The 473,970-nt window shown below is 40.9% G+C and overlaps 3 protein-coding genes and 1 long non-coding RNA gene across 12 annotated transcripts in view; 1 reads left to right on the top strand and 3 right to left on the bottom strand.

The window, feature by feature from the left end:
- The first annotated feature begins 4,192 nt into the window (after positions 1–4,192).
- On the top strand, positions 4,193–13,222 carry COX6C (cytochrome c oxidase subunit 6C). Of its 2 annotated transcripts, none has more exons than XM_088675739.1 (4): positions 4,193–4,261; positions 11,833–11,957; positions 12,076–12,201; positions 13,104–13,222. In XM_088675739.1, exons 2-3 carry the CDS (start codon positions 11,844–11,846, stop codon positions 12,193–12,195), a joined length of 234 nt encoding a protein of 77 aa, XP_088531865.1. In that variant the 5' UTR covers positions 4,193–4,261; positions 11,833–11,843; the 3' UTR covers positions 12,196–12,201; positions 13,104–13,222. The 2 variants fall into 2 exon arrangements, with proteins under 2 accessions (XP_088531865.1, XP_034982019.1); XM_035126128.3 differs by having other exon boundaries at positions 11,830–11,957.
- A 2,400-nt stretch (positions 13,223–15,622) lies between these two features.
- VPS13B (vacuolar protein sorting 13 homolog B) lies at positions 15,623–399,640 on the bottom strand. 5 transcript variants are annotated; one of them, XM_035126124.3, is made up of 62 exons: positions 399,369–399,640; positions 397,678–397,844; positions 387,804–387,947; positions 362,845–362,962; positions 362,455–362,622; positions 361,860–362,041; positions 359,233–359,407; positions 356,217–356,470; positions 353,805–353,900; positions 352,821–352,943; positions 352,267–352,404; positions 348,907–348,994; positions 345,539–345,736; positions 343,801–343,970; positions 343,336–343,530; positions 341,770–341,894; positions 329,820–330,001; positions 286,727–286,861; positions 281,374–281,547; positions 247,024–247,133; positions 234,882–235,026; positions 225,128–225,258; positions 215,063–215,297; positions 209,244–209,464; positions 201,551–201,757; positions 195,888–196,059; positions 194,691–194,805; positions 192,557–192,623; positions 189,438–189,846; positions 185,676–185,787; positions 166,999–167,202; positions 162,205–162,331; positions 159,867–160,010; positions 141,073–141,775; positions 133,552–133,689; positions 126,857–127,261; positions 110,693–110,895; positions 106,870–107,077; positions 106,383–106,567; positions 94,197–94,393; positions 89,322–89,503; positions 86,957–87,306; positions 75,114–75,275; positions 66,354–66,509; positions 64,442–64,705; positions 63,725–63,808; positions 63,386–63,561; positions 62,352–62,522; positions 61,522–61,723; positions 59,897–60,085; positions 59,006–59,152; positions 51,260–51,543; positions 47,785–47,912; positions 47,273–47,472; positions 36,037–36,152; positions 34,111–34,934; positions 29,832–30,008; positions 28,893–29,063; positions 22,606–22,782; positions 19,036–19,138; positions 18,222–18,471; positions 15,623–18,129 (listed from the first exon to the last, which is right to left on the bottom strand). In XM_035126124.3, exons 2-62 carry the CDS (start codon positions 397,822–397,824, stop codon positions 17,881–17,883), a joined length of 12,012 nt encoding a protein of 4,003 aa, XP_034982015.3. In that variant the 5' UTR covers positions 397,825–397,844; positions 399,369–399,640; the 3' UTR covers positions 15,623–17,880. The 5 variants fall into 5 exon arrangements, with proteins under 5 accessions (XP_034982015.3, XP_034982012.3, XP_034982014.3 ...); XM_035126121.3 differs by lacking the exon at positions 192,557–192,623 and adding an exon at positions 191,884–192,025; XM_035126123.3 differs by lacking the exon at positions 192,557–192,623 and adding an exon at positions 191,884–192,025 and having other exon boundaries at positions 61,522–61,720.
- A 58,987-nt stretch (positions 399,641–458,627) lies between these two features.
- LOC148684883 (uncharacterized) lies at positions 458,628–459,583 on the bottom strand. The gene is made up of 2 exons (XR_015951556.1): positions 459,454–459,583; positions 458,628–459,168 (listed from the first exon to the last, which is right to left on the bottom strand). It is a non-coding gene; the product is annotated as an uncharacterized LOC148684883 (long non-coding RNA).
- A 3,202-nt stretch (positions 459,584–462,785) lies between these two features.
- The window catches only part of OSR2 (odd-skipped related transciption factor 2), an 11,484-nt gene continuing 299 nt past the window's right edge, over positions 462,786–473,970 (bottom strand). Inside the window, exons 1-4 of one of the 4 annotated variants that reach the window (XM_035125416.3) lie at positions 473,856–473,970; positions 466,597–467,375; positions 464,972–465,071; positions 462,786–463,269 (exon numbers count right to left, since the gene is read on the bottom strand). The exon at positions 473,856–473,970 is cut by the window's right edge and continues 299 nt beyond it. In XM_035125416.3, the coding sequence (XP_034981307.1) occupies positions 463,195–463,269; positions 464,972–465,071; positions 466,597–467,297 (876 nt within the window). In that variant the 5' untranslated portion in view covers positions 467,298–467,375; positions 473,856–473,970 and the 3' untranslated portion in view covers positions 462,786–463,194. Of the gene's footprint in view, positions 463,352–464,971; positions 465,072–466,596; positions 467,376–467,785; positions 469,587–473,855 lie in introns of those variants that run through there. The other 3 variants (XM_060277691.2, XM_088675737.1, XM_088675735.1) reach the window with 3 other exon arrangements.

Raw genomic sequence — 473,970 nt, 5'->3', positions numbered from 1 at the left:
GTTGTTTGGTGTTTACACTGTTTATTAGAACAAATTCTTTTTTCATATCTGGTACTTTCAAACATGGTGGGAGAGGGAGACCCTTCCTCCCATGACTGCCTCTTGAGGTAGCTCAGTCATATCCAAAGCTCTTTAGGCTGCTATGACACCTCCTTGGGACCCTCTGCCCCCAGACAGGAGTGGGTTTTGGGTGTCCAAGGTAAATTATTAACAGGGAAGCCAAGATGGCATCCAGCTAAGAGTTTAGTGCATGATCAGGGAGAAATAAGGATTCTAACCGCATGCTGTTTACACAAAGTGCAACAATGTCATCTTCAAGTAATACGATATATTGGGGTGTGGGAATAAGCATTGCTCTTTATCCCTTTGTTAAAAAGAACTGGGTAGAAATTCAGAAATGTTTTTTAAAATTCATGCTTTGTTCTTATCATTTCACTGTTAAACTCCACCATTCATTCATTCTTCGCTATGCCTGGTAGGGTTGCAGAAGAACACAAAGCTTCTTCTATCACATGTGGGCTTGTGAGGTAATCTTTAAATTCTTGGATTAGACATATCAAGCAATCAACAAAACAACAGGCCAAACCATTTGCCCAGTTCCTAGGCCATCTCAACTGGGCATCTTCCCAGAAGAGCTAAAATATCTGCTTCATACAGATCTTTATCACATTGGCTCATCCTTGCTGCACATTTGGAAATTTCTGAGGCATTGGAAAGGCATGGTACTTTCACTTTACATTTATACTATCAACGCTATCTAGGAGTCACCCCTTTAAATGGAAAAACTGACTCACAAAGTACACTCATCCAGAGATTTGGCCAACCCAGATCCTTTTTAAATGCAAAATGGCACCCTTTCATTTATTCTGTAAACTGAGAACCTCCTGTTAGGCAGGCCTAAATCATTCTAGTCTGATCCGATGTAAAAACATACCACAGTAGTATGCTTTGAAGCTTACACACCTGGCAAACCTTGTATTTTCTAACCCTATAAACACTTTTTAAAGCTGTTCTCATTCTCTCTCCTTTTATAATGTTGTTAAAATGGGGAGCGGGGAGGGACACCCACTATTAATAAAAACATATATTTGGGAAAAACTGGGATAGATCAGGGAGCACACGGCCCTCAAATAATGAAACCAAGTGAAAGTAAAACTTCATTAAGCAATCGGCTGTTGCTGCCAGAGCAGGATGCAGAGGTTGAGAAGGAGGCTGGAGAGTGCTTTCTACGTGGAAAAAGAAGGGGTGTGTGTGGACTAGACAAGACTGACCCATACTGGATCAGTATAGCCTAAGAGTGCTGAGCCTCTGAGGCAGGGATGGTAGACCGGGGGCCCTCCAGATGTTGGACTCCTCTAGCATGTTGGCCATGTTAGCTGGGGCCAAAAGTTTACCATCTTTGCTCTAAAAGCCGTGCTGGCTGGAGCTGATGGGAGTTGTAGCTCAAAACATCTGGTGGGCATCAGGTTGGCACTGGCTAATCTAAGAAGATGAACAGCATTTTTTAAAAAAACAAAAAACAAAACAAAAGATTTTCTTCCGGGAGGGGGATAGCCTTGACTCTTGTTTTTCTGGTGCCCTGTGTAAAAGTAAAAAACACATCATGCCAAGCCACTCTCCCACTCCCAGTTGACCAAATTTGGAGGTGGTTGGGAAGAGTTGTTACACCCACAGCTCAGTGGGGCTCAGTGAGTGGTCATAGGGACACCAGGTGATATAGCATTTAATAGTAACAGCAGCAACAACAATGATCCCCCTAATTTCTATGATTGTTAAGTTGTTTAAAACTGTTTTTAATACAGTATTGTGTTTCACTTGATGCAACCCGCCCCTTCACCTTAGGGTGAAGCTTGGGGGGGGGAAATGATAATAATAATAATCAGTGCTTTTTTCCGGGGGTACTGAAGGGTACACAGTACCAGCACCTTCCCCAAAAAATGTTAAAAATGTGGCACTTACTGTAACAATTTCATGGTGAGTACCAGCACCTTTTTTCTTAAAAAAGCAATAATAATAATAGTAATAATAATACTAATAATAATAATTTTGTTTTTAAACCATATAAACATAACCCGAAAGAGTATGACCTAAAATAATGATGGCAAGCAACTTATATGTTTCTTGAGCACTCATCATTAATTTATTGCCATGGTAAATTAACCCCAAACAGGTCCATTAAGTTGAACAAGTCAATGTAAACATCGGATATGAAGAAATACAGGCTTCTTATTGTTTGCCAAACTACTAAGATCATCTCTTCCTCTAGGTTCTTAAGAACTGTGGTGCTTTACCCCCATTTTAAAAAGTGCTGGCGCTGGAAATTTGTGCTCGCGCCACCTTTACAAATCTTTTTCAAGCCAGTGATTAAAAATCCAGCTTAACAATGACTAATGCTTTCAATGGCTGTGGCAATTGTTGGTAACCTTCAACACATTGATTTGTCTCCAGTTGGCCCAAAAGTTACAAAAGCTGTTCCTGCATTTCTTGTTTGTATCTATCGTCATACGATTACCCCCAAATTAAAGCATGCAGTACTTGAAACAACTTCAAAGGCTAAGCTTGCCCTTCTACTAGCTCAGCCTTTTTATTGGTTCATGTTTTCCATTTGGCTTCAACATCTTGTTCTTGCTGATGCCTTTCTAGAATTTCATTTATATATATTACAGCTCGGGTTGGTGAGACAAGCTAATTAATACTGGGATGGGAGGCTATGAATTGTAGCAATTGCATACCTTCTGCTTGGGCCGCCACAGTTTTTTTCCATTATGTATACATAGCGTACCATGCTGAACATGGCCAAATGTGCTTTGCGAAAATGTGCACCAAATTCATTTAATCAAAATACGTTTAAGTGGGATTGTTTACGCTGCTATCTATTGCCAGTTCTGTTAATCACTAAGCTCAAACATGTCAACGCAGAAGAAACATGAGATCCCCTATTTCTTAATTAGATTCTTTTCTAACAAAACAATAAAGTAGAAACAGGCCATTTTGCAATGAAAATACTGATGCCAAGTATAGTCTAAGCTTTAAAAAGCTTGATTCACTGGAGGTTTGTAAATTGGAACCTTGTCTAGATTTAGATAAGAGTTATCTAAATCTTAAAACCGAACCATGGCACCAGGGGTGCTTTCAGACTCTCTCACTTTTGCACATCCAGGTACATGCTGTATGCACAATAAGAGTGCATCTTCATAATCTACCACAAATAAAGTGGGCAGCCTGCAATAAATAGGAACAGCTAAATAGTGCTTTTGTGCAACTGCTTCCAAGAAAAAAGGGGGGGGGGAGGAAGAAAATGAACTTTATGCAATTAAAAAATAAGAGGATAGCAACCATGTGATGACCATATCGTATAACCTCTGCACAAATGTTGTGTAAACAAATCAGGAGGTTTGCACAATATACTATTAGTCTAGAAGTGACCCAAGAATATTGTTGTGGATATAGCACACAAGTTTAGTAATGGAAACAATTAACTGATATCACTGGAAAATAAGAGGAATCACACAAATGTGTGATGACAGATTTGTAGTGTGCTATTACTGGAATTGTATTATTGCATAATACTTGTGGTGTCGAATCAACAAATCTTAACAGATATGTCTCTAACTTTGATACAATTTTGATAATTTTATTTAACTGCCACTTTAATATCCCAGATTCATAATGGTGGTATACTGTCTTGGGCCTGACGTCTGTTACACTAAGGCAAGAATTGGCCTCAGAGAGTAAGAAGAAGAAATCTGATTTTGATTGTGACACATTCACAGCTAGATTTATTTTTCAACTTAAAATGAAGCAGTGGCTATTCTAACAAACATGGTGGAAGAGTTGCTAACACAAGCCTTTCTGGGTCAGTGTGTGTGGCTATTATCCAGAAGATTGTTGGTTGGGGGTTGGAATAGATGAACCTGGGGGATCCCAACGCCGCAATTCTACGGTTCTGTGATTATTATTATTCATTTCATTTCTGTGCCTTAAAAAAAATCTCAACTTGGTTTACAACACATTAAAACATCAAATAAAACAACCCAGAACAAAACATTACTGAAGGAAGTCAAAATATAAACACGGAATCAGACCGCAGGAGGAGACGTCCGCGCCCTATTAAATTTGACCCGAGCTCCTTCCCGTAGCCGTCGGTCGCAACGCGCGTGCGCAGGCGGGAGCTGTGGTTCGGAAGGTGAACGAGGAAGGACAGCGCAGGATAGTTGCGTGTGCGAGGAGGACGTTGCGGTTCCAGCGTTTTCTGTGAGACGTGAGTGCTTTGCAAGGGGTGGGTGGTTGGTTGGTGGGCCCGCCCGTGCCTGTTCCCTCAGCCCTCCCCCTCCTCCTCCTGCGCGTTTCTGGTGTGACCGTTGGGACGTTAGGAGGTTGAGCGGGGTGGAGGACTCTGAGGAGGGGAAAGGACGAAGAAGCGCCGGAGGGGGAGGCCTGGGCCTTGGTCCTTGGCTACCCTGCGGCCAGGCCCGTCTCCTCTCTCCTCGGCCTTGTTGCCCTGGGAGTGGCCCGTCCCGTCGCAATGGCGCTAGCGGGAGGTGCTTGTGAGGGCACCTACGCTCACCCCGCTCGCCCGCCACCGGGCAAGGAAGCTGCCCCCTGACAGGAGTGGTTCGCTGCCCTCCCCCTTCCTTGGAAAGGACGTGCTGGAGTCGCGTCAGTGGTGGAGTAAACTGCTCGAAATTAGTGGAGTAAACTGCTCCTCACGTGCACGGAAGTCGAGCTGCTTGGCTACCAGACGCCCAGGCGCGGCGGAGCCTCTTAAGGCCTTCGGGGACTTTTAATAATTTCTCGCGTGAACAGTCCAAGGGGGCCCAAGGCGAGAAAACGGCTCCTTGTAACTTTCGTTCCACTCTCCTTACATTTGTGCGGCGTGTGTGCATGGAGAGACAATGTTACCTTTTTAAAAACGCAGAGGAGGCTGCAGGCCTTCATGGGTTCTATGTGTGTGTGTGTGTGTGTGTGTGTGTGTGTGTGTGTGTGTGTATATATATATATATATATATATGTGTGTGTGTGTGTGTGTGTGTATGTGTATGTATGTATGTATCACACACTTACAATTCTATAGCCTAGGAAAATGCTAAAAGCTGTAGGAGTAAATTCTTAGTCATCTTCTGCTGGAACATGGGTACTTGTGGTCACAAATCCCTTTAACAAAATTGTGAATGGAAAAGAATTGTGTTGAGCTGTGCTGGTTCTCAAAAGCATGAAACTAAACTTTGAGTACCTAACTGGTAGTTTGTTGGGGCCCTCCGTTTTTTTAGGCTTGTGTAAAACTGAGTGTATATATAAATTGTCCATACGATGTGGTAGATAGCATTGGGAGACTTGACTTTAGTTCAGGGGTCGGCAGGGTTTACCGGCCATGGGCTGGATCACTCCCATGGAGATCATCTGTGGGCCGGACTGGGCCGCATCTACGCTTGCCCAGACGCTGAAAATCGCGCCTGCGCAGAAGAGATTTTCGACATCTGGGCATGCACAGACGTGGTTTCCAGTATCTGCGGGTGTGCAGCTGCGATTTTCGGCGCCGCTCGGCAAGCCCGTGCCGTGCTGCGCTAGTTCAGGGGCAGCTCGTGGGCCAGTAAAACACACCTGGCCCATGGGCCGCATGTTGCCGACCCCTGCTTTAGTTCCACCCTGAGCCACAAAGTTTAATGGGTGATCTCTGGGGCCAGTCTTTTAAAGTTAGCCTAACATTTTCTAGGGACACGGGTGGCGCTGTGGGTTAAACCACAGAGCCTAGGGCTTGCCGATCAGAAGGTCGGTGGTTAGAATCCCTGCGATGGGGTGAGCTCTCGTTGCCCAGTCCCAGCTCCTGCCAACCTACCAGTAGCAGTTCAAACGCATGCCAAAGTGCAAGTAGATAAATAGGTACCGCTACAGTGGGAAGGTAAACAGCGTTTCCGTGTGCTGCTCTGGTTCGCCAGAAGCGGCTTAGTCATGCTGGCCACATGACCTGGAAGCTGTACACCGGCTCCCTTGGCCAATAACGCGAGATGAGCATCGCAACCCCAGAGTCAGTCACGACTGGACCTAATGGTCAGGGGTCCCTTTAACATTTCCTAGGGTGAATATTGAGAATAAAAGGGAATGGGACCATGTACACCACATTGAATGAAACAGGAAGAGCAGGTGTTTTATGATGGGCGTAAAGCCGAATAAACATTCTGACTGTCTGAAGAGCAGGTTAAAATTGTACTTAAGAGCCTGCTGGATCAGGCCACTGGCCTATTTCAGTATCCCATTCTCAGTGTGACCAACATGATGCCTATGGGAAGCACTCTCCTGCAGTTTCCTGAGAGCCCTTACCTCTATGAACTTCCCTAATCCTCATTTAAATCCATCCAAGTTGATGGCCATCACTACCTCCTGTGGGAGCTAATTCCACAATTTTACTTTGTGCTGTGTGAAGAACTTCCCTTTATCTGCCCTGAATCCTCCATTCAGCCTCATTGAATATCCGTGAATTTTTTGTGTTGTGAGAGAAACCTTTCTCTATCCACTGTTTTCATCAGTCATACCACCTCTCGTGCTCAATTTCTCTAAACTAAAAAGCCACCAAGGCTGCAACTGCTGCTCACCTTTGAGAGCTCTCAGGTTGATGCTATCCAGGCCTGGTTATTAGTCAGTTTTTCTATTATTATTAGGCCTAGAACTTCACCCCTCATCACTACTCTATGCCTCAGTTCCTCATACTTCCTTCCTGCAAAAGTTACTTGAGGAACAGGGATCTGCCCTATATCTTCTGCTGTGAAGACTTTCCACTTCTCTGCAATCTCATCCTCCTTTAGCATACCTTGGCTCAATTGTCATCCAGGGTACTAACTACCTCTCTAGCCACCCTTCTGCTACAATCATATTTAAGTAATTGTAACTTTCAAGCATGTTGAAGTGGTTTGACCTTGATTCTGCCTTTCAACTTCCTTTTTACCACATGTCTCATTTTTTGGAAGTTTCCTCTGCTGAAGTCTAATGTGGCCATGTTGGATTTTCTTGGCCATATCCATGTATATTTAATCCTATATAATAAAGTCCAAGTGTCTCTGCGTCCAGTCCCTGTGTCCCTGGGTTTGCGCTACTGCGCATGTGCCCCATGGGCAGCCGTTGGGACTTGGAGCGCAGAGACACGAGGCATTCGGCTCCCTCCCTCCCTCAGTTCAGCCAATCAGTCCGTCAGAGCTTGAGAGTCGTGTGTTGTTCATTGGCGGTGGTGGTGGAGCAGGATGGGACGGTCTGCTCTGGCCGGTTGGTTGGGCTGAGGGGGAGCTGGAGGAGCGAAAATAAGTGGGGGTGGTGAGGGGGAGGAGACTGAGCCCAGCTTAAGCCTGTGCGCGTTTACTCAGGAGTAAGTCCCTGTGTTCTGTGGGGTCTACTCCCCGGTAAGAGCGCTCCAGACGGCCCACCTGACGGACTTGGAACGCAGAGGCACAGAGAGCCCGGGAGAAAAAGTGAACAGCCCCAGAAGTCCTTGAAGGGGAGCTTTGTGCTGTGCTTTCCCGGCTGCTCGGGGCGCTGCGCTGAGAGGGAGCCGGAGGAGCAAAAATAAGGGGGGGTGAGAGGGAGGAGACTGAGCCCGGCTTAAGCCTGCACGCATTTACTCAGGAGTAAGTCCCTGTGTTCTGTGGGGTCTACTCCCTGGTAAGAGCGCTCCAGACGGCCCACCTGATGGGGGGTGTTTGGCAGAGGGGAACGGCAAACCCTGCGACGGCAAGCAAGCTGAGCATTATCGAAGGGAAATGGCTCATAATTAGCAGCAACGTGGCAGCTTTTCATTTCCTTGCTGAGAGGGGGAAGGACGCCGTGGGGGTGTTTTGTTTCGTTTGTTTAAGCGGTGGTGGGGCAGCTTCCACCCCCCAAAATCAAGCAAATAAATGATAATAATACTCATCTGACCAATTGCATTGCAGGTAACTCGGTTCTGCCTGCTCCAAACCTAAAGCCTGCCCCCCCCAATAAATCCTGGTTTCGCCCGTGTGTTTTAAACAACGGGCGGCGGGCGAGCATTGTTAAGCGAGAGCCACTAGGTCAGCTCGGCGCATGTCCCCAAAGTTGCTCCATATGTTCTAGCACCCGTTAATTTAACGGGCTTCATGATACTAGTTTAATGATACTATGGCCACTGCTCCCAATTGGTTAGACAACACTTAAATCTTGCACAAGTTCCTGGGTGCCACTTAAGATGAAGTCAAGGAATGGTCAGTTCCATGACCAACTCTTCTAGGGCACAATTGTGTAATGTAATTATATGATCATGTGATAGTTAGGATGCAGTTATGTGTGAGGGCGTCAGATACATCAGATCTATTCCTCTGATGTCAGAAGTTGGAGTTTGCCTCCCAGCCACCTTTGGCTCTTCCAAAGTCCTGGCCCAACTATTGTCAGAGGTGTGACATCAGAAGAGCTAAAAAATGGGGCATTCTAGCAAGTGGCTTCAATCTGCAGGATCCTAAGCCATCCTGGTTCCCTGACAGACACCCAACCCAGTGAGAAACTTAGAGATGCTTTTGAGCGTGACTAAATCTCTCCCTCTGCTTTCCCTACCACTGTTTTTAATGGGAGTGGAATCTTAAGCGTAAAAGGAAAAAAAGTTAAAACCGAAAATGGACCATTCTCCCACCCTGCCACCATAAGCCTGGCAGGGCATAGGGTAAAGGTTTTCAATGGTTTTTCCATTGAAAAATGTTTTATTGGCACCATTGTTATCAAATGCAAAGACCTGCAGATGATACAGCTTGACATCTCTGGCATGGAGGAGTCTTTAAACGTAGCTAGCTTCATTGAGGTAAGCTGATCTGTAGTAGCTGAAAGAACTTGGCAAAAACCTGATTGTGTTTTACATGGGCTCTTGTTGGAGGCTGGGTTGGTGCTCAGTTCCCAAAGACCAATGGGGCATGTCTAGGTTCTTTCAACCATTGAGAATCTTATTTATTGGGCAAAGATATGTGTATAAAAATAAGTAAACATGTGAATTGGAAGTGTTGGAAGAGGTTTTGTTTGCTTACTTAAATGTAGAGCTCATCAGGTTCCATATCTACGTATATAGCCCACCAGATAGTTTTGTATCTGATTGGCTGAAGCCAAACTCACCTGAAGTCTGTCATTGGCTAAGCTGCTGTGATGCTATGAAATGGTTGCAAACCTTCCTTTCACCTATTCAGAGGAACGCTATCATCAGTGGAATATTGATCCATTGTGAACTATCAGTGAATCAAGTAGAAAAGTCAGACTGGCGAAAGAAACTTGCATGAGCCCCAAAAGCAGTGTTTCTCAACCTTTTTTGGGCCAAGGCACACTTGTTCCATGAAAAAAATCATGAGGCACACCACCATTAAAAAAGTTAAAAAATTTAACTCTGCCGCCCTATATTTACTATATAATTATGACTGTAAGAAACACTTGCCAATTGCTGTGTTGGTTGCAATCTCCTGTAATAAGGCTTCACAAGCCGCTGATTTCTCTGCCAGCACAATCCTTTGCTCAGCAAGTTTCAGGTTGAGCTCATCCAGCCAGCTTTAAGTTTGTCTAAAACCACCCTCCCGTGGTGGTGGCTATTGAGAGCTGTGCTCGCTCCGCGTCGTGACCCGGCCGGCTTCCTTTCCGGTGGGTCACTGTTGTAAATTGGCGGCCGCCAGGCACGTGACAATGCAAATCGCCCTTCTCGTCGCCGCACGTCGCGGCACACCAGCCAGCGTCTCGCAGCACACTAGTGTGCCGCGGAACAGCGGTTGAGAAACGCTGCCCAAAAGTAGGAGAGGAAAGAGATATTTGTTGGCATCCAAGACATAAGCTTTACATTATTCAGAGTGGGCAGCTTTGAGGTGTGACTGCATTTTCTATGTACCTCCTCCTTGTGTTGGCGCACCACTCCTAGGCAGTGTTAGAAACTGCTTGTGGAACCTGGGTTACAGGTACAAAAACAAAGGCTAGTCGCCTTTCCCCCCAATACAATAGCACTTTCTATTTATTTTTTCATAGAGAAATTATTTTGGGTTTTTTTTTGGGGGGGGGTGTAATTTGTGGTATTTGGAGGGTTATAACCAGCCATAGCAAAACAAGTCATACAGAGATTAACAGTGAGACTTACGGTAAGTTTAGACATGTATAGGACAGTAACACATAGTGTCCTACAGACAATCTACTACAGTACACTGGCTCTCACTGGGTTGAACCTCTGTCTTTCAGTTTGCAAAGCCACAGTTTCTGTGATAGATGGAGCTACCAGTGAGGGACATTGTCTCTATTCATGCTCATGTATTATGATTATTTTCAAAGTTCTAATGTTTTTATTTCTGTAAAGGAAAGCACTTCCCTGTAAATGGTATAGGAGCACTCATGCAAATCTTTAAAACAGGCACCCCCAAACTGCGGCCCTCCAGATGTTTTGGCCTACAACTCCCATGATCCCTAGCTAACAGGACCAGTGGTTGGGAAAGATGGGAATTGTAGTCCAAAACATCTGGAGGGCTGAAGTTTGGGGATGCCTGCTTTTAAAAGTAGGGTGATACTCCACTATTTCAAGACCATTCGTTTCTTTGTAGGTTTGCCCCCATTCCAAATTACCATTGCAGTTACAGTGTATGAACTTAATTGAGTGTGGATGAGAGGAAGTCTGTGGGAAATGTTTGCATTTAAAAGGGAAAAAAGAGATACCGTTCCATATTGATAACTAGGATTTACTGGCATCGCTTGCACTTAAAAGTTCATACAAATCAACTCCACTTCTGTTTCTAAAAGATTCTAATTTATAGAATCTGCACCAATTTATCTGTTTTTCTGTGACCAGAGGCAAAACAGCTGGATCTCTCCTGCTGCTCCCCCCCCCAATTGCTTATCTGTTTGCAAACCACATTTTTTAGCACATCAAAAGGCTTCCTGGGGATCAGGCAGAAAGGGAAAACTGATGCTGTGGTTCTCCCGCACAGCCAGTCACAAACTATGTGACTGGAAATCTAAACTTGGTCACTAGGTCGTGCTCCTGTGTCACAACAGCTGGCGAGTGGTTAATTACGACCGCTGCTCTCAGGTGTTATGTTTCCATATGACACATAGCATGTACAATATTGTAAGAAAATGTGTCCAGAATTAGGATACTGAAGGTACCTTTAGCATAAAATACAGTCATACCTTGGAAGTAAAACGGAATCCGTTCCGGAAGTCTGTTCGACTTCCAAAATGTTTGGAAACCAAAGTGTGGCTTCTGATTGACTCCAGGAAGCTCCTACAGCCAATTGGAAGCTACTGAAGCTCCATCAGACGTTCAGCTTCCAAAAATAGTTCACAAACCGGATCAGTCACTTCCGGATTTGCAGCGTTTGGGAGCCAAAACATTCAAGAACTAAGCTGTTCAAAAACCAAGGTGCATGTAGTGTCTTTGGGGGTGGAACCAGATGCAAAATGATGGTTAAACAGGGCAGACATGGCAACTTTTTGTCCTATGAACCATACACTGGGATAGCTTGTATATAGCCAGCTCCTTAAGGCCTCCTCCCTCAACCCTCATTTGGAAGCAGCCATTCTAATAGTGGGAGAGATGGGAAGCAGAGCACTCCCATCAGCTCTGCTGTGATTGGCCAGCCCTGTTAGGCTGCCTCTCTCAACTGTCACTTACGTGGGAAGGCACTCCATCAGACTGCCTCTGTGGGAGAGATAGGAAGCACAGTTTGTTCCATCAGTTTGGTCAAAAGCTTAGCTCCATCAGCTGCATAGGGTTTAGAGATTCAAATAACCGCATCTTTGTTGCTGATGCTTTTCACTTTTGGTCACAGAGATGCTTTTGTGACAGCAAGGCCTTGCTTAATTTTCTTTGATTTGCTTTTTTAGGAGAAAACATCACCATGTCTGCTGCTTTGTTGCCCAAACCCCAGATGAGAGGCCTCCTGGCCAGTCGTCTGAGAAAACATATTGTCGTGGCTTTCCTTTTTTCGATGTCATGTGCAGCTGGATACAAGGTCAGACTGTGGTGCATTAAGAAGTCAGTTTGTGAGATAGTTCTTTTATTAAGACTGTCTTAGTGAGAGGATGCAACTTTTCCAGTAATAACTTGCAGTCTTATCTCTTTCTCTTTAGTTTGGTGTGGCTGAACCAAGGAAAAGAGCATATGCTGAGTTCTATAAAAACTATGATGCCATGAAGGAGTTTGAGGCCATGAGAAAAACTGGGGTGTTTGAAAGTGCACCACTCAAATGATCATGAGTAGGTATCTGAAAACTTTCCGTTGTCTAACCTTGGCAGGAGAATATTACTTAGGTATGATGGATGTTTTGCTGTGAGGTCTGCTATATCCCTGGGGCTTATGGTGGGTGATGGCTTATAATAGTATGATCCTGCAGCTGTGTATGTAATGTCCTGCTGATACATATCATAATATATTTCATGCTGTATACATGGAAAGCAATTCTTAAGTGAGAAAAGGAAGTTGGATGAGGACAATGGCAAATGTCCTGGCCCTAGAAAGTGAGAAAACCAACAAGAAGTTGTCCTGTAAAACTATTTTAAACTGTGTAACATTTTGTCTTAGCTCTGTATCCACCAGACCCATCTTATGTACATTATCAATTGATAGCCCTGCAATGTTCTACATTTTAGCTTTTGTGTTTGATTGCATCTCTTCTAAAGACTTACTCATCTGAACCTATTTATTTTTAGAAACATTTATATATTGTCTTTTCAGTCCCCATGAGGGGGCCTGCTATCTTTCCCTGCCCCTAGTATCTTTTCGTTAATAATCTTGGCCTAGCCCCCTTGATTTTTTTTAATATTTGAGCTCTTTTTCTGGAATACCTATGCTGTATTGCTGCTTTTGCCTTCCTACCCACTTTTCAAAACCTGTTTTATTCAAAGCCCCCTAGTGGTATTACTATGCCTGCAGTGAGGTGTTTATCTGCATATGTGTATTACGTATTTGTCTCTGTTCACATTGGTTTGTCCAACTTGGTCTGTAAACTCCTATATCTATTACACAATACTGGTTTTCATGGGGCATAAATATATAGGTGAAAGCATCCTGTTGCTCATTTTAGACAAAAACCTTTGCATAAGTGGCCTTGAGATTAAGAACTGATTCGTTTTATAACTTGTTGTTTCTTCCTTTTCAGACCCTCCTCTCTGGATACCTGACAACTGAACATCACTGTTTCAGTGAACTATTCCTTGTGATCCACTTTGGTGTTGATCATGCTGTAACGTTGATCATTAAATTAAGTACTTCAGTTAAGCGATGTTTGGACTTTTTTCAAACTGGATAGCGAGGAGGTAGTAATTTCTGTTCCAGAATGCTTATGTACTATTATCCCCCCCTTTATGTATTATTGTTGAGGTACTAGCTGCCAGTCATCATTTCAAGTTTTCTTAGAAAGCTTTTGGAGAATGATTGATGAATGAGAGAGGAAAAATCTGCTGGATTCTATGTTTGATTGATTACATCTTCCTTTCATTGAAACTGGGTAGGGAGATTGAGAGCAAAAGCCTTCTATCTGGTTTACCCTGGTCTTTTGTTTATTAACACTTGTCTCTAAGGTGTACGGAGTATGCGGCCTTCCAGATGTTGGACTTCAGCCACCATGGTTGATAGGAAGATAGGAGCTGTAGTTCTGCAACTTTATAGGGCTGCAGGTCATTGTTGCTCTAAAGCAGTGGTGGCCAAACTTGGTCCTCCAGCTGTTTGGGGACTACAATTCCCATCATCCCTGACCACTGGTCCTGTTAGCTAGGGATGATGGGAGTTGTAGTCCAAAAACAGCTGACGTGCCAAGTTTGGCCACCACTGCTCTAAAGGAACCCGGCAGGAAAAGAGGTCTAGGCTGGGCTGTGTTGGATGATTGCTAGGTCCATAATGGGCACAGCTGCCTCTAAAAAGCTGTTTAAATACCTAATGGGTACTAGAACATGCTTCAGCAAAGATCAGTTAACAATTTGCCTTATGATAAGGGAGGATATATGTAGTTGTCTGACTGTGGATATTTGCAGACATAGCAGTATCTGTATTGTGCAGGCTTGACATCTGTTTTCACAGGCATGCCAGCCTTTATGTTCCCCCTAGTATCTGTCTAGTTTGTACAACTAGCAGCCAACGTCTGTGATTGTATTTTCAGATATTCCCAGTAAGTCCTTAAAACATCTCATCGTGACTGGCTTAATGATCATTTAGCTTTCCTTAGGCTTTACATTCTTGCTCGTTGCACACTCTTGAACTTTATCTGCTAGTATCCTATAGTGTTGCTTCCAGTGGTACACAGCTCTCCAGCTGATGTTTAATGGAACAGTGTGTGAGTGAGTTTGTCCATTAGAGGTCTTCCAAATACTGATGTAAAAATGCCAATAAAAATGTATTCCCTAATTTAAGGCAAGAGTCTAGTGCCTGGAAAGTCTGAAAGTCCCTTGTTACTCCAACTTTGTGTTTTGAATCAACGAAGAAGTTACTAAGTAGCTTACTAGAGTGAATGGTTTTGGAGAATGTGTATATATACAAAGTGTTGATGTTAATGGTCCATTTGAAGTAGATGTTTTGCTATCGGGATTTGAATTTACAAACTTGAAAATACAATACAGATGGCTTAATTGGCATCCTGCTTTATGTGAAGATTTTATAGTCAGCTCAAAAGATCACAAGCAGCAGCCTTTTGATGGGTGATTGTGTTATTCATATAGATAAACTGCAGGACTAGGTTGAAACCATTAAAACTAATGAAACTATTCTGAAAGTAGTTTTGCCATCAGTGAGAGCATTTGAGGTGCTACTTTAAATTGGTCTACAGAGGATGGACCAAAATGCTTGCAAAAGTATGGGGATTAATTTGTCGCTTCACTGAACACTTGGGCAGCGTAGATAGATTTTGGAAAATTCCTTTAAGAGTTGTGTTTTGCTTCAGGGTTGTGCAGGGACCATGGAAAAGCACTATTCATTTAAAGCAGCTTCTTGATATAAGTAGTGTAGCTGCAGCAAAATTATGCTGTCATCGTAAGCAAGGCTGTCCCAAATGCAAGGACTGGGTGTGTCAGTGAGCCAGCTAGCAGTAAGTCACTGTGAAATTAACTCTCTATTAGAAGAAATAAGGCCTGCTCAGGAGCACCAGGCCTAATGAGCACAGCAACTCTTCTCAGTAGGTCTTGCCTCTATGAGGCAGTTGAAGAGACTGAAAGTCCCACCTTTCCACAGCTGACTTAAGTCTCCTCCTCTCCCAGGTTTCTGGTCCTGGGAGCCCAGTGGGGAGGGGAGCTTGTTGCAGCAGGAGGGGGAGACAGTATGACTTCTTCACCAGGCTGACTCATCTCTGCCTCTTGGCCTTTCTCCTGATTCACAGCCTCTGCCTGCCCACTAAACCCTGTTACCTCTTCAGCTTCTGATACTGCCTCCCAGTCTTTTCCCCTTGAGAGGTTGCCCTGTTGGTGCCTCCCAGCATTCCTTTGTGTCTGCAGGAATTGGGCGACAGCAGGGAAGGTGTTTTTGGAGGAAGGTGCTAAAATGATATTTGAATAGTTCAGTTCACTCAATGTGATGGCAATGTGGTGGCTTGCCTGCCTGGCTCAGCTATCTGTGTGGGTCACAAAAATATAGAACTAAAATATGTTTTCCTTGAATAAATTTGTTCTAATATATGCAGTCAGCATGCAACACTGGCAATATAACTCTTTATTTCCCATAAAAGATTCAAGAATAAAATGTATACATTTTCAAAGGTAAACAATGACCAGTTTGACAAGTCAACATATGACATGTTAACAATGGCTGTGTTCACTTCACACTCATCGTGATCAATAAATAAGAAAAAAATGGCTTCCAGAAGTAACTCTTAGCAAAGTGGGTTACAAGAGAAGCATTTAAACCAAAATGTTCTTGTAGTTTGTACCAAGAATGCAAAGGAGATGTCAACAACAACAAAAATAGATCATTATTATGGTAGTGACTTGGTTTCATTTCAGTTCCTGTCTTGGGCATAGTTTTGAAGTATAGGAAGAATCTCCACAGAATAATGTTGAGTTCTTGCCCTGAGTGGTTGAGCCAGGAGTATCATTTGGAACAAAAGTTTTGAAGCAGAAACAGATAATAGCTAAGAACCCACATTAAATAGATTTTCCCAAACCTAAGACTGCTGATCCCATTGCAATCTGCTAATAGTTCTTATGGCAACAGTGATTTTTTTAAAATAAAAGAGGAAAACAGAATTTGAATTGCCTATAACAAAACTCATTCAAAACACTAGAATCCTAAATGTGCAAGGAGCACTCCAGAGACAATCAAATGGGAGCTCCTTTAGGGGTGTGAGAAGCCATCAAATCAGGCTGATAACATCCTGTAATGGATGTTGTAAATGTGATGTGACTCATAGCCCCAATATGGGATTGAGTCCCATCAGTCATACTTTTAATTGTTCTTTATGCAGTGGTTTAGATAAGGCTTCAAGTACTCAGTAACATATTTGTCTTTGTATTGGAAGAGGTGGGAAATGTGACTTCTCAAACACAACAGGAACAGCATTAGGAGCAGAACCCCAAACTACTGGAATTTAGTTTTATGGTTTAACAAATCCTTCCCAATTAAAGTGAGTTTTTCAGTGTAGAAAGTGGAGACAAAGATGATGAAAGGAATGATCTATTTGCTTCCAGATTGTTCAGTTCCTAGATCGTTTTAGTACAATATTAATCTATCTTCATTAAATTGTATCCACAGAGATATAGTAAAACTAACATTTGTTAGTTTTAAATCTCTATTTCTTAACCTTTAAATATTGGATTGGTAAGTTTGAGACCAAGAACAAAATAGTCAAATTACATAAACTATTTGAAGAGCACAGATATAGGCCTCAAGATTAGTAAAATGCATACAATTAGCATTTATGTTGAAATGTGTAACAAGACTGACAGAACAACTATAAACAGTATCCTTGGCAGTAAATCATACTACTTACAGTGGGACTGACCTCTGAGTAATGCAGCTTGGATTGGAGACTGAGTTTTGTCTAGTTTTTGTTTTTGTTTTGTTTTGGTACACTTGACTGAACACCACTCCTAAAATTGATACGATGCATATTACTGGTCCCACAATAATAGATGATGTACCTTGCATAATTATGTATTGCCCAACAATCCACAACATCATATACATTCAAAAGTCTTAAGAAAAATCTGCTGGGGAATAAGATTACTACAGACAGGAAGTTTCAAAAATAAATTAATGCCGTAGTTACCATTTTGCTCTCCAAACTACACAAAGGCACTAGTTTATATTAAGGACTAAAGTCCTGCAGAATTTCAGTCAAATAAAGAAGGCTATTATAAGGTTAGAGCAGTGCTAAAACCCAGCTGTCACTAGTAACTTAAAACAGCCACTTCAATGCTTTCAGTTGGAGTGGGAGGAAATGTTTTGCTATTGGATGGAAAACTTAGGGTAAAAGTTTCAGCCCTGAGCTAGTTTTTACAGCTGAGTTATAAACTCTGCTTATAATAGAAACTGGCAGACCCTAAAATAGGACACAGAGAACACGGATATTCTTTCTGGGACAAGAACACTGCAACATGCAGAGTTTTGCTTATCCTTGCCTGTCTGATTTCCAGTTAAAAAGAATAGACAATGTGTTCACTGTCATTCTATAGGGCTGCTACATTTCCCTTTACTAGAAAAGCTTAGCTTATTACAAGGTTTGCATCACTAATATTTCCTGAATTTTTGCCTCATGCACAGAAATCGAGAATCAACACATTTCATGTAGGCTGGGCAAAAAAATAAGACTATTGTGGGGTTGTTCGTTTTTAAGTGCTACTTTACTAAACCAGCCCACACACGTATTTGACACAATGTGAAATTAAAAGTTCACATTAGGCAACTGCATAGATGTTACTTTAAAAATTGAAAACAAGTCTTGCCACTGGGTGTTCTCAATTAAACCCCTTTCTCAAGGCTTTATTTTTTACCATAGTAAATTTACTGATGAATACTTGGGCAAAAACAGGATCAACAAGGTACTGGTAAGTCTTAACTGTTGTAGGAATGGGTTCAGCAGCTACCACCTGTGCTGTGGTTTGTGTAGATAAAGTGCTGGGAACAAAGTGATAGGATGATTTTGTGATGTAGTCCAAAAGTCTGTTGTACTGCTGTTCAGACAATCTCTCTCTTACTCCATCTGCCTAAAATGAGACAACACAGATTTATTGAAATGTACAGCATTCATGTGGCAAATTTAAATAAAGGCTACAAATCGGTGTTTAGGAAGCTTTACCTCCAAATCAGAAGGGACTCTTTGCTGCTTGAGTTGCACCTTCAGCAAGTTGCTTTGTTCACTGTCTTGTAGACATTCAATTTCTGTCACTGGAAATGCCTGTTGCTGTGTGTCTTCACTGACACTAACCACAAACAGCACCTCTGAGGTAAGCAGCAAACATCCTTCATATTCTTGGCCTGATCCACTCACAATTACCACATCCAAGGCCATGTGGGCCTCTGGTCTCCCTAGAGACTGAAGCATTTTCCTGTTAAAAGAATAATTCAAGATTAGGAACCTGTGCTCAAAGGATACGGTCAATTGCATCGTTTCTCAGTGAAGCTGCCATTAAAAAATATATATAAAGAATCACAGCAAGCTGGAAGGATACTAAGCACCACAGTTTTTGCAAATCCCATTTCAGTTTTAAATCAAAAGGATGTCATGCTTATTTTGTAACATTATAAAAACTCCTTAATCATCTGCAGCAAAGCTGACCTAATCGATGCTCATAATTGCATTCTCTTTTTCCAACTCATTTCTTTTCCCTGTGGAGAATCCACCCCAAGAAGCTGGAACCAAACACAGAGCAGAAACCAGCAGCTATTTCTGGAAATGTGCAGAACTTGGGTCCACTGCAAAGGCAACTAAGTAAAAGCTTAGATAAACAAACACAGAGTAGCATCGGAGTTACAAAGCTCAAATGAGATCATCCGCTTATCATTTGCAAAATGGGCCTCTGTGCAGTAACTCTGCTTAGCCTGTTAACAGGCCAAAATCTATTAATCAACAATGTGGACAGAAAAATGAGCAAGTGTCTCAATAATTTTACCAGACGTATTTGACGTGGCTGTTTGGTGCCTGCTCAGCATGTTGATCGCTTGGAGGATAACGCTGTTTGGGATGCTGAGAAAGTCCAGCTCCATGCAAAATACCTGTGGTAAGAGAAGTTAAGATTTTTACTAGTTGTTTTTTCAGAAAACAGGAACATGCTGTAGTGATGTCATCTTCTTAGAGTAGTCCATAAAACAGTGCAGATCCAAAGTGATGTCACATCTTTGGACACTCTAGCGGAGATAATTCATTCAACATTAGAATACAATAATCATGCACTTAACCCTGGTGGATTTTAGCATTAGCTAGAAATAAACAAAAGACAGAATGTCAGTCACATACGAGCAATTAGGGGAAACATAATGCTCTTGAGAGCCATCAGTCCAGAATGGGACTGAAAACGTCATTTAACAATGTATGCATAAAAAGTCAAGGCCACTGTTAACTTTCTTGCTTCATATTCAGATTCTTCCATGTATATGTCATGATTAGTAAACATTAGAAGGCAAGCTTGCCATAGATACCGCATTTCAATAGAGGTTACTTAATCCAGCTGTTAAACATGGATCCCAAACGTTTATGGGCTCTCCTGGGGCATCCAAAATATGAGGAGTGTTTCATTGTGCCAAGGTAGAGCTCTGCGGAGCAGCTTCTTTTCCTGTTTGTTCTGAGCAGAACTGCCAGAGCTAAGGGGTGACCTGGCATGTGCGGTTTCTGATGGCTTGTAAATTTTTATAAATGAAGGCATGGTCATTAGATGGAGAATTAGCGGGGTGTAAAAACTTCACAGATATAATAAAAGTTTTACAAGACTGATCGAAGCTAGGCTAAGCCTGGTGCAGCAATGAACTGAGCGCTAAGATGTAAGCATTTGGGGAGGAGAGGCAGGGATGACTTGGACAAGTCAAGTAACTCCATGGCAAAGCAGAGATTTTTGCACTGGGGTCTAAGCAACTCAAGAGTCCATTTAATAAAGCTAATAACTAATGCCCAGATTAAGTAATGCACTGGTTATGCTGGGCGAGGGGGATGGTATAGCTTAATATTTAACTGCTTATGGCAATGCTTAAAAGAGGCATTCCAGTTGTAACAATTAGCTGATTGAGGTTTTACAGTGTTATGCGAATGAAAATGTCATTTGCAGTGGAGAAAGAAAGAACATGTGTTGACTTCTGTGTGGTCTCCCATCCTCTCATTCTCTTTATTGGGCATAATCCCATTTCCAGTCTAGATGGGATCAGGGTACTCAACCATGCAGTACCATCTATTATGATCTGGAGCCACTTGTGTATCCTCTCCTAGCACTATTGTTCAATGGATATAGAAAGTAAAATATGTTACAGACACTGGCTAGCATCTCCCCCAATAAAGGAACTCACTCTGCATTTGTGCTTTCTGGACAGCAGCCACCGTGTGTGTGTGTGTGTGTGTGTGTGGCCACTCTGCAAAAGCAGGGAAGGGTGAATCCTACCTCCCTTAAAGTAACTCTCTGGATCCAAGCCACTGTTTGCATCTTTTTTGCATCTTATTTTGGGTTGTTTACCATTTGCTAACATTTTAAAAATAATACATGGGAAGCCTATTACGCACAGCATCTCCCAGCTTTGTACTGCTTCCTTGTGGGTGTCAAAAGAATTGAACTTACCTATATTTTTATTTTCTATGCCACCCCCCCCCCCCATCCCACAAAGGCTTAGTTTTCACTAAAATCAAGCTATCCCAAGCTTATATCGTCATGATAATTGCCCAGCAGTCTAAAGACAAGTACAAATACACAGAGGCAATAGTTGCATCCAAATCACACCCAAGCCTTTCCTGATGGTCTCCCATCCTCGAGGAGATGCTTTTATTGGGGGGGGGGTGTCACAGGAGGGTGGTGGTTGGGTCCAGAACGTCCCATTCCACAGGCATAACTGCTGGACACAAACACAAATTTATTTTTTGCAAATAAATGGAGCCCATGAGCCTTTCATTTTAGGTCTTTTACAGGCATGGTTGTTACCTCAAAATGTTTGAAAGAGCATTGGAGAGCCTAACAGAGAGACTTTGCGGTCAGACTTTCGACAACCTTTTGGGCGAAAAATGATGTCCACAGATTTAGTTAATGGAAATCTAAAAGCTTCAGTGGGGCTTTCCCAGTGTAAGTGGTCAGTGACTCATCTTTTATGAAGGGAAACCTTGAGCCCATTAAAGAAAAAAGGGACTTTCACATTATATGAGTAAAAAGTAAAGTGTTTGCAAGTCCTTAGATTTTTTTGATTTAACAATTAATGGAACAACTGTACCTGTGGAGTTGTGCTGGAGTAAGTGGTTAACATGCTACAGCAGGACTCACGTTATCTTTGGCAGTTATTCTCCACTCTCCCCTCTTGATCAGAAACAGCAGGAAGCATCCTCGCTCAGTTTGGTAAATGGAAGCTTTGCACAATGCAGGAGAGCAGATCTAACTGCCAGCATAAGAATTGCCAGGCAGAGTCTGAGCAATGTAGCCATACTTACCTTGAATCATAGAATTTTAGAGTTGGAAGGACCCCGAGGACCATCTAATCCAACTCCCTGCAATGCAGGAATATGCAGCTATCCCATACAAGGATTGAACCTGCAACCTCGGCATTGTCAGCACCATGAACTAACCAACTGAGCTATCCAGAAATGTGTGTGTGTGTGTAGGGGTTGTCCTCCCGTTAGCTCACAGCATATAATATCACACTATTCTGCCTTGGCGAGACCACACCTGGAATACTGTGTCCAATTCGGGGCACCACAATTTAAGAAAGAGATTGACAAGCTGGAACGTGCAAAGGAGGGCAACCAAGATCACAAAGGGTCTGGAAACAATCCCATGAGGATTACAGTTGAGGGATTTGGGTATGTTTAGTCTGGTAAAGAGACAGAGAGGAGATATGATAGCCATCTTTGAATATTTCAAGGGCTGTTACACATGGAGGATGGAGCAAGCTTGTTTTCTCCTCTGAAATGTAGGACCCAAACCCTTAGCTTCAAGTGACAAGAAACCAGAGTCTGACTTAAAATCGAGAAGAACTTTTTGAAAGTAAGAGCTGTTTGATAGTGGAACAGACTCCCAAGAGAGGTAGTGGACTCTCCTTCCTTGGAGGTTGGATGGCCATCTGTCCCGCATTGTAGGGGATAGGACTAGATGACTGTGTCTTCTCCAAATCTATGATTCTATGAAAACATACTGTTTTAAATCTGCAGGAACACAATATGCTACAATTAAAACAAAATTTGAAAACTGACAATGACCTTGTGATTTAGGGTGTTGCCAGCTTCCTTGGCTAGAATGATTCATAGGACCCGTTTCAAAATAGCCCCCTGGACATTAAACTTTATACATATATTTATCCTCAATTGATCAAAAAGGCAATTATGCGGCTATACAACCCATTATCACTATAATATAAGGATGATGACATGGGGACTTGGGGGTTTGTTGTAATCTCTTCTCTTTTGTGTGTATTTATTATACCAATAAAAACCTATTATGGGGGGGGGGGAACTGGCAATGAATAAAGAACACAAATAGTTTCACAGATTCATTGAAACCTACCATAGCCGGTCTGTGATACTAGCTCAGCTGCTCCCCCAATGGGTTTAGCGAGAACTCCCATGATTCCCTTCCCCACACCAGAGATAACACCTTTGGCCTTGAGTCCAGCTGAACCCTGGGCCTCTGACGTTTTTTGGAAGTTCTGCATTGGCTGGTCTACAATACCGGCAATCGCACCTGTAACGAGAGTATGACAGAAGGATAAACTCCTAGAACAAGAATAAATATTAACAGAGAATACTGGACTGAGAATCTGAGTATCGCCTGCTTAATACAGCAATAAGGAATACCAATTAACCTGAGGAATACACTGAATTCAGTTCTCCTCCGCTTGTCCCTTCTTGTGTTTCTCTTTTTCATATAAACATTTACATTGGCCTGGTTCATACTTCATGCGAAGCCAAACCCTGGCGCAACATAAATGTGTGGGCTTCCAGAGAGGAGCTTACACAATTTGCTCCTTCCCAGCCCTTTCTCCCTGCTACGCTGTGCGGAGCTGAGCCAAGGTTTGGCTGAGCATGTTGTCCAGACCTGGGCTCCTGGTTAAGCTCTTTCCAACTAACCATGCGCTATAACTAAGAAGAAACTCCTGGAAGCTAGTATGTTCTCACTAAGCTGAGGTTTGTGCAAACCAGGCCACTTGGTGGCTTCATAATGCATTTATTCTTGGTGTTTTCTTTCCAAGTGCATTTGTTGACTGGAAAGGATTTAGGATACTGTTTATATATATGTATTTTAGATTGGAATAAATGTCTGCTAACATTCAAGAGTTTTTTAGCTGCTATGGAAATGAGATTTTCACCTAAGCCTAAGATGGACTTCATAAGAAAAAAAGACCTGCATTCCATATATCATTTTAATATCCCCTTCTATTGCCAGCAATGCTCATAAACTAATGCAACCTCTGATATATTACCAAGCTTAGTAGAATTAGGCTTTGAGACTTTTTGTTACTATCTTTGTGAACACAACCATATTTTACTTTAATGTACATGGGTCAAACTTTTACAAGTGCCTTAATGACCCCTCCGGCTTTTAGTATCAACAGAGGACTGCAGTTTAAATCTTCTTAAATGTAAACAGGTACGTAAGGTGGGATCTCTCTTTGATCTCGAGTTTACTCAAGCCACTTACCACAGAGATGTCTCTAGTTGTTGTAACTTTGATGGATAAGCTATTTGGAACTCACTAAAAGGACAATGATTGAACAAAGTGACAAGGTGTTACGTGACAACAATTTGAAGCTTAGCTGCCTGAGCAATAGGCCACGGTTGTTCAGCACAGAGGAAATCACTGGGTAAAGTCTTTAGACCTCTTTGTACAAACAGAGAGATCAAACAGCTGCCCTGGAAGGGACATCTATTTGGTTCCATGTGGACAACAAAAATGGGCACCTTGATCAATTGCAGTTCACTATGTGCACATGAAATCAAACGTAACTGTTCAGCAATTTTGGCTGCCCCCCAAAACACAGAATGGTGAAGGTGGGTGAAGTTCCCTGATGTGTACGGGAGTACAGCAGGGGCCATCAGTGTTTCACGACATGCAGCCATCATGCAACGTGTAGTTTGTCCCTCGTTGCTTTCCATTTTTTTGAGGAAAGAATCTTGCTTTTCAGTTAATCCAGTCTCATTAAAATGTTGTTGTTCCTGATGGCCACTAGCTTGGATGGCTTTAAAAGAGGATTAGACAAATTCGTGGAGGAGGAGAGGGCTCTTGATGGCTACTAGTCAATATGGTTTATGTTCTGCAATGCTTCTTAATATTTCTCATTGTGGTGCTTTGCATTCAAATTATAGCTGTACTGGGACTTTTTGAGACCCTTTAGGAAAACCTGTTTATGACATCGGATAAGCCAGTGGAAGCTAGAAGAGTCATGACATATCACAACCTACCACCCTATCAAGAGACAGAGCAGAGATTGCAAGAATGACACTAATGGCCTGGTGTGCTGATGGGCCCATTGAACTATACAAGCATGCTGGATTGCATAGCAAACTATGAAATTTGATGCTCCGTGAACAACTGTGGCCTGCTAATCTCTCACTTGTAAGATACAATCTGGGCACTTGCTTGTTCACATTACAATGCACGTGCATATATTTATTTGGGTGGTTAATTTCTTCTGTGACTAAGAACAGTGGGCATTATTTCAGCAATAAAGAATTTGTAAACAGAATCAGAGAGACGGGTTAAGTTCCTCGTTCTGTGTAAGTAAAACAGTACAGGCAACTGCAGTCTAAGCCAAATTATAAACTAAAGTTTGCCGTCCATATCTTGAGTAAAGGCAGCAACAAAGAAAAAGAAGCAGTCTGGTATTCTTAAATATAACAGCAATAACTTCAGATTTCCAGCACAATGTCTAACCTTGGAAAAACAGGGGTTCTACTGTTCCAATTCAACTCAATTACTGGCTGAGGTTGCCTTTAGAACTCGTATAACCCCTGTTTAAAAACAGCTGCACTGGCTGCTAGTCCCTTACTGGGCCAAAATTCAAGGAGCAGACACTAGTGTTTAAAGTCCTAAACAATTTAGGTCCCAAATATCTGGGAGACCACCTGCTACCCTAAAGACCCTCTTGGATATTAAGATCAGCTGAGGGGCTCTTTTGTTAGTTCCACTGCCCTAAGAAGTTTTGGGTGGTCATGGCCCAGGAGAGGGCATTCTTTGTGGCAGCTCCTAAATTGTGCAACTCTTTTGTCAAAGCCTGGTACAGTATCTTCACCATAAAGCTTTTGGCAAATGCTGAAGATGTACCAGTTTATCCTGGCCTTTGACACCTGAGATGTGTTTTCAGGGCTCACCCTGTGACTGTGTTTTAATTGAAATTAAAAAATAAATAAAGAAATTGTCCAGTAGCACCTTATAGACCAACTAAGTTTGTTCTGGCATAAGCTTTCGTGTGCAGTTTTTAAGAAGCACTGAAGAAGTGTGCATGCACACGAAAGCTTATACCAGAACAAACTTAGTTGGTTTATAAGGTGCTACTGGACAATTTTTAAAATATTTTTTAAATTCCAACTGCATCAGACCAACATTGCTACCTACCTGTGTTTTAATTGTTTTTAATATTGACTCTTAAATTTTAGCAACCCACCCTAAGACTTGCTGGTGTAGGGTTAATAATAGCAATAGCAATAGCAGCAGCAGCAGCAGCAGCAGCAACAACAACAACAACTGTCACTTCCACAACCCAAGTCAAGAGTGGAAACCTTTAGAGAAAGATAAATTAAGTAGGTCTTATATATGCTTAAGCTAAGAGCAATTTGCTGATGCCATGACTTCTAACACACTGTGGACTTTACTATCTTCCAAAAAAATTAGAATAACTGCTGAGGAACATTTCTGCAGAGTTATATGGTGGTGTAGATTCCAGTAGCCCGAGTAAGTGGTAGACACTCCAGATGTGTATTAAGAACACTCCACAATTTGTCTATTGCAGTTTCCTTCCTATCATAGCTAAAACATAAAACGATGCTTCTTAAAAACTGACACCCTTAAAATAAACTGTTGTGAGGACAACTTAGCAGGACAATGTGACAGATCTTAAATTGCTTCAGTTCATTTTAGTGGAGATCTTTGTTGATTCTGCTCTTCAGTATTTCAGATCCTAACTACTGTAGGTATACTTCTTTTATATCTGCATTCCCCACTCTTAGGAAATCTGCTTTCTACTGCATGGACATTTTTATTAATAGACTGATATTTTCCACCTGAAGGAAATGGCACTCACCTGCTGTTAGGAGGGATTTTTTTAAAAGTCTTGTTGCATCATCCTGCATTTTTCAAAGCCCTTGTTATGTCATGCTATGAAATAATTTCCAGCAGCCCTAACCTAATTTCCAACATTTCACCAATTCCTTGGCAATACATTAAAAGAAATATGAATCTACCACTGAAGCCGGCAGCTCTGTGTTGAATCTCTCTCTCTATAATAGCTACTTAAACTTACTTTGTGTCCAGATGCTACCCATTTGCCTTGAAACATGATACTGTAGTCTAATCTTCTCCAACCTGGTGCCCTCTGGATAGTCTGGACTACAATTCCCAGCAGAGCCAATGGCCAGGGAACATGGGACTTGGCTACAATAACACCAAAAGGTACCAGGCTGGGGCAGGCTAATGATTTCTTCAATTGTTTTTATGCAAGCTGCTTTGAGGGCTTTCCCTAAAAGGTACCCTAGAAGTAAATAAATATTGTTGGTGTGGACAGTGAAATACACGGCACAACAATGTCAGAAAGGAGCTAAATTGTAGTACAGGTTACTGGAAAGAAGCACTGAGAGCTTGAGATGGTGCAGCTGTTCTTTATGACAGCCTGATGGTTTCTTATGTAAAGTTCTGCTGTATAGCAACTGAAAATTTTAAAAGAGAGTATTTTTTAAGCTAGCCTCTAAATTACTAAGCCTGCTGATTTCCAAGCATTTTGATCTTTTAGGGTGATACATACTCCCAAGTATGCACAAAACCATTTTACCAAGCAATATAAATTGTGTTCTTTTGCTAGTTTAAGAAATGGATGCATGCATGCTCTGCAACGCACATGCTTCTAAACAGTTCAGTTTTAAATCCTACTTTCATTTCACAAATTACTATGAAGTGGTTAATTTTTAAACTTGCAAGTAATAGTTTAAAACACCCATGGTGATCTTCTCCCCTAGCTAAGCCTTTTGGCCGGAGTTTTCATATTATTATACAACGTTGATGTGATGTAACTGTTTCTGCTGCAGAAATATTTTTCGTCAACATTTACTTGACATTTGAACTATACCCAAATGTTTTTCAAACAAAAACAAGCATCTAAGTTATCTATGATGCAAAGGAAATAACCAGTCTGAAAGGTTTTCCTGTAGCTCATTAAAAGGAAACACTGGAATGATCATGTCTTTGTATCTATATTGTTTACGTGATGACATTCATTCCCCCAGCATCTTTTGCCACATCTAAATTAAAGGATAACTGTACTTCTAAATACCCACAATTACCATTAACAATAAAAATGTATTCCCTTTCAGCCACTATTTTAAATGCAGCTGGCTTTTGCTTGTTTTTTAAATGTGCATTAAACTCCCTTCTCATGTAACAGGGTCATCAGAAAATGTTTTGTAACCTGTCTAGCTGCAATGGAACAGAACACTGAATCTAATATTTAATGCTGGATTAAAGAGCAGGATAACCTGTTCAGTCGGGAACTCGAGACTGCAGCAGTTCCTCATCAGGATATATATGGCCAGGGATTTATCCCCAAGCTGTATACACTGGCTAACCACAGGTGGGGAGCTAGAACATACCAATCTGAATTCGCAAGACAATGAATTTGCAACACTGATAGCAAAGGCAGGCCTTGTTGCAAAACCTCACTTCCACAGAAGGTTCCAGGTCAGACTTTATCTGAACCACTGTTTCTCATGAAATTGCTTACTTCTTCTGAATTTAATCTACCCTGTGATGCTCAGCCTCCAACTATCTGTTCCACAGGTAAGACAACTTTCATATGCAACAGATTACAGACTGCTGCTTTATGTGAAACACTAACTCAACACTGGCATAACAAGAGGACCGGAACAGGGAACCCTGGTCTCCTCCTGTAAGTAAAGCTGCACACAAATAAACAAAGCAGCTCATATCCCTGAGCTTCCTTTCTGTTTGAGGATATAGGCCAGTGAGAGCTTTTTGCTGAAGACAATCTACCTACCTACCCCCTGATTAGGAGGAAGGCTCCATCTTCTTCAGAATTATAACTTTCACTGAGACATCACAAGCACCAGCAGCAGCTACCCCACAGTTTGAGAACTCAGCTTGTTGCTACCCCATAATAGATGGACCTTCTGCCTTTGCCTTGTCAGCATTGCCTGGATTTCTTCCCTAGACCCCATGCCCTTCACTTGACAGTTGGCTGGATCTGACATAAGCCTTCATTTCAACAGTCTTTGGTCTGCATGAATGTGGAGAACAAAACCTAAGAACATACCAGTCAGTTTCTGCTAAGGGAAAAAAGCAGCAAAGCTAACTGCAGCTGAGGAAGTGTGCTTTGCTCAGTGCAGTCTGCTCTCTTCCTACCCTCGCCTCCAACAGCTACGCACCTATTGCCCCATGAGACCAAATATACTGTAAAAGCCTGTCTCTTGTCTTTCAACCCACAATAATTTGGTGGTGGGGGAGGTGGGAGGGGGACACTATCCCCAAATGAACATCCTAAAAATGAGGAAAATATTTTTTGTAACTATTTTTGGAGCCCAACCTCCCAAAGACTGGGTATAGTGATCATGAAATCATACAACCATTACCTAGAAGGCTGATGCCCAACCGAGAGAGGCCTTGTCTCAGTCCTTCTCCCAGATTCTCAGGGAGTTGCCTTCTCCATTCTTCTTGCCGGTTGTAATGCTCCTCATCCAGGGACAGCCGATCCATATTCCGAGCAAGGCTTGTTGCCAGGTTTGTAATTGATGTCAGTGTGCCTAAGTGCAAACAGATTAGAAAGTCAAATCAACAAATTGCTGAAACAATGGCATTTTGTCCATTCAATCAAGGAACAAAATCTATACAGTATTTCTGTTAAAGATCAATAATGCATTTTATTGGTGTACGGTGCAGGTTTTACCACAGCCCCTTCAGTCTTCCTTCTTATGAGGTCTGGCATAACTGTAACCCACCAAGCTTTCTAGCAATAATTGCTCAGCTAATCTAATGCCACACAGATACAGAAAAATGAGTCCACATAGGGACCTTTTATACTGTTCTGCAATGCTGGAAGAGCAACAGTTCTTGCTCTGAATCCTCTGCATTTTGCAGCTGGGTTTTGAAGCCACAAGATGGCACTATGTCTGTGTCCAAGCCCAGGAAAATCCAGATGTACGCTTGCTCCAAAAACATGTTCAGAAATACTTCGCGATGGTGCCTACCTTTCTTCTTAAAAAGGCTACATATGATGAGGCAATGTGGTGTAGGATTTCCAAGGTACGGCAAAAGTACTGAACTTCTTTAACATCTCCGTTCAGTTGCTGCATGACAAAGTGGCCATGCGGGAAAGCTTAAACCGCGAGTGTTTCTAGGATAATGTTAAAGGGAACTGCTTGCTTTAAAAACACAGAGGGTTGGTGAGGTTTGTTACCCTCCCAGCATTTTGCTGAAACCCAACAAGCTAGAACTAAGATGAGGACGGTAAATCTGAGAGCTTCAGCGCTGTCTTTGAAAACCCTTAGGAAAAAAAGCAGCAGGGTATCTACCTTTGGAAATGTGTTTTACAAATGATGATGTTCCTCTGGATACTCCGCTAACAAAGGCTCCAGGACCACGGGTTAGCCCTTCGTATGGGAGCCTGAAGAAATCGGCGATTCCATTCCCTATGCTTCTTACCAAGCTGGCTGGGCTGCCAAGAATCTCCAGAGATCCAACAACCCATCCTACATAAGGAAAAAGGAGAGAGAGAGAGAAGGGGGGGGGGGAAGAGAGTTGATGCTCACTAAAACCACAGAAAAAGCAGTTTAACCAAAAAGGAAGGGAGGGGAACCCCCTCTACTCTCCCTCCCTCCCTCCCACTTTTACACAAAAATTTATCACATCACGAACTTCCTTTGAGAAAAACACGGGAAATAGCTCATCCACTACGGATTCAGCAATGGCAATCTTTCATGCTTTCTAAATCAAAGAAATCCCTTTGGCAAAAACACAAATAGCTTTAAAATGACTTCCTTCCATGAGCCTCCCGTATTTCTGCTAAAACTGCGTGTGGAGAGATGGATGCTGCATTCAAATAGCTCGAAGTAATAGGAGCAGAGGCTTATTTTGCTTAGAAGGCTTTACATCTTGTAAAGCAACTTTGTTATTTCACGTCCTCACAGTGAAAGAATCATGACAGCTAGTTTACAGTGATGCAGTGTACAGCCTTGGGGGAGTGTGAAGGTCAAACTGCTTGATGGGGTGTTGGGAAAGGGGATGCAGATTTTTGACAAGTGCACAAGGAATTATTTTAAACCACCCCAACAGCTCTGTGCTGATCACTTTCTTGCAGAGTCTAGTTATAGCCAGATAAATGGCTTTTTGCTCAGTGCAGTTGTGTAAACAGCAATGACATTTGCATGCTGATTATGTTACTCAGAAGAAGGATCCCTTATGAGTTCCCCACAAGGGGATGAGTATGGAGGATTCCTAGGATTTGGTTTCCTCCATAAAATTACAGTTGCTGGCAGGTAGCCTGAGGTCCAAGCACATTGTCCTTTGTTTGCTACAAGCTGTGCTGCTATGCTGCCTTGGAAGCCAGAAAGGAACTGTCAAAAGGGATTGTAAGGTCACACAACTGCTGGGTGTTTGCAGCACCCAACAGCATGGCCCCATGAGGCTACCTGGAAAGAGCCTGTGACATCAGAATATTACAGGAGTGGTCTCTGCCTGCAGGTTTGGTTATGCATTGGCTGTACAAGTAAAACAAAGACATTTAATCATGCTTCTAATGATCAACTGAGCTGCCAATTATAGTAGGTACTGGCAGAACAGACAGACAATTCCCCTTCCCACATCTGTACTTTTTGGTCAATGGTATGCCTCAGTAACGTACTTCTGTAACAAATCATAATGTGAGAGGGATTTATATCTATTAACTCATGAGCCAAACAAGGTTATGTGGAAAATCCAGGAGTAACTTGGTACGCTGCCTGATTCGTAAGCAGGTGGGCAAAATTTATTTCTATTGATGATGTTCATCACAAGGAGTTCTTTGAATTAAATTTTGCAAGAACAACAAGAGAGGCTTGTGGCACCTTAAAAACTAATAAGTATATTGTTAAGCATGCACTTACATGAATCAGAGCCCTCAATAGCATAAACTTTGATTCTGCATATACTGAAACTTAAAGTCTCCTTTTGACTTCTCCTTTTTCAGAGTCTCCTATACTAAGAGCTATGCCTTTTCACTGACTCTACAGTGAGTCTGAATAGCTAATTCACAAGCAGGCCACCAAACACTGCCCCCCCCCCCAAAATCTGCTCCTCTCCTTCGTCCTGGCACCCTAAGGCCTAAGCTGGCTTCTATCTGAGGGCAAAATCCGTTCCTATGTGCTGTGCAGTTTGTTCAGAGCCCTAAAACGGAGGGATCCAAGAGATGGTCCTCTTTAGAAAAACGGTCAATGCAATGGAGTTTGGTTTCAGTGGTTTAAGTAGCATAGCTCAAGTTTGTATACTCCAGAGCAGTGTTTCCCAACCAGTGTGCCTCCAGATGTTTTGGGACTACAACTCCCATCATCCCTAGCTAGCAAGACCAGTGATCAGGAATGATGGGAGTTGTAGTCCCAAAACATCTGGAGGCACACTGGTTGGGAAACACTGCTCCAGAGTTTAGGGCGAGGAAACAGCTGGGAGATTGCTTGAATGCAAGTGGAGGAAAGATTCAAATGAATGCAACCAAACACTAGTAAGGGCTACAGGTACTATATAGGGTGGTATATCAATTCAAATTATCACCATCACCATCACCATCATCACAAACCTGTCTATTACATACTAGGAATTTATAATGGATTTACATTAAAAAATATGTGTGGGTACATTCCACAGGGACTTGCTGACTGGCTGCTGCTTCCTCCAACATGTGCATATATAGCAAGACTTGTGCCTTTGGGGTTTATCTGATTCTGCTGCAAATATGTGAAACTACAAAAACCACTTGAAGAGTTTTTTCCCACTCTTGGCACTCAGCCAAATGGCAGTGTCTCATCAGGCACCATCCCAAATAGCTGCATATGCACACCAGGATGCAAATGTTGAAGAAGATCCTTCAGTGCAATACACAAATCACATTAATAGCAAGTTTTGCGCCCTAACATCCCCTGTAACATTGTAAGGCAGGTGTAGTTTACCTGTGGCCCTCTGGTTGTTATGAGACTCCAGCTCTCATTAGCCCCAGCCAGTATGGCCAATGATCAGGGATGATGGGAATCATAGTCCAACAGAGGGTGGGTCACAGGTGAATCATCCCTGCCGTAAGGGATTCTGAGGCTCACCTTTCAGATTGCATACCACTTCATTGTTATCCTAATAAGTCTGGTCTGTTAGACTGTTTAAATTTACCCTGTATCGAATTTGCACAACCAAGTGAAGGGACTGTCATGAGGAAAGCCATCATTATTGACTATACAACTTGAATGAATGAATGAATGAATGAATGACAAATGAACATATAAGAACACTGCTTTATACCAAGTCAGCCTATTCGTCCTATATGCTATTGTAGCCCAGTATTTTCAACTCTGACTGGTGGTAGCTTTCCATGGTCTCAGGCATAGGTCTTTCTTAGAGCTCTGGGAGATGCCAGGAACTCAAGCCAGAATTTTCTTTATGCCTGTCACTTGTGTGTCAGTCCATGTAGACCAGGGTTTCCCAAACTTGGGTCTCCAGCTGTTTTTGGACTACAACTCCCATCATCCCTAGCTAGCAGGACTAGTGGTCAAGGATGATGGAAATTGTAGTCCAAAAACAGCTGGAGACCCAAGTTTAGGAAACCCAGGTGTAGATGAATGTGCTCCTGCATAGGCTTGCACTATAAGAGAATCAGATATGATCAAAGAGCACTCCAAGTTCCTACAAGTAGCCTATCTGGCTATGATGTTATAATAAGTAGGACTTTTTAATTGCACATAACACACAATAAAAGTGGTTCACAGACTGTTACGCTGTTGAATGGTACAGGGCCCAACAGCAATTGGCATGGAGAAAGATAATGATCATGTTTCAGCCAAAGCAATAGTGCATTGGCTGTGGGTGATCAAAGGCTAGTCTCCTTTTCCACTGCAACGTACATGTTCTTATATAGCAAAGGTACTGCAGAGATTGAGTCACTTTATGAATGCACATGTATGGAAGTGAGACAAGGTATCCATTAATCTAATAGACTGTTTGCTCACTATTGATCTTGTATGGGAAAGAATCAGTAAAACAAACACACTCTTCAGATCAAAGGACAATAAACATCTGTGTGCCAGTCTAGCATGAGGATTCTGTGAAGAAAGACAGATTGCTAATCATAAACGGCAGCCAAAAGGAGATTGAACAAGAAAACAGTGTTCAATGGCATAATTTGCCTCAAATGTATCGAGACAGATTGAATAATTTCATGAAAGAAATTCCTTTTGTTGAGTTCATGTTAGGAATTAGTTGCTATGAATTCTGAGTTGTGCAGGCTGGCTAGGACAAAAGAAAGAAAATCAGAATACGGCGCTATTCCCCTATTTCTCACAGGCTTTGCAAATAGCCTGCAAGAGAATGTTGATCTCTACTATTTCACATTCATATCATTTTTAGATCTATCATTTTACTCAATGTAATGTCCAAGCCTTGGTCATCTTTGACTTCCCCAACAAAAACCAACAGGCAGCCTGATCATAGTTGTGTGGATTTAAGCTTGTTGATCATCATCGGTGTCTAATCAAGTGTACCCTGAATTGTCACTTAGTCACATGCTGCAAACATTGGGCTATGTCAAAAAGGTACAAATATGTTATGGAACAAACATACCTGCTCTGAATAATGCTCCTGCAGCATAATGCATGGCCAACGCATGAATGAGCTGCCTGGCAGTTGTAAAAATGGGTCCTCGTTCGAACACAGAGAAGGAGAGAGGAGTGTGATCTGAAGCAATATAGAGCTTCAGGGAAGCATGGACGCTGACCAAGAGGCTCACTGGCTGGATTGCTAACTTCCTTAATTTCACTGGATTGGCTAAAGCATTCGCATGCTGCCTTACTGGTTCAGGAAGTATCCGGCTAATAGCTGAGGCTTCTGCAGAGTGGCAAATGCCTTTGCTGTCTGGCAGGTAGGTCTCAAATAAAGTTTTAATGTAATAAACAAATGTGTCTTCTACATATAACCTGGCTGGTTTCATTTCAAAGCTGAGGTCATTCACATGAAACCGCAAATTCTGCTCTTCCGACAGAGTGAGGCAGAGTTTGATGAAGGAATTTTCATTATATTCTTCCAGATCTTTGTTGGATACCATGAGGTTGTGCACTTTGGTCCATTGTGTGGTTTCGTTTTTCTCTCCCTGGCACAGCAAGACAGGAAAATGGAAATTGGATTTGCTGTAAAGCTGATTGTCCAGCTGCAAGTCTCCACAATAGATATGGAGTGTATAAAACTGCTGAAGGCCACTGGTGGCCTCTCCGTGAAATTCATGAGAGAGAGGCCTAAGGTAGCTGGCAACTGGAACCATATGAAGGTAAATGTGGTCGACTGTGAACCGCAAAAGTTCAGACGATGTTTTTGGGCTTGTGATGTCATCATATACAGTGAGGCTCAGCTGGCTGATGAACGTTTTAAGAAGGAGGCTCTGCTCTTGAGTTCTGTGGGGGGGGGGAGAGAAAACAGCAACTAGTTTCCTCCAATTTCAAATGAAATTAGCCAAGGGAAAAAATGATAATCGGGTACGTCAATGTGCAAATGTTATAAATAGGAACCAGATTTAGAGATCAAAATACCTACAGCCAAAGCATACAAAGAGGTATTATTGCTTGTCTATGCCAAGTTACATCCGTCCTACCCATTTAACATAAAGATATATTTGACCTTTGCTATAACGTTTTATGCACAGTAGTTCTTGGTCGTACTTGCAATGTAGCATGAAGCTAAAGCAGACAACGTAAAATATCTTCACACGTTGTCACATGTTACGATTTTGGCTCTTTTGCAGCAGACAAAACAGAGCGTTTCTAATACGGATCATTAACTTCACATTATGGAAGCAATATATTCCCTTATTAAATCACTGTAACTATTTTAAACTGATGATGGGTTGCTTGCTTTATAGCGTTAACTACTCTTGGCAAAACTTAACTAATAAGTGGGCTACTAAGCATGGAGAATCACTAATTTCATGGGTATTAATACTTCATTATAGGGCATATAAGCAAAATCCACAAAAACGCACCCTGCTCTTTCTGTGATGCACCTCTGGAAGCCAAGAACTTCAACTGTTATAAAAAGGTGATGTTATAATTCAAGCTGAGTGTGGCTTGCAACAAAGGTTTTGTAACTTTGGGGCATAAGGAGCTGTAATAAAGATGATTGACTACATAGTTTGCCTAGGACCATTCTTCTGCCCTGCATCATGAGTGAGAACTCCCACAGATCTCAATGGGAGTTCTATGCAAGTAAGGACTGCCAATCTGGCCAAATAAACTTTAAACTTGTGTGTCCTCTCTTAGCCTTGTTTATTGTACCAGGCATTTCGTGTTTATCCTAGGGTGACATGACCTCAGATGTTAGATTGTCATGTTTTACTGTGATATACAAAATGTTAACATGTGGTCTAAACATACGCAACACATACGCAGCAACACTAGACAAAACAAACAGTTGTGCTAGATTTAATAAGTCACTTCACACCTAAAGGACTGAACACGGGAAAATTCTCTTTTATGATCTTCTAAAACAGTTTTAACATACCTGTTCAAACTGATCTGTTGTCCTGGTCTTCCTTCAGGTGCTAAAGTGACAATTATTGTTCCACACTGATGAGCAATATCCACATAAACGTAGCCAAAGCCAGTTAAGAACACAATCTAGAAGCGGAGAAAACGCTTACTTAGAAATTTATGAAATATAGCTACACCTTGAGCCAATTAATGTTAATACTCTTTGGACTAAAAGCACTTTCTCCAATATAGTTCTATAGACATCTGTACAAATATAGTGACACAACTTGTTTGGAAATTGCAGCTTTTAGTTTTAACTTTCTGTTTCAAGTGAAATAATAAGAACATATTTCCTACGGCATCAGACACAAAGATACAACAATTCAAACATCTGGTTTCTTTAAAAGCCACCAGAACTGGACATGGCACAAGACATTTTTTCTTTACCTCACTCTTGCCATTTGTTTTGCTTGCTTGTGCACACTGCCACATGTTGTATGCCACACAGTCCTGCAATCATTTCTGTGAGGCAGAAACTCAAAAAAGGCTTGTAGTATGTATACTGCACAAGCAACGCAGCATATAAACACACATTACCACACTCCTCAAAACAGCAGAATTTCCTATTAGCAGTAGTGGAGAGAGGGGAGAAAGAAAAGGCTAATGACAGAGTTCTACATAATCTGACTAACTTTTATTTGAAACTGGCCTAAAGTATCTTGTGGAGATGTACTTTGACCACTGATATCCATTTGCAGGCTGCTATTTGAAGTATCAGCCTGATACTGAAGGCTGATCGCCGAAGAATTGATGCTTTTGAATTATGGTGCTGGAGGAGACTCTTGAGAGTCCCATGGACTGCAAGAAGATCAAACCTATCCATTCTGAAGGAAATCAGCCCTGAGTGCTCACTGGAAGGACAGACCCTGAAGCTGAGGCTCCAATACTTTGGCCACTTCATGAGAAGAGAAGACTCCCTGGAAAAGACCCTGATGTTGGGAAAGATGGAGGGCACAAGGAGAAGGGGACGACAGAGGACGAGATGGTTGGACAGTGTTCTCGAAGCTACGAATATGAGTCTGACCAAACTGCGGGAGGTAGTGGAAGACAGGAGTGCCTGGCGTGCTCTGGTCCATGGGGTCACGAAGAGTCGGACATGACTAAACAACAACAACAAATTTGAAGTATCATTCACTTCATCATGCCACCAAGACGTTCATAATCTCAGTACTACTATGGCCTGGTAGCGTGGAGAAGTGTTTAAAAGTCATCAGTGTAAAAATGCTCCCATTGCATGGAAAAGGGAAGTGTTCTCTTCAACCTGACTCGTTTTTTATGTTCCATATTTAACTTTTCATAACTATTTCACATTTCACATAAAAGTGGCGCAAAGACGGGAATACCTCAGAAGTTAGCACAATATTGGATTAAGTTACACAGGCACTCCCGTCTGGCAACTCTTCCAATTTTGGCATGCTTGTTATGGACATTTTAGCACTGTGTCTACTTCACAGCCAAACTGGTCAACCCCCTCTTCCGCTTGATCGCGGAGCTGGTCGGACGGGAGTTTCCCAGCTGCGGGAACCTCCGGCACTCTGGGGGCAAGGAAACCGCGGCAACGGCGATGCGGGTTTCCATACAAGCCTCATATTGAGCGTTACGAGGGCAGGATTCGGCAGGTGTCTGGACGTCTCCCTTACTCCCCGGTAGACCCTAGTAAGGGTCGCTGAGAGCGGGCGAGGTTGAAGACTAGGGCGCCATCGAAGCACTTTCGCTATCCCCGGAGCGCGTAGCCGCAAGTCCGACAGATCTTCAAGCGATCAAGTTCTCCAACCAAAACAAGGCTGAATGGATTAATTTGTACTCCGTGAGTAAATTCAATTAGAGCCTGGATAATTTGGACAATTATTCGATTTGCGGGGAGGAGTTAAAATGGAGGTCGCTCCCCCCTTCTTGCTGCGCTAATAACGGAAGCAAGTAAGAATTGCTGCAATAACCAAGCTCTTTGGACTTTTTAATAGCAAAATCCCACCCTCGGGTCCCCCTCCCGCAATAGGGCAGTGGGGGGGGGAGATAGAGACTAATTTTGCCCGGTAAAGTCAGTAAAAGAGAAGCCGCATCCCACCCTGGGAGGGAGAGACCGGATCAGATCGTCAGATGCTTTGAACGACGTAAGGAAATGGAGTAAAACACAGTATTGGTAACAGTGTTTCTAACGGGAGATAAAGTGACTCTGCAACAGCCTGGGCTCTTGAGAAAAGATACTTTAGACTTTTAAGTATAAAGACAATTGGCAACGCTTTTTGATTTCTTGTGGTCTGTGAAGGTAACTGCTTTCTTCTTGCCTGTGGACTATATCTTAAGTTGTTTTGGCAGTACGAAAGTTTCCATTACTGGGGATTGGTGGAATTGGTGTGTTTCGCAGCTGCAGCCGGCTGAGACAGTGAGAAAGCGGTGACCTTGAAATTCCAAGCTTGCAAGCAAGTAAGCAAAACGACTCTTCAACTGTGGGAAGCCGCTGTATAGGAGAGAAAGCCTGATTAACTCTTTAGTGACCGTATAGCTGCAGGCTGGTATGGCAGGCGAGGGGCCGGGTCCAGGTCCAGGAGGCAGACCAAGGAGGAAAACATCGATTTCGCCAACCTTTGAAGATGAGGTGCTTAAATTGCTAGGTTCCCTCAAGGAGGGGCAGGATAAATTACAAGAGACACAAGATAAACATACAGAGGAATTTAAGGAATTAAAAGAGAAGATTGGCACTTTGAAACAAGACGTTCAACAGGTAAAGACGGAAGTGGCAGGAGTGGAAACTAGAGTGGCACATTTGGAAAACATAAGAGTGCAAGATTTGGAAAGCCAGCAATACCAAACGCAGGTGCAAATTGCGTTTTTACAGTTAAGGGAGAGACAGATGAACCTGAGGATAAGGAATTTTCCGGAGATAGAAAAAGAAGATTTAAAAGCTACTCTAATTCAGGAATTCACGACGGCCTGGAATTTAACAAGAGAGGAATTAGAACCAACAATTGTAAAGGCATACAGATTTGGAGCAAAATCTAAGAAGAAAGATTCCCAATTCACTAGTGACTGTATGGTGGTTTTCCAGACAAAGGAGCAGAGAGACAAAATTTTGGGTCTACATTACCAGAGAAAGTTAAAGGTGAAAGGAAAACAGGTCATCCTTTTTAAGGATATCCCGAAATTCTTCCTGTCGCTCAGGGAGAGATACACGGATTTAACGAACCTTTTGACAAAGAAAGGCATTCTTTTTCGCTGGGAATTTCCGGAGGGAATTTTCTTTAAATTTCAACAGAAGAAAGTGTGGATTAAATCAGTGGAAGACAAGTTAAGATTTCTAGAGCAAAACGCAACAGACTTTGAGAGAGAAAAAGAGTCAGATACAGACCCACAGGTGAAACCACCACCCCTTTTCGACCCGAATCTGCTGGGAGGAGCGGGACCAGGAGCAGCACCATTTTCATTATTTCCAAACTAAGCAGTCATGATGGCATTGAGAATACTTACATGGAATGTCCACGGTTTTAATTCTAAGGTGAAAAGAAATCAAATCTACCACGTGTTAAGAAAACAGAATTTAGATGTGATATGTCTACAGGAAACGCATGTGACAAGATCTCATAGAAAAATTTTGCAAAATAAAAACCTGGGAAATGACTTTATATCATCGGACAGAGTTAAGAAAAGAGGTGTAGTGATTTATGTCAAGGACAAATTGGAAGCCAAGTTGTTATTTAAAGATGATGAAGGAAGATATGTTGCGGTGGAAATAAAAGCGCAAGGCGAAAAATTTTTGGTTGTTGGAATTTATGCCCCGAATGATGCTAAATCTGATTTCTTCCAAAAGTTGCATGAAAGACTGCTGGACTATTTGGATTACAAAATAATCTTGATGGGAGATTTTAATGGGGTTGTATCTACGTTGATGGATAGGTCACAAAGACAAAGAATAACAAATGAAGGCAGACTCCCCAAGACTTTTTTTGAGTTGGTAGACAATTTTGATATGATAGACACATGGAGGTTGAAAAACCTCTCAGATGTGCATCAAACAGGTTCCAGATTGGACCATATTTGGACCACAAGGGATTTATCTCCCAAAATAATAAAGGTGGAAATCTGCCCAAAGACATTTTCTGATCATAATGCAGTTTTAATGGAACTGAAATTATTTCTGCAGGGTTCGTTTAGATGGAGAATGAATGATGCTCTATTAAGGAATGAACAGATAGTGCAAAAAGCTCAGAAAACCCTTAAAGACTATTTTGAACTAAATTTAAATAATGAAACGGACATAAGGGTTACATGGGATGCCAGCAAGGCGGTGATGAGAGGTTTTTTAATTCAACAAAATACATTAAAAAGGAAAACCCAAGAGGCAAAGAAAGAGAGTATATTAAACAGATTAAAAGAAGAAGAGAAGAAATTAAGAGCTAAGCCAAAAAATCTACAGATACAAAAAGAGATAAAGGCGTTACAGACACAGTACTCTCAATTAATAAATCTGGAAATTGAGTGGAAGGTAAAGATGATGAGGCAAAGAACCTTTAATCAGCAAATAAGTGTGGAAGATTGTTGGCATGGCAAATGAAAAAGAGACTAAAGCAAAGCACAATAAGCAAGATAATACAGGAGGAAAAGATAATAGAGAAACCTGCAGAAATTAGGAAATGTTTTCAGAAATATTATAAAGAATTATATAAGAAAGATAAAGTAGATTTGGGAGAATTGGATCAATTTGTGATAAAATATGGATTACAAAAAATCTCACCTCAAAATAAAATCATACTTAACAGCAGGATAACAAGGAATGAAATCGAAACAGCAATCAACCAAATGCAACTGGGTAAAGCACCAGGACCAGACGGACTTACTGCAAAATACTATAAGACTTTAAAGGACTGGCTAATACAGCCTTTGATGGAAGTATGCAACAAAATATTGGAAGGGGATCGGGCACCAGAGTCGTGGAAAGACGCCTTCATCACATTGTTGCCAAAGGAAGGGGCGGACAGAATTCAAGTTAAGAATTACCGTCCCATTTCCTTATTAAATGTGGATTACAAAATTTTTGCGAACATTATGGCATCGAGATTGAAAAGAATCCTTAAGGACTTGATACACCATGATCAAGCGGGTTTTTTACCAACAAGGCATATGAAGGATAATATACGGAACATTGTAGATATATTAGAGTTTCTGCAGACTAAAAAGAATACACATGCGATCTTGATGTTTATAGATGCAGAGAAGGCCTTCGATAATATTTCATGGGATTTTATGAAGAAAAATATGGAAGGTATGGGTGTGGGTTCAGGTTTTATGAATGGCCTGAATGCATTATATTATGAGCAAAAAGCGAAAATTATAGTCAACAATGTGGTGGCGGAGGAAATTAGAATTGAAAAAGGAACTAGACAAGGGTGCCCGCTCTCCCCACTGCTATTCATAACGGTCCTGGAGGTGCTGCTGAACATGATTAGAAGGGAAGAAGAGATTAGAGGAGTAGTGGTGGGGTCAAAGCAATACAAATTAAAAGCCTTTGCGGATGATTTAGTGCTTACTTTAGAGGACCCAGAAACCAGCGTAGTTAAAGCGCTGGAAATAATTCAGGAGTTTGGACATGTTGCGGGGTTTAAATTGAACAAGGCTAAAACGAAGGTTTTAGAAAAAAATCTGACGTTAGAGGAAAGAAATAAGATACAAGAGGCCACTGGCTTGAACTTTGTAAAAAAGGTGAAGTACCTGGGGGTAAACATGACAGCAAAGAATTTGAATTTGTATAAAGATAATTATGAGAAGATGTGGAATGAGATAAAAAGGGATCTTGAAACATGGTCTAGTTTAAAACTGTCATTGTTAGGTAGAATCTCAGTTATTAAGATGAATGTATTGCCAAGGATGTTGTTTTTATTCCAAGTCTTACCTATAATTGATAATGTGAAATGCTTCAAGGAATGGCAGAAGATGTTATCGAAATTTATCTGGCAGGGGAAAAAACCCAGAATTAAGTTTAAGATTTTAACAGACACTAAAGAAAGGGGGGGCTTCTCTTTGCCAGATTTGAAATTATACTTTGAAGCTGCGGCTTTATGTTGGATGAAGGAATGGTTTTTGCTAGAAAACACGGATGTATTAGACCTGGAAGGCTTTGATAATGTGTATGGATGGCATGCATATTTATGGTATGACAAAGCAAAGGTGTATAAAGGTTTCAAGACCCATATAATCAGGAAATCATTGTTAAATGTTTGGTTGAGGTATAAGGATTTATTAGAGAGTAAAACACCCAGGTGGGTTTCACCACTGGAGGCTAAAGCCTTTAAAAGGCGTAATATGGAAGCCAGATGGCCAAGATATAAGGATATTTTAGTACAGGAAGGCGAACAATACAAACTTAAACCATATGACCAGTTGAAAGATGTACTATCTGATTGGTTACAGTATCATCAAATCAATGAAGTGTTTAAAATGGACCAAAAAGTAGGTTTTCAAAAAGAAGAATCCAAGTTGGAAACATTGTTGTTAAACTCGAAAACTAAAAATCTATCTAAGATGTATAATTTACTGCTGGAGTGGCAAACGAAGGACGAACAAACAAAGTCAGTAATGATAGAGTGGGCCAAAGATGTTGGACATAATATAATGATACAGGACTGGGAAAAAATGTGGAAAAAATCTATAAAATTCACAGCATGTAATGCTTTGAAAGAAAATATGTTGAAGATGATGTACAGATGGTATCTGACCCCAGTTAAGTTAGCAAAGATGTACCACACACATGATAATAAGTGTTGGAAATGTAAAGAAAGAGAAGGGACGTTTTATCATATGTGGTGGACTTGCCCCAAGGTAAAAGACTTCTGGGATAAGATTTATAACGAATTAAAGAAAATGTTTAAAAATACGTTCATTAAGAAACCAGAGGCCTTTTTGTTGGGGATTTTGGGGGGGGGAGATACCAAAGAAAGAGGTTACGGTTTTTTTGTATGCCACAACAGCAGCGAGAATGCTGATAGCACAGAAGTGGAAGACACAGGAGATACCTTCAGTGGAAGAATGGCAAATGAAAATGTTGGACTATATGGAACTGGCTGATCTGACCGGAAGACTCCGTGACCAGGGGGAGAAAGCGACAGAAGAAGAATGGTCAAGTTTTAAGAGTTATTTGAAGAAATATAGTATTGTAATTGATTAAGAAGATAGGGATTTTTGAATGTTACTAGGAATTGCAGCGTAGTATGAAAGTAAAGTGAAGAAAAATAGAGGACGAATATATTTACAGAATATTAGAAAAGAGGAGTGAGATATAGTAACCTTAGAAATGGATAATGAGCTAGAATTGCTATATGTGATTAATAGTGAATCGCAGCGAGTAGGGAGCAGAGGAAGTCGTAGTAAGAAGATTAGAATAAAGATTTAGAATTGTGATATTTTTCTTTTCTTTTTTCTTTTTTCTGTTTTGTATTTGTGTGTATATGTATTCTTCTACTTGTTTTTGTTATTGTATTGTTACTTTATTAATGTTAAAAAGAATAAAAAAATTTGAAAAAAACAAACAAACTGGTCAACCCTATACACATGACTGAGTGCACAGCACTGGGGCCCATGGAAAAATAACTTTCAGTGGCAGATCAACGTCTGTGAAAGGTTCTCCCCAGTGAGGTGCACCTAGCCATGTGGCCTACTATAGGAGAGCCATATGCATCGTTCTGCCACCCACTTTTGTCTCTGACCCCTGCCCATCAGTAGCATGTGGCTCCTGAAAAGTTGCCTATGGAGGAATGTGGCCTCTTGGGCTGAAAAAGATTCTCTACCTCTTATCTATGGCTTTACAGTGGAGCAGGTCCCCTGGCCTACCAAAATAAACACTCAGGTGGGGCAGACATTCAAATTTAGGCTGTGAGGTCTAAATGGGTGGTGAAGCAAGAAGGGAGTAATCCTTTAAAAAAGGAGTCTAAAGAAATGTCCCAGCAGAACATCTTATGTTAAAGAACATTCTGAGGAATCACTTAAAAAAATTAAATAGGAGAAACAATTGTCCCCGAGGAAGGTAGTTTTTTTTGGGGGGGGGAATGGGGCAGTGTATTTGAGGCAGTAACTTCTCTTTCAGGCTCTTGCTGAAGGTTCACCTCTCTTTTTCCTTCTCTGGCAATTTTCAGTGTGGCCCTCCTTTCTTGTTGTCTCAATACCAAAGCAAACAGATCAGGATTGTATTAAAAAATTTTTTTCCAGAACACCGAGATTTCTTTCTATCGTTTGCTATGGTGAAGGTAACACCACCTCTTAATTTCAGGTGAAAATAAAAGCAGAGAAGACAGCACAGTTTGGGCAGTAGCATATTTGTTCATGAAGCAATAATCTGCCCTAGGGAATTTTATTGCTGTTGATGCCGCTTTGGAAAGGAAGAACTCAGCATGATTCCAAACACCTCAAGTATGGGGTTGTGGGATTAACACTTAGAAAAGCTTATTTCTCAGGAAATTACATAGAGGCAACATTAAATATAGAACGATTTTCATTCCCCCCTCCATGCTATTTTTGAGAAATCAAAGGCGCCAATCAAAGGGGAGTGTAGAATCTGTATCAGCAGGAACAGTATGTAACATGCAGTGGTTTGCAAGACATACAGTTTTGGGGGTAGCTCTCTTGGTTTAAACAGCTCTGACAACTTGGGAATGTTGTTATAGCTGTAGCCTGATCTACTTTTTCCATAGTCAAGAGTGCAACGCTTGCTTCTTCTTTTTTTATGGAAGAAGAAACCAAACAGCAGCATGCAGAGTGGATTTTATGGAGCTACACCAAGGCAGGTTGAACACACAAGCCAAGAAGGCTCTATTGATGAAATAGAAAATATCTAAAGGAAAGCCAAGAGCTAAATGGTGCAAAAGCAATAAAATGCAAGTCTCCATTGAGAATGCAGAAAATCAATGCCAACTTTCATATGCACTGCCTATGGAGAAAATGTTTACAGTATGCCATGGCAAGATTGAGCAGCTAGCAGAATGCAACTGAACACATAAGAGGAATGGCACTAGCCCCTCTTAGAAATAAGCTATGCCCAACAGATGAACAGCCACAATGGTTATGAATGCATTATCTGGGAAACATACATTTTTCCAGGTGCAAAATATTATGGCCCCAATCCAGCCCACCAAGGACACAGCACCCGCATGTGGAGGTATCTTCTTATGACAGAGTGTGGCTTTCCAGATGCTGTTGGACTACAACTCCCATTATCTTTGACCACTGACCAAGATGGATGGAGCTGATGGGAGTTGGAATCCAACAACATCTGGAGGGACTTAATGCCCGACATGTGGCATTACAAAGCCTGGCAACCAAGCAAGTTCTCTTCTTCAAGAGGATTATGTAATAATAGTCTCAGAAAATGAAATCATTATGGAGATATGGAAAATGTAAGGCCTGAGCACATCTCCTATTCCTGTCCAGTCTTCCCTCCTTCACCTGAATCAAAGAATGTGGGCAAAGAACAAGTGGTGGGGGCTAGACAGGGAAATGAGAGGCAAACATTTGCTCCCGGGCTGTGTGCATTTGTGTGTCTATAGTGGGGTCAGATGCCTTGATGGAAAAGCAGTTATGATTTCCACTCTAGTAGCAGCACAAGTAGTCACGCAGCACTCTTAGTACCATGTGAATGTAGACTGGGACTCTTAGCATAGTTAAAAATGCAGTTGTAAAGCCATCCAATCTGCTTCTGCTAAATGAGAATAAGAGAAGGGTAGAGATGATCTGGTGAGAGAGAACCACCTTGCATGGAATAGGACGGGGCAGGAAAAAACTGACTGCGCAATGGGGGAAAAAACACCAGCTGCCACCCACAGTAACAAACACCAGCAAAAATATGGTGCTCCTACTGAGGTGGTTTATTGGCGAGACTTGACAAAGGCACCTCTCCAGCACTGATAAAGCCAAAGCTGCAGAAGAAATGGGGAGAACGGACAATCTCACTAATAAGTACCGTAATAATCTGAATCCCCAACTGATTAAGGCAGAAGCAAAAGTGGGCAGTCTAGTTGGCTTTGGAAGCTGAAGAATCTACACATTCCACCAAAGGAATGTGCATTTCTTAAAGAAAAATTACAGCAGTCAGATCCACTTTCTATTTCCTAGGTTTATTGATAGTAGAAACATTGCTACGGTATATCTAAATTAAAAACCACGGATGCTGTATCTTAATAATTAAATGGTCCAGAATTCATTTACTATTAACTGCATCATAATGCCATTGTCTGGAGCCATCCCTCCCAGTGACCTGTGTTCATTTGCTTTTGAGTCAGGTGAATAACCCCGGAATGCACTAACTTAACAGCGGAGAGTAAGGACCCATTCCAAAACCAACCATGTTATTAAAAGCTAGATAAATTAGTTTTTGTTTCCGTACTACCCTTATCTGGGCTTACAAATGTTATGAGCGGCCACAGCACTGCTCTGATATATGAAATAACATCTTGCTAAATTATTTCTTTGAAGATTTCCTGACGGCAATTAATTCCACAGGTCAAATAAACACAGCGGAGGAAGTATTTCTATTTCTTTTCTTTACATTTAGAGACATTCTTTCCACCAAGTATCCTTTTAATCTCGCATTGTGGAAAGTGCTCCCCCACCCCTTGCAACTCTTGCCTGTTTCTGAACACTTCAATCAAATAACTTTGGAATCTGAGCCAGAACTGCCTCTGATCGTGGATGGCAGATGTGAATTTCAGTAAATACATATATAGCTTTCTTACTAGACAAAGAAAGAACACTTAGCCTAAATTGGAGGTTTTCAACTTTTTTGAGTCCATAGCTCTCTTAACCAACTACATTCTTTCTGCGGCACCCCTGTGGAGCCCAGTTATGTCACCCCTTGCCTGCAGGGCTGGCAGCCTCTCACCTTTTTTTTTAACACCCTCCCTTGTGGACTGTTCTCCGAGTCTCCTCTCCCCTCCCTCCTCCTTGGGAGTCCTCTGTGCAGCTACAGCTGCCAGCCCTTGTCTCTGAGCTGCACCTCCCCCCCCCCGCCCCAAAGAGAGTTGCCTGCCAGAGGCACCATTCGTCTGGGGAGCTTGCAGCCAGGGCTGCTGCAACAACCAGCTGTGCAAGCCTTTGGGAGGCAGAGATGCGAGAGGGCATTAGAGGAGGGAGGGCAGGAAAGAGGGGCAGAGGTCAGTGTTGCCCATGGCACCCCTGACCATCATTCAAGGCGCCCCAGCACACTGGTTGAAACCGCTGACTTAAACTACCTGTGTGCCTTGGTTATTCATATCCACAAAATCACTCCATTCATTTGTTAATTCCTCTGATGATACAACTTTCAAAAGGATGCTGGGCACCAGGTCTTTGGTTTTGCAATCTGGATAGCCGGAAAGTTGATGATAAAGTTCATGGTGTACTGAGCTTTCAGCTGGAACATGCTTGCAGTAAATATCAAACTTCGGTGTGTCTGGAATTTGATAAAAGATCCAGAAAGTTATTTAAGGAAATATGTTTGTATTTATGGCACAGTTTCATCTGATTTCATTGCACACACACAAGCTAGAGTGTAACAAACTGCCCAAGAAATTATCAGGAAATACAATTATTGCTTTTTGCTTATTTTTCAGACCCCCCTTTCATATCCCCTTCGTACACAAACTGCTTCTTGAATTAAATATGTTAATTCTGAGCACACTTCTTAAATTAAGAATTTAAGAGGAAAGCAAGCCAATTAATTCAAAGGCTTAAACATTATGTCGAAGCAGGATAAATTACATACCTTTGATGTTCTCTTTCACAAGCAATGAGACAGGACACCTGTTGTGGATAATTATGCGAGGACTAGGATCTTCTGATAGAGTTAAGTACGTCACCCCAAGATGTTCCTGATAAGTCAGCGCAATTGCTCTAAAGCGAACAAGATTGTAACATTAGACATCTGAAAGTCAACTTAATTTACTGTTACAAATTTCATACCAACCTAGTAATGTATGAAAGAACAACCAATTATGGGAAATTTCTCTACTCTTAAAACCAAGATCTCATGAATACTTGCCCACTTTTTAAAAAAAGTGGCTGTGTGTCCAGCAAAAACGAAGTTCAAAAGAAAGAAAGAGAAGGGAAACAACGTCAACAAAGGATCAAACTTCCTATGAACATATTTAAGGTCACATACAAAAGTTTGCACGATGGTGGCCTCGGTTTTCATGGATTTTAAAAGAAACTTTATTTTCTAAGTAACTTTTGATGGTAATTCTATTAAATAGCCTTCTTGCATAGAAAACCAGCATACACTGTAAAGCAACTCGCACGCTGCTGGTACGAAAGAAACGCAAAAAAAGGCACTAAAAATCCAATGAAGCAGAAAGATACCTCCCACCAATAGGTCTCTTCTGGATGCGGGACTACAACTTGCAAGATCCCTGAACCTGGTTGGGGTTGATGGGCTCCGCATCATGCATCATGCCCATTGACAGTGATGCCTACATCACTGGGCTCACAGACAAATTCCTGTTCGCACATATTCTTTTTAAAGCTGCCTGGTTCACCTTTATTCTATTAGAGTGATTTCCCCCCCAAGAATATGTGAAGATAAAAATGTGTCAGTTTGGAAGAGGGAACAGTTTCCTCTTTCTCATAATCCTGGTTTTGACTCCTGCTCCCGCCTGTTAGGATCACTGTATTTTGTCAGCATCCTTTCTTCTAAGGCCCATATTGGAATCTCTTTGAGTCCAGCCACATCATTCATAAATCACCCAGAAGAGTCACTGCTGAGTAATTGAATTGATATAGGTATTCCCTCCTCAATGCTCAAGAGATTGAAGCACACATTGTCTTCAAAGCATCTCCCACACAGCTCACAGCAAGGGCAATACCATATGGCTGATTCTGATCTTACGTGGCTCTATATAGCTCTTTATTTAGATCTGCATCATACAGTAAGAACAACATCAGTTTTGGGGGCAGGAAACGGAAAATATGTCTTCTATGAAGCAGTGGAATTTTTACTATACAGTGGCTTATTTTCAAAAGGGGGTGCAATTTTAGATATAGGCAGCCTTTTAGACTTGGAAAGTTTTCTACATTTCCTACTGTCTTCTCAGTATTGTTCCTATTCAAGTTTCCCCGCCCCCCTCTTCTTTTAACATATAATGTGCCATTTTAAATAGCTAAACTGCTGTAGAAGACAGAGACACATACAATTGGATTATTAAAAGTATAATTGTTCACAAGCTGTCTGAGAGCACATTTCTTTCTCAAGCTATCAAGATGTTACGAAAGTAGATGAACAGAGAACAAAATCATTTTTCATATCAAAAATGGCAAAGCTTAAGCAATTAAAAGCAGAACATACATTTTTTATGCAAGAAATACATGATTTCTATATGCCATGCAAGACAAATGACAATATTTCAGCCCTCCACTCCTGCTGTTATTATTTCTGGGTGCTATGTGGAATGTGGTGGTGCATATATTGTAGACTCTAAGATGAAGCATGAATCAGCATGAATTTCCAGCAGATGCCCTTCCAATCTACTTCCCACTTGTCCATACCAAAGAGCTTCATAGTGCTTTCTTATGATGCTCAAGTGTTGACCTGGGTAAATCTCCAAAGCAAGTTGATTTCATAATTGAATAGAAACTATCAAGAATGCCTCCCTAGTTGCGTCTGTTGTCTGAATGCAACATATGAAACAATCAAGATATTTACCCTCTTGTTTTCAGGAATGATATGCTAACTTCTCCATTGTGGGCACCTTTTATCATATGTGGTGGAAATGTAAGGTAGTAAAATAATTTTGGGAAATGATATATAATGGGTTGAAAAAAATGTTTGAAATGTTTTTTCCCCTAAAAAACCCCTGAAGCATTTCTTTTTGGAATTCTAGATGCCGAAATCCCAATAGAGCAGAAAAGACTATTTATGTATGTGACCACGGCTGTGTGGATGTTGTTGGCCCAGAGATGGAAAGAAGATAAAGTCCCTACCAGAGAAGAAGGCAGATCAAGTTGATGGGTTAAGCCGAAATGGCTAAAATGACCGGGAGAATCAGAAATCAGGAAGACCAAAATTTTAATAAGGAATGGGGGGAAATTATAATTTATCTTAAAAACCATTGTAAACAGTTAAAATTGTTAGTAGAATTGGAATAACACTTGTAGTTTACTGGTGAATTTTGGACACAATGGAGAAGTAAAATATTTGAATTATCATAAAAGATGCAGGAGGAAATGATTAACGATAGGACACACAAAGGGGAAGAGGGAAGTCCAGGAGATTCTCTGGAATCTTGTTTTTATGTTGTATGTTGGATATGCGATTGTAAAATTGTAATCTGATTTTTTTTTGGGGGGGGGAGATAACTTCTCCCTTGTCCCTTCTAGCCCACACAAATATGCCAGAAAGAGGGCACAGGAACATTATGCAACACACTTTTCATTTTATTTTTGTTGGAAACATGCCGTTTACCCATAATGTAGGAAAGCTATATTCAAAATGAATTTCTTGCACACTATCAAAGTATTTGTACAGTGGTACCTTGGTTTTCGAATGCCTCAAAAGCTGAACATGCCACGCAGCTTCCGCTGAGTGCAAGGCTTAGGTGTTGCCTATTGAGGTTTCAGTTTTCAAACATTTCAGAACTCAAATGGCCTTCCAGAATGGATTACGTTCGAAAACCAAGGTACCACTGTATTTGTATTTAAGAGTCTATAGCATTACTGAGAGCTGGACCATAAAGAAGGCTGATCGCCGAAGAATTGATACTTTTGAATTATGGTGCTGGAGGAGACTCTTGAGAGTCCCATGGACTGCAAGAAGATCAAACCTATCCATTCTGAAGGAAATCAGCCCTGAGTGCTCACTGGAAGGACAGATCCTGAAGCTGAGGCTTCAATACTTTGGCCACCTCATGAGAAGGGAAGACTCCCTGGAAAAGACCCTGATGTTGGGAAAGATGGAGGGCACAAGGAGAAGGGGACGACAGAGGACGAGATGGTTGGACAGTGTTCTCGAAGCTACGAACATGAGTTTGACCAAACTGCGGGAGGCAGTGCAAGACAGGAGTGCCTGGCGTGCTCTGGTCCATGGGGTCACGAAGAGTCAGACACGACTAAATGACTAAACAACAACAACAGCATTACTGAGGACCAGCCTCACTATTTTAACTTTTAAATCAACCCCTTGCATTTTTTAAGACTGGCATTGTCCTCTGCCTGTCAATATAAAGCTCCTTCACACGCATTCTACATACCTGGTGCAGAATCCATTTTCAGTTCTACCTCCAATGGGTACAGCTATACTCTGCCTTGGGAATTCCTGCCGGATGACAGCTGGTGGACTCCAACATGAAATGGCACGGCAATTAATGCTATGTTTGAAGCTTAGCAACATGTACTTTTGAAGAGGGAGCATATCAAAATCTGGCTGGGTAATATCAGGCATCAAGTCCCAAAAAACAACAGAACTTGCTTTGGCAGTGTCTGTCTCTGTAGCTGAGCAGATGCTGAATGTACTGCTGTCTGGAACTTGTAAGTACTAGGAAGAAAACAAGAAAGAAAGGGAGTACATAGCTATTTAATGCAAGTCTTCAGTTTCTGCAGAATTTGTAAGGGGCACAATTCAGAATATATTCATGTTAAGGTTACATTAAATCTCCAAACATCTTGCCTGCGTCCACTTCTCTTTGGTATGGTACAATGCTTTTTTTCTTTAAAAAATGTTTAGGGCTACTCTCGTTTTCCTACTGTACTCATATTGAAATACTGCCCCTCAATGAGGCCAAACTTAGATTCACAAAATGTTTAGGGGTATCCGTCACCCCAGAAAAAAACACTGGTATAGCAGGATATCCTTATAGACAGGCACTGAGTGGCAATGCCAGAAACTTGTAGGAGAAGCTGTGTAAAACAGTAGTTTCATGAATCCAACAAAGGAAGTAATGTGAACTTTTATAACGTACATTTTAAATCAGCTTGCATTGATTTTTAAAAAATAAAGGCAAAGCACTCCTTTGTATCCAGAACAGTCTGCCTGTCATTTAATGCACTAATGAAAGATGTATTTCCCAGATAATCCAGGGCAATAGTACTCAAAGAACTGTGAAGCATCTCTAAAGAGATGCGAACAATTGCAATAGAGGATGTGCATTTTTCTCCCTGATAAGACGTATGCAGGGCTGCGCTAAGATATTCTGCTACCTAAAGTGGATCAGCAATGCTGCCTCTTGCTCCCATTCTCCTCCCTGCTGCCAGTGGACTGTCCTACTAGCTTCACACACATGGCTGCTGCTTCTGGTTTTTATACTCAGGATGCAAACCACCATGAACTTCACATTATTTGTTTTTTTAACATTTCTGAAATTACATCATTTTACAATTGCAATTGTACCCAGGTGGGTACATTAGGGACCCAGGTGGCGCTGTGGTTAAACCACTGAGCCTAGGGCTTGCTGATCAGAAGGTCGGCGGTTCGAATCCCTGTGATGGGGTGAGCTCCCGTTGCTTGGTCCCAGCTCCTGCCAACCTAGCAGTTCGAAAGCATGTCAAAATGCAAGTAGATAAATAGGAACCGCTACAGCGGGAAGGTAAACGGCGTTTCCATGTGCTGCTCTGGTTTACCAGAAGCGGCTTTGTCATGCTGGCCACATGACCTGGAAGCTATACGCCGGCTCCCTCGGCCAATAATGCGAGATGAGCGCACAACCCCAGAGTCGGTCACGACTGGACCTAATGGTCAGGGGTCCCTTTACCTTTTACAATTGCAATGGCATCTGTTCGTGAATATCATCTTGTTAGTTTATTTTATACAGGCATTTCTTGTATGTATACATGAAACACCCCTAATCTCTTATACACCTGCCCAGACTCCTCATGGTGCCTCGGCTCTCTGTGATATGGCCTGCGGCAACTTGTGAGAGGGCATACTCAATAGCGGCATCACTTTCAGGTGCAATTCACAACAATGTGAATGGAGTTTCACTGTCAGGCAAAAACGTAGCTACTCACCCGAGCATTTGGTTAAAGTGGTGCCCCTCTCTATGTTGTAGTATAAAAAGTTAACAACAACTACATCTTAGAGTTTTTAAGTGTCAGGTGTGACTGCAGCCTGAACACAGCAGAGTTTGCGCAGGTTTTTCCGGAAGCTTCTGGCGGTAACTGAAATGACTAGACGTCTGGACGCAGAATAAACTATTTACAGGATTTATTAAAATAAAATAAAACAGAGTTTCTATATACAAAGCAAAATAAATCCTCTCCTCTCTGTCTCTCTCTCAACCTATACAGCAATTTCTCTCCTACACTCACCACACACACACTGAACTGGCTTTCACAGATAACAAGTCTCAGTGTTGAACCTCAACCAATAGAAACGCTGTTGCTAAGGTAGAAGCAGACCTTGGCTTTCTGCCAAATGTTATTAGTTTGACCTAGATTAGTTTGACCTAGATTCGATTGAGTGAAGAAGCAATCTGATGGTGTTTTATGCTACTGACTCAGCAAAAACCCGAACACCCCCTCTCAGATTCTTCTGAACCAATTAACTCTTCACTTGCTTTTTCTAGCAAACCTAAACCTTTACACATTTGTTTGTTCTTGATCTTTGACAACGGTTTAGTTAACACATCAGCAATATTTTCCTCACTAGATACATAAGTACATTTAATCACATCATTCTGTACACAGCAACGTACGTTTTGGTATTTCACTGCAATGTGTTTCGAACGTGATTTCAAACCTTCTGTATTACTCAAAGTTATGCATGCTTGGTTATCCACATAAACTTGTACAGGTTGTTCACAATTTACATTTATATCTGTTAACAACTGCTTGAAATAAATCACTTCGTTGCATAATTCATTAATTGCAGCAAATTCCGATTCAGTAGACGATCCACTTACTACGTTCTGCTTCCTGGACCGCCAAGTAATTAACGCCCCACCAAACATAATGACTAAACCAGTAACAGATTTTCGATCTGGCAGATTTCCCCAGTCACTATCACAGTAACAATACAGTACTTCATCTCCTTCTGAATTTAATTGTAAAACATAGCCAATTGTTTGCTTAAGGTACCTTAGTACTTGTTTCACTGCTTTCCAGGCATTAAGCGTAGGTTTTGAAACCAGTCTGCTTAATATGCCAACTGCGTAACTAATATCTGGTCTGGACCACTGTGCCAGATATAACAAACTCCCAATAACTGAATGATATAGTTCAGGGTGTTCAAACAATGAGCTCTCATCTGTGTGAAGTGATTTTATAAATCCAGGCTCCATAGGTACTGCAGTTCCTTTGCAGTCTTGCATCCTATAGTTAATTAAAAGCTGCTTGATTTTACTCTGCTGATTTATCAAACAACTACCATCCTTGGCCCAGCACACTTCCAAGCCTAAATATGATCGAACTGGACCTAGGTCCTTTACTTTGAATTTGCTAGACAGTTGTTTTGCAAACCTTTTTGTCTGTTTGTCTGACCTGCAACCATATAAGACATCATCAACATATATTAGACACAACTCTTGTTCACTTCCAGTTCCACGTACATAGACACAATTGTCTGCTACACTCTGTTTGAAATTTAAAGATACCAATGCTTCATGGAGACATTTATTCCAGGATCTAGCAGCCTGCTTAAGCCCATAGAGAGCTTTATTTAACTTTAACACTCTATTGCACCCTGTCTCAAAACCAGGTGGCTCAGTAAGGTAAAGTTCTTCAGTTAAAGATGCATGTAAGTATGCAGCTTGTATATCAAAATGATTGAGTTTCAGCTTTCTTTTAGCTCCTATTGTCAGAAGTAACCTTACACTTTCAGGCCTGACAGTCGGGGCAAAAGTCTCGTCAAAGTCCAGTCCAGGTCTTTGAGTATACCCCTGTGCTACTAAGCGAGCCTTGTGTTTGTACCCTCCTGTTACTAGAGCCTTAAGCTTATACACCCATCTGCAGCCCACAATTTTAGCCCCCTCAGGCTTTGCTACTGGTGTAAAAACTTTATGCTCATTTAGAGAAGACATCTCTTCCTGCATAGCCTGTAACCACATGTTAGCCTGCTCTTCTGGCAAACTCAGCACTTCCTGATAGCTTTGTGGCTCCACTAAAACATTAAACACGTTAGCCATATCAGGAGAATAACGTTCTGGTGGTACACCTTTGTTTTTCCTCTGAGATCGCCTGGGAGAAAAAGTTTCTGCAGTCTCACTTTCCCCCTCAGAACTTCGCCCCCCTTTCGGTTCCTTAGCAACGGGTGAAGTCTGACTAGTTTCTTGCTGTGAGGATCTCTTATCTGTACTTTTCTCCCCCTCATTCTCAGACTCTCCACTCTCAGGCTCTTTTTTACTATCACTGCGTCCTTGGGAAGATTGAAACCAAATTTCTGTGTTAGCATGTAATTTCTCCCAACCACTATGCTCACAAAAAGTGGCATTTCTGGAAATTACAATTCCATTTGCTCCTTCTGCGAACCTATATCCTTTCCCAAGCTCTTGATAACCCACAAAAATTAGCTGCTTGGTTTTAGGCTCTCCTTTCTTGCGTACCTGTTTGGGAATAAGTACCCATGCTTTTGACCCAAACACATGCAAATGGTCTACTTTAGGTTTCTTTCCAAACAATTTGAAATAAGGAGTTGTACCAATGGTTTGATGGAATAGTCTGTTCTGAAGATAGCAAGATGTAACCATGCTTTCCGCCCAAAAGGACATTGGTAACCCAGCATCTTCAATCATAGAAAACATCATAGTTTGTAAAGATCTATTTTTTCTCTCCGCAACTCCATTTTCTTCAGGAGAAAAAGTGTTTGTTTTTCTATGCCCTATGCCCCGTTTATGCAACCAATCACAGAAAGCATTTGACAAAAATTCTCCACCTTTATCCGTCTGAATCCTTTTCAGTTTGAGAGAAAAAAAACCTCTCCACAGACGCCACCCAGCCTTTGAACTTGGTAAACACGTCTCCCTTGCTTTTCATGGGATAAACCCAGGAATAACGCGTTGCGTCATCCACAATAGTCAAAGAAAAACGCGCTCCACCTCTGCTAACAGCAAATGGACCAATTACATCCATATGAACAAGCTGTAGCGGTGTATCGCTCACTCTATCACTTCTGGGAAATGATACTCTCTGGGTTTTAACTTTTTTGCAAACATTGCAATCCAAAAATTTATTACAATTCTTCAGTTTGCACCCATCAGCTAGCATAGGCATTTTTAAAATACTTTTCCAACCAGCATGTCCCATTTTTCTATGTAATAAATGCACACAGTTGTCATGCACAGCTTTGTTACCCAACACAGGCTGAGATTCACTGACTACTGCTGAAATTGGAGAACCTGCTTTAAGCATAAACAAACCTCCCTCTGACTTAGCAGTTCCCAGAATCTCACCATTCTTTTTGATAACACAGCTGTTTTCTTCAAAATGTACTTTGAAACCAGCTTTTAGCAAACAATCTACTGACATTAAGTTGCTTCTTAGTGAGGTTGGTAGCCGTGTTGGTCTGGATCGAAGTAAAATAAAAAAATTCCTTCAGTAGCACCTTAAAGACCAACTAAGTTTTTATTTTGGTATGAGCTTTCGTGTGCATGCACACTTCTTCAGAGTGCATGAAGAAGTGTGCATGCACACGAAAGCTCATACCAAAATAAAAACTTAGTTGGTCTTTAAGGTGCTACTGAAGGAATTTTTTTATTTTTCTTAGTGAGGGCACACATAACACATTCTCCAGGCACTCACGCAGACAAGGAACAAACACTGAACCCCCCGAATGTACCTCAGAAGTTCTCCCGTCAGCGAGAGCAATTTGGCTACGTTGTGCCACGCTCTTTGAAACAAACAACTCGTCAGAATTTACAATGTGACGAGTGGCACCTGAGTCAACCACCCAGACAGTTTGTTTCTCATTAGCAACCTTGACCACGGCTGTCACAAGATGAGCCGACTGTTTACGCTTGAAGAATTTCTTCTGCCGCTGTTGCTGCTGCTGTTGCTGCTGCTGATCTTGTCGCTGATACTTCGTCACCTCTGGGCACCCGCGTTTTAGATGTTTTGTTGATCCACACCGAAAACACCGTCGCACAGCATACGCTGACTCTTCACAGGAACGTGGTGGTTGCTGCTTCCCTTCTGGAACGGCATTCACATTCTTTCCAAGCCGACCGCTTGTCGATGCCTCTGCAGCCAACAACCTGTCTTCCCGTTTCTGCCATTCTTCCAGTAAACGCCCAGTAACATAACTAACAGTTAAATCATCTTCTTTCATTGCCTCAAAAGTCATTACTAAATTGTCCCAGCTTTCAGGGAGAGAGCTCAAAATGATAGACACTTTCTCCTCCTGGGCTAATGTACAGTCTCTTTCCTGAAGTTCTACAAACTTCATCTGTAAACTGTGCAGATGATCATGCATTGTCACTCCAGGCTGTAACATCACCTTGTATAATGACTTACGAATAGATAACTTGGAAACAGCAGTTTCACGCACATGTAGGTCTTTTAACGCTTTCCACACACCTTTGGCTGTTTTAATCCCCCGTACATGCGGTAACTGGGAATTCTCAAGCCCCAAGATAATGGTGGCCCTTGCTCTTTGGTCATTATCCAGGTCTTCATCATCTGGCTTTGCAGGTGGCTTATTTACAGCCTGCCAGAGATGTTCCCTTTGCAGCACTGCCTGCATGCGTTCAGACCATAGCAAGTAATTGCTGTCATTCAGACGCTCAAACGCCATCTGAAATGGTTGTGACGCCATCTGAGAGCAATGTTCCCTGGAACCTGGAACCAGCTACTCACGGCCTCCGAGAGAGAACAGGAAACACAGCATCCAGCACTTCCACGCTGCAGCTGTTGTCCAAACGATTCCACACGTCCACGGCTTCACCAGCTCACTGATGCCAACACGCCAGCCAGGAACCAGCCAGTGTCCTTCCCATAACCTCTTAGAGTTTTTAAGTGTCAGGTGTGACTGCAGCCTGAACACAGCAGAGTTTGCGCAGGTTTTTCCGGAAGCTTCTGGCGGTAACTGAAATGACTAGACGTCTGGACGCAGAATAAACTATTTACAGGATTTATTAAAATAAAATAAAACAGAGTTTCTATATACAAAGCAAAATAAATCCTCTCCTCTCTGTCTCTCTCTCAACCTATACAGCAATTTCTCTCCTACACTCACCACACACACACTGAACTGGCTTTCACAGATAACAAGTCTCAGTGTTGAACCTCAACCAATAGAAACGCTGTTGCTAAGGTAGAAGCAGACCTTGGCTTTCTGCCAAATGTTATTAGTTTGACCTAGATTAGTTTGACCTAGATTCGATTGAGTGAAGAAGCAATCTGATGGTGTTTTATGCTACTGACTCAGCAAAAACCCGAACACTACAACAGCAACAACAACAACAACAACAACAACAACATATTTTGATGTTACATTCTGTATTTAAATGAAATATTTCCTTACTGAATTTTTACATTGTTCCTGGTTCTGGGATTGTGTGAACAATGAAGACTGGATTATAAAATAATTTAAATAAATATAGCTATTATTCATTTTTGCTATTATCATCAAGCACAGTTGATTTAAGTCCCTGACAATACACTGCCTACTCAGAAGTAAGACCCAGTGAATTCAATGAAGCTTATTTCCCAGTGCTTATAAACCAGATACAACTTTTTCATATGGGAATTCTTAGAACTGTTTCAATAGCTATGATGGATTATGCTGCCTCTGTTTCAACAGCAGCCTTCAGCTTCAGAACATATGGGGACCAAGCAGAACTAATTCTACAGAGTATCAAGATCCGCAACTATGCAGAGATCACAAGTTAATTACCATGGTCAACTGTATTGTGGCATCTATGTTCTCAATTAAAACCATCGAAAATGAGTGACTTTTATTAAGTCCTGATCCAGTGTTTTCCTTTCAATAAGAAGTTTAGCCTTTATATAAATAGTAATTTATACCCACTGTAGAAGCTAAAACAAAAAACACAGTGTTAATATTTTACCTCTTCTCTTAGTTGAGACTTCATAATAGATAGCTGCGGCTTATAGTATATTTGGTATGGAGTGTTATTGATGATGATGCTCTTGTCTTCAATCTGCAGGATCTGAATACCACGTTGAACAATAGAAGAAATGCAGAACTGACACAGCTGCAGGATAATATCAGGAGCAGAAGATTAGCAGGTAAAGGACATATATTTTCCAACAATGTAAGAACTGCTAAATAAATATTTCATTTTGATGCTCAAAAATAGAGGAACCCTATTATACACACCACCTTAAGCACTATTTCAAGGAAGAAAATCTATTAGCAAATCACTGCTTGCTGCCACTTTATCCCTCAGATAAAGGATTTAAACCATGCATTAGGAAGATCTTCACGATGGTACGAGCTGAGTGGAACAAACTATCCTGGAAGGTGGCGGCTCCCCTTGTTAGAGGTTCTGCAGCAGAGACTGGGTGTTTACCTTTCAGGCATGCGGTAAGAGTGGATTTTTGTCATTGGCAGGCAGCTGAACTACATCACCAATGGGTTGGGATCCACTAGTGGGTTGCAACAAGAGCACTACTGTACTACCATGCATATATAGGGTAAAGGGTTCAGAAATGGGTCCCCAAATGTTAAAAGTGGGTCCTGGGTCTGAAAAGACACCTGAATGACATGATTTTGATGTTCCTTTTGCAACCACTCTGCCCAGGGGAAGGCAGCTAATGTTATTCTACCTTTTTAAACAAATCCATATGAACAGACCATTCCCAATTACGGTTTTCTTCTGGGTATGCTTGATCAGTTCATCTTGTAAATGTTCTCCTTAGTTTGCCATATTTCTGAATGACGTAATATTTTTTTTCTCCTTTCAACATTAGGAAATAATACCTTAAAAATTTCTAACCTTTTGGTGTCCTGGAAAGGCTCCAAGTCTTATCTCAGCTTCAACAAATCCTTCCTCATCCAGTGTCACCACCTCCTCGTTGTCTCCATCCTTCCACTTGGGTGATGTCATATTGTGGACCAGCTTGACTGCTGCTGACTTGTGCACAGTGTTAGTGTTTGCCCAGTATATGCCAATTTGAAAAGCTTCCTAAAACAAAACAGGAAAAATTCGGGGCTATGTTCAGTACTTCCTGTTTTCAATACTTCAACTCAATATAAGACAAGAGGAGATTGCAAACATAAATCTGATCCCATTTAAATTCTATATATTTTTTTCCAGCCACTTACTATTTGCTTGTGCGATATCAAGCAGTGTTGCCAAATGTGTATGCTGAACTGCATTTCACCACAAGATTTCATGGTCCTATTCCATATTCCATATCCCTATTCCACATCCCTAAGCCACAGTCTGTCTATATATTCAGTGGGTGGCGCAGCAGTAATGTGCTAGAACAATTGTGTTACCCAAGAACCCAGTCCAGCTGGCGCCCTAAGCATGACCTTTAACTCCTTTAGGTTCACTCTATAGGTGACTGCACAGAGGATGCACTCTTGCATGCACAACAGAGAAAGCAAACCCTGACATACATTTGGTACGCTCATTCACAGAAGATAAACTTTGCAAGCACTTCTGATGTTTGCAAATGACCTACTCTGCACCTGAACTAGTTTTCTACGGCTATCACAAACAAGCACTTATATTTGGCCATTAATTAGCCCTGGTCAGAACAAAAGCAATTAACACTGTCCCTACTAATAAATAGCTATCTGCATAACTTCAGTTTTTGCTTGCAGAACTCTCCTGGCACCCTGCAGGTTTGGACTTGTACTCAAGGCTAAGAACAGTCTGGATGCAAGCATTCTATTCACCCTAAAAAAAAACACAGGGGGAGGCCCAAACTTGGGCTCAGTGCATTTGGTTATCAGGTCCTAGTTGACACCGGAGGCTGTTTGTAGGAGAGAGGGACTTAAGGTAGCCTCCATCATGCTACCTTAGTGCCGAACTGGCTAAATGTATAAGCCAAGGCTGAGATTACTTTTCGTATACTCAAGGTAGTACAATATAGAATTTAATCTTGAGGCCCTGTGGTCAAATGGTTCATAGAAAAAAAAATTAAGACACTGAAATAATCCACAGTAGATGGCTGCCATTTATTGTTATAAACTGGGAAATGGGTAAGCTGCTTCAAAGGGCCTTGGTGCAGTTTATTTAGGGGTTCCAAATGCATGACCGTTTCCTGATTAAATACTCCCTTTACAATTTTACATAGCTTAAAAAGTGGTAGCTACTCTCATTTCTCACAGCAATGATGTGTTGGCTATGATGCAAGGAGGAATCTGCAATATTCACTGCTTGCCCCACATTAGGAACAAAACAACTGACCAGATGCACCCAGACTCCATGTGGGGAAGAAGCCTGCCACTGTTTGCATGTTTGTCTATGTTTGCACGTACTGACAAATAAAAAAACATGTTGTGCAGGATGTGTTGCGGGCCTTGCAACCTTTGATCTGTCCCTGCACACAAATGAAAAGAGAATGGTTAAAACAAAACAAGGCATATTGTTTTGAATAGTATGCCTGCCTGAAAGTTTGGAGGTATCATTGTTTTCCCAGAAGGTATCTGCAGGAGAATCTTCTCGCCTTCAAACAGCCAAAGATCCCACTTGGAGTGATTGATCAGCAGAGCCCATGGCAGGAGCTCTATCAGCAGCGTTTTCACACATGGCTTCCACACTGACAGTTTCACTCGCATTGGGCTATCCCACTGAGTGAGCTGTTCGCTGCTTTCCCAAGTAACGTATCAAAGGAGAGATAAAAGAAAGTGGTTAATTCATTGGTAAGATTTGCAGTTCATCATCCTAGCCATTCATAAAGCTTTTGTTACACTGCAGTGCCTCCTGATAACAGATATGATTCTGAAATACGTACAAAGAGATTCTGCCAGGGCAAATCTGTCCCTGATTTAGGCTGGTTTTCTTCTTTGATTGAAATAGGCTTTTATTCAAGGATCAAACAGCAAGTCACATTTTGAAATAATTGAATTAAAAGCAGTCTCAGGACAACACCTGGCATTCAGTCTCCTTGGCAGTTTCTTAGTCCTACAAATATGACAGCAAATGATTCCCTGAAAATATGATTCCGATTTTTAAAAATATTTTCAATATGTTGCAATATCAAAAGCCACTCTCTGCTTTGGAATTTGCTTAGGATAAGGAGCTAAAAAAATAAGATGTGTCTTTTCTATCCAGGAGGCAGGTGGAGCTGATATACCTAGAAAAGTTATTGATAAATGCTGAAAATACGATGCTCTTCCCATGAAATAAAAGTTGTTTTAGGCTCCCACTATTTGCAAATGTATTTATTTCATTGCAAGTAATGCAACTCCAAAGGAAAATAGTAAGACACCAGTACCTGACAAAATCCTTCTTAGTATAAGGCCACACAGACTGGGGGGAGCTGCAGCACCCATAGAAATCGGAAAGTATTTCATTTGCAGTGCCTCCTGCATTTGATTTGGTGGCAATCTGCTTAATGAGGGCTGTCGAGATGGGGACTGCACATTCAGAAGGATCATCTTCTTCCCTGCCATGAGAATAAAGCAGGGGTGTTAATTCATTGCATGGGTTAATCAGAGAAACTGAGTGTGTGCTCTGCACCAGACTTCAGGCTTGTGGGATTATTTTTTCTTAAAATAGACATGTGGACCCACCATCAGAAGCCAGCTACAGACAGTGGCAGAGGTGGTGGTAGACACAACTGGAATTTATTTAGCCTACTTGCTTAAAGGTAAAGGTAAAGGGACCCCTGACCATTAGGTCCAGTCGTGACCGACTCTGGGGTTGCGGCGCTCCTCTCACTCTATTGGCCAAGGGAGCAGGCGTACAGCTTCCAGGTCATGTGGCCAGCATGACAAAGCCGCTTTTGGCAAACCAGAGCAGCGCACGGAAACACCGTTTACCTTCCCGCTGTAGTGGTACCTATTTATCTACTTGCACTTTGACGTGCTTTCGAACTGCTAGGTGGGCAGGAGCTGGGACCGAGCAACGGGAGCTCACCCCGTCACAGGGATTCGAACCGCCAACCTTCTGATCAGCAAGCCCTAGGCTCTGTGGTTTAACCAACAGCGCCACCCCGTCCCAGCTTATTTGCTTACTAATCTTTATATGCCACTTAATAAAAAAAGGCTCTCTAAGTGGTATACATAAAATAATATTTGTAAGAAAAATTCAGGAAAGGAGCACACCTGAGCACATGCTCAGCCTAAGAACTGGCTTTCAGCACCAGGTTGGTGCTCACAGTCCATTCACACACAAAAATCAGTCTTGAGTCTACACTGCACAGTGGCATTTCCATTACCCACCAGAGAAACAGGTGGTTTTAGTAAACTTTTGTTCTGACACTAAACTCATTCTGCAGCCCAGCATGCTTAGGTATAGATACTATACCTGGCTTGGAAGGTGAGGTGATGGGTTAAATCAGGTTCTATATTTTGCAATGGTTTTTCTTGCCCTTTCCCAGGAATAATTTGCATTTCATTTAGTCCCAGGCTCCTTTTTTCCAGATGTATGATGATGGGATCCGGAAGATGGCTCCTCATGATAAAAAGAGGGCTGAAAACAATCTACAAAATCAAAGCAGTAGAACCGTTTCAGCTTTTTAACTGTGGATCCAGCATTCCAGCTGTAACAGACTGTCACTAAATCTCTGCTGTGGGTCAGTTTGACCTTAATTCGTTTCAGAACATGTGAGGTCATATTAATTTGGACAATGGGGAATGTACTCACAATTCGTTGTTGTACTTGAGAATTGGCCTCTAATGTCAAGACTATGCACCATACATAAATAATGGAATTGTTTGATGATGGGACCTGCAGACAAGAAAAAAAGATAGGTATCGCCTGAGGTTACGGTAGCCTTGCAGAGCTAAATATTTTGTATCATCTGATATATCAACACATTGCAAGTCAAAAAGAAGACCAGCTTTCAAAGAAAAACAATCTCTCTTTTTTGCACATTATTTTAGATAGGGCTAAACTACGCATGAAACCATTCGCACACTTAGCAATATCACATTTTTATTTAAATAAACGGGTAGGTGCCCAAGTTTGGATCAGGACCTAGATGGCAGTTATAAGGGGGGCTTTTACCCTATGGCTTCAACTATGGTTCCCTTCTGGATCAGGGGCTCTACACCCACCTATTGACATCGGGAATAAAGTTCTTATTGGCATCAATGAGAGTTTCCCCCAATGCAAATTCCCAGTGGGTGGGTGGTTAGGTCCAATATGGACTGTAGCAGGAGACAAAGGGCTAATCCTACTCCACCCACTTGATCCTGAAAACAAGCACTTTCTAGCAGATGGGTTTGAGGCTGATTAGTATCCTTGCACTCATCCAAAATCCACATTCATAATAAGAGAATCGTTATCTTGGAAAACACATTCAGTTTTTTTTAATAGAAAATTACAAACTTCTGATTTGCAAACAATTTGTTTGTGTACCTGGATGACTGTGCTATATTCAGTGTCTTTAGACTCAAGAGAGACATCTCTTGACCAGTCTTCATCTCCTTTAGCCTTCACACTCAGCTCTGTTAGTTCATGGTTTTCTAGGACATACGATGGCAGCTTCTGCTTGGGTGCAAGGCAGTCAAAATGTTCCTTTACAATGGCTTGTCCATCCTGCCCAGTGTAATGCTGAACAACTTTGATTTCAATGCTTTCAGAGAGGTAACTACACACAATCTGTCTTCCAGAAATAATTATCTAAATCAGGAACAATGAGACACAAACACAAATAAATATTTTATATGAATTGATTTTTACAATAAAGTTTAAGTTGAAAAATGTCTATTTTATGGATGTTCACATGGAGATAAAGAAACATAATAATAGTTCAGCTATAACGATCTGAGTTATATAAGTATCATCAGTAAAATATTATTTTGACCAGATACCAATAATTTAATATTCAACTAAATTTGTTGTTGTTGTTTAGTCGTTTAGTCGTGTCCGACTCTTTGTGACCCCATGGACCATAGCACGCCAGGCACTCCTGTCTTCCACTGCCTCCCGCAGTTTGGTCAAACTCATGTTCGTAGCTTTGAGAACACCGTCCAACCATCTCATCCTCTGTCGTCCCCTTCTCCTAGTGCCCTCATCCCAACATCAGGGTCTTTTCCAGGGAGTCTTCTCTTCTCATGAGGTGGGCAAAGTACTGGAGCCTCAGCTTCAGGTGAGCACTCAGGGCTGATTTCCTTCAGAATGGATAGGTTTGATCTTCTTGCAGTCCATGGGACTCTCAAGAGTCTCCTCCAGCAGCATAATTCAAAAGCATCAATTCTTCGGCGATGAGCCGAAGAATTCAACTAAATACTAAATTTAATTGCATCGTCACAGTGAATGCTTTCAATTTAAGCAATTTCAATTTTGGAGATACAAGAAGTTAGCTGCTCACCAAAATCAATTAAGACTCTATGTGAAGTTAAGTGCCCTAAGAACTCTGATGGAACTTTACAAGGCTGAGTCTCGCTGCTGAGTCCACCAGTTGTTTAATGTCCTGCAGGACAATCCCATACTCAGAAGTAAGCCCAACCAAGTGAAATGGGGGCTGCTTCCAGGAAAGTGTGTATAGGATTTTAGCCTTAGGAATCAGCCATCAGCACTGATTTTGCATTGTAGCCAAATAAACACAATTTATTTTTATCTTTATGCCATTATCAGTATAAAGTTCAACCCTGACAAATGTTTATATTAAATATCTGAATCAGCCTCTCTATGGCCCGCTCTAGATGGAATGGTGGTTCCCCAAACAAAATAGTTTCCATGTGAAGAGCCAGACTTGTAAAAAGCATCCCATCTCCTTCTTCTCCCCTCAGTGTTAAACATGGTTTCTTGTTCCATGTTAAATCCATGGTTCTCTAATAAATCAGTTGCTGTAACCACGGTTTAGAGTGAGTTTGCTAACCATTGTTACAGGGGAGCCTGGTTTGCATTAATTACTGTTTGCACTGGTGCACATGCATCATGAAACCAGGCGTAATGTGGGGAAGGAATGGGGGGGGAGCACTAAGGCTAACTGCCAGCTAGAAAATGAAGACTTCCAAGACACAGCATTATGTCTGCACTGGCCTAAAATATTGACAAAATGAACTTGCCACTAACTGAAAGGATTCCTAATATCTAGCATAGCCATTACTTTTATTTGGCTCATTCTGAGCCGATAACTGATCCAGAAGCAAGTTTGTGCTCCCCAGGCTCTGCTCTCTGTACCCAGAAACCCAAGCCTGAACCCAGATCAGAATGGATCTAAGAAATACTTAATTACTTCAAGTTAGTGGCATCCTCTTGGACAACTTAATGTTTGTTGGAAAAAGAATTCCTGAGCAAAATGTACATGCATAAGGACACTCACTTGTTTTTGTACTCCATTGAGCTGCTGGACCTTGATAATAAGCGATGCAGTCCTGCCCTTGTACTGAATAGTCCTGATAAATGTTCCTGCATTATCTACACTGAATGGCTCAGACCACCGCCAGTTTCCCCAACCTTCAATACAGATATGTAGCAGCTGAAAAAGATAAAAAACAATAATAACGAACCCAAAGCAAACAAGCAGCACATTAATTGATGACCTGTACTAATCAGCTAACCTTCCAGCAAAACCCAAGTCCCATCGCTGCAAAAATTCTCATTATAAGATTTGAACATGTTTAATACCTTTCTTTAAAAACAAACAAAGCCGTATTGACCCTTGTAACCCAGTGTACCAAAGCAACGTAGGTCTTGATAATCATGTGCTTTGTATTTAATAAACTAAATAAATAAACTTCCAGTCTTTAAAGGTGAATTTCTAAGTACATTTCTCTATTTTAATAGAGGCCAAGTGAAGCCGGTTTATCATATAGTTATTCAGTATGAAACCACTGCCAAGGGAAAAAGAAAGAAAAAGTCACAAATTTTCTGATTTATGAATATAGTACTAAAAAAAAAGTTACATCAAGGTCTAGAAAAAGGAGATAATGAAGCCCCCCACACATCAAGGGCAATGAATCAAGGCTAATGGACTGAAATTATGTTTTTTCCAGTGAAGTTTGACTTTGACCTTTAAGAAGGAGCCACAATAACAAACGCTAAGATGTTACAAGTCAGTAGCCTGCTGGCAATTTTTGGTCCCCTCAGCACAAAACTGCTTGTAAAACAAACACATTCAATACAGTGGGTGGCTTTTGAATTACAAAAGTTAGGCCTTGACTACTAACACAAATATACAAGATAATAAGTATACCCTGAGGGGAAAATGTACTCTGGGACATAAAAGCTCCTAATGGCTTTGATATTTAAATCTTAGTCACAGAATAAAGAGAAACAACTGCTGTGGCTAAAACCAAGTTGCTCACAGCCTCCATGTGTGTGTGTGTGTGTGTGTGTGTGTGTGTGTGTGTGTGTGTGTGTGTTAGGTATGGAGGAGAAGCCGTATACCCAAACTGATAGAAATGAGAAGGCTGCTGGCTGTTGAGAGAGAATGATAGTGGGGAAAACAAACAAACAAACAAACAAACAAACAAACAAACAAACAAACAAACAAAGGCATGCTATACAAAAGCAGGCCCTATGTGCTCAAAAATTATTGAAAACAAATGCTCTGTGATAGATAATGATGAGTCTGAACACAGAACTTCCCTTGTGGAGCATCTCCTCCCACCTCATATCACCCAGGAATATGCCACCAGTTTACATCAAAAGCTTTACAAACATTGACCGATTATTTTCTAACCATGCACCACGGAGATTGATGTGCATTTCACGTTAAATGTATGAAAAGGCTAGGAAAACAGTACCCTTGGGAGCGAGTATCTGATGACATTGTAAGCTCTGTACTACGGAAAGAATTCCTATTTATATCTCGCTGTTTTGTGAGAGCTTCACGGCGCATAAGCAAACATCATACTCAGCCAATTAAGTTAAACCACTGCTTTAGGGGACACCTTTGCTGCCTTTTAGGTTTCCCCACACACATTTTGAGAACTGTTGGGAATTTAGCTCACGTGGGTCACACCTGACTTGTGTGGGAGTGCAGACCTGGAAGAAGGCATGCCAGATTTGGGCTGCGTTGTGTTGGAAGGTATGAAACAGAACAAGGTGGCCAAGCTGGTGAAAGGCACTTGCTAAGATGCCTTGGCTGCTTGTGCCTCCAGCAACAATGATGGGTGATGGAGCATCCCCAGACTACGTACCTGTTCATCTAGTGGGTGTGCAACCCAATTCAGAACCGCCCACCTAATTTACAGATTTAGGAACCACAAGGCCTTCATGGAAATGTTTAAATTGGCTTATAAGAGTGAGAGACAACAAGGAACAGGGAACATTTAAGACTCACATGTCATTTTTGGCCTTGGTTACAGAGTCCACTGCAATTTGTTCTCCTTCAATATTTAATTTGAATTGCCTGCATGGTTTTCTATTTTAAGCTACTAAATTTAGTTTTGAGCCAAACTGTTTATTCGCTGCCATTCAGAATCATGAAGTCATCAATGCTGTAAGCCAATCATCAGAAGTGGGAAAGTTTGTGAGTTCTAGCAAGGCTGGCACAGACAAAGAATTCATGATGCTGCAACAAAGGAGGCTGGCTAAGGAACCAGGCATGAATGCCACGAGGTGCTGCTAAATTAAAACCTCTGGTTGCAGAGTGATAAAACAAAGCAGGAAAAGGGAAAGACAGTCTGGGATATGTGGACTGGTGATAACAGACAGGAGAGGATTTAAGTGAAAAGCGATTTGACCACTATTGTATTTTACATCAAGAAGTCATAAATAGTATAAAGCAGGCATGTCCAACAGGTAGATTGTGAACTACCAGTAGATAACTTGATGTCTGTGGTAGATCACTGGCTCCCCTCAAAGAAGCTCAACAACTTAGGCTCCCCCCCAAAAAGCTCAACAACTTCAACTGAACCCCCCAAAAGGGGGTAGATCACTGCCAGTTTTTAACTCTGTGAGTAGATAGAAGTCTCTTGACAGTTGGCCACTCCTGGTATAAAGAACAGGGATCAGATCTTCCCTATATACAATGGATCTTCTGTAGAGTTGCTTTACAAAAATTACTGGACTATTAAGAAACATAACAGGTGACAAAGAGAACTCGGGGTTTGAGGGAAGATGCTGTCTGTCAGTGGTATAACACAGCTACGGGATCTCTGGACACAGGGTTAGGAACATCAGGAAAATCCTGCTAGATCAGACCAAAAGTCAGCATCCTGTTCTCAAAGTGGCCAATGAGATGCCCAAAAGCAGTTCATGAGCACAACAGTACAAAGATCCTAGTTTGAAACAGAAGACCTCTTACTTTTCTAAACTTTAATGTTAGATTTTCATGAGACCATTAGTTGCATTTCCCTTAACAAGAAGCCAAGAACCTTTAATAAACCATAGTGTGTAAAAGCTGCCAGCTAGTGCATGCAGTTTGATCACTACCTCTTTGTCCCTCTCTTGACATGAGCAGCTAAACAAAGCAGCCTAGCATAACATTCCAATTCTGGGATTATGGCTTTTTTCTCTAATAAACAGAGATCTCTGGCAAGATTTAACCCAAGGTTTGTTGCTGGCTTACAAATATTGGCCTATGAGTAAGAAGCAAACCACAATCCTGGGTTCGGTTGTTATGCTTAACTATTTGTTTACCTACTTGTGCCAGAGGAGGAGGGAAGTGGAAGCAATTGGGCTGTGTGTATATTATGGGTTACTAAACCAAGGTTATTGGCTTATTGTTGCATGCAAATACTGCCACTAAGTTACCAGTATTGTTGAAAGCAAAGACATTTCACTAGTTTCCTACATAAAAAGTTGTGCAGAACCTTATCAGAAACACATTGAACCCAACGCAAGGTCAAGAACTTTAGAGCAAATGCAAGATTCAAATATATATATATATATATATATATATATATATAGATAGATAGATAGATAGATCGATCCAGTGTCTCCCAATGAAGTAAAATCTTAACTAAATGTAATGATAAATTTTAAAAAATGAAATTTTATGGAGCTGGAAGAATGCAGGGGAGTGGATAATCTTGAGAAATTCCAGGTTAAAAAAAGAGAAGTCCCTCATACTCACTGGGATTTGCAGAGGTTTTTCAAAATATGAGAAAATAAAATAGAACATGTACAGTATATTGCCTGTGCATAGTGACTATGAAATTAATTGTTTACTTTAAATCCAATGATTCAATTATTTATATGCATTTACTTCTGAAGCAAATGTGTTTTGAGATTTTAGCTTTGTACCGCCACAGCAAAACCAAAGGAATCTTAAAACTCCTTTCATTTATTTATATTATCTATTCTAAACAGTCAATTACAACACCTCTCCTCAACTTTAATCAGTGAAAGAAAAATTAATACTTTAAATGATACGAATTTTAATGAAACCCAATCCTTTGAAAACTATTTATTTTCATTTAACTGAGCTGCCTTGCCATACTAAAAAAAACATTTTTGCAAAGGTTAAATAAAGTATTTTATGGCAACCGCTGCTGCTTAGTGCCTGTGTAACAAGAAACATGAGCTGTCCAAAGTTGTGCAAGTGGATTTTCTTTCCCAGTAAGGGAATGTGGTATCTGAGACCTTGTCCTAACTCATTTTTATCCCCAAGTGTAAGTCAAGAAAGTCAAGTATGAACTAATGCCTAGAGGAAAGTCCCTGACTCCAAAAAGTATGGATTATTTCATATTTCACATTTATCTCACAATCTGCTCTCAGAGTTCTTAAAATTCACTAACTTGGCAAGATGAGAATTATCATGAGGAATGAAATAACTTCAAAACTATGAAGGAATCTAGCATTCCATTAATCTGACACTCGAGTGGCTTGTCCATGCTTGGGCACCGTTCTGACCTCTGGATAATGAGTTCCTCAAGAACGTCTCCAGCCATAAAGAAATTTGGAATGTGCCACAATAAAATATGCACCACTATCTGAAGTCCTAATTAAGTTGCATTAATTTTGTAGACTTACACACCCCACTTTGAAAAAATTAGGACACGGTGTTAAAAATAAAACTTTGCTTATCCGAGATGACAGGGTATCAAGATCTCCAGAGTTCTTTCCAGAGAACATAGCATCGTGAGTTCTTGTTTAAAATTCACAATACAAACTACACCCAGATCTGGGTGTGGGGATTTTGCAGCATTTAACGAATGGAATCAACTTATGCACGAAAAGCGCCCCATGCTCCTGGTATGTTCAATTGCCCAAATGGTTCATTTCTAAGATCTCAACATTCTGGTGACATGGGAGAGGCGATAAAGTGTCAGCAGAACAATAATAACACAGAAAATATTACAAGGCTTGGGGGCCATTCAACAGAGTTACTCATTTAGTTCAGTTCTTGCCAGAAAACGTCCCAATAATCTAACTTTTTAGAGAATCAAGAACTGCTCTCCAGCCAGTGGTAGTAGAAGCTGCTCCACGGCTGACCTGCTTTCCTTGTCTCTCCCCTGCTCTGCTTCACACTGTATGCCCATTTGTTCTGGCACATCATTCATTCCTCATATATCAAGAGCCAATGTAGTCAGCTGACTTGTTCTGTCCCCTTCCAAAGAACAGCACAGTAACCTGAATTTCACAGACCTGATAACTAACAATACAAGAAAAAACAAACTCAAACATAAATTGCTTAGACCACTAATCACGTGTATTTCATTTTTATTCTTTTTTTCTGAGCTATCACTTGTAACTTCAGAGCAGCCCTGTTAGGCAGGAGGACACATAAACAAGTCTAGAACAGAAATTGGACTTCAGGGCTCCTAGATACTAGTCCCTGATATACAGGATAATACTGACTGTTATCCAGATATTGTAGCTGCATCTCATAGGCAACCATGTGATTAGAAGTAGAAGAATTCGCATCTTAGCATGAAGCAAAACTGGTACTCCTTCAGATAAATGACTAGAGAAGAGTCTACTTATACATTCATGTGGCCTAAGAAAATCTTGGATCAAAGTATATGCCCACTGAGTACATCATCCTGCTTCCCAGCATCATTATTGACAAATTTATATATGTAACTGTCTTGCAGTAAGGATAGGATTGTGTAAATAATCTGTATATTTAATGTATTTAATAAATAATCTGTATATTTAATGTAAATAATCTGTATATTTAAAAGACTATTTTGAAATCTCAATTTGCTTACACATAAACATTTTATGTTTATGTGTAAGCAAACCGAGTAAAAAAAAAAAGTCCTATAATATATCGTTCCTGACTTAGAATCATAGAGTTGGAAGAGCCCACAAGGGCCATCCAGTCCAACCCCCTGCCAAGCAGGAAACACCATCAAAGCATTCCTGACATATGGCTGTCAAGCCTCTGCTTAAAGACCTCCAAAGAAGGAGACTCCACCACGCTCCTTGGCAGCAAATTCCACTGTCAAACAGCTCTTACTGTCAGGAAGTTCTTCTTAATGTTTAGGTGGAATCTTCTTTCTTGTAGTTTGAATCCATTGCTCCGTGTCCGCTTCTCTAGAGCAGCAGAAAACAACCTTTCTCCCTCCTCTATATGACATCCTTTTATATATTTGAACATGGCTATCATATCTCCCCTTAACCTTCTCTTCTCCAGGCTAAACATACCCAGCTCTCTAGGCCGTTCCTCATAAGGCATGGTTTCCAGGCCTTTGACCATTTTTGGTTGCCCTCCTCTGGACACGTTCCAGCTTGTCAGTATCCTTCTTGAACTGTGGTGCCCAGAACTGGACACAGTACTCCAGGTGAGGTCTGACCAGAGCAGAATACAGTGGTACTATTACTTCCCTTGATCTAGATGCTATACTCCTATTGATGCAGCCCAGAATTGCATTGGCTTTTTTAGCTGCTGCATCACACTGTTGACTCATGTCAAGTTTGTGGTCTACCAGGACTCCTAGATCCTTTTCACATGTACTGCTCTCAAGCCAGGTGTCACCCATCCTGTATTTGTGCCTTTCATTTTTTTTTGCCCAAGTGTAGTACTTTACATTTCTCCTTGTTAAAATTCATCTTGTTTGCTTTGGCCCAGTTGTCTAATCTGTTAAGGTCATTTTGAAGTGTGATCCTGTTCTCTGGGGTATTAGCCACCCCTCCCAATTTGGTGTCATCTGCAAACTTGATCAGGATGCCCTCAATTGTTGTTTCCCAGATGTCTCTTACAACCACCTATAAACTAGTAGCCATCACTCTTATGGCAGTATAAATTACATTAGTTATGGAACAAGTATTCCACTTTCAGTTCCCACAAAAAGCCCTGGCTATGTTTTTAGGTGCCATGATGTGTGTGTGTGTGTGTGTGTGTGTGTGTGTGTGTGTGTGTGTGTGTGAAATCAGATAACTGTCTTCATGAATATTCACAAATGAATTATCATATGCTACAGTACTGTGGGCTGATATTCACATCATCATGTACCAGAGCAGGTCACAATACATATACAGAACAAGTATGTGCATTGTATAACGGATATAAATGCTGGGCTACAGTCTGCCATCATGCTTACACTGAAATTACTCAGGTACAAAAATTACAAGCAGGCTACCTGCTTGCTATATTCACCAAAGAAATATATTTTGTGTAGGATTTTGTCACGTTTAATGCAGCCATTCATAACTGAATGTTCCTCATTCTGATTCAATTGCTTGTAAATGCTTGCAAAATTTACAGCTGGGAGACAAATGGCAAATGAAGCAGGCTTCCATAGCATTTCACTGCCTCTCTATTTGGCTTTACCAGAGGTAAAGCATAGTAAAAAGGTGAAGTAAGGAGCCCTCCCTTCTTAGATGCAACTTCCATTTAAAACTAATTCTGATGTAGCAGTTTTCCTTAATGGAAGAATATGGTTTTGTATCTTCACAATGATTTTCATGTACATTTCTCATGAGCATTCCACTGCCAAATAAAAGTTGAAAAATATAAAAAGCATGCACCTGTTGCCAAAGGAATAAAGGGTAATTAAAATGCAGCATTTTAAAGGCATGTTGAATAACTTCAAGCATTTAAATAAGTTGCCTGCAAGCTGATTTTGCCTAAGCATAAGTGAAAGCTGCAATCCTTCCTCATTAGGGGCTGCAGCTTATTCTGGGAAAGCAGCAGCAGCAATACAATATGAGACTGAGGGACTGGTAACCATTAAAACATAAGATAAATCAGAGAAAATTCCTATCATGTTCAGCATTCTCTTCTCTCAGTGGCCAACCAGATACCTATGAAAAACCCAAAAGCAGAACATGAATATGATAGTGCTCTCTTGCAGTTGTTCCGCAGCAACTGAAGCATACTGTCTCTAGTACTGTAGGTAGCATATAAAAAGGTATAGCCTTATCCTCCATCAATTTGTGGCCTTCTAAAGCCATCCAAGCTGGTGGCCATCACATCAGTTTAGCTATATACTGTGTGAAGAACTTCCTTTTGTCTCTCCTGAATCTCCCAGCACCCAGTTGCATTGAATGACCCCTGATACTATTAAAGTTAGGAAGAAAAACCTCTCTCTATCCATTTTAACACCATGCATAATTTTACACACCTCTACCCTGTCTTTCTTACCATTTTTCTAAACTAAAAGGCCAGAAGTGTTATAAATTTTCCCCACATGGGAATTGCTCCAGCCCCTTGATCATTTTAATGTCCCTTTTCTGCTCCTTTGGACGTGCAGAGACCAGAACCGCACACAGTATGTATTCCAAATGTGGTCAACACCATAGATTTGCATGAAGGCATTATGGCAGCGGCAATTTTATTTTCAATGGGAGCTTTGTGTCCACACTGTTAGGATTAAAATTCCAAAACCTGAAGACTAAATTCTCTCTCTTAAACCTGACAAATTACTGCTGTACTTTGGGTTCAGAAGCTTGCAGTTCTCTCTCTCTCTCTCTCTCTCTCTCTCTCTCTCTCTCTCTCCTCTCTCATTTCATTTGGAAAGGGTGTGGGTGTTCAGTTCCAAACTTGAATGAAATCTAAACACTTCTGGGTTTCCTCATCCGTTTTGTTTATCTCTTGTGTCTCTTGCAGCTAAAGCGTGTGACTCCAGCTGGAATCTGGAAAGCTAAAGATTTCTGAATGCTTGAATAAAAACCCAGAATCAATGATTGAAACACCACCCAATTTTAACAATCACTGCACTTGTAATGCTTTTTTCTTTCATACCTGCGGGGACTTGTGAGAGCGCCAGCTGTACTGGTGACTGTGGAGGCTAGCCAGCAAAACATTTTCATCAGTATCCACCTGGCCAAACCGCAGTGTCTCCTGTGTGTCATTACAGATTACAAAATGGCTGAAGACCAACTCTTCTGCCTCAGGGCACTGGTTCTGAAAGGAAAAGAATATGAAAGCCAAACAAGGGTCAGATTAATTGCAATATGTTTGGCAGCTGCCTGCCCAGTGGTGAATGTTTCTATACACACAAAAAAACCCTTCCTTGTCACAAGCTTTTCCTACAGAACTTTTTTTCTATATCATAAAATCACAAAGCAATTTATGGGTACCCTGAAATATATTTTTATGGGTACCCCCCCAAATATATTTATATTCCTTGAACTGTACACCACAAGCAAAAAAGACAATGAAATAACAACTTTTAAAAGATTATCTGAGCCAAATTAACATCAGAGATTAATGCAGAGTAGTGTACAGAACAGCCTGAGGAGATTCTACCTAATAATACAAAACCTACTCATGAGCCATTATGCCTGGGGTTCCCACTGTACTGCCCGTGGGCAACCCGGTGCCCTCAGACACCCCCCACAGTGCTTGCTAAGACCCCCCTGCCTGTTCCCGCTTTCTTTATTTCTTTATAATTAAGGGATTCTTTTGTGCTTTTGAGATGGTTGTTTGGTTGGCATGGAGTTGCTTGTTTTGTGGGGAGAGGTGTTACCTGATTTCCCCCCATTTAGTTTTGGGGACTGTAGTGTTTTGTATTTGCAGGGGTGGAGTGTTTCTGCACTGCCTTTCTTTCTTTTGTGAAATGCATATCCTGTGGGACCCATTACAGTTTCCTTGGATTTCCAAATGACCCTCTGCATCCACACATATTAGAGATTTTGACAATAAAACCACTTGTTCAAAGACATCTGAACTGATATTTAGGATTTAGTGTGAGCTTTCTGAAAAATAAAATGTACTTTTAATACTTTTTGGAGCAAAAAGTAAAATAGCCTCAAAGAGAATTCCTACAAATGCTGTGTTACGTTGACTTAAGCAAATACAATTTACTCAAGTTCACTTTGTGCAAAGGTTCTGTGTAGTAAAAGAGTAATTTGATGCCATGTCAACTCACAAGTGTCCTGAAATGCTTCAGTATTCACTCTGAAATGTTTCAGTATTCTAGAGCAAGGTTCCTGTATCAATATGTATATATAGCAGTACAGGTGTGGACATGAAACCTGGACCACAGCATGGCAAATCCACTTGGATTTTTTTAAAAAATGCACACAGAAAAGCTTTGATGCTCTTTGATGCTCTGAGTGATCAGACTTGAGCTACGAGCAAACTGGGCATTTTCCGCTGGTAATATTGTATGAATGATAGGCTTACTTGATGGTTTATATAAATTACCAATGTCTCAGGGGTTCATTAATCACTGCAATTCACTGCATTATGGGAATGATTTGATGCCAGCCGAAGATGGCAATATTTCTGTAAGTCCTTCAAGGAGATTTGTATCATTGGCTTAAAATATTCCTATCCAGTCCTTCCATCAGCTTGAAACTACCTTCCAATTCACAGCAGCCTCTTTTCCAACAATGTAATACTGTATACCACATTATGAAGAACTCTACTTTGGTTTCACACATTCCGTTTGAGTCAATATAATCCAAGCAATGTTTCCTTTCCCTTTTTGTTGCCTTTCCCCTCAACCATTTTGACTTTCCCTAACCATTCCTTCACCATCGCCCCACCCCTGGTTGGCTTGGCAGCTTCAAGATGGCCTTCAGTCTGTTAGAGAGCTGGATTTCCCATTGTCCTTTTCTTCCATAGTAGCATCTTCTCCTGGCACCAGTACCAGCACAGGCTCTTCCCTTGCTGATTACAGCTGCTTCAAGATTCTGTCAGCAAAATGCCAGAGAATGCGTAGAAGCATATAAAAACAAGGAAGATAGCCAGGCCTCTCTAGCCAGCCAACTCCTTTTTGGCCACTAGTTTTTCACAGAGCTCAGTCTGGTAGCTGCTGTTGTCAACACCTCATTTTGACCAAAAGAAAAAAGAAAAAGAAATGTTGAGTTCTTGGGTGTACAAAATTTCCACACATTAAATGAACACCCCCATCATCACACACAAAGCAGAACTGGGTTTCTATGGTGACCAGATATTCAAATGTGTATACAGTACTTCATTTTCCATTATGAGTAACTATGTTCTTACTGCATTCCTGCGTTTCAAAAACATCTCCCCTTGGCTTTAATGCTTTCTTTTCTAGAGGCGGAATAAAATATTGGAGGAATGGCAGGAGTCATGTTAAGACATATTTCTTGCATCCTTCCCACATAAGTCTACGGTGACAAGGCATCCTATTTTACAGACAACAGTACTCTATGTGAAGGGCTGTCCATTTAAAAGTGCTGTTCAAAATTCAAGAATTGTAAGAAAGAAATTGCCCATCAACAGATAGCAGTGCCTAGAAAAGGGAATGAGAAAGCATATGGGTCACCTGTTTACAATCTTTCCTGCTATAGTGAGATGCATTGTGTATCTATTTAAATTATAGTATTTCTACATACGCATCTATGCATATGCAAATTTTATTCAAATCCATATTCTCATTTTGGGTGATACACTTCCTCTTTTGAGCCTTGTGTAAGTGCTCACTCTATATAGGCTGCTTATATACCCACCTTTTACTTTCTCCAAAATCTATCTGTAGATGGACATCCATCCCCACACGTATTGATTAACACATGCTGACATGAAGCAAAAGATAACAAAAATATTATCCAATTCTGAAGAATATGGGGGTGCTGGTTTAAATGCTGTCACACAAGGTGGCAGGCGAAAGAGGTGGAACCAGTTAAGTATGGCAAAAAAAATGGGTGAATGCAGGGAAGGGTACCAGAGGTAGCTAGGATAGAACTAGATTTAAGGGGATTTTCCTTTGGGAGTTCCAAAGCTATGGGCTCCATGCTACAGTATAAATCTCGGTGTTTAATTTGGCCCTGTTCTCATCAACATATTCTATACAGAAAAGGTCAGTAGAACAGCCAAAGACTCACATTTTGTAAGCAGGGAAGACTACTACAGAGCATCTGGATGTACAGTTTATCTGAGGAAAGTAAGGCTGACATTCCTGGTGCCACTTCAGAGCACACAGTTTGTTTTGGCACTCTATAATGGCGGATCTATTACTTTATATTGTCAAGCTGCCATACCCACATGCTCAGAAATCTACCCACAAACATGGATTTCCTTGTTACAGATTTATGAAATATTCTTCTTTAAAGGAAGGATTTAAACTCTAAAGAACTGAGTATGTTGCTATCAAGTACATATAGGAATATATAAAGCATTTCCCCCTCAAGGAAGTATCTACTGGATTTTCTTGTTAAAGCTGTACCCAGAAAGACTGAAAGCTTAGCATTGCAACATGTTTAAAATTCATCTTAGTGGAATAAGTTAATTTGAAGTTTTATTGTCAGTTTACTGAAGTGAATATTTTTGCATGGTTATGGGCTTAAGCCTATGAGCAGAAACCCATGTAGAGAACAGATGAATAATATTAAACTCCTTATACTATTTGAAAGAATTTTTCTTTTCCTTATGCATGGAATTGTCAGTGACATCTTACCATACTCGGATGTAAAACCTCATGGGGTTAGAGGTAACAGGTTTGGCTTGCACTCTACCAATCAGCCCAGATTTACAGGACAATCATATGCATGCATTCTTCAAATTAAGTTCCACTGAGCTGAATGGGATTTACCCCCAAATAGATATGTGTAGGCTTGTAGCTTTTGTTAATGAATTTGCTTGTTATTGGAAATCTATGCACTCAGTTACAGTATTACCTTCAGTGAAGACCAAGATAAACAATCATACTTTAAAAACCTGTGCAGTTGATAGAAATGTTTATGCATTCTATTTGTACAGTATCAATATGTATGTAATACATAAATGTAGGGACACAGGTGGCGCTGTGGTCTAAACCACAAAGCCTAGGGCTTGCCGATCAGAAGGTCGGCGGTTCGAATCCCCGCGACGGGGTGAGGTCCCGTTGCTCGGTCCCAGCTCCTGCCAACCTAGCAGTTCGAAAGCATGTCAAAGTGCAAGTAGATAAATAGGTACTGCTCCAGCGGGAAGGTAAACACCATTTCCGTGCGCTGCTCTGGTTCACCAGAAGCGGCTTAGTCATGCTGGCCACATGACGCTGTACACTGTATGCTGGCTCCCTTGGCCAGTAAAGCGAGATGAGCGCCACAACCCCAGAGTCGTCCACGACTGGACCTAACGGTCAGGGGTCCCTTTACCTTTAATACATAAATGTACACATTTATATGTATGGTAATACTATGCCTCAGTCCATTGGTTGCATTTCTGCAAAGCCCTTACTGCTAGATGGTGCCAAATGGTATATGGAGCCTGGCCACTTATGAGGGAGTCAGCACGTAAAGCATAATACACTTCTGGCCCAGGACCAGAAAAGAGTGGTTCCAGATATACAGCAGTTGGCCATCCCTAATCTAAAGGAAACAGGATGGTCTCCAAGAAGCTAAGCATCTGTTTGGGAGGCTGCAACAGATTGGATCATCACTGTGCAAATCAAAGTTCTAGTCTACACTGTAATGTCAGTATATTTATTTTCTAGTTACTAGCATAGGGTTACCCAGGTGGCGCTGTGGTTAAACCACTGAGCCTAGGGCTTGCTTATCAGAAGGTCGGCGGTTCGAATCCCTGTGACGGGGTGAGCTCCCGTTGCTTGGTCCCAGCTCCTGCCAACCTAGCAGTTCGAAAGCATGTCAAAATGCAAGTAGATAAATAGGAACCGCTACAGCGGGAAGGTAAACAGTGTTTCCATGTGCTGCTCTGGTTTGCCAGAAGCGGCTTTGTCATGCTGGCCACATGACCTGGAAGCTATACGCTGGCTCCCTCGGCCAATAATGCGAGATGAGCGTGCAACCCCAGAGTCGGTCACGACTGGACCTAATGGTCAGGGGTCCCTTTACCTTTAGCATAGATACAGCAGCCCAGAATAAGCTCCATAGATTTAGAAACTGCATTTGAAGCGATTAAATATCACTTTATGCACTATAAAGTCATATACATTTTTGTCCCATTGAGACTTAGGATACATAATGTAATATTCAAATAGGACCAGCTGAAATACAGCTACTTTTTAATACAATAATTCTTGCATTTTACTGGTTATATTAACTGAAGGAATGAAGGGTCATTCCATATCAAGTGATCCATTTTTTACCTCATGTCATTCAATTTTCTTAATGTTTTGTACACTTGTGGAATGATCAGAACCAAGTTTAAATTTTATTTTATTTTATCTTATCCCATTTTAGAGTTACGATGGTTTGAAATTTCAAAAAATTGATACTTTTGGCCTTGCCCGATTACACAAAAACCTTAAAAGCTCAGCCCAGAATTAAGACGTTTCAAAACTAAAAATAACAATTTCTTCAGAACTTCATGGATCTTAATATGATATATGTCAAATGATATGTCCAAAATTGTAGTGATTATTTAATATTTCTAAGAGCTACCTGCAAAATTTCAACTTGGGATCTCAACGGGATCACATTAAACAAAAATATTTTGTACATACATGTCTGCCTTATTGGGTTATATTTAGGAGTAATGGGTCTTCTTGGAGTAAAATAGATATAAATGCAAAGTTATTCAATTAAAAGATATCTGAAAAGCTAGTCAGGCTTTTCTTTTAAAAATGGGTTCCAAAACAGTGATAGCTTGCTGTTGAATGATATAATTAATGCTTTGAAATAATTGTTGTTAGTACTTCATTTCATGAACATTATAACAAAATACATATCAAAGAAAATTATGACACTGCTGGAACTTTTTAACTGGTGCCACGATAACATCCTTTCTATCTAGTTATTATTTTCAACAAATGAGGAGTATAGAAAAGAAGAAATGTTCCTAAAATGACACGTTGAAAGAGTGAAAGCAATCAAGGGAACACAAGGATTTCACTGCTTTGTTCCATCTACATCCAGTCCAAGAAAAATTGTGATCAAGGTGTATTCCTTTAGCAATGAGAGTGAGACATTTGACATTGAAGGAAGTGGGGCAGGCTAAGCCTGATATATTCTCAGCATGTATTTCTGAGCTCTTGGAAAAGAGAAGTATGAAAAGTCTTTTGGTGTTCACAGTCCATAAGACATGCACTGAAATTCCTAGGCATGGTGATGGTCACTAGAAATCCCAGCATCCCATGATTTTAACACAACAACTTAGGCTGATTGAGTCTGATGTATTTAATTAGGCATCACTGGATTGCAATTAAAAACAAAACAAAGGGGAAAAGATAGGTATGGGAACACGTTTAGTACGGCCACAGTAAGGTAGCTGCAGGTATACACTGAATCTCAGTCAGGAGTGCGTGCAAAGAAGCTAAACTTAAACAAACTGGGCCAAGTGGTTGGATGCACAAGAAGTAAACAGGAGTCTGAAATAAACATTTATAGAATAAGACATTGGGGGAGGGGAGCTTTAAAAAGCAAAAGATTCAACAGCACTTCAACACTCCAAGCTGACTATGGGCAGATCACTTTAAATAGAAAAAGCACCAATGCCCTCTAGACTAGATTCCCAGACCTCTATTGCTCCTCTGCAATGTATCCATTGTGTTAACTTTCTCTTCCTGCTTCCTTCTTTCTCTGAGCCCAGAGAGAAAACAGCATCTCTTTTCATAGCACCTGCTTCCTTTCTTGCTTATGAACACCCACTCACTGCTTGTGTAAAAACTCTGTATGTGTAGTTGAGGCTGCACTTTTTCTGATCTAATTTTAAGGCAGGGCTGATTAAGTACAGTGGTACCTCGACTTAGGAAAGACTCGACAACCGAATTTTTTGACTTACGAATGGGGCAAATGGCCACACGCTTATGAATTTCTCGACATCCGAACGGAAACTGCGGCGGTTTTAGATAGGGTTTTTTCGACTTACGAATTTTTAGATGGGGTTGCTTCGACTTACAAATTTTTCCGTTTCCAATGCATTCCTATGGGAAATCGCGTTTCCAATGGCGCTTTTCAACTTACGAATTTTTCGACTTACGAAGGTGCCCTCGGAACGGATTAAATTCGTAAGTCGAGGCACCACTGTAGCTATATTTTGGAACTTCCTACAAGATAGGAAATGTCCTGATGGCCACATGTACAGTGGTACCTCGGTTTACGAACTTAATCCGTTCCAGAACTCCGTTTTTAAACCGAAACCGTTCTAAAACCGAGGCTCGCTTTCCCTAACGAGGCCTCCCGCCACCGGTGCCCTTCCACCATTCGGATTCTGTTTTTAGACCGAGGTAAAGTTCACAAACCGGGACACTACTTCTGGTTTTGCAGAGTTTGTAAACCGAACTGTTCGTAAATAGGACTGTTCTTAAACCGAGGTACCACTCTATATCATTGTAGGATTTGTCTGCTGGTTCAAGAGGTTGCAGAGCATGGTAAAATATACCACTCACCACAATCCCATCAGTGTCTTATATTGCACACGCAATAAGCTCATTGGCTGAGTCTTCCCAAGCACTGTCTTCCAGGATAGGTACAGGGTCGGTTCCATTAAAGCTATACATGTAGTTTTAAAGTCAAATCTTGTTTAGGTAGTAAAAAAAAGAAAACCATCAAATGAAACTTGTTCGGATTTAAACAAATGGATTACTCATATTTAAAAAGTGGCCTGTAATAAATTCTGTGGCACTTTAGAAATTATTTTAACAAGAATGTGTCTGGTGGGATGGTTTACATTTCCCTAATGAAATGTCCGCGGCTTTCTTACTTAACTGACCCATTCACTACAGAATTCATTATCCCTATATATGTAGCCCTTTGCAATAATGAAATACTATGGAATATGTGGAGCTTCTCCACTATATTTCATTTCAAAGAACAATTTTTAAAGCAATAAAGAATTATGCAATTGAAGCAAATAATACATTTTCACATATTTTCATTTTACTTATACAATCTTGCTGAATTAAAAACAACCTATATGCTCTATAAATTGGTTATTTTTAAATGAAATCTTACTACAGTTCAAACACAAATCTGATGAGGCGATAGATTTTATTGGGCCAATCTTTCAAGACTTCTAGAACTGCTTTCAACAACAAACGACTCAAGTCTGGCATTTAAATGTACCTATTAACAATCAGTTGATCAATCAGCTGACTGAAGTTAAAAAACATTTCTGTTCCCTTAATTTCAATGAGAGAGTTAAGCAGGTGCTTAAAATTAAGCTAAATCGTTTTGGCTAAATTGTGCTCCTGGTGTTTTAGAAGGCATTTCCCACTGTAAGACATTAGACTCTTAAGACTGTTACGTACAAAAGAGAATCAGTGCCTTGGGGGGAAAAGGGGAAAGATTCATCATCTTGGGATTTGAACATGTGACCTAGAATTACAAGCAAAGAGGCTGATGATGTTTTTAAAGCCTAATTCTACTTCTAAAACTACCATCATTATTTAGGGGAAAAAATTAGTCCGCATATTGGTAGAAACAAATACTGACAGAGGCTTCTGTTAATCTTGAACTCTTGACCTAAAGGTGCAAGGCCAAATTGCTTTATGCTTCATATGTCAGCTCCCATCTACAATGTGTACAAAATTACTTGTCTCTAATAATTCAGCTAGAAAATGTGGAAAACTCAACTAACGGTGGTGCTCTTGACTTTGTCCAGCAGAATAATGTGTTGATTGTGAGCACTGCACACCAAACAGCACTTAGTGGGAAGCTAATTTTCGGTATGTGGAAGAGGAGAAGCCACATAAGGAACATGTTGTTAACAATTAACGTTAATAAGCAGCTCTGGGTCCACTTCTGCGTCTGATGTCCCTTAATTTAAAAGTAGGCTGAGTTTTTAATCAAGTGCACCCTGGGCTAGAGACCCACCCACCACATCAGAAGATGGTGGCAAGAACCCTTGACATGAGAGGAAATGAGAAAATTACAACAACAATTACAGAAGCATATCCTCCTGTGGGTCATTTGAACATTGCCACCCCCGTGTATAAATCAGACCCAACTATTCATAGAATGTACCTGTCAGGAGTATGCTGCTATGCAACATATGGCTCTACTTAATCAAATATACAATTCTGTTATTTTCAACTCAAGAGTATTCCTGTAAGGCATACTCCTGTAGTCCAAGTCAGTCATTCACACTCTGATGTGGTCTCAGACATTTAAATATTTATACACTGCATTTTATTTATATGTATACAATGTCTGATACTTCTTAACAGCACAAAGCAACTGACCTTTCTGAAGGCCATTTTGCAGTAGTTGCTGCCCTGCCAGCCCATGCGTAACGGGCCTCATCCAAAACTCTGTTTGCTTGTTTTCTGTTAAGCACATTGCTCAAAATATGACAAAAAGCAGAAATTGGAGCTACAAAGACTCTTTTTTCACAGTGATATTTGAACCAGCTGTAAAGATTTAAATCACACTAGCTCTTGTTTTATGAACGTCCTTTTACAATAAGAAAACCATGGAATGGCTTGAAAAAAAGAAACTCTTGATACGAAACAGATGTTTTTATCTTTTCTAGCTTTGCTATTGTAGTTCTGCGATGGGTAATTAATGCACAGTGCTTCGTTTTGGTATTTAGATTGGTAAAGAAAATTATTTTCTTGCAGGCCTGGATAACTTAGGACAACTCAAGGCATTTTGAACAATTGCAGGGAAAAATAATCTACATATATATTTGGATTGCCTTGCACCATTATTTTTGTATGAACAGAATAGGATGCAAGATGTAGTGAATGCTTTCAATAATATAATGAGGGGGAAATAGCTAGAGATACCTGACAGAGGGCTTTATCCAACTAAGTTTTACTCCAAGTCAATAAGCCATGTACAATAATTTCAATAAATTCACTCTGAGTAGGCTAAACACTGAAAACAATCCAGAAGATCTGTGACCACATCTCCACCTTACATGGAGTTTGGTCCTCATAGTTGCTTATCCCGACATTCACTGACTTTATAAAACATATGCAATGAAATGCTACATATTACAATTCACCAGGTCAGATCCTGATCTCACCGGCATAGACTTAAACCCACCCAAAATGGCCCATGGAGCTTTAATTTCCTTTGAAAACATGTTTTATGTGATAATAAAAAGACTTCTACTATAAAGTGTGGGGAAATCTGACAATAAAGTGTCAGGCTAGATTTCTCAAAGCTTTTGCCAAACATTTTACCTTCTCCCTGAAAAAACTCAACAACTTTGACCCGAACCCCCCAAAAACGGGCCTGCCTCCTTCCTAAAAAGCTCAACAACTAACTTTGACGTGAACCCCAAAAAGGGGGTAGATCACTGCCAGTTTTTTTATTCTGTGAGTAGATTTGCCAAACCTTCAGAAGTTCACACTTGCCCTGCCCAGTTAGCTCTCTGCTGACTGAAGAGATAGAAACCCACTATCACAGCCCCTGCCCATTCTGACATGGCTCAACTCAGATGTAAGATCCTCCAAACCAGTGCTTTCCGCCCACAGTACCGGCACCTTTTTTTTCCTAGAAGAAAAGTACTGGTTAAAAGTATGGCACTTGCTGTAACAACCATGGTGAGTAATTGCACATTTTTTTCAAGAGGAAAGGGACTGCTCCAAACCACTGAATTGCATCCAGGGAGATGCGTGTGGATTTCTGCTCATCCAATGGGGCTTCTGCCCCAAACCAATGAAAGCTCCTCCACCACAGAAAATGGTATTTTGGAGGGTCAGTGCCCCCTCTAAAATGGCTTAAGATGGGCATGAGGGGCTGCAGTGGAAGCAGGGAATTGGTGGAATTTAGGGGACCACTTTGTGAGAGTGGAAGTGCGATTTAGTCATGCATGGCAGCTTTGAATTATCCCAATGGTTTGGAAGATCAGGAACTAGCTGTGGGCCCATAAGGTCCCTTTGCTTTGCTTTTCATATACCGAGGATCAGTTAGTTGCTTCCTGTTTGCAGCTTCTTCTTCTTTGGCGATCACTCGTAGCTGAGTAAGAAAGTCTTCCATAAACACAGTTTTAACAATGAGTCCGTAATTGACTGTGGAGGCCAATTCTGGAACCACACGTCCTTCCACAGTGGGGACATTGGTTTCTGGGCGGGAGTTGATCATGGTGTGGATTTGCCAACCTGCCTTCCTCTTAGCATGTTTCTCCCTTGCATCTTGAGTTTGAGTGTCTTCAAAGGCCATGACACCTTTGGTAAAGGCTGTTCTTCAACTGGAGCACTCACAGGCCAGTGTTTCCCAGTTGTCGGTGTTTATTTTTTTAGATTTGCAGCAAACCATACTTGGGCGTTACACCAAACCAGCAAATTATGGCTTGTCAGAATGCAAACCACCATTAAACCATAGCTTGCACTGCTGATGCAAACAGCAGGTGCGAACCATTGCTTGCCAATTTGGTTATAATGGCAAAGTATGGGTTCTGCTAAAAAGGAAGTAACAATTGAATCTGACTGTGCGGAGGAGGAAAGTGCACATGAGTCTGATGCTTACAAATGTATTTTATCCATTTTTAGAAGTGTTTATGTTCTGCCAACTCATGTAAAATATACTGAAACTTGGTTTGGCATTATATGTGAACTGGTTCTATGTGTTTATGATGTTGTACGCTATCACTTTGCCTATTAATTTCATTTACTTTCAATCAAGTTTCTGGTTCTGCAAAAAGGGCAGGTAACAGTGTGCCCTATCTTCCCTCTCCCTTCACCCTACTAGCCTATTGGTAACCCCCATTTTTAGAAATCCAGAATAAGGGTACTGTATCCAGATTAACATTTTCATTTAATGTTTAGCTGTTGGCCTTACCTGTTCCCAAGCTTGGATGGTTTTATGCAGGGAGTGAATAGCATGTTGCCCAAAGCTTATAAATATGGGATCCACCATCACATTTCCATCCAGTATCTTTTCCGCTAAATTGCCAGAAATAGCAATCTGTCCAAGGACACCAAAGGGCTTCACAACAGCTTGCATTGTTACATTTCTGTATTCCAACAGTTTGCAGTCAATCCTAGTAGAAAACTGGATCTCCTTGAAGATGGATCCATCACTCCATTGCCTTAGATAGATGTGTGGTTCTTTGAAAGAAATGATCAAATATTCTAGTTCGGATGGCACATTTTTATCAGAGATAAATGGATGAAGGAACTTTGGTGGCACTGTGAAATAAAGGGGGGGAATTAATAGTACAATGTTACAAATGCAGACTGGGAATGAGTGCGTTCAGTAGATCAATATATGCAGAACACTTTACAAGAAAAAAAATCTATGTATTTGTTCAGCTCAGTTAAGTAGCCACTATTATATGGAAATCCCGTCTTATTTGAAACCAGAATAAACACACGGGAAATGAAAATGAAACTGTAAATTTAAATACTGACAAATAATAAAGATTTTTTTTGTTATTCAAAGACTCAGTGCTGTCAGGAACTGTATCTTATTTACTTTCTTCTAAATCAAAACAGTTAAGTATGTACATGTACATTTACCTGAATGGATTGGGTCTGAGCTGAGCCATATTTATTTTTTTCAAAAGCTTGTGGTTTCTGCTCTGTATGTGCATATTTAAGCATAGGCTTGAAACATGGTCTAAAGGAACATGATAGAATTCTTGCAGGAGCTAACCAAATCTGAGTCTGGCCAGTGCTTGAATGGGAAACAGCCTGGGAATCCCACATACAACTCCTTTGAGTTCCACAATGGAAAAAGGTGGGATATGAATGTAATACAATGAAGTCTTTTTTTGTGTTGGGCAAAATTTGGTACACTAAGGCCCCACACTAAGTAGAAACACTAGTTATCCCTGACTACCATTGCAATTACGATGACAACAAAAACAGAATCAGCAGAAATAATTCCCCTACACAACCAATAGAGCTAATCAAGAATTAGCCCAATAGTAGTAGAAATATGTACTACGGATCAGAGCCAACGAAAGATGTTGGAAAGTTAAAAACTGGAGACCAAATTAGGATTGAGAGATGAATGCAGATAAACTCATATGATTATCTGTTTAGATATAGCGCTGATGTGCACTTTGAAGGGAAAAAATGCAATTATTAACAGGAATGGCCTCAACATCTGGTAAACACATAAGGGAAACAGAAAAGTAAAACTGATTAAAATATCTACAATTAGCAAAGTAGAAAGGAAACAGAACTATCCTATGTATAAATGAAATCATACAGTATTTTAAAAATGTAGATGCTATTTTAAGTAAATGGATGTCATCATTCCAGAACAATAGGATTTTAACTTGCAGAAAGTCAACATCCTAGAAATTATCGGCTCTATAGCAAGTCTGAAGTAACCACAGCTTTGGATATTTAATTGTCCTACTATGAATAAACAAGCAGAGAATACGATAATACCGTAGCTGCCTAAGGAAAGTTCTTTCTGAAAAAGGAAAATTTATATACTGCTAGGAACTGTATTTGGTTCAATCAGCTTTTGCCTTTTTATTATTTATCATTTGAAAAGTGAAAAATATGGAAGTGTGTGCATAGATTCAGGGGAAGAAGGAATACACTACTATATTCAAGACTGTACATATTAACGTTAGCAAAACTTGTTTTTGCCAATATTTAGTTGTTAGGTTGTGTTTTTCTTTTTAAAGGCTCAACAACTTCAGTAAGAAACCCTATTTTTGAAGTGTGCTTAGTTATTTGCTCATCTTTCCTGGAAAGCATTATTTGATATCAGACAATCTAACAAAATTTCTTGGAATAAATTTGACATTAACACAGCAGCACATAGTTACTGAACAAAAACAGATGGGACTCCCCTTCCCCTTCTTTTTAGAGTAACAAATGAGCTTCCAATGCTTGGAGTTCGCTTCATAATTTCTTTGATAAAGGAGGATGTAAAAACTTCCAGCATCAGGGCAAGTATGCTGGCAAGTGGCTGAATTTGTTCTATCAGATGGCCGAAAGAAAAGTGAAGGGGGCGCTTGTGACCATTAGCCAGGGCTTAGAAAAGGCTGCAGCACCTTCTGCAGATACTGGATCCCAAACACTCTTTCCTACACATTCTTGCTTCCGATAAATGGTTGCAAGTTATCTGAGCATATGGTTCCAGGAACCAAGAAACTGCAAATCTAAAGCAGGTGGGGTGATGATGAGGAAATGTAAAAACAACAGTTACAGTTTTCTTCTTCTGAGTGTACTATACGTACCTGTGCCCAACTGATCCAGATGGTGGCAAAGGTGAAGTTCCAAATGAGCAAACTGAATTGAAACGCCAAGGGCAGGCACAAACCAGGGGGTAAAACAGGAGTCCACCCTGGTACAGGCTGCTAGGGCAGTAGGAGTTACAAGCTGATCACAAGCACTTTGTGAGCCCGATTCGCTTTCAGAGCTGTGGCAAAAACAAAACAAAACATGAAGAGTATTATTTCAATATATCCTGGTGCTTATTATGGGATTTGACCATTTGCAATGCTGTGTTTGGGGCACAAACACTGAGCAGACCGTGATTATTTTGGATAACTGTGGCAACACAACTGGTGCACGCATCAGGGAAGAGTTTGCAAAGTTTTCTAAAATGCTAGCATATCTGAACAAGGAAAGTACTCTTGGGGGAGAAAAGGGTGAGGGAAACAACCTTTCAGCAATTATTAAACACTTTTTCATAAATGTCTGAACATTTATTTCAACACCACAATACAGGAGTTTTAAAAACGTAACCAGAGCCTATCACTTAAGTACAAACGCACTGCACACTTCTCAAGCAATATTGCTCTCCTTCCTATTTGCACTTAAATTGTCCTCTAAAAATGACTTCCCCAAATGTGGAAAGACCTAGATTTTAAGATAGAAATCTAAAGCTGTAATTTTACCATTAACATACTATCCCATTACATTGCCTCTCAGTAACCATTTGCAGTGCCATGAAATGCTTCCAAAAATTATTCAGCAATCATTTTCAAACATCCACAAATCCCCTCAATGGGGCTTATTTCTAAGTAGTCAGGTATAGGATTCCACTGTAAATGTTATATAGCAGGGGTAGCTAACCTGTGGCTCTCCAGATGTTTTTGGACTACAAATCCTATCATTGCTCACGATTAGCAATGCTGGTTGAGGCTGATGGGAGCTGGAGTTCAACAACACCATCTGTTATATTGTTACATAGGTTAACATTATGGTGTGACACACACACACACACACACACACACACACACACACACACTAATTCATTCTAATTGGTAGCAATCATCCCTGTTTCTTTTGTTTGGAGATTTAAATTTGTGACTTAATAAAAGCATGGATAATGTAAAGGTAAAGGAACCCCTGGACAGTTAGGTCCAGTCAAAGGTGACTATGGGGTGCGGCGCTCATCTTGCTTCAGACCAAGGGAGCTGGCGTTTGTCCACAGACAGCTTTCTGGGTCATGTGGCCAACATGTGCATTTCTGGCACAAAGGGACACCGTGATGAGTGTTAGAGCGCATGAAAATGCTGTTTACCTCCCCCCCCCCACAGCACTACCTATTTATCTACTTGCACTGGTATGCTTTCAGACTGCTAGGTTGGCAGAAACTGGGACAGAGCAACGGAAGCTCACCCCGTTGCGTGGATTAGAACCGCTGACCTTCCGATCGGCAAGCCCAAGAGGCTCAGTGTTTTAGACCACAGTGCCTTAGGACTGCCGAGGATGTGCACAACTGAAACACCATTACAATATCCAATAAAGAAGAGCAATGTCATACAAGGGCATTTAGGCATAAGGACAGACAGAGGTAGAGTTATTGATGCGCTATGTAGCATCTCAGAAACCTTTTGGCTTTGGGGGCAAAATGAAAAGAAGTCTGGTAAACCCTGGGTCACATTGACACCATAAACTTAAAGCACTCATACTACCCACAAATTTGGGTTTTGTGGGTTCTTTGGAGGGTGCCATGACTATGAAAGTAGCAAACAAATGCTCTAAATGGTGTGAATGCTACCTTAACCAACCCTTTCCTTTCAACTGCAGAGAGTAGGAGAGGATGAACTTTCACACTGCAAAGCCCAGTAGCTCAGCTTCACTTGGAGCCAGTTTACTTTTGACAGTAGAAAGAAAACCCAGAGGAATAGCATTAGCGGTTGACTACCAGCAGGGGTAAAAGGGACCCAGGTGGCGCTGTGGTTAAACCACTGAGCCTAGGGCTTGCTGATCAGAAGGTCGGCGGTTCGAATCCCTGTGATGGGGTGAGCTCCCGTTGCTTGGTCCCAGCTCCTGCCAACCTAGCAGTTCGAAAGCACGTCAAAATGCAAGTAGATAAATAGGAACCGCTACAGCGGGAAGGTAAACAGCGTTTCCATGTGCTGCTCTGGTTTGCCAGAAGCGGCTTTGTCATGCTGGCCACATGACCTGGAAGCTGTATGCCGGCTCCCTCGGCCAATAATGCGAGATGAGCGCGCAACCCCAGAGTCGGTCACGACTGGACCTAATGGTCAGGGGTCCCTTTACTTTTACCTTACCAGCAGGGGTGGCGTCTAAACAGTAGACCCAGTATCTAATTATCTTTGTCTTAGGGCATCCATATTTAGTTTTTTACTTGCGCTAGGTCAGGGATGGGGAGTCTGCGGCTCTCCAGATGCTGTTACAATTCAACTCTCATTAACATGGCCAATGCTCAGTGAAGACTGAAGTTGCAGTTCCATAACATATGGAGGACTACAGTACTGGGGAACTTCAAAATATATCAAAGTATATATGGAGAGGCAAGAGGATTTTTTTGACACTTTGAGAAGGCATAAAAGGATACCTGTAACTGGCTTCCCAATTCCTAGGCCTGCAAGTATAATACAGCTAACCTGATAAATTGATATGCTGCATTTCCTCTTTCCAATTTTAAGTTAGGAAAACCACCTGCATCTCTCTTTTTGTAGTTCTAAGCAAGTCAACAATCTATGATTCTAACTTGAAATCCCTCTCCCGAAAGCTACAACGAAATCCCCCCTCCCCCTCATGCAGAGGCTACCCTTGGTCCCCTCGCTGCCCCCCTCCCTTACTATTTATTAGCCTGTCTTCTTGCTGGTTAAATCACACTAGCTTTCTTACATTACAAACACCGTTATTGCTGTTTAGGGACTAAAATTATAGTCACGCTTCAGAGCCCTATACTTACCCAGCACCATCTCCTAATGCCTTGAAGGTACCTTCTGAGTCATATTATTCTTTTGTCAATGGAAGTAAGCACTTCTACTTTTATTTTACAATTTAGGGAACAATGAATATTTCCCACATCATAATATCCCACATAGAAATAAGAAATTATAGCAGGGCTATCATTGTCAAAACCCCTTTCAGATAACACTTTTTAATGAAATCTCAGGCACAGTGATAAATCCCAAATGAACATATAACAAGAATTGTGACAGCTATTCTAACTGCTTTGATAAGGGCAAGGGGTTGGGGGGGGGGCACTACTGAATTCCACAAGCTTTTTGCTCAATTCTCACAGAGTTCACATTTCTGTGGTACTAAGCTGACCACGAAGGTAATTTTGCGAAGGTCCCACATTCAGAGGAATTAACCTTGTCTGAAACACTTAACTTCTCAGTGATGAAAATGCATTCCTTCACAATTAACATCAAGAAATCATTTCAACCTAGTATGATCAATGGAAACCAGATGTTTAATACTTTTTATTGATTTGTTATCCGTTTTCGTCCCTGAATTATTCACACACACACACACACAATGACAAAAAATATGCAAACTCCACTCTCCTAATTAAGCTGCTTTGTTATTGTTGTGTGTGAGAATGTGTGGGTGGATGGACAGCTAGATAGATATGTATGTATATTTATATTCCCCTTCCACACACCATTCAAGAAGGCTTACACTTAGAAACAGTTAGAAAATACAATATTTTATAGAAGTAAAAATATGACACACCTACACAGAGAGAGATTCAGCAAATAAAACAAAGACATAGAACAGGAAATTATCTACTACGGTAGTAAAACAAGGGTGTGCTGCTCTGGTTCGCCGAAAGCAGCTTTGTCATGCTGGCCACATGACCTGGGAGCTGTACGTTGGCTCTCTTGGCCAATAATGCGAGATGAGCGCGCAACCCCAGAGTCGGTCACGACTGGACCTAATGGTCAGGGGTCCCTTTACCTTTACCTAAAACAAGGGTATGCTGGAATTAAAAAGTGTTCACCATTTCACAAAACAACAGCATAAGAGGGGACCAATCAAGCCTTGTGGAGCAAAGAATAATATGATTTCAGTGCAACCACTGAAAAGACCTTTGTTGCCATAGTCAGGACGCAGAAAAGGACACAGGTAGGCTGGTACAGGAGGTGGCAGCCCCTAATGTATTCTGTGCCCGATACATTTAGGACTTTAAAGGTAAATATATGTATTCATGACACTTCAGTTGGAGAAATTAATAAAAAATACTGAAAACTTCTGTGTTTCTGTGTCCATTCTAAGATCCAATGCGCTGTAGTGGTTAAAATGTCAGACAAGCGTGGGGAGACCTGGGTTTAAATCCTCCTTAGGGCAAGTAGGATGACCCTGTGCTTTCAGACTAAACAAGTTGTTTGGGGGATAAAAACAGGAGGGGGGGGGAGAACCCTGAAGTCACTGGAAAAAAACAAGATTAAAATATAACAAGCAAGCAAACAAATAAGTACCAGAAACACAGTAATTAGGTTGGACAGGTATTTATCAGGGGTGTTTTCTGTGTGGCTGCTCTGTTGTGAGGTTCAGTCTCTGTTTGGGACACTTGCATATTCCTGCATTGCAGGGGTTTGGACTAGATGATCCTAAGGGTTGCTTCCAACTCTACAATTCTATGTCTAAATTGGTATTTTGGAATAACTTTGCCCAGTTACGCGTTTTGACCACGCAGATTTTAGCATTCTTCTAGTCTTGCAAACCGGCATACTGAAGTGTTTGGTGTATTAGTCGACTGTCAGGATAGCAAACCTTCTTGCCACAACTAATATATTGTGGGAAGAGTCAATGGCATTCTTTGCTTTGGTGACCTACTTCTGTGACCTGATACCATAAGTTATGCATTTCCATTAAACAACTGCAGTTTTGATTACCTTTGGTCATCCCCTGAATTCTGGCTGCTGTTCAGGACAATCCTCCAAAGATCTGCGGCTACAAGCTCTTTTTGGTCAACCATTAAGTTGATATTAGGCAGTGGCAGCTCACAAACTTTGCTTTCTGATAGGCTGAATTCTCTGAAAGCAACAAATGACTTCTGGAGCTCATCCCAGTATTCCAAACTGCAGGGAATCTGTAAAGTTAGCAAACAAATCTTAGTTGCTTGACATTTCTTGACAAATATAAAAACATGCATTTGTAGCTATACTACTGGTTTATTTTAATGTTAAATAGCCAATATATTTTCTTTGCTGCCATCTCTTCAGTCATATCCTTAACAGATTTTTTTAATAAGTTTCATGTTAATATAGCTGGCATTGATATAGGTTTTTATTCAATTCAACGGGGTTAGGATACATCTCCGGTTACTACCAGACAATTTGTACAAACACCCCAGGATCACACAAAAATACATTATGAACAGATATTAAACACTCTAAAACACAACTGAATTGTGAATTCCACCATGCATCAAGAATATATTTTCTTAAGACATTGATTAAGTGACTTAAATTTTCTGTATAGTATAAATACAGTTGGAGACAGAAAGTATTATTTCCCAATGTACATATGTTAGTGATCAGAACTTATTACAGTAAGCAGCTAATTATCCACTTGGGCCCTTTTCAGAAAGGGTGTGATCCATCCAAGAAAGGATATTCCACCTCTCTTAAGCCACAGTGGAAACCAACCATCAAAAGTTTGTTCTTATCTAGATACAGTATCAGCTTGTTAACTGCTGTACAGCCCCCTACTGTATCTAAGCACCAGTTTAGAAATGTCACAGCTACTACCAATTCAGATTATGAAAAGTAGAACATATCGACAACACTAAACTCCAGAACTCCACCAATTTCAAATTGCTATTAAGCAAGGAAAGCGGCAAAACACAGTCCTGTTAAGCTCTACATATTCAATCCTATGGAGAGGGCAAATATCACCCACCAAATATTTCACCAAGTGATCCAATATTGTTATAGATTTGTGGGGGATCTCCCCCTAAACACCATAAATTAATAAATTGTAGAATTTTGATTACTTGACTGGAAGATTGGAGGCCAGTGAAAAAGTACAGACTAAGCTTCCTACCAAGCCAGGGCCTCACCAGGGATAGAGGCATTAACATGGCAAAAGGTGCTGATGGCCCATCTGAGAGGAATTCTTGGGCCTGGGGAACAGAAGTTGCATGGTGATGCGATGTGTGTTTGAGGTATTAGGGAAAGAGAGTCTTTAGAGCAAGGTGTGCTGGGAAGAAGAAGGGAGAAAAAAAAGACTGGTATCCATCTTGGGCAGGTTGGCTGAAGGCTGGCTAGGAGAGATGCCTTTGACTCCAGTGCTGCATCGCTTTGGGGAACAAGCCCTGCTTGAGATGACCATGCTGTAAGATTTGGACTCCCTCTATGTAGAGTGAAGGTGTAAATAGGTGAATAAACCATATTTCTTAAAGCTATGACAGTCTCCACATGGTCTCAATTCTCCAAAGGAACACAGACCCTGCATAAGTGCCTGCAACCCTCTGCAATCATGCTACGGCTTAGCAGAGAGTGGGCACCCAACTTTTGTAACAATATATAGTACTCAAATCACTAGAGCACACTGTTCTGAATTACCACTATGCTCTGCAGATTTTCCAGAAGAAATTACTGATCGCATATGCTAACATAACAGGCTGAGGCAAGCATTAGGTTTCTATACAAATATATACACGAATACAAGTGTCCTGCAGTACACTTGAAGTACACTTAAAATCCCCACACAGTGGCCAGAGCTGGTATAGGACTAGTTTCACTTTCATTTCATTTTTAATTTGTATACCACCTTTCTATATTACTATACACAAGGCGGTTGCCAGCAACAAAATATACAACAAAGAACGCACACTTTATAATTATCGGATCCAATACAAAAAGTCATAATAAAACATAACTTTAAAATGTTGGGAATACAGTGGAACCTCGGTTTATGAACACCTCGGTTTACGAATTTTCGGTTTACCAATGCCGAGGACCCATCTGGAACGGATTAATTCACTTTCCATTACTTTCAATGGTAAAGTTCGCTTCAGTTTATGAACAGACTTCCGGAACCAATTACACCCATGCTTCGGGTTAAGTACGCTTCAGGTTGAGTACTCCGCGGATCCGGATTAATCCACTTTCCATTACTTTCAATGGCAAAGTTCGCTTCAGTTTATGAACGCTTCAGTTTATGAACACACTTCCGGAACCAATTGTGTTCATAAACCGAGGTACCACTGTAGTGCATCATCATGTTTGTTGGGGTGGGATCTTGACTACATTCCCCCTCCTGGTCTGCTCCTCTTCTTCCCATGTGCATATTCCCCTAGTTTGATAGAGCAGTAAGTTATATAACTGTTCTTTTTTAATTTTTTTTATTGATTTTCTTTTTTCTCATTACAAATATACTTATAACATACAATTTACATAACATCTCCCCCCCCCTTTGGACTTCCCTCAACTTCCATTTCCGATTTATTATCCTCATTATTATATTCTGCTATTTTCACAAACATCATATCTTTCCTTTTATTGCATTATTTTTTCTCTATCCATAAGGTTGCGAATGTTTATTTAAATCCTACCATCAGGTCAATATTCCTTCCTTGTTTCTGCAAATATAATATAAAAGGTTCCCACTGCTTTTCAAAATCCCTATTGTCCTTTTCCCGAAGTTCTTTTTAGGCAGTGGCATTACCTAGAACACAACCTTCCTCTCTCAAGGTCATGTGATTACACACACGAGGAATCAGTCAAATAACAATTGGGCAGACTGCTACTGCACTCATGCTCTGCTTTTGGGCTTCCCATAAGCATCTAGTTAGCCACTGTGAAAACCAAAGGGCGATTGGAGGACCGATGTCACACGCATGATGTCAGGACGTTGGGAGGAGCTGGGTTGGAGCCAAACGCTGCATCTGCATAGCTTCAATGGCTGGTGGCTCCTCATCCTAATGTTGCCACTAGCTGGAGGCTGCTGCTTCGACCCTCATTCCCCTCCACGGCTGTAACGTGGTTGGCTCTGTTATTTGCCTCTGCACTTTTGGGATGGAGGGGGTGTCAGCCCCAACTCTGAAAATATAGGGGGGTGCAAAAGGGCTTGGTCTTCTGGATCTGGCACCCCTGCTGACAACAGAATCCTGAACTAGATGGGACTTTGGTCTGTTCCAGAAGAGCGCTTCTAATGTATTTATGGAAGGTTAACTAGAAGAAGGCCTTTAAAAAAACCACCAACCCAAACACACAGCTATTAAAAAAGCAAAGCAAAGATTTATTTTCACATAATCTTTCATTTTAATTAGTGTGAAACATTAAAGCCCTCATATGTTTACAAATATACAAGATACAGTGAAAATGTAATATGCTGTAAAATAAAAACTGCACATTCATATTTTAGTGATCCCCTTTAGGAATGCTAGTTAGATTCTGGGAGTCAGAAGAATATCAAACTTTGCAGTGTGAAATATTTAAGAATGATTTATAGCCTGACACCCAAAGGCCTAGCAAGGAGGAAAGTCCCACTGAAATGCATGGGGTTTACAGTGGCTCAGAGCTTTGGAAACTGGATTTGGCAATTTAAACTGATTTAAACTCTACATTTCTAAGCATATCACATTATTTGTCTTTGTGGGTGGATGGGGGTTATTAGTAATGGCCCGGCTTGGTAAATATAAAGGAAGATGACTGCTTTGTGCAGTAGCAGCTGCCAAAAATAATAGTTTGAAACTTGGATATCAAGTATATCCCACAAAATGACTCATGGGCGAGGGAAGTGAGGATATTAGTTGCACTAGAAAGTGTCCCATAAGAAAAATAAAATTGTATTCCTTTTGTCTTCAAAATGATTAATACTCTACCTACATTTCAAATAATGCTCACCTCCTGGGATGTTGCTCCTACCATTTCCACAATAAAAGCAAGGAAAGTACACTGGCAAAGTGCCATTAACACACACACACACACACACAGCCAGAACAGAGCAGCTCTCTGGATTTTGCACACCTCAAGTTCTCCATGTGTTGCATGGGACCCAAGTTTATGAATGAAGCTGAGCAGAAGCAGTCAAAGGCAGCGCAGGGCAATGACGACAATGACTTGGGCTCCTACTACAAAGGTGGGCCAAGCAGCTGCTACTGAAGCTTACATGCTCTTCATGAGGGGACAGTGACTGCTAAAGTCTAAGTAAACTGGGTGGCCTGAGAGTCCTGACTGTATGTAGCTCCCTAGAATGATAAATGGGCCTTTTGTGTGGATGAGCCCTCAGTGCCTGAGTTTGGCACCAAAACAGCTCTGGTCATCCTGATGGAGGTTAGGAGAGTAGGAGGTCTGAGACCCTTTTTATTTTGCTGGATCTCTTCACAGCTTTGGATATCATCAGCCAAAGTATATTCCCAGTTGTCACCTGCACCGCAAAGGAAAGCTCTGGCCTACAGCTGCTGGCTGGCTTCACTTCCCCCATCATGCCTCTTGGACTGACGGCTGAATTTAGGGGTTTGGGCCCCCCCCCCCCAAAGAAAATTATTCTTAATTATTGTTTCTAACTTGTTTTTGTTACTTTGCATTTTGTAAGGATGTTTTTAATAAGTTGGGAGCCACCTTGAGCTCCAACTTGGGAGGTTGGCAGGATGTAAATAAATAAAATAAATAAATTTGAAGATGGACTAAGATCAGGCATCCCCAAACTGCGGCCCTCCAGATGTTTTGGCCTACAACTCCCATGATCCTTAGCTAACAGGACCAGTGGTCAGGGATGATGGGGATTGTAGTCCAAAACATCTGGAGGGCCAAAGTTTGGGGATGCCTGACTAAGATGGACCCTGGAGAGCAGGTATCAATCAGAGCAGACAATAATGGAGAGGTGGACAAATAGCCCGATTTTGTAAGGCAGCTTCCTATCTTTCTATGCTCCTGGGTTTTATTAAAGAGTGGTTGTTTGGTATTCAAGTTGCCGCTATGCTGCAAGTTAAAGGCAGTCGTTTGAAGGATATTAATCATCAGCATCTATATCCATTGACTTCAGTTGGAGTTGTTCACATATAATCAAGAACAGGACCACTGCCTTGAATAAACACTAATGTTAAAAATGTTCTCCTCTAACGTTAAAAATTAAAATAAAACAACAACCACCACCTGCATTTTGCTTCCAAGTCATGACCATTACATGCATCAAGCAGCTAGTATATACTCTATACGCATTCCACTACACTTGAGTATATATTATGTTCTATAAAACAAACCATAGACACTCAGTTATATAGCTGAAATGCCAGAGAAGTCATGTTTGCATGGGGAAAAAATATAGTTCTCTTTTTACATTATCTCCCCGCCTTTTAGATGACTTTAGAAAGAGGCTTCTATACATCTTCAACTAATAGAAGCCATAAAACCCCCTTTGTAATATTGGAACCAGTTGAGAAACCACAAGTATTCAAATGCAGGAAATCATGATTTTATAACATTTTAATGTGATATACTCTTGGGAAACAAAGTTAACCAAGCCCTATTTCTGTTCAGGAAATATTCCACTGTACAGTTGTAATACATTGTGGTACAGGGTACAGCTGCTCGCTTTTCACCTGTAATGCCCCACTGGTATTGTGGCTTTGCTGCATTGCATCAAGATTGCCTTCCTGTCCGGAAAGCCCTCTAAGTACAAACAAGACTCTAAGCTGAGGTTTTATTTTCCCTTGGTATCAGAATATGGTAATTCAAGAGCCCTGAGAAATACTTTTTTAACCTTTACGAAGAAATATGCGGCATTCCTTTATTTTTAGGGAAAGCATGTGGCCAGCTTATCTTATCAATTCATCAAGCTACTAGGTTTTAGAGCAAATGCAGGTGTGCTGTGGACTGCAATGTGCTACAAAGACTGGATTTATTCCCATTAAAAAGGAAACAAACAAATATTTAAAATATTGGTTTCATGAAAACACAGATGCATGAAACATGCATGAAACATGTGCATGTGCACACACACAATATATATATCTGATAATATGCTGATAAGACTCAAACCAATTTCATATGAGGAATGCCTCCCCTGTCTTTTGTTGTACAAATACCCTTGGAGGTGACTTAAAAGTTTGACTGCAAAGACGGACAGAAAGGCGTTGTACAAATATTCTGCTCTTAATATGTACTGCTTGGCTTTGCAACTGATGGGAGCAGAGCTATGTATCATACAGAGCTATGGATGCACATCTCATACTGAACTGCTTTCATAGGTACTCTACATATCACCTTGAAATGTAGAGATTCAACATGCTAGGCATTTGCTTGTTTATTTAGCTCTCAACTAACTTTGAGGAAGAGAACATCACATGCTGTGCAAACAAATAAGAAAGGCACTTTAAGAAAGACAAATTGATACATAATGGATTGAGGTCAGACAGCCGTAGTGCTTTGTGGACTCCCTGTGTGGATATTTTATATCTCTAGCTCTAGCTCTATAAATTGCTCTATAGCAAATCAGTCCGTTGCTCCATCTAGCCTAGTACTCTGACAGGCATCAGTTCTCCAGCGTATCAGGCAAGAGTTTCCTCTTTCCCAGCCCTGCTACCAGAGATCCTTTAACTAGTGGTTCTGGGATTGCACCCAGCAATAACAGGGCTGCTAAATTATAATTTTAGCACTTTGAGGCTAAAATGATAGCATTCAAGATATAACCACAGGGGCTTCAAGCACATAGCTCTAATTATCATTGGCAGATACTCCGATTCGGCAGTTGCTTGCAAGCTTGAGAGCTCCCACAGATATACAAATACTGCCTGCATTCCATCTCCATGTATGGAAAAATCACAAATTCATCTAAGAAAACATCTTGATGTTTGGACATCAGAGATTGGGAACCTTGCAGCAGACAGAATTTAGGCTGCAGTCCTAAGGTGGTAATGTTGGTGGGAAATGAAGGCAGTTTTAACATCCATATCCTAAGCTCTGTTGGGCTTGGAGGTCACTCTGACCACCCTCACCCCCACTGGGAATGATAGGAGGGAAATGACTGTCTGACTGTATTGGGGGACCGAGAAGGTTTTGGATCCAAGGAATTCTCACTCTTCCCAGAGTACCCCCTTCAGGAGCCAGTGACATTGGAGATCTGACAGCAGTTGTGCTGGGGTGTTAGGAGGTTTTTAAGGTGGTAGGGAAGGGAATGTGGTACCACAGCTCTTTCTTGGATGCTGAAGAGGGAGACCTGATATATTCTATGGTCCCTGAGATGCCCTCCCAAAGGCCATGGGATTGCACACTTAAGATCGAAAAAGCTGTGTTCATTTTATTTACCTATAAGAAGCTGTGGTCATTTTATTTACCAATTAAAATGCCAAGAGAAAGAGATTACATATTCAAAAAAATATCTGTTCAACCAGTTTGCTATAACTAGCATTTAGAACAGGCCAGTGTTACTCTTTGCTGTCGATAATTGTGCCAGAACTTTTGTATCTTCCCTTGCTAATGCTATGAACTTAACTCACTACCTTGTCATGCCCAAATTATTTGGATTTCCCAAATACTTGCTTCTGAAATTTGAGAAATGAGTCAGACATCAGTAAAAATTGTGGTTTTTCCAAAAAGTCCTTTCCCCAGCCTCTCAAATGCCAGCTCAACCTTGCAGTCTCAATGGGGAATGCAAATCAAAAAGGAAACAGAATCAGCCAAATATGAGGTATTCTCTGTTAAAAGGAAAAATTAATGCCTTTGACGTTGATCATAATTAGTTTCCTGTTGACTGCCATGTCAAATATTTCCTGAAGTTATGACTTATAGTAAATCTCAAGCCAATTGCTCTAAAGCCCATACTTCCTTTAGCCACTGTTTTAAGCAGCAACTAAGTATTTAAAAAGCAGTCTATTTATAGGGTAACATAGTGTTGAAAATACCGAACTCATAAACTCTTAGTGCAGGAATACTTTAGGCAAGCCCAGGCTTATTGATGCACTTAGACAATAAATCTGCCCTAAATGTGATCCATTCATTTAAACCTAAAATTTCCAGTGATACATATAATGAAATATAGCACATATTTGGTTGGACCTGAAGATCCAGTGGGGCTTTCCATTCTACACCGCCTCCCTCAAACCACTTGAGATCAGGTAACCTTTCAAAACAGCATGGATTTATACTGTGGGAGGGTGGGAAATGGTAGGTCATTTTCTGCTCATGCAAAACCACATTGGGTTTTTATAGCTATTTTATAGCTCTGACACAGTTAACTTTTGTTTACAAAGTTTCCTTTCCCCTCCCCTTCCCCTAGATCCCCCTGTGTTGAATGTTAGACTGTAAGCTCTTCAAGGTAAGGAACTACCGTACTGTACTTTATTATACATATTGCTGGAATCAAATATAAAAAAGAAAACAAATCTTGCAGGATTCTTGCATTTACTTCCAAAGTTTGGGCTGATTAACTAGGTTTTCCCTCTACTGAGTCTCAGCAAAACTCTTATGCTCTTCTGATAACCATATAATGTTTTGCTTCCTCCTCCTCCTCCTCCTCCTCCTCCTCCTCCTCCTCCTCCTCCTCCTCCTCCTCCTCCTCCTCCTCCTCCTCCTCCTTCTTCTTCCTCCTAACAGACTCTTTTTCGAATCGATGAAATCTGGCTAAATCAAAGAGTTCCTGACATTTGTTAAAATGAACATTCCCACATAAAGGGAGAAAAAGTTCAAGCCATTTCAAATATAAAAACTCAAGATAGTCTAGCTGGAGAGAACTGACTTGGGACCAACAAAAGCAATTTACATGTCATGTGACTAAGTTGCAGCCTAAGCTTGCAACTTTAATGTTAAACCTACATTGGATAAAAATAGCAAATTAAATTTTTAAATGGTTTCTGGTTTTTATATTTCATTTGTAACATTCTGAACAGGACCCCCCCCCCCAAAAAAAACTGGCTCCAGCCATGTCATACATGGAGTTGCCTGTGTGAGAACAAATAAAAACTGATGTTTTCCATAGCAGTTCCTTGCTTCTTGCTAAGACAGCCCACCTAATACTGGAGGAGCCTGGGCTTCTTTATCCTTGCTGAAATGGGGACAACCCTGGACCTCTCAGAAAAGGCTACTATTGTGATTCCTATTTCAATTTATTAGTTGTTTGATGCTCTAAGTGACTTACAATAAGTCTCTAAGTGACTTTCAAAATTGTAAGAAAATAAAGCATAACATAAAAGGAAAAAAACAACACAATAAAAGCCATACAAGAACTTTGTTGTCTGGGCAGCCCAAGACCGCCTATACACACAGCTAGGGTTGCCAGACTCAATAGAGGACAGGACTTCTGTGCCTTTAATTGCCCTGCTCTCTTTTGAGTCTGGAAACCTTAAAGAGAAACCAGCAGACCCTTTGTTTAATTTCCAAGCAAAGGGTCTTCTGGTTTCTCTTTAAGGTTTCCAGACTCAAAAGAGAGCAGGGCAATTAAAGGCACAGAAGTCCTGTCCTCTATTGAGTCTGGCAACCCTACACATACACACAGCCCAGGCTTGCCCCGGGGAGGTAACTTCAGTGCTGCTAACACAGCAGTTTGACCACACCCCCAGAGGCGCACTCCATTGTCTCTGAAGACAGACAGATGCCAACTCACAGAACAGACACATTAGAACAGCAGCAAAGACATAGTAATCCATCAAATGCCTGGGAGAAGAGATATATTTCCACCTGGTGTCGAAAGGATGTTAATGATAGTGCTAAGTGAACCTCACTGGGAAGAGCTTCCCACAACTGACAAAGCCCTTGTCATCCGCTGAATCTTCCTTGGAGGTGGGCCTCAGACAAAGATCAAAGGGTCCAAGTAGGCTCATGAGGTGAGAGGCTCCAAAAGATGCTGGGCTCCAATATCTTAGGGCTTTGAATTGGGTTCCAAAGCTTAGGGCTTTGACTTGGTTTGGAAACATGGAAGTAGCCAGTGAAGCTGTGGCAGAATTGATGTTATATGGTTAGCTTGCTTCAAGTCTGCAACAATCAGCAGCTGCATTCTGCATTAGCTGCAATTTCCAAACAGTCTTGCACTAACCCATTCATGAGATTTCCAGAGCATATATTACTGCAGCCAGGTTTTTCCTGTCTAGATAGGCTGATGGCCCCAAAAGACCCTAAACAGAGTGACAATGGTGGATCTACCGTGTTTCTCCTAAAATAAGACGGTCCTCAAAAATAAGCCATGTCAGGCTTTTCATTGGTAGAATAAATATAAGACATCCCCCGATAATAAGCCGGGGGTGGGAGCCGCTTCGGGGAGCGCAGCGCAGCGCGAAGAGCCTGGTGAGAGGCAGCTGCGGCTGCAGGTGAAGCCCGGGATCTGCGTGGGCGACTGGGGACGAGCGCCCTGAGCGCTGCTGCGGTGGCGAAGAGGCGCCCGATCAGCTGAGAAGCGGGCTGATCGGGCGCCTCTTCACTACCGCCACAGCGCTCAGGGCGCTCGTCCCCAGTCGCCCACGCAGATCCCGGGCTTCACCTGCAGCCGCAGCTGCCTCTCACCAGCCTCTTTGCGCTGCGCTGTGCTCCCCGAAGCGGCAAGAGGCGGCTGCACGCTTGAGAGGCGATCAGCCCGCTTGAGCAGGCGAAGCAGGGCGTAAGAGGGCCGGCCACACCTCGGCGCGTTTTTCTCCTCGACGCCTCAGCGAGAGGTGACCATGCATGCGCACATCAGCGCCGCCGACCGGAGCAGCCCCACCGCCGTGCGCTCGCCCCATTGCCACCTGCTTTGTGGCGCTCGCCTCCTCCACTCACTCTGTCGCGCTGCTTCTCCCCTTTCGCTTCGCCCGGCGCTCATGCGGCAGGCAGCGGCGGCGGCGGTGCCTGAGGGAGAAGCGCCGCCGCCTGCTGTGTGAGCGCCAGGCGAAGCGAAAGGGGAGAAGCAGCGCGGCGGGGTGAGTGGAGGAGGCGAGCGCCACAAAGCAGGCGGCAATGGGGCGAGCGCACGGCGGTGGGGTTGCTCCGGTCAGCGGCGCTGGTGCGTGCACGCACGGTCACCTCTCGCTGAGGCGTCGAGGAGAAAAACACGCCGAGGTGTGGCCGGCCCTCTCACGCCCTGCTTTGCCTGCTCAAGTGGTCCCTGCGCCGCTCCCTCGATCTAGCCCAACCTTAATCGGGCACAACCACTTTCCTTCTTCTTGTGCCCTAAATTGGTTCGTGAATGCCTTTCTGTGGACATGGTCGACTCTGGACATGCTGCTGCGAGGCAGGTCCTGCGCCTGATGAGAGGCTCACGCTCTCTGAAAGGAACCGGAGCCGCCGCGGGAGCCTGTGGCCCCCGCCTTCCCCTCGGCATGCCTGTTCCGCTCTCACTCTGCCTGGTTCCCAAGCTCTGGCCTCCGGAATGTGACAGAGGGCGAAGCGTCCCGGGTCAGGGCAGCAGGGTCAGACAAGCTCAGGGCTTCCAGGCACCGGCAGCAGGGCAGGTCCATGGGAAAAGGTGGAGCGAACTGCTTCCACCCTCACCCTGTCAGTATGGCAGCTGGAGGGAAGGTCGCTGCTGAGGCTGGGCCGGCCTTTCCTTGGGCCGAGTCAAGAGTTGTCTTCAGCAGACACCGTAGCTGCGCCCCAAAAAGCAGCTTGCTTGCTGTGCAAAATAAGACATCCCCTGAAAATAAGCCGTGGTGTGTTTTTTTGGAGGAAAAATGAATATAAGACGTGTCTTATTTTAGGAGAAACACGGTATGTGGACCCCCCAAACTCCATGGAAATATTTCATATGTATGAACAGATGAAATAAATATACTAATATTTGTTAGCAAGCACCCCTTTGGAACTCAGGCTTTAATCCAGGATTCTGCACAGGTGTTTAGGATTATCTCTAGGTTAATTTTAAGCAGGCTGAATAACAAATCTGGTCCAGGCCATGGGCCAGTATGTGATCCTATAGCCTAGTATTGATGCTTTTCGTTCCCTGTAACATTATGTCTGTAGAGAGCTAGAGTTTTTCTTATTCTTTTCTCAAGTCTATTCAAATCAAAAGCTTAAAGCAAACTTTAAGCAATCGAGAACCAACAGTTTCACTCATCCTAAGTCCCTTCTACCCTTATAAACCAGCGATGTGTTAAAATATATATAATAAATGACCTCCCACCAGCACTGTGAAAATATACTTTCCAAAATAACAAAAACCCTACCCACCTGAAGAACATCTCCCAGGTCTGCAGTACTGATATCAGGATCTTCAGTGGTGTTAAAGGGAACAGGAGTGATTCTCACAAGTGTGAGCACTCTGGGTTCTGGGTATCTCCATAACATCATTCCTGGGTTATCCTCCGTTTCATTGTAAAACACAACTTCATAGGCACTGGGTAGTTTCTGTGCATCTATCAAATTAGGAGAGGGAAAGCCGTAATTGGTTATATAATTTCTAAAAAGGGAGCATGCTGGTTTACGAGACCAAAACAGTTAAAAACAAATCTCTTAGGATCAAACAGAGGGAAAATAAAAAAGCAGTTTCCCTAAGTTTTAAAAGGTCATAGTAAAATGGAAAGACATAAAAAAGGTAGTTTTGTACCAGATGCTTCTTTAATTACCAAAAAAATGCTGTTAAAGGAAAGTGATCCTTAATAGCCTACTACTGAAATTATTTTGTTATTGATGTGCGTTTTCAAAATGCTATTTGTACCTGTATCTTGTATGTATTGAAAGAGGCCTGTTCGCAGATCGTCTGACGTATGCTCTGTTTTAGAACCCTGGCTCCTGTCTGTAGGACTCTGCACCAAATGTGCTTGATCGGTGCTCTGCCAGTGCATCTTGCCTTCTTGGACAAGGTAACTTTGCAGAAGTTCATGCAGAAGAAGTAAGCAGTTCAAATGCTCTTGTCCCCAAAAAACCTTATAAAAAGAAAAGCTAAATTTAGCAACATTTAAGCACTTTGTGTTCAGCCATTCATGAAGCCAGCTTAATTGCTAGCAAGTTTATTCTAGGAATTCTCCAGACATATCAGATAAACAGGCTTGAGCATCTTGAAGGGTTTAGAAATTTAGACCCTGGCCCTGAAATATTTTTAAAAAAGCAGAAGCTATTTATAGTGGGAAAGATTTTGAGTGCAAGGAACTAGCAGCAGGGTTTCTTATGACAGCTCACAGTGAACTTCCTTAAATCAAAGAAAAATAAAACTTACACCCTCCTGTAGTAGCAAGCAGAAAAGACAGGACTCTTGGCTCTGCCCCTCTGAAAGCAGAGGTCAAGTAAAAAGAGACAGAGGTCTAGGATGGGATGTAATACCCTTTAAAATTAATCAGAGAACCCCCAGAGAAGAAGAAAAATAAAACAGGAATAGCCTTTTGTCAATCAGTTTAATGGAATACAGATACTAAGAAGACACTAGGATCTTCCTTATGATATATGTTTGGGGAAGGTGAGCAGTGGCAAGCTGATCCTCTGCTATGGAAAAAGAAGAAGAAGATGGGATGCTGTGGAATTCGGGAAAACCATAGTAGTAATACCTCTGCTGTTTTGTGAAATTATCATCACTTTCTTTTTTTGAGCCATGGATTATTGCTCTAACAGTTCTTATTAAAAGACGCCTAGATCTAATATGGTTTCCACAAGACAACTAGATGCAGCAAATATTATCTATCAATAAAATTTCAGTTCAAAAAATGTCCCCAGAGAATGTAACGATACTCAAACTGTTTGCTTGGCTTGTTATTTGCTCTGCAAGCAACTTTCAGCAATACGGTCATACCTTGGCTCTCGAACGGAATCTGTTCCGAAAGTCCATTCGACTTCCAAAAACATTCAAAAACCAAGACGCGGCTTCCGAAGCTGTGGAAGCCGTGTCAGACGTTCGGCTTCCAAAAAACGCTCACAAACCGGAACAGTCACTTCTGGGTTTGCGGCGTTCGAGAGCCAAAACAACTGAGAACGAAGCTGTTCAAAAACCAAGGTACAACTGTATACATACTCTGCACCATAGGAGCCAACTCCTAGGGGCTGAGGTCTCCCGCTAAAGTATTTGAGGAGACCTCCCCCTCCAAGTTGATGGGCATTGCCATTCAAATGGTTTGTGTGCATGGCATCATGTGATTGGTTATGCGTGGTGTGGCTTACCTGCTCCCCCAATATATTATTCAAGTAGGCACCCCTGCTCTGTACTCTGTGGCTTAGATTGCACAGGTAAATCTACAGGAGGATAGTGGGGTCTGGTTGTTGTCATTGGCCACTTCATTTTTAGAAATGGTGGGTAAGAAAAGGAAATTGAAAGGATTAAGATTAAGAATTTAAGAAGAGACTGCTGGTCCAGCATCCTGTTCTCACAGTGGCCTCTCAGATGCCTGTGAGAATTAGGGTGGTGTAATAAGAAAACCTGCTGTAAATGTGGCTTCCATGTGAGACAGAACATGCCCAATTTATCAAGGTCATATACAGTTGCTAAAACTAGCACCTGCAATTTCCTTCAAGGCCTCCAAAGATGATGAGGAAGAGGAGAGAAGGCATTACAGAAATGTAATGACTTTTCTAGTGCTCAAAGCTCATCACGTAAATTCTTTCTGTAATCCTTACATCAGTTGTACTGTGTATAATAATCCCAGTAAATCATATATGCTTCTTCTGTTTTACTCTGCATCCCATGGCTACATGCCATGATGACTATATGCTGCCTCCAGGTTCATGGGGAGCAGGCCTCTGAAAATCAGCTACTGGGGATCAACAGAGGGAGAGGTTTATTGCCCTCTGTTTATTTCTCTTGTGTCTATTTTTAGACTGTAAACTCATTGGCACATGGATTTGCTTTCTCATTCTTCGTAAAGCACCATCTACAAGAGATGGCACTATATAAAGAAACAAACAACCCACACACCAACAATCTTGTAAAGGAAGTCACTTTTACCCCCAATATAGCAAAGGAAAGGGGCAGCAGAGCCAGTGTGGTGTAGTGGTTAAGAGCGGTAGACTCGTAATCTGGTGAACCAGGTTCACATCCCTGCTCCTCCACATGCAGCTGCTGGGTGACCTTGGGCTAGTCACACTTCTATGAAGTCTCTCAGCCCCACGAATCTCATAGAGTGTTTGTTGTGGGGGAGGAAGGGAAAGGAGAATGTTAGCCGCTTTGACACTACTTTGGGTAGTGCTAAAGCGGGATGTTGTTGTTGTTGTTTAGTCGTGTCTGACTCTTCGTGACTGCATGGACCATAGCACGCCAGGCACTCCTGTCTTGCACTGCCTCCCGCAGTTTGGTCAAACTCATGTTCGTAGCTTCGAGAAAGCGGGATATCAAAGCCAAATTCTTCCTCCTCCTCCTCCTCCTCCTCCTCCTCCTCCTCCTCCTCCTCCTCCTCCTCCTCCTCCTCCTCCTCCTCCTCCTCCTCCTCCTCCTCCTCCTCCTCCTCCTCCTCCTCCTCCTCCTTCTTCTTCTTCTTCTTCTTCTTCTTCTTCTTCTTCTTCTTCTTCTTCTTCTTCTTCTTCTTCTTCTTCTTCTTCAGAATACATGGCTGAGGTAAGAATTGAACAGCAGACTTCCAGGCTCAGAGTCTTAGCTGCCACAGTACACCAATTCTACCCCATGCTTTTCTCCCCCACAGCAGTGACATTCAAACTGAGGCTCGTGGCAAAACTCTCTCTTCACTTGGCTGCATCTTGTGGTTAGTGGCGTTGAGAGCATAAGCACAAGTCCCAACTTGGCAGCAGTTGAAAGGACCAGTGAAGAGCAAGGCAGGAGGCAGCATACTTGCACAGTGCTGCTAAGCCAAGGTTTGCTTGAGCATGTGGCAGAAACAAGGCCGCTGTCTAGCAACTGATAGTCTTCATGTTCCTCCTCCTCTCTCCCAAAATAGGCCACTGACCTAAGGTTGCAGAAAGAGTTTGAGCAAATAGGTCATGTAATCTCCCCAAAGGGCTGCTTCTGTGGGTTGATGTCTTTACCAACACCCAGCCTCTGCCCCTTCTGCCCCCTTTCTCTGGAGATGGATCTGCGGTTCAGGTTCTATCAAATGCCAGATACCAGGAGGCTCTTAAGATCAATGGAACGTCTGCTTCTGGTGGTTGGCACTTTTTAACAACAAACAGACACCAACTAGGCTCTGGAACATCTGCCAATCTGCCACGTTTAGTCACTAAACGTTGGATTCTTTTCAAGTTTAGGGGAGGTTTTGTAAAATGAATATGAAAAACCTGTCACAATCAACACTACGAAGTGATTCCTGTGAATGTTTCCAATATTGCTATACGACTGATGTTTACTTATTAGAGCTGCAAACCAGGATCGTGCTTGCATAGCACAGAGTGCTGAAGAGGGTTTTGCTAGCAATCAGATACTTCCTAAGGGGCACTCAAAGCTGAATGTCAGTTTTCACACACACACATATATATATATTTGCGGGCGGGGGGTTACATATGGTTTAAAATGTTCTGTAATCTAGTGGGTTTTTTTTCTTATGCTCCTCAATTTAACACTGTCCACAGTTAAACAAATAAGAATTACTCAACATAATCCATATACAAACCTGCATCAGTCCACCTCTCACATCAACATAGACTTTTGGAACTGACAGCTCTGGGCCAGGATTACCACTGTGTTTACACCATTTGGCTTCTACAGCCACAGAGCAGCAAACAGGTCCAACCAGAGTTCTGCTTTTTTCTTGGACACTTGTCTTAATTAGGATATCACTGATGTCAAGCATAAATGACGATCCATTAATGATTCCTAATGTTCAAATGGACAAAAAATAAAATAAAAATGCCATTACAGTTGTGTGTACAAACCCATTCTTAAATGCATTGGTATCATTTTCCTTCATAGAAAGGAAGGTCAATATACAGTGGTACCTCGGTTTAAGAACAGTCCTGTTTACGAACGATTTGGTTTCCCAACTCCGCGAAACCTGAAGTAGTATTTGAGAACTTTACCTCGGTCTAAGAACAGAATCTGAACGGTGGAAGGGCACCGGCGGTGGGAAGCCTCATTAGGGAAAGAGCGCCTCGGTTTAAGAACGGTTTCGCTTTAAGAACGGACTTCCGGAACGGATTAAATTCATAAACCGAGGTACCACTGTAGGTCCATCCATAGCTGTGCATAAAACAGTAATTTTTACCATTCGATTTATTCCATGAGCAACTAATTTCATATTATATGAAAACACAAGGCAACTTACAAAGAGAACTTCTCATTCTGTATATTTAAAAACACAAGTGTAATATTTTTGAAAATATTACTTGACTGGAGAAAAAACTAGGCATCAAATGCAAACGATTCCGCAGCAAAACCACTTACTTATCTTGCAAGGTTTTTCAGGCACTTACATACTCAAAGTCATCTACTGTATGTCCTTGAACTGTGACTAAAAAGAGCTAAGGATTCAGCCTTTCCAGCTGAGAGGGAGCTTAAGAAATGTGATTTTGTCTGCCTAGTTGTTAATACAATGCATAACGCTACAGGTTGAAAGACAGAGGCCAGTTCACATGTAACTACACTAAGCCAAAACCATGGTTAAACATGAAAGCAGGAGAGTGTGGGTACTCAAGAGTAAATTCTCAGCCACTTAGCTGCTCCCCTGCCCTACTGTTGCTGCAACTACCATGCAAAGCTGCAAAGCCATGGTTTGACTTTATCTTATATCTGAAGCCAGGCTTGCAGTTTGTTTCACTCTAGACAAACCACAAGCTGTACAAAGCTTTGTTCTTGGATCCCACTGGATCCCAAGCCAACCCCACGGCTGTCATTTGATGGCATTGGGCCCAAACTAGGCTGCCTGCCCCATATCTTCTTTCTGGGCTACAGATGTGATGGCGGCTCTGCTGCTCCCTCACACATTGCTGGGCAGCAGCTGTGATGTGGATTGTTCTGCAAATTATTACTCGGTGATTAAAGTACCTTAGAACAATAATATGAATTCAAGTTCTTATTCCTCTTCCAGAAACATGAACAAGCAAGAAGGTAAGGAGGAGGCTCAAACGCTCCTTGCTCTCTGCCTCCAGTGCAGCAACTTCCGGTTTTAAAACAAACTGGAGCAAACTCAGCTTCATTTTTAAATCATGTATTTACTAACTTCAGTAACAACCAGGATCACAAACAACAGCACGATCCTGGCTTCTTTCAACAAACCATATCTTGAAATTCTTAACCAGAGTTCCTCCCAATTTCTACATAGCTATAGACATTGACTAGTTTAAAGCAGAAAACGGATGCTTTCATTACCTAGGCACTTTCGCATTGCCAAGAAAGAAAGAAGGAAAGAAAGAAAGAAAGAAAGAAAGAAAGAAAGAAAGAAAGAAAGAAAGAAAGAAAGAAAGAAAGAAAGACGAAGGAGAACGTACAGTTGCATACAATTTACATAAGCTAATAGACCATTCTCTACCTTCTCTTCACTGAATATATTTTGCCACTTTTGCTATTTCTACTATCAAAACATAGCTGCCAAGTTTTCCCTTTTCTCACGAGGAAGCCTATTCAGCATAAGGGAATTTCCCTTAAAAAAAGGGATAACTTGGCAGCTATGCTATCAAAATAAATTGATATATGTAAAAAAGCAACATAACTATTTGCAGTTAATGTTTATAACACCTTGAAGTGATTACACTGCTAGATATAATGTCCCAAAAATATTTTATTTGAGCAAAAGATTGCCTATAATTCCATACACTTCTATTGTAGTTTGAAGTCCCGCACCTATTTCCCATCCATCCATCCACACTTTAGGACATTAAATTGTGTAACAGTGGACTTAAGGATCAGGGAGTCTTCCCCTCCACTACCAACTTTGCTATTCATATTTTGAATTATCGTTGTGAATATTAAATTACGGCATACTTAATTTGTAATGCTTAAGGCTTATTTTTCTAACGTAATTTAATATTTATAAAAGATGAAAGATTAAGAAAACACCTAGGGCCTACAACAGACAGCTGTTTTAGAGAATGGGATTTTCAAATGTCTGCTAAAAAAATGAACTCTAATAAGTCAAAACTCTATCCCATGTATAATGTAGACACACCTGTGTCAAATATGTGCTGGGGGAGGAAGAAGCAGAGGGATTTGCTTATGAATCTTTTTTAGAAATTAGGAAAAATGGGTCTGCTTCCTTAATGTAAATTTCCAAATGAAACTATCATGCCAAGAATAATTTCATAAATGTATTGAGTTATTGCTCCTTAAAAATAAGGTTTATGTTACAGAACAATAATGTGCATGAGCCATTTTTTTTATTTTTTGGCAATGAATATTTGCACAAAGCTTTGATTGAATCTGATAGCAACAATGGAAAAATCTCAGGCCCCAAACCAAGTGTTGCTCAGGTGCCTCTGTCAAAGAACATCTGCACACGGATTACAAAATGGCGCACATGCCAAAGCAAAGCCACACAGGCACCAGATTCACACTCCTCACAGAGACGGTGCAATCCTAATAGGGGACTTCTCTTAAACCCAGAGTGAGGTTAAGAGACCCAGAGTGGACCAAAGGTTCACATAACACAAGAAGCTGCCCTATACTCTAACTGACCATTGGCCAGTCCGATCATCTCTTCATTGTACAGGTGTGAGTGCCAATTCTTGTGTAGGGAAAACAGCATCATTTAGGTGATGTAAATAAAAATAGTAGGAAATGCAACGGAAGCTACCTTCCTCTACCCACAGCTAAAACACAATTGTGCACAGGTGCAGTACATGCCTGACTCACTCAGGTCCTCTGTCATAAAAAAAAGATTTGAAATCAGGCTCTTGACTATGCATGTTCAGGGAAGAAAGCAGGCAGGAGGTGAGAAGTCTATTATGCCAACCTATTGCTGCCTATTCACTCTCACCTGAATGGATTTCTCCGCACACTGGGCTAGTGGTAAATTTTTGAAGTGCAGGAGCTCATGGTGACCACTGAGGGACTAAAAAATGCTACTTTCTAAAAGTAAAGAACCAATAAACCTTTAGGTCTTTTAAAATAGAGCGGAAGAGGCTTTTGCCAGGTAAATGAATGAAGTTTTCAGCACTGGCAACTAGTGCTCCTGCAAGTGACAAAATCACTCCTGCAATGAAAAAAGTACTGGAGCGATGCTTCCTCATTTTTCTGCTCTTCCTGCCCTCTTAAAATCATGTCACAAAGGGATACATATATCCTTTGTGTCTAATAAAGTTTCCTCCCTCAATACTTCCCCCTTTAAGATCTCATTAGGACTCTAATGAGGTATCTAAAGAAAGAGAAACGAGAGAGGGAAATTACCCCCATTTCCTTCCCTATGTGCAGTACTCATTGCAACAAAATTGCTACCAGGTCGTTCTGCAGTTGCCCATGAACATTCAACCCTTTAATATCAAGCTGCAATCTGCACGAGTCTTTAGCTAATTATTGATAGCAGAAAGCTACAGTACTAAGATAGAGCAATGCAATGTCCCAGAAATAAGGACCTTCCTTTTGCTCTACATCAGGGTCCCCAAACTAAGGCCCGGGGGCCGGATGCGGCCCAATTGCCTTCTAAATCCGGCCCACGAATGGTCCGGGAATCAGCATGTTTTTACATGAGTAGAATGTGTCCTTTTATTTAAAATGCATCTCTGGGTTATTTGTGGGGCATAGGAATTCGTTCATATTTTTTTCTTCAAAATATAGTCCGGCCCCCCACAAGGTCTGAGGGACAGTGGACCGGCCCCCTGCTGAAAAAGTTTGCTGACCCCTGCGTCTACATCTACTTCTGAAAGGTTTATTTCTGAGGGCCAGCAGGCATTTTTTGCAATGCAATGCAGAATTATGTAATTCACTGAGCTAACATCTCCAAAGTTAGTTGCACTGCTTGTAATAAATGCAGCTATGGCTATCCAGGGATCCTGGTTAACCAAGTCCTACCATCACTAAACATAAATGGGAGCGGGCCATAAAAGCTGAGGCCTATTTACCTGTTATTTAAATCACTGTTGAGCCACAGAACCACCCCCAAACTTTTCTACTGCCCTAAACATCAACATGTGTGACCAGATGGGTGTGTCCCAAACTGTTCTCTAATGTTGAAAGGGATCCCGGGGCGCATTCTGCTTCCTTGGCATAGCTGAAATTGTCACTTGGCTTGCTTGGCCCTGTAAAAATATTATGCCACAAAGCCTGACCCAAGAAAGGCCTTGTATACTTTGCACCAAAGGGCATATCTAGAAGCCTACAACAGCATCAGTGCTGGAATATACTGTATTTTCAATTAGGTGGGATAGTGATAGAGAGACATTCCAAGTGGTATGAATTTCATTCAAGCCCCAATGATCTATAAAAGAAAAAGGCTCTATGAATTTCAACCGATGATGATTTACATTGTGCAAAAGAACTGGACTGGGATGCAGGACAATTTTGAAATGTATTCTTTTATTTTAATCTTACTAAGAGCCAGAATTTTCCTCAAGGACATTATAACTTTCTTCTTCAGCTGTTCTGTTCCGTCTTTGAGGTGAAATAAATCTTGCTATATAAATCACAGCGCACCTAATGAAGGGGAATATTCAGTCAGAAGTCACACAAAGTGCAATCATGAGAGGGTTAACAGAGTAAGTACTTTAAAAAACAGCTGAAGACAGACAGCTATGAACATACAACAAGAATAATGGTGAGTGAAATAAGGCATGGGCTTTAGTAAAGCTTCTTTCAGTGGAGCATCACATTCAGAGAAATCTCAACAGGCTGCCATGTGTGGACAAACGGAATTTGCATCCTAAAGGAAAGAAGCGCAGAAGCACCAATGGAACATATATCAGTGTGCCCAGAATCTTATTTTAGGATTTCTAAGCACCTGGTTGAATTACAAAGTATGAGCTGAACTTATAAGGTTACTTTCCTATGACTGAATAGCTCCACTTGAAAAGATGAAATGAAGTGAAATTCCCCTTCACACTCACCCAAAGGACTTTATACAGCTTCCTCCGGCCTCCCTCAAAAACCTACCGAAGAATTTATTCTTCCCTTTAAACAGATTAAATCACAGCAACAATTTCAACTCAACCTGATGTGGCAGCTCACTGAATCAACGTATCTTCGCAAACGACTGTTGTGATATCCAGAGGTTAACACGCTCAGCTTGCACAGCCGCTTGCTGTGCCCTCGCATACTTTTCAGGGAGCGCAATAATTTAGGACAAGGAGCAAGCAGTTTCACGACTTTTAAAAATAGCCCTTCAGGAGACTAATAAAAATGAAGCACTTGGTTTGGATGATGTTTACAAAATGCTGCCAGCCTTACATTGTCAGGCTCTGCTTTGATCTATAATAGCACTCGGATGTACCACCGTGCTGACGGAGCAAGAGACAACCGGGCTTCTTTACAACGAGGCTTCTGTATGTCATTATAAAGATTAGTCTGGGATGACATATGTTAGCAAAGAATATCCAGGTATTCTTTATACAGCTGGAAATGATTTAGGACCACTTGACAAATCCACAAGTCTGTGGTTGGATACTATCCAGAAGCTGATTTGCATGACAATTACATCAAGACTGAATTATTAAAATCCTATAAAACCAAAGGCTGCCCTCCACCATTTGACTTATTTATCTTTGTTGAAAATGAGATATTAAAACATGTTGCACAGTGATAGTTGACAGGAGCAAATAAGTAAGGGCAAGGGCCTTCTATTCGCAAATAGCAAAATTCCAGTGGTTCATGTATTTTGTATTTTCCCCAGGGTATTTGAGTATACATACATAATTATATTTGTATGTTATACTGTAAGGAGGAGGAAATCTTCGAGCACCCTTCACCTTTCCATTTCGTTCCCTTGCAACTCTTCCACATAATCTATAATGCCTTCAAGCTACATCCTGCTCGTTTTTGGTCCACAAGCAAGACAAAAAGTAAGCTTGCTTCATCCCCATTAATAGCCAATACTAGCTGCCACTGCCTGTGAATTCCAGTTGCTGGGAACCATATGGGGAGATTGCTGTTGTGTTCGATTCCTGCTTGCAGGCTTTCCATAGTTGGCTACTATAAGAACAGGGTGCTGGACTACATTGGCCATTGGCCTGATCCACCAGGACATACGGTATCTAATGGGCTTATGCTCTTAAAACTAATGAGACGTACTCTGCAGTTATTTACTCCCTGAAAGGGTCTCGGGTCACTGCAAGTGCTCAAAGGAAGCGCTGCCCCCATATAGATGTGTTCTTTCTCAGATCCTCCCACTGTCCAATTTAAAATGGTCAATGGGGTTTCAAAAGATTATGCAGAGACTCACACACTTGAATATTAAAAGTTGAAAGAACAGAGCTGTTGAGCAGGTACACCAGTTAACAGAAATCGTGTGCTAAATGGAATGACCAGACCAACACCATCAGCAAAGAAACAGAAGACATCAAGTTAAGTGAAAATGCTAGCAATGATCGAGTACAATGAATTAGACTACTGGATTTCTCATTAGTGTGAAACAGAGTCTTGTGATGGTTCATTCTCCCCAAGAGTACTATATTTCTGCATTACCAATTAACCATTCTTCACTGAGAGAGTTTTTCAGCATTGTATATGGCCACATGTGGGCTCTGTAAAAACACAAGATGTGTTACCAATGGTAAACAGAAATTAATGACCTTGAACAGACCAAATCCTTGAATTCATCATTAATGTATGTCCCTCCTGCATTACAGCAGCTCTGGCAGCTTGAGCATGTATTTTCTTCAAGTACTTCAAACACAAAGAATTCAGGAACATCTATTACTTTAATCCATTGCAGGCAGTGCTTGATTTAACTTTATTGGCTGTGCTGGCGGTAGTGGGATATATATTGAGGGGCAGACAGCAATGCTCTCTTACGCATCTTTTCAAAAGGGCTTAATTATATTTTATAGCCTGGGCCAGGAGTCCTGCTTGTTTTGTGTCTAACAAGGTTCAAGTGGAGTTCAGGCCAGTGATGAATCAGAAGCAAAGTCAAAGATGCTTATCTTTATGAAATGAGCTCATCTCCATTTAAGAAAGGCTAAGCAGGTACATCATGTTCAATACTGAATGCTAAACAGCATGGAAATCACAAGATAGCCAGTGATTTGATAATTTTTGATTTATTTATTGTTTCAGCAACTTGGTTCACAGAAAACACTACCCTAATTCTGGACACTTTTTCACTTTCAGTCAACTACTATTTTATGCATAAAATGATCTGCTAAATAAATGACGACAAAAATGCAGTTCAAAACAATTAAGCCTTGTGCTTGAAAATAGTATAGTACCGTAGTTTATTACTACCCAACTGGGAAGTAAGGAAATGACAGTATGGGAGTGGCTGTTAAAATAAATTCAGTTCAGACAGAACATTTTAAAGTAGCAATACTCCCAAGTACACTTTCCATTTTTCTGTAGGGCAAGCCCCTCTTAAAGCATGTGCAGAAAAAGTTTCTGGAAGATTGTGTCCCTAATCTCGGGAGTCTCCCTTCCATCTTATATTTACTAGATCCCAGCTGTTCCAGCAAAGTATAACTTTACAGCTAACAATATTCTGATAGTAGTTTTATAATAGTAAAATATAATGTGTCAGGTCCAGGACTCCAACGTACCGATGTCATGCACAGCACATACATCAATTTAATAAACAAAATGTTCCTTTCTCAGAGGATATGCGATTACATCCATTATGAATGTAACAGTAAGGGGGAAAACGTTTTGAAAGGAACAAAACAGTTTAAGATCAGTCCATCTGAATGTCATCCCTGCTTTGCACTTTCCTAAGTGAACTGGCAGGTGGAACTACAGTTTTAATGGGCATATATCTTTTGAGAGTTTTCTTTCCCAAAATCAGCAAGCTCAAATTAATTTGTAATTTTTTTAGGGGGGGGGAATAGGACATGCCAGTTCATCAGTAGCAACTCTGAACTCTATTATAAAGTAACAGTAGGGAACCTGACCAGGATTAATAGTGGTACTCAGTCCTGGGATTAGGTGGTGTCTGATTTCATGGATTTTGGGCCATCTGTTCTTCCCTCCTACATTTAGTTCTGCAGAACTATAAACGCACCTCTACCTCAGGGACTATAGAAAGGAATTAGAATTGTTCTGCTTTTCATTATCACAAGATTCAGTAACTCATTTCATTGTCAGGATAATCCCCTTTTACTCTTTCTTTTGCGCTTGTAGGGTATGCCAAAATGACAAATAAAATCCCAGATGTTAGAGACCTGATGAGGTCTCCACCTTTCCTTGAGTGTTGTGTTTAAGCTACTTGGGACACAGTGTCAAAACTGACAGGACCCTGATGCCTACACCCAATATTCATTACAGTTCGTTAGTGATTTGTATAGCTGTCTACAGGCTGAACTTCCACTTCAATCCTCGGTGGCCATTAAAATGTTTAGTTTGTCCTCTGGCTTTTACTGACAAAGAATTCATTTCCTATTGTTCAAGTGTTGGAAAGAGTTTACAGTTCTTTCTAAAAGTAACAAAGGTCTTCTGGGTGCCGTAAATGGATTGTTACTCTAGCATATTATTTTAGGTAGTCAAAATTAATTTGATGTTTTATTTCTCCTTAGGCTAACTTTCAGATCTGAAGCATCCAAGGGCCATTGCAACATCTTAGTAGAGTTCTCTCATGAGAACCAGTTAATTCTCAATTGGGGAAGAATGTTTTCTGCTCAATACTCATCATTAACCGCTCTGATTTCTAATATTTCACAAATATTTCCACTGCACTACATTTTGAAGAATTTTGAAGAAATTCAGACTATTTTTTTTGTTCGTGTTGCTGAATATTTAAAGATAAAACATCACACACAATAAAAACCACAACAGATGTTATTCTGAAGTGCAGCTATACAGTTCACTGCATTTCCTTCTCTAGCCCAAGGCACTGAAGTCCTTTCTGGCTAAAGAGGTTTGTTGTTTTAAATGGATCTCCTCCTTTCACTTTGCAGAATGCATATATCACTACGCTTTCCTTCCACCTCAGGACCATTTAAGTTAACTGTTTGCAAAATGTATTTATAGCTTTGCTTGCATTATTGTGAGGTGCAATAAAGGAAACTTAAGAAAAAAGTTCCAAACTGCTACAACCTTTCCTCATAGTGGAAGTGGCCTAGGACCCACCAGTGGGCTATGGGCTTCAGTGTCACAACCTGTCATGACCCTCTTCTTCACTTGCCCCATCTCCTAGCTGTGACATGGTCTTTTTGGTTAGACCAATGCCAGAACCAGCTACTGCTTGCATGCTGAGTAAAGCTGGTTGGAATACAGAGTTTTTGGGTCAGTAGGTGGGGGGTCCTGAGGGGAAAGGATAAGAGGAGTTTTTGAAGAAAAATAGAAAATGAGAGAATACTAATGCATTGTAAGTTAGAGCCATACAATACACACATCTATCTGACATGTTCCCTTGTTCGCATTAAAAAGTTAAATGATACCTTTAAACAGAATATACATTTTTAAAAGCTTGGTATAGAACTCAAGACCCAATTCCATTTAATAACTCCAATCTTATTTAATATCTGTATGAGGTCTCCGGGGGAGATCTTAAGGAGATTTGGGGTGAGGTGTTTACTTTGGCCACCTCATGAGAAGAGAAGAATCCTTGGAAAAGACCCTGATGTTGGGAAAGATTGAGGGCACTAGGAGAAGGGGACGACAGAGGACAAGATGGTTGGACAGTGTTCTCGAAGCTACGAACATGAGTTTGACCAAACTGCGGGAGGCAGTGCAAGACAGGAGTGCCTGGCGTGCTATGGTCCATGGGGTCACGAAGAGTCGGACACGACTAAACGACTAAACAACAACAGTTACCAGCATACTGATGATTCCAACTCTTTTGCTCAGTAACATCTGGATCAGAAGAGGCTGAGCAGGTGCTAAACTGCGGCCTGGATGCAGTCATGGGCTGAATCTAGAGAATGCAAATATCCTATGGGTGGGTAATTAGTTCCCAGGTCCAGGAATGGATTGTGCACCGGTTCTGAATGGTGTTGCATTTCCTCTACAGGTGTGTAGTCTGTAGCCAGTCATCTAGGGACTCAGGTGACCTCAGTGGTTCAGAGTGCACAACACCAACTATGACTGTTCCTGGACAGGGACTGTCTTGCCATGGTGGCCCATGCACTGATAGCATTATGATTAGATTACTTAAATGTGCTGTCTGTGGAGCTTCACTTGCACCTAGCTTGGAAGTCACAGCCTGTGCAAAATGCTAGCGTACTTAGCGGGGCACCTTCTAAAACTTTGTTTTTTGTTTTCTGCATTGCTCAGTTTGCAATATATACCGTTCTGTTGTTTTTAATCTTATTTTCATCTAGCTTTTAGGAATGTTATTGTTTTTATGTAAACCACTTATTTTTTTAGTATTACATTAAGCATTATAAACATTTCACACATAAATATGAAACATGATTAGCTCCAAGCGGAAGAACAGACTACCTAACCACACGGCATGCATAACCACTGTGTCTGTTTAAACATGTGGAATTCTGCTAGCTTGAGTTTCTGCACACAGAAGACTCAAGCAGTAGCGCTGCAAGCAGGATCCTTCAGAGCATGTTCTGTGGGTGGAACTTCACTACATGGATCGAGGTGTTGTTGTTGTTTTTAAAGAAAAAATATGTAAGTTGCAACTAATAAAAGGAAACCACATTTTTCAGAATTACGAAAGTACAAAGTAGGACAAAAACCTAGCTATTAAAATTCCTGATTAAAAGGTCCTAATTAGTAATATCTGGGGGAAAATATTTTAATGCAAGGTTATCAGTTAATCGAAACTCTTTTAAAGTCATTAGCCGAGGTCATAAGCTCTTGTTTTTGCCAACACGAAGGAGGAAACATGCCTACAACACATTCCCAAGTGAGGGTTTTAAAAATGGTTCTCGGCACATAAGATTCCTCTTACATTACAAACCAACTTCCATCTCTTACACAAAGACTCATCTGGAAAAGAGGCCTTTTACACTGTTTATAAAATACTGTCAAATAAAATTTGTAAAAAAACATATTTCACTAAAAATAGCTTGCGTAAGTAAGGGATTAGAGTAGTTTCTGCTGCTATAATTGTTCCTTTGTAGTTTTTTCCATGATGTTTTCTGAACAGCGCCTTTTGACTATGTTTATTAAAGTCAGCACATCAAAAAGGATCAAAGCCAATGCTAGTGAGAACTAAAATAAAAAACCAAGTGTGTTGTGTTGTCTCATGGGAGAATTATGCAGATTCAAGTAAACAAGTGCAAATTGTTGAGGTTTTAATGAACATTTTCTAAAATTATTGAATCTGAAGTCATTCCTTATTATAACATCTGTACAGCAGATGGCCATTCTGTATAAAAGGCAAGCAAAGCTATATTGTCTGTTTTAACAGTCCATCTGAGATGACTACTTTTTGTCATTGTACGCCATTTGCTTCAGCAAATAATTCGTAAAATGCAGCTGCTGCAGATGGTCACCATAGTTATGCGATTGTAAAAACCCGAAACACAGTGAAGTATTTGTGTATTAGTTTCATATGCCAACATCAGCTCTATTCAGCTCAAAAGGTATATCCATAAAACTTGGAAAATAAAAAGGGGCCGACTGACATATTTTTAATATTATACTCTCTCTCTTTTTAGATGTAGCTACTGCAATTTTATGTTCAGGCAAACTACGCTTACCTGTGGAACTATATATTTCCACAGTAAAACTTTAATAAATATATATATTCTGTGGCAGTCCTATCTGAATTTTTTACCAGCTAATGTATAACATTAGCATTTATCCTATTGTTCCTATGAGTATTTTCTATTTTTAAAATTACACGAAATGCCTGAGATTAAAACACATGAAACATGCTTTGCTACTGATTAAAAACAAGAATGTATTCATTTCATTAATTATTACAGCCAGATCAAGAAACTGCCGGGAGGTTTTTTGGGTTTATTTGTTTTTTATCAAATTCATTATTGCTACAGTAAGAGAAATATGAAATCACTTTGTCTTTCCCTTTGTATAATCTGGTTAGTGATGTTCTTCCCCTTCAGTGATGAATTTTCATTTTAATTAGGTCTGACACTGCTATGACTTTATTACGCGTTCTTACTGAATTAAAAACATTCTCGAAATTTTAAATTCACAGTCTTGCTCATACCATGTATGTGTATGAGCATAACTGACTGCAGAAGAATGTGCTAGTTCTCATTGAAATGTTCAACCTGCATTTGAGCTGCGCCACTTCAGACTGCAGGTGGGTGTTCACTCACATGATGGGTTCCTCCCACCAGGACCCTTCCCCATCTGCAAATAAAAATTGCCTAGCATGTCAGGGAGAAGGGCTGATTATAATGCTTCTCCCTCGCATATCAGAAAACTATTTGGAGGAGATTTCTAGAATGGAGGAATATGCCACCATCAATGGGAATCAATGGTCTGTAAGCTACTGTGAAGTCCCACTATGGCCACACTGCATAGCACCACCACCACCACTTCACATTTCAAATCCAGGCAGGGGCAGAAGGCAGATGGTGGCAGCAGCTCCTACTTGCCATTGATCTTCTTTTGCCTGCCCAAAGAAATGAAACGGTGAGTGGCAACATGTGTTAGGAGCATCCACCACAACTCATGAGGAAAGGGGCAGTGTCTGTTTGCTTTCCCAAGCAAGCCACTGGGCAAGTGGTAATGGTGGCTAGGAAAAGAAGCCACCTCATGCTCATCTCTCCGATTCTCTGGGTCACGCCTCTTGCTCTTGGTCACCGCTGCTACCTGTCACCGCTGCCACCTGCCAACTTGGGTGAGTGGGCACGTGAGTGAGGGTGACTGTCAAGCTGCAGTCACTTGTGCTTAAGTCTTGCAGATGAGCATGTGCCTTCAAGACCCGGAATCAACCAACCCACCTACTAGGATTATGTTGCTGAAACAGATGGATGAAGTTCAAGAAACAGTGGTACCTACTGCTCAGCCTGCCAAATTGCTCTTTACAGGCTCATATATAACAGGAAGGACCCTGGGCTTGGAGATATAGGGAATTCTTGTAGAAATTGAAACATACCAGACAAGCAATAACGCAAGAGAAGATGAGGGAAAGCTTTTGAAAAGGACGATCGGAACTGACAAGATGGGCTCATAAGTACGTAAATATGTTAAGAAATGCCGTGTATTCTTTCCTGCCGGTGGTCTTTCATGCTGCAATTGAGACACAACTGGAAAAGGGTGGGAATGCCTTAGCTTGTCTTGTCTGTACAGCATTTTTTTAATGGATAAAAATTATTTTGGCCTCTAGCACTTCCACAGTCTTTCATGTTCTATGAACCTTAAATTTTTCATTTTTTAACTTTTAAAACAATAAAAAGTGCTAAGATTTATTGGCCCGAGAAGGAAGATTCCTGATGAAAAAGCTATAAATCACCTCGCTTGGCCTGGAACTTATATTTCTCAGCTACAAATCGCTATCTTTATCTCTTAAGCTACTTATGCCAACTCACTAAAACCTGGCCAATATCCAGTGAGGAAAATGTACAATTTAAATGACTTTTATTATGAGATTCCCCAACACAGCATTAAAAACAGCATAAATCCAAACACGGAATGATAAACCATTTATGATCCATGCTTTTCAGTTAAGCTTTGTGTTCTTCCAATAATTAATGGAATTAGTGGGGAAAATTTGGAACTTAATATCCTAATTTCATAATGGATTTTCCCTCCACTTCAAACCAAAGGATGGTTAAATTATCATTTTTTAAAAAAAATAAATAAATCTGTGGCATATTGATTTAGTATATGCTAAGCAGTATTTCATCTCCAGTTTAGTATGCTTCCAGTATTTCTATAAAACACCAAATGTTCTACAGTTGTTCAGACTTAATAGCTATGGTTTATTATTATGGGAATGACCCTTGATGAGTCTCCATCTCATGTGACACCCCCCCCCCCTCTGAGTATATTTGCAAAGGAACTGGAAGTTTTTGCTTCTGCTTTTGACCAACTGCAATTTGTTGTTTTGTCGAAATCAAGACAAACTGCAATTTGTCTTATCTGTGTTTTATATAAACAAGTCAACACCGAACCTTTGCTTACGCAGCCAGCTTGCCTTAATAAACTATAGTTAAGGTTAACCATAGTTTGTCCTGGTTTGGACAAAATGACAAGCTGCTATTAGTCAAAATTGGAAGCCAAAGCTCTCTGGTCTTCTCTTTGCGGCTGAGCCACAATAGGAGAAGTGGCAGCGGAGTGTATGAGCTCAAGGTTTGTCTAGAGTTGTTCCCATAATGGCAATCATAGTCCATTATTTTATTGAACAAAAGGGACAGTTGTCTCAAATTCTGTTGGGTGATATTCACAAGCCACCCACTAGGGTCCAGGAAAACCAGGTCACAGGAAAAAGGGAAAGACCACAGAATTGTGCACACTCCTCAAAGCACTCCGCACTCACTCTTATATATTTGACATCAGCGAACCAGATTAGAATGAAACCTAGTACACTCATAAGCCCAATTCATGTGTAATCGTGTAACGCTAGAATGAAGGAAGTGGGGCTTTCCAGATTAAAACTATCATCAAATCTGATGATTGGCAATACTGGTTAAGACTGTTGAGAGATGGAGTCTAACAACTTCTGGGGGGACACAGATTCCCCAGCCCTCATGGCTCAACATTATGAGAACACCCTGCAGTGAGCCTCAGGCATACATATTCATCTCTTCATTCTTCTCTTTATGCATCAAGGGGAGCAACTGAAAGCTTCCAGTTTTAGTTTTGAATTAACCAAGGTTTAATTTAAGTTTGAATCTGGGGGAACACATGTTTATTTTAGCTGTGGTTAGTCTTAATAATCAGGATCTGAAACTACAGCTAGAGGATTTTAACTAGTTTGTTTAAATAACCACAGGTAGAATAGATTGTGGTTTCCTGTGTCTGGGGATCACAAGAAACAGATTTATTCAACATTGAAAGTGGAAGCTTTCAAATGCTCCTATTCTTGAAATGCTAAACCATGGTTTCACATTTTGTCTTAACTGATCCAGAAACTCACTTAAATTATCTGGTTAATTTTTGCACTGGGTTAGTACTAACCACTAATGCCAAACCTAGGTAGAAAGGTGGTGGTGGCAACAATTAATATGTGCAAGAGGCATAAGATCACATGGACCAATCTTTTGAGTTCTAAACCTTGGTTTATCTGAACTGGGCCTATGATGGCGAATTGTACTGATCCTCTGAGCACATACCATAGTAGATACCACAAAGTTTCTTAGAACACAGTCATGGGTGCAATTCATACACATATAATGCAGGAGCATATTCAATAAATCATTTTGTACTTTTATATGCTATTGCATCTTATGGAGCCAATGCTTTACCCAGGTTGATAGCTTGCAAATTAATCAATATAAACAAATTGTATTCTAGTTCAGAGTCCAAAGCATATTATAAGTGTTGCATTATTTCCGTTTCAAGCACATATATTATTTTAACTTAAATTATATTAGCAGTTTCCTCAATTTAACTAAACCATACACATATTCTGAGATGCAAATTCAATAATAAGCAGAATTGAAGTTCTGTTTTCAGGGATCAAATCTAAGCAAAATTACATAAACCACAGGTGAGCCATGGAATAAAATTGTTTCTAGAGATCTCTTACATTTAAGTACTGGAAACGAGCGCAACAGACAGGCCTGTCAATCCACTGGTACTACCAGTGCCTTGTGTCTAATTCAAGTTGCTTCTATCTCAACGTTCTCATGATACCACTGTGATAAACAAGTAGGACTTAAAATGTTCTTACCTTTGCCCTTTGAGCTAGCTTTGACATTCAAATTTCCACTGAGATTCGATAAAGATGTTAATAGGCAGGGTTTCCTAGGATCTGGACGAGTTTCCATAGAAATGACAATCTGAGTGGTGTGGATAGAAACCTTCTGACAAAATGAAATGTCCATCCATAAGTTTTCCTGGGATGCCTTTTGTCCTCCATCACCATGGTCTTCAGAGTCAGAAATCGGACTTTTGTAACACTGGGATGTTAATGTGTCATCCTTCTTTGGAAGGCTATCAGCTGCTGAAGCATTTTCCTCCTGAGTCTCATCATCACTTTTGCTTTTGATCTTTTTCAGAAATTGTTTCATTTGATCCAACTTGGCAAAGCTCAAATTTGCTTTCAGAGGCTTTGATATATCCACATTTATCTCAGCTGTGGGACAAATAGGAAAGTAGGGGTGGAGAGAGAAATTTGTCTTAACCATTTCCCCCCCTATAAAAATTATGCATCCTCAAACGATTAATTTACTGTAAAATGAAGTTCAACCCAACTGCTTTTCAAAGAAGGTAATAACCTGGCTTCCTACTTCAAAGTTAATTAATTAGTGGACTTAACTTCGTCATGTTTATTAATTTCAATGGACCTACTCTGAGTAAAACATAGTTGAATACAACCCAAATTCTTCAGCAATCTGTTCTTGGCTAATTGTATTTATAATTTCATAAATATTCAAAGTGCAGCCCTTCCAGCAAATGTTTTAACAAAACACATCATGAGAAGAGCATTGTTTTACACAAGAGGGTGGGGAGGAATTATGTAGTAAAAGTGTTGGGAATCCTTAAAGTAAAACTATGCAAAGGAAAAATTGTGGTTATGCTGCTTCTCCTCCAGTCCTGCTACAGTCCTGCTACCCAGAGGTAAGCCATGGTTTGGCTTAGCATTACATCTAAACCTGAGATCATGGTTTGTTTCACTTTGGACCAAGTGAGGAAAAGCTTTGGCCCTCCAGATGGTGATGAACAACAACTCTTGTCATTCCTGGTCACTGGACATGCTTGCTGGGGCTGATTGGAGTTGTAGTTCAGCTACATTTGCAGAGCCAAGGGTTCCCCACACCTGCTGCAAACAACCCATGAGCTGTAGCCAAAGTTGGTTCTTGATGTACCGCTTGTGGTGGGGAAGAGGAACCATGAACCTGAGCTCAGCCGTAATGCTAAACCAAACTATGCCTTAGCCCCAGGTAACATGGCAACAACAGGACCAGAGAAGCATCACAGTCACAAGTTTTTCCTAGTACTATCCACACGCTCCCATAGTCACACTTAGCCATGGTTTAGTTTAACTTTATGTGTGAATTGGACCATAGTCTGGAACAAAGGTCTCCTTTCTGGCAGTTCACATTACTAAACTGCCAAACAACTTTTTAAGCTTTCCTGGGGGACTGCTGAAAGTCTTCAGTGTGCTCATGCTCCTTACTGGATTGTAGACATTGTTCTCATTTAACTATTGAATTCAAAATCTCAGTTCTTCATAATGTTTTTGCCAAATTGGAACAGGAACATGCATACTTGGAAGTTTATCTGATGCCAACTGAACTTGCTTCCAATGTAGTGTCTGTAGAGAGGTCGTTCTAGTTGTTCACCTGATGCTATCTGAGAGGCACGTTCCTTAACGATATCTTTAAAAGTGTGTAATGTGAAAAGCTTGTCTATTTTCTCATTTCAACAACCTCATATCAACAGCCTCAGATATGCAGATGACACAACCTTGATGGCAGAAAGTGAGGAGGAATTAAAGAACCTTTTAATGAGGGTGAAAGAGGAGAGCACAAAATATGGTCTGAAGCTCAACATCAAAAAAACCAAGATCATGGTCACTGGTCCCATCACCTCCTGACAAAAAGAGAAAAGCAATGACAAACCTAGACAGCATCTTAAAAAGCAGAGACATCACCTTGCCTACAAAGGTCCGTATAGTTAAAGCTATGGTTTTCCCAGTAGTGATGTATGGAAGTGAGAGCTGGACCATAAAGAAGGCTGATCATCGAAGAATTGATGCTTTTAAATTATGGTGCTGGAGGAGACTCTTGAGAGTCCCATGGACTGCAAGAAGATCAAACCTCTCCATTCTGAAGGAAATCAGCCCTGAGTGCTCACTGGAAGGACAGATCGTGAAGCTGAGGCTCCAATACTTTGGCCACCTCATGAGAAGAGAAGAATCCTTGGAAAAGACCCTGATGTTGGGAAAGATTGAGGGCACTAGGAGAAGGGGACGACAGAGGACGAGATGGTTGGACAGTGTTCTTGAAGCTACGAACATGAGTTTGACCAAACTGCGGGAGGCAGTGCAAGACAGGAGTGCCTGGCGTGCTATGGTCCATGGCGTCACGAAGAGTCGGACACGACTAAATGACTAAACAACAACAATTTTCTCATTTTCTTCTTGATCCAAATGTTAAAGCTAACAATCTTGCCCAGCAAGATTGCTTGTACATGATGCCGGAATAATGATACAATGAACAAACAACCTATCCTATACTTTTATTTATTTTATTTTCTTGGCCATTATTCTTCTCCAAGCCCTGAATCTCCACTTTAATTGTTCAGCTCTTGATGCTCCCATTCATTAAAATATTTTTTCTGTTCATTTTAGTTCAGCTTCCTCCATTGTTCAAGTCATAAGTCAGTATTTCTCATATATTTATCAAATATGTCAGTATTTCTCAAACTTAGGTCCCCAGCTATTGTTGGACTACAGCTCCCATCATCCCTGACCACTGTCCTGCTAGCTAGGAATGATGGGAGTTGTAGTCCAACAACAGCTGGGGACCCAAGTTTGAGAAACACTGCACTAAGCCAAACCATTGCTTAGCATGATGCAGGCTCAGGGAAAGGAGATTGAGATCTTTTTGCAGCTGTGCTGCACTGAGTTAATCCAGTTTCACTTAAAAGTCCCCCAGACCAGGGTTTAACTCTCCCAGACCAACCTCAAGCCATAACTGTAGGACAAACCTTGGTTACAGCATGTGCTTAATCTGGAGAGAGCTAAACCACAAGCCTAGGCTTTGATGACATGCTAAGCCAAGCCAAGCAGTGCTCAGCATGGTGCAGCAGCAAAATTACCAGGGGAGAGTGAAGCAGCATCTAACTCCTCTTCAGGAAGCTGTTTACTCATGTGTTCATTTATTTATTTATTGAATATAACTTATATACCACTTTACACCAGAGATTCATTATTCGCCATGATTTAGTTTAGCATATCCAGGTCACTGTGAAATCAATCAGAATGGCAGAGGAGGAAGGGAAAAGAAGAGGACAGAAACTCGGTGTTTTTTTTGCTTCCCACTGTTGCTATTTTCACTATCCTACTTAGCAAGTACATATGGAAAAAGCAGTATGTACCATTTCCATCACAATCCTGATCCATTACAATCATGATTTGCTCCTTCTTAGATAGATATTCTGGGGGCTAAGGTAGCTGCAGCGGTGGAGTATGAATTGGTGAAAATTATCTCCCTTTCCCTGTCAGCTGAGTCATCCACTGGATCAAAAGTCCTCCTGTTCACAGACTGAAACACCCGAGGTATACAATTAAGACCCTCATCCATAATTCAGCAACAATTAATCTATCATAAATTAAGACATACAGTATAGTGAAAACCTAAAAGCTCAAGGGCTTTTAGGGTGTGAAGAGAGATAATTGATGAAAACAAAAGCAAGACTATGAAGATTATGATAGCTCATATGGATGGAGAAGGTACAATTTCTTGCTCTTTGAAGCATTTCCTAGAACTATGCTTTGCAACAGCTAAAACCATACCTGTGTTAATGAATATTTACTATCTGGCAGTTTTCTTCATTCTATTAAGAAATGCAGCTATCCAATTACGTCACTATTTCAAAAACCTATTTGTAACAAAGCAATGGAAAAAAACCCTACCGGAGTGTTTGAGTGTTTTTTTGCAAATGACCCTAAGTTAATTAGAAAAGTCTGCACCCCGGTCAGTTCCCCTTCTCACATGTCAGCTCTCATTAAATCAAAAAATTCTCATTTCAAAGTTAACCAACACCATGGTTAACAAAACTGTTAAACTGGGATCAAGTGGGCACATTCCTAGGTTTATATATGATGTCATGCTAAGCAGCCCACAGCTGAACTCGCAAAAATATGAATGATTTTTCAATATAGTAAGTATCTGATCTAATGCTAATTCTCTCTCTATAGGCTAACTGTGCTGGGAACAGGTGGCCCTGCTTTCAATTATGGAGGGCTAACATGCCAGTGTGAGGCCTGGATTAGTTCACCTTCTCACAGGGAATTTGCCTCGGTCGGGAATGGATTTATTATGGCTTCACACATGGAATGGAGCTCATGTCAACTGAGGGCAGTGACACATCATACGATTCAAATTAACCTGCTGTGGACTGTTCCGCAGGGCTGAGGCTGTGTATTAAAATGACGACATTTTAAAACAGCTTGAAAGAAACCAGGATTGTCGAAGTGCAATGGTTCCAATTTGTTCCAACTAATCTATCACCTGCTGGAGATATTATTGTAGTGGGTTTCTGGTAGCTGCTATTTTCCAGGTTTCTCCAAACCACTGACCTTGCTAATGGGTACAATTGTTGCCTTTGGAGGTAAAGGGGGAGGGAACCCTACAAAGTGCTTTTTTATGTATGGCGAGAGGTATGTTATTCATCACAAACATGTGACCAACGGAAGTGGGGGAGGGGAAAACCTAGACAAACAAACCTCCTGCAGCCTCTTTGCTGAAAGATAAAACAGAGTCTACCATATTCCTTAATTTGACTGGACAAAATGTTGTACATAAAAATAACTCATACAGCTAAAATATGATAAACTTAATAATTTCATACATACAGGTCATTCCAAGAAAATGACAAGGGTGTGCATTTTGGCACAAGAAAGCTTGCATTTTCCTTATTAATCAATGGATGGTTTATGAGGTTTGAGAAATGGAAAGGATTACGGATTAAGGATCAAGGATCTGGTGGTGGAATTGAGGGAATTGTTACCCAGGGGAGGGAGGGAAAGATCTAAGAGGATTTGTAAATATATATGAAGATGGAGGATTTGGGGAAAATGATATATATTTTTAGGGAGAAATTAAAGGCTAAAGGATATACTTAGATGAAGTTAAGATGATGTCTAAAAGTGAGTAAGACATACGATTGAGTGAAGAATAAGAATCATAATTGTTGAGTTATTTTGTAAGCATTGTGAAAGCTGCATAATGGGATATAAAATAGATTCGGGAAGGGAGGGACGGGGAAGTCGAGGATAAGACATTAATAAGATTCTGATATTTGGTTTTGTTGTTTTTCTTTTTCTCTCTTTTTATTTCTTTGGTTTTTATTTTGTATTTTTTATATTTTTATATTGTAAATTTTTCAATAAATATATTATATATATATAAAAAAGAAAGCTTGCATTTTCCTTAGACTTGTAATTAGTAACTTTTAGGTATATTAAACTTTATGAATTGCTGACAGTTTTTGTAATATTTTTTCACAAAGACTGGGATAAAGTATGTCGGGAAGCCAAAACATTCCCATATTTGATGTTTTTATCTTTGAAAAATATTAAGTTATCAATTAGAAAGAACAGTGAGGTCATAAAACAATATGATAATCTCCATCATGGCCAGCTGACCAACAAGGACTTAATATAACTTTGCATCTTTTCAAATGCAGTTCACCACTATTAGTCTCCCTCTCCCTCTCTCTCTCTCTCTCTCATTACAAACAGGTAATGTAAATTTAAGGAGGCAAATCTTTCGTACACACATTTGCATTTATTAGTATAAAATATCACATAAAATGAGTTACATGTTAGGCTGCAGTATAAAAACTGAAATCTTGAATAATTTTCTCCTATGTATTTTACAAATGAATGGAAAGGGCTAGTTTAAAAACACAGTACTGTATAGCTTGACATTTATTCACTCTATAAATTTTGAGATAATTGGAATTTATTTTGCTAGCATTTGTAAGAGTTGAAATAAAATTGCTGTAAAACGATTTTAGTTTAGTTGTCCCTACGGTAATCAATAACGAATGTATACACCTTGGAATATTTACAGTTGCAATATAATTTTAAGTAATCATTTAACATAAACCATCAGCCCACATATTTATAGAATGGCACACAACTTAAATACCAGCATCTGTAGGGATGTGTTTACTCTCTTTATCGACTATTTATATGGTCCTGTTGCTCTATGTGTGGAGTGCCACCTAGATTATTTTGTTTAGGTCACTTGAAACTTGTTCCATGCATGTGGGTTTTCAAACAGCCCAGATCAACTCCTGGCTGAGGGTCCCATACCTGTTTACTGTGAATTACTACTGATGCCATTTCTTCAAAAACTACACTAAGGGCTTATCAAGACTTCCTTTTGCAATCTGCTTTCCAAGCACAGGTCTGTGATGTCCATGTCCATGTCCGAGCAGGGCTTTTTCTCTCTCCTCCTGACGCTTTCTCTGGGAAAACTCGCTGTTTACTGCAGAATTGGAACAAACAGCAATCCTTGGGGAAACTGATGGACAAAAAGCCCACAATCGGACACGGGACTCGGAAGCACGGGCTTGGTTACCCAGTGAACGCCAATGGTTAAGAGAAAGAGGCGGACTTTGAACCTTGCCTAACTGTTGCTTGTGCCTCTTGCTTTGCAAGAGTAATAATAACAACGGTATGCTTACCTGGTCCATTGAGGAAGTCTTTAATCTGCAATGAGATGAGAGGAGGTGGGATGCCGCTTTTAGCATCAATTTCCCCTGCCACTGTCTGTAACCATGTCTTGCAATAGTCCAGAGTTTCTGGGAGAGTTTTTCCAGGGTCTACCACAGTGAGAAGAGTCTGGTTAGGACATGTTGTTAATACAACAGCTAACAATGTAATAAAGTAGTGAAGGGAAGTAATGTGCATTCATAGCTTTTAAATAGCTATGGCTGGTTCATATACCATCAAGTTTATATAGATAAAGTCCTGGTTCATGTGACACAGTAAGGAAAATTGCAGGCTGATGGGAAAGTGAGAAGTGGTGGCCTCCTGGAAAGGAACTCACAGCTGCTTTTCTCCTCTCTGGGCCTTTCTGCTCCTGTGCAACACTAAGTGTCCAAACCAGGCTTGTGATTATGGTATCTACTCACTAACCACAAATTGTAGTCAAGAATAAACCTTTACAACAGCTCATGGTTAGGGAGGAGAGAACCAAACCAGAAGTATGGGGTCTGTCCAGGAGCCCACACATTCACCTAGCCCTGGTAAACCATGGTTTGGCTTACTTTGTCTTGCAAACCAGGCCACAGTATACACGTATATCTCATATAAATACTATAATATGATAATTATAGAAATGACTGCAAATCATCAGATACTACCATCAAATGTTTAAAGGTGCCACGTATAAACAGTTAAGTTCAGTGTAACTAATAGGTGCCTATTAACCGGGCATTCAAAATAGGTCTATGATCTAATTTCTAACCCTATTAGCAATGCATTCAAAATTTCGTAGCATTCTTTTCAAACGATAAGCACAAAAGTAAAAGCAAGCAAACAAGAAAAGGAATAAAGTATAAACAAGCCCTAGAGATCAGAAAACCACATGTTTGGAAATGCAGTAGAGTGGTTCTACTTATGGGTTATTTGATACAGTTTGCAGTTTCACTGACATTGCAATCCCCTTTTACTACTAGGCTTTTGAAGTTAACTTCAGTAGCTTTTCCTCTTGGCCCTCTTTAATGAAACCCCTTTGCTCAATCCTTAATATTCCCAATTGTGACTAAAAGTTCACATTTGGTACTTTTCAGTTCTCTGTCTTTCTTCATGTCCTGGACAATGTATATGAGAAATCAGCACTGCGTAAAACTTTTTAAAATCTACGGCAACCCACAGTCTTTGTTATAATATTTCAATTGGGTGTTTTGTTTTCTGTTCTTAAGTAGCTGCAGTGCTTAAGCATTAAAAAGAACCGCTTTAAGAATTTTATCCACAAAATTGTTTCATTCTGGCTTAATCCCACACTGCATTACCACCATGACCCTTAATCCTCTTTTGTTCTATAGTGATGCTTGAGAGAATACTGCTTCCTGATAGTCAGATAATTTAAATATGTTACCAATAGCTTTATTCACAAGTAGGATGTGGTGCTTTCTCTTGAAGTACTGTACGGTAGTTTCATATCTTTGCTTATAGTCAACATATGGCGGTGTGGTATGGACTTATGTTTTGGAATGCATTTCTTGACTTAATCACAGGATTGCTATATAACCTGGCAGGTATTAAACCTCGTGTAATTTCAAATAACATACTGAAACCAAGTAATTGTGACTTTAGTTCTACATGGGAAGTCAAAGGTTAAACTAAAAGTTAGCACATTCCTCTGTTGGTTTTTCAATATCATTATTTGATCAATATTCAGGTCTTGATTTTACAGCACTGTGCAAGCTTGTACTATACAGTGGTACCTCTACTTACAAATAACTCTACTTACGAATGTTTCTACTTACGAACGGAGCTCCGTCCGCCATCTTGGATGCGGTTTAGATAGGATTTTTTTCTACTTATGAATTTTTAGGTAGGGTTGCTTCGACTTATGAATTTTTTTCTCCCAATGCATTCCTATGGGATTCGATTTACTTTTTTTATTTTACTTACGAATGTGTGTTTGGAACGCATTAAATTCGTAAGTAGAGGTACCACTGTATATTTTACAATAAGCTCTTCCTTTTCTTTCACTTAAAATTACTGCCTGCTCCAATGGTAATTACAAAAGAATACAATACTGGATAGCTCAAATGCATTTTCTGCTTAGAATACCCTTCAGCACCAAGATTGGGTTTTGTTTTGTTTTGTTTGTAAAATCAACCCTTCAAGTTCATTTTATTTATTTCCAATATGTGTATTCAATTCTCATCAGAATAGATCACAAAGCAAAGAAAAAGCAAAAATGCATATGTAAAACAGCACTGTATTGAAAACTTAAAAATCCAGAAATAATATATAAAACATCCAACTACTTTTGCCTTTTTAAAGGTGTCAATGAGATTAGAATTGATCATCGGATACTATAGATAGTCCGAGAGAAGATTCTCACGCACTAAAATTAAATTTGTCATACTGCAATCCATTTATGCTAGGTTACTTTTTATGAGTCCTTAAATTCAAATTTTCATTTTCTCTGTGTGTGTGCCTATAAAACCAAGTGCATCAGTTTAACTGACAACTTAAAAAATAACAACACATTAATATTCACCTGAGAGTTCTTAAATAACTCAAACTGAAACTATTGATTTTTCAACAAAATGGATAATTAACAAACTATGTCTTAAGGAGAAATTGCATACACTTCACATTATTGTAAATTTAGATAAAGAAAAAGATTACTGGGAGGGCCACATAATTTGAACAACTTGATGATTTGTTTTATAAAAAACCCACCATCCTAATAAATCATAGATAAACTGGTGAAAAACTAGAATTACAGAACATGTCAACGTGCTGTGATTTCAGCACAGGGAAGTCTTGCCTCACCAACCACTTAGAATTGTTGTATCAAAAAATTCAAATTGTAATATAGAGGAGGAATGACATCTTAGTGGTACAGCTCATGTTCTGGATACAGAAGATCCCAGATTCAATCCCTGACACACCTAAGTTAACAGGATCAGGTAGCAGGTTTCATGAAAGTTCACCACTGGGAGAGATCCACTGACAGTCAGAGTAGACAAAATTGGGATAGATGGGAGAAGTCCAACCCGATATAAGGCAGCTTTCTATGCAGCTGGTGAAGTCTATAAATAAGTAGGTATTCTATACCTAAACTTTCAAAAAGCTTTTGACAAAAGTCATTCAGATTCTTAAAGGGGGGGGGGGAATATAGCGGTCATAAAGGTAAGAAGACACGGCTGGTGCATTATTACTACAACAGAATTAAGAAGCAGAGATTAGGAATAAATTGACAGTGGAGAAAAGTAGCATTTTCGTATCATATTAGCAGAGAGAAAGAAATAGTAACTTCCTCCTCCAGTGTCCCAACCTATCACCAGATCAGGAACAGGCTGCAATGGCTTCTTTATAGAACATCTGCGGTGTATGTATTGTATTATCACACTTCCATATGAGGAACTTCCTTGTGTCTTCCGCTTCAGGGCAGCTCTGCCCACAAGCTAGAGATGTGCGCGCACACACACTAATTTTCTTCTTTCAGAACCCTACATTTTCTTTGGAAGATACCACTTTCCCCCACAAAGTACTAACAGATGATCTATCAGACCCAAGCTGCAGGAATTGGCTTGAATATTAATGCTACTAACCAAATTAAATGGTTTAAACAACGTCATGCACAGTTCCCAATGACATATTTTCTGGTAATAAATGATACATGCCAAATATCCCTGAGATGTGTGTGTGGCAAATCTAATTTATTTTTATTTTTTAAACCGCCAAACGATGACGCTGACACGATAGGATGACCACATTCCTCACGAGTGATGGAATAGTGAGTTTTGACCACAAATCCTGACAATTATGAGACAATTGAAACTTCATGGAGCCACATCATTGCTTTGTTTGGTCAAAGTAAAGCCTCATTTATTTTTCTTAGTAGTCTGTGCTTTAAGGGTTGAAGTTTGGAAAATAAGCCAATGAAATGCTGCTAAATAAGCCACCACAACAGCGGCTTTGATGCGATACTGGTTACTTGATAGAATACCTTAATTTATTTAAATCTGATTGTTTATAGGTTTAAATAGTTAAGAAGCACCACAGACATGAGCACAAAGAGGAGAGAGATGGCAATGGGCAGATGGACTCTCTAAAGCTGACACCAATCGAGCAAGTGGCCAAACAGTAGCACGATAAGTAAAAGTCTGTGTCTGGTTGCTAAAACTACCAGTAGCCCTCTTTACAGTGGAACTCAGAATTCAGAATCTTTCGTGGACAGAAAGTATTCCAAAATGGAATAGTTCATGGCTGAAGCATTCAATTTATTCATTAATCTAGATTCTAGATGCTAGCAAAGTTCTGCAAACAGAGAAAATGACCTACCTGATGACCACACACTAGACCCATCTAAGGAGCACATGTTATTACATATACTAGTGATGCTGCTTTAAAATGCTCCTGTTACATCTCAGAACAGAGAAAGAGGAGTGTGTATGGTCCCCATTGTTGTCATCACCATTTATTCCTTATAAAAGTATTTAAAAGATACTTTGTACTATACACTAATACAGCACACAGGCCCTGCTCACATGTTCGAAATCTAAACTACACAAAAAGAGAGGGGATTTTAGAGGCAAAGTGGAAACTTTGCACTTGCTGGGTATGCCTAAAGTAGCTCTTTGGATCCCAGCCAAGGTATCAGTTCAGTTTCTTCAGTATTTTATTCTACAGACAGCTTTAGTACAGATGGCATTTATTCTCACTATGGCTTCCAATATGATTTTACTCTCCTTTTTGCTCAAAGCATTTAACAAACTTGTTAATACCTTTAGGCAGAAATTTGGAGAATAAAAATGTGGTGTACTACATCTAAATCTAACAATGTATTTCTTTTCTGAAAATGAAATGGATTGCCCAAAGTTTGGCAAGAGGAGAAAGATTGCTGCTGTTAATCTTAAAGCCATCACATGCTGAAGAAGTTAAAGTAAATCTAGGCCAACAATTTCAAATATGAATATAAATATTTTGGAGTGATTGAGAAACAGTATCTCGGATCAAAATTCTGCCATTTGTCAGTTTTGTCAGCGAGAAGATTGGTATTTTCTTTCCTATTTAATGCTTGTTACTGGCAATGGAATAAAGTAGAAAATCATTCTATTTCATTTCATCCTTTTCTGCAAATGATGCACATACATACCAATATGCTAGCCCTTACTTCTGTACACGATCATCCACAATAAGCTAGGAAGCTAGCTAGTCCATCTAGCCCAGTATTGTCTATGCTGACTGTAAGGGGGGAGGCTTATAGGGAACACCCCCCCCCTCATCAGGTCGAGTTCCTCCCCAAGCAGCAAGTCAAGCACAGGATCAGATGAGAAGAGCCAGGAAACAGAAAGGGAGAGCCAAGGCTCTGACAGCATCAGACAGCCCTTGCTCCAAGGGGAGGGAGAGAGGGAAGGGGAAGAAGGGACCGGCAGACAGTCAGTCGGAAGGCCATTCCCCCCCCCCCCACGCCGGAATTGAGGCGAACGGCTCCCTGTCGGAGCAGGGGGAGGCGCTTCACAGTTCCCAGGCTGTTATGTTGGGCGCGAAACAGAAAGCAAACATTGCGAGATTCTGACTCAGACTGAGGCAGACATGTTTTATGGACACTTTGCACTGTAAATAATATGCACCAATAAAAACATCTGAAAGACAAGCAGATGTGGAGGGTTGTTACTCAAGAGTAGCCACAACAACCCTTGACACTGGCTGACTCTCCAGTGTATTAGGCAGGAGTGTTTCCCTACTCTACTTGGAGAGGTTGGGGGTGGAACCTGGGATCTTTTGTTCTTGACTATTTAAGGGCCACCAAAAAGCCCCCCAAAGTGGCTCAGAAAGGAAACCACACAAATACAAAATTCTAATACATTTCGGAAACCAATAACATTCAAATGCACTCAGGTTTCTGCCAAAAAGGCAAGGGATCTCCCCACCACCACCCGATCTCAGACAGCAGGAGAAACTCCTTAGGTAGCAGCTCCTTCTAATAGTCCCACGGGTGGTTGATAGTTCCTGCACAGTCCTTCCCTTCTGTGCAAAGGTCCTCTTAGTTGTGGCCACTTCCCCACAAATGTCTGTGCAGTATTCACATCACCCTTTGAAATCAAAACCCTGATGTTACCAAGTGGACAAGCGGCTGGCATGACATTTTCAGGAGTGAAAATGGGGTTGAGGTAGCAGCATGGAACAGACCCTTCAAAACAACACTGACATGCAATCATATCTTTTTAAAATCATTGGGGAACCCCAGGCAAATGTGCATTGATCAAGTAGAGCCCCCAGAGAAAAACCAGCAGATCCAGATTCCCTTTAATACTTGGATCTGATAAGCCTACTAGAAGGCTTTTCATGGGCCCAAAGGTTGTTAAAGCAGTACTTACAAAGGCAGTAACTCTTAAGGCAGTACAGTACTTCTTAAAAGAAAGATGTCATAGGAACAACAGTACTGCTCCACAGCAAGCACTCCATTTTATATGGAGCAATTTAGATGTTTTAAAGGTTAATAATGACATTCATGTACTGGTTTGTACGTGAAAAGGGGAAAACACTTCTAACTGAAACGTTTAGCTATACAGTACTGCTTTCTTAAGATTAAAAAAAAATGTTTCTGAACTTGAGCAGAGTCCAGATTATGTGGTCATGAAGGAAAGTTGTCCACAGTAATAATGATAATTTATTATTTACACCCCGCCCATCTGGCCGGGCTCCCCCAGCCACTCTGGGCGGCTTCCAACAAAACATTAAAATACAGAAATCCATCAAACATTAAAAGCTTCCCTAAACAGGGCTGCCTTAAGATGCCTTCTAAAGGTCTGGTAATTGTCATTTTCTTTGACCTCTGGTGGGAGGGCATTCCACAGGGTGGGTGCCACTACCGAGAAGGCCCTCTGCCTGGTTCCCTGTAACTTGGCTTCTCGTAGCGAGGGAACCGCCAGAAGGCCCTCGGCGCTAGATCTCAGTGTCCGGGCAGAATGATGGGGGAGGAGACGCTCCTTCAGGTATACTGGACCGAGGCCGTTTAGGGCTTTAAAGGTCAGCACCAACACTTTGAATTGTGCTCGGAAACGTACTGGGAGCCAATGAAGGTCTTTCAGGACCGGTGTTATGTGGTCTCGGCGGCCACTCCCAGTCACCAGTCTAGCTGCCGCATTCTGGATTAACTGCAGTTTCCGGGTCACCTTCAAAGGTAGCCCCACGTAGAGCACATTACAGTAGTCCAAGCGGGAGATAACTAGAGCATGCACAACTCTGGTGATACAGTCCGCGGGCAGGTAGGGTCTCAGCCTGCGTACCAGATGGAGCTGATAAACAGCTGCCCTGGACACAGAATTGACCTGCGCCTCCATGGACAGCTGTGAGTCCAAAATGACTCCCAGGCTGCGCACCTGGTCCTTCAGGGGCACAGTTACCCCATTCAGGACCAGGGAGTCCTCCACGCCTGCCCGCCTACCAGTACATCAAGGTAATCTCTGAACAAAAGAATTATTATTCTGCCAGGCATTAAATGGTCTTACCTGTGCACTTGTAGTCTGAAGCTACACCTTTAAGGACAGCATCAAACACAGAGATTTCCACTCTCTGCTTTCTATGGTGACAGCTTAAGATCAAAGAAGGTTGGGATACAACAAGGTGCAAAAATGGTTCTAACTGCAAGTCACTAGTTCCTCTGCGACCAGGCTGTCGAACGATAGTTATGCCCAAGGCTTGCCTAGCAGATGATCTTGTAGAAGCATGAAGACTTTCAAGAGATAGAAGACCTGGTTTTTTCCCAGAAGGTAGTGAACTGCTGGCATTCAATAGATCATCTGCTGTTACAGATGAAATGCCTGCTCCGCTGGGCTTCTTGAAATCGTGCTCAACTCTCAAGTTCGCTTCAGGAAGGTTCAATGAAGTTTTGGCTGCTTTCTCTCCATCTTTCTGATCTTCCAGCGATTTTGACTTAGGTAAGGTGGCACATGAGTAAGTCATAAAGGATATTCGGCTTGCTGTAATAAAAATATCAAAGGGAATGAAGTTCAGGTTCTTCACGATAGAAGATTGCCGAGAAGGACGGGCAATGCGGTGGTGGCTGGTACCACTGTGTTGTTCTATTTGGACTATTCTGATTTTAACACTGTCGCTGCCAATGCCACTGTCTTGGGCTCCACTGTAACGTGAAGATGTTTCAGTCATGCCTCCATCAGATGTATCCATTTTTTTCTGTTCCTGTTTGGAAACCTGGGAAGAAAAATATCATATTAACTTAAAACAGCCATATCCTAAGTATTTCCATTTCACAACATAAAACAATTGCTATATAAACATGAGGTCAAGAGAGAGAGAATTCTATTTAAAAAAAAGAAATTTGCCAAGTTAACTTTTAAAATAGGAATCACTCATGAAAACTCAGCAGGTGTCTGTTCCAGAGAAATGGTGGCTCATATTTAATGACATGCTAGTGAAAGATGTGGCAGGAGGAATACATGTTTCCTACATTCAAACTAATTTGTTTTTCAGACCATTTAGGAATTCAAAAGATAGTGTGTCATCCAATTAAAGATGTTTTAACTGATCAGCCGCCTTTTAAGTAATTAATTATATTTAAATAACAGACCTGGGTGAAGGTATTGAGGAGATGCTCATCAAATTTGCAGAGGACATCAAACTGGGAGGGGGTAGTTATTGCCACAGAAGACAGAATCAGGATTCATGATGATTTTAACAGATTGGAAAACTGGGCCCAAACTAATAGAATGAATTTTAATAGGGACAAAGGTAAGGTTCTACATTTAGGCAGGAAGAACCAGCTGTACAAATATAAGATTTGGGGGGGGGGCACCTGGATTGCCAGTAGAATATGGTACAGTATTTAAAACTGCTGGCTGGTTTACTGATCAGCTGCTGTGACACCATAATGACCCACAAAATTCTTCCTTAAAAATAATAATAACGACTTCTATAACTCAATTGTTGATATAGGTCCCTGTTGTGATGCCAAAAGATTTTTTTGTCATCCCCCAAAGCTTCCAAATTTGTCAATTTGTCAATTATTATCAAAATAAATAAAAATAAAACAATATTTGTTACTGACTGCTCCATAGCGCCCCCCCCTTGCCGGGATTCTGTGGAGCCAAAAGACTTTTCTGAGCCCCACCCCTGAAAACTCATTCTTAACAAAATTTAACACTGGCTGTTCTGCTAGCACATTTGCAAGGTTATGCAGGGTCCAGTATGGTTTCAAAGTAGATTGGAGGGGACCACATGTTCAAGATTCCTGCATTGCAGTTTGGACTAGATGACCTTCAAGGTTCCTTCCAACACCACCATTCTATGATTCTATGCCCACTTATACACTTCTGCCACACCCAGTTTGGCCCCAGGAGGAGAGAATTGAGCATGGGCCAGTATGGTCCTCAGCCTGAAGTTTAGTCACCCCTGCTGTAGAGAAAATATGACCAGTTCCTTCAGCAAGCCACTTGTTTGCCTTTCACATCTTTAAACCATCTTGGTCGCTAACAGGATGTTGTGTGTTGAAGTCATGACGACAAACAAGTCCTGCTGACTTTGTTCCCACTCAATGCATTGCTGTGTACCACAAGAACTGTTGAGTGGTTAAGCAAAGATTTGGGACTAAAGCCACTCTCTTCCCAATAGGCCTGTTGCTAAAGAAAAGGCAATATGGTCTACTTAGAAGATGTTCAGCATAAAAATAGAAGAAAAAATTCCCACTGAAATGTGTCCACAAAGTGACTTTTTATGAGTCAAAGGAAACAACTATTTCCTTAGACCTATCAATTTTTGTACTGAAGCATAGCTACTGCAAAGAGAAACATTAATACTATAAATTTTTGTTTTTTAGTTACAGATTTTCCAACTTGAATCCAATACCTATTTCTTAAACTTCTGCACTGACTACTGTAACCTTGACAAACCCATGATATTTAAATATCCCGGAATGGCTTTTGAAGCAGGCTGCAAAAGTCTCTATATTAATCACTGGCTGAACTGAGTAGGAGTGGTGAGTCCTGTACTGATATTGCACAGTATGCGGCAGGCACTATCAATTAATGACAGAGAAGCATGATTCATCACCCTGCTTTTTAATGCCCAAATCCCTGGTTCTATCTCAAACAAGCATTTTCTATTAACGCATTGTCGCATGGTTTTTGCTTCTACAAAAAGTATTGTACAAAACAGAAGAGCAGCCTTATTTTTCAAAATATTATGCAAAATAGAACACTGGTTTGAATATGTGTCTCACTAATAAATTAGTAAGAATTGTATTGAAGCATTGTATACTATTTTTTTTTTATCATGCGGATCCAGAAGTGCAAGCTGTTGCATGAAAAAAGTAGAATATAGAAAACCAAACCATAAAATCCACCCCCTCAAAAAAAAACCAATAAGGCAATATATAAGAAAAGCTGGATAAAGTCATCAGTCACTACACCACAAGCCAGTACTGTCTCTAGAAAGCAGCCAGACTTGGAATTAAACAGGCTTCTGAGGGGAGGGAGTTGCATAGCTAGAAAGTACACCAGCATTATCACCTTTTGATGTTCTGACTTGGCACACAGGCAATGCCTCCAGGAAACTATATCCAGCAGACTGTAAGGGCTATGGCAAGACACAGAGATCTGCTAGGGATGATCTCTGGGAGGATATATATCGTTATATGTCACTTAGCCAGTTACTGAGTTGGGATTTGCAGCTATTAACTTTAAAAGGCAAGCTTGGCAATAAATCTGGGCATCAAATGGAATATCCTTTTATACTGGTGAGCAATTCCAAATGCAAGAACTCTAAAAACGTTCCATGCTTTGTTATGGAAGAAATGGGCCAATATTTTAAAGATGCCAAAAGCACCAATATCGGCTTCCTGATAGCAAATGTAATGGCAACATTTATCGTTGAGCTGCATTTATATCAGTTCACTTACTCTTTACATAACCCATTTAAAACGAACAATAAAAGTTTTCTTTAATTAGCTACTGGTGTGCATTAACATGATCATGATTAAACCATAAAAACCAACTGTACATTACTCAGGTCCCCTATCACATGTGTTTTAAATTATTTTAGTTGAAAATGTACTTTGAGTCCCTTTTAAAAGTTCGACCTTCTGCTTTCAGAGAATTAAATGCATATTACTGCAGTGGAGAAGATAATGTTTCAGACCTCCAGGCATATATTAAACACACTGGCAGCACATTAGACAAAATGCTTTACTTATTAGATACTTCCTATTCTAAACAGTGTCATCAAAGGCTAAAAACAAAATCCATATAAAAGCTGCACAATGCTTCCACACAGAACCTGTGCCAAAATCCCTGTACTTTCCAACTAATGAGGAAAGGATGTGCACTCTTAACATATGAATGTAAGATTTTCCAAGCATTTACTTTAGGAAACAGCACTATTGATTCCATATGGCTTATGTTAAATGAAACTGTATTGGTAAAATAACCTTTAAGATATCTGGCATGATAACCGTAATTAAACAGTATTCAAAGGAATAAAACAAAGGGGAATTTGGTTTCACAATGGCTAATTAAAATAAAATGAAAAAACACAGCATGTCATCTATCAAGATAAATTGTTATTGTTTTAAAAACTATTTAAAATACTGTTAAAATATACTTTTTAGATAAAATCTAAAAGTACTGGGAAAATATTTGTGGCTTAAAAATGGATAGTTTGGCGAAGAAAAGTAGTATACAACTTGGATTTTTTTTTTATGTTGATAGAATAGCTTTAAAACTTTGAGCATAACCAGATGGGCCTTAAATCAGAGGGATTCTACAGTTTCTCTGTCTGAATGAATTGCTACGTGAAAAAGTTTTCAATCGCTGAAAAATGTCAAGTTGATAGTTTACTTATTAGATTGCTTCAGTGCATTTTCTCCATCCTTTCACTTCATGGCAGTCTCTATAGAGGAGGTGATGAAAGCTATGGTAGTAGCTAGGGAACTGTGGCAAATTCTTCCTTGTCATGTGTTGAGATAAGTGACTTTACTAGCTTAACCCCTTGAATTCAAAAGCATTTAGGGAAGATAGAGAGATAAGGCTTAACTATAGCTGCTACAGTACACACGCTGCTATTGCTGGGCATCCTCAAGCATTGTTGTAAATATGCTCAGGTGCTTTTTATTACTAAAGCCATGATATGTCATGAAACTTCCTCTTTAAGCAGCCGTATTACCTTAATAGTTGGAAGGACTGTCACTCCAATGTATTAATATGAAAACTAAAATCTCCAAGGAAATCAAGGAAATGAAAAGCCAGCCTCAAAATCATTTTATGCCAGACGGGATTTGGGACAATTACAGTGACCCCATTAAGGTTAGACCTGTCTTACTAACAGAAGCTCCCCGTGTTGCACGTTAAACTCTTCTTCTTTTTATAATGGAGGAGTGTTTCAAAACCATTTTGTAGTATGGCATGGTACTAGTTATTCAAGTTTAGAAATCATAGTAGGCTAACACTAGCCCCATGACACGATTCTAAGATGTTCTTTTGATCATGGACTATTTTCTGTAAAACCTCATGGTTCAAGCTGTTCAAGTGAGAGGTGGGTGGCTTGCAATTACAGTTTGTTAACACTGCAGTGGGTTGCTTCCTTTATAGTATATAGATTAAAAGTCAGTTGGCAACTTTGAAATGATGACTGAAACAGACCTGATTTCTTTACAATCACAAATAGGTTTGGTATAAAATTATTCGGCTATCCTTTCCTGCTTTAACCGAATAACTTTCTTAAACACATAGCCTGGAAGAAAATCCAGTTCTCTTGCATATCATTTCTTGCTTTATGAACACACACACACACACACACACACACAAAATTGTAGTATGCTTATTTGTGGTCCCAGACTAGGATTCCTTAGAGGCAACATCTTCCAACAACTGCAATTTTAAGTAAGAGATTGATCCATGCCTTTGCCCATCCCCTGTGGGTTTGTTGGCACTGGAAACCACCTCCACAACACTGAACCCATAGTTGCAAACTTCACTATCTTGAATGAGCCAAAAGCTCATTTAACCAGCACTTTAACTAGCCACGATGCAACTCTCTGGAGATGGGGCCACTAATCCATGACTACATACTCCTGTTACACAATTCAACTATTTGCTCCAGTATTTTACTAAGACAACTTATCTGTTTTGCCTCAGCCGCAGGAGTGGTATCCAGGGTCTTAGACCCACACCCTGGTCTCCTAACCAGGTGCTGACTTTTGCCTTGCTCATCTGCTCTGCAAAGGGAACCACGAACCACTGACCTCCCCCTTGCTTGAGCCATCATCTCTCCTTGATGGTCAAAAAGATTGCTCCAAAAGTGAACAACTTAAAACAAAAACTTTTTAGAACTAAAACATCCACCTGATGAAGTTAAACAAAAGATCAACAGAGCCAGACGGATACCTAGAGAGAACCTGCTGCAAGACAGACCCCAAAAAAGAAAATAACAGAACACCACTAGTTATCACATACAGCTCCCAAGTTAAAACAGTACAACACATCATCAGAGATCTACAACCTCTCCTGGACAATGACAGCTCTCTTTCTCAAGCTCTGGGAGGAAGACCTTTCATTGCCTACAGACAGCCACCCAATCTTAAACAACTCCTCACCCACAATAATACAACCACCAGACTTAACATGGACACTGGTACCAGAGCCTGCAATAAACCCAGATGCCAACTTTGCTGCCACATACACCCGGACAACACCATTACTGGCCCCAACAACATCCAACATACCATCTCAGGACTATTTAATTGCTCATCCTCCAACATTGTGTGTGTCATCAAATGCCAACTGTGCCCTTCAGCTCTCTGTATTGGACAAACAGGCCAAACCCTACGCCAAAGGATAAATGGACATAAATCTGACATCAGGAATTACAAGACAGAGAAACCAGTAGGAGAACACTTCAATCTCCCAGGACATTCTATACAAGATCTCAAAGTAGCTGTCTTACTACAAAAGAATTTCAGAAATAGACAGGAAAGAGAAGTTGCTGAATTGCAACTTATCACCAAGCTTAAAACCATGGAGAGACCTGGTATGAACAGAGATGTTGGATTCTTATCTCATTATACATGATAAAGCGATCTTCAGCCATCTCACCCCTTGCTTTTTCATGCAAGACCATTTGCAGTAGTTTACAGTCAACTACAGCTATCAGTCAGTCAAACACCCATTTCCACCACCCTTCTGAGTGATACCCCTCCCCCACCCTTTCTCTAAATATAAGTGTCTGGGGACTTCTATTTCAGTGTATCTGAAGAAGTGTGCATGCACACGAAAGCTCATACCAAAATAAAAAACTTAGTTGGTCTTTAAGGTGCTGCTGGATGGATTTTTTTAAAAAAAACAAAGAGTGCATTTCCTGCCACCAGTAGTTTAATTTATCATTTAACCAACTGGAAACACTGAATTAATATGAAGCTTGTTTTAATGTTTGAAATGCTTGATTAAATTGTGGGAAAATATATATGTATGTAGTGGTGGCAAAAATATATTTCAGGGATTTACTGGCTCTGGTACTATATTTTAACAACAGAGAAAACTCCTCAGGTCACATAGTCAAGACAGAATATACTTCTGAAGTGGGTGTGTTGAATGAAGAATGTTACACATCTGCATGAAGCAATTCCATTTTATTTTAGTTATAATTATGTAACAGGACTATTTAAGTCCTCTTTCCAACTTGCATCATAGTCATTTTCAAACTCTCATCTAAACATCTTTAGCCAATCATGAGCTCATTTTTCACATCACATAAAATATGGAACAAATTGCAAGCGTGAAACCACAGAGTAAACGTGCCAATCATATCTTCTTCTTCATTATGACGTCTGACCCAATTTTGTGCTCCAGCTAAAAGTTAAATGTTTTTGTGGGCAAAGAATATCCTGACTAGCGCATGAACATTAATTCTGATTTCTTCTATCAGAATTTTAGAAAGGGGGTTCATTTTTTCTATTCCTATGGAAATCCTTTCGAGTCCACATCAGCTCAAAATATGAAAAAAAACCCACCCATAAATAATTACAGTGTGGGGATTATGGAGCCAGTGTTGTGATTAAGTGTGTTGGAATAGGACCGATGAGACCGAGATTTAAATTCTTATTCAGCCATTAAGAGCAACTCTCAGTCTAACCTAACTCACAGTGGTGGTGGTGGTGGTGGTGTTCCTGGCATTGAGCAATCAAGTCAGATTAGGAATTCTGCTGGTTTACTGCCTGCCTCGCTGCCCAGCAGTTTCCCTGCCTAAGCTGACAGAACTGGTCTCGTAGGCAGTGCCAAGGATTCCCAGACTCCTGGTTTTGGAAGCCTTCAACATCCTACCAAAGTGACTGGTTCTGGGGTGGCTCAAGACTTCATGGCTGCCATGACAACCATGGGGCTGTCCCAACATGTCACTGGCCCAATGTGTGTGGCAGTCCACACTCTGGACTTCGTTTTCTCAACAGGGCAGGAAGAGGGTGATAAGAAAGTAGGAGATACTGGCATCAGTCCTTTGTCATGGTTAGATCATTTTCCGTTGGGATTGAGGCTTTCAGAAACTTTCCCCCTCTTCAGAGGCAGGGGACCAATTAGGATGATCTGCCCTCAGAGGTTTCCTGACAGCTCTGGGGGATTTTTTTAGCTGCCATGACTGGCACTCCTGTTGAAGCCCTGGCCAAACTCTTGAACATCCAAATGGCTTGGGCTGCTAACACGATTGCCCAGAGCTTAGGGCGAGAGAACAAGCTGGGAGACAGCTTGAACATAAGTGGAGGAAAACTGTGGTCTCACTTCATTTTATCCTCCTACTAACCCTAAGAGATAGAATAGGTTGAGACGGGGAGGGGGTGACTGGCATGAAGAAATTAACGATAAAAAATGGTATCTGAAGAAGTGTCCATGCACATGAAAGCTCATACCAATGACAAACTTTAGTTGGTCTCTGTGGTGCTACTGGAAGGAATTTTTTTATTTTGTTTCACGATAAGAAAGTGAGTTTCATGGCTAAGTGGGGATTTGTGCCAAGAGCCCCGAAGTCCTAATCCAACACTCTTAACATACTGTGATTTAATGTGAAAGCCAGTTTGGTGTAACACTTTAAAACAAATTTCTTAAGGTGACAGCATTCTATTTAGATAAGGAGAAGCTTTTAAAAACATATTTGGAATAAATAGCTAAGATGTAGTATTTGTGTGCTTTGCAATATAAAACAGGAGAATACTTAGCTGTTCGAGGTCTAAATAACTATTTAAAATTTAAACAGTTAAAACAAAACACAACCCATTTGCTACCAAGCTAGGTTTGTGAAGTTTTAGTAAAATTTATTTAAGCTATACATGAGACATAAAAAAAGGTCTGACACATTTTATCCAAATTTTTTTATAGACCTTGAAAGGGACTAGCTAGAACATTCATCTCTTTTAGACCACTAAACTTAGGAAAGACAAAGAAAAAAGAAATATAATCCCAATAACAAAGAGGTCTGTTTCAGATAACCAAATAACATAGACCTTAAAATCTGGACTGAACCCTATCTTGCACTTAACACTCAGGTTAAACTGCTTGATCCATATGGGTTAGTTCTCAAACACATTGAAAAATAAATAAAAATAATTCAGATTAACTTTTTTTAAAAAAACGAGGGCAGAAATCTATTTTGGTTCAAGTACATGATTTATCTTTTATGTTTTTGATTGCACGATTTTTTCATGATTTTTCTTGGGGAAAATCAACTTATTGGGGGCCATTATCATCTTGGTAATGGGCCAGCATGCTCAATTTTATGATGGTGGGGAAGTAAATGTTAAGTCTTTATCAACAGAGGATTACATAATCCATTGCAACAAACGTTTATCCTTTGGAATAACATATGAAGTTAAGGTCATGTGAGTGGGGCACTTATATTCTGGATGCTAAGGATAGAGTCACATCTGATTTTTACAAGAAATAACAGAAAAATAAATAGACCATGTTAAACTCCCATTAACCTTCTCTGCCAGGAAAAAATGCTTAGGGTGCAGTATGCTAGATATTTAAGATTGCAGGGCAGATGATTAACCTCAAAAACGGCTGTACTCCTTTGTACTAGAACAATGGTGGAGATCAACTGCAAGTACCACCTTGACTGTACTACCTACTACCAAAGGAAGACCAGCACCACATCTCTAGAGTTCTCAGAAATGTGTTTAAATCAAGGGTAGCCAATGTGGTGCACTCCAGATGTCAATGGACTACAACTCCTATCACCATTGACTGTTGGCTATATTTGCTGGGGCTGGTGGAAGTTGCAGTCCAATAAAATCTCCTGGTATGTCCCACGGAGGACCTTACGGTCTTCAAATAAAAACATATTGGAGATCCCGGGCCACAGAGAGGTTAGGCTGCCCTTGACCAGAGCCAGGGCTTTTTCAGCCGTGGGCCCGATCTGGTGGAACGCTCTGTCACAAGAGACTAGGGCCCTGCAGGACTTGACATCTTTCCGCAGGGCCTGCAAGATGGAGCTGTTCCACCAGGCTTTGGCCAAGGCACAGTCTGATCCCCTCTCTCCTTCTGTAATCTTCATAGAACTCTAGCCCAATGGTTGCCATTAATTTGATTCTGAATTGATTTTAGAATATATTTTAATTATTTGTGTGATTTTATGTACACTGTGCTATTTTTATTTGTTGTTAGCCACTCTGAGCCCGGCTTTGGCTGGGGAGGGCGGGATATATATAAAAAATTATTATTGTTATTATTATTATTATTGTTATTATTATTATCATCATCATCATCATCATCATCATCATCATCATCATCATCATTATTACCATCATCATTATCTAGGGGGCGCCATGTTGGCTACCTGTGAATTCAATCACAGTTGACTTCCAAGAAGCATCACTCTGACCTTGCTTGCTCAGGGTGCTATTTAAAGTGAGAAAAACCCAGAACTGCTTGCATGCTGCTCCGATCTACAATCATTTTTAGAGGATGATTAAATCCTAGTTCCTTTGCCCATGAATGTGTGTGCTCTTCTATCTGTAAACAAAACACACAAAAGCTCATACCAATGACAAACTTAGTTGGTCTCTAAGGATTTTTTTTTATTTTGTTTCGACTACGGCAGACCAACATGGCTACCTACCTGTAACATGAATTACGTGCTAATTCTTGTACAAGTCCTAAAGCATATGGCATGTGAATGCACCACTAGTGTCAAGGAGACCATTGGCTTACAAATAACTTTCCATTTCTTTATTAAGGGAGGCAATGTTTCCAATGAAAACTTTCCTAAAACCTAATTAGATAAGCATTTGTTAATACAAAAAGAAGAAAACATAGCATACTTTGAAACCATAAACCAGTAATTGTTACTCCAGTTCTTAGAGTTTTTAAAAAATCTATATGCTACACTGGATAAACGGGGATTAACATAGGAAAAGCTGCCATTTGTGCTATCTGGCCCCATGACGTTATAATTTGTTTCATACTAATGCGCAATACCAATACACATTACAACAAACTCTGACACCTTAGTTACTAAGAACGGCTTCTTTCCACACAGTTGCCACATGGAGGCTGCCAGAAACCGCCTCTGTATGGTGGCTTAGACTGTAGGGCAGGCATGTCAAACTTGCGGCCCTCCAGATGTTTTGGACTACAATTCCCATCTTCCCCAACCACTGGTCCTGCTAGCTAGGGATCATGGGAGTTGTAGGCCATAACATCTGGAGGGCCGCAAGTTTGACATGCCTGCTGTAGGGTGAGCAGATATCTGTGTGAGCTGCTTCTCAGGGTGGTTGCCTGAAACTGTCTCCATGTGGTGGTGATGCTTCATATGTATATGCCAACTCATTGTGTGGTATGTACCTTGCCAGGTGGTTTCTCTGCACGCAGCCCCAAACATTCCTGCTTCAAACAGACTCTGCATGGCAAGCCATTTTATAGATCATGGTGTGCTACGTGGGAACAGTTGCCAAGTAGTTTCACTGTTTCAAACAGTGTCTATGTGGTGGTCATATTGTACTCAGTGGCCCTCAGCACTCGCTAACCACATGGCTTCTGTCCACACAATTTCCAAGCTGTTTCTGACAGTGTAGAAATAAGACACATGGGTGGGAGCCGGTAAACATAAACAATTTGCTGCACGAAGCAGCCACTCAGCTGAGATAGCTTCATGTGGCCTCCACATGGTGGCTGTATTGTGAGAAGGGAACCTTGCTAGGGCACCTGAAGTATGAATTTTCAGAAAAAGCAACATTACATCAATTACCTTTACCATACATGTTTTAACTTTTGGATAAAAAATACAGTTAGCATCTCACAGATTAATGGAAGCATATAAAACTGTATGAAAAATGTATGGCTTTTCAGAAATAATCTCTCTTTCTCTCTCTCTCTCTCTATATATATGTATGTACAGATTTTTCATCAGGGATGGTAACAAATCAATGGCATCTGCATAGCATGTGTATCAGCCACTTCACATTTAAGCTGTCTGGCTTCTTGTATACGGCTTTCTGGAATCTGTTTTATCAATATTTATGTGTTTATTTTTTCAAATGAAATACAAATGGCAAAGTAGCCTTAAATTTACTTGAAACAAAAAGGCAGCACTTTAAAATTAACTACAAGAATATTTGGGTTGCAACTTCAAATTCAAATTGGTGTGTGTGTGTGTGTGTGTGTGTGTATGTGTGTGTGTGTGTGTAGACAAGTAATTTGTCCATATCAGGTTTAAGTGGACAGTAGTATTTTAATGCTGCAGTGTGGAGTGTGTTTTAGCAGAATTGCGCCCCAAGTTTGTTCCAGCCTGATAAAGAATTTGGATGAACATGAAAGAAAGCTTGCTCACTTGTTTGCAGATTCATACACCAAAGACATAAGGCAACATTCAATGTTATGTGAGTGGACTTCCATTCATGCAGTTGGACTTTGTCATCCCCCTTGTGTGTTCACCAAATCTTCTTCACATTGGAGCCTTTGGAGAAAAATATGCTCCAAAGGGTCTCACAATCCTTTGGAGCATATTTTGGGAGTGCACAAGGCACTGCAGTATGGAGGAGAGGCTGTCTGGTCACTCGAGAAGAAGCCTCTTCCATTGGTAGGTGACCACTATTGGAGGTCATCAAGTATCTTTAGTGAACTACAGAAAAGTTTCAGCTTCATTCTTCTTTTAAAATTAAGATTTTTTTTCTAAACTAGCAAATGTGTCTGATTCCTTCAACAGTGCATTGTCTACAAATATTTCTTCTGTGAAGTAACATGCCAGATGATTTACCCGTAGATTGCTTCTCTATTACCTTAAGTAATGTAAAGTTAACTTTTGCAAAACAAGTTTTAACATAAAAGAGCTGCGAGATCTTTGTTATGTTAACAGAAACTAAACAATCCCACAGAAGCTTCTAAATTTGTCTTAAATGCTCTAATCTCAGCGACAGATAAACAAGTAAAATGAAAACTCCAAAAAGAATGGCAATGTTAAGGAAGCAAGTTCTACCAGAATAAGGCAACTCTGTATGAATTAGGATCTGAGAACTGTAGCATGAGGTATCAACAAATTCAGAATGTGGCATTAGCATAAAATAATGCCTTGTCCTTTAGCACCTACCTAGATCAAAGAGCAACCATTTTTGGTCTTAATTATGTGGTTCCTCTTTAGCCTCTACACAATATGTTTTTTGTTTTGTTAAAATATAAACATTTAATTTACTCTATAACACTGGTTTCAGAAGTATACATATGTTATTCCTTACATATGGTTCTTTTGGAAGTGGGTTTAATTTGATGATTACTTGATATTTGTGAACGACGTAATTACTGCTTCCAAATCCATCTAGTCCACGCAGTCTTGATACACTCCGCTTTTGCTGCCCACATTCTACAACCAGCTTGTTATTCAATTATTGTAATGTAGCAGTAGCATTTTGCTTTTGTACTTTTGGAGGGTTCCTTTTATATCATATAGCCTCCAAGTCAATATTTAAAATTCAGACGAAAACAAAATTACATAGAAGCAGCATGGCTGCTGAAGGGGTGGGGGTAGGGTGGTAAGAATGGTATGGCTGCTCTGGGGCTGAACTGCGTAAAGTCCTGCCACTTCCTGCGAATCCACCCGTCTCCCGTGGAGCATGCTGGGCTGACAGTCCCCTGTTTCCAGCCACATTGCACCATGCTAGCTTCTGCTGATCCTCAAAGGGCTATATGTACAGCTGCATCAGAGAAGGACAAGAGGAAGCCAAAAAAGCATGTCAGTCCCTGACACCTCCCTCAGAGCAAAAGCACCTTCTTGCTGCCTCCTTTGTCCCCTTCAGTGTGTGTAGGTGATAGGAAGATATTGAGGCTTTATTTTAGGATTAACCTCCACAAACATCTGCCTCCTCTCCATCCCCACCCTACCTGTGTTTAACTTCACCCAAATGGTGAATTTAACTTCACTAGAGTGTTATATCATCCCAGGAATTGTGGCCAGCACTGGCTGGGAGGCTACCTCTAGAGAACTTTGCACCACTGCAAGCGAGTTTGGGCCTTAAGCAAAGTTTAAAAACAAGGAACATCCTCAAGAAAGAGACTACCTGCCTATAAAGTCCTATGGGGAGAGAAAGCAACATGTTAGGGCACAATCATATACAGCTAGGCATTTAGTGATGATTTGAACCTATGAGTCAACGCTTCACAAATGATCTCAAGATGGATAATAAAAATACAATTTAAAAACAAATAAGGATTATCTTAAAATCATAAAACAAACCCACAAAATAACAGAATAGCAGTGTATATTAATACAGAGGAAGGGAAAACACTGCTTCAAAAAAAGTTCTGGGTTAAGAGGTGCAGCTGGGACAATCACAGAAAAGCATACTGTGATGGAGCAAGATGCATTTCAGGGGTGTGGTCATTCCACAACCTGGGGGTGACCACAGAGAAGTGTCAGGGACTGGCTGGGCACTGAGGAGTGGTGGCTGGATTCTGGGCAGCAGAGGATGGAGGGGTTGGAGACTGACTTGGAAGAAGTGATCAGTGAACCGCGGGATGGGGGGGACGGGGACGACCTGTAACAGCCAGGAGATGAGAGGCAGAGACAGGAGAAGCTGCAGGATTGGAGAATGAAGAACAATTGCAGGAGTAGGGAAAGATAGGTTAGCCTGGTGTTTCTAGTGTTTAATTCAGTTTAATTCAAACAATTCAACACGATTCCTTGCAAAATAATTTTATAGCATTATGCATTAGGCACAGGCAATAGGCTTCCTGGTCTCCCTCTAAAACAATTCCATTCTGAATGTCAACATCTGATTTCTAGTAGGGATCTCTTGTGAAACACTAACACTTCCCCTTTCTGTTTATATCCTGCAAATATTTGCAGATTTATGGCTTTTCTTTTCCATTTGTCATTTCTTAGTCAAACTATATATATTTAGCTTCAGAAACCTTGATAATAAATCAGCCTAAAGTCCTGGATATTTTTTGTTGGTTTTCTTTGAACTTTTAGTTTGTAGATGCTTCAAAGGGCTGCCTGCTGGAGGAGGTGTTTGCAGCTTAGATAACAGAAGATGGCCTTCCTTTACTGGTGAAGGAAATGTGAGAGAGCTTCTAGCGGGAGCTGGAAAGCATATAGCAAGGGGAACAAATGTTTGGCTCTTTATTTCTTCTTCTGGCTGTTCATTCCTCAGAGAAGAAAAACATGGTTGTGAGAGGGAGGCAAGGGAAAACAAAAGCCCTCTGCCATAAAATAATTTATAACAACTCCCAGAGAAAGATAAAAGAAACGATCAAAATTCCTAAAGACACAGTCTACTACATAGTCTGTATGCTGATATGAAAGTTTAAAATGCAGTCTGAGGGTTAGTTAGGCATGGAGGGTTTTTTAATGGGCACTGCCAGGAAGCTTCCAATAAACACACATCATTTTGTTTGCTCCTGGATTCCTTGTAAAAGAATAGCTGTGTCAGGACATTTGCAGGGATACAGTGGTAAATTCTGAAGGACCTTCCCCACTGCCACTCCCCAGACACACAAAGAGTCAAAAGGGTGCTGTGGTATATAGCATGTGAAACTTGGGCTGCGGGGACCTGGGCTCACATCCTTGATAAGCCATGAAGCTTTACTGGGTGACTTTCTGAGCGAAGCCTTCCAGATAAAGAGATAATGTGTCCTTCAATAACACACATTTAGAATGCTGGCAAACACCGCTTTGGCAGATGACACCATCACTCTTGCCATGAGGAGAAAAAATACCCAAATTGCAATCCCCCACATCTCTCCACCCCTACCCTGTTGGGCATGCCATGTGGTCAGAAGTCAGCCCCATTAGAAGTGCTGGACAAGTGCAATTCTGCCTCGTATGTGACAGAGAAGTTTGAGACTTCAGGTCTGACACTTGAGGACTAGAGAGGAAACAAAGCAAAATTCCAGTTATAGATCCATCATAGCAGGGTCAGCAGCAGCCCACTGCAGCTGAAGGAGCAAAGGTCAGGATAGCTAGGAACAGCTGAAGCTAGGGGTAGCACCATTTTCATATCATTTACTCATTATTTTCACGAGAAGTCAAAATTAAATATTATTGTGATTCACAGTGATATAAAAGAATCCTCACTTGTTCTCAAAATGCACCTTATAATTATATACCATGATCCGAACACTTGTACTGCTTCATAGCTGACATTACCAGTTGATTCTGAGTAGCTTTAAAGCCCCCATGAACTTTTCTAAACAGCAAGTACGCACTTGTGTAACTGTTATACAGCCACAGACTCATACATCACATGAAATCTGCCTTTTTTATTTTGGCAAGAGACTGAGCCCCCCCCCCCCCGATTACGAGGCCCTGGGTTGTAGCCCACTCAGTCGAACTGATGAGAAGAAACAGTAAGTGCAAGGGTCTGAGCAAGGGAATAAAGAGAAAGGTTAAATAGTGAGTAGGGCAGGCATCCCCAAACTTTGGCCCTCCAGATGTTTTGGACTACAATTCCCATCTTCCCTGACCACTGGTCCTGTTAGCTAGGGATCATGGGAGTTGTAGGCCAAAACATCTGGAGGGCCGCAGTTTGGGGATGCCTGGAGTAGGGGAAGAAATAGCAAGGCTAGGAAGCATAGCTATAGAATCTAAGGGGCGTGGGATTACTATTTTTGTGACAAGTTACAAGAAAATAAGACCTCTCCTTTCTCTATAGCACAGAAACCAAACAACCTTGACGTGGTTCCCTAATTTAAAGCAACACAACTTGTTTGCTCTTTCTGCTGCTTCCCACCCAGTCTTTGAAGTGCTGTGTTGGCTAAGCTCCTCCCTCTCAGAACAGAACCCAAGCAGACACCAACCATAGTAAAACTGGGGTGAATATTTTGAAGTGCTTACAATGGATTGGTTTGGAAGCAGGTATGACATAAATCACTTCATGCAAAGGCATTAAATAACTATGTCCTGACTGACCAGCTGTTTCTATAGCAGAATACAAAATTAAGTGTTTTACCTTAAAAGGCCTATGCTAATTAAGAAGTGCATGAACTAGAGAGAGTATGTCATGATAAAAGTGCTATGTATTTGAAAGTGCTGGATTTCTGAGCAGTACCGTCCCTAAATTAAAATTCTGGGCATACGCTCAACTTCATGATTCTATCCATTCCACCAAGATGGGAAACACTGCCTTGTAAGTTATTTATTGCAAATATTCCCATAGTATACTTGCTCTGAAAGCTAACTTCCAAAAGAGGCCCCATGATTGCAAAGTATCCAAGAAAAAGCAAAACGGTATGTCTTGTATTCAGCATTTCAACAAAAATAGAAACATTGCTGTGACACAGAACTGCCATATCAGGGTATGCCTCTTTCCCACATACAGCCTCTCCGGTCATCATCCCTTCCAAGCAACCAAGTCATGCAACTCCAGTAAATGTTACATCATTTGATATATCCTGTATATCCTGTATAAAGGAAGGAGACTGGGCAGTCCACTTTTCAATTAACACATCTCCAGCTAATTCTCCTGGCCGCTAAAAAGGTGCTGCTTGCCTGCCTATGAGCAACTCAGTCCATTGACTGTGTCAAACAGCCAGTCAATCAAGGCCACCTGGATGCAAACATGAATATGGTAAAATGATGCACATATCCCATCCACTGAATGATCTGCCTTTCTGAAAAGAAAATGCATGGAGATGGGAAGGTGCTATCTTACCAAGGCAGGTAACTGATTCATACCTCTGGAATCCATTACTGGCCAGAGGCAGAAGGTGGTGGTAGAAAGGATAAGAATGATACTACACAACTGGCCTCCTCTGCCGGACAGTTGTGGCAAGTCAAGTGTCAGAATTGCTCTTTTCTCTTGACACTTACCATGTTTCCAATAGATCAAGCAGACACCGCTAAAAACTTTCCTGTTTAGCAAGCCTACCCTGATGGTTAGAAAGCTGAGGTAAATTACTTATTTATTTATTTATTTATTCTAACTTTTGTAGGCTTTAAAGTAGGCTTATTATTATTTTCTTGATTTTACTGTTTTATACTTTGTACACTGCTTTGAGGTTGTTTTTTAAACAATCAAGCGGTGTATACACTTTATGAAATAAATAAATACATGTCAAATTGATATTCAACCTCAATGTGTGATTTAAGATTAAGCCCACAACCCCCAATCAATCCCATGGCATAGGGTAGGGACTAGTTTCTCTTGAAATCTCGATGAATACTGTAGCTTTTTAGTATTTATTTTGTTATTACTGTAGCTAAAGCCGGCGTAGACCTGACCTAGATGGGAAACCACTTGGAACACCAGGTAAACTACTCTTAAGTATCCTGAAAGAAAAGGAAGATAAATAATACAATAAATGAAATAGCTAAGAAATGTGCTTAGGGACTTATGCTGGCTGTTTGGCCGTAATAATAAACATCCATCCATCCATCCATTCATGTGTTTAGGGACTGGGGTTAAAACAAAGGACTTCAAGGACTAGGCTTGCAAGCCTGCCTATCTGAGCACCAGAGGTATGGATCACCGAGCAGGCCCATCAGAAGGATTATGTCAATGTGATTTTGGCAGTTTTACTGTTGCCAATAATTGGAAGAAGAGAAGAAAATCTTGAAAAGGAATACCCTCTCCCCTCAAATGATCTGGACACCATAAAGAGACCAAGGAAATATGTACCACAGAGATGTCACAGGGTTTTTTCCCTGCATAGATAGCATGAAGGAGAGACCCCAACACTGAGGTGATGTTTTCAGTAGCAGCGAAATGGTAACACACATTTCCAGCCAAAACATGCTGAAGAGTACATTGGGAGTACATTGGGGGGGGGGGCGAAATGGGAGTATATGAACCATAGTAACTCTGAAAGAATGAAGTTACCTCTGCAGTTTTATTGGATGGTTCCAGTCCAACCATATTAGTCTGTATTAACTGCTGTAAGAGTTGTACTTGAGCCACACTGAGGAAGAAGTCCAGGCTTGTTGTCATATTCACTTCCAAAGAATGGCCGCATACTAAAATTTCCTGTGAAAAACAAGTTTGTAAAACAAAGTCAATGGATACCAGCTGTTTCAAGGCAATTATGTAATTTTCTTTTCTAACCAAACACAATGTAGACTATTTATACTCTCCAAACTGGGACTATTAACATTTTCTTATCTCTTCAGGCAGAAAAGCACTGTGCACCATCTGTAAAAGGAAATCAGGTGGAGGAGTGGTGGAATAGCATACCGCCAGGCTTCCAACAGGATATTTGATGATTAAGATACATTTTGTTTGTTTCATGTGTGAGGTCCTGTTTCTTTGTTGCATCAAATTCTGGGCTGCCAGAGACTCTATTCATGTTCTTGGCAGAGGACTACACTTCCCCTTTCCTTGCTCTCAATGACAGATATACATTGTGGAATACAAACTCATCTTGGTTTATAATGAAATTGTAGATTGCAACCCACAAATAACCGACTTAATTGATTTGTAGCCGCCTGTAAACTACTGTTGACATCTTGGCAGAATTATAGTTAGATGACCATTATTTTATGGCTGTTGTTAAACACATAGGAAAAAGCTTTTGACCATTTCTGGCAAATTACTTCCGAGACGGAAAGAAGAAAATGAGCAGGTTTGCTTACTAAGCAGATGCTCACAACCCTTATCATGTCATGTGCATAAGTATTTATTATTAATCTGTAGTAGGCCTCTCCCTTCCTCACTGAATTTCATCAAGAGAATTGATTCAATAAACAAATAAATAAATAAATAAATAAATAAATAACCAAAACATTTACATTCTTTAACAAGAGCTACAGTAAAATTCAACTGTTACTTTTTTTTATTGACCATCAATCTTTATACAATTCAACATAAACAATAAACAGATAATCTATAAACCAATGTACATAAAGAATAATCCGTAATATCCGTAAATAATAATAATAGCGATAAAAGCAAACAAACAAACACAAATTCACCAAATACCAATCACCCCCCAACACCTACCCCCCTCCCCCGCAAGCTTCCCTCCTTTATTTACCCGACTTCTGTTTTCACTTTGGCTTCAATTTTATAGATATAATCCATCACTTACATATATTCTCTGCATGCATTCTGTCTTTCCTGTATTCCTCTGTCACTCTTATCTTATATCTCCACTCTTTATCTTTTATATCCCTTCATATCTTTTTATTCTAAGCATGTGAGCATGCCCTCTTTTAGAAAATATTTTTTTATGTATTCATCATAACTTTCCCATTCACTTCTTAATTTTTGTTTCGGTTGATTTCTCAGGGCTGCTGTCAGCTTGGCCATTAATAAATACTCACTGAATATTAATAAATACTCACTTGGCCATTAATAAATACTCAACTGTTACTTTTCATGGAATGCCTTCTCTACAGCACAGCAATTCCCTAGGTCATTTAACAATTTCCTTTAGATTTCATTTCCAGCACATTTGCAGTAGCAAGTCAGCATTGTGAGGATGGACCACAGCTCATCAATACACAATATCCCTTGAGCATAGAATGCCCCATAACCCCCATATTTAACCCCTGGCATTTATAGTGAAAGGGTCTCAGATAGCAAGGATAGGTTCCTCTTCCAACTGGGCTTAGAGCAAAGAGGGTGCTGTGTGATGCCTGTAAGGAACTGATGTGAACAGAAAGGAAGAAAGCAACTGGTTGAAGCAAAAATCAAGGAAGCTGCAAGGTAATGTAGAGGTGGCGTTCTGGTCTGGGGCTGTGTCTTAAATCAAAGACATGTATTTCAGGGAGAAATGTATAGAATTCAAGTGTGTGTGTGTTGGAAAGGATGAACCAGGCATATGACTGGACACGTGAAACTAAACTGACATGGAGCAGAAATAAACTAATTTGACCATCCCTGCTGCCAGCCTAATCCACCTCACAGGGTTTCTTTGTTGATTAAACAGTGTGCATGTGTGTTATAAGTAATTAAGAAACACAGAAACACAGGCTAACATGCATACAATTACCATCTATTGCTTTTCTTAGCATACATGCAATAATCTTTATTTCTGACCTACACACAAGGATTTACAGAAGACAGAGCCTTTCGAAAAACATTTTGATAGCTAATGCTGGGTTTTTGTTTTATGATTAAACTCAACTTAATGTAGCATTTTAACTATTGCAAATATCTGCATTCAGAAAGATACATGAATCTGAAAGCCATGTGAGTACATCTCAAGTCAAATACCAACCTCTGTATGCAAATTCTCTGGTGAGATTACTTTTGTGAAAATGATGGCAGGAGCTGCAGTTATTCGCACTGTAAAGTCTGTCAAAATTGGAGTTAAAATAGCTCTTCGTTCTTGATGCCGCTTGATGCTAAAAGAAAAAGAAAATTTATAATAATTCCCATACCTTTAAAAAAACCTTTCATTAGTGGAATCATAACACCCAATTTCTCTACGTATTCAACTTAGATTACACGATTTTCACAACAGTCAGGGTTAACAGAATGAAAACTTTTATTGGGAGATATATTAATCTGGATGAAGCTCAGTTTGTCCTGGGACATAAAACTGCAGACCCAAGTAGGAAATTATTAAACATACCATACTAAACAGACTGTCTCACCAGTAGTGTGTTTATCATTAGATATATTTAAAGCATTTGACTGTGTAGAACTAAAGCACTTAATCAGAGTGAGAAGTTTTTTTGGATTTTGGCCCTAAACTGGTAAGAATATTGAAAAATATTTATGATATTACATCTGCTACAATTAGGATAAGTAATACAAATTCACAAAAATGTTAACTTAGCCTCAGGACAAAACCAAGTTGCCCATTATTACTCTTATTATTTGCTCTACTTATAGAACCCCTGGAAATAAGATTACACCAAATTCTAGCAAGAAAGGTTGTAACTAGCAATGGAATAGAATACATTCTGGGACTCCATGCTGACAGTACTGTTTTATGTATTGCTTACTGTACTCAATTAATGTTGTAAGGTTACTGAGTATAGAATTGGATACCTTTTTAAATGTCTCTGGACAAGGTAAAATTTCAAAAACTGGAAGTAATGTTCTTTCATATTCCCCTGCAACCTTCTCCAAAATATTACAAATATTACAAAGCTAGAAAAAAGCTTCAGATACTTAAGCATTCAGGTTGCCCATAACTGATTAAACAAATTTTATCGGGGGGAAATTATAGCAAAAGTCTGGAATATAATAAATATGGACATGCAACGCTTGAACAAAATGAAACTTTCTATTATGGACCGAACGCCTGAAATTAAAACAAATTCATATTTCAATCTGACACATTTAAAAATCTTTGCTGTACCATCACCCAACTGTTGGATGATCGGGGGGCCCAAATCTAAACAGCTATTACAATGCATGTCAACTTAGAACATGACAGACCTAATGTCTGGCAATAAGAGAAATATATGGAGCACATTAGAGAACTTGGTAATAGATGGTGTCCCTATAAAAGTAATAACTTTCAAAAAGCAAATTATGCTCTTTACGGTGGTTTACAAATCCATTCACACTTACAAAGTTTCAAAATTTGGACAAAATGGTCCAACGGCCTCTCACCCATTATTCCATTACAGTTCCACTGGTTTTTCAAAAATAAACATAGAGCCTTTAATATAGATGTGTGGAAAGAAAATAAACGGTAGTATTTGAAATATGTTTACAAAGATGGACTACCGCTTACCATTAATGAGATGGAAAATCAATTGGAATATAATGGCTATTAGGCTACCACGAAGAGTCGGACACGACTAAACGACTAAACAACAACAACAGGCTACCATTTAGGCTCTTTTTAAACAAATTCCCAGGTTAAAAATGGAGTCATGAGGCAATTAATGGTTTATGGAAAATAATAATAGTGGATGGAAATATAATAACATAAGGATTAATATCATCTTTGCATAAATCTATTATAGAGTTGACATTTTCAGCCCTCTAGTATCGTCACATTGGTTAATATTCAGAGAAAGGAAAGATTGTTCACTATTTTACTATATATCAGTACCAATTTCCTAATCATTAAAATGGTCTTTTAAGGGTTTTTTTAAATGGTTTGATCTAGGAAGATGGCTAAAGCAGGTATTAGAATTAATGCAACTATAAAGAGAAACTGAGGACAACTTTGTCTTCAAAAGTGAGGTGTCCATTTCAGTGATCCCAAGGAAATAAAATGAAATAAACCTGCACTTTCTTTATTAAGTCTTCCACACTGTACTGTCCTTAAGGGTTCTGCTAACTTGACACAGCTGGGTACCATATGAGCATCCTCAATAAGGAACGGTGTAATGATGGTACTATGACCACACTATGTTCACTCCAGGATCCACTTAGGCATCTGTTACATATTTATACCTTTTTCAAAGACAAGACTTTCAGAAATATTAAAGTAGCTGACCATCTTAGTATACCTTAAAGAACATCTGTTTAGAGTAATACAGAAAACAAGAAAGCTGTTATATGTCCACAGAAAATAATTATAAGCAGAAATAATGGAGAAATACCAGCAATCACAAGTTTGGTTACATAAGTATATTAGTTGGGCCTTTGGTTACATAAGTATATTAGTACAGCCATTCTAAAGAAGGAGAGTAGAAACCAGATCTCTCCTAATTTCATCGATGCAACAATCATTTTAGTTATTGGGAAGCACTAAAGTTGTTTTAAAAAATTTATCAGAGAAGTCTAACAAACATTTTTTACAGTAAGAGAAATGAAATACATGTTTCCTATTGAATAGCTTATCATAGTACATTCAAGCCTCTATGCTGAATCCCATGAAGACCTGGACAATTAAGCATCCACGTGGATTTTGCAGGAAATATCAGGGCACAGGAGCTGATGGTATCCTTTTATCATAGCTGTCCTATGAAATCCACTTGGATTTTCCATTCCAGCCATATGTTTTCCACATGTTGCACATTCCCATGGCGGTGTGTGGGGAGCATGTTTGAATAGGTTCTCTACCATTAGATCCCAGAGGAATATTTAGAACTTTCCATTAGAAATTTGGCACCCATTGAAATAAGACACACAGGGACCTTAGTAAAGCCCATACACTGTGTTTTTAAACCTAAAACAAAGACAATGGCATTCTGCAAAGAAGGAGAGGTGATTCATGTTCCCCTCCCTTTTAAGAAATGTGTATAGAGGAATACACCGTGTTCTAATTTTCTTACATTTTGACCATTATCTAGTCTTTCTGATAACAGCTAAAAGCTCAAATCTGCCTAAATCGTTTAAACTACTGTCATTGATCCAGTCCTTAAGTGGTTCAACTGAAGGCACCAAAGGAGTTTTTGATGTTTTACATCAAGAGTTTCAGTTATAAATATCAGCACATTTTACTTCATCTAATAGATAAGAGCAGTGAATCATTTGCAAAGCTTTTAAAGGCTCTTTAATTTTTCAGAGCATCTGATAGGGGCCCCACCTGTGGTTTGTTTTTACAAACGTACATGCTATACAGTTATCATGATTATAGCTAAAGTTACTGTGGAATCAGCATTTCCTTTGCAAACTGCACTTTTGGGGGTTTATAGGATGACTCGTTGCAGACTGAAAGTTGAAACAAAGTCTCCAGCTCTAAAAAGTCATTAAAATTATATCATTTTAAAACAAAATTACAGTTAACATTTATGATTTATAAGAGTCAGTGTGATATTCTAAAGTCTGTTAAATACAGTGTTCAACATCTTGTAGTTTCCTAGTGTATGTTTCCACTGGGTTGGGTTCCTTCATGTCTTCTGACGTCTACTCTGTTGCATTATCTCTGCATATTTATAATATATTTATATTGCTGGGCTAACTCAGAATCCTGATAAAAAATTCCTTCCAGCAGCACCTTAGAGACCAACTAAGTTTGTCATTGGTATGAGCTTTCGTGTGCATGCACACTTCTTCTGAATATGGAAGAGATTGTTCAAGACAGTGTGAACAGCTTGGATAGCCATGATAAAGAAAACAGAAACATAACTAAACAATACTAACTATAATTCAGGAATCAAAATGTAGTGCTTTAGTTTCATGCAAAACAAACAAACAAACCCATTTATCCCAAGTCTACCACGTTATATCTCCCATGCAGATGTAACAAAATGTCACCATCAATTTGTCACACTATAGCCCTGTGTATACCATATACTTGTACTGTACAACGAATGGATTTGGGAGCAAAGCTCCAACCTTAAACCTTAGCACAACAATTCGGTATTTTGTTGTGAATGTAAAAATGCAGGTTATGCTGGTGTTATCCATACTGTACATTTTTGCAGGGTAGAGATTTTGCAGACAGACAGGCCTGACATAAACTGTGTTCACCAGGCACAATCCCAACTCCCTCCCCCAGCACTCATTCTGAAAAGCATGTTAGCTGCACAGGGCTACTGTGACCTCTAACTGGAAAAAAGCATCAAAGTCTATTGTAGCAATATAATCAAAATGGAACACTAAAAATGGAAGATGTCAAAGTAACATTTATAAGTAGACTTGAGCTGGAAGCCCTCTTTTGCATATCAACAAATCAGCAGAAATTTGTCATTTCAGAAATTGCAGCTGTTTTCATTTACAGAAGCACAGAAACTGGTTTGCAGCCAACAAAGGGGGAAACTCTTTTTGTCCTCTGCCGGCTTAAAAATGTCTAAACTGGTTTTGTTCAAACTTTGTAAAAGAACAAAAGGGTAACAACTCTGTTGTTCATAGACTGGAAATGTGAATGCCAGGTTTCAGCCTGGAGTTATATTTTATGGCCATATTATAAGCTATTATGGAAATATAGACATAACTTTATCTGCATGGAAATTACAGTGCAACAGTGCTACAAAACAAAAATTTTAAGTGTACTGTTCAGATCTCTAGCTCACGGGAAACATGCTTGCTAGGGAATGCAAACACACTTGAATGTACAAACAACAGCATGCTCAGCTGAAATATGTGGGATGTTATTATCATTAAGGTTTTTTTTTGCTAAAGAACACGAGCCACTATTTTTGCACTGCTTTCTTACCTACTAGCCATATTCCACTCAAGTGCTGGATTCTGAGAATTCCTTTCATTCTCTGGCACTGTCCTCCCTTTACCATTCTCCTTCTCTGGCTTCAATTGATCCCACTGAGCAGTACCAATGTTGATGGACTGGAGGTCTATTTGATACTGTCTGTCTTCCACCTCTGATCCAGGATCACGAAGAATCCCCAAATTCAATGCTCTCCTACAATGACAAAAAATAAAGAGATAATAGAGAGACGTTGCATTTTTTTTCATCTCTGAGATTATGGACTGGAGCAAGTCTCAAGGCCATAATGTGGGCAGAATGTCTAAACCAGGCATCCCCAAACTTCGGCCCTCCAGATGTTTTGGACTACAATTCCCATCATCCCTGACCACTGGTCCTGTTAGCTAGGGATCATGGGAGTTGTAGGCCAAAACATCTGGAGGGCCGCAGTTTGGGGATGCCTGGTCTAAACAAACTGTAACTTAACAATAGGGTTAATTATTAGGTCAATGGCTATTAGGCCCTGGGGCTGAACTCTCCTTCTTTGGAGGATGAGGTTGGTGATTCAGAGTGGGAGGTGTAAATGGCTTTAAGGTCACCCCCAGAAGCACCTTCTCTATTGAAAAGGCTTCTGGACTAAGGATGTCATATGGTCTTCTCTGACTCATCTCAGAAGTCCCAGTACAACCAAATTCTCCTCTGTTCCACTGCATCCCTTTAAATGAAGAAGCATCTAAGTGAAGGTGGAGCCAGCTACTGAGACAAAACTGCAGCTCCTAAAAAGGCTCACTTGGAGAGCAATTGCTGTAGAAACATTATGTGAGCTCTGCTCTCATGTAGCATTCAGCCTGAGTCCAGCACAGCTAGAGTACCCTTGTTTTGCCTTATCCGCCTCATCTTGCCTCGGTTGAGGTCGGTATGTGCATGAGAACAAATACTTGGATCCTGAACTGGTCCTCGACCGTAATAATAAATATATGATATGATGATACTTGGATCCAGAGTTTGCATGCTAACCCTCTACTCTGCCACATCTCAAAATTAACGAGGGGAAATTGCCATCTGATTCTGGACTGCCCTTTACATGTCAGCCACAGACAATGCCCAGCCCTGTATCAGAGTAGAATGGAACAGCTGTCCCATTTGTACCCAGCGTAACAGACAAAAGTTGAGTTCGGAGACCTGGGATGCATTTTAAATTGCTGCAAAACAGGAGCAAGACATGTATGTGCTAGTAAGAGGGGGTGGAATTGAAGTGAGGAGCTCACCTCTAAACATCAGATGACTCTTCATCAATACCCTAACACACATGTTCACAACAATAAAACACAGTCATAATGTATTAAGAGTGAGAATAAAGCAAGGGATGGCTGGCATTTAGTCCTCCAGATGTTGTTGGACTACAGCTCTCATCATCCCGGACTACTGGCAATGCTGGCTGGGGCTGATGGAAGCTGGAGTCCAAGAACATCTGGAGGATCACATGCCAGCCACCCCAAAACAGAGTTAAACAACCCAACCAACAGCAAAATTAATTTACAATTAAAATAAATTAAAAGCCTGGTGAAAAATAAAAGTGCTTGACTGCTCATCTAAAAAGCATAACAATGATCCAGTCAAATTTCTCGTTGGGGGGGGGGAGTTACAGATCCCCATCTCATATTACCAACATACTCCCCTTGGCAGTGAAACAGATTAGGGCCTATTATGATGTTTGTAAATGATGTACAAGTTCATTTTCCTTCTGCTACGTGGTTCAGGCCAAAAACACACTGGGACAGCTCAGAGAATTGAGCTAATGTTCTCTGGGGCACAAGAGTAGATGTTTCTGTCTCTCACCCCTGTTCCAAGATCCTGGAGATTTTCTTGGGACTTTAAAATCCAGGTGAGGCATGACCCAAGGCAATCAGTGGCCCCTCTGAACTTTACCCTGGTCACATTCTGCAGCATAAGAACATTATAGAAACTAAAAACTGGACTGTAAGGTATGCTAAAGACTTCCTGATCCCTGTTGTAAAAGCTTCTCTTAATCACTGTGACATATTACATTAGACGTACAATTTATTGTATCCAATACGTTCTCTACCGTTCTCTTTGCAGGTGGCATCAGAGAATAAACTAAAAGCCTACTATAGTTGGTAAATAATATACTAATGTAATACACCCAAAGAAGACCTTAAGCATGTAACAGGAAACATAACTTTGATGTTTTCCTTTTTAAATTGATTTAGTCTGGGTCAGGCATTTTGTATGTTTATATAAGACACAGCTCATGTTGAATCAGTTATTACTCACTGCTGAATAGGCATAATTCAGAGGTTCATTGTAAGAAAGTCAAATGTATTCCCTTACAGGTCAGTTGAGACTTATAAAAGGCTGCAGAAACCAAAAATAAAAAAATAGAAGTTTTGAAAAAGGATATAAATAATAGTGATGTATGGCTTAATCGCATTTATTAAAGGAAGCCTTACTTTCACACATTTCTCTTCACTCCAAAGCTAGGGGAATATTCATATTATATATTGGGAATGTCTGGCTCTGAAGGTTATTGTTCGGAAGCTTTGGTTTCCTGGGTGACTGGGAAAGCCACACTCCCACCTGCCTCACTCAGCATACTTTACACAGGGTTGTAAAGCTAAAACATGGAATATGGATGCACTGTAACCTGCCCTTAACCAGGCTCCAGAGACTGTGTATGCACATTCTTTAGGGTCATGTGATTTTCCTCTCCCCAGTGGATTACTGCCCTCATATTCAAAAAGCAGTTCAATAATCAGGTGCAAGCACTTTTCAAAAGGAGGGCAAATGCTAGCTTCCATGTGCTGTGTTTCCCATCCTGTATTTGAAATGTTCTTGCTTGTGCCCAAGAACCAAAATGAACTCAGGGCAATTTGAAGAGCAATTCAGAAGCTTGAGAAGGTCTTGTCTTATGGCAATACAACCCTTTAAAAGTGTTAACTGCACAAACTGCCTTTTGTTTTCTGGCTGTTGGAAAAAAATGCAGATTGAAGAATTATACATTTTTATAATGTTCAATTAAACCAATTACTTTTCAACAAAAATGTCATATGCTTATTCTATACATGACAACATTCCCCATCTTCTTGAGAAATACACATGGAGCACTCTGCCATCTTCCACCAAAAACATGTGAAATTTAGTGGAAGACCACCACTGGTTAAGTTAATAATCAACTGCCGCTTTAGCAAAATAATTTATTATGGTGCAGTTGTCAAAAGTGTGGACTTGCTTTGCCCTGTGTATAGGTCTAAATGTGAATAATTACTTTTTAAAAAAAATCAAGGAACAAGCTGAGACATCAACTTTTGTTCTCAGTTTCCATTTGTAAAATTGTAAATGAAAGCAAATTTCATTCAACCATCAAAGAGTGTCAGTGCTAAGCTTTGGACAGAACCGACATGAGGCAGCAGTACTATTAATAGTAATTAGACTCCCCCCTTTCCCTTTAAACACATTAGTAGTCATTTTAAAGTTGCATTAGACCCTTTGAATATGGTCTATGGCACTGGTGAGGGTTTGTCACCCATTTCCCCCTCCCCCACTTGCTATTTTCGGGCAAACAACAGATAGAGGTACTACTTGGATATTTGAATTTCTTCCATGGGAAAAAATAGGGTGTGGGTGTTATGGTGGTGAAGTAATTTTAATCAGGAAAATGGTGAGGGGACGCCGACGACATCTTTAAAATCCTATCCCAGTGCTACAGTATTGATACAAATTAGGCGCTCCTGCTGCTATTGTTAACACTTTTGAAAAATGAAACATCTTATTCATAGATGCCACAGGTTGCATCTTGTCTGGCAAATAATAATAATTTACTATTGATACCCCACAATTTCCGAGCACAATTCAAAGTGTTGATGTTGACCTTTAAAGCCCTAAACGGACTCGGTCCAGTATACCTGAAGGAGCGTCTCCACCCCCATCGTTCTGCCCGGACACTGAGGTCCAGCGCTGAGGGTCTTCTGGCGGTTCCCTCGCTGCGAGAAGCCAAGTTACAGGGAACCAGGCAGAGGGCCTTCTCGGTAGTGGCACCCACCCTGTGGAATGCCCTCCCACCAGAGGTCAAAGGGAACAACAATTACCAGACCTTTAAAAGGCATCTCAAGGCAGCCCTGTTTAGGGAAACTTTTAATGTTTGATTTCTGTATTTTAATGTTTTGTTGGAAGCCGCCCAGAGTGGCTGGGGGAACCCGGCCAGATGGGCGGGGTATAAATAATATATTATTATTATTATTATTATTATTATTATTATTATTATTATTATTATTACCCCACCCATCTGGATGGGTTTCCCCAGCCACTCTGGACGGCTTCCAGCAGAATATTAAAATACAATGATTCATCAAATATTAAAAGTTTCCCTAAACAGGGAAAGGCAAATGAGCCACCAACTGCATTTGCATCAGCATTTTACACAGAAGTGGAAATGGTACATAATTGTTTTTCACATAACAATGTTAGTGTTGGTATAAACCCATATTCCAAGCCACCTCTCATGATACAGTTTTGGCATGGAGGTCACATTGATCTGAGTCTGCATAGCAGCTGCCTCATGCCACAAGTCAATTTAATGTGGATCTATTCAATGTATAGACTAGCCCACACTACACAGTTTGTGTTCATGCAGCATCCAACTAGGGGTGGCTAATTTTATCTGATCCATATTTTTAACTGATCTAAATTTGCACCTCCCAGATTAATGCATGAATTAGAATGTAATTATCTTTTACATTTTGCACTTCCCTGAATTTTGCAATATAGTGCTCAGCTCAAAAAATGTACCAAAATGTGTATGAATATCCATTTAGAAATGTGTATGTTGAGGGGAAAAGGTAAAAGTGCATTTTGTGACAAAATAATCATATAAATATGTAAGTATTATTTAAAATACTTTTCATAGATTATTTTAAAAAACAAAAACCACCCCACCCCGCAATGCAGAAATGTGACAGAAAGGGCATTATGAATAAGCACACTATGCGAAACTGACATGGAGCAAAAATAGATTAATATAAATCCTTGTGCATGGCTGCTTGATTTACATTAAATGATTGGAAGCTGGCAGCAACCAAAACACAGAGAGTTCCAAACGGCTTGCACATGGCAGCTGTACTATGAAAAGGGGTCTAAGAGGCTCTCACTCACAGTTTATCTTAGAATATTAATATATTAATCTTTGAAAAATAACACTGAGCCTCTTCTTTGCATATTCATCTCCACACCCAATGAACTTCATAAGCCAAAACTTATAAAGTTTATAAGCCACAAAACTTATAAAAGAATCAGCTTAAGGGCAAAATATGATAACTCTTTCCCCTGTAATGATGGCAGGTGAATGCCACTATAATGTGAATTTGTTTTCCATTTAGGAAGGTCAGCTTTAATGAAATGGACCACAGCATGGTCAGAATTGATTGTAGTACATGGATCCTACAAAAGCCACTGAACACATGAAAGGAATTACAGTAGACCACACATCAAACGTTTTGGCCTTGTGCTTCCTTCCTCTTATCCTAGTGGCAGGAAATGCACTACATATCCCGTGAGGTGACCAGACATTTAAAAGTAGTGCCTTGTTCCAAAAAGCTCCGTGTACAGTAATTTACCACAAATAAGCAGAAGACCGTTTTCCACTGCAGTTGTCTCTTAGACATATATCTGGAGCACAATAGTGAGGAAAAAAGGTAAAGTATGGCAACTACTGTATATATTTTCAGGCTAAAAGCGGGGAAATGTAAAAGTCAACTAAGTTTCAGCTTTTTGCTGTGTTAATGTGTATTCTGCCTGGTAATTTTTTAAAAAGGTATCTGTTTCTTGTTTAAATGCTCCAACAATAAATTAAAGTGAGAGTGAACATTTTAATACTTTTTTGTGCTCAGAGAGAATAATGTTGATTTACTTTTACTGCAGGACTTATTCTAAATGTTGATTTGATAGCTGTGCAAATGATGCATATTCATAATTCTAAATGGAGGTTTCGTGATATGTTTGGATGATAAAACATTTCCAGCAGTCACAAGAGGAACATAACTTTTCTAAATAGACTCAGAAAGGATGACAAAGAACAGGGAGTAATGTCAGCAGCAAGAAGAAATAACTGGTGCTAAAACCAGATGTAAGAACATAACACATTCTGTATTGATTTGTTTTACGGGTTAAATAATTTTAGCTCCAAACTCAACATTGCCTGTCTGTAACAGGACACTAGGTTCTGGCTTTCTAAAATATTACACAAATATTTGGCTTACCACTAAACTGAGGCAAACAACCTCTTTCGGGTTCTACACCCATTTTCATTTTGGCATACCTGGCACTCATTGGTTGCTGAAGGTTCTGTTTGTTTAGTGGTACAATACCTCAGCCTTATCAGGTGCTGTATATATTCACCTGGAAGTACTGAGGTTGAGTTTCACTGAACACAAGCTTCCTATTTACTCTGTGGATGTTATTTTGATGTCAGATGAAAGACAGAACATCCATAGTGTGTTTGATAAGCTGACATGGGACAGGAGTTCTTTTTTCGCTGTTGTGTCAGTTTATCAAACCCATACGTGGATATCGGTCAAATCCTCCAATGACCACACTGAAATTATTTGAATAGATATTTTATACTTATATGTACTGTGCTCTCTATAGAAACAGGAAAAATATATTACACACATTATCTCTGTACCATTCTAACTTCTTATGCAATTGTTTGTACAGTATATAGTGGGGGAAAATAATGTAGGGGGGTCCACATTAGTTAATAACTGCATTCATAATAACTGCAATCATAAGGAGGACTGGAGTTTATGATGTGAACTATATTCTATTGGGGGGGGGAGAAACCCAAGTTGCTATAGTTTCACACTTTTATTGTATTATCTGTTGAACAGCATGCATGTCAGAGTTTCCATAGAAATACCCAATGTGGTATTTCTATATTAAATGTGATACAAGCCAGGTTAATAACAAATGTGGAATTCTACCTAGTGTTATCAGCATCTCAAATAAAGCAGAAAAAATGTCAACATATTAAAACACCCATCCTGAGGTATATTATAATCTACAGTTTTTTCACCCTACTTCAGCAGCATGTGGGGCCTTACCCTCCTGCCAAGCTGCATCAATCAACTATCCTTTCCCAAAGTTGAAATGCAATACTCTGCTACATTAACAAAACTAACATTTGCTCTTTCTTCAAAGTCTTGTCTTCAGCTAATGCTTGTTCTAATGAATCAGTGAAATATTAACCACGGAAGACTGCATTGACAAAGAAGGAACAGTAACAAAAGTAAGATACTCTATTCTTATTCTAATTCACATGTTTTAGAGATGATAACTTTTAGTAAGATAGAAGTGTGTGCTTGTTTTGCGAGTACTATACTGGTATGCTAGCCTTAGTCTCAGAATTCAGCAGAATGTACATGCTGTGCTTTTTGACAATTAAATGTAAAAATCTGTGGGAAATTATAATATACTGTATAGTGTATACCCAAAGAAGCCAGGTGGGTGCCAAGGTGTACAGAATCACAGTCATTTCAGAGAAACAATGTATGTAAAGCATTTGATATACGTCTGCAAAACATTATATTCCTTTGATTTCGAGTAAAAGCTGTCTGCTTTCAGAGACAAACAAACCAGTAATAAAAATATTAGAAGTTACCAAGCCTTGGGAAAGACTGAAGGTTTAGGGATATAGGCCCTCAAAGAAATCTGCACATAAATATTCTCTGAAAGGGTATGGACAATGGGGTTGGTCTAGAAGAGAAGGCAGGGAGAAAGAAATGAAAGCCAAATATATTCCTTATGATGAATGAGTGAACTGGCAATAAAGAGTCTGAGGCAAGAAACCAGAAGGCAATAGTCATTCATCTCAGCCTTCCTGAGTACTTGAAGCACTGTTCATGTATTATTTCAGTAAAGCATACAAGAAACCTACAAAGCATGTCAGAATTATTAATTTTCTACAATGTGCCAACCCCCCCCCCCCGAAAAAAAATTGCCACTTGCTTCTCAAGAAACAAAATAAGACAAATTTATACTGTCTATTGAATTCCTCCTTTTACAGTCATGGATAAAGCTATTTAAAGCTATTACAAAATCAATACATTATGGCAAGTTACCCTAAATTTATGTGTAATAAACTACAAATTTGGGCAGTTATATTTTTTCAAAAGTCTCTTGAATATGGTATATATACTTGCATTTGACCTTGTGATCTGCATATTTAATTTCACATCATTACATTCCAATATTGCTGATGGGGGTCTGGCGGAGAGCTCATGAAGGTGTTTGAATCATATTTAAAACCTTTAGTTGTCAAGATTTGCTATGCATAACAAAGCAGTTTTTGTGCCTTTCAGTGCTGTTTCAAATTTCTTGAGAGTTCTGAAACTCGTATTAACTGCAGCTTTTGATAATTAGATTGCATTTAGAAATATTACCTGTTTAGAAATATTGCGATATTATTTAATTGGATGGTATCCAATGCTTCAATTCTGCTAGCACAAGAGACTTGTACTAGTGGAATGGAATGTCCCCCTTCTCTCCTCTCATCTGCAGCCCCCTCAAAATCAGCTCCAGAGGATTGGGGACTCTCTGAAGAAGTTCCCGGGGTGCATGGGTGGAGGAGAGGAAATTGAAATGATCACTTTGGATATACCAATTGCTTTTGCAGAGTAATACACAAAGTAATGGGACCCAGGTGGCGCTGTGGGTTAAATCACAGAGTCTAGGGCTGCTTACTGACCAGAAGGTCGGCGGTTCGAATCCCTGCAACGGGGTGAGCTCCTGTTGCTTGGTCCCAGCTCCTGCCCACCTAGCAGTTCGAAAGCACATCAAAGTGCAAGTAGATAAATAGGGACCGCTCCGGCGGGAAGGTAAACGGCATTTCCGTGCGCTGCTCTGGTTCACCAAAAGCGGCTTTGTCATGCTGGCCACATGAGCCAGAAGCTGTCTGCGGACAAACGCCGGCTCCCTCGGCCTATAGAGCGAGATGAGCGCCGCAACCCCAGAGTCGGACACGACTGGACCTGATGGTCAGGGGCCCCTTTACCTTTACCTTTGTACAAAGTAATAATATATACTGCCATAAATCACTGTACAATTAGAACACAATAAAAAAATAGTTTAAAAGAACTTTACATTACAGAACATACATCCCAAGTGTCCAAAGCCAGGGCAAAAAGATGCATCTTCAGCATTTCCTGAAAAGTGCATAATAAAGGCCCTGGATGCATCTCAATAGGAAGACACTTCCACAACTTAGGGGCTGCCACAGAAAATACCATCCCGCAGGCCACCGCCCACAGAGATTCTGATGGCGGTGGAACACCCAAGAGGGCTCCCTCTGCCAATCTCAGCACCTGGGAGGGTCTGTAGGGAAGCAGGTATTTGGGGCCTCAGTTGTTTAAGGGCTTTAAACTCTAACAGAAGCACCTTGAATTGGGCCCAGAAACGAACTGGCAAGCGGTGCAGCTGTTTCAAAACGGGACATCTGAAGGGAACGCAAGCCAGTAATCTGGCCATTGCATTTTGGACCAATTAAAGTTTCCAAGTTGTTTTCAAAGGCAGCCCCATGTAGAGCACATTACTGTAATCCAATCCAGACCATGGAATACAATGGCTATGTCATCTCTGTCAAGCAGTAGCTGATTAAATAGCTGTAGCTGTAGATGAAGAAAGGCACTCTTGGCCACTAAGGCCATCTGAGCCTCCAGTGATAGTGTTGATTCTAGGAGCATCCACAAACTGTGGGACTGCTGCTTCCAGGGGAGTGCAATCTCATCCAGGGCAGGTGGCCTCCCCACCTCCCAGGCCTCCAATGCTCCAATAACACCTCTGCCTTTTCCGACTGATAAGCTATATGTATTAAAAGTTATTTCCAATAATTCTGGACAGCAGATTTGAGAATGTTTAATACATGTATTTACAAAAACCATGGATGGTGGGTGACATTTTAAAAGGCATCTCTAACTCCTCTCACAAAAAAATCCTTACAACTCATTTTATCTGGATACAAATTTATGCACATTTAACTACAACAGTAATCCGCTAGTATTCCATCATCTATTTGTCAACACCAACTTAGTATGACTATCCCGCTGCTGTCCACCAATCCCTCCAAAATTACTACTGAGTAATGACTGCACCCAGGTGGCACTGTGGTTAAACCACTGAGCCTAGGACTTGCTGATCAGGAGGTCGGCGGTTCGAATCCCTGTGACGGGGTGAGCTCCCGTTGCTTGGTCCCAGCTCCTGCCAACCTAGCAGTTCGAAAGCACGTCAAAATGCAAGTAGATAAATAGGAACCGCTACAGTGGGAAGGTAAACGGCGTTTCCATGTGCTGCTCTGGTTTGCCAGAAGCAGCTTTGTCATGCTGGCCACATGACCTGGAAGCTATACGCCGGCTCCCTCGGCCAATAATGCAAGATGAGAGCCGCAACCCCAGAGTTGGTCACGACTGGACCTAATGGTCAGGGATCCCTTTACCTTTTTAATGACTGTACAACTGCACTGCCATATGTTGCCAGATTAAGTATCTAGCAGCAAAAAAAGCAGCCTATAAGTTCAGCTCTTGGCTTCTGGGGCTCAATGTTTAGGCTTTCTTTCAAACCAGCAAAAGCTGCAGCAATGTGTTTGAGGTCAGAGCAGAAAGTTAAGTTGCTCATCCCCTGCACAGCCTTGAAGAGCCTTCAATTTAGGAGATGGCTGTAGCTTGCTGCATTCATCCTGAGGTCACGCATGTCTTTGCAATGGCATTGGGCAGAAGAGAAGGCAAGCTCTTCACTCTGATCCTTGATGAAACCCAATGCTCTTATCCAGGGCTCTAAGGATGCACTATCCTCATGCATCAGGAGGCCTGGTCTCACATGCAAAGAGGCTCATGGAAGTGGTTTCCCCAACTGATTTTACATCATCCCTATGGCCATTTGTTCTTTCTTAATTTGTAACATGCATGCATAATACTTAAATACCCTTGACATCACTTGTTTAAATTTCTTACAGACAATGGCTGTGACCCAAGAGATTATGCCACTTGGCTGTTTAGCAGAAGCAATAAAACTGGGACACTACACCCACCTCTAATTGTTTGAATATCTATAGACAGGATTTCAACTCTGTTTATCAGGCTATACATGCATAGACTCAGCAGCTTGATAAGGAAAAGGAATTCTAGACACAGGCATCATGCATATATACAAAATTCCTAGCCAGCAAAGAATATGCATAGGGATGTTTTATCTGCAAACATAAACTGGACTGGCCAGTGGGATGAGATGGGTGGGTCTCTGTTGTTCTCTCATCTCTGCTGGTATCAAGAAGGAGAGTGGCAAGGCAGCACAGAGCTCAGTGTGTTGCAGGTGTAGCAGTGGTCCCTATGTGACACTGTGCCCATACGATGCTAAGCTCCTTGCTGCCTTACCTCTCACCTTCTCCCTGTTAGTACCAGCAGTGAGACAAGTTGTTGAGAAGATGGGAGAGCAACACAGTCCCACTCACCCTGCCAGCTGCTACTGGGTCAGGCATTATTGTACAGTAAAGCATGATTAAAATTCCATTGATATCAAGGGGACCAAAGAACTGAGTGTGATCCTATGCATATTTACTCAAACCTAAGTCCTACTGGGTTCAATTCGACAGAGTTCTTGGTAACTGCGCTTAGGACTACAGCCCTGGTTCCAAACATGCAACTACAGTGGTGCCTCGCAAGACGAATTTAATTCGTTTCGCGAGTTGCTTCGTATAGCAAAAAAAAAGTTTTGCGAAGCGACTCCCATAGGAACACATTGAAGTGTGGTTTCCCATAGGGAGCCTCGCAAGACGGGGGAAAAAATTCATCTTGCAAGGCACCCTATGGGATGAAAAAAAATCATCTTGCGAAGCGCGCCATAGGAAACTTCGTGTTGCAAGTCTTCATTGAAATTGCAAAACGCTTTCGTTTTGCGTGTTTTTCGTCTTGTGAGGCATTCGTCTAGCGAGGTACCACTGTATTTGCAAAGTATCAAATACCACCTGAATGAAAAAGAGCTTTCTTAAGGAGTAAAACAGAAGGACAGATTCCCAGCAAATATCAAGCAAAACTAGAAAACATATAGAAAACATACTTTTTAAACCTGGATAGTTAAAATGTAGTAAAATGGCAAGCAGCAAACTCTTCAGTCATTTCCAACAGTATTGTTATGGTAAATTTTGGCAGCAAGAGGGAAAGTATTCCTTGAAACTTATTTCCTGCTGCAGGAAGCCACAGTGTACACCATTGCTTTTGTGACTGCCAAAGCCAAACACAAAGCCTTCAAGTGAAATCAGCTAAACATCAATGCACACAATATACAGGAGACATATGTCATAGACAGTTTTTGAATGGTGGTTTTATGCCAGCTACAGTTCTTCGCACTGTCACACTAGTTTCCACTTGTAAGAAAATTGTTATTTATATCAAATCAGTTACCATTAATTTAGAGATTTGTTTTTAGGTGTCTGCTAGTGAGTCTCAGGGTTACCGTACTTTATATTAATACCAATGTTGGCACTCCCATCAGCTAAAGTATCTGATAGGGCAACAAGCTGGATTCAGTTGAAAACCCAATCATATTGGGCTGATTTGGGCAGAACCAGGCTAGTCCGATGGAGATAGCCCCAGATTGCACTGGGATGGGCATCCCATGTGATCTGGGGGCATGGCGGTAGGAGAAATAGAATAAAAGAAGTTTTCTGCACATGCCTGTTCCGCAGGGGAGCACACATGTGCAGTCAAATTGAGCAGGACTGAGCCATTTGCTCCCCAGCTGGAAGCAGACCCCAGCAGGATGGGATCTTCCAGAGGATTCAGTCCTGAAGGCAGCCGGGGTCTGCTCTGCCAGGGTCTTCCGCATATGGAACACACTGGGGAAACAGTACCCAGCCCTAGAACAGTTAAAGTAGTGTTCTTCAGATGGTGTTGAAATTCGACCCCCATCATTCTGAACCACTGGCCATGCCAGCTGTGGCTGAGGGAAATTGGGAGTCAAAGGACACCATGTTAGCTAATACTAAAAGGATTGTGAAAGGTGGGGAACGTATGCTCCTCTAGATGTCACTGCAGTACAATTCCAATCAGTCTCTGCCAAGATGGCCAATGGTCAAGAATAATAGGAGTTGTAGCCTAGAAGGCAACAAGTTCCCCATCCTTAGTGTAAATTTTGCAATAAAAAGTAAACCTGGGATAAAGTATTGGTCCCACAATACTGGTGTAAAATAAACTTAAAGGTAAAGGTAAAGGGACCCCTGACCATTAGGTCCAGTCGTGACTGACTCTGGGGTTGGGCGCTCATCTTGCATTATTGGCCGAGGGAGCCGACGTATAGCTTCCAGGTCATGTGGCCAGCATGACAAAGCCGCTTCTGGCAAACCAGAGCAGCACATGGAAACAAACACATGGAAATAAACTTACCTAATGAATAAACAGAAGACGTTTCCCCTTAACTCAATGAAGGGCTACTGATAAATCTATCTCAATAGGTGAAGATTCCACATGGTAAAAAAGAAGAAGGGTGGAATACGTTAAACAGCAACAAAGCTGAAGAGGGAGATTTTTTAAAAACGTGCTAAGATTTTAGGGAATAATTTTAAGAAGAAAGAAACCCACACCCATTCTCACAAAGCACTTCAAGAGCTGTGGTAAAAATTTGTCATAGATAAAACCTTGTGAAGGACATCAGAGAACCCACAAGTATTTATGGAATGAACCACAAGCTGTATACAGAAGTTAACAAATGTCTCATTACAACAAGGATATGGTTACCTTAGTAACAGAAGCATAGCCTTCGCATTATATTCAACTTAAAATTCCACCATAATTAAAAGAAAGAAAATAATCTGTTTTAAATATTACTAGAGAATATTTTCCAAACAAACAAAACATTTGTTGAAACCAAATACAATGTAAATTATATTTACTCACAAGCCATTAATAAAGAATGGTAACAGTAAGCTTTCTGAAGCTTTTCTGAATTATTTTACAGTAACACTGTTTACCACAACCAAGGATTTTATATGTCAATGTTAAACATATATGGCAGCAAAGTATCCTTGAAATGACTGTTCAAAAACATATTTTTGAAATCAGCAGGAAGAGCCCAAGGGACAATGAAATGTTTTGTGGAAAGTCAACTATTTGCCCAACTGGAATTTGATTTAAATACAAATACAATTGCACGCTAACGGGCAACATCAGCAAAATGCACACTAGGGCACTTTACTGCTTTGGTCCAAAAAAGAATGCATGTCAGGCTCTCTAAAGCTTGACATACAGGAGAAAAGACCTGAAATCATATAATTTAATCACCCGTAGAAAACTGCTTTTCCAAATACTGGAGACTAGGTTCTCACATCCGCATCACAGAGTCTGGAAAATTTGTAGAAAACAGCTCTCCACATTTTCATAGATTTATTAATATTATGAAGCTACTTAGTTATGACAGTGCTCTGGTGTAATAATCTTCCCCAAAGAGGCGGTTTTAGGGTAGTGCGACTGGTTCAGCTGGGTGCCAGGGGGCACCAGATTTTAGTGTCGCACAGGCCACTGCTGAAATTTGAGAGCCGAAAGTTCGCCACTATTCCCAAATATGCCCCCCCCCCGATACCTATGGTTATGCACCTAAGAAATAATCTCCCTACACCATGATGAACCTTGACTTCATTTTCTAGTGCTCTGTACAAATCTTTTTTCCTGTCAACAGTATAATGTTGTAAATAGCAAGCCACCATAAAAGGTTCAGCAGCAAAACCATAGAGCCTGCAAAATTTTTTAGTAAATGATCTGACATGTTAAATATTGCTTTAATTGTGTTTAATACTAACAGTGTTTGTGCACAAGACTCAGTGCACCAGGCACACTACTACCAGGCAGGCATTTCCAGCCTAAGTGAAGTTAAGGGAGCCGCATCTTGAAGTACAGTACAGATTCTTCTACCAGCCATTAAAGATAAAGTAGCCTCCAAGAACACCAGCCATGATGTAACAGGAGGTGAAAAGGGCAGTTTTTAGACAAGGTGAAATAAGTACTTTGAAATTCAAATAAGACAATATAGTGGGGTATTCTTCCAACTTCCAACTTTATGTTTTCAGTCCACTTTCAACTACATCAAGCTGAGAATTTGGTTCCCTACAAACTGCTTCCACATTCTAACAAACTTCAAGTATTGTCACAAAGGAAACGGCTTATTAATAGTTAAGGATATGCAGCTGGATGCACACAGGTCAACACAGAACCTCAGAGGTTTCCATCTAGCTTCCAGTATATCCTCTGATCCCAAGAGTAACACCCCACGTATACCATGTTACACACCCTGACCACATTTCATCATATGGAGACACAGAGAAGGAGCTGTTTTAATCAACATCATGCATGATACGTACATTGGGCTGTTGTTGAACATTGTTAAGAATGTATTTGGGCCAAAACAGACTAGTAAGATTACTGTCTGGAAATACAGAATGTATCTTTCTAGTCTTAAATTATTATTATTATTTTATTTATACCCCGCCCATCTGGCTGGGTTTGCCCCACCACTCTGGGCGGCTTCCAACAAATACCAAAATACATTAAAATATCACAGATTAAAAACTTCCCTAAACAGGGCTGCCTTTAGGCGTTTTCTACATGTCAGGTAGTTGTTTATCTCCTTGACCTCTGATGGGAGGGCGTTCCACAGGGCGGGCGCCACTACCGAGAAGGCCCTCTCCCTGGTTCCCTGTAGCTTTGCTTCTCGCAGTGAGGGAACCGCCAGAAGGCCCTCGGCGCTGGATCTCAGTGTTGAACAGCAGTATCAGCTTCTATACCGCTTCTGAGCACAAAACATTGTTTAACTAACTAACTAACTAACTAACTAACTAACTAACTAACTAACTAACTAACTAACAGTGAAAACCCTGAATGGCTTGCCCCGAAAAGGATCCCTTTATTTCATATGAACTTCACAAAGATCTTCCTGAGAAGCTTTCCCCTGTTTTCTTATGCCTTTGGAAGTAAGGCAGGTATGAACCGGGAATAGGGTCTTTTCTGCTGTGGCACCCCAGCTCTGGAATGCTCTCTAGACTCTCCTCTGCCTGGTGCTGAGTCTGGCATCTTTTTGACATCTGAGTAAAGTCCTTTTTATTTGTCCAGTGTTTGTTTATTGTTCAGTTTTTTTATTGTGCATTGTGTTTTTGTACCTTGTTGTAAACTATCCTGGGAGAATTTTGGGGCACCAAAGAGTAGTACAACAAATATTCAAACAAGCAACTAAGAAAAGGTTCATCTGCCTGTTTCAGATTAAAATACCGCATTTTTCCGTCTATAAGACGCCCCCATGCACAAGACGCCCCCTATTTTGGGGGCCTCAGGTTAAAGAAAATGGGGGGAGATGTATCCATGTATAAGACATTGTTTTTAAGGGGGAAAACCTAGTCTTATACACGGAAAAATACGGTACATTTAGTTCTTGTTTCTTGGCTTCTATGGAACAAAGTTCTGTGCAGCCCTTCAGCTTTTCATCTGATAGAAATATGTCCCACTGCAAAAATAGATGTCAAGTACAGCTGTAAGTGATTGCTGTATCAAAGTGAGAATGCTAAACTGTTTTAACTGGGAGACGATAAAGCAGAGATGGAAATTTGTAGCCCTGTAGATGTTACTGGACTCCAACTCCTATTACCCTCAGCAGCATAGCCAATTGTCAGGGATAATGAATGGTATCTATAGTCCAGCAATGTCTGAGGCGCAGGTTCCCCATCCCCTGCCACAAATGCATGAAGCCATCTAGTCTTCTTTACAGAGAGGTTATAGAATTTCATACCATAATGCAGCACTATAATCACGTATTGAGGGCTGCTTGAACTGATGAAGGAAGTTAGTCTAGAATGCTTCCATCCCCAAAATGCACAATGCACCTCTGAACAGTACACAGTATAAAATACCCTACGTGGTGCTTTGATTACAACAGTACTATCATAACCTCAGTTTCCAGAGAGGTCCTTTCAGATTTCACAAGATTCTTCATTGTTTCTACAACCTCACAGCTTTCACAATACAAAAAGCCATGCATCCCAAATGCTTTTGCCAAACAGGACATTCACAGAATACAACCTCACATGGATGCACATTTTGCCCTACCGTGGCACACCTTTCTCAAGCACATTAAAGTATATTGGGGGGGGGACATGCACTTCTGGTACCCTAGGCGTTTATTCTTACTTTCTCATGTGTAAGCTTCCTAGAAAACCATTCAATCCTATCACTCCATCTAATCTTCATTTTCCTAAAGAAGATGACACAATTGCTTTCTTGGTGTGCTTGCATGCTCAAGGAAAACATTCCTGATTTTTATGGGTCTATTTCCAAGTCAAACCCATGACACCAGTTCATATATCACATTTTCCTGAATATGTGGAAATGGTATTCAGAGGCAAATCCACCTTTAAGTGCGCTATGACAAAGTTTCTCTCCCCACCCCATTGGACAGAAACTGTTAAGTTGCAAGGAGCCTGAACCAGTTGAGGAATTCCTATGCTTGACAAAGTAATATCTGTCATTTTTAAAGCCGTAAAATGTTTTACTGCTGGGAAAGGATTTTGATGTTTGTAACATACTTCTATTGAAGTACAGTTCGAAGTACTTTTTTTTTTTTTAAAAAAAAGCCACATCTGAGAAACAGACCAACAGGAAGCATAAGACACTTGTTCATCTGTATTTCTGTGACTTTTCTCACTTGGTATTATTTGCAACTCTACTTTCATGTATCTTAGCAGTGCCAACTCTACTAAGAATCATGTATTATTTTTATCATGTTGATTACATATGTTCTCCAGTTTTGTTGCCTACATATGATTAGTGTGGTTTGCAGAAAGTCAGTGACACAATCCAGAGCACGACATTCACACAAAAAATGTGTTTACTGTGAAACTTTGCCTTAGAAGTTTGCTTTCTTTCACAGCTTTGATCCACATGACATCAACAGTCCAGCATTTTGAATGTCTGCTAACCATTTAACATTATGAAAATCACTTTCACACTAGGCAGCTACTGAGAGAGAAGGTATGTGCAAAAAAAGAGAGATCCCTTTCCTGACTGATTTCCCTCCCCCCTTGCAGATCATGATAACATAACTAAAATTTAATTTATTGTTCATCAGTGTTTCATAGACTGTTGAAGTGTCTGAAAAAAATATGAAAGCACGCACGAAAATCAAGTAATCAATGTAAAAATGGAAAATTCTATACAAAAATATTTTCGTCAGAATACATGTTTTACTGGATAACTTTTATTCCATCCCTGTGGTGATGTTAAAACTGTGTAATTAGTGAGGGGCTCAGGATCGTGCACATTTGCTTAGCCTGCCAGTTCTTTATGTATTCAACTTTATTTTTGCATGTGAGCTTATATATGCAGAACCCAACATGCATTGCTCAGACTACATGAGCACTATGTCTTGAATACAAAATCAAGAGTACAGATTGTGCAGATAGAACTCGAGCACACTGGCCTATACTATTCAATGTGCAATGTGCAGGCAGGGATAAAACAATGCAATCCCAGTCGTCAACCATGCATGCCAGATCAATGATTCTCAAGAAAATATCTTGTTTTGGTTTTTAAAAACATTTCTAGATTTTTCAAACATTTTTCTCATTCTAATTTGTCAAATAAAAAAACACTTACTGGTAAATGTCTTTCCTCAGCACAGCTCTACTAAGAGGATTGTCAGCCTGAGGAGCCATCGATACAGAGCCAATTTTAAGTACCAAAGTATCTTCCTTATTCGTCTTATTATCTGCAATTGAAGTAGGAAACAAACAACATTTGTGTATACATAGAGAGCCAGATGTATTAATTAAGGTATTTCCAATGCAATGAGTGAGGTGACTTTTCAGTGGAGCAACCATATTATTTTTAACTTCTTCAATGAATACTGGTAAATCAATTAATACCACACAAAATAGACAGATAGACAGCCAGGCAGGCAGATAGATAGTTCCCCTGTCCGCCCCTAGGCCTGGTATTCATGCTATTTTGACTGATGTACAGAGAAAAAGGAGAATGAATGCTTCTCTGTGCATTTTTGGCTTTGAGTACACTGTATGTTTAAAGCATATGACTTCCCCAAAAGAATCATGGAAACTGTAGTGAAAGGTGCTGGAAACTGTAACTGTGTGTGTGTGTGTGTGTGTGTGTGTGTGTGTGTGTGTGGCGTTAAACTACAGTTCCTATGATTGGGTGGGGTGTCGTGTGCTTTAAATACAGTATATAGTGTGTATGCAGCATTTGTGTGGGGAACCAATTTATATGAAAGGAAAGGGATGGACTCGGGTACACTATGCTGGGGCGGGCGGGGGGGAGCTAAAACTGCTCCCTACACCTATCTCAGTGTCTGGAGTAAGAAACAATATTCTCCAAACAAACAATTTCTCCAATGATGTCCTAATCTACAATCTAAACACTTTCCCCCAGAAAGCTTAATGGGAAACAAACAAGTATTTCCCTATTGGCATAGCTATGCCCTAAGTCCTGATTCTTAGACTAGCTGCTGGAAGAATGGAAAAGAATGTTGGGTATTGACATACACAAACTTGTTGTTTAGTCATGTCCGACTCTTCGTGACCCCATGGACCAGAGCACTCCAGGCACTCCTGGCAAGCTTACCGATTACCTAATAAGTGTTTAATATTTTTTTTAGAGATCTTAACAGTTTTAGCTCCTATTAAATATTGTGCCTATGCCATCATTGCAATTACTTTTAACACGGCTACTAAAAAAATACAAGGTATACTGTGAAGAAATAAAGATGTAAACATGTATTTCAGTACAGACTCTATATCCCGTAACATTTCTTTTTGCCCATGAAGAATTTTATGACATTTTAGAAGCTGACAGTGACATCCGATATATATACATGCAGTTGGGCCTAGTGTTCTCCACAAGCCTATGCTTTGAGGATGTACGTAAGCTTTCAATCCCCTTTCCCCATCTGTGGCCACCCAGTGAGATATCCCAGACAACTTGTTTTGAAAGCTAAGCTTTCAGCTACAGATGCTAAGAGTGTGGTGAGTGCTAAGTACTTTACTAAATAACACGTTGCTTGATGTGGAAAGAACAAGCAAACTTCACATGCAGCTCAGAAGACTCATGTGTATGTGTGTTGTGTATATAAAAGCTGTCTTCTGCAACACCACTGAGATGCGTCCAGGATGAATCAGACAGACATACTGAGACTATGATTAACAATCTGGACACACAGCTAATGAATAAACCATGGCAGGGGTGTGGGTGTGTCAGGCAATGCTATCAAATACTTATGAAATACATCAAAAATAATTAAGGAACTGCACTGAAGATAAGGTATAATAAACTATTTGGGAAAATAGGGTTGGGAAGCCATGGTTATGTGGGAAGTTAGGTGGAAAAAGCATTTGTATTTTAATCAAGCTAAACAGATACTCAGGTTTTTTCAGTTACAAATCCTTTGGTAGATGTCTAAGCTAACCTCAAAAACATTTTTCTTTTTAAACTACAGGACATTTATGCTATCAACTTTACACAACTTCTAAATCATCAAACTTAGCTTCTTGGTGGTGCTTATTTGACTCCTGGGGCTCCCTCCTAATTCATCTGTAGACTTTTAAAGTAAGTCTGTTAAATAAATGTAGCTCTAAGCATCATATTTCATGCATGCTTTCACTTATGATCAAATAAAGTATGATTCAGCACCACCCAAGTGAACTAACATTGCTACAGCCTTTGTGAAGGAGCATGTGCAAAATGATAATCCCATGGACAGCATTAAAAAAAATAAAAATCTTCCTGTAGTATGTAGCCCAACAATAGGCAAACTGACTAATTTGGGCTTTGACAGTAGGAACACAAAGCAAATCAATATGAATTTTGAATATCATTGTAAATCAATGAAGTGGACATATGTCTATTTATCTGCCTCCCACCACAAAATAGACATTAGCACATTTGTCACATTTAACATACGAGTCTGACATTGATTTCCTTTTGGGGAAATTTCAAATGAAATTTCCATTCAGGACCTTTTGATCTGTGTGAAGCCACTTTCAAGATCACGGGAAACTACTCTTGTTCAAAAAGCAATGAATTGATTTGTCCAAAATGCACCTATTATTAATCACTTGGCAGAAAACAATTTTACCCACACAGAAGACTAAGCCAATCCTTGGAAGAAGAGGGAGAAAACAAGCTAGTCTTCTAGGTCCCTAATGGAAACGGGGTTAGGACTGGAAGAGCTCAATATATTCTCTGTAGGTAGTAGAGCTTGCAAGGGGGAAGACATCTTTGGCCTTCCAGAAGATGAGGGACGACAGATCCTATCTATTTCTGACTACTGGCTGTGCTGAAATTGGAGTCTAGCAACTTCTGGAGTTTCCTACCCCTGTATTAGAATGCTTGTTTGCTGTCTTTCAACGTGTTCCATCAAGACAGGAAGTGAGAAGGCAGGTAGCTGCCAGGTAAAATAATGAGAAGTGGGCAGCACTCAAAATGCTATAAAGTGGGATGGGATGCCTTCCTGTTACTTTTCAATGGACATGACTGAGCTATTTTGAAATGAAGTCATCTCACTAGCTTTCTTCTCCCACTTCAATCTCTGACAATTAAATACTTCCTGGTGCAATCAAGACATAGCCTTGGGAAGGGGAGGGATAGTTGAGCACTCTAGAAAGCAATTGTACTGTGGAACCTTGGTTGTCAAACATAATCTGTTCCAGAAGATTGTTCGACTTCTGAAACTTTCGAGAGCCAAGGCACAAAGGGCTGTCGGCAATTTCAATGGTGAAAATTGAGAAATGCGTCTTGGAAGCTGTTCGACTTCCGAGGCGTGTTTGAAAATGGAAGCAATTACTTCTGGGTCCCAAAATGTTCGGCTTCTGAGACGCTTGAAAACCGAAGTTCCACTGTACATCCTTTAACAACTGCTTGCATCTTTATGCATGCCTGAAACTTGTATGTTACATAGAATACAAAGGGCAAATTGAGGTTTACTGCCTATTATTATGTCAAAACCATAGATTTAATTAAGTATACTGGATATAGACAGTATATGAATCCACTTCAACCACTGATTTGACACGGTAGAGCTGAGCACTGAACAAAAGGCCAAAAATATACACATATAACAAAAGCACAGTAGTCCTTTGCCACAAGTGTTTCCCTGGGAAGGTTAATAAGAGGAAACCTGGAGAGGTCACTGCAGAGGTAGCTACCCTGAGCTTACATGTATTCTATGACCGGAAAGGCTTTTTTTGGACTTCTAAAGGATTTTCTCTCAAATTTGCAAATCATGACTGGAGAACAAGCCAATGAGGACCCTTCAGATATATATATAGTGGAGACAGCATTTTCATGAACAACAGTATCCAAGAAAAATATGTTTATTGTATTAATATAAGGTGGAGAATATAGTACCTTCAATATTGTGCTGCAATTCCTCCATTTTGGGGGAAAAGATTCTGATTACCCCAGTATTGATATAAATAAGCGGCAAGTTCCGAGATGTGAGAATATGAGTCCTCATAGGCTGGCCCGGTGATTTTCTTTTCTCTTTTTGGCTTCTTGGCAGTTTTGCCTGAAATATACTTGCAATTGCATTGAGAAAAGGAAAACAGAGGACAACATCAAATGCCTGAGCCGAGAGAAGAATCTCATGAAGGAAATGAGGAGAACCATCAGTGAAACTTTCAGATAATTTATGCAAAGTTCTTCGCTCATTTCTTGAAATCAATTTGTGACGGACATTTTTTGTGACTGCCCTTGTGTAAGTCAGTGACAGAAATCCATGTTGCTGATGAGAACCTTCCAAAAGTTTTGCAGTTGCCTGTATCAGGAAATAGAAATGGTGAGAAATAAGTAATGAATTTGCACTGTGTAAAAATTATGAGAACTTTTGTCAATCAACCCTTTCATTTTTTTTATTTATTTTCAGCTATATACTTCCCTGAACATCAGATGAAAAGGTTTCTGTAGTACATGTTAACTGCCATGGCTAATCTTAGAACTGGTTCAAATACAACTGATATTTTAAAATGCATTTGTTTCAGATCAGGGTATGCTGACTTTGACAACTTTCTGTTCAGATGCAATGAATATGTAGCAAGCTTGCACATTGCACCCCAACACAACCAAAATCCCACCAAAGCCAATAGCAGAATAGTCAACGAATTGACTCTATGAGGTCTAATCCAAAGTTCTGCAGAACCCCATTCATTTCAATAACAGTGGAATTTCTATTCATACAACCCTTTTTGTGAAATCAATGGGGAAATCCTTGTTTAAACAGGAGCTTTGCAAATACAATAATGCTCCTGTATGTTCAATGAATTTAGACATATTCTTTTAATGTTCTACTGAGACAAATGTATCTCAGCACAATTTAGCTAATAGCACAAATGGCTCTTTATACGTTTTCAAACAATGTCATTCAGATACACTCGATTATTTAATTACATTTATGCAATTATTTTTTTAAATGGTAAACAATTAGTAAATTAGCTTCATTTGTGTTAGAATGAAGTAACTCAGATAAGCAGCAACAGTAATTCTGCATGTACATGTTCTTGACAGAAAATAATCATGGAGAACAGAACTTCCACTAACATTTAATAATAAATAACAACAACAACAACCACCTCCCTTGCTGGGTTTCTTAACTGATGCTGGGTCTGTTCATTCATTACTCTCAATGGGGGGGGTGTCCTCAACTTAGTTAAAATCTCAGGCTCTTTCTCACCCCGAGCCCTTGAAAAAGTAACAAGGGGACCAGACTGTACTGTGTTTATCTGAATGCAGTGTCTTCCTGGCTATTTGATCTGCTGAATGATAAGTGCATTTTCAGTTAGGTGGTCAGGAAGATGCTGTAATCAAACAGTCAGATTCACTTGTTACTTTTTTTTCTGCCAAGGGAGAGCAAGGTGTGATCACACACCACAAATTGACAACAAGTTGAAATTTCTCACAGGAAAGTAACAAGTGATTTACTCCCAATAAATGGAACCGTCTTAAGATTCACATCTTAAATACACAAATTTAAATAATGCATATGTGGATGTCTGAAAAACCCTAAAGCCACAGTAAGTGCTTTTTTTCTGGGGGGATGCAGGAGTACGCATACCCCTAAACATTTTGTGAATCTTTGTACTTTTGTCCATTTACTGTATTTATTTCCCCCAATTTGAACTATAAAATGGTGATTTTCTTGAGTCAAAATGAGAGTACACCTAAACTTTTTTTTTTTAAAAAAAGCATTGGCCACAGTAGAATAACCCATTTTTTCAGACCAATTGTTGGCATCCAAAGTCACAAAAATTTGGTAGTCTATGTATCTTTAAAGCTGAGAGTAGTTCTCTCCACCCACATCACTTTTTTGGCTGCTTAATCCACAGTGTCTGAAGAAGAGTTTTGGACAACTTTAAAGCCTCATCACTAGTTTGTTGCATTTTAGCTGGACCCAATAAAACCTATTATCTGCAGCTTTGAATTTTAGTAAAATGTTTGCTTTAGCCATGCTTAGAGCAGAGCTACAGAAATCAATGGACTTCAATTAAGCACAGCTCAAATATTTCAGGAGTTATCCAGAACCTATGCACGATAGCTTAAAACATCAAAGTGACCTTCCCTTTAGGGTCACATTTGTAATACACAAAGATGCTCAAGTGAATATTCTTCCTTTGCTCTGTAGCCATCCTATTTCCCAACTGTGTAGACAGACCACACTTGTTGCCAGAACATTACTGGGAGAGAGAGGCTATTTTAAAACAAAATAAAAACACCAGCTTGATAAATAAGCTTTTCATCATTCTAAACTACTGTTTGTTAATGGAAGTTCTGTAATATACATATTGCATTGATTTCTTACAGAGGGAAAGAAGCCAGAGAAGTTACTGAAAGGGTCCTGCTTGCTGACGGGTCGAACCAACAATGTACGTCTGTTCAGCTTGTCAGTACAGGAAAGGAAGACACCTCCACATTTCCCCAGGGACCAAGAGTCTTCCCCAAAGCTTGAGGTGATGCAGGCAAAAAAAAAGCAAAAAACAAATATAAAGCCATAAGGGGGGGAGGGAATCATATATTTTAAAACAAAGCTGAATTCTGCCAATATCCATTGCAGGCTTTGCAAGTCCTTCACCTCAAATATCACAATTCAATTCAATCCAAAGAAGGAAATCATAAACTTGAAACTTGCCACAGCCTAATTATTTGGCAGTAGAATAAAAAATTATTAGGAATTAAAGTAGAGCAGGACTCTCCCTAGGTAATGTCCAAGTGTAATTTGATTTGCAATTAATTATAAAAAGGGAATAGAAGCTTTATTAGAATGGAAAGAGATGGAGTGCAAGAACTAATGGACATTTTAAAAGCTGGAAATTGTATTTTCTCCTTTTCCAAAATAACAAATTGACATTTTAAAAGCTATTGGTGGTTTATACCATCATTCTTGCAGTCCTTCGCCCTTCTGCATGAGAAAAAAAATGTTTAGATTTTAGAATAGTTATTTGGTTAAATATCTTATTCTGCTACAAAAATCTCACCACAAGTTTCTCTTTGCATTGTAGGAATATGCCTTCAAAAAGTCCAGACTGCCAACCTTCTCCTGGTCTGGAAAACACAACATTCACCTTATCTGTTCTCTGCAGCTGGTCAGAATCTAAACATTGAAACTACATGAAACTATGTTTTGAATATTTTTAAAAATATATATAGTAGTCATTCTGATTTGCAAACCAAACTGTACAAACCCACCAGTGTTAAGCCATTTTATATTGGAAGATACCAGTGGCATCAAGCATTTGCACTAAATCTATAGACAGAAAGAGTATTTTAATAATTTGGATAGATACTGTATATGAAAAGTATGCTGAATTAATTACTATAATACATGCAGGTTTTTTTTACAAAAAAAGTTACAATATTGGAAGAATAAGAAAAAACTAAGAAAATTGTTTACTGTCAGAGTGCAAGCCTTTTTTCACTAGATCATTATAAGGTTTTGGTGCAGAGATATTTCCTAATTCCACAGGCTGTTTGTTATAGCTGCATAATTTCACACAAGTACTGTCATAAACACAACAACTCCAGAAGGTGATAGTTAAAGTATAATTAATGTGAAATACAAAACATCAGCTTCAGGTTTCATAGTTATGAAATCCAGCTTCGTGTCTTAAGTTAACCACCATGATAAAATGATTAGAAAGGTAACCTTAAATAATCTTCAGTTTGTACCATAAGACTACATATTGCTCTCCAGAGACTATGAAGGTAAATATTTGTATCAAACCTACAGATATTAGCAGAGGCATGTTCTTTGTCACACTGAGTACTGTATATTCTTCTTATTACAACTAATGCTGTTTTCTTACATGTGCAAATTGTGGCAAAGCAATAGCACTTCAAATCATCTCTTTTTTTATTTGTATCACTACCACTACCACTAAAGACAGGGGTGACTAATCAGCAGCCCACTGGCCATATTTGAGACTCCAATATGTTTTTGTGGCCTGCCAAAATGTGTAATTTCAAAAAGCACATTAAAAATATTAGAGATTTCTATTTACACTTACACACACACACACACACACACACACACACACACACACTGCTATAATGCCATGGTGCCAAAAGGCTTTTGTAGGGCACCCCAAGCCTCCCCATCTAAAAAATTTCCATTAATTTTTATTTTATTTGCTGGATGAGTAATGGAGTGATAAAAAATATTTTATTTAAAATTGCATAGAATAGCTGATGGGAAAGACCTTTGGAAGCTCCGAGAATGGGAAGATGGAAGCTTACTGCGTCTAAGTGAGTTGTAATTCCTCTTAACTTTTCAGAAGGCAGGAAATTAGATCACCATTGCTGACAGCCTCTCCCTCTGCTGAACCTCAGTTATGTTTCATGCCAATGTTGAGCATAATGTACTCTAAAGGGAAGGAGAATGAAAGAAACAAAGAACACCCCAGACCACAGATTCTGTAAGGAAGGGGGGGGAGTGCGGAGATCCAGTTAAGAGAAGAGTAGCATCTATATGTGATTAGTTGCAACCACCTGACAGTGTGTGGCCCTGGACACCACCAAGGGACTCAGCTCAGAATAATGTTCGTGGTAAGTTCCCAACACTGCATTCTAAGATGAACGTGGAAGACTGGAAGGTGCCTCAGTGAGATATACCCCAGCTAACCTCTGACAGGTGGCCGTGTGTGGTCTACTACAGCAATCGTCTCCCAGAGGTGTATGGTAGAAAAGGCAGGTGAGGATGTGCCTGCTCTAGTGGAATGTGCTGTTGGATACTTCTCTTTAAAAATAGAAGTATGCATTGGAAAGGGGCAAGTGGGTACTACTCCAGGCAACACAGGAAATGAAACCGAGGTTCAGCAGAGGGAGGCGCTGCTGGCAAAAAGGAGGAGTTGATCTCATTCTCTGCTTTGTAAGTGGTGGAAGGAACCCCCTGGACACCTCTAATGCTCAACTCAGAGCTGTAGTTATCCTCACACCCACTTTCACACTTCAGCAGTGCCCACTTATAAGATGCAGCCCCTGAAATGTTGATCATGAGTCAATGCCTGAAACGGGTTAGCCACCCCGATCAAAAAGAAGAGTAAAATGTTTCTACATGAGCACTAACAAATAATAATAATAATAATAATAATGCACATAAGGTGTGGTTGCTACCTGTTTCTGTAGTGATCAATATTGAAGCTTTCTATTTTACATTTGACTTTAGTGTAGACATCTTGTACATCTACTGAGGCACTGAGGTCTTCTAATTCACCAACAACACATATTTCTGCAGTATAAATAAATATCCAGTGAAAATAAGCCATGCATTCGAACCCTTAAGAAGTTGTCATTTTATATATGCATCGACCACATATATTTTATTTGAAGTTCTCTACCACAAAAATGAAGTCTTCCTATACAGCTATTGCAGGTATTCCATAAGAGGTGGCAAGTTTGGGTTGCAAAGGAATAGCTCTGCAGCTAATTCCAGCTGCTTGGCACTTGACTGCACACCCTGCATTTAGTAGCAGGGATCAGTTGCATTTGGGGGCTCTCAACTGGGAACTCCAAAGTGCAGCTGATCCATGCAGGGGTTGCAGTCACTGCTGGTAAGCATTTGCCAGGGACAGACTGCACTCTGGAGTTCCTGAGCGAGACTGACACGAGGGGAGCTTGCATTTGGTACCAAGTTTGAAGGGCATGAAATACAAGCCCTGCTTGTCAAGGAACAACTGGGACCATACTTTGAGGCCTCCTTCTCTCTGCAGTGCCTTCTGCCCTCTGCAAAACTATTCCAGGTGGTTATGGAATTCAGCGGAGCAGTATGGGAGGTGACACTGGGGGCTGGGGGGCTGTATTGGAAAAGTGGAATCTTAAAAGTCCTCTCTACAACTTATTCTGATAGGAGTCCCTGATTGATCTCAGATCTTTCTGTGAACACAAGGAGCCCTTCCATTTGTAGGAGGGCAATTCTGGATCCAACCCCAAATATATAAGCAATCTCCAAGCAGCCATAAAAAAACAGCATTTGCCAAATAGTAATCTGTTGCAAAGGTTGAATGTACTGGCTGGAAAAAGAAGTTAGTCACAGATGCACTGGGATGGAGACTAGCAAGTAAAGATTTTAATCTTTCTGGGCTTATCTTAATATTTAAGTGGATGTGTTTCTATATTTGTTTTGTCATTTTAACCCTAACGTATCCTGAGCTTTCACTGTTGAGTTTGACTAAAATATTTAAATAAATAAGTCTGGAGACTGTAGATTTAGGACTCTCAAATGCCATCTCTGTTAATACTAGAAGACTTGGAACAAAACTGCCCGGTAACTTCAAATTACTAGTTTTGTTTTAAAAATGCTGTATGCAATACCTGTTCCTTTGCTTTCTGGGTCTGGTGCAAATAACTTTACAGTGAGTTTTGGCAACATCCATTGCATCCATAAGCTAACACGTCCACTTGATACGCCAATATTGCTTGTTGTTTGTTCTAAGGTAACAGAATCTGAGAAAGGAGAATCATCGCCACCTTGTAGAGATTCACCCTGCCAAAAAATACCAAAACCCCAAAACATTAGTAGAAACCTAACATAAATGTATCATATTCAGATCCAATCTATATAAAATACATTTGTAAAATGCTTTTCTGTATGATCTTGTTCATTTCTGTTGTGTTTATATCTCTTTTTCCTGCTCCCTAGATATAAAAAAGACCATGGAAGATTCAACAGAATTACAATGCAGAGGCAGAAAAGAGTGGGATTTTGGCCGAGTATGCCTGAAGGTGGTAATGGGCTGGATGAGACACAAGACACTGAAGTTGAATCCCAACAAGGCAAAGGTGTTGTGAGTTGTCAGGTCCAATAATTGAGTAAATGGCCTGTTTTGGATGGGGTTGTATTCCTTTTGAGGCAACAGGTACTTAACTTCAGGTTATCCAATTTTCTCAATGGAGTTTGAAGTAGTATCAGTGTCATGGATTGCCTATTCTAGTTCATCAACTACTGCCATTCCTAGATGGAGAAACTCTGGCCACAGTAACCGCTGCATTGGTGACCTCCTGGCAAGACTACTATAATGCACTCTGAACTGAGCTGCCCTTGAAGATGCTGTTGGTGCAAAATGCAACTGCTAGAATATTGTCAGGTTCAGTTGTCCAGAACAATATAATACTACTTCTGGAGAGCTTGTACTGGCTGCCTACATGCTACTGAGCCCAATTCAAGACATAGCGCAGGGGTGTCCAAACGGTCGTTAAGTGAGCGATCCTTTGTCTGCTGCAGCGCTGCGTCCGTCTGTTAGCGGCTGCATTGTTGGTGAGCGATTTTTTTTAATTCTGCACACTTATTGTTTAAAAAAAGGTCCACAACTTTGGGAAGCTTCCCAATAAAAGCTCAACAACTCTGAACTCCCCCCACCCCCAAATGGGTAGATCACTGCCACTTTTTTCCGCCGGGAGTAGATCGCAGTCTCTTGGAAGTTGGACATCCTTGATATAGTGCTACTTAACAAGTTCCTCCCCTCCCCACCACTGTTTTGTAACTAAACAACCTACGTCCATCATTATATTTTCACCTTCTTGCATCCAGTTTTTCCTGAAAAAATTCATCTAAATTTCATATAAACTTTTGAGAACCAGTTACAATGCACTTGGTCAGGTACAAAAGCATGTAACAGACAAATAAGTTGGGGTGAACACTAAAAATTAAAAGCGACGAAGAGTCAGAATCTCTCTTCTGCATGAGGAATGTATGGATTTAGCATAACAGAAGTAAACAAATATATCTTATTAGGAATCAAAGTATTACTTGTTTAAAACATGAAAACGTGTTCTCTGTTGGTCCAAAAGTGAAGTTCAAGTCAGTTTTGATGTTCTCTAGATAGGTTTGCTGCTCCCAAGTGATTTAATTTTAGTGAAAGAATACTTTTCCATGTGCTTGAAAACAGCAGCATTGCAGAATTTCTTTGTTGATCATTTTCAGAGTTTGATCTGCCAAACTATATTTTTTACTGACCTAATTGCAAAAATTATTTTCATGACAAAAGATCTATCCTAACTATAGTAAACAAAAAGTCATAGAAAGAAGAAAATAACAAGGTCATGGCAAGATTTTATATTTATAAATTGGATTAAAAAAAAAAACTTTTGCATTCAGCTGTTTCAGACTTTAATCCGAGATGTAGAACTTCCTTCCAGAGAAATCTGTTTTGTGTTTAGCAGTTGGAAGTTACAGATATCTTTGCAATGTTTGAAGAAAAAAACCCGAGTGTGGGAAAAGGCTTCAAAATATATTCTGAACATATTAGAAATTCAATCACTCTCCACAGATAACCAACTGGTTAATAATTAGGGTATAACTTCACCTGTGGTAGCATTAATTAAATTCATGAAGCCAAACATAAATTAAGCATTTCAAAAATATTCAATCATTCTCTACAGAAGGAATGAGTATGTAATTATCTACCACATGTTTAGCTTTCAAGGACTCAAATCTGTGTTCCAGTGAATACAACAGCAAACCTAGCAAATTCTAAGAAGTACACTACAAATGTTATCTGAGCCGACAACACTTCTTAGGTAATAACTGCATGAAAATATCACATAATATCTCATTGTATGAACCAAACATTACAGAAAATCTATCACAGATGCATGGGCCATCATGCCCTTGCTTCTGAAGTATACAGAAATGTAAATTGTTCAATGTTTTTCTCATTCCTTGTCAAATATAAGAAAAGGAAAAAATGTTCAAAGATGATTGCTCAAAACATCTCCCATTTTACGGCTTAATCCAAGTTGCGGGAAGGAATGAGCAACTGCTAGTGTGATTTTAGCTGAGAATGTAAACTGCATAGAAAACTGGTTGTGCAATTAAGACAACACAAGAAAAACTGCACAGAGAATGATTTTAATGTCCTGATCAGAACTGTCTAAAATCATGTTTCACACAAACAGCTTTCCATGCAGTTTGTGTTTTTGGAGGCCATCATAACAATGGGTCCTATGGGTGCCAAACCTATGGGTGCTTTCAAACTAAATTGAAAGCTGTCCAGACACTTTTGGACAGACTGGGAAATAATTTCTTGCTATAAATTCTAATACTATTTTAAAAAATAAGTTTAATTTTTTATTTTTGAAATACTAGGTTCCAATCAAAATGTTAGAATACTGTACTGACAAGAAACATTTTTATTTCTCATTCCACTTTATTTTGAATTCCTAATTCCTCGCATACATACTTAAGTAAATCTATGCCTTAATTTTCCACTTTGCATCCAAATCCATAAAAATGCCAGAATCTAGAAGGCTGAACTATTTTCCCACCCCTCCTCATGCCAAGCCCTAAAGTACACAGTTTAATTCTTTTGCCAGTTCTTGCAAATTGACCCAAAATAGTGAGTTTATTTTTCTAGGAGAATTTATCTTTATTCATCTGGAGGAACCAAACATATAGGGCCTTCATCCTTGGCCTGCATTAAAGCTAAGGGATGATCAGAGTTTTGAGCAAATTACCGCTCTGCCTTATCAAAATAACTTCTGTGTTTCTGTTCAGTCATACAGCTCCCCCAAGGACTAAACACTTCCTCAACTGTTTGTACTTAAGTAAACAGTAACAAGTGGCCTGTTGTAGTCAATACTACCTTCGCTCCAATACAGGGGTGGTAAAAATGATTAACTGTTTCTAAGCTCTGGTGCTTAAGCCTCTCACTCATGTTTCCATCTTAGCCACCACCCAGTTTGAAATTCAGGAATCCTGATAGCTGTACACACATAAGAGAGCAGCACTCCCTATCAACCTGTCAGCATGAAAAGAATTACTCACAGCTTAAATGTATAAATCATCTATGGATAGTATAAATAAATACTTCATATGCTATTTAATACAAACAATTGTTGGAGTGGGTCATACCACCCCAACTCCCTCCCCGCCCCCAGTTCATTTATGGAAAGACTTGTATACTTGAAAGAACTTTGAGGGGTGAAACCTTTCAAAATAATCATTCTGGTCCAGAAGAGAAGTAGTATGCTTTAACTGTGAAATGTCTGACGTAAAAAATTCATACAAAGGATGCAAGCGTATTTTTATTTGACAACGTTCAAGGCTTTAAACATAAATTGTACTGGATGTATAAACAAAACAGTAACAAATTTCAGAGCAGTCCCCCTTCCAACAATAATCTAAATATACCCAGGAAATGTTACACCGTACCATGTTCCAGTAATTGGAACATAGCTAAAATATTATAAACCCTGATGAAACAAACTCTTTTAACTTAATAAGTTTACTATACTATTATTGTTCACAATACAGAGTAAAAGAAGAAGGTAATAAACTATATTCAGATCTCAGATGATCCCTGATTCAGAGATTTATGGTCTCTAAATCTAACCTATTTTCTCATGGACTCCATTTCTTTAATAATTTCTGCAATCAAATTATGAACCTCTGCTGTTGTTGTTGTTGCTGTTGCTGCCTCCCCAGCCTAAGAACGATGCAGGTGCTATAAACTGCTGTGTCCAAGGTAGGTGGTACAGTCCAAGTCAAGCACCGTCACAGCCTCTTCAAGGGGGCAGAATCTACTGGTGTCCCTAGCACTATTCTCCAAAAGTGAATCCTTTGAAAGTAAATCCTGGCCCATACCAAAAGATAATCCAAAAGGAACTTCTGGCAGAGTCAAGAAAGACCTTATCCTGTGTTTGGTTTTCCCATCAGCTATCAACTAATATATTTGCTCTAATGTAACCAGGAAAATGCTTCTCTAAGGAAGCACGGGAAAATTTATTCCTTGCTCCCTTTTTAAACAAAGCCACCACAGGCTGAAGCACCCTGGAATTAGAATGCCACAAGAGAGACTGAAACTTAGCTTGCCAATATGGCCTACTTAAACAAATCATTACACAACATAGTATATTTTTACTATCAATTTGCAGAGCAATTGGCTAGGTGTTCATGGAAACCTATTGAGCCAGATCTGATGTTAGAAGAAAGCTAGCTGAAGCTAAAATGAGGTAATTTATGAGTAATGAAGTATAATGGATAACTACCAAAATACAATAAAAATCTAGGTTGTTGGGTGGGTTTTTGTTGTTGCTTAAAGTAGAAATTGCCTAAAGCAGTTTTGCTGAACCTATGGCCCTCCAGATGTTGTTGAACTCCAACTCTCATCAATCCTGTGGTTCAGAAATGATGGGAACTGGAGTTCAACAACATCTAGGAAGGTCACAGATCCCCCAACCCTGGTCGAAAGTGTTTCTTGGAAGGAAGGAAGGAAGGAAGGAAGGAAAAGGGAAATCATTATCGGACAGACATTCTTTTAGAATTCTGCTTTGTTTCCCCCATGGGCAAAGTTACAAATCACATATAGGTTTTGCCATTGGCTTAAGTAGGAGAATTAGACCAGACTTGGTTGAGTTAATATGAAAAAAGTGAGATGGTTTTATATAGACCCACCTAAAAGAGACAGGGAATGGCATTATATCTGCAGCAGCACAAGATGGCTCTTCATGTTTCAGGATAATAGTCAATATAATTTGCAACTTTATCCAGAAAGTGCAAACAAAGTATGCCCCAGAAGACAGTGGGAGCCAAGAGTGATGTAGCTGCTTCATTCAGACAGGAGCAAAAAGCTGATTGGGAACTTCCCACATTCCCAAAGAGCTTCTTCTCTTGCCTCGTGACCAATCCAGTGACCTCATGATACCAAGAGGAGAACTATGGTATCAAAAACAGAAGCAACAGCTTCCAATCTCCTCCTCACTGCTGCACCTGGATAGGGAGGGGGTGGGGAAGGACAAGCCTAAGGCTCACTGCAGCTCATTTATGTGAAAATAAACAATGAACGCATTCATAATGTTCTATTTGTATCACTTCTTTCTGTTTTGTGAAGGTTTGATGCTGAGCATGGTTCATTAAACCTCAATGAATATTTATCCATGTTCATTTATTTACATCTTTTATCCTGTGGATTCCTATTTGGTCACTTGCTCAGACTCTTAGCCAATTACCATAGCATGTCAATATAATTTTTAATTACCTCTGTAGTTGTTCCAATGTCAGCAGATGGGCTACATGTGCTGGTATCTGGTGGAACTGTCTCAACACTACTTTTGACAGGGGAGCCTGGAGGTGCAGGCCCTGAAGTGGATTCTGTATAAACTGGAGACTGGTGCAAAATACCCTTCTTCTGAATCTTATTCCAGACTTTGTTCATTATAGCTGCTAGTTCATACAGCAGCTGCACCTTAAACGGGAAAAAAGGTAATAAGGATCAGCAAATCATTAAAACTTCAATATTTTATAATGTAAAGATCCCAACCTGATCATTTTTGCTACGGTATAAAGCATGTAACAAATGTAAAAGTACAGTATAAAAATGCAAGCCCTAGGCAAGGTAGAGTTTTAATAAATACTTTTTTAAAAATACACTTTTTCACAGGCTCTTACAAACGCTCATCCCATTCAGTGGACTCACAACAATCTCAAATTCTAAAAACAAAGGCAATATAGTTTGCAAAATGCGAAATTATTTGTTCATGGCAGACATGAAGCTGTTCTCAGTCTGCGGGGGGGGGGACTGAACAGTCTCTTGGAATGTGTCTTTTCAGTATCCACAAAACACTCTGTATAACTCTGCATTGTCTGACTCAGTTCGAAGGTATTTACACAAGGCTTCACAAATAAGCATTAATCATAGAATCTGTATGACAACAGTTTGCCACATACTGTATTTTAAAAAGAACAGGGAATCTGCAAACACGATACATAAGCAGATGCACAGCTGGACACCATACCCAGCTTGCCATTATTTGAGGGTGAGGGGAATCAAAATTTTCATATATTATAAAGAAGCTCCAGCCTCGGGACATATCCAGAGAATGACGTTGGCTTCTAATGTGGGCAGAACAGATGCAGAAAAACACTGTTGTCAGTTTAAATTTGATAGAAAACAGGACTTAATTTTGTACATATGAGAATATGATTTATCCTCAGATTTTGGTTTCACTGTCTTTATATAGCTACAGCGTTGGAGGTATTTGTTTGTTTTTTGTAAGAGCCCAAAATTCCTCTCAATTAATATTTTAATGTTTTATGTTTAAATCAAACATAGATAGAAAGCAGTCCTCCTCATGCATTTTGCCACACAGCTTTTTGTAAAGAGGTGTACTTTTTAAAATGTATACATTTAACATCTTTCAGTATTTACACAGGTAACTGTCATAAGGATATTGATTGTGGCACATATGGATGGCAGTACAGCATAAATCTAATATTGTTAACATGGAAAAAATACCTATTTCTAGTATACTTTGCTAAGCTGATCAAGTGTCAATGATTCATGCAAGCCATCTCTCCCAGTCTCCTGTGGCGTGAAAATACTTTGTGAAATTTCATTATTAGGCCACAGAAAAGATACAGTGATACCTTGGTTCTCGAACAAAATGCGTTCCGGAAGTCTGTTCAACTCCTGAAACGTTCGAAAAGCAAGGTGTGGCTTCCAATTGGCTGCACTCAAGCGGAAGCCGCATCAGATGTTCGGCTTCTGAAAGACGTTCGAAAACCGGAACACTTACTTCCGGGTTTCCAGCATTCGGGAGCCGATTTGTTCATCAACTAAGCCGTTCGAGAACCAGGGTACCACTGTGCTTCTTAAAATCATCTTCACTGTTTTATGGCAATGTGGATATCACATAATGCAATGACTACCTCCTGAAAGCTACTAACAAATAGGATCCTAGCCTTAAGAATGAAAGCTCCTCCCTGGTAAAAATGCTCTTTCAGCACCAATGTTAATGTAAGTAATGGTTTCCTAACCTTCATTGACAAAAACTTAGAAACTGACAAGACACAACTTTGTGGAGGATTTTGTTACCTCAAGCCAAATTCAAATGTACCTTGGAGCACAAGACTGTCCCAAACAAATCCACATGAGATGTGTCAGGAGAAGACAAAACTATATATAACCTGTTCCCTTGATCAGTTTTTGCATGATAAACAATGTGGTTAAAATTGATTGGGACAAGAAAATACCATAATTCCCCAAATCAATAGATTTTGTGGGATCTATCTCGCCCCAGACACTTTTTGTTTACAGAAAGAAAATTGTGCCCAAAATTTGGGAACACTGTTTACAACTATGGAAGTGACACTATCCTAGAAGGGCTATGGCACGGGTGTCAAACACAAGGCCCGGGGGCCAAATCCGGCCCGCCAGACCTCGTCATGTGGCCCGCCAGCGCCCCAGCCAGCGGGACCCAGCAGCGGGACCTTGCTGCTGAAGCGCCGCGCCGACAAAGCGCCGACAAATAGCTGGGGCCTGGGGGGGTAGAAAGGCGGCCGGAGCAGCGCTGGGTGGAGCACCCCGAGCCACAGCAGGAGAAGGAGGAGGCAGCTTGCCAGGTCAGCGCCCAGCAGCGCCGCACGGAGAGTCCCGAGCCTCTGCGACGCAGCAGTGCTCTGTAGCACTTTGAATCCTCCTCCTCCTGCCACGGCTCGGCGCCTGGAAACGGCTGCTGCTGCTGCTGCTGCTGCTGAAGCACAGACAAAGCACCCAGCAGCGCCGCATGGAGGAGCAGGAGGATTTAAAGTTCAGCCAGCAGCAGCAACGCTCCCAGAGACTCGGGGCGCTCCGCGCGCGCTGCTGAGTGACGACCTGGCAAGCCTCCTCCTCCTCCTCCTGCCGGCTTCCAGAGGCTTCGGGGCGCTCTGTGCGTGCTGCTGGGTGCCGTCCCAAGCCTCTGGAGGAGGCACGCGCAGAGCACCCCGAGTCTCTGGGAGCGTTGCTGCTGCTGGCTGCCAGAGACTCGGGGCGCTCTGCGCGCGCTGCTGGGTGACGACCCAGCAAGCCTCCTCCTCCTCCTGCCGGCTCCCAGGGGCTTGGGTCGACACCCAGCAGCGCACGCAGAGCACCCCGAGCCTCATTCAAACCAACTTTAAAGGAGAACACATTTTTTTAAAAAAAAAATCAGCAGTAACATGGTCATAAAACCACATCTAAAAAGTCTGGGGTAATACAACGTTTTCACCTGGTACCAAAAAGAAGAAAAAAAGACTCAGGTCCAGATGAACCTCTGTGCGTGCTGCTGGAACCACTTACAGTAATAATAATAAAAAGACACCCACCGAAAATAAGTCACCCTGTGTTTTTTTGACGAAAAAAAGTTATAAGACGGTGTCTTAAAAAAGGGGAAACACGGTAGGATGCTGCTTTATACTTCTGGCCCTTAAACCCTGGAACCAGAAGAACAGCTCCAGTGAGTCAACCTCAGCCAGTCCCTTTGGTGAAGGGTGGTGGCTCACTGGCAGAACATCTGTCCTGCATGCAGAAGGACCCCAGCATCTCCAGGTACCAGTAGCTCTGCAAAGCTCCTGCATGAAACCCTAGCGAGCCTCCACCACCCAGTGCAGTTACCAAAAAATCATTTTTCAATAAATTGTACAATAATTGTACATTTGAATATCTACTTGCCATTATTCTGACTATGTTGGTTATTACTTACATTATTACAAAAAACAGTAATAATTGAATGCAGTGACAATAATTTATGATAATAAAGAGTGGACACATAGTCCTACAGATACTACCGGCCCTTTGAGGGTGACCAAACTGCTGATGCGGCCCCCGATGAATTTGAGTTTGACACCCCTGGGCTATGGCATACATTTATTTCTGTGCTAAGTTCTTCAATGGAAAGTATACTTGGAGGTTTTCAACCACATTTTTGGTAAGAAAACATTTTAAAGAGTATCTGAAACCATCTGCCAATAAACTGCTTAATTGTGGTTACAGAAGAAGAGAGAAGGAAAGTGAGTGGAGGGACGAGGAGGGAATACAAGTATCCAAAGCAGGCTCCAGATTTATGTATATATTTATCAAAATATTTCTATTCTGCCTTTCTGTTTACAAAGGGCATTCAAGCCAGCTTGCAAGACAAATCAATATAATGAAACTCAATACAAATGTTTCAAAAGCACCCTAGCCAAGAACAGCATTAAACATCACAATTAATAAATTAGATTGGTTAACAAGGAGCCAATGTTACACTTGTAGAGGCCGTAGCAGAGTACTCTTTCTAAAACAAAAAAAATCCAATGTAACAGTAAAATATTTTCAACAGCCAAATATTTTCAAGGCCAAGTAAAAGAAGATGAAAACCATCAATTGTCTTTCAATTGCAGCATCTTTCCATTTCTGTGCCTTGTTATAGTATTATGGCAGGTTTGAATGGTGCTTTTTCATAACACTTTCTTAAGGCACAAGTAAATAAGCAATCAAGAAAATATACACTCCTGGCTCCTTTTTATCTTGTTGTGAAGCCTGAAGATGGTGTAGAATTTGAGATCTCACACCCCTGCTGAGAAATGTATTCTGAAACAGAGGTGTCATCGACACATGTTGAGATTCCTGAATTGCAGGGGGCTGGACTAGATGACACTCGGGATCCCTTCCAACTCTACAATTTTATGATTCTATGATTCAGAATAGTTGTGCCTGAGGTGCCTATCAGCAAGCAAGCTTTTACAACCTGTATTGAACCTGAATCTATAATGTACACCATGGATGTATGAATGGCCTACTTTCCCATGGGAGGAAAACAAAAAATTAAAATACCCTATGTGTTGTTTGCACACAAGATACAGAAAGAGACCCTTTCTGTAATATGAAAGAAACACTAAACAACCCTGCCATAGGTAAAGTGAAGAAGACCTAAGGTTTCACTTGTTGGTTAGAAATGTATCTGATTATATTTTATTAACTGCATTTGATTATAAAGAGGGTGGTGGTTTCTATTTAGCATGTTGGTGGCAACTCTGAAGTGAACTGTTTGATCATTCCCATATACGCAGCTAATAATTTAAAGAGAGCCGGTACTGGTGTGAGGTCCCTTTCATTCCCAACTCTGGCAATACTACTTAAATGCTGTGGTAGCTTTGGAAACATCTTCAAAATTAGAAGTATAGTATAATTAAAAGCAGAGGGACGCGGGTGGCGCTGTGGGTTAAACCACAGAGCCTAGGGGGTTCAAATCCCCGCGACGGGGTGAGCTCCCGTTGCTTGGTCCCAGCTCCTGCCAACCTAGCAGTTCAAAGCACGTCATAGTGCAAGTAGATAAATAGGTACCGCTACAGCGGGAAGGTAAATGGCATTTCCATGTGCTGCTCTGGTTCACCAGAAGCGGCTTTGTCATGCTGGCCACATGACCCGGAAGCTGTACGCCGGCTCCCTCGGCCAATAACGTGAGATGAGTGCTGCAACCCCAGAGTCGGTCACGAGTGGACCTAATGGTCAGGGGTCCCTTTACCTTTACCTATAATTAAAAGCAAGACTAACAATCCAGAGATGCGCAAATCTCTTTTTAAAAATGCACACACTCTATTCAAATCTTATAATAGGGACCTCAGCACAAGAGAGAGAGGACTGTTTTGAGAATCATGCTATACACAGTGCAGATCCTATTAGCTCCAAATCACTAGTTAGTGCATGCTTGCACTAGCCTGAGCACATAGCTCTCCCGTGGCATCTGAGGCAACCCTACATCAGCTTAACCTAGAACCTGAATGTTCTGAGCTGGGGAACAGGCTTAAGTCCCCTCCTCTATGTGTCACTCTCGCTTTTGAAGACGGAAAGAGACTACTGCCTCTACCCCAGAAAAACAAGGCGTTCTCAAGCTAAAGAGACTAGCAGCTGTTGGGTCTTTCTATGACCTGTCATTCAGAGTACTCTATTGTGCCTCCCACTACCAAGAGGAATTTCCGGGGACCGACCAGGCTTGTGACAGCAACACTAACCCCTGTTAAACCCTTTGTCACCAAAGTGGGTGCTCAAAGGGAACTGATGAAAACACACAGGAACTGATGAAAATATGTATGGTGGGAGCCCTGCCTTCAACCAAAAAGGTGGAGCCAACAACCCATCTTGCTAACCTGGGAAAGGGAAAATTAGGAAGAACAGGCATTTAAGTTATTTAAGGGACTGTCTTTTCCACAGAATGTTCAAGATACAGGTGATATGTATTATGCATATCATAATTTAGCAAATAATTATCCAAAGCAATTTAATTACATGCCTGCCCTTTGTAGGCATGCATTAATTGCATCATCATATACGCCAGTGGCACTGTGGTCTAAACCACTGAGCCTAGGCCTTGCCAACCAGAAGTAGATAAGTAGATAAATAGGTACCGCCAGAAGCGGCTTAGTCATGCTGGCCACATGACCCGGAAAAACTGTCTGCAGACAAACGCCGGCTCCCTCAGCCAGCAAAGCGAGATGAGCGCCGCAACCCCCGAGTCTGCGACTGGACTTAATTGTCAGGGGTCCTTTACCTTTATACTCTTTGATCATTTTCTCCCTCTTTCTTTTTAAAAGGAGCTGGTTTTGCATGAGAAGAACAGTGGCCAGAGCTCTGCTACACTGCCCAAGCTGACAGCTTGTAAAAGTTAAAAAAGGAAAAAAGAAGAAGAGGAATAAGATGGGGGGGGCAGCATGCTGCTACCATTATAAACCCTCTTTACCAAAACCATTTTGGGATTGAACTGCAACCCCTGACATGACTGTCTCCAACTCAGCACCTTGCTAATGAGGTGATGAACAGGGAGGAGGTGTTGTGCTCCACCCATGCAATCAAATACAATTAATCCAGGCCTGGATCTGGTCGCTGTTAGACACGCCTTGATTATATCCAGATTAGATTATTGCAATCTGCTCTACAAGGAACTGTCTTTGAAGAGCACTTGGAATTTGAGTTGGTGCAGAATACACAATACAACATCCTGATTGGGGCCTGGTTTTTTGTTTGTTTTTTTAGAACATTACACTGATATTATATCAATTTTATTAGTTCCGGAACTTCTAAGACAAATTAGAAGTGTTGGTTCTGACCCTTAAAAGTGCAAAATGGTTTTGGCCTGGAATGCTTAACGGAATGTCCTATGGGCTCACTTGGCAGGCTTAAATTGAAGCTATGCCACTTATCCCACCATTAGTAGCGGTATGCTATTTGGATACATGGGACAGGGGCATCTCAGCGGTGGTACTGATATGAAATATTTTGCCCTGGAATTCCCAGTTGGTTTTCCTCCTTCCACCCCTGCTTCAGACAAAACATGTTATTCCAATGTGCTTTTGGTGTGGGCAGTGACTGAAGACTTATTTTCCTGCTTCCCTTTTTGAATTTTACTGGCTTTTAAAAAATGTAATAACTACGTATATTTTAAATCTGTTTTATGCTCCACTTGTGGTTAGACACCTTGGGGTCTGCATGGATGGAGAGCCAGAGTGAAAGTATATAAATAAAGGAATAAATAGCCTTTTGCCTTAATGGACGGTATGTTATGCTGCACGAGAACAGGTATGTGCTAATTTGCACAAAGACTACATTAGATCATTTCAACAGATGCATCTACAGTGACAGCAAAGCTGGGCCCCAACATTGAACAGTACATCTGCAAGTCATTTCACTCCATCAGCCAAAAGATGCATTTATGTGCCGTAGCTATTACACTTTGAGACGAATTTAAATTACGAAAGTTGAAAGAGCTTCAAAGCAAATTGTAATCTAATCTAAGTACAGTGATCTTGATGGCTCCTTTTTTCTGAGGTTTGGGGGGGGGGGAGAGAGAGAGAGAGAGAGAGCTTAAAAGAAAGGTATTTCTTTTACAAAACCCAGAATAGTAATTCTTAAATCAACTATTTTGATTTGCCCCAATAAATCAAATAAATGCACCAACCTGAGGATTTGAGCATTTTACTTCAAGAGATTCAAGGTCAACGTGAAGACATACAACGAATGAGTGCCTGGATTCAGGTCCTGCAGCAGGTAGCGCTTGCGATGTAACTGCTAGAGTAGAAGTGCAGCCCATTGGTTCTATTATATTCAGGGTCATTTGCTGCCCAAGAAGAGTATATATGCTGAAATGATTTAGATTAATTGTCCAAGGGAAAGCATCACCTAGTGGATCAAGAACAAAGCAAAATATTCAATACATAAAGAAAATATCAAAAGCCTAATACATTAAATAAATTAACCCACCTCATGACGGGACGATTCCTGTAGCAAACTAATTTTTTTTTTACTCAAATCAAATAATGATCACCAGCAACTACCTTGTGTTGTGCGGAACTTAGAATTAACAAAGCCCTTATAATCTCCTGCTACATATAATACACACATCAAGAATATCTGTTATTATATTCCATATTTTGCACCTGTCCATGTGATGAACCCCCATATTGTCATTGTTTTTATAGCAATCACCCATGACTCTGCTTTTAATTTATACTGATTTCAGCAGGATAGATTTAAGACTATGCTCTCCCCTTCAATGGGACTTAAGAGTAATTTGGTTTTAGGTGGATTATAGCATCCAATTTAAAACAACTCCCGCAGTGAAGAATTCTGATCACTGGGGTTCAAAAATACGGGTAGATAAAACATCTAAAAATTGCTTAAAATGCCACATCATTGAGAGCAAAGTTTTTAAAGAGAACAAATATGTTTACAGGAATATGAGAAGAGGGAATGGCAGTTCTGGGTAATCATTCAATGTGAGATCATTGAACAGATTTTAGGGTTGTAGCAATTATAATCCTACTCAGAATAGACCCATTGGAATTAATGGACATAACTAACTTAGTTCCATTAAGCAGGAGTCAGCATACCACTAAGGAGATGATTCCAAAAGCGCAAATGTGTTTGCTATCCACCTATCTCAAGTTTGGGAAATGTATTTCCCTAAAATGGAGAGCTACTATGCAACTGGAGAGTCCAAGCATGCCAACCTTCCAGACCAATAACAGTGGTAAAAGGTAAAGGTAAAGATACCCCTGACCATTAAGTCCAGTCACAGACGACTCTGGGGTTGCAGCGCTCATCTCGCTTTACTGGCCAAGGGAGCCGGCGTTTGTCTGCAGACAGCTTCTGGGTCATGTGGCCAGCATGACTAAGCCGCTTCTGGTGAACCAGAGCAGCACACAGAAACGCCGTTTACCTTCCCGTTGGAGCGCTACCTATTTATCTATGTGCACTTTGACGTGCTTTTGAACTGCTAGGTGGGCAGGAGCAGGGACCGAGCAACGGGAGCTCACCCCATCACGGGGATTCGTACCACCAACCTTCTGATCGGCAAGCCCTAGGCTCTGTGGTTTAGACCACAGCGCCACCCACGTCCCTCTAATAACAGTGGTAGCTGTGAGCTAAGAACACTCCCAGTAGTCCCCAAGTAATATTTCACTCCATTTACTTTGTTTGGCTCTTGGCAAAACCTTCTTAACATTTTACAGCCTATTCTAAAGAGCTGGAATCTTGATCAACACTATCATTTACATTGTTACAAATGTAAAAGGTAAAGGAACCCCTGACCATTAGGTCCAGTCGTGGCCGACTCTGGGGTTGCAGCGCTCATCTCGCGTTATTGGCCGAGGGAGCCGGCGTACAGCTTCCAGGTCATGTGGCCAGCATGACAAAGCTGCTTCTGGCGAACCAGAGCAGCTGGGACCGAGCAACAGGAGCTCACCCCGTCGCAGGGATTCGAACCACCGACCTTCTGATCCGCAAGCCCTAGGCTCTGTGGTTTAACCCACAGCGCCACCTGCGTCCCTTACAAATGTACCATGAATTAAATATTTTCCTCCTACTAACAATGGAAATTGCTGAGAGCAAGAACTCTACTAAAGGAATGTTTATCCTTCTTCACATGGGTAAATAAACAGACAAATATATTTCTAATGCTTTAATGATCTAGAATCTGTTCAAAAAATGCTGATTGCCTCTGGAGGATCCCCTAAGCCTCCAGAGAATATATATTTTTGGGGGGATGCAGGAAGCTGAGGAGAGAGAACAGGAAAGAGAAGCCCGATTGCATGAGGGGCAGTCCACTGCACAGACAGCATTGGATGTCACCCATTACAGTATGTCTATAAGGCGACTGGGCGTATAAGACGATGTCCTACTTTTCCAGTCAAAATATAGAGTTTGGGATATACTCGCCGTAACGAGTATATCCCAAACTTCCAACGCACACCAAATAAAAAAATTCTGTATCTCTTCCTCTCCCCGCTTTTTAAATACCGGTAAATGAAGCCAAAAGAGACAACAGTGCTTAAATGCACAGATAATTAAATGCGCTTACTTGCAGGCATGCTAAGAACTACGGTAGCATTTTGAACTACCGTAGATTTCATTCGGAGGGAGGGAAGGAGCTGAAGCATAAAAACTGCAGTTAGCTCTTGAAGAAGAAGATGTGGGGAATAAGGGGAGGTGTGGTGTGGTGGGGGGCTGAGACTTGAACGCACGTCCTCCTCGGTCACTTGTATCCGCCACCCTTGCTCGGTCACTTGCGCCCATCCCTCCTCGCCTCCCCCCGCGTCCGCCCACCCGCCGTCCACCCCTCGGGGTCAGCCCCGGGCAAGGAACCAATGGTGGTGGGGGCGGAAGGGTAAAACCTAACGTCCATGCCAGGGCTGCGCGCTGAGGGGGAGAACGAGGCGGCGGTGAGAGGAGGCTCCAGCGGGCATGGAACCGGCTCTTCCGGCGACGGCTGTTCTGCCTCTGGCTCAGGGCGGGTGGGAGGGGAGGGGAGGAGAGGAGAGGTGGGGAGAGGGAGAGGGAGAAGGGGAGGGAGCGCAGCCCAGAGCCGACTCCACTCACACTCTATTGTTCCAGGCACCAAGGCGAGTGGGGGGAGAGAGAGAGCGGAGGAGGATGGGGGAGGGGAGAGCGGCGGCGGCAGCGAGAGGAGGCTCCAGCAGGCATGGAACCCGCTCCTCCGGCGCACTCTGTTGTTCCAGGCACCGAGGCGAGTGGGGGGGAAAGAGAGAGCGGAGGAGGAGGAGGATGGGGGGAGTGGAGAGCGCCTGGGAGCTGCCTAGGCTGAGCTCCCAGAACAACCTCACTCATGTGGGCTGGGGCTGTGACAGGTCGGGAGGGTGTCGCCAGCACATCCCGCGCCTGAGAGCGGGCCTGCCCCAAATGCCGACCCACCAAGGGACGGGGAGGGCCTGACATGTGTGGGGCAAGCAGGGTGCGGAGCCACATGCACACTACAGAGCGGTTTGCCGACGGCGGCACTCCAGCGCCGGGATCCTCTGCTCACATACAGCGGGGATGCGGCCGCAGCCGTTTTTGAGCTCCCCCCACCATATGCGGTGGCCACAGATTCTTATACCCGGCGTATAAGACGACCCCGGACTTTTGAGACGATTTTCCTGGGTTAAAAAGTCGTCTTATACATATACGGTACCTAAACAGATACATATGCCTACACATGCCTTTCTTTATATCAGGCAGGGTGGCATCAGCATTGAAAAGCAAAAAATTGTGTTTATCAGAAGCACACTGAGGTTTTTCAATGGGGAACTGTGCTGAATGAAGATTCCATTCATTACAAACATGTGCACTGTAGCTTCATCCAAAATGTAACCTTTGGGGAGTTACTGTGCTGAAAGTCTACCTAGCCAAATGGTTTTGCTTTCATCCAGACTTACGGGTATTTGTACAAATTCAGCTGAGCGAGTTCCGAGAAAATTAGGTAGTAGTGTTTCAAATGATGAGGTGTATGGCCACAGTTGGGTTCAACTTTTGTTTTGATCCATGTACACAGATTAGCACTAGCTATAAATAGGTAGCATTTACTGTGGTTTGGTGAATAATACTTCATGATATAAAAGGCAGGGGTAGAGATAGAATTAAATGTACACAGCAAGTTTTACTTGAGAGTTTGGAAAGAACATGTGAAGCATTTTATTTACTTATTTGCAAAAACACTGGATTTCATGAATACTGAATGCATCTTTTAATATACTGTACCTTCTGATACGTCCAAACCACATTTTAGGGAAAGTCATAGAATGGAAACGCTCTAAGTGATTTTGTGCACTAAGAAAGGCCAATGGCAGTTCAAGCCCTACCTATGTCCACTCAGAAGTAAGTCTGAGTAAATCTGAATTCGATAGATCTTACTCCCAGGTAAATGAGATTAGGACTGCAGCCTAAGCTATCATTTTAAACAACACTGCACAAATACAGATGAAACTTACGTCTACGGTTAACATAAGCTGGTTTAAGAAATTCATATAGTATACGGCCTAAAATATGGATGGCATGTATTTCCTATTCTAACAAAAATAATCTACACATGTCATTCTTTAAACCTACTACAATTGTCAGGAAAGTTCCATTCAGAGCTTAATAGCAAACATAGTTCTTTCCCAAATGTTGCCATGTTATGACATGAAATTGGCAAACTACACATTTGAAAAACAGGAGCTATTAACGCTGACTGTTCACACAACTACTGTCTAGTAGAGAGGCCAGGCGCAAGGCCTGTAAAGGACATGGGGAAAGTCTTACCTCAGTTACAAACTAAACAGATGGCTATTGAGAACCACTGAACCATGGCTCAAATCTCAGTTAAAAAACATACCCCCCATCACCCTTGCTGTATTCCTCTCACAGATGAAGATGAAAATCATGAAGATACCTAACACTGGCTGCCATGAACACATTCACATTCCCCCCCCCATACATATATATTCACCTGAAAGCATCCATAATTGACTGTTTGATAAATGATTATTGGCTGGATGAACCAATAGATAGAAACAGGCTTACTTAAACACAAGTTTGCATGAATAATTTCAATTTCATGTGTTAAAGAACAAGTACAGGCAGCTCCACATTTACGTGCATCTAATATGTGTGCGACCGTGTATATATGCATCATGCCGAACCTGGAAATGACCTGGAAACACCATAAAGATGTCACTGAAATGTCGCTAAAAGGGCGGGGCAGGGCAGGGGTGGAGCAGGGTGGGGAAGGACGTTTGCAGCTCAATGGGTTACCTTGATATCACCAGCATGTACAGTTCCTCAGAACAAAACCCCTCCATATATTGGGGGGGGGAAGGGCTGCCAGCAGTAGAAATATAATAAGGAACAAGCTTTACATTTTCTACGAAGAGATTCAATGCATCTTAGAAGGGCATTTCAAACCAACGAAAACAGGGCAAGCACATGTAACAGAACAGCAGAGCCTCAGGCTACGAAAAGTCAACAAAGAGGAGCTCTCAACAGCAACCACCTCATTCATTCAGGGTTTCAAGATAATCATTCAAATTGTATCACTAAAAGGAACATCAAGTTACGACAACTATAAAAGAGGGTACAAAACAATCAAATATTAAACAAATGAGTCTGGTGGGGAAAGTTTGCAAGAGGAAGAGAATGAATGAATGAATGAATGAATGAATGAATGAATGAATGAATGAAAGAATAAATAAATAAATAAATAAATAAATAGTTGCAATAAACAAGATAAGCCTGGATGTTACTGGCAATTTAACCACAGCAATAGGAAGAACGGTGGCCTTCAAACATATTAAAGATTGAGAAGTGAGAAGACCAAGTAACACAATTTCAGGAGCAAAATCACAAAATAAAGAAATTTTGTAGTATGTAAGCATTTTGAAGGACATTTTTCAACATAAAGGTTTCAGCACATTGAAAATGTACACAGGGAAAAAGATGACCATAGAATATGTTATACTCTACCTTCTTCAAGAATTGGTCTTTGCACAACAAAGGGAATTTCTTGTAAGGGCTCCATGTACTTGTGGCCAGCACTCATAACCTTTATCTGAGGTAAGCAGAGAATAAGAGTTCCAGGCATGCTAGCCTGCCCATGATACCAACTGCGGACTGTCCCAGGAATATCTCCAGACACAATTGTACTAGGGGATGGCAGGCTGTCATTTGGAATGAACACACAGCAGGACTGAACTTCAAGCTGAAAAACAAAAACAAATCCATAAAAGGAATCTCATAAACAGACCTTAAGATGTTTTTACTGTATCTAAGCATCACACAATAGCAAGAATCAAAATCAGCTAGAAATATTTCTACAACTTATGAACTAAATTTCAAGTGAAGGCCCAAAAGCTGCAGGTGGTTTATATTTTGGAAATCTTTTAGAAAGAAGTCACACCTAAAGAGGTGTCTTTTTAGCCTATAAACTTGTTCAGAAAACTGTTTGTACAAAAAGCTGAATATATATCTACCTTTCCACACCTCTTTCCAAGGGAGGTGATTGATTTGGAAAGTGAACTCAAAAGAGAGAGAGAGGAAGAAAATCCTGATCCATTTCCCATGTATTACCTTTTTGTTAGCACTAGCTAAGGCTTCAGATTTGACTAGTAGCTCATATATTGCTACTTTTTGTTTTCTTTGTAGTTTGAGACACTCGTGCATTGTGGAGCCTGCATCGTTCTCAAAAAATGTAAAGAAAGTGCAACTTTCGTTATTTCGCCAAATATTGCTCATTATTGCCAAAACCACATACTACTAGTACGGTTTATCTTCTGCAGTTATGTGTACATGCAATGTGATAACTGGCACAGAAACTTGGGAAATTTAGCCTTTGTGTTTATGTTTGGAGGGGGGGAATCAAAAGGTTTCTTGCCTTCATTGCACAAGAAATAGGTCTGAAAGTGTGCGTGTTGTCCATGTTTAGAAGGAAAAGTGTGCACACAATGTGCCAAAAAGGATGTAGTATTCATAGGCTTCAATTATGACCAGATGCTCCTTCCTTATACTATCAGTCATGCAAACCTTACTCATTCGCTGCATCTTATCTTATCTGCCATTACAAATATAGTTCTCCTCCATGAAATAAAAACCATCCAAAATTTGCATAACTGAAATTATCACATTTAGAATAAAAGAGCACAATTTAAGTACCGTAGCTTTGTGCACAAAAAAGGCAAACTATTCATGTAACTGATCGTTAAAGTTTGCCGTTGGTAGAGGAACTTGGATATAGAAACAAATGCACCCCTATAATATATATATATATATATATATATATATATATATATATATATATATATAGTCAATGCAATAATTTGTGTCTGTGCGCGCGCAGAAAATTACATGACAAAAAACCAGTTGAAATATAAACTTGCCAATCCGTAACTTTTCTAGAAATAATACTAATGTTTGAAATCAATTTTTATATATATTATTTACACAAAAACTAGTAAGATATAGTAAGGCTGCATTCCTTACATGTCTGAGAAGCCCTACTGAATTCAGTGGATTTACTCCAAGGTAAGTGGGCTAAGAATGCAGCCTAAATGAATGTAGATATTACATAGGTATGTACTGTATAGGGAAATGATTGTTGGCATACATCTGCCTCAAGAAACAATGGAGTGCGCCTCTGGAGATGAAGTCAAACCACTGTGTTAGCAGCACCAAAGTTACAGCTTAAGGATGGCTATCGGGTGATGAGAGATCAGAAGGATCTCCACCGGCAATCGAATGAGGAAGACGGAGGAACTTTGCATGTCCTCTGGTACCTGCTGTACTTCACCAAGGGAGGCAAGCACTAGAAAGTCACAAGCCATAATCTTTGCAAAGCACTCAGCTGCATTTCATTCTGCCTAAATATGCTGCACCATATGCTGCTGCCATAAGGATCTAGCACTATGCATTATTAGAATGTTGTTAGATGGCTGGATCACAGACATCCTCACATTTTTTCTTGTTGGTTGGTTTTAATGCTTGATGCTTTTAAGTTCTCAAACCTGTATTAGGGAAGATACTTTCAGACCCGTATCAGAATAGGCAAAATACCCAATTTCTCTGCATTCTTTAGAAATTGGACATCTCAACAGAAATTCAAGCCGTGATGGCTTTTTAACCAGTTCTGTCAAAGAATAAGACAGGGGCATATGCGAATTAGAATCGCACCCCCAATTAGTGTTCTTTGTGCAAGATTGAGGGCACTAGGAGAAGGGGACGACAGAGGACAAGATGGTTGGACAGTGTTCTCGAAGCTACAAACATGAGTTTGACCAAACTGCGGGAGGCAGTGCAAGACAGGAGTGCCTGGCGTGCTATGGTCCATGGGGTCACGAAGAGTCGGACACGACTAAACGACTAAACAACAACAACAACAATTAAGCTCATGCTTTGACATTATGAAATTGCTGCCCCCCAAAAAAACAATTTATTCACAATAAATTGGTATTCATCTGAAAAAGAATCAGTTGGCATGTGCACTCCTGCAACACATAAGAATACGTTTGTAAGATCTTGATGCACACCTGGACAGCTCACATCTGGACAAATTTCTATGTTGGGGAAACCAGCTAACTGAAGCTATTCCACTGCACTGGAAAGAAGACTACCAACATCTCCTTAACCGCTACTTCCCCGTAGATGCTGAGGTCCTCTCACAAATTCCTCAAAAACAAGTTAGAGATGAACTTACAATATCTCCAAATCTGGGAGAGTTGTGTACAGCTATTAACCAAATGAAAAACAACAAAGCCAGTGGACCTGATGGGATACCTGCTGAAATCTTCAAAGTGGGTGGAATTGAACTTACACAACAACTTCACAAGCTCATCAAAATAAATCTGGGAAAGAGAAGCGACCCCAGCAGACTTTAGGGATGCCAAAATTATTAATCTCTTTTTAAAAAAGGTGACAGAACTGATTGCAGAAACTATTGAGGCATCTGTCTATTAGCCGGCAAAATTCCTGCAAGGATCTTAGCAAACCGTCTCTTAACAATATCCCGGGTGACACTTTCTGAATCCCAAAATGGTTTTTGGCCGTCTAGGGGGACAGTGGACATGATTTTCACTGCTCGACAGCTTCAGGAAAAATGCAGAGAACAAAACCAACCCCTGTATATGGAGTTTATCGACCTGACTAAGGCTCTCGACACTGTAAATCGTAATGCCCTGTGGACTGCCCTTCTGAAAATTGTCTGCTCAGATAAATTTGTAAACATCATTCGGCTCCTCCATGATAGCAACAATCGCAGATAACAATGGCTCTCAAAGTGAACCATTCACAGTGGGATCAGGTGTTAAACAGGGTTGTGTTATTGCCCCAACTCTATTCATTATTTTCATTGCCATGATCCTACACTTTGTTGAAGGGAAACTCCCCACTGGGGTAGAAATCATATATCGAACAGATGGAAAGCTCTTCAATCTGAGCAGGCTGAAAGCAAAGAGTAAGGTTACCGTAACTTCCATCATAGAGCTTCAGTATGCTGATGACAACGTAGTGTGCGCAAGCTCAGAGGATGACCTCCAAACCATCCTAAATATATCTGCAGAAGCTTACGAAAAGCTTGGCCTATCACTCAACATCCAAAAAACCAAAGTGCTGCACCAACAAGTACAAAATAACCCCTCTGCAGCGCCACAAATCCAACTCAATGGTGTAACATTGGAAAATGTTAATCACTTCTCCTACCTAGGCAGTTATCTTTCTACAAGGGTCAACATGGATGCCAAAATCCAGCATTGCCTGAGCTCTGTGAGTGTGGCTTTCTCCCAACTGAAGTCCAGTGTTTGAGGACCAGGACATTCTCAGGGAAACCAAAATGCTTATTTACAAAGCTATTGTTCTACCAACCTTACTATATGCTTGTGAAACATGGACCACTTACAAACGCCATCTCCAACTTCTCAAAAGATTCCATCAATGGTGTCTCTGAAAAATCTTACACATCACTTGGGAAGACAGGCGAACTAATATTAGTGTACTGGAAGCAAAGATCACCAGTGTTGAAGCAATGTTTCTTCAACATCAACTTCGATGGACTGGTCATGTTGTACGGATGCCTGATTATTATCTTTCAAAGCAACTACTCTATTCCGAACTTTAAAATGGAAAGTGCAATGCTGGTGGTCAACAAAAGAGGTTTAAAGACTGTCTCAAGGCAAATCTAAAAAAAGTAGTATAAACACCAACAACTGGAAAACACTGGCCTGCAAGCGCTCCAGTTCAGGCATCCCCAAACTACGGCCCTCCAGATGTTTTGGCCTACAACCCCCATGATCCCTAGCTAACAGGACCAGTGGTCGGGGAAGATGGGGATTGTAGTCCAAAACATCTGGAGGGCCGAAGTTTGGGGATGCCTGCTCCAGTTGGAGAACAGCCTTTACCAAAGGTGTCATAGACTTTGAAGACACTTGAACTCAGAACGCAAGGGAGAAACGTGCTAAGGCATGCTTGGCAAATCCACATCGTGATCAACTCCTGCCCGGGAACCAATGTCCCCACTGTGGAAGGATGTGTGGGTCCAGAATTGCCCTCCAGGGTCACTTACGGACTCATTGTTAAAATCGTGTTTATGGAAGACAATCTTCCTCGCCAAAGAAGAAGCACATGCATATGTATGTAGTTACAGGTAGGTAGATGTGTTGGTCTGGTGTAGTCGAAACAAAATAAAAAAATTCCTTCCAGTAGCACCTTAGAGACCAACTAAGTTTGTTATTGGGATGAGCTTTCGTGTGCATGCACACTTCTTCAGATACCACAGATGTGTAACTGTGTGCTCTGCACATACACACACACAGAGAGAGAGAGAGAGAGAAAGAGAGTAAAAGAAAAGGAAGAGTACTTCTAAAAAATTATTAGTTGTTTGATTAAACAAGAATGTATCACATATCGCTTTATTGATAGAAATAGTACTTTAAAATATATGTAATCCAAATATCTTAAAATTCCTGTTACATCAATAGCTTATATTAAAGCTATCAAATAAATCTTTTTACACTTTAAAAATAACTATTAAACTGTGTGTCTAAAATTGTGAATTTAATGTGAAATGTGACTGATTTATATAACTGAATATAAATCTGCAGCAGTAAATCTTACATTAATGTAAGGATCTGACAATCCAAGGGAAAGAAAATGAAGTAATCTGCCAGTAAGAAGTCCTCAAGCTGGGGGTCAGATCCTGTTCATGGAAACCATCTGGTTGGGACCCTCTAAGCCACACCAAACACAAATGATCTTTTAAAAAAATATCCTATTCATTAATGCATCACAGCTGCACTGAGTGTTACTTCATTTTTCCATGGCAACATCCTTTCTGTTTCAAGGATCGTATTTCAGTTTTGGTAGCAACGTGTTCTTTTGCCAATACCGAACATACTTGTGTGCTAAAGACAAGGAATTATTACAAATTCTTGAAACAAAATCACCTCCTTTTTGATTATGTTAAGGATTGTGCTTGCTACGCAACACTCCCTAATAACAGAACAACAAAGGGCAGCTAATATGCATGCAAAATATGCATCTATTTTGTGTTCTTGATAAAATGCGTAAGTCTCAAAATGTGTCAATTTCCACACTAATAAAATCAGTCTTTAGTAAGAAACTAAAATTCTCCTGTTGTATAACTTCAAATTGAACCAAATAAGAATTTTAAGTTACACAACAGGGAAGTTTTAGTTTTCTATTAGAAAAAAGAACAATATAGTATTAAAATGGTAATATCCATATTGATATGGCATGTTTTCAAAATGTTTCACTTACATTTTCTAAGCAATCTTTACACAAAACTTGCAAAGGAGACTAGCATTATAGTCTCCATAATTCATTTACAGTCTGAGGGAAAAGTGCCCTCACTAATAATTTTATTATAATAATAGTAATGTTATTATTTGTATGCTGCCCATCTGACTGGATAGCCCCAGCCACTCCCAACAGAAATATTAAAAACACAATAAATATTAAAAACACAGTAATTTTATGAGTCATCTCTCACCCAAGATTTGAACAAGATCTTTCCAGAAAATTATTGCACCAGTTCATATTTATAAGAATTTTACTTCATATGTCCACATGATTTAAATGTTAAATTGTGTATTGTAAAATAGGGATGGTCTCAAACACTGTAAATTGTAATTACTGTATATATTAATCTTTGACAAATATAATATTTAAAATTTGTGAAACACTGGAGGTGACATTGAGGGAGAGAGGTAACATCTATAAAAGGGATGGGAAACTTCACACCTGGGGGCCAAATGCAGCCTTACAGGGATCCCTGTCTGGCCCTCAGTCCACCCGCCTCAGCCATGCTCCCTTCACTAGGCTCCACCCCTTCTGACTACAACACACTCCTCATCAGCCCTACTACATCTCGTGCTTAAGTGTCTTTGCATGGATGGGATTCATCCATCAACAGTGATAATATGTTTTACTTTCCAGGATGGAGAGATGTATGTATAGAAACCTCTGAATTGTGCATGGCTTCAATGCATCCTTCACTAAAAAGGTAAGAGCCACATCTGTTACTCCTCCCACTTTTTTGCCTCTGGACACACCCACCCCTGGTATATGGCCCCTGGAAGACTGGCTGTAAAGGAACATGGTCCTTGGACCAATCCCCCCCCCGCCCCCACTCCAATCTATTCCACAACCCCATCATCAACTCCAAGACCTTAAAGTTTCAGCTTTCTGGCATCTCCAGCCTCAAACAAATCAATGCTGGGGCTTTTGGGGGGTGGGGGTGGAGTATTATTGAGTAGTTGTGGATTCTCCTTCATTAGATGTTTTTCGGCAAAGGTTGGATGACTATCTACTTTGGTTGAAATTCCTGCATTATAGGTCGTTGAACCAGTTGATCCTTGGGGTCCTCTTCTGACTCTATGATTCTATGATTTGATGACACTTTACAGCCTAGAAATTAGCAACAACCAGTTGTTGGATGAAGTTCACAAGAGATCCTAAGATGATCCACACCATCATCTTCAGCAACTCCAACAAGAAGAATTCAGCGCCAGTGATCAAAAGTCAGGAGATCAATGAACGCAAGTATGGAAGGACCAAGGTAAGCAGCAAGTAATGCAAGGCAGAAGGAAGGAACGAGGCCAAAGGGTGAAGCAAAGAGTTGATTTCAAGGTCACATTTTGTGCATATGCTTTTGCTTTCGGTGGTGATCTTATGAACACACACAGAGGAAATGGGAATGTTTCCTTTGGAAATATTATACTGTACCGCAGCAAAGATTCCTGTCAGGTTGACTTCATGGGTTTAGACCAGGCATCCCCAAACTGCGGCCCTCCAGATGTTTTGGCCTACAACTCCCATGATCCCTAGCTAACAGGACTAGTGGTCGGGGAAGATGGGAATTGTAGTCCAAAACATCTGGAGGGCCGGAGTTTGGGGGTGCCTGGTTTAGACATTCTACTAGAACAACTATGAGTGCAAATGAAGCAGGAATTGTGTCACAATCAGAAAGCAAGTGAGGGAACCCAAGAAAATAATTTGTCAAAGTGTATAGCCAGTTACGATGGAGTCTAACTGCACTTTGAACTTCTGCTTATGCCACAGAATTTCACCTTCCTTTCTTCCACCTGCAGCTTCCTGTGTACTACCAAAATCTGCTCAAGAGGGACTCCCAACCTTTTAGAATTGATTTTAAGGCTGTGGGGGGAGTACTGCAAGGGGTGAGGGGAAGGGGAAGTCCCTTTGCATGATCAGCAGCCTATTTCACTCACACATGGACAGTTCAGGAAACAGCACTTAAGAGTACAGGACTGTGTGTGCACCAGTTCTGGCTATCTTTTCATTTGAGGCTAAGAGCCTTCCATACTGCACACACCACGCCATCACCATATTTCCAACTCCGATTCATTTTGTTTTCAATATGTCAGTGAATTCAAATCATATTGACTTAAAATACCGATTCAAATATTTTCAAGTAACTAAGGATTCATTTTCTAAAGTACTTAAGGAACATTTTGATAATAGTGTATTTATGTGAAACATATTAGTAAAAATGTGGAGTTATTTGGTCGGTGCTCAACATACTATTACTCATTATTAACTCATGCCAAAATGTGGAACCCTTGTTATTCTCAATGAAATCAAGCATTAACAACCATTTAAAAATAATTGTGTTTACGTTACTTCATAAGTTGAGCAGCTATTAGTACCAGGAACACATGCAAAGTGAACACTTCCCTCCCTCATGCTATAGTTGCCAAAAGACACTGCAAAGTTTATGCTGGAATCGTTAGCAGCTATAGAAAAAAAGCCCTTGCATAACAGCATTTTAAAAATTACATCATAACTACTTACAACAAGCCTAGTTCATGGAGTTGTCATGCTGGACACTATTGTGAGCAAAACAGGCAAGCAGACACTAGCCTTCGATCCAAAGTAACTTTTCCAGGTGTTTCTGTTCTAAGCATTTATTTATTTATTTATTTATAAATACAAAGAACAACCCTTTCATGCTTTCAAATTATGAAGACAACTATCTCCTTTTCAGTCTATATTTGTCATCCTATAAAATCAATCTCCTGTAAATTGCTACCCCCAAACCATACTGCCAAAATACATCCACATAAGCCCTGGCTGACTACAATGAGAAGGGCAGCTTTCAAGTTTTCTCAGATTGTTGTTCTATATTTAGCGATGGTGGAACTCCCAAGAATGCTATACCATTGTTCAAATAGAAAAAATACATTGGGCTTTATAATAAGGGCCAGAACACTGCAAACGTGATTAGCAAATCAGGAACATTGGGTACATACACACCTCAACTGCAGTCCACTTTGCAGTCAAGAACTTTGACAGTACTGCTGTTAGCCTGAAACATGGCTAGCAAGGGAATCCCTTAAATCAGTATTTAAAACAATGAACTGCCATAGACATCAATGAGAGAGGAGGACTTTATCAAGCCCCCTCTGCTGATGATCCCAACTAGCATCAAGTCAGCAGTTGGAGGAAAGAATTGTGTGGCATGAGTGACCCTGAACTCCTGGCCTGGGTGCTGTTACATACTTTGCTCATAGATCTGATTCTGGAGCAGGGAGTTCTTCTGGGGAAGGGGTTGCTCTCCAAGACAGCCAGAAACTGCATTGGCAGAACTGTATAGCTGTGCTATAGGAATGTAAAACTTTAAGAACTGGTGCCTGAACTGGCTTTTTCTCTCCTCCCATTCCTTTTTCCTCCTGCATCCTGTCTTCTAGATTTTAAGCCTAAGGAGGGATGCATTCCTGAGGCTGACTAACAATTTGCTTTACCAGGAGCTAGATTTATAACTTTATTGCCGCCAAGTACAAATGTATTGTTAGTTTCAAATTGAAATGAATAATAAAATCACCCAAGTGCCATGAGCTCAAATCTCCCTGACAAACAATCCCAATAGGGGGGAAACCCACCCTGTTATCATTTGGCAAAAATTTCTGCTGAGAATAGAGTAACTTTAGACTTAGATCTCCAAATCATCTCATTCAAACAGTATATAGATAAGCAAGGCAATCTGTAGTAGTTGGAAATCTATGCTTTTCAAATTCAAGTGAACCGGAAATGTAATGGAGCAAAAGTCTGCCATACACTGGAGTTGGAGCACTGTTTGCCTGGTTCCCACAACAACCTGTGAGTTTAATTTCTTTTTTAACTCAAAAGATAGTCATAGGTTGCAGTCTAACTGGATATTTGGATGATGGGAGTTCTTAAAAGTAGCACTAATCCGCTGCTTGTAAATGACCATGAGATATTGTATAAAATATACAAACAAACAAGGCACTGCAGAAAGCTCACAGTCAATGCACCGCTATTGCTACATGTGACCACACACAAGATAATGTGCAGAAGACCATACTTAACTCTTCTCTTGTTTCAACCAAAGGGGCTTAAAGTGCTTAAGACTGGCTTCATCATTTCTTATATAAACAAACGCTGGGAACCTATCTTAAAAGAGTTTCAAAATAAGCTAAAATCCTAGAAAGTATCAAGTATTTCAAATATTCCATTCTCTTCCCCCCACCACCCCCGCCAGCATCTTACCTGAAGTGTAAGGCGCTTGACTGCATTCCACAATACCCCAATAAATTCTTTCATCTTTTCCTCAGGACTTCTGCTGCAGCTTTCAGATGAGCTCAGCATGGCTTTCACTGGAACTGATAAAGGTCGTGATTCTTAAAAATAAAAGGAAGATAGAATACATTTGAGAACTTAGTTTGTTTTACTTGATGCCTAGTAGCATAATCTAACCAAAGTTAGTCACCACAAGTTCTACCGAAACCTATGTAACTCTAATTAATCAGAAGTAACTTATTCGATTAGTTTCAACAGGCCTTAGTTGAATTGAACTAAATGAGCAAGCATTGTGGATAGGTCAGATTTTTAAAATAGTCCAATAGCATCCCACCATTTCATATAGCTAGCGGTTACTTTCAAATAATTTAGTACAAAAACATTTGGCAAATAAGAGGGAGATTTTAGCTTTGAATGTGCCAAAGAACCTGAATTAGAAATTCAGCAGTTTGGTTATCAAATCTAGGAAGTCTCTTCAATTTATATCACATTCCTTAAAAATTGATGCTATCTGTACGTGCTTTTATATTCATAATTTTATTATTTGCTTATTTATAAATAGCACCACTCTTTCAAGCACATAACAAGCAGGATATTACATTTATAGATCCTCTACAATTACAACATCATATCTTCCAAGTATCTTTTATCAAAGAATGAGTACAACAAAATTAAAAGACAGTAGGAAATTTCAATAAATATCAACATAAATTACAATGACAGAGTAATTGTGCACTATGTTTAAAACAACTGCTTAACTTTCTCAGCGTGGAACAAGCTTGGGATGGTAAGCAGTTAACATTGATCGGCACGTAACTAAATGAAACTATGTAAAAAAACTGTGTATCATTGGCATTACACCTCAGTAATTATGTAAGTTATCTTACATAAATAAAAAACCTGTTTCCGATTTGCTTGTGTTGCCATATTACTAACTTTGTTGGGAATATCCTTGTGTGGCAAACTTGTGGGGAAAGAGTTCTTGGAAAGTAACATGATCACTAGACCAGTTCTTTTTCTATTTCCACACTGACTTTGCTAAACATCTCAAATGGACAAAACAAAAATCTTAAAAGTTAGGAGCTGATTGGGTTCATGTTGATGGCAGACTTGTAATAGTACGGTTATGGAAAACCTTGGAAGGGACAATGATAGATGGTATGATAAGCTCTGCGACTTCACAATGTATGAAAAGACAGCAAGAAAGGTCTGACTGCCTTGGGAGCAAATTAGACACTTTCTGCGATGAATGGGTATATTTTATTATGTATGCAAAGTGCTGACAGAACAACCCTGACAAGGTACTTGAATCTCTGGGACACCTCCCTCCCCCCCTTGAACCAAGCATCTTATGGTTTTCATACTTTATTGAGTTGTAAAAGTTGCCTTTGCTAAAAGTTATTTTGCATAAGTTTTGTATAAGAGAAATACTTCTGCTTTTAATCCCTTATGATGCCTTTCACCAGCTCCCAAGGATGAAGATGTTGATACACAAAAGAGAAAGCAGTACAATGTGCTCTGCATCAATATGAATAAAAACTTGTGGTCACTAGTATGCAGGACAAAAACAGAATCTTTACAAAACAGCATGGTTGGGCTTGTTTTGATGGATTACTGCCAGCATGTGAAAAATACACCGGAAAACGTTCTTCCCCCTCTCCGAATCTTCTGGGAAATATTAGATTTAAATAAAAATATTGCACTCTTTCATGTCTAGTTAACATTCTTCACCCACCTAAAGCATCCTTGTTCAAGCATCCACTGCACAGCAGGCACACACAAACAATAGCCCTTCAGTTATCTAAACGGAAATGTGTGATCTCCTAATTTAAGTGCTTCCCTTCTGCCAACAGATTTCACAGCCTACCAAAGTCTTGCCATTTAAGTGTAAGAATGAATCCAGGTTTTGTATTCAAATTGAGTCTGATTCCTAGTTTTATACAAAACAAAACCAAGAAAAAATAATTATGAAGGATGAACTGCCCAACATTGAATCCCCTGAAGTTTCTGGGTATTTTGCAGCTGGTTTAAACGCTCCAGTTGTCCCAACTTATTGGTTCTCTCTCCATTTACTTCTACAACACCCTTCCTCCTTTCAAAGAGGTGGTGCAGATGTAATGGTTAGGGATCTTTCAATTGCTAGAGGGTCACAGGATTGCATGCACTGTTCACTTCTCCAAATTAAGTATTACATCAACCCCAATGTTAAACAAACCTAACATAGGCTAGGCTTTCCTCTTAATTAGGATGTGAAATCCTTTTAAGATTGTGACAAACTCAGCAAGGAAAGAAAGGGGTGGGTGGGATTTATTTACAGAGGTGAAGTGGAGGTGTGGGAATGTCACTCACAAATTGAAACAGGAGAGGGAGTATAAATCAATTGTGATTTATTTATTTTTTTAAAAAAAGCTTAAAAGGAGGAGCTTAACATAACGATGCAATTTTATGATGAATAAATTTTATTGTACAGAAAAATCACATTAAATATCATATTACAAAGCATGGATGAAACTTTGAATTATTTCCATATATCACTGCCTCCTTCAGTCAGGGCTGGACTGAACATGTCACTTTCAGGGCTCAGACTTAACTCATACACTTACATACCATACTCTAAGACACCTCAAGACCCCACTAAGTGCTGCAGAAAGACTATACAAGTCTCACCATCTAATTAGCCTCCTAAAGTGTCCACGTTTTACTCCCTCATAACCGTGATAGCACATAGTTAACGATACATAAGATATGGAGGTTACCGTATTTTTCGCTCCATAAGATGCACCTTTTTCCTCCTAAAAAGTAAGAGGAAATGTCTGTGCATCTTATGGAGCGAATGCATGGTCCCTGGAGCCGAAATGCCCAGGGGTGAAAGGCAGATCATGCTTTTTTTTTTTGAAAGAGCTAAAGACTAACAAGAGGGAAAGAGAGTGTTGAAAGGACCCGCTCAGCAGCTGATTGCAAGAGATCAGGGAGGCAGATAAGGGAGCTAGCTCCCTTCCCGCCCCGCCCAGGCCCCTTGCCCAGGCCTCAATTGTTGTCTGCAGAGAGAGGCTGCTTGTTTCCCCAGCGACATGTGAGTGGCTGATTAGATTTTCTGTCTGGAAACTGTAGAAATGGGTCCATTTCTTTCCTAAAGAAGCTGCAGAACTGTGAGTTGAACCCCATTAAAACAGGATTTTTCCCTTTGCAAGGTAAGCTCAGCAACTCTGAGCTGATCCTCAAAAATGGAGCTTTCCCCCTTTGCAAAAGAAGCTTCCTCAAATATTTAATGGGGGGGGGGCAAAGGCACCTAGGCCTCTAGGAGTTGGCTGCCATGCCTAGGACAATTCAAAAAAGCAAAAAAATATATATCTTGTTTTCGTACTCTAAAAACTAGGTGCATCCTATTGTCAGGTGCATCCTATGGAGCGAAAAATACGGCAAATTTCCGGCGGCACTTTTTGGATTTCCTCAAATAGCATGCACACTAAAGGATTCAGGGCTGAGCAGGCAAGGGAAAGAATTAAAGGGACCCTCTCCATAGCCAATTTTCTAATCCAAGGAATAGTCAACATGATGCTTGCAGATACTGGATTACAACTCCCATCAGCCCCAGCCAGCATGGCCAATGGAGAGGGATGGCAGAAGTCCAACAAAATTAAAACGAAGAAGATAAGAATTCACATATTCTGTTCAGCCACTGACAAATTCTAGCCATGGACTGAAAACTGCATACTGGAGGTGGTGGTCATTTCTAGCATCTCTTTAAATGAAGGGAAGTAGTTTCCCTTTTTCTTATCCCTATACATTTTTCATTCTAAGAAATCACATTGCTAAAATGTCAAAATAAGTGAAGAAGTGTGCATGCACACGAAAGCTCATACCAATGACAAACTTAGTTGGTCTCTAAGGTGCTACTGGAAGGATTTGTTGTTGTTGTTGTTTCGACTATGGCAGACCAACACGGCTACCTACCTGTAATAAGGACTATAGTGGGTGATTTTGTTAAAACACCTCTTTGTGCAAATGTTCAACTCTTATTGTATACTGTTGTTGTTGTTGTTTAGTCGTTTAGTCGTGTCCGACTCTTCGTGACCCCATGGACCGTAGCACGCCAGGCACTCCTGTCTTGCACTGCCTCCCGCAATTTGGTCAAACTCATGTTCGTAGCTTCGAGAACACTGTCCAACCATCTCGTCCTCTGTCGTCCCCTTCTCCTAGTGCCCTCAATCTTTCCCAACATCAGGGTCTTTTCCAAGGATTCTTCTCTTCTCATGAGGTGGCCAAAGTATTGGAGTCTCAGCTTCACGATCTGTCCTTCCAGGGAGCACTCAGGGCTGATTTCCTTAAGAATGGATCGGTTTGATCTTCTTGCAGTCCATGGGACTCTCAAGAGTCTCCTCCAGCACCATAATTCAAAAGCATCAATTCTTCGGCGATCAGCCTTATTTATGGTCCAGCTCTCACTTCCATACATCACTACTGGGAAAACCATAGCTTTAACTATACGGACCTTTGTCGGCAAGGTGATGTCTCTGCTTTTTAAGATGCTGTCTAGGTTTGTCATTGCTTTTCTCCCAAGAAGCAGGCGTCTTTTAATTTCGTGACTGCTGTCACCATCTGCAGTGATCAAGGAGCCCAAGAAAGTAAAATCTCTCACTGCCTCCATTTCTTCCCCTTCTATTTGCCAGGAGGTGATGGGACCAGTGGCCATGATCTTGGTTTTTTTGATGTTGAGCTTCAGACCATATTTTGCGCTCTCCTCTTTCACCCTCATTAAAAGGTTCTTTAATTCCTCCTCGCTTTCTGCCATCAAGGTTGTGTCATCTGCATATCTGAGGTTGTTGATATTTCTTCCGGCAATCTTAATTCCGGCTTGGGATTCATGTAGTCCAGCCTTTCGCATGATGAATTCTGCATATAAGTTAAATAAGCAGGGAGACAATATACAACCTTGTCGTACTCCTTTCCCAATTTTGAACCACTCAGTTGTTCCATATCCAGTTCTAACTGTAGCTTCTTGTCCCACATAGAGATTTCTCAGGAGACAGATGAGGTGATCAGGCACTCCCATTTCTTTAAGAACTTGCCATAGTTTGCTGTGGTCGACACAGTCAAAGGCTTTTGCATAGTCAATGAAGCAGAAGTAGACGTTTTTCTGGAACTCTCTAGCTTTCTCCATAATCCAGCGCATGTTTGCTATTTGGTCTCTGGTTCCTCTGCCCTTTCGAAATCCAGCTTGCACTTCTGGGAGTTCTCGGTCCACATACTGCCTAAGCCTGCCTTGTAGAATTTTAAGCATAACCTTGCTAGCGTGTGAAATGAGCGCAATTGTGCGGTAGTTGGAGCATTCTTTGGCACTGCCCTTCTTTGGAATTGGGATGTAGACTGATCTTCTCCAATCCTCTGGCCATTGCTGAGTTTTCCAAACTTGCTGGCATATTGGGTGTAGCACCTTAACAGCATCATCTTTTAAAATTTTAAATAGTTCAGCTGGAATATCATCACTTCCACTGGCCTTGTTATTAGCAGTGCTTTCTAAGGCCCATTTGACTTCACTCTCCAAGATGTCTGGCTCAAGGTCAGCAACCACACTACCTGGGGTGTACGAGACCTCCATATCTTTCTGGTATAATTCCTCTGTGTATTCTTGCCACCTCTTCTTGATGTCTTCTGCTTCTGTTAGGTCCTTACCACTTTTGTCCTTGATTATGGTAATCTTTGTACGAAATGTTCCTTTCATATCTCCAATTTTCTTGAACAGATCTCTGGTTTTCCCCATTCTATTGTTTTCCTCTATTTCTTTGCATTGCTCATTTAAGAAGACCCTCTTGTCTCTCCTTGCTGTTTTTTGGAAATCTGCATTCAGTTTCCTGTATCTTTCCCTATCTCCCTTGCATTTTGCTTGCCTCCTCTCCTCCGCTATTTGTAAGGCCTCGTTGGACAGCCATTTTGCTTTCTTGCATTTCCTTTTCCTTGGGATGGTTTTCGTTGCTGCCTCCTGTATAATGTTACGAGCCTCCATCCATAGTTCTTCAGGCACTCTGTCCACCAAATCTAAATCCTTAAACCTGTTCCTCACTTCCACTGTGTATTCATAAGGGATTTGATTCAGATTGTATCTTACTGGCCCAGTGGTTTTTCCTACTTTCTTCTGTTTAAGCTGGAATTTTGCTATAAGAAGCTGATGATCTGAGTTACAGTCAGCTCCAGGTCTTGTTTTTGCTGACTGTATAGAGCTTCTCCATCTTTGGCTGCAGAGAATATAATCAATCTGATTTCGATGCTGCCCATTTGGTGATATCCATGTGTAGAGTCGTCTCTTGTGTTGTTGGAAGAGAGTGTTTGTGATGACCAGCTTGTTCTCTTGACAGAACTCTATTAGCCTTTGCCCTGCTTCATTTTGAACTCCCAGGCCAAACTTGCCAGTTGTTCCTTTTATCTCTTGATTCCCTACTTTAGCATTCCAATCCCCTGTAATGAGAAGAACATCCTTCTTTGGTGTCATTTCTAGAAGGTGTTGTAGGTCTTCATAGAATTGGTCAATTTCACTTTCTTCAGCACCGGTAGTTGGTGCATAAACTTGGATTACTGTGATGTTAAAAGGTCTGCCTTGGATTCGTATCGAGATCATTCTGTCATTTTTGAGATTGCATCCCATTACAGCTTTTGCCACTCTTTTGTTGACTATGAGGGCCACTCCATTTCTAGTACGGGATTCTTGCCCACAGTAGTAGATATGATAGTCATCCGAACTGAATTCGCCCATTCCCTTCCATTTTAGTTCACTGATGCCCAGGATGTCGATATTTATTCTTGTCATCTCATTTTTGACCACATCCAGCTTACCTCCATTCATGGTTCTTACATTCCAGGTTCCTATGCAATATTTTTCTTTACAGCATCGGACTTTCCTTTCGCTTCCAGGCATATCCGCAACTGAGCGTCCTTTCGGCTTTGGCCCAGCCGCTTCATCAGCTCTGAATCTACTTGTACTTGTCCTCCGCTCTTCCTCAGTAGCATGTTGGACGCCTTCCGACCTGAGGGGCTCATCTTCCAGCGTCATAACTTTTATATGCCTGTTGTCTTTGTCCATGGAGTTTTCTTGGCAGGGTTACTGGAGTGGCTTGCCAGTTCCTTCTCCAGGTGGATCACGTTTAGTCAAAACTCTCCACTATGACCTGTCCATCTTGGGTGGCCCTGCATGGCATAGCTCATAGCTTCTCTGAGTTATTCAAGCCCCTTCGCCACGACAAGGCATTGATCCATGAAGGGGTTATTGTATACTGATTAAACAATAAAAAATAGTTTACAGCCACAAAAAAAAACTTTATCTGAACTTATAAAAAGCTCTACCATATTTTAAAAGTGATATATGTCTGGCTGGAATGCTCTCTGCTGAATGCTCAGTAATGGAAACACAGAACTAGGGAATATTTTCAAAGTGGCAAGTCTTGACCTCAAGATGACACAACCTTTGTTTGTCTCCAAAGAGCAGAGGGACAAGAAAATGTCATCTGAGAAAATTATTGGGAATTCAGAAGAGACAAGGCCATTTATTTTGAGAGCAAGGGCAAGAGCTGTGTGTCTCTGTGTGTTTGTAAAACATTGGGCTTTTTATTATTATTTCCCGAGTAAATCATATTTTCCCACCCTTTATTTCGAGCAAGGTTTCAGTTGCCATTACTTCCCAAACTACTAGAATCAAAGAACAGGAGTTTAAGCTATATACCAGCTGCAACCAAAGTTGCCATCCTAGAGCACGAGATACAATATCAGTTTCTAGCAGTTCTCAAGACAGCTCCCTAAGACTCATGTTGTAACTGAAAGTCATAAAGGACTTTTAAGACAGTGCACAGGACATTTTGTTAATCACTCAAAAGTTTTCTAAAATATACAATTTTGGTGACATTAAGGCTGCAATTTATGCCCACTCACTTGGGAATATTTCCCCATTGAACTCACTGGGGCTTTCAAGTTAGCATGCATAAAAATGGGCTCCAAAAATCTTTGCTATCTTTATTTTAAGGTTTGATAGGTAGCAGCAGACTTTTAAATCAACAAATGCAAATAGTCCAAAAAATTACAATAAAGCCTAACAGCTATCAAACCAAAAAATCTCCTAAGAGAATAAAATCTACCATATGCTGTTCATTAATTGCAAGTTTCAGTTCCACAGAATTATTTTACAATAAAACTAAAGATCCAATTAACAGAAAAAGAAACAGATTTAAGTTGAGCTGGTAAAAGAAAGTATGTTATTATAACGGAAATGTTTTTAAAATGTATCAGTCCCACCAAGAAAGGCTTCCTTCTTCATGAGCAAATATTAATTTCATTAAATAATTAGAAACTGATTCCATCCATCTCTAGGGTTGATTTAAGATACAGCTTTTCCTCAAAAGATGATACAGCAAATTAAAGATGCTTGTTGTGGCCTTTACTCTTCATAGCTGAATTAAAATAGATGAGTGGCCAAACCCTCAGCTGTGCTAAACTACAGCAGCAAGGCATAAAACCCAGGGCACTCCCTTCCTCTAATGCAGCCACCAACACTTTGGTTCTTGAGAAATAAGAAAAATTAGTCGAAACAAAATTAAAAAATTCCTTACAGCAGCACCTTAAAGACCAACTAAGTTTTTATTTTGGTATGAGCTTTCGTGTGCATGCACACTTCTTCAGATACACTTCATACTCATACCAAAATAAAAACTTAGTTGGTCTTTAAGGTGCTGCTGGAAGGATTTTTTGTTGTTGTTGTTTTGACTACGTCAGACCAACACGGCTACCTACCTGTAACAAGAAAAATTAGGGCACTGACCACTCCCTGAGTAGCATCAAAAGAATCAACTGCCCTACTGAAGTCATTTCTGTGAGAGAGAGCTGCTGGAGAAGGGATGGAACCTGCTGGTAGTGATTGTTTTGATTGATGAAGCCGAGGAGTTGGGCAAAAGTATATATAGGAAGCCTCTAATTCAGTAGAAAATGCATTTATAATGATTGTGGGAGACAGGAGAAAGACTGGACTATGGAGTTTGGGGTGGCTCAGAATCTCAGGCGGGCTATGCTCCATTTCGGCCAACAGAGAAGGCTCCACTGCAAGGGATGTTAATGTAAATGGAAAGGAAATAAAGCAGCCATGTTACTTCAGACCAAAGGTCTATCTAGTCCAGCATCCCATTTCCCAGAGGTACCTCCAAGAAGCCCCAAAGCATGGCATGCAATACTGTATAATAACCCTCCTGTATTATGTACCAGGTGACCTATTATTTACATTATGTTATCTCCATCTACACTTGCAAAAAAAAACCCATCTAGCAAGCCTCAGGGCAAAGTGTGGATTTTAACTCAAGTTTCCTGCAACCAAACACAGCACTCTTTGCCATAATACCACAGTGTGTCTTGTTTATACAACAGCATTGGAAAACTAAGATACACTAAAGCATTCCCTGAACAGCTATCTTTTTGGAGAGGCCAGCAAACTTGAGCTGACCCAATAATGTATTAAAATGAAGTACTATAAAAAAATAATTTGGGGTTAAAGTTAGAAAATGCGACCTAACATTGTAGAACTGAACTGAAAATATATCCATTAAAACTCTAGAAATTGTATATGAAGCTTCCTACATTAACTGCAGAAATGTGTCCCGATATGTACACCTAACCCTGCAGGAATGTACACATGTCGGGGGGGGGAGGGGGAGTTCCTGGAGAATGGGTTGATTTAACTGAAAACAAAACATACCTGTTACAGTTTTTGTTTTGACAGGGCTGCTGGCATATTCAGAGGCCTGATTTGATTGCTGTTTAGCCAAAGGCGTACTTCCAACTGATACCTCATCCTCTTTTTTCCTAGTCACTGGTGTCCCCAGAGAAACAGATCCAGACTGCTAGAAAAAGAAAAAAAAGTACAGTGACTTATTCAGAAACTATGAACAGTACATAAGAAAAGATACTTCATATCATAGAAAGGGCACTATAAGCAGTACTTCTATCACCATAAGTTCCTAGGAAAAAGCTTTGACTTAATAACTAAAGAATATAGAATGCCAAAGCAAATTGTGAAAATGGAATGATGAAAAGCTTTAATGGTCACATTCTTGTATACAACTCCATTCTATTTGTTCTTCCTAACAATTACAGAAAACAAGCTTTTACTAAGTTTCCACTGAGAGAGCCCTAACATTACACATCATTGTAATAGTTACAGGTAAGTAGCCGTGTTGGTCTGACATAGTCGAAACAAAATAAAAAAATTCCTTCCAGCAGCACCTTGGAGACCAACATCTATCTGAAGAAGTGTGCATGCACACGAAAGCTCATACCAATGACAAACTTAGTTGGTCTCTAAGGTGCTGCTGGAAGGAATTTATTTTGTTTCGACATCATTGTAATGTTAGTCATTGTCAACAGTTTGGGTGGCCCTACAGTTGTTTTGGATGCCAGTCTAAGAATCTGTCCCAAAGCAAATCCTTCAGGATTATTATCCTCATATTGTAGAGCAGAGTTACAGCTATGGGAGTCAGAAACCTGGTTTGCACATAATGCTAAGACAAACCATGGCTTAGTGCAAATCTGCAAGCCTACAGGCTCCCAGGTAAACAGTATTTATCCATGTGTTTATCTAATGCAGACATCCCCAAACTGCGGCCCTCCAGATGTTTTGGCCTACAACTCCCATGATCCCTAGCTAACAGGACCAGTGGTCGGGGAAGATGGGAATTGTAGTCCAAAACATCTGGAGGGCCGAAGTTTGGGGATGCCTGGTCTAATGCACTTGTACACCCATTCAAGATGGCAGCTATCTGAGCAAGTCCCAGTTTATCTTTCCCATACTTTCTTTTATGTGTCCTGAATCTTCCAGCATTCATATTCATTGGATGTTCTAACGTTATGAGAGAGGAAGAAAAACTTTACTAATAATCCCTAGCACAAAATCTTCCTTTTTCACAGCTGCCAAACACAGGATCAACATCTTCCTCAAGATACTCGCTATGATCCCAAGCTCTCATTCTTGGTCAGGTCAGTCACTGCCACTTCAAACCCCACGAGCATAAATGTGAAATTAATATTATTATTTTTTGCACATCACTTTACACTTGTTTACATAGAATTGCATTTGCCATTTTACCACTCATTCTCTTAGTTTGGAGGAGTCCTTTTAGAGCTTTTCACAATCTCTTTTTGTTTTAATGACCCTGAACAATTTAGCATCATCAGCAAACCTGGCCACCTCATGCTCACCCCTAACTCTAGATCATTTCTGAACAAATTAAAAAGCACAGTTCTGAATACTGATCCTTGGGGAACTCAACGCTGTACATCCCTCCCTTTGAAGAGATGTCAATTTATTCCTACTGTCTGCTTCCCGCTGCTTAACCATTTCCTGATCCATAACAGTGTTAGGATCTCTTACTCGCAAGTAGGACCCTGACAGAGACATATGCCTGAATGGCATGTCCTCTCCCTCCTGGTCGATTGTTTGGGAGCTTCAAAAGCATTCTTCAGCCCGAACATCACAGTGACTGATGTCAACTGATCCACAGAGTTTGCACAATTGCGTAACAGAACTCAGCAGCACAGCATTTGGCTAATCTACATTTATTTACATAAAATACACTTGGAGCACTGCAACATGGCTCCCTCTCTCTCTAGCATCAGACAGCAAAGAGAATGAACAAAGGACAATAGTCCCACTTCAGGAAACACGGTAACACAAACATCCTGTCTTCGTCACTTCCCACTGTGGAATGAAGACATATACCATCATGTGATAGACAACAATCCCATGAATGCAAACAAGGGGAATGAATCTCCAACAAACAGTACCTCTCCTCTTGGGCAGTTATGCATGAAGCCAGTTCTTCATACTAAGACTAGAGCACGGGTGTCAAACACAAGGCCTGGGGCCCAAATCCGGCCCGCCAGACCTCGTCATGTGGCCCGCCGAGCGCCCCAGCCAGCGGGACCCAGCAGCGAGACCTTGCTGCTGAAGCGCCGCGCCGATAAAGCGCCAACAAACAGCTGGGTAGAAAGGCGGCTGGAGCAGCGCTGCGTGGAGCACCCCAAGCCACAGCAGGAGAAGGAGGAGGCAGCTTGCCAGGTCAGCGCCCAGCAGCGCCGCACAGAGAGTCCCGAGCCTCTGCAACGCAGCAGTGCTCTGTAGCACTTTGAATCCTCCTCCTCCTGCCACGGCTCGGCGCCTGGAAACGGCTGCTGCTGCTGCTGCAGCACAGACAAAGCACCCAGCAGCGCCACGTGGAGGAGGAGGAGGATTCAAAGTGCTACAGAGCACTGCTGCATCCCAGAGGCTCGGGACTCTCCGTACGGCGCTGCCGGGCACCGACCCGGCAAGCCGCCGCCTTCTCCTCTTGCCTCACCTCCTCCTCCTCCGGCTCAGCCTCATGAACGTGAGCTCAGCAGCGGCTCAGCCTCACGAACGTGCAACTCTGAGGCTTTACACACGTCTCCTAAAACGGACACCCGCTGCCTCACACTGCACGGGAAATGCTTTTTGCCCCTAGGTCCCTTCGCACTCTTTTCTGGCGCTGAATCATGGCAGCGACCCCCCCTTGCCTTTCTTTCTTCCTCTCTCTCGTTCTTATTCTTTCTTTCCCTCTCCTTCCTTACTTCTTTATCTCTGTCTTCTCTCCTTCTTTTTCTTTCCTTCCTCTCTCCCTCCTGCTCCCTCTTTTCTTTCTTTCTTTCTTTCTTTCTTTCTTTCTTTCTTTCTTCCTTCCTTCCTTCCTTCCTTCCTTCCTTCCTTCCTTCCGTCCTTCCCATCTTTCTTCCTCTCCCTCATTCTTATTCTTTCTTTCCCTCTCCTTCCTTCCTTCTTTATCTCTGTCTTCTCTCCCTCTTTCTTTTTCTTTCCTTCTTTATTCCCTTCCTTCTTTCCTACTCTTCTTTCTCTCCCCTCTTTCCTTCCTCTCTCCCTCCTGCTCCCTCTTTTCTTTCTTTCTTTCTTTCTTCCTTCCTTCCTTCCTTCCTTCCTTCCTTCCTTCCTTCCTTCCTTCCGTCCTTCCGTCCTTCCCATCTTTCTTCCTCTCCCTCATTCTTATTCTTTCTTTCCCTCTCCTTCCTTCCTTCTTTATCTGTCTTCTCTCCCTCTTTCTTTTTCTTTCCTTCTTTATTCCCTTCTTTCCTACTCTTCTTTCTCTCCCCTCTTTCCTTCCTTCCTCTCTCCCTCACACTCCCTCTTTTCTTCCTTCCTTCCTCCCTCCCCTCCCCTCCCTCTCCCTCTCCTCAGAAACATAGGATGCTGCTTTATACTTCTGGCCCTTAAACCCTGGAACCAGGAGAACAGCTCCAGTGAGTCAACCTCAGCCAGTCCCTTTGGTGAAGGGTGGTGGCTCACTGGCAGAACATCTGTCCTGCGTGCAGAAGGACCCCAGCATCTCCAGGTACCAGTTGCTCTGCAAAGCTCCTGCATGAAACCCTAGCAAGTCTCCACCACCCAGTGCAGTTACCAAAAATCATTTTTCAATAAATTGTACAATAATTGTACATTTGAATATCTACTTGCCATTATTCTGACTATGTTAGTTATTACTTACATTATTACAAAAAACAGTAATAATTGAATGCAGTGACAATAATTTATGATAATAAAGAGTGGACACATAGTCCTACAGATACAACCGGCCCTTTGAGGGTGACCAAACTGCTGATGCGGCCCCCGATGAATTTGAGTTTGACACCCCTGGACTAGAGGATTGCAGTGACACCTCAAGTCTAGCTCTTAATTCTATGATTGGATGCCAGTATAAAGAAGATAGGATTGCTACATGTCATTTTAATTCTGAGTTACAATTCTAAAAAAATAAAAATAAAATACAACTGTCGTCTTAAGAAAAAGTACGAAAGAAGGCCTTTCCCTCCTCTGTTCTCAACTACTGACCATACTGTTGCCAAGATGCTACTATGTCAAATATAAAAGAAAGCTGAAAACCTAGCAAAACAAAAGTCGGAGACAGTACAACTAGTTTGATGCAAAAACATGGCTTGAAAATATAGTCAGTTTGGTATAACAGTAGAGAAGGGTAAATATTGTACACTATGCTATTTGAAATGAAGGAGAAATAAAAATGATCACAGCCAGAGAAAGATGGAAAAGATTATGGCCATGTACTGGGTGCTGATCTGGACAATGAAACAGCTGTTTCATCTTTGCTCACTGCACTCAGGCTTGAAGCTGAAGCTGATGACACCCAATACAATTTTGCCAGCTTTTTGGCACTGCTGGCTGTAACTATAAAGTAAATGAAAGATCAATCTTAAACTGGGTGGAAAATGATCAAGATGTTGGGTTTTAGCCACAAACCAGCAAGGAAATTGCAGTTGGAAAAAATAGCAAATGACAACTGCACCACAGCTGGAGAACATGAGAAGGATTCTTATGCAAGTGATACAACATTGATTTGTTATCTCTGTCACTTCTGCACAGCCACCTTAACGTTAGAAGAAAACACTCACCGGTTAACTAGAAGAAGAAAACACTCACCAGTTAACAGAAAACTAAGCAACTGGAATGTATTTATGAGAATTAAAGATTTCAATTATTCAAATATAACTATGCTAATTATGTCAATTATCTCTAGAATTAAAGATTTCAATTATTCAAATATAACTATGCTAATTATGTCAATTATCTCTAGAAAACTGCTTAATAATGAGAAAATACAACAATCAGAATTGTTCTGCATTATATCTGCATTCCGATATACTTTACATTTAATTGATTCCAGAAATGTCTTACAAAATTAACAACATCTCAATTCACTGATATGATCAATAGGGTTTCATTTTAAATTTTAAGAAACTGTTTAAATTTTGTGACCTCTTTGGTTAGTTGCATCACATTAAACTGCCAGACAAACAAACACCGAAAGCAGATCCTGATCTACTTCACAGGATCAAGTAAACTAGGTCAGGATCCATCTTTCGCATCAAGATGGCAGGCCGATTTGATTTCAAAACTATTTTTTTTTGTTTCTTAGAATCTGCTAGCAACACCAAGTACGATGCTGCTTGTGTCCTTTGAACAAATACCAACAGTTGCCTAGCAGTTGCTTCAGCGACAATTCAGTTTTGCAATACCGAGAAATAGTTGAGTCTTTTTAGTCCACCTACATTTACATGTCTCTTTTCTGTAAAAGAAGAAAATTAGTAATTTTGCAACAAGACTATTGGATGTGAATAAAGCAAAATCAGGCGGAATAAATGACACTTACTTAAGGAATGGCACATCCCATTTTGATGTGTCAGGCAAAATGCAAAGTACTGTCCCTACTCTGCCCCGTAGCCACCTCTGCCGTCTCCTCTGCCAACAGCACCAACCACAGAGAAGCGGCACCAGCGAGATCTTATGTGATCTCTCGCGCTCTGTGAGATCTTGCAATATTTTGGCAAGTTCTCTCCGGAAATCAGTGCTGATGCCAGTGCCACTTCTCCACCAGTGGTGGAGGCAGCAGGCTGGGGGTGGGACCCACATGGGTGTTGCCTGAGGCAGCTGCTTCACCCTACTTCATGGGTGGGCTGTCCCTGACTTAGTTCCATGCAGAAACTTTAGGATCAGCATTGAAATTTGGGGGGGGGGTGACCCAAAGATACATAAAAAAAAATCTAAATCCACATTGAAACACAAACATATTAGACTGCTATTCTGGCAAGCCAATAACACAATGTGAAAAGGAGAGGAAGCATGCAACGGTTTTAGCATGCATCACACCACAAACTGTTTTTAAAATTCTCCAAGTTTGGAAAGTAGGTTCTGTGAGTTCAACAACAGGAGCTGTGAAGCAAAAGGAAAGGAAAAGCCAGAGGACACAGGAAGATCTGGCGTGTGCACTTTGGACTGACTCAGTCACAACATTCTGCTTCAATAAGCCACATGAGCTTTCTGAAAGAATGCATTATTTAAAAGAAGTGCTCAGTTATTTTTGGGGCTCTGAAAACATCTGGGCAATGGCACCGTGTATGAAGTATTAAAAATTTCAAATTCTCATCTCTGGAATGCTAAGGATGTATGACTAAAAAATAATAAATAATAATTTCACAGCTCAGAAAGGGTTGTGATGACGGATTTATGCTATTTTGTTCCCCAGAAAGGAGAGAATTGAATTAGGCTCCTGAACAATGCAGTGTGTTTTACTAGTGCATTATTTCTTTTTTGTATTTTTATTATTATTCTTTCCATTTATAATGTACGGTATATAAAACAGAGGTAACAATTGCAGCAGGCAAAAATTAACAGATGAAAAACAAAGCCATAAAATATGCATGTAGAATGAATAGTTGCACATGAGTTAAAAAAACAAAGACTGGTGCACTATTTCTGAAATCCAAAATGAACTAAAGCAATCAAAGAAGTGAGATTTCAGCTTACTTATTCAACATCATTATTGGAAACACTTTTCTACTGGAGGCTACTACAACTGAGCAAAATATAATGAATAGCTCCATATTTCAAAAACAGTTTTACTTACATAGAATAATACACTGTCACCTTTATTACATTACCATTTTGGAACTGGCATGACGGCAATAAAAGAGAGTCACACAACAATAAAAATAAAACCTTATACTTTTCAATATAAAGTCACAGCCATTTCCTGGTATACAAAGAAATGGATGTGTGCCAACTATCAAGCTGCAGTTACTGGTGCTACATTTTCTTCAAAGGCAATTTACGGGGGTTTTACATTAAAAATCTAGACTCAGCCACTATAATGGACATGATCTGAAGACACATGATACAGCCACTTTGTTAATGCTAAGCAGGACTGGTTTGGTCTATGCCTGAATGGGAGACCAAAAAGAAATCCTATTTATACTACTCTGAGTTCTATAGAAGGAAGATGGAATATAAATGGATGGGGGGAGAGAGAGAATATAATTGGGTGACACACCTAATTAATAGCAAAGTAAACAGCAATAAAGAAGTGGCAAAATATCCAATAGCATATTTATTATAAAAACAGCTTTTCACGTTTTCTGTTTTGATTCTGCACGTATCCTTTGTACAACATCCACTGGAGCACAAATTAGCATTTATTTTAGAATAAAATTGCATATTTTTACATTTTTATTTGGTGCCTCAAGTTGGAGCCAAGGGGCCAAGTCCACCATTATTACCAATTTCCACTGATAGAACAGTTGTATAGCACTGGAATTGTCTTAAGGGGAAGTAGGGCAAATTTCTGACACATTTTTGGCACAGATCCCTCTTCTATAGAGCTCACACCCTGGGTCTCACTCACATGTGTGGTTTATGATGTCTGAACCAATGTAACCATTGTTGGGCTCTCAGACAAGAGACTGAAACTATTACTAGTCATGCTTCGTTGACCGGAGTACCTAACATCTGAAGTGGGCCATAGTCCTTCAACACTATTGTCCAGATTATCTTCACGCAGAGTGGTTGAGTGTGTGCCAATTGCACACAGAGAAAAGTGGGACCTGAATGACCTTTTTGTGACATGAAACCTCCTCCTCCTCCTCTCTGGATGACCCTAAGACAACGCTTAATAAAGAACAGCAAGGGTGTTGTTGTTGAGAACCGTAGAATCACCAATAGTATGGAGATGATTTAGACTGTAACTGGTCCTCATATCAACAAATAAACCTTCCACGTCAATAAACTATTAACTCTCACTGTTCTCATTTCTTCGTGCAAAGTGTTATGGTAATTGCAAGTATATACCGGACGTTTTACTACACTGTATGCTGGATGAAGAGGAATCGCACATACAAAGGGACGTGAGTGGAGAACTCTGGTCTGCACCAAGGTAAGGAGTTGTATATGACTCTGCTTCTGACAGCAACACATCAGGCACAGACATTAGTAAATGAAAGCCTTTCTCTAACAGACATCTACACCTACCGGTAACGCTGCACAGCCATGCAGCCTCATTTCACTCATGATTCCCCTTCATGCAATGCACACGTGTCTTAATTTTGTGTCTAAATTGATCTCCACTAGAAAATTGTATTTCAAGGAAGGCTGACAAATATAGAACACTACAGTTATTTTTAATGCAGATATTGTCTTGATGTAGACCAGATGGTTAGAGGAGAACACATGTGGACATATGCTTTCCCCCCCTCTTTTGAACAGTCACAAGATTGTATAGAATGCACAATAATTACATGGCTTTTACCTAACCTTTTAATGCATCACTGTGGAAAATATCTAAAGCCACAGAGCAAGCATTACGGGGTATATTTTCAAAGCTGAGGAAGAGGCTTTGTATTTGTTGAAGTCAATGGGATTAATGCGGCCAAACCCATATGTTTTTTTTAAAAAAAACACTAACTAAAATGTAGCAAATAGTAGACTGACCTTCAAAGTGAGCTTTATCAAAGGTACTCAAGTTGACATTTCCCCTGAATGAATGTTAACTATTTTAAGCCCTAAATTTAAGTATTCAGCCATAGATCAGAGAAAATGCTACAGTAAACTATAACTATTTATTTATGCTAAAAAATGCACATGCTGAGAGAGCTGGTGTGGTGGCCAGAGTGTCACCGCAGGACTAGGAGGACCAAATTTCAAATCTCAACACAGCTATGAAGGCTATTTGGTGAATTAGGCCTGCTACCATCTCCTGGCCTTATTTGCCTCAAACAGTTGTTATGAGAGTAAAAAATGCATAGGGTAGAGACATGTACCACCTTGAGGAAACATGTGCCATATGTTAGTTAGTTAGTTAGTTAGTTAGTCAGTTAGTTAGTTAAAACAAAATAAAAAATTCCTTCCAGCAGCACCTTAGAGACCAACTAAGTTTGTCATTGGTATGAGCTTTCGTGTGCATGCACACTTCTTCAGATACCACAGATGTGAAACTGTGTGCTCTGCACATACACACACACACACACACACAGAGAGAGAGAGAGAGAGAGAGAGAGAGAGAGAGAGAGAGAGAGAGAGAGTAAAAGAAAAGGAAGAGTACTTCTAAAAAAAATATTAGTTGTTTGATTAAACAAGAATGTATCACATATCACTTTATTGATAGAAATAGTACTTAAAAATATATGTAATCCAAATTTCTTAAATTTCTTGTTACATCAATAGGATAGTGCAGATGAGAACTCCGGCTGCAGAGCCTATATGTAGTATAGGAACATGACTTACACACTTAAGCAATCTTGTCCCAGCAGACAAATTGGATTTGCTGTGGGCCTACAAGGCCTAAATATCTTGATTGTATCCCTGATTACTTTTTCTTTGATTTTCAGGTTAGCCTTTTTTCCTTCTTCTGAACCTGACCCCCTACCCCAATTCAAAATCAGGGGCAAGCTGGCTGGAGAGAAACTTGTTTTATTTGTTCCTTATGTACCCCTATTACGTTTATATCCATCCCACCTTTCTTCCTGGGAGCTCAAGGTGACATTCATGAGTCTTCTTTTCCCCATGCTATCCTCAAAGGAACCATGTGAGGTGGGTTAGCCTGAGAGACGGTGACTGGCCCTGTCACATGGTGAGTTTCATGGCTAATTTTAATCCTGGTCTCCTAGGTCCTACTCCACTTAAATATCCTTCCACCATATCCTGCATTTGGGGGCGAGGGGGGATGTAGAAGTGAATAAGCTAGAGAAGGAAAAAAATCTATCCACATAGGTTTGGAAAATTATGAAATCCCTTATTAACAGTCCTGTGTAGTACCTTTAAGATTAACCAATTCAGGAGGCAATCCTGTACATACTTACCAAGGAGTAATCCCCATAGAATTGAGTGGGGCTTACTTCTGAGTAATGTACAGCTTTATATTACTCAGAAATTGTGGCAGCAGAGACCCCCTTCTGAACCAAAGTAAGACACTTTTAGTTAGGTGCTTTTAGTCAAACTGCAATGCTTGAAGTATCCACAGTAATTTGCGGGGGGGGGGAGGGAACCAGAACAACTTGGCCACCCACTGCCCATGCGTACATGACCTCCTCGCAGCCCCACTAAGTCTAGTGGGCACCAGCCACCCCATTAAATAAGTATATTAGACTTTGAAAGCATATTTCACACTGGGTCATTTCCTGTTTTGCAGCCCACAAGCACAACAACCATTCTGCTACTGGGAACATTGCTCTCAGCTCACAGTGCAACAGCCCAATCTATTGAGTGTTTTGTGCTTGTGACAGATGCTGCACAGCCACTAGGGCAGCAGTTATTATTGTTACATTCTGTGACGGTTAAGTTTGTGCAATGTCATCAACTCCCAAACCTTTCCCACTAACTTTATATTCCCCTTTTGTTAATGCATATACTGTTTAAAGATCAGGTGCGTCCCTAGGTGTTGTGGCATCAGCAGCACAGCTTAGACTCTGGACAGCCTGGGCGATAATCATAACTGGATGATATACTCGGAAAATTATGAACTTGATTTTCCATAAATTTAACTGAGCTTGTTATTTGCTTTTCCTTTTAAAAAAGAAAGAAATACTGTATTTTACCAGTGATCAATGAAGAAAGTCAGAAGGTATTATGCAGATTTATGCAGGCATTCATAAACTTTTTCATGGATCTTTACTATTTCTTTAAAATGCTGAATGTCCACACTGTTCACTATTCAAAATGGGGGGGGGGGGGAAATGTTCAGATACATGCGGAAGCCAAATGCAGATATGGGAAAACATCCTCTTTTGCCCCTAAAGCACTAACCACATAGTTGCAACAGGAACTACATAGATCCATATTCAAATATGTAACAGCCGCTACGATTTGGCTTGTGCTTTCATTTGCAGTGGGAAAAGCACAAATATGACAGATGTTGCTATATTCTGAAGGCATTAGGCTCCTAACTAAAGTTACGTTTAAAGAATAATGTTCAGAACAATACAATGCCGTGTTCAACTTTTAGCTAGCCATTAAAGAAGCAGCTTAACAAATTAACATTTTGATTTAAAACTCATATTAATCCTATCTGCAAATATATAATTCAGATGTTGGTGAAGTGTAACTCCCATCTTCCCTGCCTTTTGGCCATTTTCTCTAGGGCTGATGGGAATTGGAGTCCAACAACATTTGGACAGCCACAGGTTAGCCTCTCCTGCTGCAGAGTATGCTACCTATAGTATATTATTACATACGGGTCAGAAAACGTAGTGTGGATATCAATGAATCACTAAGTGAGGTAAGGAATACACCCCCTGCACCCCCTAAACCTGTTGTGTGGGTTCCCCCAACTCTCTAGAGAAGATTTAGGGGGTGTGGGAGGTATGTGGGGAAAGTAGGGGGGGGAGTCCCATTGTGATGTGTGGACCTCATTCCTTACTTCCCAGGGCTCAGAGAACATACTTCACACAGTCAGAAAACTGGTTCTTTGTAGCTGCCCTTCAGTGGTGGCATGCTTACCCCCTAGAGGACAGCCAAAGAAATATCTGGCTATCTTCTTAAAAATAATGTAACTTTTTTCTTTTAATCTGGCCATAAATCATTAAAATGAAGTCAGTTTTCACATAAATTACTTGTTTAAAGATACATTTTTTACATTAGAGGGGATTTTGTCCTGTTGATTTTATTAGTTACATTTTCAATGATGTTGTCCTCAAAATGGGTAAACTAAAATAGATAGGAGATGATAGATAGATAGATAGATAGATTAGATGATAGATAGATAGATAGATAGATAGATAGATAGATAGATAGATAGATAGATAGATAGATGATAGGTAGGTGATGGACAGAACCACACACTTATACAGTGAACATAAAACAGCTAACAAAACAGAAGACTCCTATTTTTAACAATAAGCACAAGTGTGCTTCTACTATTGAAGAACAGCAAGATACTTATAAGAGATGCAGGGTGATGGCATTCATTTCTTTCCCACTAATGTAGACAAGACATTCTACTTAAGTACACACAAAGAGAAGGCATTTCAGTATTTCTTACCTGCTGCATCGGCCTGCTGCTTCGCTTCTGAGGCTGGTACGTGAGCCAAGTATATAAAATCGGATCGATATTGACTGTTAAGCCCTGCATGCTGGCCAAAAGCACGGCTCCTACATAACAACAAAAATAACAAAGATGTACACATTACACACAAGGGGGGGAAATGTTTTTAAAAATCCCTCTCATCTCGGACAGACCGTGGGTAGTAATATCCCAAACACCTATACTCGTTATTTTCTACAGAACCCCATATATAACTCTGGGGGAGTTTACAATACAAAACAAACAGTATACAGTAAAAGTCAACATTAGAAGGAAGGTTGGGGAGTGGCAGCTGCAATGCAGGGTACTCTCTCATTACACAGTACTTTTTGGAGGGACCCATTCCATGGTTTTGAGTTCAAAAATTGCAATTATTTTCCATTGAGTAGCCACAGGCAGAATACACTTTGAAAACTGAATTACTGAGTTAGAGCATCAGGTGAGTTTATGTGCACACCAGCCACCACATTTTTCCATGTATAAGACTATTTTTTTCCTTTAAAAACCATGCTAAAATGTTGAGGTCGTCTTCTACATGGGTAGTGCATAGGGTAGACATTTGATTGGTTGCTGCCGCAGCTGTCAATTACTGTTGTGCATGTTATTGGTTGCTGCGTCAATGGGTGGTGTTGATTGGCTGACGCTCTGGCAGTTGGGCGGGCGATAGTTTCTGCCAGCGATGGGACGCAGATTTTGTGATGTGTGCAGGTGAGCAATTTTTGGCAATTCCCCCCCCCCAAAAAAGGTCGACAACTCTGTGCCATCTCCCCCAATTTTCTTAAATCTGAGTCCCTAAAAAATAGGGGGCATCTTATACATAGGAACGTCTTATAGATGGAAAAGTAAGGTACTTCCTATAATAATACTGAGCTGGCAAGTTTATTTTACAACAGCACTGGCCTCTCTCTCTCTCTCTCTCTCTCTCTCTGTGTGTGTGTGTGTGTGTGTGTGTGTGTGTGTGTGTACTTAGTGAGAGCCCTTATACATTGCCATGGGAATACTACGTCAAAAGATGAAAACATAAAAGACTTCTAGGTCATGGTTACATAGTATCTAATTCAATTAAAATACCAAAACTGAGGAGTTGATCTTGTTCTCCTAAAAGTTAGTAAAAGAAGAAGAAAATCTATCAGCTCTACTGGTATCAGGGTCTCATCATAAATTTGCAGAAGATTTTTAGAGACAGGTGTTGGACAAATGCCTTTTCTTTTTTAGAAATAATTATAGTAACTCAAATTTATTGAAATTCATTCCAAAATGTCTTAAGCATATTTAATTATTAATAAATCTTACATGGATTTCAATAGGCTTTTTTTTTGCAATAAACCAGTGTAGGATTGTAGTATGAGTGCAATGGCCCTTAATTAACTGCAGTTTCCAAACAAGTAGCAAGTCAGCCTTTGTTGTCAATTTTTTGGCCACTCTTGTATCTGGCAAATAATGGAATATACAGAGCTAAAGCCACTTGCCTCTGTGCAATGTATATTAACATAGAAGTAGCCATACATATGCCAGCTCAGAAACCTTCCACATTTTTCATTAAAGAGATATTGGAAACATTATTGCAACCACAAAATCCATAATGTGTTGAATAAGGCAGTAAATAAATATACATGTGAATAAAAAACCCATTTACTTAAAAAAAATTAAGACTTGAAAATATTTTTGCAAATGCTCTGGGGGTTTTTTCATACCGTATGAAGTGTCATATTCTTTCATGCTTACATGATCCAGTGGAGGAGGCTTCTAAGTAAACACTAAGCATCATAAAACAATTATCATACCGCTGTCCTTTGCAAGTAGACAGCTATTAAGAGAAACTAATTAGAGTTTAAATGATTCCCAAGCATTTAACATTCTTAAAGCTAAAATAGTAATGCATTTTTTTGTAATCTAATACTCAGTATAAATATTCAGTATGAAACTACATGGCATTTGTTTTCTACACGGCATAGCAAACTTCGCCATTCTACTAATGTGAAAGGTTTCTGTAGCTAAGAATATGATTCTGGCAAGCATATATTTTAGTAATGGAGGTGGCAGCAAGAGACTCCAGTAAACTAACAAGAAGCATTCTAAACAATCGTAGTCTATTAGTATTACACAAGTTGATATGGCTAATAAAACATATTCAGCTTCCAATATCCCTGGCATAGGCAAACTCGGCCCTCCACATGTTTTGGGACTACAACTCCCATCATCCTTGACCACTGGTCCTGTTAGCTAGGGATGATGGGAGTTGTCCCAAAATATCTGGAAGGCCGAGTTTGCCTATGCCTGTAATATCCAATGGAAAAACTAAGGTGGCTGTCTATGTAACGCAGAAGGGGTGTGGGTGGGTGCATGTTTGAGTGTGGTTTTAATGCACATGAGCCTATAAATAGCACAACTTATCCCATATGAATGTAAGCAAACAACATTCATTTTGTATACAAGACAATCTGGTACATAACAGATCTATAAATCACTGAAAGGAAATATCCAACTGTCTCTAATTTTAGTATAGCAGACAACATTTGGTGTTTTGATGCTACTGCATACTGCCAAAACACTGACATTCCACACATACTTTTCCAATTGGATCCTCCAGAGTACTGTGATAATTTTCAGTTATAGCTGAAGCAGAGGCTAAAGAGTCTCTTATACAGCATGAAAATTCAAACACACACACACACACACACACACACACACACACACACACACAAGTTTTATCACATAAGAATCAAAATTCCATGAGGTTTTGCCATAGACTTCAATGGAATGTGCCTGCATTTCATTCTGAAACCATGAAATGCACCCCCACTCTCAGAAATCAACAATTCTCCTGTTAAGCATCTATGCATAATATAAGAAACTAAATTATTTTCTGCAGTAATAAAGTTTTCTGTGAAAAAAGAAATATAATTTTCCTGCTGTTCCCTAAAGACTACTTTCAAGGATGCCCTTGCCCTGGCATACCCAGTATGTCAAGATGGTGGAATAAGGCATTTTCACTGGTTGTACTCAAGCTTTGGAACTGCCCTACAAAGGTGCTCATCTTGTCTCCCTCTAATGTCCTTCAGATGGATTGTATAAACCTTCCTTTTGGGGCTTTAGCCCATGAGCAATAATAGCTTTCTCACTGAATTGCTTTTAACTTAGTGTAACAAGTTTGGTTAATTTGCCTTGAATGGCTGTTTGCACTTCTTATCTTTTTAGTTAAGTGTGCAGCTTTTAGTTTTTCATTATTCTAAAGTTATTTTAATTATTGTTAGCTGCCTTGCTAACAATTAACAATTAAGAAACGATTAACAATTAAGAAGAGACAAGAGTATAAATGCTTTAAATCAAGGGTGGTTAAAACCTTTTCAGCCCAATGACCACCTTCTCTCATGGGCTGCCTTCCACAAGCAGGCCAGACACAGTGGTAGGTGGAGCTTTTTTATATATAGGTTTTGTAAAGCCATGTTTTCAGTCCTCTGGAAAGAAAAGCAAGAGGCAGAGTAATGTAGATTATGTTTGCTCTAACTTACAGAAAATGTTCCATTAAAACCAACTCTTTGCTTGTTCCAGGTACTGTGCACCTTGACTGGCTAGGGGCCATTGTCTGCTGCTCCACTTCAGACATCAAAATGTCTTTGACAAGTCCTGGTGGTTTTAGACATATCATTCATGAAAGTGATCTAGAGAGTGTTGCTAGTTCAGTGAAATGCTCCTGGATTAAATGGGTTATCTAAACCCATTTCAGCCAGGCTTCAGTCTTGGTTGCAAAGCCGCTACTAGAGTAACACTGGGGGACGTCTGTGGGCCCCTGTTAGCATAAATCCTCTGCATGGCACAGATGCTGCATGTGGATGAATGTTTACTTTATGTGATTGCTGTAACTTTCCCACACAAGAGCTCAAGCTGTAACCTGATCTCCTGTCATGTGATGTTCTTTGTTCTCTTTCTACTTTCACTTTCTTCTGAACTGGAGAGTGATGGCTGAACACACACTCTCTGAATAAACGTAGATTAGCACCTACGATTGTTTGCTGTCTTCTTTACCGAAGCCAGTGGCAGTAGTAAGAATATTGGTGATTTACACCCCAATATTCCAACAGTGGTAGCAGAGGATGGTTGAGCTCTGGTTCCGATCTTCGGACCTCTGAAAAGCGTGAAAACAGGCACGTAAACAGGCCTAAATCTGCAGCAGCTGATCCTGAGGAATTTCGCCTGCTTGGGAGTCACCGGTTCCTGCGTTCCAGGGGAGGAAGTGCACGGATAGTCTGCGTTCCTTATCACGGGAGCAGTGAGTAACCGGGACTGATTTATAGCGGCAATAAAACCTCTAAAGCAGCAGCTTAATTGCAAATGCCTGCCGAAAGCCTAATTTGCAGCTTCTTTGTACTTTGAAGTCAGAAGCTAGCAGCACGCTTACAGAAGCAAGATGGCTAAAGCCGGGGATTCAGATCAAACACCCAAGAGTTTGTGTCCTTTGTTAAATGACTCAAATTATGCAACGTGGAGTGTTAAAATGGAATGTGTTCTTATCCGGCAAGGACTTATTGAGTTGATTCAGAACGCACCGCCCGTTTTGCCAGGCCACAGGTGGTTGAATCGCAACGCACAGGCAAGGGCAACAATAGTTCTGCATTTGGACCCATCACAGCTGGTTCATATTCGGAACTTAGATAATGCTTATGATGTTTGGACTCATCTTCGGGACGAGCACCTTAGGTTGCGCGCCGGATCAACAATGTTATACTTTCAGAGATTAATTAATTTGCGTCTGAAGGAGGGAGGAGACCTGAGAGCCCATTTGCATCAGATGCGTCAACTACGCCAGGAGCTAGTTGACAGAAACGTCAATTTGGATGACGACATTTATTGCTTTACAGTGCTAAATAGCCTTCCCAAGTCCTATAATGCTATTGCAGCCCAGCTGGGGGCTCAAGACCCTCAGCAAATGACTGCAGCAGGAATTTATGCTTCATTGCTTAATGAGGAGGACAGGACCCGCGCACAGGCGGAGGCCAACGGGGAGCGCGTCTCACCCTCACCTGGTGCATCTGCAGAGACTGCACAAGCCCTTAAAACTGTGGTCAGATGCCAGTTATGCAATATTCCTGGGCACACAGCCAAGACATGCAGACGACCCCAGAAGGACTCAGGAAGTCAACAACAGGCTTCTGGGCCTAAGGGGCGAGGCAGCGGCGGTAGCGGCAGCAGCAGCAGCGGCAGCAGCAAGGGCCCTACTGCACGCAAAATGCTTGTAATGCTCACTCAGCTTGATGACCAAGACGACGACGGGTCTTATCTGATCATAGATTCGGGATCTTCGCACCATCTGGTCAACGACAAGAGACTGTTCCAGACTTTCGAGAAGCTGGACTCCATCGTGTCACAGGCAGATGGCAATTCCTTGAAATCCATTGGAAAAGGAACTATTTTTCTGAAATCTCTAAATTTGAGTATCAGTAATGTGTATCTTGTTCCAGAGTTGAAGCAAAACCTTTTCAGTGTTTCTCAAATTGATGAGAAGGGGTTTGAGCTGTGTTTTCACAGGGGCACCTGTGTGATTTCTAAAGATGGAGAAGTTCTTTTGACGGGACACAGAGACAAAGATAACCTTTTCAGATTATCTTATGATAAAAGTGATGCATGCTTTAATGTTGTTGATGATTGTTTGACAGGTCCAGAGGAGCCTAAGGTGGCAAAGAAGCAACCAAGCAAGAAAGGTCTAACACGTTGTTTCCAGATCGTTTCTGCTCATGTTTTTGGTCCTATGCCAGAGTCCCTTGGCAAGGCCAAATATTATCTTCTGATAACTGACCACTTCTCTAAGTATACGTGGTTTTATCCTCTGCAAAAGCCTCAGCAGGCTATTGTGAAATTTTCTGAATTTCATGCTAAGGTTGAATTGAAACATGGTTGTAAAATTGAATGTTTATTGACCAATGACATTCCTCTTTTTACTTCACAGGAGTTTCAAGCTTTTTTTGATGACAAAGGCATTCACCACAAGTTTGCCAAAACCCAGGCAGCTTGGGACAAAAGCTTATGTGTTAAGGTTAACACTGAGTTAGAAGCAGGCATGCAAGCGCAACTGCTGAGTTCAGGATTGTCTGAACAACTGTGGGCTGAAAGCATCTCATTTTTCCTTTACCAGTGGCTCAGACAGGTTCCTAAAGGACAGAAACGTTCTCCTTATGAGATTCTGTTCCAACAAAAGCCTGATATGAGCAACACTAAGGTTTTTGGAACCAAAATGTGGGTGGCTTCGCTTGAGGGCAAGCCAGTCCAAAGCATTCTATTGGGTTTTGAGGAAGGTCAATACAGAGTTATGTTGCTTTCTTCCAATGAGGTGATTCTTACTCAAGAGGTAGAACACACTCCTACGCCACAAGAAACATATGTTCTTGATGAATTTCCCATAGGTGCCAATGATTTTGATGATTCCTACACTGACACAAGTTGTAGTGATAATGATTCCTTTGCTGAAGGCTCTACCCCGAGTAGCTCTGACACAGGGGAGACAGTCATACACAAAGGAACTCATGCTGTTTTTAACAGACCATCATCGGATGATGAAAAAGTGCTTGAAGCACTAGATCCACTGTTTACCATTGGTATGAGTTCTCCCAAAAGTCCTGAGGGGGAGAATCTCAGTAAACAGGATTTGCACCTCTCACGCAGGTCTGAGAGGATTAGAAGAGGACCCAAGAGGTATTCTCAGGAGTTTGCCAACACAGCAATTGCAAATTTAGCTGTGCTTAGAACTCCAAAACAGGCAGCAGTCACACAGGCTAAGCCACAACAACAGGTTGTCAAACGCAACACTGTTTCTGTCAACAGAGCAACTGCTCTGGTCCCCTGGAAGCCAAAGCTGGTCAATCCAGTCTCAGAGAGTTCCACAGCAGGAAAGTCCTATTTTGTTTATGACAACTGTCTGTTCACTTCTCTTAATGATGCTCTCACATTTGCATCTTTTTCCATTTTAGGATTCAGGGGAGATGTTAGCATAAATCCTCTGCATGGCACAGATGCTGCATGTGGATGAATGTTTACTTTATGTGATTGCTGTAACTTTCCCACACAGGAGCTCAAGCTGTAACCTGATCTCCTGTCATGTGATGTTCTTTGTTCTCTTTCTACTTTCACTTTCTTCTGAACTGGAGAGTGATGGCTGAACACACACTCTCTGAATAAACGTAGATTAGCACCTACGATTGTTTGCTGTCTTCTTTACCGAAGCCAGTGGCAGTAGTAAGAATATTGGTGATTTACACCCCAATATTCCAACAATTAAGAAACGATTAACAATTAAGAAGAGACAAGAGTATAAATGCTTTAAATCAAGGGTGGTTAAAACCTTTTCAGCCCAATGACCACCTTCTCTCATGGGCTGCCTTCCACAAGCAGGCCAGACACAGTGGTAGGTGGAGCTTTTTTATATATAGGTTTTGTAAAGCCATGTTTTCAGTCCTCTGGAAAGAAAAGCAAGAGGCAGAGTAATGTAGATTATGTTTGCTCTAACTTACAGAAAAAGTTCCATTAAAACCAACTCTTTGCTTGTTCCAGGTACTGTGCACCTTGACTGGCTAGGGGCCATTGTCTGCTGCTCCACTTCAGACATCAAAATGTCTTTGACAAGTCCTGGTGGTTTTAGACATATCATTCATGAAAGTGATCTAGAGAGTGTTGCTAGTTCAGTGAAATGCTCCTGGATTAAATGGGTTATCTAAACCCATTTCAGCCAGGCTTCAGTCTTGGTTGCAAAGCCGCTACTAGAGTAACACTGGGGGACGTCTGTGGGCCCCATGGTGGCTACGCGGTGGGGTCCACACAAGGTTCTATTTTGTCTACCATGCTTTTGTCTACACATGGTTCTGTGAAAAAAGAAATATAATTTTCCTGCTGTTCCCTAAAGACTACTTTCAAGGATGCCCTTGCCCTGGCATACCCAGTATGTCAAGATGGTGGAATAAGGCATTTTCACTGGTTGTACTCAAGCTTTGGAACTGCCCTACAAAGGTGCTCATCTTGTCTCCCTCTAATGTCCTTCAGATGGATTGTATAAACCTTCCTTTTGGGGCTTTAGCCCATGAGCAATAATAGCTTTCTCACTGAATTGCTTTTAACTTAGTGTAACAAGTTTGGTTAATTTGCCTTGAATGGCTGTTTGCACTTCTTATCTTTTTAGTTAAGTGTGCAGCTTTTAGTTTTTCATTATTCTAAAGTTATTTTAATTATTGTTAGCTGCCTTGCTAACAATTAACAATTAAGAAACGATTAACAATTAAGAAGAGACAAGAGTATAAATGCTTTAAATCAAGGGTGGTTAAAACCTTTTCAGCCCAATGACCACCTTCTCTCATGGGCTGCCTTCCACAAGCAGGCCAGACACAGTGGTAGGTGGAGCTTTTTTATATATAGGTTTTGTAAAGCCATGTTTTCAGTCCTCTGGAAAGAAAAGCAAGAGGCAGAGTAATGTAGATTATGTTTGCTCTAACTTACAGAAAATGTTCCATTAAAACCAACTCTTTGCTTGTTCCAGGTACTGTGCACCTTGACTGGCTAGGGGCCATTGTCTGCTGCTCCACTTCAGACATCAAAATGTCTTTGACAAGTCCTGGTGGTTTTAGACATATCATTCATGAAAGTGATCTAGAGAGTGTTGCTAGTTCAGTGAAATGCTCCTGGATTAAATGGGTTCTCTAAACCCATTTCAGCCAGGCTTCAGTCTTGGTTGCAAAGCCGCTACTAGAGTAACACTGGGGGACGTCTGTGGGCCCCATGGTGGCTACGCGGTGGGGTCCACACAAGGTTCTATTTTGTCTACCATGCTTTTGTCTACACATGGTTCTGTGAAAAAAGAAATATAATTTTCCTGCTGTTCCCTAAAGACTACTTTCAAGGATGCCCTTGCCCTGGCATACCCAGTATGTCAAGATGGTGGAATAAGGCATTTTCACTGGTTGTACTCAAGCTTTGGAACTGCCCTACAAAGGTGCTCATCTTGTCTCCCTCTAATGTCCTTCAGATGGATTGTATAAACCTTCCTTTTGGGGCTTTAGCCCATGAGCAATAATAGCTTTCTCACTGAATTGCTTTTAACTTAGTGTAACAAGTTTGGTTAATTTGCCTTGAATGGCTGTTTGCACTTCTTATCTTTTTAGTTAAGTGTGCAGCTTTTAGTTTTTCATTATTCTAAAGTTATTTTAATTATTGTTAGCTGCCTTGCTAACAATTAACAATTAAGAAACGATTAACAATTAAGAAGAGACAAGAGTATAAATGCTTTAAATCAAGGGTGGTTAAAACCTTTTCAGCCCAATGACCACCTTCTCTCATGGGCTGCCTTCCACAAGCAGGCCAGACACAGTGGTAGGTGGAGCTTTTTTATATATAGGTTTTGTAAAGCCATGTTTTCAGTCCTCTGGAAAGAAAAGCAAGAGGCAGAGTAATGTAGATTATGTTTGCTCTAACTTACAGAAAATGTTCCATTAAAACCAACTCTTTGCTTGTTCCAGGTACTGTGCACCTTGACTGGCTAGGGGCCATTGTCTGCTGCTCCACTTCAGACATCAAAATGTCTTTGACAAGTCCTGGTGGTTTTAGACATATCATTCATGAAAGTGATCTAGAGAGTGTTGCTAGTTCAGTGAAATGCTCCTGGATTAAATGGGTTATCTAAACCCATTTCAGCCAGGCTTCAGTCTTGGTTGCAAAGCCGCTACTAGAGTAACACTGGGGGACGTCTGTGGGCCCCATGGTGGCTACGCGGTGGGGTCCACACAAGGTTCTATTTTGTCTACCATGCTTTTAAACATTTATATGAAACTACTGGAAGGTTTGGAGTACAGTTTCACCATTGTATGAATGGCACACAACTCACTCCTTACCACCTGCCTGCTCTCGGCGGGTTTACACTGAAGGAGAGGTATGCAGCTTGGGGATACTTCTGGATTCTTTGCTGTCACTTGAGCTCAGGTGGCCTCAGTGATGGCTCAGTGCCTTCCACCAGCTTCAGTTGTTGACCCAGCTGTGCCCCTATCTGGACAGGGACAGCCTAACTAGTGTTGTCTATGCTCTGGTAACCTCTGCGTTAAATTACTGCAATGTGTTATATGTAGAGCTGCCTCTGAAGACGCTTCGGAAACTTCAGCTGGAGCAGAATTCAGCAGCTAGGTTGTTCATTGGGGCAAGGCAGTTTGAGCCTATAACACAAATCGTGGCCCAACTACACTCCCTGGCAATTAGTTGCTGGGTCCAATTCAAGGTGCTGGTTTTGACCTATAAAGCCTTAAATGGCTCAGGAACACCATACCCTTAAAGACCACCTCTCTCCATATAAACCTACTCACACTTGGGTCCTCATAATCTGAGGCCCTTATTCACGCGCCTCCTCCATGAGAGGTCTGGATGGTGGCAACACAAGTATTTATTTATTACTTGTTATCTATGTGTTAGATTTATATCTCATCAAAAGATCTCAGGGCAGTTCACAAGATCTCTGTAGCTCCCTGTTCGTGGAATGCTCTCCCCAGGGAGGTTTGACTGGCACCTTCATTGTACACCTTTAGGCACCAGACCTAAAGCTGGCCATGATCAAACAGAGACATCAATGTGATATACACATTAATCTAGATGCATGTATGCACCTATCAATGTGCATACCTCCTATGCTGGATGATTATGGACAAATTTCTAAACAGTGGCACAAACAGAATTCCACTGTCATTAAATATCATAAATGTAGAAGATGGCACACACATTATCATTTCAAAGTGGCCTTTAAGAAGATTATAGTTCTGATGCATTAATAGACACAGCTAGAGATGGAACAAACTCTTTTCTGCCAGGACTGAACATATAGGCTACTTTAAATTTGTTAATGCCATATTCCTGTACTGTAATGTATTGATCACAGCAAAAAAGTATGAGGAAATATAGAATGTGTAACTATTTGCCGATTCTGAAATGCAGCTGTGCTTTTTGTCTTTGAAAATGCAGCTATGAAGTTGAAAAGAACAACCAATTCCACAGCATATGAAACAAACCGGAGTTGAGCAGGCAGTGTGTATAACTCTGACTTTGTACTTGTAAACATCCTTTCCACACTGAGCCCTCTGGGACAGTCAAAGAATTCAGTGAATGAACTACTTGAAATAAATAAAGAACACTTGACTTGGCATGCAGTACTTCTAACTGATTAAAAATAAGTATGACTGTTCTTTAGTTTTCCACTTTAAAAATGCTGTGGTAGTAGCAGTAAATTTTAATGTTATTAAAACCTTATAATCCCTGCACGCACACATAGCTTGTTAAAAATCTTTAGACCCCACCTATTTCAAGCCTGGAAATTTTATAACAATCTAGTGAATCCCAGAAAATAATGGGAGGTGCAAACTGCATGTGCCTCATTCAGAAATGTCGGCAACTGTCAGCAATTCTATTTTATGGATGCAGCTACAAATGTTTTTAAAGATAAGGATGGGTAGACTTTGCAATTTCAGGGGTTTATGAAGCCACCTCTAATTGGGCTTTACAGGTTATGAAAGTAACACAGTAGTTATTGTGAGTCCAAGTTACCATGAAAAGCATTTACCAAACCTTAAACACCTCAAAGTCCATTATAAATTTATCCTCAGAAAGGAAAGATGACCAGTACACAAAAATGAGTAAGTTTTATGGAAAGTCAACTACATTAAGCAATTGCAGGTGCAATCAGTTTAGGTGAATACTGAAGTATATTTGGTATGCCAGAAAACAAGTAATTACAGCAAACAAGTCTGGAGACATGATCAACTTGATTTAACCATTAATCACCCAAACTTTATTTATATCTGTCTGGATTAAAACTTTAAAGTAGACATTTTAAAGCCATGCAACCTAGGGAGAAGCTTTACCTACATTGCTAGCGTATGTTCATCATTGTGTCCATATGGGGGCAGTAACGTTTAAGAAAAATAATAACTGCACTATAGATACCTTAATTATTTGTTCAGAAAACTTCCTTAGGTTTTCTCAGTGAAAAATATATATATAAAGCTGTTCGTCAGAAAGAAGTAAATATAAAACATTAAGGTTATGGCCTACCAAACAGCCCTCTTTTAAAATCCCGCTGAAGAATTACATTTAAGACCACCCAGTGTCCAGCTATGTCTCCAGTGTGTATAGGATTTTCCTCTCAACAAAATATATTGGCAGTTTCACATCTTAATGTCTACCTCTGAGTTTCAGTCATGATGTTATCCTGATGAAGTATGTTCCTGGGATTAGCCACTGCTGTGTGTGTTTGCAACTGATCTATAAGGCAACATAAAAACATCACAGTAGATCAGGCATCCCCAAACTGCGGCCCTCCAGATGTTTTGGCCTACAACTCCCATGATCCCTAGCTAACAGGACCAGTGGTCAGGGATGATGGGAATTGTAGTCCAAAACATCTGGAGGACTGAAGTTTGGGGATGCCTGCAGTAGATGGTTAAGAGATTCGACCATCTTTTTTCCCAGTTCCCTCTACTTTTCCACCATGAAATACTGCCAAGTATATGAACCTGTATTGATTGGTCATGGTAAGATATAATGCATGCCTTATCAACAAGACTAAGCAAGTCCGAAACCATCAAAAACCACTGGAGTGCATATGGTGTCCCTTGAAAGCGATAGAACCAGTTATTTGAGTGCTCCATCCCAAACTGACAAGATACCATTAACGAATGGCTGGAATAAGGGCAGTGATGCAACCCGAGAATAATGTGTTCAAATCATGTACAGAGCTGTTTTTCATTTATGGAAAATACATACAATTTAACAGCTAAAATGACTAGGTATGCACATTTTATTCTAAGATAAGATTTTTCCCCCTTTCTTAACCACATTAATAGTCCTTGCCACCAGGTAAGTTAAGTTCCCATCTGAAATTTGCAAATGGGGGCCTGCTGTTTATGTAATTATATACACTGATGGGTCAATTAGCAGGATCAGGGGACTTCAAAATCAGGAGACAGTGCTCAAATCTCACCGTTTGGATTCTCGAGAGTTCAAAGGTCTATTAGCACAGAGATTGTGAGATATTTCCATATTACTTCACAATCTTAACTCAGGATTTATGTCAATTCCACATGCAAAGCCTTTAAGTCATAGAATCATACTGTTCGAAGGAACCCTGGGGATCATCTAGTCAAACCCCCTACAATGCAGGAATATGCAGCTGTCCCTTAAGGGGATCAAATCTGCAATCTTTGCATTAAGTCGTGGTGACCACTGTACCAGAAATGGAAGGAAGGAAGGAAGGAAGGAAGGAAGGAAGGAAGGAAGGAAGGAAGGAAGGAAGGAAGGAAGGAAGGAAGGAAGGAAAGTTTACTCATGGGTGTGATGAAAATGTATGATGTATTAAAAGAACCCACTAGTCAAATTTATTGGGGTGTACAACAAGCAAGGAAGGTTTATAACTAGGAGTCAACCACAGTAATTTTGTTCTGTTTTGTTTTGTTTTTAAGGTAGGGCGCAAAAAGTTTGGTTTGCATGCAAGTCAAAGACGGGAAAGATTTGTTTGCTCTAAGTCACAGAAGAGTACTATGACTAAATCACAACCTGACTTGGCTAAGACTTAGACTAATGCAGATTTCCGGTGCAGAGAAAGGAAAGGTTTATCTGTGTCAGGTTGTTAGCTCAAAGAACAGACACTGCCCTATCCAGGGCTGAAGAGGGTCAAAGCTATGGAGCATATCTGGTGATTAAGCTGATAGCTATAACTCCAGCTGACTGCCAGAAGGAACTGTAGGGTTGATTACAGATGGAAGTTGCTTAAAGACTGAAAAGATATCAGTTTTCTTCATAATTTGGAACTAATAAGGAGTTTCCTCTATGGCAGATGGATTTTCTCTGCCTACTGGAGCAGGACCTTATTTAACAGTTGTAGCTAAGTATAGTCACAGAAACAGAAAGCTGACAATTCTCTCAATTGCAAATCTGATCCAGGAATGATCTAGAATATCAAAATAACCAGTAAGATCAACTCAGTCATTCACAACCCTCTGTTCTATGAACCTGTTGTTCCATATTTGCAACCTTTGCAAATTTTTATTATAACCCTGCTCACAGTTACAAATTACATTAAAGCAAATTAAACATATGTAACTAGGATCAGGTGGTTTTTTTTGTTTTTTTGCAAGGGCCTCTCCTCTGTTTTGTTCCAGGAAAAAAACCTGGAAGCATGGTTGCTGTTTTTTAAATACTGTACAGAAGAAACCTGGGGGGGGGGGGACTACTGCACCAACCAGCAAAACAAAGAGAGAAAAGTTCTCATGAATGCCACAAATAATGTATTTCAAAGACTGACACATTTTGGAGAAGGTCTTTCATCAGGGCCATCATTAGAAATAAATGTTGTCTAGCCATCCTCTCATATAATTTCTCCAAAATGTTCTGGGATTGTACATAAATTGTTTGTGGCACTCCTAAAATACAGTATGTCAATTTTTGATGGCCAGAGATAAGATGGTTGTGAGGGTTGGGTGTTCTTGTTGTTGTTTGCATTATTATCCTTAAGTTAATTGGGAGTGAGCCATGAGATAACAGTTCCCTTCTTTTCAGGCCCTCCCTTCTGGATTGTAAATTTCCACTGCCTGCTTTAACTGATTAAACAGATTTGCCCACCTCAAACGTTATGTCCCATGTGGTTGCAATTGTATAGCAAGAAAAGTAGGGCCATGCTTGCTAGCCCTATCCCTGAGATAGAGTGGGACCCTGGCTCTGTAGTAGAGCATCTGATCTGATTTGCATGCAGAAGGTTCCAGGTTGAATCCTTGGATTCTCCATGTAGGGCTGGGAAAGAACCCTGCCTGAAACCCTGGAGGGCTATGGCTGGTCAGAGTAGACAATACTGAGCTAGATGGATCTGACTCCATAGAAGACAACTTCCAATGTTCCTCTTGATGCTTTTGGCAGCCAGCCCAGTCCTCATCCCCATCTTTGTATGGGTGGTGGGTGGGTGAAGTCTGAAGCGGGAACAGGCTCCCCTATTCATCCATGGGCTCCGTACGCAATCAACATTCAAAATCACATGAGGAGCCTATGCATGTAGAGCAAAGTGCCGCCTTTGGACTTTCCCACACAACACCTGTTGGAGGGGGAGCAGAGGGTGCAACAGAAGGTAAGGCTAGCAAGCACAGCCCCACCCTCTAAGACACACACCTCAGAAGACACTATCTGGCATCTACTGAAATTTCCTGGCATCGAGAAAAGTAACATATGGCTGAAAGTTCCACTCTCACTATTGAGCCTTTTTAAACCCTGTTTAGAGAACAGTTTCGGATCTTGTCCATCCACTCCCCTCATAGGGGGATCTGGGACAATTTGTTGGCATGCTTCACACCTACAGGGAGACCACTGTGTTACTCCCAGGTCAGTCACATTCTGCTCTACTGAGATGGACACCGAGGAATTGATAAATTCTAGGCCATATGGCTGCCTGGAGAAGCAAAGGCAAATACTTTTTTTAGTACCTTTTACACACACACACACAAAAAGTACTAAATTCTGGAACCAGGGCAGCAATTGGCTTGAGAAATGACTTCTAGAATTGTCCAGACTCACAGATTTAACCAAAGCTGAAGTGTGTTTCTGTCCCACCTTTCTTCCATCCTAGAACCCAAGGCAGCACACAGGTGTTTCCTAGGCAGAGTCACCCATTCAGAGACAGACAGACTCGGATTCAGCAAGCTGATAGCCTTAGGTGCCTTTAGACAGCATGTTGTTCTGAGTGAGTGATGCTGATTCGTATGCCTCACTTGCACACGTAATGCAGCAAGCAACTAAAAATGAAGATTCATTTTACATCTTTCCAACTTTATTTTTAAAAATTTAAATCTGCACACATATCACATCATCTTCAGTAGAGCTCTGTAAAAACCTTTCTGCATCTCTTGATGTATCATAGCCACACAGAACACCAGATATTTTAGTTTTATAACTTATATAAGAGTGTATCTGTGTGTGTACTTAGTATTGGTTTTCATTTATATTGTGACCCACTTCAAATGTTTCTTCAGGCCCAAGAGATGGGATATCAATATTTTCATTCAGCCAACCCATTAAAAGTGTGCATATGTGACTTACGATTCTCTTCTCACTTATGTGTGGCTTTCAAAAAGAAAATGAAATTCATTTGGGATGGTTTCCCCTCAGAATAATGCTGATGATTAAAGTATCTTACTACAAAACATCTGTTTCTGAATAAAGTGTCCTAGGCTAGTGTTCTTCAACCCTGGGTCCCTAGATTTGTGGGGCTGCAACTATCAGCTCTAGTCAGCTTATCTCAATGGCCAAGGATGATTCCAACACTATCTAGGAATCCAAATTGAGGAACACTATCCTAGACCATATCATGCTGCTGTGTGTTGAGGGTGTTTTTTTATTTCCTTTAATTAAAATAAGCATCGCTGCAGCATTATGATTAGAAAGTTACCAAATATTTTACATCCAGTTGCCTTTAAAAAGAAAAGTAGTAGGCAATTCATTACCCACCTTTTCTAATATTAAACTTCATGTTGCTAGTTCGGTGAGAATCTGTGTAAACAGATACTTGACAGGTAATGTATTATGTGTCAGTATTTTATGAGAGAAGTTTGGGAGAGGGTTTTCTTAACCTGACATTTTGTGGTTTTGCCTCATAAAACTAGCCGAGGACTCTGCACGGATTGTTAATGGGGTGAAGTAATGAATCTGGGGTGGGTGCGATAGAATAGACTGTCATAAAAAGGGAGAGGGGCACATAGTACACAGTAGCTTCATTAATAGATAAAACCAGGGGGAAGTTTTTTGCCGCGACCCAGGCTCTGAAACAAAACAGTGCTGTGAACATCAGAAAATCATTAAGTCAAGCTGCAGGAATTGCTTTCAGCAACTTGTTGTCGAAAGTGGAATTGATAAACAGTTTAAACTGTATCCTACCACCCTTTCTTTAACATAATTACTGAGAAAAGTGTGTTTTTTACTTGCTACGTAACTTCAAAAGAGAACCTTGGTAGTCCATTTTTAAATGGTGGGCTTGTTTCCCCTTTTGATGATTTTTGTTTTCTCAAAAGTTCAGTAAGGCAGAAAAATTAGCCATGGTCATCTGCTTCTAAATTTAAGGCATGCTTTGATGACTCTAAAGATTGAAACTGCTTAGGAGTGTGAACATTTTAATATTTGATTCAGAAACCAAACTGGCTCTCTGTATCCTATAAAATTAAATTAAATACGTAGTAAGTTTATGCTGGTGAATGTTTCCTTTGGTATAAAAGTTGAAAGGATAAAGACTTGTTATCTCAACACAGCTTGAAAGACCAGGCTGTAATTCTCTATACACTTTCTTAAGAGTAAACTCAATGGGACTTCCTTTTGAATATAATAAACATATATAGAATTGTGCTGTATAAAGTAAAATACAAGGCCAAGAACCAATTGACCCCTTGTTTTGCTTCTCTGGACATTTCTGGGTCTTTCTTTCTTCACAGTGCACCATGTTAGTAGGGCATGGGATAATAAACCTCCTTTTATACAGGTTATCTTCTGGAGCACAAATTCCCAATAAAGGCCTCAACCAAGGTTAAACATTATACCAGCAGCAATGTTAACCACAGATCAGGCTAAACGGGGGTCACAGTGGATCAGCACTTACAAGTAGCTTCAAACTTGATTTCAAATGCTAAAAATGGGACCAGCAATTATCTTTAATCATTCCTAAAGTTTCTGACAACATAACATTTCACTCTAGAAGGTAGAGAATAAGAACAGATAATGAGGATCATTCCTAATTGCTTGGTGATGATTAGAAAACTGGGTGGATAATCTTCTATACCTCTATCTATATACAGCCATGTAGAAATTTTGGAAAACTAAAGCTTTTGAAAATATCTTTCAAGATCTATTTTTATTAAAAACTAACCCCACCCTGAAATACAACAGTTTATTTATTACAAAACTCAACAAAAGAAGTCCAGTTCTTTCTAAAAACATTTTGAGTTTGCCAGTTTTTGTTTACTTTTGTCTAGTTAGTGATTTCTTCCATTTTTAGTTTTTGTTTATTGCAATATATTGGAAAACTTCTTGATCTCAAAACTCCAAAAGAAAAAACCTAACCCACACTATCATAGTTTTCCTAAGTAATGACTGCAATGACCTCTCAAATCATTTCATGCAGTCTGGTTTTACAGAAAGAGGCATATCATTTTAATGCATTTCCCATTAATATGAAATTGCCTAGAACTTGAGGAGATCATCATCAGCCCCAAATGAAATAGAATTGGCCTCCACACAGTCACTTACGGACACACTGTTAAGACTGTGTTCATGGAAGACAAATTTACTTGGCTACGAATGATCGCCAAAGAAGTACAGTGGTACCTCTACTTACGAATGGAGCTCCGTCCGCCATCTTGGATGCCGTTTAGATAGGATTTTTTCTACTTACGAATTTTTAGATAGGGTTGCTTCTACTTACGAATTTTTTCTCCCAATGCGTTCCTATGGGATACGACTTACAAATTTTTTCGACTTACAAATGTGTGTTCAGAAGGCATTAAATTCGTAAGTAGAGGTACCACTGTAGTAGTATTAAAAAGAAAGGAAAAACACATAATGATCTGGTGGAGGTGTCACGATATCACTAGAATACAGTGAGGAGGAAAGTATTTGATCCCCTGCTAAATTCGCCCGTTTGCCCCCTGACAAAGAAATGACCAGTCCATAATTTTAATGGTAGGTTTATTGTAGCTGTGAGAGACAGAATAACAACAGGAAAAACCCCAGAAACCCAGAAGACAAAAACCAGAGATTGATGTGCATTATGATGGTGGTGGTGGTGGTGGTGATGGTGATCATGCTGCTGGTTTTATATGTAACTGAAGTATGAATTTTGTGTAAAGCTGTTTTGATCCCATTGATTAATCTTGGTTTAGACTGCACATATTTCTATCCTGGGACCTTTGAGTGAAGGGAGGATTATAAATACTATTAATAAAATGCATAACAGGCCAGTATATGCTAACACATCTGACCTATACTGTAATAAGGAACTAAGTACTTGAACTATGAAAAGTCGCAAGGAACATGGAGCAAGCTTGCTTTCTCCTGCTCTGGAGGGTAGGACCTGAACCACTGGCTTCAAGTTCTAAGAAAGGAGATTCCAACTAAGCATCAGGAAGAACTTTCTAACAGTAAGAGCTCTTTGACAGCGATTATGATGATTATGGTAATAAAAATGATGATGATGATGATATTTTTATTATTTATATGCCAAAAATCTGACTGGGTTGCCTCAGCCACTCTGGGTAGCTTCCAACAAAATATTAAAACACACGCTCCTTCAGGTATGCAGTGGAACCGACTCCCACAAAAGGTGGTGGGCTCTCCTTCATTTGAGGTTTTTAAGCAGAGGTCGGATGACCATCTGTCATGGACAGTTTAGTTGAGGCTCCTGCACTGCAGGAATCCCTTCCAACTCCAAAATTCTATGCTTCTATGGAAACTGCTACTTGCATCTAAGGAACTCATTTCATCATAGGTGAAGTTTTGATGTTTAAAAGGTAGCAACAGAATTTTGTGTGGAGGATAAATGGTAATGTTAGCCCTCTTCTTCAGCCGGCACCTGACATAACATATGATGTGCCTACCACTCCGAGGTCTTAAGGTGTTGTAGCCCAATTTGCACAATCCTCCCCCTGGGCAAATTAACATGCTAACTATGTGGCTGCACATATTAGCCTCCATATACAGCACCTCAGGTGTATGGTGGAGATGGTGTTGCTCCTTCACAACATGAAGCTTATCATTGCATGGTAACGGTCTCAGCTGGCAGCTCAGTCTTACCGACCAAGTAGACTATTGCCTACCAAAAAGCATGCCACAATGAAGTCATACAAGCCTCTGAGCTGGGAAAGCAGATTTTGTATTTTTACTACTATACATGTTCCAACAATTTGCCAACATAAATTGCAAGCTCAGCAGTTTGAACAAGTTATACATTATTAACCATAAGCAACTAGGGGGCTACGTATCATGCAATTTAAGGCAATTAGTCAAGTGCTGTCAGCAAAAGATTCACTTGAGTGCGTCCCAAGTTTCTCAGAAGATCAAAGATAGCCAGTGTTGCATTCAATCCTAACCAGATCCAGATTCACACTTTCGATTAGGTATTTATGCTGATTTCGTGACTACTGCTTTTCCAGATCTATAAGAATAAGTGTGCTTTTGTTTTTTCACTAATATTTGTTTAATTAAGTTAATTAATTACAGCTTAACTGAAGTATTTTAAACTGAAGACCTCACACAGCTTTCAAAGCAGAGTCTGTAAGCTAATCCTCTTTTTTTTAAAAAAAAACACTGGCACTGAGGATGAAGTCAATAAATTGTCAATTAATAACATGCTTACTTTGATGGCTCTTCAGTAATTTACTTTCATACCACTTCATAAATTTCTTAGTACAACTTTTGGAATTTTGAGTGCAGTACCTCTGCCATGGGAAAATTTGGTTTAAATCTGCTCTGCTGCCAATAAACCAATAAGACTAACTGGCTGATAATCCTCCCACACTGCACTGTTTAGGTATATGCAGTCAACCAGTGAAAGTTTAATTTGTTCCGCTAATGGCACAGAAAACTACTCAAAATTATTCACTGTAAGTCTAAACTTCAGCTCCCTTCTATCGTACGGACAAAATCCTAAATCATTCTGTGCTTGGTAACTGAATCTGTTTTATCTTTCTTTTGATCCAAAGCATAACAACTATAATGAGCACTACAGATAACCCAGATTGAATTGCACCTACTAGCAAAAACAATTACGATATGCAAAACGCATTGAAAGAAACTAGTATCTCCTTGGACTCATATAGCCATATATATTTTTAATTTATAAAGTGGTAACATATATTTAAATGTTGATCTTGAGCAAACAAAACATTAGGTATACCATGTGTATCAGATCAAAGTGCATTCAAATGAACTTATATGGCAAACGGAATATAATAGTAAATTAAACTTATAGTAGCAAATGTCCTTTTAAAATGTATCACTCAACACAATTGAGTCTTGAACGCTTATTTTTTTTTTCATGTATCCAATTAAGAGCATATTTTAAATTGGGTTATTTTCTGTTAGTTGCAAAGTTGCATGTTTGTTTTCTGTAATCGCTAGCGTACAGAAATTTGGAAGAGATATGAATGGCACCAGGGCTTTTTTTCTAGAAAAAGAGGTGCCAAAACATGGAGGAGCACCCAGCCGAAGCTGTTGAGCTTTGGAGATCTCCCCTAAAAAAAGCTTCTCTGCTTACGCCGCCGCCGCCACCACCACCACCTGCCACGCTACACTGATCGCAGTGCCACCAGCAGCCTCTGTCGCACAGCACTGAGCGATGTGCCGACGTGCCGCAATGCTGCAGAGGTGCCGGAACTCAGTTCCAGTGAGTTACAGCTGAAAAAAAAAGATGAATGGCGCTCATTAAAAGCATTTTTTCCATAACCGAATGCTGCATATGCTACGATTTTTAGCAAAGTTAAAAATCTGCCATGTGAACTGGGAGTTGTCCCCTTCCCTTGTACCAAGACAGCAGTCATAATTAGCAGTAACATGGAGAGGGGTCCATGTCAAAACAAGGGTCACACATTGCCCATTGGTTGGTTCCAGAAAGGCCTGGGGATATCTAATGCTGTCATAGTTGTAGCAGAAATAAAAACAATTTGGGAGTCAAGTAAAACCAAGCTCTGTACAGATGTGCCACTTTCCTTTGTATATTTTGTGCACATCACTTTAAGCTCTAGATATGATCAGGCTGTTAGCAATTTCCTTGACACTGTGGTACGCTATTTCATAGGGTCAACTTGTATACGTGCTACTTGAAGAAACAGCTAGAATAATTCAAGAGGAAAATGGGGTTCAGCTGCTGGCAATAAATTGTTTTCCCCTTCTGTTTTCTCTGAAATTTTAGACAGGAATGCTCATCACTTTCCTACAGTCTTTTCTAAATCCGTTAAGGTCTTAATAATCTTTCTTATGTATAGAAATTCCATGGAGGCGCTTGCTCTATTCAGTGACATCCAATAATGAAAAAAGAGCTTAACATCCAGAGAAGATGCATACCTTACCATGCCCAGGCGGTGTCTAACTGCCCTAAAAACCCACATATAAAAGACAAGAATAGTGGGACATCCCTGAATTATCCCGCTGTTTGCTGCTGCAATCCCTTGTGAGGGGAGAGAAACTCCTGGGGAATACAAGGAGATAAGGCCCTACTCTATGATGTTTTAGCTAGATTGGTGGCTACAGAGCTGCTTCACATACTTGTCTGTTGGTGTGTTTGAGGTCCCCCCCCCCCCCCGCTGAGTCAGATAAGGAGTTTGGTTTTTGTGGGTAGCTCATTGATTTGGATTTTGTGCTAGCTCATTAATTTGTGTAGCCAGTTGTGCCACTTTACAGAGGACAGTCCTCTATTTGAAGTGTCATGAAGCAGAACTGAAGAGTTGGAAGGGACCCCAAGCATCATCCAGGCCAACCCCTCTGAAATGCAGGAATCTCAACTAAAGCATCCATGACAGATGGCCTTCCAACTCCTGATTATGGTGCATCACCTTCTGAGGTAGCCTATTCCACTTTCAAACAGCTCTTACCACTGGAAAGTTATTCCTAATGTTTTGTAGGCAATTCCTTTCTTGTAATTTGAATCCATTGGTTCAGGTCAGACCCTCAGGAGCAGGAGAAAACAAGCTTGCTCCATCTTCCACATGACAGCCCTTCAGATATTTAAAGGTAGCCATCATATCACCTCTCAGACTTCTCCAAGCTAAACAAAGCTAATTCCCTCAGCCCGCTGCCATGAGGCTTAGTTTCCAGATTCTATCATCTACACACATTCCAGGTTGTCCATAACCTTCTTAAACTGTGGTGTCCAGAACTAGAGACAGTACTCCAGGTGGGATCTGACCAAGGCAGAATAGAGTGGTACTATTGATTCCCTTGATCTGGACACCATAGTTCTGTTGCTGCACCCTAGGATTGCGTTCACTTTTTTGATGCTGCATCACACTGCAGACTCGTGTTACTCTTGTGGTCTACTAAGACCCTTAGATCCTTTTCACATGATCCTTTTTACCTGGCAAGCCAGGGGTCCCTCATCTTATATTCATCTGCAGATTTGATGAGCACCCCCTCAATTACTTCATCCAAGTTGTTTATAAAGATGTTCAACAACAATGGGCCTAAGACAGAACCCTGCAGCACCGCACTTATACCTTTTTCCAGGATGATGAGGAACCATTAATGAGTACTCTTTGGGTTTGGCAAGTCAACCAGCTACAAATCCACCAAACAGTTACCTCATCCAGAACACATTTTACCAGCTTCTCCACAAGAGAATCATGGGGTATTTTGTCAAAAGCCTTACTGAAATCAAAATACACTATGTCCGCAGAATTCCCCTGGTCCATCAAGCTTGCAATTCTATCAAAAAAAGAAATTTGTCTGCTCAGACTTCTTTTTGAGAAACCCATATGGCTCTTAGAAATCACAGCATTCTTTTCTGAATGGTCACAGACCAACTGTTTTATTATAAGTTCTAGGACCTTTCCTTCTTGGGAGAAAAGCAATGACAAACCTAGACAGCATCTTAAAAAGCAGAGACATCACCTTGCCTACAAAGGTCCGTATAGTTAAAGCTATGGTTTTCCCAGTAGTGATGTAAGTGAGAGCTGGACCATAAAGAAGGCTGATCGCCGAAGAATTGATGCTTTTGAATTATGGTGCTGGAGGAGACTCTTGAGAGTCCCATGGACTGCAAGAAGATCAAACCTATCCATTCTTAAGGAAATCAGCCCTGAGTGCTCACTGGAAGGACAGATCGTGAAGCTGAGTCTCCAATACTTTGGCCACCTCATGAGAAGAGAAGAATCCTTGGAAAAGACCTTGATGTTGGGAAAGATGGAGGGCACTAGGAGAAGGGGATGACAGAGGACGAGATGGTTGGACAGTGTTCTCGAAGCTACGAACATGAGTTTGACCAAACTGCGGGAGGCAGTGGAAGACAGGAGTGCCTGGCGTGCTATGGTCCATGGGGTCACGAAGAGTCGGACACGACTAAACGACTAAACAACAACAACAGGACCTTTCCTGGTATAGACATCAAGCTCAGGAGTTGCCTGGGTCTTCCTTTTTACCCTTTCTGAAGATGGAGACAAAATTTGCCCATCTCCAGTGTGTAGGGACCTTACCTGTTCTCCAAGAATTCTCAAAGATTATAGACAGAGGCTCTGAGATTACAAGTTCCTTTAGTACCCTTGGATAACCTCTTTTTAATTTCCTATAATTGGATACAAGGTGTTCTGTAGTTAATGGGCAGTGAACTGAGGTGATCACAGTGCCCTCACCCTACTGCAAATAAGCCTAAGTGCATTTAATTGAAATAACTGTATATTCTTGACCACGGGACCTTCAATGAGCAAACACTGGAACTGCCATAAATCATCACTAAGAGCTTTCATCAATACTTTTAATATTTATATGTAGTATGAAACTTTATAAAGATTAGCTCCTGAATTTGCTTTTTTTCCTGTTTCCTCACTGTTCCTTTTTCCCTTTGGTAAGGACTGGTGTGTGTTTGTTTTTTTAATGTTGGCACCCTGAAATCTTGAGATGCAGTGGCAACAACTCTCCCCATTTACTCTTTGCTTCATTTCCCTCTCCTTTCTATTTGTCTCCCCATGCTGAATTGTATATCATAACTCTCTTGAAGCAGAGACCTAACCACTCATACTTAATTGTTTCATAATACAGTAACAATCACATCACCACTTCAAAAAGCTCTAAGTAAATAATTCAACTAACCAATTCCATCAGTGCAAGGACTTCCTTTTGCACAACTGACCCTCCTCCTCGCCTACATGTGCAGCCCAAATCTGCTCCAGAGGGTTGGGGAAACCCCTAAAACAGAATTAGGGGGCACATGGGCAAAGAAGAGAGAGAGAACATTATGTTGCACAAGCATAGCCTTGCACAGATGGAATATTCCCAAAGTGCTTCACTGTAGATAACCCTTAGTCAGAAAAATTCCATTAGTGCTGCCTAGAGAACAGTGAGAAGGACCTTAAGTGTGATAAGCAGATGCTCATTCATTGAGCTTTAGCCCCAGTTTGAACAGATGAGAATACAGAATACATATGAACAGCTGAAGTCTAAAAATCCATATTATCTATCTAGAAATGCTTGAATGTAACACAGTTGCTTCTGTCTTTCTACATATCCATAAAGCTCTAACACCTTTAAAGGCTGGAATTAATTGCTTTGATGTAAAAATAATAAGCACAGAGAAACTAAACCATCACGTTCCATTTCCTTCAGGGCTCTCCCTCAGGTAGAAAACACCAGAAATAATCCATAATAAATAACAGGAATGGAAATCAATGCGCTATGTCATGGAACCAAATACATTGTTCTACTTCACAAAACACCAAAAATTGTCAAAATTGCTCTACAACTCAGAACAACAAATCAAATATTCTCATTCTGCTTTGCTTGAGGAAATGGACAGACTTGGAACAGCCTGAGTACTTCCAGTCAAATTCCATGACACTGGCTCTCCGGAGATGCAAAAGGAGGGAGAAAACTTGCTTCTGAAGCAAAGACCAAACAGTTTGCCAACCACTATTTGGATAACTTCTTTGAATTGTTTTTCATTCTTCGGCTTTCCTACTTTAGGACCAATTTTCTTAAATCCCTTTGAGGAAATGATTGTATTTTGCACCACATGAAGCACGCTGTTAGATATAGAATAGGTACATATTTTCCTCAACTTGTATCATTATTAAAATAATGTGCCACAGTACAATAAAAAACATTGAACAACCTTTTTTTTTGCTCTTATATTTGGCTTTCTGGCTGCCAAAACATTGGCTCTGGATATTATCCTGGTTGCACATGTCAAAAATGACAACTCACTTGTCAAACTTAACTGTAATTGAGTTCAAGTTACTGAAGGAGTTGCTTATGTTTGTAGACAGTCACAAAGAAGAGACAAAGGAGAAGAATAATTATGTAATACGGCCAATTAAACCTTGAAGTTATATAAACTGACCAAGTTCACAACTCAGAATGTGACTAAGGAATAATGAAGCTAGTCAGTAATTAAACTGATCATGTCTCCCTGAAGACAGAAACAATAGACACCAGCTAGTAGCTGACTACTCACTGGAACATTTTCCAGCTGTTTAAAGCAAAGACTTCAGAATGCATGCATGCATCTTATTTTCCCAGGATTTCAAAGTCCACATGCAGGCTGCTGCTCAGCTATTATAAATGAGTAATTCAAGTAGGGCACGACTACATCTTGTATTAACTTAATAAAGATGTTTCACTCCAAATACATTAACATTTGTGTTTAGCCATCCCTTTTGGAGGGTCTGTTTGCCTTATACCATACTTTACTAATAGTAGGAGAAATTAAGATAAGTTATTTTTAATTCTTTATTAATTTTAGACTTAAGATTTAAAATTATTTGATAGTTTCATATGTTAAAATGCATTACCATAACAAGTGTACCATTTTCTTCTGCAAATATTATCCAATATATAAACCATCAAAAATTAGTGTGCAAGTTGGCAAATATGTGCTAAATTACTTGTTGCATGCAAACAAATTACTACATTTCAGTCAGCAGCGTAAAAAATGAATATATTATTGCTGGGCTACATTGACAAAATATTCACCATTTAAGTAAATGAGAAGCATTAATAACCAGCATGAACTTCAGCACTAAATGTGCTTTTTGAGGTCTTCAAAATGAGTGAGAAAGAGGTGGAACGGAGGGCTTCCCCCATCTGTCCAATGACTAGAAAATGTTCATGTTAGAGGGATATAAAATGTTCATACTCTCAGTCTTGTGGACTTCTTTGTTCTCTCAATGGAAATAATCAAGTATCTATTATACAATCACAGCTGGAAGGCAAATTATAACACATACAATTCATATGCACTTCTGGCGAACCAGAGCAGCACATGGAAACGCCGTTTAGCTTCCCGCTGTAGCGGTACCTATTTATCTACTTGCACTTTGACGTACTTTTGAACTGCTAGGTTGCCAGGAGCACTTCTGTAGTACGAAGTCTATGTTATAAGAACCCATCTACTTCAAAAGATATCTGGTGTAAACTAACCAAAAGATAGGAGTGAAGTACTTTGTAGCATTGACCAAAAAGCAGACAAGGGAATGTATCCAAACAGCACTGAGAATTCAGATGTGGAGGACACAATATATTTAATAGCAGACACAGAACTACTAACATTTTATCAGGTTTCCCACTCCTGTCCTAAATTTCCCACCAGTCCAAACTACAGTGGTACCTTGGAAGTTGAATGGAATCTGTTCCGGAAGTCCGTTCAACTTCCAAAACGTGTGGGAACCAAGGCGCAGCTTCCAATTGGCTGCAGGAAGCTCCTGCAGCCAATTGGAAGCCGTGGAAGTCATGGTAGACAATCGAGTTCCAAAAAACATTCGAAAACTGGAACAATCACTTCCGGTTTTCAATCGTTCGGGAGCCAAAACGTTGGACTCCCAAGGCGTTTGAAAACCAAGGTATGACTATAGTTCCCTCCCTGTCACCACTACTAGCTCATGGAGACAAGCTAAAATTGTCCTTTGCACTTGAATGGCAATAGGACCTGAAATCCTGCAGGAAGGGACTAATGAGGAAACAGGCAAGAGAACTTCTAGCTGCCATCATTTTGCAGTTCACAGTGGCTGCATCAGACTTCTCCTTCCCTGCACTTAGATAGCAAAAAGACCAGCAGTCCACAGGGGAAGGCAATAAGGAACACACAGCCATTGCCAGCAATTGAGGGAATGAAATAGCAGTGGAAAAAGCCTCAATGACCTAATGAAAGCAGCATGGGGTGGGGTGAGGTGGAGAGGATATGCTACCTCAGAGCTATGCTATTCGTTAGAGATGGTAAAAATTGCCTTAGTATAATTGCACTGTATTATTTCATATATAAAGTGCCCTGTGGGTCCTTATGTATCATGAAGCAGGATAGAAATTTGATAAATAAATCAAATAAATAAAAAGCACGACAAGGGAAGGGTTTGTACATTTCAGTGTATGGGTAGTAGACCTGTTCCTGTCAGATTATTGAGGCTACAGGCACAAAAATACAGGTACATTCCATAAAGCATAGAACTACATACACAGAACTGTAGTGCATTGAACGAACTTCCTTTGTCTATAAAACTACCACTATTCCCTGATTAACCAACAGTTGTGCCTATGGAGAAAGCTTTGGATTTGCACTATAATATGCCCCTAACATAATCTGAAACTGCAACAGGAGCAACACAGGAAATGCATTGTTTCTCACTTGCTATAGGTAGCTAGATCACAACATTTCATAACCCTAAAACTGTCACAGATTTTTATAAGCCAGCAGATGCAGAAGTGATTTGGGGCTGAACAAGGTTCTCTGAAGTATTCAAAGCCCCTTTACAGAGTAGAAAAGAAACCAGTTACACTTGTAGAAACAACTTACAGGAGATTAGACTTATTTACGTTAGCTAAACCTTTCAAATAGCTATAATTTAATTCTTATGGCTGCTATTGTTTCTAAATCAGCAAGATTTCATTTTTAAAGTACTGCATTTGCTCATATCCTTTCTGTTTCTCCTATTTAATCTTTATAAATCTGAAATGCTGAATTTGCTGTATCACAATTTCCATAGGAACAGAACATTACATCATAAATACAGAACTATGACTTCACCACAGGATCTGGCAGGAGGAGAACCTGCATAGCATCAGAAAAAACAATTTCTTCAACCCATAAAAGTATCTAATAGCAACTATGAAACTCAGACCCTAATTCAGAAACATACCACAGCAAAACATGTACTAATTCAATGACTGCTGTTGGAATGTTGTTGTCCCTTTAAAGAGGTTAAGCATGGTGTGTGTGTGTGTGTGTGTGTGTGTGTCATATCATCAGGTGCTAGTGCTATATAGTGTGAAATATCCTGGACACCAAGGGACCCAGGTGGCGCTGTGGTTAAACCACTGAGCCTAGGGCTTGCTGATCAGAAGGTCGGCGGTTCGAATCCCTGTGACGGGGTGAGCTCCCGTTGCTGGTCCTAGCTCCTGCCAACCTAGCAGTTCGAAAGCACGTCAAAATGCAAGTAGATAAATAGGAACCGCCACAGCGGGAAGGTAAACGGCGTTTCCATGTGCTGCTCTGGTTTGCCAGAAGTGGCTTTGTCATGCTGGCCACATGACCTGGAAGCTATACGCCGGCTCCCTCGGCCAATAATGCGAGATGAGCGCGCAACCCCAGAGTTGGTCACAACTGGACCTAATGGTCAGGGGTCCCTTTACCTTTATCCTGGACACCAAGTACCTTAGAGATTACTTCCCCTGGGGCAACTGACACAATCAGATGGGGCTCTTTTCCTAAACTCTGCTCTAGACAGAATCATTCTGTATTGGTTTGGAGCTGGGCTGCATGTGTGTGCATGCACATTGGTTGACAAAGCTGTGGAATTTCTTTTAAAAAAAAAAGCCTATCAAGAAACACCATCAATATTAGAGCACAGGTTAAACTCTATCTGTTCTGCTACACCTCAAAGGAAAGTAAATGGTGCCACAGCCATTTTATTATTTAGCATTTATGTGGTCAACTTTCTGTTATTGCCAGTGTATTCTGTTATGTACATTTTTTTATTACTAGTTTCACACAAAATATTATGATATATTTCCACACAGTGCCATCTGGAAATCTCCCTAAGAGAGACAGAAGCAATTTAGAAATTGTAGATGGCTCTCATTCCTTCTGGAGATTATGGACAATGAACTATCAAATACTCATCTTGATATTATTTTTACCTAAGCAAACCCTATGTAAGAATTTAAACTATTTTTAATCTGCTCTTCAAAATTACAAAAGGACATTTTTTAAGTCCAACTGATTTCAGAGGGACTTAAATTCAATGAGACTTAAAAGCAATTACTGTTGGCTTCATCAAACTTTACAGGACTTTTTCTCTTACCAAGCATTCAAAGATAAAGTAATGAAAATATATCAAATTCTGTGGGAAAGATTAAATTATTCCATGCCCCAGTGAAAGTACCTTGACCACTGAGTACTGGCAGCTATCCTAATACTTTTGAAATTATTCATATGAAGATTAAAGACTATTTTGTTCCTTATTCCCACAACTGACTGGTATGGTAAAGAGATCAATCCCTACTTTCAGATGTAACATCTTTAACATTTGCTCTCTTTCTGTGCCTGTGATTAAATGTAACATTTTGAAATCCCAAAGTTCTGAGAAAAGCATAAATCCTTGTCTCACAGCTGCTGTTTGACTCTGAAAACACATGCATTTTCTTTTCAAGCTTCGGCCATCAAGAAATCCCAACAGACAAGAGCTGGAGAACACCTGTATCTCTTCATTTAGTTCCAATAATGGCATATAAACTTCAAAATTACAAAAATAGATGCTATGTTCAGCTGCAGTTACATTTTGCTCCTAATTCCCGTGAACAAAAATGCTAAGGGCATGAAATCATTCAAGCAAGCTCTGTCAGCAGGAGGATAAGATTTTTATTTTTTTTTGCACCAGAAATCCAGTGGGAACGTGATAGAAAACTGGCAACAATTACAGATAAAGTACATAGTTAAGTCCTCAGGGAGAGAAGAGGAAATGTAACAAGATAGATGGGTATCATTTTTATGCTTTTATGCCCAAATCATAAATGTGAATTGTCTTTAATTACTACAATGCTTTAATGCAGTTATTATATATCTTAAAAGCCCATCAGTTAATGTATTAAATATTTTGATCATATGAGTTTACGTTATATATATATATATTTAAAAGCCACACTGTTTGAAGTCTAGACCCTTTTAGAGATGATGGCATCTTGGACCTGAATTACGAATGAGAAATATGGGCAACTTCATCTTGCCCTCTCCTGAATGCAAAAAAAAAGTGAGGCAGCAAACCTGGATTTATGCCCATCCCTTCCTTTCCAATTAACCCCACTGAACAAAATTAACCTTTACAAAGTATGCAAGTATCAAGTAACATTGTTGTTGCTGCTATAATTTATGTTTCTGCAGATTGTAGTATGGGACTTGTTCCTTATACTTTGGGGGGGGGAGTAAAAAAAGGTAATATGTGAAATATCCTACCACACCAAACATTATTAGGATGCAGAAAGGCCTAGATTTCCCCATTAAAAATTAAGAAAGAAAAAGAAGTATTGCTTTGAAAAATATGAGTATTTGCAAATACTTGAAACAAATTTATAGTATTGTTTTTGCATGGCTTCTACAGGATTAACAAAAGCAAACAAGATCAAACTTCAACATTATTAAGGAAATGTGGCATATAGTTTAATATTAATGCAAAATCAAGTGATTTATTATTACATTTGATATGCACAATTGGGAGATTCCCATGCAATAGACTCCAGTACAGTAACTAGGAACAATAGCCACCTTGGGGTGGTGAACAAATTTTCCAAACTACATAAGTAAAAGAAAGAAACTTATGTTTTAGCATCTTATGATTTGATTTGGTTTATTTCCATCTGCTTTCCCAACTCATTTATTACTTTACAGTCTCGTTCTTTCTGCAAGTAAAACAGTTTCTGAGTCTTCACATTCAAAACTTGTTACTACCTTCCTGATTGTTTTTGCCCTCTGAAAACAGGTGGACAAATCAGGCTAATTTGCAAATATGAAATGCAGCATTATGTCTGAGTATGTATACTGCATATCACTATCCTGAAACCACTTCAGATGGTTAAATGAATGACAAGGAAGCACTTCCTCTCATCATGCATCTTGGTCTGATCTAAAGGGGGGGGGCGCTTCTTTAAAAAACTGGAGGCAGCTCTCAATGTTTAAAGAATATATTGATTTACTAACAAAATATGCTGAGCATGGGAGTTAAAACCAAAGCCTGGCCTTTTTCAGCCAATTAAAATTATTGGATTCCATCCTCATTTTTCATGTTGGCCCAATTAATGGGTCTCCATGACATCCTGCAAACGGGTATGATTTCTTTTAAACTGCTTACAGGTTTCATTACAATCAAGTGGTATATAAATTTTGTTAAATAAATAAATAGGCAAAATGATGGAAAGCGGCAAGGGATGGCTCAGAGTTGCCATACAACATTCAAAATGTGTACAGCAAAAAGCAAGACTAAAAGCTAAATACCTAGTTTGCACATAATTCTAAAGAGCTCCTAATAACATTTCAGTCATTTAATGTAGCAAATACTTAGACTGTGTTCACATTTTATGCTAAACCATTGTTTAGCACTGCCTGAGCATGCCTGAGTGAAATATCAAGTTAACTTGCTCCCCATTACTCTTTCACCTTCCCCCCCACAGCTGGGAGGAGGACTTCACTGGAGTTTATTCTGACCATTACAAAACGCTTTCTTAATGTCATGTCTGAACCCGAAATCCTGGTTAGTTTAACAAGTCATCATTATGACCTATGGTTTGAAGTTGACTTGCTATGAAATTTATTACAGAATTAGGGGCAGCATGAGAGCTCAACATTTGGCTCAAGCTTGTCCACATAGGACTAAAGTAGTTGCCAACCTTTTGGGGCCAGTAGGTCCACCTGTAATTTTGTGAAAGTGTCATTGGCACCAGAAACAAAACAGCTGTTGCAAAGAAACCAGAAGCCTTTTTACTGGGAATAGTAGGGGAGGAAATCCCCAAAAAGGACATAACATTCTTTCTGTATGCCACATCTGCTGCGAGGTTACTACTTGCCAAGAACTGGAAGACACAAGATATACCAACCATAGATGACTGGCAAATGAAGATGGTGGGCTTTATGGAACTTGCCGAACGGACTGGGAGACTCCGTGACCAGGAAGAAGAGGAGGTGGAGGAAGATTGATAGAAATCTAAGTTATACAGTATCTTGAAAAATATTGTAATATTTAATATCCCTTAGGGAAAGTGTTGGAGGCTGTCGGTGTAAATATAGGGAATAGGTTAAGTTTTTAGTTTTTGGGTTTTTTTAATAGTTAGATTTTGAGGAGGTATGAATTTTGGAACTGCCAAAGATGATTTGACATGAAATTCAGAGGGAGGGGATTTGGGGGGGGGAGTCATTTACCATTGTTTAAGAAAAAAGTATGAATTTATAAGAAATATTTTTGTTTATTTGTTTTTATGTTTGTTTGTTTTATCTTGTAAAATGAATAAATATTATTATTTTAAAAAACAGCCGTTGCAGGAGTTTCTGCCACATTTAATAGAGCAGAAAAAGAGAAACACAAAATTGCATGGGAATGGCCACAAAAGAAATGGAAAAAAGGCACATACCGTAGATCAGCCACTACTGTGCTCATTGACAGAGAAAAGCTTTTTGCATCCCTACTCATTTCAGAAAAGAAGGAGGGTAGGTGCCCAATCCTGGCATCCAAAGAAATGTGGGCATGTTGGGGGGGGGTAAGCATAGGAGAGGTCAACCAGTGCAAACAGAAACTCATGTGCATTATGGGTTTCAAAGAAGATTTATTCAAACATTTCATAGGCTTTGTAAAAAGGGACTGGAAGGCACACTGGAACCTGCCAGGCAATGGGCTGGCAACCCCTACAGTAAAGCATGAATCATATTCCTTTTAAAAAATAAACGTAGCACAAGGACAATATATATGCAAAGCAACCTAGGACCGTGTTAAGATACTATACCTTGCAGTGGAAATTGGAGTTCTTGGAAAAATCCAAAATTAAACGATAAATGACAAGAACTCGGGCCAAAAAGGATAGTTTCAAAAAGGATAATTTCAAAAAGTCTTCAGAAAGTTTTATTCAGGATAAATTCCAGTAAGCATCAACATCAGGACAAGGCCCTGTTTCGATTATTCTTCGTCAGCGAGGTTTCTCAGGTCTAAGTGTACCAAGTATGTTTGCCTTGGCTGATGAAGAATAATCGAAACAGAGCCTTGTCCTGATGTTGATGCTTACTGGAATTTATCCTGAATAAAACTTTCTGAAGACTTTTTGAAATTATCCTTTTTGAAACTATCCTTTTTGGCCCGAGTTCTTGTCATTTATCGTTTAAGATACTATACCTTAGCAGAACACAAGAAGATTCCAGTAGCTGGCTTGAATTTCAGCTTTCCAAATGAGATTGCAGTGCCTCTCAACGTATTTCACAAACAATGTGAGAAACAAATAGTTTCCATTGGCTTCCATGGGTTCCCTTAACACTCTTTACCATCCTTTTGAATACTATATTAGATACAGGAAGATAACACAATGAATATTTCTCATAATTTCTGCACTCACCAGAACTGTAGCTGTGGTCTTTATGTTGAGGGATCTGAATTGTGAAGGCAAACAAATCTGGAGCAAGGAGAGACTCTGGCTTTCTGCTTTCATTAAGCCATTTGCTGCTGTATAAATCTCTGGTATCAGATGGGCCTTGAATTAAAGGGATCAGCTTCTCCTTTCCACCATCCCCTAAGTGTATTATAACAACAACATTGTGGTTTAGTGAATAGATGTTCAGTGAACCTCAGAGAACTATATAATCACAATGGCATTTATTGTATTGAAGAAGCCAGATAACATTGCCGTTTCTATTACTAAGGACAGAAATAATCTGCAAATAATAATTTCCAAAAAATGGTCAGAATATATTAAATAATTTGATAACGTTAAAAGATGATATCAGTAGTTTACCTGCAAACATTTTAAGCACATTCAAGGTATTTTAGGGCTAAACTGCATGAAATGTATGTTCTATGGAAACATTAAATGCATCACATTTCAGAGCTTCAACATATAAAATAAACATCTTAAAATGTTTACTTCTCTGTGTTACTTGAACACATGAGCTTCAGTCATACATACGCTGATTTATCATAGAAGCCTCCTCAAAATCAGTTTTTGGAAAGAGAGCAAAAGTGTCATGAGGAGGTTACTGTCTTCCTATTATGAAGACTAAAGGACAAAGATAAGTGAATCAAGTTCATGACTAATCTGCCAACTGGCCACAATGCTGTGGTAGGTTGAACATAGCATCAGCCTTACTGACTTTATAAAGTGGAAGGCAATTTCTCTTGAAAGATCACAGATAAAATATTCACTTGCTCCAAATAATTATTATGCATATAATAATTCTTCTGCATATGGGACAAACTGGATAAGACAGCTGCTGGCTGCCACATCCACTTGTCAAAAACTAGAGAAACTGCCCCAAAGCCAGGAGAAAAATATTTTGAGAGGACTGAGAGACTGTCCAATACATTGCTCTCGTGATCAGCTACATACCTGAACAATACGGAAAACAAGAGAAGGGTAAGGCCAACCAGTGCAAAGACTCCAGATTTATTGAAAGATTAGCTTTAAAATGTCTCTGAATTCCCAACACATTTGAAATGCCCTCCTCAGAGGACATTGCACTGCTGTTTTACAGTGACAGGTCATAGAAAACACTGTTCTCCCCAACTTAGGCTGATTTTGCAGTTTTGCCATTTCAATATTGTAACTGGGTGGTAAGCGGCAAACCGGGAGGGTTGACACAGTGTGTAACCATGGCAACATAAACTAACTAGAAGAAAACAGCTTTTTCCATGACTAAACTACTCTATATCCAGTGTCCTGAGGAAGAACATAGGAATGCTGAACGTTTTAAAACCAATTTTCTGACATAAATCTGATATATCAATATGGTTGATATGGTCAAAGACATAAAATCTGAATACAAATATTGTTCTCTCTTTGGTATATGTTTTCAGTATGAAACATTGATTATTTGTTTATTTTTTACCACCCACTTTGGGGGCTGCTAATGCAGAATTGTCTGTACCTCACTTGTTTAAGAGATGCTGTATGTATAATTTAGCATGAATATCCCTAGGGAATTGATGGCCAAACTGGTTGTATCCTCTTTATTAAATACTAGCTGACCCGACCACGCATTGCTGTGGTTCTTTCCTGATTCCCCCCCCCACTCTGTCCGGACACATGACTTATCCTGCCGCCTCCTCCCCCCACCCGGCCCGGCTCATCCCTGTGACTGCCCCCATCCTGTCACGACCCATGAGCTATCGCACCCCCTTTCCCCCCCACCCCCACTCTGCCCTACTCTGCCCTACTCTGTCCTGACCCATGAGGTATCAAGTCCCCTTGTGTTGTTTGTAACTTTTTTCTTTTTATGGTTTTTATTGTGATATAATTGAGGAGTATTTGGTGTTGAGGAAGGTTGGGGAGAGGTCCATTTGGGCAAAGCCCAAAGCCAGGGTAGAGAAGTCCGTTTGGGCAAAGAGAAGGATCGGGGGTGATGATGCGTCCCGGGACCCAGAGAACTACTTTAAAAAACCCGACCGGGGGGGGGGGGGACAAATAGTGAAGCCCCACAGCCCCGTAGCAGCAGAAGGCATATTCTGAAGTGCCCAAGCTGTTTGGTTCCATAAAAAACCCAGGAAGTTGCAAGGGGAAGGTAAGGGATTGTAAATCGAGCGGGGGGAATTGAAGCCTAGGTTAAAAGCTGCACGACTGCCCTTACTTAAAATGGCCTCTGGAGCCTCGCATATGACACAACGCCCACTAAATTAAAAAGCAGAAGCCCCTCGGCATGCCCCCAAGTGCGTGTTAGCGGAAATGATGAATGACTGACCCATTACTTATCCCTGCCCCCTATTTGCCCCCATTCCCCCCCCCAGGCAGGCCCCTACCTCCACTTGGCCTGGTGTGGAAAGCTGCCTAGTCTGTTGTGGCCTATTCATTCTGCTGGGAAATGATGGGCCTTGTTGCTGCAAAAGGCCTGAACCAACCCCCCCCCCCCGCAGGCAGTCCCCCTACCTCCACTTGGCGTAGTCTGGAAAGCTGCCTAGTCTGCTGTGGCCTAGTTGGGCCTTGTTGATGCAAACGGCCTGAACCCCCCCCCCCAGGCAGGCCCCTACCTCCACTTGGCATAGTCTGGGAAGCTGCCTAGTCTGCTGTGGGCTAGTTGGGCCTTGTTGTTGCAAAAGGCCTGTTTTCAATTGGTTGCTGTGGAATTGGATGTATTAGGATGATTGAGGGAGTTTGAGAGGGAAATGTATAGTTATAGAAGATTTTTGGAGGCTGGTAGGAGGTAAAGATGCTGATGTCGTTTTTCTCCATTGAGGTCTTCGACACCTCTGCCAGATGAATATATGTGAGTGGTGGATCTCGTGGTGGAGGCAGGGTTTGTGGGTGTGGTGTAGATATCAGAGGAAGGGAGGGGGTGTACTGTGGGAGGAATTCCACTTGAGGGCGCTGTTTTACAATGTGGAAAAACAGGTTTTTACCTGAGGAGGTGTGAGATGTGAGGGATGTGAGGGATTTTTTCCCTAACACTCAGGGAGTGGCCTGGATCGTTGTGTCAAAATTTCAAGACAATCGGTCAAGCGGTTACGGAGAAAAGTGGAGCCCGCACTTTCATGATTTTTTACATTTTTAGATATATATAGATGGAATTACTATGCCCATTGAATAGCCATTGTCTAGCCAGAAGGTGAAAAGGAGCTGCCAAAATTAGGGCTCCTTATTTAATGTGTACTGAATCAAAATAGTGAGAGATAAGCAACAAAATTTATACTGGTTTTGTCTGCATTATATTAATAATGCAGTGACTTATAAGGTAGTATTATTTGCAGTGGGTGCAACTTAGTTTTGATCACGAATGGTAAATAATAAGTTATTAGTCTGAAGGAATAATTATTATACTTGATTAATAGTTGAAATGTGCATAAGTCAACTATATTGTTGCGAATTTACCTGAACATTTGTTAACAAATAGCAAAGGTTAAATTAAATTTAACCAAAAAATTTAAATTTTGCCGTTAAGCAAAGGAGGGGCTGTCAGGCTGATGTGCTGGTAAGATTATGGAAGAACCCAAATAAGCCACCACTCCCTAGCATATTTCTTGCTAATGTGAGATCCCTTGCCAACAAGATGGATGATTTGAGGCTCCAGGCGGCAAAAAACAGGATTATTAGGGACTGCTACCGGTATGTTCTATTTGTCATCGAGACATGGTTTCATTCATCCATACCAGATACAGCTATTCAGTTGGAAGGTTGTGTGTTACATCATCATGACCGAAACATGGACACTGGAAAAACCAAAGGAGGAGGGCTTTGTGTATATGTGAACAAATGTTGGTCCAACAACTCTAAGACTGTAGGCAGTCACTGTTCACCAGATTTGGAGTATGTGGCTATTAATGTAGACCAATCTATCTCCCTAGAGAGTTCACAGCTGTTATGTTAACTGGTGTGTACGTTCCACCCAATGCCAATGCCAACTTAGCTATGAGGTCTCTGCAGAGCTTTATCAGCAGCCAGCAAGACAAGTATCCAGAAGCTGTGCACATCATTGCTGGGGATTTCAACCATGCTAAACTTAAGACTGTGCTCCCAATGTTCTATCAGTATGTTAAATGTGATTTGTTGAAGATCTTAGTAAAGACCTTCGCCAATTGATCTGCACAGCCCCTCAACACCCTTCCTGTGATACTATCAGGGCCAGCAGCCTTCCTCGGATTCACCATCCTCAATACCTGTCTCACCTCATGCTCCTTTACAGTGAATGTGTGGCTGAAAATGTGCTTTTTGTTTTGTTTCTTGTTTTTGTTTTTATGGGATAGCATCTAATTTCATTGTAATTACATAATGACAATAAAGAAATCTAATCTAATAAATCAGTTTTCTTGATTTGCCATAAAAGACTTCAATTATCTCCTTTTGCACAAATTGGCTTTGCCCTTTTTGTCATCTTTCTGCTGTGTGCTGTTGCACCCCTTCTGGTTGCAATTATAGTACTGGCCTCATTTATAGGGGCCTTAGGGAAAAATCAGAAGCAGGGCTTTTTCTTTCCTTTTTTGTCCAGCAGCAGCAAATCTACCTAAGGAGTAAATTATAGCAGGTGGTACACTTTCAAGTAGCCATGTTGTTTTCTCTTAACTGGATCCAAAATAGGCTTTAGCAATTGATTCCCTGCCCCTATTTTTTCTATTATTTAACTGAATATTATTTATGGATCATTAATTCTAAGACTACAATCATATTCTGTTAGGGCACTTATAATTATCTTGTTGTCATTTTTCCCATATGCATAAATTGGAAGCTCTTACCTGACATTTTGTGATTCTTAGTCCAAAAGCCCACAGGAAAACCAGCATTCAATATATTTAAGCACAGGTACAGAATCCATCCAATTTTAGATATAGGTTATACTCAGCAAAGATCTTACATTCATATGCAAATCAGTTTAAATGTTGTGCACTTCATGTATCTGGCATTAGGTAACGTTCAAGGGAACAATGTTTCATTTCTCCCCAAAAAACTTAATCATTATGGAGATACAGAATTCAGTTTCTACACTCACATTCACAGCATTATCAAGCAGACTCTTGATTTTGACCTGTGTTGATTTTGAATGCCTTTAAAAGTGTGGTGACCAAAACACCTTAACATAGTTTCTTATTTTTTACCTTTGATGATGCCATGCTACATCATCCTATCCTGTTTCTAAAAACAAAAAAATTAAAAATACATCTGATTCATAGGAACAATGAATAAATTCTTGTTTCAGTAACTCTCCTTGTAAAAAGCAAGGCCAATTCTCCTACACAGGCTATAAACTTTTACATGGTCCAGCTGCACATACCTGGGGCTTTGGCACAAATCTTTATTGATCCCATGGTCCCAGAGGCACATTTGACCAACGATGTGCTGCAGTACTTCAATTCAACATTCTGGATTGAGCCCTCAAGAGTTGGCAGGGGATTCTTAGATTTCACACCTAATAAAAGAAAACTGCAAATGTACTAGCCTGCTGAATTTAAATATTTTTATTTTCTTTCACCAAGACATTTAAATTTAATTATACTTTAATTATCTGCTTTATAATATTTCTGTTTGGATTCTAAAGATAATTTATTTATAGCATACAATTATTATATGCTTAGATCTATACAAATATATCTTCTACATAACAATACAGATCTTTGTTATACATAAAAACACAGAACGTTGCATTAAATTAATTAGCTGGTCATATTCATATATGCATGAAACTTTGCTTTCATTTTCATATAAAGGCAAGCCAGGCTCTTCTAGCTCCTCTTTTTAATCCTGTAATTTCAGAGTGTTAAAACGAGTTGTTGTTGTTGTTTTTTTTAAAAAAAACCATCTAAGATTTCACTTAAAACCATTTTGTTCAGTAGCAAAATAAAAATTAAACTTATGCAGCTGAGTTGCACAGCAGGTAACTAACTACACTTACACGTGTCATCTTTTTACAGAAACCAAAGTTCAAACTTTGCTTCAGGTCAGAAGTGGAACTCGGTTTGGTGGTCTCTTCTGTCTCCATTTGTACACTCAAGGAGGCTACCACACAGTTTGGCACAACTCAGCACTTACTGGCAGCTGTTTCTGAAGAGAGACCTAGAACTGCAGCGGTCGGGGATGTAACAGGTCACAAGTGCACAACTCTGGCAGTTGCACAGGAAAGCTAACTGAACACCCACCCACATTACATTTGGCTGTATCCATTGCCATTATTTCATAAACTGCAATATTCAGGAAAGCTGCATTAACTCACAGTATCTGGAAAAGTTAGCTTGGGCACCTGTGAGAAAAAGTGAGTTGCAGGGGAGGAGGGGAAATCTCCCTTGTACACACAGCAGAGCTCTGCTTGTGTAAGATTCTGCTGCCCAATCTTGAGCAATGCCCCTTTCTTTCTGCAGCCCCTTATAACATGGCACAGGGGGTCCCCAGACCCTCTGGACTGGCTTTTTGGGGGTACAGGAGGTTGCAGTGGTAGGAGAGAGAGACTGATTGCACAGTTGGCCTTCTGCTCATCCACCCACTGCACCCAAATGGGTGCAGATCATATTCCGTGTGATGTCCCAGGAAAACAAAACAAAACAAGGTTGTTGAATATCTTCAAAAATCCAAATGAATGAAATCTGCTTGACCCTTTGAAGTTGTCATGGCTGACTGTTATATTCAAATGATGCACCTTACCATCCATTAACCACATAAAATAATTGCTCTGTTAGGCTGCATACTGGACAGGAATAGACTCCCTAACCGGAAAGTATGCCTTTTAAAATTTAGATATGAAGTCTCCAGCTGCACACTGCAGAGCATAGATGAAACCTGTTAGAGAAGCCTACACCCCTCACATTAGCTAAAGTAGGCTGCAGTATTTGCACAGTGTGCAACACTTTTTGCAGTAACACACACCAACTTACTACTTGGTCAACACCACTAATACCAAATGTTGGTTTTCATTTCACATGGTTCTCCAGGCCATATCTTTCCAATTGCTTAATTGGTGTTGTAGCAGATTCATGTACACCAAAGCTGGCAAGTTTGCACCGATTGCTATACAATAAATGAGTGGGCCTCTTTCCACTATAAACTCTTGAGGCCAGCTGGTATTTAAAAGCTATGGGGCCACATACCGAAAGATGAGAATAGTGCTTTTTCAAGAGAGCCATCCCTGCTGTGGAAAAATAGCATGAGACAATGTAATCAAACACTGTTACAAGGCCCAAGGGAGCAGTTATAAGGCTGCACTACTGTACAAATACCATTTTTATTAATCAAATCCCATTTCAGTAGCACAGACAAATAAAATTAGATGGTCAGTTTTTGTTTGCGATTCAATGATTTCAGAAGGAGGAGGGGACATCATCATGGAAACTAAAACAGTCGTACCCCGGAACTGGAATGGAATCTGTTCCAGAAGTTCTTTTGACTTCTTAAACATTTGGAAACCAAGGCACAGCTTCCAAATGGCTACAGTAGCTTCCTGCAGCCAAGCGGAAGCTGTGTTGGACACTCAGCTTCCGAAAAACATTCAAAAACCAGAGTTTGGGGATGCCTGATCTAGGACCTAAATCAGGCTTTCTCAACCCTAGGTCCCCAGATGTTCTTGAAGTACAACTCACATGATCCCTCACCACCAGCCGTACTAGCTATGAATGATGGAAGTTGTAGTCCAACAACATCTAGGGAGGTAAGATTGAGAAAGGTTTACCTAGATCAGGCATCCCCAAACTTCGGCCCTCCAGATGTTTTGGACTACAATTCCCATCATGCCTGACCACTGGTCCTGTTAGCTAGGGATCATGGGAGTTATAGGCCAAAACATCTGGAAGGCCGCAGTTTGGGGATGCCTGACCAAGATGGTGACAAAATACCACAACTGGCTTACATGTATGCATAATGCAATAGTGCTTTGTTTTGTAAACATCACTCGGCTCCTCCATGATAGTATGACAGCAACAATCACAGATAACAATGGCTCTCAAAGTGAACCATTCAGAGTGGGATCAGGTCATAGAATCATAGAATAGAATCATAGAGTTGGAAGAGACCACAAGGGCCATCCAGTCCAACCCCCTGCCAAGCAGGAAACACCATCAAAGCATTCCTTTTTTTTTTTTTTAAATAAAAAAGGTTTTTATTAATAATTTAAACAAATACAACAATGGAAAAAACAAAACAAAACAAAAACATAACAAAACAATTCAGCACATTATCAAATACAAAAAATCCCCCACCCCCACCCTGAGTCTTACCCCCACCCCTATCCCTGATCCTTCACAACCTAACTTAGACTTATCTATACTATACTTGTTTCCGGTCACACACGTTATTACACGGTAAGTACTTAATTTTTGTAACTACTAGATTCACAAAACAAAAAACAAAACAAAAAAAAATTATAATTATTACAATGTCAATAACATTCATATAACTAATTTACTATCTTTTTATTTCTAGAGTCCTGTTACATCAGAGAGGAGAGACGATTTATCTATATAAGTGCTCAAATAAGCGGTAAGTGACTCCCATTTCCCTACGTTATCCTCCAGATTTGTTTCTTTCAATATTTCGTGTTTTCTTGCCAAGTTATAATATAAAATTAATTTTTCTAACCATTCCTCCTTTCTTGGGATTTCTTGTGACTTCCATGCTCTTGCGACTAGTAGTCTTGCTGAAGCAGTCGCATAGCTCACTACACATCTATCTTTAGGTTTTATATCCTCTCCCAGCATTCCTAATAGGAAGATTTCTGGTTGTTTTTTGAAAGAATATTTCAGAATTTTTTTCAACTCATTATAAACTAATTCCCAAAATTCCTTGATACGATCACAATTCCACCAAACATGAATATATGTGCCTATTTCTTTGCAACATCTCCAGCAAATATTATTGGCACTAGGATACATTTTAGCTAGTTTGGCCGGCGTTAAATGCCATTGATTTTGCATTTTAAATAAATTTTCTAACAAATCGTAATTTGGAGTAAATTTCGAATCTCTTTTCCATAATTGTTCCCATTTCTGTAGATTAATTATTTTACCCAAATCCTGGCTCCATTTGATCATATAATTTTTTGTTAGCTCCTCCTCCGTTTCCCATTTTAACAATAATTGATACAAATTGGATATATATTTACCTTCCTTTTCAATTAAGATTTCTTCTAATTTTGATTTATCTTTTTCAAATCCCACATTTTTGTCTAATTGAAATCTCTGATTAATTTGGAAGTAATCTAGCCACGTATTTAGATAATTTTTGATTTCTGTATATTCTTTTAGTTTCAATACTCCTTCTTTTTCTTCCAGGAGTACACGATATGTAGGCCAAATGCCCTCCATGTTACGCCTCCTCACTGCCAATAACTCAGCAGGGGAGAGCCACCAGGGGGTTTTTGCTTCAAAAAATCTCCTATATTTTATCCAAACTTTGAATAGTGATTTCCTAATTATATTAAACGTGAAAATGTTTCTCTTGTCTATTCTATCTTTCATCATATAATGATGCCAGCCAAATCCTAGCCCATCACCTTCTAGGTCCAATAAATCAAAATTCCTTAACTCTATCCATTCTTTGATCCAAACTAGTGCCGCCGAATCGTGATATATTTCCAAGTCTGGGAGACCATATCCCCCTCTTTCCTTGTGGTCAATTAATATCTTATATTTTATCCGGGGTTTTTTCCCGTTCCATATAAATTCTGCTATGTCTCTCTTCCAGTCTTTAAAACATTTCTCAGTTCCCAACAGTGGGAGATTTTGGAAAAGAAAGTTCATCTTGGGAACCACACACATCTTAATAGCTGATATCCTACCCGTATATGATAGTTTTAATTTCCTCCATACTTCAAATTTCTTTCTAATTTGTTTCCAAATTTCCAAATAATTGTCCTGGATTAAATCAATTGATTTAGTTGATATCTCTATTCCTAAATATCTCATTTTCTTACTAATTTTGAGATTTGTCTTCTCTTGTAATACTTTTTCTTCTTTTTTCTCGAGGTTTTTAACTAATATTTTTGTCTTGTTATAATTTATTTTTAAGCCGGCTAATTCCCCATATTCTTCTATTGTCTGGATGGCACTGGGAATACTTATAATTGGGTCCTCTGAGGTTATTATGATATCGTCAGCAAAGGCCTTTACTTTATGTCTTTTATTACCGACCACGATCCCTTTGATTTCCTCCTTTTTCCTTATTGTGTTTAATAATATTTCAAGTGTAATAATGAAAAGGATAGGGGACAAGGGACATCCTTGTCTTGTTCCCCTCAAAATGTTAATTTTGTTGGTAAATCTTCCATTTATGATTAGTCTAGCATTCTGTGATTTATAGATGGCCTTTATTGCTTTTTCTAATCTTTTCCCCAAATTCAAATCTTCTAACAGTTTTAACATGAAGTCCCAGGCCACCCTATCAAAGGCCTTTTCCGCATCCACAGATAGGATAGCAGCTTGTTTATCTCTTCTATTCTCTAAATATTCAATAATATTAATAACATTTCTTATGTTATCTTTTGCAAATCTACCTTTCACAAAACCGACTTGATCTTTCTGTATTATGTCTTCAAGTATAGTGGACAACCTGTTCGCTAGTAATTTTGCAAATATTTTGTAATCACTATTTAGAAGTGAGATTGGTCTAAAGTCATTTGGTGTTACCACTTCTGCTTTCGATTTTGGAATTAATATGATTTGTGCCTCTTCCCAGGATTGCGGAGTAATACCTTTTTCTAGTATTGTATTAAATAGAGCCTTCAGGGGGACCAACATTATCTCTTCCAGTGCTTTGTAGAATTCAGTTGGCAGACCATCAGTACCAGGGGCTTTTCCATTTTTCATCGTTTTCAGGGTTTCCTTTATTTCCTCTACTGATATTTCTTTGTTTAATGCTTTTAATTTGTCTGACGGTATAGGTGGCAATTTATGTTTTTTAATATAATCTTCTATTCTCTGCATGTTCGTGCCTTCTTTCTGGTACACTAATTCATAATGTTTTTGGAATGCTTTTAAGATCTCTTTTGGCTTTTCAAGGGTTCTATCCTCGAATACAATCTTATTAATGATTTTCTCTTTTTGTCTTTTCTTTAGCTGCCATGTTAATAATTTGCTTGGCTTGTTTGCCCATTTAAAATTTTTGTATTTCCAAAATTGTAAGTTTTGTTCCAATTCGTAATCAATTAATTTCTCATATTCTGATTTTAGAACTTTTAACTCATATTTTATGGATTCGTTTCCCTTTGAAATTAATTTTTTCTCCTTCTTTCTAATTTCTTGTAACAAATTACTCTTCCTTTCCTCTCTAATTCTCCTCAACTTTAGGTTTTGTTGGATGAAGAACCCTCGCATCACCGCTTTCCCTGCGTCCCGGACTATAGTGGGATCCACCTCTCCCCCATTGTTTGTATCCAGGTAATCTTTAAATTGTTTTAAGGCCCCTTGTGTTACTTTTGGATTTTTTAACAAGAAAACATTTAACCTCCATCTTTTATCCTTTATCTCTGGAGCCAACGTTATCATTACCGGATTGTGGTCCGACAGCGTTTGTGGGCCTATATCTGCTTTTGTCAACCTCAAAGTAAACTCCCTGGGAATCCAAATAGCGTCTATCCTGGAGGCTACTTGGTGCCTATGTGAGAAATAGGTAAAGCCTTTCTGAAAGGGATGTTTATGCCTCCAGGCATCTACCAAACTTAAATTTTCCGTCAATTCGTCAAAAATTTTTGGAAATTTGTTTTGTTTTTTCTTCTGAGAAGGGCCTGATTTATCTAAGGACGGATTGTTGATGCCATTCAGATCTCCTAAAAGTATAATTTTGTCACCATGATAATTCATCAATTGGTCCTCCAATTCTTTAAAAAAGGTTACTTTGCTGCCATTCGGGGCGTAAACCCCAGCCCAGATCCAGTTTTCTCCCTCGATCTGGGTTTTTACTATTACTATCCTACCTTTTTTGTCCATCCATAATAATTCTGGATTCCATTTGCTTTTTATGTAGATAACTACTCCTCTTTTCTTTTTCATATCAGAAGTTACAAATTCTAATCCCAATTTCTCATTTTTTAGCACCCTTTCATGTTTTTTGTTTACGTGAGTCTCCTGGAGACATATCACATCCCAGTTTTCTTTTTTCAAGATATGGCTTGTCCTATTCCTCTTCTTTTTATTATTTAATCCATTGATATTCCAAGAAATTACCTTAAGACTCATATTTATTCAATACAATAGGTTAGGCTTTTAATGGAAGAAATAAAGAAAAGAAAAGAAAAATGGAAAAAAAATGTTTATAACCTGTAAAAGTGTCCATTCTAAAAAGAATAAGTCAGCCGAGGAAAGCTTTGTCAGAGGTATTCAATTTCCAGTCGCTCCCTCTTCATCAACGTCATCCAGGTCACTTATCTCTGCTTCCCCCTCTTCACCTTCCAGTTCAACGTCTGTTTCTTCCTCTCTTAGTTCTTGTCTTTCTTTAGTCTCTCTATTCCTTTCTCCCCCTAATTGCTGCGAGTAAGTCCTGTAAAATCTATCAGCAGTGTCTGGCGTCTCAAACTTTCTCCATCTTCCCTTGTAGGAGAGTGAAAGACCCTCTGGGTATTCCCATTTAAAGAAGATCTTTTTTGCTTGCAAGTGTTTCGTCAAAAATTGATATTTTTTCCTTTTTTGTAGCAGATGTGGTGGAATCTCCTTCATAACCACTATCTCAGCGCCATCCATCATTAATTTCCTTTTCCCTTTAGTCCGCAAAATTTTATTTCTGAGCCATAGCGTCGTGAACGACACTAAACAGTCCCCTGGCCAATTGTTCATTCTTGCTTTTCTAGAGTTAATCCTGAAGGCCTCTTCAATTCTTGATTCTATCTCGGATTCTTCTATTTGTAGCCAATTAGCCAGGGCTGTAATCACTCTCTGTTCTATGTTCTCGTGTGGTAGCTCTGGTATATTCCGAAATCTCAGAGTTTTCTCTCTTAATTTCATTTGCATAAGGGCAAGGGCATCTTGTTGGGCTTCAAATGCCGCCTTTTGATTGTCGACATCTTTCCTTAAATTTTCCATTTCCTTCTTGCCGCCTCTTTTTTCCTTGGTAATTTTTTCTAGCGCGTTCTCTATGGTTTGGTTTTTGGATTGGAGTTCTTGAATAATTTCTGTCGACTTGTTTGTGGTCTCCTCTAATTTTTCCAGGTGGTTTTTGGTTTCCTGGGTGTCCTTTGCAATGATTTCATATTTCTCTTCAACTTTTTCCACCTTATCCTCCAGGGTTTTCACTCTTTCACTCATCTCAGTCTTAATTTCTGCCAGGTCATGTTTAATTTCGCTTATGTCACTCTTTAGACTCAGAATCAGTTCTTTGAGTTCCATTTCTTGGTCTGAAAATGATATCCTTCTTTGTGTTGCACCATCAGCATTTAATCTCTTCACTTTCTCCGATTTCTTATTTTCCTGTGGCATGGCTTTATTTCACCACACGGTATCGTTCTTGCTTATTGGTGGAGAGAGGTCGCTAGATCTTGTGGATATAATGGAGCCTGCTGGCTGTCGCTTTGTTGCCTTTCTTTACTAGTGTTGCGTCTCTTTAACTAAGGGACAGCATCTGAGAGGCAACGTCTCTTTAACTATCAAGCGTTCGTAGTGGCAAGCACAACGTCACTTCCCAGTTCTCTGACGCTTTGTCTGCTTAGTCATACTGTTTGTAACTCTGTCGCCATTTTCATGCCTTGAATGTATCCCCTCCTCCCTTTTCGCCACTTTGTTTCGTGACTCTAGACTTGTGTGTGTGCGTTCCAATCAGTTCAAAGTCCAGCAGGTTCCTATATTTTAGTCCATATGCAATCCCCCATAAATAAAACACTGATTTATCCCCCGGTAACGTCACGTATTCAAAAGATTTCAGTTCGTTCTTTCCCTTCTCCCCCGCTACGTTTTTAAAGTTTTTTTTCCAGTGTCTCTGACCGCGCGGGGTGGGACGCTCTCAGCGTTTTTATGTCCCTTCTCTCCACAGTCAATTTACGCCTGGGGTGTTCACTGGGGTTAAGATAAAAGGAATTTTACCGGCGTAATCGTTCGGGTGCGTTTTGGCTTCTTTGCTGGCCGCGATGTTCTTACTGCGTCGCAGTGCCCTGGTCTCTTCTTCTCCTCTGCCGTACGCGCGGGATAGCAAGAGAACGCACAGGCACGACCGACCGTTCGGTCGGGGATCGCCTCCCCGACCTTTCTTGAGGTCCGCTAGCCACGCGGAACCCCCCTTTCGCCAGCAAAAGTTAGGGGAGTTACGGAACTCCTCTTTCCTGCCCGTGAAACGATCCGCGGCAAAACCGGAAGTTCACCATCAAAGCATTCCTGACAGATGGCTGTCAAGCCTCTGCTTAAAGACCTCCAAAGAAGGAGACTCCTCCACACTCCTTGGCAGCAAATTCCAATGTTGAACAGCTCTTACTGACAGTGGAATCTTCTTTCTTGTAGTTTGAATCCATTGCTCCGTGTCCGCTTCTCTGGAGCAGAAGAAAACAACCTTTCTCCCTCCTCTATATGGCATCCTTTAATATATTTGAACATGGCTATCATATCACCCCTTAACCTTCTCTTCTCCAGGCTAAACATGCCCAGCTCCCTAAGCCGTTCCTCATAAGGCATCATTTCCAGGCCTTTGGCCATTTTGGTTGCCCTCTCCTGGACACATTCAAGCTTGTCAGTATCCTTCTTGAACTGTGGTGCCCAGAACTGGACACAGTACTCCAGGTGAGGTCTGACCAGAGCAGAATACAGTGGTACTGTTACTTCCCTTGATCTAGATGCTATACTCCTATTGATGCAGCCCAGAATTGCATTGGCTTTTTTTAGCTGCTACAGGTGTCAAACAGAGTGTTTTATTGCCCCAACTCTATTCATTATTTTCATTGACATGATCCTACACTTTGTCGAAGGGAAACTCCCCACCGGAGTAGAAATCATATATGGAACAGATGGAAAGCTCTTCAATCTGAGCAGGCTGAAAGCAAAGAGTAAGGTTACTGTAACTTCCGTCATAGAGTTTCAGTATGCTGATGACAACGTAGTGTGCGCACGCTCAGAGGATGACCTCCAAACCATTCTAAATATCTTTGCAGAAGCTTACAAAAAGCTTGACCTATCACTCAACATCCAAAAAACCAAAGTGCTGCACCAACAAATACCAAATAACCCCTCTGCAGTGCCACAAATTCAACTCAATGGTGTAACGTTGGAAAACATTGTTCACTTCTCCTACCTAGGCAGTTATCTTTCCACAAGTGCCAATATTGATAGAAATATAGAAATACTTTATTGTCAATGTACCATTTGTTTACAGTGAGATTAAACAATCTGAAATGCTTACACCAGTGTTTCTCAACTAGTGTGCCTCCAGATGTTTTGGGACTACAACTCCCATCATCCCTAGCTAGCAAGACCAGTGGTCAGGAATGATGGGAGTTGTAGTCCCAAAACATCTGGAGGCACACTGGTTGAGAAACACTGGCTTACACCAACATAGCATTTGTCATAGTTCAGTGTTGAATTCCACCCTATGAATTCAATGGAGAACAAAATGTTGATACTGAAAATATAAGAGAAAATAGATCAAAGAGGGTCTATAAAATGAATAATTATAGTGGAGAGTGTACTGCTGAATTTGCAATCAAAAATAATAGAAAAAATACTGATTTAGTAGCAATACCTAACAATACAACACACCCTGTTACAGCAGTTATCAATTTCTATAATTATTTATGGACTTTTTGGAGAATTGAACACTATCAGGAATTAGAAAGAGTTCAGGAGTGCCTGGCGTGCTGTGGTCCATGGGGTCATGAGGAGTCGGACGCGACTGAACGACTAAACAACAAGAAAGAGTTGGGTCAAAGAAAAGAAACACAAACCTAGGGATGAGGGCAAGGACACAAAATTAGCTTTCGGAATCCTGTATTAAAACACCCTGCTGGTAGGGTAGGTTTGCTTTGACTCTGTAATCTCTAATACTTTAAAGGATTCTATCATAATAACATTCGTTCAATCAAAAAGTATGACGTAGCATACTATCATCAACAAATGCATAAATTAAGCTCAGTAATGAGTCATGATGGGAACAGCTCATCTCACTAGCCTGTGAGTTTTTGTTTCTACTTATCACAACTAATAGCCACAGGTGTTCTCCGTGAATCTGTATTATTCTTTTTCAAAGCCACACAATGAGCTGCATGGCTGGGAGGGGATTTGAACCCTTATCTCTGAGGTCCTAGCATAACACTCTACTCTACCCACTACACCACACTGGCTCTAGTAAGATGTTCCTTAGAAGTGGTGATGCGTCTGTGAGCCACACAATAGAAAGGGGAGTGGAAAAGGTTCGCCCCCACTACAGTGCTATGTCCAGCGCTTTGTTTTCCTCCCATGAGGGCAAATGCCAATCTAATTGCTCATACAGGAGAAAATAAACGGGGGAAATAATGGAACAAAGACTAACTATGTCCTTGATATCTCAGAGTATAAGGAAATGATATGAGTTTTATGCCTTGGCTACGCCTTTGATTGCAACCTACAGAAGCCAAACAGGAGCTCTGAGACCCAAAGGAGTCCTTATCTACCTAGTATTGGCCCTTTCATCTGCACAGTCCTGTGCTGTGTTTTTGTTAATACAGTTAATAGGAAACAGGAACAAACTCCCTCTAATACTGAATTCAGGTTGGCTGTACCTACAACACTGCAGCCAAAATTGTTCCACCCATAAACAAGAGGGAACCCCAAGGTATGCAGACGTAAAGGCATTAAATACATACCCACCCAAAGGGGGAAACAATCCTCCCCTCCAACCTACACAGAAACACATGATCTTCCATGGAAGATAAGGAAAAGAGGACTGAGCAAATGGTCCAAGATGCCATTTAACAGGGCCATAGCTGCTCTATTACTTCAGCAGCTCATATTGGTTAAGACTTCTTCCCTGCCCTTCACCATAAGATCCCACAGCACAATACAATATAATATAATATAATATACACTTATAAAACCAAGTAAAACACATACAGATTATCCCCGTTCCTCAGTCATTGGCATGGATATTAATATAAAGGAGTATCTTTAAATCATACTAGTATTTAATCCAAAAAAAAAAGCTTGAAATGTTTCCGTTTACCCCATCCTATCAGAGATCTATACACCTGCTGAGCCGCAGAACTACACAACAGTAGTGTTTTTGGATTTTTGACTTTACTGTCCAAAATGACAGTTCCTTCTATCAAAAGGATATTAACCTTTCATCCCATAAAGCATTAAACAAATGCTTTTGATAGTATTTTTAGCCTCTTTATCTGGTCAGGCCACTGGAAGTTAAGTGCCTGTAGAAACCAATAATTTCACCAGAAGTTTTTTTTAAAAAAAACCTCATATAAAAAGCACCTGCTTAAAGTGAGTAATGGAGTTTTATATTCATTACACTTAGGAACAGTGTATGTAAACTATTCCGTTTTCCTCCCTTGTGGAATATATTTCAGCTTATGTTGCACAGCACATTACCAATGTGTATAAAGACTCTCTGATCAGCGATTTGGACTGCAGACAGCAACCTGTATGAGTGCATTCCCCCCGCCCCTTAAACACGGTATCCATTTGATTCACTAAGACAAATTGAAACCATTCTTTATTAGATGATGATCTCACCTTCTCTGCAAACGTATGCAATGCAAGCCTTTGGGCACAGATCACACAGCACACTGTATCATACCCATGGGTATAAAATGTTCATCTGACACAATTAGCTATCAGAAGAAATAATATATGAATAAAGTTCGGAAGTAAATCCCCCCCCCTGCTTTTTTGCAGCTTGGAAAATAGAGCAGCTCACTATTTGCCTCACAAAAGCTCTTACATTTTTTATCACCTGTTATTAGGGTTTTTTGTGTTTTTTTAAAAAAAACTCCTTTACAGTGTAATCCCATATGTGTCTACTTTAAAGTAAGAACTAATGAGTTCAATAGGTTTGCTACAAGGTAAATGGGTATAAGATAACCACCTTTGTTGTAAGGTGTGTGGTTTTTTATTTGTATGATGCCGAGAGAATTTATTTTATGAGGTGTCTCATAAATATAATGCACAAGTAATTCTTGTTATTTGATGTTTTGCCTTTGTGTAACATCTGCATGTGCCTATAAGTAGCTTTGTGAGTTACAAAGACTAACTCCGTAACTTGGCAAGAGAATAAGCTATATGAATGTCAGTTGTATCCTTTTCAACAGAGCAATGTAAACTTATTTAGTGATCTCCTTTTTTCTTTCATCTTATCTCCGGTTTCTGTGTAGATTTATTACATTCATTGTTTCCAATTTTAACAAATCACCTAATGGCAGAAAGGAAAATATGTCAACCTTGGAATTATTTGCAGTTGTAGAAATCCCTTTTGTCTGGCTCATGCAAGGCCTGCAATCTGTTTAAAACACAGATTGTCTGTCTTTTGTCTGACAGCCACCAAGCTGCACAAATTACTTTCTGCCAGTTCACCTGTTTGCAGCTGCATCTGTAAGCTAAGAATTCTGAGGCTTGACTTGAGCAAGCACTCTAGGATTGATGACATGTGCTGCTGATAAACCAAGCAATTTGACGAAATTACAGGCCAGCATTATTGAAAGACATCTGTGCATGAGCCAAGAACTAGAAACTCTCAACTGTATACATGCAACCTGCAGTGGCGGCAAGCTGTTTGAAGTGAAAACCTTCTTAGAAGTGTTGAAGTTGTCACTAAGTAAAATGACCATCTTTGTAGTATTGCCTCTCACAGGAGGTCCAATATTCTGTTAAATACCCTATGCTAAATGGATTAATAAAATATTCTCAATAAAGGAAATAATGCCTAATTGAGTTTAGCATCACAGTCCAACAGAATTTCATTTCACAATTTTTAAACTCACCATCTACCCTCAGTCTCCTGTATTTGTATCAAATACAAATATTGGTTTTCTAAATCTGCCAATAATGAGAAAACAAAATATGCTAAAAGGTGGCTTTTGTTCAAGTAACTATCGAAATAACTAAAATATTTGTTTTCATGCAGAGTGCCGTGGCACCTTGGGGTGACTTGAGGACTGTTCAGGGGAGCCCTGGGGGAGTGAGGCTGTCCTTTCATTAACTTGCAGACCACATCTTTTTGGATTATCTATCTCTCTTTTCTCTCCGAGGAACATTCAGGGGAGCCAGCAGCTTAAACTTGCAGGCCGTCATCTTCCCGAAATAAAATAGCGGCAAAAAAGTGGGGGAAAACTTTTGCATTTTCTTAAAACCTTCTTTCCCCCACACAAACAAAAATCCTCCCCAGCTTCAGTAACTAACAGTTCCTTAGTTTTACACAGAGGGCTTGAGAAATGCAAGAAAATAGCAAAGCAGCTTGATGGTGTGTGTACTGTACCTGGATGTATGTGTGCTCTATAAGTAGGGATTTAAAAATAACTATGAAAGTGAACAGTGTCTTCTGTGTTTTTCTCTCCTTCTACCCTCAACATCCATCTACCCTCTTCTTCACTACCGTACCTCTCCCTGCAAGCAACCTTTCTCCTCCTTAACAGTCACCCAGCTTTACGAGGACAGGGAGAATGTTGGAGGAAAGGACCATGTCTGCATGTGTGTCCTGTGCTGTGTGTTTCTAGCTTTCCTTCCCCACAATAACGAAATATTTCTGCTTCTGATCTTAATCTTGTTTTGCCCTCTCCACCCCCTCCCCCGCCCACCATGCACACACTAATTTCGGGAAAGGCAGGCTGGGGCACTCATGTGGAGTGCATCAGCTCAGCCCTGCAGAGCAGTGGCATTGCTTGAGTTCCCATTGACAAATGCACTCACACACTCGCCAAAAATGGCACTGAAAGGGGGCAGGGGCCAAATAGGGAAATCCCCACTTATGTGTGTCCCGTAAGGGTAGAGGGGGGAAACAGTTGGGGGGCAGGTTGTAGATCACAGTAGTGGCTGTAATAAGGGGCAATCTCCTATCCAAGCTGCCTTTCTCCCTCTTTGCACACCACTAGCCAACAGGAAATGTGTTAGCTGAACACTACCCTCTCTATCTGAACAACTCATCAAAGCCACACTAGACTTAGTTTTCTTGCTTCCCAGACTTGCTTCCCCTTTTCTCAAACTTTGCTCTGATCCTTACTCCCTAGTTTCTGCTTCTGCATAGAAAAATGGTGCACTCTTCTCCTGTTCCTCAATAGAACCTTTTGGGTTGTATAATGTACCTTGCCTTCCACTGGAATTCATATGACCTCAAACTTTTAACTCTTCTACTTAGAGCACTTGCCTTTCATTGAAGCATACTCTCAAGATTCAGCACAGAACCATTTACAAGAGGCAAGCCCCCCCCCCCCAATTTAACAAGCCACTTGATATATTTTATCTTCTTTATTGCTATATGCCCTAATCATATATCTAACAAGGATTCGGCTGTTAACATCTACAGAAGCTTGACTAATATTTACTACCTTTACACTTATTTGTTTTAAGCACACATTCAAAAGAAATGCGCCAAGTTCTATTCTGTGAAAAATAAAATATATTTAATAAGTTTGATTTACTAAAATAAATGCTAAACATGTACACAGTGTCTGGTTTTATACATTTCAGTCTGTTACAAATTATACTCCTGAAAACAGGAAGGCAAAGCTTTCAAGTTAAGTAGCAATATACATTTGGCTTTCACATTTCAGAGCCCATAAAATGGATTCAACACAGAGATGAAGTGACCTACAGGAAAAAAAGGTTCTGTAATATAGTGGATATGCATACAATAAATCAAATCCTTATCATGATTTGCACCTAATAACTATACATCATTGATAATAACCCCTTTAGGAAACTTTAATGTAGCATTTATCTAAACAAATGCAGTCTATTTTTGTTTCTATTTTTCTACTCACATTCTAAGTTAGAGCCTTTTTAAACATCAGCTTTTATTTTAAAAGACGCTTAAGTCGTGAGAACATTCTTACCCGGTACATACCACTTCATAACTCTGACACCAAGTATGTATAAAAAGATTAGCCTTTATTTGGTATAAAATCAGTTGGCAGTTTTACATCTGTGCAACGCAACAAAAATACCCCAGCTGGCATCTCAAGCTCTCACACATATGGACTTCAAAACAGAAACTTCCTTATTTGCAGCACTGCCAGGGTAATTTTGTATACTGTGCATACTACAGCTATTTGTCAGGCCCCTGCAGGTGTGCACTGCACATAAACACACAGCTGTAGCCTAGCAAGCCAAGTGTTCCATCAAACGCATAAAGGGAGACCTCAGCAGCTGGATTAATCATCTCTGCAACAGGTCCAGAGAGAACAATATGGGTTAGTATTTTTGGAAAAGCATGGATGGCAAATTTATGATTATGCTGGCCTTACGAAATAACTGCTGGATTGTGTCATTTTTATGCAATGTCTACTTATTAAAGTTTTTGTTTGAATGCTGGAAAAAGAGTGGCTATTTTTTTAGTTTGCAACATAAACAATAAGGTAGTTTATATATAAAATAATTTATTATGTGTAAAATGTTTAAAGGGTTTTACGCTAGAGGTGGTTTTTGACAGATGTTACCATTGTTTGCATTGGCTTTAGCAGGATCATTGGAATCAATTCAAATTAGTATATTGTGAAACTTCCTGTTGGTTATATATTTTATTTTGCCATAATTATACAGTGCTTTCTGCTCTATGGATTTTTAATATCAACTGACTTAAGAGGTTTCTACATATTTTTGGTGAGCACAAATATTTGGGAATTCTGAGCCTGACATCAAATTAAGGAGAAAATATTTCTCTTGTAAAATGTCATATTAGTATCATGTGTTTATGCAAATTTTTGACAGCTTTGATTTTGGCTTGAATCTGGCAATTACAAAATCACCCAAAAATTTCCAGCGTCCAAGGCCAAAAATTAAGGGCACATTTTAAGGGTAGGCAGCTGAGTCAACAGGTTTCTCCTTAACTGGTGGAATATGGCTTGCTTACCCTATGAAGAGAAGGACAGTGAAGTCAGAACAGCTTTAGGATCTGATGTCCTTGATCTCTAACAAATTACCATAATAGGCTATACCATCTCCAGAGAGATGACATAGGGAGACACTGGGTTGCTTCACGCATTAAAACTGGCATGAGGCGCCTGACAAGAAAATATCTGCATGACAATGAAGGTTTCATGGGATGCTATAACAAGATGCATAGAGATGAGATCCCAAGACAGCCCTGATCATGCCTGGTAATGTGAATCTCTCTGTGTGGTGGAGCTCAATTGCAAGCATGTTTTAAATATTGTGATCCTTATGTGGATACTTATAGGCTTAGTTAATAATATATTAAGTTGTGCTGTGAAAACTCTCCCTGGAGTTAGGCTTTTATTTTGAAAATAGAATTTGGTTGTTGTTTTTAAGGGAAATTATTTTACTTAAAGGTTTTCTAAGGAAGACATGTAGAAACATAAAAGGATGTTGTTGAGCAAGTTCTCTGAATCTTTCATAGAATCATAGAGTTGGAAGAGACCACAAGGGCCATCCAGTCCAACCCCCTGCCAAGCAGGAAACACCATCAAAGCATTCTTGACATATGCCTGTCAAGCCTCTGCTTAAAGACCTCCAAAGAAGGAGACTCCACCACACTCCTTGGTAGCAAATTCCACTGCCGAACAGCCCTTACTGTCAGGAAGTTCTTCCTAATGTTTAGGTGGAATCTTCTTTCTTGAAGTTTGAATCCATTGCTCCGTGTCCGCTTCTCTGGAGCAGCAGAAAACAATCTTTCTCCCTCCTCCATATGACATCCTTTCATATATTTGAACATGGCTATCATATCACCCCTTAACCTTCTCTTCTCCAGGCTAAACATACCCATCTTTGTTTTATCCTATCATATAAATTAAGCTACTTTTCCTAATGAACACAGGGGAGGATTATTATTTTTTGGGGGGGGTTACTTCTTCAAATGTGCTTCTAAAGATGGAACCTGAACCCAGTGTATCCAGAATAGAAGAAATGTAGCAATACAATAATAAAGATCCAAATTCGGTATTCAGCAATACTGTAATCTTCACTGTGCTCAGTAGAACTAACTCCCATTTAGCAGCAATCCAAAACACACTTACCAAGAAGTAAACACCGCTATCTGTCTGTCTATCTATCTATCTATCTATCTATCATCTATCTATCTATCTATCATTAGAACACCACATTTCTGTAAAGGGCGAGGTCAACTGGGTGAAAGATGTTTCTTTGAGTCTACATAACCTAGTGTTGTTTTCCATCACTCTCTGAACAAATCTATTAAGAATATGAAAACCAACTTTCCCCACTCTAAGTCAGAAGATCCTTTAAGGGCGTGGATGTGCGAGAACACACGACAAATGCCCAGCCAGAATGTGTAAGTAGCAGCTTCTTCAGAACAGGACTGCCCTACAGAGGGCAAAACAGCTGTGGGGCACACCTTCCTGCCAGAACATACACAGAGGATTATTAAAGCAATGGGGTTAGTGGCCTTTCTTGGAAATAAAAGTTAGCAAGCAAGTCTGCTAGTGAGTCACTATAGTTGGATCCTGTTTTCTGGTATTTCAATCAAATCATTATTTCTACTGAGTAGGAAACATTTTTAGGAATGTGCCCAGTGCAAGTGATCCTAGGCTAAGTTAGAGAGGTGTGTGGTGATCACAACGACAAATGTTAAGTTATTTAAAAGAGCTTTACCTCCCACTTAGTTTTACTGTTCCTCTATAAGGCTAAAGGCATTACACAATGAAAAACTAATTTTAGTTGGTGCTGTTATTTGTAACATTTCGGAGCTTATACTGTATTTGCTTTCTCTTACATTCAGTCTACTTAGTTAATAATTTTAAAAGATGCAAAACTCAACATTCACAGCTACAATCACTTGAGATGTCTCTCCCAAACTATACTGCTTTCTTACTATTTGCGTTTTCAGTTTTTTCCTGTGTGAGTTTTTGAAACAGTGAACCTTTTTGCTGTGCATTTTCTAACTGCATCAGTGATTTCATCACATACAAATAAATCCTAATTAAAAGAATGCCCAATAAAGAAACTTGAGATTCTCCACCCACCCCAGTAATTTAGGATTATGTCTGCATTGGCACTTTTAATACACACTTTAATACAATTGCTCTTCAGAGATCACATTTCATCTGTACAAAATCTGTTCATAAAAATTCAAATTTTGGGAGAGGCGGGGAGAAACATTAAATATCAAGACCTGATATTATTTAGTAGACAGAAACTAAAAACATTTCAAAAAAATGAATATGACAATCTAAGAAAGAACACTGGACATACCCCTAAAATTGCAATCTAATAGGCATTCATTACTGTCTGAATAAATTAGAAAGAGGCCATTTAAATTAGTAGTGGCATGACAGAAAAGATCCATTTGCCTAAACAGAAATAAGAGTGTTAGATACAAAAGGATATAGCAGAAGCCCCATTGTGCCAGCAGAAATAAATTATGCCAACACAACCACAGTGATACATGGAGTGTCTGAATCCTATAACGGGGTACATACATGGGTGGAACAGGGAAGAAGCAGACATGTCACATCCTATATCCCTTCAAAAATCAACCACATTCCAAGGACAGCACAATTGCACTGATAATACAGCGGCCTGTCAGACAAAATAGCAGGGAAGGGAATGGTCACATGGTCTGCTAGGTGAGGGGTGAGCCAAAGGGAAAAGCTGGATTATGTGGGAGCAACAACCTCTTGGGGACCACAGTTTCCCCATTGGGAAGGACTTACTAGGCTTTGGGAAGGAGGCCCGAAGGCACTCCTCTTGGCTCTGAGCCCTGTGCAGGGAAACAGGTTGTGATGCCCTAAATCCGTCTCTGTCAAAAAGATATTTCCGAGGAGTGTACACATGTCAAATGCATGTGTGCATTTGAGCCACTGCATTCAGGGCTTGCCAGGAACTCTGACAGAATGGCACTCTTACTTGTGCCAGGGACTTAGTCATGCATGCTGGGTTGTGTGTGAGGTGAAATAGAGAGGTGTTGGAGAGCGTGTCTCTATCTTTGTGAGTAGACTAGTTCCTTCCTTGATAGAAAGACATGGGGCACTGTCACTCATGAACCCCATAACTGGTGTGGTACAGTGATTTGTGCCAGAGTGGTGCATGCTCTAGTTATCTCTCGCTTGGACTACTGCAATGTGCTCTATGTGGGGCTACCTCTGAAGGTGACCCGGAAACTACAATTAATCCAGAATGTGGCAGCTAGACTGGTGACTGGGAGCAGCCACCGAGACCACATAACACCGGTCTTGAAAGACCTACATTGGCTCCCAGTACGTTTCCAAGCACAGTTCAAAGTGTTGGTGCTGACCTTTAAAGCCCTAAACGGCCTCGGTCCAGTATACCTGAAGGAGCGTCTCCACCTCCATCACTCTGCCCGGACACTGAGGTCCAGTGCCGAGGGCCTTCTGGCGGTTCCCTCGCTGCAAGAAGCCAAGTTTCAGGGAACCAGGCAGAGGGCCTTCTCAGTAGTGGCACCCGCCCTGTGGAACGCCCTTCTACCAGATGTCAAAGAGAAAAACAACTACCAGACTTTTAGAGGACATCTGAAGGCAGCCCTGTTTAGGGAGTTTTTAATCTTTAAGAAATTAGTGTATTCTAATATTTCTGTTGGAAACCGCCCAGAGTGGAAACCCAGCCAGATGGGCGGGGTATAAATAAATTATTATTATTATTATTATTATTATTATTATTATTATTATTATTATTACACCAAGTGTGGCTGATAATGTTCCTCAACTGTGTTTTCTGCAGTGACATTTCTCTCTCTCCCCCTCCCCCCCCACTCACAACACTGGAATAGGTGCCTCCACAGCTTAAATAGAGCCTAGGATTGCTTGATTATCTTATTAGACACAACAGAAGAAATAACAGAGGCAGTATGCAAACTTGAGCTAAACAGACCAGACAATTCAGAAAGGGCCCAATGATTCTAGAAGCTGGCAGTAGCTATAGAGTCAGAAACGGGCAGGCATATTTTACCCTGTCATGACTGTGCAGGCAAAAAAAAATAATGGAAGCATTTTAAAACACAACTTAGCTTTTGCATTTTTTTTTCTTTGAGAACAGGGGTCTGGGAAACATTATAATTAAATATCTTTCTAGTCACCATAACCATAATTACTATAAACAAAGTTAAAATGAAAGCTAAAGTCACAGAAGTTTGCAGACTGAAAACTAATGTTCATCAAGACAGCTGGAGAAACAATCTCAAAATATAAGGAGCTCCAGATCCCCCACAGGCTTCACATATATGGATGCTTCCCCTTCTCCCACAACCTTTCTTTTCCTTTTCCACTTTTTTTTTTAATACAGGCTATTTTATAGGGTGATTGTAATAGTATACCATGATCACTGCTGATTGCTGTTACAAACAGACCCTTCTAATCCATCTGCTCTTTGCTTCAACAAATGCTTTTTAAAAGCTACTTCATAAAAAAAAGAAAAAACATTATTGCTTCATACTCAGAAGACATTAAGTCAAGATTTTGGAAATTCCATTGACTTGATTATATCAGCAAGTGCAATACATGTTAGATTTTTCATTAAAGCAAAAGCCTTGAGAACTATTTTCCAGACTTTAGTTAATGTTGCTATGACACATTTCGTCAATGAAAATGGATGAAAAACAGTAGTGCTTTGAAGCAATAGCCAGTAAATGCCACTGTGGTTTACCAAGAGTGGGATGCACAACATATTAGACCACAGTTAATGAAATTAAGCCATGTCTTAAGTTAGCAAAATGTGTGCTCTGTTACTTGTTTGGAACCTACACAACTGCCTAATCTTCAAGAACTCCTTCGCCTCCAGTAAATACTATCTCTTGCATCTCTTCATAATTAAATCAGTGGACTACCACTGTTTTGAGTTTGCATTATTTTAATGCGAAAGAACAATACAAATGGGTTGAGGGATTTTTTTTTGTTTCTACAGACTTAGGTTATATATTCGTGGATCTGTCTTCAATAGGTTCATGGATGTGGAGGGAAGATCAATGAGATATAAAATGGTTGTTTTATCTTTTTTAAAAAATCTGGATACAGATTCTGCTGGATACAGCAGAAACTGGTATGCAGTCTCACATCCAAGTACAGTATATTCTTTCTGTAGACACTGTGACTCAATTTGCACTTATCACTTTGCTGAAAATCCTCAATTGTCTGTTGTCACTAAAATATATATAAAATGTCCATGTTAATACATTATCTACCAATACTAGTCACACAGGATGGAATTCAATGCTAGGCTCGTATAACCATCCCATCTGCACAAGCATTTCAGCTTGCCAGACAGAACATCCTCCCTCTGCATACAGTACAGACCCCCTCCCAGAGTCAATTTTGGGGTGTGCAGGGGGCTTTGTAGTGAGAGCAGACAGCAGAAAGTCCTGTTACACAGGGAAAAACTTATTGACTAGGGCAGGCATAGGCAAACTCAGCCCTCCAGATGTTTTGGGACTACAACTCCCATCATCCCTGACCACTGGTCCTGTTAGCTAGGGATGATGGAAGTTGTAGTCCCAAAACATCTGGAGAGCCAAGTTTGCCTATGCCTGGACTAGGGCTTCCACTAATGGGGCTAGTTAGGGGAATCTCACCCATATAATTTCTCATGCATATACTGAAATAGTTAAAAACTAAGAGAAGAAATGAGCTATTTGAAACACCTTTAGTTCTAAATTTAGGTAGAATTTAAATAACTTCAGTCATAACTCAGCAATGGCCAGAGGATTGGATTGGAAAACTCAGCAATGGCCAGAGGATTGGAGAAGATCTGTCTACATCCCAATTCCAAAGAAGGGCAGTGCCAAAGAATGCTCCAACTACCGCACAATTGCGCTCATTTCAAACGCTAGCAAGGTTATGCTTAAAATTCTACAAGGCAGGCTTAGGCAGTATGTGGACCGAGAACTCCCAGAAGTGCAAGCTGGATTTCGAAAGGGCAGAGGAACCAGAGACCAAATAGCAAACATGCGCTGGATTGTGGAGAAAGCTAGAGAGTTCCAGAAAAACGTCTACTTCTGCTTCATTGACTATGCAAAAGCCTTTGACTGTGTCGACCACAGCAAACTATGGCAAGTTCTTAAAGAAATGGGAGTGCCTGATCACCTCATCTGTCTCCTGAGAAATCTCTATGTGGGACAAGAAGCTACAGTTAGAACTGGATATGGAACAACTGATTGGTTCAAAATTGGGAAAGGAGTACGACAAGGTTGTATATTGTCTCCCTGCTTATTTAACTTATATGCAGAATTCATCATGCGAAAGGCTGGACTAGATGAATCCCATGCCGGAATTAAGATTGCCAGAAGAAATATCAACAACCTCAGATATGCAGATGACACAACCTTGATGGCAGAAAGCGAGGAGGAATTAAAGAACCTTTTAATGAGGGTGAAAGAGGAGAGCGCAAAATATGGTCTGAAGCTCAACATCAAAAAAACCAAGATCATGGCCACTGGTCCCATCACCTCCTGGCAAATAGAAGGGGAAGAAATGGAGGCAGTGAGAGATTTTACTTTCTTGGGCTCCTTGATCACTGCAGATGGTGACAGCAGTCACGAAATTAAAAGACGCCTGCTTCTTGGGAGAAAAGCAATGACTAACCTAGACAGCATCTTAAAAAGCAGAGACATCACCTTGCCGACAAAGGTCCGTATAGTTAAAGCTATGGTTTTCCCAGTAGTGATGTATAGAAGTGAGAGCCTGACCATAAAGAAGGCTGATCGCCGAAGAATTGATGCTTTTGAATTATGGTGCTGGAGGAGACTCTTGAGAGCCCCATGGACTGCAAGAAGATCAAACCTATCCATTCTTAAGGAAATCAGCCCTGAGTGCTCCCTGGAAGGACAGATCGTGAAGCTGAGGCTCCAATACTTTGGCCACCTCATGAGAAGAGAAGAATCCTTGGAAAAGACCCTGATGTTGGGAAAGATTGAGGGCACTAGGAGAAGGGGACGACAGAGGACAAGATGGTTGGACAGTGTTCTCGAAGCTACGAACATGAGTTTGACAAAACTGCGGGAGGCAGTGCAAGACAGGAGTGCCTAGCGTGCTATGGTCCATGGGGTCACGAAGAGTCGGACACGACTAAACGACTAAACAACAACAATCAGTCATAACCATGGTTTTCAAACATGGTGAAACCTAAAACATGGCTTAAACCTCATTTTCTCTAGCACATTTTTATTTATTTATTTATTTATTCATTCATTCATTCATTCCATTTCTGGCTTCCTATAATATATCACAAAGGATCAGATTTCCTCATTGCCCAGATCAGCAAGCAACACCACAGAAAATTTTACAGGTGTTCAGGAAATAGTGCTGCTCTTGCCTGTTGGTATGCAAAATTATGTGTTTAGTATTTGTTTCCACTCCAATATTATATCAGCAGAATTCATCCATGAGACAAAAGTGAACACAGTGAATTTAATTCAAGCAACTACCTTATTATAGGCCTCAGCTCAGCTCTCAGGTTTGAACTTAATTTAAGGGTAAATCACACAGAGAGAACTAGAGAGTGGGGTGATGTAATTATGTTTCACCTCTGATTACTGTCACCTAAACCCGACCTATTTTCAGGACTCAAGCACGTAGCAGGTCTTGAACTGGTGACATAAATCACTCAGGTGGGAATTTAGCCAATGTACCACCACCCAATCCCATTTGTGCAGACGAGGACGCTTTCACACACCAACAGACAAGAGCAGCTCAGGAAATATTCACCAACCTCCTGTAAAAACTTCTAGGATGCTTCCTGATCTGGCCAATGAGAAGATCTGGTCGTGTTAGCTACAGACACTTACTGCCACTACACCTTTGCTCCCTTCTTTCCCTCAGCTACACTAGAGGCTGACACTTATTGCCTCCATTACCTAAATCAGCCTTCCCAACCTGGTTGGGTCTGCTGGGAACTGTAGTTAAAAACATCTGGAGGACACTATGTTGGAAAACTTTATGCAGAAGCTGGTGCTCTTTTATTGCTCTGATAGTCCTTGAGCTTGCATGTGAAAGGGTCTCAGACATCCTGACCCTTGCTCTGCTTCATAAACAAGAGCACATTACAGGTGTCCCCACACACTTATGCAGGGGTTGCGTTATGCCCCCCCCCAATAAGTGAGGAGCACTCTCTAAAAAGCCAATAGACACCAGTTTTATCCTGGTCTTACTCTCTCTCTTCAACTAGAGTTGAAACTCTGGGCTGGCTGGAGGCTAGAGGATGCATGGAAAAGCAGCATCAGCACCTGCAAATCTGCTACCATGATGCGTGTCAGCTGCCAGGCAGGAAGCTGAGCAGCTTAAACAAAGCCCCATTGTGCCTCTGGTCTGTTTGGGGACTCCTCCGCCTTCAATGAAGTCCTCTTTGGGCTCCAGGAAGGGTCTCCTCACTTTTGAATCTATTTATCTCCCGGCACCATGTGCACATGCAGTCACATGCAAGTCAATCACACGTAAAGGGGGGGGGCACCAGTATTTCATTACACGGGTACAAGGGGAAAAGCTGCAGATTCAGGATTGAGACTTGGTAAACTTCCTTCCTCTTTTAGCACTGGGATCCTGTCACTTGAGACACATGTCTAAGATATATTTATAGATAAATATACGGGCGGATATCTTCTATTTTTCCATTCCTAAAGCTGTAGCTGCCGAACAATGTAAACTTTCATGATGCTTTTCTAGTGCAAAGGTACATACATGCCACCCTGGATCATTTAGTGAGTTGAAAAAGAAGTAACAATCTCAATTTTTCTTCCTTTCTTACATTTATATATCACCTTTTTCTCCAAAGAGCTCAAGGTGGTGTACATTTTATCTTCACAACCACCCTGTGATGTAAGTTAGGCTGAGGGACAGTTACTAATGGTTCAAGGTCACCCAGTTAAACCTAATCACTGTACTTTTTCTGCTCTTCAGTATACTGGGGGAAGTGAAATTCTTATGATATATAATGTTTTTAATATCTTGCTTTGCAGAAAAGAGCCACCGGTTCTCCATTCAAAGGAAGGTCTACAAGATACATTTCAAAGGGAAGCAAAATTGAATCCATTTTATCCCAATTACAATAAATGGAGGAAATGTGTCAAAATCAAATTGCAATTTATCTATGACTATGTATGATAATAGCTCTCCCAGCAAAAACAAGAGAGACATATAAAGATGGAAGAGATCATTACCCTTAACAAGAAACATTAATATTTCTATTAGCAGAGGTGTTGAATTACATGGGTCTTTAACAGAAGCTGTATTACATTCCAACCGAAAATGCAGCTCAGATCTCACACCCTTATTTCCATAATCATTTTCATATGCCAAGCATACATTAATATGGCATTATCTTCAAAATAAGAAGCAGACATTCTTTTAGAAATTAATTCAATATTGAAATGCATCACACTAAGAGTTTTACCCACATTTCTCTCAGGAACACTTGCAATGAGACCACTACATTCAGGACTTGTAATATCACTTTCAAGGTCTCCAGTCTGTCTGGCAAAAAGACGCCTACAATTTGAGTGATGCACAACCAGTGTATAACTTTACTATCTTAAAGCATGCAACTGTACCACTTCTTAAAACTAGGGCTATTTGTATGAACCCGTTCACATACAAATTCCTCGGACTAAGCAAAAATACTAAGCAGAACGTTACACTTCTCAACTTGCATTTAGAATCCAGTTATCAAGAGCATTTAGTACAGTGTGCAGGTTTACTGTAATCCAGGTAGGCAACAATGAAGTTTAAACACAATACAGTGGTACCTCATGTTACAGACGCTTCAGGTTACAGACTCCGCTAACCCAGAAATAGTACCTTGGGTTAAGAACTTTGCTTCAGGATGAGAACAGAAATTGTGGGTGGCTGCAGCGGAAGGCCCCATTAGCTAAAGTGGTACCTCAGGTTAAGAACAGTTTCAGGTTAAGAACGGATCTCCAGAACGAATTAAGTTCTTAACCCGAGGTACTACTGCAGGCATCCCCAAACTGCGGCCCTCCAGATGTTTTGGCCTACAACTCCCATGATCCCTAGCTAAGAGGACCAGTGGTCAGGGATGGTGGGAATTGTAGTCCAAAACATCTGGAGGGCAGAAGTTTGTCCTCTTTGATGTACTAATTTGAATGAGACTTATTAGCATCTAAGTGTGTACAGGATTGCAACCATGGAGGCCTAGATACTAACATTTATTGCAAATATTTCATCTTTAGGTGACAAGTTGATCAATAAGGAACATAAAAATCAAGAGTGTGCAGTTCTTCTAACTTTTCAAAGAAACTGAAAGCAGTTTTGTTAAATACGGTAGGACCAGAACATATGACAAAAGAATTTAGAGAAAATGTACTTAAAATATAACAGGCATTGTGTCCATTTCTACAACCTGAACTATCAGTATCTTGCCATTATCTTGGTATTTTAAAATGAGCATATCAGGATCTATATATTAAAAGATATACTGTAGACAGCGTTCAAAAACTCACATTGTTCTGGGCGCATTTTGCAACAGGGAATTTCATTAATGCAAGCAGTTTCTGAGCTCTGGGCGCAGTACTGAGCCTAAGATTTCAAATTAAAACTGCCACTTCTGGAAGAAAATGAGGACCTCTTTCTGCCTCCTCACTTCCAGCCACTCTCTGAAGACCGGAGAAGGGACCCTCATGAGAATATATGGGGGGTGGGCAGGGGAAGGACCAGACCAAGTGAAAAATGAACATAAGATTTCAGCTGCAGTTCATTCATTTTCAGCTTTGTATTCTTGTTATTTAAAAAGTGCACCTAGACATTGTGGTGCCCATAACCTAGGTTTAAGGTGTCACTTAGCTCCTAGCTTTCATATCTCACCTTCTAACACTGACTGTAGAGAGAAAAGGGGGGGGGAGTGGGAGGAGGAGGAGAGGAGATGGGAACAATAGAAAACAGTTGTTGGTGTTCCACCCCAGTGACTACACAGTATGTGGGCACTCTAAATATCCAAGCATTTGAAATAAAGGCTAACCCTGCCATAGGAAATAAAAAATATCAGGGGAAATTAAAAGTGGAAATCAAACAAAGAGAAAAAAATCTGTTTGGCTCAACACCCCAAAAACTGACTAAAGTATGCATTACAAAGAAAGCCCCCAGAGCCCCAACAACAGCAGTATGAGAGGTTTAAGCACTGGGGGAGTTAGAGCTGATTAAGAGCTGGGGGAATTACCTTTACTTACATAAATACAGTTTATTTACAAATCTATACCACACACCAATTATTGCAAAGAGTTCCTATGTTCATTTCATACGCAAGGAAATATGGTAATAAATTCTTACACTGAAAGAAAAATATGGGATTAATAACATCATTCCCAGCTCATTTCAGAACAGATAGAATTCTTTTCTTTTCTTTTTCTTTTTACAAAGAACAACAAATGCACCTCCCAGGTGCAAAATGCCAGCCATCTGTGAATGGTTTGGGAGAACTTGAATTTGTACTTGGTTGGCATCTGTCTGTCTTGGGAGACAGTGGAACAGTGCGCCTTGAAGTCAAACTGTTGGAAGGTTACAGCACCTACTGGAGAGACATGTTTTGCTGCAGCAGGGGCAGATGAAGGCGTCTGGGTTGTGCTGCTACAGATGCACCATGGTGTTTCTCTGCACTTCTCCCAGGAGTCATTCCTCCTCTGGTCACTGCTATGGATACATGACCAGGCTGCCTGTCTCCAGGCACTGCAGCCGTCTGCAAGGGATTTCTACACAGCAGGCTTCATGATGCCAGCCCTCATGTCACATTTGCAGATTATCTTTGTAATGCAGAGTTGGTCTGCTAACTGGCCTCTTTCCTGAAGCCACTATAGAGCAAGTCACTGGGGATCCTGCCATCTTCCATTCTGTGGACATGAGCAAGCCAGCATAGACAACTCTGAGACAGGAGTGCAAACGTGCTGGGAATGTGGGCTTGGGAGAGCACTTCTTTGTTTGAGACTCTCCTGCCATGTGATGGCCAAAATCCTTCTGATGCAGTGCATGTGGAAGGCATTGAGGTGCTGCTCCTAATACCGTGTTTCCCCTTTTTTAATACGTAGTCAAAAAGTAAGGCATGGCAGGGTTTTTAATCATTTGAGAAATGTAAGACATACCCCGAAAATAAGCCATACTTGTGCGATGTGAGGAGCAAGACCACCGAGCGCCCCAGCCAGCTAGCGGGACCCAGCACGGTGGCCGCAACAGGAGGAGGAAGCCTGCCGGGTTGGGTCAGTGCTCGGAAGCGGCGGCGGCTGCTGCAGTGCCGATAAAGCATGCAGCAGTGCCGCACGGAGCACTGAGGGCACAAGCCAGCAGGACCCAGCTCCTGCAATGCCGGCCGTGGCAGGAGGAGGAAGCCTGCCAGGTCGCGTTGGCGTTCAGAAGCGGCGGCGGCTACAGCGCTGACAAAGCGCGAAGCAGCGCCGCACTCTCTGTATGTGCATGTCCGTCCCTTTCTCTGTGCGCGTGCGCGTCTCTCTCTCTCTCTCTCTCTCCCCGTGTGCGCGCCTGTCTCTCTGTATTTTTGTGATCACGTCTCTCTCTCTCTCCCCCCCCCCCCCGACAGAGAAAGGGTGCCGCGCAGGTTCCTCTTTGGCTCGTCATCCAGCTGCCCCGGCCTCCTCGCCGAGAGCTGATGCCGCTCCTCTCCCCCTCCTTCCCTTTCCCCCTCCCTTCCCTTCCTTCTGTCAGTCTGTCAGTTGGGGTTGCGCGCGCCAGAGGCGCAGGCCCAAGCCTCGTCCCCCTCGCGCTTCCCTCACGAGCGTCTCGGAGCAGGACGGGTCCCGGCCTCCCTCCTCATTCCCCGGCCAGCGTGAGAGAGCCTGGGGAGCAGCCTCTATACCTCCGCGCGCACACACACCCAGCCGCCGCCGCCTTCAAAGCCATGGGAAATGAGCAGCCTCCCAGTGCTCCCACCCAACCGCAAGTGCTTCGACTGCGACCAGCGCAGTCCCACCTACACTGACATGACAGTGGGCAGCTTCATGTATACCTCCTGCTCCGGCATCCTACGAGGTTTAAATCCACCTCACAGAGTGAGGTGTCTGTCTCCTAGGCAGGTGGCCATCCAGCCTCTGCTTAGAAGCCTCCAAGGAAGGAGAGCCCTTGATTCAGGATGGGGAGGAGGGGAAACGGAGAGAATAGAAGAGGCAGGAAATGTGCGCGGAAGAGAGCGCCAAGCGTCCTGAGCCAGTGGGACCCAGTTGTACCGGCACTTAAAAAAAAAGACACCCCCTGAAAATAAGCCACCGTGTGTTTTTTTGAGGAAAAAAAGTTGTAAGACGGTGTCTTAAAAAAGGGGAAACACGGTAGTTGTAAGCTGCCCGCAACTCACTTCCATAAAGCAACATGTTTAGCATGCAAGACTGGTAGATTTCCATCTTGGTATTGGACATGAGCATCACATTTTCCCATACCATTTTGGAGAGGTGAGTCATTGCCGTAGCTGCCTTGCCAATATGCTTATCCAGCTCAGTGTCGATGGAGAGGTTGTTGATTATGGAGGAACCCAAGCAGACTAAATTGTCAACCATCTCAAGCGTGGTGACCAGCCTGAAGAGATAGCAACCTTCCACCAGTCTCCGGATTAAGCCTCAACAAAGAACATAGTTGCAATTCAAAGAACCTTGTAACTCAGACCAATTTAAATTACAAAACAAGGAACCAAGCAGGTAGACAGAACTAAACAGGAGGGTTGCTGCTGCTGCTCCTAACTATCCACTCTCCACTGACCCGAAAAACACTTCACAGTAAATCCAAGTTGCTATTCTTGGTCAGTGGAACAGGAGGGTGATAAAAGAAAAGGATGCCCAGAAGAAAGGGAGAACTTTGTTACCTGTTGAAGGACCCTTCTGCCAAAAGCGGAGGAATACAGTGTTTGACAAACCTTAACTGGTGGACTGGTGAGTCAAAATAGGTGCCATACAGTGTTTCATAGATGCACCAATGTGTGGGTTGACTGTGGCAGCTGCCCCATGGATGGAGCTAGTTGAGGTGCTGCAAACAGAGTTTGAGAGATGCTTCAGCTGGCTTTCAGTAGAACAGCAATTCACAGAGGAAAGAAGTCCTTGTCATGGTGAAATTGGTCTAATGGCCACTCATGAAGATACCTATACCATTCTATGGCCTGGCAAACAGAAATTCGACACCGTTTTGTGAAATCACAGATTTAGGAATTCGAAACAGCTAGTACATTCAGAATGTCCATAACTGCTTTGGGTAAGATACACAGAGTTTCTGTGAAAGTGGCAGGCATATTGGGTTTGTCTGGTTCTCCCTATTCCTGTGACAAAGTGCTATTACAGAGTTGAGGACATTAATAAACTACTGGGTCTAAAAGACTTGTTCTGGGAAAAACCTTGAGTGATTCCCCAAGCCTTATCTCCTCCGCCTTCAGGAATACTGGTAGCCTACTTACATGGCTCTATCAGCAAGGTCTTTATAGATAAGTTTCAGTGTGGAAAAGATGCTTTTGTAATGGCTGGGGGAGATAATGGTTCACTTGACAGTTTGCACTCTTCTCTCCCTGAAGCAAACTTTTATGGAGAAGTCTCTTCATCACCCCCTCCTGAGACAGAGGGTGGAACTGGAGCTGATAGTGGCTGTTCAGGGAATGGAAAAATATCCTCTCCTCGTGAATTAGAGGTTAACTCCTTGGCATGAAGACAACATCTGGACTGGGAAGGAGAAGAACTCCTATTCCCAGTCCCCATGAAACAGCTGTTTCTATGACTTCTGTGCCACCTAACTTTACCCCTTCCCATTACTGCAACACTCCTAGATGAGAAACTGGAAGAGTACGAAGGATGAAATGGAGCCATGACCTCTACACCTTTTATTTCTACATCACTTACCGGGGCTTGAAGTATTACATGAAAACTGCCTCCCTATTAATCCAGCCTAACGTACCTGAAGAGAATTTTGTTTTCTTTCCTAAAGGCTCTGCCTCAAGCTGGAGGTTACATCCTTTTTGAGGACTCTGAGTCCTTGTCCATGCCTCCTTCATTCCCTGAAGTGGGAAGCAAAATGGTGCCCATGACAAAAGCCAGAGTTTGACACATGCCTCCCACACATAGCCTACTCTCTCCCTCATGGACATGACTTGGCAAGAAGTTGTAGCAGCCCAACGTTTTAGTCAAAGCAGGGGTGTGCAGGTAATGTTGTTGTTGTTTAGTCGTTTAGTCGTGTCCGACTCTTCATGACCCCATGGACCATAGCACGCAGGTAATAGAAGCCTTTAAAGTGGAGGAAGAGATGAGCGAGAGACTGTCTTCCTGCCTGATTCTCCTCAGAAATCCCCAGCTGAATCCCAATGAGCATGAGGGTGGGCTACAGAAGCAGGAGGAGATCAACCCCCTGCGAGGAGTGACAGGGAAGCAAGCATTCCTGCTGCCTTGCTTGCTTTGGGAAAATAAATCCTGGCATGTGAGCAGTAAGGGTGCCAAGCCGCTCTACTGTTCTTCTCCTTGGACCGGCTTTGTGGTGATGGTTTGCAGCATGCCGCTTTTTAGACACATGCTGCTGCCTACCTCTGCGGCTTTGTGGGCCCCATTTTTCCACACGTAACTGCCTGCTGTTCCCACTCAAACACCCTTCTTTGCCTTTCCTACCAACATCAGCAACTGGAATACCTGAAGTGAAGGAGGCAACAGGACAAACCACAAACAAAAACAAACCCTTTCCCTACATCTTTCAAGAAAAAGCAGCTGCCCTGCACCCTCAGAAATGGCATGTAGAAGCCACGAATTAACTTTGTTCTTCCAGCAAAGGCAGAGTCCAGGCTGGTTCGCTCCTCTTCAGACTGGCCAGTTTTGATCCTGCCTTCCAGAAGAGGAGTTAACCCTTTCCTGCATACTGCACATCTTCACTGACATCCATAAGATGTTAGGTGAGTAGCCCTAGAGAACTCTCTTCAGTCACTGCTATAAAAATGGGAGCCGCAACTAATCAAGATCTCATAATGGTTTGAATATTTTACATTCAAATAAAAGGTGATGGTAGACACAGAAGAAAAGTTGCATGATCTATTAAACAGAAATAAATAGGAAAAAGATAAGAAATTGCATGCTGCAACGGATGTACCTGGGGCTCACTTTAAAAGAGGTTAGAAGATAGAGAGCAGAAATCAAAAACAGAGTATGTATGGTAAAAGACATTAAAAATCAATCTACGTTGAAAAGAGAAATAATTTAAACTTTAGGAGAAAACCCAAAAAGGGAAGAAGGATGGAGGTGCTAGAGAAAAATGTGTAAAGTGAGTTGAGAAAGGAAAACTAACCAATAAATATTGGATGAAGCAGGAAAGGGATGAGGACTGGTGCCAAGTGTAAAGAAGAGGCCATCATGTATCATAGAGCACATTCTAGGAAACTGAGGACTAGTCCAATATAACAGTGAGGGGAAATTGAAAGTATAAAGAACATGAGCAAGCCACAGATACAATTAGAAAATAAATAAGAAAAGGGGTGAGGCCACGTGTAAGCTTGAAGGGGTTATGCAACTCAAAGAAGAGTAGAAATTTATCAGAGATCAGATTACAGATTAAAACAGTTGAGAAACATGAAAGGAAGCCTTGTCCAGTCAGTCTTGGGAACCACAGTGAAACACAATGCATGGGCGGAATTTGGTCCATAAATAACATAGGACCCCAAAGGATTACATCCAAAGCAAAAATAGATTATTATTTAATGAGCAGGAAGAAATTTACCCAAGAAGTCCTTGGATAAATATGCTTAGTGAAGACAAAAAAATAACTCGTATGAGGCATTTACTAACTGCAATACTTAATAACTAACAATACTTTTAAAAAAAACCTGATAACTTAAAGAAATTAATTCCTCACCATGTTATTCTAACTATATCTCCCACATCTAGATTCAGACATTGAAATTTCAGGTAACTGGCATCAACATTATTATCAAAACCACTTAAATACTAAAAGGCCTATTTAATAAAAACATGGAAATGCTTCCATATGTTTTATGAAGTCTTCTTTACCCTCCAAATGAACACATTCAGATTTAGTCTCTGGCTTTGTTTCAGAGAAAACCCATCTGCATAGTACATTGCTTACAGGCACATCTCAGTCATGCAACAGCTATGTGACAGCTCATATATCAAATATAAACTGTACTCAAGGCCACACAACCTTACATACTCAAAGTCTTCCATTCTGTTTAATGTAATCCTAAGAGAGCTCTTATTGCACCTCAGTGCTGATGTCACATGACTTTTGTTGGGAAACAGTTGTGCAACTTAAATATCAAACAGTTCCTAACACAGATGAAAACAATCTAGAAGACAACTCTATTGTGCACATAAATCCTAGAAAGAAGACTCTTTTCTGTGAAACAGGTGCCGAAATGTACAAAGTAACAGCATTAAACAGCCCTTAGCAATACTGATGAAACTCGGGTTCAAGAATAAACTTAAAGTGTTTTGGTAGTAAGAGCCTGGAAATTCTGATGAGCAACAGATTCTGGATTTTGATTCCTACACTTTGGCTGTAAAAACCAACCTATCTCGTTTTAATCATCCATTCCTTTATAAGAGTACTGTTAGCAAGTTTCCAAGGCCTGGCCAAAATTATCTTTGCCAAAACCAGCAAATTCAATATAAACTATCTATCAGAAAGTTGGGGTTCTTTATGTATACAACTCAACAACAAAATACACAGATCCAGACTGACATTAACCCAAGTATTTGGAGGTACAAACCTTTTGAGGTTTGGATATTTGGAGTTACACATAAAAGAAACCAATCAATCATTTTATTTGTATGCCACCTTTCCAAAGTTAAAACCAACTTCAAGGCGGCTTCTAGCATTAAAAAAATACATAGCTACAAGCAGTGATTTTTTTTCCTTGGGGGGGGGCAGAGGTATGCATATGCCTAAACATTTTGTGAATCTTTGTACTTTTACCCATTTACTGTATTTATTTTTCCCAATTTGAACTATAAAATTGTGGTTTTCTTGAGTCAAAATGAGAGCACCTCTAAACATTTTTGTAAGGAAAAAGGCACTGGCTACAAGCATAATGAAAGTAGTCATAAACAATAAACAAAACATAAAACAGTCATAAACAATAAACAAAACATAAAACATCCACACTGAACAATTTACACATAAATCTTAAGATCCAAAGTAAAGCTACAAAACATTGCCATAGGCAACAAATCCTCACCTCCAACAAAAACTGCTTAACAATAGCCCAGCCCAAGATTCTGTCCAGCAGCTTCTGCTTTTGTAGCTGGAGTCAGCCAGAACCCCACCCTCCCAGGCCAGGTGGGAAAAGGCCTGCAAGGCAGGGAGCAGGTATTCCAGGGCTCATAATCAAGTTGGTCGCCTATAATAACAATAGTGTTAACTGTGGAATCATGCACTGCTGAAATTCAGGCAAGATTACTTGTATTTATTGATTATTGTGATTTGATGACTGATGCTTTGACTATTGCATCATCAACATCATCATCAACAACAGTATTCCTGCTTACAGCTATGAGGCTAATGAATTTAAATTAGGAGCTTGTTGTTGTTTAGTCGATTAGTCGTGTCCGACTCTTCGTGACCCCATGAACCAGAGCACGGCAGACACTCCTGTCTTCCACTGCCTCCCCGAGTTTCGTCAAATTCATGTTGGTCACTTCTATAGCACTGCCCAACTATCTCGTCCTCTGTCGCCCCCTTCTCCTTGTGCCCTCCATCTTACCCAACATCAGAGTTTTTTCCAGAGAGTCTTCTCTTCTCACAAGGTGGCCAAAAATTAGGAGCTACACATACATAATTAAATTTAGGATTATAATATAACATTGAGAGGGAATCCTGCTCACTGCCCATGAAAAGCACCAAGTAGAGCAGTTTCAATGAAGTCTAGCGTGGCCTCTCTCTATTGCCTTCTATGCCTCCTGGACACGAGACCCACTGCTGCTCTCATCCAGTTCTTAACATTGAGGCAATCAAAAATCCACTGGGGTAGAGGATGCCGGGAAACAGCAAAATGAATTAACTGTTCAAGGAGCACAGGAAAACACACAATGCTACATAACCAGTGGGGTACTGCTCCCCATACCTAGCAGAATGAGCAGAACTGCAGGTCTATTTGCTTAACAAAACTCCGTTTCTCTCTTTCACCACAATGTACCACAATTCAACAATCTCAGTGCTTACTTCTACCAATTAAGTGATAGCACAACCTTACTACTCAACTTTGCATGGGAAAAGGTGACAGGTAATGAAAGCACAGGATTAAGAGTGTGAGAATACTTGGGGGGGGGGAACAGCTGAGTCAGTTTGCCTTTGAAGCTCTTTCTACTGCGAGCATTTGGAACAGCAACTCTTTGAAGCTATCTCAGCTGTCAGCATCTATCTTGGCTCAAGACTACAGTGTGTATTTCTTGCACAGATTTGCAAGGAAGTTGTGCTTGGCTGTCATTTTCTTGTTGCAGTCATCTTAAATCAGCTGTGCTATCTTCAGATTGCTAATTACAATATTTACACTTCACATTTCTGGGGCATTAATATCCTGGATAGCTAACAAAACACCTAGACTTGCAGGAACTAAATGAAATAAGCAACATTTACAATGGCTTTACAGTAGACAAAAAGGCAGGCAGCTTGTGTTGAACGTGGGCAGCTACCCAAGTGATCAATGAAGAAGCTGGGTTCTCAATAATGAAATTTATTTTTATTTTTAAAATTTATATCCTGCCTTCTACAGAAACTGAAGAAAACTTTTTAAGCATAAGCTCTTTAAATGCTCTTTAAACTAGGTTACATGAGACATGGTCTGATCCAATAGCAAAACTGAGCAGGCTTACCACACGTATTCTATGTAATTCCCTATATTTCTTTCTGAACCTTGCTTGTGCAGTGTTGCCGATCTTTCCCACTTCCTTCTCCACCTGCAACCCAATTCTAAAAAAGTACCTAAAGTGATCATCCAAATTCATGACAATCTGAGTAGGAGATCCATTTAAATCACTCTGAGGTATCCCTACAGACCATAGCAGCCAACTCCTAGGGGCCGTAAGGGCTTTGGCCCCCACAATAAAATATTTGAGGGGCTGGGCCCCCACAAAGTTGATGGGCATTCCCATTCAAATGGCGTGTTGCACTGCGTCATGTGATCAATTATGTGGGGCAGGGCTTACCAGGACCCCCACAATATTTTATTCAAGTTGGCACCCCTGCTACAAACTATTCTGATCACCTCTTTGCTGCTCAGCCAGCAGCAAAAATCTGCTTCTAAGAGGCTAGGAAATGCCAAGAGTCCTTATGGTGACAGATATCAACCCATACCAACTTCAAGCCACAGGCAAAACGCGAGTTTCTCTGGAATGGCATGCTAAACCCATCAGTGAAATACAGATTTAAGACAGCACAATAGCTCTGAGCACAGGAGCCTATTCAGGGATCAAAACTCTTGGAAGTACAATGATCTACAGGAGACAACAAAACATTTACACATTGCAAGGCTCTTCCATATGTGCTCTGAACACAACCAAGCAATTACTCATGAAAACACAACCCTGAACACAGATTGCACACTGCTTAAAATCAAAACTTGCAGCGCCCAAAATAAGCACCAGTCTTGGCTGCATTATGTGGAACACACATTCCAACCAGTACATTGGAAGGAAATGATTAAAGCTCAACAACCTGCATTACAACTGAACTCAGAAATGTTTTTTAAAAAGAGGAGAAAGAGGGGGAAAGCAGATTTCAAACAGGGGCATTAGAACAGCAAATCACTATATTTCAATCTTTTTCCTAAGTGGTTAAAGAACTATGCAGCAACTCCAAAACCCTTTTTATATGCACACCTGGGAAGAATTCTGAATCCTGTTACTTTCCTCAGCATTACCCTGATGTGGTTTCGACCAGATGTTTAAATGTTACAACATGTACATTTTCTTCTCTTCTTCTAAGGCAAAAGGAAAATAAGAGGAATATTTGACTTCACTCCACAAGAGACCTATTTAATAGTTTGGTGGTTATGTAAGTAAAGGTAGCTTGGCTAAGTCAATGTTGACGACATACAGAATGACATGATCCTAATGAGTTGGAAAATATTGGCTCTCCTGAGATTTAACCAGATGCTACTGCGCTGAGAAAGCTACTGTATTATTGAATTTCATTTTTATGAGGTAAAATTTATTATTCAACCATTAAGGTATCCCACATGAAGTCTTGCATAAAATAGTTTTGCAGTTACTTTCTGGAAAGTAGATTTTATTTTAACTTTAATACATCATTTACATGAAGGATGCAAATGCCTATTTGATCACCTTAAGCAGAGAAATTTAAGGTCTGCAAGCAATTTTCCTAAAAAATACCAGATTAATGGAACTGGACTGTCAACAAAATTATGAACTACCTGAACAGTACAAGGAGAGTGCAGCAGCAATTCCAGTTTCCTGAGAAAACCAAAGCATGTGCAACTGCATCTATGCTTTCCTAGCATACTAGCAGGCCTATTGCCAGACGTTTTAGGTGCACTAAATATAACCATTTAATGAGAACTCTAAAGCAGGAGATAGCTTTTATTAATGCAGTTATTCAATTAAAACAAATAATATTAAACCTAGATCTTCACTTTGGACATATTTATCTAGTACCTTTCTAGTTGAAGTAAAGTAGGTTTATGATAAACAGAAATTTGAAAACATAATGCATAATGCATGCATACTGAAAGGCCTAGATTGCCAATGGCAATCTTCCACTGGTAAATTCATTCTGTTGTGCAATGTATGCAGCAAGTTTTTTGGGTTTTTTTTGCTAAGCTTTCTATCCAGTAATACAAATGAAATTATGCTACTAATATAATTATTACAGGCAAACCAAAATATAGTTCAGGGCTGAAACAAAAGCTTGACCACTTCACACTCTACTAATTCAATATACTTTAATAACTTTCCTGAGATGATTTTTACTTAGGAAAATAAATTCAGTCTTTTTACCCAAACGTATTTTAACAAAAACAGTTTATTATGAAACATAAATGTTTATGGGTAGTTCTTGTAACTCTGGCAATATATTTATATCCCATTGTATTTATTTATTTCTGAAATGTATGTCCTTCAACAGCCAATCAGCATTCCCTGGGCAAAAATCATTCATTGCTTTTAAATGGTTCTTTAAAAAGGTAAAGGTACCCCTGACCATTAGGTCCAGTCGTGGACGACTCTGGGATTGTGGCGCTCATCTTGCTCTATAGGCCAAGGGAGCCAGCGTTTGTCCACAGACAGCTTCCAGCTCATGTGGCCAGCATGACTAAGCCCCTTCTGGTGAAACCAGCGCAGCGCACGGAAACGCTGTTTACCTTCCCGCCGGAGCGGTACCTATTTATCTACTTCCACTTTGACGTGCTTTCGAATGAGCAACGGGAGCTCACCCCGTCACAAGGATTCAAACCACCGACCTTCTGATCAGCAAGCCCTAGGCTCAGTGGTTTAGACCACAGTGCCACCCGCGTCCCAAATGGTTCTTAGAAAGAGTATTAAAGAGAATTCACCTACTTTTAATTTTTCTTTAGAATAAATTGGTTGGGGAAAAACTGAAATGAGAGCCAATAAACTGAAACTTACCGGTAATCCAGACAAGACTGAGGCACTTTTTACAGTGGCTCCCTAGACCAGATGGGTGGGAAGTAGCCTGTTCTTGATGGGGTTACACTCCCTCTGAAGGAGGAGGTAACTAGGTTGGGAATACTTATGGCTCCACCAGTGTCACTTGAGGCTCAAGTGGCTAGCTCCTCCTCTCTGGAGAGGGCTAGCCTAACTTTAAACAAATAAGACCACCTCCACAAGCACCCCACCATTCTGAAGGAACATTCTTTTTAGCATCCTATTCCATTCACAACACAACTATCGCCCTATCACATTAAGCCTGAACATGGAACAGCAACACAAATAGGGGACATGGGAGTCTGCAGGGGGAGTAGTTTATCCTGCACACACACACACACACACACAGGGGGAGGGGGGGAGAGGTCAGTCCCTTTGTGTGCCTGTTTCCAGTGTGTGCCTCAACTCCTTGACAACATTGGGCTCATCATTCAGTGGGAGATGGTTTGCTTTGCTGAGGGAAGGAGGGAGTCTAGGTCTAGGAGCCACCATTCCTTTCCTCAAAGGCTATCTCCTCGGTTGCCTATTCCCCTTTTCGTACTACACCCTGCACCACATAAGGGCAAAAATGTGGTGGCGGCAGTGGGGGGGGCGGTTATCTGCTCATGAGTAAAAAAGAGCTGCTTTCCTTTACATGCTGTTCTTACCTCTGTGTCTCAAGACTGAAAGAGAAAATATACTGTTTTCTGGAGCAAATAAGGAGCGAGGTGACCCATTCATTTCTCACACAAAGTTGCAATGGAGTTTAAGAGGGTTGCCAAGCTTCCACCAAAGGAGAGACACCGGCTTTCTGGCAACAACCTGCCTACCCTGGATGGGAAACCATCCTGAACTTCTCATGACACTTAATTCCAGCAGCCATTTTAAGCACCCGCCACAAGGTGCTGCGTCCTACACTCCACTAAGAAACATACTAACCCTCAATTCACTAGCAGTACACTACCGCTTACACATTTCCCATCAAATTTACTAGGCCTCAGTACTGCAGTTAGGCACTTTCCCCACAGATGAGGGGAAGGGGGAGCAACTGCGACACTGAGAGGAAAAAAACAGACTGGAGCAACCACAATGATGTTGGTAAAATTCTTGAGGTTAAAAAGGGTGAGAAACTAGGAGAAATTCCCAGGAGTATTATTTTGGAGGTATTAATTAAAAAGCAGAGACATCACCTTGCCAACAAAGGTCCGGAGAGTTAAAGCTATGGTTTCTCCAGTAGTGATGTATGGAAGTGAGAGCAGGATCATAAAGAAGGCTGATCGCCGAAGAATTGATGCTTTTGAATTATAGTGCTGGAGGAGACTCTTGAGAGTCCCATGGACTGCAAGAAGATCAAACCTATCCATTCTTGATGGCAGAAAGCAAGGAGGAATTAAAGAACCTTTTAATGAGGGTGAAAGAGGAGAGCGCAAAATATGGTCTGAAGCTCAACATCAAAAAAACCAAGATCATGGCCACTGGTCCCATCACCTCCTGGCAAATAGAAGGGGAAGAAATGGAGGCAGTGAGAGATTTTACCTTCTTGGGCTCCTTGATCACTGCAGATGGTGACAGCAGTCACGAAATTAAAAGACGCCTGCTTCTTGGGAGAAAAGCAATGACAAACCTAGACAGCATCTTAAAAAGCAGAGACTTCACCTTGCTGACAAAGGTCCGTATAGTTAAAGCTATGGTTTTCCCAGTAGTGATGTATGGAAGTGAGAGCTGGACCATAAAGAAGGCTGATCGCCGAAGAATTGATGCTTTTGAATTATGGTGCTGGAGGAGACTTTTGAGAGTCCCATGGACTGCAAGAAGATCAAACCTATCCATTCTTAAGGAAATCAGCCCTGAGTACTCACTGGAAGGACAGATCGTGAAGCTGAGGCTCCAATACTTTGGCCACCTCAAGAGAAGAGAAGACTTCCTGGAAAAGACCCTGATGTTGGGAAAGATGGAGGGCACAAGGAGAAGGGGACGACAGAGGACAAGATGGTTGGACAGTGTTCTCGAAGCCACCAACATGAGTCTGACCAAACTGCAGGAGGCAGTGGAAGACAGGAGTGCCTGGCGTGCTCTGGTCCATGGGGTCACGAAGAGTCGGACACGACTAAACGACTAAACAACAACAATTGCAGCAGCACCTTTACTGCTTCTCTTGGCATCTGTGAGCTCTAGTTGCTGCTGCTGGATGCCACTTTAAGGCTTCTGGAAGCTGCTGGACCAGAATTGGCATACCAACTCTCCTTCCTCAACCACGTGGAAGCTTGGAGCATGCTTGTGGGAGTGTGGCAGCTGGGTGGGTCACACCACAGTCATGGATCTTGGGTGGTCCCTTCATCTCCCTCCCCCAAAGGAGGAGAGGAAAGGGCTCACACTGTGAGGGAACAACTGCAGGGGGTGCCGTAATGCTGCTCTATTGCTTAGCCTTGACTCCCAGGCAGGTGGAAAGCAGAGAGGAAAAGAGAAACCTCTGAAGTAAACTGCTCTGAAACATATTTTGACATTAAACAGTATATAAATTAATAAAGAATAGTAATTATTCACAGCCCCCCAAAGCTTCTTTGATTCAGCGCAATGGGTGTATTCCTGCTCTGCACAAACCAAGTGCGCAAAACCAAGCCACGTAAGCCACGGGGCAGAGGGTAATCTCTCCTGATGAATGCTGTTTTCTTCTCAGGATTTTAAAGTGCACAGGCGTCTCCCCACTTATGCGGTTACGATCTGCACCCCTGTGTGCATAAGTGAAATCACATAAAGTGGGGAACACCCTCTAAAAAGCCTGTAAATGCCTATTTTTCTCTGCTCTCTCTCCAATCCAGACCAAAACATCTGAGCTTTGAGTCAGCTGGAGGCTGTGTAGGAAAGCTGCTGCTGCTGCTGCTGCTGCTGCTGTGCTAACCTGTGTGTCAGCTGTTAGGCAGGGAGGCTGAGCAGCCTAAATCAACTTCCGGTGCTCCTGAGGTCTATTTGGGGCTTCCTATGCCCTCAGTAAGGTCCCCTTTGGGCTCTGCGGAGGTTCTCCTCGTGAGCCATGAGGGCTCTCCAGCTCCCGCCATTTCCTGGTATGATTCTATTCCTGGTGCCATGCATATACACGGTCACACGTAAGTGGGGGGATGCCTGTATTTAATCACTCATTAGTTCAATTTATTACCTGCCCCAAACACCATGAGCAACACAGAAAAGTCAAAGGTGGAGTGGATGCAATGGTGCATGCAGTGAAAGAAACAGAGTATCTTCCATATTTTTCTGTACACATAAAGTTGTTTTGCATTTTTCCCGGGCATAACAACAGAGCAAGATAGAAACACATTTAGTAGACAGACATGAACATTCACTACAGCATATAAAGCTGTTACAGAAGCCTCTCTTCATACTTTAAAGACAAAACATCCTACCCTCCCTCCAAACATTGCAACCTCTAAACATTTACAATTCTGCAACCAATATAATACAGTAAAATATGATTCAAGTCACTCCTGGTTCTATACATTTTATTCCAAAGGTTTACATGTAAATTTCCTTAGGTTACTATATTATGACACATCCAAAATGAAGAAAAGCAATTTTAAATGCATGTAGAAGCTTTTGCAAAAAGTGAAGCCTGGTGACTTCTTAATCTATAAGCAGAAAGTTTCAATGATAATACATTCAAACTGCTTTTCCAACTAAAATATATTTAAATGCTAGATTCTAAAGATAAAGTTCAGTATATGACAACTAAAAGCAATACTGTACTGGGGCAGAGATATCAGTTAAGTATACTGGTAAGAAAAAAAAATAGTATTTACCTGATAGTTGAAAGACTTCATTCACTAAAGCTTCATTCACAACTGGTGAACTAACATTTCCAGTATAAGCCCAACTCTGCCAAATAGCTTGCATTAGGAAGGTCTGGGCTCTTGTTGCTTGAATTGTCAGACTTGGAAGCTCAAATATACATTCTTTCACTGCAACATGAGAACGTTTGAACCTAGAAAATACAACAGAAACCAAAAAAATGGTTAAATCTGTATACAGGCTTATTGGCAGAAATGCCTAATGGCAAATCCCTAGGAGAGGCAACACTGGAAAAGCTCACTGAAAACGTGCCTAGTTGATGTTCATTTTATCTGAACTTTAAAAATTAGTGACATAAGGCAATAGTACAATTATTTTGCTAAAGTTTATACATTGAATGTGAACATGTTCCAAAAATGAATCTCCGAACCTCACATTCTCACAAAACCTCTAGCTGGTTTGTATTTGTTTAGTTATAACCAGTCTACAATATTCACCTCTTCCCCTGATGTAGACAAGGGGAACAGCATATAACAATTTAGACACTTCTTCAACAATTCAAAAGTTCTACACATACTAAGACAACCACACGAACTAAGGCAGAAGGACATCAACTTGTACAAGGGTTCATACTACAAGCAACATGGAGCTGTTGCCAAAAAGCAGAAACCTATGTCAAGTTCTCCCTCTAACACATAATAAAACTTACTGTGTTCTCATTTTGTCCATTCTTTGGCCCCAACAGCCACTGATATAGATTGTTCATTTAGAGAGACTGAAATCAATTCTGGTTGAGGTTTCTGTAAAGTGACATTAAAGCCTGGTATCCCCACTGGGATCTAACAGGGAACTCTGATCTAAACAAGCTTAAATCATAGAGTTGAAACCAGCTTGCAATGGGAGGATGAGAGAACTGAGGCAAGAGCATGTGGGTCCAACTTGGTGTTTATTCCCAGTTTGCTAAACCATGGGTTTAGCAAGCTGGGGTTGTCACATCCGAACTGGCCCAATGAGAAAGATTGCCATGGGTAAGTGTTATCATACATTATGGAGAGAGCAGGGAAAGGTACAACTCAACAGAGCGCTGCCCTCTCCTTCAGCACGTTTGTATTCATCAAAATGTGTACTTCTACCTCTAGTTCATCAGAAGTTCCCAGTAAAATTGGCCCCAAGATGCCAATTTGCATGCACTAAAAGTTAGCCACCATGTTTGTTACTTTGGGGTATGTCTGCAAGAAGCTTGTTTTAAGATAAGTTAGTGAGGATTTTAGAAGGCCCATGCCAAAGTCATGAAACCGAGAGCTGACTGCTAAGAGGCTGAAATACAAATCAGGAAGTCCTAGAATAATCTTGCATCCGCCATGAACTCCCTAGGTGGCCAGTCTCTCTTAATTTGTCAATAATAATACTGACTTGCCTTACGACGTTTTGCAAGGATTACTATACAAAGAGATAAAGTATGTGAAGTGCTTTGAACACTTGAAAGTCATACAGATGCTATTTGTTTATCATTATTATTACTTCTGGAACTAGCAGATCTTGGTATAAACTGATCACAGAGGTGTCTATGGCTTCGTCGCTATAGAGCTTTCGGCAAATGCTAAAGCAGCAGCTCTTTACCGTGCAATTTGACACCTGACACATGATTTCAGGTTACACCTTATTCCTGTGATTCTGTTCTGTTTTGACTGTTTAAATATTGTTGTAACTTGCCCTGCTGGTGAAGGGCAGATTTCTGTTGTTGTTATTAAGAATCTATACCATATCTGAAGTGTAACAACTTAACTAGGATAGCTTAGTCAATGCAGCATGAGACTCCTAATCTCAGGATTGTCGGTTCAAGCTCCACGTTGGGCAAAAGATTCCTGCAAGGCAGAGGGTTGGACTAGATCAGTGTTTCCCAACCAGTGTGCCTCCAGATGTTTTGGGACTACAACTCCCATCATTCCTGACCACTGGTCTTGCTAGCTAGGGATGATGGGAGTTGTAGTCCCCAAACATCTGGAGGCACACTGGTTGGGAAACACTGGACTAGATGACCCTCAGAGTCCCTTCCAACTCTACAATTATTTGATTCTAATTATTACTCTAATTCAAATATTTTATGTAGTTGTGTTTTATTGGATGAAATTGCTCTTCTGAATATTGAACACTACATGTAATTTGTGAGCAGACCACATAGCGGGAATGTAAAGTGTCATGAACTAAGCATGGACATAAGCACTGAGACAGACAATCTCCAAATTTCAAGGAAGCATTTTGATGAAAATAAACGCACGTGGGTTTGACATCAGTACCAATAACAACTATTCATAATGCAGAATCTTTGAATAACTTTTTTTTTAAAAAAAAACAAACCTCTGGTTTGATGTGGAATACAGCTACTGTACTGAACTACAGTGATGTTTAAACTTACAGCTTTCACATAAAATGTTCCCTGATGGCTGGTAACACTATATTAAATGGGGGGGGGGGAATTAACAATATGCAAATTTTAAAACTTACTGTATTTTTAATACTTCCTTTGGGAGAAAGATACTGATTTTCAGTGAATGGGAAGAACTTAAAGAAAATATTACACTCTCAAAAGCAGGCCACATACAAAAAATCAGTACATTCTACTGTACCATATGTGCAGCAAATGTTTCTGAAAGGATTTTTCTGTAAGCTGCCTTTAGATGAAAAGCTATTTTATAATTTTATTACTGTATAACTGTTTTGAAATATAAAGTTTTGAAAATATTTTCCTGTAGTCAGAGTAAAATGCAAATGAATGTAAGAATGATCATTATCATGTCAAACAGATCTCTCATCTTTTTATCTTAAGTTTTGGTAATGTTTTGCTATGAATTTGTTGTAACACTACATTATTTTATAAGGTATTTCCATTTATTGTCTACAAAGCATCTGTTTCACAACTTCTGTCTTTAAAAATGGACCTTCAACATATGCCTATTTAGCAGAACAGATTAAAAAACTATCAATCCAATTATTATTCTTTAGGGTGAAATAAACCTTAGTAGAGCTAAGGGAATCTGCCACTCATTAAAGCTGAAGTTGGAACATTTCCAGTATAAATTTAAGGAAAGAAGAACACACAATGTTTGCCATGCTTTGGCATGGAATTTCTTTTTAAAAAGACTCTGTCCTAAGTGAATTACTTTAGAATTCTTTTGTTTTTCTCTCTAGTTTGCTTACCCTGATGCAAGTTGCCTTAAAGAGTTTAGATAAATCTGACATACTGCTAAAGCAATTCTAATCCCTGTTCTTGAATGTAAAAATGAATTGACCCTCTATGTGAAGGGACTAATGTAACCAATCCATGCAAGTCCACAGGCTCGCTGTGAAATATTAGCAATGTGTACCTTTAGAAACAGCAACCCATTCCTTTAAAATCAACACCTCATAGTGATTGAATGAACATAGCAGTGAACAGCTGGCTCCAAAAGTTTATACAGAGTCCCCAAATGTAAGACTGGAACCTGCCAAGTATTTCCAAAAATTAATTTTTTTTATTACTCATATCCTGTACAGTAAAATAAGATTAGTTCATTTTTTCCAACACAAGACCAGAAACCTGCTACTAGAACCTAGTGATGACTTGGGGCCAAGTTTTTTTTGGGGGGGGGGCTGTTGCTTTTTTTTTTTTAAGGGATACATTTCAGTTGGCACTTACACAATTGATTAAAACGTTTTTTAACATGCTTAGCTCTTTGGAAAAAGAAATATTTGCAAGTATACTGATAGTGGTATTGATCATTTAGTCAAAACACCAACTTCATTCAACCAACCAGTTATACATGTCAGCAGCCAAATAATGTGTATCACAAGGCTGTTTGTTTCCTTGCCACCTTTGAAGTAATATTAATTTAAATTTAATAATGATAGCGGTGGTGATGATAAAGAGTGATATGCAGGTCTGCCATTTTTTACTTATCCCCAAGCACATATGGATAGACCAACACTTTGGAATATGAATGTCACACTTAACTTTGTAAATCCAACCTCAATTTCCCCTACCATTCTCAAACACCATGTAGCTTACAGTTTTCAAGGATCACTAGTGAACAGGTTCTTTTGCTACAAGAAGAAACATGCTCATGATCTTGTAACATAGAAATAATGGACAGAACACCATGTCTTTAAATTAAATATACATGTATATGTGTACTTTTTTATCTACTTTCCATATAAATCTGTTCATTCAGGGTAACAAATTAGTATTAAAGACTGATCCATGTATGTGATGCACCTTTTCCTATGCCAATAAAGGAGACTGATTGATTGATTATTGTCTGATGTAGGATCCAACTATTAAATACCAATGCCAATTAATAAAACTATAACATTGTATTGTTATTAGTAGTAGTGTTGTTGTAAGAGAAAGGGTGCAGTGCTCCCTAGATGAAATATTTGTTCACAATAATACTTACTGAATGGTGCCAAACTAGATGTGGTAACAGTTCAATTCATTTAAACCAAGAACTTCCCCAACCATACAGCACAGCCTTCACCAGCTGGTGCCCTTTGAATGTTTTGGATTACAACTTGCATTAGTCCCAGACTGTGCTGGCTAGGGCTGATGGGAACTGTAGTCCAAAACATGTGGAGGCCATCAGGTTAGCAAAGGCTAAGAGTCGGACATGACTAAACGATTAAATAACAAACAACAATATAGAAAAAGCAGGAAGTGATCAAATTTTAACAGCAGAAGGGATGTGTAAAAGAGGGGTGGAGAACCCTCCCATGCATAGTGCCAATTTCATTCCACAGCAAATATCCCAAATGCTTTAGGCCCAGTATTTTAGTAGCTTAGCCTGGCTAAGAAGAAAAGCATTCAGGCAGAGATGCTGTAGGGAGACAAACACTTAAGGTGGGAAAATGATTCTGAACACTACCCAACATATTTTTCTTGCTGTTAAAGGCAGGCACACCACCATTTCTAATACTGTTTCATGGGGAACTGATATGGATTGGCTCTTAGAGGAGCTTGATGGGTAAGTTAACTAAAATACATGTCCACAATTGAAAATCTACATGGATATTTCATGAAAGGGGCTATTGCTTCTTGCTCTCAAATCTATTATATATTATTATGATGTAGAAAGTGGAGTCCCTCAAGGATCAGTATTGCAACCTGTGCTTTTTAACTTGTTTATTAATGATCTAGAGTGAGGACTGAGAAGTAAGGTAAACAAGTTTGCCTATGATACCAAATTGTTTGGAGTACCGTATATACTGGCGTATTACACGGCTTTTGAACCCAGGAAATTTTTTTCAAAAGTTGGGGGCCCGTCTTATACGCCAGGTCCAAGAATCTGCAGTCACCACATACGGTGGGGGGAGCTCAAAAACGGCCGCATCCCCACTGTATGCAGTGACCATATGAACGCAAAGAAGCGCGCTCGGGAGGGGGCTGCTCCCCGCCAGGGAGAATGGCTCCCTCATGGCTTTGTGACCTGGATCAGCGCAGAGATACAGTTTTGTGTATTTCATTGGTGTCAAGCTGCTGCCTCTTCTCTTTTTGTCAGCGCAAAGCAAAGGGATCTCTCCGTCTCTCTCTCTCTCTCCGCTCTCTCTTTCACTGCTGCTCAGTGTCTTTCGCTGGCTGTGTGAGCCTCCGATGTCTCTGCCCCTCTATCGCTATCCCCTCTATGGTTTCTTTCCCCCCCTTTTGCTCGATGTCTCTGCCTCCCTCTCCCTCTCCCTCTCCCTGGCTTCTATTCCCCTCTTGCTCACTGAGCCAGCCTCGTTGTCTCTCTCTTTCACTGCTGCTCAGCGTCTTTCGCTGGCTGTGTGAGCCTCCGATGTCTCTGCCCCTCTATCGCTATCCTCTCTATGGTTTCTTCCCCCCCCCTTTTGCTCGATGTCTCTGCCTCCCTCTCCCTCTCCCTCCTTTTGATCGATGTCTCTGCTTCTCTATCTCTCCTCTCTCTGGCTTCTTTCCCCCTCTCAATAACTAAGCAAGCAAGCAAACAAACAAACCACCATTTCCCCGGCTGCAGACTTGAGTGCTGGAGAAGACAGCCTCCCCTCCCCTCCCCGCCAAAAAAGGGCTGGAGTACATCCCAAATTCTATATTTTAACTTGAAAAGTAAGGGGTCGTCTTATAAGCCCAGTCGCCTTATACGCCAGCATATACGGTAGTTAAAACAAAAATAGATTGTGAAGAGCTCTGAAAGGATCTCTCAAAATTGAGTGAATGGGCAGCATTTTTAATGAAATAAGAAAATGGCAAAAGCAATTCAATGAAATGAAATGTAATATGATACGCAATGGGGCAAAACTATATAAATTTCACATATACCCCCATGGGGTCTGAAGCTAATAGTGTCTGACCTGGAACAAGACCTTGGGATTGTAATGTATAGCTCGATTGAGATGTCTACCTAGTATGCGGCAGCTGCGAAAAAGGTAAATTCCATGCCAGGGGTATTCAGAAAACAACTGAAAACACTATCATAATGCTGCTATAGAAATCTATGGTGCAACTGTACATGAAATATTGTGCACGGTTCTAGTCGCCTCACCTGAAAAAGAGATATTGCAAAGCTGGAAAAGGTTCAGAAAAGGGCAACCAAAATAATAAAGGGGATGTAGCAACTGCCCTATTAGGAAAGGCTACAAAGTTTGGTTGCTTTTTGGTTTAGAGGAGGAAAAGACATGATAAACGTGTAAAATTATACAGAATTTTTATCCCTTTCTCACAGTAGTAAAGCTCGGGGGCATTCAGTGAAGCTGCATGTTGGAAGATTCAGGACAGACAATAGAAAATACTTCTTCACACAGCATAAAATTAAACTATGAAATTCAATCCCAAAAGAGGCAGTGATGGCCACCAATTTGAATGGCTTTAAGAGGATTAGACAAAATCAGCAAAAACATCAGTAGGACACATTTCTAACTAAATAGATTTAGAATAAGGAAGCAACTCAAACTAAAAAGGGAATGCAGTAGAATATGCTATCATTCAACCAATTAGTTTTATGAAAAGTTGTGTGCCAATATGAATATACTGATTCATACTGGATCCAGAATTGGCCTCCACTGTCACTTACGGACCCATTGTTAAAATCGTGTTTATGGGAGACAATCTTACTTGGCTACGAGTGATCGCCAAAGAACACTGATTTATATTACAGTAGTGCCTCTCAAACGAACGCCCTGCAAGACAAATTTTTCGCTTAACGAAAGGATTTTTCGAGCGGAGGTTGCCTCGCTAGATGAATTTGTTTTACGAAAAATTCGTCTAGCGAATTGCAGTTTCCCATAGGAATGCATTGAAATTCAATTAATAGGTTCCTATGGGCAATTTTTTATAAAAAAAAATTCAATGCATTCCTATGGGATTCGCTAGACGAATTTTTCGTTATAAGAATTCACCTGTGGAATGGATTAAATTCGTCTAGTGAGGCACCACTGTATACTACCACTATGAAAGAAAAATCATTTTAGGAATCCGGTGTGAGAACAGTTTCACATTTAATATGGGGAGAGATCTCAGGGAGACCAAAAAAACATTTTTCCAACTGTGTAAATGTAAAAGGTTAAAAGGTAAATGACTCTTGGATGGATAACTCCAGTCAAAGTTGACTATAGGGTGAGGCACTCATCTCGCTTCAGGCCGAGGAAGCTGGCGTTTGTCCACACACAGCTTTCCGGGTCAAGTGGTCAGCATGACTAAACCACTTCTGGCACAACGGAACACCATGATGGAAACCAGAGCACATTGAAACGCCGTTTACCTTTCCGCCACAGTGGTACCTCTTTATCTACTTGCACTGGTATGCTTTCAAACTGCTAGGTTGGCAGGAGCTGGGACAGATCAACGGGATCAACAGGAGCTCAACTCGTCACATGGATTCGAACTGCTGACCTTCCAACTATGTTCACCAGTACCAAAAACATATTTTGCAACACCAAGCATGTTTTACCTTACAAACTAAACATTAAAAATCTAACATATTGCATAACCCTAAGACAATGATATGATCACTTGGCTATAACAACTGGAATATTTGGTCTTGTCAAAAATATTCAAATTATCAGACCTGGACATTCAGATTCCTTATTTCAAAGAATAACACTACACAATAACAATGCACAGTAAAGCCAGAAGCTGTAGTCCCAGAGGAAAAATTACTGTAACTCTATCTGCTATGTGAGACTAAGAGAAAATGTTCAAGGCTGCACAGAAAAACAAAAACCTGGAATCTGAGGATGAGGAAGTAGTCTCTCTTTTCTGGGCTTCAGTCCAGCAACAGCAAGCAGAAGATGACTACTCACTGAGCTAAAATTTGTGAATGAACCTAAGAAACATGCACTCTTAGCTTTCCAAACGTTAGGAAAAATAACACAAGGCCAACTAAATTTTAACTGATGGTCCTTACTGATTTTGGAGCATTCCAAAATTAATTTAAGTGTGTTGATATATTGTTTATCAATATTGAATTTGCAGTAGAAAATGGGGTAGAAGTATTTATAAGTGTTATTAATGAATAAAATAATTAATATAAACTTTATGTAAATAAAAACTTTATTTATGTAAATAAAAACAGTATACTACCAAACAATCCCTCAGATCAGTGAGAGAGCCTGGAATGGAATGGAAAAAAATGTATATGATATTGAATAGTAATGGAGTCTTTAAGGTGACATAGGTATGCATCTTGAAAGACGATGCTTCTGCCCTGGAATGTTTAATCCAGCATTCCTCAGCATGTGGGACATGCTCCTTTTCCTAAAAGTAGTTGGCCATTGAGAGTCGCACTGCTCTTTTAGGCAGGCTCAGTTGTACCAATGTTGGTGGCAAATCATATACACCAGTCCGAAGTTCACACACAATTCCTGTTGTTAAAGTAGGCCTGCTTCAGGGGAAAAATGAAAACATTGCAACCCCAGAGATTTGGCTTAGAGCTCCCATTTTTATGCAGAAAGTCAAAATGCAGGTGAACACCTGGCTTTCCAGTAATGGGGTGCCTCAGTGCAGCAAAACTGAAGCTGAATAAGAAGACTGATGTGAAGCAAGGTGTGGGGATCACTTATCAACCGCAGTTGGCATCATTGTGAAGAACCTAGGCTGCATCTTTTAAAAGTTTAGCCAAAAGACGTTCTATTTTGGAAGGACCCAAGCTTCATTTCAAGAGAGCCAAAAGTCTATTAAGCATCTTGGACATGTCTCTCTTTTAGCCATCTCACCCCTTGCTTTTTCCTGTAAGATCAATTGCAGTCGTTAACAGTCACCAATGGGTTTACCACACCTATCAATCACCCGTTCCCACCACCCTTCTGAGTAGTACCCCTCCCCACCCTCTCATTATATACAAGGGTCTGGTGACTTCTGTTTCAGTGTATCTGAAGAAGTGTGCATGCACACGAAAGCTCATACCAATGACAAACTTAGTTGGTCTCTAAGGTGCTACTGGAAGGAATTTTTTTATTATGTCTCTCCCCTGTGAGAATTGAGAATGTTTCCTTGTAGAAACAAAAAATAATCCAATTTTTTACTCAGATGTTCCCTCATCATTATGTATTGGTAGGTGTAATGTATCTTGAATATTAGTTCTCTCTGGGAAGAGAATTCTCATGGAGGTACTTTAAATTCTCTTAAGCAGCAGCACTCAAATGGCTTATGGAGGAGCAACTCACTTGCCTGCAAAATATGAGCATAGTGTTTGAAAATTCAAGTATATAAAATGTGGAATTAGTAAGGCAAGTGTTATCATTCTGACAATGAAGTCATATCTGTAAACATTATTTATTGTTCTGAGATATTCAGTATATCTTAGCACTGAAAGCTAGAGTAGCAAGTAGTACACTTTATAGAACTATTTTTTCTATGCTGATTTTTAAAACAAGTTAATATTGCTCCTTTCTAATGACGCTATTTCATCTAGGCAATGAAGTATGTTATCCAAGTTTTTCAAATACATTTTGAAAAGCGCAAATATTACAGTAATACCATATATTGGATGTATATCGCTTGGAATTATTTTTAAACAAGAAAAATGAAAGCTATTTTGCAGATTTATGTCAGAAATAAAGTTGAGATTTTCACTGCTAATTCAAAACATACTACCTAGGGGATTCCATAACAGTTCATAAAGTGTCTTTGTTTTTAAAAACTATGACCTGTTGTGTATATAGAACATATGTATCATCAGATGTGTGCACTTTAGGCAATTCTGGAATGTGAAATCTCAAAATCCAAATAAAGCAGGTGCTATAATTTTTTTGGAGAAAAAAAAAGAGTGGACGTTTAATGACATTACCAGGTTATTCTACCAGACTAGTTCCCACTCATTTCATGACTTCAATGACGCTTTCAGTCCGCATGCTGATTTCGATTTAGTTCAAGTGCTATTGATGTATTTCATCTGGTGTTTTATTCACTTCATACTGCACTTCATTTAACAATGTGGCTGCAGTATTCATTTGTTTCTACTTCATTATCCTCAAATTATTATATTTTGGTCTTAGTTTACATTCTTAGTACAAATTAATGTGTTTGTGTGTGTGTGTGTGTGTGTGTGTGTGTGTGTGTGCGCGCGCGCGCGCGCATGCAAGCACACATTTGTACATGCATATATTAAAAGGCAATGATTTAATCCAGTTTATTCACTGCACTAGCTACAAACAGGTTAAATCTATTTTATATTAATCTCCCTCTGCTTAACTAATGCATCTGTTACAGCTTGGGAATGTTTTTCTCCATTGTACTATTCTTACTAACTTTAAAATACCAGTAACCAATATGAATTAATCATTCATATACATATATTATTGATTTATAAAAACAGATTTCTATGTGACTTTTCATGTGCATACCAAAGCAGTGTACAACATGACTAAAACACTATTATATTAAAACAATCAAAATATAAATAAGAAATCACTTAGCACAGTAAAGATTGGCAAAACAAGCCAGCAATCTATAAACACCTGGGTAAACCAAGATGTTACATGCACACACAGATCCATGTATGTACAGTGATCTGAAATCCGCTGGAAACTGGTTTTTGTATTCATACACATCACAAGAAAGATAAATACTATTTTCAGCTTTGACATAATTTCAAAAACTTGAATGCATGAAGCATTTCCTTTACTAAGAAAAGTAGCTGAATGGAAAGCAATCATTTTGAATTAATTAATTGTTTCCAATGAAACAGATGAGCAAGAAAATGAAACAGGGAGTATTTGTTCAAGTGTAAATTGCTACTATTTGTTCAAGTTCAAATGTGGTTATTAGTCATTATACAGAAATATTCTATTGAATATCTGATATTGTAACAGAACTTACAGCAGAATTTGTCCACAGACCTGAATGGACAAAGGTTTTACTTAATAAAACAAGAACTATCAAATGAAGCAAAATATGACAAGACCCATACAAAATATGAAGAAAATGAGGTTGCAGCCAATGAGTACATTGCAAGATTTTTGTGACAGTTATGAAAATATGGCAAAGTACTACTAATATCTGGATTAAAATATCATTCACAGAAGCTGTGAATAAGGAACACACACATCTCTCTAGATTACTTAAGATATTGTGGCAGCTGGCATCAGCCCTCAGGGCTAAGGGTTACTCTGTTGAATGAGAAGAGACATCTTCAACACATTTTTCTTGGTGTCAACCTCTAAGTTATGGTATTCATTTCAGAACAAATGAAAACAAGTCTACAGCAATATCCATGCATTAGTAGCAAACATTTTGGTCTAAAATTCTAAGAAGAAAAAGAATGCTTTTGGTAATGGCAGTCTAAGCGATATGGTCAGAGACACCAATATTTAAAACATTAATGCGGAAAATTGTATATGTGTATGTGTGTATGTATCTGTATCTAGAGAAAGAGAGAAGTGTATAATATAATGTAGTACAGTACAGTAAAAATAAAAATGTACCCATGATGGACCCACATGTAGAGTGCTTGTGAATATAAAGCATTTAATACTCACCAGTAGTTAGGAAGCTTAAGCATTTTGCCATAAACAGCAGTACTGAATGGAGAAACAACTGAAACTGGTGAGTTGTAAGATCCATTAATATCCAGTGATGACAGCCCTGCCTGAAAACCAAATATCTGAAACAAACCAAAACATCAAGCTGTACATTAACAAAAAAGTATCAGTACAAATTATTTTACTTTAATATAAACCAATGTCAATTTTAAGCCATTTTTTTATCCCCAAGAAAAATGTAAGATAGAAAATCATGTTTCTATAAAAAAAAACACAATTTATATCACAGGAACAGTATGTCCTACTGACTCGAAAGAACTGACTAAACATTAACAAATCTGAACCACAATGAGTATTATAATTACATGATATTATCATGATGTAAGGGACCCAGGTGGCGCTGTGGTTAAATCACTGAGCCTAGGGCTTGCTGATCAGAAGGTCGGCGGTTCGAATCCCTGTGACAGGGTGAGCTCCCGTTGCTCGGTCCCTGCTCCTGCCAACCTAGCAGTTTGAAAGCACGTCAAAATGCAAGTAGATAAATAGGAACCGCTACAGCGGGAAGGTAAATGGCGTTTCCATGTGCTGCTCTGGTTTGCCAGAAGCGGCTTTGTCATGCTGGCCACATGACCTGGAAGCTATACGCCGGCTCCCTCGGCCAATAATGCAAGATGAGCGCGCAACCCCAGAGTCGGTCACGACTGGACCTAATGGTCAGGGGTCCCTTTACCTTTACCTTTATCATGATGTCAGTATAACAGTGCAATCCTAACAACCCACATTGATGGCTTGTGGGAGGCAGCAGTGTAAGCCTCTGCTGGTAGAAAGGAGTGTCATGGCAGTTTTCCACCATGGTGGAAGCACCAGGTTTGTCCTAGCAGACAGAGGGCTACTGCCAATAGTAGCTGCAAACAGGGGGCTTCTGCCTGGGATGGTGATGATCCTCATCATAATCATCATTAAAAATTCCTAGACCACCCTTCATCAGAAGATCACAGGGCAGTTTGCAATATAAAAACACAAATATACACACCATAGTAACAAAACAAAAATAACCCCCTCCCCCACATAGATTGTTTAATTAGCCAAAGGCCTGGGAGAAGAGGAATGTTTTTGCATGGTGCCTAAAGATATGTAATGAAGGCACCAGGTAAGTCTCCCTGGGGAGAGCATTCCACAAACGGAGACACTGCGGAAAAGGTTTTTTAGTGTGTTGCTTCCCTCCAGACCTCTCGTGGAGGGGGCACACAAAGAAGGGCCTCAGGTGATGATCCCAAGGTCAAGTTTCGGATGCCAGAGCCTTTGAATTTACTGTATCCAAAGCCCCGAGGTTAACCCGAGAGGCCTGATCCTTGAGTCCTCGGTTGCACAAGCTTGAAAATGGTGCAGTGAACAGAAAACCAGCACCACCCGTCCATCAGGACTTGGAATGTGGTGGATGATCTGCCACTCCTTTCCACTCTGCTGCCTCCCTGCAAGAATTAGGATCGCTCTGTAATAATGTTTCTGAGAAGTCTCAGCAATTTTCAATGAACCAAAAAAAAAGTATTAAAAATGTTTTACCTTAAGATAGCAGTGTGAATAACAGTAGTGAAGTAAGTTATCAGATGCCTGGCTAAGGCTGCTGACAGTCTGCACAAGCTGTTCAGCATACATTGGCATGGAGTGTTCCAGGGCCATTTTGTCCACCAGTATTTGGATAGAAGGCAGAGGACGCAAAGGCTGAAGATTTGTAGTATTTAAGAGGCTGCTTGAACTCTTCAGGGAATATAGTAGGGGGAAAAATACAAGCCAAATTAATGTAACACCCCATACATTTAAAAATACAGCCCAACATTTCCAAATCTAACTTTTAAAAAGTTTCATTCTAGATGTCTAGATGCTTGCACAGTATTTTTTTTAAATCAGTCTATCATGTATGCAAATATATACAGACTAAATTAACCTATATGAAATAAGCATATGTAACTGACTGGGTGCATATGTTTTAATTCCGAATATAGTTCATGACAGACTACATTGTAATACCTTTTGACCCATGATAACAGGCAACAAGTGGTCCAGCAAATTGAATTCAGCCATGGGGATTGTCACAGTGCATTTCAGAATTGTGAAGTTTGTGATCCGAGTTGGAATATATTCTTCCAAAGCTGCTACTTCTTCTGGGCTTGGCATAGCTTTGGTTCCATCTACAGAATCTGTAATAAATTATAATTACTCAAATTTAACGTAATTATCAATGGGAATGTACATAGTCTTCCATAATTACTTCCATAACGATTATTTTCTTTTGATCACTCTGTGCTCCTCTAAATGTCAAAAGGGCAAAGAGATTTCCATTGTTGCATTTCTCACAAGGAACATCAAGTGGGCTCTCTTTATATATTTGCCTTTAAATTGTCACCACAGTTCATTTTAACCACCATCTAGGCAGCTGCATGAGGGAAGAACTGTGTGGCAGGAGCTCACCTGTCCTTCTGGCCTGGACATTGTCACCTGCTCTGTTCCTAAATCTTATCTGGAAGAAGAATGGGCAGGACAGACAGAATTGCCACTGACATTGGTGAGGAGTTGCTGCTCTTCTGGACAGCCAGACTCCACACAGCCAGAACTCCATAACTGTCTTGTAAGAACTATAACTTGGAAGAACTTCTGCTTGAACTTGCTTTTCGCTTCTACCACCATTTTTCCCCATGTGAGCTACATCCTTTTAGACTGTGAACTTGAGGGTGGGGACTGTCTTAGTTCTGGGTTGTTGTTGTTGTTGTTGTTGTTGTTGTTGTTGTTGTTGTTGTTGTTGTTTGCTTTTTTCGTTATCCACTGTGTGACATTTCTTAGATTGACTGCAAGCTCTTGGGGAAAGGACCTCTTATTCGTTGTAAAGTGTGATAGCACTAGCTAAATGAGTACGGTAAATAAGATATTCCTATGTTAGAGCTTGCTTGTTCTCCAGTTTCCTAAAAAAGACTACAATTGGTACTCATCTGAAGTGTGGATCTCGAATAGCATCATGGGGGTCACCCGATTGGGCTCTGACTGCACCATGATCATGAGGAAGCAACAAAGATTCTTTGAGAAGGTTTTGCAGACTTGCCAAGCTCAAACAGTCCATGGAGACAGCATAATTAGGGAAATAACAGGAGTCCACTTTCCCCAAATATAGTAACAACCAACGAAACTAGGAGAACTAACAGAACTAACAGAGGGGTGGGGTGGGTGGAAAAGGAGAACTTTTTATGTAAAGTATTTTTTAGTAGAGATAGCAAACAAGGGAGGTAGGGAAGGCAAACAGGAAACAGATAAAGAAAATATTCAAGAAACTAGCCTGAAGTAGGAGTGGGGAAAATGGGAGCTAAAGGTGACATGACTGCTTCAATTGGCAGGAGCAAAAATCTGACTGGGAGGCATCCACTTTCCCAAGAAGTCATTGCTCTTGATCAGAGTGGAGTCAGAGCCCAATCCGGTGACCCCATGATGCCACTAGGAGATACTTGCCTATTACTGTCTTACATGCCAAGTTGCTCTCTCAAAAAGTGCTGCAAATGGCTACTTTAATCGAACACCACATTGGTCAGATCAACAGTGCCACAAACAGATTCTGTTTGAGCTCTTACCACAGACAATAATGAAAAGATTCAAATAAACTACTACTAAGCTTTCCTTTCTTCACACACACATTATTTGCAGTTAACAGTTTTCCACTGAAGCTCTCCTGCTTTGTTTGTAAAAATAAAAATAAAGAATAAAGAAATAAATCACGACATACCTTGCTTAGACTTGCTATATGGTTCATATTCATGTTCCAGAGCACAAACAATCATTTTCATAATCCTGTGCACTGCACTGCTATCAAGCCGAAGACTGAGAGGGCCCACAATAAGGGTTTTTGTAGACATCTCCTGAACATGGCCAAAGTCTTCACTCTTTACTGAAGTCACATCTGGCTGGTTTCCAGACACTAAAACTACAACATATATATTTACAGATAGTTAATACATGCATTAGGACCAGCGTTTGAAACTCCCATTGTTCTAGGCGTGTTTTGCTACATGGAATTTCATTAGCGCAAGCAGTTTCTGAGGTCTGGCCTCAGTACTGTGCCTAAGATTTCAGATAAAAACTGCAGAGTGGAAGGAAAGGAGGACTTTCCTTTCCTCCCCACTTCCAGACACTCTCTCTAAGAATATGGGGGGGGGGGGAGCATGTCTTTGCTTTATGCAGACTTCAGATGAGAACTAGACCATGCATACCTGCCAAGTCCTGGACTGCAAAATCCGGGACCAGCAGCCGCATAGACGCAACTTCCGGTGTCGCTTTGCCCATCTATGGACACCAAAAATGGCCGGCAACGGAAGTCGTGTCTACGCATGTCCAGAAATGCATAGACACAACTTCCGGTGTTGCTTTGCCCATCTATGGGCACCGAAAATGGCCGGCGCCGACACCGAAAGCCACGTCTACGCACTTCCAGACATGCGTAGACGCGACTTCCGGTGCCGGCGGCGGCCATTTTCGGTGCCCATAGATGGGCAAAGCAGGGAAAAAAATGGCCGGCGGCAGGAGCGGAATAAGGGAGAATAACAGGAGACGAACTGATACAGGGGACCGCCGGGAAATGGTACGATAAAATGGGGGTTTCCCGGGGAAAATGAATATAAGATTTTAGTTGCAGTTCATTCATTTTCAGCTTTGTATTATTGTTATTTTTAAAAGTGTGCCTAGACATTCCGTTGTTGCACCCATGATATAGGTTTAAGGTGCCTTTTAGCTCCTAGCTTTCATATCTCAGTTTCTAACACTGATTGGGACAATGGGGGGGGCTACTTATGAAAAATAATTTCTTGCAATTATCAGTGGTTAGCTATAAATAATTTCTTGCAATTATCAGTGTTTAGCTATAAACACTCACACAATAGCCTTAACTGCACTTTGTTTCCTCGTGATAAACTAATACAAGCAAGATCACCAATGCATTTTCACAGGGAGGCCCACTTTTCTTTCTTCATGTCCATTACAGAAGGAAAGATGAAGTAGGCAGTGAGTGGCAATATTGAGCTGAAAACTAAAACTTAAAGCTCAAATCACATGCTCTCAACAACTGTACTACACTCAAAATTGGAGACAGGGTTTTAAACCACCCATATCCATAGTGCACATGCTTTTTTGCCAACTCCAATTCAGCTGTGTTTTTAAATAACCACTTGATGGGATGAGAAAGCTGCTTTGATTTCAAGTTCATTAGAACTTTGGTCACAGTCAAGATTAACCACAATTTACAACATGTTGGGAAACCTCAGGCTTGGGAGTCAAATGTGGATCCTCTAGGCCTCTCCCTCTTAACTCTTGAGGCTGTCTCCAGGCTCTGCTCAGTACCCTCCTTAGTGCTTCTGCCTGGCTGGAATGTGCTCTCAAGCTGTGGAAATGCCTCTTGTTTGCTTTGTTGGAAGACAAAGAAATGGGGGGGGGCAGAAATCTCTAACGTCTGCATGGATGGAATGTATCCTACAGTACAAAGTTAGAAGACACATCTGTTGCTCTTCCCCTGGAAGGACTTGCTCTGCACACCAGTGGCATGCAACCCCTGGAAGAAATGCAGCCCTTGGGCTAGAAAAAGTTTCCCACCACTGTACTAAGCCCTATTTATGTTACTCAGATATAGGGCAATGCTGCACTTAATTGAAATCAGGCCCATGCCTTTAGTACTACCCCAACCATATCAAGTCTCCTCCTTCAGCTTCATGTTGAACACAGTTGTCTACAAAGAAGACCCAACATGCAAACCCCTGTTCATGTGCAGGGACTCCACATAACTAGAACACCCATAAGCATGAGTGCTCTGATCACGCAGAGGCCTTGCACACTGAGGTGGACTAAGAGCATAGTTTAGATAGGGCTCTAAATTCTGGTTAACCCAGGCATCCCCAAACTGCGGCCCTCCAGATGTTTTGGCCTACAACTCCCATGATCCCTAGCTAACAGGACCAGTGGTCAGGGATAATGGGAATTGTAGTCCAAAACATCTGGAGGGCCGAAGTTTGGGGATGCCTGGGTTAACCTAAAACAGAAAAGGGAGCTTCCAGTGACCATTCTCCTCCTCATAGAGGGAAGCAGAAAGCAAACAAGGAAGCCCAAGGACCTTCACTTTGGAGAGATTATTAGACTCCTGCCCTTTATATAAAGCAGATCATATTCATCTGCCATGACACTGTGAAGGCAACTATTATTTACTGCTGCTTACACATGCATAGGATGCCACTGTAAGGAATATTGTAACCAGTGCTCTTTTTTTCAGGGTACACAGTACTCGCACCTTTTTTTTTGTTGTTGTTGTTAAAAAGTGTGGCACTTACTGTAACAACTTCATGGTGAGTACTGGCACCTATTTTTCTAGGGGGGGAAGCACTGATTGTAATATACACACACAGAAGAGAAGCTTTTGTCTTTCTCTAATGTAATCTCCCCATATGAACCGACCCGAACCCTGCGATCATCACCTGAGGCCTTTCTTCGTGTTCCTCCTCCACAAAAGGTCTGAAGGGTGGCAACACAAGAATTGGTCTTCTCTGCGGTAGCTCCCTATTTGTGGAATGCTTTCCCCAGAGGGTTACTGGTTTGTTTTTATTCGTTTTTGTTAGGTATTTTGTGTTCTCATTCTGTATTTTAATGTTGTAAACTGCCCTATCATCTTAAATGGACAGTATACAAATTTAATTGCTCATCACCATAATCATCACCCTTGCAGACTAGATTATTTCCTTTAAACCAGCATAAAGCTTGCAAAGCTGCTTTAAAGTACGTTCTTCTGCCCACCTCCAGATTTGCCTTCACAACAACGCTGCTGAACAGCAATTTGAACCCAGATTTTCTCAAGCTAAATCGTTGCATGATAACAAAGCACACAGGCAAAGCAGTCATATCAAATCGCACATTGCTGCATTTCTCAGGGCAAAGTCAGGAAAAGGGTATATGAGCAAACAAGCACACTATAATTCAGAATTTTCAGCAAGTCTATCCAGATTTTAAATTAGGTCAAAAAGGTAAATCTGAGGACAGCCGGTCAAGGACTGTCAGGTGCCTCTGAGGAAGCCTTTGTTTCTGTTATTCAAAAAGCAAGCAAACAAAGTAATGAAGTACCTTTGCCACTGGTGCTTTCCATTGTGTACAGATAATCCATGTAGAAAGCCCCAAACCTCTGCATTCCAGCTATCTCTGTGTACATCTCCTACCAACAAAGCAAAGTACATACAACTAATGTTCGCTTAAGAAAGAATCTTGAGATTACAACCCAATGGTATCAGGGCTATAGTCAAGTACTAGAGATATATACTTGTTTGGGTTTGTGCATGAATACATGGTAAACCTTATCAAAACAAAGGACAGAGGTTAGCCAAAGAATTCATCCTTCAGATAGCTAATGCAACATCTAGACTAGACCACACAAAAGGACATCTATAACTCTTCTGGATGTTTTGTCCACTTTTCCAAAGCAGCTAGTTAATTAGTATCTTTAGCAGAGTCAATTAATTCAGCTTGACCTCTCACTCACTAGTAAACCAGCTGACTATGGCAAACTTCGTATCTAACATTTGCAACTTCCGAAACATTTTAGGACATCTAGCTAGAAAACAATCAGATTTATTTGGACTCAGTAGGTATTTGTTTGCTCTTGTCTTCATAGGAAGCAGTGAGTCGTAAGTAACATTCTAATCACGTCATTAGACATGAAGGTTGACATTTAAGTAAATGGAATCTATTATTACTACCAATAGAAGGAGAATTCGCAGCTTTAACAAAATGAGTTTATTGGGCAGTAACGAGATACATGGAATTCTCAGTGTTTCTCTGTTCTCCTGCTCTATGAAGGATGAGGAAAATAAAAAGAAGTATATAATATAAACACACGGATATTTAAAAAAGAGTGATGCCCCACAAGGATGTGTATTGGGACCAGTGCTTTTTAACTTGCTCAGAAATGATTTGGATTTAAGAATGAGCAGTGAGTTGAGGCCAGATTAATGAATAATACCAATTTATCCCAACCAGACTATAAAGAGCTATGAAAGAATCTCTGTGAACCAGGTGAATGGGCAGCAAAATGGGAAATGCAGCTCAATATGAAAAAGTGTAAAATGATGACAAGGCAGCAAAAAAATCCTAACTTCGCAAATAGGTGATGACTAACCAGCAAACAGTTTGAGTTGTGTGGCAGACAGCTCAATCAAAACATCAACCTCTACAACACCTGTGAAAAGGGTACATTTTGTGTTAGATGTCATTAAAAAGGGATTAAAAATAAAAGTGCCCATATCATAATGCCCTTGTAGAAATCTATGGTGCAGCCACATTTGGAAAATTGTGTGTGGTTTTGACTGCCCCAATTCAAAGAAGGTATCACACAGCTATAAAAGGCACAGAAAAGGCAACCAGAATAGTTTTACTACAAGAAAAGGCTAAACCAGATTGAGCTTTTTTGTTTCAGGAGAAAGCAGTTAAAGGGACAGCATAATGTTGTGATGTATGGTGTGGGAAAAGTTTAGTCCAATGAAATTGATAAGTAATAGATTCAAGTCAGACAAAATAATGTATTTATTCACATCATTTATGGACTTCACTTCCATTAGATGTGGTAATGGTCACAAGCTTAGAGGGCTTGAAAAGGGGATTAGACAAATTCACAGAGGATAAATCTATCAGTGACTATATAGATCTTTCATGTTCAAAGGAAGTATGCTACTGAATTCTAGCTGCTGGCAATCCACAGCAAAAGAAGGCTGTAGTTTACAAGCTTTTGCCCTGCTTGTGCTGTTGTGGTTTACCACTGCAAGAAGCTAGAGTAAATGGGCCTTTAGTCCAATTCACAAGGGCACATCTTATTAAAAACAAAAAAACAAATATGAAGCACAGTTCAGTTCAATGTGCAGGGACACTAAGGATTAAAGAGTTGATTTCTTTTTAACGTATTAATTTCAGCATTTTAGACTTGAGTATAGATTCACAGTTTTCTATTAACTGCAGTTCTCTAAAGTACTTGCAAGTGGCAACTGGGAACCACTTCTCCAGTTCAGTCTCTCTTCTCCAGACTGAACACTCTGTGCATTTACCCACTACTCAAGACTGACTCTTATCTATTTACTCTTCAAATACTGAATATTTTAAAAGAAGAGGTATCTACTTTTACCTCTGCTACCACTTTATATTTGAGTGAAAACTTGTAGGATGTTAGAAACTAAGTTTTACTCAGAGTCCACTGAAATTAATGGACCTTAGTCAATATTAATACATTTCAATGGGTTTACTCTGAGCAAAACATAGCTGAATTGTGCAATTTGTACTCTGATACACATGCCCGAGTACAAAAATTTATAGTGGGAATGAATAAGCCCTAAAGCTATGTTCATTTTTATCAGGTGTCTGCCCTGCTTACAAGAAGCTCAAGGCAGCTTTCTCAGTTCTCTCATTTATACTCACAACTTTTTAAAGGTAGTTTATGCTGAAAGAGATAAACTCTTTAATAATTAGCCAGTGAGCTTCATAGCTGAAGGAGATTTGAACCATGGTCTCTCTTCTCCAGACTAAACACTCTGTGCATTTACCCACTACTCAAGACTGACTCTTATCTATTTACTCTTCAAATTCTATCCCAGCGGAAGCCCTAAAAGTGGTTCATTCATAGAATCATAGAATTGTAGAGTTGGAAGGGACCACGAGGGCCATCTAGTCCAACATCCTGCAATGCAGGAATCTTTTGCCCAACGGGGGGCTCAAAACACATGACCCTAAGATTAAGACTCATGCTCTACAAACTGAGCTAAACCAGCTATTGAATAATCAATTTCCAACTTAGCTAATAAGGCTTAATTTAAGAATACTAAGGTCTAGATTAGTGTGTGGGTGGTGCTGCGGTCTAAAGCACTGAGCCTAGGGCTTGCCGATCGGAAGGTCGGAGGTTCAAATCCCCACGATGAGGTGAGCTCCCATTGCTTGGTCCCAGCTCCTGCCCACATAGCAGTTCGAAAGCACATCAAAAGTGTAAGTAGATAAATAGGTACCGCTCTGGCGGGAAGGTAAACAGCGTTTCTGTGCGCTGCTCTGGTTTTGCAAGAAGCGGCTTAGTCATGCTGGCCACATGACCTGGAAAAACTGTCTGCGGACAAACGTCGTCTCCCTCAGCCAGTAAAGCGAGATGAGCGCTGCAACTCCAGAGTCGTTCGCGGCTGGGCTTAACTGTCAGGGGTCCTTTACCTTTACCTTTTTAAAGTCTAAATTAGTTATGGCCTCTGGTCATTCAAGTAAAATGTGCAATAAAAGTAAATTCAAGCAGCTCATAGTGACATAACTCATGTACTCATTAAGTGACAAAATACTTTAGCAGAAATAAGGTGTTAACACTGACTCCATAATCAGAGCTCCTGAACATAGATGTGTATAAAATAAGTGACAGAATATGAACACAGAGCATAAATCCAAAATTTTAAAAGAAAACTTATTTAAGACCTTATGAGCGGCTGCATCCAAAATGAATTCTGCACGAACACCATTGTTTTCAGGGCTTCTATAATCAAATAGTGAATTGGTAAGGTATGTCATCCCTTTTGTGCTCAGATTTTCACCACAGTTGAAAAAGTAGGCCTCCTTTTATAAAAGGGGAAAAAATATATGAGTGGGAGTAGAAAGATAGTAACAAAACATAACAAACAAAATAACATGTTATTTGATTTCTTTTTTATAAACATGGTACATGAAGAAACCATTCCCCCCTCCCAACCATGGTCTTGTTTGCACAATGATAAGCCAAACAGCAGCTAAGAATGAACAATCAAGTTTGCTGGTACACAGCTGGAAATTGCAGCTTCTTCACTCCCTACAACACCACCCTGCATCTGCTGTTGCCACACTACCAAGAGCTAAGCCATGATTTGGCTTAGTATTACATGTGAGCCGAGGCTCGTGGTTTGTCTAATTCGGCTACCACGGCTACCTGTCTTTTTTGTGTGAACCATGTCTTTGTGTGCACGTCTGCAAGCTAGCAAAGCATAACTTGTACTTACCGCATCACTTCTATTCATATTATCCTCAAAATCTTTAATTCCCATAATTCCTTTGAGACATAGAGCTTGGCAACCAACAAAGCCTATTTGGCAATCAAAGAAAGGTTCTCCACTCATGAGGACCTGGGGGAAAATGTTAACATGCTGAGTGTGTACATAAAGAAACTGGAAGAGAGTTAAGCTTCTAGCCAAGAACCAACACATTGTTGGGCTCACCTATCTAACTTTATTTGTCGCCTTTATTTATTTATTTATTTATTTATTTATTCATTCATTCATTCATTTAAATAGCATTTGCACTCCACTCTTCAGCTAAAAAGGCTCCAAAAGATAGGCTTACATAAAATCAAAGTAAGACATTCCCTACCCATAGGCTTACAATCTAAAAGAAAACAAATGAATGGGACAGGGGACAATGACAGAAGAGAAAATGAGAACCGAGACTATTCCAAGCCTATCCTTGAATATCCTCTTCCCTTGAATATTAGAAAGGCACTGTCTACTGAAGGCTCTCCTCTATCAACAAATCTTCTAAGTTAAGATTTTCCCAGTCTGGAATTGTTTTTAAAGATTTTTAAAATACGTTTTTATCGTCTTATCCCTTGTTTGCCACCCTAGGTACCTTTGGAATAAAGGGCAGGGTCTGAATCTAATACATACATAAATAACTGCACACCTATCTATCCAAAATTAATATTTATGTGGATGAATGTATAAGCAGGACTATTGTGGTCAGTTTTTGCACTTACCGGTAATTAAAAAACAAATGAAGTAGAAGAATAATAGTAATGTACACTAGATTTGAGAGCTTATTATTTACTGCCTAGAGTACTACAGCTAAAGTGCAAGAATGGCTCTATTTCAGTTATGTTTTTATTATAGCCATCCAATACGGCAACTGCCAGTCCAAAGTAATGACTCTGATGAAATAAATACTGATGCCAAGAAATTTACTATAAATATACAAAAGTAATGGAAAATTACCTCTACTGTAGTTCCTTCTTGCTCCCAGCATAATACTTCTTTGGATTTTACTTTCTGTGGGCTGTAATAGCTACTTTCAGCTTGCATTTCTGTGAGCTGTGTAACAATATGCCAAACACTTACCATTAGTCAACATTCGTATTAGCTACATATAAACTATTATTACTGTGTAGAAAAGATGGTGACAAATTAAATTTTACTATTGGTGAATATGATTGGGCAGGAAACAGGTGCACTAAAACAGCTGCAATATATTATCCACACTGGAAATAACAACTTTAATCTATGTATTGGCACAATTTTTAAAAATACCTTAAAAAACACTGAAGCATTTTTAGTTTCTCAGATACATAAACAATGAATAAAAAGGTAATCTAACAGATACGCAGGTGCAACTCAGTTTATGAACTTGACAGAACTTGACAGTTTATTATAATAGCATAGGAAGTAATTCACAAGATGGATGTACTTAAGCAACCCTTGCGAACCTCAATCATAAGTAAATATACTACCTTTTTGTCTATGCTCTGATCACCATGAATAAAGCAGCAAGAAGAGATCAACAGTGTACTTTTGACTATTCAACATCATTCATTAAACAAGGGCAAAATAATGAAACATTTAAATGTTTAGCCCCAACAGCTCCTAACTCTGGCATCTTTAACTGCTGAACTAATTCCTTCTAATTTTCTTATAACATAAAATTCCTAGAAGCTCTCATTACTTAGCTATTTCCAACTGTGTGTACACATGGTTGCTGTTTTGAAGCTAAGTTCTATAAAGCAAATGCTCAAGTAAAACAGGATTTAAAAACCCGCCCTTCAGCTGTCTGCAATCATTGTAGAGGAAAAGCAATTAATTGATTAAAAGAACTCAAACATTGCAAGAACAATTTTCGACATTATTAGGAAAATGCAACATTTAATTTGGCATGGTGGGTTTTTTTTTTAAGCTGGAGCAGTATCAGCTATTCAGAATGCTAATGCAGAAACCTGAGCTTGTTTTTGACCAAAATATGAACCACAAATTAATTCCATACATTCTTAGCATTCAAGCAGAACAATGAATTCTAATGTTTTCCTTCTAAGTGCCAGCATAATTCTCTTATGCTTACCATTTTATAGTGTAAAAAATGTAACACTCAATATGTTAGGATGTGGTAAAATTATTTTAATGTATAATGCTAAATGCACAAGAATAAAACACAGTCTCCTTTTGAGGGGTTTTACCTACTTCAGCAAAGGACGCTGAATAGACTAGTAGTTTATTATGAGATTTAGTGGGAATAATATCCGAACTAGAGTTGACGCCACTGGGTTCCATGTTAGATTACCAAAAAAAGCATCTTTTTAAAGTGCTGCAGTGGCCTTTTCTTCTTGAACTGGGCAGGCTCATCCTACAAGTCTGCTGTAAGAAGTGACTGACAGGATAGGCAACTACAAAACAACAAAGGTACGAACAAATCCATGGATAGTGAAGAACGTGAGTGCTCTGGGAGAAAATATACTTGCTCCCTTCTTCATAGCCCCAGAGTAGAACATTCTTCTTCTTCTTTTTGGCGATCACTTTTAGCCGAGTAAGATTGTCTTCCATAAACACAGTTTTAACAATGAGTCCGTAAGTGACTGTGGAGGCCAGTTATGGATCCACACGTCCTTCCACAGTGGGGACATTGGTTTCCGGGCAGAAGTTGATCACAGTGTGGATTTGCCAAGCGTGCCTTCCACTTAGCATGTTTCTCCCTTGCACACTGAGTTAGAGTGTCTTCAAAGCCCATGACATCTTTGGTAAAGGCTGTTCTCCAATTGGAGCGCTCGCAGGCCAGTGTTTCCCAATTGTTGGTGTTTATAATACCTTTTTAAAGATTTGCCTTGAGAGAGTCTTTAAACCTCTTTTGTTGACCACCAGCATTATGCTTTCCATTTTTAAGTTTGGAATAGAGTAGTTGCTTTGGAAGACGATGATCAGGCATCCACACAACATGAACAGTCCAACAAAGTTGATGTTGAAGAATCATTGTTTTGAGACTGGTGCTCTGGGAGAAAATATACTTGCTCCCTTCTTCATATCCCCAGAGTAGAACATAGATCTACTTTGAACACCCAATGATCAATCAGAGTCCTTGACTGGAAGAATTAAAGTTGATGCCAACACGTTTGGATCATCTGAAAACTAACAAAGTTGGCTTTCAGATGATCCACACATGTGTAGGCAGCATGGGGGACAGGGAGACAGACATATGTAGGATTGCACTGTTAAAGGTATTCAACTATATGTGAACCAGCATAATTTTTTCCCCGCAATGAGAACTAATGACCATATACTGCCATCTATTATTGTTGTCCTAACACTTAGCAAAAACGACTAGAAATATACTTCTGGTTGTTGTTTTTTTAAAAAATAAATGTTTACCTTGAAGGTAATAGTAGCCTTTGTACAATAAAATCCTATAGAAACAATGGGATCTTTAACTGCTGGCGATTTATGCTGATTCATTGTTGTTCCATCATCTGTTCCAAGGAAGTCTCCCTCTTCTTCATCATTGCCCACAATAGCAGGTACAAACGACCAGGCCCATGACACCCATCCCTGCTGATCATCATCTTGTTGAACATAAGATTCTGGAGAAATATATTGCATATCATGGCCTATTTCATCTTCTGCACCTTTAAAAAAAGCAAAGCAGTGATTATTCAGCTTGAAATACAGTATTAGCCACAAGCTAGAAACAAGAGGCATTTTACTTTATACTTATATACAACATGTATTTTAAACAATTATATGATAACCCTATTTTATGAGAAAGGCAGTATAAACAACGTGAAAAGTAGAGGCTGTACATACTGAATGGTATGTGATATGTTGCCTAGGCACAGGCCCTGTCTATACATATTTATATTGGATTTAATATTATAATGTAGGTCATAATAAAAGCAGACAAAGTCTTCAACAACACATTCCTACATGAGTAGCAACCGAAGTAGATGCTTTTGGCTTTTCTACCACTGCAGTGGAAGCATAGCTCAGAGCTACGGTCCAGATGCATATTTTTAAAAGGAAAAACCTCACATTGTTATAAATGCCCTTTCCCCACAAATAAAACATCACTATATTAGTCTGAATTAGCTGGTGGTCTCATAGCCGAACATGATAGGAACTGTAGGGATTATTTTTGATTCCTATGTCAAGAGTGACATGGCATATTAATCGGACAAACTGATGCCTTAGGCCATAATTTTTCTGCAAGATGTGTAAACCCTTTAAAAGTACTGTGCCTCCAGAATCTTGTGCTTTTTAAAGAGCCTATAAGAAAGACCAATAAAAATAAAGGCAATGTAAATTGTGAAAGCAGCCAGCCTACCCTAGTTACCGGGACAATGAAATCAAATATATAAGGGCTCCTTACAGCGAGTCAGACCATCTAGGCCAGGATTGTGTTCTCTGACTGGTAGTGCCTCATGAATCTGTCCCAGGGGATTTCCTTAACCCTCTTCAGTAAGCCCTGAATAGCTTGGGACCAGTTTACTTACATGATAACGTTACCCCATTACGTGCTCTCTCAACTGCTTCGATCTGCAGAACGTATACTATTACAGGTGCCACATAATACCGGTACTCATTCCACTGTTGTATAAAATCAATCTTTTAGTGTGGCAACACCTACACTTTATAACTCACAGCTTCTTGACATCAGACAGGCATCTTCTTTGTACAGTCGTACCTTGGTTCTCAAACAGAATCCGTTCCGGAAGTCCATTTGACTTCCAAAAACGTTTGGAAACCAAGGTGTGGCTTCTGATTGGCTCCAGGAGCTTCCTTCACTCAATCGGAAGCCATGGAGGCAGCATTGGACGTTCAGGTTCCAAAGAATGTTCGCAAACTGGAACACTCACTTCCGGGTTTGAGGCGTTTGGGAGCCAAAACATTCGAGTCGCAAGGCGTTCAACAACCAAGGTATGACTATACTCCTTTTGGCACCTGCTTAAAACATTTTTGTTTAGGCAAACCTATCCAGGCATGTAGCTGCCGATGTGTTTTAATCTCTTTTATTGTTAATTTTAATTATTTCAAAATGTTTTAAATTGTTTTTAACTGGTTTTTGTTAATAATCTTAACATTTCGTGTAAACCACTTAAGCGGTTTTACTACAATCAAACGGTATATAAATATTGTTAAATAAATTTGGGATTCTGTATGGGGCTGCAGGAATCATCATCAAAAACTGCCTCCTTCCCCATTCCATTGAAAAATGCTTTCTGTTAGCAGAGGTGGCACCATGGGATACCACACCAATCTGTAACTACATTATTTCTTGCAAATATCTCATTTTCACACACAAAAATGACAGGTTGTGGCAAACAACCATGCCTACATACTGTAGTTAGGTTGCATTTTAGATATTATTAATACTACTGTAATGAGGTGTTATAAATAATAAAAAAGAATACTTAGTACATAGCTTCTGACGAAAACTGCTCTACTGACTTATTAAATCAGTTCTTTAATAAAGTTAGCTGATGTGACTTGAGGGCTGACTACTTCCAAATAAATTAAAATATGGGATTTACAGAATAATCTAGAGTATCAGAGCAAGATTATTCCAGGTACTTTTAAGGTAAGAATAAGAAAGAATTTTGAACTGTTTACTTCATGTTTTGGTACATATTTTGAAAATGACTGGTGGCTATCCTTTAGTACAAAGGCCCTCAAACTCAGTTACAGAGCTCTTTTAACCAACCCAAGAAAAGAATCAAGCCCTTAATACAACACAGACCACAATCAATTTGAAATATTTGTCATTGCCTGAAGAATAATACAGTAAACAATGTTATTGTTCGAATGGATTATAAAGTTCCAATTTAACCTTGGAAAAATTGTTCCATAAAAGACCAAAATGAAATGGTTAATATGGAAATTTGTTCTGCCTTCACAATCTTACATATAGCTTCTCTAGGAAGCTAACAGAATAATTACTTGTTATTTAAACCATAATAAGAGAATTAAACATGAAGTTTTGATTATGTCTTTAAATTGCCTCAAACCAACCTACAAAATTGCCCAAGAACCTATGTAACAACTAGTTTTGCATTATCTGCACTTGAAATGTTCTTTCTCTGCAGGGCCATCTTCAGCATGCCTGGCGCCCTGGCGCCGTGGTGCGGCGGATCCCTCCAGCGCCCCCGTCCCGTCCCGTTTCCCAGTGCGGCAGAGGCGGCCCCAGGTCTACGCGTCTCCGAAGAGCGGCCTGAAGCCGCTGAACAGCTGAGAGGCATGCCTGGGGCCGCCTCCGCCGCGCCTCTCTGCGGGCGCAGCGGGTGCAGCAGCGCCCCTGGTGGCCTGGCGCTCCGCGCCACCGGACCCGGGCCTAGAGACGGCCCTGTTTCTCTGACGCTTTTGGAGGATTGCGAACGAATTCAATCTGTTTTACCTGAGATGTTCCCCAAAACATCCTTAGTGTGACAAACCAAGTCTTCATCTTCTCCATCTTTAAAGTTGCCTATTTCTCCATAGTAGAGTGAAATTCCAAGTTGCATTATTCGAATAAACATAGGGAGTTGTTGATCGGTAATGGAGAGCTTCAGGGTTTCTACTAAAGTGTGGATCTGCAAGTACAGAGAAAAGCACTGAATTGGATCTGAAGAATTGTAGAGCTGGGAGGGGCCCCCTAGGGTCATCTGGCCCAATCCCCTACAATACATGAAAGGAAGAATGAATGGAACTCCAATTGTGCAACAATGGATCCTCTGGAACCGCCTAAGTGGGCTACCGGAGTTGCAGGAGGACAGGGAAATTACAAGAATTCAGCTGAACTGCCTTGCACAAGCAGTAGTGCCTATCTCCCGCAGTCTTAGATGGCGACCTGTGCATAATAAGGGATAAATTCTGTTGAGCACAGTCAGACTTAAACACACATATAGGACCAGGCTCCACATAAGCAACAAGAGACAAAATTCAGATTTTAAAAGTAAATGTTAATATACATCTAAGGCAAATGAAGATTGTAATTATGAAGTATGTTAAACATTGTGTTGATTTCATTTTTAATGACAGATATTCCAGGGTACCCTGATGAGGAACTGTGGCCACCAATAGAGATAACCAGGCAAGTTATTTATAAACATAATTATAATTATGCTCACACTAATCTATGTTCCCTGGCATGCTTTTTATGCTACATAACTCAGAATTCATTAAAACCATCTATGTAAGTAATGAAGGAATAGAAAACACAGAAATTCCTTATTAGAACCACAGCACCAATTGACATTAGTGAAGACTGTGTCAATATTTCCATTATATGCTCTCAGAAGTTTGTGATTCTGTCATTACAATATCCCCTCTGCTAAAACCTGGCATGAAAGTTAATGAACAAGCCCACAACTGAACTTCATTCCTCGATCAAAAACAAAAATTTGGCAAACTTTAAGATTAAGAGAGAGAGAAGGCCAAGATTTAATATTCTGCTTACTTACAATGGCCACATAGTACCGCAGTGAAGTGCATTTAGCATGTCAGAGTTTATTATGATTAATAGAAGACAAGAACCTGTTTATGTTTCAGAAGCTGCTGAGCACAAATCTCAAAATGACTTTAGTTGTCATCTCTTTCCATCTAGTGTTACAGTATGCATAGCAAAGTTGTAGACAAATTGAGAAAATATCAATTCAAGAATCTGACAAGTAATTTTGTCTATAGTGCTTGTCTTAGGCTTTAGGACAGGTGTGGGGAACTCAGGCTGGGGGCTGAATGCCTGGTCCTTGATACTCTCACCAGTCAACACTGCTCCCTAGGCCAGCTTCATTCCCTCCTTGAGTGTTTTTGCCTGGCTGGAATGTGTCATTGAGCTGTGATAATGGTTCTTGCCTACCAAGGTGAAGCCCCAGAAAGTTGCTTGTGAGGCAATGCAGCCCTTGGACTGCAGAAGGTTCCCTACCCCCGTTTTAGTACAGTATTTAAAAACTAATGCATGCAATGAAAACTCTGAAGATATAAGACAGGCATAGGCAAACTCCAGCCCTCCAGACATTTGAGACTACAGTCCCCATCATCCCTAGCTAACAGGACCAGTGGACAGGGATGATGGGAATTGTAGTCCCAAAACAGCTAGAGGGCCGGAGTTTGCTTATGCCTGATCTAAGAGAACATTAAGCTTGGATAAATGCCACAGAGAATGCCAGATTGATAGCTGTATTGATTAGAGAGAGCCGTACAGATCCTGAACTACTCTGGATATCCGTTTCCAATCCTTGGCTTAGAAACAGGAGAAAGTTTGTTACAGTTAAACAAACTGAAACTAAACTGAATAGCTTTAAGTACCTAATAATGAATTGTTAGTCTGAATTAAGACCCTACAGCCACATGCTACTGGATAAATGTATGTGCAAAACAACTCCTATGCAGCATCTGGCATCAATAGTATCAGGATAATTAGCTGCACACAGGGACAGATAAACTACAGTACTCGTGGGCACATCTGGAAACATGTTCAGAACAGACAATACTTCGCTTTCTCAATCTAATTTCAAAAATTCACAAAAGATCCACAGTAAATGCTGTTATGAGCTTTCAGATTGCTCCGGCACCACTGTTCCCACATATGTGCATCCTCTCTTGAAGTAGATTAGAATACACAATCTCATTAAAGACTATTAAGTACCTTGAATTGCATCATAAAATTTTTGAATTCTCACTTATCTATTACCCCAATCAGCCTTTTTATTATCCATACAAGCACCAGAATTAAGTATGCAAAAGCTCACACTATGAAGAAGTAACTAAATTAAGTAAGATGAATTAGCCACACTGATGCTAGAAACTGCATCTCAAAAAATGGATAGAATGGTTGAAGTAACCCGCAAACTACTCTTCCTGGGACACAAAGCCTTGAATGGCTATAGCCACCCAATGTTCACATCTGGAGGCTCAGAAATGAGTGGTCCCCAAAGGCAGAGCAGAAATTAATCTGTTTTAGGTGGTCGATTTTTATTTTTCTTAGGAGTACATGGTGAAAAACAATTCACACATCAAATTTAAAAGATCTAGAAATGTACTTACTTTAATAATGGATGGCATCTTAGAATTAAGATTATCGTAAGTGAAATGTAGACGAGTTCTGAACGAACACTTGTAAAGCAGGGGATCTTGATAAAATTCAATCTTGCCGCTAGCGTTCCTTTTGTCTAGGCAAACCGTGCAGTCAGAAAAATTTATCACCTTCCTTAGGACCAAATCAGTTGCTTTCAAAAGGAAGAAAAATGTTGCTCAGTTCTTAGCAGATAAAACAAAGTAAAAATTATGCAAACGCTCGTATTTACTTCGCACTACTTAATACATAGAAACATTTTTAAAGGACCCTTCACAAGTTTAACATATCCAAAGTTTTATTCAAAACACTGGAGAGACTGCAGGAGTGAGGTGCTTTCAAATGCTGCCTACTTGGTATCTACTTCAAGTGTGCAGAATCTGAAAAGCTTGAAGCTGTACAATGCACTATGTTATAAGAACTCAATGGGGAAACTCAAGAGAATAAAGCTCACCTCTAAAATAGATAAACATTTGTCTCTCTGGTCACTTTTTCTGCAAAATTATTTTAGAACATTATCGTAAAAAAAATGTACAATGTCATTTAAAAATTCAATAGTCTGCTTACCAGATATATCCATGAACGCTCGATCCCAAAATTCATCCACTGTGTAACATTCTGCTGAAGTGATATTGACTGACAGAACGATGTCATCCTCCACGTATTTGAGTATGAGATTATTGATGACAATGTTGACATTGTTTATAACCCGCCAGATCAAACTCTGTACATAGCCTAAAAAGAAATCATGGTTTTATTAAACCCTTTGCTTGGGAGCCTTACTAGCAAGTTGCCAAATACAGGAAAAAATAAAATTGCCAGTTGAAGAGATATCAAGTGTTTAAACAACACAAAACAAAACAAAACATCAGGCTTTCTGTGCTTCAAGCAAACTAACAACCGCCAAAAGAACAGAGTCCTTAAAATAACTAAATATATATTTTTATCACAAAGCACCTGGTGGTAAATCTGGATCAGGAGTAGCCTGTTGAATTCTTCTTGGTTTCACTGCTGCTTTTGCACTTTCCGTAGTACTACGATTTGTTGAACTTGAACCACAGCTTTCATGATCATCCTATAAAAGTTAGCAAATGTTCATACTGAATCCACAACAGGGGAAAAATTGTGGGGGGAAATCATTTCATTTTTTAAAAGAAAATAAAGAATAAAAAACAGATTGCTTGTGAAAAGTAACAAAGCTAAGAAAGATATAAACTAATTAAATATGTAATAGGAAAAGGAATGAACAACAGAATGGATACGTTGGGGATCTAATACTGTACTTTAGAAATGAAAGCTGTTGACTACGAAATAATGAAAGCAAACAAAAGTCCTAACAATTTTACAACTGTGCTCTATAATTGCTTATCCCATTTTAAACATTTTATAATGGTTGGACTGACTGGTGGACAGAACAGTTTCAAAGAACTGAATATGCATGCTCAGAGGGAGTTATGGCTTAAATTTCTCAAACTACAGTTACAAAATCGCCACAATGGCCATTTGTACTTGTTCACAGCAATACAAAAGGGTACTACATCTATACAGTGTAAGATGCCTAGAATTCTCCCTTTCAACGGAAGTATCTCTTTTTAATATAAATATATTTAATATAATAAACAAAGAACCTTGGTATTTTGACACCTCTTTCAACTCCTTGTATTTGTTGATGTGAAAAAGTCATTTATGCAGTGCTATTTTTCCAGAAAAGTAGGAGCCGGAACTCACCATGACTCCCTCGTTCTCTTACAATGTCAATGGCGTCCACCTGAGAGGTGCCAGAACTGAGTTCTGGAGAGTTCTGGCTGACAAAAGCCCTGTATTTATGTTTATCTCTATTTAATTAATATTTGAATAATGTGGGATTCAAAAGGAATATTTTAAGGCTATCAAATTCTGGCCCTGTTTGCACATCATAGGAAGCCAGTCTAAAATACACTATAGTTTATCATGAAAGAGCAGCATATAAAGCCTGCTGCTCAAAGTGTAGCCACACTACACCTACTTTTGACAAACCAGGAGAAAACTAACTGCAGCACTAGCTTAGCGTTCGGTGCAAAAAAACACGCTTGCGCTTTGTTTCTCTCAAAGCAATCCATGAGAGGCAGCTAAGGTTTGTCCTTGAACTCCTTCTGTGGTTTGTTTGGGATAGACAGAAATAAAAAGTACTGGCTTCTAAGGAATGCTATAGTAGCACTCTGCCCCACAGACCTAATAAAGCCCAGCACAGATCCCAATTTAATATGTGAGACAGTCTTCCCACAAACCATGCACATCTGCCCCAAACTGGATGTCATATGTGGGGCAAGCACAGATGTGGCTGTCAACAGAAAATCAAAAGCCTCAAACCGTACTCCTGATGGTTCACTGGCAAAGAAGACTTTCTGTCACTGCTTATAGGCTGACTGGCAGTGAGAACAAGACTGCTGGGTACCACAGCTGACCTCTGCCCAAAGAGGGCATGAAGTCACCAACTATCAGCTAAGAGGCAGTGATTCCAAGGCCACAGGGTCAGCCGTGCAACCAAGATTCCCATGAAGAACTCAGTCGCACAGCCGATCCCTGCAGAAAGCAGGTTTGAGTCACCACCACAGGCGGTAACTTCAAGCCTTGCTTGGCTTGGAAATTCTTCTGTAGCACAGCTTGCCACCTGGCAAAATGGGACCCACTAGCCAGATCCACTTTCCTACCTGTTTTAGATGATGGCTGATGTGATATGCAAACCAAGTTATGCTTGTTCTTATCTACATGGGGGCGGGGGGAAATCACCCCAAAGTGAAGCTCTCAAAATATTATTTTTTAAGTGAACAACAGCTAATGATATCTTTAACACAATATGTAAACCCTAATTATTACAAGACAACTCGTGTGGCCATGACCTTGCAAGAACTATTTTGCTATTTAGACCTTTTATGTCAAAGCAATCTGCAGTCATACATATTTCTGCTCAATGTTAACTTTGAAAACACACAATTAATTTTTGAAACATATGTGGCTGCTCACAAGCCCAGAAATAAAACATGTTCATTAAAAGTTCCAAGTTAACTGCCAAAACCAGCATAATTATGAAAATATTTAACACTGGGACCAACTGAAATCACATACTGCATAGATTACACTGATGTCATGACACACTTCCCAGCCAAAATGCACTAAAACTACTACAGTCTAATAAATCTAGGTCACAGCATATGACAAACATTTTAAAGTTTAAGAAATGTAAATGATATTTTCCCATTTCAAAATCCATTTTATCAGCTTGAATTCAAATACAGGATTTCATAAAAGAAAAGGCTTCAATAACTGTAAGAATTACTCCAAAAAAACTTTAGTTGTGATTGTAGGTGCCTAAATCTGAAAGAACTCTAAATACTTTTTTCCTATAATCGTTTCCCAATCCACCTCTCTCATATTTACTTTTGCCGAGTTTCCCCCTGTAACTATGGCATTCATGATGAAGCAAGTTTTTAAAAAAACAAAAAACCAGACAAACGTTAATTTTATAAATATTAAAGTCTTTTTGCATTGACACTTCTGGGACTGCCACCTGATGAAAGGTGGCTAGTAAGTAAAATGGAAGGTTTCTCAGTCTGCATGACTATTATTGGAAATATGGAGAAGATAAAGGGGTTGTCAGTGCTTACAGTATTTGAGGGATAGCCCACGAAGGAGAAAAGCTGGTTTCAGAGGTAAATAATGCTACTTTGCCCAATATTTATTTACATATATTACGCTTGTATATATTTACATATATATTATAAACATACAATATACCATATTTTTTCGTGTAAAAGATGCTTTTTGCTTTTAAAAAAAGGCAAAAATTGGGTGTCGTCTTATACACGTCTTATACCATGTTTCTCCAAAAATAAGACACAGTCTTATATTTATTTTTCCTTAAAAAAAAAAAACACCACGGTGGCTTATTTTCAGGGGATGTCTTACTTTCGGGGTATAGCTTATTTTCAGAGAAACACGGTACATGGGGGCATCTTATACACAGAAAAATATGGTACCACTGTATCTTTTTATATATTTATTTGTTTCTGCAACTCCAAAGTGCTCTCCTGAGACAGATGCCAGTGAATAAGGGCTGCAAGTTGATCTGATGACAATATGCCAGCTAACTTAGTGTTATGCCCACACATGCCAGCATCTTATCCTGCATTTGTTAGCACAGGTCCCAGTAAGTTTCTGAAATCGTTCTGTGGATTTGAGGCAGGAGCAGGAAAAACAGCTATCTATATGCATTAAAGAACTAACCCCTCTTCATGCGTGTGTACCCCCCCTTTCTCTTTCCTATTGCATCCTCTAAATAATTATTGCCCTCCTTCATGTTTCCTGAGACAGAAAGCGGTTTCGATACGGGAAGGGCAATCAATGGGCTGTATCCTCAGTGGATCAATTTGGCCTAAGATCCAAAAGGCCTCAATCCCAAGTTGATAGAGCCAGGCCTTGGTACTTGCTTCATAAGTCGTAAGCAGAGACAAGTAGCATTTTTAAGTGGCTTAACATTAAATAAAATGTCCTGGATTACATACAAATCAAATAACTGAAAACAAGATTATTTCTGCTCAGTTGTTGCCAAAAATAATACCAAAAGCTAAGGCACACTAATGAAAGCATAGACATTTGGAAAAATAATCATCAGTACTTTAAAAGGCTTAAACAGTTTGATGCTATGCTAAAAAATATAAATCACAAGGAAGCACATTAAACACACCAATTTCAAATGGCACTGTCCCATGAATACAGATCAGCATAGAGTGAAATAAAGATGTCATGTCATTAGGCCCTTAACAGGGTTAAAGTTTAGAAGCTGGTCCCAGGGCCATGAATTCACTTCTGCAACCCCTATCCACCCCCACAGGAATTTCCTCCCACTGTCCTTAGCCATGGTTCATCATGGTTTGCACCAGCATGAACCATGTTTAATACAAACCCAGAGGATGCACACCCCATTTAATATCTGAAACTCTGGTTTCAAACTGGTTACAAGCAGTTTTTACTAGTGCAGTAAGTGCTCCTAGGTTTTGTTTATTAAAAAAGTAAAGGGAAGCATCAAGTCCAATCCTGCAATGCTGGCAATGCTTCGCCATTAGAATGAGCTGCATTTGAAAAAGGAGTCCTGTGGCACTTTGAAGACTAACAAAAATTTCTGTGCATGTTTATTTAGAAGCAAGTTCCAATTTATCCAGTGTAGCTAACTTCTTAGGAGATGTGCTTAGAATTGCCATGAATTTTCACGGGCTAAGGCTAGAGTTTACTTCTAGACGCAGTTTTTCCCTGATTGTATCACTGAAACTCTCTGCCCATGCAACTTAGAAAAGCTATATCGCATTGTAGCTTGAATCAACTGTATTTCCATTTATTAACATTCATAACAGCAAATATTTTTATTTAAAAGAAATCAATGTAGATCTCGGTTCAAATAGGGGTGAATGGGAGAAATCCTCTGTAGTCTACCTTAATTCAAGCCACACTTTTCCCACGTTTGTACCAAAAAAAAGGAACAGAAATGTTGTTCAATATATTTTAACTTGTGTAAAACATGTGGAGGGCTTGTTTGGGGGTGTGGGGAAGAAAGAAAAAAAAGTTGTACAATTGGAAAGGGGAAACCATGTCAAAAGTGGTGGAAATAATATTTGAGTTTTGTTTAAAAATATCAACAGATACATCAGTTCATTCAATGAATATCTGTGTTAATAAATTAATGTACTGTTGTGCTATTATGGTGGGACTGGACATTATAAGCTGACCTATAGAAACCAACACTTGCTTACCAAGCCTAGCCATCATTTGTAGCCACCTGCTGAAAGCTTACTGTGCTGTCCTTGTTCAGTTTTTTGAGGTGTGGCAAAGCACTGAGATAAGAACCTGATGCTTTTTCCTTTTATTTTTTTCTACTCCCTCAGACTTTTCTGATATAAGTTGATGGTCAGATATTTAGCCATCCTCATAACCTTTCTCTGAATATGTTCCGGTTCACCAATATACTTCTGGAATTGTGTCAGTCAAGCAAAATAGGAGTTTGGGGAGGGGTCACTGGGGTTGAGGAGTCAGGAAAGATTACTGTTGCATTAGGTAAATTTGCTTGTTATTCTCTGGATCCAACCTAGTCTTGATTACTGCACTCTAAATTGTTAAGAGTTACAATATTTATTTTTGGATGCTACATAATTTGTATAGATACATAATCATCCATTAAGTGTAAATAATTTCATTCAAAAAGTTATGCACAAGGTTGCAAGATTTTACAGCCTACATGAAAAGCAATATTCACATGTCTCTCTCTCTCTCTCTGCTACTGAATTATCCAGATTATTTTGCCATAATTATAGCAAATAAATAAATTTCTTTTATTAAGTACTTATTTCAGATGAACCAAGAGGAATAATGGGTGGGGGGGATCTTCAAACTTTAGGAAATGGAAAAAACAAAGAGTTGCTTTCCAGTATTCAACTAGGTTTACTAAAAATATGGAAAGCAGGGTTAACAGAATGGAGTAAGAAAGATTTACGAGTAACATAGGGGAAAAGGGAAGTGTGGGAAAGTAAATTTTTGGAAGCATCTTCCAATTTTCATACATAATGCCAGATAGAAGCAGCTTGGGGAGTATTGAGTGTTTACAGAGAAAATAATGTAAAGTTTCAAATTAAAGCAAACCATAGTAATAGCCTATAGTAAAGGTAGAGCCAAATTTTACTATTATAGTATTATTCTGTCATTATACCCTGTTTCTCATATTTTAAGACATACCCATAAAATAAGCCATAGCAGGATTTTAAGCATTCAAGGAATATAAGCCATACCCCAAAAATAAGACATAGTGATAGGCGCAGCAGCAATGTCGGCCGCGGCAGGAGGAGGAGGAAAAAAATAAGACATCCCTTGAAAATAAGCCATAGTGGTTTTTTTTTGAGGAAAAAATAAATATAAGACGTGTCTTATAATATGAGAAACACGGTATATGTTAAAATTGCATTATTTCATGTTATATACTGACATTCTGCCACATGACTGACTCCTCCCACATACATCTTTGTCGGGGTACCACAAAGCTCTCCATGGTCCAGATTAAGACTCTAGTTTAGATTTCCCATTGTATGTAAATCAAGGGTAGGAATAGCTTCCTGCTTTCTAGGTTCTACAAGGCAACAACAAAGCCACATGTTTAAAGGAACAAATGAAAGAAAAGAAAGCATTCTGCTGAGCATGCATATGCATGGCTCATATCCTTTGGTGTCACTTAGTTCCTCAGACAAATACAGTTGTAGAAATGCAAGGGTAAGGCCACAAACTCAATGGCATGACCTTAGAAGTAATATTCTCACAAGTCAGAAGGAGATAATGATGTATGAAAACCAGGTGCAATTTGATAGGTATGTAGTCTACACAGATCCCAAGCTTTGTTGGAAAGGAATACAGCACACCTAATTAAAAGCAAGGTGAAATGTCTATGGAAGTCTTCATAATGTACCTCAGGAGAGCTTTAAAATAATTTGGAACGGAAACAAACACACTGAATAATAATAATAAAATATCTTGGGTCTTAACAGGTAAGTCATAGCTCATGGAGTTTAAAATAATAAGTACTGGTATGGTTAAAGGGGGACCAATTAGAGGTATTGATACTGGAGCAACAAAATGGAAAAATTAGGATCATGGGCTTTGGAATTAGGATGGCTATAACAGCTACTACAGAAATAACATAAACCTAGAACATTTACCAGGATATTTTAAATGAGAACATGCAGTACCAAAAGATGACAAAAGCCCAAATAAAGGGTGGTATGTCATTATGATCTTAAGTCCATTTACTTCAATGGGTCTACTCCTGACTTAATTGGATACCAAAATCATTTAAAAACTATATCACTTTAGACAATTATGGGTTATTGAACCTCAGCTTTGGGCTTCCTATATTTCTAGGTTGTCATAGTCAGGAAAATATCTTTAATGCCATGGAAAATTAATCCGTAGTGTATAGGTATGGAGAACTTTCCACCAAAAAATACAGAAAAGCAAATCCTGCAAATCTTGATAAACCCAAAATATTCCTGGAGATGCAGGATCATGTTTCTCAGCCCAAAAATAAATATTTTGCTAGATTTAGCAACAGCGAGTAGTAAAAATGTGCTTTAAAAATGACTCTGGAGGATGATTTGGATCAAAAGAATTTTAAGTTAATAGTGCTTACATCTGCAGGGAGACTACGTGAAGATACTGCAGGATATAACAGCACATTAAATGTGGAGTAAAGATTTAGGAACCTGTTTCTTCTAGTTTACAAAAATATAATTTGAGAGGGGAAAGCCTTAAATGAAAGAACACAGTGAGCTGATTTGCACACAATGCTAAGTCAACCTGTGTCTTGGTGTGAACATGCAAGCATACACACTCCCTGATGGGAGACTCCAGTGGATTTACAGACATGCTAAATGCTATTGTTATAAAATTAACTGATGATCTAAAATGTGTACAGTACCAAACATGTAAGAATTGCAATATCTGGGATTTTTTTGTAGCTATTAATGCTAGCCTACACATCTATTCAGAAGCAAGTCCTATTGAATTCAATGTGTGAGAAGGACTGCAATCTTACATTTTAATATACAGTCACCAAACTCTTTTTAAAAAATCTAAATGATAACCTTTAGCAACTACTTTGTGAGAGGGACTGTGGCATTCAGTGTCTCACAAAAAACTAGAGAAATATCAACAAGTTTACAATTAGAAGGCCAAGCCAGTGCTCACCACTTAAAGCAGAAGCTTTTGTCCAGTTAAGAAAATGAGTTTTATGAAGGTAATCAAAACACTGGATTCAAGAATACAAGTGATCTCAAATCCTTTAATGCTCTCCTGTCCACTTTTGAAGTGATCCCCTGACTGCAAGAGCTCGGGGCTCTCGGTTTTACAATGTGACTCATTATTCATATGATCCTTAAGTTTACCAAAATAGTTTTGAAACAGTTTTGAAAGCAACTCCCTGAGCGACAGCCAAACCAGCTAGTATGAAAAGAACTCCCACAGGCATCCCATGGCAGCATTTCAGTCAATTATATATGCAGCACTGTAAAGCTCAGCTCTATTGCCGAGTTGCCAGAAATCAAATAGTTCCATTGGCAGATCTCTAAATCAAAGGCAGGAACAAACATTAATGAATTATTCTCCGGCACATCAAGTAATTGCCAAAATACTGAAAGTCTCAATTTTAAAGCTAAAGGATGTCATATACCTTGCTTATTTCAGTTAGCATTGACAGTATCCTTAACTGGAGGGCAAGTTATTTCATGTGCTATTCTTATTTCATGTGTAATTCCCATATATTTGCAAATATCCCTTTGGAATATGCTACCGTATCTGCCTCCGAGTCCACATCTCAGTGAGATATGATCAGCCAGCAGGTCCCAACGATTCCCAAATGTATTTACAAGGACTATATAAGGATACTGCTTTGGCCTGAATATCTGTACTACCATGAAAATGAATGGCCTCAAATTATGGGTAGTGTGTAGGTGGGTTCAGACGCCTTGCCTGAGTAAAATTTCTACAAAATTTGGATTCTGGTAACTGTTCTTTTTCCATATAGTTTTTCCTCTCTTGAAATTCGTCATAAGACTCTAGGCCTTGTGAACTCTAGAGCTGCAAGATCTCCTAGGCCCTCATAGTGCAGAGCAGATTTAGCCTCTCATCCTTCTCTGTAAAAAAGGGTTAAGTTTTGTACAATGTTTGCTGATTACTATTACCAGCAAAGATTGTGTTAGCAGTAAAGACAGAAAAATAATCTGAGAACGCATAAGGCCAACACTGCTAGAAAGTGAAGATGTAGATTGAACCACCAATAGCCACAGAAAGAGTAATTACATTAGATCTTTAAAAATTGTTAAGACATGGCATTGCTTCACTTTTATTTTATCACATCTATCCTGCTTTTCAGCTCATTATCAGCCCTCAGCATAAGAGAGACAGGAGATCCCATTGCAGATCTCCAGGGAGTCATCCAGTTTGGGTTGGAATTCTTCATTTCGAAAACCCTTGATGAGCTGCACTCCACCTGCCAAAACGCCATGGGATTCAAAGGTTTCTCCTTGCCCACAGAATGGTATAAAAAGTGAAGCAAAAGCTCACAAAGACATTGAGAATTAATCTTCTGTATTTATCAGGAATGGAACCAACGCGTCGAAACTAGAAATGTTAAAAGTAACATATCTGTGTCTGAATAAATCACATGCTTCTATGAACACCACAGACCTACTGTAGCAATATATTAATTGAATCCTGACACTACTGGTGGGAAAGGATTCATTTTCTAAAGCAGTGAATCATTAAGTCACTTCATTTACTGTCTCCAAATACCTCACTTAGCACACACTGGCTTCTCTCTCTCAAAAGTTGGTTTGAATTAGGCCATTACCATGTTATTCGCAATGATGTGGGTCTCTGTTAGTTGCCACAGCCTCAAAAAGAATGCAGAGTTTTTGGTTTTTGATTTATTGAGGACAAAGCAGTGGTTACAATAATTTCTGTGTGGCAAATAAAACTAAAGTTTATTAGTCTCATGAAAAATAGATTCCACAATGTTTAAACAGCATAGAAAACACTATTACGTTTGCTGAAACATTTTCCAAAGCACTATACATTTAATCTCAAGGAAAATCACTGTTTCCTAACATTTTTTTTTTGCATCTATCTACATTGATTCTTAAATTTCTTACCCAATTCAGTTGCAAAGAGAAAATTCCCTTAGTATGTTACACCTCTGTTGTTTTACATCTTTCGCTAGCACTGAAGTGCTACTTAAATAGCTCTTAAATTTCACCACGGAATACAGAACAAGCCTTGTTCTCATGTGCTGTCTTTCACACCTAGCTTTTGCCCACATATGGTGGTTTGTTAAACCACAGTTTTCTGAGCAAGCAGAACATATTAAGAAACGTAAATTGTTCACTCTCAAAGGAACCAGTAATTTAAAATGTCTTACGTGAATGGTTACTTTTATTCAGCAATAAAATTAGAATATTCTGCACACAACCAGCTACAAACTTATTTTTTCTTTCCTACAGTGTTCTAAAATCAACTTCCAGCAATGGAAACAGGTTCCTGCATTAAGTCCTGGTATTAAGTTCCTGCATTAAGTCTATCACAGGTGTAGTACAGAATATAAGACTGTGTATGCATGCTTATGTGCAACATTCATGAAGCAGCGAGACTATGATAGAAATAAAAGTTGTTGTTGTTGTTGTTGTTGCTGTTGTTGTCTGGCAAATATCTTGCTCTGTGAGGAGTGGTTAAAACAAAGTTTCCTGGTTTGGGTATCATGGAGAACTATGGTTAATAAACCACTATATCAATGCTAAATCTAGGCATGCCAAAAAGGAAGCATGCAGGAACACAGCTTGTTTCCCTTTCAATAAACCAGAGGTGGGGGGGGCGCTCTGGCCCACAGGCTAAACCAGGTCTGCCAGGGATTCAAATTCCACAGCCACCTAACTGGCATTTATTTATTACCTGACTTAAGGTTCCAGAGCAGGTCACAACAATTTAAAATTCAAGATTAAAAGCAATTAAAAACAAATTGCAATCACAATAACTGGGTGGGTCATAAAAATATACATTTCAAGTGTCATGGGTCAGGGTAAAGAGCAGCATAAAGTGAAAAATGTAGAGTAGATATATATGTGATGATAGTATGGGGCAGGTAGATACATGGTTGCCAATAAAAATTGGAAGCCTTAAAGTGCTCTCCTGGTTGTGTATTTGCAGGGGAAAGCACCCACTGGCTTCCCAAAGGAACTCCCTCGGATACATAATGTCTGCACAAAGCGCCCTGCATGAGGGAGTTCTGCACAAGGAACCCCCTTGTGCATCTAATCACTGCAAATAGTGGGGACTTCAAAGCAACCAATCACCTGACATCATTGTGATATCAGATGATTAATGGGCATTTGGCAGACAAGGATCATGAATTAGCCATACTACTTCTAAGACTGGGAAATAAAACTTTGCTGTTGTTTTACTAGTTTTTAAAATATCCCCTCACCCTTTCAATGCATGCTTATGGGGAGAGTGGGATTCATTTTTGTGTTCATCCCACATTCCATGACCTTTCTACTTATGACAGACTGGGACAGACCTGAGCTGGAATAACTCAGTCGGTAGAGCATGAGACTCTTAATCTCAGGCTTGTGGGTTCGAGCCCTGCGTTTAGCAAAAGATTCCTACATTGCAGGGGATTGGACTAGATGACCGTCATGGTCCATTCCAACTCTACAATTCTATGAAATACTGGGCTCCATCAAGTACCTACCAAAGTGTTGCCAGCAAACAACTTACCGTATTGGCTTGAATATAAGCCTCACTTTTTTTCCAAATTCTGACAGTGAAGAGTTAATGTGTGGCTTAAATTCGCTACCTTACCAAAATTGGCTTTGACATTATCGCTGCTGAAACAGACATGGTAAAATGTAGCGGGTGTGAGTGCCTGCAGAATTTTAAGGGAGCTTATATTCAGGTATTGTCTTTTTTTCTCTCTTGAATTTTAAAGATGTGGCTTATATTTGGGTGCGGCTTTTATTTGGGCCAATACGGTATTAATTAATTAGCCAGGCTACCATCTCCTAACAAGGAAAAATAAGACGACAGTGGACTACAACTGATGCCCTTCTATTCACTGAAAGGCTTTGATCCATGAAAAGAAGAGGGGTGCCAATTTTTGCTTGTATCCCTTTGTTCTGAAGCCCCACACCAACCTCCCCACTGTTCTATCCAGAGCTGATTTTCAAGGGGCACTTGGTGGGAGTGTACATCAGCAAAAACGACCTGCACTCCACTTCTGTTAGTGAAAGCATCCACTGAATCAAAAGCTCTTCCATGAGTTAAAGAGCACCAGTTGCATGCTCTGAAATAGGTCTACTGTAATAGGAAATTAAACCAAATGCAATATAAGAACTTCCTTCCACCCAATCTCTTAGCAATGGTTAAGAGAACACCACCCTACTGACTTAAGAGACTATAAGTGAAAGAGGGGATCATATTGGCCTGGTATAGAAATGAGTCATTACCCACTTTATTCTCAAGTACTGTATAAGAAAATTATACTTAGACCTGTAACAAGACCTGTAGAAAGCACTTAAAGAATTAAACCAAGGCACATTACACTTTTTCCCCACTACAAAAATCTGTGGTTATACCTAATGTACAACTACCACTTCTGCTCTAGAAACATGTTAAAAACACAGTCCCAGAAATTTAACTCTTCTTTAATCTATCATCAAATAAGGAAAACCCACTTCCTCTCTAAGGTAAAATTTTAAATGCATTACCTCACCTTTTCAATGTTAAACTGCACCAATCTAAGGCCTTTGCAAAATATAATGGGACACTAAGGGCCAGAATTTGATCTGTTCTGAACTAATGTAAATCTGGAATAATTCCAGTATAAATCACTGAAGATATACACAAGAATAATAGGCATTAATCTTGGAATGAAATTCTTGTAAGCATGCCAAGAGAGTAAATTAGTCCCTTCAAAATCTGCCTGTAAATAGACACTTCTTTCCTTGGAGTGATCTTAAGACACACTATCATTCAAAAACACATACTGTACAACTAAAGCAATTTCCAAAGTTACATGATTAATGCGGTCCTCAAAATCACGCATGAAACTATGATTCAGTCAAGAAAGGTGCCTAGTTCTACCATCCTCTGCAAACTTCACCTCTGCAAGTTCTATACCCAGCCAAAAATAAGGGAAGGAAATCAGTAGGGACAAATGGCAATGTCTCTAAAGAGATTGCAAGGCTGAAAGGGCAGCAATGCGTACTTTATTGCCTCTCCAAAGTAGAAAACAGATGAAAGTACATTGTGAAGTACTAAAGTGCTGTTATTTTGCCTTTTCCAATTCTTATTTTATCCCACCTACTTCTTGATGATTGGCATGCAAAAAATAATAATGTTCACCTTGAAAATATATTACGTAGATTACATTCAATCAAAGAATTTCAGCTTCCCTTTTCAGAACATTTTACAATTCGCCAATAAGCACTCGTTTTTACTGAAACACTTAAATTTTTGGTTAAGATGCAAATGTTTAATTTGTTCCAACTACCAAATATGAAACTTCTGGCATAGTTCTCCTTTCTCCTTCATGTAAGTCAGGCATCCCCAAACTTGGCCCTCCAGCTGTTTTGGGACCACAATTCCCATCATCCCTGACTACTGGTCCTGTTAGCAATGGATGATGAGAGTTGTAGTCCGAAAACAGCTGGAGGGCCAGGTTTGGGGATGGCTGATGTAAGTTAAGCAAACACGAGGATTTAGTAGCACAGGAAGCTGCTTTATACCAAGTCAGAGCAATGACTGGCAGTGGCTCTCCAGGGTTTTAAGCAGGGGGATTTCCTAGCCCTACGTGGAGATACCAGGAATTGAACCAGAGACCTTCGGCATGCAAAGCAGATGCACTAACTCTTTTGACTGCTATCAACTGATTTGTTTGCTTTAAAGACAATCTATTATAATGTAACACATAGAGAGAAATACATTGATACCAACTTTCAGTAACTGGTGTCATATATTTTTCCAGCACAATGTATTAATAGTTAGGCCGCATAATTTAGCAACAAAAGTGGGTAGATCTGACCTCTGCTTCCAACTATCCACCCAAAGTGGTTCACAGTTAAAAGCTGGATAGCAGACAATGCCCTTGCCTTTCCTTCACTGCTGTCTCGATACTCCCTGCATCTGGCACTATTTAAACCTGGAAGAAACAGGCATCTATCTATTACTTATGTTAATCTCTAGAGCACCTTGAACATTAACTGGCTAAAGTAATATGTGGCATACACAGAACTGTGTCATAGGCAAGCCCAGCACTGCCTCCTTGCTGCTGCCCTTCCTACTTGAAGATGCTACCACTTGTTTCCAATTCCTCTTGTCCACAGTGATAACACATCCTCCTCCCTCTCCCTCCTGTTTGTGAGTAGGTCCCGCTAGCTCATTTGCGGATAGTGGACTTTGGTAAGGTGGAGGGACAGGAAAACGGCAGAAAGGATCTGGGAACATGGATAAATTTCTGGAACAACAATGGGATATCAGGTCTGCCCAAAGCATGACGGACAAAAGCAACAATCAGGAGAAAGAAAGACATAACATCTTACAAGGACAGGAAGAAACACCATGGACAGAATAATTGCCACACATAGGATGAACAAGGATATAGTTTGAGTTCTTCACTTGCAGTTTTATATATCATTTAATGTGTCAACACGAATAGAAGCTATTAGTATTGCAGTTGCTGTATAAGGGATTATTATTATGACTGGAATGCAACTGAAACTAGTAAGATTTTGGAAGGCAGAAATAAAGAAAATCATCAAATCTAGCACGCACTTTAACAAAATTATGTAATTCAGTATTTGAATGATTGGTATTAATAATTGTATTATAAATTGGTATTGTTATAATGAGGCTATTATTGGACTGTAATTGAAAACTAATAAAATTTGTTATCAAGAGAAAGGATTTGGGAACACCTCTCTCCCATAGCAAGGGCATAAAAACCTGCAACTGGTCAGATCAGACACAAAGCTGAAAGGACTGTGCAGACTCAGTTCAGTGCAGATGTTGGAATGCTTACAGTGCAATTCCATATTTCTGAGTAAACATTTAAGTTCTACTTTGTTAATGGGAACTATTCATTAGCAATTATGTTTAGGATCACAGCCTTAAGTCCTACTGAAAATCAATGGGACTGCAAATAAGGTTATTTCAAGAATCAACAAAATTGTTAAGAACCTGATCCATATAAGGAGGTTGTCATGCTCCTTTTTTTAAAAACATGTTATTATGCTATTAATCACCCATCATTTATTTAAATAAGATGCATTATGTTGCTTTCCACTGAACTGCTAAAACTAATGCCAACATTAAATACATTCCTTTAGTGCAATCATTATTTCATGAACAAATCAGCTCAGCATAAACAGTTTGCAATGTATTCCATTTAAGATTTAAAATTGCTACATAAAATAACACACACTAATTAGGGCTCCAATACATCTGCAAATACATCCCCATGACCCATCAAGACAGCTGCACTCTTGTGGGACAATGACATTTATGAATTCCTGACAAATGCATGTGATCCGGAGCTAAAGCATTATCGGTTGAGAGGATCTAGCTACAGAATGCTCTCCCCTAGGAACTCAACCACTTGGAATTTAAGCAACTTTAGGGCATATGGCAAAACCTTCCTCTTTGATAAAATGTTCTCCAGCAAGAGAAATAAATTTAAATTTTAAGAAGATTCTATACATTCTTTCCCAAGGGCAGCTTCCTAAAACCAATAAAAGGAAATACACCCAAGATTTAGTAGAGCCTACAAAGCAAGTAAATACGTGGAAATTGAACTATGTAAGCACTGCAGGAAATGACAGATTGACATGATTCAGCTTTTAATGTATGGAACAACTGCACAAAGTTATGGCTAGGCAAGTGACAAGAAAATTAAGCTATCAAGTCAAGGAATCTTTATTTAGAATTTATTTTTTTATTTTAATAGTCTTCCTTCTCAAATGCATATTGAGCCAAAAAATATATATTTTTCTTTAGAAGAACATTTTTTTAAAAAAATAAAGCAAGGCAGCATATATGTTTTGGCTGAATTGCTATAAAATACCACAGGTTTATTGATAAGTTCATCATTTTAGAATGTTATGGGTTTTTGGACAGCAGAATCCATGGCACAGGAAAGAAGTAAAATTATAGAATTATAGAATTCTGGTATGTGATTAAGAAGAACCAAATGGGAATCCCTGATGCACAAAACTACTGAAGCTAAGGAGGCGGGGACCACATCAGTCCCTTTAATGGGAGCTTATTGAACCAACAAAATGGAAAGGGCCAACTCATGTTTAAGGAATGGGAAGCAGGGTACAAAAACATATGCCCCTCTTTCTCCCATTCTCTCCCCTTTGGATCTGAATCCCCTCCTACCAGACCTTACTTGGGTTAACTACCACATTGGTAGTAACATTGTCCTCAGCGAAACTGAAACGTCACCTAGCTCTAACTCAGCAATATCAACCATGGTTAAGGGAGCCCAGATTTCCACTGAACAGTAGATTTTTTTAAAAGCAACTTTAACCTGGATTTTTGAATTCATTGCTAAGAGAAATCCTAGCCGATTCAAGCGTTGACTGCACTTGCATGTGAGCAATAACACAAGGGGGTGCACTGCCAACCCCCTACTCTGTCACATCATTTTTGTTCCATGTACAGTCGTCCCCATGTTTGCAGATGAAGACCTACAACAGACTCCACACATTTTAAAACCCTGATCTAAATCACACATAGAATCTTCCTGCACAGAGGCAGCTCACCACTGCAGACATTCACCCACCCTAAGGCTTGTGGGCAGCTGTACACAGAATGGGGACAATATGCCAGAGGAGCAAGACTTGATAATATACTCTCCATCCCAGATATGCTTACGTGCAATTGCAGTTAACCCCTGTATAGTGCTCCTGATTCCCCTTATTGTGATTAACACTGCTGCCAAAGTCATGGGAATTCACTATTAGGCTCAAGAGCAAACAAGGAGGGGGAGTTTGAACCATTCCCATACATTCAATCCATGTATTTAGTGTTTAAAGGCAAAGGGACCCCTGACCATTAGGTCCAGTCATGACTGACTCTGGGATTGCAGCGCTCATCTCGCATTATTGGCCGAGGGAGCCGGCATACAGCTTCCAGGTCATGTGGCCAGCATGACTAAGCTGCTTCTCGTGAACCAGAGCAGCACACGGAAACGCCGTTTACCTTCTTGCCAGAGCGGTACCTATTTATCTACTTGCACTTTGACGTGCTTTTGAACTGCTGGGTTGGCAGGAGCTGGGACCAAGCAACAGGAGCTCACCCCGTCGTGGGGATTCGAACCGCCGACCTTCTGATCGGCAAGCCCTAGGCTCTGTGGTTTAACCCACAGCACCACCCTCGTCCCAAACAAAATGCAATAGTACCTCAAAAATAAAGGAGAAATATATATGTAAGTATTATTAAAATGCTATTAATCTTAGCACTATAGTCATACTAACTTTGCTTAACTTTTACACACAAACGAAGGCTAAATGTGTAGCTTAAATTGGTGCATCCCATACCGGTTGACGTTAAAGATTTATTGTAAAAATTACATAACCAAAGTGTGTTAATGTTCTAAGGGTCCTTGGGACTTTTTTCTTTCACATTGCTTTTATGATACACAATTCCTTCACTTTTTCAAGCCAAGTTATATTCTTGCAAAATTCATTTTTTACATGTGTTTCAGATTTTGTTTGTTTGTAAAGACTTAAGAATGTAATTATACTCTGAATTGTTCCCTCCTCCTTCTTTAAATTTGTTCACTTTCTGTTGCTGCTTTTGTTTGTTTTTCTTTTCTTGGATCATATTTTGTTCCCCTCTGAGTTACCCATTGCAAATTTACAATAATTATTTGAAGCAATTTTTTTTCTTTTATTACTGTAGCGAATTAATTCTTTTCCTTTATAGTTGAACTTCTTATGAAGTTCTCTTTTTTTCCTCTGGAAGCATCTTCCTACTTTCATGCCTCATAGCATGCTAAAAAAAAGTAGAGCCATCTTAGAAGTTTAAGCTTGAAAAAGATTAGGTCTAATTTTGAACAGTCCTCCCATTACTTCTAGTAATCTGACTACATTGATAAGAAAAGGAAATCTTTAAATACAGACCTGATAGGCTTGCTTCTACCGATAATGTCACTTTGTGTACTCGCTTAAATATAGCCTTAAATCATTGATAACATATGTTCATGTATGAGTTTTCCCACAGCAAAAGGATGGGCAAGACTCAGTCCTAGTATTATACATTTTAACATGCCAAGGTATTGGGGACATTGCATTTCTTGCTCTTATTAGCTATGCAGATATGACAACTTAGATGCATTTTTTACTTATTTGCATTCATGTTCCCTTCTTTTCTTCACTCATGAAGCTATAAAACAGCATACATGGGGTTCCCAAACCATCTCCCAACTTGGTACTGACAGTGCCCAGTCCTGTTTCACTTCAGCAAGTGACTTTCTTTGCCCCTAAGCAACACAACCAGAATAAAAATTCTATACAGCATTGATTTGGATTATATCCAACTGAGTCATTCTCAAGAGTACACTCAATGAAATTCAAAGACAAATCCACTGATTTCAAGAAGTCTACCTGGAGTATGATGTCACTGGGTATCACCCTTTATCTCAGCAACTAAAATACTGCCCCATCTTACATTCTTATAATAATAATTTTAATAATTTTTTTATTTGTACCCCACCTATCTAACTTGGTTGCTCCAGCCACACTGAAACTACACAGGAAAAAAATAGCATTTTAAATGCTGGCTGGGGCAGAGGAGAAAAGAAACAGGGATGAAGGAATTCAGCTGCCTGGTGTAATGGCTTGAGGCAGACTGGTTCCAGAGCTGTAGGCACAGAAAGCATTCCCCTCCCCATAAATGGGAACCACACACCCTTCATGTGTTAGGAACTGATAATGTGTTTTGCAACATACAGGTTACTTTCTCTTCCAAAACATCTATGTTGCTGCAAATGGACATACTAGTTTAGCTGATTGCTTTTTAAATAAAAAAATTCCTTCCAGCAGCACCTTAAAGACCAACTAAGTTTTTTATTTTGGTATGAGCTTTCGTGTGCATGCATACTTCTTCAGATACGTTGCTACTCTTGTCCTCCTGACAGCAATGCTTACTCTGAAAGCTTTTACCAAAGAACTTGGGAGAAGGAATCAGTGGTTTGCCATTAAGTATGCATTTTGCTTATTATTACAATGTCTACAACAACTTTCATCACTGTTTACTAGGTCAACATATTAAAACATATCGAAAGCAAATTGAACAACTGGAGATGGATGTTACAGAAGTACTCATTTCATTTGGAACTTGATCCAGGTCTGTGCTCCAACATCATAACTACATGCAATTTAGTAAGTTTAGTAACAGAACAGAGAAATGAGGACTTGAGAAATGTCACATTTAGCACTCACAACACATATACAATCAATGAGTCTTATGGCACTAATGTGGCATAAGTTTTTCTGCCCACTTCTTCAGATGCAGGAAGAATCATAGTAGGTATACTGTATACAGGAGAAGGTTGTAAGGTTGGATTGCAATGATTGGCATGCTAGTTAGCTGAAATCTGTAAGGTTTCTGCAGGTCCACCTCACTTGGGAACAATCACTCTCTTTCCTAAACTTTGTGGTTGAGGAACTTTCACTAACAATAATGGGATGACCTGCAGGCAACTGAAAACCAAAGCAAACCACTGTCATATCTACAGGTCACAAAGCATGTGTGACCCCCCCGCCCATTTTTAAAGATTATTTTCCCCAGCACTTGAGTATTTTTCTGCAAAACATTAGGCTTGAAAAATAAAGAGATAAGAAGCCATCTACTGTATTTAGAAAACAAGTACACACTCTCACTGCTTGTCCATACGGTCCTCTTTCAGTCATTTTTAATATATAGATCACAAGAACCTCCAGTCCACATGCCTAGTTAGTCCCTCCACACCTCCCAATTTGGCCAGGAGTGCCATTTTGGCCAAGCCACACCTACCTGCCCTGCAAGTGTGAAGCAGGTAAAGAAAGACATGGCAGTGTCAAATGGGGTTTGAAGGTGATCAATGACACCTGAAAAACTGTGCACAGCACTTTGCCAACAATCAGGATCTGCAGCACTTTACAATCAGATGACTGATTGGTCAAAACCAAGTCATCTGATGACATCGTGACATCATGTGATTGGATGGATGGCCCTTTCCACTTGGATGGCACTTTCCACCTGTAAACCATGCCTGCGAGTGCTGGGGGAAATGTGACACAGACCAGACCCTGTTTTACACCTCTGATCTGGTTATACTCTTACCATCTTTTTTCTTCTTCTGTACTGCATACTAAGACTTTACTATGACAACAATATGATTCATGAACAAGTAGAAAAATGTGGCATAAAGTATTATGATATGATAGCTGTCAGGGGGACTTCCAACAGGGAGCCTCCCCGCATCATCCTGACCAGCACTTCGCCCAGCGACAGCACTAGCAGTGGGTCAGGGGGAAGCAGAATGGAGGAGAGAAGGCTTGGCGAGGCACCAGAGCCCTGGCAACACTCTGGGGAACAGACGGGTGGAGGAAGGGCTCAGCAAGGCATCAGAGCCCCTGCACCACTCTGACCAACAAGTGGAGGAGGGACGGCTCAGGGAGACGTTGGAGCCCAGGCACTGCCCCAGCCAGCCAGGGGAAGAAGGGGCACCCTCCTTCCAGTGCCCAAATTGAGGTGCACACCCAAACACAGGGCGTAGGGGCGGCGTTTTGGGGTGCCCAGGTTATTATGCTGGCCCCGAAGCCAACGGGTGCCATTGCCGGGTTCTGAGAGTGACTAGGAGGTCATGTTTTCTGCTATCTCTGCACTGTAAATAGCATGCACAATAAAACCTTTAAAGACACAACGGACTGGAGCGTCTTTACTCGGGAGTAGCCGCAACAACTCCCTGACAATAGCCTTATAAAAATTAGCCAAATTTTAACTAAGTTCATGCCAATTAACTACTTACTGTAATTTTCCACAAGGTTCTTGACACAATGCTACGTATTTGCTATCTTATATACTCAGAAGTTGATTTATAGTCAAAAGCTGACTTAAAGTCAAATGTTGATTAACTATAAAACAAAAGTGCAGTTTTTTTTAAAAAAAAATATGTTGGTGCAGAAGTTTAAACCTATGAACTAATCAGATTTATTCTCCAACAGGGAAATACAATAAATAAATAAATAAATAAATAAATAATATGGAAGTGGATTTGGAGATATTACATCTCTTATCAGGGTAAAGGGCAACATGGAAGCCATATGCATAAATCAACTTTTACAAAACCTTTACAAATTTAAGATATATTATACTATAAAATACAAAGAAGGGGCTTAAGCTGGTACCTGAAGTTCTTAAAGGCAGCTGGGTGGGGGAGAGAGAGAGCTTGGGAACCAGAAATCCAAAAGGAGTTATTTGTCATGAAATGAAGTGAATTTATAACTTCCTAAATACATGTTCAAAAAAGAGAAGAGATTGCTTTCATTTACATTCTTATTATTACAAAGATAAATCCTATCATTGGCATGAATCCAAATGTTACTCTCTAAGGTTGTACATACCATGGAATAATTTGTCCAAATGTCAGTTGTAATTTTCAAAATCCCCTTCTTACTATAGATTCTTAAACATCTGTAACAAATACTTGTTTTGAGAGTGCTTTACATTTGTGGCATTTGACCTTTTGCCGTATGCACCACAAAATTCAAGTTTCAAATACCATGCAAGCAGGAAATATGATCATTCCAGCAGTAGCCATCTGCATGGTCCAATATCAAATATTAGTTCTGGGTTGCACAAAGTCATGTGTTACAAATCTGTTTCTGCAGCTTCTATAATTAGTTGTAATTTGCTGCTTCTAAAATGTGTTTCTTATGGGACATCTGGCCTTGAAACGTCTACCTTTTGCATGGAAAAAATACTTAGTGTTCTGAATATTTTAAATACATAAATATATGTGTGCTTGTGTCACTGCATGGGTGGCATAATTGGACCAGACTTCTTAAACAGAGATTTATACTGTATCATTATGCTGAAATACTAAATAATCTAAATGTATGCAAATGATGTTTCAGATGTAGTCAGATTTTTCCATGCTAATTATTAAACACGAGCCTGTTAAGGAGATTAGAGCATTGTATGCAGTAGCACTGGTAAAGGTAAAGGGACCCCTGACCATTAGGTCCTGTCGTGACCGACTCTGGGGTTGCGGCGCTCATCTCGTGTTATTGGCTGAGGGAGCTGGCGTACAGCTTCCAGGTCATGTGACCAGCATGACAAAGCCGCTTCCGGCGAACCAGAACAGCACACGGAAACGCCGTTTACCTTCCCACTTGCACTTTATCTACCTCCACTTTGACATGCTTTCGAACTGCTAGGTTGGCAGGAGCTGGGACCAAGCAATGGGAGCTCACCCCGTCGCAGGGATTCGAATCGCCGACCTTCTGATCGGCAAGTCCTAGGCTCTGTGGTTTAACCCACAGCGCCACCTGCGTCCCTTAGTAGCATTGGTACTTTGTAGACAATCCAAATACAAAATGAATAAAATGTACACATATATAGTACGTATAGATGTATTTATTTAGTAGCGACCCTAATTTTTAGGAGAATATAATGGAGTAAAGAGGTTTAATAAACCAATTGTTTAAGTACACAATCAACTAGATGTCAGATTGATTCTAGATGCTGAGAGTTAGTTAAAAAGCCTAGGTGTAGAATATTTGAAGAATAGTAATTTCAACTGCCTTCTAAAAATTAGTGGCAACAGCTGAGAATGTTGCCCTGAGATTATAGAACCATCTCCCACAAGAAATTGCCAAATCTAGCAACACAGTCCATTTCAGGGACTTAAAAATATTTTCATTCAGATTAATTTTTGACCACTAAATATACCAGTTATAGCTGTAATCACTGCTTGCCATTGCTGCTTCAAATGGTTACTTTTTATTTCACTGGGGTTTGTTTGTTTTTGCAATATCTATGTATCTAACACAGAAACAGGTATAAAAAATACTTGGACACAATTATATCAATCCAGTAAGAAATTCATGTGTCACTGAAGATCCTGCAACAACCTAATGGTGTTTTTCTATCTGCCACAATGTATAAGTGAATAGCATGATTTAAAAAAAAAGATTCAAACTGTTTCTGGCTTAACCCATCCCTTTGCTTTCTTTGTTTGATTAGCCAGATTTCCACATTAAGTGGCTCCAGAGGTGTTACTTCCCGGAAATACTGGAATTTTATAAGCCTTTCCAGTTGGTTGCTATTGTAGAGCTTGCTGCATGGAAGGAATGCAAGTCTTTGTGCAAGACTTTAAGCACCTGAATGCTTGCACTTTTTGTCTTATCACTGCATCAAGTTCAGAAAACTCCCGGGGGGGGGGGGAGAGAACCACCACTATGAGTGAATGAACATTTATTTATATTTATATTATCTGTCTTGAGACTATTGCTTTGAAAGGCAGAGTAAAAATGTTCTAAGTAAATCTGTGTGGAAAGCTAATCTTCAAAGACAAAGGTATTTTTCTGTGCATGTGAGGGATAAGAGTGTTTTGGGGTTGTGCTCCTAACAGTGTCTGCTCAAAGGCAGAGCATGAAAGTAATGGCCTTTCTCCATTAGTTCTTAGCATCTGTTTTTTAGTGGTGTACCACCTTGAAACTCAATGTTAGCAGTTTTTTATCTTCCATAATCAGGGGGTGGGGAGATAATTAATGTAATCAAAGCTAGTGGCCACTGTTACATCTTATGATGGTGAATTCCAGAGATTAATGGCAAGTCTGCGCAGGGGGGAAATGAGAGGTGCGGGGAGGAGAGGGTAGACATTCCATTGCGCGAGCCGAATTCCTTCTGCTGATGGGACAAGTTAGTTGGATACCACCCAGCATCTCTGGGATGCTTACAAGCAGGGAATGAAGCCAAGAGTCTTCCCTCCACTGCCCCACTCCATGTCTTGCATTCAGAGATGTACTGTGTCTCAACACAAAGCTTTCCTTTACTGTTGTGGGATACAAAAATGGATTGTGTGGGCAGAACAGGTAGAAGGAGCAGCTTTGCATAGTAGAACTGAAGAAAGGTATTAGGGGAAAGGTACGTTCCCATTTTCGGAATGTACCAAAGACCTCTGATCTTAAACTTCATTAAATAAACACAATTTTGTGCATTACTGGTTTAAACCAACCTCACGTGTTGCTCCACTCCTTGGCCACCTTCTTTCATAATCAGTATTATTTATTATTTATTATTTATTTATTTATTTAAAAAACCAGTAATATTTGCTTACCATTGTGCAAAAGCACATATTCATAAGTTTAGCAGCTAGGAGAAAGTAAAACCTGGTGTACTACTCAACACCAGAATCTATTTCACTATACTGGAAGCCGCCCAGAGTGGCTGGGACAACCCAGACAGATGGGCAGGGTACAAAAAAAATAATGTTGTTGTTGTTGTTGTTGTTCCATCTCAACATCCCTTCTGCACATTCAACATCTTAATGATGGGAAAGTATAAAAAAGGGGGGAAATGAAAAAACTCAACTACAAAGATCCATTCCAGGATGACAAAGAAGAAAAGTGAAATAAAAATTAAAATCAAAATGTAAATGTGGTAAGTGCACTGGTATGAAAATATTGAAGCACAATAATAAAAAACTACTGGTACTAGTTTCCCTACTTCACTTCCTCATTTTGGAAGGATGCCAGTACTCAACTCCAGCAATGAGATCCAGATTTTTAGTTAACAGAAAACTGGAACAATTATAGCTAGTCCAAAAGATTGCTACCGTGTTTCTCATATTATAAGACATGTCTTATATTTATTTTTTCCTCAAAAAAACACACTATGGCTTATTTTCAAGGGATGTCTTATTTTTTCCTCCTCCTCCTGCCGCGGCCGGCATTGCTGCTGCGCCTATCACTATGTCTTATTTTCGGGGTATGGCTTATATTCCTTGAATGCTTAAAAATCCTGCTATGGCTTATTTTATGGGTATGTCTTAAAATATGAGAAACAGGGTACAGCAAGAAAAACATTTCACCTTCTTCAAAGAATCAGTGGAATCAACAAGAAACTGAGCTTCCAATCACAACTTGACAGCAATAGAAAGTGACTTTCAGGAGGAAACCCCATAAGGATAAGGTGAACATCATGGTAGCCTTTTGCTAGGGAAACTAACCATGTATCCAAGTTCCTGTAAAATCCATTAAGTTCATATATATTGTCTTTTTAAAGATTTCATGTTGTTTTCTTACCTGGACTCCATCCTTCAGCTTCAAAATGCACTCCATTGTATTTATTGTAATCACAACTGGCTCGGAACCAAGCTTTGTCCATGGTACGTGGATGCGCAGTTCATGAATGTGTCCGCTTAAAAATGTGAATGGTAGTTTCAGCTCCTTGAAAACAAAAGTCATATCAAATTACCAAGCTAGCTATTAAAAGCAAAATGAAATAAAATGAGCAGCTTGAGCATATAGTTACAGTTATCCAAATTCAATTTAACAAGTTTTTCTGCTGCAAGCTGTCTGACATAAATTTTGGTGCATTTCAAAATAGTTTCCCGGATAATGGGGAACTACCTCATTCATATAAATAAACCAAGAACATAATCAATGTGTGTCAAGTTGTATCTATTCTGACACATCACACACACTGCATTAATTCATTTGCCTTTTATTCAGTTCTAAGCTTGAAGACTCATTGAAAAAACAAGCACAACTTATAAAACATAAAATCCATAAACTATATACAGTTAACCCAAACTTCTAATAATAAAAAATAATAATTTATTATTTATACCCCGCCCATCCGGCTGAGTTTCCCCAGCCACTCTGGGTGGCTCCCAACAGATTAAAAACATAATAAAACATCAACATTAAAAACTTCCCTAAACAGGGCTGCCTTCAGATGTCTTCTAAAAGTCAGATAGTTATTTATTTCCTTGACATCTGATCGGAGGGCCTTCCTCACGGCAGTCGCCATCACCGAGAAGGCCCTCTGCCTAATTATCAATGGCCACTAAAATTCAACAAAAATAAATGAACAACATGGTCTTACACTGCCAATCCCCCCATACACATACAAAACACTTAAGTAAACTTGAATAGGAATTCTCAAGCTAGGAAGTGGATCCTGAGGTTGCCTTCAAATAAACACTTATTATCAAATTTCTATGCCCCCTTCCTCCCCAAGGAGCTCAGAATGCTTAACAGAATTCAAAAATATACTCAAAACTACAATTAGGAGATCAATTAAAATTCTGTATCAAAGTACAAATATAAAAACATAACACAACTTCCTCAACCATGTGCTAAAGATGAGATGCACATCTTTCGTTGGCATTTGAAAGCCATCAAGGGAAGGGAACAACCAAACATCCCCAGGAAAGGTGTTCCACATATACCGTGTTTCCCCCTTTTTAAGACACCGTCTTATAACTTTTTTTTGTCAAAAAAAACCACGGTGTCTTATTTTCAGGGGATGTCTTAAGGCTTGGCGCCTAGCGAAGTCAGCCCTGAGAAGGGAAAATGGCATTTTAAAATGCTGTTTGAAGTGATTTCAGCCTGCCTCCCCGCCGCCCGGAACCAGCTGCTACAGCGTGGAGTGCTCAGCAGCGCCGGGCGGAGTGCCCAGCAACACGGACGGAGCGCTCAGCAGCACCAGGAGGAGTGCCCCACCGTGCCGGGCGGCGGGGTGGCAGGCTTCCTTGGCAGGGCCAGGAAGAGACGAGGCCGCTGGCTCGGGCGCTCCTGAGTCCTGACCCCAGCCGCTTCCACACGGCAGCAGCAAAAGAGCCGTGCGGCCACATGGAGAGGCGAGCGCCCGAGTGGGAAACGCGCTCTCTGCAAAGCTCTACACTCATTTCATCCGCCCGACGGGAAAGCGAAGTGGGGAAGAGAAAAAGAGCCGCTTCGGTTTTTTCTCTTTTTCTCTTCCCCACTTCGCTTTCCCGTCGGGCAGATGAAGTGAGTGCAGAGCATTACAGAGCGCGCGTCTCCCACTCGGGCGCTCGCCTCTCCAAGCTCTGCACTCACTTCATCCGCCCGACGGGAAAGCGAAGTGGGGAAGAGAAAAAGAGAAAAAAACGAAGCGGCTCTTTTTCTCTTCCCCACTTCGCTTTCCCGTCGGGCGGATGAAGCGAGTGCAGAGCTTGGAGAGGCGAGCGCCCGAGTGGGAGACGCGCGCTCTGCAAAGCTCTGCACTCACTTCATCCGCCCGACGGGAAAGCGAAGTGGGGAAGAGAAAAAGAGCCGCTTCGTTTTTTTCTCTTTTTCTCTTCCCCACTTCGCTTTCCCTTCGGGCGGATGAAGTGAGTGCAGAGCTTTGCAGAGAGCGCGTTTCCTGCTCGGGCGCTCGCCTCTCCATGTGGCCACATGGCTCTTATGCTGCTGCCGTGTGGAAGCGGCTGGGGTCAGGACTCAGGAGCGCCCGAGCCAGCGGCCTCGTCTTTTCCTGGCCCTGCCAAGGAAGCCTGCCACCCCGCCGCCCGGCACGGTGGGGCACTCCTCCTGGTGCTGCTGAGTGCTCCGTCCGTGTTGCTGGGCGCTCCACCTGGGCGCTGCTGGGTGCTCCGCCCGGCGCTGCTGAGCGCTCCGCGCTGCAGCAGCCGGTTCCGGGTGGCAGGGAGGCAAGCTGAAATCACTTCGAAAGGCGTTTTTAAACGCCATTTTCCCTCAGGGCTGACTTCGCTAGGCGCGTGCTACAACTGAACCAGGAACAGCTGATTTCCCCGCTACAACTTACCTGTATCTCCGCGCTCTGCTTCCTTGCTTTGCCCGCCGCTGCTGAGCGTTCCACGCTGCAGCAGCTGGTTCCAGGCCCCCAGCTGGCAGGCATGGAGGTATGTCTTATTTTCGGGGTATGTCTTATATTTCTCAAATGCTTAAAATGGCTGCCCTGGCTTACTTTTTGACTACGTATTAAAAAAGGGGAAACACGGTAGGGCATTTGCCACAGAGGAGTCCTTGCTCCGTATAATCAGCACATGGGTTCATCCCCATCAACGGGAAAACCAGGGCCTTCCTTCCAGATTTTAATAGCATGGGCTTCCTACAACTTTGCCTTCAAAGAGCTACATAAACCACAATGAGCTTCTGAGTGATTTACTTTTCATTAGAAATATTTATAACCTGCTATTCATTGAATATTTTCAATCCAAGAGTGAGGAAACAAAAGAACAAAGTAGAAAGGACATACAGAAAAATATAACCATGTACAGCAGTTACAAAATCATATCAACAGGCCCAGTAAACAACAAACAGTTCCATGATAATGCAAACAAAGCAACTGTAATAAGGGCAGCAATTACAAATGTTAATTTAATAAAACCCAGCAAGATAGTCACACAAAGTCCCCACTCTACTTTGTGACCTTTGCGCAACTTAACAACTTTCACCCCTCTCTCCAACTCATACAGGACCTTATCCTGAGTGGTATGAATCATCGGCCACAAGTATAAACAGCAAAGGTCTCCCACTCCTTTTCCATAGTAGAAAAAGAACACACACAAAAGAGAAAGGTGGCAATATGCCACAGCTGGTGTTTCTCTCCTCTTTCCGTGGTCCTGACAAAACTCACAGGCCCTGAGGTCTGTAAGGCTGCTAAGAAGATTCCCTCTTTGTCAGTCTTGCCACCTTGAACAGTTTGTTCCAGTTTTAACCCTGCCTTCCAGAAGAGGAGACAACCTTTTCCTGTATGCTCTACTCTCCAGAGACTAAAATAACACTTCACAGGTAATTAAATCCAACTTTCCACCATGCTTCTCCTTGGAAAGCTTCATACAATATACCTGTGGCTTCGGCAGTAGTCTGCCTCCTCCTTACTAGTCAGCACAAACAGAATTCAGCTTCCACCACAATTATCTGTCTTTATTACCAAACTTGATTTAACCAGACCATTTGCCACTAAAAAAAAGTTCACTGAGGAGGCAACAGCTGTGGAATAGGTGTTTTCAATGTTGCCACATGGTAGGCTGTAGCTGCTCTGTGATGTGTAGCACCTGAGACTGAGAACTGGGCTGATTCATTGCTCCAAGATCCATCTTAATGGGTCCCGCACCTCCACAGGGGGAGACAGCCACAGCCAATCCAAACCTCACCAGTGAGCGATTCCACCCACAACAGGGTCAAAATCTGCACAGCCACTGGATCATTCCAAATTCATTCTCCAGCAAATTCCAGATCAGTTGTCAGACGTGCAATATATGCTGGGTCAATGGTATACAGTACTGAGACAGCTCCACAATTGTTAAGGTGGCCATAAAGTTCTGAGGTGGTCCTAATAAGGTGGACTCAGTTTGAATATTAAAGACACCCGCCCCCAGGAGCAACCGCCCTCCACCCTCTGGATTGGTGCCACACCAAATACTCAGGCAGGTCAATCTGAGTCAGGTGAGGCCCAGTTAGCTCACCCAATAGGTTTCAATAATGTATAACAAGTCAGCCCCTTATTCCACAACTGTGTCATGAATAAGAGATGTTGCACTGTGAGTTGCATGGCACATTTGCAGTTCACTTTTGACATATAAAAGGAACTCCAGACACTAACAACAGACATTAGAAGCTACTAGGGTTGTCAGACTCAATAGAGGACAGGACTTCTGTGCCTTTAATTGCCCTGCTCTCTTTTGAGTCTGGAAACCTTAAAGAAAAACCAGCAGACCCTTTGTTTAATTTCCAAGCAAAGGGTCTGCTGGTTTCTCTTTAAGGTTTCCAGACTCAAAAGAGAGCAGGGCAATTAAAGGCACAGAATTCCTGTCCTCTATTGAGTCTGACAACCCTAGGAGCTACTGTATAGCCAAGCCTAGGAGAAACATTATATTCTGATCCTACATAAAATTGCCTTGATTCATAAGCACTCTGTCATATACATGAACTGCTATTTGTTGAATTGAGTAACAGAGGCTGAATGGTTACAGGTAGGTAGCCGTGTTGGTCTGAGTCGAAGCAAAATAAAAAAATTTCTTCAGTAGCACCTTAAAGACCAACTAAGTTTATATTTTGGTATGAGCTTTCGTGTGCATGCACACTTCTTCAGATACACTAGAAACAGAAGTGTCAGACCCTATATATATATACAGAGGGTGGTGGGGGTGGGTGGGAATGGGAGATGGGCTGATGGGAGTGGTAAACCTGTAGATGGGTGTTAATGGCTGCTGATGGCTGCAATTAGTCCTGGGCTGAGGTGCTAAGGAAAGCTTAATCATGCATAATGAGATAAGAATCCGATATCTCTATTCATCCCAGGTGCTTCCATGGTTTTAAGCTTGGTAATGGTTTCCAATTCAGCAACTTCCCTTTCCAGTCTGTTCCTGAAATTTCTCTGTAATAAAACAGCTGCTTTGAGATCTTGTATAGAATGTCCTGGGAGATTGAAGTGTTCTCCTACTGGTTTTTCAGTCTTATGGTTCCTGATGTCAGATTTATGTCCATTTATCCTTTGGCGTAGGGTTTGGGCTGTTTGTCCAATATAGAGAGCTGAAGGGCACCGTTGGCATTTGATGGCATACACAATGTTAGAAGATGAGCAATTAAATAGTCCTGAGATGGTATGTTGGATGTTGTTGGGGCCAGTAATGATGTTGTCCGGGTGTATGTGGCAGCAAAGTTGGCATCTGGGTTTATTGCAGGCTCTGGTACCAGTGTCCATGTTAAGTCTGGTGGTTGTATTATTGTGGGTGAGGAGTTGTTTAAGATTGGGTGGCTGTCTGTAGGCAATGAAAGGTCTTCCTCCCAGAGCTTGAGAAAGGGAGCTGTCATTGTCCAGGAGAGGCTGTAGATCTCTGATGATGCGTTGTACTGTTTTAACTTGGGAGCTGTATGTGATGACTAGTGGTGTTCTGTTATTTTCTTTTTTGGGTCTGTCTTGCAGCAGGTTCTCCCTAGGTATCAGTCTGGCTCTGTTGATCTGTTGTTTAACTTCATCAGGTGGATATTTTAGTTCTAAAAAGGTTTGCTGTAGATCTCTTAGGTGAGATTCTCTGTCTGTAGAGTTGGAACAGATACGGTTGTAACGTAGGGCCTGGCTGTATACGATGGATTGTTTGGTATGTTTGGGATGGTAGCTAGAAGCATGTAGATATGTTTGTCAGTCAGTTGGTTTTCTGTATAAGGTGGTGTCTATACGTCCATCCTGTATTTTTATAGTAGTGTCCAAAAAATGTATTTCTTGCATAGATTGGTTCATTGTTAGGTTGATGGTGGGGTGAAAGTCATTGAATGTCTGGTGGAAGGTTTCCAGGGTCTATGAACAGATGCTGAATGAACAAGGAATGCATGTACTCAAGAAGCAATGCCAATGAGAAATGGTATCTACTTCTACATAAAGCCAGTTAAAATAATTAAAAGCATGTTAACATCTATAGGTCAGGGACTGGGCAGGCCTGCCTAAACAAAAATGATTTAAGCAGGCACCAAAAACAGTAAATCGAAGGAACCTTCCTGATAATCCATCAAGGTCATATGTTCTTACACATAGACATGCAACCATTCAGGCAAGGGTGTGAGTGTACACATGCCCAAGCCAGTGTTGGGGTGTGTGTGTGTGTGTTGGTACTGTGCACAGTATTACAGCAGCAGTATGTGAGATAGCACCATGGTGCAGGGGACAGAAGTTACTTTAGGGGCTACTGTTCAATTCTGTTTTTATGAAAAGATGTGCAACTGTTTCTCGAGATCAGGTCCAGGTCCACTGTGTTTATAAGCTAGGTTTTAAGATATATAAGTTCCCATGAACTACTACTATTGTGTAGAGCAATTTCACAACTTTGGAAAAGATAGAAGATTCAATGCCACTGTCCTAATGCTTCAAGAGGAAACACAGGAGCTCAGCCTCCATCAGGGTAGAGAATAACAGTGAAGAAAACATAGAAGTGGATAACAAAAAGCTGCTGAAAGTTTGAAAACAACTTGTTTGCCTTTTATGACAGCTGCCTGACTCACTATTTGTTGTATAAATACAGCTCGGTGTTTTTTCAACAAACGTTTTCAACTTAACAAAGTGAAGTTGTCAAAATGTAGAATCAAGTCAGATGTCAAACGCTGACAACCCAGGAGACACCACTTAAAGCTGCAATCCAATGCACTTTTTTGAGAGCAAGTCCACTGAACAACTTACTTCTGAGTAAACAAAACATCCGTTTTGTATGTTCTCTTTTGTTTAGATGAAGAGAGCTTCTTTAATATGCTGACCGAAAGTGCAAGATTGCCAAGAATACATACTGGTATGTCAAAAAAGAATATAGTCCAATATCTTACATTAGACTTTATCTTTATTAAGTATGTTGATTGATGCTACACAGAACAAATGTGTACATCCATTTTAATGACAAGCAAGTTTAAACAGATACATCATACCCACCTTCTTTCTAAATATCATTTCTAGGTCTAGAAATATGTTCAACTTAGCCAAGCGATTTGAGAATCCTTCAGAAGATATTTTTTTAATGTTTATCCTAAAACACAGAACATATTCCTCAAAAAGCAGTTTCCTCCTTAGCCTCCTCCACACCATGTGTGACACTTGATCTTGAATCTTTCCTCAATTTCAAAACCCTTTCTATAATATAGCTCTAATGTAGCTCTTTATATTGTGTTTCAGAAACACCAGTGTGGCAATTTTAAACTTCATTAACATTGATCAAAAAAGGTCATTTTCATCTATTAATCTTTTTTACTACCATATGAGATAAAAAAGATTCCTCATTTTAATCACATGAATATGATGTAGGCATATATAAATATTATTTATAAAACAATTTATAAACTTCTAGCTCATAAAAATATATCATGGTTCTGTATAAAAAAATTAAAATCATAAAGCACAGAACACATGACCAATAAAACCGAATCAAATTAATTCTTGAAAAAAACACTTGGCAAAAGGGGAAAAAAACTAACAGTAATTAGATAAATGAGCTCCTGCCAACCTAGCAGTTCGAAAGCACATCAAAGTGCAAGTAGATAAATAGGTACCTCCAGCAGGAAGGTAAATGGTGTTTCCGTGCACTGCTCTGGTTTCACCAGAAGCGGCTTAGTCATGCTGGCCACATGACCTGGAAGCTGTACGCTGGCTCCCTTGGCCAATAAAGCGAGATGAGCGCCACAACCCCAGAGTCGTCTGCGACTGGACCTAATGGTCAGGGGTCCCTTTACCTTTACCGGGAAAGTATGCTAAAGCAAGTTTTTTTATATTATAAAGGACAATTATAAAAATGCACAGTGAGTCAGAAGTAATATCCACTGAGGACCAGAGTTTATTCTCCAGAGCAGCGTTCAAAACTCCCATTGTTCTAGGCACGTTTTGCGACAGGGAATTTTTGAGCTCTGAGCGCAGTACTGTGCCTAAGATTTCAGATTAAAACTGCGACTGTTGGCACTGAGGGTGTGGGAGGAGAAATTCTCCCCGCTAGGCTTCCAATACGATAGGTCTTAGGTTTGCGAACTGGACACTCAAGGTGGGTGTTTCTGCCATCAGATGTGTAGGCCTTTTGTATGTGTTAATTCTGGTGCCAAAAAAGTCATATTTATATGAAGGAAAGGGGGTGTAGGGAGAATCCAGGGCTTGACTGCAGAGTGGGACCTTTTCTGCCTCCCCACTTCCAGCCACTCTCTGAATACTGGAGAAGAGATCCTATTAGGGAGGCGGGCAGGGGAAACATGGCTTTGTTTTTTGCAGTCTTCAGATAAGGACTAGCCCTTGTGAAAAATGAACTTACGTTTTTAGCTGCAGTTCATTCATTTTCAGCTTCGTATTCTTGTTATAAAAAAGTGTGCCTAGACACTCCAATGTTGCGCCCATAACACGAAAGCTCATACCAAAATATAAACTTAGTTGGTCTTTAAGGTGCTACTGAAGGAATTTTTTATTTTGCCATAACCTAGGTTTAAGATGCCATTTAGCTCCTAGCTTTCATATCTCAGTTTCTAACACTGCTCCAGAGGAAAGAAGTAATGTTCAAGATTCACACATAGCAGGAGAACCACAACAGTCATCCCTACATTTCTGTGTTATGATGCAACAATTCCCACATCTGAGGATTTGCAACTTGTCTCTTCAGCAATAGAACTGCTGTACCAAAGCAAGCAACAGGTGCAGGTATGGTTCTCCCCCTATACATACATTGCATCACTGGATCCTAACCAAAGTTACTTTCCTCAAGTACCAAGATGTTACTGACATTCAACACAAGACTGCTGTCTACTATACTTAATTGTAAATAATTATGTTAATATAGCAGGTGGCTCATTACTTCAGACAAATGCAGAAATAGACTTGAGCTCCTTTTAAATTCATGAAAAAGTCAGGTCCACTCGGTTAACAATACGTTATGTGAAGAAGGGTCATCCTTCATGAAGCCCTGAGATCAAGCTATGGGAGCACAATATTTGTGGCTTCTGTACCGCAAGGCTTCTTGCGTACTCATCAACAGAAGATGTAAGTACAAAGGTGCTTGATGTTTGTGGGAAAGAGATGCCACCAATATAGAACTAGGTAGCCTGAGACAAAGCTATGGAGGGTCTTGAGAGAGGAATTGAGGCCAGGCTTCACAAACATGGAAGGATGGGGGGAAAATACCTTCATGCATTAACATAGAAAAATATTCCAGAGTAGTAAGGCACTGTTTGCACCCTAAATTCACCTAATTTTACTTCTGAGAAACATGGAATATACACTAGTCTCAATAATGCTTTAAAAAGGTATCATTCACCCAAAGTTAATTCAGGACAGCTTATTTAATGTTATGCGGGTGGCGCTGTGGTCTAAACCACTGAGCCTAGGGCTTGCCAATCAGAAGGTCGGCGGTTCTAATCCCTGCGACGGGGTGAGCTCCCGTTGTTCGGTCCCAGCTCCTGCCCACCTAGCAGTTCAAAAGCACACCAAAAAGTGCAAGTAAATAAATAGGTACTGCTCCAAGCGGGAAGGTAAACGGTGTTTCCGTGTGCTGCTCTGGTTCGCCAGAAGCAGCTTTGTCATGCTGGGCACATGACCTGGAAGCTGTACACCGGCTCCCTCGGCCAATAACGCGAGATGAGCGCCACAACCCCAGAGTCAGTCATGACTGGACCTAATGGTCAGGGGCCCCTTTACCTTTACCTAATTTATTTGAGTTAAGCACAAAAAACATACCTGTTCAAGTACATCAAGTTTTAACTCAAGCTTGCTAAGAACAACATCTCCTCCCCAGAGTGATAGCTGTAGATCAGAAGGCTTCAAGTTCTTAATGTAGCGATTCACATAGCTCATTAGAATAGGAGTCACATACGACTCAAGCATTGTGTCTTTGTTGATGGAACCTTTAAAAAAAGAAAAGAAACTCATGTTATATCTTCCTAGTATGCATAAAATTACTGTAGAAAGCTAACCTACTGCCACTGCCAGAAACTTTCAAATCAGAGTAGAGTGGAACCTCGGTTTATGAACACCTCGGTTTACGAACGCTGCGGACCCATCTGGAACAGATTAATTCACTTTCCATTACTTTCAATGGGGAAGTTCGCTTCAGTTTATGAATGCTTCAGTTTATGAACAGACTTCCGGAACCAATTACACCCATGCTTCGGGTTAAGTACGCTTCAGGTTGAGTACTCCGCGGACCCGTCTGGAACGGACCCATCTGGAACTTGGCCCTCCAGATGTTTTGGGACTACAATTCTCACCATCCCTGACCACTGGTCCTGTTAGCTAGGGATGATAGGAGCTGTAGTCCCAAAACATCTGGAGGGCCAAGTTTGGTCATGCCTGACTTAAATAATGTTATTCTCTCTCTCAACTGTTTTGCAGCACAGGCTGTTAAGCAACAATTCCAAAGCTATAAGTTTTGTAGCTCACATAATCTCACCACCAGTTTGTGTATCACTTCCGATGACAATTTGCAGCCCAAATATAATAAGTTTTGTATGCAACCCATAATAATAATAATAAAAGCATCTATTGTATCAATTTAAAACAACTCCTGTTAAAGTGCCTAGTAGGAGGGAACAAATCTGAAGCAACACATTCAAACATATATGGGTTTTTGCTATGGGATTTCTGTCCCAAATATTCTTTTTCTTTTTTAAAAAAATTATGCTTTTCAGGTTTATATATTTCACTAATTTTACAATCATTTTAACATTTCAAAACTTGACTTCCTTTCCCCCCCTCTTCCTGCAGTTCCTTAAATTTATTTTTAATATCTTCTGCATATCCAAAATAACTTAATTTCCTCATTTGTTCACCTACTTTAAATATATACTCTTATCAAACTGCAGATTACTACAATAATAATGTGTTGGTTCTGTTTAGGATGCAGAACATATGGGATTATTGTAATGTCCCAAACGTTCTTCATCCTAAACACAACCGAGGCATTCGCACACAGCGTCACAGGTGACAACAGCTGTAAGCTATTTCGCTATTCTCTCTTAAGGTCAACTCAACACCATCATACAAACTTCATCCTTGTTGGCGCGCGACCCAAACCAGGGCAGCGTCAAACCAACCAGGTGTAAACTTTTAGCAGTTTCTTCTTCCACGTGGGCTCCGAGAGGGCAAGTCGCCCTGCGCGTATTCTGCCACTGGGAACCCAACCAGGCGCCGTGCAACTTTCACCACCCCACACACCCCACCACAGCGTCCCTGGATTCTCATGCCCCCCACCCCAGGCTCAGGACCATTGACTCTCTCCAACACGCCTCCTCAACAACTTCTCCCTGCCCCACGGCCCGCCGCCTTCCTCCTGCTTCAACCCTCCCTGCAAGGCACCCCGACGACACCCTCAAGCTGAGCGCGCGCGCCGCCCTTTTTGCCACCCCACACCTAGACGCCTCTCACCCTACCGCGGCCTCGGCTTCCTCATGGGGCTTCTCCTCCTGCCCGTAACGGAGCTGGCGGCTCGCCGGTGGTGGTGGTTCACTCCCCGCGAGGCGCCCCGTCCGCAGCTCGCCCCTTCATGCTCAGCAGCCGAGAAGGCGTCGCCAAAGGGCCAAGGGAGCCTGAGGTTTGTTTGGTCGGCCGCCGAGGCAGTTCCGGGTTCCAGCCTCACAACAACAACCGCCGCCGCCTCCGTTTCGCCGGACACATTTGGCGGTGACACCATCCGGCGGAAAGCTTCGGAGAGAGGCTCCAGCTGGGGACGCGGAAGGCTGCAGGAGGGAGGGAGGGAAGAAGGGAGAGGGGCGCGCGGTGCTCCCGGCGACGGCTTCCTGCCCTGCTGTGCAAGAGGGAAAGGAGGGAGAGAGGGGAAAGTGCTGTTTTAAAACGAAGGATTTCAGACAGCACGGTATTCGTTGGCCACATCTCTTAACTACTTCTTCATATCTCTTGGGTATGCCATGGGCTCCCTCGCTGGCGCCTTTTGTCGGCTTTTCGCACGCGCTGCCCGCACAGCCTCGGGGAGCCGGCGTAAGCAGCTGCGTTACTTTTCCATGTGCTGGTTTATCTTGATTTTATGGATATGTACTGGTTTTTGGCTTGTTCGCTGATGAGGGTGAAAGAAATAAAGTTGTTTTAGTGTATGCTCTGGTGTATTTGAGTGTACCCTTACATCGGATTAGGAACCACAGGATTTGGTGGGGTGGGTAGTAAGCAGTGCTTTTTTTCTTTAAAAAAATGTTTAGGGGTACTCTCATTTTCCTATTCATATTGAAATACTACCCCTCAATGAGGCCAAATTTAGATTCACAAAATGTTTAGGGGTATGCGTCCCCCCCAGAAAAAAAGCACTAGTAGTAAAACATGTAAAAATAAATTCTCCGCAACATATATACATACCTGCCAAGTTTTCCCTTTTCTCGCGAGGAAGCCTATTCAGCATAAGGGAAAATCCCTGTAAAAAAGGGATAACTTGGCAGCTATGTATATAGTTCTATACACCTCAGTCATGTTCCTCCTTGTGCACCTTTTGCCTAAAGAGCCCCAAATGTTGTAACCCTTTTTCATTGGGGAGTTGCTTGCTCATTTGGTTGCCCTTTGTCTGACCCTTTTCCAGCTCTGTAATACCCTGTTTGGGTGAGGCAACCAATACCTTGCAGAATATTTTAATTGTGGTCTCATTATAGATTTGTATAATGGCATTTTTATTTTGTCACTTCCCTAATGATCCCCAACATGGAATTTGCCTTTTCCACAGCTGCCACACATTGGGTTGACAACTTCATTGAGCAATTCATTATGACCACAAGGTCTCATTCCTGGCCAGTCACCAACAATTGAGCATGTATGTGAAATTTAAGATGTTTTGCACCAATGTGCATCACTTTGCACTTGTATTTATTGAATTGCATTTGCCTTTATACTACCTATTCACCTGGTGTGAAAAATCATTTTTTGTTTAAACTACTCTGAACCATTTGATATCATAGGCAAACTTGGCTTCCTCACTGCTCACCCCTAGCTCTAGATCATAATGAATACATTGACAAGTTAAAAAGCACAGGCCCCAATACCAGGTAAGTCTTCCGACCACTGAGCAATAGGGAAGACATATGTTTCTTCCTGGCTCAAGGAAGTCCTGCTGACCTTGAGCCAGACATCTTGGAGAGTGAAGTCAAATGGGCCTTAGAAAGCACTGCTAATAACAAGGCCAGTGGAAGTGATGGTATTCCAGCTGAACTATTTAAAATTTTAAAAGATGATGCTGTTAAGGTGCTACACCCAATATGCCAGCAAGTTTGGAAAACTCAGCAATGGCCAGAGGATTGGAGAAGATTAGTATACATACCAATCCCAAAGAAGGGCAGTGCCAAAGAATGCTCCAACTACCGCACAATTGCACTCATTTCACACGCTAGCAAGGTTATGCTTAAAATTCTACAAGGCAGGCTTAGGCAGTATGTGGACCGAGAACTCCCAGAAGTGCAAGCTGGATTTCGAAGGGGCAGAGAAACCAGAGACCAAATAGCAAACATGCGCTGGATTATGGAGAAAGCTAGAGGGTTCCAGAAAAACGTCTACTTCTGCTTCATTGACTATGCGAAAGCCTTTGACTGTGTCGACCACAGCAAACTATGGCAAGTTCTTAAAGAAATGGGAGTGCCTGATCACCTCATCTGTCTCCTGAGAAATCTCTATGTGGGACAAGAAGCTACAGTTAGAACTGGATATGGAACAACTGATTGGTTCAAAATTGGGAAAGGAGTACAACAAGGTTGTATATTGTCTCCCTGCTTATTTAACTTATATGCAGAATTCATCATGCGAAAGGCTGGACTAGATGAATCCCAAACCAGAATTAAGATTGCCGGAAGAAATATCAACAACCTCAGATATGCAGATGACACAACCTTGATGGCAGAAAGTGAGGAGGAATTAAAGAACCTTTTAACGAGGGTGAAAGAGGAGAGCGCAAAATATGGTCTGAAGCTCAACATCAAGAAAACCAAGATCATGGCCACTGGTCCCATCAGCTCCTGGCAAATAGAAGGGGAAGAAATGGAGGCAGTGAGAGATTTTACTTTCTTGGGCTCCTTGATCACTGCAGATGGTGACAGCAGTCATGAAATTAAAAGACGCCTGCTTCTTGGAAGAAAAGCAATGACAAACCTAGACAGCATCTTAAAAAGCAGAGACATCACCTTGCCTACAAAGGTCCATATAGTTAAAGCTATGGTTTTCCCAGTAGTGATGTATGGAAGTGAGAGCTGGACCATAAAGAAGGCTGATCGCCGAAGAATTGATGCTTTTGAATTATGGTGCTGGAGGAGACTCTTGAGAGTCCCATGGACTGCAAGAAGATCAAACCTATCCATTCTTAAGGAAATCAGCCCTGAGTGCTCACTGGAAGGACAGATCGTGAAGCTGAGGCTCCAATACTTTGGCCACCTCATGAGAAGAGAAGACTCCGTGGAAAAGACCCTGATGTTGGGAAAGATTGAGGGCACTAAGAGAAGGGGACGACAGAGGACGAGATGGTTGGACAGTGTTCTCGAAGCTACGAACATGAGTTTGACCAAACTGCGGGAGGGAGGGCAAGATAGGAGTGCCTGGCATGCTATGGTCCATGGGGTCACGAAGAGTCGGACACGACTAAATGACTAAACAACAACAACATGTTTCTTCCTAGCATGGTAACACAATCCTTTGGATCAACAGGTACAGAAAGATCTACCGGTATATGCTCCCCTCTCATCCCTTTTAAGGACAACTAAAATATTTGTCAGATATGGCTTACCCTTGCAGAAGCTATGGTGGTTCTGCTTCAGAGGGGGGAAAATCTCTTAGATGCTTGATAATTTTATCTTTAATAATATTTCCCACTAGTTTTCCCAAGAGAGATATCCAGCGAATTGGTCTCACTTTCAAGAACACCAGTGAATCTGCTTTTTATCATTGGTGTTGTGTTGGCCACTTTTCAATTCTAGGATATGGAGCCTGGTCTTAGAAGCAAGTTGCATATTTTTGAATATTTTCACATACTTTTTAATTTTATTACTATTTTTAATTAAATTTGTATACTGCCCTTCATCCAAAGATCACAGGCCAGTTCACAACAAAAAAATACAAAGTGAAAACACAAAATACATAACCGCCCTTACACAAACACATTTAGAAGGGCATAGAATGTTAATTAGCCAAAGGCTTGGTTAAAGAGAAACAGTTTCACCTGATGCCTCTGGGGGGGGGGAGCATTCCACAAATGGAGCCACCACAGAAAAGGCCTGTTCTTATGCTGCCAACCTCTGGACCTCTCATGGAGGAGGCACACAAAGAAAGGCCTCAGGTGATGATCGCAGAGTCAGGTTGGTCCCTTTAAATAATTTTCAACTGGATGCCATCCAGACCTGGTGATTTGTCAGTTTTTTATTTTTTCATTAACTATAACACTGTTTCAGTATTCATGCAATGCACAGTTGTGTAAGGTGTGGCAGGTAGCTTCAGTGGAATGGCATTCTGGCTGTGGAAGGCTCTTCCCAGGGTGGCTTATCTGGCAAATGCCTTGATGTAAATTTGGCACCATGCAGACACCTTTTTTATTTTCCCAGGGTTTATAATTTGTACACTGCTTTTATGCTGGTGTGTGGGTATATCTTCATTTATACTATGTTTTGATTTGATTTGATTTAATCTTATTGTAATTTAAATTTTTTTGTAAGCTGCCCTGGGAACTTCTTGAAGAGTGAGGGTTAAAATCTTTAAAAAATAATAATAATGAAATCCTGTGCTGAAGTGAGATGGGCATACGCAACAACGTCCAGGGCCAAATGCAAGGATTACAGGAAACACTACATAGCATACATTTAATTTTAATGGAACATAAAAAATTCCGATGAAAATCCTTTTCTGAGTTCCGAGACAAAGGAATTTGGAATATTATTCACTTTATAGTTTTAAACCCATCCATGTATTTTACCTCATGAAAAATACCTCACTCATTTATTATTGAGGGGGTTATTTCACACTTTGTTTTCCCTGCTATGACCCAGCACATTTTTCCTTAACCCTTTGTTATTGCTACCAACCATGTTATCTCACTACCATTTAGCATTTTCATACGTTTATCCGTCAACTATGCTATGATTAAGCATAGGGCAAAACAGCACAGATATCCAAATATAAAGTAAATACAGAGTATACTACATTTTATTTAAAATTGCTACCATAAACAGATTGTAATGTAGGTTTGGTTATTTAATAAGCTAGTAATATACTATCCCTGTGAACATTCTCAGTCCTAGTCTAGTGATGTTAGCTCTTGGTTCTCAAGCCTGTCCAAGCCATTTCTGAAGTTCCTCAATACCCACTACCTGACTTCCAACTCTTCCTTCAGCACTTTTTCCTTGCCCAAAGCTTGCTCTTTTATTGTCTCCAGCCATAGTCCCTGCAGCCAATCATTTCAGTTTGGGTTGGATTCTGCCACGTCATTGGCCTAGAACTATGATCCAATAGGATGAAGCAGAATGTATACCAACTGGCCAACTAGAATTTACCAGCTTCTGATGTCTTGGTGCCTTCATATAACCTCATATAACTATCTCACTGTTGGATAGGTTGGCACCTTGCGAAGTTTTCAGGGTAGAAGAAAGAGCTGATTATCAAGTACAGTATAGGGTTATTTGAGATGCAGGGATGAGAGGGAGCTTCTTTTCCATAAATTGAAGAACTTCAGCATTTACCGTAGATTTAGCTTTGGGTCATATCTTTCAGACAAAAATCTTTAGGGTCAAGGGCTGGCAATTTTGTGGAAGTTCTTAGAAGATAAGAGTTTATGGGCAATTATAATTGAGAAGTATTATGTTATAGCCAGTAGGTGGCAATAATAGGGTATCTTCTTTTGGCCTTGAAATACCATTGTAACTTGAGGAAGAGGAATAAGAAGATATAACAATCTAATATTTAAAACAATGTAAGCAATGGCAAGTTAAGTGTCACTGAGGCAACTTGCTGGCCTCCTGCTGACATAATGTATCTCCACATTTCCTAGCAGGAACACAAGACATCTTACAGAACTGTTAATCCTTACATTCTACGCAGAATAAAAAATATTAATGTGGAGGGAATAATATGATTCCTCCACACTCCTAAAAAGTAGTACTGTACATAACTTATACCGTGTGTATCTTGAATTTCAATCTTTTAGATTTTGCTGTATCTTGCCAGCAATAAACAGCCGTTTCTTATATTGTACCTTTGATTAGAAATGCAGTAAAGTATTCCCGATTACCCATAATATTAAGGTTTCCATGGAAAAGAAAAACCAGTGACATTTCACACAAGATGGTGGTCCTTTATTTTCTGCACCTAATATCATGGACAGGCAGATTATCTTCAAACTACATTGGACATCATAACAGACTATTAAAACATGTATGAGACTAAAGTTATTATCAGGTATGACTCCTTTTGACAGACATTTGAAGCATTAAACTTTGGAAGCTCTATTGAAGGTTGTCTTTACAACCTTCAGTCTTCTATCCATGGATGCAGTGGAAAGAGAAGGGGGAATCTCAATTCTACTGGAGTGTTTTATGATGTTATACTGTAACAAGCATCATAAACATCTTTATTCTTAATCAACCTTTTAAAAAAAAAGCATTCCAGGAGCTATGCTTCAATGTGTTGCTGGCAAAATAATCCTGAACGTAAAATTGATTGTGAGGATTAAGGATATGCACAGTAATTCTCAACCTTTTTATCAGATTCGTGACCAAAACATATGAAGTCATTTTGCAATTTTCCATGTTGTGTTTTATTGTTCCGTTGGACAAAACATCTTTCACTTGAACATCTCATGAGTGAATACTTCTGAAACCAGGAAGCATCCACCCAAAAGTGTTTCTGGTTGCAGTATATGATGTACAAATATGATAAATAGCCTTAAAATAATTTTTAAAGGAACGGTCCATGATTTATTGTAACCTCCAGATGTCCTCAGATTTATGCCCTTGGTCTTACAAAAAATAAAATCTGTGAACTTGCAAAAGCAGCTTTACCCTGTTTTTAATCAAATACATACATTTATTTAGATATTATGGGAAGATTTGAGCTACAACAAATGAATATTATTCCCAAATGGAAATTGGCATTTTGAATGAAACATTTCTACCAGTATTAAATATTCATTCTGTTTTTTAAAATTGTACAAGGTTATTGCAGAGTGAAACATGAATGGCAGCTTCTTTCTGAGAAACCATTTGTTTTCAAAGAGTATCACATAGATGTTAGAAATAGTAGATTTCTTATTGAAATACTACATATGCAATGATCCCACATTTTTATTTATGTTTATTCAAAAATGCTGCTTTTGCATGACCATTTCCTCCTACAATGCTGTGTAAATCCTGCTCGTATGTAAGTGTATGTCTCAAGAGGAGATGAAGGAAAATGCTCCCAATGCAAAGGGTCAACATCCTCATTTCCTTCTTCCAGAAACAAAACACTTTCTGCCATCTTTAGAGAAGGAGATGGAAAGGTTGCTTCACTAATTTGGCAAACAGTTAAAACTCCCATGTGAGCAGCAAACATTAAGGAACTGCTGACTTTTCCAAATCTCAAGTCTTTAAGGTTAGACTAAAGTCTATTTCCTCTCCTGAGCCAAAAGTGCTAAGAACAGCCTGACAGTATCATAAATTGATACCCAAAAAGAATTAAAATCTTTATTCCCACCGTACACCTACCGGCTCTTATTCTTTCACCCTAATGCCAAACAATTCAAAAAATATTGTCTAAACTAGACAAATCCATCCATTAACACATTTTGTCTCTCCACCACCCAGCTACCCATACATTCTTTATCCAGCTGAATCAATTGATAGGTCATATTGTTAGTAAACAGATTATAGTAAAGCCAAGAGGTTCTGACTAGATATGATTGATCAAACTAGAATCTCAAAAAGGAAGAACTTCCACTTTGATGTTCCAGAATTTATTTATTTTTAAATGATTTTTCAGCATGCATTTATACTACTTAGAGCCCACGGGTAGAGTGCAGGGATAAGCCTATATGATGCCCTCCAGATGCTGCTGCACTACAACTGATATCATCCCTGATCATTGGCCATACTGGCTGGGGCAGCAAAGTATTTGGTTGTGCTGGTGGACCTATCCTTTCAGAACCAGGAAATGTCTATTTAACTACTTTTGGAATACAAGCAGCCGAATATGTAGAAATCACTCTGGAAAGAACTATTGAGGCCACATAATTCCAACAAGTATTTATGAGCAAATCTTCTTCTGCACCATCCTTCCAAAATTTCATTAGTCTTCTTTCAGTATGCCTAATCTGAACCTGAAAGTCTAAAAATAATCAGAACCCCAAAGGACCAATACATGCACACTAAAGCCATTTGGTCCGTTGCTGAACCTTCTCCCCCTCAAAAAGGGGAGCTTTGGGACATTACCCAATCAGCTCAGAGCATGTGCTATTTGGACAAGAGTTCTTTCTGCCTGTTTCTGAAATGCAACCTATTGACCAAATACCAAAACATCCTGTCAATAGCCTTGGAGAGTTCCTTTTCAGGAGCACAGATGAACCCCTTGTAACATTCTAAGGAAAATGATTAAAATCTAAACATAAAGCAGAGGAAGTGAAGAGCAACTAAGTGGGCAGTGATTCATGACGAATCACATGGGATGAGAGCTTAAAGGCAATCATACGAAACAACAGCCACATGTGAACCAACAAGGGGGATACTAGATTCCTCTCTGCGGAACTCAGGAGTCAACTTTGTAGTGGATTCAAGAATCACATACAAATTTCAACAAAATGCATTTGAGCAAAACGCACTCTGCAAACCGGGCTGAAAGCAGAAGACAGCTAGAAATTGGGACTGGAACCAAAGAATTCTAGAGATAATCTTCAGAGAATAGGAATACACTCAAATTGACCTCCCTGTGGCCAGCTGCAATGAGAAATTAGATCTGTGTGTTTCCAGACACTGGGAGAAGGAGAATAGAGAACAGATGTGTTCTTTTTTCCCTTTTCTTCTTCAATGGACTTGACATCCTGATGGTTTGCTCTCCTCCTACTCCTTTCTAATCAGAGCAGGACCTCCTCCTCCTCCTCCTATCCTAATGCAATACAAATATCTGAAAAGAGTTATTTACTCCATGATATGCATGATTCTGTTGTTTTCCAGGGAGGTGCTTAATGTCTTTTTGTAGCATGACTGATGCCACCCAAGTTTATCCAAAAACAATGAAATGAGCTTTGTGGAGAAACATCAGGCTTCTTGGAAAAAGGCAGTAAGTGCATTTGACACCTTGGAGAGCAGAAGTGCTGTATAAAGGGCTACATGTATCTCACAAGAGCGGTGAAGAAGTTAAGCAGATTTATTTCATGCTGACACAACAGCAATACCTTTGTTTTTCATCTGCTTAACTGTGTGCTTCTAGTAACAGTGCTTTGTTTTACATTGTGAAGAATCCCATTGGAATATGGACAGTTTCAATAAATGTTATTTCACTAAAAACGTAAATTATGGAGGCTACAGCCAAATACATGGGAAGAGTTTTTATTTTTTACAAAAGCATGGGTTGGGACTGATCCTAGTAATCTGCAAACTTAGCACACTGTTAGAAACACAATAATTGTGGAAAACTGACCAGCAGTAAGTATTTTCCTTTTGCCTTAATATGCTTAATACGAACAGGGATCCTAATTTGGCCCATATATACACAGAGTGCAATTGTATTGTCTGAGTGCAATTGTATTAATTTGTTCTCCGAGTTATGCAGATTCAGTACATTGGTTTGCATGTATTTTTCAACTTCTGGTTTTGTTTTTTTAACTTGCTGTTATGCTGAATTCCAAGCATTTCTTTACTTTTTTTTAGCTCCAAAGTATAATTAATGGTGAAGGGGTGGGAATGAATCCTAAGTATTCAGTCACTGCATAATTAAACAATATAAATTGTATGAAAAGTGTTCAATATATTCAAATAGCTGGGCATTGAATATATTGAGTCTTCCCAACGGTAGTGAATTATATATATATATATATATATATATATATATATATATATATATACACACACACACACACACACACACACACACACACACACACACACACACCAGGGAAACTACAGAGAAGCACAAGAGTGCTCATTCTCCCTTACTTTCAGCAGAGCGCTGGAAGAGGCAACACCAGGCACCCCCAAACTGCAGCCCTCCAGATGTTTTGGCCTACAACTCCCATGATCCCTAGCTAACTGAACCAGTGGTCAGGGATGATGGGAATTGTACTCCAAAACATCTGGAGGGTCGAAGTTTGGGGGTGCCTGGGCAAGACAGTCTTTTCTTCCTCATCTTCTGCCTTAGGATTGCAGGCTTGGTGGTTCACAACCCTGGGCACAGGTACCTACTCTCTATCAGCTCCACTGACAGAATTGAATCAGCTACAGCGGCACCTCGGGTTACAGACGCTTCAGGTTACAGACTCCGCTAACCCAGAAATAGTACCTCGGGTTAAGAACTTTGCTTCAGGATGAGAACAGAAATTGCGCGGCGGTGGCGCAGTGGCAGCAGGAGGCCCCATTAGCTAAAGTTGTACCTCAGAATAAGAACAGTTTCAGGTTAAGAATGGACCTCCAGAACGAATTAAGTTCTTAACCCGAGGTACCACTGTATTTGTTCTGTTTCTGTGAAATATTGATCATTTAATCTCAAGCCGAGTAAAAAGGATACACGGTCTGCTGCGTTTCTGGCTTCAGTGGGATCTGGCCCTTCAGGTTTCAGGAGTTGACTATCTATCCAAATGGGCCAGAAGCAGGAGTGGCCTCGGACAAAGCAGCAACATGGAATATGGAGCATGGGCTAGGGGAAAGTCCAATTCCAGAGCTTAGTTCCTTGGACTGAGGAGCTAGCTTTGAAGCAGGGGGTGTGTAGGGCCTGGTGTCCTGAGAATGGTCTTTGGGAGCCAGCTGACTGGGTGTGCAGGAAGCCTGACACTGCAGTGTCTATGGCAGTGGTTCCCAACAGGTGGTCCGCGAGCTATGCCAGAGGGGTCCGCAAGATGCTATTAGAATAAAAAATATATTAAATATATTTCGTATGATAACAGATTTTTTGTTTTGGCCGCTTCCTGCATGAGCCGAGTCTAGCGCAAAACTAGAATTAGATAGAGGCAGTAGTTCTGCTGTATGCCGTTAGGTGGCGCTTTACAAACACTACTGTTTTGCAAAGAGGCAGCGCGCGAATTCTACTAACGCTCACCTCCCCAAGATGCTTTGCGCGTGTCGGCTTCATTTTTGCGCTACTGCGCAGGTACCCTGTCTTCTCCATTCCCCTCCCTCCTCCCTGGCACGCGCTGCCTCTTTAACTCATCTCATTAAGAACTGAAAATTAAAACTAACTGTATACTGATGGAGTACTCTGTTGTAACTGTAAAAAAACGTATAAATATAAAAAGACTCTTAATTTGGCTCCCACTTTTTAATTTTAGGATTAGGAATTAATGGGGGTCCTTGTCACAATAGCGGCTCGATGAGGGGTCCTCGAGAAAATTTTGTTGGGAACCCCTGGTCTATGGTGTCCTTAGAACACAGTGGGACTGAAACCTGCCATCTTTGAAAGGGAGTTTTTCGATGAAGGAACCCAAACAGAGACTCGCAAAGAACAAGGATAAATTGGCCACTACTGGTTACAGGTCCTCAGTAGTTGTGACTTCCCATCTTGCACTCCTGTGGTGCTGTCACACTACACCTCAACTTATTCACTGTTTCAAAAAATGAAATACCCAACGATACATTGAACCTACTCCAACCCATACACCAGTGCCCTCTCTTTTCACACTCAAGATTAATATCTCTCATAATAATAAGATAAAATAACACCACTAAACTTGCAGATAATCAGAAGAAATAAACACAAAACATTATTTTAAATAAACCTATGCACGTGTAGTCTGTTTATTTTTCCTTCTGGTGCCGCAAAAGCTAGATGCCAGCCAGAAGAGGGAGCAGGTCAGCTAAAAATTCTGTTCAGGTTTTGCTGCTGACAAATGGAGCCATTTTGGCAAAAACAAGGAAGTACTCAAGGAGAGGAGGATTGGTCTAAGTTTAAATTTAAAGAAAGGACATGCAGGAGGAGTTCCCATGTTCATGAGACAACTATAATCGCAATGTTATTGAACTTACAAGGAAAAAAATGAAAAGGGGGAAAATGGAATCCACAGTGTTAGGATTTTGAGACTTACCTATCAAATCTCAATACCAGTTCCATATACTATGAATTTTTGGAACGTTGCATTCTGATTTTGAACCTCAGTTCCAAGTGCTTTCATACCTGGGACTTGGATCGAGTTCATTGTGGGAGGATGACTCTCTTATCATGTGGTCCTACAGTCCTTAAATTGTGTTTTTACAGGCCTGTGAATTAACAGGATCTGCATATTGGCTATCACTCAATCACATTCTCTCCAACACTGCATGAAAATGAAGACATTCTGTTCCAAATCAATCAAATGTCCCTATTTTCATATTAAAGCAGCTTTAGCTTTCTTTCATAGGTCAACAGTCCACATTTGGTCCGAAATGGATTGGGGTGGGCGTGGGGGTGGTCAAAGACAAATATCTGGAGATATTTTTTTCCCTGACTTATTCTGTGCATGAAAACAGAATGATTGGTAAAGTGCCAAAAAATCCAGAGCTATAGTTACATGGGAGAAGCAATGAACTTTGTACATATTTTATAGAACATGTTTGTCAAAATGGCCTCTGTTTATATCTATTGTGATTGATTTACCCATTCTTCTAGTAGGTACTGAACACATTTTGTTTTAAACTGAATGCAGTATTGCAAACCCTCTTTTCAACTTGGAAAGCATTCATACTGCAACAGTCGGAACGTGACTTTCTACATTTTATAGTCTTGTACTACAAGTCTGAGTACCAAAACACGTGTGCCCTACATAATACCTGAAGATTTCTACATTCTCTAAAATCTCTAAAATGTATGAAGGCCAGGGCATGATCCTCTCCTGCTGATTTACACATTAATGTGTCCTTCACAACTGATTAGATTACCAGTATTTGACACTTGGTACACAGGAAAAATCCTCATTAAAAACAAATAAAGAAAACACTGCATATAATTGCTCAGCGTGAAGAAGAGTTTATTTCCAATTGTAATTGTTATTACACAATTTGGCGTGTCAGCTGTTGTGAAAGTAAGTTACATATTCAAATCCCCAAGTTCATGTCCTGAAGTAATTTAGACAGGGCCAGACAGACACATCTACATTATATTAGAAAAATCATGTCAACAAAACACATAAAAAGAGGGGATTTTGTATGCATTAATTAGAAGGTGATAAAAATGGGTTATACCGTATATAAATGTAACCTATCCTACTTACCCCCCAAGAAAAAAAAGAAAGAAAATAGTTTATCTAGGATAAAGAGCGAAGCCAACGGTGTCTGACACTATTGCAGTGTACTTTGTAACTTATTGGTTTAGTATCAGTTATTGACAGCTTTGGTTGGGGGAAAAATTCTGGCCATAGCAGCAGCAGCAGCAATTTAATTTTATATAGCACCTTCCACATGAAAAACACATTGTAAATTGCATTACTATCAGCTTGTTGATAAAAGAGGTTGCGCATGAGGATGAGACATAGGGTATGCATGTGAAACTGTTGCTTTTTTATTTTTATTTTTAAAAAGTCCCTCTGAAGAAAATACATTTTTTTGCAATAAATAAATAAATAAATCTTTCAATAACTTTGTCTCTAAAGATTTGTTATTCTTATAACACTGCCTTTCAGCCATCCAAAATTTGCCCCAAATCTTATGACCTCGTTTATGTTTTTAATTGCAGACATAATTAAGTTTGTTCATCTATCTAGTGCTGTATTTGCCGCATTAAATCTGAGGTCAAAGTCCCCACCCCCCCCCACCCCCGTACCGCACAAGTGGTAAACAACAGCCACAAATGCATTCTCCCAAGTGAGAAGGATACAAAAAAATGTATTCATTAGTGTGAGATGTAAAAATGTACGCTCACACTTCTGAAATGTATGGCTGCTCCGTTCACACTTATGCCAAAGGCAAACAAACATAATTCTAACTGGCAGCTGGACGACATTCCAAACCGCCACCACATTAATTCACTCACCTCAATCAGATTTCACATGCAACCTGCACAGCGTGCTGCCAGGAAATCTGGCTATAAAACCTGGGTTCCCATACAAAACAAACTCCAAAAATATCCCCATACAATGCAGTGTGGCAGCTGGGGACTTGCTCTTGTTTAACACTAGTAGCAAGTAAGATGTCTGCTTGCTTTCATTGCTTCTGTCCTGGATGGAAAGTTAAGTTTCTGGTGTGTATATATACATATACAGTATATATATATTATTACAACAGTGCGTCAAGTTAGTTTTTATTTGTTGTGTGTAGAGGTAAGGAAATCCTGTAAAGGAGACACGGGTCTTTGTGTGTTACAAAGCTGGGAATATTTTTGCTAATTATTTGCTGATTTTTTTTCTTACCTGAAGATAGGATTGTGTCAGGTCTGTGGTAGACTGGGAAGAGAGTGCTGTGTACTGGATACCAGTATCTGCAGATTTTAATCTTAAGCCAAACATGAACCTTAAAACGTCTTCATGTCAAGTGGAATTGGATGATACAGCATGAGACTAACTGCAGCAGAAACTCCAGTGTCTCATGACATTTTTTGTATGTGCGAGTAAATCGTCAGTAAAAACAACAACACATCACTACCACCAGTGTACTATATACTACTTTTCCAGGGTAAAACATGATCAGAGAAGTTCACAGCGTTAGAAAAGCTCAAATAATAAAACCTAGCAATATTTCAAGATAATTCACTAACCGTTACAAAAGCAGTCTCATGTTAACAATTGTGCACTAAGATCACAGAATCATAGAATTGTAGAGTTGGAAAGGACCATGAATATCATCTAGTCCAATCCCCTGCAATGCAGGAATCTTTTGACCAGTGTGGGGCTCAAACCCACAACCTTGAGATTAAGAGTCTCATGTTCTGTTGACGGAGCTGTCACAGAATGAAACAATCCACTGATCATTCATACTACCGTAAGACTCAATCACAGAAATACAAAAATGAAATCTAAATAGCAACAAAAACCATAAACCTTAAAACAAAAGGAAACATTGCCTCAAGCAACAACCCCTACATCAAATTGGGGCCCCACCTGGAGGAAAATGAGCCGGAGAGCAGGGACCAGATCTTGAAGGGCTGACTGCTGGATGGTCCTTAAGGCCCTTCAGCAGCAGGAGACTTTGTAGCTGGAGTCAGTGAGGGCCATTCTAGGCCAGGTGGAAGATGAGTCGGACGGAAAACAGGGAGCAAGTCTCACAGCTAGATGGTCTTTGATCTGCATGAACACAGCCAGTATCATTTCCTGTGATCAATGCAGCTGGATAAAAGTCTGACTGCATCCACGTTCTCCCTGCATCACACTTAACATTTCTCCCTGTGACCACAGGCACAGCCAATGACATCTTACATTAGGAAAAACAGTACAATGTGAACTGTCTCTAAGTCCGTTAAGAACATAGGAGGCTGCCTTATACTGAGTCAGAACATGGTCCATCAGCTGTTGTGCTGCCCACACTGACCGGCAACAGCTCTCCAAGGGTCTCAGAGCGTCTCTCCCAGGCTCAGCCTTACTTGGAGTTGCTGGGACTTTTGCATGTAAGGTACAGTATATGTTTGGTGGGTGATCAGAAGCAAGGCCCCTCAAGCTGTAGATAGTTCTTTGTGGAATTCCCTGTCAAGGGAGACCTGCTTCTCAAGCAAAGATAGTTCTTTCTGTTTAGTAGAGCTTTCCCCCCTCTCCCCTCCCCCCACTCCCCCGCCTTTTTTGCTGGTCTGATGTGTGAATATCCTTTTTATATTTGGTTATTTTTGAAGCTTTAATAGCTGTAGTTGCATTAATGTAAGCGTCATGAGGACCAATATATAGGTTAACGTGGAGCAATGCACGGCTGTATCTAGTGTTAGTCCTACTCAAAGCGGGCCCCTTGAAATTACTGGACATCACTTACTTGTTGCTGTTGACATCCGTCTGCCTCAGGAGACAATGAAGGAGTACATTAGGTTAATTGATTTCAATAAGTCTACTCTGAGTAAAATTTACTTGGCTACAATCTGTAATTTTTATTTAAACCATTTTAAAGTCAGCGGCAGTGAACAGGAAATCTAGATTTCCTTCAGCCCAGGTTTACTCTTCATTATTTAAACAGACAATTTCCTATTAAAAGAGAACAACACAATTCTACACCACCAAACACCATAGACTCATTTTTCTGCTAGTTTGGATGTGCATTTGTTTAATGGTCTTCAGTTTTAAATTTACAAAGAAAAGTCTGGTTTACCACACCCCCCCAGGTTATTTTCATAGTAACATTTAGCTCTTGTGAAAAGGCAGGTGACTTCTGCCACCATCCAAATGGCAAGTGGCTGTAATTGTCACCACTGCTCTTGGCAGCAGAACCCCCACCCCGTTGCCCCAATCCTCACCTTAAGAGTATGAAGAATTCAGTGCATGTTTTATGTCTGCTTTACAGTGTATTGGTTAACTGAAGCGAATTACTTCTGCTTACTTTTTGAGAAAACATTCATAGAATTGCTCTATAGGTTTGTGAATATAATCTAATTTTGGGGAGGATTATTATTAATTGCTTCCATAATCCTTTTAAAGCACTTTGTCATATTTATCTCATTTTCTCATCGCAAAAGCAACCGTTCGAGGCAGCTTGGGCTGAAATCCAATTGCAAGGCAGTGAGCTGCACGGCAGGCAGAGGCTTGAACGTGAAGGCCAGAACTTCCCATATTTTTACTTGTTTGGCTTTAATCATTTATATACCGCTTAATTCTGTAACTTCATGCCCAGTACAGTACCCTTTTTTCTAGTTTTTGTCAGCATTCAAAATAAAGATTCCACAACAATTAAACTAAAGTTGCAATTCTGTACATCCTATTATTTCTCAGATAATGTGGTTGTTTTAATAATTTTTTTTAAAGAAATAAACACACACCTAGGAGTTTACTTCTGCATAGGCACAAAGTGGATTGCATTGTAATACATTTTTGCTTGATGATGCAAAGCAGTAGAATAGTTTCCTCAAATTCCCTAAGCACTATCGGTTTGGATATATTAAGAACAATTTTGGAAGGAGGTCACAGAATGCGGCATAATGTGTCTTTTAACACTCAAAAAGTCAACACTCCTAAACAGCTGGCTCTGCCTGTTCTGAATCCCAAATACCAATAAGGATGGGATCATTCATTGCACACTCCAGCTTAGCATGACAGTAACACAGATTTTCCTTCCATTCCACTCCCAGCATCTTTTAAATCATTTCTGTGTTAAGAGATGCATCTTCAGCTGCTTATGCTGCATGTGCAAATGGAGACACAAAGATGATATGTTTCAAAGGGAATCAGCAGCTCAGAATAGATTCTGATGTAATGTTTTCCCTCAGTATAAGTTATATTCCTTGACAGATCATTGCAAGTCAAAAACAACAACAACACTGCACTGGGGGTGGGGGGTTCCATGTCTAGTTGGATTTTACAAGGAAAATCCATGGACTCGGACAATGTGAGAAAACAAATCTCCTGCAGTAGTTTTGGGACCCAGTGCAAGAGACCCATGGCTCAGCACACCCCCACCCCAGCTATCCCCTTTCAGCACCACTGTAAATAATGCATCTATTATTACTATTATTATCACCATCGAAAAATCTAAGGGTAGTTCACAGCATAAAAATGCAAGATAAAAATACAAAAAACATAATAAATGAACGAACAAAAACTAATAACCCCCTCCCCCCTCCCACCTTTCCTACAAGGCAGATATGCCAGAGCAGGGTGGTGGCCATTCTACAACTCCATGTTGTCTTCCAATGGAGTAAGCTGGTGTTTCTCAAATAACATATGCCTTCCAAATGCCAAATCTGACTGCATTCTTATGTGGAGTAGAAACTGCACAGGAATTCAGAACAATGTGGATAAAAATTCTGAAGACATCAATGTTATAGTAGTGCTGTATCTCTAAAAACACACACACAAAACCAATGGTGGGTAAGCAAAAATATTCCCAGAAGCCTTCGTACCCAGGAAAGCCTGTGCCTTAACTGAGATGTATTATAGCTAGCCAAAACAATGAGTTACTTCTGTTTCTCCTGTTTTGAGAGTGATCTGGCCATGCAAATTGGATATGCTGTATTCTCCAGATCTGACCTGTTTGACAGGTAATATCTTTATTTTCTTGGCTTTTCAACAGGTTTACAAGAACACCTACGGTACATCAAACACACATATAATCCACCATGCCGGGTTTTATATTAGTATATTAAGACTGCATTGTGACTCATGCACAGGATTACTAAGCATCAATCTTATGAGAGTTATAGCCCAATCTTGTTACTGTCTACTCAAAAGTCCAAATTGAGTTCAGTGGTGCTTTCTTCCATGTAAGTGGGTACAGGATTGCTGCCTTAGGCACACTTAACGTACCTGGGCAAAAGTCTTGTTGAACTTAATGGAATATACTTCTGTTTAGGTATGCATAGGATTGCATTCATAGTGTCACTGGGAAAGATTCAGAGGGCACTTAATGGGTTTGTAGGGCATGCATTGTGATGAAGTACCTTTTCTTGTTTGGAAGTGTAATCTGTACCCTTGGTCATATGACTCTGATTACATCCCTGGACTTCTCAGGAATAAAGAATGGAAGTTCAGGCTTTTTAGAAAAACCATAGCTTTGCCACATGTAGCTGTAACCTGCCATTTGTTTAAAAATATCTCATCAGCAAAGTGGAAACAGATTTTTCTTAACTAAGTGCTTTCAGTTAAATCTAAAAATGCTCCCTTTGTCAAAGGTTAAACTGTTGCCTGACTTGCTCTTGTAAGCATTTTAAGCAATCCACTTTATGTGCCATAAATATGAACTACAGGGGCGGGGGAAGAAAAAGAGAGTACCAACTAAGCAAAAGAGAATGAAACAAACAAGAAAGAGAAGACAATTTGCTGCCCATGCTAGAATGGAGGTAAGGTTCCATACAGCTGTTTCTATTGCATTAAACCTCATTAATATAGTTTTGCACATGCAAGATGCCACTTACTGCATAGGCTGTATTGTGCTTAAAGCAGAAATGGGGAACGTGGCCCTTCAAATATTGTTGATCTACAAACCCATTCTCCCTGGCCATTGGAATTGCTGTCTGAAGCTGATGTGAGTTTGAGTCCAACAACATCCACAGTGACACCATTTCCCCATTTGCAAAACTCGCTCAAATGTTATGCCAGCAAACATTTGTCCACACCAAGGAAGTCTGTGCAGTAGCTAAAATATATACTGATAACCAGATGTTATAGGCTGTCTTATACTAAAAAAATCAGTGTTTCATCTGGCCCAGTGTACTATCTACCTTGGCAGCTTATCCAGATGATAACTTGAAAGTATGGCTTTACCACATTTTGGTCTTTGCAGAATCACTCTGCGATTCTGCATACAGGCAACTCTTAGTGTATGCAGGGGGTTATGTTCTGGAGATAGCACATAAACCCAAAATTGCATATAGTCAAAACACATTGGGTGCAATGGCGGGTGGGGTTGCCAAAGTTCCCCTCCCCAAGGATATGCCCCTCCCTTTCCACCCTCTTTTTAATAGTTAGAAAAAATGTTCTCATGCATGTAAAGCTGAATACAGTACACACGAGTTTAATGTGTGTAAGTTGCAAGTTGCCTACATAACATTTCCCCTTTTGTACAGTTCTCCTGCAAGTCCCTCGTATGAATATATTCTATGGATGGAAAACAGATTAAGAAAGTACCTTGAAGCAGGTTGTCAATTTCACTAAGAGTAAAAGTGGCAAGCGCCATGAAGGAAGGAAGGAAGGAAGGAAGGAAGGAAGGAAGGAAGGAAGGAAGGAAGGAAGGAAGGAAGGAAGGAAGGAAGGAAGGAAGGAAGGACTGCTGTATGAAAAAGGGAAGTACTTATGCTGATGATTTCCTTTACTTCCTGTTTGCACAAGATCATATATTCCTGTAACTCAGATGAAGTCTCTAATCTAGTTTATAGCAGAATATGAATAAATGCAAGTGAATGTGAATAAATACAGAATCCAGAGGTGCGTTAACATGAGAGTGTTGTTAGTAAAAAAAAGTTTAGTTGGAACTCGGTTGTTCTATGATTGACTACTAAAGAAGATCTAAGTGAAGATAGCATTTTACAAAGGCATGAGATTACTCAACCTTGATTAGTAAGAAATGTAACAAGGTATTTTATACACACACACAATATTTGCTTACTCTATCAGTCCTTGTCCATAGGCTGAGTTTATCTTGAATCTATTTATAATATATATCCTAAAAACCATGTATTATCTGTGCCAGGAATGCAGTAATATTGTGCAAAGATCAAGGTGTGAATACCTGTACATGAAGTTATCACACAGGTGACGGGGTATACAGTTTACCTTGAGAGTTCCCAGTTATTTCATATTTTCTTCCCGATAGCAAGCTTAACTATTTCCGAGCTATGAAGTGTTCCAAATACATACTTGCATTGTGAATTGTCCAGGTAAAGTGTTCTACCTTCGTACGGTTGCACATTTTATAGTTCTGCTTTATTTTGAGGAATGTTAAAAGCTAATTGCCTTGAATAAAATCATTATGCAATCTAACAGTTATGTAGGCACTAAAAAATCCACAATTCCAAAAGTTGGATATGCACCCCCTAGCTGTGTTAGGGAAATATGCCAGCTTCTTCTGAAACCTCTTTATCTCAAACTCAGATGTATACATATCTGCACTGGGCTAGGAGACAGATTACGGTATAGATCTGTTCCTTCTTCATCCCAATCAATCAATTGCTGCACATCTCCATGCCTGTATTTGTTAGCGATACTTAAAACTATAAAAGTGAAACTTAATACCAAGCTTATTTAAAACTTCAGCTGCTCCTTTACTGAATGATGGAGGGCTGTGCCAAGTCCCCAGTTCTGCAGAAATTTCAAACACTGGTAGCAAATGACCAGGCATAGCCTGACATGGCACTGGAATGTTCAACAGCCAGGGGAAAAGATGCCTAGATGTCTGCTATGGTGCATATTGTGTAAATGCAAAGGAAGATGAGGATGGGTGTGAAATGATAGCTTAGAGCAAATGCCATGGGCTCCAACTCTTCCCTGATCGTTGGCCATGCTGGCTGGACCTAATGAGAGATGGAGTCCAAAACATCTGGAGGGCACCAAGATGTCTACCTCTGGCTTAGAGAACCAGAAGGTATCTCAAAACTATGCCCCTCAATAACACTTACCGTGAATCACATGTGGGGAAAGTGCCTTCGTACACAAGTCCTGTTTTTGGTCTTCCCATAGGCATCTGATTGGCCACTGTGAGAAAAGGATGCTGGACTAGATGGGCCACTGGCCTGATCCAGCAGACTCTTCTTATGTTGACTATTCAAGATAGGTAATATTCGAAGCCCCATTTCTACAGCATATCTAAGAGGAGTGGCAACATATTTTGTGTTCAGCTTGTAGCTGCTGCTTAATCAAAGCAAATTCAAAGTAAATATATTATAACATTAACGTCATACCATGACTGCATTAACCATTGATTAATGTTGATTAATGTTGCAACACAAACTTTTTCCCTTTTTTGCAATATTACGCCTGATTGACAAGTGTGTGGGTGTGGATCAGGACGGGTTCACAGCTGTCAGCAATGCCGTTGTGTGGTATAAATGGGAGAAATGCATTTCGTTAATGTGGAAAAGAAGAGCAAAGAGAGCCTTTTAGTTTTCAAACACAGAAGAAGGCACTAAAGTAACAAGCACACAAAAGGGATATGGCACCATGGGAGGCTAAGATTCAGTGACAGTCTATGATTTATAACAGCTTTGCAATTATGCCTGTAACCTTTGAGTATGATGTCCTTCCCTAATAAGAGAAATGAGTACTCACTCTTCCATCTTACATAATGTTGTAAAGTGATGAAAAGCTGAGGGTAAAGGATACTTGAGAAGTGTAAATACAGGTATGGAATGGTGGTGCTTGACTTTAAGAGGCAGGCTGAATGAATGAATGAATGAATGAATGATGAGAGAGAGAAATTACAAGGGCTTCTCAAGAGCTTCTCTGGTTTGTGAAAAGCAAATCGCTGCACTGTCTTCACCCCACCCGATCTGTTTCTTTGTTTCCTTGCCAATATTACTTGATTTCAGGCAAATAATGATGAGGTAAAAAGACCTAAATGCCACCCTGTGCCACGCTTGACAATGCATTCCCAGGAGAGCCGCACAAACACCACAAATTCATCACAAGAGCATTCCATTGTTCCCACTGAACAGGTCAGAAAACAGAACCACAAGACTGATGAAAGAGCTTGTCAAAGGCAGCACAAGTAAACCCCAAGGCTGGGAAATGCACAGTTTCCCCGGATGAACAGGAAGCACATGCAGACACTGGTGGGCAGGTTGATTTATGCAGAACCAAAACTCTCCTCACCCCCAAGGAACTGGAGAGTTAACTTTGTCATCTTGACATTAGGCACAGAACAGGTACCTTTCACAGCCCAGAGCTGTAAGGCTGCAGTGGTGGCATGGAATGAGGGAGACTCACCCAAACAGTTATAATGAAGGTGCTAGAATGGGATGATGTTGAAGCTGGATTTGTGGCGCAAACCCTTCAGTGGCTTGGACATATTGAAGCTAAAAAATAATGCTGGGAATTCTTTAAGGGGGCTGTCTCCAGAAATAGGGGCATATAATTTGGTATTTCCCCAAGGATTTTGAGATGCAAAGTTGTGGAAGCTTGAGTTTCCTATTCAGGCAGTTTATGCAGCTCGTGTTGAATAAGGAACTGAGAAGTAGGAACCAGCGTCAGTCTCATTAAGCAGTAGGACACAAGGAACGAGGGCAGTCACTGCCCTCTGTGTAAACTCTGGCAGGTGTAGTGCCATGCTTTTCAAATTCGGTCTGGATTTTACTTCCATACTTAGTGCAAGTTTTGATAAGCAACAATTGCAAGTTGTACTGTATTTTAATTGTCTTGTAAGTCACTTTGAGATGTTTCATAAATAGTGATGAACAAATCTAATACAAAATTATTATTCTTTCTTCTGCTTAAGCTGTTTGAATACACTGCAAAGCATTTTTTTTAGAGATATAGGTATGCTAGATTTTGTAAACGAAATATCTTTGAATCATTTATGCTGCAATCTTATATGAATTACCTTGGAGTAAGCCCATTCAACCCAATGGGGCTTCATTGTTTGATTCAGGGCAGACAAAAAGAAGTACTAACAGCCCAAGTGCATTTATGTCTTCTCATAAGTGCTAAAGATTAGGAGTGAAGAAGACTACCGTAGTAGTTTATGTGCTGTTTGCAGAAGTACTTCTTTTTGTTTGTCCTGAATCATTCAATGAAGCTGAATGTTGGAAGACCCCAAGTTCCAGTGTTATAAGAGGGGAAGAAAAATGTTTTAACCACTTTCTCCATACCATGTGTAATTTTGTATACCTCTATCATGCCCTCCCAAGACTCACCTTTTTTTTCTAAACTAAAAAGTCCAAAGTGTTGCAGTCTTTCCTCACAGGGAAGTTGCTCCAGCTCCTACAGTAAGTCAATTTTGTACGTACCCCTTGAAGCTCAAGATTTTCTCCTACACTTCTGAACATTTTGATTGAATGAAGGCCTAGGAGCATCAGCAGAGAATGTAACTCCAGGACCAAGTGCTGAGTTTATTCAATAGGCTACCAGGGAACAGATACTACTAGAAGTTCCATAGAATTGGAAGGAACCCTGAGAATCATCTAGTCCAGACATCCCCAAATTTCGGCCCTCCAGATGTTTTGGACTACAATTCCCATCATCTCTGACCACTGGTCCTCTTAGCTAGAGATCATGGGAGTTGTAGGCCAAAACATCTGGAGGGCCACAGTTTGGGGGTGCCTGATCTAGTCCAACCCCCTGAAATGCAGGAATATGCAGCTGTCCCATACGGGGATCAAACCTGCAACCTTGCCATTATCAGCACCACACTATAACCAACTATGCTATCGAGTCTCTCTCTTTGCAAATACGTGTGGCTTCTGCCTGTACTGCACTTTTATTGTTTTAGCTGTCGGTCCCCTTTTTGCTTCCTACAAAGTCCAATTGTACAGAAACTGCAACATTCTATTATAATTTTGTGTGCGTGCATGTGTGTGTGTGTGTGTAGGTAGGTAGGTAGGTAGGTAGGTATATAATCAGTTCCCACCCATTCTTTGGCTACTAACATTCTACTGTACTTTCACCTTCAATGCTATACAATATGTGATCTCATTGGCAAAACCTGAAACTCTGGGTTGATACCTAGGTTCCTAGCATCTTCAAATATTGCAAAGCTCCTTAGTTTCACTTCACTTTTAAATAAAAAATATGTCTTGGGCATTGGGGCTGTTATTCAAGCTCATCTGTTTGTCCTCAGTAATAAGGTAAATAGATCCACCCATCATGTTTGTGTGTTGGTAATATGTATTCATGCTATCTGCCAAGGACACTCCCTTGGAAGGGACAAAAATGACTAAGAAGACTGGCAACCTATAATCTGCAGATGTGGTTAATGGGAATTGCAGGGGTGCAATGAGCAAATTAGCATAATGGTTAAGCTTCTATCTTTATCTATTTCAGTATACATTGTAGATATCTTGTTCATGTGACATATACTTTAATTGCAATTTGCACAAACTTCTAGGCTTATGGCACAGAATTGGGGGGGGGGGTATTCAAACCCACATGAACTTGTGGCTAAAAGCTGCTGTGATTGTATGTGTGCTGCTGTTGCTCAGTCCAAATTGTTTGTTTTTATTAGTTGCCTTTTTGCACTCAGTTGCCTCAAAGTGACTTACGCATAGTAAAAATAAAATAACGACGGCGTTAAAATCAGACAAAAACAACAGTAAACAAAAACTAAAGTACTGTACTCTTCCAACAACATATTTTGAAGGAACAAGTCTTACCCACCCCACTTAAAAGGATGGTCATAACAAAACCCACTGACATTATGTAACCACCTTCTCAATTAAAAAACATAAGCCTGGGTAAATACTGATGGTTTTGCCTGTTGCCTAAAAGCAGGCAGTGATTGTGCCAGGTGTTATTTCCTGGAGAATTAATTCCACAAATGGGAAGCCATCCCTAAAAACGTCTGTTCTCGTGTTACCTCCCTCCGCATCTCCCTCAGATGATGAATGCAGTGTCTGGGTTTGTTTATGTGAGGAGTTGTGGTCCTTGGAGTATTAAGGTCCTAAGCCACATATCTGTAATCTTATTTTATTTTTCAGCAATATCAAACAAAAGAAGGCTTACTGCCTACAAGGTATGAATTACTCAACTCTTCCTAGCCCACTGGCCCAGTCATGAGAACGACAGAAAAACAGAAGTAACGAGAGAGCTGGGAAAGAAAAGTAAGTACAGTACAGTGATACCTCGGTTTAAGTACACAATTGGTTCCATAAGTCTGTACTTAACCTGAAGCGTACTTAACCTGAAGCGAACTTTCCCATTGAAAGTAATGGAAAGTGGATCAATCCATTACAGATGGGTCTGCGGAGTACTCAACCTGAAGTGTACTTAACCCAAAGTTTGAGTGTAATTGGTTCCGGAAGTCCATACTTAACCTGAAGCAAACTTTCCCATTGAAAGTAATGGAAAGTGGATTAATCCATTCCAGACAGGTCTGCAGAGTACTTAAACTGAGAGTACTCAAACCAAAGCGTACTTAAACCGAGGTATGACTGTAGATAATTGTTATGCCCTGAAAACTGAATAGTTGTGAGGTAAGAAGAAAAATAGAAGGGGCAAAGGATGTAGTTCTGGTATTCCTGCATTGTATGGCCAAAGATCTGTTTTGGATTTTGGGTGCGCCCGTGGTTTTTGGCATCCCCTGTGGGACTTTTGACTCCCCTGCTCTTTGAATGACAGACTTTCATGCCTGTCACAAGCTGCTTTTGAGAAACTTCTCTCAGTAGTTTTTTTTTAAAAAAAAAGCTTTGGCATACAGCCAGACCAAAGCTCAGGGCCCCCTTGGGCATGTGGAACTGCAGTGCAGTTGTTTGGATCCAGGATGATGCTTGTGCTGGGCCAATTCCAGTCTTTCTATTTGTATAATTCAAAAATCCTTTCTAGACCAAAGCATATGTGTCTAGAGCAGGCATCCCCAAACTTCGGCCCTCCAGATGTTTTGGACTACAATTCCCATCATCCCTGACCACTGGTCCTGTTTGCTAGGGATCATGGGAGTTGTAGGCCAAAACATATGGAGGGCCGTAGTTTGGGGATACCTGGTCTAGAGTCTTAAAAACCGCTGGAAATGGGGGTAGGGGATTCCACATTGTGCAACATACCCAGGTACACACCAGGACCCACCATTTGGGAAACACTGTTCTAAAGTAGGCTGGGGGCTGCTTGCTACATGAGTTATACACATGAAGTCTCGCACATGTGAGTAAAAAATAAATTGGGAGAAAGCACTCAATGCTTACCCATGTACTTTTCAAACTATTGGTATGTATCTGAAGTGATATATCCTGTTCCATCTTCCATAAGAATAGCCCTGCCCAGTTACACCAACAGTCCACCCAAGTCAAGCATCCTGTTCATACCTATGCCTATGGGGAAACTCAGAAACAGGACACAGGCGCTGTTATTCCCCTGCAACTCATATTCGGAAACATGCTACCTCTAACCCTGGAGATGGCATATATATTTGTCTTCCATGAACATGTCTAATCCTCTTTTAAAGCCATCCATCTTGACAGCCATTACTACACCTTGTGGTACAGTGGTACCTCAGTTTAAGTACACAATTGGTTCCAGAAGTCTGTACTTAACTTGAAGCGTACTTAACCTGAAGCGAACTTTCTCATTGAAAGTAATGGAAAGTGGATTAATCCGTTCCAGACGGTTCCGCGGAGTACCAGGGGTCAGCAAACCTTTTCAGCAGGGGGCCGGTCCACTGTCCCTCAGACCTTGTGGGGGGCCGGACTATATTTTGAGAAAAAATATGAATGAATTCCTATGCCCCACAAATAACCCAGAGATGCATTTTAAATAAAAGGACACGTTCTACTCATGTAAAAACACCAGGCAGGCCCCACAAATAACCCAGAGATGCATTTTAAATAAAAGGACACATTCTACTCACGTAAAAACATGCTGATTTCCGGACCGTCTGCGGGCCGGAATTAGAAGGCAATTGGGCCGCATCCGGCCCCCGGGCCTTAGTTTGGGGATCCTGACTTAAACTGAAAGTACTCAAACCGAAGCGTACTTAAACTGAGGTATGACTGTACTAGAGAATTCTGTAGTTTAACTGAATGCAGTCAGCAGCAGCCCCCAGCCATCAGTTTTCCTATGGCCACGTTCCTAACAATTTATTGGCTGCCAGGGAGCTTTCAATTGTTGAGCGTGTTGACAAGCAGACACTAATGCCTGCTCCTGTAACCCAGTCTTTAAATGTCTCTGTTTACCTGCAGCCTGCTGCAACTAACTGGCCTGTGCGTCATAATAAATTGCTAAATGGTGAAAAGCTACTTTCTGTGACATTGAATGGGAAATCTCCCGCTGATTTCAGCAACACTAGGAAGTATCCAAACATAAAATTGACTATAAGCCTAATGGTTATCACCTTTGTGCCTCACTGCTTCTGAAGAAGAGCAAATTTTGTACACACTTGAAATAATAATAATGAAGTTGAGAAGTAGTGCTGCAAGCAGTCATTTTTCATTTATGAGAGTTTATTTTGGAATGTAGTTGATGGATTTTCTGCTCCTTTAGACCCTGAAGGAGACAACCATGATTATTCAAAATAAAGAATCCCAGATTCTGGAGTACACAGAGAAGTATATGTCAGAAGACAATGTGAAACTGCAATTATGATGATTGAATTGCCTGAGGACAATCCCTGCATGAACTAGAAACATTCCATGATTACTAAACACCATAGTCTGTTCATGTTTTAAATTGTTTATTTTGCCCTGGGTATTGACAGCTTCCAATGTTAGGGACAAACATCTCCAAGATACAGCCTTATCAGATGTGCATATTGTAACTTGGAATACAGAAAACCATCTATGAATCAGGACTGATGAGCCTCAGGGTATCTTCACATCAAAGTGTCTAGTGACATGCCCCCACATGGGGGTGGGTTGTTCCGTTTCAGTAACATTAATCATAATTCACAAATAGGAAGGAGCACTGTTGGCATATTAATCCCCACGCCACAGCCTACCCTACTTTTCTCAGGGATTCATTCCCATGCTTCAAGCACTGTGGTAAATTACTAAACTTGTAGTGTGGGACACTCCCATAAAGACATGTCCCCAAAATTGGCATATCACAAAACAGTTCCTGAAGAATTCAGGGAACGTCAGGTTTTTAAAAAGCAAGTTTCTAGTCCTGATTATTCGGTGTAGAAGATTAAACACTAAAAATGTATGTGGTGTTTTTCTTAAAAGTTTAGAAGCATTGAGGGATTGAGCTTCTGCATGCAACAGATCTTTTAAGCCTTTCTCCCCACACAAGTTTCTCACAACTAACATGAATAAGGCACAGGCTGGTGTTTTCTCTTCTATTGATGAATCTGAATAACTTATGGTGTTTTGTTGAGGCTCTTCACTTCAGTCTCTTTGTTTCTGAAACCACTTTTTTAAAAAAAGTTTTCAATGAGTTGGAAATTTTAGTCTGCAGATATTGGAAGCTACTTCTGCATAATTTTCTCTTTATTTTTATTTTTAAACTCCCTAAAAACACTAGCCCATCTAAAAGCAAGATTCTTACTGTACCAACTCCCTATTCTGCTAGTTTTCTACTTGCAGGATTCCCCCCCCCCCGAAGAATATTAAAAATGCAATTACCTATCTGAAGAATGCTGCCTTAGGACTTGGGGAGGGTGACTTTAAATACATCACAACTGTGGGAGTTGCTCTGCTACATACAAAGCCTCATTTCCACCATATTCTAAAACATTCATGTAAATCTAAAACATTCCATGTAAACATTCATGATTAATTGGCAAAATGTATTTCAGTTATTTCAGCATTCGGGTCCTGGGATTTGTGGCATTTTAAAGGACTGGGTTACAGACACATTACTAATTTTTTAAAAAAAACCTCTGGTAGCTTTTTGTTTTACATAAATGTGAGCGCTTGCAACACAATTATGTAGATGAGATGATGGTGGCAGCTATTTTCACATAAGTTTTCTCAATAACCCTTACACCACACCTGCAAGGTAGGTTATTATTATTATTATTGCCATATTGCTAATGGAAAGTGTGACAGAGATAGTGGCTTGCCTAAGGCTTCCACTTAATCCCTGATAGAGATGAGATCTGAAGCACAGACTTTCTGGTTCACGGCTCAACCTCTTAGAAAATGTAGACTACACAGAACCTATGCGGTGAAGAAGTCAGGGACTCTCATGGACTCAGTGCATTGACTCAGCAAGGCAAGGGCAGAGAGAGCAATGATGAACAGAAACCTATAGCAGAATAAAAAAGTAGGCAGAATATACAGAAGGGTGGATCCACTCCAGACACCGTACAACAACCTAGTGGCTGTTTTTCAGACTGCAGAACAACAGAAGGCCCTGGGAAAGTGAAGTGGGAGGCGTTTTTTCCCCTACTGATCTCCTGCCTCTGCTCCTTCAGGCTGCTGCTCTGCAGGTGAAGCCAACTCCTGGCCCATGACATCCTCCAGGACGCTCAGCAAGAGAGCAGGCCTTTAAGCTGGAATAATCAGATAGTAGGGAGTGGTTTCCATGTACAGTGGTACCTCGGTTTAAGTACACAATTGGTTACGGAGGTCTGTACTTAACCTGAAGCGTACTTAACCTGAAGCGAACTTTCCCATTGAAAGTAATGGAAAGTGGATTAATCCGTTCCAGACGGGTCCACGGAGTACTTAAACTGAAAGTACTCAAACTGAAGCGTACTTAAACCGAGGTATGACTGTAGAAGGGCATGGTCGGGATTTTCAGGACCTAGGAGAGCTCCCAATGGAGACAGATGTTTCTTCAACAAATGGTCAGACACAAGGGAACTCTTAAGTTGTATTGCTAGCCTGCTGTGTGTTTACCAGGACTCAGTCATGGGCAGAAGTCTGGAGTGAGCCAGGAGGAATCCAAGGTAAACCCAAAGGCAGGACCAGAGAATAAATAACCAGTACCCTGTTCTGTCATGCAGAGAAGCCCACAAGACATGGCAGCACCATGGAGTGAGAAACTTGCTCCAATGAAGTTTAGAGGCCTTTTGAGCCTCTGCCTCCAGACCAGCTCTCCTGGGCTCCACCTCTTTGAGAACGACAGTCTCTTAAAAGGCCAACCTCCTGGTCTGCAAATGGAATTCCTCACCTAAGAAATCTTAGCCTACAGTATTGGATAGAAACAGGAAACAGCACCTTTTACGCAGAGTGACTTGTTGAGTGTTTTTGTTTGTTTGTTTGTTTCATAACTTTGTGTACTGGTTTTCAAGACAAGTTGCTTAGACTGGAGACTGGGTAGACACTGGGAATGCAGACACACTTCTGCTGATTATATGGCTTTACAGGGAGATCAAACAAACCCATAAAGGATAAGGCCGTCAATGTCTACTAGTCATGATGGTTATATCCTGCCTCCAGGATCAGAGGCAGCCTGCCTCCAAACACCAGTTGCTGGGATCTCTTTTGTTTTTAATTAGTTTTTATTAAATATTTGCTTTGCTTTGGATTTCCCATAAACATCTGACTGGCCACTGTGGGAAATAGGAGCTGGACTAGGTAGTCCTTGAGCCTGATGCCGCATGGCTCTTCTGTTATTACGAAGCAAATTAGGCCTCTTCTGGTCTTGACAGAGGAGTAAAACCGGCTCCAGCCCTTCCCTTGCACCTCAGTAATGTAAACAAATGCTGCTCAACTGAGCTTATAGTTTCTACACTTGAATGAGTCGAGTGGCTGACATCACACAAGCATTGGTGCAGTTACAGATACTTTGCATGTACATGCCTGCTTCTTAGATTTATGGGCTTCTTCCTTTCCCTTCATAACGGGAGAAAAGGCCTTTGAATTATTATCTCTCTTATGACATTACACCCTGTAGCTTCCTATCAGAATGTGATAGTGGATCTAAAGAGATGGCTTGTCAAGAACCATGGAAATTAGTGCTTCTTTGAAACATGAGAATGCAAGTATTATGAGGGCATTCATAGAAGATACTTAACTGTCAGAGATCAGCCCCCCCCCCTGCCCCTCGCCACACTCTCTCTCTTATTGTGACTTAAGAGTGGCTGCCAAAGATCTGTGGTAAGATCTAATAAACACAGAGTGAAAATCTTGCTCAAAATAAGGGCGAACAATGTATTTTCTGATAACCACAAGACATAAACAAAAGATTTGGCTGCATGACAGAGTACCTGAATACTGAGAGGCTGTGTGTATCTGCAAAGGGCAGTACAGTATATCCAGCTTGCTGCTGTGTTCAGACTGGGGCACTAACTAACACTGGCATAAGAAAAGGAATAAAACAGGTTCTGTCTCTCTGACACACACACCCCTTAAAATTATGCCCAGGAATACATTGTAAGTTTCTCTTCTTCCCATGGACTACACAGGTGTAGTCATCCCTTGAAGACCAACATTGATTAGTGCCAAGGGCATTTAACCACCCAACTCTAGGCAATGGGGCAAACAAAAGCTCAACCTATCTCATTTGTATCTATTCCTGGAAGTTCATGCCCCCATCCAAGTGTCCTACACTCCCAAGAAGTCCAGACCGAGGGCCACTGTTGTAATGTGTGGAATAGCTTTACCCAAAAGTAATTCACTGTAGGGAGGCATTCCTGAAATTTCCTTTCCTCTTAACTGCCATCCCTGAGATCATGAAGAAATATCTGCCCAAACCAGATCAACTTGTGACTGTTAGGGCAATTGTTGTCCTCTTTTGCCATCCAGTGATAGGAGATGTGGATTTCATTATGTTCGGAGTGAGTGGTATTCAGGAGCATTGTTTCCTTTTCTGAAACAATATAAGGTTATATCTTAAACATAAGACTCTCCAGTACCTGCTAAGAATCCCATACAGGTTCCTACTTACCCTATTTAAACCTCAAAAGATAAACTTCAGGGTAGAAGACTTTGAGGCCACTTTAATTTTGTGGAGGGAATCATTTTTTTTCGTAAAAAGAAAAGGGGGAACAATTTGAATTTTTCTATGCTTTGCTTCTTCCTAAAGTGAGCAGCAAGAGTACAAATACAAATTGCTCAATGCAAAAGTTGTGAAACTGAAAATTTCATTATTGTTAAAATCAATTTAAATAATGAATTAGATCACCATCATAAATCAAGGGTGATGGGAGAATAGTCTACTGTCTTGATTGGAGAACTGAGCCAAAACTAAGAAAATGAATTTTGGCAGGGACAAATGTAAGCTTCTACCCTTAGGCAGGAATAATCAGATGCACAAGTATAAGATGGGGAACACCTGGCTTGACAACATTACGTGTGAAAAGGATCCTAACAGACCACAAGCTGAATGTGAGTCAACAGTGTGATGCAGCTGCAAAAAAAACTAATGCAATTCTAGGCTGCATCAACAGAAGGATGGCATCCAGATCAGAGGAAATAATAGTACCACTCTGGAGTACTATTTCTAGTTCTGGGCTCCACAGTTTTGTTTTGTTTTGTTTTTAACTTGCATTAAATTTTTCAGCAGCAACACCATAAACGTTGCTTTCTCCTGCTCCGGAGGGTAGGACCCAAGCCAATGGATTCAAGTTGCAAGAAAGGAGATTCCAACTAAACACCAGGAATAACTTTCTGATGGTAAGAGCTGCTTGACAGTGGGACACACTCCCTCGGGAGGTGGTGGACTCTCCTGCATTGCAGGGATTGTTGAGCTCTGATTGCTTCATTGCATTGAACTAGATCAGGCATCCCCAAACTGTGGCCCTCCAGATGTTTTGGCCTACAACTCCCATGATCGCTAGCTAACAGGACCAGTGGTTAGGGAAGATGGGAATTGTAGTCCAAAACATCTGGAGGGCCGAAATTTGGGGATGCCTGGACTAGATGATCCTTAGCTCCCCTTCCAACTCTACAATTCTGAGTTAAATGGAACCAACTGAGTCACTGCTGCCCTAATTTGCCAAACTGTAATCCCTATCTGCCAAACTGTAAGCACAAGCAACTTGCCTCCCCTCCTCTGCAGGAAAAGGCTGGAGATTAGGTACAAAGAGCCAAGATTCCTCTCCAGTCTGTTCCGGGCCCCATCTGCACCATTTTTAAAAAGCAACATCATAGCACTTTAAACATCCTCCAGAGAATTATGGGAGTTGTGGTTTGTGGAGAGTGCTGATAGTTGTTTGGAGACCCCATGCCCTGCCCTACAATTTCCAGGGGTTTAACAGTCAATCCCTCTTTCCAGACAACTCTGAAATTTGTAGCTCTATGCGGGGAATAGGGTCTCCTAACAACTCCCAGCATGCTTAACAAACAATTGTTATTCTTATCCCAACATGCTTAACAAACACTTCCCAGGATTCCTTGGGGGTAACCACGACTGTTTAAAGTGGTATGATCCCACTTTAATTGTATGCAGCAGATGGGGCCCCAGTGCTATGTGAAAGGGATATATGTTCAAGCTGTGCCTTCCCACCAATGAATGGAGTTAACATCCCTTTGGTTGGGTGGAAGCAAGTTTTGCCCTTTTGTAAAAATGTATTTTAACAAAAATGCAACAAAGCCTGCTTTTCAGCATAACTGTATTCTGTGCTTTAATTCCGCCTTATTTGTTTTTGTAAGTGCATTAAAGGTAAAGGGGACCCCTGACCATTAGGTCCAGTCGTGACCGACTCTGGGGTTGCACGCTCATCTCGCATTATTGGCCGAGGGAGCCGGCGTATAGCTTCCAGGTCATGTGGCCAGCATGACAAAGCCGCTTCTGGCAAACCAGAGCAGCGCATGGAAACGCCGTTTACCTTCCCGCTGTAGCGGTTCCTATTTATCTACTTGCATTTTGACGTGCTTTCGAACTGCTAGGTTTGCAGGAGCTGGGACCAAGCAACGGGAGCTCACCCCGTCACAGGGATTCGAACCAACGACCTTCGGATCAGCAAGCCCTAGGCTCAGTGGTTTAACCACAGTGCCACCTGGGTCCCTGCAATAATAATCTGCTATTCTTTTCAGACCTGGTTGCTTCCAAGGGAAGGAAACAAGATTCCAAATTCAGTGTAGTGTAGGAAGGACAGAGACAAAACAATCTGAGACACATTCTTAGAAAGTTACGGCATGGCAAAGCCAGGTCCCTTTCAAAGACTAAAAGTCATGACAAGCCCTGGCATATTGTGATTGTGAGTCCATTTGTATGCACACATTCCCAAGGCCATCTAAGCTTTTCAGATAATAAAATAACTAATACAATTGTTGTTGTTGTTGTTGTTGTTGTTTAGTCGTTTAGTCGTGTCCGACTCTTCGTGACCCCATGGACCAGAGCACGCCAGGCACTCCTGTCTTCCACTGCCTCCCGCAATGGAATACAATTCCACTAATACAATTAAAACTAATACAATTAAAAAGGTAAAAAAAATACACAGAAACACAGTAGATCACTAATATTCAGAAGAACAAAAAGAGATTAAAACCATTATATGTTCGCAGACAAAGAGAAAGACAATATAATAAATTAGGATAAACAAAATCAATATCTCCAATAAGTTTTAAATCAATGTCTAGTATGAATCTAACTCCACTGCTATCCATTTTTGTCTAAAAAGAAACATAAAGATTGCTTTAAAATGAAAGTGCTGAATGGTGTCCTCATCTGGGTGTTAACGCAAAGTACATTTCGTAATTTATATTCATGAATTCTAAAACTCCTGGGAAACATCCATAAAGTGTTGCAGTACATAAGCTGAATTAGGGTCCGTTCTGTGGGGGGTGGGGAATGTTACCTTTGAAAAGCTTTAATCAGTGCTGTATGTCTGTCATACGTCAAACAAAGCAAAAGAAACCACTTATATTATTCCTTACATTGCTGCAAAGGGCCTTTACTGGCATCACACAAGGCAGAATATGTGTGTGTAATGAAACATCTCATCTCTTCTTTTAAAAGGCTGTCATTAAATATAATCCACAAGTACCTGTGTGGAAGTGTGAGTATGTGTGACAGTGAGATGGAGAATTCAAAAGGCAAATTAGCTTTCACCTCCTGGTCCAATCATTTCTGGGAATTGTGCTTGAAATCTAGTGTTATTATTAGGTCAAATTCAAAGGAAGCTGAATATTCGGGGGGGGGGGGGAGATTGGAAAAACGTGAGGTCCTGTAGAAATAACTTTTGCATGTTGAAACACATGCATGTCACACCCCATTTGTCTTTCATATTTAAGAATAAAGCCGCCTGTCCTGCAGCAATTATTACACAGCATACCCTTTATTTTAAAAAATATAATACAAGACTTTGGCACAAAGAACCAAAGGGGGGGAGAGAAGGAAGAAAGAATTAAACTGATGAAAAGCATTTATGTCATGGTTTAAATTAAGACCTTTGTAATGTAAGATGACATCAGCAGGAAGCTTAGCTTAATGAAAGTAAGATACTGTTGTTATTTTAAAACATGGGTAGGCAAACTAAGGCCTGGGGGCTGGATCTGGCCCAATCGCCTTCTAAATCCGGCCCGCGGACAGTCCGGGAATCAGTGTGTTTTTACATGAGTAGAATGTGTCCTTTTATTTAAAATGCATCTCTGGGTTATTTGTGGGGCCAGCCTGGTGTTTTTACATGAGTAGAATGTGTGCTTTTATTTAAAATGCATCTCTGGGTTATTTGTGGGGTATAGGAATTTGTTCATTTTTCTTCTTTTTCAAAATATAGACCGGCCCCCCACAAGGTCCGAGGGACAGTGGACCGACCCCCTGCTGAAAAAGTTTGCTGACCGCTGTTTTAAAATATACATACATTGACAAATCCTCTCTGTACACCGAACTGGACAGGGTAGAAAAGTGGCCCCAACAGACACATAATGATGAAAAAGAACTGACCTAGGATCCTACCTGATATTAACAGAGGTGTGTGAAGGTGTGTATGTGCTTGTGTAGCAGGGGAGAGTATGGAGTCAACAAAGTAAAGGATAACTTTATTTATTATTAAAAAATTCCTTCAGTAGCACCTTAAAGACCAACTAAGTTTTTGTTTTGGTATGAGCTTTCGTGTGCATGCACACTTCTTCAGATACAGTGAAATAGAAGTCCCCAGGCACTTATGTAGAGAAGGGGTGGGGATGGGGAGGGGAGGGGGGATCACTCAGAAGGGTGGTGGAAGTGGGTGATTGACTGACTGATAGCTGTTGATGACCGAAAACGACTGCAAATGGTTTTGCATGAAAAAGCAAGGGTTGAGATGGCTGAAGATCGCTTATCATGTATAATGAGATAAGAATCCGATATCTCTGTTCAAACCAGGTCCCTCCATGGTTTTGAGCTTGGTGATAAGTTGTAATTCAGCAACTTCTCTTTCCAGTCTATTTCTGCAATTCTTTTGTAGTAATTTATTTATTATGCATGCCAATGTGAATTTACAGTTACTATTGCTTGTGGCGATAGATGTCCAGCATACGGCAAATGGTGCCTTTTCAGCTTTTTCTTTAATATATGTCATCGGCACCCAGATATATATGCAGGAAGTTCTGGGAACACAATCCAGAGGGAAATTCCCAAGATATGCTCCATTGATATGAACGAGAGAAGCTGCCCTAAAACATTTACCCCTGTAATTCTATGGAAGCATCACAGCAGGATCCATGCAGTGTTATTTATCCACCCTTATCAATTTTATGTTGGATTCAGATAACTGTGGGGTTTATAATGCTGTTATTTTAGTAAGGTGTTGAGCAGCTTACAGTAGCTGAAAGAGACTACCTATAAATTGAATCAAATGACAGCAATAAAATGATGTTGTTGTTGTTTAGTCGTTTAGTCGTGTCCGACTCTTGGTGACCCCATGGACCATAGCACGCCAGGCACTCCTGTAAAATGGTAAAATGAAATAAAATGATAGCAATTTGGTTTTCTCTTTTTGACACAGGACCCCTGTTCCTTGTTTGTAAAACTTTCCCTGAGCAGTACTATGGTTGTAGCGAAGTGCTACTCAGAGCAAACTCATTTAAATTAATGGAACGGAGTTAGCCGTGGTCATGAATTTCGGTGGGTCTATGCTGGGTAGTACTGGCATTGAATTCAACCCCCCAACAGCCATGTATCCACTATGGACATCTACCCCCCACCTTGCCCATGGCGTACTTGAATTCTGGGCCCTATGTATCCACTAGTTAGACGGCAAGGCATTTCCTGCCACAGAGCTGCCCCACAGGCAGACTGAGTGTTTTCAAAACCTGGGCATCTCGAGGCCTTCCTAATAATAATAATAATAATAATAATAATAATTTATTATTTCTACCCCACCCATCTGGCTGGGTTTCCGCAGCCACTCTGGGCAGCTTCCAACAGAAAAATGAAATAAAATAATCTATTAAATATTAAAAGCCTCCCTAAACAGGGCTGCCTTCAGATGTCTTCCCAAGCATCCTTCTGCCGCTCAGCAAACTAATCCATCCCATAGGATCACACCCTCACAATAGTTTCTATTTTCACTGACAGGCTTTTAGGTCCGAGCCAATAAAAAGAGGCAGACTGTTAGAAAAGAAATGTGTACTCTCAGTAGATAGAAACAAAACAACCCTGTGGTTGGAATAATTCTGCAATTAAAATGCTAAAAAAAAATGAAAGGTTTGATTGGGCATGATTAATGAAACCATGCATTCCTCACATTCCTGTTATGTTCATGTGGAAGTATAAACAACAGCATTCCAATCATGTGTAATCCCTGCCTTCCTGAGACCGTAGGCAAAGTTGTTCATAGTTCTATGAGCAAAACATTGAAAATGTATGTGAGCTTTGCCTTTCTTTCCAATGGGAGCCAGATCAAGCCCTGATAATTTAACTCACAGGAGACACCAGAGCTAAAAATATAAATATAAATCCATTTATTTGCTTTTACTTCGTTTTGTGAAAATGTGCCATATTCTCAGGATTAATTTCCAGGTGTCATGAGTAGCTATAGTTGTGGAAAAATTATACTGTTCTTTGATGAGCAATCAGCGATAAAGCATGTTCAGAATCCACATAAATGAATTAGGTTACAGTCCTATGCTCAAATTCTGCTGGTTAAAGGGCTCTAAGATTTGGTGGAACTTCCGCTATGCCGACAGAACACAAATATGCCAAGAGTAGGCAATGTGGAGGCTTCCAGATGTTGCTGAATCATGTCTGCTCATTGGCAATGTTGGCTGGGACTGATGGGAGTTGTAGTCCAGCAAAATCTGGTGGCCATCACATTTATCCCTGGACACCATGACAGATGCATTGGTGGAACACTCTCAAAAAGCATAGTGATTCTACTGCGAAAGATGTGCTGGTGACACAGCTAAAATAGGGTGGTGCTGTGGGTGAGATGGGTGTGGCCCAGGGAAGGAGCACACCTGTGGTGTCTTATACCTATCCAGATATAATGGCCATGCCCAAGTTGGTGGAACAACTTTACACCAGCCGTACAACTAGCTTCGGCTGGTCTTGGGGTTGGATCCTAAGGTGGACAGGCAAAGCGCTTGATGGGCTCTGGGGTAGTGGTCCCTCTAGTGTCTTCTAAGTCAGGTTCCCTAAACTCCTAGGGTGCAGAAGTGGGGCGTGTGCTGCTTCCAGAGCCTATGAAGCAGTTACTTGGTGGGGCAGGTCTGCTGCTAAGGTAACTACTGTATGTTAGGTGGACTCTCCTCCTCTCCCCTGTGTGTGTGGTGCTATGTTTGGCATCTTGTGTGAGCGAACCTTCCTCCCCTTTGTGTGTTGTGCTCCAAACTAGTGCTTTTGAGCAGCATAAGGGGATTTGAACGCCTGCCTGCCCTGGACATGTGCCTGGGGACTGGCAGCAGTTGTTGTTGTTGTTGTTGTTGTTGTTGTTGTTGTTGTTGTTGTTGTTGTTGTTGTTGTTGTTGTAAGTCTTCCCAGCCACTCTAGGCAGCTTACAGCACATAAAAAAATGTAAAACATTAGACATTAAAAATTTCCAGATACAGGGTTGCCTTCAGATGTAGCTAGCTTGTGGCTGGTAGTAGAAGAAGAAGAAAAAGAAGAGTTTGGATTTGATATCCCGCTTTATCACTACCCTAAGGAGTCTCAAAGCAGCTAACAATCTCCTTTCCCTTCCTCCCCCACAACAAACACTCAGTGATCAGTGAGGTGAGTGAGGCTGAGAAACTTCATAGAAGTGTGACTAGCCCAAGGTCACCCAGCAGCTGCATGTGGAGGAGCGGAGACGCGAACCCGGTTCACCAGATTACAAGTCCACCGCTCTTAACCACTACACCACACTGGCTCTCTCTCTAGTACTACAGTATTGGGGTTGATGGATTCATGGTGCTGTGGTGTCATTTTGTAGTTTGGCCTCCTACCTAGGCAGTTACCTTTCCACAAGGTACTGTGGTCCCCACTGTGGAAAGACGTGTGGATCCAGAATTGGCCTCCACAGTCACTTACAGACCCATTGTTAAAACCATGTTTATGGAAGACAATCTTACTCGGCTACAAGTGATCGCCAAAGAAGAAGAAAGAATGTCCCTTGCTCTTGTGGGTTCATTGGCTCTCGCTATGAGTGGGTGTTGTCACCAACACAGTCCCTGACTGGTGGGCTTTGGCTGTGTTCCCAGGGATGCTGTGAGCATATCTGCCATTTCCCTGCCTTTTTAGGTGCACTGGTATAAGATATGGCAGCTGTTCTGCTCCCAAAATGGCAGTGTATCTCCCGCTTCCTGGTGTAATTAGAGAAGAGGGTTGCTCTGCCCATAAATCAATAACTATTGGGTTGTTGTTTTTTAAATGGTTAGTTTATAGCAGAGTTAAAAGCTTGAAAGCTGGAGCTACCCAATCCCACCATCACGCATTCTATTTAATTCACCAGCACTGGGGGAGGAGGGCCACTTACGAGGAGATATTGATGAAATCAGAAAAGAGATGGAAGTTGAAACCCTATGATGAAATTAAAGAATTTCTGACTGGATGGCTGCAATATCACCAAGTAAATGATGTGTTTATAAATGATAAAAGGTCCAAATTTCAAATAGAATTGTTGGAAGGCAGAACAAAATTATTGTCAAAGATGTATGATTTGTTGTTAGAATGGTATACGAAAGAGGAACTGACAAAAGATGTGATGATAAAATGGGCAAAAGATTTTGGGTATAATATTGAATATGATGCGTGATTGAAATTATGGAATCAAACATTGAAATTTACTGCATGTACTGCCCTGAAAGAGAATGTTTTGAAGATGATGTATAGATGGTATTTAACACCAGTAAAATTGGCTAAGATGTATAGGATCAGTAGTAAATTATGCTGGAAATGTAAAGAGAAGGATGGTGAATTTTATCATATGTGGTGGACATGCGAAAAAATCAAAAGATTTTGGGAAATGATATATAATAAACTGAAAAAGATTTTTAAATACACCTTTCCCAAAAAAACCGGAGGCTTTTTTATTAGGACTTATAGGACAGGAGATAGTAAAAGGAGATCAAGTATTATTTATGTATGCAACAACCGCGGCTAGGACTTTGTTAGCCCAAAAATGGAAAACTCAGGAGTTACCGACGATTGAAGAGTGGCAGACGAAAATGATGGACTATGCGGAACTAGCAAGACTGACTAGCAGGATCCAAAACCAGGGAGAGTCAAGGTTCCAAAAGGATTGGAGTAAATTTGTGGACTATATGGAGAAGAACTGTAGAAGTTTAAAGACACTTGCAGGACTGAAATAAATCCTACGAATTGACTTTAAGTAGAAGGAATAAAGGAACTGCGAGATAGGAGTGGATAAGAAAACCGAATGGGGGGAAGGAGGGAAGTCAAAGCTCGGCAGAGCAAAGTAAATTGTAATAATTGATTAGATGTTAAGAAGAGGAGATTTTGGGTCTATTATGTGTTGTTGTGTTTGTGGTTGAATGTTTTGTTTTTGTTTAAATGTCTTTAATTGGAAAAATTTAATAAATTGTCTTTAAAACAATAATAATTCACCAGCACTGCTTAAAAGAGTAAAAGAATACACATAGAGGTCCCACTGCAGAAGAAGAATAAAAGGTTCTTTACTTACCGTTTCTTCAAGTTCATATTCTAAGCCAGGGGTCAGCAAACCTTTTCAGCAGGGGGCCGGTCCACTGTCCCTCAGACCTTGTGGGGGGCTGGACTATTTTTTGAGGGGGGGGGGAATGAACGAATTCCTATGCCCCACCACAAATAACCCAGAGATGCATTTTAAATAAAAGGACACATTCTACTCATGTAAAAACATGCTGGTTCCTGGACCGTCCGCCAGCCAGATTTAGAAGGCAATTGGGCTGGATCTGGCCCCCAGGCCTTAGTTTGCCTCCCCATGTTCTAAGCCTACAAGTGGGAGCAAGTTTCTTGGCTGTTTCATCAAGGAGAGAGAGAGAGATGGGGGGAAGGGGCGGAGCTAGTGGGAAACCACAAAGTGTATTTTCCCCTATCTCTTAGTCTCAAGCCTGCCCTCTACTGGCTGGGGGTATGCAAGGTTGCTTATACCCAACGATAACAACATGGTGTGCTGCTTTATTATCTAATTATTATGTGGTGCTCGTCAGCATGAAAAATTTTAAAATTAGGGCCACAAAGCCAAGAGCCACACTAGTTGATAATGTTAGCTCCAAATCTGTGCCCTTAACAATGGGGATTGTTTGGTTTTTAAAACACAAAAATTGGCTGCACAGGATGCCTTTTCTGGACGTGGGTAGTTGCCCCCCTCCTTAATACCAGTTCAGAATACAGCAGTACCTCGGTTTTCGAACATCTCAGAAGCTGAACATTTCGGTTTTCAAACCGAAGTAAATGCTTTCATTTTCAAACCTGCCTCAGAAGTCAAAAGGCTTCCGCTGCGTGTACATGTTGTTGTTTTTTTCAGTTTTCTGCAGACCGCCCTTTGCGCTTCGGTTTTCGAACGTTTCGGAAGTCAAACATTCTTCCGTAGTGGATTACGTTCGAAAACTGAGGTACCACTGTACTTCTAATACTGGCAGGCATGGAGGAGGGGAAAGCCCCATTCTCTTTAACAGGAGCTTATTCTTCTGTACAAGAGGTGTGATCTAGATTGGAACTATGAACCCTTGTGTCCCCCTAATCCAGATCTCCCTCTCTCCCTCTCTCCCTCTCTCTCTCTCACACACTCACACAGAGGGGGGCAATCTATGTTTTTAAAAATCCTGCACTTTAAGCAGTGCTTTTTTCTGGGGGGACACAAGGGTACGCATACCCCTAAACATTTTGTGAATCTAAGTTTGGCCTCATTGAGGGCCAGTATTTCAATATGAGTAGGAAAATGAGAGTACTCCTAAATATTTTTTTTTTTGGGGGGGGGAGCACTGACTTTAAGGCACAAATATGGAGTTAAAGTTCTGCCTAGTTTGGTCTTGTGATGATTTAGGTAGGAGCCCAACCACCTGTTCTTAAAAATGCATTAGAATTTTGACATGGTCTTATCCTGGTCCCATGTACACCAGGATTGTTCCTTTGTATTTCCTTGGTCTCACCAGCAAAGCATGCACAGGTCAATTCCGTGTCCAGGGCAGCTGTCTATCAGCTCCATCTGGTACACAGGCTGAGACCCTACCTGCCTGCAGACTGTCTCGCCAGAGTGGTGCATGCTCTAGTTATCTCCCGCTTGGACTACTGCAATGCGCTCTACATGGGCTACCTCTGAAGGTGACCTGGAAACTACAACTCATCCAGAATGCGGCAGCTGGACTGGGAGTGGCCGCCGAGACCACATAACACCGGACTTGAAAGACCTGCATTGGCTCCCAGTACGTTTCCGAGCACAATTCAAAGTGTTGGTGCTGACCTTTAAATCCCTAAATGGCCTCAGTCCAGTATACCTGAAGGAGCGTCTCCACCCCCATCATTCTGCCCGGACACTGAGGTCCAGTACCGAGGGCCTTCTGGCGGTTCCCTCGTTACGAGAAGCCAAGTTGCAGGGAACCAGGCAGAGGGCCTTCTCAGTAGTGGCGCCCGCCCTGTGGAACGCCCTCCCATCAGATGTCAAAGAGAAAACAGCTACCAGATTTTTAGAAGACATCTGAAGGCAGCCCTGTTTAGGAAGGCTTTTAATGTTTAATAGATTATTTTATTTCATTTTTCTGTATATATTATTATTATTATTATTATTTATAATACCGGTAGATGTTTCCAAGATGGAGCCCATATGAAACTGCACAGTCCTCTGAAGCAGCATCTTGCGAAGGTAATCATTGAGAAATTGCAATCTAACTGCTTTTTCTGGAATAGCAAATGAACAGGCCAAACCTCAGAAGTGTAAGAATAGGCTGATGCTTTCTCTGATAGTCTTTTGCAGGTAATAAAAACAGGGACTCTGGGCCTGTTGCATATCAAAATAATGTTAGACAGGCTGCCTCAAATCTCAGTTGACTCATTTTCCTCACTCCAGAGAGGAAATGTTTTATTTGTAGCATGATTATCTGGAATTGAAGTTCCACACAAACACACATGGAACAAGCCAATAAAAAAATAAAAATGTAGGGTTGAACCTCATGTGATGGGCAGTTCAGTGGTTTTTCCTCCTGTCAAGATTTGTTTTTTAAAAAAATTGAAATCACTTGTGGGATGCTGAATTCATAACAGTAGAGGTAAGGATTTGTTTAACGGTTTCCTTGCTCATTCAAAATCTACCCTTCTTCCCCCCCCCCCTTTATAACTTCCTACCTACCTGACTGAAAACTCGTAATAATATCTTCTCCTGTGGGGACAATACAGCTCAGGAGGGGTTATTTTGTGAGAGCAAATGGCAGGAAGGCAAAGGTAAAAGTTGTTTAGTGAAGGTGCCAGATGTACATCCATACAGAAGGAGTCCCACAATTTAGGGGCTCCTACAGGGAAGACCCTCAGAAGTGGTTTTAGGGTGGTGACTGGTGTGGTTGCCACAGGGCACCACAATGCGAGGGGCAGTAAAACAATGCTGTAGAATGGAGCACGAGTGGTGGCTGGGGTGGGGTGGGGAGTAACTTTGGTATTGCATAAGGCAATGTAGTTAGTGATGTATGGAACCAGTAGTGATGTATGGAAGTGAGAGCTGGACCATAAAGAAGGCTGATCGCCGAAGAATTGATGCTTTTGAATTATGGTGCTGGAGGAGACTCTTGAGAGTCCCATGGACTGCAAGAAGATCAAACCTATCCATTCTTAAGGAAATCAGCCCTGAATGCTCACTGGAAGGACAGATCGTGAAGCTGAGGCTCCAATACTTTGGCCACCTCATGAGAAGAGAAGAATCCTTGTAAAAGACCCTGATGTTGTGAAAGATTGAGGGCACTAGGAGAAGGGGACGACGGAGGACGAGATGGTTGGACAGTGTTCTCGAAGCTACAAACATGAGTTTGACCAAACTGCAGGAGGCAGTGGAAGACAGGAGTGCCTGGCGTGTTATGGTCCATGGGGTCACGAAGAGTCAGACACGACTAATTGACTAAACAACAACAACAAGGCAATGCTGAAATTTGAGAGCCCAATGTCTGCCACTGATGCCCTCTCCTAGGCCACACACACCTACACACCTTGAGCTTCTGAGCATGGTGGAACTACTAAGAGGGCCCACCTCTGCCTATCTTAACACCTGAGAGGTTCTGTAGGGAAATAAGTGGATTTTCAGATGCTTAGGGCTTTTAACACTAATTTGGGCTCCGGAAACTAATTGGCAACCAATGCAGCCAGAGGTTATGCTAGTACCAAACTGAACCCCCAGCCAGTAACCTAGCTGCTGCATTTTGGACCACTTGAAGTCATTTTTGTCCAAAAGGGACTGTAACTGGCAAACTGGACACAGCTGAAAAGGGCACTCTTAGCCACCAAAGGACACCTGAGACTCCAATGAATCCAGAACCTCCCCCAACCTGCAGACCTGATTCTTCCAGGACAGGCCATCTCCCCACCTCCCTGACTTGAGAATTCAGGAAATATACCGGTAACACCTCTGTTGTTTCAGGATTCAGCTTCAGTTTATTGGTCCATCACCATCTCCAAGGACTGCTTCCAAGCCATGCCTCTCCCAGCTCCGATAAAACAAAGAGATAGTTGGGTGTTGCCTACATGTTGACTCCAAATTCCTGGATGACAAGTCCCAGCTGACCTGCTCATTACCTGACCTCACCTCAAAACTTGCCTGGTCGGTCTCCCTAGTCTCTTTTTCCCCTCCTGTTTATCGGGCAATGGCAATGGGGGTGAAGAGGGGGGCCCCCACAACTCATTTTCCTTTTTTTAAAAGTCCTTTAGAGAGTAGATGCACTGCATCAAGTGGAGCAAAGTTCTTTGTTTTTGCCCCCTATATGTTCCTTTTCTTAGAGTGCCAGTGGACCCAAATGGGACCCAGGAGCTCTCTGGGGAATAAAATATGGCAGACATGACTGCCAGAAGCTTTCCTCTCAATGAAGCAGAATAGCCAACCCCAAAAATTGCTGGTTATTATGATGTCTTTGGCTCTCAGGGTTCGTTCCTGGTCGTCCAGGACTAGTGCTGCCAATCTTCAATCCATCTCATTCACTTCTCTTTCATATAGTTCTTAGTCACATATTTTCAAAGAGTAAACTCAAAGTGAGTTATAATATAAAAAATAAAAATGAAATGAAAACTACAACAATGCATAAAAGGCAGTCTAACATATCCCACACATTAAAGGAACCATAATATCTAAAACCCTCTATGTTAAAGGGCAAAAGCCTGGCTGAAGAGAATGTTTTTGCCTGGATACCGTAGATGTTTTTGCCTCAAAAGACACCTGAAGGGAAGCTTTTCATGTTTGATGTTTTACTGTGTTTTTAGAGTCTGTTGGAACTGCCCAGCGTGGCTAGGGAAACCCAGATGGCCAGGGTACAAATAATAAAGTTGTTGTTGTTGTTGTTGTTGTTGTTGTTGTTATGGTGCCTAAAAGTAGCCAGTGATGGCACCAAGCATGGCTGCCTGGAGAGAACATTTCTTAAGCAGGGAGTCACCACTGAAAAGGCCCATTCTCTTGTTGCCACCCTCCACATTTCCCTTGGTGAGGGCACATAGAGATGGACCTCAGATGATAAAAAATCAGCCCTAAAAGTGCTTTAAAGGTAAAGAAAATCCTTGCTAGAGAAAGCTTCCACACAGTATTACCGATCCTTGGAAGTAATTTCTGCTATTTTCACTGAGGTTTATTCCCAGATTCCCAGGATTGCAAGTTGGCCTCCTGTAAATTGAACACTCAACTGGGAAGCAAGCTGCACTGAAAACAATGGAACTTACTTCTGAGTATACAAGCATAGGATTGCACTGTTAATCACACTAATAGTACCACTGTATTCTGCTCTGGTCAGACCTCACCTGGAGTACTGTGTCCAGTTCTGGGCACCACAGTTCAAGAAGGATACTGACAAGCTGGAACGTGTCCAGAAGAGGGCAACCAAAATGGTCAAAGGCCTAGAAACGATGCCTTATGAGGAACGGCTTAGGGAGCTGGGTATGTTTAGCCTGGAGAAGAGAAGGTTAATGGGTGATATGATAGCCATGTTCAAATATATAAAAGGATGTCATATAGAGGAGGGAGAAAGGTTGTTTTCTGCTGCTCCAGAGAAGCGGACACGGAGCAATGGATTCAAACTACAAGAAAGAAGATTCCACCTAAACATTAGAAAGAACTTCCTGACAGTAAGAGCTGTTCGGCAGTGGAATTTGCTACCAAGGAGTGTGGTGGAGTCTCCTTTGGAGGTCTTTAAGCAGAAGCTTGACAGGCATATGTCAAGAATGCTTTGATGGTGTTTCCTGCTTGGCAGGGGGTTGGACTGGATGGCCCTTGTGGTCTCTTCCAACTCTACGATTCTATGATTCTATGATCTGCTAAAAATTAAATACTTTCATTCTAGTGAGCAGGGGGCAAATCACAGCAAAATATGTAAAAAAGAGATGAGGAAGAGGCAGGTGTTATAATATGTTAGGACATTTGATCAAAGCTGATCTGCAGAGATAGGATGAAAAACAATAGGTAAAAAGGTGAGAATGGAAGCACGGGGCCGTGTTTCATCCACCTGCAGCAAGTGCTTGACAGAAGAGGCCCACCAGGTTGGCTGTCTAGCCCTCAGCTACTTCACCTTTGATACAAGACACATTGCTTTGAAAGCACAGGTCTCAACATATCTGTGAGTGTTCCATCTCCATTCACCCACCATGAGGAATTGTACTGGATCAGAGCAAGGATTGTCATGCAGGGCGGGTAGAAGAAATACAATGAGGATTCTAACCCCTATGTTAAGCTGAGGAGAGACCGTTGCTTTGTGGTAGAGCACACCCTTTCATGTGTCTCCAGTTAAAAGGATAAGGTTGCAGGTGTTGCCTAAGACACCAGAGACATGCAGCCTGTCAGAGTAAGCATCATCACCGTTGTTGTTGTTGTTGTTTAAATTTCTATACCACCCTTATTCCAAGGATCACAAGACAATTTGCAATATAAAAATGCAAAAATACATACCATAGTAACAAACAAAAACAATACCCCCCACACACTTTAAAAGGCCATCAATTGTTTAAATAGCCCAAGATCTGGGAGAAGAGGAATGTTTTCACCTGGCACCTAAAGATATGTAACAAAGCCACCAGGCAAGCCTCCCTGGGGAGAGCATTCCACAAGCAGGGTGCCACCACAGAAAAGGCCTGTTCTCATGCTGCCGTCCTCCTGAACTCTCGCAGAGGAGGCACACAAAGAAGGCACACAATATGGGAAAATCGACAAGGAGCCTGAGTTTTAAAAGGCGGCTGCTTACATCGATCTGTACAATGACAGAATGGCTCTTTAATGCTAACAGCAATCAACTTGTGCAGTCCAATATTTTGAATGCTTACTTGAAAGTAAGTCCCACTGCCGGGTGTTCAGTGGTGCTTACTCACAGGTACGTGTGCACAGGATTGCAGCCAGAGTGGGGCAACTTGACACCTTGTAGTGCAGAGACCAAAGAAGCTGAGTGATTCAATGGACCTTGCTTAGATGTGGTCAGAGTTTCTATATGCACTCTTAGAAGAGCAAGGTATTCAGTGATATGACTTTTTTATCCACATAGAAGTGTTCTGGTTATGGAGCTTGAAGGCAATTACCTGCTGTTACTACCATTTCATCCTTATACAACTTTTTATTTTTTATTTTCCTTACATGTCTAGAGGCTGTTATTCCAATCAGAGATGCACAAGGTGCCTGGCAACAATCGAAGAGCAATAAATCAAGATGTGTCACTACAAGGCAAAAATGCAAAATAGCAGTGTGCAGCGAAAAGAGTATAAGTACTCGACGGACCTGTCTGGAACGGATTAATCCACTTTCCATTACTTTCAATGGGAAAGTTCGCTTCAGGTTAAGTACGCTTCAGTTTAAGTACGGACTTCCGGAACCAATTGTGTTTGTAAACCGAGGTACCGCTAATGGAAAGTGTGTGGGGAAAAGCCTGGTAAAAGAAAAATAGTCATATCAGCAGTCTTGAAGAGGTGGAGCCACCAAACAAGTCGGTCAAAAGTGGGCTTGAATTTTGTTCACAACTAGCACGGGGCTGAAGGAAGATGCTTGTCAACACTACTGTGACAAGTGCAGCTTATCAATGGTTCAATCTCTCAAAGGAAGCAGTGAAGCATGATCATAGATGCTTGGCAACAATAGCCAGGGAACGAAGAGATGGGTCACACAAACCTCATTGGCAAGGCAAGTACTGAATATATTTCCTGGTACTACGCAGGGTGGTGGCCCAGGAATTCCCACGGAAAAGCCTTCTTAATGCTACTATTGAGCAGGGCTCCTGAAAGGCGAGTATAATGTAGATACTATTCTAAGTGATTACTGTGAGATGAGCCAGCCTGACTGCTGTCACCTATCTGCGTTGTTAGACAATGAGTGAAGGCAGAGCTGTGAATGTTAAGTTGAGTTGTTTGGACATCAGTTGTTGGCATCCACCTTTCTCTAGAGACAATGGAGTGCGCCTTTGGGAGTGAAGTCAAACCACTGCGTTCCCAGCACCAAAGTGACTTCCCCAGAGCGCAAGCCCAGGCAGTGTGTGTGGAAGTCCTGTGCTGCTGCCCAGAGAACAAGACCCCCCTTTCAGCCCCGCTGATGTGGTCCAAAGGAAAGGAAAGCAAGACGTTTTGCACCAGCATACAAGGCGCCATCCAAACATCTTAGGGACTCTGCTCCAGATTTGTGTAGGGTTTATTCCTTAGCCTTTTATTTTCCCGAAGATGTCCCGCAAGGCAGTGGAGGCTTAGGATCAGTTTTCCTTTTCCTAGATGGGCTACCTTGCCAGGTTGACAAGTCCCATCAGCCCCTCACTTCCCTCTATAGCATGTGCAGAAACTGCCTTCTTGACCATTGGATCCACTATTGCGCTCATCCTCTCAATCTGCCAGAGGCAGTATGTGCATGCAGGGGAAGTCTGTAATTCACTGAGGGTTTGAGAACCATCAGCTACCCAACAGGAATCCCTGGGATCCAAATGTCTTTCTCCACCTTTCCTTTAGTGAACATTTCCTGTTTCTGTCTTATTTTCTAGCCATTGGAAGCTGCATAATTTGCAGTTCCTCTTTTTATAGCAACCAATATACTGTACCTCTTTCACGTGGTGAATTCATCTGAGATCTGGTACGCCATAAAAGTGATTTTCTGCAAATATTGCTATACAACAACTGTGGGGGGATGTTAAAGAATCCTTCCCTCCAATAGTAAGTGCAAAAAATATGAAAACTTTGCAATAAGGCTCAGGCATATTTCCTGCTGTAATAGTTCCCAGGTAAGAGCTAAAGATCAAACACTCATTAAGAATTCACTGTATAGTTAATACAGTACACTGTTAAATATGTTTATCCAGAAGTAAGTCTCTTTGTGTTTAATGAGGATTCTCTCTTTGGCGATCACTCGTAGCTGAGTAAGATTGTCTTCCATAAACACAGTTTTAACAATGAGGATTAGTCCCAGGTAAGTAGCCACACGATTGCAACCTAAGCTTTAGTTTAGGGTTGACATTGGGGAAAAGCAGGGTCCTTATGCCTTTAACAGCTACAGTAAGTATGTGGCAGGCAGAAGTTTAACATGTTATAGGAAAAGCTTCACATTCTGTCTGTCAGACAGTATCAATCAATCAAATCTTTATTACGGTCACCGACCAGCACAGTAAATTATTGCATTACGTCTTCAAAATTAATTTTTTTAAAATAAACTAAAATAATTTATCTAAAAAGGCATCAGCCGTCATTTGATCTTTAGATAATACATAAGCATTTTTTACTATAAACTATAAATTAAAAACGGAATCTTTCTAACTCTGATCAGGAGTTAATTTGAGTGCCTCCTGTATAAGCACACCGGATCTTAATAGCATTGGCGCAAAATCTTGCCACGCTACCCGGGAGAATATACTCACCTATCTGGAAACAGAGCTTCAACATTAGACTATTTTGCTATCTCTAAACCTTTACTAGCTAGGGTGGAGACCTTTAGGGTTCTCCCTTATATTAACAGTGATCATCTGCCTATTTATATTCAGATAGCGCTTGCTGCTCACAAGTATCTCCACATCTGGAGATATACAATACAAAAATGGCTTTTCCTCAAATGAAAATCAAATGCAGGAAAAAAATGGACTACTAAACTAGACCTCCAGTTGAAGCAAGTCCTAGGACCTAGCCAATAAAACCATTACCAGGTTGAGACAGCAACTGATGTCTTCAGACCAAGAACAAAATCCAGTAAGGACCTACGAAATTCTGGTCCGAGTATTGTCACCCTACTATGGCCACGATCCCCAATCCATGGTAAGAGTGGCCGCTCCTATATCCCGACCATGGTTTGATAAAGATTGTATTAAGGTCAAAGAAGCCCTCATGGCGGCATATTCAAATTTTAAAAATAATGGCTCGGTATCACCACACATAAATTAATGCAAGTAGCCGAACTCAAACAACGCTATAAAAATATTCTGAAGCAGAAAAAGAAGAAAGCAACTGCAGATTTATAGGGACGCCTTATTAAAGCGGCTAAGCTTAAAAATCCGACATTATTTTGGCATGTCAGACAGTATATTACATGTGTTGCCACTGATTTATCTTTTGCTCCCCCAACCCACCTGCAGAAGAGGACATAAATTTGCACACTGCACAAAACAAATGCAAATTTGTGTCCTTGTTTGCAAGTGAATTTCAAGGCCTACTGCGAGAACTGTGCGTTGGTCAGCGTGCACTGATCTACACACATAAAACAAATTCACGCACAGGCGTCTTCCAAAAACCCAACCCAAACAGGGCCAACATTGGTGCTGAAATCCAGCATCACCTGAGCTCTGCGAGTGCAGCTTTCTTCCAATTGAAGTGCAGAGTGTTTGAGGACCGGGACATTCGCAGGGAAACCAAAATGCTTGTTTACAAAGCTATTGCTCTACCAAACTTACTATATGCTTGTGAAACATGGACCACTTATAAACGCCATCTCCAACTTCTCGAAAGATTCCATCAATGGTGTCTCCAGAAATTTTGACACATCACTTGGGAAGACAGGTGAACTAATATCAGTGTACTGGAAGAAGCAAAGATCACCAGTGTTGCAGCAATGGTTCTTCAACATCAACTTAGTTGGACTGGTCATGTTGTGCGGGTGCCTGATGATCGTCTTCCAAAGCAACTACTCTATTCCGAACTTAAAAATGGAAAGCGTCATGCTGATGGTCAACAAAAGAGGTTTAAAGACTGTCTCAAGGCAAATCTTTTTAAAAAAATAGTATAAACACTGACAACTGGGAAACACTGGCCTGCGAGCGCTCCAGCTGGAGAGTCAAAGAGAACAACAATTACCAGACCTTTAGAAGGCATCTCAAGGCAGCCCTGTTTAGGGAAGCTTTTAATGTTTGATTTCTGTATTTTAGTTTTTTGTTGGAAGCCGCCCAGGGTGGCTGGGGGAACCCGGCCAGATGGACGGGGTATAAATAATAAATTATTATTATTATTATTATTATTATTATTATTATTATTATTATTATTATTATTACAGCCTTTCAGGGGCGTAGCCAGGATCAAAACTAGGGGGGGGCAAGCCATGGTCGTTCAGGGGCGGGGCCAAGGCACGGAAGGGAGGGGCCACAAAGTGGGCGGGGCTAAAGGGCCAACGGGCCTGATGACATCGTGGCGGTGGCAGCAGCGGCTGCCTTGTGCTTCTGGGGCTGGTAGTGTTGGCGGCTACCCTGCTTGGCTGGAGAGGACGGGAGGGTCGGGCAGGCGAGAGGGGGTGGCAGGGCGGGCGAGGGCGAGGCAAGACATGGCCGCAGCCACGACGGCTCCGAGGCGTTGCTGCATATCAGCATAATATTTCAACCATGGTTCAAGCCCCACCTTAGGGAAAAAATCCTGCATTGCAGGGGGTTGGACTAGATGACCCTTGTGGTCCCTTCCGACTACAATTCTATGATTCTATTGATATATTACCATAGCATATGCATCAATCTGCTTTCTTGAATTGTCCTACTCCTAGGCATAGCATCTAACTCCTAGAGGCCTAGGTGCCCCCCCCCCCAATTACTGGTAAATACCGTATTTGAAAGAGTCATCCCCCCCATGTTGATGGGCTTTCTATGTGGGGCTTATCTGCCCCCCCTATTTTATTAAGGATGGAAGATGGAGGGAAGGAAGGAAGAAATAGAGAGAGAGATAACTCATATTTGTGGGTGTCTCTGGATGACGGTGTGATGCTGGAACTCTGCAGCAAGAGGACAGGAGGGTCGGGCAGGCGAGAGGGGGTGGCAGGGCGGGCGAGGGCGAGGCAAGGCATGGCCGCAGCCACAACAGCTCCGAGGCGTTGCTGCATATCAGCATAATATTTCAACCATGGTTCAAGCCCCACCTTAGGAAAAAAATCCTGCATTGCAGCGGGTTGGACTAGATGACCCTTGTGGTCCCTTCCGACTACAATTCTACGATTCTATTGATATATTACCATACCATATGCATCGTTCTGCTTTCTTGAATTGTCCTACTCCTAGGCATAGCAGCCAACTCCTAGAGGCCTAGGTGCCTCTCCCCCCCCAATTACTGGTAAATACCGTATTTGAAAGAGTCATCCCCCCATGTTGATGGGCTTTCTATGTGGGGCTTATCTGCCCCCCCCCCCGTATTTTATTAAGGATGGAAGAGGGAGGGAAGGAAGAAAGAAATAGAGAGAGGGATAACTCATATTTGTGGGTGCCTCTGGGTGACGCTGTGATGCTGGAACTCTGCATGTACAGGAGCCTTGTAAGCAGCTTTCGCTCTGCTTGATTTACAGCAGGCACGTCCAACAGGTAGATTGTGATCTACCAGTAGATCACTGGATGTCTGTGGTAGATCACTGGTAGGTCACTGGCACCCCTAAAAAAAGCTCACCCAAAATTTTCCTCCTCCCTCAAAAAAGTTGAACTATGACCTGAAACCCTAAACAAAAATGGGCCTCCCTCCTAAAAGAAGCTCAACAAGTTTGACCTAAACCCAAAAAAACAGGGCTTCCCTTCCTTTAAAAAAAACTCAATAGCTTTGACCTGAACCCCCCAAAAGGGGGTAGATCACCCCCAGTTTAAAACTGTGAGTAGATCAGAGTCTCTTGGGAGGTGGCCACCCCTGATTTACAGTATACAGATGCAGGAGGAGGGGCAGACTAGAACACCAATGCTTTTTATAAACATCACTGTGTCTGTCAAAGCTACAGCCCCCCCTTTCTTATTCACTTCTTTTTAGCCTTGCAGAGCCACCTTATTCAAATTGAATCCTCTGAGTCTGCACCCTCATTAAATCGCCAATAGAACTCTTAATGCTCCTGAATGCTCATTAACAACTGCCACTTAAGAACAATAGGGTGAAATGGTCAGCTATCGAATCTTGCCTGGGGATATATGCTCCATTGTCTTAACTGCTTAACTACTGGTAGCCACTTTGCTTTATTTATTTGATGTGTTTTTGTTACTGCTGTGTCCCACCCCCCCAGCAAGCGGAGACTTAGCTGCTCTTGCTAAAGCAAAGCCCTTTCCACTTCAGTTTTTGGAGGGGGAAAGTGCTGGTTATGGTCTGTAAAATACATTAATTTTTTTGCTTCTAGGGGGGGCAGCTGCCCCCTCCTGCCCCCCCTGCCTACGCCCATGCAGCCTTTACTAAAGGTGTCATGGGCTTTGAAGAAACTCGATCTCGGGGCGCAAGGGAGAAACGTGCTAAGAGGAAGGCACGCTTGGCAAATCCACACCGTGATCAACTCCTGCCTGGTAGCCAATGTCCCCACTGTGGAAGGACATGTGGATCCAGAATTGGCCTCCACAGTCACTTACGGACCCATTGTTAAAACCGTGTTTATGGAAGACAATCTTACTCGGCTACGAGTGATTGCCAAAGAGAGCGAGAAGAAGACAGCATGGCCAATGGTGGGGGGTGATGGGAGTTGTAGTTCTGCAACATCTGGAAGCACTATATGGTCAACCTTAGGTTAAAGGATTAGACCGGGAAGGGGTAAACCTGGAAACCAGGAAGTTGGGAAATCCCTACGATACTGAGAGCAATCTAGATTGTCTTGGGCACATGACTATTACCTTTTCTTGTTAACCTACTTCCCTGAGGTGTTGAAAGTATAAGACAAATTAACGAAGCGTGCAGCACCCAGAGTTCACTGGAAAAAGGGCAGAGGCACATGTGAGAAATAAATTATATGTTTAGGATTAGAGCTGGAGTCTGTTTTACTTACTTATGCAACAGCTAGTCTAAACATTGCATAATGTAAGTGAAACTGCTTAATACACAGTCTGCAAATAAATTCACACGTTTTTGCCCTAGCTTTGAAGCTCCAGATACAAGGTTGAAATGCAGCTGCATTGCTTTGCACAGAGGCAAACTTGTATGAATATGACAGACAAGAGCAATTGCATTCTCTCTTATCAGTGATCCATAGATAATGGGTCACGGGGAGATTTCGAAACTGTACTTTTCAATCCATGCCAGAGAGGTGCAGAAATGAGATGAATATGTTGACAGACCTTGAAGCACCTTCCAAACACCTCGGGCAATGATCCTGACCCTTTCACCAAGCGAGTAATGCTCCAAAGGATGTCGGTTGACAAGTCAAGTGATTGCACCTTGTAAACCACCTCAGATTATTTTTTCTTAAGAAAAATGCTACCTTTTCTCTTTTTTTTAGTAAAATCACTCAGCCCCATCCACTTATGTGTACATACAAAACATTAAAGGTTTCCCACTACGGGAAAATGATGAGACCTTTTAACCTCATAACTAAGAGCTACTGAAGCTTGAGACAGAAGCCATTTTCTCTAAATGAGCAACAAGGATATTGCCATATTATTGCAACCCAGTGCATTCAATGTCAAAAAAGCATTGCTCTAAATGGTGGTGCTTAAGTAGTGGAGTTTTATTGAGGTCTCGGTGTAAAATGAAGATAGGCAAAAGGTGTTAGTATCCTATTCCAGTGTTCTGTTGATTTTTAATTAAAACATTTTCCTTTGTTTTGTGTTTGTGGTTGGGGAAATTTAAGGGGGGGGGAACAGCCAACTTCCATTGATTATCTCTGTAAGCCTTAAACAGTCCAATCCTATAATGGATACTTGGAAGAGGTCCCCATTGAGTTCAGTGGGACTTTCTCCCAGGTAAAGGAGGATAGGGTTGCAGCCATAATGACTTTGCATTGTATCCAACTAAGTTTTACTTAGACTTACTAAAATTAATTGAAAAATTCCTTCAGTAGCACCTTAAAGACCAACTAAGTTTTTAGTTTGGTATGAGCTTTCATGTGCACGCACACTTCTTCAGATACCAAATTAATTGAGCTACTGTCGTCATGTTCATTCGTTTCAATGGGTCTACTCTGAGTAGGACTAGAATTAGATGATTCTTCATTGACATTGAAATATGACTGTGTTTTTCAGGTTTCCTGCCCTCAGTGAATCCTTCCCTCACTTATTGGTCTGCTGAGAAATGCACAGGAAAATGTGTATGAACTTTTTGTGCCAATTCTCTTTTTTGGTATAAAAATCACAAACTGATGCAAAAAATATTCCGAACTTAAGTTTAGAATAATGAGAAACTGAAATTGACATAGTCAACCACCCCTATCTTAGACACTCTCCCCATACAGCATTGGTCCTCTTTAATGAGAGAAAACATGTCGCTCCAGTCCAGCCAATCAACAGAGGCTGGCTGGTTCAGATCCCCAGTGCTAGGATATTGAGTGCTTGATCCCTGGTGCTAGAATACAAAAAGGAGAGAGAAGTGAAGTTTCCATCTGGCAGCAAAAAGCTGTGAGTCCTCTGCTGCCAGCAACAAGCAATCTGTGGGCTGGCCCTGATCCATTGACCAGAGACTGAAAACCACTGTCCTAACAAATTCATGTCATTTATATTGCCCACAGTGTGAGAAGCGATCTAAAATGACACAGGCATCATGCTGAGTAAGCTATCAAACTTATTCCAAAGTCATGTTTTGATCCACTGAATTGTAAAAGAGTTTGGTCCAAAGAGATGTGAAGAATTTGGAGGAAAAAATATAGCTTCACTTGGACGGCTGGTTCAGAATGCCTGCTGTTAAATGTGTGTTTCAGTGGAGCAGGGAAGAGGAGAAACTTTTAGGCTGAAAACTAGATACCAGACTACACAGCGGTAGTTTAGAAAAAATGTGTTTCTAAACATGGGCAGAATGCATTTCCTATCATCACTGAGCAACCACAGCTTGCAGCATGCTTCATATTACAGAGGAAGGCTTCCAGCTCAAAGAATGTGACATTCCAACAGGGCCAAACAAGAGGTGCTTCAACTCCAGGGACAGAAAATCTAACCAACTCCACACACAGAACCAACAACTTTTATCTCCTTTAATTGTGCCCCAAATCTGCTGCACGAAGAGTCTTGACTTGCCTGATAGCAGATTTGAGGCCAACTACATCTCTTTTGAAAATTGTCTAGTAGGGCTGTAATTGTAGCAGCAGGAGGCTTTCAAGGTCCTTGATACTCATACCTGTACTTTTTTGTAATTTGGAATAGGTGTGATTCTGCTCCAGCTGCTAATCTTTCTCACTTCAAAATTCATAATATTGAATTTACATTTAAAGTGGGTATGTTGCTTCTCTGTTTGGACAATTCATTCAATAACCCACTGGTTCAATATATTCTTTTTGGGGTCCCTAAAAAAAAGTCTGGCTTGTTTGAGACTGGTTTGATTCCTTGTCATGTATAGTTGCACTGTTTGGGCGCTCTATATCCAGCTATGAAATAGCCTGTGTCACTGCTGTTCTTTTCCACTTCAATATGATAAAGCCACAGGCCTGCTGCTCTGGTTCTTAATTTTTAACCTCTCTCTTTCAGGACACAGAAAATTAGCTCCATCCATTAGCTGGAAGCACTTGTTAAGGACGGGTTGCACAATTCATCCCGGATGACTGCTCTCCATGGTTATGGAGTGATTGTCTAGGACAAATAGCTCTGCATTTTTTCAAACAGCATGACTTAGAGCAGTCCTATCCTTGGGTAGCGGGTGGCGCTGTGGGTTAAACCACAGAGCCTAGGGCTTGCTGATCAGAAGGTCGGCAGTTCGAATCCCTGCGACGGGGTGAGCTCCTGTTGCTCGGTCCCAGCTCCTGCCAACCTAGCAGTTCGAAAGCACGTCAAAATGCAAGTAGATCAATAGGTACCACTACAGCAGGAATGTAAATGGCGTTCGCCGGAAGCGGCTTTGTCATGCTGGCCACATGACCTGGAAGCTGTACGCCAGCTCCCTCAGCCAATAACGCGAGATGAGCACCGCAACCCCTGAGTCGGTCACGACTGGACCTAATGGTCAGGGGTCCCTTTACCTTTACCTATCCTTGGGCCCACTGAAATAGCAAACCTGGGTCTAGGGCCAGGCACCCCCAAACTGCAGCCCTCCAGATGTTTTGGCCTACAACTCCCATGATCCTTAGCTAACAGGACCAGTGGTTAGGGATGATGGGAATTGTAGTCGAAAACATCTGGAGGGCCGAAGTTTGGGGATGCCTGGTCTAGGCTGAACTATTTCAGATTGCAGGTGGTAGCTCCCTGATGGAATACTGTTTCCTATAATATAGGTGACTAACCCCTCAGCACACAAAAACATCAACTAGGGATGTTTGAGTCACTCTCCCCCTCCACCCCTCTCTGTGACACATTAGTTTTCTATGTGCAAGGATGTTTTCTTTCATGGAAAACAGCCATCCTACCTACATTTTAAAGTGGTTTAGACTGAACCTTGAGTGAATATATGAGCATTCCATTGTCATATGTGCTATGCAATATCTGCTCTTCCTTGCCTGTTGAAGACAATGCAAGATTTAGTAAGGTCAATGAAGTTTGCAGGCTTGAGAGACAGGAGCTTCCTCGTGGTGGCCCCATAGCTATGGAATCCCCCTCTCCACTTAATTGTGCCTAGCCTCTTATTTCTAAGCATTTGAGGATGCCTTTAAAACTTGTCAGATTGCTTTTTCTTAAAGAGTTCTAACTGCTCCCCTATGTGTTACTTTCATGGAACATTAGAATAGAAAGAGGGAGCACCTTGAAATGTTTCGTAATCTGTACCAATACTCCTCTGGAATCCCCCTGACTGTACTAGGGCTGAAATGAATTACTCCATCACACCACTATATTAAAAAGTGGCAGACTTGAGGGGTGGAATTTGTAGATTGTCAAGGAGTGGGACTATACCCCTGGTTTTGTGGGAAATTTTAGCAGCAGGTGACAGTGTTTTCCTTCCTGGAAAAAAATGTTAAAATGCATTTTTTGCATAGCTTTTCTTGGTGACTGCTGAGAAGAACTCTTCAGCTGCCACTATCGCAGGGAGCAACAAATATATATTTTAGACATCTTTTTAGGCGGGGAGAGGAAACCACTGCTGTTTGTTCCCATAGTAATAATCTCCTTCCCTCTTCTAAATTCAAAACATTCCAGGCCCACCCAACATTTCTCATTTCTCATTTCTGGGGGCTGAAAATACCACACACCCCCAAGATGTTGTAACCTATCTGGGGACCTTAGAGTAAAGTGTGGGCAAATAATAGTAATAATTTTCAATCATCAGATTTGGGTCCTGCCCTCCATTTTTACCAGGGATGCTGAAGGAAATGCTCTGCTATCTGTCTCCCCATATAGCATGTATTTGTGAGTGAAACTGGTAACATGTATCCTAAAGGTCCATAATTTAGGATTATGCAGAAATTTTATTTTACAGGGGATGAGTGGCCCATTCTTCGCACTTCATATAACTGCTGCTCCCAGCTGTGTGAATATTTTTAGCAAAGGGCATTTGAATGGTCTTATGTGAGTTTTAAATGTTTAGGTCAGCATTACAAACATAAGCCTTGTAAACATACAGTTGTAAATGAAACAGCAAACTACAGAGAGAAGACAGCTGCATTCCGCTCATGTCAAGGTGCTTTGCCAAGTATACAAGTCTGTCCTCAAGGCTATTACATAATACCCACGCTAAAGAAGATATTGAGTGCAAATGTTCCTTCTCTTTTATACCATTATATTTATTAACTCCTCAAATGCAGGCTGAACATAGGAATCAGTATCTACAGAGAGGGAGAGAACTAGATTAGTGAAGGAGGAGAAATCTGTTGGATCCAGATTGTTCATCACGCTTTCTGAGAATTTAGCTGTCACAGTCTTTACTCCTGTTGATTTCAGTGGAACTACAGAGCAGCTTCGTTTGGATGCAACAATATTCTTTGATGTTTTGATGGGCAAATAAGAGATTTCAATGGCCAACGTTCAAAGGCTGACTATATCCAGGATTAAACAGTCCCAACATACTGCATTTTAAGTGTTCTTGTTGTGCTTACCTTTAATGTCTTATAAATATATAGCACTTAAGAAATAAGCAAGTGTGGTTTGAAATGTTGGGTGTGGAGGGAAAGGATTGCCTTGGGGTTTCTGCTTAGGTTTTTAAAGTATAAATGTAAAATGCTTCACACGTTTGGGTTTAAACTATAATATGGAGATATGGAAAACACCTTCACAGACAACAGTTGTAGCGTTTGCAGGGTCACTCTGTAAAATAATGCATACAGGGAGAAAGCAGTGTCAGTTAAGTAGCTAGTATATGAGCTTCTGAGTTTGTCACGCCAAAGCTGAAATCCCACTTTGGGAACATTGGCTTGTAACATTTTACTGCCCCTGTTACTATTATACTTAATCTTAGACAGGGCTCCAAGCCAGCCTTTCTTTTTCCACACTATGGCTCAGCTTTGGAGCATGTGAAGTCATAATACAGTATTCGGAGCACGTGAATAGCCTCCCCCCCCTTATTACTGAGTAACCACATCTTGTCCTCACCGATTTGCATCAATGTCACATACAGATGTCTTTCAGATCTCATGGCATCGTTTCACAGAAGCACCTATATTTTGTGACAACTCAATGGTTCTTCACACTGGGTCCTGGTCTACACCTGCAGCAGAACGAGGCGGCAGAACACTGTTACCACTTTGAGGCTGTACAGTAGTTGTGTGTGTGTGTGTGTGTGTGTGTGTGTGTGTGTCATTTTTATATGCTCCCATACTTTACATGACCACCACCACACACAAAATTATCTGAAAGCAAAAACATATCAGACTAGGACGACATGTATTCTAGCCCGCTTCTTTGTTGTGTGAGATTTTTGAGTTTCAGAGAGATTTTTTTTTAAAGGAAAAAACACGGATAAGCATTAGCTCAGTGGGAGAACGCATAATTTGTGTGCAGGAGGTCCCTGGTTTCTTAGCCAGCATGTCCAGGTGGGATTGAAAAAGACTCCTGTTTCAATTTGCAGTGTAGACAATCCACTTGATGGACCAATGGTCTGACTTGGTATGAGGCAGCTTCATATACAGTCATACCTCGGGTTACAGCCACTTCAGGTTGCACGTTTTCGGGTTGTGCACCACGCTGAACCCAGAAGTCCCGGAACGGGTTACTTCCAGGTTTTGGCACTCGCGTAGAAGCACTAATTCGCGCTATTTGCAGAAGCGCCGAATCACGACCCACGCGTGCGCAGATGCGGCGCTGTGGGTCGCGAATGCTGTGGGTTGCGAACGTGCCTCCCGCATGGTTCACGTTCACAACCCGAGCGTCCACTGTATATAGGTAGCAATCCCTTCTTGCTAGCACTTCAGAATGTGTAGACTAGACCTATATGGTTATACTTATGCATATGTAGACTCATCTGACATGTCAAAGGCCCAAATCCCTTTGGCCTTCCCCCACCCTCCCATACAGCTCAGAAATTTTAGTCCCTAGACTCAGTGGTCTTACAACCTTTCCCTCCTTTACATAGCCACGTGTATTATTTTGGTTGTGAAGCACAAAATTAACATTACTCTACTTCCTCCATCACTTCATGTTTTACAGCTGCTTCTGCATTCCTGATACATTAGAGCAAATAAAAAAGTTTGCCAACCCTGATGGCGGGGGGGGAATACTCTGAACACATGGAGTTTCTCATTTTAAACTCGCTTAAATCATAGCACCACCCTGAACAAAAACAGGGTTTGCTTCTGCATCTCTTTAGGTTAAAAAGCACATTCACTTCGGAATAAAAACCACTTTGTGGAAAAAGATACTACGCGTTCAAAATAAAAATTATAAAATGAGCATCTGTATGTGCCTGGTCAGAGTGAGACACGGCCATCAACCCCAGCCCCCACGCAACTATAAAATGTGGATTATAAATTTTTTAGAAAAAAGATGCTGCGGCAATCAGCGTAGGCCCTGCTGGGTCCCAGGTGCCCAGGTGCCAGTCTAGGTACTTATGTGGGGTCTGGATACTTCTGCCCCCAACATTGGTCACTCTCTGGACGGTCATTTGGGGACATCCATGTTGTGAGGCCCTTAAATTTGGCACCCAGATCCAACACAACTGTTTTGGTTACCCCTCCCTTCCACAGGGGGCTTCTAGGCCCATGAGCGTAGCCAGGGGGCAGGGAGGAGTAGCTGCCCCCCAAAATATAGATAGATAGATAGATATATAACTGAGGCTCTCCCCCTCTAACAAAAGGTCTGCTCCCCCTTACGAAAATCCTGGCTGCGCCCATGTCTAGGCCTGTATTGATAACTTTGCTATACTATAGTTGCTGAAACAAGTAACCGCAGCACGTTTTAGGGGAAAAAATCCTATGCAGTGCAACCGAATCTATTCTTAGGAATATAGGAGGACCCTCCTCAAAAAACTCACCTTTGATAACCCAGATCTACCCATTAGCAACCGGACCCTCCACCTCTCCGCCTTTCGGGCAGAGCCGAGGCTCCCTCGAGCTCTCTCTGCACCCCCGCCGCGTGTTTCCCAGCGCGGGAAGCCGGCCAGAGCGCGTCTTGGCAGCCTTCCGCCTAGAGGCGTTTGCCCGGAGCTGTCGGCTTGGCTTCCCTCGGCAGCTGCTGCTGTGCTCGCTTTGCATCCCTTCCTCCGCTTCGTGAACGCCGATCCCCTCCGCCCCGATCCTCGTTTTTGGAAATGGGCTCCCTTTCTCCCTTCCCTTTGCTGCGCCTTGGCGATCGGGTGGGTCCCGCGCCCTCCGCGGCTCCCCCTGGGCAGCGTCGTCGGATGCAGCACCGCGGAGCCCCGCTTGGCTGCCGCCGGGAGGGTAGGAGGGGGCAGGCAGGGTCCTTTCTCCCCACCCCTCCGGGCAGGCGCCTTTGCGCCGCGCTGTATTTGTTTTCGAGGGAGCTGCCAGGCCAGCAGCCTCGTCTTGGGCGGTGTAAAGTCCCTGTCTCAAACGGGGCAAATCGCCGCCCGCGTTCAAAGTCTAAGCAGGGGCGCTATCTCAGGCAATCTGTAGAGAAGAGCTGATTATTGCTTCTGAGGCTCGATTGCCAATAAGTTACTAATAAATAATTTCAGGGTTTAGGGTTCTTCTGAAGCATTTCCCAGCCCACCACCCGTCCTGCCGTTTCTCTTTCTTTCAAAGCTTTGCATGGGGAATCGTAGGAGAGGAAATATATAGGTAAACGTGCTAACGTTTTAAGGAAAGCAACCCGGCTTGCTTGTTTTTTTGCATTACAGATTTAATGCAGCCTGGCCCTATGCGTGCCATACATACATTTAAAAAAAAAACCTAAAAAGACTCATGGGAACTGTAGTTTAGCCCCTCACAGAGCTACAAAGCCCAGCACCCTTAAAAACTACAGTCCCCAAAATTCTTTGGGGTGTAGTTTAAATGTTCTGTGCGTATGCATGCTTGTAATATGTCTTCTCAAGTAAAGAAATGGCAGTTCTGCAGCATTTCCCCCTGCATATTTGCTCAATGAGGCTTAGTGCCCAATATGCACCTTTAAATCCATTACCTAAAAGTAAATCCTATATAACACAAGTGAGCTTACTCAAGAGAGGCATGTCTTGGGATGTACTATTAAACTGATCTTGAGGTCCAACTGAACTTAATAATAGTTCACTTCTGAATAAACATGCAAAGTATTGCACCATTAAAACACTTGAAAATGTAGATCCCTTTTACAAACATACAGACGATATTTAGAAATCAAAACCTTTTTTTACATAAAAGAAACCAAACCACCCAGCTTAAGTAGAAACACCATTTACCTGTCAGTTACTCTCCTGCTTTTTAACTGACACCAAAAGGAGGACTGAATAACCACACTGTCCGTGGAATCATTAATTATCAAACGTGAGAGAGTTGGGGGGAAAACTGGTTTACTTTGCAATACACTTTTTAAAAATATTTTTTCACTCTCGTCCTTGTTACCAATGTGCATTTGGTAAGACAAAAAAAGAAGGAAGTACACATAACGCCACAGTTTCTGTACAGAGCTCTAAAATGAGCTGCGATGTTATTATCTACAAGAGATTAGCCGGTGCTCTTGGGCGGAGGAGAGGGGTGTGAGGAAGGCAGCTTGGGGCTGCTGTCACTTCCCCTGTGCTGCCCACCCCAGCTGCTTTTGGCAGGAGCCAAGGGAGAGAAGATGGGGCCCTGCATGCATCTGTCCACATGTGCATGGGCTTAAAGATTTCTCTACAGTTCAAGTCCTTTGAGCCAGAGTTAGCTCCCTGTGGAGGGTTCTAGAAGTCCTGCCGCGGGGTGTGAGTTAGACTGTGCCTCCGCAGATCACAGTTTCGCCTGAACACTTTGCCGCACTGCTCACAGTTGTAGGGCTTGATGTCTGTATGGGTGAGAAGGTGAGTTTTCAGGTTACTTCTTTGATTAAAGGTTCTTCCACATGTGGGGCATTTGTGTGGAGATTCCTGTTCAGATTTGAAGCAAGCAAAGGATTAAACCCTTTACACACTACCTGGTTTACTGAGTTTCTCAAAACTTCTCTCGTTATACGCACACACCCTCCCCAGTTTCGTTACCCTTCAAAACACCAATGCCATAGAGGGAAATAAATCTTCACAAATCCTAAGTGCCCCTTCTCAGGCCTAAATGCCATGGAAGTGGTTTCCACATAAGGCTGCAATTCTAGGCACATTTTTAAATGGGCAGTAAACACCACGGAAAACAATGTTTACTTCTTAGTGTTGTTTTTTTAAAAATAACAAATAAACCCAAAACAGGATTAGGCTGTATGTGCATTTGTAACCTGATCTTATGTGTGTTTACTTAGAGGCAAATCCTATGGCATTCAGAGGGATTTACTCCAAAGTAAATATCCATAAGTTTGAAGATCATTAGAGTCCTGAACGTAAGGTGAGGACCCCTAGCATACTTGCTGCCCAGTCATAAGCACATTTAACTGGAGGTATGTCCCTAAAAATAAAATAGAGAGCTAGTCAGGGATAGTACATATAAGCTTGGATTGGACCTGGGAGATGTGGATTCTTCTTCGGCCAGAAAGCTCACCAGGTGAACTTCTGCCAAAGCCCTATATCTCTAGCTAACCTACTGCACAAGGTTGTTATGAAGATAAAAATGAACAAAGAGGGAGGAAACAAGTATGCTTAGGAGTTCAGCCCTACTTGAAGACAAGTTCTACTGAATTTATTAACAGTTTACTTCCCAGTAAATGCATGGGGGGGCAGCTCATGTACTGTTATCTGCTGTAGGTACAAGATCACAATTCTTTGCAGTCTGATCCTTATAGACATTTAGTCGGATGTCAGTCCAGCTGAGCTCACTGGAACTAACTCCCCGGTAAGTATGCTTAAGATTACAGCCTTAACAGCACGGATATATCTTCTTGCCTGTCAAGGACAATCCTCACTTCATCACATTTCCCCATCTCTAGGATCTACTGAAAAATGCTTCTTGCTAATCCACCCAGCTTCCCAGGGATACTTGCCTCATCTCTATCAGTGAAAAGCTTTCCACAAAGCAAGTCTTTTTTTTAGTCTGAACTTTTAAAAACAGAGCATACATTTCATCTGCTTCAGAAGTGTCAGACTTCCCAATGAATAATTTCCAGCTATGGAATATGCAAGTCTTAAATGAACTGATGTTCAAGCCAACACACATTTACTCAGAATAAAATCCTGTTAAATTCAATGTGACTTACTCTCCAGTAATTGTGCATTGGATCACAACCATAAACAACTTCTGCGGGCTTATTTAATCCTTTTAAGATCCCAGTGTGCTTATTTTCTTTATCATAAAGAATGAGTCAAGACAATTCACACCCCCAAAAATGCATTAAATGTCTCTGAATAACTGAAATAAAAGTTCAGACTGTGTCATATTTTCTGCACAATGAAGCAAAGTGGAGGTCAGTAGTGGATAAATTATCTAATTTAAATAACCATCAACACCACTCCTCTGGTACAGTTACATGTCTTTACTTATCCACAATGAATATTGCTATGTATAAAGAGTTGAAACAGAATTAAGATAAAAATAAATTGTCTAAAGCAATATGGATCTAACCTTACCTGCATGTGTAAAGTTTTATGAACTGCTAGAGTCCTGGACTGGCAAAATCCTTTCCCACATTCCTGACATTTGAACGGTTTTTCTTTGGAATGGATGTATCTAGAAGCCAATACAGGCATTTGGAATCAGTATGTGTAGACACAGAAAGAGCCATAACAGTTCCCAGTAGTCTATGTAGCTCAAGTATCTGGGGGAAAATTATATTAATGGGACAATGCTATAAATGTTGACTCAGAAGTCTCACTGAGGTCAATGAAGCTTGCTTCCAGGTAAGTGTACAGGGTTGCAGCCTAAGCCTAACTCCACACTGAAATCTACGTTTCCAATTTTCTTTTCATACATTTTTTTCCACAGCCCCTTAACAGTAGTCTCTCCAAAGGGCTTCACTGCCTTTTTCTGCTAACAAATTAAGGATACAACCCTAAACACACTTACTACAGTGTATGCTCTACTGAGAACAGTGGGACTTACTTCTGAGTAGCAATGCACAAAAGTCCTATGTAAGTATGCAATCTCTCACATGCGTGCACTGGGACGTGCTTTCAGGTGAACATGTAAAGGCTGTTGTCCCACTTGTTCCAGCTGAGGTCAGCTGGAATTTTGCCTTACTAAGTTTATAGACCCCCACAGGATCTGGCCCACAGTTCATTATCATTTGATGGGATGAGAAAAGGCAGAAAGCCCTTGAGCTTCTCAGAGCAAGCAATAGAGGAAAGGGGCCATTTGTACATTGTTACAAACACATTGTAAATGTTGTTTCTCTGGCATGTATGGGACAGAAAAGAACAAACATCCCATTAGTGTTAGGAAATATTCATTTCAAGGAACATACTGCCTTCTCTCTGCCCCTCCCCTTCGTCTTTTGATCCACATTTGCTAGGCTATAAATCTACTGAATTTTTCCTGCAGCTTCCTTACTGGACTTCTATCAAGTGCTATTCCTAGAGAGGCAAAGTGGTTTGTTGTTGCTTTTTTGCTGGGATCACCAAGCCTTTATCAAGTCCTAAAGCTGTACCTCTCAGACTAGAAAAGAAAGCAAAAGGGAAAAGATTGGAAAGCCCACCAGGAGGTATGGATCAGATGCAGAATGCAGGAAATGCCATGAAAGCCAAACCACCTTGAAGCCACCCCTCACCCTCAGTTGGGCCCACTGAAGTGGAAGAAGACTTGCTTCTGATCAATGTCACTTGCTTCTATGCAAATCAACTCAACAATCCCAGTCCCAACCTTGTTCTCTCGGAAATAAATCCTATCGGAGTCCCTCCTACATATTTAGAACTACACTGTTAGTGTTAGTTAGGGCAGCATTCTATTAACACCAACCACCTCCCTATTGCAGACAGGAGGCTGAGAAACACAGTTCTTTCTCCTCTAGGCCTATCTAGGTGGGTTTAGGGGAAAACTGGAGCCCAGGACATGCTGGTTGGCACCTCAACCTCAGAACCACCACTAGGCCATCCATCATAAGGCTTAATTTCCAAGGGAAATGGAGGGTCGGGGAGTGGCTGGATCCTGCATGGGATAACACCCTTTTCTCCAAAGAGGCTGGAGTGAGGACAGTAGCCAAACAGTCCCCCTTTTGCATCTCCAGAGAGCGAGGAAGGGAGGGAGAGGCGGAGCTGACCTGTGGTCGCGGAGGTGGTCCTGCCTCCGGAAGGCCTTGTGGCAGATGTCGCACGTGTAGGGCCGCTCGTCCGTGTGGGTCCTCTCGTGGATGAGCAGGTTGTAGGACTTGGTGAAGTGGCGCCCGCAGAACTTGCAGATGAACTCCTTCTTGGTCTTGGAAGGCAGCCTGCCGCGCGCCGGCTTCCGGTCCGGGGAGAGCTTGCCCAGCGCCGCCGACAGGGGGCCGCTCAGCTTGGCCAGCTCGCCGTGCGCCGCCGCGGCCTGGTGCGCCTTGGGCGGGTCCTCCTGCGTGGCCGCCGCAGCCAGGTTGGCGAAGTCAAAGCGCGGCCGCTCCTTGCGCAGCGCCGGCAAGACGTGCGCGATGGCGGCCGCCTGCTTGGGGTGGAAGAGGTGCGTGGCGAAGGGCAGCGCCGGGAAGGGGAAGCGCTCCACCAGGCCCTGCGCCGCCGCCATCTCGCTCAGCGCCGAGCAGCGGCTGATCTCGGCCGGGCCGCCGCCTCCGGCCGTGGCGGCAGCCGCGGCGTAGCAGCCCAGCGTCCAGTGGTTCATGTGCATCGTGTGCACGGCGCTCAGGCCGTACAGGCCTTGCAGGTGGTCCACGGCGGCCGGGAAAGTGTTGACGGCCTGCAGGAAGGAGTAGTTGGTCAGCTGCAGAGACGGGTGCAGAGGGATCGGCGCCGGCAGGGCTTTGCTCCCCATCTTCCCGGCGGCTTGGCCTGGCCGTGGAGGGCCGGAGGCGACCCGCGGCTCCTCGGGGCGCACGCACGGGCGCAGGTCCTGAGCAGAGACACAGGGAGGGAGGGGAACAGAAACGAAACAAGGAGAGGCAGGTTATTGGAAGGGCAGCGTCTACACATGGATTTGACAAGAGTTTTAATCTAGTTGAAGGTCCCCTTAAGACGTAGAATTTAACAATAAAATTAACAGCAACTACAGTATAATAATAATAATAATATGCAACCAGGATAAATAATTAGGGGACCCAAATGAGAGGACTGTCGTTAGATCAGCGAATAATTCAGACTCCGAATTGATCTCGCTGGTGAAGTGGGCCCCAAACCGGCGGAATCATATATAAAGTTCAGAGATGCAAGCAAAGTTGGGAAGGAACGGCCAACCCAAATACAATAACTGAAAATATCAAATAGCAATGAACCCGGGCAAGCGCACGGACCCCTGCAACTCACACACACTCCGCAATTCGTTTAGGCAGTGTGACTCTTTCTTGCCAATATCTAGATGAATCAATAAATCAAAGCAGAGCTCCCTGGCAAGGACTGTGTCTGCCTGCAAGGTCACGAGGACTAGAATCTTTGAAAACGGCGGCGGCGGGGAGATTCCAGATCCAGCATTTCTTCGACGTCTTCAGGACGCCCCCTCTGAATGCGAGGTGTACTGATGGCCGAACTGACTACGTACAAAGTCCATATTTCTGAAACGACCCAGGAGGAGCGCGATGTGCCGGCCACTTAACGCTCGAGGCGGTTGTCCTGCAAGGCTGGAGGCTCAGGACAGGAGCCGTTTGGAAGAGGGGGCTGCTTTGGTGTGCGGTTTCTGTGTCCTTGCCATAGCGCACACACTGGTGGTGTAAGTAGGGAAGTTCGCGCGCCCTTACAAGCGAGCTACTGACTCCCGTCCAACGTGAGCGAGCTTCACAAATAGATTTTTTTAAAGGCGTTTGGCTGCGATCCTGCTTGCTCGAATGGACTTTTTATGCGCCTAGGTGGGGAGCAGGAGGCTCTTTAAGAACTCATGATGCCTGTGAAGAAGCGATAAGTCATGTCAGGGGCTTGCGGGGGAAGGGGCGGAGAGGGGAAAGTGATAAATACTCGCTGATTCCTCCTCTGCACAGGGAAATAAGTGCGAGCACAGTGCGTCTAACATGGCTCCCGACTCATTTAACCTGTGAAAACGGAGGGGGCCCCGATCCCAAACACATTACCCAAGAGTAAGACTCAGTTGGGTGGGTTTAACTTCCTTCCACCATGCAAAGGGCACACTAGGTCCAACCGGTACGACGTCAGCTACTTTGAATTTGGCTGTATTATGGATCACAGCTACCTACTACCGTACCAGCAATCCATTGGGAAGCTGGCCTTGGTTGTAAGACTGAATGAAGAAGGCGATGCCCCATCTTGAAACACTTCCAAATGCGCGCGGCCCGATCCAGTGCATTTCCCACCAAAGTATCCTATTATGTAACAAATAGGGGTCTCATTGACTACAAGGGGGCTTGCTCCCAAGTAAGCAACTCCATCTACGGGTAAGGCCGATGACCTGGCGCATGCTTTCATGGAAGAGGAATCCGGTTCAAATTAATGTACGTTAGCCTACTTCCGAGGAAACATGGGTGGACGGCTCGTTCGCCTTGGCTGAACTTGCTTTTAAGCAGGTGGACCCAGGATCGCAGCCTGGGCCTCGAATTGGCAAAGGGGATATAAAACGCCAACCGATCAGGGCCGGTCGGTGCTGAATAAAAGGGCGAGAACAATTTCAACGCGCCTCTCACATTGGGGGCTGTTTCTTTCCTCGCATCTATAGATAATATAGGGGTGGGGGTCAGCGCCTGGGATCCTCCTCGCCGTTGGAAGTCAGTTCCACCGGCTCCGTCGGAAGTGTCCGCGAGGTTTCAATGGCGAGGCTCGGGGGCCCTGGACTGGCATAGCGCCTTTTCCCGGGCCTTGGAAGTCGTCGGCTGAGGTTGGCCTGGTGGGGTTAAGTCAGGGGGAGGGGAGCAGAGGGGTCTCCATGGGCGGGGAAGCAAAGGCCCAACGCGGGAGGCGAGGAAAGGCGGGGGCGTTTGGAGAGGAGGGTTTGGTGGCTCGTTGCGGTGGGGCTGCCCGCCTTGGCCCTCCCCGGTGCTGCTGCGCTTATTTTTCTTCCCTCAGCGACAACTCATTAATCAAGATAATTGAAAGAGAGAAAAGCAACACTTCCCCCGTCGCCCCTCGACGCCAAGCGCTCCAGGCTCGGAATACCCCCTCCCTCCTTCTCTTTCGCAGATCTCTTTCAGCTGGCCAAGGCGCCACCCAAGAGGGGCAGCCCGGGGGACTCTCCCAGACTGCCTTCAGGGAAAAGCCAGTAGTAGCCGCGCGCCCTGGCCAAGGGCCCAGTTGGGCGCTTTTCTGCAAGGGGGGAATGGGGAAACACCCGCCCCCCTCTATTGGGAGTCCTTAGGAAGAGCCACCTCGATCGGGGATGGCTTTCTGCGACAGGCAAGCGCAACAGGGCGCTGCCCCGAGGATCTCCTACATGGGATTCAACTCCTAGGCTTCCAGCAGGCAGCCGGACCTTAATCTGGGGCCGAGGGTTTTTTGGGGGGGGGTGCTTTAGCCCCGCATTAGTAGCATTGGCAAACACTGCCCTGCTCGCTCGAGGAGGCAGGCGAGGCTTAGCCTACTCTTTCGCCCCCCTGCCCTTCTCTCTTCGAGCACGGCAGTTTCGCGGCCATTCCTGCCCCAGGATCTTGGCTCTTCTTCCCTGCTCCGCTTTCTTATTGCATTTGGAACGTCCCTGCAGCCTCCCGAAAGGAGTGTGGGAAATGTGATACTTCGAGAAAAATAAAAGCGGCCCTAAAATCCAATTGGGAGTTAAGCATTTAAACGGGCTTCTGGGGCGGGCTCGGCCCGGCCACATCTGTTAGTCCCTCTCGCTCTCACAAGGCAATTTTCGAAAGAAAATAAAAAAGCCTTCAGATGCTCCTTTATATGCATCTCCAGATACTTTTCTCTAAAATAATAACAATCCAGTTGGAAGATGCTCACAGGAGCTTAACCAAGCTTTATTTCAAATGCCAGGTCGGGAAAAAAGCTACCGGTTCTGTACCCCCGAATTGCGCCTTGCGACCGGGGCGGGAAGTGGAAACAATCTGCTTTCTCCCCCTTCTTTAAAGGCATCGTTTTTTTGTTTTTGTATTTCAAAAAATAGAGGATCGTGAGTCTGGGTTATTAGTCTGCAGGGGTAGCCAGTTTGGGTAGAAGGCTTCATTGATTTATCCAATGGCAGCTGTAGGCCTCTGCACCGCCAGCTTGCAAAGAGGAAAGGAGGAGGAGGAGAGACCATCAGGGTCTTATACGGTATGTGTGCCAACGTAAAGCGCACTTGATCGTGCATTATTTTCCTATTTTGCATCAACATATGATGGGCAAAGGGGCTGTAGCGGCCTGGTTGCCTTCGGCCCAGTTTCCCACTCGCGCCCGGGCTAAACAGAACTTTTCTTCTGGGGGTTGTTGGGGGCGGCGACGACCATTTCTAAATTAATGCAGCGCTAAAAAGGGGAAGCAAAAAAACAAAACACGCAGCCTCTTCCTTGCCTCTGGTATGCGTTCCGAGTGCACAGGGAAGGGAGTTAATGAGAGGTGTGTGACAGTCAGAGGGTTTCACTCAGTCCGTTCAACCGAAACTATTAACTCCCGTACCCCCCCCCCCGACGACTTTCCCACCACTCATCACTTTCCCTTTTGCAAATAAATAAATAAATGCATACATCATGGCGCCCACCCCACCCACCCCCTCGACACTGCAACGCTACCGCACAAGGGCTGGCTATCCTGATAAAAGACGTCGCCACGCAGAGATGAGAAGCAAAAAGGAAAGATTCGTTTACTTTTTCCTGCTGGAGTTCCCATCGTGCCAGGGTCAAGGGGCTTCCAAAACTTACTCAAGGGGGTCCATTCCTAACGAGGGGGCGGGGATCCCCTCTCCATCTGGGCTGGACTGCTTGATTTAGATAAAACATCATGCAGCAGGACCTTGACACAAAAAATTGAAATGTATGCTTGACAAAAAAAAAAAAAAGACAAATGTTTTCTCGGAGATTAAAGGGGGGCACCCAGAAAGCACGTGATTTTTTTAAATTAAAACAACAACAACTTTCTGTTCTGTATTAAAATAGCTGTAATGCATAGCACCAAAGTACTAGTATTATGCCTAGGTATTTATATTTCAGATGTGCAGCTTTTACACGCCCTCGATGCAATTTGTCCCCAAACACTTTCACCGCACACATTTTCTAGAAGTCCTTCGGATTTCGTTGGTCCTTGTTTCCAAGCAAATGTGCTAAGGATAGAGCCTCCAATTTCGTTTTGGCATTTTCCTTCCAAGCGGCTTGAATATTTGAGTCGTTTTAAATGATTCCCTCACAGATCCTAAAAACACATTCTTCAGAAACTTAAGAGCTACTGATCTAATTAGAGTTTACTTCCTGTTGTGCTGCTTAATACACACTAAGTGAAACAATCCTAATGAATCAAGCGAGAGTTACTTTTAATGTTAACCTGTTGTAAGAGCGAGGGCCAGGACTCGGGGGTTAGGCCGCTCACATAAAAATCCAGTTATGGTTTATTTTATATGAATTGTTCTCAACCAAGTTGACGGGTTTTTGTTTCTTTAACACCGACATTTTCGTTTCTGATTAAAGGCATATGATGAAAAAATACGTCACTTTTCGAATATAATTTTAGTATTTTTTTTAAAAAATGCAAATATATTCAGAGCCTCCCATTGCAAGGAAAAAAAGACAATTCGATTAATGTTTATTTGGAAGTAGGTCCCATTTATTTAAGCATAATCCTAACCATTGCTACTCAGAAATGAGGTTTGATCCTAGTTAAACCACTACAACTTCATTCCATAGTAAGTGTTCATACAAGTATGATATTTAGGCGTACATTTTATACATTTACGTGGAAAATAGTAGCGCTGGTTTTAGGAGAACATGCTCATTTACATGGGATCGCCTCTCTACACAAGATTCTGCACACGTTTGCTCATTGATTCAATGGGATATCCACTACAGCCTGTAAGTTTTTTTAACGCTAAAGTTTACTTTCAAAACCACGTGTTTAACTTGTGTAATATTCACACCGATCTTGTTTTTGCTTCAACACAACCGAAAGGTGGTGTCTTTTTAACATAAGACATAGCAGAAATTCTCTACCTGCTGTTTGACCCTTCATTATTTCACCCTTCATAAGGCAGTATTTCACAGAATCGAATAAAAACAAGGTGTAAGATTGCACCCCGAACAACGTTAGATATAGACGTTACTGTTCTCTGAGCCATCTTGCAGGCTGCAGTCCTATATTCACAACCTTCCTTCCACGGAAAGCAAGCAGCGTAGTACAAAGTAAATACGTTTAGGTGCCAAACTTGACAAAGAGAAAGTGTGGGGGTGGCGTGGGGTGAGAAATTAGGCCAGAAAGTGCAGTGTTTTCCTTTGAGAGCCCACTGGTAGTCAGGGTGCGAATCAAACACGGATGTTATTTAGACACACTGTCACTTCCCAGTTCCCTTTCCACTCCGAATCCTTAATTTAATTAAGGCCAGTGTCTGCAGAAACAAGTGTCTTCCCGGCGTGATCTTTGGCTGCCTCTGCCTTGCTTTTTGAAGGGCTTCCGACGGCCAAGGACTTGAAAGGAGCTTTTGCTTGGATGTCAGAGGGAAATAAATAACCACTCTCGGTAGGAGAAGGCTAAGATCAAGCCGAGGGTCTCAGCTATCAGGTAGGCAAATGCCGGCTGAAATTGGGGGAAACGATCTCTGCCAGATTCCACAGATTTGTATTTGTTTATCCTCGCCAAAACCAAGACCTCCGTCCCGCTCCGGCGTTCCCAAAGGCTATCGCGAACAAATCAAGAGGAGGAAAGGAAATCTTTCGCTCAAGATTTGATGAACGAGCAATGCGACTTCACCTGGGTTTCCTGGAAGCCTTTGGAGTGCGAACTTTCTAAAGGGGGGGGGTCCTGGAGGCCCTTCCACATGCCCGGAGCGTTATGGAGCGCGCAGAACACAGCCAGCTCTGTGCACCAAAAGACAGGTCTGCCCCTGTTCTGGTGTGAGCCGCCGGGATTCAAACCGAAAGTAAAGGCGAGGTGTTGCTCGCTCCTCCTCGGCAAGAGACCGAGCTGACTGACAAAGCCCTCTGGGGCCAGCCCGAGCTCTACAAGCGCGCTTACTCGGAAAGAAGTCTCTCTGCGCTCAGTGAGCCTTACTTCCAGGTAAAACGCGTAAAGGATCCTAACAGTCACATTATTAAGTGCAAGAAGGATCTGTTTGTTGGAGAAGCCCGTTCCTGGACGGTTCCGAGGACAATTCTTCGGGTTGGGGTTCTCTGCGGGTGCAGCTAGGAGCTTAGAATCGGGTGCTTCCCCTGTTCTGCCCCGCTAAAGCCCCTTCCTGCCCAGATCCCTAACTTCCCACCCGCAGGTGCCCCGTTCCCAAGCAAGGCGACCATCCCGGAGCTGTCACTCTACCTACCTCCCACTTGCCAATTTCTTCCGACGGCGCCTCCGCCTCCTCCCCGGACCCACGTCCTCCCGGCGCTCCTCAGGCCAGCAAGTGCCTTCGCGGTGTCATTAGATCCACTCGGAAG

This window comes from Zootoca vivipara, chromosome 8 (assembly GCF_965207765.1).
Source record: "Zootoca vivipara chromosome 8, rZooViv2.hap1.1, whole genome shotgun sequence".
Classification (NCBI taxonomy): Eukaryota; Metazoa; Chordata; class Lepidosauria; order Squamata; family Lacertidae; genus Zootoca; species Zootoca vivipara.
The sequence above is the reverse complement of the archived record's forward strand: the minus strand, read 5'-3'. Positions and strand labels throughout refer to the sequence as shown.

What these genes read in the sequence shown, in the direction of transcription:
- COX6C (XM_088675739.1), top strand. Translation starts at nt 11,844, where the DNA reads ATGTCTGCTGCTTTGTTGCCCAAACCCCAGATGAGAGGCCTCCTGGCC. An exon ending in CATGTGCAGCTGGATACAAG is followed by an intron (nt 11,958 to 12,075) that starts GTCAGACTGTGG and finishes CTTTCTCTTTAG; the next exon opens with TTTGGTGTGGCTGAACCAAG.
- VPS13B (XM_035126121.3), bottom strand. Translation starts at nt 397,824, where the DNA reads ATGCTTGAGTCGTATGTGACTCCTATTCTAATGAGCTATGTGAATCGC. An exon ending in AGCGTTCATGGATATATCTG is followed by an intron (nt 362,042 to 362,454) that starts GTAAGCAGACTA and finishes TCCTTTTGAAAG; the next exon opens with CAACTGATTTGGTCCTAAGG. An exon ending in AGGCTACTATTACCTTCAAG is followed by an intron (nt 353,901 to 356,216) that starts GTAAACATTTAT and finishes ATTGTTACACAG; the next exon opens with CTCACAGAAATGCAAGCTGA.